The 525,152-nt window shown below is 41.9% G+C and overlaps 6 protein-coding genes and 1 pseudogene across 10 annotated transcripts; 3 read left to right on the forward strand and 4 right to left on the reverse strand.

The window, feature by feature from the left end:
• Positions 1-23,131: 23,131 nt before the first annotated feature.
• Positions 23,132-32,722, reverse strand: SCP2D1 (SCP2 sterol binding domain containing 1). Its single transcript, XM_064275736.1, has one exon. It carries the CDS (start codon positions 25,508-25,510, stop codon positions 25,010-25,012), a length of 501 nt encoding a protein of 166 aa, XP_064131806.1. The 5' UTR covers positions 25,511-32,722; the 3' UTR covers positions 23,132-25,009.
• A 334-nt stretch (positions 32,723-33,056) lies between these two features.
• DTD1 (D-aminoacyl-tRNA deacylase 1) lies at positions 33,057-297,426 on the reverse strand. Of its 2 annotated transcripts, none has more exons than XM_064275735.1 (6): positions 297,277-297,426; positions 281,314-281,404; positions 278,036-278,271; positions 262,537-262,643; positions 121,310-121,483; positions 33,057-33,179 (listed from the first exon to the last, which is right to left on the reverse strand). In XM_064275735.1, the coding sequence occupies exons 1-5, from the start codon at positions 297,317-297,319 to the stop codon at positions 121,331-121,333; spliced, it is 630 nt and encodes a 209-aa protein (XP_064131805.1). In that variant the 5' UTR covers positions 297,320-297,426; the 3' UTR covers positions 33,057-33,179; positions 121,310-121,330. The 2 variants fall into 2 exon arrangements, with proteins under 2 accessions (XP_064131805.1, XP_064131804.1); XM_064275734.1 differs by lacking the exon at positions 33,057-33,179 and adding an exon at positions 90,266-103,921.
• Positions 183,404-188,031, forward strand: LOC111751106 (phosphatidylethanolamine-binding protein 1-like; annotated as a pseudogene).
• Positions 297,427-343,655: 46,229 nt separating the features above from the next.
• Positions 343,656-386,073, reverse strand: SEC23B (SEC23 homolog B, COPII coat complex component). 2 transcript variants are annotated; one of them, XM_064275739.1, is made up of 20 exons: positions 385,644-386,073; positions 378,712-378,935; positions 376,614-376,671; positions 374,477-374,563; positions 372,618-372,854; positions 372,422-372,507; positions 371,360-371,504; positions 370,792-370,950; positions 370,321-370,436; positions 366,334-366,457; positions 364,252-364,332; positions 360,511-360,600; positions 359,805-359,911; positions 357,227-357,380; positions 353,677-353,754; positions 350,348-350,509; positions 349,312-349,398; positions 346,785-346,940; positions 346,370-346,435; positions 343,656-344,094 (listed from the first exon to the last, which is right to left on the reverse strand). In XM_064275739.1, exons 2-20 carry the CDS (start codon positions 378,930-378,932, stop codon positions 344,005-344,007), a joined length of 2,304 nt encoding a protein of 767 aa, XP_064131809.1. In that variant the 5' UTR covers positions 378,933-378,935; positions 385,644-386,073; the 3' UTR covers positions 343,656-344,004. The 2 variants fall into 2 exon arrangements, with proteins under 2 accessions (XP_064131809.1, XP_064131807.1); XM_064275737.1 differs by having other exon boundaries at positions 385,682-386,072.
• Positions 386,074-386,121: 48 nt separating this feature from the next.
• RBBP9 (RB binding protein 9, serine hydrolase) lies at positions 386,122-398,119 on the forward strand. Of its 2 annotated transcripts, XM_003411773.4 has the most exons (6): positions 386,122-386,265; positions 388,164-388,367; positions 389,488-389,530; positions 390,298-390,403; positions 393,678-393,763; positions 395,155-398,119. In XM_003411773.4, exons 2-6 carry the CDS (start codon positions 388,269-388,271, stop codon positions 395,379-395,381), a joined length of 561 nt encoding a protein of 186 aa, XP_003411821.1. In that variant the 5' UTR covers positions 386,122-386,265; positions 388,164-388,268; the 3' UTR covers positions 395,382-398,119. The 2 variants fall into 2 exon arrangements, with proteins under 2 accessions (XP_003411821.1, XP_064131810.1); XM_064275740.1 differs by lacking the exon at positions 386,122-386,265 and having other exon boundaries at positions 386,295-388,367.
• A 6,886-nt stretch (positions 398,120-405,005) lies between these two features.
• On the reverse strand, positions 405,006-434,702 carry POLR3F (RNA polymerase III subunit F). Of its 2 annotated transcripts, XM_064275741.1 has the most exons (10): positions 434,395-434,497; positions 434,056-434,260; positions 433,296-433,413; positions 426,715-426,782; positions 426,224-426,291; positions 424,872-424,984; positions 419,034-419,177; positions 418,695-418,802; positions 417,650-417,841; positions 405,006-416,529 (listed from the first exon to the last, which is right to left on the reverse strand). In XM_064275741.1, exons 3-10 carry the CDS (start codon positions 433,350-433,352, stop codon positions 416,452-416,454), a joined length of 828 nt encoding a protein of 275 aa, XP_064131811.1. In that variant the 5' UTR covers positions 433,353-433,413; positions 434,056-434,260; positions 434,395-434,497; the 3' UTR covers positions 405,006-416,451. The 2 variants fall into 2 exon arrangements, with proteins under 2 accessions (XP_064131811.1, XP_003411828.1); XM_003411780.4 differs by lacking the exon at positions 434,056-434,260 and having other exon boundaries at positions 434,395-434,702.
• A 413-nt stretch (positions 434,703-435,115) lies between these two features.
• On the forward strand, positions 435,116-519,337 carry DZANK1 (double zinc ribbon and ankyrin repeat domains 1). The gene is made up of 20 exons (XM_023549996.2): positions 435,116-436,866; positions 438,983-439,136; positions 449,359-449,473; positions 450,920-451,016; positions 451,976-452,091; positions 463,035-463,120; positions 475,755-475,872; positions 483,746-483,859; positions 485,449-485,541; positions 492,477-492,599; positions 493,382-493,546; positions 496,771-496,978; positions 501,258-501,361; positions 503,304-503,378; positions 505,203-505,299; positions 505,700-505,800; positions 511,079-511,159; positions 511,917-512,044; positions 518,122-518,196; positions 518,594-519,337. The coding sequence occupies exons 1-20, from the start codon at positions 436,758-436,760 to the stop codon at positions 518,757-518,759; spliced, it is 2,325 nt and encodes a 774-aa protein (XP_023405764.1). The 5' UTR covers positions 435,116-436,757; the 3' UTR covers positions 518,760-519,337.
• The last annotated feature ends 5,815 nt before the right edge of the window (positions 519,338-525,152 follow it).

Consider the following 525,152-nt stretch of genomic DNA (forward strand, 5'->3'; position numbering starts at 1 on the left):
GTTGTGTCATCTGTATAACGCAGGTTGTTAATAAGTCTTCCTCCAATCCTGATGCCCCGTTCTTCTTCATATAGTCCAGCTTCTCATATTATTTGCTCAGCATACAGATTAAACAGGTATGGTGAAGGAATACAACCCTGACACACACCTTTCCTGACTTCAAGCCAATCAGTATCCCCTTGTTCTGTCTGAACAACTGTCTCTTGATCTATGTAAAGATTCCTCATGAGCACAATTAAGTGTTCTGGAATTCCCATTCTTTGCAATGTTATCCATAGTTTGTTAGGATCCACACAGTTGAATGTCTTTGCATAGTCAATAAAACACAGGTAAACATCCTTCTGGTATTCTCTGCTTTCAGCCAGGATCCATCTGACATCAGCAATGACATCCCTGGTTCCACGTTCTCTTCTGAAACCGGCCTGAATTTCTGGCAGTTCCCTGTCAATATACTGCTGCAGCCATTTTTGAATGATCTTCAGCAAAATTTTGCTTGCATGTGATATTAATGATATTGTTCTATAATTTCTACATTCGGTTGGATCACCTTTCCTGAGAATAGGCATAAATATGGATCTCTTCCAGTCAGTTGGCCAGGAAGCTGTCTTCCATATTTCTTGGCATAGACGAGTGAGCACCTCCAGTGCTGCATCTGTTTGTTGAAACATCTCAATTGATATTCCATCAGTTCCTGGAGCCTTGTTTTTCGCCAATGCCTTCAGAGCAGCTTGGACTTCTTCCTTCAGTACCATCGGTTCCTGATCATATGCCACCTCTCAAAATGGTTGAACAGCGACTAATTCTTTTTGGTATAATGACTCTGCATATTCCTTCCATCTTCTTTTGATGCTTCCTCGGTCATTTAATATTTTCCCCATAGAATTCTTCACTATTGCAACTCGAGGCTTGAATTTATCTTCAGTTCTCTCAGCTTGAGAAATGCCAAGTGTGTTCTTCCCTTTTGGTTTTCCATCTCCAGCTCTTTGCACGTGTCATTATAATACTTTACTTTGTCTTCTCGAGCCACCCTTTGAAATCTTCTGTTCAGTTCTTTTACTTCATCAATTTTTCCTTTTGCTTCACTGCTCGACATTCGAGAGCAAGTTTCAGAGTCTCCTCTGACATCCATCTTGGTCTTTTCTTCCTTTTCTGTCTTTTCAGTGACCTCTTGCTTTCTTCATGGATGACGTCCTTGATGTCGTCCCACATCTCATCTGGTCTTCAGTCACTAGTGTTCAATGCGTCAAATCTATTCTTGAGATGGTCTCTAAATTCAGGTAGGATATACTCAAGGTCATATTTTGGCTCTCATGGACTTCCTCTGATTTTCTTCAGTTTCAACTTGAATTTGCATATGAGCAATTGATGGTCTGTTCCACAGTCAGCCCCTGGCCTTGTTCTGACTGATGATACTGTGCTTTTCCATCATTTCTTTCCACAGATGTAGTCAATTTGATTTCTGTGTGTTCCATCTGGTGAGTTCCATTTGTATAGTCGCTGTTTATGTTGTGAAAGAAAGTATTTGCAATGGAGAAGTTGTTGGTCCTGCAAAGTTTTCTCCATCATTTGATCTCTGGCATGTCTGTCAGTTTGTCATACTGTGGCAGCTTGCATGTTGCTGTGACCCTGGAAGCTATGCCACCAGTATTCAGATACCAGCAGGGTCACCCATGGACGACAGGTTTCAGCTGAGCTTCCAGACTGATACAGACTAGGAAGAAGGACCCGGCAGTCTACTTCTGAAAAGCATTAGCCAGTGAAAACCTTATGAATAGCAATGGAACATTGTCTGATATAGTGCTGGAAGATGAGCCCCCCAGGTTGGAAGGCACTCAAAAGATGACTGGGGAAGAGCTGCCTTCTCAAAGTAGAGTCGACCTTAATGACATGGATGGAGTAAAGCTTCCGGGACCTTCATTTGCTGATGTAGCACAACTCAAAATGAGAAGAAACAGCTGCAAACATCCATTAATAATCAGAACCTGGAATGTATGAAGTATGAATCTAGGAAAATTGGAAATCGTCAAAAATGAAATGGAATGCATAAACATCGATATCCTAGGCATTAGTGAGCTGAAATGGACTGGTATTGGCCATTTTGAATTGCACAATCATATAGTCTACTATGCTGGGAATGACAACTTGAAGTGAAATGGTGTTGCATTCATCATTAAAAAGAACATTTTAAGATCTATCCTGAAGTACAACACTGTCAGTGATAGGATATACACCTACAAGGAAGACCAGTTAATACGATTATTATTAAAATTGACACACCAACCACTAGGGCCAAAGATGAAGAAACAGAAGATTTTTATCAGCAGCTGCAGTCTGAAATTGATCGAACATGCAATCAAGATGCATCGATAATAACTGGTGATTGGAATGCGAAAGTTGGAAACAAAGAAGGATCAGTAGTTGGTGTAGGTATAGAACTTTCAAAAGGAGAGGAAATCAAGGAGATATCAAGTAATAAATTACGGGTATAAACCTAGAAGATAGGTACAAATTTCAATGTAACCACTAAGATAGTGAACAAACCTACTCATCAAAATAAAAAAGAAGAAAAACATTAAGATTCAATAAACACAATCTATAATAGCAAAAAAAAAAAGAAAAGAAATTAAACAAAACAAAAAGAAAGTATCACAGGAAAGTAAGAGGAACAAAGAAAACATCAGCATCACAAAAAAAAGCACAGCAAAATGACAACAATAAACTCACAACTATCTATAATCACAGTGATTTTAAATGGCTCAGTTGCACCCGTAAAGAGACAGAGAGTAATAGAATGGACAAAAATCATGACCCATCAATATGCTTTCTACAGGAGACACACCTTAGACACAAGGACATAAATATATTAAAAATCAAAGGATGGAAAAAAATATCAAGCAAACAGCAGCCAAAAAAGAGCAGGAATGCCAATACTAATCTTGGATAAAATAGGCTTTAAGGCAAACCCACCACAAAAGACAAAGAAGGATATTATATAATGATTAAAGAGACAATCCACCAAGGAGATATAACCTTAATAAATATCTATGCACCAAATGATAGGGATCCAGAATACGTAAAACAAACTCTAACAGCACTGGAAAGAGAAATAGACAGTTCCAAAATAATAGTAGAACAGACCTCAACACACCACACTAGGTAAAAGAAAGAACTTCTAGAAGAAAACTCAGCAAAGATACAGAATAAAGGCCACAATCAATCAACTTGACCTCATAGGTAAATATAGAATGCTCCATCCAGTGGCGACAAAGTATATATTCTTTTCCAATACACATGGAACACTGTCCAGGTTGGACCACATTTTGGCTACAAAGCAACCCTCAGTGAAGTCCAAAACATCAAAATAATACAAAGCATCTTCTCAGATCACAATGTTATGAAAATAGAAATTAGTAACAGGAAGAAAATTCAAAAACTTACAAACAAAATAACATCTTGCTTAAAATCCACTGGGCAATAGAAAAAAAATTTTTTTAATTCCTAGAAACAAATAAGAATAAAACACATCATACCCAAACCTTTGGGACACAACGAAGGCTGTGCTCAGAGGTCTATTTATAGCAATAAATGCACACATCAACAAAAGAAGGGCCAAAATCAAAACATTAGCCCTACAACTCAAACAAACACAGAAAGAGAACAGCAAAAGACGCACACGACTACAAGAAGAAATAACAAAGATCAGAGGAGAAATAAATGAAATAGAGAACAGAAAAACAATAGAAAGAATCATCAAGACCGAAAGTTGGTTCTTTGAAAGCATTAACAAAAATCAACAAACCACTGGTGAAATCAACAAAAGAAAAATAGGAGAGGAAGCACATAATCCAAATAAGAAATGAGATGGGGAGCATTACAACAGACCCATTTGAAATAAAAATGATCATAATAAAAAAAAAATTATAGAGTACTATAAAAAACTGAATTCCAACAAATTTGAAAACCTACAGGAAATGGACAAGTTTCTAGAAACACCTTACCTACCTAAACTAACACAAACTGAGGTAGAAAATCAGAACAGCCCCATAACAAGAGAAGAGATTAAAAAGTGAAAAAAAAAAAACTACCAAAAAAAAAAAAAAAGTCATTCACTGGAGAATTCTACCAAACATTCAGAGAAGAGCTCATACCGGTACTACTCAAACTATTTCAGAGCACATAAAAAGAAAGAATATACTTGAATTCATTCTATAAAGCCACCACAACCCTGATACCAAAGCCAGGCAAAGACACCACTAAAAAAGAAAATTACAGACCAACATCTTTCATGAATATGGATGCAAAAAATTTTCAACAAAATTCTAGCCAATAGAATTCAACATGATATCAAAAGATAATACACCACAACAAACTGGCATTCATACCAGGTATGAACGATTCTTCAATATTAGAAAACCAATCATGTATTCCACCACATAAACAGAACAAAAGAATCACATGATTATCTCAATTGACACAGAAAAGTATTTGATAAAGTTTTAATACCCATTCCTGATTTAAAAAAACTCTCAATAAAATACGAATAGAACGAAAATTCCTCAACATGATAAAAGGCATCTATAAAAAACCAACAGCCAACATCATTCTCAACGGAGAGAGGCCGAAAGCATTCTCCCCTGCAATAGGAACAAGACAAGGATGCCCTTTATCATCACTCCTATTTAACATGGTGCTGGAAGTCCTACCTAGAGAAATAAGGCAAGAAAAAGAAATAAAAGACATTCAAATTGGAAAGGAAGAAGTAAAACTATCCCCATCTGCAGATGATACGGTTCTATACATAACCCACTGCCATCGAGTAGATTACAATTCATAGCGACCCTATAGGACAGAGTAGAACTGCCCCATAGAGTTTCCAAGGAGCGCCTGGCTGATTCGAACTGCCGACCTCTTGGTTAGCAGCTGTAGCACTTAACCACTACGCCACCAGGGTATACATAGAGAACCCTAAATATTTCACATGAAAACCACTGGAATTTATAGAAAGATTCAGCAGAGTAGCAGGATACAAGATCAACATACAAAAATCAGTTGGAGTCCTATACACCAACAAAGAGAACTATGAAAAGAAAAATCAGAAAAACATTTGCATTTATAATAGAAACTAATAAAAGAAAATACTTTGGAATAAATCTAATCAGGGACATAAAAGACCTATACAAAGAAAACTACAAAACACTACTGCAAGAAACCAAAAGAGACCCTACATAAATAGAAAAACATACCATGCTCATGGATAGGAAGACTCAACATTGTGAAAATGTCAATTCTTCCTAGAGCAATCTACAGATACAGTGCAATCCCAATCTAAAAACCAACAGCATTCTTTAACAAGAGGGAAAAACTCACCATTAATTTTACACGGAAAGGAAAGAGAGCTTGAATAAGTAAAGCATTATTGAAGAAAAAGAACAAAGTAGGAGGCCTCGTACTACCTGACTTCAAAACCTACTATACAGCCACGGTAGTCAAAACAGCCTGGTACTGGTACAACGACAGACACACAGACCGATGGAAAAGAACTGAGAACCCAGATATAAATCTATCTATGGTCAGCTGATCTTTGACATAGGACCAAAGTCCATTAAATAGGGAAAAGACAGTCTCTTCAACAAACGGTTCTGGCAAAACAAGATGTCCATCTGTAAAAAAAAAAAAAATTAAGCAGGACCCATATCTTACACCATACAGAAAAACTAATTCAAAATGGATCAAAGACCTAAAGATTAAGCATAAAACTATAAAGATCATGAAAGAAAAAATAGGGACAATGCTAGAGGCCCTAATATATGGCATAAATAGGATACAAACCTTAATTAACAATGCACAAAAAACAGAAGATTAACTAGATAACTGGAATCTCCTAAAAATTAAACACTATGCTTCTCAAAAGACTTCACCAAAAGAGTAACAAGAGAACCTACAGACTGGGAAAAATGTTTGGCTGTGACATATCCAACAAAGGTATAATGTCTGAAATCTAAAAGATACTGCAATGTCATAACAATAAAAAGACAAATAATCTAATCAAAAATGGGCAAAGGATATGAACAAATGCTTCACCAAAGAAGATATTCAGGCTGCTAACAGACACATGAGAAAATGCTCTCAATCATTAGCCATTAGAGAAATGCAAATCAAAACTACAATGAGATACCATCTCACCCCAATGATACTGGCACTAAGCCAAAAAAAAAAAAACAGATAATAACAGATGTTGGAGAGACTGTGGGGGCATTGGAACTCTTATGCACTGTTTGTGGGAATGTAAAATAGACAACCACTTTGAAAAATGATATGGTGTTTCCTTAAAAAGCTAGAAATAAAAATGCCATACTATTCAGCAATCCTACTCCTAGGAATATATCCTAGAGAAATAAGAGCCGTCATACAAATAGACATATGCACACCCATGTTCATTGAAGCATTGTTCACAATAGCAAAAAGATAGAAACAACCTAAGTGCCCATCAACAGATGAATGGATGAACAAATTATGGTACGTACATTTACACACACTGGAGTACTATGCAATGATAAAGAACAATGATAAATTTGGGAAAACATCTCAAAACATGGATAAATCTGGAGGGCATTATACTGAGTGAAATAACTCAGTCACAAAAGGACAAACACTGTATGAGATCACTATTATAAAAACTCAAGAAAAGGTTTACACGTACAAAGAAACCATCTTTGATGGCTATGAGGGAGGGGAGAGGTGGGGAAGGGAAATCACTAACTAGATGGTAGATAAATGGTAACTTTAGTAAAGGGAAAGACAGTACAAAGTTAGCACAACGTAACCAAAGCAAAGTCATAGAAACTTCATATAGTTGCTTTTGTTGTCGTAAGGTGCCATTGGGTCAGTTCTGACTCAAAGCTATCCCGTGAACAACAAAACACTGCCCAGTCCTGCACCACTCTCATGATTGTTGTTACACTTTAGCCCACTGTTGCAGCCACTGTGTTAATCTATCCCGTTGAAGGTCTTCCACTTTCTCGCTGCCCTCTACTTTACCAAGCATGATGTCCTTCTCTATGGGCTGATCCCTCCTGATAACATGTCCAAAGCATGAGAGACGTAGTCTCACCATCCTTGCTTCTAAGGAGCATTCTGGCTGTACTTCTTCAAAGACAGATTTGTTGGTTCTTCCCCAACACCATAGTTCAAAGGTGTAAATTCTTCAGTCTTCCATATTCATTGTCCAGCTTTTGCATACATATGAGCTGATTGAAAACACCATGGCTTGGGTCTGGTGCACCTTAATATTCAAGGTGATATCTTTGCTTTTTAATACTTTAAAGAGGTCTTTTGCAGCAGATTTGCCCAATACAATGCAGCATTTATTTGATTTCTTGACTGCTGCTTCCATGGGTGTTGATTGTGGATTCAAGTAAAATGAAATCCTTGACAACTTCAATCTTTTCTTCATTTATCGTGATGTTGCTTTGTTCCAGTTGTGAGGATTTTTGTTTTCTTTATGTTGAGAAACTTCATAGACATATCCAAATACTCTGAGAGAGTTACTGGGCTGAGGGCTGGGGACCAGGGTCTTGGTGAACATCAGAGTCAACTGGCATAACATAGTTCCTATGTTAGTAGTTCAGATGGTGAGTAGTGTCTGAGATCTTAAAAGCTTCTGAGTGAATTCTCATAAAAAGACCAGACTTAATGGTCTGACTGAGACTGGAGGGACCCCAGAGGTCATGGCCCCCAGGCCCTCTATTAGCCCAAGACGGGAACCATTCCTGAAGCCAACCCTTCAGACGGGAATTGGACTAGACTATAAGACAGAAAATGATACTGGTGAGGAGCGAGCTTCTTGGGTCAAGTAGACACATGAGACTATGGAGGTGGCTCCTGCCTGGAGGCAAGATGAGAAGGCAGAAGGGGATAGCAGCTGGTTGAATGGACAAGGGGAATACAGGATAGAGTGGAGGAGCAGCTAGGGTTACATAGCAAGATGCATGTAAGTTTTTGTATGAGAGACTGACTTGAATTGTAAACTTTCACTTAAAACACAATAAATAAATAAAAAGCTTATGAGTGGCTATCTAAGATACATCTACTGGTCCCACCCCATCCAGAGCAAAGGAAAATGAAGAAAACCAAAGACCCAAGGGAAATGTTAGTACCACAGCCTCCACCAGCCAGAGCCCAGAACAACTAGATGGCTCCTGCTACCACCACCAACCACTCTGATTGGGAACACCATAGAGGGTCCAGGACAGAGCAGGAGAATATTGTAGAACAAAATTCAAATTCACACACACGAAAACAGATTTACTCATCTGACAGAGACTGGAGGAATCCCAAGGCTATGGCCCCTGGACACCCTTTTAACTCAGAACTGAAGTCACTCCTGAATTTTACCCTTCAGCCAAAGATTACACAGGTCTATAAAACAAATGGAGCCCTGGTGGTGCAGTGGTTAAGAGCTCGACTGCTAACCAAAGGTCAGCAGTTCAAATCCACCTTATGGGGCAGTTTTGCTCTGTCCTATAGGGTTGCTGTGAGTCAGAATCAACTCAACGGCAATGGATTTGTTTTGGTTTTCATAAAACAGACAATGATATGCATGAGGAATATGCTTGGTAGTTTAATCATTTATACAAGACTAAATGGGCACACCTGCCCAAAAGCAAAGATGAAAAGGCAGGAAGGCACAGGAAAATGGGACAAATGGAAATGGGGAACCCGGAGTAGAGAAAGGGAGCCTGTTGACACATTGCAGGGGTTGCAGCCGATGACAAAAATTGGTGTATAAATTATTGAGTGAGAAATTAATTTGCTCTGTAAACTTTCACCAAAAAAAGCAAAAAAATATTTTAGAGAATTTAAAACTGAAGCAAAAGTACATGAAACAAGCTTCATTTTGCTTCAGAAATTACCAACTCATGGCCAATAATGTTTCATTTATTCTCCCTTCTGAAATAATCCATTTTTTCCTTTAAAAAAAAGAAAATCAGTGAACTCCAACTGCTAATCCCATTGAGCCAGACTGTCAGAAATTCAGTTCCTCTCCTTGGCTGACCAAAGGTCCCTGGGTCTTGTGCAGACCGAAATGTTTGAGGAGGCCTCTTCAGTGCTTCTTCCTCAGTGGTTACTATAGAGCTTCCCATTGACAAAAACAGAATGGTTCCTTGAAGTCAGAGGCTCTCTGCTTCCCAGCTGTGTTGAAGGGGACAAGAATCATTGCTGTGGCCAAGGGCTCCAGGGCCAAGTGTCTGGGTGCAGCCTCCTCAGGCACCCCATAAAGCCATTCTCTTCAGATTGTGCCAGTCCCACAAGCCCACCTAGGGCACAGCCAGCCAGTGGGTGCAGGTCCTCAAGGAACCAGTAGGTTACACAGACCTCTGGTCTTTTCCTTCACTTTCCTTCTTTCCTGAGACACATACCACCTAGTATAATCAACTAGCCATGACCTATTTTCTCCTGCTCTAGCTGCTCTCTGGCTGCTTTTGCTTCCTGTGGAATCTCAGCACACACTGTCTGTCCCAAACCAACTTTCTTTTGTTTCCCAGAGCATGAGCTCCCAGACAGTTTGTGTTGAAATCTCAGATCTATCCTTCACTGGCTGTGTAGCTTAGAGTGACAAATATCCAAAGGGAGTGGAGATCATCTAGGGTCACCTCCTCATTGTGGGATTGAAGAAAAAGAGGCTGTCAAATAGTAAAGTACAAGTCACAGATCTGGTTGGTGGCAGTACAGAACTGACACCAGCATCATCTGACCCTCCAGTATGCTCCCCACTGCTTCATGCCACATTGCCCAGCCACATATTTATGGACTTGAGAGTCTTTTAGATGTGGAAGAAAAGACGGCATCATTGGAAAGACAAGCTGGTGGTTTTCCTTATTCCTTCCCTCGGCCATTTTTCCCATGGGGTCTATTTAATACCACCTGGACAGACACTGAAATGAAGCTGCCAGTTTCTAGGAGCAGAGTCTTGGCTTAGGTCTTGGTCACTGTCACTTCAGTAATGTCACGGCACCACCTCCATCAGGTAGTCACCATCAGAGCTTGGAAGAGTTTGGAGTTACAGTTCTCAGGAGAGGTATAACACTTAAATTCTGCTGGTAATTCCAGTTTTAAGGGTCTCTGGACCTAGGTTGGACAGTGAGTGCCATTTCCCACCCTAGCCTTCTCTCCCAGAAAAGGACAGGCCCAGCATGGTGTCCAGACACTAGTAGAGGCTTCAGGCCTTGCATCACGTGAGGATGACAACCAAACTTTTGCGCAGCCTACAAGGCTGAAGGCTGTGCCTGGGCTGGTCCCTGCCCACCTGTCCAGCCCCATCTCCACCAGTGATCACCTGTCCCCACTGATAGCCATGTTCCAGCCCCAATGACCTTGTCTTCAGTTCCTGGAACTCATCTTGCTCTCCCCAGGCACAGGGCATTTGCACATGTTTTTTCCTCTCCTGGAATGGTCTCATCTCTGTCCCACTACAAATTACCACACACTCATCCCTCTGAGGAAACCCTGCTGGTGTAGTGGTTAAGAGCTATGGCTGCTAACCAAAAGATCAGCAGTTAAATCCACCAGGCACTCCTTGGAAACCCCAGGGGGTAATTCTACTCTGTCCTATAGGGTCACTATGAGTCAAAATTGACTCAATGGTAATGGGTTTGGTTTTTTTTGTTTGTTTTTTTCATACCTCTGATCTCATTCCTCAGGAAGCATGCCTTAATCCCACCCAGCCTTCGACAACCCCTCAGCTTTTCCCTCTGAGCCCTCACGACATTTGTAACCAGGCACCATGATGGAAGGTCCACAAAGACAGGGTAGTATCCATCTAGTTCCCCATTCATCCCTTATACTCTGCATAGGGCCTGCCACATAGTAGGTCCTCGGTAATTACTGGTGAGTAAATGGATTAGTACTTGCTTAGGGGTTGGCAACATCGATAGGCTGTCCCTTTTCCTTGTGTAGAGAGCAGGATTCCAAAAGAAGGTGGTGATCAAAGGACTGCCTAGTCCAGATTCTCCTAAAACTCCCCTAAAGGCCCTCTGAGTCACCCTCACCAACCAGGGGGCTAGATGATGCTTTTCAGGCACTCCTGAAAAGACACAAATGTTTGAATGGAGTCCTGAAGATCTCAGAGGAGACCTGAACTAGGCCAGGCCCATCACAAATTTGCTTGGCTGAAAAGCTACAGGACAGGACCCTTTTGCCTAAAAACTCCATTTAGCCATGTTCTTTTTCTTACTGATGAAGAGAAAAAAAGTACATAGCTTCACCCTCTCCTGCCTAAAGCCCCCGTAAGATATGTAGTTCCCTGGAACCAAGCATGAACATCTCCAGAAAAGTCTACCATTGCCCCACTTAACCTCTTCAGGTACCAGACAACAAAAAGGCACTTTGAAAGGACACACTTTCATTAGTTCTTGAAGGGAAACTCTCCCTCAGGCACAAATGATGTCAGAGGCTGCTGGATGGAGACATGAGAATAGCCATAGTCCCAACCGCCTCTGAGTGAGTCAAGCACCCTTCATCAGGGCTTTTCCAAATTCCTCAGGCCCTCTCCATCTGTGGCCTCTCTGTGGCCCCTCCAGGGTCCAGCCCAGACCAAGGGCCTGGGAAACACCCCCAAGCACCTACCTTCTCAGCCCATTTCATGGGCCACCTATAAATCTCATCCTGGGCTTTAGGGCGCCTCCAGTTGTTTTCCAGAGTTGATTAAACACCTATATAATTACTCTGCAGGGCTGTATAAATACTGTGTGGCACAAAATGGCACAAAGCACATATTTTTAGGAGGTCACAGATGTTCCTGTGATTAGCCAGTCATGGGTCTGGAAGAAAAACTTTTCCCAAAGAAAAGCCAGAGAGGGATCCTCCACAGCCCATGTGGGGGCCTACCTACTTGGTTAAACATAAACTCTGGGCCTGTGTATATTCACAGCACATTCAGCAGAATTCCCACACAGTCCCTCTTTTCAGCCCCTAGAGCTGTCAAAGGGTTTCACCCCTGACATCCAGCAACTTGGGCCCAAAGTCCATAATCCCAGGGCAGGTCAGAGGCCAAGCAAATCAGATGCCAAACCCCAACATGGGTTGTTTCTCTGCCTCTGGACTTGCCCTGCATCTTGATTCACATATTTATAAAGCACCTGTGCCACAGCTGTGTCACTGCAAGCTTAAATAACCCTTTGGTGACCCAATTAGTTTCTTTGAATTTTTTGTTGGTACCAGATGTTTTCATTAATGAAAGCATGCTTAATTACTGATTGTGTCTAAATTTTTGGTAGATAGTATGGGTTTTTTTTTTTTTCTTGTCCCCTCCCACAAGCCTATCCTAAGTGTTTAGTGGTACATATGAAGTACCACTAATTATACCCCAGAATCTCCACCAGGGTCTATTGGTACATATGTGTAACAAATAAAAACATTCAAAATTTCTATTTTTCCTACAAAAAATTCAGACACCTCATAAAATACCCTGTAAAAACAGTAAAAACAGTAATTTGTTGCACATACCCATTTCTTTGGTTTCAAACAGTCATAGAGGCCCCTGCCTTGTGGCAGCATGCCCTGTCAGTAGTACAGCTTCCCGATAAACCCCAGAGGCAGAAAAATTCATGGTTGCTATATGTACCGCCAGGCATGAAAGAGATAAGATATAACAAATACCAAGCAAAAGAAAGGGACTTCCAACCACATACATTCACACATCTAACGCAGGTTTACAGCAGCACCAAATGAAACAACCCCAAACTGTGAACAACAATCCAAGTACAAGGGAACACCACTCCACAGTAAAATGAATGAACTCTAACTATACAACAATATGAATGAATCTCAGACACTTGTTGAGTGGAGGAAGCCAGGCACAACAAAGCACATAGCACATGATCCCATCTATAAAAAAAAAAACCAAACCTAGTGCCATCGAGTCAATTCCGACTCATAGCGGCCCCATAGGGCAGAGTAGAACTGCCCCATAGAGTTTCCAAGGAGCGCCTGGCGGATTCGAACTGCCAGCCCTTTGGTTTACAGCTGTAGCACTTAACCTCTATGCCACCAGGGTTTCCTTGAAGTACAAAAACAGGCAAAACTAAAATCTCTGATGTTAGAAATTAGGACAGTGGTTGGTCTTGAGGGGGTAGTAACCAAGAAGGGACATGAGAGGGGCTTCCCGGGTACTGGTCATGTTCTATTTCTTGATCTGGTGTGTGTTCCATTTGGGAAAGTTTGCTGTGCTATATACTCAGGATTCGTGGATTTTTCTCTATATGTGTTACACTTCAATAAAATATTCATTAAAAATATAAATAAATAAAAGCAATTTGCCCAAGTTCCCACAGCTAGAAGATGGCAGGGGCAAGACTCAACCCTGGGTAGTCTGGATCCAGACCCCATGCTCGGACCACCATGTTCTGCTGCCCCTCCAAATTAGAGCCCAGCTCAAGGCAGCCAGCACCCTGCTCATGGGCCTTGCTGTGATCCTTCTTCTGGCCTTACCATCCCTGTGTTCTACTTCCGATTCCAGTGGCCTGAGGTATTTCTCTGGCAACTGGAGCTCACTCTGCCTACACACCAGGCAGACTCACCATGCCAGGGAATCAACAACCCCATCCCAGGAGCAGCCTTCAACCAAAGACCTATGGGATTTAGTTTAAAATTTCCACAACGACCTCTTTCCCAGGTGGACAACTCTGAGGAACGTTCTATACCATCTCCCTGAGTTTCCCAGTGGGACGGAGCCCCAGCTACCCACAGCAGCAGTAACCTAGTCAATAATAAGCCCTATATTAGCTGCCTTCTTTTCGCATCCTCACTTCCCCACCCCGCAACTGATGTTTCCTGGGGTCACCTCCCAAATAAACTGCTGGTGTTCAAATCCCTTGTCTCAGGGTTGGCTTCCGGAGCATCCACATTTAGGCAGCCCCCTCTCAGAGTGGCCTTCCCTGGCCACCCAGCAACTCCCTGCCACCCACACACACCCCCAGTGGAAATGTAAACTCCAGGAGAGGAGAGAGAACTCTTGCTCAGTTTGCTGCTGCTGCCTCCTCAGCACCTAGAACCAGGGGTGGTTTCCAGAATATTTAATAACAAGTAGAGCAAGAGAGAAACGGCAAGGCAAGGGAGGCGCTGACAAATCAGAACAAGGTTCAACCAGTCAAAATGGATGCTGGTCTCCTAAAAAACTGGTATATACCAGCTTAATACCAGCTCTGTCAAGAGTCCTGCCTCACAAAGGACACATGCTCAATAAATATTAATTAAACAAATGAATAAAAGATTGAATGAATACACGAGTCAATCAGTTAGTCAATAAACAATCAAATGCAATCTGGCTGTTCACAGCTAAACCTTCAAAACTTGCCTTACGTTAAGCACCTTGCCCTCACTGCTGGTGCTGTCCTGGCTCTTTTGCCGAAGCACACATGAATGGATCCACCTCACAGGAACCGAGGCAGCCCTGCTTCCTGTTTGCAGAGTGGAGAAAACTACTATAGGTTAGTGGGAGCCCTAGAGATGTGTCCCAGGCTCCAGAATCTCAGTGCTGGTCTCAGTACGTAACAGAGAAACCTCCTCAGGGCCCTGAGCCATTTGTTCCCTTGCTCCTAGGACAAGGTGCACATCGAAGCCTTTCTCAGACACGAAGGAGGGATATTTCTGGGGGACGCGATTATTTTATGCCCAGCTCTGCTCCTAACTCTTTCCCTCAGCCTAGCCTAGCTGTGCTTTTAACCTCTTGTTGTTCTTGTTCTTGTTCTTGTTAGGTGCCGTCGAGTTGGTTCCGACTCATAGCGACCCTATACACAACAGAACGAAACACTGCCTGGTCCTGCGCCATCCTTACAATCATTGTTATGCTTGAGCTTATTGTTGCTCACTGTGTCAATCCACCTCGTCGAGGGTCTTCCTTTTTTCCGCTGACCCTGTACACTGCCAACCATGATGTCCTTCTCCAGGAACTGATCCCTCCTGACAACATGTCCAAAGTATGTAAGACTCAGTCTCGCCATCCTTGCTTCTAAGGAGCATTCTGGTTGTACTTCTTCTAAGACGGATTTATTCATTCTTTTGGCAGTCAACGGTATATTCAATATTCTTCGCCAACACCACATTTCAAAGGCGTTAATTCTTCTATCTTCCTGATTCATTGTCCAGCTTTCACATGCATGTGATGTGATTGAAAACACCACAGCTTGGGTCAGGGGCACCTCAGTCTTCAGGGTGACATCTTTGCTCTTCAACACTTTGTAGAGGTCCTTTGCACCAGATTTGCCCAATGCAATGCATCTTTTGATTTCTTGACTGCTGCTTCCATGGCTGTTGATTGTGGATCCAAGGAAAATGAAATCCTTGACAACTTCAGTCTTTTCTCCATTTATCATGATGTTGCTCATTGGTCCAGTTGTGAGGATTTTTGTTTTCTTTATGTTGAGGTGTAATCCATACTGAAGGCTGTGGTCTTTGATCTTCATTAGTAAGTGCTTCACGTCCTCTTCACTTTCAGCAAGCAAGGTTGTGTCATCTGCATAACGCAGGTTGTTAATGAGTCTTCCTCCAATCTTAATGCGCCATTCTTTTTCATATAGTCCAGCTTCTTGTATTATTTGCTCAGCATACAGATTAAATAGGTATGGTGAAAGAATACAACCCTGACACACACCTTCCTTGACTTTAAACCAATCAGTATCCCCTTGTTCTGCCTGAACAACTGCCTCTTGATCTATGTAAAGATTCCTCATGAGCACAATTAAGTGTTCTGGAATTCCCATTCTTCACAGTGTTATCCATAGTTTGTTAGGATCCACACAGTCAAATGCCTTTGCATAATCAATAAAACACAGGTAAACATCCTTCTGGTATTCTCTGCTTTCAGCCAGGATCCATCTGACATCAGCAATGACATCCCTGGTTCCACGTCCTCTTCTGAAACCAGACTGAATTTCTGGCAGTTCCCTGTCGATATGCTGCTGCAGCCATTTTTGAATGATTTTCAGCAGAATTTTGCTTGCATGTGATATTAATGATATTGTCCTATAATTTCCACATTCGGTTGGATCACCTTTCTTGGGAATAGGCGTAAATATGGATCTCTTCCAATCAGTTGGCCAGGAAGCTGTCTTCCATATTTCTTGGCATAGGCGAGTGAGCATCTCCAGTGCTGCATCTGTTTGTTGAAACATCTCAATTGATATTGCATCATTTCCTGGAGCCTTGTTTTTCGCCAATGCCTTCAGAGCAGCTTGGACTTCTTCCTTCAGTACTATCGGTTCCTAATCACATGCCATCTCTTGAAATGGTTGAATATTGACTAATTCTTTTTGGTATAATGACTCTGTGTATTCCTTCCATCTTCTTTTGATGCTTCCTGCATCATTTAATATTTTCCCCATGGAATCCTTCACTATTGCAAATCGAGGCTTGAATTTTTTCTTCTTTCAGCTTGAGGAACACTGAGCGTGTTCTTCCCTTCTGGTTTTCCATCTCCAGCTCTTTGCACATGTCATTATATACTTTATTTTGTCTTCTCGAGAGGCCTTTTGAAATCTTCTGTTCAGTTCTTTTATTTCATCAGTTCTTCCTTTTGCTTTAGCTGCTCGACACTCAAGAGCAAGTTTCAGAGTCTTCTCTGACACCCATCTTGGTCTTTTCTTTCTTTCCTGTCTTTTCAGTGACCTCTTGCTTTATTCATGGATGATGTCATTCCACAACTGGTCTGGTCTTTGTTCACTAGTGTTCAACGCGTCAAATCTATTCTTCAGATGGTCTCTAAATTCAGGTGGGATATACTCAAGGTCATATTTTAGCTCTTGTGGACTTGCTCTGATTTTCTCCAGTTTCAGCTTGAACTTGCAGATGAGCAATTGATGGTCTGTTCCACAGTGGGCCCCTGGCCTTGTTCTGACTGATGATATTGAGCTTTTCCATCATCTCTTTCCACAGATGTAGTCAATTTGATTTCTGTGTGTTCTGTCTGACGAGGTCCATGTGTATAGTCACCGTTTTTGTTGGTGAAAGAAGGTATTTGCAATGAAGAAGTCGTTGGTCTTGCAAAATTCTATCATTAAATCTCTGGCATTGTTTCTATCACCAAGGCCTTATTTTCCAACTACTGATCCTTCTTCTTTGTTTTCAACTTTTGCATTCCAATTGCCAGTAATTATCAATGCATCTTGATTGCATGTTCGATCAATTTCAGACTGCAAAAGCTGATAGAAATCTTCTATTCTTCATCTTTGGCTGTAGTGTTTGGTGCGTAAATTTGAATAATAGTCGTATTAACTGGTCTTCCTTGTAGGCATATGGATATTATCCTATCACTGACAGTGTTGTACTTCAGGATAGACCTTGAAATGTTCTTTTTGACGATGAATGCAACACCATTCGTCTTCAAGTTGTCATTCCCAGCATAGTAGATTATGTGATTGTCCAATTCAAAATGGCCAATACCAGTCCATTTCAGCTCACTAATGCCTAGGATATCGATGTTTATGTGTTCCATTTCATTTTTGACGATTTCCAATTTTCCTAGATTCACTCTTCGTACATTCTAGGTTCCAATTATTAATGGATGTTTGCAGCTGTTTCGTCTTACTTTGAGTTGTGCCACATCAGCAAATGAAGGTCCCGAAAGCTTTACTCCATCCACGTCATTAAGATCGACTCTACTTTGAGAAGGCAGCTCTTCCCTAGTCATCTTTCGAGTGCCTTCCAACCTGGGGGGCTCATCTTCCAGCACTATATCAGACAATGTTTCGGTGCTATTCATAAGGTTTCACTGGCTAATGCTTTTCAGAAGTAGACTGCTGGGTCCTTCTTCCTAGTCTGTCTTAGTCTGGAAGCTCAGCTGAAACCTGTCCTCCATGGGTGACCCTGCTCGTATCTGAATACCGGTGGCATAGCTTCCAGCATCACAGCAACACACAAGCCCCCACAGTATGACAAACTGACAGACACATAGGGGTTTAACCTCTTAGGGCCTCAGATTCCTCCTACAAGGATTTTCTTCCAATGGTGTATAGTCTCCCTGGGTTCAAAGAAAGGGTTTCATTCACCATTGCATCCCAATGCTTAGCAGAGTAATTAAGCAGTAAATGTTTGCTAAGTGAATGAAATGTTCAATCAGTGAAAAGCTAACATTTCAGTAGCTAAATTGTATTAAGTTCGTAGACATGCAGACCTTGTACTCAGTCCTTCCCATGTAATAGCCTGCTGAATTAAAGTGATACAAGCCCCCTGAAAACTGTAAAGCTAGCTACAGAGCTGAGATGGGAGTTATTTTCTGAGGATTTCCAGAATATAAACTGGCACACACACCACTGTGGGCTGTTCCCTGGAAGGAGCCCCTCACCTCCGCACTAGGTGCTCATAGTGATAACTTGTGGCTGATTTCCCTCCTCATACCCCCTGTAGGAAACCAGAAAAATTGGTGAGTGTGGGTTTTATTAATACCCATATAAAATGGGGAGAGGACCATTTCCCCAAAGAGAATTCCCTGTGTCTATAACAGGAAATGATAAACCCTTCTTCAGAATAAATCTTTCTGTCTCCTTTCCTGCTTCAGGCAAATGATTGGACTTCCTTGGCTACTGGTAAACTCAAGATTCCCCAACTAAGTGTCTCACTCCCTCCTACCCCATTTCTACTTATTGCAGAAGTAACTGATTCTGTAGCTCTCTCTCTTGACTCTTGCTTTAGAACTAGGTTCACTTTCAAAGAACAGATAACCTTTAGAATCCCAGGGGGGAAAGAGTCTGATGCTCTCGTAGGGGTCTTCCCGGCACCCTCCATTTGAGGACCACCATGACACCAAAGTCTTTTCTATTGGGCCTTGGGCAGACAGGATCCCAGAGGACAGGAGGCTCAGAAGCTATGGGTGCAAACATTCTCCATCCCTTGCTCTTCCTCCCTGCTCCTTGGCAGAAATCCTAGTCCCAGTCCCAGGCCATAGTTCCTTGAACACTGCAATTTGGCAGGAGTGCTTCCTACGATAGGGGAAAAAGTCTTGTCCAGGGAAGATGGGTTTATTTTTCCCCCATCCACCGGTAAGGAAGCCCATTATGAGATTTTTCCTAAAGGACACAGGCAAATGGGAGCAAAGTTTCAGTTGGGTAAGTTGAGTCAAATCTTTGACATTTTAGGAGGGCATTCTTTGAAGCCGAGATCTATGTGTAACCTTTTAGAACAAGTTAAAAACTCAAGAGGAGAATACCCATCTATATATATATATATAGTCTGCTACCAACTCTTAAAAAAAAAAAAAAAAGGAGTGGGTGGCACATATGCTTTGGTGCTTATATGTACATATCTGGAAGAAACCCAGTAAGCTGGTAACTGTGGTTGCCTTTGGGGAGAAAAATGGAGGAAAGGGGTCAGAAGGAGTATGAAGAACTGATTTTTCTCTGCACCTTTTTGTATTATTTATTTTCCATTTTCTTGTCTAAAAAAATCTTTTTAAGGGATATGTTTATTTATTCAACAAAAATTTTGGAGTCCACAGTGGGTATCAGACATTGAGGGAATGAGATAGTCAGGCAAGGGCTCTTACCGGTTCCTGCGCCAAAGGAGCAGAATGTCACTGGGAGGTAGGTAAGGTGAGCCATATCACCTATCATCAGATAAAGACACCATTAATCGAACATCGAGACAAAGTTATTAACTGGCCTGTCCTGGGCAAACCAGGATGTTTGGACAGCCCAAACTTAAGATGATACTCAGACATAACAGGAAAAAGGGCTGGAAAAAAGAGGCATAAGAACTGTGGGAGAGGAAGATGACAACTGGAATCAGGGATACTTCATGGACGAAACATACCTGAGCAGAATCTTGAAGGATGGGTGGGATTTAGATGGTATATTTGGGGGAAAAGATGGGCAAATTTGGGATAGCTGGTAGGCAGAATTATAGCCCCCAAAAAGATTCCACACTCTAATTCTCAGGACTGTGAATATGAAAAGGTAGCATGTCCGTTGTCCGTGGCTATATTACCTTACATGGCAAAAGGGACTCAGCAGATGTAATTAAGTTACTAACCAGTTGACGTTAAGACAGGGAAATTATTCTGGATTATCCGGATGGCCCTAGTGCAATCACCAAACCAAAACCAAACCCGTTGCCAACTCATAGCGACCCTATAGGACAGAGTAAAACTGCCTCATACTCATTGCAGAAAAAACTGATTCCAAGGGTTTCCAAGGAGTGGCTGGTGGATTCCAACTGCTGACCTTTTGGTTAGCAGCTGAGCTCTTAACCACTGCACCACCAGGGCCCCAGTGTAATCACATGAGCCCTTAAAAACAGAGGCAGAAGTCAGAGAGATTTGAAGCCTTAGAGGGACTTGAAGCTCTATTGGTGGCTTTGAAGATGAAAAGCCACATAATGAGGGACGTGCGTGGCTTTAGGGAGCTGATGGTCAGCAAGGAAATGGGAACCTCATCCCACAAACACAAGGAACTCGATTCTGCCACAACCTGAATGAGTTTGGAGTGGATTATTCCTTCAACCTCCAGATAAAAGCCCTGCTGGCCAACACCTTGATTTCAGCTAATGAGATGAGACTCTAAGCAGAGAACCAGCTGAGTCCACCTGGACTGACTTACAGAAATGTGAGATAATATATGGGTGTTGTTTTAAGCTGCTAAATTTGTGGTGATTTGTCACATAGCAATACAAAACAAATACAAGGTAAACGAGTAACTTCTTATAAGGATCTGCACAAACTTCCCATGAGGCGGAGGTTAAACAGTTCCAAATGTCCACCTTTTCTAAGCTGCTGTCCCACTCCATCATCTCTAACATCAACTACTCCCTCTCCCCTCAGCACACTCCCTCCTGCCTTTGGGTTCCGTAATTGGCTGTAACATCTCACAAAACTCACAAACTGAACCTCATAAAGGAAATGGCTCAAGCAGTTGTAGGGGCTGGCTAGTCCTAAATTCATGGTTCAGGCATAAGCTTCTCCCTGGCCCGCAGTCTCTGCTCAAAGGCATTCAGCTTTCTCACTCTGGGGGCCAGGAAGCCCAATGCACCATCTCCTGCTGGGTCTCTGCTGCTGCTATCTCCTTCGTTGGTAGTGGCAGGCTCTTCTTTCCTGCCTCTGGGGAGGCTCATTTCAAACCCAGTGGGATGGCAACACTGACCAATCCCTTTGGTAGGCCACAATTACCTTATCAAAGAGTCCTGCCTAGTCACCTGGTAGGGAGTTACAAGACCATACTGAAAAAGGCGGTACAAAAGCACTCCATTACACCACGCAAGGTATTTTAGTGGGAGAAAGAGTAAAATTATTTATTATGGGGAGTTGCAGTCCTGAACACAAATACCTACAGGGCCCCAGGAAAGCAGCCCAGCTTGAGAACAACAATGCATGCTCGATGATAGATGGCCACCAAAACTCAGCCTCAGAGTCAAAGAGGCGATGAGGAGGGTGGTGTCCACCTGGAGCACTCACCTGCCCACCTAGCCCAACCCCACCCTCAAGCTGTTGTCTGGCAGGTGTAAAAGCTTGGTACGGCCAAATATTTCAACTTTTCAAGAGAGTCCAGAAATCAATTTTTTATACACAATTTCCTAATTCAAACCTTGAAAACATTGTGATGGTCAACCTTGTGCAGACCAAACAAAACTCATTTGAGCCAGATGTGACCTTCTAGGGAAGACACTGAAGAGGGAAGGCAGGAAAGGTCGTGAAACTGAGCCCGATATCTCTGGGTGTGGACTTTTTCAGGAGGCAGTGCAGAGCCCGTGGAAGTCCCTCCCTTTCCTCTCATTTAGAAAAGAAAGGGAACATTTGTGGAACACCCACGTCCCGCCAGCTATCTGATGGAGCTCCCCAGCAATCTGATGTGGTAAGGGATACCTGGCCCCAGTCCCAGATGATTACACAGACAGCGAACAGTGACCCTAGGCTCAAAACTAAGTTTCTGATTCCGAAATCTAAGTCCTTTCAGCTGCCGCATGTGGCACCCAAGTATCGAAAGTTTTTGTTTCTTTTGATTGAAAAGGAGTTTACTGTTGAAATTCCCATGGCCTGGGCTTTCCTCTCATTATTCAAGGTTTCTGCGCTTCCATCTCCCGAGTTTCCTCCATGGCGGCCGGCCCATCCCCTGCAGCCACTCCTTCCTACACCCCAGCTTTTCGGGTTCCATTCTTACTGCTCAATTGTAGCCCAACCTCTAGGCTTCTTAGTTCCAAATCCCTGAAAAAGAAATCTAATTGGCTAGGGCAACTTTTACGGGGTGGGCCTCTTTGGTCACACACCAGCTCAGAAATGACCTTTGGTAATCCCTCCCTCTCGCTCTCAGCCCCACTGCCCCGCCTCTAGGCCACCTGTCTCAGGGCCAATCAGCAGAGGCTGTGCTTGAACGTGGTGTCAGCTCGACCACTCACGTAGCAAGGGCTTGGGCTTAATGTGGACAAAGAGCATCCATCAGCTATTTAATCAGTCTGAAGCGTCTGAGACATCCACAGTCGCCCTGGGCAGAGGGTATGGCAGGGATGCGACATACATCATTTATTTAGTGTCCCAGGTGAGGAAAGAAGCCTGGGAACGCACCAAGTCAGGGCACGTGTGTCCCCACTCATAGCCCCTCAGCTGTTTCCTACACAGCCTAGAGGACCAGGTGACACACAGACGATGACATTCTGTTAGCAGCAAGCCCTCACTCTGCCTTACTCTAATGTGGAGAACCTAGAAAAGACTCAGAGAGATGAGAGAGGGGCTGGAAAACAACATGCAGCGAGATCAGAGGACTCATTTAGCTTTGAGGACGGTAGAGCTATAGGGTCACCTTCAGGAATCAACCGTACAAAGCCGTGTTTTGAATAGACCACAGCAGTTTAAAAAACGAAAGTTTCAAGAAGCTTAAATTGACACATAATAAACTGCATTTGATATATAAACGTGTATAATTTGATGTTCTGACATGCATATACCTATGAAACCAATCATTACCAAGATAATGAACATATTCATCACCGCCAGCTCTCCCTGTGAACCTTTGTCATATTTCCTTCCCCTTTTTCCCACCTCCATGTCCCCATCTCTTGGCAACCACTACTCTTTTTTCTGTCACTATAGGGTGCATCTCCTAGTGTTTTATATAAATACAAAAAATAGGATCATATATTTGTTTTTCTCTAGCTTATTCGCTCAGCATAATTATTTTCAGATTCACCCACTGTCTTAGTCATCTAGTGCTGCTTTAACAAAGAGAAATTTATTTTCTCACAGTCTAGTAGACTAGACTCATAGCACACTATGAGTCCGAATCGACTCAATGGCACTGGGTTTGGGCAAGTAGACTAGAAGACCAAATTCAGACTGTCAGCTCCAGGGGAAGAGCTTTCTCTCTCTGTCCACTCTGGAGGGAGGTCCTGCTCGTCCATCTTCCCCTGCACTAGGAGCTTCTCCACGCAGGAACCCCAATCCACGCTCTGCTCCTCGTGCTTCTTTCTTGGTGGTATGAGGTCCCCAATTCTCTGCTTGCTTCCCTTTCCGTTTATCTCTTGTAAAATAAAAAGTGGTGCAGGCCACACCAAAGGGAAACTCCCTTTACATTGGATCAGGGATGTGACCTGAGCAAAGGTGTTACATCCCACCCTACTCCTCTTTAACCACAGGCAGAGACCATGATTTATGACACATAGGAAAATCACAAAATGGAGGACAACCACACAATACTGGAAATCGGGGCCTAACCAAGTTGACACATATTCTGGGGGGACACAATTCAATCCATGACACCCATGTTGCTGTGTGTATCAATAGTTCATTCCTTTCACTGTTGAGTAGTATTCCATTGTATGGACATACTGCAATGTATTCCTCCATTTACCTGTTGATGGTCCTTTGGTTTATTTCCAGTTTAGGGCTGTTACAAATACAGCTCCCATAAATATTCATATACAAGTTTTTTGCATGGCTATCTGCTTTCATTTCTCTTAGATAAAAACCAAAGAATGCAATGACTGGATCATATGGTAGGCGTGTGTTTGAGCATGGCCATTTTGGTATAATTGTCACATGGGTTTCACAGTGTCCATACTTTGTATATTTAACCTACAAGGTAAAGGGACACAGAGATCACATGGGAACTACAGACACATACTCACTCATAAGGAGGTCACATCAGGCTGCAGCCAGCTTCATCCTAGTCCTCTCAAACAGTGTGTGGACCAGGCTCCCAGAAGAGAATATCTCCCAGGATGACCTTTGATTTTGTAAAATGCTCGATGCACAAGCTCCTAACAGCAGCGAAGCTTCAGAACCGGCTCACTGAAAAGGGCTAACCTAGCTCCAGGAGAGGCTTTAAATAGTGGTAGCATCTCATTGGTCTACAAGAGAGTAATCATAGTCATCACCCACGCTTTCACCAGCCTTCCAGGTGATTCCGATGCACGCTCATGTTTAAGAACTACAGGCCCAGAACATCTCTCGAGCCCTTCGATTCCCCTGGATCCTAAATTAAATCCATCAGAAGTTATAATATGCTGAGGGCATCATTCTCTCTCCTGCCTGTGTCCCACATGCAGAGCTGTGGCGCCACCCTGTCTTAGAACATAGCCACCCTGCATTAAAGTCTCCTTGCAAACCCAGGTTACCAAGTGGGATGCAAATTTGCACAATGGTTGTCATCACTTCTTTCCCCCAAAGCACCACGCTTAAAAAAAACAAAAGTACAAATTCTCGGGAACTCAATCATTGAAGCATTAAAAAACCAGCTGTCATTTTTTTTTTATCACCCAAATCTCTACATGTGGATTTCGTCCTGGCAAATAATGGCATAAAAACAGCTAAAAAAAAGAAAAAGACAAAGATTTTTGGTGATGAACTCCAACACTCTTTACTGCTCAAGAACCCTCACTGCAAATTTACACATCAGCAGGAAAAGTAATCAAACTTGAATAGGAAGAATTTGAGTAAAAATATTGAATACTTTTTTGTTTTAATCTTCAGTTTAAGCATGGTTTCTGCTTGACATAATTGGAGAGAAGTTCTGATTTCCTTGGTAGTTTTGTGTGCTTAAAGTTTAGCCCAGTCTTTGAAAACTCTCTCCAGCTTCTGGCCAAGCAGAACTCTGCCGCTCACTTTGAATTTGCCAGCAAGGAAAGCCTTCTGTGGGTTCATTTTGCCCAAAACCAGCTCCATAAAGATGGGCTCTGGGATTGTGAAGATGGTGTCTGCTGGGAGCCTTGCTGATCCCAGGTACATGTCCCCAGGACCATTCTTTAAGTCAACGGTCCACTGCAGAATGGTCTTCCCATCTTTGGTGATGTCTAGCTGAAAGATGGCATTGACTTTCTTTACCAGCTGGGCCCCCACTTCTTTGATGTGACGGCTAATGTCCTCGAACACTGGGAAGCTCTGGAATTCTGACAGCTCTAGGGGGTGTGGCACGGCAGATTCCCCAGCTGATCCCAGCGTCTTGAACTGGCCTGCCTGAGGTCCATTCCCTGCTTTGATCTTGGGTGGATGGTCGATTCTCTTCCACATCTTCTGTGCATGTCCTCTTGAACTTGCCATCTGGTTTGTGAGCAGCTGTGGCCAGCTTAATACCCACAGCCAGATTGTGACATCAAAGATCAGGCCCTGGCAGGCATTGGGGCTGGTGCGTGTGCTGTAGTCTTATTGAACAAACAAATGTTAAAATGTGACATGGAGCAGGGCCTCAGACAGGTCATTGTGAGGCAGATCCACACCCCGCCCCAAGTCATTCAGGGCTGTTGGTCCCACAACCCCAAGAAGGTCTGGACACATAATGGGAACAGGGCAAACTGATCCTGGGCATTCTTTGGTGACATGAGCTCTGTCTCCAACACAGGTATCTCCCAGGGAGCAATCCTAACCAAGCAGGTTAAAAAAAAAAAAGAAAGAAACCTGTTGCCATCAAGTTAATTCCAACTCACAGTGACCCTATAGGACAGAGCAGAACTGCCCCATTGGGTTTCCAAGGAGCACCTGGTGGACTCAAACTGCCGACCTTGTGGTTAGCAGCCATAGCTCTATAACCACTATGCCATCAGGGTTTCCAAGCAGGCAGTTATTCTAATTCCTTTAAATGTGGATGGTCCTTAAAGCATGATTCTGGCACTGGGTTGGCTTTGTCTGGCTGCTGTTGGAGGGAGAAGTGGCTATATCTGAAACCTTCCAGAAGCACAATGAGGATAAAAAATTAAAAAAGAAAGAAATATCCTAAAATCAGCAAAAGATGCTGCTAGTCTCCTATGATAATTGTGTATAATAATATAGCACTGTACACCGTATGGACACATTTAATCCTCGTTACAGCCCTATGAGGTAGGTACTATTCTTATTCCCATTTTTACAGATGAGAAAACTGAGGCAAGAAGACAAGTGACTTGCCCAAAGTCACACAACCAGTAGGTAGTGTAGCCAGGCTTGAATTGAGATAGAATGAATCTAGAGCCCGCTTTGTTTTTTTACTTTTTATTTTGGAGTTATTTCAGACTTATCAAAAGGTTGCAAAAATAGTACAGACTTCCTGTATACCCTTCACTCATGTTAACATCTTATGTGACTACAGTACAATAATCTAAGCCAGGAAATGAATGATGTTATTAACTAGTCTACTGATTTTACTCAATTTTTGCCAATTGTTCCATTAATGTCATGTTCTGGTCCAGAATTCAGAATCTGGTCCAGGATCCCACATCACATTTAGTTTTTCTGTCTCATTAGTTGCCTCTAATATGGGATAGTTCTTCAGTCTTTGTCTATCTTGACCCAGATACTTGTGAAAAATACTGGCCAGTTATTCTGTAAAATATCCTTTGGTTTGGGTCTGTCTGATGTTGTCTCAGGATTAGATGGAGGTTATGATTTTTTGGCAAGAATACTACAGAGAGAAACTTGTGCCTTTCTCAGTGCATCATACAGGGGGCATACGATGTTCATATGCCCATTAGTGGTGATGTTGACCTTGATCACTTGGCTAAGGTGATGTCTGCCAGGTTTCTCCACTACAAGGTTACTATTTAATCTTTGTTATTAAGAAGTATCTTGTGAGGAGATGCTTTGAGATATTGCAGATATCCTGCATCATACTTTCATCTACCGATTTTTGCACCTATCCATGGTCCAAGCATGCAACAATAACTGATGTTTGCCAAATGGTCATTTTCTATTCTTCTCATTCTCTTTAGGTTTAACAATTGGAATATTGTTGTAAGGGAAGCTGTCCCTTCTCCCCATTTATTTATTTGTTCATATCAGTATGTACTTGTAGATATTTAGTTTAGTCTGTGGGTCATAATCAGTTATTATCATTATTTTCTTGCTCAAATTATCCCAGATTTAGCCACTGGAAGCTCTGTCAAGTTGGTACCTGTGTCCTTTCTTTCCTACACCATACTGCCTCTTGCCAGTTATACAATACTAAATGAAGTTGCTGGTAACTTTGTTCTCTCTGGGAGGCATGCAGTGGAATAAAAAAGACTCCAGTACGTTTTCGATGATGGATGGATAAGCTGGTGTTATCAGCAGGAACATTTCTTAGTTACCTAATGTTGCCGTAACAAAAACTACCACAAGTGGGTGATTTAAAGAACAGAAATTTCTTTTCTCACAGTTCAGGAGGCTAGAAGTACAAATTCAGGGCATTGGCTCTAGCGGAAGGTCCTTCTTTGTCTCTTTCAGTTTCTAGTAGCTGCTACAAGCCGTGGCATTTCTAGGCTTGTAGATTCATCTGTCTTCTCCCTATGTATGTGTTGCTCTGTCTATTCTGCTCTTTTTATAAGATACCACTCAGAAATGATTAGGTTTGGAACCCACCCTTCTCTAATATCACCTCAATAACATACAAAAGCAAACCCCTATTACCAAACAGGACCATATTTACATACAAGGTTTAGGACTTCAACATAACTTTTTTGGGATTATAACTCAATCCATAACAGAGCAGTTAAACAAATCCAGTGGCCTCCAAAGCTAAGTCTTTAACAAGAGGTCACCAGGTATGGACTAAGTATACAGAGAATTTAAAATAAAGAAGCAGGTAATTCCCCCAGAGAGTCCACTGTGAATAGCCAACAGAGGAGAAGTGAGCCCCGCTGACACCTGCATCTACTTAACCTCAAGGGCAGGGTTGTCCTTGCTGAATTATTCAGATGGGTCCTAAATTGGGTCTGTCACTCCCCTGTCTCAGTGTCAGAGGGAGACACAGTTCCACAGCCCATACACAATTTAATCAGTGATATTGTTTACAGTTGTCACCACATAGTGATAAGAAAAAATAGACCAAATTTTGGTCAGTTTTAATTCTCAACAGATACTGCTCCACTTACTGCTGCCCTCCAACGCACTGTGCCCTTGCCCTGACTGGTCCACCTCTGTCTGCCTGCAAGAAGACCTGCACCCTCCAATCAGAGGTGACCTTCCACAGTCCGCTGATATTTCTTCTCTCCAATTGCCATCCAGAATCAAGAATCTAGTCACAGCAGATTCATGGCTTTTAGCTTCCGATGGCTTCCTTAAATATTTTAATGAGTTTGAGAGGCTTAGAGACCTGCTCCCTGGAAAAAAAAAAGCAAAGCCATTTTATTAAATAGGATGCTTTTAGCTCCAAGCAACAACTACCACCACAGAAAAAACTAGTAATGGCTTAACCCAGTAGTTCCAAAGTGGGCGCCCCAAAACGACAGCATCAGTATGACCTGGGAGCTTGTCAGGAAAGCAGGTTCTCAGGCCTCATCCCAGAGTAGCTGAATCAGAAACTCTGAGGGTAGGCCCAGCAAACTGGGCTTTAACAAGCCTTCTGTGACATTTCAATACATGCTCAAGTTTGAAAACCTATGGCTTAACTCATCAGGACATTTTCGTTCTCTTTACAAAAAGTCTGGAAGTCGGGTATTTTGATGTCTCAACCAAGTCAGCCGGTATCTCTATGCTTTTCCAGCCCCACCCTCCACCAAATCTACCATCCTGGCTTGCTGACTTTTGTCTCCAACTTGTCACTTCATAGCCACTTTACTGCAGTAACACTTTCCACCACATTCTCACAAGGCAGCACCCCAAACAGAAAGAGGCAAAAACCAAAACCAAAACAATACTCTCCTTGGACCTGTTTCTTACTAGAGAGTAAAGTTCTTCCCAGAAGCCCTCGAGACTTCCCATTTGTCTCATTGGTGAGAACTGGGTCACACGACCATCCCTAGACAATTACTGGCAAAGAAGGATGGAATTACCATGACCTCCTTAGGCCTCTCCAGATACACTCCTCTCGGTGGGACACCCTGCCACTTGAACACAATTGGAGTTGTGTTAACAAGGAAGAAAAGAACAGGGCTGGATGTAGACAACCAAACGTGCTTAATGCAGGTACCCACAGCCTCCTCCAGCGTGCCTAGGAGGGGAACAAGGAGAAACCACATGTCCTCTTAGAAAGATCTGTCTCGTTACTTTTCAATGACAGATCACTTGTCTCTTTTTGCTGACCTCCTCATTTCTAACACAACGTGGACATTTTACAAACTGCTGAAAGTTTATAAACCCATCTCCCACCTGCCAGCCTGACACTGGGCAGGTTCATTCACTCACACTTGAGTCAAATAGAATGTGAGAGTGGGATCAGGAGTATTGCCCACCCCACTGCCCCGAGTGGGAACAAATCTATGTCACCAAGGTCACTCTTGCACTGAGGGCCTCAGACAAGGAGGCTGCACCTTACTGTCCACAGATGCAAGGAGGGAGAAGGACCTTCACTTTCTACTTTATGTTTCTGCTTTTGTTTGTGATGAGTGTGCACTGTCTCTGTTTTCTTAAATCAAATACAATTTTTTCAACATCTTACTATAAAAAATTTCAAACACATTGCAAAGTTGAAAGATTTTTATACAATGAACACCAGTATACCAATCAATATTCTATTATTAGTCCCTGAGTGGCTCAGTGTTTAAGGTTGGAGGTTCTAGTCTACCCAGAAGTACCTTGGAAGCAAGTTTTGGCAATCTACGTCCAAAAACAATCAGTCATTGGAAACCCTGTGGAGCACAGTTCTACTTGAACACACACGGGGTCACCATGAGCTGGAGTTGACTCCACAACAACTGGGTTTTTTTTGTTGTTTCTTTGGTGTTCTATCATTAACATTTTACGATAATTGTTTGACTCACTCCACCTTATTTTTTATGCACTTCAAAGTAAATTGCAGACACCAGGACCCCCTAAACACTGAAGTATGCAGAGCATTTATTAGAGGTCAAAATTTGTTTACTCTTCTTTAATGTAAAATTGACATACAATCAAATGCACAAATCTTAAGTGTATATTTGCTGAGTTTTGACCAACGCAAATACCTGAACACAAGTTTTCATACTAAGAAATTTACTGCCATGTGACTCTGTAGCTCCCTAGCCATCTTGAGCATGCGGTTTCCCACCAGTTGTCTTGAGCATGGGGTCCCCCACTAGTCATTCTGAGCATGGGGTCCCCCACCAGCCATCCTGAGCATGGGGTCCCCCACCAGCCATCCTGAGCATGGGGTCCACCACCAGCCATCTTGAGCATGGGGTCCAACACCAGTCATCCTGAGCATGGGGTTCCCTACCAGCTGTCTTGAGCACAGGGTCCCCCACCAGCCATCTTGAGCATGGGGTCCCCACCAGTCATCCTGAGCATGGGGTCCCCCACCAGCTGTCTTGAGCATGGCATCACCTACAGTGTACACAGAGGCCTGAACAAGCAGGAGCCCCTGATGCCTTCTTCAAACTGCAGGGGGAGGTCTGCTTCCCTACCAATATGAAACTGTCCCCATGAGACCCCTGAAGAAGGTCTTACAGTTTCCCTGCCAAAGACCCCCACCACCCATCTGTCAGTTTGTCAGATGGCTTGCATGTTGCTGTGATGCTGGAAGCTATGCCACAGTATTTCAAATACCAGCAAGGTCACTGATGGTGGATAGGTTTGTTTGTTTGTTTGTTAATAATTTTTATTGTGCTTTAAGTGAAAGTTTACAAATCAAGTCAGTCTCTCACACAAAAACCCATATACACCTTGCTACACACTCCCAATTACTCTCCCCCTAACGAGACAGCCCACTCTCTCCCTTCACTCTCTCTTTTCGTATCCATTTCGCCAGCCTCTAACCCCCTCCACCCTCTTATCTCCCCTCCAGGCAGGAGACAGTGGTTAGTTTTTAGTAGAGCTTCCATATTAAGACAGACTAGGAGAAAAAGGCCTGACAATCTACTTCTGAATATTAGCCAACGGAATCCTTATGGATCACAACAGAACATTGTCTGACTTGCTTCCTTTGGACATATCATGAGGAGGGATCAATTGCTAGAGGAAGGCACCATGTTTGGTGAAATAGAGGGTCAACAAAGGTGTGAGAGACCCTTGGTGAGAAGGATTGGCACAATTGCCACAACAGACTAGAACATGCTGGCAATTGTGAGGATGACAAAGGACAAGCAACGTTTCATTCTGCTGTACATGGGGTCACTATGAGTCGAAGTCAACTTGATGGCAACTAACAACACCACCACCAAAGACCCAAGACCCAGAGACCCTAAACCAGGATTTTCACAGTGAAAAACCCCATACCTTTCAACTCATCACAGGAACATGAAGCCATGTTTTCATAGCACATCTGAAAATGAAAATCCTTTTTCCCTGAACAATCTGGTTTCCAAGAGGACTGCCCACTCTCATGGCAGCTGCCAACTCCAATCAAGTTGTTTGCAGTGCTGGGCCCACAGCTCGGCCTGGTAAGTACTCACAGGATGGGCTGTTCATATCAGGGTGATGAGGGCCTACTCCGCCCAGCTTAATGTGCAGGCCCTTCATGGAGCACAAAAGGGCAAATGCGTGATCCCTGCTCACAAGGGACTTACACCATGGGGAGGAAAGAAGCTGTTAAAAAGAACCAACTGTGATAACAGCTGTATAGTAACTGCTCAGATCAAAGACAAACTTCACAGGCAGGGGGTATAAGGTGGCTGCACAGCAGCCAGTGGCCTCTTGTCTGAACCCTATATCTTTCCCAGTGTCTTGAGTGTGCAACCCCAGATGGAGAACCCGAGACAAGGATTCAAGTTCAAGCAGTTGAACTCATGAGGGGGCGTTAGGAAGTGGGGAGGTGAGGTGTGGAAGTGAAGCAGCCCAGAGAGGGTGTGTGCTCAAGGAGTTATGTGGATGACTGCAGCTCAGTCTTGAGGGGAAACTCTAGAAAACCCTGAGAAACTTGTATAGACGGGTACCTCTGAGTGACCCCCAGCCCCACAAGAAGGCAGGGGAGCTGGGGATTAATACACCACTCCCACTTGCCACTGCTCCTGGGGGATTCATTCCAGCTTGTGGAGAAGTCAGCAAAGCAGGCTTTAGCGGCCAGAGAAAGTCCTGAGGCAGGTGCAGGGCACCGCAGTGTAAGCGCAATGGATATGGGGGGCCAGAGGAAGGGGAGCACTGACAGTGTCTGCCATTCCCAGGAGCCACCAAAGCCTGCCTTGGGCTGACATTTCTCCAATGCTGTAATTTAGTAAATAAATGGAATTCGTCAGCATGTAGAAGGAAGACATAAAAGACTATACACATTGTTTGCTTCCATTTCTATGTGATGTTCTAGAAGAGTCAAACCAATCTATAGTGACAGAAGGAAGATTAGTGGTTGCCTGGAGCTTGGGTCTGGGAAAGGTTTTAGGGGATTTTCTGAGATTATTGGAATGCACTGTATCTTGACTGTGGTGATTACTTGGGTGCACACTTGCCATAACTCACCCAACTGTATACTTTAGACTGTATTTCACCATATATAAATATTTTTGAACTTTTTAAACAATCCAAATAAGTGAATAGGCAAGGTAGCTATCCCTTCTAGGAAGGACATCTGGGATGAGCTTCTACTTGGGAGGTTTTCAGAAAGTCTTCCCAAAGGGGCTGTACACTTGTGCATTCCCACCAGCAAATGGATGAGAATTCCAGCTGCTTTGCATCCTTGCACTTGATACTGTCAGGTTTTATTTGTTTTTTAATGTCGCCATTCTAATAGGCGTACATCCCACCTATCTTTGAGTTCCAGGACAGTGACAGTAGCGGCAGGCAGCCTCCACAGAGGTGGTGGTGGGGGCTCACTCTGTGTCCTGACACATTTTCTATGATGTTGGATATGGCTTCAGGAAATGGCATCGATGGCAGGGAGTGAGGTTGTTATCTCAGCAGAATTTCACGTCTTGCTCTGCAAAAAGAATGTGATAGATCAAATGATGACTCTCAATTCGTCATACACCAGAATAGAATGATTCACCCAGACCCTCGCCATAGCTTCTTTGTGAGTCAATTTCCTCATTCCATTGAAGATGGCCATGGCCGTGCATTTGCTTTGCCCAGTGGGGTATTAACGGACGTATATGAGCGGAGGACTGATGAGTTTGCCGTCACCATGAGATCAAGCCCTGGGTAGCCACTGGTCCAGGGAAGATGAGAGACATGTGGAACTGACCTGGACCCAAGCCCGGTAGAGCCCAGTCTAGATCAACCAAATAGCAAATTAACCTGTGAACCCATGAGCATAAGCATAAATTCTTGTATTAAGTCTCTGGGTTTTGGAGGGGTTTATTATTCCGCACTATTGTGACACTAGCTGACTGGTACAGAGTAGAAATGAAGTAACATCTGGGCATGCACACCAGTCCTTGTAGGCTGGCTCTCAAGATCTGGAATGGCCAAGTCTTGGGACAGTTACAACCTGCTGTCTTTCCACACAGAAGACAGACATTTAGGGATCGGACTGGGCTGAGGTGATGATATGAAGGTCCCCATCTGGGTCAGACTACACACTCAGTTGTTTTTGTCTACACTCTTACTACTCAAAGTGTGGGCTGTGGACAAGCAGCAGCATACCCTGGGACCTGGTTAGAAATGCAGATTCTCAGGACCCACCCCAGATCTACTCAATTAGTGTCTGTATTTTAACAAGATCCCTAGGGAATTGCTACCCTCATTAAAATCAGATACATGTCGAACTACAACGTGGGAGCGTATGTATGCCCCCCACACCTGTCACATTTCACTTGTTTGAAAATAAAAACAATCTCATAGTTTCTCCTCAAGTAAAGTTTCCAATTAAAAAATAAACAAACACAGTTTGGGAATAACATGATACAAACCAAAAAGAAATAAACTGAACATTTTTAAGTTTAAAAAATTCTTTTTTTCTTAAGCTTTTTACAGATTTTTTAAAAAAATACTGAAGAGCTTAACAGTTGGGCCAATAATTATTGTTATTGGTATTATTATTATTAACATTTATGGAATAATTACAATTTTCCAAGCACTGTACTAAGCACTTTAATCTTCACAATATCCTAAAGTAGTTGCTAATATTATTCTCAATTTACAAACGAGGAAATTGAGAGGGCGACTTGTCAAAAGGCAGATAGCTAATAAATTTGGATCTAACAGTTTATGGTTTTGGACATTTCAAAGGCATGATTTTTGTTTCATCTGGCACTTTTGGAATAAGATTTATTGTGGTTGCATTGTCATTATAAATTAAGACATAAAAATGTATCTTTCTCTAAAGAAAAAGTGTTCTTCTCCCAATCCCTTCAAGAGTTTCTAGGTGGGTTATTTCTGCCATGAAAAGATTTCCAATGGGAATGGCCAATCAGTACATGAAAAGGTGCTCAACATCATTAGTCACTAGAGAAATGCAAACTAAAACTATAAAGAGATATCTCTTTATATCCACAAGAATGGCTAAAATTACAAAGACTGGCAATGCCGAGTGTTGATGAGGACTAAGAGCAACTGGAACTCTCACGCACTGGGAATGCAAAATGATGCTGATACTGTGGAAAGCTGCTTGGCAAGGTCTTAAAGCTGAACATACATGTACCATATTTTCCACTCCTAGTTATTTACCCAAGGGAAATGAAAGCATATATCTTATGCTGTTAATCTCCCGTTCACTAACAAAGTGGGTAAGCAAATTGCAGTGTATTCATAGAATGGATATATGGCAATTAAAAGGAATAAGCTATTGATATACTCAACAACATGGATGAATCTCATGATGCATTATGCTGAGTGAAAGAAGGCTAGATTCAAGGACTGTGTACTATGATCCCACTTACATGACATTCTAAAAATAACAAAACTATAGGAACAGAAAAATGATCAGTGGTTTCCTGTGGGGTGAAGAATGGGTTTGTCTACCAAAGGGCACAGAGGAATTTTGGGGAGGGGGGCGGTGATAGAATTCTTCTTTGTCTTGATCATGGTGGTGGTTGCATGATTGTATACATTTGTCAAAACTCAATGAAGACCTTACACTAAAACCAAAAAACCAAATCCAGTGCCATCAAGTCAATTCCGACTCATAGCAACCCTATAGGACAGAGTAGAACTGCCCCATAGAGCTTCCAACGAACGCCTGGCAGATTTGAACTGCTGATCCTTTGGTTAGCAGCCATAGCACTTAACGACTACACTCTTACACTAGAAAGGATAAATTCACTGTATATAAATTATACCTCAATAGACCTCACTAAAAAAAAAAAAAAAAAAAAAGGATGTACGGTCAGGTCTGCATTGCTGCTTTCTAAATCAGAGATCACAAGCCAAATCTAGAATACTGAATTCTAATTTTTTTAATTGGTTCTTCTATCAATATCATGGAGCCCTGGTGGCACAGTGGTTAAGAGATTGGCTACTAACCAAAAGGTTGGCAGTTCAAATCTACCAGCCACTCCTTGGGAACCCTATGGGGCAGTTGTACTCTGTCCTACAGGGTTGCTATGAGTCGGAATCCACTCGACATCAATGGGTTTGGTATTTTCTTATATCAATACCAGCAACTATCATTACATTATGCTGCAAAATTTTAACTTTTTAATTACTTTCTGTATCAGTTAGCTATTGCTACATTACGTTGTGTATCAAAAAACCTCAAAATTTCAGCAGCTTACAACATTAAGGGTTTATTTCTCACACATCTGTGGGGTGGCTGGGCAGCTCTCCTGGGACCTATATGTCCCTCATCCTCTTCCTGGGACCACTGGGTTAGCCAGGCCTGTTCCTCCTGTGGCCATGAAGGAGCACAAGAGTAGCAAGCAAAACATGCTTGGCCTCTTAAGGCCCAAGTTTGTCACTGGCTCACTGCCATTGCTGCCATGTAGCACTTGACCATTAACTGAAAGGTTGCTGGCTCAAAGCCACCCAAAGGCACCTTGGAAGAAATCTCTAGCGATCTGCCTCTGAAAGGTCACAGCCTTGAAAACTCTACGGAGCACAGTTCTACTCTGCACACATGGGGTCACCATGAGTCAGAATCAACTCAGTGGCAATGTGTCTGGTTTTTGTTTTTTTATCTGCAGCAAAAACAACTCTTATAGCCAGGCCCCAGGTCACAGGCTGGAGAAGCCCACAGTGCCCACGATGAGGCCACGACAGGGTGAAAAATTGGAACCAAACATGCAATCTGCCACAGCTACTGACATTTAAAAAGGGAGAGATTTCACATTTAAAATCCAGATTTCTGGCTTTTCTTATGCATGGGAAGACCCTGGACCTGCCTTCCTGCTTGGCAACAACCAGCCAACATTGAAAAAGAAATACCACTCACTTCAGGCAAGGCGGGGGCTCCCCATTCCCACATTCATTGTCATCGCCTCCTGAGCCCTGAGGGCCCGTTTCTGAAAATCAGGAGTTCTGAGGAAACGTTTCAGAATTCCTGAGATCATTTCTTCGCTGAACTTCCCCAAGAGTTCTACAGGAATTTGGGCAATGTGAGTACTCAAGTACCCTAAGGTTGCCTTCACGACCATTCATTCAACAAATATTTACTGAGCACCTACTATTATGTGGAAGGCATTGTACTGGGCACTTTTGACAATACACAAAGGAAACCAAATATGTCTACAAAACTCTTTATAGACTAGTAGAAGAGGGAAACATATATAAATATCTAAACAGCAGAACTCACAAGCTGGGTTCACAGGGTTATCACTGACACTTCCCACGTGGCTATGGTCAGTCTCCTTACCATCACACTATTTCTCGTCTTTTTGGCTGAACTTTCCTCTACCAGGTAAATGCTTAAGAAAAAAACACTCAGATAATGAACAAAGTTGGAGGCCTCACACTTGCTGATTTCAGTGGTAGAAAACCTACTATAAAACTTCAGTAACCAAGGCAGTGTGGTACAGGCATAAGGACAGACATATAGATTAATGAAACAGAATTGAGAGTAGATTGGTTTTCGACAAGGGTGCCAAGACCATTCAATGGTGAAAGAATAGTCTTTCCAACAAATGGTGCTGGAACAACTGGATTTCTACGTGTAAAAGAACAAAGTTGGGTCCATGTTCTTATATTACATATGAAAATTAACCCAAAATAGATCAAAGACCTAAATGTAGGAGCTAAAGCTACAAACTCTTAGAAGAAAACATAGGTGTAAATCTTCATGACCTTGGAATAGGCAACCGTTACTTAGATATGACACCAAAAGCTCAAACAACCAAAGAAAAACCAGATAAAGTGGATTTGATAAATACCAAAATCCTTTGTGCATCAAAGGACACTATCAAAAAGTGAAGAAACAACTCACAGAACGGGAGAAAATTTTTGCAAATCATATATCTGATAAAGGGTTAGTATCCAGAATATATAAAGAACTCTAAAACATGGACAAAGAATTTGAATAGACATTTCTCCAAAGAAGATATACAGATGGCTAAGAAGAATATAAAAATATACTCAGTATCACTGGCCATTACAGAAATGCAAATCAAAGCCACAATGAGATACCACTTACACCCACTAGAATGGCTATAATCAAAAAGATGGGAAATAAAAAGTATAGACAAGGATGTGGAGAAATTGGAACCCTCATATTCTCCTGGTGGGAATGTAAAATCAAGCAGACACAGATTGGCAGTTCCTCAAAAAGTTTAACAACGAGTTACCATACAACCCAGCAAGTCCGCTCCTAGGTGTACAGCCAAGAGACTTGAAAACATATGCTCATACAAAAACTTGTGCAGATTTTCCTAACAACACTATTCATAACAGCCAAAACGGAAACAACCCAAACGTCTATCAGCTAATGAGTAGATAAATAGAGTATGGTGTAGTTATATTTGTAAGGAATTTGGCCTTACCTAAAGACAGGTCACTATAAGTTGGAATCAACTTGACGGCAATGGGTTTGGTTTTTTGTTTTTGTTTGAAAGACAGGTCTAGTCTTTGTCTTAGCTCCTGGAGGATAACCTCTAAAGCCTTGGAATTTCCTGAGTGATAGGATTGTTTTTGTTATTCATGGTGGGTCCCTGGGACCACATTTGACGGTTTATACTAACAAGGTGACTCAATGTATCCCCCTAGATAGTTTATGCTAATGAGATGACTCAGGATAGGGGCTGGTCATGCGATTAGAGGGTTGGTGCTTTGAGCCACGTTATATCAGCCCAACTTTTGGGGGTGGGAGCTGGAGATTGAGTTCAATTATGTAGGTAATGATTCAATCAATCATGTTTATATAATAAAAACTCTGGACACTGAAGCTCATAAGAGCCTACCTGGGTTGGCAATACTCTCTGAGGACTCAGAAGCTTTGTGTTTGGCACCCTCCCAGTCCCAGGTTTCACTCTATGTGTCTCTTCACTGGTTCTTATTTATATCCTTTTGTTATAATAAAACTGTAATCATAAGTATAGCACTTTCCTGAGTCATTCTGTGAGTTATTCTAACAAATTATTGGATTTAAAGGAATGTGTGGGGACCCCACAATTTGTAACCAGCTGATCAGAAGTGTGGATGGGCCCGGCTACCCCAAACTTGCAGCTGGTGTCTGAAGTCTTGAGCAGACTTGGAAGTCTCTGGAGGACTATCCCCTTAACCTCAAGTTTGACTAATTCCAGGTACCATATAATAGAATATTATTCAGCCATAAAAAGGGAAATAAAGTACCAAAACATGCTACAACATGGATGAACTTTGAAAATATTATGCTACGTGAAAGCAGCCAGACGAAAAAGGCTACACATCGTCTGGTTCCATTTATATGAAATTTCTAGAATGAGCAAATCCATAGAGATAGAAAGTAGATTAGTGGTTTCCAAGGGGTGGAGTAGGGATAAATGGGGAGTACTAAAGGGTATGGGAATTTCTGTTCAAGGTGATGGAGTGCTTGGGAATTATATAGTGTGTCAGTGGTTGTAGAACCTTGTGAATATGCTAAAAACCATTGAGTTGTATACTTTAAAATCGTGATGTTTATGGTTTGTGAATTATATCTCCATTAGAAAACACACTCTGAGCATGTCGTTCCTCTAATTAAACGCCTTCGAAGTCCATCATTCCCTTCCAAGGTAAGTTCATAGAACATAGCTCAAAATGCAAAGTTTCAAAATGATCCCTGCCTGGTTCTGCAGGCATGCTCTCATCGTGACCCCCCAGGAGCCCTTCACTCAGACCAGCTGGTTTTTACACTCCCCTTTTACACCTGCCTTGAGCTTCCTGCCTCCAGGTTTGGGGATCCTGTCCTCTCTTTCCATCCAAGCTCTGTCCTTCCTGAAACTTCAGTTCAAGCTGTTGGCGTCTATCAAGTCCTGCCCACCATGCAGTTCAAGCTGTTGGCTTCTATCAAGTCCTGCCCACCATGCAGTAAATCCACACAAATATCCAGCTTAGATGTGCTTCCGATTTTGGGGTCAGATACAGGCTAACCTGGAAGACCAGAGCACAAACGCAGCCCAAGGCTAGCCCAGGACAGCCTCGGGAAACACATTCCCAAGACCTGCTTCAGGTCTCTGTGGGAACATCCAGTAAACAGCATTTCTCGTCACCACCTGGACTCTGAAGAAATTGAGAAATAAGATAAGGAATGGCAGATGGAAACCAAACTTCTGCCTTTATCACTGATAGAAGCATAGTTAGAGGACCAGGCTTAATGTGAGGACTCAGTGGGCCTGCCTACTAACCCCAGAATTCAAGGTGGACTCACCCACAAATCATCCTGGGAGGCTCTGCATGTGGAGTGTAATAGTACAGGAGCTGGGTTAATACTGCCAGGCTTACCACTCACAAAAGTCACCCCATCCCAGTAATTTAAGGGGTAGAGAGAGAGCAAGAGCAATTTGGGGTGGGGTGGGGTGGGGAATTACTTTAATGGAAAATCCCTCCTTGAGGAAACCAGAGGATGAGGAAAGGACTTTCATTCTAGAAAATTCTAGCTCAAGCCCCTAAATCAGAGATGAGTACAGGGGAACCTAGCCTGGTGGAGCATGGGCATTCCTGATTTTTGCCCAATATTCCCTTTCGTGCATCATTTTCTTCTTTTTTCCCCCATCAGGTTTCACTGTGGTTTTTACAACTCAAGTTGGGCCATGCTCATGGGGGTTCTCTCAGCTGGCCTCACGCCCTCCCACAGCCTCACTCTGCCTGGAAGAGAAGTTACTCCCTCCGTACTCCTTTCTGCCTGCATACTTAAATAAATAAAGATTCCACTTTATGGCCAGCTTTATGACATGTAAACTAAGAGAATATTTAGCGTTGTAGGTGTCAAAACAGGCTAGCTTGAGTTTTATATAATAACCTAGAAAACAATAACTCATTTTCTCAAACTGGTAGAGTGAAGGGCTGCCAGAATCAATGGGTCACAGAAACTAAAAGTTAAACAGAATGGATTCTGTAAATATGAAATTTGAGTATAAGCACTGGGACCGGAACCGTCCAATAGAATTTTCTGTGATAATTAAAATGTCTCTATCTGCACTATCCAAAGCTGTAGCCACTAGCCCTATGTGAATTTTGGGCACTTAATATATGGCTAGTGCAACTGGAAAACTGAATTTTTAACTTCATTTAATCACAATTAAATTTAAATAGACACATAGGATTTCCCATTGGCATTCCTGGGGGACAAGCCCAACATGTAAAGTCAACACATTCATAGCCCATCCCAAATTGTCCCTGGTAGGAAAAACATATCTTAGCCATCAATTGTCACAATAATTCTATATAACAAACCACCCCCAAACTCAGTGGCTCAAAGCAAGAAGCATTTATTTAGATCACAAATCAATGTTAGATCACAAATCAATGGGTCGTCGATTTAGGCTGGGTTCAGCTGGGTGCTCCTTCTGGTCTCCTCTGGGCTCACTCACATGTCTGGCAGTTGTCTGGCTATCAACTGTGGCAACACGGGTGCCTGGGCCATGTGATTCTCATTCTCCACCAGGCTAGCCTGGGAGTGTTGTCATGGTGGAAGCAGAGGCATGAGTGAACAATCTCAACTCGGAGAGTGCTTCTCAAGCCTCTTCTTGCACCTATGGGCCAAAGAACAAAACATGGGCAATCCAAGTCATCGCGGGAGATCCGGGAAGCTGAGGACACTACCGGGCAGTGTGGCAAGGTACATAGGAAGGCCACAGGAAGGGGGAAAGAACTGGGGACCAATAATGCAACGAATCTTCCACAACCACAGGAGGACATTATCAAGTCCTATAAGTCTTTCTTTCTGGGAAAAAAAAAAATCACTGGACTACACCAAACTCATGTTAAAATATACTCTTAAAATTCTAATACCTGAATTGAGGCAATTAAATGTATAGAACAGAGATCAGCTCCCACTCTCCCCTGCCCCCAAAAGGCATGCAGCGTGCATCTACGGTATTGCGCTGGCCCTGGGTGTGGGACACCACTGAGCAGTTTCTATAAAACCAACATAGCCCAATGTCCTTCCTCAAGGATGGTATTTTTGAGTTGATATTATGGTAAAGTTATCAAAAAGAAGCACGTCCCATGTTTGGAGAGGGGCGCAACTTCAGTGCTTGCCATAGGCACCATTTTCTGTAGATGTGCCTCCGGCCGTACCCAGTTAATAGAAACTACTCAGTGGCCGCCTGCACCCAGGGCCTGTGCAATACTTGCCATACCTTAGTTAAGCCTCTGTCATTCGGGGATCTGGCCCATGTGAGGGCACTCTTATTTTAGGACAGAGCTAAAGAAAGGCCAAAAGGCATGTGTATACCTAAAATAGAACAGTTATATTTATCTTTGTGTATGTTATACCCATGCCTAAGTGGCAGCTTTTTGTATTCGGTAAAATACGGGCAGGTAAGGTACGCCTGCCCATAAATTAATGAAACTGTTTGTGAATAGACAAAATAAAACACACACACATACACAGATACATTTTCTAAGATAAGCGATGCACTTTTTCAATGGTATTGATACTACATTTTTTTTTAGAATTCCTCCTTTATAACTGCTGTCAGAAACAAAGGCACATTCTTTTACTGTCCCATAACATTCAGGATACTTTCAGCTACAAGCACCAAGAACAGCCACAACTCGAAAGGCTTAAACAGTGAATGGAAATATTACCTCACATAAAAGAAGTCCTGAGGCAGTGCTAGAGAGACCAACCGCCTGCTTTGCTCAGGACTGAGGGGCTTCCCAGGACACAAGAGCTTCAGTGTTAAAACCAGAAAAGTCCTGGGCAAACAGGGATGAGCTGGCCATGCCAGAGTTGGTCCTCCCAGAGTTGGTTTCTTCAGTGGCTCAATGAGTCTTCAAAGACTCCAGGTCTTTCCTTCCATCTTCCTAATCTGCTGTCTGAGGCGTGTTCTCTGAGGCCAGCTCCCCTTATGGCTACAAGACGGCAACAATAGTTTCAGGCAACGTCCAGTGGAACAAAAGAAAGCCATTTTCTCCCATACTTCTCTTGATCCAGAAGGCCTATTTTCCAGAGGCCCCTCAATGGACTTCTTCCCCATCTCATTGGTGAGGACTGGCTCAGGTTCAGCAAGAGTCACCCTTTGAGGCTGGCCTGGCCAGGACTGCCTGAACCTGGTGGTTGCGTGGAGACGTGTGGAACCTGGAACCAAAGTGGGAGTGAGCGAGAAGAGAGAGAGAAAGCAGCAGTGAATGCTGCCCATCCTCCGTGGTGGGAAAGGTTAACCCCTGAGCGGTGCCCTCAGGGTGCAATCAGACACAGAATCATTAGAAATGGTAGGGACTATGAGGTTTGTTATGGGGATTTGACCTTGTACATTTGTGGGAGTGGGTTAAGCAGTTTATGTACAGATGTTGCTCCTACAGCTGGTGCTGGGCCTAAGCTCAGGAGGGCAGGCAGCCTAGACCAGAAGTCAGAGAAGCTGAAGAGGGAGATGGGGGAGCTGACGTTGCCACAGGCCCCGCCGTCACCTAGGGGCTGCACGCACAGACCTAGGAGTTAGAAAAGCTGAAGTAGGAGTTGTGGCTGGCTGCTGCCACAAGTCAGAGTGAGCCAGCAGAACAGGGACAATTCACACGGGCTGCAACTGGGCCTGGTGGACTGTGCCAACTTTCAGATGTAAAAAGGATACAGTGCTGCTTCACTTGCCTTTCAAATATCACTCAAGGTCACATGGTCCGTGCTAACCACAGAAATCTGCAGGGAACGAGAATTCTAAAAAAACGCAGTTCCAGCTCAGCTAAATTGACAAAGTACAAAGCCACCAGCCACACTAGAAGCAGCCTAATTAGCTCAAGCTAAGTCTAGGGAATAACGTGGTTAAGCAGGCTGAGCACTGGCATTTAGGTATTCTGGAGGACACTGTCACTTTACTTTTATTTTTCCCATCCACTGCTATGGACCCTGATACGCAGACAACCAGAGCAGAGAAATAGTAAGAAGAACAAATTGCCAAGTCTCTCAATCACACCCCTAACCCTGCTAAGGATAAACTGCTGACAACCCCTTGGGAAAAAGTCAGATGTAGTTATAAGAGCTTGGCCAGCTCCTGTGTCTGCAGAACTCAGGTAATGAAACTCACTGTGCCTGCATAGTGAATGTCACTAATGTCGCTGAATTGTACACTCAGGAGTAGTTTAAATGGCATTTTTGTGTGTGTGTGTGTGTGATTATATGTTTTACTGCAATACAAACATAAAAAATAAGTAAGTAAAACACTGTGCCTATGAGACAAATCTCGATAAATTTCTTCAGCAGTTTTGAAAGATTTACCACCCCTAAACAAGGGAGGGAGAGGGGGAGAGATGAAAACCAAAGAAGGAGATCTTTGACGGACAAGCAGGAGAAATGCTTGCTTGAGAAGGCTGTTCCGTTAAAGTGTATTAGTTAAAGATTGCTCTATCTGTTGGAGCCCGGGTGGTGCAGTGGTTGGTTGGCTGCTAACCAAAAAGTCAGCAATTCAAATTCACCAGCTGCTCCTTGGAAACCCTATGGGGCAGTTCTACTCTGACCTATAGAGTCGCTATGAATCAGAATCGGCTCAACCTCAGAGGATTTTCTGTTTGTTTGGTTTTGGTTTTGGTTTACTGTATCTGCCGGGAGAAAGATGTGGCAACGCTTCTGTAAAGATTACAGCCTTGGAGGCCACATAGGGCAATTCTACTCTGTCCTATAGGGTCACTATGAGTCAGAATTTAACTTGATGGCAATGGATTTGGTTTTTTATTTTTTTGTTTTGGTTTAGCGTATTGGCATACGCATCACAGAATCCCCAAATTTTAAGGTAAAGAACAGTCTGCAAAAGATGTCATCTAATGACTCACTTAAAAATGAGAATCCTGAATGACACAGCGTGGACGAATCTCTTCACACTGAAAAGAAGAAGCTGGACACAAAAGACTACATAACCCACCAAGCCAGGTGCTGACCAGGCAATTTCGGCTCATAGTGGCCCCAGAAGACAGAGCAGAACTGCCCCACAGGGTTTCCAAGGGGCACCTGGTGCATTCGAACTGCTGACCTTTTGGTTAGCAGCCAGTCTTAACCACTATGCCACCAACGCTCCATATGAATTTACACAAAATTATAAAACAGGCAAAACTAATCTATGGTGGAAAAACATCATAATAGTGTCTACCTTGACATGCAGGTGGGCTGGGAAAGGGTCTGAGGACACCTGCAGGGTGATGAGGGTGGGCACTGGTCAAAATTCACCAAAGCATATGCTTCGGATTTGTGTATTTCACTGTGTGTAAATTTTTATGAAAAAGGAAAAAAAAAAAAACTCAAAACAAGTATTGAACTCTAGTTAATAATATGCATACTGAAGTGTTTAGTGATGAAGTATATTGATGTCTGCAACTTATTTTGAAACTTTAAAGAAATAAGATGGATTGATGAATGGATAGAAAGATGGATAGTGGACAGATACATAATAAAGCAAATACAGCAAAATGTTAATTGTAGAATCTAGGGGGTGAGTGTATGGGTGTTTGCGGATCAGCCCAGGATTGAGTCATAGACAGTTGCCAACATACCTACTGAGGAAGAAATGGGGAAGAAGTCATTGGAAATGATTCATAATAGCTACTGTCAAGAAGTGAACAGGTAGGCCAGACCTTCAGAACACACAGTGTGGTTCACTCTATTTAAAATACATGAAATAAAATAATCCTCATTGAATTCAGTTCTTCTCACAGTTATTCCACCACTCTTCTGTCAATTTGTTGTCCTGTGGTGGCCTGCATTTTGCTATGATACTAGAAGCTATGCCACAGGTATTTTAAATACCAGCAGGGTTACCCATGGAAGGCAGGTTTCAATGGAGCTTCCAGACTAAGACAGACTAGGAAGAAAAGCTTGGAAGTCTTCTGAAAACTAGCCAATGAAAATTCCAAGAATCACATGGAATCACTTTTCCACTATAACTCTAGAAGATGAACCTCATATGTTAGAAGGCACTCAAAACACACAGTGGCCACAACAATGGACTTGAGCATACCGATGATTGTGAAGATGACCCAGGACTGGGTAACATTTTGTTCTGTTGTACACTGGTTTCCATGAGTCAGAGTCAACTCAACGACAACTAACAACAACACAGTAACTAGCTACTAACAATCTGGGCACTATTGCAAGATTGTCCATAGCACACTAAGAACCTCTGTCTATTCTCCTTTCAATGGCCCTGTATCAGTCAGCTGTAACATGTGCTGTATAACAAGCCACCATCAAACTCAGTGGATTACAACAATAAGCAATTATGTCTTGCTTATATGTTTGCGGAGTTGCTGCGGATTGGTAAATCTAGGCTGGATTCAGCAGAGCTAGGCCCTAGGCTCCAGGTGTCTCTCATCCCTCCTGGATCAGTAGGCTCCCTGGGGCATGTTCTTCTCATGATGAAGATAGAAGCACAAGACCCCTGCACAAGTACATTTCAAGACTTTGCTCACATCATCTCTGCTAAGCTTCCCTTAGCCAAAGCACATAACACAACTAATCCAAATAGTCCTAGTCCCCATATACCCAGTCTGGAAATGGAGGAGGGTTTGACTCCAGTTCTTTTTCATTGGAAGAGATGCTGGGGCTGCATTGGCCCCAGGGTCTACTGATGTGCTAGAACTCTCTTCCTTGGATGGGCTCTCCCTGTCTTCCACCAGGCAGTTAAAAAAAATCTTGAGTATATCACTAGACTAATTCAAGCGGCCAGTCCTATTTTGCCTCTTCAGCTTCCCTCAAGGTAGAATCCCAAGGGGACAATTACAAACATCTGGCCAAGGGAAGGAATATAAGGCACTTGTTTTTCTGCTTTAGGAGAAGTCAATTAGAGTTTCAGTTTCCTCTGTTAAATGTCACCTTTTTACAACATCATGGAGGGAGAATTGGCAGCCCTGTCATTAGGAAAAAAAACTCTTTCAGGGAAAGGTTATTGTCTATAAAGACACAGAAGGGCCTGGAGATTAAAGGACCATCTTGAGCTATCTGAGCTTCCCAGAGCTCTTGGTTTCTATTTTGAGCTGCACATGTGGCTTTCCCTATAGCTTCCAGTGAGCCCTTTTAGCTGGACTGCACCACTTTTTCTACCATTTGCAGAAAGGGATAATAAGACTCGCTGGTGAGTGATGCTTAGAAAATGCACTGAGAAGCTGGGAGAAGGTAGACGTCTCGAGTGGAAAGCTACCAGTGCGTTTCTCCTGATCTCCAAATATATCTGGTATCTGGTGCCCCTCATTAGAGCATCTGGTCCTTTCTCAGAGAAGTTAGATGAAAGCCAGAGCAAATGGAGCAGAGAGGATCCCTTCCTTGGCTTCCGCTGCAAAGGAGATATGTCAATTTGAGTGATAAACGATCACTATTTTTCAGTTGTTAACACTCCGCACCCTATTTTTAAATTAAGGAGCACATTGCTGGCATGCCTGAAAGGTTGAACACTCCCACTCCGTTCCTTCAGTTACTAATTGGTGCTTTATCACAGTTTCTGTGGATGGAGCGTCATGTCCACAGAGCCCATTCTCCACAGACCTGGGTGAGATTTTGAGAGCATCAAGAGTTTCTAGTTAGAGTAAAAATCACTCTCCTTCTTTTAGGAAGGTATTGTACCTAAAAAGATTCTATCTGTTAATTATCTATTTTTATTTTTAAAATTCTTCCCTTTTCAATTGTAAGGCGATTCATTTCTCCTTCTCCTGGTATTTCAACCTAGTCTGTAAAATAGAAACCCTTTCCAAAGCTTTGAGAGGCAAAGAGTCGGGTAACTGGAAGCCTCTTAATGCTGCAGGTGGTTGTGTTGAATGGTCCCATTTTGGAAAGCAGGTTTTAACACCTACAAAAAAGAGGCATTTTTGTTGGGCTTATCTCTAGAAGTGGAATCCCTGGGCCATACGGGGTATTTCTAGGGCTATACCCAACAGAAATGCCTATGTATTTTCACAAAAGACACACATTAGAATGTTTTTAACCAGCCAAATCTGGAAACTACACATACACTCATCAACAACAGAATGGATAAATAAATTGCAGTGGACTCACAGAGTAGAATACTACACAGCAATGAGAACTAACAATCTACATCTATACTCACAACACGAATAAACCTTACAATCATAATTTTGAGCAAAAGACGCCCAACACAAGAGTCTCTTCAGCCTGCAGGAGGCTGGTCTTGACCTACTCCCTGAGGTGGGTGCTGGTGGCACTGGTGTTTTCAATTGGTGAAAATGTATTGTGCTACAAACTTATTTTTTAAATAATTTTTTATGGAAAATTTTGTTTTATTTTAATCATTTTGCATTGAAAATTTTCATAAATATAGTACACATGTGTTTGCATTTCTGGATAAAAAGTTTCACACACACATGATGTGTGCCCCTATCCATATGTATATTATATTTCAATAAGAAGTTTTTCTATGTTCATAGAGAAGAATTGCAAAAAAGTAAAGCAAGAAAGTATTAGAGAAAGCTTCTGCCTAACTTTCTATCTCCTCACTCCTTCCCATGGGAAAAACAGTGCCATGGCTGACCGGGGGGGAGAGAGAAGGAGCCATATCCCATGTAACCAGGACATCACCTCTTCTCTCTGTTCCTGGGCCCTACCTGACCCTCAGTCTTCATCGCCATGACCCAAAAGGTGAGAGGCAACAATTCTCTTGTCTGGCCAGGCTGGTGGGCCTGCTCTGTGGACCCAGGCCACTCTCCCATGGCATCTCAGGTCTGCCCTTGGGTGCAAAGCAGAAAGCTCTGTCTTACTGTCATACGACCATGTCTCCCCCGCATGCATCTACTTCTCCACTGATTCCAAAGATGGAAGGAAAGAGCCATGATTAATTGTCACCCGTCAAACCTCAACAACATCTTTCTTCGCAGCTAAGAATGCAGGCAAGAATAAATATATTGCTTTTATTTCATGGAACATTAAGACCAGAGGCTGTGAGTGCCTAATGCTGGGATCTGAGGAGATAATGACCACCTCTTTGGAACAAAACTAACTGGATAATTAGGAAAGAAGAATGAAATTATCTGATCTCTTTCCTAGAATATTTTCCTGCACTAAATTAAATGCTATGTATGAGTACATTTTGGATGAAGATTTAGAGTGAGTTTAATGTAATGTCAGAAATTATCCCTTTGCTAAGTTAGACATCACAGTCACCAATTGTCATAGATGGGGAAATATGGCCACAATATTTTATTGCTCCTCCCATCAAGAAGAATATTCCATTTCTCCATCCCTTGAATCTGGGCCTAGCCATGGGACTTGCTCTAGACAATGGGACATTAGCACACATGAAGCCAGCAGAGGTTTGAAAAGTGCTACACATTTGCACATGCCCTCTCTTGCTATTGGGAAGCCTCTTCCCAGCACATGAAGAAGCCTGCACTAGCCTGCTGAAGGATGAAAAGCCCCATGAAGGGAAGCTCCAGCCATCCAGTCAAGGCCCCAGACATAGAGAAGTTATCCTAGACCACCCAGCCCTACATGAGCAGCCCCGATGAGAATAACCACCTAGACAACCGACAGAATTATGAGAAATAAAAAATGTGTGTTATTCTAAGATACTGTGTTTGGGGGTGGAAACCCTGGTGGCATGGTGGTTAACAGCTACGGCTGCTAATCAAGAGGTCGGCAGTTCGAATCCACCAGGCACTCCTTGGAAATTCTATGGGGCAGTTCTACTCTGTCCTGTAGGGTCGCTATGAGTCAGAATCAACGTAACGGCAATGGGTTTAGTTTTTTGTTTGTTTGTTTGTTTTGGTACATTTGGAGGTGGCTGGTTATATAGCAAAAGCTAACTGATATGCTGGGTCAAACCCTTGGATGAGGAGATGAATCAAAGGGGGACCAAATCTCTGACCCCTCAAAACTCAGATATACAAATGAGAAAATACACATAAGCAGCAGCCATGGAATTCAAGAGTGAGTTAGATTCACACCTATGGTTTGGCTTGTTGGTTAAAACCAAGCAACAGGCTAAACCTAACATTTTACAAGAGGACTCACTTGACAGGTCCCATAGCGAGCAATTTTAGATTCTTCTTTATTGTTAGGGGAAGCAAATTCTTGCACTGAGATCTGGCAACAAAATTCCCATTTCTACAGGCCTCAAAAGTAGAATGTAAGGTAATGAACACAATTCCAATGTTTACCTTTAAAGAAGCAGAGAGTCCAAGGTGTTTCTACCTGGACAGTTGAACATGTGCCCATCCTGCTACAAGCACCTGATTAAATACAGTCCAGTCATAATCATTAGCACCAAAGGAGAGAAAAAATGCAAGAGGAAGTACTGAAATAATGGATTATCCATAAATAAGTTATTTGGTCCTTTGGAAAGAGTGAGTGCACTGCTCCCCTGCCACCTCCCTCCCGCCCACGTTGTTCTCTCTCTTCCTTTCCCCTGGCACATCAGCAAACACAATGTTGGGCCCTTTTCTCTTTTTAAAAGAGACCTTAAAGACCTAAAAGACCTTAATATTGTGAAGATTTCTTTGGATCTCAGGTATAATGTTCTGAGAATATTGCCTTGGAAGGTAAAACAAGAAAATTTTCTGTAGGAGGTGGTGCCAACACAGCTGCCTAGACAGATGTGTCATGCCGTCCCTCCACATCAAAGACTTGAAAAACTAAGTAAAACAGATACAAATGTCAATCCTGGAACCCTAAGCATCAAATAAAGGGATAAAGAAATAGATCAAACACTGAATCGAAGAAGAAACTGAAGGAAAACAGAGAATGAGGAGAGATACGTAGTGGAGGTCCCCTGACAACTAACACAGCACAGCATCGCCATCTTGGATCACAGCTATTAAAGACCCCAGAGAGGGAGTACAGGAAGGCAACTTCACAGAGCTCCCAAGAGGAGACAGAGCACCCAGTAACCAGAGAAACATACTTTCTCACCCCTCAACCTTCTGCCCTGGCTTGAGAGCTAATGGCCCACTGCCAGCCCTGGTCCACCTCGCCACACTTCCTGGCTCCTGCCACACCAGTTTTTTTTCCTTTACTCTCTGCTTTCTCCCTTCCACCTGGCCCATACCTCACCTCTACCATCTCCCACCAGGCCATAACATGCCACCTTGGCTAGACAAGTCTAGAGAGACACTGGCCTGCTGCCAGCCAGAGTCCACGCTGCCCCCACCTGCTGGCTCCTGCCACACCATTTTTTCCCTTTCTTCCTTTTCTTTCTCCCTACTTAACCCTATAACCATATAACCATAGGGTCGCTATGAGTCGGAATCGACTCGATGGCAGTGGGTTACTTAACCCTGTACCCCACCATCCCTTCCCGCCAGCCCTCACAGTGCCATTGCAGCTAAAGCACCCCTGCCTCAGGTGCAGCATTGCAACAGGACTCTGCTGCACCTCCCATCCTGGTTCTCAACCAGCTGCTGAACAGAGGGAAGTAAGCCTATACCACTTCCCATCTGATACTCCCACCTATCTGGCAAGGGTCTGTGAGTGCTCCCACACATCTGGACCAACATCAGGAGGCAGACAGTGCACACCCACTCCACTCTTAGCCACCTTGCCAAACCAGTGTACAGAAAAACAGGCTCACCCTGCCTGCCACTGCCCTGGCCACATGGACAAGGTGGTGAGAGCTACTATGTCCACAGATAAACAAACAGCAAAGCATGTCTGGTATGCTCACCCTGACATATCAAAACAAAACAAAGAAACAGGATTAAACAAACAAACATAGAATGAATAAATAAAGAAAAGAATACCTTAATGTCTCAGAGACAGGAGACAATATCAAAACATATAAAAAGGCAGAAAAAGATGGCTCTAGCAAGTGACCAAAATAAAGAATTAGTTGACCTTCCAGTAAAAGAAAAGGCAGTGGAACTACCTGACCTGGAATTCAAAAGACTATTATTTAGGGATCTCCAAGAGATTAGGAAAGAGGTCAAGAAAAACACAGATAAAACCAAGGAAAAAATAGACAAAATCATGGAAAAAAACAGAAAAAAAAAAAAAAGCCAAAATCAAGGAAAACACAGTCAAATCAATAGAAGAATTCGGGATAGTAATATGAGAACAAAATGTCAAAATAAATGATTAGAAATCATATAAAAACAGTAATTAGAAATCCAAAGGATGAACAAAAAAATTTCAGAAACAGACACTCAATACAAGGTTTTAAGATCAAATTTGAAACACAGGAAGACAGAGTCAGTGAGACTGAAGACAAATCCATGCACACCACTTTGTTTGAGGAAAAAATCAGAGAAAAGAATAAAGAAAAATGAAGGAAATCTAAGAATTATGTGTGGCACAATCAAGAGCAAAAAATCTGCACCTGATCAGAATTGCAGAACAAGGGGAGAAAATGGAAAACACAGAGAAGATCGTTGAAGATTTGCCAGCAAAAAACTTCCCAAATATCATGAAAGGCAAAAATCTGACCTTCCAAGATGGTCAATGATCCTATACGGGACAGACTCCAAAAGAAAGTCACCAAGACATATTAAAATCACACTTGCCAAAACCAAAAATAAAGAAAAAATCCTAAGAGCATCTTGAGAAAAATGAAAATTTACTTACAAAGGGGAAACAATAAGACTAAACTCTGATTACTTGGCAGAAACTATGCAGGCAAGAAGGCAATTGGACGACATATACAAAACTTAAAAGAAAAAAAACTGCCAACCAAGAATAATATACCTGCAAAATTCTTTCTCGAATACAATGGTGAAATCAGGACATTTTCATATAAAGGAATTTGTAAAAGCCAAACTAAACTTTCAAGAAATATTAAAGGGAGTCCTTCAGTTAGAGAACCAACAATAACAGACAACTGGAGTCTAGGACACAGAACAGTATCAGCCAGATACCAACCTAGGCAAAGAACTCTCAATAATAAAAGAAAAGTAAAAGACTTAAAACAGGGAAACAGAGGTGTCAATCTGTAAATGACAATGTCAAAACAACAAAAGGGGAATAAACAGTGTAGATATAGAATGTTCAAATAGAGAGGAAGTCAAGGCAATGTCAAGTAATAAAAGACTAGTTCAAACTTAGGAAGATAAGAGTAAATTTCAAGGTAACTACAAACAAAATTAACAAATCTACTCATCAGAACAAAAAAGAAGAAAAATATAAAATCTCAGTAAACAGAAAATCTATAATAATGAAAGAAAAGGAAATCACCTTGGGAAGTCAGAGGAACAAAGACACCATGGGCGCCATACAAATAAAGCACCACAATATGACAGCAATAAATTCACACCTATCAATAATCACAATGCATATAAATGGCTTAAATACACCTGTAATGAGACAGAGCGGCAGAATGGATAAAAAAAAAGCACAACTCCTCAATATGCTGTCTACAAGAGACACACCTTTGACACAAAGACATAAATACATTAAAAATCAAAAAATGAAAAAAAAATATATCAAGCAAACAGTAAACAAAAAAAGGTAGGAATGGCAATACTAATCTCAAATAAAATAGATTTTAAGGCAAAATTTACTACAAAAGACAAGGAAGGACATTACATAATGATTAAAGGGACAATCCACCAAGAACAGATAACCTTAATAAATACCTATGCACCCAGTGACTGAGCTCCAAAACACATAAAACAAACTCTAACAGCACTGAAAACAGAAATTGACAGTTCCACAATAACAGTACAAGACTTCAACAAGCCACTCTCAGTAAAGGACAGAACATCTAGAAAGAAACCCAACAAAGATACAGAAGATCTAAAGGCCAAAATCAACCAACTTGACCTCATAGGCATATACAGAACTCTCCACCCAACAGCACCAAAGTATACATTCTTTTCCAACCCACATGAAACATTCTCCAGAATAGACCACATCTTAGACCTCAAAGCAACCCTCAATAAAATCCAAAACATCAAAATAATACAGAGCATTCTCACAGATCAAAACACCATAAAAGTAGAAATTGTTAACAGGAAGAGCAAGGAAAAATATCAAATACATGGAAACTGAATAATGCCTTGCTTAAAAATAACTGGGTAATGGAAGAAATCAAAAAGGGAATTAAAAAATTCCTACAATTAAATGAGAATGAAAAGGCATCATACCAAAACCTTTTAAACACAGCAAAGGCAGTGCTCAGAGAGCAATTTATATGCACACATCGAAAAAAAAGAATGAACCAAAATCAAAACATTAGCCACATAACTCAAACAAACAGAAAGTGAACAGCAAAAGAAGCCCACAGGCACCAGAGGAATGGAAATAATAAAGATTAGAGCAGAAATGAATGAAATAGAGAACAGAAAAACAACAATAGGAATCAAGACCAAAAGTTGTTCATTTGAAAGGATCAACAAAATGAACAATCCACTGGCCAAATTGACAAAAGAAAAACAGGAGAGAAAGGAAATAACCCAAATACAAAATGAGATGGGGGATATTACAACAGACCCAAGTGAAATAAAAACGATCATAACAGAGTACTATAAAAAATAGTACCCCAACAAATCTTGAGAACCTAGAAGAAATGGACAAATTTCTAGAAACACACTACTTACCTAAACTAACACAAACTGAGGTAGAAAATCTAAACAGACGTATAACAAGAGAAGAGATTGAAGAAGTAATTAAAAAAAAAAAAAAAAAAAACTCCCAACGACAACAAAAAAGAAACGCCCTGGCCCAGATGCATTCACTAGAGATTCTACCAGACATTCAGAGAACAGCTCACACCAGTACTACTCAAACTATTTCAGAGCATAGAAAAGGAAGGAATACTCCCAAATTCATTCTATGAGGCCAACGTAACCCTGATACCAAATCCAGGCAAAGATACACACACAAAAAAAGAAAATTATGGATCAATATCTCTCATGAATATAGATGTAAAAATTCTTAGTAAAATTCAGCACCGTATCAAAAACAATAATAATAAGAATACATTAGACCAAGTGGGATTCATACCAGGTACTTATGCAAAGTAGGTTCAACATTAGAAAGTCAATCACTGTAATTCACCACATAAACAGAACAAAAGAAAAGAATCACATGATCATCTCAATTGATGCAGAAAAGGCATTTGATAAAGTCCAAAACCCATTCTTGATTTAAAAAAAAAAAACCTCAATAAAATAGGAATAGAAGGGAAATTCCTCAATACAATAAAGGGCATCTATAAAAAACCAACAGCCAACATAATTCTCAACGGACAGAGACTGACAGCATTCCATCTGAGAATGGGAACAAGGCAAGGATGCCTTTTATCATCACTCCTATTTAAAATAGTGCTGGAAGTCCTAGCTACAACAACAAGGCAAGAAAAATAAATAAAGGGCATCCAAATTGGAAAGAAGAAGTAAAACTATCCCTATTCGCAGATGATATGACCTATACATACAGAATGCCAAAGATTTCACAAGAAAACTACTGGACCTAGTAGAAAGATTCACTAGAGTGGCAGGATACAAGATAAACATACAAAAATCAGTTGTATTCCTATACACCAGCAAAGACAACTCCAAAAATGAATACAATTTATAATAGCCCCTAAAAAGATAAAATACTTAGGAATAAATCTAACCAGGGACATGAAAGATCTATACAAAGAAAACTACAAGACACTACTGCAAGAAACCAAAAGAGACCTACATAAATGGAAAAATATACCATGCTCATGGATAGGCAGACTCAACATTGTGAAAATGTCAGTCCTACCTAAAGTGATCTACAAATATAATGCAGTCTTGATCCAAATACCAACAGCATTCTTTACTGAGATGCAAAAACTAATCACCAACTTTATATGGAAAGGAAAGAGGCCCAGAATAAGCAAAGAGTTACTGAAGAAGAACAAAGTAGGAGGCCTTACACTGCCTGATCTCAGAACATACTACACAGCTATAGTAGTCAAAACAGCCTGGTACTGGTACAAAGACTGACACATAAGCCAATGGAACAGAATTGAGAACCCAGATGTAAATCCATCCACCTATATAGGGTCGCTATGAGTCAGAATCGACTTGACAGCAGTGGGTATGGTCAACTGATATTTGACGAAGGCCCAAAGTCCATTAAGTGGGGGAAAAGACAGCTTTTTTAACAAATGGTGCTCACGACACTGGATGTCCATCTGTAAAAAAATGAAACAGGACCATACCTCACAACACACAAAAACTAACTCAAAATGCGTCAGTGATCTAAATATAAAATCTAAAACGATAAAGATCATGGAAGAAAAAATAGGGACAAAATTAGGGCTAGGGGCCCTAATACATGTCATAATTAGAGTATAAACCATAACTAACGATGCACATGCAACAGAAGATAAACTAGATAACTGGGATCTTCTAAAAATTAAACACTTATCTCATCAAAAGACTTCACCTAAAGAGTAAAAAGAGAACCTACAGACCGGGAAAAAAAATTTTGGCTACAGCATATCTGACAAGGGTCTAATCTCTAAAATCTATAGAACACTTTGACAACTCAACAACAAAAAGGTAAATAATACAATTAAAAAATGGGCAAAGGATATGAACAGACACTTCACCAAAGAAGACATTCAGGTGGCTAACAGACACACGAGGAAATGCTCACAATCACTAGCCATTAGAGAAATGCAAATCAAAATTACACTGAAATACATCTCATTCCTATATTACTGGCCGTAACAACAACAACAACAAAAAAACCCAGAAAATACTAAACGTCAGAGAGGTTATGGGGAGATTGGAACTCTTATCCACTGCTGGTGGGAATGTACAATGGTATAACCACTATGGAAAACAATATGATACCTCATTAAAAATCTAGAAATAGAAGCACCATATGATCCAGGAATCCCACTCCTAGAAATATATCCTAGAGAAATAGGAGCTGTCACATGAACAGACATATGCACACCCATGTTCATTGCAGCATTATTCGCAATAGCAAAAGGATGGAAACAACCTAAGTGCCTATCAACAGATGAATGGATAAACAAATTATGGTACATACATACAATGGGGAAACCCTGGTGGCGTAGTGGTTAAGTGCTACAGCTGCTAACCTCAAGGGTCGGCAGTTCAAATCCACCAGGTGCTCCTTGGAAACTCTACGGGGCAGTTCTACTCTGTCCTACAGGGTTGCTATGAGTCGGAATTGACTCAACGGCACTGGGTTCGGTTTTTGCGGGCGGGGGAGGTTTACACACAATGGAATACTACACAAGGATGAATCCCTGTAACATAACACATATGTATCTGGAGGGTATTATGTGAGTGAAATAAATCAATGGCAAAAGAATGAATATTATATGAAACCACTATTATAAAGACCCAAAAAAAGGTTTACACACAGCAAAACCCAATTTTTGATAGTTATAAGTGAGGGGAAGGGAAGAGAAATCGCTAACTACATAGTAAACAAGTGTTAACTTCGGTGAAGCAAAAGATAACACACAATATAGGGGAAGTCAGCACAGCTTGACCAAAGCAAAGTCATAGAAGCTTCATAGACATATACAAACACCTTGAGGGACTGAATTACAGCAGTGCTGGGGACCATGATCACGGGGGATATCTAGGTCAATTGATGTAACAGTTTATAAAGAAAATATTCTACATTCTACTTTGGTGAGTAGCATCTGGGGTCCTAAAAGCTTGCAAGTGGCTATCTAAGATACATATATTGGTCCCAGCATGTTTGGAGCAAAGGAGTGAAGAAAACAAAAGACACAAGGGAAATATTAGTCCAAAGGACTAACAGACCACGTGGACCACGCCTCCACCAGCCTGAGCCCAGAAGAAGTAGATGGTGCCCGGCTACCACCTACTGCTCTGACAGGGATCACAAAAGAGGATCCCAGGCAGAGTGGAAGAAAAATGTGGAACAAAATTCAAAAAAAAAAAAAAAGACCAGTCTCACTGGTCTGACAGTAACTGGTGGAACCCCCAAGACTATGGTTCCTGGACACCCTGCTGAGAACCGAAGTCCACTTTTCAGCCAAAGATTAGATAGTTCTGTAAAACAAACAATAACACATGTGAGGAACGTGCTTCTTAGTTCAATCAAATATAGGAGACACACCTGCCCCAAAGCAAAGCCTAGAAGGCAGGGAGGGACAGGAAAACTGGTATAAAGAGAAAGGGGGAGAGTGCTGACACATTACAGGGATTACAACTAGTATCATAAAACAATTTGTGTATAAAATCTTTGAAAGAAAAACTAATTTGCGCTGTAAACTTTCACCTAAAACTCAATTAAAAAAAAAAAAAGAAAAATTCCCGGGAGAAGAAAAACTGAAGTCGGGGTCCTGAGGTCAGATTCCAGCCCCAGCAAGGTTTGCATTTTGGATGGTGTGCAGGCAGAAACATTCATCTGTTACTGTTAGCTCTGCAACAGACCTTGGAAGGCAAGGAGGAAGTGTTGTGGAGGATACGGAACACAGCTTATAACTGAGGGAGCTGGCAAGGATTTGAAATTAGTGCAGTCTCCTGAATTGGTGAGAATCACATCAGGGCAGTTAATTAGCTGCTAACCATATGTCTCTTGTCTTTGCATGTGCTCCCTAATTCAACATGAAAATGATGACTAAACTACAGAACGGACCTAAGTTTGAACTTTTATACCTGAGCCACTTTATTAATATTCTTCTGTCCTACTCATGGGTCAGTCCAGAGGTGCGAAGAAATTTATCCTGCCCACATTCCATCCATCCATCTGAGGAGAGAATAGGAACACTTAAGGAAGCTTCATCTATAAATTCTGAGAGGGTTTTCTAGTTTAAATCAAATGCTACCTTAAGGGATATCCCTACACTTCCCTAAATTCTTTGTCAGTAACATGTGTCAGCAAAACCGAGAAACTGGGCTCAAAAGACAATGTTAAGAACAATTTTTTTTTTTTTTACTGCGATGCAAAACGTTTTTAATATGTACATATGTCGGCAGTTCACATCTGCCAGGCGATCCTTGGAAACTCTATGGGGCAGTTCTACTCTGTCCTATAGGGTCGCTATGAGTCGGAATCGACTCGATGGCACTGGGGTTGGGTAAGTGTATATTAACATCTTGCCCCTGCCCAAAGTCACATTTAAATATTGGTGCATTTTTCAAAAATTCGTGTTGTATCTTTCACCAACATCAATGAAGTGCTGAAAAACCAGGTGCTGGCAGGAATAATACAAAGCAATTAGAACCCTCATACCCTACTGGTGGGAGCACAGAATGGTACAGCACTTCCCAGACTGCCTGTGATACATATACAATACAGCGCTGGGGAGTTAGTCAGTGTCTGTATCAGACAGGGGTCTTAGATGCAGACAACAGAATTCACTCTAGCTAGTTTAAGAAGAAAAGGCTTATTCCATTAGGTATCTTACAGAATTTTCATAGGGTCAGGAACTAAGCTTAGGTACTACGTGGCCAGAAGCAATGCAGCCAGGAGATACGACCAACTACTTCATAGGATGTTTTAGCAGAAACCCCACTGCTGTCACCACTAACTGTAGGGGATAAGAGTGTAGAAGCTCCACCTCTGCTGCCCCAGAAGAACCAAACATCTCTGACACAAGATTCCTCAACCATGTGGGCACCCAAGTGGTCATTCAGGAACATGAATTCCATGGAGCACCCACTACCTCACATTTCTCACTCCAGCCTTCCATGTCTCATGTGGCTGGGTCTGCCCCATGGAATTTAATTGAATGTGTCACCCCAGCTGCATAGAAATCTGAGAAAAGTCATTTTTAGCTTTCTAGATTATATAGCACAGGAAGACATGTGTCTTAGTCATCTAGTGCTGCTATAACAGAAATACCACAAGTGGATGGCTTTAACAAAAAGAAATTTATTCTCTCACAATCTAGTAGGCTACAAGTCCAAACTCGGGGTGCTGGCTCCAGAAGAAGACTTTCTGTCTGTGTCGGCTCTGAAGGAAAGTCCTCGTGATGCATCAGTCTTCCCTTGGTCTGGGAGCATCTCAGCGCAGGAACCTCAGGTCCAAAGGACGTGCTCTGCTCCCGGCGCTGCCTTCTTGGTGGTATGAGGTCCCCAGCTCTCTGCTCGCTTCCCTTTCCTTTTATCTTTTGAGAGATAAAAGGTGATGCAGGCCACACCCCAGGAAAAATCCCTTTACGTTGGATTAGGGATGTAGTCTGAGCAAGGGTGTTACATCCCACCCTAATCCTCTTCAAACACAGGCAGACATTATGATTTATAATACATAGGAAAATCACAAAATGGAGGACAATCACACATGGCCTAGCCAAGTTGACACATATTTTGCGGGGACACAATTCAATCCATTACAACATGCTATACAGGGATTGAAATGGATGCTGAGTGAGCCAATATGGGGGATCTTTATAGGAAGGACAGGCTGAGTGAGTCCAGAGAACCGGGGAATAGAATTCTCATAGCAACTGGAAAAGGCCAGTGCCAAAGACTTAGACTGAGGAGTTACTACCTGCAGGGAGGTGAGGACTGAAGTCAGGATAGGGGCTAAAATGACTTAGAGAGGATGCTGAGAAAAAAACAGAGCGAACAAAAGACAGTACCTTTGGAACACCTGCATTTAAGAAGTTAGGTCTGGCAGAACAAAAGTTAACATAAAACTCTATTTTGCATGAAGGAGGGAAAAAAGTTTTGTTTTGTTTTTGTTTGCTTTTTTAATAATTATTTTCATTCTTAAGGGAAAAGCAGAGTCACTAAGATAGACTGATGTTGTTCATATACACATCACTGTCAGGCTCCAAAGGCCCAAATAAGTTCACACAGGGAGTGATGAGAAGCCAGGGGACAACTGATGGTTTTCCCTCCCTAGCCCTCTCTCATTTTTTATCACAGAACCTTAACTTTCTCTTTGTAATACTACCCCATCCCCACTCCATGTGGTTTTATCCCACCCAAACAGTGAGAACATGTCCCAAATCAGGCTGCAATCTCCTAGCGTTAGACATCGTCTAACTTCAGGAGGAGGGATGCGAATCAAGATAAGCACAAAGCTGATTCATATGAGGTGGAGGGGAGACACACCTCCACTCTCCAACTTTTTCACCATTTCTGACACTAGCCATCTGCCTACTCCCCACAGCACTCTCTGCCTCTCTCGGGGGGCGGGGGGGCGTTGATAATTCCTTGCAACAGTCACGCAGAACTCACAGACAATACTCATGATCTCATGATTACGTCGATCACTGAGGAAGTAACAGCTACATCTCAGGATCAGGGTCAACTTGGAAGTAACAGGATACAACTCAGGGGACAGGATACAGTTTGTCAATCAGGACACCTTTCAAACAAAACTGCTCTCAGCTTGTTCTCAGCCGCGCCCACAGGCAGGTGGCTCTTCTCTCGGCCTTGCCCACAGACAGGTCTTTTCTTGGCCATCAGCCCTTCGCTGGGCTGTATCTGCCACCAGGCTTCCCCTCAGCTGTGCCTGCCGGGGGGCCTCCTGTCCTGCTTGGGCAGTGTTATAGCTCTCTAACTCTGATGGCAAGTGCCTGGAGGCACCCCCCTCCACCAGCAAACCTCCTGCCTGAGGTGCTCAGCTTTTTTCTCGCTCCATGGGGCAGCAAGCATCACTGCAGCCGCCTCACACCAGTCTCTTGGTTTCCATCACTCATACTGCTGTCTCTGTATCTGTGCTGCTGAGCTGTGTTGTGGTTGCTGCCATTTCTTGCTGTCTCATGCCATGTTGAATATTACAGCTCTCTCTCTCCTATGTCTAGGCAGTTCTTAGCATAAAGACACCAGGTCCAAAGGACATGCTTTGCTACAGACTCTTCATGATGGTAGTGAAGTCCTCCTAAATCTCTATGCAACTGGCCCTTATGTAAACCAACTTCTTGTCAATTCCAAGTCATGGCCCTCCCACCAGACCACAAACTGACCAATCCCCTTGGTAGGCCACAGTGACTTAATTTGTATAGTAATCAACCAATTCTCATAAGGTCATATAATCCTGTCATGTGGTTTTATGCACCATATTTGCATAGTAGACTAACCAATTTCCGTGCTAGATTGTGGTCTAGTCAATCATTTTGGCAAAATTACTGTATTTTTATGCAGATAGTGTGTACCCTCTGCATTTGTTTGCCAGCCACACCGCCCCCCAGGAGGCACCCTTGAAAGTGTGCTATGCTAATTTTTCTTCACAGCAACGTGTAAAAAAAACCAGCATCCCAGCATCTATGAAAATATCTCACGGGGTGGGGAGGGGGTGTGGGGGTGCAGTTAGCAGAAGAAATGCAGGAGACACTCATTATTTACGTAAAAACACATTATAAACCCAAGGCCAGAAAAGCCATATATAAATAGAAACTCATTGCACTGCAGACTACCCCCTGGCCTTTTTTGGCCACGAGTTCTTACACATACTTAACATTTAGAGGGTTACTTCCCTCTCCCAACATTTTACCAATCCAAATCAGTCATTGGCAATTAGTCCTTCAGTAGGGCAAAAACTCCTTTCAGGGTGAGGTTACTCAGGCACCAGCCACTCGGGTCTGCTGCAGGTGTTCATCTGATCTGCTCAGGTTCCCCAAAAGTCATCTCAGCTCCACCTTTCCTGGCCTCTGATAAAATTCATCTCAGAGAATCTTATTCTGTTGCTCTGAGCCTCTCCAGGTATCAGCATAGTAAAACCTTTAAGGGATTTTAGGTTTGGCCACTGTGCTCCAGTCCAGCAGTGCCTCCCCCGTAGTCTACTATTTCAGTTATAGTTTCTATAATTACATTTCTTACAATCATAAATGCATCTGTTCAGCAATCAATACTCACAGGTGAATCATACAGTCATATCAGCATCTTACTCCACCTTCTCTTCCCTAGACCCGTCAGGAAAAGAGGAACCTATTCAGTGGCGACTCTCCTTGTCCCCCTCATTTTGAGTGTAAGCACATCCATGGAAGTATGTCTTTACCTCCCTATTTTAGACAGCCAATGTTTAAATTTCTCATCCCTACCAAACCAGTACTCTGAGGAGATAAGCATGTTCTTTCATCTGAAGAATCTTCTGTTCTGGCTGAAACTTTGAGCATCTGCATCATAAGCAAAGTTCAGTCCAAGGCAAGTCATCAAATTGCAGTGAATCTTTCTGTCTATGCCAATTTTGTGGCTTCAAAAATCTCTCTCCCTCTCTCTGTCTTCTCCCTTCACCGAGGGCCAAGTCATCTTCATCCCCATTCAGTCATGGTCTAGTCAGCTATGCCACTCAATCAGGGTCAGCTCATCACTAGTCACCATAGGTTAGGTCAGTAGGTACCAGCCATAGGCTCAGGAATTCACACAACTTCCTGCACTTCAGACCAACCATCCCCTTCTCTCCCTCTCTCATCCCAGGCCACCTGGGGCTAGGTCAATGGCTGCCAAATGAACACGTCCAAACTCAGCTCATCTCTTCACTGCTGCAACTTTGCCACTTCCACTCAGATCACGGGCCCAGCTGGTAACCTCAACCAAGCATACCAGGCTATCTACTCGCTAGCTCCCTTTAACTTCCATTCCTGGAAGGAAGTTCTTCTGATAGGTACTGACATTTCCTGCCTTGATGCATCCCTCCAATTTTCACAGAGTTGTGTCCTACATGGGCATTTTCTAATTGTCCATTTTACCTAACTCCACAGGCAGACCACTGACCACAAGCACAAATTTAAAAATGGCAATCCACTTGCCCTCAATTCAAAAAGCAAAACAGTCCTCCTCCCTCTTCACAAGCAATTGTCCTTCAAATGCAAATTCCCTGCTCCAGAGTTTCTGGGTGGGGCTCAGGTTTTCAACCTAAGTCCCCAATACTTTATACAGAGGAATACTACATTGAAACAAACAGCCTGTGTTCCTTTTTTTTTTTTTTTCAAAGCTTATTTCTTCTTTTAGTATATCTAATCAGTATTGCCCAAAGGGTAGAGTTACAAGTAATCTGTCTTTTGTTGTTAGGTGCCTTCAAGTCCATTCTGACTCATAGTGAACCTATATACAACTGAACAAAATACTGCCCAGTCCTGTGCCTTGTGCAGAGTCACTATACTTGAGCCCATTGTTGCAGCCTGCCTTAGTCACCTAGTGCTGCTGTAACAAAAATACCACAAGTGGATGGCTTTAACAAAGAGAAAATCATTCTCTCACAGTCTAGTAGTAAGACAGGGAACAGAGAGGGCCCCCAAATCTGCAATTCACATAAACAAATTAAAGTAACAAAGTAACAGGAAATGGTCCAGGGCACAGAAACAAAGCCACTCCCCAGGACAATGTGGCAGGATATTAGAAAACAGCCTGCAAACTTCCTTGAAATTGTTTTTCAGAAGCAGCCAGATGAAACCAGCACCAGGGACATGCTCAGAACATCCACCTGTGACCACTGTGTGACCTTCCAGGGGCAGTGAGGAGCTGCAGCTGCAGCCGGGGAATCAAACTGCAGGAGCAAGAGACTGCACAGGCACGATACCCCATAATAAGTCCTGCTATGAATCCCAGAGGCCTCCAGGACAGGAACCATCTTAGAAAGCTGCTGCTTGCGCACCATAGTTAACGTATCTCCACCCAGACGGGCCACCTCCTGGAAAACCCCGCCTATGCGTAGGAATAAACATAAATTTTTTCTCACCCAAAAACCTTTAAGAACCCACGCAAATCCTTTGTTCTGTGAGACGGGGGTGAGTGTTGCCTAGGCCCTCCTCGTCTTCACTTGCAAGTCTCTTCAATAAAGCTTTGCTTGTGCAGAAAACTCTCCGTGCCTTACCTGCTCACTCCTGACCAGTGAGAAGCAAGAACCTTATTTAATTGAAGGCGTAGAGGTGCTGGCAACAGTAGGTTATAAGTCCGAATTCAGGGTGTCAGCTCCAGGGGGAGGCTTTCTCTCTCTGTCCACTCTGGAGGAAGGTCCTTGTCATCAGTCTTCTTGTTCTGGCAGCATCTCAGCACAGGAACCTCAGGTCCGAAGGAAGCGCTCAGCTCCCGGTACTGCCTTCTTGGTGGTAGGAGATCCCCAACTCTCTGCTTGCCTCCCTTTCCTTTTTATCTCTTGAGAGATGAAAGGTGGTGCAGGCCACACCCCAGGGAAACTCCCTTTACATTGGATCAGGGATGTGACCTGGTAAGGGTGTTACAATCCCACCCTAATGCTCTTTAACATAAAATTACAATCATAAAATGGAGGATGACCACAGAATACTGGGAATCATGGCCTAATCAAGTTGACACATATTTTTGGGGGGACACAATGCAATCCATGAAACAGCCACTGTGTCAATCCATCTCGTGACAGGGACTTTCTCTTTTTTGCTGACCCTCTTCTTTACCAAGCACGATGTCCTTCTCCAAGTATTGGTCCCTCTTGATAACACGTCCAAAGTACGTGAGACAAAGTCTTGCCATGTTCACTTCCAAGGAGCACTCTGGCTGTATTTCTTCCAAGACGGATTTGTTCATTCTTTTGGCAGTCCACGGTATATTCAATATTCTTCACCAACACAAATCAAAGGCATCAATTCTTCTTCTATCTTCCTTATTCTTTGTCCAGCTTTCACATGCATATGAGGCAATTGAAAAAACCATGGTTTGGGTCAGGTGCATCTCAGTCTTCAGGGTGACATCTTTGCTTTTTTAACACTTGAAAGATATCTTTTGTAGCAGATTTGCCCAGTGCAATGCATCTTTTGATTTATTGACTGCTGCTTCCATGGGCATTAACTGTATATCCAAGTTAAAAGAAATCCTGGACAATTTCAATCTTTTCTCCATTTATCATGATTTTGCTTATTGGTCCAGTTGTGAGGATTTTTGTTTTCTTTATTTTGAGGTGTAATCCATACTGAAGGCTGTGGTCTTTGATCTTCATCAGTAAGTGCTTCAAGTCCTCTTCATTTTCAGCAAGTAAGGTTGTGTCATCTTCATTACACAGGTTCTTAATGAGTCTTCTTCCAATTTTGATGCTGCATTCTTCTACATACAGTCCAGTTGCTCGGATTATTTGCTGAGCATACAGATTGAACAAGTAAGGTGAAGGATACAATCCTGATGCACAGCTTTCCTGACTTTAAACCACACAGTAACCCCCTGCTCTGTCCAAATGACTGCCTCTTGATCCATGTACAGGTTCCTCATGAGCACAATTAAGTGTTCTGGAATTCCCATCCTTCACAACGTTGTCCATAATTTGTTATGATATACACAGTCAAATCCCTTTGCATAGTCAATAAAACACAGGTAAATATCTTTCTGTCATTCTTCACTTTCAGCCAGGATCTATCTGGCATCAGCAATGATATCCCTGGTTCCATGTCCTCTTCTGAATCTGGCCTGAATTTCTGGCAGTTCTGTACCAATGCATTGCTGCCACCATTTTTTAATGATCTTCAGTAAAATTTTATTTGCATGTGATATTAATGATATTGTTCTGTACTTTCCACGTTCAGTTTGATCACCTTTCTTGGGAATAGGGATAAATATGGATCTATTTCAGTCAGTTGGCCAGGTAGCTGTCTTCCAAATTTCTTGGCATAGACGAGTGAGCACCTCCAGCACTGCATCCCTTTCCTGAAACATCTCAATTAGTATTCCATCGGTTCCTGGAGCCCTGTTTTTCAACAATGCCTTCAGTGCACCTTGGGCTTCTTTCTTCAGTACCATCAGTTCTTGATCATATGTTACCTCCTGAAATGACTGAACATCAACCAATGGCTTTTGGTATTCTTTCCATCCTCTTTTGATGCTTCCTGCATCATTTAATATTTTCCCCATAGAATCCTTCAATACTGCAACTTAAGGCTTGAATTTTTCCTTCAGGTCTTCCAGCTTGAGAAATGCCAAGTGTGTTCATCCCTTTTGGTTTTCTATCTCCAGGTCTTTACACATGTTATTATAATACTTTACTTTGTCTTCTTGAGTCACCCTTTGAAATCTTCTGTTCAGCTCTTTTACTTCATCATTTCTTCTGATTGCTTTAGCTACTCAATGTTCAAGAACAAGTTTCAACATCTCTTCTGACATCCATTTTGGTCTTTTCTTTCCAGTCTTTTTAATGACTTTTTGCTTTCTTCATGTCTGATGTCCTTGATGTCATTCCACAACTCATGTGGCCTTCAGTCATTAGTGTTCAATGGGTCAAATCTATTCTTGGGATGATCTCTAAATTCAGGTGGGATATACTCAAGGTTGTACTTTGGCTCTCATGGACTTCTTCTAATTTTCTTCAGTTTCAACTTGAACTTGTGTATGAGCAATTGATGGCCTGTTTCATAGTCAGCTCCCGGTCTTGTTCTGACTAATGATATTGAGCTTTTCCCTCATCTGTTTCCACAGATGTAATCGATTTGATCCCTGTGTATTCCATCTGGGAAGATTCACATGTATAGTCAACATTTATGTTGGTGAAAAAAGGTATTTGCAATGACAAAGTCGCTGGTCTTGCAAAATTCTATCATGAGATCTTTGGCATTGCTTCTATTAAACAACAACAAAAAAAAAATCAGTGCCGTTGAGTCAATTCCGACTCATAGCAACCCTATAAGACAGAGTAGAACTGCCCCATAGAGTTTCCAAGGAGCGCCTGGAGGATTCGAACAGCCGACCCTTTGGTTAGCTGCAGTAGCATTTAACCACTACACCACCACGGTTTCCTCGTTTCTATTACCAAGGCCATATTTTCCAACTACCAATTCTTCTTCCTTGTTTCCAGTTTTCGCATTCCAATCACCAGTAATTATCGATGCATCCTGATTGCATGTTTGATCAATTTCAGACAGCAGAAATTGATAAAAGTCTTCAATTTCTTCATCTTTGGCCCTAGTGTCTTTTACATACCTAGTATTTGTTTCCATTATACATTTAGGTCTGTTTTACAATACCAAGAGGAACATTCCTTTAATTAAACCAATATTCACAGTACATTCAGATAAGCACAAACCTTTTTAACATTAACAGTTTCATCTTCTCTTCTCCACCCCTTGACTATCTTCCCATTCATATGCATATGGTCTTATATGGTCTTAGGCCCTTAGCTGAGTCAAATCAGAGGACCCTGGACCCTATCAATCACCTTGCTTATCCTTGTTAAAAACCTGAATGCATAGAAAAACACAAGAAATTAGTGTAACAGAATATATTTATTGTGAGTAGATACAATTTGAATTGGGGAGTGCCAAACCAAAAGTATCGGGAAGGCACTCCAAAGAGGGGATAGTGAAAACAGGTTGTATAGGCAGGGTCCAGGCAGGGTAGTCTCCTAAAGTCATTGTAAATCCCTCTCATGTTGGTTTCAGGGTCACATGCAGTGTTTCAGGGTCAGTCATTCATAAAAACAGAGTCATTAAGAACATGCCATGGGATTCCTCTACATCAACAAAAAGAACATTGAAGAGGAAATCACCAAATCAATACCATTCACAGTAGCCCCCAAGAAGAGAAAATACTTAGGAATAAATCTTACCAAAGATGTGAAAGACCTATACAAAGAAAACTACAAGACAGTACTGCAAGAAATTAAAAGGGACATACATAAGTGGAAAAACATACCTTGCTCATGGATAGGAAGACTTAACATAGTAAAAATGTCTATTCTACCAAAAGCCATCTATACACACAATGCACTTCCGATCCAAATTCCAAAGACATTTTTTAATATGATGGAGAAACAAATCACCAACTTCACTTGGAAGGGAAAAAAGCCCTGGATAAGTAAAGCATTACTGAAAAAGAAGAACAAAGTGGAAGGCCTCACTCTACGTGATTTTAGAACATATTATACAGCCACAGTAGTCAAAACAGCCTGGTACTGGTACAACAACAGACACATAGGCCAGTGGAACAGAATTGAGAATCCAGGTATAAATCCATCCACATATGAGCAGCTGATATTTGACAAAGGACCAGTGTCAGTTAATTGGGCCTTTTTAACAAATGGTGCTGGCATAACTGGATATCCATCTGCAAAAAATGAAACAGGACCCATACCTCACACCATGCACAAAAACTAACTCCAAATGGATGAAAGGCCTAAACATAAAGTCTAAAACGATAAAGATCATGGAAGAACATGCCACGTATCCTAAAACAGCTTCCCATCAGACTCTGGAGTTCCTGCTTCTTGAAACTGACTGCACAGAGATAATTCTAAACAGCCCAATGCCTAAGGCAAAACGGTCTCTGCTAAGCTGCTCACTAGGCTATGGTTTGACCTGAAGGTGACTCTGGAAAAAGCAGTTCCTTAAAGGCTCAGTGTTCAAAAGGACATCTAAGGGCAAATGGCCTGGGTGGGTCCCTCCCACTCCATGGACCCAGAAGTCTATAGTTCAGGGGAATTAAAATAGTTTCTCGCCTTGCTGGGCTTTCACCCCAAGCCACTCCAGACTGGCTTTCCTATCTGCTGCTTCAGCATAACATCTCTTACTTTCCTTTTAGCCATTACAGATAACAACAACCAAAGTAACCACCCAAGAATCAAAAATTTCACATTCCACATCTGTTCATCGTTTCTCTTCCAAAACCCCATACTTCCATGAGTCAAGAGCCATTCCAACATATCCCACTTCTGATGCCAACTGTAATCTAGTGGCATCAGAAGCCCTATAACTTCAGGAGGTGGGATGAAAATCAAGATAAGCATAAAGCTGGTTCCTATGAGGTGGAAGTCAGATATACCTCTACTCTCCAACTTTTTCACCATTTCTGACACCAGGCACTCCCCCCCCCCCCCCGCCCCGCCACAGCACTCTCTACTTCTCTGAGGGGTTCAATAATTCCTTGCAATGGCCACACAGAACTCACAGACCATACTCACAATTCTGTGGTTTATCAGGGAAGTAAAGGGTACAACTCAGGATCAGGATCAACTTGGAGGTAACAGGATACAGCTCAGGAAACAGGATATAGTTTGTCAATCAGGACAGCTTCTGACCAAGACAGCTCTCAGCTTCTTGGCATGCCCACAGACAGGTGGCCCTTCTCTCGGCCATGCCCCTGCCAGGTTTTTTCTCAGCCTGTGCCCTGCTCAAGCAAGTATAACAGCTCTTTAACCCTGTTTACAATTGCCCAGAGGCACCCTACTCCATCAGCAAGCCTCCTGCCTGAAGGCACTCAGCTCTGTCTTGCTCCTTGGTTCAGCAGGCCCACTGTAGCTACCTCACACCGGTCTCCTGGTTCTCACCACTCTTACCACTGCCATCATACCTTTGCCACTGATCTCTGCTGTGTTTGCTGCTATTTCTTGTAGTCTTGTGCCATCTCCAGTATCACAGCTCTCTCTCTTGTGTCTAGAAAGTACTCAGCACTGGGATCCCGGGTCCAAAGGATGCATTCCACTCCAGACTCTTCATCATGGTAGTGAGGTCCCCCCAGATCTCTGTGCAACTGGCCCTTAGGTAAGCCTACTTCTCGTCAATTTTAAGTCACGGCCCTCCCAGCAGACCATGAACTGACCAATCCCCTTAGTAGGCCATAGTTACTTAATTTGCAAAGTAATCAACCAATTCCTGTAAGATCACTTAATCCCTTTGGGTTGTTTTATGCACTATATTTGTATAATAGACTAATTCCTGTGCACGATTGTGGTCTAGCCAATCATTCTGGCAAAATTATAAACCCAGTGCCAGAAAGGCCATATATAAACAGTAACCCATTGCACTGATGGGCCAATGTTCTTCAAGGAATCTGAATCTTAAGCCAAATGACACCAAGGCCAAAAAAAAAAAAAAAAAGCTGGGAGTAAGTCATTCTAATGGTAGTTCCCTAAAGAAGGCTATATATTAATTCTTGCTTTAGAAGTGTCTAGAGCTGCCCCATTTCTATGACCTTTGAGATTTCATTGTAAAATTCTTTCCTTCAAGTCTGTGTGCATCTGACTGACTTAACTAAAGTCTGTTTCTGTTGCTTGCCATGAAAGAACACTAGCTCATATACAAGTGCTGTGGTACAAACAGGCTTGCTTGTTCCTAATAAGGACATATTTTAGTTAATCCTTATTCACCAGACCATGGGGTATAGTACCAAAACCAAACCAAACCCAGTGCTGTTGAGTCGATTCCAACTCATAGCGACCCTATAAGACAGAGTAGAACTGCCCCATAGAGTTTCCAAGGAGTGCCTGGAGGATTCGAACTGCTGACCCTTTGGTTAGCAGCCGTAGCACTTAACCACTACACCACCAGGGTTTCCATGGGGTATAGTAGATCATTATAACAATGATCCCCAATGAGTCCATGCACCTTTGCAATGTGATGTCCTCCCATCAAGACTCCATCCTTGGAGTCTATTTTTCTACCTCCTTGAATCTAGGCTGAATTTGTGACTTGTTTTGACCAACAGAATATTGTAAAAGTGAGATTGTGTGAGTTCATGAGTGTAGGCTTTAATAAGGCTTGCAGAAGAATGAAGAAAACTAAAGACATAAGGGAAAGTTTAGTCCAAATGACTAATGGACCACATCTACCATGGCCTCCGCCAGACTGAGTCCAGTACAACTAGATGGTGCCCAGCCACCACCACTGACTGCTCTGACAGGGATCACAATAGAGGGTCCCAGACAGAGCTGGAGAAAAACGTAGTACAAAATTCTAACTCAAAAAGAAAGACCAGACTTGCTGGCCTGACATTGACTGGGGAAATCCTGAGAGTATGGCTTGCTTTCAGCTCAGTAATGAGGCCACTCCTGAGGTTCACCCTTCAGCCAAAGATTGAACAGACCCATAGAATGAAACAAGACCAAAGGGGCACACCAGCCCTGGGGCAGGGACTGGAAGGTAGGAGGGAACAGTACAGCTGGTAATAGGGAACCCAGGGTTGAGAAGGGAGAGTGTTGACATGTCATGTGGTTGTTAACCAATGTCATAACAACAATGTGTGTACTAACTGCTTGATGAGAAACTTGTCTGTTCTGTAAACCTTCATCTAAAGTCCAATTTAAAAAAAGGAAAAAAAGAGAAGCCTTTCAGCTTTTACCTTCACTTTAATGGAACCCTGAGAATACGATGCTATGAGGAAGCCCAAGCTAGCCTAGCAGAAAATTAGAGGCCACACGGAAGAGAACCAAGGTGTTCCATCAACACCCAGACATATTAGTAAGGGCATCTTGGACTCTTCAATCCCAGGCAAGTCATCAGATGACCATTCTGCAAGGCCAGCAGAAGAACCACACAGATTGCCAGCCCAAAGAAATGTGAGAAATAATAAATGGTGGTTCTTTTAAGCCACTAAAGTTTGAGGTAGTTTGTTACACAGCAATAGATAACTGATAGACGAGGAAAGAAATAGTATACAGGACACTGCAACCATTGTGACACTCTGGCGACTGTCACAGAAACATTGTGTATCAGGTGGGGTGAATGTGCACGTGCCTGTATGTCTGACAATAAGATGGCTAAGGGAAACACAGGAATAAATTACTAATATTTCAAAGGCTTGACTTCCACAGGAGGAAAGAAGATTGGAGATGAAATGGACTCCATCTACAAGGAACAGTCCAACAATTTTTGCTCGCATCTGCTACAGGGAGAGGGAATCAGCCAACCCACCGCACACCTGAGCCCAGCTCCCGGCTCAGCGTGGAAGGTTACAGTATGGAGGCCAGAAGTTGTAACAGTACCAAGAGGTTTGGGACTTGGATTCCAGTCCAAGTGTTGTTGCTGCCTGGCTTGGAAAAACCATTTAACTACCACAAGTTCAGTTTCCTCATCCATAAAATAGGCATGATAATACCTTCCCTGCCTGCTTCACAATATCGTAAGGGTGAATGAGGTAATAAATTGAAAACCAAATAAGGTCAAGAGCCAATTTGCCTTAGCCAGCTAGGTAGCCAGAAACCACTGGATTTTAATTTATTATAAGGGACTCTGTCAACATGTGGGGGGCCTACTCTGTCTCCTGAGGATGTTCCATGGCAAAATATGGCTTTGTTAATATATGTTTATCATACAATTCTACCCTCATAAACCAAAAAACCAAACCAAACCTGTTGGCATCAAGTCAATTCCAACTCATAGTGACCCTAAAGGACAGAGTAGAGCTGCCCTATAGTTTCCAAAGAGCGCCTGGTGGATTCAAACTGCCGACCTTTTGGTTAGCAGTTGTAGCACTTAACCACTAAGCCACCAGGGTTTCCTCTACCCTCATAAAAAAAATAGGCCCCATAAAATGTCTAATGGTTGTATGAATTTTCTATCTGGCTTCACAAAATCCAGGAGAAAGGTCCCAGTCTGATCATTCGTGAAACTTTACCAGAGCCCTCTAAATAAATCTCTTCATCATTTAATTGCCAGCCGTGGCCTATGTTATTCTCATTCTCTTCCTCTCCCTCTCCCTTTCCATCATTCTCTCTCCCTTCTTTCTTCCCTTCTCTTTAAATTACAGTTTGCCTAAGAGCTTTTAAGAGCTCATGTTAGCTATTGGCAAATCTGGCTTCCCCTTCTGATCAATTAAACCTTTTCTGCAGCCTCCCTTGAATATTGTCTTTTCCTGATCCTAATCCCACAGTTTGCTCAGCCCAATGGTAGCACCACCTCTCTTGTTGTTATGTTGTTAGATGCCTTTGAGTCAGTTCCAACTCACAGAGACCCAATGTACAACAGAAAGAAACACTGCCCAATCTTGTGTCATCCTCATAATTGTTGCCATGTTTGAGCCCATTGTTGTAGTCTCTGTGTCAGTCCATCTCATTGAGGGTCTTCTTCTTTTGCGGTGATCCTCTACTTTACCAAGGATGATGTACTTCTCCAGGGTCTGGTCCACTCTGATAACATGTCCAAAATAAGCAAAATGAAGTCTCTCCATCCTCATTTCTAAGGAGCATTCTGGCTGTACTTCTTCCAAAACAGATTTGTTCATCCTTCTGACAGCCCATGGTATATTCGACATCCTTTGCCAACACCATAACTCAAATGCGTGAATTCTTCTGTCTTCCTTTTTCATTCTCAAGCTTTTGAATGCTATATATGGTGATTGAAAATACCATGGGTTAGGTCAGGCACAGCTTAGTCCTCAAAGTGATATCTTTGCTTTTAACACTTTAAAGGGGATTTTTGTTGCACATTTGCCAAATGCAATATGTTGTTTGATTTCTTGACTGCTGCTTCCATGAGCATTGATTGTGGACCCAAGTAAAATGAAATCCCTGAAAACGTCAACTTTTTTATGCCATCTTTATGCCTAAATGTTGAAATTCCTTGCAACCCTGAGGGGAGAAAGTTAAAAAATCAACAACTGCATCCTGTTGGGCTGTGTCTTAGGCTGGGATCTCTAGAGAGGCAAAACCAGTAAAGCAAATAAATATATATATACAGAGAGACTTATATCAAAGAAATAACTCAGGTGGTTGTAGAGGCTGTAGCATCCCAAGTCCATGGGTCAGGGTAGAGGCTTCTCCTGATTCATGTAGCCACAGGGGCTAGCAAACACAAGACTGGCAGGTCAGAGAGAAGGGCTGTTGCTCACCAGCAGCAAAGATCTACGAATCCCAAGATCGGCAGGCAAGACCACAGGTCAGCTGCTAGCTCAAGTCCCAAGAATGGGAGGTCAGATGAACACGAGCCAGCTGCAGGATCCAGTGCAAAAAAAAGTCCTTGAGCCTTGCCAGATTGTCTACTTATATTTGATGCAGGCCACATGCCCAAGGACACTCCCTTTCAACTGACTGGCTACTCACAGCAGATTCCATCATGGAAGTGATCACAATGTCATGTGACTGCCAAACCACTGAGAATTATGACACCCAGGGACCCCGGGCTCCTTCCCGCCAGCTCCAAACCCCTTCTGCCACCACTTAGATTCCCAAGGGGACCAAGTCCAGACCCCAGGCCCCTTCCCGCTGGTTCCAGGCCCCTCCCACTACATGCTAGGGCACTCAGGGCACCCAGCCAAACCCAGGCCCCTTCCTGCTGGCTCTGGACCCTTCCCACTGCATTTTGAAGCTTGAAGGGGGCCTGGTCCAGACCCCATACCTCTTCCCACCAGCTCTGGACCCTTCCCACTGCCTGCTGTGGCCTTGAGGGGTCCCAGCCCAAATGCCAGGGCCTTCCTCGCCAGCTCAGGATCCACCCCAATTGCAGTAGCCCTACTCTAGCCCCCAGCCCAGTTCATGCTGCAGACAAATGACCTATATCTGCCCCTTCCCTTCCTGCTGAACCTGCCCATGGATGAGCAACCAGCCCTGCACACCAGGACAAGGTGGTGAGAAGTATAATGTGCACGGACAAGCAAGCAACAAATCATACCCAGCCCACCCTCCCAGAGATAACCAGACAAACAAAAAATCAGGACAGAACAGACAAATCTACAGTCAATAAATAAAGAAAATAATACCTGAATGTCTAGGAGACAGCAGACAACATCAAAACATTTAAAAAAAAGAACAAGATGGCTAAAGTAAGCAACCTGAAAAAAGCACCAGTTGAACTTCCAGCATAAGAAAAGGCACTGGAACTACCTGATATGGGATTCGAAAGTCTAATATTCAGGGCTCTCCAAGGGATTAGGAAAGAGATCAAGGAAAACATGGAAAAAAATCACGGAAAACACAGAAAAAAACCCAAAACATATCCAAAATCAAGGAAAACACAGAAAAAGCAATAAAAGAATTCAAGAAAATAATACGGGAACAAAACATCAAAATAAATAAACAATTAGAACTCATACAAAAACAGCAATTAGAAATCCAAAAGATAAATAAGAAATTTCAGAAATGGACAATGCAGAAGGTTTTGGAGCAAATTTGAAAAAAAAGAAGACAGAATCAGTGAAATTCTTCAAATCCATGGATGTCACTTTGTTTGAGGAAAAATCAGAGAAAAGAATGAAGACAAATGAAGAAAACACATTTATGTGGGATGCAGTCAAAAGCAAAAATCTGCATGTGATCAGAGTTCCAGAACAGGCGGAAAAAACGGAAAACATAGAGAGGCTTATTGAAGATTTGCTGACAGGAAACTTCCCTAATATCATGGAAGATAAAAAGCTGGACATCCAAGAAACTCAATGATTCCATGTAGGACAGACCCCAAAAGAAAGTCACCAAAACATCATATTCACACTCGCCAAAACCAAAGACAAAGAAAGAATGCTGAAACAGCTCAAGAAAAATGAAAAATCACATACAAAGGGGAAACAATAACACTAAGCTCTGATTACTTGCCAGAGACCTTTCAGGCAAGAAGGCAATCAGATGACACATACAAAACTGCGAAAGAAAAAAATTGTCAGCCAAGAATAATATATCCTGAAAATCTCTCTCTTAAATGTGGTACAAAAATTAGGACATTTCCAGATAAACAGAAATTAAGGGAATTTGTAAAAATCAAACCAGTCTTACAAGAATTATTAAAAGGAGTCATTTGGTTACAGAACCAACAACATTAGACAACAACCTGAATCTAGGACACAGGTATCAGCCAATTACTGACCTAGGTAATGAGCTCTCAGGAATAAAAGAAAACTAAAAGTTTCAAAATAGGGAACTAGATACATCAATCTGTAAATGATGACAATATCAGAACAATAAAAGGGGGAATCCACAGTGTAGCTATAGAGCATTCAAATGGGGAGGAAGTCAAGACGATATAAAGTGATAAATGACTTGTTCAAACTTAACAAGATAGTGCATATTTAAATATAATCACAAGGAAAGTTAACAAACTTACCCACCAAAATAAAGAAAACAAAGTCTCAGTAAACACAAAATCTACAATAATGAAAGAAATTTCACAAACAAAAAGAGCTCAGCACAGGAGAGTCAGAAGAACAAAGAACATAAGCACCACCACCAAAAAAAAAAAGCATTACAAAATGACAGCAATAAACTCATACCTACTGATAATCACACTGAATGTAAATGCCTTAAATATACTCATAAAGAGACAGAGAGTGGCAGAATGGATTAAAAGAAACATGACCCATCAATATGTTGTCTACAAGAGACACACCTTAGGCACAAAGACATAAATGTTAAAAATCAAAGGATGGGGAAAAAAAATCAAGCAGTGACCAAAAAAAAAAAAAAAGAAAAAGCAAGAGTGGCAATACTAATCTCAGAAAAAATAGACTTTGAGGCAAAATCCACCATAAAAGACAAGAAAAGTTGTCTTAGTTATCTAGCGTTACTATAACAGACTACCACAAGTGGATGATTTAACAAACAGAAGTTTATTCTATCACAGGCTAGTAGGCTAGAAGTTCAAATGCAAAGCATCAGCTCCAGGGGACGGCTTTCTCTCTCTCTTGGCTCTGGAGGAAGGTCCTTGTCATCAATCTTGCCTTGGTCTAGGAGTTTCTCTGCACAGGAACCCTGGGTCCAAAGGATGCACTCCGCTCCTGGTACTGCTTTCTTGGTGCTGTGAGGTGCTATGAGGTTCCCCTGTCTCTCTGCTTGCTTCTCTCTTTTATATCTTTTGTATCTCAAGACATTGACTTAAGATACAACTTAATCTTGCAGATTGAGTCCTGTCTCATTAACATAACTGCTTCTAATCCTTCCTCATTAACATCACAGAGGCAGGATTTACAACACATAGGAAAATTACAAAATGGTGGACAATCACATAATGGTGGGAATTATGGCCTAGCCAAGTTGACACAAATTTGGGGGGAGATACAATTCTATCCAAAATGGAAGGACATTACATAATCTTTAAAGGGACAGTCTGCCACGATGACAATACCATGATAAATATCTACGCACCTAACAACAGGGCTCCAAAATACATAAAACAAACTCTAACAGCACTGAAAAGAGAAATTAACAGTTCCACAATAATAGTAGGAGACTTCAACACACCACTCTCGGTAAGGACAGAACATCTAGTAAGAAACTCAGCAAAGATATAGAAGACCTTAAGGCCATAATCAACCATCTTGACCTCATAGACAAATACAGAACACTCCATCCAAAAGCAGCAAAGTGTACATTCTTTTCCAACGCACATGGAATTTCCACTAGAATAGACCATATCTTAGGCCATAAACCAACCCTGAACAAAATCCAAAACAATGAGGTAATATAAAGCATCTTCTCTGATGACAATGCCATAAAACTACAAATTAATAACAGGAAGAGCAAGGGAAAAAAATCAAATGCATGGAAACTGATTAACACCTAGCTTAAAAACCACTGGGTAATTGAAAAAATCAAAGATGGAATCAAAAAATTTCTAGAATCAAATGAGAATGAAAACACTTTATACCAAAACCTATGGGACACAGCTAAGGCAGTGCTAAGAGGTCAATTTATAGCAATGGACTCATATATGAAAAAAAAAAAGAAAGGTGCAAAATCAAAATTTTAGCTGTACTAGAACAAATGGAAGAAAAACAGCAAAAGAAACCCACAGCCACCAGAAGAAAGGAAATAATAAAGATCAGTGGAGAAATAAATGAAATAGAGAATAGAAAAACAATAGAAAGAATCACCGAAACAAAAAGTTGGTTCTTTGAAGGGATCAAAAAAATTGACAAACCATTGACCAAACTGACAAAGAAAAACAAGAGAGGACACAAATAACTCACACAAGAAATGAAATGGGGGACATTACAACAGACCCAACTGAACTAAGAACTGAATCATAATAAAGTACTATGAAAAGCTGTATTCCAACAAATTTGAAAACCTAGAGGAAATAGACAAATTTCTAGAAACACATTACCTACCTAAACTAACACAAACTAATGTTGAAAATCTGAACAGACCCATAACAAAAGATTGAAAAGGTAACAACAACAACAAAAAAAAACTAACAACAACAAAAAAAAAAAACTCCTGGCCCAGATGGCTTCACTGGAGAATTCTACCAAACATTCAGAGAAGAGCTTTGCACCAGTACTACTCAAACCATTTCAGAACACAGAAAAGGAAGGGATACTTCCAAATGCATTCTACAAAGCCAGCATAAACCTGACACCAAAACCAGGCAAAGACACCACAAAGAAAGAAAATTACAGACAAATTTCTCTCATGAATATAGATGCAAAAATTCTCAGCAAAATCCTAGCCAGTGGAATTCAGCATCATATAAAAATAATAATACACCCGACCAAGTGGGATTCATACCAGGTACGCAAGGATGGTTCAATATTAGAAAACCAATCAATGTAATCCACCACATAAATAAAATTAAAGAAAATAATCACAGAATCATCTGCATTGACGCAGAAAAGGCGTTCAACAAACTCCAACACCCATTCCTGATAAAAACTCTCAATAAGATTAGAAGGGAAATTCATCAACATCATAAACAGCGTATATACAAAACCAACAGCCAACATCATTCTCAATGGAGAGAAGTTGAAAACACTTCCCCTGAGAACAGGAAGAAGACCTCTTCTATTTAACACTGTGCTGGAAGTCCTAGCTAGAGTAATAAAGCAAATAAATAAATAAAGCGTATCCAAATTGGTAAAGAAGAAGCAAAACTATCCCTTTTCGTGAATGATATGATGATATTATACAGAGAGAACCATAAAGACTCCACAAGAAAACTACTGGAACTAATAGATTCAGCAAAGTAGCAGGATACAAGATAAACATTCAAAAACCAGTTGGATTTCTATACACCAATAAACAGAACTACAAAAAGGAAATCAGGGAAACAATACAATATATAATTTTTTTTTTTTTAGCCCCTAAAAAAATAAAATACTTAGGAATAAATCTAACCAGGGATGTAAAAGACCTATACAAAGAAAACTACTGCAAGAAGCCAAAAAAAAAAAAAAAGAGAGAGACCTACATAAATGGAAAAACATACCATGCTCATGGACAGGAAGACTCAACATTGTGAAAATGTCAATTCTACCCAAAGCAATCTAAAAATACAATGTAATTCCAATCCAAATACCAACAGCATTCTTTCAAGAGATGGAAAAACTAATCATTAACTTTATATGGAGAGGAAAGAGGCTTTGAATAAGTAAAGCATTATTGAAGAAAAACAACAAAGTAGGAGGCCTCCCACTGACCTCAGAACCTACTATACAGCTGCGGTAGTCAAAACAGCTTGGTACTGGTACAGCGACAGATACATTGACCAATGGAACAGAATTGAGAACCCAGAGGTAAATCCATCCACCTATGGTCACCTGATCTTTGACAAGGGCCCAAAGTCCAACAAATGGACAAAACACAGTCTTTTTAACAAATGGTGCTGGCAAAACTGGATATCCATCTGTAAAGAAGCAGGACCCATACCTCACACCATACACAAAAACTAATTCAAAATGGATCAAACACCTAAATATAAAACCCAAAACTATGAAGATCATGGAAGAAAAAATAGGGTCAACACTAGGGGCCCTAATATACATCATAAACAGCATACAAACCATAATTAACAAAACACAACAACTAGATAAATGGGATCTCCTAAAAATTAAACACTTATCCTCACCAAAAGACTTCACCAAAAGAGTGAAAAAGAGAAATCTACACTCTGGGAAAAAATTTTGGCTATGACATATCCAACGAAGTTCTAATCTCTAAAACCTAAAGGAAAATCCAACACCTCTACTATAAAAAGACAAATAATCCAATTAAAAAACAGGCAATGATATAAACAGACACTTCACCAAAGAAGACATTCAGGCACCTAACAGACACATGAGGAAATGCTCATGATAACTAGCCATTAGAAAATTGCAAACCAAAACTACATTGAGATATCATTTCACCCCAACATTACTGGCACAAATAAAAAACCCAGAACATAACAAATGTTGGAGAGGTTACGAGGAGATCAGAATTCTTACGCACTGCTGGTGGCAATGCAAAATGGTACAACCATTTTGGAGAACAATATGGTGCCTCCTTTAAAAGCTAGAAATAGAAATATCACAAGATCCAGCAATTCTACTCCTAGTAATATATCCTAGAGAAATAAGAGCCATCACATGAATAGATAAATGCACACCTATGTTCACTGCAGCATTATTTGTTACTCACAGTAGCAAAAAGATTGAAATGACCTAAGTGCCAATCAACAGATGAATGGATAAACTATGGTACACACACACAGTGGAACACTATTCAACGATAAAGAACAACCTGCAAAACATCTCACGATATGGATGAATCTGGAGGGCATTATGTTGAGTGAAATAAGTCAATCACGAAAGGATAAATACCGTATGAGACCACTCTATAAAAACACATAAAAATGTTTCCGCAACAGAAAGAAACAATTTTTGATGGTCATGAGGGAGGGGAGGGGTGGGGAGAGAAAAACACTAACTAAAACACTAGCTAAACCAAAAGGAAGAAATGATGAAGCAAAAGAGTTGAATGGAAGATTTCAAAGCGCAGCTTGAGAATACAAAGTAAAGTATTATAATGACATATGCAGAAGCCTGGAGACAGAAAACGAAAAGGAAAGAACACATTTGGCATTTCTCAAGGTGAAAGAACTGAAGAAAAATTCAAGCCTCGAGTTCCAATAGGGACAGATTCTACAGGGAAGATGTTAAACAACACAGGAAGCATCAAAAGAAGACGGAAGGAATACACAGAGTCACTATCCCAAAAAGAATTGGTCGATGTTCAACCATTTCAGGAGGTAATATATGCTCAGGAACCCATGGTACTGAAGGAAGAAGTCCAAGCTGCACTGAAGGCATTGGCGAGAAACAAGGCTCCAGGAATTGACAGAATACGAATTGAGAGGTTTCAACAAACAGACGCAGCACTGGAAGTGCCAAGAAATTTGAAGACAGCTACCTGGCCAACTGACTGGAAGAGATCCATACTTATGCCTATTCTCAAGAAAGGTGATCCAACCAAATGCAGAAATTATTCAACAGCATCATTAATATCACACACAAGTAAAATTTTGCTGAAGATCATTCAAAAGCTGCTGCAGCAGTATATTAACAGGGAACTGCCAGAAACTAAAGCTGGATTCAGAAGAGGATGTGGAACCAGGGATGTGACAACATTGCTGATGTCAGGGGGATCCTGGCTGAAAGCAGAGAATACCAGGAAGACGTTTACCTGTGTTTTATTCGCAATGCTAAGGCATTCAACTGTGTGGAGCATAACAAATTATGGATAACATCGTGAAGAATGGGAATTTCAGAACACTTATTTGTGCTCATGAGGAACCTGTACATAGATCAAGTGGCAGTCGTTTGAAGGCAACAAGGGGATAGTGCATGGCTTAAAGTCAGGAAGGGTGTGCATCAGAGTTGTATCCTTTCACCATACCTTATTCAATCCTTATGCTAAGCAAATATTCCAAGAAGCTGGACTATATAAAGAAAAACAGGGCATCAGGATTGGAGGAAGACTCATTAACAACCTGCATTATGCAGATGATACAACCTTGCTTGCTGAAAGTGAAGAGGACTTGAAGCACTGAATAATGAAGCTCAAAGACCACAGCTTTCAGTACAGATTACAACCCAACATAAAGAAAACAAAAATCCTCACAGCTGGACCATTAAGCAACATCATGATAAATGGGGAAAAGGTTGAAGTTGTCAAGGATTTCATCTGGATCCACAATCAACAGCCATGGAAGCAGCAGTCAAGAAATCATACGATGCATTGCATTAGGTAAATCTGCTGCAAAGAACCTCTTTGAAGTGTTGAAAAGCAAAGATGTCACCTTGAAGACTAAGGTGCACCTGACCCAAGCCATGGTATTTTCAATCGCTTCATATGCATGTGAAAGCTGGAGAATGAATAAGGAAAATGGAAGGAGAACTGACGCCTTTGAATTGTGGTATTGGTGAAGAATATTCAATATACCATGGACTGCTAAAAGAAGGAACAAAACTATCTTGGAAGAAGTACAACCAGAATGCTCCTTAGAACCAAAGGTGGCAAGACTACGTCTCACATACTTTGGATATGTTATCAGGAGGGACCAATCCTTGGAGAAGAACATAACACTTGATAAAGGGTCAGTGAAAAAGAGGAAGACCCTCAACAAGATGGGCTGGCACAGTAGCTGCAACAATGGGCTCAAGCATAACAATGATTGTAAGGATGGCGCGGGACCAGACAGTGTTTCTTTCTGTTGTACATAGGGTCTCTATGAGTTGGAACTGACTTGACGGCACAGAACAACAACAAGATATTAGATAAGTGGTAACTTTGGTGAAGGGTAAGACAGTACACAATACTGGGGAAGGCAGCACAACTTAACCAAGGCAAGGTCATAGCAGCTTAAGGGATATATTCAAACACCCAGAAAGACCGAGCTACTGGGCTGAGGGATGGGGTCCATGGTCTAGGGGGACATCTAGCTCAATTGGCATAAGACAGGCAATAAAGAAAATGTTCCTCATCCAACTGTGGTGAGTAGAATCCGGGGTCTTAGAAGCCTGTGAGCAGCCATCTAAGATACATGTACTGGTCCCATCCAGGCTGCAGCAAAGGAGAATGAAGAAGACCAAAGATACAAGGGAAACGTTAGTCCAAAGGACTTATGGACCACAACTACCACAACCTCCAAAAGACTGAGCCCAGAACAACTAGATGGTGCCTGGTTAGCACCACTGACTCCTCTGGCAAATATCACAATACAAGGTCCTGACAAAATGGGAGAAAAATGTAGAACAAAATTAAAATTCACACATACGCACACACACAAAAAACTGTCTTGCGGGTCTGACAGAGACTGGAGAAACCCCAAGAATATGGTCCTCAGACAGTCTTTTAATTCAGTACTGAAGTCACTCCTGAGGTTCACCCTTCAGCCAAAAGTTAGGTCTATAGGGCCAACAATAACACATGTAAGGGACATGCTTCATAGTTCAATCATGTATATGAGACAAACGGGCGAACAAGCCCAAAAGCAAAGACGAGAAGGCAGGAAGGGATAGGAAAACTGGATGAATGGAAACCGGGAACCTGGGGTAGAGAAGGGAAGAGTGTTGACATCGCAGAGTTAGCAACCTACGTCACAAAACGATTTGTGTATTAACTGTTTAATGAAAAACTAATTTGCTCTGTAAACTTTCACCTAGATCACAATAAAAAAAATCAGCCATTGAAACCTCTAGGGAGTACAGTTCTACTCTGATGCACGTGGAGTCTCAATGAGATGGAGTTGACTTGATGGCAACTGGTAACTTTCTACAAGGCAAATCAACCTACTCTCCCATTTGCAAGTATGGTGGTTTTAAAACTATGCCCCTGAAATTTTTTACACTCTCTTCATCAAGAATGGGGCATATTTTCCCTCCTTTTGAATCTGGGTGCAATAGAGGACAGCAGAAGTGATGCTGTGTGACTTCCAAGATGGGTCAAAAAAAGCCATCAAGTTTCCATCTTGTTCACTGGAACATGGTGTTTGGAGCCTGAGCTCCCATACAGGAAGTCCAACTATGTGGAAGCCACCATTTTGGGAGGAAGCTCAGCCATATGGAGAAGCCGAGTGTGGGCACTCTGGCCAGAAGTCTGAGTCTTCAAGTCTTCCCACTCTAGGCACTAGACGTGAGAGTTGAAGGAGTCTTCAGATAACTCCAGTTCCCAACTATTGAGTCACTTGCCACATTCAAGGCTTTCCACCCAAGACCTTAGAAATTGGGCAGCACAGATAACTTACCCTGGTATGCTCTGCTCAAATTCTTGACCCACTGAATTGCTTACCCATTGCTGTTGAGTTGATTTCAACTCATAGCAACCTTACAGGGTAGAGTAGAACTGTCTCGTAGGGTTTCCACGGAGTGGCTGGTGGATTCGAACTGCTGACCTTTTAGTTAGGAGCCAAGCTGTCAACCACTGCACCACCAGGGCTTCACTGAATCCTTCAAGCATTATAAAATGGTAGTTTTAAGCTGCTAAATTTGGAGTAATTTGTTACAAAGCAGTAGACACTGGAACAGCAAGTTACAGTATAAACAAACATGTGCAAAGAAGGGCGGTCCCTCTGCAGCTGCTCTCACGACCACCTCTCCACCACCAGGCAGAGTCCTGGAGAGCGTGGAATGGAGAACTCTGGTATCCCTTTTGAAACATCTAAACTGTGACTGGGTCCGGGCCAAGAGAAGGAAGATAGCAGCCCTGCCCTGGGATGTACTGCTAGGTAAACCCAAAAGCCAAACCAAGCCAGTTGCTGTCCAGTCAATTCCGACTCCTAGCGACCCTGGAGGACAGAGTAGAACTGCCCCACAGGGTTTCCAAGGAGCAGCTGGTGGATTTGAACTGCCGACCTTTTGGTTAGCAGCCAAATGCTTAACCACCGTGCCACAGTGCCCCACTGACATTCACTTTTGGGGGACACAATTCAATCCATAACAGCATTATCATTATTGTTGCTATTATTATTACTGTCATTATTGCAATTATTTGTCCAAGCAATGGATCTTTTTCTTGTTCCTTTTGCCAGAGAGCTGAATTATTATTTTTCTCTTCTACTTGCTCTAGGCTGAAATTGCTCTGCCTTCCTGTTTTCCTAAAGTGGAAGCTTAGGTTACTGATTTTAGATCTTTTCTAATACCTGCATTTAATGCTATAAATTTCCCTCTAAGCACTGCTTTCCCTGTGTCCCACATATTTCGATAAGTTGTGTTTTCATTTTTAGTTCAAAATATATTTTAATTTCTCTTGAGAATTTTTTTTTTTGATCCATGGGTTATTTAGAAGTGTGTTGTTTAATCTCAAAACATTTGGGTTTTCCAAATATTTTTCTGTTATTGATCTCTAGTTTAATTTCACTGTGGTCTATGAGACGATAAGGAGAAAGGAAAACTAGAGTAGTGGAAATGGAACCACCAGAAAACAATTAATGAGAATGGTGACACACTGTGAAAAATGTAACTAATGTCATCGATCGATTTGTGTGGAAATTGTCAAACAGGAACCCAACCTGCTGTGTAAGCTTTCACCAAAAACACAATATTCTTTAAAAAAATTTTTTTGTTTTCACTGTGGTCTGAGAACAGGCTTTGTATGATTTCTACTCTTTTACGTTTGTGAAGGTATGCTTGATGACCCAGAATGTGGCGTGTCTTGGTGAATATTCCATGCAAGCTTGAGAAAAATATGTATTCTGCTGTTAATGGATGGGATATTCTATAAATATCAATAAGATCAAGTTGATAAATAGTGCTGTTCGGTTAAACTTTATCCTTATTGATTTTCTGCCTGCTTGACCTATCAGTTACCAACAGGGGGATGTTGAAGTCTCCAACTGTTATAGTGGGTTTGTCTTTATCTCTTTTCAGTGCAATCGGTTTTTGCATCATGTATCTTGATTCTCCGTTTTTAGGAGCATACACTTTTAAGATTGTTGTCTTCTTGCAGGATTGACCCCTTTATCCTTATATAGTGTCCATCTTTATCCCTGATTTTTCCTTGTTCTGATGTCTACTTTGTCGGTAATTAATACAGCCACTTCAGCTTTCTTTTGATTAGTGTTAACATGGTATAATGTTTTCCATTTCTTTACTTTTAATCTGAGTCTTTATAAAATGAGTTTCTTGTAAAAAATATACATATACATACATATAATTACCCTAGAGTTTTCAATATACATTTTTGACAAATATAGTCCATCTTCAAATCACAGCACACCACTTCACATGTAGTGAGAGTACCTTATAACCAGAGTTTTCTCAGGGCCTCCCTCCCATCCCTTGTGACATTGCTGGCTAAAATCAACAAATGCATTGTTGCCATCATCACCTTAAACAGCTATTCTTAGATCTTTTAAACACCAGGAGAGGCTTTGCTTTCACAATATCAACCAGTTGCCATCAAGTAAATTCTGACTCATGGGGACCCCATGTGTGTTGGAGTACAGCTGTGCCCCACAGTTTTCAATGTCTAATTTTTTTTTCAGAAGTAGATCACCAGGCCTTTCTTCCAAGGCACTTCTGGGTGAACTTGACCCTCCAACCCTTCATTAGCAGCCGAGCGCATTAACCATTTGCACCACCCAGGGACTCCTCACAGTACCAGGCAGAGAGAGCCTTTAGATTTGTCTCTGGTGTCAGCAGTCCTCATTTAGACAGTGAAGTCTACTCCTGACCCCTCTAGAAACAGGGCTTCATTGGAACATCTCAGGAGCATCTGTCACGTAGAGTGCTGTGCTAGGCACTCTGGGACGGTCAGCTGATCACAGAGTTGGACGTTGCCTACTCTGCCCTGCACCCAACAGACGAGGCAAGTACAGCCCCACACAGGGAAGTAGTCTGTTCATGGCACATAAGAAAGAAACGGAAGCTCAGGAAGGCAGCCCGGTCCTAGTCCAGTTCCTGCACTGAAGGAAGGACATTATTGGACTAATTGGGAGAATTAGAGTAAGGACAGTGAATTGGATAAAAGAACGTTAAACTTACTGAAGGTGACAACCGTGCAGTGGCTTCCTGAGAGGAGGTCCCTATTCTCAGGAGATACACTGAGGCATTTAGGGGTGAAGGGCCATGAAGGACATGGCTTACTCTCAATTATGAATGTAATTTATCCTCACATGGTTCAGAAACATGTACATATGTATAAAGGGGGAAGATAAAGCCAATGAGGCAAAATATTAACAATAGGTAAGTCTGGATAAAAGGTATAGAAAAAAAAAAGGTATAAGGGTATTTTTTTTCCACCGTTCTTGCAACGTTTCTTTAAATTTGAAATTATTTCAAATAAAAAGTTTTTTTTTAATCCTTTAGATCATTTACTATAATAAGTTGTAATTCTAAATTCATGGAAATCCAGGAATTTTTTCTAGTGTCTTCCATATGGCTGGTTCCCCAAAATGTCAAAATAAAATTTATTTTTGTTACTGTAAACTGCTTTTCAGAATGGTGAATTTACTGTGAAAGTTAGCATCGTCTTGAGGAGAGGGGTACCTGGAGACCCTGTGTAAGGAAGGGGAAGGTCCCGCTCTCCTCAGAAGCAAGTGCTGCCACGGTGGGAAGGACCACAGCCACGGCAAGGCCATTGCTATTTTCCCCAGGCACAGCCACGCTGTGTCTCCCTGGGGCACCACTTCTGTCCTTATTCAGAAGTATCCCATTTTCAGGAAATAGTAGGAAATGTGGGGAAAATTGGCTGTCAGTTCACCAGGTAGTATTTCTGCGTACTGGTCAAGCAGCAACCAATGTCTGCCAGAAAGAAACTCAATGTGGAAAAGAGCAGCATGCCCAGCAGACCCAGTGGGCCTACCTCGTGACATCGCACTCCCTCATCTGACCCTGCCTGCAACTTTGCCAAAGTCTTGAGGGAAAACAGCCGTAGATCACAGTCCACCATTCACTCCCAACATCCCTTCCCTCCTCCACTGCAGACACAATGTTCACTGAGCAGTGTCACGTGTGGAGCCTGGTCCCATGTGTTATTACCTTGAAGGCTAACTGCGGCCAGATCATGGCCACTGTGCAGACAAGAGACTCAAAGGTCAGATGGCTTAACCAAAGTCAAACCTCTAGAAACAAGAAGTCAGACCTGGCGCTTCTGACCAGATGTTTGTCACTCTGTCTGCTCTTCCTTCTGCCAATACTGAGCTCTGGGCCATCATCTACTTTTCCCATCTCATGTACCAACACCCCCTGCCCCCAACATTTCCTTAGTGTGGTACCCCATTTCACTATACCAATGAAGAAGGCAAAGCCCGCCTCTGAGCTTGAGAAGAGAGAGAACAGATCCCTAGACCAAAAGCTCATTTTCTCTTGGGGTATCACCAAAAATGATCCAGGCCCAGGACTGCTGGTTTTGGCCTCAGGACACTGCCTTGATTTCACTGAATAACCTATTAATGCAGAACGAGAAGACAAAGATAGAAAAGACCAGCAAGACTTTGAATAGGACCTTAAATCTTCCTGGAGTTTCCTAGAATACTCTGCGCTTCTTCACATCTCTTCTCTATGCACCTTTGTATAAGCTGTTCGCTTCCACCGGAATATCCCCTACGTGCCCCAGACCACCAACAAAGCCACCTTGGCAATTTCACTCAAATGTCACTTTTCCTGAATGCTCTGGAAATTTTTGTTCAGCCAACTCCCTGAAGGCTTTGGGGCCGTAGCCCACACAATCAAGGTTTCTTTGCTCCTGAGCAAGTCAGTTTTGTTCTTGGTTGCCTCATCTACGAATTAGTGATCATTCTTCTCTGGTTATATACCACAGAATTGTTTCAGTAAAGGGATGATGTCTACAAAAGTATTTTTTATGTAAAATACCATGTCCATCTACATTTTCTTTACATTTTAAGATAAGAAGAGCATGATTAAAAGGCTTTGTAAGATGGAAAGCACGCTGTGCTACCAAGTGTAAGATTTCCTGCGCCAGTGGTTCTCAGCCTTGGCTGCTTATTGGAACCTCGTGGGGAATGTCACTGGCTTGAGGGGCAGCCTGGGCAGGGGATTTTAAAAGCCTCCCAGGAGACTCTAAAATGCAGCTCAGCTTCAGACCTTCTGGTAGAGCCGGAGATGTGAAGCTGGTCAGATGATCACAGATAAAAGCCCTCAGGTCTTCTATTTGGGACAGGGGAGGGCAGTGACTCTCAAAGCTCGCCTGCATCAGCACCAGCTGGGGGACTTGAAGCCTAGGCCGCCACACCCCCAGTTTCTGATTCAGTAGGTCTGACGTGAGCCTGAGAATTTGCATTTCTAACAAGTTCCTAGATGATGCTGATTCTGCTTAGTCTGGGGACCCCACTTTGAGAACCACTTGGTTAGGGTACCAAACCCATTGCCATCAAGCTGATTCTGACTCACAGTGACCCTACTGGACAGAGTAGAACTGCCGCATAGGGTTCCCAAGGCTGTAAACTTGACTGAAGCAGACTGCTGCATCTTTCTTCTGCAGGGCAGGATTGGTGGGTTCAGACCTCTGACCTTTCAGTCAGCAGCCGAGTGCTCTAACCATTGCATCACCAGCGTTCTTTTTGGTTAGGGTAGTGAGTGATTCCCCAATCAGAATCTCCTATGGAACTTTTGAAACATACCAAGTGGCAGCTCCAGCCTGCTGAATCGCGGTCTCTGGAATCTGAGTCTTTACCAAACTCTGCTAGTGACTCTGCTCACCATGTAGATTTGAGGACCTCCCTGAGTAGCCCAAATGGTTAAGCACTCTGCTACTAACTGACAGGTTGGCGGTTTGAACTCACCCAGAGGTGCCTCCAAAGACAGTCCTAGTGATCTGCTTCTGAAAGGTCACAGCCCTGACAACCCCATGGAGCAGCTGTACTCTGCACACGTGGGGTCGCCATGAGTCAGAATCAACTTGATGGTAACTAGTTCAGTTTTTCTGGTGTATAGTGGGGTGATTCTGTGACCATTTCTATGGCTGATGAAAGCTGCAAGGAACTCTTAGTTTTGCCCTGCAAAGACCGCGTGTGTGTGTGTGTGTGTGTGTAACAGGAAGAAGCAGCAGCTCTGTCAGCTCCGAATGCACACCACTGAACCACTCATCCTAAGTGATCCACATGGGCTGTGCATCACCTGTCCTGGAGGGGCGTTCTAAGCACACTGAAAGAGTGACACATGGACACAGGTCTCCTTTGTCCCACTGAAACACAATGCCCTTCACCACGACAAAGCAAAGGCCTGGTGATATCATTTTGTCACTACAATATGCAATTAATTCTCCTTCATTCTTACCAGGAAATAAACATTTAACTGGAAGGATGAGGGAACAAATAGAAACACCTCTGAAAAAACTCTAATGGAATACGTAACTGTTTCATTAAAAAAAAAAAAAAAAAGTTCTAATAGTAGAAAATCACTTCTTTTTTTCCCTGAGGAGACTAAAAATATTAGTAAGATGAAGACAGGTTTTTCCAGCAGGTGACTTCACTACATACATTTATTCATTCACTCAACAAAGATGTGAGCCCTCACCAGGTGCTGGGCCCTGTGCTGGGGCTGGGGGTTACACAGTGAGCAAGACAGACATGTCTGCCCTCACTGAGCCTGCAGTTCAGTGGAAGAGCCTGACAACAACCAAGTCAACACACCAGGGAGTGTGAAATGTCCAACTTCATTAGGCACTAGCAAGGAAAAGAAGAGAGTGCTCTAAAAGAATGGGGCGGGGTCTACTTGATCCCACCTTCGCTGAGAAAAGCCGTCTAGAACAAGCACATTTAAGCAGAGGCCTAAGGGATGAGAGGAACTAGAGACAGAACAGGGGAAGAGAATTCCAGCATAGAAAATAGCACATGCAAAGGCCCTGAGGTAGGAGGGGCTTGGCTCAACTATTGAAAACAAAGGCCATAAAGGATGAACAGCAAAGGGGAGAAGGGTGAAAATCCAGGTCAGACAGGATGCAGGGAGCAGAGCATGAGGTGAGACAAGGAAGTGATATAAGGTGGCCAACCATTCTGGTTTCTGGGACACAGGACTTCCAGTGCTAAAGCCAGGAAAGGCCCAGCAAACTGGGACAAATTGATCAGGCTGGAGGCGAGGTTAGAGATGAAAATGGGGCTGGGTCAGGAGGTGATATCAGAGGTGGGTGGGGACAAGGCGAACTTTATAGCCCTTTATAAGGAGCCAGGAAGCCACTGAAGGCTTCATGTAGGGAAGCGGCATGGTTCAGTTTATGTCCTTAAATGGTCATAGAATGGATTGGAGGAAGCAAGAATGGAAAGCAGAGAAACCTATTAAAAGTGGTTGTTATTGTCCAGTTAAGAGGAACAGCAACTTAGACCAGGATGGCTGGGAGATGGAGAGAAGAAGAGGCAGGCAGAGGCAAAGGGAAAGCTGTAGGGACACTTGGGCATCCCCATAAATCTGAAGGTCCCAGGGAAAAGAAGAAGCAGGGAGCAAAACGGTGCTCCCTGAGAAGGGCAAGCATAAGCCCAGTGCTTGTCACTATGTCCTACAGGATCAGATGACAACTCATTAACTACTCTCGGGCCAGGCAGTGGTAAAAGGGAAGCTTCCAAGGCAAGGAGTTACAGCCGGTGTAAAAGATGTCCTTGCAGGAGGGGTCTTTACCCAGGGGAATGGTGGTGAAGTGTGGTCAGAGGCAGCTTCTGAAGTCACTTCTCAAGGACAGCCCCAAGTATGGTGCCAGGTGCAGGGAGATGCTCCCTTGACCTGCAGAGTGTATGTTTGCTTACCTGCCTCTGAAGGTTGGCCATATTGCCCTCCTCATGGCTGGCCGTATTAGCTGGCCTGCCTCTTAGGAAAAAGAGTGGAAAGAGGTTAGGGAGAGCACTGTTGCTGTCTACCTTTATAAGAAAAAGGACAGAAGGAACAACAGGGACAATAGCTAGGAAGGGGAAGAAAGGAAAAAAGGGTTGTGAGTGGGTAGAAGAGGGTAAGAGGAAGAGTAGGACCTGGCACCACGTAAGGCTCAACACCTAGGAGGCTCTTCTGGCCAACGTGAGCAGCAGGGATGCCCGCACTACGGTACACAGACACAGGTAAAACAAAGCGGTAGGAGAACAAATGCTGTTCTCCTGATGAAAGGAAAGTCATCTGGTAAAGGCAGCAGAGGTGACAGATGAGGTGACGTGTTGTGTTAAGTGAGTTATCTCTTCCTAGAAGTCCCTCGATGGCTAACACGCTCAGCTGCTAACCAAAAGGTTGGCAGTTGGACTCCACCCCGAAGTGCCCAGGAAGAAAGGCTTGGCAATCTGCTTCCAATAAATCAGTCACTGAAAACTTTATGCAACCATAACAAGTAAACAGGTCAAATCAGTGGTCAAAAACCTCCTAACATAAAAGAAGTCCTGGACCAGACAGCTTCACTGGCGAACTCTACCAAACATTTAGAGAAGAATTGACACCAATACTGTTTAAACTCTTCCAGAAGATAGAGAAGGAATACTCCCTAGTTCCCTAGTTCATTCTGTGATACTCAACATAACCCTGGTACTCAAACCAGACAGAGATACCACAAGGAAAAAAAAAAAACACAAACCAACATCTCTTATAAATATAGATACAAAAATTCTCAACAAAGACCAGAGATCAGAATCCAACAGCATATTAAGAGAGTCATACACCATGACCAACTGGGGTTTATTCCAGGAAAGTAGGGATTGTTGAACATTAGAAAATCAATCAACGTAATACACATTAATGTTGTTGTTGTTAGATGCCACCAAGTCGGTTCTGACTCACAGTAACCTATGTACAACAGAACAAAATGCCATCCTCACAAATCATTGCTGTCTTTGAGGCCATTGTTGCAGCCACTGTGTCAATCCACCTCATTGAGGGTCTTCCTCTTTTTTGCTGAACCTTTACCTTACCAGGCATGATGTCCTTCAGGGATTGGTCCCTCCTGATAACATGACCAAAGTATGTGAGACAAAGGCTCACCATCCTTACTTCCAAGAGCATTCTGGCTGTACTTCTTCCAAGACAGACTTGCGAGTTTTTCTGGCAGTCCATAGTATATTCAATATTCTTCGTCAACACCGTAATTCAAAGGCATGGAAGAAAGGAAAAGAACCACATGAACATTTCTATGGATGCAGAAAAAGCATTTGATAAAATCCAACAGTCCTTATTGATGAAAACCCTAAAGAAGATTGTAATGGTGAAAAATTCCTCAGTATGATTTGGGGCATATATAAAAAGCCAACAGTCAACACTATATTTAACGGAGAAAGACTGAGAGCTTTCCCTTTGAAATCAGGAACAAGACAAACGTGCTTCCTCTCACCACTTCTATTAAATATTGTATTAGAAATCCTAGGCAGAGAAATAAGACAAAAAAAGAAATAAAAGGTATCCAGATTAGAAAAGAGGCACAATTGCCTCTATTTGAGTATGACATGATCTTACATATAGAAAATCCCATAGAGTCCACAAGAAAACTTCTAGAGCTAATTGAGGAATCTGGTAAAGTTGCAGTGTAAAAGTTCAAATAAAAGCAGTTGGGTTTCTATACACCAGCAATGAGAAACCTGAAACAGAAATTAACAGTTTCATTTAGAATAGCATCTAAGAGAATAAAATACCTAGGGATAGATTTAACTAGGGATGTGAAGGACTTATACAATGAAAATTATAAAACGCTGCTGGAAGAGATTAAAGAAGACTTAAATAAATGGAAAGATGTTCCATGTTCATGAATTGGAAGACAATATTGTTAAGATATCAGTACTACCCAAAGCGATCTATAGATTCAACACAATCTCAATGAAAATTCCAACAGCTTTCTTTACAGAAGCTAAAAAAAAAATCGAAACTCAACTTTACACAGAATGGCAAGAGGCCCCGAATAGCTAAAAAAAAAAAAAGAAAATTAAAAAAGAAGAACAAAGTAGGAGGACTTACATTTCCTGATTTTAAAATATACTATACAGCTACAGTAATCAAAACAGCCTGATACTGGTAGAACAACAGACACATAGACTGATGGAATAGAACTGAGGGTCCAGAAATAAACCCACACATCTGTGATCAAATGACTTTTGACAAGGTGCTAAGTCCATTCGATGGGATAAGAAGAGTCTCTTCAATAAATGGTGTGGGGAAAATTGGATTTCCACAGGCAGAAAAATGAGGATCCATGCCTCACACCACACACAAAGACAAATTGAAAACGCATTAAGGACCTAAATGTGCAAACTAAAACCATAAAATTCTTAGAAGAATAAGTAGGGGCAATGCTGTCAGGCCTAGTGTTTAACAATGGAATATCTAATATAATAAAAGCACAAACAACAAAAGACAAAATAAGTAAATAGGACCTCATAAAAATCAAAAACTTTACCAAAAAAGTGAAAAGACAAGCTACCAACTGGGAGAATATCTTCAGAAACCACATTATCTGACAAGAATCTAACAACCAAAATACATACAAAACTTCAACAACTTAACAAGAAGACAAATAATCCATTCATAAAATGGGCAAATGACTTGAATAGACATTTCACCAAAGACGACACTTGAATGGCCACCAATCACATGAAAAGATGCTCAGCATCATTAGCCATCAGAGAGATGCACATCAAAGCACACTGAGATACCATTTCACTCCCACTAGAATGGCTAAGATAAACCAGAAAATAACAAAAGTTAGCAAGGATGTGAGGAAACTGGAACCCTTACCCATCGCTGGTGGGAACGCACAATGGTACAGCCATTGTGGAAAACAGTGTGACGATTTCTCAAAAAACTAAAAATAGAAATACCTTATGACTCATCAATTCCACTCCTACTTATATACCCAAAAGGCTCAAAAGCACAGAGACTCAAAGGGATAAGTACACCAATGTTCACTGCAGCACTATTCACAATAGCCAAAAGGTAGACATAACCTACATGTCCATCAACAGATGAATGAATAAACAAAATGTGGTACATACATACAATGGAATACTACTCAGCCAGTAGCAAAAATGAAATCTTGACACATACTACAGCATGGGGAGCTCAAAGACATTATGCTGAGCAAAATAAACCAATCACAAAAGAACAAACCTCCTATGGCCTTACTTATATAAAAAGACAAGAAAAGGCAAATGTATAGAGAACAAAGTTTATTAGCGGTCACCGGCGCAGGAGGGGGTAACGATGATGGAAAAATTGCATTGATTAAGGGTAGGGATGCACAGCTAATTATTGCAATTGTTGTCAATAAGTTATACACCTGTAAAAAATTGAATTGACAAAAATTGTGATAGATATAATTACAAAAAAAAAAAACAAAACAGCTACTGAGGCTGCTTATATACAACCACACATCTCATGGGGTTTAGTTCCTTGGTTTGGAGGTTTAGGGTCATAGTTTCATAGGACAGCCTAGCTAATTGGCCTAATAACATGTTTAGTGCTTCTGTTCTATCTCTTTGTACGCTGTGCAGTGCCTGGAGTCTTAAAACCTTGCAAGCAGACATCCAAGGCCCAAAAATTGGTCTCTATTCTCCTAAAGCAAGAGAGGAAAAAGGAGAGTCAGGAAAAGGAGGAAGATATGGAATGTGTGGCCAATTGCCTTCATGAACAACTGCTCCTAGTCCATGAGACCAGAACTGGATAGTGCCAAGCTACCACCTGAACGTTTTGATCAAAGGTTCCATAGAAGAATCCTGACCAAAAGGGGGAAGACGCGGAACAGAATTTCTAATTCTCATGGACTCTAGATTTTCTGGAGCATACAGGGTGGATGAACCCCTGAAACTATTGCCCTGGGATAATCTTTAAACCTTAAACCAAAAATACCCCCTTAAATTACCTTAAAACTAAACAATAGTTTAGCTTAACTAGTAAAAAAAAAAAAAGTCTCGCTTGATATTACGTTCTTTTAAGAACTATTTATATGGGATCAAATTGACACCAGCAACTTGAAAGATTAGATAGGAACCTTAGGGGCCAGTGAATTTATGTTAATGAGGCAGGAACAACTCAGAAAAGGATGGTGAGAATAGTTACACAACTCGAAGAATGTAATCAATGTCACTAAACTGTACATGTAAAAATTGTTGAATTGTATGTTTTGCTGTGTATATTCTCAACAACGAAATAAAGAAAATTTAGGGCAAAAGAAAATCCTATGGAGCACGGGTCTACTCTGACACATATGGGAGCACTATGTGTCAGGGCCCACTCCATGACGATCAGTTCTTCTTCTTGTTTTGGTCTTCCTAGGAGAGCAGACCCTGGACCACCAGCCTCACTTGCTCTGCCTGTTCATGTGAGATGGAGGTTCTATAGTCACAGGAAACCTGGCAGTGCTGTTCTCATGGATTGAAGCGTGTTCCTCCCCAAAAATGTACCTACTTGGCTAGGCCATGATTTCCAGTATTGTGTGATTGTCCCCATTGTCATCTGATGTGATTTTCCTGTGTTGTAAATCCTACCTCTATGATGTTAACGAGGTGGGATTAGCAGAAGTTATGTTAATGAGGTGGGACTTAACCTATAAGATTAGGTTGTATTTTAAGTCAATCTTTTTTCAGATAAAAAGAGAGCCGTGAGCAGAGAGACACGGGGACCTTGTACCACCAAGAAAGCAGCACAAGGAGCACAACACATCCTTTGGACCCGGGGTCCCTGCACAAGGAAGCTCCAAGACCAGGAGAAGATTGATGACAAGGGCCTTCCTCCAGAGTTGACAGAGAGAGAAAGCTTTCCCCTGGAGCTGGCACCCTGAACTCGGACTGCTAGCCTCCTAGACTGTGAGAGAATAAATTTATCTTTGTTAAAGCCATCCACTTATGGTATTTCTGTTATAGCAGCACTAAATAACTAAGACAGCTGTCCTTGGAAGTTTCTGGGATGATGGTTGTTGCTGTTAGGTGCCGACGAGTCAATTCCAACTCAGAGCAACCCTACATGCAGCAGAACAAAACATTGCCAGGTCCTGCACCATTCTCACAATCATTGCTATCTTTGGGCCTATTGCTGCAGCCACTGTGTCAGCCCATCTCGCTGAGGGTCTTCCTCTGATAGCAGTGTTCTATACCTGCACTAACATGGTAGCTGCTAGTTACATGCAGTTGTTGAGCACTTGAAACGTGGGAACTGGGACCTGGGTTTTAATCAATTTGGTCACATGTGGCTTCTGTATTTGTCAGTGCAGTTCTAGAGGTTCTGAAGTTCTGGGTGGAAACCAAAAGACATAGCCTGACAGAGGGCCTTTCAATTTCTTCCTTCAATGTATGGTGAGCTTTGGAAGAGAAGGCAGGCCAAGACCTGTGTCAGCCGGCAGTGCTGGGAAATGGTTCCTCGACATGGCCCCCTGCTGAGCAGGAGGTGCAGGGCCTTGACAGGGAATTTAGAGAAAACAGATTCAACTGGCAACAGAGAGCAAGGCAGGTGACACAGAACAAAGGATCATAAAGGAGAACCCCCCGCCCTGTGATTTTCCAGAAATAAACAAACAAAAATAGCAGGAAAGAGGCTGGCAACAGTCCCCATGACTTCCGTCACACTGAGCAACGGCAAAGAGTTGTCACAGTTGCTGTGGAGTCGATTCCCACTCACGGTGACCCCATGTGCGCAGAGTGGATCTGCACCACAGGGTTTCAAAAGCACACTGCCAGGCCTTACTTCGAAGGCAAACCCCCCACCTTTTGGTCAGTAGTTCAGCACTTAACCATTAGTGCCACCTGGGAACTCAAAGAGTAATGAAAGGACTTCCATCTTAAACAGGAAGGAAAACACTGGGCCTTGTAGGTAGGCACAGCCGCCAGGCCATGAAGGACTGCTGGACAGTGGTGCATAGCCGGTCTCCAGGAGCAGGTGGGATGAGGAGGCTCAGGGGGTTAGTGCTGGGGTGGGCCAAGGGCAGCCAGTGAGAGTGGGACGCAGCAGCGAAGGGCCACTGGCCCAGCCTGAGGGAGCCTGAGAAAGGAGCCTCCACTGTCCTCAGGGCACAGGGAGGAGCTGGAAGGAAATACCTGGCATCACTTGCTGGCACCTCCTACTGGCTGGACCAACAAGAAGCCAAACAACAAGTCCACAGCTGGCCTCTCAGGCAAGAGCAGGGAAGATCCACACAGAGAGGAATCCGGCCCAGATGGACAGAAACAGGGGCAAGAAAAAGGGGATTAGAAAGAGAATGAGAGCAAGATCATGAGTAAGTAAAAAGGAGCTGGTTGCAGGAAGGAGCTGATGGCATTAGGCCTCTCCTGTCTCCTGCCAGCACCCGTGACACTGTGGCAGGCTGAGTGGTTACTGGTAAACAGGGTGAAGTCTCCTACTCCTCATAGTTCTTGAGGTTACTGCACCTAAGTCTCAGTTTCCTCCGCTGTAAGACAGGAGTAATAAATGGTTGTGGAGATTACAAGAGCTGATGAAGTTACGGTACAGAACCAGAGTCGCCGATAACTGGTAACTGAAAAACATTCCACAAAGAAGAGAGGGAGCAGATACCAAACACTTCAAAAGTCCCAATTTTGAAAAGACGGATTCCAGACACTACAGACAGGCCAGTTTGACGTGGCTCCCTAGAATAGATGATCTAACAGATGGTTGTGCGCCCGTGGGGAAGGCAGCACTGATCACTGGAAGCCAATACGAGTTCACAAATAATGCTATGTGCTACACTATTATTTTTTCTAACTGGATCACTGAATTAATCACCAAAATGCTGTGAAAACAGTGTAGCCTGATTTCAGCAAGAACAGTCAATGTGGGAAGGAGGAATGTGAGGTGAATGAGAATATATCTGCCGATCTGAAAGAAGATTTCTAATGGAGAGCCCACCTCTACCCTGCGTATCATCTTTAGCCAAGACTTGGGTAAAGATGGAGCCCTAGTGGCACAGTGGTGAAATGTCAGGCTGCTAACCAAAAGGTCGACAGTTCAAATCCACTCCTTGGAAGCCCTGTGGGCAGTTTTACTCTGTCCTAAATGATCACTATGAGTCAGAATCAACTCGGCAGCAACAGGTGTAAAGATAAACACGCCTGAAGATGACACATGCTGGGGGGAATAGCCAACCTGACATCTGAAATATTTCAATAGACCAGAACCATGGGCTGAGACAGTATATGATGAAGTTCTTCATTTGGGCTCTTCACTGGCTGCAATGGCTTATATGGAATAAGCCTGGGGGTTTAGTCACCTGCAACCTCCGTGTGAAAGCACAGTGTGATGCAGCTGCTAAGAGAAGGCAGCTGACATCACACCGAGCTGCACTAACAGTCACAGCGCCCACATGCACTTCCATTCACCACGGGCCAGGTGCTGCGTAAGTGCTGTGGCGAGCCCTCTCGCTGGGCCCTTACAACCCTCTCCACGTGGCTACTACTGCCTCCCTTTTAGAGATGAGGAAAGGAAGCCCTGAAAGCTAAATCAATAAACTGTCCCAAGGTCACCCAGCAAGCAAACAGGAGTCAGCCCAAGTCCGTACAACCCCTTGGCCACCAAGAGACACCACAGTCCAATCACGGGGCCTCAGCACAGGCCACGCCAAATCTGCAGAGTCCCATTGTTCTCAGCGTCACTCTCAGCCACACTATATGAGAACTGGGGACCGAAACAAGTCAGCTGGAGAAGCAGGGAGACAGGACTCCTGAACATGACTTACCAGGCCTCCTGTGGTCGTCTCTGTGCACCTGTGTACCTCTTGGGCTGGTTTCTTTCCATGCCCCTCCACTCCCCTCTCCCCACATCCAGCCCACCCACCTGGGGCAGGTCTCAGACCCACACCTCCTCTCACACCTTTAGACTGCTGCACCTCTTGTCTGACCCTCCCCAGTTGGTCCAAGCCCATCCCTGCGGCAGGTGGGGAAGGGGGCCGTCAGTTGATGCTTCTTCAACAGACCCATCACCAATACAGCTCCTGCTTGAGGACTGTGCCTCTAACTTACCAATCCCTCAGGGAAGATCCAAAACCAAGGAAAGTTGTATTTGTGATGGAAACCCCGGTGGGTGGCATAGTGGTGAAGTGCTACGGCGGCTAATCAAAAAGTCGGCAGTTCGAATCCACCAGCTACTCCTTGGAAACTTGATGGGGCAGTTCTACTCTGTCCTATAGGGTCACTGTGAGTCAGAATAGACTTGATGGCAACGGGTTTGGTTTTTGGTTTAAGTGTGAAATGTACAGTGCAACCTGTGAGAGCCAAAACTCAACAGTATGGTCTTGTGTCTCTGGGTCTCACAAGTTTTCTGTCTTTGACAGGGTGTGGTCTTACCGCTTTTCTATCGCTTGTTTCAGTGGAAAATATTTGAGTTTTCCTTCTTCTGACAGGTTTCTGTCTTACACAGATTCTGGCTTTCGCAAAAGATCAATTTAACAAAACAAATGCAAAATGTCATCACTAAGAGATGCTTTCCTATTGGAACTTGAAGGTTTTGTTTTCCAGTACCTCTAAAAATGTAAGACACAGGCGTTCATACTCCAGGAGAAAAATGAAAACAGCAGCGTCTGTGGAAGGCGGACCTCCCTCCAAACAGCAGTGCCATCTGCCTTTCTAAGATTATTGACAGGGTGTCCAACCTTTGACATTCTTCCATGTCTTCTGAAATGAGGTTCTTTAACTATTTTTCAAAGGCCCAAATAAACAACGTATCACAAGTTGACAACACTTCTCAAAGTGCTCGTCTGGAAAAGGACAGAAAATCTAACAAATCAGTTTGACAATGGGTCACCTCACTGGCTAGTTACTAGAACGACACCATGCCAGGCGAAAGGCGGCATCTGTGGAACTACAAAATTGAATCGACAAAAAGCCAAGTTTTCCATGCATCAGTCGGCACTCATCTATGAGCGAGGACACAGCTTGGTGGAGAACAAGGCTTTCTCCAGGCCCACCAGCTGGTGGTGGGCTGCGGGGCGACCGGCCCCAGAAGATGCCTTTATTTGGTCTCTGTTTTGTGCAACCACAAGAGTTCAGTCTCCTATAAAGTAAACCACGGCGGCAAGATTAAACGGGTCCTTGTACCAGTTTATCGGCACGACACTCTGTTTAAAGTACTGGGCACGTGAGCTGCCGGGGTTCTCAGAAAAGCCATACATGGTCCGGTCCTCCTCACCCATGCTCATTATAACTGATGGCTTAAGGGACAGTAAACAGCAACTTTAGAAATCAGCAGAAAGCAGGAGCTGGCGATGTTAGAAGGGATGTAAAGACTGGTCATTTTATACTCTGCAAGTAGAGCTGAACCCAAAATCTAATTTTAGCCATTAGTCCCACGGTAACAGTCAGAAATGACCTTCAGAAGGACGGTGAGCAGGGCAGGATGGGGAGAAGGGGTGGGAATTAACCACCTTTTTGATGCAGCTGTGGCTACCACAGGGTCCTTCTTGAGCTTTTTTTTTTTTTAACCTTGCCTTTTTTTTTTTTTATGGTTAGATCTGTTGATCTCTCAAGCCAGTCTTCAGTGTGTACACTGTTTTCTTTTCTGTTCCTAGAACTGGAAATGACCTCCAGGATGATGGAAAAGCTTCCTCCGATCCAGTGCTACAAAGATTGCATGCATTTTTTGACATTTAACCAAGTTCCTTGCCTACGGTGAGGAAAAAGGGTGATTTTTAAATTAACTCATTAGTTAATTAATTAAATAAAATCTCTCCCCCCACATAAGTAGGCTCAGTACTTCTGCTCAAACACTTCTGGTGACCAGTATATCCCAACACTGCCATCCATTTTCAAATAGTGTTGTTAGAAAACTTTACTTCATATCAAGCCAGCACTTTTTATTACAACTGATACACATTGTTCCTATTTTTGTCCCTGACCCAGCATCATTTCCATACCTTTCAAATATTCACAAAAGTGGTTTGTCTGTCTTGCAGTCTAAATAGCCACAGATCCTTCAGCTTTCCTTCCTCTATGGCCTCCAGGCCCTTCAACAACTTGATCACAGGACTCTGCTGATGCTCCCATTTATCAATGTCTTTTTAAAGTGGCATCCAGGCACTGGGCTGTGGGTGACGAGGGTGTTATCATTTTACCGCTGCTCACACATCAGGCACATTAGCTCTTCTCTCTGTGGGTCCTCATTACCCATTACAAGGACAGGCAACAGCTGCTCATCAAACATTAACTGGTGGTGATAAAATGTGATGGCAGGGAATGCATGAAACTCTGTTCAGCAGCCTGCAGCCCCACAGCTAAGGTTACAAAATGTAGATTCAGGTAACTATGAAGTAAGTGTGAGTTCACTCTGCAAAATACCACACAGATAGCTCAAAGAGGAGAGCTTCCTGGCCCCACTGCCCACAGCGCTGGGAGGGCTGAGCAGGGATCTGCATTCTGGGATGTAACGATGGCACATCTAGAAGGTAAACTATCATGGGTTATGCTGGACCGTCTGTACTGATTCAGAATAAAGCAGTCCAACAAAGCCCTCTCCAGCTCCACACTCCAGGTATTTGCATGCACACTGGAGATGTGATCTCAGCCCTTTTTTTCCCCACAACTTCTAACCATGTTTTCATTTGAAGTCGACAACTGGGTCAGACTAGAAGGGCTCAGTAGTTATTATAAAGGTCACAGACGAACAGAGGTTTAGCATTACAAAAACGCCAAGGAAGGATTTCTCTTCTGTCGTTAAGCAATAAAGTCAAGCGGGGAAGACTCTATTTACATAAGCATTACATAATAACATTATATACTATCAAAAATAGCCACTACAAATGTGCCGCTGTTATCGTTAGCTGCTGTGGCCTCAGCCCTGACTCACAGCGACCCCACGTGTTACAGAGTAAACTGCTCCGTAGGGTTTTCTTGGCTGTAAAATTAACGGAAGCAGTTTGCCAGGCTTTTCTTCCACGGAGCCTCTGGGTGGGTTTGAACTGCTAACCTTTAGGTTAGCAGCCGATCGCAAACCGCCTGTGCCACCCAGGCTCCTTAGATGTGCCACTAAAACCAAAACCAAACCGACTGCCGTTGATTGCAACTCATAGTGACCCTATTAGACAGCGTAGAACTGCCCCACAGGGTTTCCAAGGGGCAGGCCTTTTGGTTAGCAGCTGTAGCACTTAACCACTATGCCACCTAGTAGATTAAAATTTACCTGAGAAACTACTTTGGCAGGATTTGGCTCTTTCTTTACACATCTGGGGGGATATTGGCTTGTATACATGGTCAACCACAAAGCTCTTAGATAAAGGGAACTGATACAGGTTTAACCTTTCTCCAACTTCCCTAAAGGTGGATAAACCAGATGTACCAGCCACACCTGGTCTCAATCATCTGGCCATTCTGAAACTGGACTTCCTTCCCATTTACTCTCCAGTTTCCTGCCATCTCATCTCCAAGTAAAATGTCATCAACTGTAAATTACAATAGGTCAGCTCTCACCGTGGAATCGCGACCTGCGCAGGCCACTCAGTCTTGCAAGAGGGTTATTTGAAAAGAAGTGTAGATATATACGGACAGAGGTCAAACACGTGTTCTACAGATAACATCATTAAGCAGAAACACAGCAGAATTTGTTAAATAATAGGTAGTTTGCTGAGGTTTGGGATTTTATTACTATTTCTTTTTAGAAAAAAAGAGAAAACACACAAGATCCAGAGGTCTCACACAATACATTATCATTGATGATTTTTTTCCTTTACACTTTCACACTGGCTCTGGCTTATGAACCAGTGCTGCAAAGAACATGGACAGCATGAGCGTATTAGAAATCCACCACAGACATGTGGAAATAAACCACGGCGTGAAAGGAGGACTCGGTGACAAATGATGTTGGACCAGCCTGCTCCAAAGCAAGCCAAGGCATTGTAGGAAGCCAAAAAGCCTTTCTGTGCAGGAGGCGTGTGTGTGCCCTGCTGCCATGTGCATTTCTAAAGCTGGAAGGAATGCGATGGGTGTACGCCTCCAGGCCCGCAGGACCCACTGCCTCTATTGGACCATGGCAACAACAGAAAACGCTAACATTCCTTTGGTTGCTTTTTTTGCAGGGCTACTCAGGCTCCCAGTTTCTTATTTCTGTCTTCCTCTTTATATTTCAGTTCCAAATCCTTAAAGCAGTATAGGTGCTGTACATCTTTTATGAATTTTTCAGGATCCATTTCTGCCCAATGATAATGCACTAAAAAGAATAAAGATAAGACACATTACTCAGAGTCCCAATATTTGTGTCTTTGCATCCTATTGAGAAAAAAAATAGCAAACAAAGCATAGCAAAATAGCTGACCACATTCTTTCAAGTTCATACAATGACAGTAACGTGACAACATTTCACTTCACTGAGAAAAATCTGCATGTTCTCATGCGTAAGTCCCTTATCTTCTCGTCGAAGAGTCTCCAATTTCTCAGGACTTCATTCTGAGAGTCAAAAAGACACCAAACTAATTATCGGGAAATTAAGCAACACACTTACATGTGCTTTCTCTGATGCCTCACGCATTAAAGTCACAAGGCAAATTTGAAAATATTTTGAAGTGAATGAAAATTAAAATACAACATCAAAATTTCTGACACTCAGTTAAAGCAGTGTTTAGAGGGAAAATAATAGCATCAAATTATGTATTAAAAAAAAGAAGCTGTCAAATCAATAATCTGAGTTTCCACCTTAGAAAACCAGTCAGAGCGAATTAAACCCACAGTAAGCCGAAAGAAGGAAATAAGATAAAGAACAGAAACGAGAAGGAAATAATAAAGGTAAAGGACAGGAACGAATGAAATTAAACACAGAAAATAAAAGATGAATAAAATTGATAAATCTCTAGCCAGACTAACCAAGAAAAAAAGAAGAGAAGGCACAAATTACCAGTATGAAGAATGAAAGAGGCAACCTCACAACAGATCTTACAGACATTAATAAAGACGTATCAGGAACAACTTTTTGCCTACAAATCTGACAACTTAGATGAAATGAAAAATTCCCTGACAAAAGATATGAAAGTCTCATTCTTTTGAAAATGAGTGAGACAAAGGGGTCAGGAGCCCAAAGAAAGCACAAGCACAAAGAATAAACTAAATGCTTATTCTTGGCGTATTAATATATCAAAACGGTTGGTTCTTGGACATTAAATGTCCCAGTGTCTCAGGTTTCCCTCCGCAATTCTGAGGCTACAACAAAAGCCAGCTGATCTTGCCAAGATTTGTGGTGCTTCTAGGAATCTGTTACCTAAGAGTTTAACTAAACATCAAAGCTTAACAGAATGGTTTTCATTCCCTCAGATCTAACTTCTAATCAGATGGATTTCAGCAAAAGCAAAAAGATTCTGCTAGCAGTAGGTGTGCCCATGGTGACATCATTTCTGTAAACATGGTTCCTGAGATGATGAGGAGGCGCCTAGATGGAATTAACAGCCTCCCATTTCTATGCTCCAGCTTGGTATCAAGGCCTCCAGACCCACACAAGTAAGGCTACTTGGAAGCACAGGGAGTCCATGAAAAGTTCCATCCAGAACCATACAAGGATTGCAAACTCCCCTGAGGCCTAACCCACTGTTACAGTCCTGTACTACTTTCTAAGAGATATCTAAAAGACCACCAGGGACCATTAGGGAATGGGAAACACACAGTGTAATTCCTAGAAACCATATTACTTCCATTTTTAAGTCCAAAACAAAAAAGCAACCCATCTGCACCTATATTTTATTCAAGAAGTTAACCCAAACTTCAGAACCTGGGCGTATTAATACTCCTTCTCCACTTGGTGTATCAATAAAGTGAAATCCTGAAATTTTAGCTCCCACATTGGTCTTTAGAAAACCAATCTGTCTATCTCAATGCATTCTTGTGATGTCCCTTTGGGCCAGGTGAACCATTCGAGGGCAGACATGATCTGTAGGCTGGGACACCAGGCAGACAGTGGGAAGAAGTGCCTGATCAATGAGCATCACAATTTCATAGCATTATAGAGGAAGTAGAGGGACCAGAGCCTTCCTCCAGCTGTTGGGGTGGTTCTCTTCTAGTGCCTTCAAACGTTAGGGGCAGTGGTGAACTTCATCGGTGAGGCAGCCCAGGACCAGAAGTGAGGAATCCCTCAACAGCTTGTTTATTAAAAAGAGTGTGTCAAAGATGCTGCCTTCTAGATGACCAACGTCTGGCTTCATGGTGACCGAGCAACTACAAGACCTAAGTGCTGACTTTGGACATACACACTCCACAGAACCTCTCTCCAGGTGACTGTCAAGAGAGCGTTTACTTATGTATTTATTTTAGGTCACAGCTGGGAATCTCATCTAAACTCTTTCACCTAGAAAAACAAGGTGGTTCTATGCATAAATATGAGCATTGTTAGGAAGTCAATGTCATCAATGAAGTTTTCATTCTGACCTTCTAACATTCCTGTAGGGTCCAGTAGCCCTCCACCTAATTGTCAAAAGAGAGAATCTCTTCCTTTGCTCAAGTGTTGATAGTCTTGACTGATGAGAATATAGGATGAGTGATTAGATTTCCTAATTAAGAAAAGACATCTTGGTGTAATGCAAGAAAACATGCAGGAAAAAAAAAAGTTATCTGAAAGTAGAAGGAACTCTGACCACAAAAATTTAGAATTGGACTTTTCATCATACGTCTTCCCTCATCGACTTCTCATATATGTCTGTATCATTTAACCACATCAGTCTTACAGAGTTCACGGTGGTTCAGGTGATCTCAAAATTGTAACCTGATCCCTCCAAATTAATGCTGTCCAACAGAACTTTCTGCAATGACAGAATTGTTCTACATCAGCAAGATCTAATTTAGTAGCCACTAATTACATGTGACTAATGACCACCTTTTGAGTTGGAATCGACTCAACGGCACTGGGTTTGGTGTTTGGTTTTGGTTACTGACCACCTGAAATGTGGCTACTGCAACTGAGGAACTGAATTTTGTTGTTGTTGTTGTTAGGTGCCACGGAGTTGGTTCCAACTCACAGCAACCCTATATACAACAGAACAAAACACTGCCCCGTCCCACGCCATTCTCATAATTGTTGTTTTGCTTGAGCCCACTGTTACAGCCACTGTGTCAATCCATCTCATTAAGGGTCTTCCTCTTTTTCCGCTGACTCTCTACTTTACCAAGCATGATGTCCTTCTCCAGGGACTGGGCCCTCCTGATAACATGTCCAAAGTATATGAGATGAAGTCTCACCATCCTTGCTTCTAATGAGCATTTTGGCTATACTTTCTTCAACAGATTTATTCCATTTTCTAGCAGTCCATGGTATATTCAATATTCTTCACTAACACCGTAATTCAGAGGCATCTATTCTTCTTCAGTCTTCCTTATTCCTTGTCCAGCTTTCCCTTGCATATGAAGTGACTGAAAACACTGTGGCTTGGGTCAGGTGCACCTTAATCCTTAAAGTGATACCTTTGCTTTTTAACACTTTAAAGAGGTCTTTAATTTTAATTTAGAGAATTTAATTTTGATTAATTTAAATTTAAATACCCACAGGTAGCTGGTGGCTACTGTAACTGACAGTGCACTCTGGTTATCTGTAAGCTTATCTGGGGATGACAGCAATCCCCTCTTCTACCGGGAAGAATGTGACTGAATATTCCTTTTAACAGAAAACACACACCTCAACTGCTCTAGCTCATTAAGAAGAAATGTGCTCAGCCAGGACATATCTTACAAAGGTCAAATTGAATAAGCAAACAGACAGTGCTTCCAAAACACTATCCTTTTTTGGTTTCGAGTGTGTTGGTGTTTAAGGGCAGAAATGTAGGGAGCTGGTCAAGGGCACACTCCTCACACAATCTAACTATGGCAGCTAACATCAAAATCCAATACTCAAATGAGGCATTGTTTTAGTGAAAAGCTGCCCCAACACCTTCAACTCCGGGCCAGAAAGGGGGAAATAATTGAGCTGCAGCCTCATAAAAACCTTGAATTCTCCCAGCAAGGTGTGGTAGCTTGAAAGAATTGAGAAAGAGGACAAAAACGGAAGTCAATTTTAGCAGTTTCACATCCATTTAATAAAATAAGAACCCTCGTTTGCAATGTGATAGAGAAATGTTGACACTCAAAATGTCCTCTGAACCAGGAAGCTTTCTGACTCATTTTCAAAGAAAACTATGCCCAAGATCATGCGGTCTCTTGTTCCATTTTCTTGTGCCCTTTCTTTCTCTCTCATCCCTTAGAAACTCAAAGCTGCCCCCCGTTAGGGCCTGTGAGGCTCCCTAGGGCTTTTTCTGTTTTTAAAGAAGAGCAAATGAAAACTGCAGCTTTCTTTGCAGAGGTAGGACTGCTGTTTTTCTGTGGAGCAAAGCAAATGCCAAGGTCACCTTCCTTCTGTCACTACTTAACGCCAGCTCTTACAGATACCTGAATATTTGGTGGAGATTTTATGCATCTACTGGGATGACAAATATCATCAGACGGGGCAACAAAATCCCATGGGCAATAAAAGAACCAAATACCCAACTGGAGTACCAGCTGCCATTTAGTCCTGGCCCCCAAGCGTGGGAACATGGCTGAACGACCAGAAGTGGGAGCATCCCAACCCTCCCTGGCCCTGGCTGGCTGTGGGGGCTACAGAGGTTACAAGCACAAAGGCAACAAGGCCCTCCCCTTCACACCCATCTGTGCCTGGACACCAGCACCAGCCACAGGCCTCTGACTTGAATAACTACAACAGGACACTGACCGTAAACTTTCAATAAATGAAGTTTTCTTTGTATGTATGGTCAAACACCCAGACACTACCACACAAATGTGCAAAGACACATGGCGTCTTTATTTTTATGGGCCAATCGGAACTTCCTCACGCACCTGCATTCTAACGAGTAGCAGCAGTAGCTGCAACAGTAACTCACTGCTGCCTTGGTGTCAACATCTCTGCAGGTCCTCAGTGGTCTCTGTGGCTGGAGAGCTGGTCTAGCTCAGTGTCCTACCTTGGCGTCAAGGCATGAGGGTGGATGACTGCCTGAGGTATGGTTTCTTGATTGTTCAGGAGCTGTCATGGATTGAATTGTGTCCCCCCAAAATGTGTGTCAACTTGCTAGGCCATGATTCCCAGTATTGTGTGGTTGCCCACCATTTTGTGATCTGATACGATTATCCTATGTGTTGTAAGTCCTAACCTCTATAATGTTAATGAGGCAGGATTAGAGGCAGTTATGTTAATGAGGCAGGACTCAATCTATAGGGTTAGGCTGAGCTGATCTCTTTTGAGGTATAAAAGAGGGAATCTAGCAGAGAGGGGTGGGGACCTCATGCCACCCTGAAAGAAGCACCTGGAATACAGTGCATCCTTTGGACCCAGGGTCTCTACGCTGAGAAGCCCCTAGACCAGGGGAAGATCGATGACAGGACCTTCCCATAAAAGCGGCAGAGAGAGAAAGCCTTTCCCTAAAGCTGGCACCCTGAATTCGGACTTCTAGCCTCCTAGACTGTGAGAGAACAAATTACTGTTTGTTAAAGCCATCCACTTGTGGTATTTCTGTTATAGCAGCACTAAATAACTAAGACAGGAACCCAAGGCCCTCACTGGCTGACCTAGCCTCACCTCAACTCCCACAAGCAGAACAGACCTCTCCAAACCTCATGCAGGGAGCCAGAGAGATCATAGCTGAAGCCTGGAGGGGTCTTTAGTGCAATTAAGGCCGAGGCCATGACCCCACAACCTTAGGGGCAGGTGTACCTTACCTCTTCCTCTGCATGGCCCTGACCAGCCCACTGGACCCCAACAGGGCTCTCTTCTGCACCTCTCACAAGGCAAGGGGGACACTCCGGATTTCTTTCACACCGTATGAGAGTAAAGGACACTAGAAGGCACTCCCTGCTGCCCAACCATGCCTTGCTGCCCCTCTACTCACTGCAGCAGCTCATGGAGATTGGAGTCGTCCTGCACAGTGGTCTCCTTCACAGGCCTCATTGCTTCCATCTCTCCCATCAATGGAGCTCCCCACCCCCAAGGAGTCTGGCTTGGAGTGGAGAGCCAGAACACTCAGGTGTGGCCTCTGGCTTCCCTTCCCTTTGTCCCTCTTCCCTTTCCCACTGACACCTCTAACCTGAGGGCTTCCATCCTGTCAAGCAAGGGCTCCCCAACATCATCTCCCTGCCTACTCCCTAGGGCCAAAATGGTAATATGGCTGCAGTGAACTTGATTTGCAGGGAAGGAAAGGGAAAACCACACCTGTATACTATTTTTGAAACTTCTGGCCCTCCTTTGCTTCTACCTCTCTGTCTGGTTGGTGGGACAACAGTAAGATCGCTACTCAATCTACTCAATCTGCACTACCCTGAGAAGAAAATAAATACAATTACAAGCTTAAAACAATGTCATTGATTTTGTTGTTGTTGTTAGCTGCCATCGAGTTGGTTCTGACTCACAGCTACCCTATGTGCCACAGAACGAAACACTGCCCAGTCCTGTACCATGCTCACAATCGTTGCTATGCTTGAACCCATTTTTGCAGCCAGTGTGTCAATCCATCTTGTTGAGGGTCTTTCTCTTTTTCACTGACCCTCTACTTTACCAAGCATGAAGTCCTTCTCCAGTATTGATCCCCCCTGACATGTCAAAAGTATGTAAGACACAGTCCCACCATCCTTGCTTCTGAGAAGTATTCTAGTTGTACTTCTGCTAAGACAGATTTGTTCATCGTTTTGGCAGTTTGTGGTATATTCAATATTCTTTGTCAATACCACAATTCAAAGGTGTCACTTCTTCTCCGGTCTTCCTTATTCATTGTCTAGCTTCCATATGCATATGATGCAACTGAAAATACCATGGCTTGGGTCAGGTGTACTTTAGTCTTCAAAGTGACATCTTTGCTTTTCAACACTTTAAAGAGGTCCTTTGCAGTAGATTTGCCCAACGCAATGTGTCTTTTAATTTCCTGACTGCTGCTTCCAAGGGTGTTGACTGCACATCCAAGTAAAATGAAGTTCTTGACAACTTCAATTTTTTCCCTGTTTATCATGATGCTGCTTATTGGTCCAGTTGTGAGAACTTTTGTTTTCTTTACGTTGAGGTGTAATCCATACTAAAGGCTTCGGTCTTGGATCTTTATCAGTAAGTGCTTCAAGTCCACTTCACTTTCAGCAAGCCAAGTTGTGTCATCTGCTTAACACAGGTTGTTAATGAGTCTTCCTCCAATCCTGATGCCCCATTTTTCTTCATATAGTCAAGCTCATTGACTTTAGAGAAGGAAAATTAGATGCTTACAAGCCTATGGGAAATTTTACCTCTTAAGCTTGGGAAATGCTGGAGAGCAATGTCCGCTTTACCTCCTGCCCTCTGCTTCTGAGCTCAGTTTTCTTTCTCTGAACATGTCCTCCTGGGGGTGCTATGACATTACACAGTTCCCTTTGCTCTGTGCATGTGGCCCACAGGTATTTTCTTGCTCACAGAAATAGCAAAATTACCCCCAGGATGCCCAGGGGCCACAGGATACCTACCACAGTGGCGTACTCTCTCCTGGGATTTACTCTGAGGCCAATAACTAAAGCAAACAGAATCTTCAAGTTGTTATGTTTTGTACTAAAAACTAAGAGAACAACTCAATCCCCTTCAATAGATAAAACATAGATTTTCAAGGTACTGATCAGATATAGTTAAAGCAAAAATCAAAACATCAGATTAATAAAATATATTATCAGGTTAATCATACAATAGAGAAAGGAATCAGCTAGGTGGCACTAGAATTTTTAAAGATTTTTTGAAAAGACAAAGCTCCAAGGTACACTTGACTGTGTGTGTGTTTAGGTTGACAAGCTGGGTTTGGTTGCTAGACTTGAGTGGTTATATTTTTATTCCTTTCCCATTCATTGCATTCATCATAGGTATCTGAAAATTCAATACTTTAAACTTGTGAAAAGTCCCAGCTCACTGGGGAAAAAGCTATTGCTTACTGTCTCGAGCAAGATTTAAGGGACGGGCATGGTTCTATGCCTGAGTGGAGCCCAGAGAGTAAAGAGCAGAAACACTGGGCAGCAGCCCCTGAGCCCAAGAAGTGAAAACAAGAAGCGTCCAGTCTAGGTTTGCTTCTGAACCAAGTAACTCCCCATTAACAAACCTGGCTGAGTGAATGTCGGCCCCTAGCAATCAGATTTGCCAGTTGTCAGTCAGGAAGCAGAAGATGGGGCCCGGATATTCTCTGTGACACCCTCCCCTGTGCAGAGGGGAAGCTTGAAAAGAAGTTGCACAGAAACAAGGGGGCAGATGGGGCAGTTAACTTATTGCTTCCCTGCCCCAGCCCACCAGGGACCAGGTATTGTGACTTTTACCTGCCCTGCTCATTCACAGTATCACTGTTCAAGGAGATTAGTTTTATTCTCTTATTTAACAGCAGAAAAGTCAAGGAAGCAGAAATTACATAACTTACTTTCTTAGGCTGGGTTCTGTAGAGCAGCAAAACCAGTAAATTGTATAAATACATATATAGATGTCAAGGAAATGGCTCACACGGTTGTAGAGGAACATCCCAATTCCATGGATCAGGATAGAGGTTTCTTCTGATTCACATAACCGCAAGGGCTGGCAAACCCAAGACTGGTGGGTCGGAAAGCAGGGCTCTTGCTCACAGACTGTGGAGATCAACGGATCCCAAGAAGAGCGGACATGACCGCAAGGCTTCTCCTGATTCATGTAGCTACAGGGGCTGATGAACCAAAGATCGACAGGTTGGAGAGCAGAGCTCTAGCTCACAGGCTGTGAAGATCGACGAATCCCAAGAACAGCAGATAAGCTGGTAGCTCAAGTACCAAGAACCGGAGGTCAGACGAACAGGAGGAAGCTGCAGGATCCAGAGCAGGCAGAAGCCAGAACATCCAATTATATTCGGATGCAGGCCACATGTCCAAGGAAACTCCCTTTCAACTGACTGGCTATTCATAGCAGATCCCATCATGGGGATGACCACACATCAAATCTCAACAGAGAAGCAATCACAAAATTATACGATTGCCAAAACACTGAGAATCATGGCCCAGCCAAGTTGACACAAAATCTTAGCCATCACACTCACTATCACACAGAAATTACTAGAATGGAAATATGAACTTCATGAGTTTCTGAGATACTATTCAACCCACTTAATTAATGTAACTGAATAGCTAACTTAAGGAGTCCCTTGTTCTTGTAGTTAGGTGTCGTCAAGTCTGTTTTGAGCCATAGGGGCCCTATGAGTTTACTGATATGGGTCCACTAAGCACAGATTCTTCATTCAATGTTTCAGCTCAAGAAGTTAGGAAAGGATCTAACTCCAGGTCTTTGCACACATTTCAATATTTTACTTTGTCTTCTCAAGCTGCCCTTTGAAACCTTCTGTTCAGCTCTTTTACTTCATTTTTTCCATTTGCTTTAGCTACTTTACTTTGAAGAGCAAGTTTCAGAGTCTCTTCCGACATCCATTTTGGTCTTCTCTTTCTTTCCTGTCTTTTTAATGACCTTTTGCTTTCTTCATGTATTGCTGTCCTTGATGTTTTCCCACAACTCATCTGGTCTTCAGTCATTAGTGTTCAATGAGTTAAATCTATTCTTGAGATGGTCTCCAAATTCAGACGGGATATACTCAATGGTATACTTTGGCTCCTGTAGACTTGTTTTAATTTTCTTTAGGATCAACTTGAACTTGCATATGGGCAATTATTGGTCTGTGCTGCAGTTGGCTCCTGGTCTTGTTCTGATGATACTGAACTTTTCCACAGTCTCATTCCATATCCAGATGTAGTCCATTTGATTCCTGTGTTTTCCATCCAGTGAGGTCCATGTGTACAGTTGCCATTTATGTTGTTGGAAAAAGGTATTTCTGATGCAGAAGTTATTGGGCTCGCAAAATTCTATTATTCGATCTCTGGCATTGTTTCTATTGCCAAGGCCATATTTTCCAACTACAAGTCCTTCTTTTTCATTTCCAACTTTTGCATTCCAATCACCAGTAATTATCAATGCACCCTGACTGCATGTTTGATCGATTTCAGACTGGAGACGTTGGTAAAAATCTTCCATTTCCTCATCTTTGGCATTAGTGCTTGGTGTGTGAATTTGAATAATAGTTGTATTAACTGGTCTCCTTGTAGTTGTACGGATATTATCCTATCACCGACAGTGTTGTACTTCACGATAGATCTCAAAATGTTCTTTTTGACAATGAACACGATGCCATTCCGCTTCAATTTGTCATTCCCAGCATAGTAGACCATATGACTGTCTGATTTCAGCTCACTAATGCCTAGGGAAACCCTGGTGGTGTAGTGGGGTTAAGTGTTACAGCTGCTAACCAAAGGGTTGGCAGTTGGAGTCCGCCAGGTGGTCCTTGGAAACTCTATGGGGCAGTTTTACCTTGTCCTATAGGGTCGCTATGAGTTGGAATCGACTCGACGGCACTGGGTTTGGTTTTTGGTTTTTTAATGCCTAGGATATCAATCTTTATAAGATCCATTTCATTTTTGACGACTTCCAATTTTCCTAGGTTAATACTTCATACATTCCACATTCTGATTATTAATGGATGTTTGCAGCTGTTTCTTCTCACTTTGAGTTGTGCCACATTGGCAAATGAAGGTCCTGAAAGCTTGATTCATTAATGTCGACTATACTTTGAGGAGGCAACTCTTCCCCAGTCATATTTTGAGTTCCATCCAACCGGAAGGGCTCATCTTCTGACACTGTATCACACAGTGTCCTGCTGCTTTCATACGGTTTTCACTGGCTGGCTAACTTTTTTCAGAAGTAGACCTCCAGGTCCTTCTTTCTAGCCTGACTTAGTCTGAAATCTCCACTAAAACCTGTCCACCAAGGGTGACCCTGCTGGTATTTGAAATACCAGTGGCAAAGCTTCCAGCATCACAGCAACACACAAGCCACCACAGTTTGACAAACCGACAGCCGCATGGTGGAAGGAGACCCTTAATGTACTATAAACTACGGCATGGTTCAACTCTACAGATCTAAGAATCTGGCTAGGTTATAGTTCAGAAATACTAGCAATAATTGTGATAACAAAAATGACTATGGGTATGAGCAAATCATCAAGTTGTGTTTTTTGGGAAGTGGGAACAAAAGTTTTACGTTACATAAATGTAACGTGAAATGTTATTGTGTACTCACGAGTATTTAACATATTTCAGACTTCAAATATCACATCTCAGAAGGCTCTCCCTAACTCACACCAGCTTTTTCCATTCCTGAAGAAAAACCAGCAGCTTTAGGCCATGAACATGGTGATGGTGATAGAGGAGGCACAATATGAAGTAAATCCCTTTGATCCACTCTTTGCTTTCCTGTGCGCATAAGAGACACACAAGCCAAGGTGGGTACCACACCTCCATCACCTCCTCACAATTATACTTGGAAGAAAACATAGTTATAGGAGGAAAAGTCAACAGGATTTATTATCCAGTTCCTCCTTAAAACTACCAATGAGTCAACAAATATTTCTGGGTCACTTACTATGGCAAAGCTGTATGGGGCTAAAAAGAAGAACAGATAGACCATGATGTCACTGCGTCAGCAGTCTGCTTAGGGAGGAAAATACTCTTCCTCTGAACACAACTCTTTCTACAAAGCCACTGATCTGGAGTCCATCATTACATAAATCAAGGATCTCATTCTACTTTTCTCTAAATAGTAAGCCAGTCTCCCCCCTAAATAAACCACCCTTTATGAGCTCTCTATTCTGTTCCTTTGGTAGCGACCCTATAGGACAGAGTAGAACTGCCTCATAGGGTTTCCAAGGAGCACCTGGTGGATTCAAACTGTTGACCTTTTGGTTAGCAGCCAAGCTCTTAACCACTGTACCACCAGGGCTCCTTATTACTATGGGTTTTAAAATATATCTCAAAATCTGGTAGTTTCTGTCCTACAGTACATTTCATAGATAGACTTCTAGCACGTACTCCCTTTTGGAAAGGAAAGAGAAGGCAGAAAACCACCTTATTTGGTCTCCTCTCTTGAAACATGATGTTTCCAGGGTGAACCTATCTGCTGATTTGGTTTTAACCAGTCTATGAGCGGATGGCTCTCAATCTACACCTCAACCTCACTTCTCAGCCCAAGACCCATTGGCTCAGCAATCCACAAGACAACATCTTTGGCTGTCAGTGGGGGCTTGATACATAACATGTCCAAAATAAGTATCGTCAGCAACCCTCCCCCCATCTTCTGTTTGTTCACCAGGAACCTAAGTCATCTAGATGTCTCCTCCTCAGCATCAAATTAGCCACTAAGTTTAAATGATTCTATTTACAGCTTGAAAGATGCCAATCTTTCCCTCTCTTCTCACTATAATTTCTTCTCTTCATCTCTTCAACTGACTCCTAACTGGCCCATCTGCTTCTGGTCTCAATCCCCAAGGCTGCTAGGGTGATCCTTTTTTTTTTTAATTTTTACTGTACTTTAAGTGAAAGTTTACAAATCAAGTCAGTCTGTCACATATAAGCCTATATACACCTTACTCCATACTCCCACTTACTCTCCCCCTAATGAGTCAGCCCGCTTCCTCCTTCCAGTCTCTCCTTTCGTGACGATTTTGCCAGTTTCTAACCCTCTCTACCCTCCTATCTCCCCTCCAGACAGGAGATGCCAACACAGTCTCAAGTGTCCACCTGATACAAGTAGCTCACTCTTCATCAGCATCTCTCTCCAACCCATTGTCCAGTCTCTTCCATTTCTGATGAGTTGTCTTCGGGAATGGTTCCTGTCCTGGGCCAACAGAAGGTTTGGGGACCATGACCGCCAGGATTCCTCTAGTCTCAGTCAGACCACTAAGTCTGGTCTTTTTATGAGAATTTGGGGTCTGCATCCCACTGATCTCCTGCTCCCTCTGGGGTTCTCTGTTGTGCTCCCTGTCAGGGCAGTCATCGATTGTGGCCAGGCACCATCTAGTTCTTCTGGTCTCTCAGGATGATGTAAGTCTCTGGTTCATGTGGCCCTTTCTCTCTCTTGGGCTCATAGTTATTGTGTGACCTTGGTGTTCTTCATTCTCCTTTGATCCAGGTGAGTTGAGACCAACTGATGCATCTTAGATGGCCACTTGTTAGCATTTAAGACCCCAGACGCCACATTTCAAAGTGGGATGCAGAATGTTTTCATAATAGAATTATTTTGCTAATTGACTTTGAAGTCCCCTTAAGCCATAGTTCCCAAACCCCCGCCCTTGCTCCGCTGACCTTTGAAGCATTCAGTTTATCCCGGAAACTTCTTTGCTTTTGGTCCAGTCCAGTTGAGCTGACCTTCCGTGTATTGAGTATTGTCCTTCCCTTCACCTAAAGCAGTTCTTTTCAGCTAATTAATCAGTAAAAAACCCTCTCCCTCCCTCCCTCCCCCGCCCCCGTAACCACAAAAGTATGTCTTCTTCTCAGTTTATACTATTTCTCAAGATCTTATACTAGTGGTCTTATACAATATTTGTCCTTTGCCTCTGACTGATTTCGCTCAGCATAATGCCTTCCGGGTTCCTCCACGTTATGATATGTTTCACAGATTCGTCACTGTTCTTTATTGATGCGTAGTATTCCATTGTGTGAATATACCACAATTTATTTACCCATTCATCCGTTGATGGACACCTTGGTTGCTTCCAGCTTTTTGCTATTGTAAACAGAGCTGCAACAAACATGGGTGTGCATATATCTGTTCGTGTAAAAGCTCTTATTTCTCTAGGATATATTCTGAGAAATGGGATTTCTGCGTTGTATGGTAGTTCTATTTCTATCTTTTTAAGAAAACGCCAGATAGATTTCCAAAGTGGTTGTACCATTTTACATTCCCATCAGCAGTGTTTAACAGTTCCAATCTCTCTGCAGCCTCTCCAACATTTATTATTTTGTGTTTTTTGGATTAATGCCAGCCTTGTTGGAGTGAGATAGAATCTCACGGTAGTTTTAATTTGCATTTCTCTAATGGCTAATGATCGAGAGCATTTTCTCATGTATCTGTTAGCTGCCTGAATATCTTCTTTAGTGAAGTGAGTATTCATATCCTTTGCCCACTTTTTGATTAGGTTGTTTGTCTTTTTGTGGTTGAGTTTTAACAGAATCATATAGATTTTAGAGATCAGGCGCTGGTCAGACATGTCATAGCTGAAAACTCTTTCCCAATCTGTAGGTGGTCTTTTTACTCTTTTGGTGAAGTCTTTAGATGAGCATAGGTGTTTGACTTTTAGGAGCTCCCACTTAATCTGGTTTCTCTTCGTCATTTTTGGTAATGTTTTATATTCTGTTTATGCCTTGCATTAGGGCTCCTAAGGTTGTCCCTATTTTTTCTTCCATGATCTTTATCGTTTTAGTCTTTATGTTTAGGTCTTTGATCCACTTGGAGTTAGTTTTTGTGCATGGTGTGAGGTATGGGTCCTGTTTCATTTTTTTGCAAATGGATAACCAGTTATGCCAGCACCATTTGTTAAAAAGACTATCTTTTCCCCAATTAACTGACACTGGTCCTTTGTCAAATATCAGCTGCTCATATGTGGATGGATTTATATCTGGGTTCTCAATTCTGTTCCATGGGTCTATGTGCCTATTGTTGTACCAGTACCAGGCTGTTTTGACTACTGTGGCTGTATAATAGGTTCTAAAATCAGGTAGAGTGAGGCCTTCCACTTTGTTCTTCTTTTTCAGTAATGCTTTACTTATCTGGGGCTTCTTTCCCTTCCATATGAAGTTGGTGATTTGCTTCTCCATCACATTAAAAAATGTCATTGGAATTTGGATCAGAAGTGCATTGTATGTATAGATGGCTTTTGGTAGAATAGACATTTTTACTATGTTAAGTCTTCCTACCCATGAGCAAGGTATGTTTTTCCACTTATGTGGGTCCTTTTTAGTTTCTTGTAGTAGTACTTCGTAGTTTTCTTTGTATAGGTCTTTTACATCTTTGGTTAAGATTTATTCCTAAGTATTTTATCTTCTTGGGGGCTACTGTGAATGGTATTAATTTGGTGATTTCCTCTTCGATGTTCTTTTTGTTGACGTAGAGGATTTTTGTATGTTTATCTTATAACCTGAGACTCTGCTAAACTCTTCTATTAGTTTCAGTAGTTTTCTGGAGGATTCGTTAGGGATCTCTGTGTATAAGATCACATCATCTGCAAATAGAGATAATTTTACTTCCTCCTTGCCAATCCCGATGCCCTTTGTCTAGCCTAATTAGGGTGATCTTTTTAAAGAGTATATTTGATTATAACACTTGTAGACTTAAAATCTTCCAGAGGTTCCCTATCACCCCAAGATGAAACCAAACTTCTCAACATTGCATACCAGACCCTCTATGACCCAGAACCCTCCTACTTATCTAACTTAAGCCCTGGACCCCTCCTACTTACACCCAGTGGTGCAGTAACTCCTCATTATTTTGTCCCACAATCTTGCCCTTCCCTCCTCCTGAACCCTAAATAGCACGTGCCCCTGCTCTTTCTCTGCTTGGGCAGCTATTTCCACCCTCTCCTTTTATCTCTCCATTTCTACCTGTCCTTCCACTCTGAGTCCCAAGTCCTCCCTTCTGGGGAGCCTTCCCTGACAGCATCTACCCCTCACCACATTCACATGCCCACCCCCACACACTATGCTGCCACATCACTATTCTTGCTTCTCCACTGAGCTGTGAACTCCTTGGGGACAGATCCTTGGTTTCCTGTTTCTATGTCACCAGTGTGTGGTTCTGTGCCTGGCCGGTAAGAAGCTCCTGGCAGTATGTTCACTGGGGGAATAGCATGAGCAAAGGGCCTTTGGGGAATGAATCAAATTGTGGAGGCCTCTGACTTTCAGGCAGACAGGGGTCTTAAGGCTACAGTGAACCACGGTGAATTCCTGGGTATGGAAGTGGTAAGAATAAAGCACCAGGTTAGGAAAAGCAAACTGGGCCACATCATTCAGGAAGGATGGCGAGAGCTGAGGCAGGAGACTGTGAGAGGAGCTGAGAGCAAGAATGGGGAGGAGGAGCAACGACAGGAGACTCGATGACTGTGCTTGGTGTGGACTGTGTGTCTGCCAGTACTACACACATGCTAGCTGCAGCTGTCCACTGACAGGCAGCTCTGCAGGTGGTGCACCCTGAACCAACTCCTGGTGAGTAACCCTGAGTCCTGTGGGTAACAGACTGCCTGCATCACAAAGAATAAAACACAACTTCATTTGCCAACTTTTCTCTCCATCCTGGAAAGCAGCAGATTTAAGCTATAAATGATCGGCAACAAAAAGACAAATAACCCAATTTATAAACAGCCAAAAAAGGAAAAGGGGATCCCAGGATGGAAATGGGAAGAGGGTTGACAAATTGTGGGAAGTGAAGCCAAGGCCCTGAAATACTACGTACAAACTATCAAGTGGGAATTTAATTTGTTCTGTAAACTTCCACTTAATGCACCAAAAAAAAAAGGGGGGGGGGGGGGCGTCAAAGGACTGGAATAGACACTTGACCAAAGAAGAAATATAAATGGCCAATAGGCACGTGAAAAAAATGCTTAACATCATTGGTAATGTTGTTGTTGTCAGGTGCCATCGAGTCAATTCCGACTCACAGCAACTGTATAGGACAGAGTAGAACTGTCCGGTAGGGTTTCCTAGGCCGAAATCTTTATGGGAGCAGATTGCCAGTTCTTTTTTCCCGTAGAGCTGCTGGTAGTTTCGAACCTCTGATCTTTTGGTTAGCAGCAGAGTGCTTAACTATTGCGCCAACAGGGCTGCTTCCATTAATCATCAAAAAATGCAAATCAAAACCACAATGAAATACTACTTCACACCCACTAGGACGGCTATTATCAGGAAAATGGTAAACAGCAAGTGGGGGTGAGGATGTAGAGAAACTGGAACCCTTGTGCACCGCTGGTGGGAATGTAAAATGGTGCACCCAGTGTGGAAAACTGTGTGGCAATTACTCAAAAAGTTAAACGTAGAATTACCACGTGACCCAGCAATTCCACTCCTGGGTATTTACCCAAGAGACATGAAAGCAAGAACTCAAACAGATGCTTGTACACCCATGTTCATTGCAGCATTATTCACAGTAGCCAAAAGGTAAAACAACCCATGTGTCCTTCAACAGATGAATGGATAAACGAAATGTGGTATATGCATACAACGGAATATTATTCAGCCATAAAGAGAAGTGAAGTTGTGGTTCATGCTACCACATGGATGAACCTTGAAAATATTATGCCAAGTGAAACAAGTCAGTCACGAAAGGACAAATATTGTCTAATCCCACTTATATGAAATATCTAGAACAGTCAAACGCAGGGAGACAAAATCTATTAGTGGGTTTACCAGGGGCTGGGTGGGAGGAGAGGATGAGACTTACTGCTCGGGGTGATGGAAACTTTTGGAAACAGACAGTGGTGACAGCTACACATGGTGAATGTGATTAACGTCCATCAGTTAAAGGCATAAAAGTAGTTAAAATGGCAAATACTCTGCCATGTATATTTTACCATAATAGAAAAAAAAATTTTTTTTTTTTAAAGCAGCAGCAGCAGCAGCAACAGCTGCACAGGAATTCTGCCTCGGAAGCCATTCTGTCCCCCGCTCATTACAGTTTCCCCAAAACGTGAGAAGACACAATTATCTGGAGTGGGGGGACTCACACCTGAGTGCCCCGTTTCCTCGCCTACGGCTCCCGCTCCGACGACACGTCCCCTTCCGCTCCGCTGCTGGCACTGCGGTCTTCTTTCCGAGGAACGTTTCTCTCTTTGCTTGATTCAGAAGGCCCCTTGGCTCTGGTCTTTTCTTTCCGCTGCTGCTGTTTTTCAAGCTTTGACAGCTGATTATAAAAAAGAAAATGATTTTACAAATGTGAATATGTGCCTGTATATCCAAAACACCAATTACTACACAGGTGACAACCACTGAAAGAGCTTTTATCCAGTAACCTGGCATGCCACGGTAGTTCAATACAGCAAATTACACACACAGCACTTACCCGTCAGCCACCGGAATCATTAGTGCAGATCAGCCACGCCTGGACTCTCCCGCTGACCTTTTTCTTACCCATAATTCAACCTGTCTTACGGTATTTAGGAAGGAGTCAACTAATAGCTTCTTCAACTGGCTTAGAAGAGCTTTATAAGTGATAAACAGTTCCCGGGAGGTGCAGTTAACATGCTAGCTGAAAGGCTCAAGTCCTCCAGAGGTGCTTGGGAAGAAAGGCCTGGAGATCTGCTTCTGAAAAACCAGTCACTGAAAATACGGGGTCACTATGAGTTGGAATCAACTCAATGGCAACAGGTTTGTTTTTTCTAAATAATAAAGGTTTTTTGTTGTTAAAGTTTCTTTGATAGTTCTACAGCTTTTTCTTCCTAAGCTGTCTTCCCACTTACTGTTTTCTAAAGGTTAATGAAAACAATCCCCCATTTATTGAAGGTGACTAAGAAAAAAAAAAACACACTGAGACATCATCTTGGCTCGCTATCTGTAGGAACATTCAAATCCAAGTAACTCAAGGCTGTCCCCATCCGCCCAGGGCTCAGTCTCACACAAAGGCCTGTGTGTGATACCCTGCTGTCCATATTCCACTCTTCAGTGCTACTGAGAAGCCAAATTCTGAGAGAGTAAGGGAGAATAGCTCCCAAAGCATGCTTGCTCCGGAGGCTTCTTAGACCCTGTGATGTCCATCTGGTTCTGCACGGGTTCAGAGGTACTGTCAGCAAAAAGTGCAGGAATGCAGGAACACTACCTTGACCCTCCACCCTAACTCTGCCCCTTCTGCTGTGGACCAAGCTTTTAAACCACCTGTGGTAACTATGTGAGAGGCAGAGCCCACGTTCTGTAAATGACGTACTGCTGATCCCCTTACATTATTTTCCTTGAAACAAACCAACCACATATGGCACCATGCTTCAAAGTAAAGTTCTCTGTGAGAACATCGTGAACTGATCTAATAAATTTAAGCCTTTTCTCAGAAAACTTGGAATCCAGTGCATCCAAAATGTGGAATTTACATCTCAAGGCAAGGAAAGCGCCTGAGTTTTTTTTTTTTTTAGGAAACAAATGAAAAAGAAGAAAATAATTTGGTATTTCATACAAGCTTATCGCCTAAAATGGCAAGAGCTTTCCAATTAACAGTAAGATGTATGTCAAGGAGAACAGAAACCACTACAGGCCCTGTGACATAGAATCCATGAACACCAAGATGCAGAGCTTCTGTTTGTTTTTTAACCAACCAATGATGGTGCGTACACTACGAAGGAGACTGTCTCAAGTCTGTTGGCTAAAGTGCCTTAGAAATCTAACCTTGCAGAGGCAGCTCCTGGCCCACAGCAGCCTGCGGACAGCCCCGGGGTCAGCCTGCACCTCTCTCCTGGTGAAGCATGGGAAGGTGGGGGCCAAAGGATCCAGGACTGGAATATGAAGATCCAAACTTCTCCAACTCAGCTTAGCATGACTAAATCCACTGACAGAATAGGACTTTTCTCATTATTAGTTAAGACCCACCACCTCTAATTGTGTGGTATAAGAATAAACTAGTGTGAAGGTGAGCACTACAATGCTCTACCACAGGGCCTGCAAAAACTCAAAGCTTTGTCGGGTCTCTCTTGTTTGGAAAGACAGACAAAGTGAAAGCCTCCCAGGAGAAGGCTCAAGCTTTTGTTTATATCAGCTGAGTAATTAAATCACTCTTCATCAGCAACCAGGAGAGGAAATGGCGTGGACCCCACATGGCAATGAGTTTTGAGTGTTGGCACTGCCAGGTGGTGAACCCGCTTTTGGTTAAAATATCAGTGTCTGAAGCAGGTAGCAGTCCACTGAGCAGTCCACTTCATCTCCCCATGCTTCCATTTCCCTTCCTGTGAGGACATGCCATCACCTGCCCCATCTGACTCCCAGGGCCCTGGGAGGCTCAAATGTGACTGCGACTTGCACGGGCTCAGAGACATAAAAGGCACCGAGTAAATAGAATCATTACTGCCTGCTCCTGTCCTTTCACATCCCTTATGTCACTTCTGAAGCGTCTTTAAAGACTGATCCCTTCACACTGTGAAATGAGCCAGTATGAATGATGACATAAAACATGAAATGAATAACTTCAGGCTTCCACATACATTCATTAGCTGCAAGGAACACCTCAAAAAATAAATTTGAGGGTGTCACACTCTGTGAATCTTCCCTAAGATTCCACTCATTCTGGGGGAACATCAGACAAGATTCGCTGCCCTGCAGCTCTTATCACACACCCAGGCTGGCAGGTGGCCTGTGTCTGCGTCTCCATCACCTCACCTCTGTGGAGCATCCAAACCCGCCAGGCTGTTAAGCATCAGATTCAGTTTAGAAGGAGTCAAGAAAATCAATTTCTTTGTGAATCATTTCAGAACAAAAACAGGTACCTGGGAACTCATGATGGGAAGACTGCTCTTAGAGTGAACTCATATCTTAAACTTGCTTCCAACATGATTTGGGTAATGATGGTAAAAGCATATAGCCTCTCACAGATGTCCTACAGTCCATTTTGGTGGCAAGTCCCACCAGTTTAGGTCTTACTTCTCTCTCTTATTTGAGCCTAATATTTATAAAAGAGCACCTCTTTCCTCAAGGACCCATGTAAACATGTACATAACCTGAAATTGTAATTTAAGCTCTTTAAAGGCTGTCTCCGCACTTGGGAAACAAATGATTCCTTAGGTTCTGACAACCGATCCTTGTCACCTTTAGCATTCTGAGAAGTCAAGAGCAGATGCTATTAGTCCCAGATTGTTTCTGTGGTGGAGGTGAGGTCAGTTAGGGGAGAACACGCCCAAGGCCACTCCGCCAGTCAGTGGTCAGACTAGGGAAAGCTCCAGGTCTCTGGACTCTGAGCCAGGTATCTAGTCAACCTGACTCACCTGGACAGGGGCTTCTGGGGACTTCCACAGGTCTAACCCTGCTTTTATTCTTTCTAAGACGATGCCAGGTATGCCTGCCTTTGGGTTATTTTAATGTTAGTTATTTGCTGCCAGGCTGTTTTGCCCTGAATATGAGCAAAATCTAAATAAAGAGTGAAGGAAATAACAAAAGGAAAGCACAAGCCTCATGAAGTCAATTACTATGATTTTTATAGACCATGATGGGGATGGAAAAGTTCTAATCCAACCAACCCCCTGCAAAGATTCCAAGAAAGTCTTATGGTGCAAGTCATAAAGATCAAACATCTGCTCTGCAGTTACTTGTAAAAAGCCACAAGGTATTGATTACTCTGAAGGTGGTAGACCACAACTGTGCTCCTGCTGATGTCAGGAAGAAACTGGGTAGTCACGGGATACTGCAAAGGAAGGACATGCCCAACAGGTTCCTTTAGACTATGGACAAAAGGTCTGAAACTGATTGGCCCTTTGACTCATTTCAATAGCTTTAGACATTTTTTCTCCACAATGCTCACTGTCCTGCTAAATGCCAGCCAACTGCCACCACCAGTAAGAAACGTCCTGACCTTGTGGAGTCATTCAAACCGCCCTGTGCGATCATCCTCTCACCTGGACACACAAAATGAGCTGACGTCAGATATTTGTTTTGCTGTATAACTAATAAGTTCGAGGCAATATGTAATAAGTAAAACATGCTACGGAATATGCATACATTAACTCCACAGGGAGCCTCCTCAGGTGTTGGCTGAATTGATGACTGATGACATAAGGCACTAAAGGAACAAGTAACTTTTCTGTGCCTCAGTTTGCTCTGCTAGGCCACATCGTGGAGATGCAATAAAGCCCCAAAAGAGAAGGGAACAGCAACCCGGAAGAGCCCCTGTTCTCTGTAAGGGACAGAGACAGCTGCAGGAATGGACTACCCCGTCAATCAGACAGATCCACGCTCCAGCTCTGGAGCAGGCCTGCCCCCACTTGCTAGTCCAGTGACCACATGTCACCACTGCAGGCTGACTTTTGCCTTCACGATCAGGACATCTTTGGAGCTTTTGAAAGTCTATGACCTGCTGCTTCCTCCTTTTCTTCTTTCTGCTGCTCAGAATGACAGAGGATGGGAAGGTGAAAGAAGAGAAGGCAAATGCCAATTGGCAAATAATATTGGTAAAAATTTGAGAAGACAAGTTTCAATCAACTGTGGCATTTTAAATCAGCAGAAACCTACTTCCATAGATTATCTCAAGGTGCCTAAGCCATTAAAAAAAAGCAATGGGAATTTATATGTAGATAATTTGTCTTCTCAAATTGCAGCTGGATATAATTTCACATTATATGATAATTCTGAAAGCTTTTCTTGAAAAACGTACCTGTGTAATGAAAAACCTAAGAGAACATCCAAAGAGGGCATTTCCACCACACTGTAGGGCCCACCATTGTGCTAACTGTAGTGTTATTTTTAAATCATCTGGCTGCTTAACAGAAACATTACAAAGCAAAGTGTACACATGGTACCCAATTTTTATACATTATTAACTCTGCTTGAGGTTTTCGTGGGAATTATAAACATAAAATCAAGCAAGCAGGCATCTGTCCCCATCTGAAATCATGCAAGCTAATTTTATTTTCTAATTTCCCCATCATTTACAAAAACCCTCTCAGGCAAGCAAAAATAGCAGGGTAGGGGAGTGTTAAGCTGCCTTTCCTATTATACTCTCACTTCACTAGGTCTTCGCTGGTCCACTCCTTTACTGCTTAGGCTCAGGCTTAAACCACTCCAGCCTTCAGGCCCGAGTGGTTCCTTATTGTAGGTCACGGTGGGGCAGACCGAGGGGTCCGACTGAGGTCAGCCCAGGTGTGTTTCTCAGTCAGCACAACAGCCCTCACACCTTCCAAGTAAACCAGCAGGCACTGTCCGAGCCCTGTGTCCCCGGCCCAGCTCCACCGCACAATTGCCATGGAAGCCCACCACTTCCCAACACCAGCCCCTGTGTCCCTCTGCCTGAGGCATCATCGGGCCACAGGAGAGTGTAAGGCCACCAGAGTGCAAGGCTGGCAGAAAGTGTCAGGAATAAACACCTCTACAAGTGACCCTCAACCCCTGAGAGCTTAGTCAGTGCTAAAACCCAAGCTTTCTCACTCCTCATAGGGCCAACTCTGAGACATGTTCCACGGTGTCCCAGGGGGACTCAGGGCCAGGCCTGCTGCTTAACCACTCATGTGCCCTTTTTCCTCTTCTCCTTCCTGTCCCACGTGCCACCCCTCATCATCCTTCCTAGGAAGACCTCCAAAATCAACTACCGATACCTAAATCCTTTTACTTTTGGAGGGGAGGGGACCTAAACCAGAAACATTTCAAATACTTTGAAATAAAACCAGTTGTCATTGAATTAATTCTGATTCAGGACTACTCCATGTATGCCACAGTAGAACTGGGCTCCGTAGGGTTTTCGATGACTGATTTTTTCAGAAGTAGATCACTAGGCCTATCTTAGGAGGTGCCAATGGTAGACTCAAATGTCAACTTTCAGATAGCAGCTGAGCACATTAACAGCTTACACCACCCAGGGATTCCTCTTTGAGATAAGCCGTGCTGAGTTTGATAATTCGTTATGTGTAACTTCTTGGTTATCTGGCCTTCTATTAATCAGAATTTTACATTGGTTTACGCATCTGGACACAAGAGTGCAAGGGCAGATTTTAGAATTACCTCTACCCAAGACACTGAAAAACACTCAAACATGAAGCAACAGTCGAGCAAGTTTGAGTATAATCTTGTGACATTTACATTATATAGCCTGATTCTTTGAAACCTGGTAATCCATATACATGGCAAACTAGTAACCAGGATATTATGTTAGACTCTGTCCCCAACCCTACTGAGGAGCAAGGCAGCATTTCTAACACCTCCCAGTGCTGAAGCTGCCCTCTCTCCAACACACCTGTGGCCTGGGCTTTTCCTCTGATGGGGGCTAATGGTAAGACTTCAAGAGTTACAGGAGAGAAGTGACCACTTCCCCTCTACCAAAAGAGAAGCAACAGCCCCTGGCATTCCAGAGGACAAGGGGCCTCTGTCCATTCCACCCTTGGAGCAAATGGCCTCTCCTCTCCTTGCATCCTCTGAGTCTGTGTGTCTTTATCATTTTTTTAGGCTGCAAGTGATCTGAAGGCAGAAATAACAGCATCCCTACTTTGGTCAGCATCTATCATACCACTGGCACATGTCTGGCTGATAATCATGGACTGACAAAGTTTAAAGAGATGCTTAAATAATTTCTGTTTCGGTATTTCAATGCATAATTGGTAACAGAAAACTGTTATGAGCATTTTAAACTAATAGAGTTCTTTAAATAATTCAAAATGTTTCTTCAATTTGTAAGAGGCTTAAGAAAAAAAAAGAAACCTGTTCTCTCCCCCACTTGGTCTATATGTTGCACAGATGCCAACAGAGTAGACCTGGAACAATGAAGAATTACTGTGCAAAATAAAAATAAACCAGAAAGGAAGACATAGGACCCACAAAAACAGTAGACATGACCTAGGAGAGAAGGCAAGGCTTGGCCTAAGCAAACACAGAGCTCCAGCAAATTATAAGTTAATCAAACTTATCTGGATCTAAAACCCACACTCACAAGCAACTAAAAACAGTGAAGAAATGGAAATGCCCAATAAGCTTACGGAAAAAATTTCAACTTCACTAACAACTGAATCAATGCAAATAAAACAATGAGATAGATATAATTTATGATTTGCTGAGCCAACAAGGATTAAACAATTTTAATACTCAGCCTTTGTAACGGCTCCAGGAAAGGAACATCAACACGTGGGTGGTGGAGGGGGTACATGTAGACCTTGGGGAGCCCAATTTGGCTATGCACATTTCAAAGCACTACAAATATACACACTATGACCTAGCAATTTCGCCTCTTGGGATTGATCTTGTGGAAATAACTGGCTTATGCAAAAGGATATTCAATGCCTTGGTTTTATTTTATCTTTTTCTTTCCTGTTTCTTTCTCTTTTTTTAAATAATTTATTTTATTGCTTGTTGTGGTTGTTGACCATATATACAGCAAAAAATGTAACACCAATTCAACAATTTCTACATGTACAATTTGGTGATTACATTCTTTGAGTTGTGCAACCATTCTCATCCTCCTTTTCTGAGTTGTTCTCCCCCACTGACATAAGCTCAGTGTCCCCCCTCCCCGCAAGGTTCCTATCTAACCTTTCAAGTTGCTGTTGTCAAATTGATCCCATATAGATAGATCTGAAAACAGCGTAATGCTCAGGGCAGCAGTTAAGCTAAACTACTGTTTGGTTTTAAGATTTTAGGAGGTATTTTTCTTTTAAGGTTCAAAGATTATCTCAGGGCAATAGTTTCAGAGGCTCATTCTCCTCTATGGCTCTAGAAAGGCTGGAGTCTGTGAGAATTTGAAATTCTATTCTGCATTTTTCCCCTTTTGGTCAGGATTCTTCTACATAATCTTTGATCAAAATGTTCAGTAATGGTGCCCAGGTACCATCCAGGTCTTCTGGTCTCATGGCAAAGGAGGCAGTTGTTCATGGATGCAATTAGCCACACCATCTCCCCCTCCTATTCCCGACTCCTTTCCTCTGTTGCTCCAGGCAAATAGAGACAATTAATATGTGCCTTACTTTTATAAAAGTAAAAACCATGGAACAATCTAAATGCCCATAAAAAAGAGGATTCTCTAAATAAATTCTGAGACATTATATCAAAATCTATTTTCCAGATTAATCCAAAGGACTAATGGACCACAACTACCACAGCCTCCACCAGACTGAGTCAAGCACAACTAGATGATGCCCAGCTACCACCACTGACTGCTCTGACAGAGATCACAACAGAGGGTCCTGGACTGAGCTGGAGAAAAAGGTACAACTAAATTCTAACTCACAAAAAGACACCACACTTACTGGCTTGACGAGAGAGTGCAGAAACCTTGAGAATATGGCCCTCTGACACCCTTTTAGCTCAGTAATGAATTCACTATCGAGGTTCACCCTTCAGTCAAAGATTACACAGGCCCATAAAACAAAACAAGACTAAAGGGGCACACCAGCCCAGAGGCAAGGAGTAGAAGGCAGGAGGGAACAGGGAAACTGGTATAAAGGAACGCAAGGTCGAGAAGGGAGAATGCTGACACGTCATGCAGTTGTTAGCCAATGTCAAAAAACAATATGTGTACTAACTGTTTAAAGAGAAATTAGTTTGTTTAGTAAACCTTCATCTAAAGTACAATTAAAAAAGAAATCTATTTTCCATTTCAGGTGTTGTTATTGAAAATTTATGGCTAAAGTAACCAAAAACTAGAACTCCCATTTCTTTATCTGAAAAAAAAGATTTTGGGGGAGAAAAGGATAAAGTCAGCTCAGAGGGTTCTCTGGTATCAGACAGCGGGAAGCCCGAGTGTCCACAACAAGGCAGAAAGAGCAAGGGACAGAAGCATCTACCACTCCAGGTGATGAAGCCCTCAAACAAGAAAGCTGAGCAAGATAGCAAGTGACATACATACCTGCTACAAACTACATAGGGAGAAGAATGGCGACAATTAACAGTCACCTTGGACAGGTGAGGTGGGGCAGCAAACAGGAAGGTCCTTGCAGAGCGATGAGGTTCTACTTCAAAAGTTGGGAGGCGATTCACTTTATTGCTATGTGTTTTACATATATATGTGTTGTGTGTATTCTTTTCAGCTATCAAATATTACATAACAAAAATTGTTTAAAAATACATATGCAGAGAGGGAGCCAAGATGGCAGAGTAGTCAGATGCTTCCAGTGATCCCTCTTAAAACAAAGACCCAAAAGAACAAGTGAAGCGATCATACTTATGATAAGATAGGAGCCCTGAATATCAAAGACAAAGTCAGAAAAGGACTGAGCGGCAGGGGGAGAGAGAGATGGTTTAGAAGTGGAGAAGAGCTGACAGAACTAAATCACCAGGAACCCACAGATACCATTCCCTGGATCAACTGCAGCAGGACTGGTGGTGGCATTCCAGACGCGGTTTCCTCAGGGAGAGACAGCGAGATGCACAGCCTACTCACACCTCTGGAACCAGAGAAGAACGGTGCTCTCGGCCAAAGCTAAGTACTTGCATTTATTTTACCATGGCCCCAGCCCTCAATCCAGCTTCTGTGGCTGTCGATTTCCCTGGGCCTGAGATAGGTACTGCTACATCCCCTGAGCCATTCTCCCGGCCTTGAAGAAGGAATAAATTCACAATTGGGAGAAAAGATAATCTGCCAGCTCCACAAAGCTGGGGAGCTCAGGAGAGAAGTGACTCCTGTCCAGACACAAACAGTCCGTGGACTTTGCATAACTTTCACCCCTGCATGAACCTGTGTGGGCCCGTTTTAGAAGAATAGGCACTTTTTTGTAGACTGCAATTGTTTCAGCTGCACAGCAGAGAGGTGGGTGCTTGATGTTTGACACCGCTTTGTTTACTAAACAGGGTACTCACCTACCCACATCAGGGGCATAAGGACTGGTGGCTCCACCCATATCACCTAGCTACCCATGAACAGGGGTCCAAGGATGAGTGGTACATCCCAGTCCTTACAGCCAAAAGCATTGGGTGCCCATGGTCCAGCTGCAGAACCCACCCACCTGTCTGCTCTAGGGAACAAGGAAGCACTTTCCTCACAAACACTCAGGGGATGGTTGTGAGCCCCCTGCCTTGTTCGGAGCTGAAAATAGATACCTGCACCTACACCAATCACCCCTGCCCCTCTAACACTGTAAGACAGAACCTGTATCACACACTTGATGACCAATTACCTGGCCACCTGAGCTGAATTCATATAAGAAAAGTGAAGAGACTCCTAGGTTCATATAACTGGTAACATCTCTAGCAATCTGATAACAAGTCGTTAGAGCTTCAAAGGTGAAAATACTCAAGCTAGCTCACTCAAACAGCCTATTTGCGCATATCAAAACAAAAAGAAGCAAGAAGCTAGGATACAGTAAGCAAACATAAAATAAACTAATACAATAACTTGTAGATGGATCAGAAACAATAGTCAATATCAAATCACATAAAGGAGCAGACCATGATAACTTCAAGAAGCTCTCAAAACAAAGAATCGAGGATTCTTCTGGATGAAGGTGTATTCCTGGAATTACCAGATGCAGAATATAAAACATCAATATGCAAAACTCTTCAAAACATGAGTAACAAGATCAGGAAGGAGATCAGGCAAATCACAGAACAAGCCAAGGAGCACACAGATAAAGCAGTTGAAGAAATAAAAAAGGTTATTCCAGAATATAATGAAAAACTGAATAGGCTGCAAGAATCCACAGAGAGACAGCAATCAGAAATTCAGATGATTAACAATAAAATTACAGAATCAGGCAACTCAATACAAAGTCAGAGAAACAGAATTAAGCAAGTGGAACGCAGAATTTCTGAACTTGAAGATAAAGCACTTGGCACCAATATATTTCAAGAAAAATCATATAAAAGACTTTTTAAAAATGAAGAAACCTTAAGAATCATGTGGGAATTTATCAAGAGAAATAACCTACGAGTGACAGGAATACCCAAAGAGGGAGGGATAACAGAAAATAAAGAGAGAATTGTTAAAGACTTGTGGGCAGAAAACTTCCCTGATGTCGTGAAAGATGAGAAGATATCTACCCAATATGATCATCAAACTCCACATAAGGTAGATCTCAAAAGAAAGTCACCAAGACATATTATAATCAAAGTTGCCAAAACCAAAGATAAAGAGAGAATTTTAAGAGCAGCTAGGGATAAACTAAAACTCATCTACAAAGGAGAGTCAATAAGCATAAGTTCAGACTACTTGGCATGCAGGCAAGAAGGCAATGGGATGACTTATATAAAGCATTATATAAAGGAAAAAAATTGCCAGCCAAGAGTCATATATCCAGCAAAACTGTCTCTTGAACATGAATGCAAAATTAGGACATTTCCAAACAAACAGAAGTTTAGGGAATTTGTAAAAACCAAACCAAAACTACAAGAAATACTAAATGGAGTTCTCTGGCTAGAAAATCAATAATATCAGATATCAGCCCAAGGCTAGAACACAGGACAGAGCAACCAGACGTCACCAAAGATAGAGTAGTCACAAAAATAAATCAAGATTAAAAAAAAGCTCAACAGAGAAACAGCAATATCATTACATAAAAGATGACAACATTAAAACGATAAAGAAGGACTAAGAAATGTGGTCATAGATCTGTCATATGGAGAGGAAGTCAAGGCGATATAAAGAAATAAAAGTTAGGTTTAAACTTAGAAAAATAGGGGTAAATATTAAGGTAAGCACAAAAGAGCATAACAATCCTACTCATCAAAGTAAAATACAAGAAAAAAATAAAGACACACCAAAAACAAAATCAATACCAATGAATAAGAGGAAAAGAATATAAAAACTACTCAATGGAAAAAATCAAGTGGGGAAAAGAAACTGTCAACAACACACACAAAAAAGACATCAAAATGACAGCACTAAATTCATAAAAAAAAAATTTTTTTTAAATTCATACCTATCCATAATTACGATGAATGTAAATAGACTAAATGCACCAATAAAGAGACAGAGTGGCAGAACGGATTAAAACAACATGATCCGTCTATATGCTGCCTACAAGAGACACACCTTACACTTTGAGACACAAACAAAAACTCAAAGGATGGAAAAAAATACGTCAAGCAAACAACAAAAAACAACAGGAGTGGCAATATTAATTTCTGACAAAATAGACTTTAAAGTTAAATCCACCACAAAGGATAAGAAAGGAAACTATATAATGATTAAAAGGACAATATACCAGGAAGATATAACTGTATTAAATATTTATGCATCCAATGACAGGATTTCAAGATACATAAAACAAACTCTAAGAGCATTGAAAAGTGAGATGGACAGTTCCACAATAATAGTAGGAGAATTCAACACACCACTTTCAGTGAAGGACAGAAAGAAGCTCAATAAAGACAGAGAAGATTTAAATGCCACAATCAACCAACTTGACCTCACAGACATGTACAGAACACTCCACCAAACAGCAACCAAGTATACTTTCTTTTCCGGCACACATGAAACATTCCCTAGAACAGACCACATATTAGGTTATAAAGCAAGCCATGACAAAATCCAAAACATCAAAATGTTACAAAGCATCTTCTCTGACCATAAGGTTATAAAAGTAGAAATTAATAACAGAAAAAGCAAGGAAAAGAAATCAAACACTTGGAAGCTGAACAATGCCCTGCTCAAAAACGACTGGGTTATAGAAGACTATAAGGATGGAATAAAGAAATTCATAGAGTTCAATGAGAACGAAAATACTTCCTATCAGAACCTTTGGGACACAGTGAAAGTAAGTACTCAGAGGTCAATTTAAATCAACAAATATACACATACAAAAAGAAGAAAGGGCCAAGATCAAAGAATTATCTCTACAATTTGAACAAACAGAAAGAAAGCAACAAAAGAAAACCTCAGGCACCAGAAGAAAGCAAATAATAAAACTTAGAGCAGAATTAAATGAAATAGAGAACAAAAAACAACTGAAAGAGTTAACAAGAACAAAAGTTGGTTATTTGAAAAAAATTAACAAAATTGATAAACCACTGGAAAACCTGACAGAAGAAAAACAGGAGAGGATGCAAACAACCCAAATAAGAAAGGAGATGGGCAATATCAAAACAGACCCAACTGAAATTAAAAGAATCATATCAGACTACTACAAAAAACTATACTATAACAAATTTGAAAGACTATAAGAAATGGATGAATTTCTAGAAACACCCCATCTACCTGAACTAACACAAACAGAGGTAGAACAACTAAAGAAACCCATAACAAAAGAAGAGATTGAAAAGGTAATTAAAAAACTCCCAACAAAGAAAAGCCCTGGCCTGGAAGGCTTCACTGGAGAGTTCTACGGAACTTTCAAAGAAAAATTAACACCACGACTACTAAAGGTATTTCAGAGCACAGAAAATGATGGAATACTCCCAAGTTCATTCTATGAAGCCAGCATATCCCTGATACCAAAACCAGGTAAAGACATCACAAAAAAAGAAAATTATAGACCTATATCCTTCATGAACTTAGATTCAAAAATCTTCAACAGAATTCAACAACATAAACCAAAAAAAATTCACCATGACCAAGTGGGATTCATATCAGGTATGCAGGGATGGTTCAACATTAGAAAAACAATTAATGTAATCCATCACATAAATAAAACAAAAGACAAGAACCACATGGTATCAATTGATACAGAAAAGTCATTTGACAAAGTTCAATACCCATTCATGATAAAAACTCTCAGCAAGATAGGAATAGAAAGAAAATTCCTCAACATAATAAAGGGTATTATTTTTTTAATACAAAGCCAACAGTCAACATCATCCTAGATGAAGAGAGCCTGAAAGCATTCCCCTTGAGACAGGGAAGCAGACAAAGATGCCCTTTATCACCACTCTCATACAACATTGTGCTGGAGGGCCTACCCAGGGCAATTAGGCTAGATAAAGAAATAAAGAGCGACCAGATTGGTAAGGAAGACATAAAAGTGTCTCTATTTACACGACATGATCTTATACACAGAAAACCCTCAAGAATCGTCAAGAAAACTACTGAAACTAAAAGAAGCGTTCGCAGACTACAAGATAAACATACAAAAATCAGTTGAATTCCTCTACACCAACAAAGAGAAGTCCAAGAGGAAATCACCAAATCAATACCATTTACAGTAGCCCCCAGGAGGATAAAATACTTAGGAATAAATCTTACCAGAGATGTAAAAGACCTATACAAAGAAAACTACAAGACACTACTGCAAGAGACCTACATAAGTGGAAAAACATACCTTACTCATAGATAGGAATATTCAACATTGTAAAAATGTCTACTCTACCAAAAGCAATCTATAGCTACAATGCAATTCCAATCCAAATTCCAATGACATTTTTTAATGAGATGGAGAGACAAATCACCAACTTCATATGAAAGGTAAAGAGGCCCCGGATTAAGTAAAGCACTACTCAAAAAGAAGCACAAAGTGGGAGGCCTCACACTACCTGATTTTAGGACCAATTATACCACCACAGTAGTCAAAACAGCCTGGTACTGGTACAACAACAGATACATAGACCAATGGCACAGAATTGAGAAAGCAGACACAAATCCATCCACATATGAGCAGCTAATATTTAACAAAGGCCCAAAGTCTGTTAAATGGGGAAAAGACAGTCTCTTTAACAAATGGCGCTGGCGTAACTGGATATCCATCTATATAAAAATGAAACAAGACCCATACCTCACACCATGCACAAAAACGAACTCAAAATGGATCAAATACCTAAATATAAAATCTAAAACGATAAAGATCATGGAAGAAAAAATAGGGACAATGGTAGGAGCCCTAATACATGGCATAAACAGTATACAAAACACTACTAACAATGCACAAACATCAGAAGAGAAAGTAGATAACTGGGAGCTCCTAAAAATGAAACACCTGTGCTCATCCAAAGACTTTACCAAAAGAGTAAAAAGATTACCTACATACTAGGAAAAGTTTTTAGCTAAGACATTTCTGATCAGCGTCTGATCTCCAAAATCTACACGATACTGCAAAAACTCAACTACAAAAACACAATTAACCCAATTACAAAATGGGCAAAGGATATGAACAGGCACTTCATTAAAGATGACATTCAGGTAGCTAATAGATGCATGAGGAAATGCTCACGATCTTTAGCCATTAGAGAAATGCAAATCAAAATGACAATGAGATTCCATCACACTCCAACAAAAAAAAACTCCAACAAGGCTGGCATTAATCCAAAAAACACAAAATAATAAATGTTGGAGAGGCTGTGGAGAGACCGGAACACTTATATACTGCTGGTGGGAATGTAAAATGGCACGACTTACGAAATCCATTTGGCGCTTCCTTAAAAAGCTAGAAATAGAACTACCATACGATCCAGCAATCCCACTCCTTGGAATATATCCAGAGAAATAAGAGCCTTTACATAAACAGATATATGCACACCCATGTTCACTGCAGCACTGTTTACAATAGCAAAAAGATGGAAGCAACCAAGGTGCCCATTAATGGTTGAACAGATAAATTATGGTATATTCACACAATGGAATACTATGCATCGATAAAGAAGAATGATCAATCTGTGAAATATTTCATAACATGGAGGAATCTGGAAGGCATTATGCTGAAATTAGTCAGTTGGAAAAGGTCAAATATTATATGAGACTACTACTGTAAGAACTCAAGAAATAGTTTAAACAGAGAAGTAAGTATTCTTCAATGGTTACAAGGGTGGGGAAGAAGGGAGCAAGAGGGGTATTAGCTAATTAGATAGTAGACAAGAACTATTTTAGGGAAAGACAACACAGAATACAGGAGAGGTCTACACAACTGGACTAAACCAAAAGCAAAGAAGTTTCCAGAATAAATTGAACACTTTGAAGGCCAGTGTAGCAGGGGCAGGGGTTTGGGTACCACGGTTTCAGGGGACATCTAGGTCAATTGGCATAATAAAATCTATTAAGAAAACATTCTGCATCCTACTTTGGAGAGTGGCTTCTGGGGTCTTAAATGCTAGCAATCAATTTGTCTCAGACCACTTGGAGGAACAGAGAATGAACACCAAAGACACAAAGTAATTATGAGCTCAAGAGATGGAAAGGGTCACGTAAATCAGAGACTACAGCAGCCTGAGACCAGAAGAACTAGATGGTGCCCAGCTACAACCGATGACTCCCGTGGCAGGAAACACAAGAGAGAACCCCTGAGGAAGCAGAAGAGCAGTGGATGCAGGCCTCAAGTTCTCGTAAGAAGACCAGACTTAATGGTCTGAGTGAGACTAGAAGGACCCCAGAGGACATGGTCCCCAGACCTTCTGTTAGCCCAAGGCTGGAACCATTCCCAAAACCAACTCTTCAGACAGGAATTGGACTGGACTATAGAATAGAAAATGATACTGGTGAGGAGTGAGCTTCCTGGATCAAGTAGACCCATGAGACTATGTGGGCAGCTCCTGTCTGGAGGGGAGATGAGAAGGCAGAGGGGGACAGAAGCTGGCTGAATGGACACAGAAATAGAGGGTGGAGTGAAGCAGTGTGCTGTTTCATTAAGGGGAGAGCAACGAGGACTACATAGCAAGGTGTATACAAATTTTTATATGGGAGACTGACTTGATTTGTAAACTTTCACTTAAACCACAATAAAAATTATGAAAAAAATACATATGAATGACAATACTTCATTTTCAGTCCCACCTTTACCCAAATGCCCCTAACAATCTAATCTGACTTGACACCCAACAGAATAAAGGGGAAAAAATCTACTACTGACCACAAACTTAAAATTCTTGAGTATACTGCCTGTCAGAGAAAGTGAAGTGCTCTTCAAAAGTGTTATTATCACACTTCAGCAAATTTAATTGGAATCTCAGCTCTAAACACTCCTGTGACCTGAACTTCAGTTGCAGAATCGCATCTGGGAATTCTCTACTAGGAACAGAAATGTACTCAGCAAAATTTCTTGTAAATCTAAGGTCTGTTGTCATTACCATTTATTTCTAAAAAGAAATGCTAGCAAACTACCACAAAGCTCTCATGAATTCCATTTCTACGGGAGAATATGTATTTATAAAAGCATTGGCTATAGTTTCAGTACAAACAAAAGCTGTTCTACCCAGCTTCAAGATATTTTTGCCATTAGCTACAACTCATGTTTTCAGGATGCTATCATGAATTATCACCTCCTGAGAGGAAATTTGCTAACAATGAAATTAGAGAGGAGATGTAATGCTCACAGACTCCTACTATTTTGATCTCCTGCTTCAAAATGCACAGATCCGGGGCAACAGGCACATTCCCAATGCATCAGCACAGCTCTTTTGGGGGTAATGAAAATGTTCCATAATTGACTGGAATGATGGCCGCACAACTCTGGTAATATACTAAAAAACACTGAATTGTACACTTTAAACGGGTGAACTGTATGTATGTAAACTGTATCTCAATAAAACACGTCACTCCCGTTTCGAATCCTTCAAGGGCTCTGCATTCCCTACAAGTCACGTTCATATGCTGTTCCTTCTGCCTGGAAGGTCTCTGCCACCTAACTCCTAATCACCACCAAGGTCTCTGCTTCAGCGCCCTGGCCTCCTCGCAGAGTGGGCTGAGGGCTCCGCCCCCCTGAGTTCCCACTCCACAAAGTCTTGCTCCCCTCAGATCAGAGAGCTCCTAACGTCTGGCATACAGCTCTAGAGCCACAGTTAGGGCCCCCTGCCTCTACACCTCGGCTATGACCAGGCCCAAACCTATGGCAGTTGAGCCCTGGGCCCTGCCTCTACTACCTTACCACATCCTGCTCACTCCACGTGGCTCCAGGCCCCATTCCAAAGGAGTCCACACACCGTCCTCACAGCCTCTCAGGCTGGACAAGGCCAGCAGGCTCTGGGAATGCAAAGACGAGAACTCATCAGCCTCAGTCTCCAACCTTCCATTTCCCTTCTCCAGTGAAAGCCACAGTCAGCTCCAAGGAGCACCCTCCTAGTCACCCACTGGCAACTAACATCTCACAAAACCACACTGTCCCCATCTCCTTTGTCTGGACTGTGCACAAGAGTGAGACAAGTAGCATTAATTACTACATGAAAAGGGAAAACCGTGTGTCAGGCTGTCTCTCCCAAGAGCTTTTGGTCTTTCAGGACCTAAGGGAGGAAGAAGAGGGGATGTTGCGAGAAAGGAGGGAGGGAGGAAGAGAAGATACTAGAAATTGTATCAAAGCTCTAGGGACAAAGTCTGGATTTGCTCGGTGGCCAAAGGAGTGACCTTCTGTACGGGACCCAGCTCCCTGATAATGCTGAACAGAGTTCTCAGTTGTTCCCACTGGGCTTCCTCTGGAGGACTCTCAGGACTTCAGCCTCTTTGCATCCAAGCACAAGGTACTGCATTTAGACGACAGCAGTGGACACCGTTACTGATGATAAACTGACTGAGTTATGTCACTAACCTGGTAAAAAAAGAACCACTTATTGGCAAAACCACCACCCCCTCCCATCCCTGAGGCGTTATGATGATAGATAACTCAGACAATGCAGCTTCATGATGAGAATTAATGTAAATATGAGGTTCGGAGGCCGACAAATAAATTGCATGATTTTCAATTATTGAATCAAGATCAGGAACCATTTCCGGACAAACAGATGAAGAATGAATTTGACAACGCATAAAAAGAAAATCTCTCTGCTATTACTATGAAGGTCAGACTGGCAAGATAAATGTTTAAATTTCAGATTCAAGCAATTATTCACAGAATGTCTAGGCCAGAGGCATTCCCACTCCACATCTATACATTGTAATAAATCCCTGGACCTGTGAGCATCTCGAGCAAGTGAACTTTCGGACAATCCAATATTCTGGCACAAAGCAATCTCCTCCCCTAACACAATGGTCTAGAAGGAGGGAGCAGCACACTAAGATGCCAGCTCGCTAGAACCAACCATGGGTCCCATGTACCTGGCAAGATCAAGAAAACGGAGAGGAGGGAGGGAGGGAGGCTTCTAGTTCTGCTTGATGACTGCCTCCAACCCATCTGGGAAAGGCTGTCTGAATTTTAGGGATAAAATGCCACAGCAGACACAGACCACAATGCAGGAATGAAAGAAAACACTGACAATGTCTCTAAGGTTCCTTGTAGATACAAGCCGAGACAGAGGTAACTGGGAGGCCAAGTCCAAGGAAATGCCATTGTGGTAAAAGAATGACATTGACGGATGTCATCCACAGAGAGATGGGGGACACTGTGATCAGAGTGTGACGGGCCTGGCTCTAAGGGTGAGCCAAGCCAGGAGACACCCCAAGAATTCACTATGAGGCTATCGTGGCCTCTCACTCAAAGGAGATTGGAGGATTTTGCAGAGAGAAAGTGGCTCCTCCATGGCATGAAGCACTGGTCGGATTAGAACATCAGATCAAAAAACAGTCCCAACAGAAATGCATAAACCTCTGACTTCAGGAGAGGAAGCTGAGGAATAGAATAGCTTCATAGCTATTTTCCCATGAACTACAATAAAAATGTAAATCCATTTATCATCTATTCCACTATCCATTCCATCTATTTCAGTGTTGTAGTGAAAGAACAAAAAACGGGGACTGCCATAGAATTTCTATTAGTAAAGACCAGCTTGTTCTGGTGAGGCCTAGAAGGGTTTGCTGGCAGCATAGGGATTTCCTTCCATTTATCTGGGACCAAAACAATATTTTCAAGTATTTTAAATCCTGAGAGGGGGAGAAGAGGTCTTATTTTTAGGGCTATTTGAAGAAAAATGAAAAATATATACGATATTTAGTGCCCATTATAGATCCCAAATCACATTCTAGGTCAGAAACCTGGGTCACATTCTAGGTCAGAGATACATAAACTATGACTAAGCTCTAAGTTGATGTTCACACATTACGGTGCATTGTGATAATAATTTGATAATAATTAAGTATTTATCATTGGTATTTTAAATGTTTTGTTATAAAAAAATTGCTGAACTTCAGAAATCGAGTACCATTTAGTATGAGCCAATTTATGAAACACAGTCAGTATCATGATAAAAGAATTGGGATTTTTGGTCTTGAAATTCTCAATACAAGGCTCAGGGCAATGGTCACCATCACCACCACCCCAAAAGATACACACAAAGTGAATTATAGTAATAGGAGTTTGGTGTCCCCACTAAACCTATGTTAGCTTTTCTCTCTGAGTATGCCCAATCCTAAGTATCTGCTTCCTTTACGGACTTGAGTTTTACTGTGGATTTCTGAACACTGAGAGTCTGCCTGGACTGAAATCAGGTTTGCTATCTTCCTCTTGATGGGTGCTTTCTAAATGCAGGCCAATCACTTCATGCATCTCCAGCTCATGAGAATGTGAAACCAGCAAGAAGCAATGGGAGTCACAAAACATAAGAGGACTGTCTCATCTAACGCACTGATCACTGTTTTAGGTTTCCATCACATTTCCCTTCACATTTTCTAATTCTAGGGCTGGTAGAGGAGGAGTAATATCCCTGGAGAGCAGGGGGGAAGCTTTCCTTCCCATACACCCTGGGCTTGGCATTTCTAGGCTGAAATCATTTGGATGGAGTCAGATGCTTAAGGCAGGGCTAGAAGGTCTCTTGCCAGGCCTAAATGTATGTGTAGGGAAGTGAAAGTGTGCGCCCCTTTGCCTGTCTCTTCACACTCCTCTTTCCCTTACTTCTATACCTCAGAGAAAGGAATCTGACTGGCCAAAATTCCAGGAAATTGCTTGGCCCAGTTTACCAGCAGGAAGGGTCACGGGGCATGAAGGGGTTATGCACAGGCATTGGGCCTCTCCCACTTCCTTCTCCATGGGTGGATGGGGGCTCAGGGCTGGTCTTCCCCACTATCACTAGGGTCATGTGGAAACTGTGAACATCAGTGGCTTGATGCCACCTTCCAGGTAGTAACTGGTCTAACCTGTGTTAACACTGGATATTCCTAACCTCTCAGAAACATTTACACCCCCAGTTTTAATAGCTTCCCAGCTCGGGCACTGGTGCTGCTGTCTTGTCCTTGTTGGTGGGATTCTCCAAGCTGTAACCAAAATGGCACTTCTACCCTTGAACGCAGCATCAGGATTGGAGGAAGACTCATTAACAACCTGCGATATGTTGATGAGACAACACTGCCTGCTGGAAGTGAGGAAGACTCGAAGCACTTACTGATGAAGATTAAAGACTAAAGCCTTCAGTATGGACTGCACCTCAACACAACGAGAACAAAAATTCTCACAACTGGACCGATAAGCAACATCATGATAAATGGAGAAAAGATTGAAGTTGTCAAGAATTTCATGTTACTTGGATCCACAATCAACACCTGTAGAAGAAACAGTCAAGAAATCAAACAACGTGTTGCATTGGGCGAGTCTGCTGCAAAAGACCTCTTTAAAGTGTTCAAAAGCAAAGATGTCACTTTGAAGACTGTCTTATCTAGCGCTGCTGTAACAGAAAAACCACAATGGATGGCTTTAATAAGAGAAGTTTATTTTCTCACAGTAAAGTAGGCTGAAAGTCCAAACTCAGGGTTTCAGCTCCGGGGGAAGGGTTTCTTTCTCCGTCAGCCTTCTCATCAATATTCCCCCAGACTAGGAGCTTCTCTGCACAAGGAACCCGGGTCCAAAGGACGTGCTCTGCTCCTGGCACTGGTCTCTTGGTGGTATGAGGCCCCCTGTCTCTCTGCTTGTGGTTCTCTTCTGTATCTCAAGAAATTGCCTCAGGACACAATCCAGTCTTGTAGGTTGAGTCCTGCCTCACTAACACAACTGCCACCCATCCTCAATCATTAACATCATAGAGGCAGGATTTTCAACATATAGGAAAATCGCACAGTACCAGGAATCATGGCTCAGCCAAATTGATACACACATTTTTTGTGGGACATAATTTAATCTGTAACATTCCACCCCTTGGCCCCCAAAATATCACATTCTTGCAACATGCAAAACATATTCACCCCATCATATCATAGCAAAAGTCTTAACTCCAGGTCCAAAATCCAAAAATTCCTCCTCATCTGAGAAATTCAGAATACAAATTATCTGCTTCCAAGGGTACAACGGCAGAACAGGCACAAACTAGACATTTCTATTACAAATAGAAGAAACTGGAGGAAAAGAAGGGATAACAGGCACCAAGCAAGTCAGCAGAATATATTATATTAGCCCTCAAAGCTCTGAAAATCATCATCTGTTCTCTGAGACAATTTACACAATGACCCTGCCCTCCAGACTCTAGGTACTGGACACAATCCTCAGATTCTGAGTGGAGGCCCCTTGGCCCTGGACTTCAGCTCCGCCTTCCAGGACCACTGGGACAGCAGCTCTGTTCCCCCAGCTTTAGGCGTACCATTCTCCTAGTCCATTTGAATGGTGACTCTATCCTTAGAAACACCAGAGGCCATGGCTCCACCCTCTGAAACCCCAGAGGTCCTGGCCAAATCTTTTGAGACTGAGGCAATTCAGCTTCTTGTCTTCCTCATCTCCTCAGCTTCTGCTTTCTGGTTTCTTAGCCTTTCGGCTCCTTGGGCTTCATACCTAAATCTGCCCTGCTGGGGCAGGTGTTCCAAAGCTCTGTAGCTCCACTAATAAGTACCCAGAGGCACCCCACTCTGCCAGGAGGCCTCCTGTACACAGGCACTAAACTCTCTGCCCCCATGGGTCAGCAAGTCTAGCTCCACCAATAAGCACCCAGAGGGCTCCTCACTCCACCGGGAAGCCTCCTACGCACAGGCACTCAGCTCTCTTGCTCTGTGGGTCGGCTCCAGCACCGTCTCGGGCTGGTCTCCTGGTTCTGCTGCTGTCAGTTCTCTACAATTGCTGCTTCTCTGCTGCTGCAGGTTCTCTGCTGCTCCTCTATCCATTCACAGTTTCAAAACCATTTCTGCACTTTAGATATCTGTTAGAGCAGCACCCCACTCTCTTGGTACCAAATTCTGTCTTAGTTATCTAGTGCTACTATAACAGAAATACTACAAATGGATGGCTTTAACAAGGAGAAGTTTATTTTCTCACAGTAAAGTAAGCTAAAAATCCAAATTCATGGTGTCAGCTCCAGTGGAAGGCTTTCTCTCTCTGTTGGCCTTCTCATCAATATTCCCCCAGGCTAGGAGCTTCTCTGCGCAGGGAATCTGGGTCCAAAGGACGTGCTCTGCTCCTGGCACTGCTTCCTTGGTGGTATGAGGTTCCCTGTCTCTCTGGTCACTTCTCTCTTTTATATCTCAAGAAATTGCCTCAGGACACAATCTAATCTTATAGGTTGAGTCCTGTCTCACTAACACAACTGCCACCCATCCTCCCTCATTAATATCATAGAGGCAGGATTTACAACATATAGGAAAATCACACAATACCAGGAATCGTGGCCCGGCCCCAACTGATAAACACATTTTCTGGGGGGAGACACAATTCAGCCCATGACAAAGACTAACGTGCACCCAAGCCATAGTATTTTAAATTGTCTCATATGCATGCAAAAGCTGGACAATGAATCAGGAAGACCGAAAAAGAATTGATTACTTTGAATTACGGTGTTGGTAAAGGATACTGAATATACCATGGACTACCAAAAGAACCAACAAATTCGTCCTGGAAGAAGTACAGCCAGAATGCTCCTTAGAAGAAAGGATGGTGAGACCATGTCTCACACTTTGGACATGTTATCAGGTGGGATCAGTTCCTTGAGAAAGACATAATGCTTGGTAAAGTAGAGTGCCACTGAAAAAGAGGATAACCCTTAATGGGATGGACTGACACACTGGTTGCAACAATGGGCTCAAGCATAACAAGGATTGTGAGGATGGTGTAGGACCAGGCACTGTTTTGTTCTGCGGTACATAGGGTTGCTATGAGTTTTGTTCTGTTACACACAGAGGCACCCAACGACACCTAACAACAACCGTGGCTTAATGTTAGAGAATCAGTTGTTTAGAATTCAGCCGCTAACCACTAGGTCAGCAGTTCAAACCCACCAGCTTGCTCCTTGGAAACCCTATAGGGCAGTTCTACTCTGTCTCATAGGGTTACTATGAGTCAGAATTAACTCAATGGCAACGAGTTTCTTGGTTATCAGTGCACTAACAGGTTAATAGGGAAAACCATGTAGCTCTCTCAACAGATATCATTTGATAAAATTCAACATTCATACATGATAAATGCTCTCAAGAAACTAGGAACAGAAAAGAATTTCTTTAAACCTGACAAAGAGTATTTACTGTATATATAAATATACACACACACACGCACATATACACACATATAAATACACAAACGTGATCCCAATGATGAAACAGTACAACATTCCCTTTAAAATTAGGAAAAGAAAAATAAGTCTGTTCTCACTATTTCTATTCAACATTGTACTGAAGTACTAAGCAGCGTAGTAAGACAAGAGAAGGAAATAAAAGGCACAGGGATTGTGAAGTCGAAAACAAAATTGGCATTTTTTCAAATGATATGAATACCTACACGGAAACTCCAACAGAATCTATAGATTACAAATTAGAAAATCTGTTTACCAAGGTTGTTGGATATAATATCTAAATTAATATGTGCCTTTAGAAACAAAATCTGGCTGTACAACTAGAGTTTACATGTTAATAAACTTATAAAAATTACTTGCTGAAAAAAGAAATGAGAATCTGCTGACAGAATACTAGAAATATAACAGAGATAAAGAAAAAAAATATTAAAAGCAAAAAATATGTACCGAAAATCTTACAAAGCTAATTCAGAAGGAAAACAGCTAAGTTTGTCTTATGTCTTTCAAGAATGAGACCTGCTTTTTAAACAACTTTGCAGTTAGGTGCAAATGAAGTTATCTTGTTTATATTAAACATGCCTTATGCATTTGTGGTGTTGTAAAATGTTCTTAAAATTCAACGGTAGAGGGTATTCAGGGAAGATGACAGGGTAAACAGATCACTGTACTGACCCTCCCCTACAAATACAACAAAGAAACGGTTCTCAACTGAAGGATTCTGAATCAGGGAGAAGAGGAAAGCAGCGGGGGAACTGCAGACAGTCAACGAATCAACAATGAGTAAGGAAAGGTAAGGTAAGGAAATCGCTTCTCCCACCTCTGTCCTTCCTTCCAGCCGCAAGGGCACAGGCTTCTATGAACTGGGAAGCGGCTCCAGCAAAAGTACCTGCTTCCTTAACCACCACACCCCCTGCCTACACGAAGAGACAGGATGCCAAGCTTCTGCTCTAACATGAACAAGGCAGACCTCCCCTGGTGTTCGTTTAGGGTGTGTGCCAGGACCTCCCCCACTCGGACACTGTCGGCTGCAAGCCTACTGCAAATCGTTGCAGAAGGCCCCTGCAGTGGAGTTAGCTCCCAAAGTCCACACTCTACCTGCCTCCCTGCCCACTCTGTAGCTCAAGCCTCTGAAAGCAGCAGGACACAACTCCCAAGGAATCAGTTCGGGTATATCTGCTCCCCTTTCTATTTGGTGCTGAGGACTGCTGATTGAGGCTGCTGTGTGCCAGGAGTGGGCAGTGGTGGTTCAGTGGTAGAATTCTTGCCTTCCATGTGGGAGACACAGGTTCTACTCCTAACCAATGCACTTCATGGGCAGCCACACCTACTGGCTATGTTTTGGGGCCCTGGTGGCACAGTGGTTAAGAGCTTGGCTATTAACCAAAAGATCAGCAGTTCAAATCCACCAGCCACTCCTTGGAAACCCTAGGGGATACTTTTACCCTGTCCTATAGGGTTGCTATGAGTTGGAATCAACTTGAAGGCAACAGGTTTTTCTTTTTTTTTTTTTCTTTAAACAGTGTGCTAGGAAGCAGGTATCTTGAGTGGAGGCTACACCTACAACCAACATACCACAGGTGGAGCTTTGATAACAAGCCAGACCTCCCTGGAGATCTGTTTGGAGAGTGACAACCCCTCTCCCTTCCAGACACTGTCACCTGCAAGTCTGCAGAAAGGCAGGTAGAGTGCTGACTATGGGAGCTGACTGTACTGCAGGAGCCTTCCTGCGTACCCCACAGCTCAGGCCTCTGACACCAACAGTACAATCTCCCTGGGAGCCAATTCAGGTTAGTCTGCCCCCACTTCTGGCTGGAGCTGAGTACTGCTGGATGAGGCTGCTGTGAGCTAGGAAGTAGGTGTCTGGAGTGGAGGCTGCACTCAAAGCCAACATTCTACCAGCGTGGTTCTGACAGCAACAAGACAGGCCTCCCTGGAGATGTGACTGGAGCATGACACCCCTCCCACCTGGTAACTGTTGGATGCCAGGTTGTTGCAAACTGCTACTAAACGCCCCTGCAGTGGAGTCTGCTCCCTTATCAGCACTCTACCTGCCTGCCTCCCTGTGTACCCCATAGCTTAGACCCTCTGACACCAACAGGACAGACCTCCCTGGAGGTGACTTTGGGTCTTTCTGCTCTGCATTTCAGTCAGCACTGAGAACTGCTGACTAAGGCTGTTGTGTGCTAGGAGCAGGCATCTTGAGTAGAGACTATACCCACAGTCAACATACTAAGGGGTGGGGTCTGACAGCAACAAGGTAGGCCTCCTGGGGGATCCATTCAGAATGTGACAACCCTTCCCCCACTTGGTAACTGTCGGCTGCTGGACTGATGCGAACTACTGCAGTGGAGCCAGGAGGGTGGTCACCTAAGTGGAGAATGCTCCCCCAACAACCACAGGACCACCAGGACCTTGAAACCAACAAGACAGGTCTCTCAGAGGTACTTCGGGGAAGTGCCGGCCCCTCCTCATCCTGAAATGGAGGAAAGTCTACCTGTGCTTCCCCTGAATGCCAGCTCAGATATAAGTAGCCCCCACAGAGCAGGGAAGGAAGCCTCAGACAAAAGCAGAGGGCTACAATCAGGCCTGAAGGAGACTTGCTGGGTATGAGTTTTCCAACTGAAAACATGGTTGCAGAAACACAGAGAGGAAGGGAGCAATAACCAGACAGAGAGGACTGCAACCCCTGCTGGACAGATTGATCACAGCACAATCATCTCGCCTGAATGGCGGTGCCCACTGGTGGACAGAATGATCACAGCGTGTTCTCTGGTGTATCTGGGAGGCGCTGAAAGTTGAAAAACAAGATCCGAAACGTTCAAATCCTAATTAAACCAGGGAGTGAGAAGGAGCTATCAGAGAGAAAAAGAGAACAGTAAGCAAAGGCTGAAGGCTTTTGGTGTCTCACCTTTTTAAATACTCTAGGTAAAAGGTGATAACTAAATTATATCAAACTCAAAAATGAGAATTCGGGAATGTCAGCAGATTTCTAATTCATAAAATGTCTCACTCTCTGATAATGCAATTATTATGACAAAATTACTTTAAAATGCTTGCTACTACATAAAAGTGTCTTCAAAAATACAAATGCTGTATGATCTCACTTACATGAAATAGACAAATGTATAGAGACAAAATTTTATTAGTATTTTTTACAGGAGTAGGAGGGAGGAAGGAGGAGTCTTTGCTTAGGGGGCACTGGGTTTCTGTTAATGGTAGTGGAATAATCTGGAAACAAATAGGGGTGATGCCTGTACAGATGACGAACATAATCAATGTCACCGAACAGTACACGTTAAAAATGTTGAATTGACAAATGTTTTGTTACATACATATTTTACTACAATTAAAAAAATAAGCGTCCTAAGTCATAGAAACTGCCAGGAGTTAGGGTGTCAGGGCCATCAGCGTGGCAGGAGTGCCATTTTCAGTAGAGAAGCAAGTCATCCCTGCTACTCACAGCTGGTATCAGGGTGGCTCAAAGGCTTGAAATACACCTCTCAGTCTCTGGTAGCTCTTCTTCTTGGGAAAACAACTCAAGTCACAACCTCTGTGCTCTGGTAACCACAAAAATGAGGTCTGTGATTGATAACTTCTGTCCCAATAATAAATGGAGCCCTGTTGACACAGTGGTTAAGAGATCAGTTGCTAACCAAAAGGTCAGCAGTTCGAATTCACCATCTGCTCCTTGGAAACCCTATGGGGCAGTTCTACTCTGTCCTATAGGGTCACTATGAGTCGGAATAGACTGGACAGCAGTGGTTTTTGTGGGTCCCAGCAATTATTAAATAGGTGGACAGCTGCTGCCAACTCAGCTCTGGCTCATGGTAACCTTATGTACAACAGAATGAAATGTTGCCCAGTCCTGCATCATCCTCACCATCACTGGCCTGTCCACCATTGCAGCTTTCGTGCTAATCCATCTCACTGATGGTCTCGACAGTCTCCCACACCCGGGTTGTTACTCTATTTCACCAAATATGATGTTCTCCTCTAGTGACTGGTCCCCCCCATGATGTGTCCAAAGCAAACAAGTCAGACAGTGTTCTGCTGTGATCTATAGGGTTTTCACTGGCTAATTTTCAGAAGTAGATCACCAAGCCTTTCTTCCTAGTCTGTCTTAGTCTGGAAGCTCCACTGAAACCTGTCCACCATGGGTTTCGTCTTTTCTCCTGATGTTGCTCTATCCACTAATGTTGGTGAAATACTGACAGAGTAGCTTCCAGCATCATAGCAACATGCACAAACTGACAGATGGGTGGTGACAACAATTATTAGATATGTTGTAATATGAAGTCCTCCAATACCCATTTCATACAAATGTTCTAGCCACTCCAGATGTTGGAACATTTTAGCAGCTAATTCCTCAGATGCCATATTGTAAGCAATCACCTAGGAAAACTGGTCTAGAACGTGCCCTCAAAAAAAAAAAAACTCCCCAAACCTATTGCCGTCGAGTTGATTCTGACTCATGGAGACCCTATAGGACAGAGTAGAACTTCCCCATAGGGTTTCCAAGGAGCGACTGGTGGATTCAAACTGTCGACCTTTTGGTAAACAGCCGAGCTCTTAATCACTGTGCCACCAGGGCTCATGTATACACACACACATACACACACACACGTCAAAAGGCACACAAAAGCACAAATAGGGAAACCATGCCCCAAGGCAGGACAAAGACTTGTAGCTCCCTGCTCACAGCAGAGGATCAGACAAGTCCTTCCTCCAGTGTGGCCTCCAGCCAAGGCAAAGAGAACAAAACTACCACCCCTGTCCTGCTGAACTCTAAGCTCTTCTGTGAGCCAAAGGCAATGTTTTTCTTAACTGGAAAATGGCTAGTTAACAAACTAGTGTCTTCAACTACAAGCCAATCTCTTTCTGAGAAGTTTCTGAACCCAAATACTTATTATACGGACATTATATTAGATTGAACCATATGAAATTATAGTATTTGTAATCAAAAAAGGTCAAATATCGGCATTTTCACATTGTTAAACCTAATATAATTTATGTTATATACCATGGTATATTATGTGTTTAAAACTATATATTAGAGAGATAATATAAATATCTATAAATATCTATAAATATCTATAAATATCTATAAATATCTATAAATATCTATAAATATCTATAAATATCTATAAATATCTATAAATATCTATAAATATCTATAAATATAAAGGTAGCTCCTTGCTCCATATCTCTAGTTTCTCAAAATTTAAACATTTCTCCCCCTAGTGGTTCCTCAAGCCCTATCTCTGGGACCATGAGCTCTAGGATCCCACCACACACCACAAAGTACGAGTCCTTGCAGGGCACTGCTGCCCTGGTTACCGCACTTGCCTCCGAGGTTGGCGGCCACCGGTACCACCCTATGGTCACACAGTCCCACCACTGTTTTCCCAGAAATATGAGAGGTTCACAACCACAGATTTCCAGCTTTTCACGCAAAATAAATCTCTTTAGTAAAGCAATGTTACCTGAACCTTCAAGCTCATTGTTCTTTCTGAGAATTTTTAAAGAAATCAATCCAAGACTTGCTAGGATAAACTGGTAAACACTGGTTAAGAAAAATCTAATTCAAATATTGAATTGAACCCCTTGTTGCTCCTTCTCTTTGGTTTTCTTTGGCTGTTTGGAGAGGGGCTTGGAAACCAGTTTCCTATTGACTCCAGGCAGACTATCTTTATTCTACATTTTGTTAGCTCTTTTCACCTGAACTCTTTAATCCTGGAGTGTCAGATACAACATTAGATCTTTTTCCAGTTTTAAGGCGAACACTGCACTAATTTCTCCACTTCCACTGGCGCCCTTCTGCAGAGAGCATCTTGAACCAAAGAACAGTGGCTAGTTTAATTCCAAGTTCTAACTGACTATATTTAGCTTAAGACTTAGCTTTCCCAAGGGATAGACAAAAAGATTAAAGTAACATGAAATCTTATAATCACAAAACCTAAGATGAAATGAACTGATTTCATTACAGAAGATGAACTACTCTTGTACTTAAACCAAAATTATATCATCGCTTGGCTTGTTATGTTTATAATGTGCGAAATCTCCTTTCTAAAAATCTGAGATTGAAGAAATTCCCAATGCTTCAGACAGGTCAGGTCTAATCCTTTCAGGAGTTAGGAAGTCGACCTTACATGAGTTCTCAGGACTCTTCCCAGGGGAGGGGTCAGGGCAGGAGTGTGAGCCTGGTGTGTGACTGGGGGAGGGGCCAGGACAGGAGTGTGAGCCTGGTGTGTGTCCAGGGGGAGGGGCTGGGACAGGAATGTGAGCCTGGTGTGTGTCCAGGAGGAGGGGCTGGGGCAGGGCTGTAAGCCTGGTGTGTGTCCAGGAGGAGGGGCCAGGGCAGGAGTGTGAGCCTGGTGTGTGTCCAGGGGGAGGGGCCAGGGCAGGAGTCTGAGCCTGGTATGTGTCCCAGGGGGAGGGGCCAGGGCAGGAGTGTGAGCCTGGTGTGTGTCCAGTGGGAGGGGCCGGGGCAGGAGTATGAACCTGGTGTGTGTCCAGGGGGAGGGGCCGGGGCAGGAGTCTGAGCCTGGTATGTGTCCCAGGGGGAGGGGCCAGGGCAGGAGTCTGAGTCTGGTATGTGTCCGGGGGGGATGGGCCAGGGCAGGACTGTGAACCTGGTATGTGACTGCGGGAGGGGCTGGGGCAGGAGTATGAGCCTGGTGTGTGACTGGGGGAGGGGCCGGGGCAGGAGTGTGAGCGTGGTGTGTGACTGGGGGAGGGGCTGGGGCAGGGGTGTAAGCCTGGTGTGTGTCCAGGGGGAGGGGCTGGGGTAGGAGTGTGAACCTGGTGTGTGTCCAGGGGGAGGGGCTGGGGCAGGGGTGTAAGCCTGGTGTGTGTCCAGGGGGAGGGGCCGGGGCAGGAGTGTGAGCCTGGTGTGTGACTGGGGGAGGGGCTGAGGCAGGAGTGTGAGCCGGGTGTGTGGCTGGGGGAGGGGCTGGGGCAGGTGTGTGTCCCAGACAGCAGCCTGTCTCTGTGTGGGGAGGATGAGTAGACACTGCTGCTCTAACGAGTCAAACTCCACGGGCCACAAACCATAACCTGGACGCATTCTGGAGCTCAGGTTGCCTTTGCAGTCTTCGAATACTATTTCTCCTCTCTGGCAAGTGGGGAACATTCCAGCCTTTTAGGGGAGGCCTCTTAAATTCTTCTGGGATATCAAAGGGTTCAGATCATGAAGCAACATTTGGATGAATTAAGCGAAACAGAATCAGAACCACATGGATTGCATTTTCTCAAAAAACGCATGGTTTTGAAAATGGATGGAGAAGGTGCCATTGAAATGTGCTGGGTTTCAGTGCATGCCAAGGCTAGGGAAATGGTCTGAAACACCCAGTAACCCAGAGCACAACAGGGCAGGTCTTTCCTTAGCACAAAGTCTGGAAGTACACTAGATGGATCCAACCTCAAATTACTCAATTTGTGTCTCAAACATGATATAAATGAAGACCAGATAAGAGTCACTGCCAATGGTAGACTCAAAACACACCCAGAATACCTGCATACCAGCAGTTCAACACCAAAATCCTCCCAAAGACAGACAGTGAAGAAAACAGACCCCTGTTGTTTGCACAGAACATGAACCCTGTGAACTGGAGCAACTTGGTACATGAGCCTTTAGAGCTTATGGTAAATTTTTCTCTTTCAAAGAGCTCAAAGAATTTGTAACCAGGAGAGAAAGCAGTCACAGCCTTGCCAGCTTTTGATTAGTGATCATTTACAGGTTATATCCACAGAAAATTCCAAAATCTCATTTTAAATAATGGTTCCAGCCTTTTCCCCGCCAAAATAAAGTGCTAAATGCCTGCTTTGCTCTGTGACTTAGCTTAGTCTTCACTCCCGATGTTGCTCTATCCACTAATGTTTTATGTTGCCTGCCTGCTGCCAGGTACAGCTGCAGGAACCACTGTAGGACAGGGCAGCCTTGTGGGTAAGGAGTGGGAGAAGTGCACTCTGACAGCCGGCAGGTGCACAGAAGGGCTCCAGAAGGGCTCCCCAACTCCTGGAGTGGTGGGAAGGCCAGCTGGGCAGGCAGCATGCCATAACCAAGTAGGCGCCTCAGGTTCAGGGAGTGTTCTGTGGAGAGCAGGCACTCGTCCACAACAAGGTCTTCTCTAGTTGTAAGTTCAAGGACAAGACTTGCTGTCTTCAGGCCCTAGGGGAGTCGGCAGAGGAGGGAAGGGGACTGCGGCAGGACTCGGGAAGTAACCAGGGAACAGGACCACTATCAGAACAGAGGCCAAAGTTCAGAGCTGGACTGAGAGCAGATACAGAGCGTCCCAGCTGGCCCACCTCGTGTCCAAATTTAGGACTGGTCTGCAGGCTGTGACTAAGCATGCACGTGGGGAAGAATGCAGGACGGGCCTGGGAGCTGGAATCAGAGACAATGGGTACTGGTTCATATCCTACACAGAGGCTTGGCTGAAGGGGCAACCGTGTCAGCAACCCAGACTCTGTTTGCCCTCAAGGTGCTGCCTATTTAAAACAGCCCCAAGTAGAAATAGGAAAAAAGTCTTGCTCTGAAGAGAAATTTTTAAAACTTTTCCAGGACTTAAGAGATGATTTACCAAATAGGATACTATCCTTCACAGCTCCCCATCTGGGGAGGATGCCCAGAAGGGGGGCCTAAAGAAAAAAAAAAAGTTGCTGTCAAGTCAATTCTGACTTATAGTGACCCCATAGGACAGAGGAGAACCGCCCCCATAGGGTTTCCAAGGAGCAACTGATGGATTTGAACTGCCGGCTTTTTGGTTAGAATTCTAAGCTCTGAACCACTAGGCCATCAGAGGAGGGGCCTGAGTACCCCTAAAGGGCAGCCACAGTGTACGCAACCCAGAAGATGACCATCGGCCAGGCTAGCCTCAGCTTTGGTTCAGGGGCAGCAGTGATGGAGGCAGAACCGGTTAATCCGCCACTCAGGGTCATGCATAACCACACAGCCTACAAGCGCCAGGAATCAAACAAAGGGAAAATCCACTCACCCTATGATTTTAGGAAAGGTTACAAAATCAGAATTTGAGGTAAAAGAGAATTATTTCTGTAGCAAGCATTCATCAGCACAGAATATGGGGATTCACATCACTAAAAAGCTTCAACGCAAGTCCATGGTGATACATTAGGACATGATCCCCAGTGAAATGCCACCTCAGGTCAAAGACAAATAAACAAACCTCAGGTGCTTAGAAATGGGAAGACCAAAGACGTGATTTGGTCCCAAAACACCTTCTGATTTCATGGACCAGGAAAATGTGTCTAAGAGGTCCTATGATTTGAGCCAAAAACTCACACTCTTATGTTCTCCTTGAGCCTTACGACAATCTGGGGGGCGTGGAAGCCAGGCTGAGGATTCTCCAAACCCTTATTCCTGCACCAAGGACCAGGGGTCCCAGTTCCAGTCTCTCTGCACCAGAAACACTGGGGCAGCTAAACTGGCAACATGTGCGGTTGCTATGATCCTGCCTGGTCCGTTCCCAAACTCTTAAAACAGAGCAAACGTGTCTACAGAACGTGTGACATTATGCTGTGCTGACTCATTCAATCATGTTGGAGAGTTGCATTCTCAACCACACAGAGGGACCCTGGAAAGATTTTAACAAGAGGACACTTCTGAAGGGGCAAAAGGTTTTTACGGGAGAAAACTGCTGTCTAAAAATAAAGCTTTTTTATTTCCATTAGTTAACACAAAGTCAAAACACTACATGAAATGGCTCCCAAAATGCCAAGACAACAGGTGCTAGGAAGAAAGGGCAGTTGGAAGAGAAGCACAAAAAAGACATCTTTCAAAGAGTGACTTCTGCAAAGGATCCCTGTGGGCCAGCCTTGGCGGGAAGCTAGCCCAGAGGCTGATCCCGAGAGCAGCTCTCCAGCAGCCCCTCTGGCCAACGTGGAAGGAACACAAAGACCCCAGGGAAATGGCAATCCAGGGGCTGGAGAGGGAAACAGACCACGCTAAAATGGTAATCCCATTACAGGGAGATCTAGTGACAGTCAAACCGCGAGAGCTTGGCCAGACCCCTCTGCTGAAATGAGTGCCTTATGTACTGCAGCGAGGAGGGAGGTCTGCAGGCGAAAGGCTCTGGGTGGACAGAAGAAAGAAAAAACTTGGCGTCAGCACAGCAATTGGTAAAATCGGGTCCGTGTGAGTTAGCAAAAGGTCTTGACCTCTTCGTGCCAAGATGCCTAGAGGGCCACAGTTGACAGGTGTCCACTAAGCCTGCTGCTCTCAAATGTGCACAGTTGGGACCTACATAGATGCAATGAGCCCACCACATAATGCTTTAACAAAGAGGCCGTGAGAGGTGTGTGATCTAACCGAGTGGCCGCATCTCAACTGTTAAAGCTTAGTTTTCAAATGGTATCTCAGGTCAAGTCCCATGCTGACTTACGAGCTAAGAATCCCATGGTGAATGAAAAGCCACCAGAAACAAAGATTGAGAGAGAGAGAGGGAGAGAGAGAGAGAGGAGGCTGTTACAGCTGCCAGGACAGTCTTACTGACATCTGACCAAGGGGGTGAGAGTCACTTCTCCATCCTTAATCCACATAAACACACAAACATATACACACACACACAAAGACATACACATACACACAAGGTATTGATCCAAATGGCATCTTACATTCCTTAGCCACAAAGGCAAGCATCCCACCAAGTATTTGTTGATACTTTATGGGCTTATTCCTGTGCTGCTTGTTATGAGGGACACGGGAAAGTATAAACAAGGACCCCTGGCTCAGGAAGTTGGGAAGCCAAGACTTAGTCACCATAAAGAAAAGAAGAAACGCCGCTGGGCAAGACACCATGGGCTGCTACAATCTCTCCATACTCTAAGAAGGGAAAACCCATGCAACCTGGAGTCAACGAAGAAAGCTGTGAAGCGGAAGTAGCATTTGGATTTGAGCTGGTTCTTAAGGACTGTCTGGACCTAAATATGCAGAATGGAGAAGAAAGAAGTTTAATGCAACCCAGATGCCACCCTTGACCTAGAGAGAGGACTGTAAACCACAACAGCTCATAACGAAAATACCAATTCAAGGTTTTCTTGAAAAAACTATCCTGAGACTTTCACTTCTGCCCAAAATGGAGCAACAGGAGCAGGATTTACCCTTCTATCTGATCTAAAACAGAACAAAAAGATAACCGTAAGAAACAACAGTTTTCAAGACACTGGACATCAGGCAACAGAGGACAGTGATCCCTTTGAGTGGCAGGTAACAATAGATGAAACTGTCGAGAGGAAACACTGGGCTGACTGAGTCTCCAGGCTGAGGCACAGAGGGGAACTGGGGCAGGGCCTGGTGGACTTCTTGCGTTGAGAGTCCTGGGAGGCCAAGGCAGCTGGGGTTCTCAGAGTGCTGGAAAGGAGACTGCTGCACAGAAAACCTCGGGGATCTGCAGGTGGTATTAGGCTGGGTCCTGATCAGCACATGCTGTGAGGAAACCAGTGGCAGGAAAGCACAACTCAGGAGGATTAGAGGCTACAGCACCCTATGCTCACACAAGGCAGGGAGTTTGCCTGTGCTCCCAGCCAGCCTGTTCCTTGAGCCTCATGATTATCCCTCGAATGAGCACTGCTCTGGACTCACCTAACAAACCATAAAAGCAACATCCAAAGAATCAAACTAATTCCAAGTAACTTAACTAAAAGCTCAAGAATATTGATAAACCCTTTGCCGTCAAGTCGATGCTGACTCATAATGACCCTGTAAGACAGACTAGAACTGGCCCCTAGGGTTTGCAAGGAGCACCTGGTGGATTCGAACTGCCAACCTTTTGGTTAGCAGCCATAGTTCTTAAGCAGTACACCACCAGAGTTTCCAAGAATGTTGATAGGAATACAAAAATCTCTAGCACCCAAGAAGGTAAAAACTGTATGAAATCTGCATAACCTTCTTAAACCTGAAATGGCTAAAGGAGAGAATACAGAAAAAACACAGTCCTGGTACCCTGGATGCCCCGAGCCCTGCCTGGCTCCACAGGGAGGCTCCGACCTCAGCGGCATGCCTGGCCACAGCCAGCAGGCTCCCTCTGCCCAAGTCCATCTTCTACTTGGGTTAAGCTCCTTCAGCTACGGACTGCTGTTTGAGAGGCAGTACAGAAGGTCTCTTCCTACAGCGTTTCAAGGTGCTGGCAAGTCCTAACTTTGCAGTTGTCTCTAAGGCTATTTTCCCTTTTACATTTTATAAAGCTTATCTTATTGACAAAATTCCATATCACATGATATAATTTTACTAGCAATGCCAGTCTTATGAAAATAAACTGACTGATGATTAAAGATTTGAGTGAGATTTACGAATCTTTAAGGTAATTTTAAACAAGTGGCTGTTTTATACACAAATCCTTAACAGAATAAACACTACTTCAAACACTGTCAATAAAAAATATTTCTCAGAATATTTTAATAAGATTCTTAAAGTATAATACCATTTTTTATTTTGCCAAAAGCTCCATTTTTGTGACATGATCTTGGTATAGATTTATTTCATAAAACTAAACTTACGTGGCTTTAATAGAAAATTTTCTCAAGAGATGGTGCCTTGTTTCTCAGCTGCATCAAAATTGGTGATTTTAGGATGAATAACCCACACTGAACCAGGACAAACAAGGTTTATATCCATTGTCCCCTTCACTCTCAAAACTGCCCCAGTTTGGAGAATAAATTATAGGGTCACCTTATTCATAACAGAATTGAGTAAACTGTACTCTCAGGACCTCTAATCCTTGAAAGCACTGGAAAAGTGATCAAACCCTCAGACTCAAGTAATTTACCCTGATAAATCCTAGAATCAAAATGAAATTACAATTAAGGTCCAAAGTTTTCAGATTGTTCATTTTCTATATAGTTTTTCAGGTGTTAAAAGCAAAAAAAAAAAAAAAAAAAAAGGCAAATAAAAATGGCCCACCTCTCCCCAGCCCCTACCTCCTGGGTGTTAGATGGCTTACTAAGTCTTGGCCGGCTGCTTCCATTTCCTTTCTTTCAACTGTGAGGTTTGGCAGAGAAACTGTTAAGATTTTTGTACCAGGGCTATACCAGTATTATAACTGGCATCATGGATGGATTTAATTTACATGAATTCAGCCCAACACTCAGAAAAAAAGAAAGAAATGACGGCTCTAACAGACTTGGATATCCTGCCCATATCACCCTCAGCGAGCGTCTACCCACCATTGACGTCAGGAATGATCCAACCCCCTGATGAGACTTTTGGGTGGAGGTGCTAAGGACTGTGGCCAACAGGCTACATAGGCCCAGAGTGGCCAGATATTTGGATTCTGGGGGCAAAGCTGAAAACTCAAGCTTTCAATAACAATGGTAACCAAATTTTTAAAAAGTGTAAATACAGAACAGGCCCAACACATGTGTGTGGGCTCCCAGTTTGCAACCTTCACTCTCTAACATTTAGGTCACTATGCTTATTCCTTATTCCACTACTGCGTCTGTACTGCCCACAGTCCACAAATGCATGGCTTGGGCATTCACTATTGCTGATAAAATCCTCCAAACAAAACTGAAAGCCAGTCTTCAAAATACTGCTTTAGTCTCTCTTCTACGTCTAACAGGTTTAGGGCCAACAACAGGCCATGCAGGTACTGTGCAAGCCACAGATGGTTGTGCAGAGAAAAATATATGCTCTGCTCAGGTTCCCTCTACTCTTCTCAGTAGGATCTGAGAAGGAAAGGAAAAAAGAAGACATTAATGTGTGTGTGTTAGCGTGCACGGTAACATTTTCTGTGTCAAAGTCTACTTGCCCAAAGAGAAAAGAACTAGCTCCAAGTTCCACTCCCAGTAAGTGTACAACAAGTCTCCACTCAGACAACTCATGATGCCTGTGAACAGACACCCTTGTTTACCTGGAAGTTCATCTTCAAGTTCACCTTTAAGACAGCCATTAACCATTTCAGCAACCAGGGCTCCATTGTGAGTCCTGGTGACACTGAGTGGTAGTACCCTATGGCCAAAGGAGCTGGCATGTTTCCAAGCCATCTACCACCACAGCTTGACATATTTGGTAAGACCAGGGGCATATATAAGCAAGCAAAACTAGTCCCAGACACAGAGTGCTCAAAAAATAATCTAATGTATTCCAGAATTACTTCACTTAGGTAACTATGTGTGGTTTAAAGAGGTTGTTTAAACAGAAGAAGGTGAGCCTAGACAAGCAGGCCTCTACTTTTCCCCTAATCCACTACCAGTAACATCCTGTCTTTTGAATATAACTGAAATCCTGATAATGTCCAAGGGGGCTAAAAAGATAGGAGTCACATGAACTCTATCTCGTAAGAGTTAAGCATCTCTTTTTTTTTTTATCATAAATATATTAATTGTTAAAGGTGATAAACACACAGGGAAAATTGCAAGCCATACAGGAAGAACAAAGTGTGCGGGACACCACCCGAGCGGTCACTTCTACCCACACTACTTCTCATTCCCTGCAGTCCACAGTCCTCCACAGGGCACGCTTGATAGATAGGATGTCAACACTCAAAAACGCTTCACCTGACAAATTCTAAAACATTCAATTAAAATATGTAAATGCACCACTAAAGGGATTAAAAAGAACTCAATTACAAAGGCAGCACTTCCTTTCAGAAGCTTAAATACCAGGACAGGGCTAATTACAGAGCACTGAGTTACATCGAGTGCTTCCTCGGGTATAATGCACACAAAACGATTTTCTGCCTTAAAATACACTCCATTTGATCTGCCTCAGAGAAAAAAAAAGGTCATTTGCTGTGTTATTTTTCCAAGAGATTAGTTATTAATCTGGCTCCTTGGAGGCAATTTCCTATATCATTGTCAAAGCATCAAATCTCATTTTTTAAAGGTAGTGGGTCCTCCATCCATAAAGTGGGCCCAATACTCCTGTCCCTTTTTCACAGTCAAACATGAAACCCTGAATCGCCCAATCTTGGGAGAATTTCACCCACCTGACAGGTTACCTGTTTCCTTGGAAGTCAAAAGAAGATCCTAATTCCAAAAGACATGACAGCAAGGAGAAAATCTACATTAACAGCAAAGAGATTTTTTTTTTTTTAACTATTTGTATTCCAGCTCCAGTGATGTTCTTCATTCACTCTAGGTCCTTAAAAAAGATCTTTCCAGACACAAAACAATAAAGGCTAGCAACTCACTGGCCTTTATCCTCTTTATCCAAGTCTAAGGAAAAAGAACTAAAGAAAACCACACACATTGAGCCTATTCTCTTTTCCAGTATGATCTTAGCTGATGGCTTCATCAGTCATGGTTCCACCAATGCTGACAGCCAAGAAGGAATCAGAGCATACAAGATGGGTCAAATGACTGCGTCTTCAGAGTGACACAGGCTCAAAAACCAGAAAATGAGCTTAAAATACATTTGGATACAAGAGCAAAAACTTCCATTTTCACATGTTTGAGACGCCAATGGCTCTGTCCTTAGGCATCTTGTCTGTAACTAATCTCTACACTCTAAGTTCTTTTAAAGTCTATAAAGGTGACCGTGTCACTGTATTGCCCAGCAAGGTCTACCTGTGGCAGACATGTACCTCTCTATGCAGGTGAAGGAAGATGGGGGCAGAGAATCAAGTCTCCTTGTTTTTGATTCTGGTATTCTCCCACAAGCCAATCTCCTAACACAGGATGACCACCATGGCTGAATTAAATCATTTTCACATAACTCTTCCTTTCCACCAAGACATCTGTGTTTGCACTCATGACTGTGTTGTGAATGGCACAAATTCTTTAGCATCCTTTCAGGAAGACATTGAGATTCTCACCCTCCACTATAAGCCATCATAGAATGACTAACTCATTCTCATCTGTATCCCCCCAGTGAAGCAGCACTTGTGGAATGAATCTGTTATTTCCACTGAATATTAATTTCCTCTAATATTACTGATAACTTCTTATGGTTAGACAAGCCCTTGACCTCACTTCCTTTGTCAGTGGTGCTAAATCTGGCCCCAAATCTGACATTCTACTGTACCAGACTACATCTTGTGACCTGTTCTCGAGCATCAGCACTATCTCATGGATATCCATAGCCCAGGAGAAGACATCTGAATGTGACATCAGGTCCCAGAAGAACACCCAGCCCAATAAGACACCATGGGCTCCAGTGAGGCCAGGATGATAATCTCAGTAGCACTCAAGGACTCTGCATGAACCATCTCTTACCTGGAACTTCCTGGGAAACTTCCTGGACAACACCTAAAGCTGCTCTCATTTTCCAACTGCTTGAGTTCCATCCCTTTTCATGTATTAACAATGAACCAACCATGAACGCTTGGGTTGTGCTGGTGGGGATCATGCTGTGTGTGTGAGTTTCTGTGTGCATGTGGAGGAGGCATTATTGAATTATAATGTTCAGGGGACATCTAGGTCAACAGGCACAACAAAGTTTATTGAGAAATGTTCTGCACCCCACTTTGGTGAGTGGCGTCTGGGGTCTTAAAAGCTTGCCAGTGGCCATCTAAGATGCATCAATTGGTCCCAACCCACCTGGAGCAAAGGAGAATGAAGAACACCAAAGACACAAGGTAAATATGAGGCAAAGAGACAAAAGGGCCACATAAACCAGAGACTCCATCAGCCTGAGACCAGAAGAACTAGATGGTGCCCGGCTACCACCAATGATCACCCTGACAGGGAACACAGCAGACAGTCCCTGATGGAACACAAGAAAAATGTGGTGCAGAACTCAAATTCATGCAAAAAGACCAGACTTAATGGTCTGACTGCAACTAGAGGAACCCCAGGACACATGGCCCCCAGGCTCCCTGTTAACTAAAACCATTCCCAAAGCCAATCCTTCAGACAAAGATTAGACTGTACTATGAAACATAAATACTCATGAAGAGTATGCTTCTTAGTTCAAGTAGACACAAGAGACTAACTGGGCAGCTCCTGTCTGAAGACAAGATGAGAAGGTAGAAAGGGATAGGAGCTGGTTGAATGGACACAGGAAATGCAGGGTGGAAACAGGGAGTGTCCTATCACATTACAGGGATTACAACTAGGGTCACGTAACAATACATGTATAAAGTTTTGTATGAGAAACTAATTTGAGCTGTAAAGTTTCACCTAAAACACAATAAAAAAAATTTTTTTTAATTCCAATGCCCCAACACAATTTCACAAGACACTAAGAAAGGAGAAAAGATGACCCATCCAAATGAGTATGATAAAGTGAGTGAAAGCACATCTATGGAAGACCAATGAAAAGAACAGAAGAATATAATACAACAACATTAAACATAATTAAAGAATTAAAGGAAAACACAAAGATCTCAAAGAAATAAAAACAGTTCAAGAACAAAATGAGGATCCAAAAAATGACATATTGCAATTAAAAGGTACAATAACTGAAGTGAGAAACACAATAAAGGACATACCAACAGATTTAATCAGGCAGTAGAAAGAATCAGTGAATTAGAGGATAAGATACCCAAAATTACAGAGGTTAAAGATCAACAAGAATGGAGGCTCAACAAGGCTGAGCACAGTTTAATGGAATTATGAGACAAGAGACCTAAGAAATGTACGCATCATGGGATTCCAGAAGGTGAGAGAGAAAAAGGGACAGCCAAGAATATTTAAAGAAATAATAATGGAAAATTTCCCCAACCTGACAAAGGACATCAATCTACAAATTCAAGAATCTCAAGAACCCCAAGGACAAACCCAAAGACATCTACATCAATACACATCATAGTGAGGCTCTCACAAAGTAGAGATTAAGAAAGAATCCTGAAAGCAGTGAGAGAGGACCAACCAGTCACATACAAAGGATCCGTAATAAGATTAAGTACAATTTCTCCTCAGAAACATTGGAGGCCAGCTGGAATGATATATTTAAAGTGCTGAGAGAAAAAAAACTGTCAACTAAGAATACTATACCCAGCAAAACTGTCCTTCAATAACGAGGGTGAAATTAAAACACTCCCAGACAAACAGAGGCCAAGAGTTCATATCCACCAGACTGGTCCTACAAAAACACTAATGGGAGTTCTGTAGATGGCAGGGAAAGGACACTAGAAAGTAATTTAAAGCTATACATAGAAAAAGATTCCTGATAAAGGGAACTGCATAGACAAGTATAACATCCGTCAAGTAAACAGGTATTTATGCTTGATAATATTAAATGTTTTGTCCTTCATGCTTCTTTAATAACAAATATATAAAAAGCAAGGACAAAATTATGTTACAGGGCACATAAACTATAAAACATATTTAGCGATAACACCAACAAAAAGGCAAGAGAGGAATGGTATAAATACAGAATTTCTTGTATGTTACTGAAGTTAAGTTGGTACCAGCTTACCCTAGGATGTTATAAAAGTCACTGTTTTTGTTAGGTGCAGTCGAGTTGGTTCCGACTCATAGCAACCTTATGTACAACAGAATGAAACACTGCTTGGTCTTGTGCCATCTTCATATTGTAATGCTTGAGTCCACTGTTGCAGCCACTGTGTCAATCCATCTCATTGAGGGTCTTCCTCTTTTTTGCTGACCTTTTACTTTACCAAGCATGATGTCCTTCTCCAGGGACCGGTCCCTCCTGATAACATGTCAAAAACATGTGAGATGAAGTCTCGCCATCCTTGCTTCTAAGGGGCATTCTGGCTGTACTTCTTCCAAGACGTATTTCTTCGTTCTCTGCCAATTCATGGTATATTCAATATTCTTCGCCAACATCATAATTTAAAGGTGTCAATTCTTCTTCAGTCTTCGTTATTCATTGACCAGCTTTCACATGCGTATGAGATTACTGAAAACACCATGGCTTGGGTCAGGCACACCTTAGTCTTCTTCAGGGTGACATCTCTGCTTTTGAATATTTTAAAGAGGTCTCTTGTAATGGATTTGCCCAACGTGATGCATCATTTTATTTCTTGACTGCTGCTTTCATAGGTGTTCACTGTGGATCCAAGTAAAATGAAATCCTTGAAAACTTCAATCTTTTTTTCTGTTTATCATGATGTGGCCCATTGGTCCAGTTGTGAGTATCTTTGTTTTATGTTGAAGTGTAATCCACACTGAAGGCTGTAGTCTTCGATCTTCATCAGTAAGTGCTTCAAGTCCTCTTCACTTTCAACAAGCAAGGTTGTGTCATCTGCATAATGTAATGTAGGTTGTTAATCAGGCTTTCTCCAATCCTGATGACCCGTTCTTCATATAGTCCAGTTTCTTGGATTATTTCCTCAGTATACAGACTGAATAGGTATGGCGAAAGGATACAACCCTGACACACACCTTTCCTGACTTTAAAACAAGCAGTATCCCCTTGTTCTGTTCAAATGACTGCTTCTTGATCTATGTACCGGTTCCTCACGAGCACAATTAAGTGTTCTGAAATTCCCTTTCTTCACAATGTTATTCATAATTTGTTATGATCCACACAGCCTTTGCATAGTCAATAAAACACAGGTAAACATCCTTCTGCTATTCTCTGCATTCAGCCAGGATCCATCTGACATCAACAATGATATCCCTGCTTCCACATCCTCTTCCGAATTCAGCTTGCATTTTTGGCAGTTCCCTATTGATGTACTGCTACAGCCACTTTTGAATGATCTTTAGCAAAATTTTACTTGAGTGTGGTATTAATAATATTGTTCAGTAATTTCCACATCCTGTTGGATCACCTTTCTTGAGAATAGGCATAAATATGGATCTCTTCCATTCTGTTGGCCAGGTAGCTGTCTCCCAAATTTCTTGGCATACACGAGTTAGCACTTTCAGTGCTGAATCCATCTGTTGAAACACCTCTCTTGGTATTCCATCAATTCCTGGAGGCTCATTTTTTTGCCAATACCTTCAGTACAGGTTGGACCTCTTCTTTCAGCACCATCAGTTCCTGATCATATGCTACCTCCTGAAATGGTTGAACATCGACCAATTCTTTTAGGTATAGTGACTGTGTATTCCTTCCATCTTCTTTTGATGCTTCCTGCATCATTTAATATTTTCCCACAGAACCCTTCAATACTGCAACTCAAGGCTTGAATTTTTTCTTCAATTCTTTCAGCTTGAGGAACGCCGAGCGTGTTCTTCCCTTTTGGTTTTCTATATCCAGGTCTTTGCATGTGTCATTATAATACTTCCTTTTGCTTCTCAAGCCACCCTTTGAAATCTTCTGTTCAACTCTTTTACTTCATGATTTCTTCCATTTGCTTTAGCTACTCAACATTCAAGAGCAAGTTTCAGAGTCTCTTCTGATATCCATTTGGTCTTTTCTTTCCTTCCTGTCTTTTTAATGATCTTTTGCTTTCTCCATCTATGATGTCCTTGATGTCACTCCACAACTCCTCTGGCCTTCAGTCATTAGTGTTCAACACAACAAATTTATTCTTGAGATGGTCTCTAAATTCAGGTGGGATATACTCAAGGTTGTACTTTGGCTCTCTTGGGCTGGTTCTAATTTTCTTCAACTTCAACTTGAATCTGCATATGAGCATCTGTCAGTTTGTCATACTGTGTGGAATTGTGTGTTCCTGTGGTGCTGGAAGCTATGCCACCAGTCTTCAATACAAGCAGAGTCACCTATGGTGGACTGGTTTCAGCTGAGCTTCCAGACTAAACACACTAGGAAGAAAGACCATACAATCATATGGTCTACCATGCCGAGAGTGACAAACTGAAGAGGAATGGCATTGCATTCATCATTGAAAAGAACATTTCAAGATATACCCGGAAGTACAATGTTGTCAGTTATAGGATAACATCCACATGTCTAAAAGGACGCCCAGTTAATACGACTATTATTCAAATTTATGCACCAACCGCTAACACCAAAGATGAAGAAATTGAAGATTTTTACCTATTTTCTGCAGTCTGAAATTGATCAAACATGCAGTCAGGATACACTGATAATTACTGGTGACTGGGATGCAAAAGTTGGAAACAAAGAATAAGGACAGATCGTTGGATAATGCGGCCTCGTTGACAGAAACGATGCTGGAGATCGCATTAAAGATTAGGCAAGACCAATGACTTCTTCATTGCAAATACCTTTTTTTCAGCAATATAAACGGCAACTGTATACATGGACCTCGCCAAATGGAATACACAGGAATCAAATCGACTACATCTGTGGAAAGAGGATGCTATCAACACAAGCTTTTAAAAGTAATATTCATGGTAACCACTAAGAAAATATCTAAAAAACATACACAAAATGGAAGTAGAAGGGAACCAAAATGGCTCATCACAATAAACCAACAAAACACAAAAGCAAGGAGTAGCAAAGGACAAGAAAGCCTTATTTCACACACACACACACAAATAACAAAATGGCAGAAGGCACTTCTTATCAGTAATTACAGTGAATATAAATGGAATAAATGCTCCAATCAAGAGGTAGAGAATGGCAGAACGGATTAAAAAAATACATAACCCAACTACATGCTGTTTACAAGAGACACACCTTAGAACCAAGAACACAAGTAGGTTAAAAGTGAAAGGATGGGGAAAAAAAATTCCATGCAAATAATAACCAAAAGAGAGCTGGGGTGGCAATCTTAATATCAGACAAGTAGACTTTAAGACAAAATATTATAAGAGATAAAGACGGACCTCATATAGTAATAAAAAGGTCAGTTCATGAATAAGATTTAACAATCATCAAAATATATGCACTTTTTTTTTTTTATTAGAGCACCTACGTATATAAATCAAACACTGATAGAACTGAAGGGAGAAAAAGATTGCTACAATAATAGCTGGAGACTTCAATACACCACTTTCAATACTGGACAGGACATCTAGAAAGAAGATCAGCAAGGAAACAGAGGACCTGAATGACACTATAAGATAACTAGACCTAACAGACATATATACAAACACTCCACCCAACAACAGCATAATATATATTTTACTCTATACACATGGATCGTTCTCCAGGACAGATCACGTGTTAGTTCACAAAGCAAGTCTTGCTAAATTTATAAAGATAAAATCATATAAACTATTTTCTCTGACCACAACAGAATGAAGTTAGAAATCAGTAACAGAAAAAAAAAAAAAAGAAACTACAGCAACATATAGAGACTAAACAATTATTAAACTATCAATGTGTCAAGGAAGAAATCAAAAATGAAATCAATAAATTTCTTAGAGTCACATGAAAATGAAAGCACAACATATCAAAAATTATGAAATCCAGCAAAGGCAAGTACTCAGAGGGAAACTTATAGCAATAACCACCTACACAAAAAAGCAAAAAGATGTCAAATCAATAGCCTGACTCAACAACTCCAGGTACTAGAAAAAGAGAAGCAAATAAGCCTAAACCTACCAGAAGCAAGGAATTAACAAAGATGAGAGCAGAGTTAAACTAAAAACAGAAAAACAATAAAATCAACAAAACTAGGTGGTGGTACTTTGAAAAAAATTAATGAAATTGACAAACGTTCAGATAGGCTGAAAAAAAAAAAAGAGAAAGCATAAATAACCAAAATAGGAAGTGAAAGAGGAGACATTACAACTGACCCGACAGAAATAAAGAGAATTATGAAGAAATATTTTGAGCGATTGTACAGAAACCAAGTGGATAACCTAGATGAAATGGACAAATTCTTAGAAGCACACAACGTACCCAAACTGACTCACAAGGAAACAGAAAGTCATGACAGACTCATAACAATTAAAGGGATCAAATCGGTGATCAAAAAACCTCTCAACAAAAGAAGGTCCTGGACCAGATGGCTTTACTGGGGTATTCTACCAAACATTTATAAAAGAATTGACTCCAATCCTGTTTAAACTCCTCCAAAGATAGAGAAGGAAGGAACAGTGCCAAATTCATTCTATGAAGCAAACATAGCCCTATACCAAAGCCAGACAAAGATATCACAACGGGGGGGAAAAAAGAAAACCTACAGGCCAATATCTCTTACAAATATAGATGCAAATTCTCAACAAAATACTAGCAAACATAATACACTACATCATAAGAAAGAAGAAACAGAATCACATGATCATCTCCAAGAGTAAAAAGAATTTGACAAAATTCAATACACTTTCTTCATGAAAATCCTCAAGACTGGAATAAAAGGGAAAATCCTCAATATGATTCAGGGCTTATATGGAAAGTCAACAGCCAACATCATACTTAATGAAGAAACACTTAGAGCTTTTCCCCTGAAATCAGGAACAAGATAAGGGTGCCTACTCCCACCACTTCTATTCAATACTGTATTAGAAGTCATAGCCAGAGTAATAAGACAAGAAAAAGAAGTAAAACGTATCAGAATTGGAAAAGAAGTAAAATTATCTCTATTCACAAATGACATGATTCTATATATAGGAAATCCCAAAAAGTCTACAAGAAAACTTCTAGAGTAATATAGGAATTTAGCAAACTTGCAGGGTACAAGTTCAACAAACAAAAATCAGCTGGGTTTCCACACCAGCAACGAGAAATCTGAAAGGGAAATTAGGGAAACAATTCCATTTATAATAGCATCTAAGAGAATAAAATACCTAGGAATAAATCTAACCAGGGATGGGAACGACTTTTACAACAAAAATTATAAAACACTGCTGAAAGAGATTAAAGAAGACTTAAATAAATGGAAAGATCTTCCACGTTCATGGATTCAAGACAATATTGTTAAGGTATCAATACTACCCGAAGTGCTATACAGACTCAATACTATCCCAGTGAAAATTCCAGCGGCCTTCTTTACAGAAATAGAAAAACCAATCCTAAAATTTACATGTAATGGCAAGAAGCCCTGAATAGCTAATGTTGAAAGAGAACAAAGCAGGACTCATACTTCCTGATTTTAAAACACACCATACAGGGATGACATATACAGAGCGCTGAAGGAGAAAAACTGCCAGCCAAGGATCATATATCCAGCAAAACTCGCTCTGAAATATGAAGGCGAAATTAAGATATTTACAGATAAACACAAGCTTAGAGAATTTGCAAAAACCAAACCAAAGCTACAAGAAATACTAAAGGAAATTGTTTGGTCAGAAAACCAATGATATCAGATACCAGCACAACACAAGGTCACAAAACAGAACATCCTGATATCAACTCAAATAGGGAAATCACAAAAACAAATTAAGATTAAAAAAAAAAAATGCTCATAACAGGGAATCCTTGAAGTCAATACGTAAAAGATCACAATAAGCAAAAAGAGGGACTAAATACAGGTGGCATAGAACTGCCATATGGAGAGTGATACAAGGCGATATAGAACAATACAAGTTAGGTTTTTACTTAGAAAAATAGGGGTAAATAATAAGGTAACCACAAAGAGGTATAACAACTCCATAACTCAAGATAAAAGCCAAGAAAAATGTAACGACTCAACAAACATAAAGTCAAACACTATGAAAATGAGGATCTCACCATTTACTAAGAAAAACGCCTCAGCACAAAAAAGTAAGTGGAAAAACAAAACTGTCAACAACACACATAAAAAGGCATCAAAATGACAACACTAAACACTTATTTATCTATAATTACGCTGAATGTAAATGGACTAAATGCACCAATAAAGAGACAGAGAGTCTCGGACTGGATAAAGAAACACGATCCGTCTATATGCTGCCTACAAGAGACACACCTTAGACTTAGAGACACAAACAAACTAAAACTCAAAGCATGGAAAAAAATATATCAAGCAAACAATAAGCAAAAAAGAAGAGGAGTAGCAATATTAATTTCTGACAAAATAGACTTTAGACTTAAATCCACCACAAAGGGTAAAGAAGGACACTACATAATGATAAAAGGGACAATTGATCAGGAAGACATAACCATATTAAATATTTATGCACCCAATGACAGGGCTGCAAGATACATAAATCAAATTTTAACAGAACTGAAAAGTGAGATAGACACCTCCACATTTATAGTAGGAGACTTCAACACACCACTTTTGGAGAAGGACAGGACATCTAGTAAGAAGCTCAATAGAGACACGGAAGACCTAATTACAACAATCAACAACTTGACCTCATTGACTTATACAGAACTCTCCACCCAACTGCTGCAAAGTATACTTTTTTTTTCTAGCGCACATGGAACATTCTCTAGAATAGACCACACATTAGGTCATAAAACAAACCTTTTCAGAATTTGTAATATCAAAATATTACAAAGCGTCTTCTCAGACCACAAGGCAATAAAAGTAGAAATCAATAACAGAAAAACTAGGGAAAAGAAATCAAATACTTGGAAATTGAGCAATACCCTGCTGAAAAAAGACTGGGTTATAGAAGACATCAAGGAGGGAATAAGGAAATTCATAGAATGCAACAAAAATGAAAATACTTCCTATCAAAACCTCTGGGACACAGCAAAAGCAGTGCTCAGAGGCTAATTTATATCAATAAATGCACACATACAAAAAGAAGAAAGAGCCAAAATCAGAGAACTGTCCCCACAACTTGAACAAATAGAAAGTGAGCAACAAAAAAATCCATCAGGCACCAGAAGAAAACAAATCATAAAAATTAGAGCTGAACTAAATGAATTACATAACAGAAAAACAATTGAAAGAATTAACAAAGCCAAAAGCTGGTTCTTTGAAAAAATTAACAAAATTGATAAATCATTGGCCAGACTGACTAAAGAAATACAGGAAAGGAAATAACCTGAATAAGAAACAAGAAGGGCCACATCACAACAGACCCAACTGAAATTAAAAGAATCGTATCAGATTAATACGAAAAATCGTACTCTAACAAATTTGCAAACCTAGAAGAAATGGATGAATTCCTGGAAAAACACTACCGACCTAAACTAACACAATCAGAAGTAGAACAACTAAATAGACCCATAACAAAAATAGAGATTGAAACGGTAATCAAAAAACTCCCAATAAAAAAAAGCCCTGGCCCGGATGGCTTCACTGCAGAGTTCTACCAAACTTTCAGAGAAGAGTTAACACCACTACTACTAAAGGTACTTTAAAGCATAGAAAATAACGGAATACTACCCAACTCATTCTATGAAGCCACCATCTCCCTGATACCAAAACCAGGTAAAGACATTACAAAGAAAAAAAATTACAGACCTATATCCCTCATGAACATAGATGCAAAAATCCTCAACAAAATTCTAGCCAAGAGAATTCAACAACATATCAAAAAAATAATTCACCACGACCAAGTGGGATTTATACCAGGTATGCAAGGCTGGTTTAATATTAGAAAAACCGTTAATGTAATCCACCACATAAATAAAACAAAAGACAAAAACCACATGATCTTATCAATTGATGCAGAAAAGGCATTTGACAAAGTCCGACACTCATTTCTGATAAAAACTCTCAACAAAATAGGAATTGAAGGAAAATTCCTCAACATAATAAAGGGCATCTATGTTTTTTGTTTTTTTTTTTTATGCAAAGCCAACAGCCAACATCACTCTAAATGGAGAGAACCTGAAAGCATTTCCCTTGAGAACGGGAACCAGATAAGGATGCCCTTTATCACTGCTCTTATTCAACATTGTGCTAGAAGTCCTAGCCAGAGCAATTAGGCTAGACAAAGAAATAAAGGGCATTCGGATTGGCAAAGAGGAAGTAAAATTATCTCTATTTGCAGATGACATGATCTTATACACAGAAAACCCCAAGGAATCCACCAGAAAACTACTGAAACTAAGAGAAGAGTTTGGCAGAGTCTCAGGTTACAAGATAAACATACAAAAATCACTTGGATTCCTCTACATCAAGAAGAACATTGAAGAGGAAATAACCAAATCAATACCATTCACAGTAGCCCCCAAGAAGATAAAATACTTAGGAATAAATCTTACGAAGGATGTAAAAGACCTATGCAAAGAAAACTACAAAGCTCTACGACAAGAAATTAAAAAGGACATACTTAAGTGGAAAAACATACCTTGCTCATGGATAAGACAATAGCAAAAAGCTGGAAGCAACCTAGGTGTCCATCAACGGATGAATGGGTAAATAAATTGTGGTATATTCACACAATGGAATACTATGCATCGATAAAGAACAGTGACAAATCTGTGAAACATTTCATAACATGGAGGAACCCGGAAGGCATTATGCTGAGTGAAATCAGTCAGAGGCAAAAGGACAAATACTGTATAAGACCACTATTGTAAGATCTTGAGAAACAGTATAAACTGAGAAGAATACATACTTTTGTGGTTACGAGGGGGGGAGGGAGGGAGAGGGTTTTTTACTGAGTAATTAGTAGATAAGAACTGCTTTAGGTGAAGGGAAGGACAACACTCAATACATGGAAGGTCAGCTCAACTGGACTGGACCAAAAGCAAAGAAGTTTCCGGGATAAAATGAATGCTTCAAAGGTCAGTGGAGCAAGGGCGGGGGGTTGGGGACCATGGTTTAAGGGGACTTCTAAGTCAATTGGCAAAATAATTCTATTATGAAAACATTCTGCATCCCACTTTGAAATGTGGCGTCTGGGGTCTTAAATGCTAACAAGTGGCCATCTAAGATGCATCAATTGGTCTCAACCCACCTGGAGCAAAGGAGAATGAGGAACACCTAGGTCACAGGACAACTAAGAGCCCAAGAGACAGAAAGGGCCACATGAACCAGAGACCTACATCATCCTGAGACCAGAAGAACTAGTTGGTGCCCGGCCACAATCGATGACTGCCCTGACAGGGAGCACAACAGAGAACCCCTGAGGGAGCAGGAGATCAGTGGGATGCAGACCCCAAATTCTCATAAAAAGACCAGACTTAATGGTCTGACTGAGACTAGAAGAATGCCGGCAGTCATGGTCCCCAAACCTTCTGTTGGCACAGGACAGGAACCATCCCCGAAGACAACTCATCAGACATGAAAGGGACTGCACAGTGGGAAGGTGAGAGATGCTGATGAAGAGTGAGCTAATTATATCAAGTGGTCACTTGAGACTGTGTTGGCATCTCCTGTCTGGAGGGGGGATGGGGGGATGGAGAGAGTTGGAAGCTGGCAAAATGGTCACGAAAGGAGAGACTGGAAGGGCTGACTCATTAGGGGGAGAGCAAGTGGGAGTACGGGGTAAGGTGTATATAAACTTATATGTGACAGTCTGACTTGATTTGTAAACGTTCACTTGAAGCTCAATAAAAGTTAAATTAAAAAAAAGAAACAAAACACCATATAGCCACGGGAATCAATACGGCCTGGTAATGGTATAACAATAGACACATAACTAATGGAACAGAATTGAGAGTCCAGAAATAAACCCACACATCTATGACCAAATGATTTCTGACATGGGTGCTAAGTCCATTCAATGGGGGAAAAAAGAGTCTCTTCAATAAATGGTGTTGGGAAAATTTGATTTCTACATGCAGAAAAGTGCAACAGGATCCATACCTCACAACATACACAGAAACAGATTCAAAATGGATTAAAAACCTAAAAATTAAGAACCTAAAATCATAAAATTCTTAGAAGGAAATGCAGGTGCAATGCTGTCAGGCCTAACTTTTAACAATGGATTGCCTAATATAATAACAAAAGCAAAAAAGCAAAAGACAAAATTGATAAATGAGACCTCATAAAAATTAAAAGCTTTTGTTTATCCAAAGACTTTGCTAAGAGAAGTGCATAGACAAGCTACCAACTGGGAGAATGTCACTGGAAACCATATACACGATAAGAATCTAATAACCAATACACATATATGAAACTTTGACAACAAAAGATAACTCAATCATAAAATGGGCACAGGACTTGAACAGACATTTCACCAAAGAGGATATTCAAATAGCCACCAAACACATGAAAACATGCTCAACAACATTACTGATCAGAGAGATGCAAATCAAAACAATGAGATACCATTTTACTCCCACAATATGCCTAGGAAACCCTAGTGACATAGTAGTTAAGAGCTATGGCTGCTAACTAAAAGGTCAGCAGTTGGAATCCACCAGGTGCTCCTTGGAAACTCCATGGGGCAGTTCTACTCTGCCCTCTAGGGTCGCTATGAGTCAGAATCGACTTGACGGCAACAGGTTTGTTTTTTTGTTTTAGGATGGCTAAGATTAAAAAACAAAAAAAGAAAATAAAAAACATTGGTGAGGATTTGGGAAAACTGAAACCCTTATCCATTGCTGGTGGGAATGCAAAATGGTACAGCTGTTGTGGAAAACAGTGTGGCAGTTCTTTAAAACACTAAAAACAGAACTACAGCATGACCTAGCACTTCCACTCCTATATATATACCCACTCTTAGGTAGATACCCAAAAGACTGGAAAGCAGAGACTCAAACAGATACTTGTACACCAATGTTCACTGCAACACTATTCACAATAACCAAAAGGTGGAAACAACCTAAATGCCCATCAACAGCTGAATGGGATAAACAAAATGTGGTACATACATAGAATGGAACACTACTCAGTAGAATAAATGAAGTCTTGATACATGTCACAGTATGGATAGAGCTTGAAGGCATTATGCTGAGTAAAATAAGTCAATCACAAAGGACAAATACCGTTAAGAACTCACTTATATAAACAGACAAGAAAATGCAAATGTATAGAGACCAAAGTTTATTAGTGGTTACCAGGGGTTGAATTTTCTAATCAAGTGTATGTTACTTTTTTTTTTGTAATACGTCAGCAGAGGTTATCAGAAATGGTCAAATGATGAGCCATTTTTCTCTTTAAATATTTGTTTAAAAAACACAAAATGTTTGTGTTTAAGGAATATTCTTTTTAAAAATAAATTAGATGTGACTATAAGGGGGCAGGGAAACGAAATTAACGGGAACAGAACAACTAGAACAAAAATAATGAGAACGTTCACACATTGTGAAGAATGTAACCAATGTCACTGAACAACTTGCGTAGAAATTGTTGAATGGGAACCTAAACTGCTTTGCTAAACTTCATTGAAAACAACATAAAATATTATTTTAAATAACTAATCAGTAACTTTAAAATAGAGAAATTTGTCAAACACGGCCTTGTCAATACCACCAGTAACAAGACACAGGGGCATCATGTGCCTCCTGATACGATGCACCGAGAAGTCCACAGCATTACTTCTGGGGTGTTCCTGCCAAAATGTATAAGCTGAATCACGAGGGAACAGCAGGTTAAATCCAACTGAGGGACGTTCTACAAAATAACTAGCTAGTCTTCTTCAGAAGCATCAAGGTCAAGAAAGACAAAGAATAACAGAGGGACTGTCCCATACTGGAGATTTAGGAGACACAACAACCTAAATGCAATGTGGGATTCTGGATTGGTTCCTAGATCAGAAAAAGGGCATTAGAGGGAAAACAGGCACTTGAATAAGGTCTGTACAGCACTGTAGCATTTTATCAATGTTGACTTGTTGGTTTTGCTCACCTAACTACAGATATGTGAGATGTTAACATTTAGGGAAGCTGGGAATAGAAGTTTTGTTCTATTTTTCCAACTTCATAGTAAGTCTGAAATTATTTGAAATAAATAGCACAAAAGGTGTGTGTGTATGTACTGTGTATATACATACATAAATATATAAATGATAACTCAAGACTGTGGGGCCAACAAGTCCAACAGTAGTTTCCAAATGTTCACTTCCTCAAAGTCTTTAAAGCAAAACATTGTGGAGCCACCCTTCTAAAAATTCTCTCCTTGCAGGGCTTCTACACCATGATAACCTTCCTGGTTTCCCTTCTACCGCTAGGTCCCTTTCTCACCTGGGCTCCTTCCTCCTTGTGCTCAGACCTTTTCAAGGACCACCGCTGAAGGGATGACTCCGAAATCCTCCCTACTCCCAGCATGTAGATGGCACTGTCATCTGCATTCCTCACTGACTCTGTACTAACCCATAAGGTAAGTAGGATGAGCTTGTAGGATTCCTCTCCATCTGACAGACTTGAGTAAGCCCCAGGATCAGACCTTCACTTCCTGCAGGGCAGGTACACATGGCTAGTCTGACATGGTGCAAAAACCCCAAAGCTGAATCTCATCACATTCCTGTCAACCTGCTCCTCCTTCCATCTTAAGCCCTTGGTGTCATCTTAGATTCCTTCTTCCACTTCCATTGCCCTCTCTATTCCTACTCCTTGACCTGTCCTTGGGCCTCTCTTCCCTTCTCTAGCCTCTTGCATGGACCTAGGAGGAAGGCACATCAAACACAGGTCAGAAGTCCTAGCGGATTTGAGGCCAGCTCTGCCACTGCGTACCTGTGACTTTGGAATAATCTCTTGCAGACTTGGGTTTTTCCATGTGTGAAGCAGGTTATTAAATAAGAACCACCTATGGCAGACCCACTTGGCCCGATATCCCTTCTTCCTTGCTGCAGCTTCTATTCCACAAGGGGAAAATGCCAGAAATTGCTTTTCCACCCCCCTGGTGACTCCTTGGAACAGTGACCAGCTCTGCCAAGAGGACCTGAGAGTAAGAACACTGGGACACTTCTTGAAATGACTCTCCTTCTTCATAAAGAAAAATGAGGAAAAATGCTAACCCTCTGGGGATAGGCACTTTGAAGGCACTACTATAGCAGCCATCTTCCAACCACAAGGGGGCACGAGAACGACAGAGAAGCTGACAAAACCCTGGCACTACTAAGCTGCCAAATCAACCAACCCTGGAGTCTCCTTCTTTGAGACCAAGAATTCCATTTTGGTTGCTACTTGCAACTAAGGCAGGGCTCAGAAGAGGACAAGAAGAGAGGGAGAATTGTAAAGCAGCACTGTCAACCAGAGGGGTGGACGGAGATGTCCATCTCCTCATTTCCAGGCTTTTCCACGCTAAGCAGCCTTCAGAGAGCTAAGAAATTCATTTTGTAAAGCACAGCTCACTACATTATCCCTCCTCTGCTCAATAAGTCAGTGGTTTCCCACTGCCCACAGGGGATACTCAGTATACACGTGGGTTATGCAGCTAGAAAGGCGAAGGAAGGATCTTGGATGTAAATCTAGGTAAGTTAAAAATCACTGAATATTTATAGATGAAATGATGATGATGCTGACATTCACTTCAAAATATTACTGGGAATCAGAGGGTTGGTAACACAAGAGATGCCATGACTAAATAATTATTGGAGCCAGATGATGGGTGTATGGGGGTTCAGTATATATTCTTCTACTTGTGTATGCATTTAAAATTTTCCATATTAAAAACTTTAGGCCTTTCAAGGTTAATAATAGAGAACTGAACTATGTAATTATTGTTAAAAATGTATGCATCAGCACATCCTAGAAAAGGCTACCGGAATAGTAAAATTCTATATGGGATTTGTTAAAAGTTTTACTGATTTGATTATAAATTTAATAAGTAATAAAGGTGTGTATACCACTTCTTAGAATTTCTCTTTAATCAAAGAAAAACATTATCTGCATAAAGATGCTTGCTTTGGCACAATAATTGGGAAAAAATAATCTAGATGTCTAACAATAAAGGAAAGGTTAAGTAAGTTGTGGCACATTGATTTGGTATTATATAAACATAAAAATGATAAATATAAAAATTATTCCATCTTCACTGAAAATATTTAAGAAAAGTTTTAAGTGACAAAATGCATGATGATTACATCAATAGAAGCATACATGAATATTCAGAAAAGGTTATAAAGAAAAATGAATTAAAATATATGCATTAAGATAAGTAAATTGTTTTCCTTTTTAAATTGTACTAGAGGTTTTATAATGTTGTTTTAATCATTTTTAAGAGATACGCCAGAATTTTGAGTGTACACTTTTTCTAGTTTCTCAGATTTTTTAAATGAAAAGCAATTTAGAAAAAAAGTATGGTTCAGGAGGCGGGGCCAAGACAGCAGAGTTGTCAGACACTTCTGGTGGTCCCTCTTAGACAAAGACCTGAAAAAACAAGTGAATCAATTATATATGACAATCTAGGAGCCCTGAACATCAAAGGCAAAGTTAAGGAATTGGACTGAGCAGCAGGGCGAGGGAGAGATGGTTCAGAAGCAGTAAGGAGTTGCCAGACCTGACCCGGCGGAAACTGGCACCCTGCAATGCTGCGAGGCAAGCAGTGGCATCTGGGACGCCTTTTCCACATCGGGAAAGACAGAAGAGCAGAGAGTTTCGGTGAAAAGCGGTGTTCTCGGCAAAAGGTAAGTACTTGTGTCTAACCTACCACGTGGACCAAAAAATACCACTTTGGAAAAAACTGTCCCATCTAACTGACCCCTCCCCACTTTGTACCAGGTTCTGAGCTGGCTTCACTGATAGCTGCTTTCCCTGGGCTGGAAGTAGGACCTGTTGCACACCCTGAGCCATCTTCCCGGCTTTAGAGAAGGAATAAATTAACAAACAGGGGGAAAAGATAATCTGTCAGCTCCCCTAACCTGGGAACTTAGGGCAGAAACAGCTCCTTTGCCTAGGCACAGGCATAAGCAGTCCATGGATATTGAATGCCTTTCACCCCTGCATAGGCCTATGTGAGCCCATTTCAACAGCATGGGCTCTCAGTAGTACCGTACAACAGGGTATATACCTGAAGCCTAACTTCAATTGTTTCAGCTACAAGGTGGAGAGGCAGGTTCCTGATGTTTGATGCCACTCTGCCTATTAAGCGGGGTCCTCACCTACCCACGTCAGGGGCCTGAGGACTGGTGGCTTCACTCATACAACTTATCCACCCTCGACAGGGGTGCAACAGTATGTGGTGCCTCCCAGTCCATACAGCCAACTGCACTGGGTGCCCAAAGGCCACCTACCTATGCACTCTAGGGAAAAGGGACACACTTTCCTCACAGACAGGGGCGGTTGTCAGTACCCTGCCATGTGCAGCACATGACCCCCTACTGCACCCAGATACCTGTGCCTACACCAAGCACCCCTGCTCATCTAAGACCGCAGGTGAGAGCCTGCGCCACACACTTGGTAACCGACTACCTGGGACAACTGGGCCGAATCCATACAAGAAAAATAAACGGACTCCTGGGCTCATATACCTAGTAACAGCTCTAACCACCTGGTCACAGGACGTTAAAGCTTCAAAGGTGCCAATAATCAAACTAGCTCACTCAAGCAGCCTATTTGGGCATATCCAAACGAGAAGCTAGGACACAGTAAGAAAATAAAATAAATAAATACAATAACTTATTGATAACTCGGAGACAACAGTCAATACCAAACCACATAAAGAGGCAGACCATGATGGCTTCAGCGAGCTCCCAAACAAAGATTCAAGAAATCTTCCAGATGAAGATAACTTCCTGGAACTACCAGAGGCAGAACACAAAAGATTAATATATAGAACTCTTCAAGAGATCAGGAATGAGATCAGGCAAAACGCAGAACAAGCCAGAACACACAGACATAGCGTTAGAGGAACTTAAGAAGATTAGAAAAGAGCATAATGACAAACTAAATAGGCTGCAAGAATCCACAGAGAGATAACAAACAGAAATTCAGAATATTAACAACAAAATTTCAGAATTAGCTCAGCAGAAAGTCATAGGAGCAGAATTGAGGCAATGGAAGTCAGAATTAGTGAGACTGAAGATAAAGCACTTGACACCAACATATTTGAGGAAAAATCTGATAAAAGAATTTAAAAAGGTGAAGAAACCGTAAGAATCATGTGGGATTCTATCAAGATAAATAACCTAAGAGTGATTCGAGTACCAGAACAGGGAGGTATAACAGAAAATACAGAGAGAACTGTTGAAGATTTGATGGCAAAAAACTTCCCTGATATCGAGAAGATATCTATCCAAGATGCTCATCGAACTCCACACAAGGAAGACCCCAAAAGAAAGTCACCAGGATATATTATAATCAAGCTTGCCAAAACCAAAGATAAACAGAAAATTTTAAGAGCAGCTAGGGATAAACAAAAAGTCACCTACAAAGTAGAGTCAATAAGACTAACCTCTGACTACTCTGCAGAAACCATGCAGGCAAGAAGGCTATGGGAGGACATATATAAAGCCTTGAAGGGAAAAAATGGCCAGCCAAGAATTGTATACCCAGCAAAACTGTCTCTCAAATATGAAGGCAAAATTGGGACATTTCCAGATAAACAGAAATTTAAGGAATATGCAAAAAACAAACCAAAATTACAAGGAATGCTAAAGGGAGTTCTCTGTTTAGAAAATCAGTAACATCAGGTAACAACTCAAGACTAGAACGCAGGACACAGCAACCAGGCATCAAACCAGATAGGGAAATCACAAAAATGAATCAAAGCTAAAACGCTCAAAACAGGGAAACAGAAACGTCATTATGTAAAAGATGACAACATTAAATCAAAAAAGAAGCACTAAAAAATATAGTCATAGGTCTTCCATATAGAGGGGAAGTCAAGGCAATATAAAGAAATAAAAGATTGGTTTACGCTTAGAAAAAGAAGGGTAAATATTAAGGTAACCACAAAGGAAACTAACAATCCTTCAAATCAAAATAAAAAAGAAGAAAAACATAAAGACTCACCAAATACAAAAGCAACAACAATGAAAAAAAGGAAAAGATAATATTTTGCTACTCGGCACAGAAAATTAAGTGGAAAAAGAAACTGTCAAAAACACACAAAAAAAAAGACATCCAAATGACAACACTAAACTCATACCTATCAATAATTATCATGAATGTAAATGGACTAAATGCACCGATAGAGAGACAGATAGTGGCAAAATGGATTAAAAAAACCACTATCCGTCTATATGCTGCCTACAAGAGACAAACCTTAAAGACACAAACTAAAACTCAAAGGACAGAAAAAATATATATCAAGCAAACAACAATCAGAAAAGAGCAGTATTGGCAATATTAATTTCTGACAAAACAGACTTTAAAGACAAATCCATCACAAAGGATAAGGAAGGACACTATATAATGACTAAAGGGTCAATACACCAGGAGGATATAACCATAATAAATATTTACCCACCCAACAACAGGGCTCCAAAATATATAAAATAAACTCTAACAGCACTGAAAAGAGAGATGGATAGCTCCACAAAAATAGTAGGAGACTTCAACATACCACTTTTGGTGAAGGACAGGACATCCAGAAAGAAGCTCAATAAAGACACAGAAGATCTAAATGCCACAATCAACCAACTTGACTGCAAAGACATATATAGAACATTCCACCCAACAGCAGACAAGTATACTTTCTTTTCCAACGCACACGGAACATTCTCCAGAATAGACCACGTATTCGGTCATAAAGCAGGCCTAAGAGAATCCAAAACACTGAAATATTACAAAGCATCTTTTCTGACCATAAAGCCACAAAAGTAGAAATCAATAACCGAGAAAGCAAGGGAAAAAAATCAACTATATGGAAACTGAACAAAACCTTGGTCAAAAACTACCAGGTTACAGAAGAAATTAAGCACAAAATACATAAATTCATAGAATCGAATGAGAATGAAAACACTTCCAGAACCTTTGGGACACAGCAAAAGCAGTGCTCAGAAGTCAATTTATATCAATAAATGCACACATCCCAAAAGAAGAAAGGCCCCAAATCAAATAATTATCCCTACAACTCGAACAAATACAAAGAGAGCAGCAAAAGAAGCCCTCTGGCACCAGAAGAAAGCAAATTAAGAAAGTATGGTTCACCTACGAGCACAATAACTCTTTTCTAGACACTACTGGAACACATTACTCACTTGTCATGAATGTCCTCACTAATCTGTGCCATGTCTGTTACCCCACAGGACCCCAGATCTAGTGTGGGCACACCTGCTTTGGCTGCAGGTTGGCATGACCTGGAGAGATGGGGAGAAGACAAGCAAGTTATCAGGGAAACACAGAACCTCTGCAGATACCTTCTTCCTGAGACCCTCCAGGTTGTAACCCCACTCTTCTCCATCTGTACATACAAGACTGTCCTCGACAGGGGACCCATCCGGCTCAAGACATGCAGCTCCAAGTGGAGGTCAAGACACACACAGGCAGCAAGCAGACAGGCAGATTCTGGGTCCCACACTCCTCTCCCTCCTGGAGAACTCTTCTACAAAGACTCATGAGTAGAGATGTGCACTTTACATGGAAGGCAATGGAAGTGAGCAGAAATACTGAAAGAGCCACCATAAAAGTGCTGTCAAAATAGAAGTCTACAAAGTGTAACATTTAAAGCACAGATTTTACCAAGGAGCTTCCTCTTTGGTCAGCGAGTCATTTCTCATGGATGTATCTAAGACTCTCCGGCAATGGGCCAGCTCTATGAGGCTGGCTGGACCTTAACGCCACAGCTCCTTACCCCAGAAAGACCTCCTCCCTTTCCCCTGCCTCCAGCTCAAGCTGCTTCTTAGCTTCTAAACCATTTTTATTTTATAAAAGGTTAGAACAATACTAGTGTTAATTTATTTAATAGAGAGTGCTAAAGACCAGGCTATACAAACACTCTTTGCTCTGAGTACTCACCACTGCTCTATTAGGCTGGTTCTAAGAGCTCCGCTGATAAGATGGAAGAAAACGAGGCTCACAGAGGTTAAGCGACTAACCACAACACTAAATTTCTTTGCACTAATCATTTTCCCTTTTGTAAAACACACTACTCATTATCTTCCTTCCCTGCTGGGGACAGTACCCTGCATCCCCAGGGAGAAGCAAGCACGGGAGTACTGAACACTTAGCAGGTGGGAATTTCCAGTTAAGCTTCTACGCCTTCTTCCTCACATACACTGTGGCCCTGTGAGGGCCAGGGCCTTCTCCTTCTTGTTCCCCACAGCGTGCCTGTGGTCAGAATGGTCTGACAAGGAGATGATACTCAGCAAATACCTGCTGAGTGGATGAATAAAACTCATTCCAGAAATGTCTATCGCAGCACTGCCCATTAGAACCTACCATGATGATGGAGATGTCCAATACAGTAAGCAGCCACTAGACACATGTGGCTGTTCGGTACTTGAAATGCAGCCAGTACAATGAAGGAACTAAAATTTTAATTAAAAAAAATTAAAATTTACATGGCTACAAGTGGTAGGTGCCTCCCATGGTGGACAGTGCAGGCCTGACTATGCTAATTTCTAAGATTACCCTGCCCCTTTGCAGATGACACCTCAGGCCTCTGCTCCAGGCACTATGCCTGCACAGGCCCACATCTACAGTAACGCCATGCTAGCACTGCACACACGTAAGTGTTAATATGGCTACTTTGAAGGTGTTTAGTTAAGGAACAGGGGACTAAGGGAGTATCAAATAAGCATCATTCATTCTGAAAACACAACTTCTGGATTACAACAAAAGCTGGAGGAAACAACAGCGTCATTCATGAATCATTTTCTCTTCATTGACATAAATGAGTCATTAGAACAAATGCCACTCTCCCCCACACACTTACCAACTACCAAAAGAAAAAGTAACTAAAGGTCAATAAGAAAAGCAAAGAATAATTCTGTTCCCAAAGTTACCAGTTATCAAAAAATCTGAGTCATGGTTACCTAGGTCAAATTAAAAGCAGAAAGGATTATTCGGCATCCATGTTATCTTCCTAGGAAATGTTCAAATGCACAACTAGCATGTACCAACTTAAAATAATTCAGAATTTGAAATGTTTTAAGAAGAAAGAGTGCTGATCAATTCGTGGACAGCTGTGCAGGAGGGTTGTCGGGGTGATTTTACGGAAGTAAACATGACTCTAGGCCTATGGCACAGACTGCTAAGAGCCAAGGTTTGGAGCCAATGCTGTCTCTTCCAAACATTCAGTGGAGCTCCTCCTGATGCTAACCTGGCTGGCCCTGCCTCAAACACTTCCCTTTGAGCCACTGACCTACACGGACAACCAGATCAAGGTTCAGCAGAGCATCTGTCCTCTCTCCTAAACAATCCTACCCCCAAATCAAGGCCTGCCCTAGTCCTGGTAAAACCAGTTAGTCTCGTGATAGAGGCAGGATAGGGTGTCCTCTTCTTCCACTGAACCAAACCAGCTGCCTTTGAGTCAACAGGACTCACGGAAACCCCACGTGTATCAGAGCAGAACTGTGCTTCACAGGGTTTTCAACAGCTGATTTTTTGGAAGTAGACCACCAAACCTGAGGCACCTCTGGGAAGACTCAAACCACCAAGCTTTCAATTACCAGTTGAGCTTGTTAACCATTTGCACCACCCAGGGACTCCCTTCTTCTACTCACTTGGCCCAAACGCTGCAAAGGAAATGTATTCCTGCTAGCAAATGGCCAAAAGAAGCACAGATGCAGAGCTTATACCAAACCCCAGTGCCGTTGAGTCGATTTCAACTCATAGCGACCCTATAGGCCAGAGTAGAACTGCCCCATAGAGTTTCCGAGGAGCGCCTGGTGGATTCGAACTGCCAACTCTTTGGTTAGCAGCCGTAGCACTTAATCACTATGCCACCAGGGTTTCCGCAGAGCTTATAGATGGTATAAATGATCCACATGCCAGTAACTTTACAAAGTTAGAAAGAAACCATTTCAACACCTCCATCAGTTTCGAACAGAGCATCACGATGATCTCCTTTTCTTAGGAGTCATGTTAATATTCAATTACACATGAAAGAGAGAAACCTCCTCCACTAAAGTCCTTGCAATGGCCAACTGTATACACTAATGAAAGAACAAACTAGAAAAGGGTATGCCTTACACGTCTCTGGTATACAATGAGTACTAAATAAGAGTATGCTCTTCTATGCATTTCACTCTGTGCCTTAAATTACAAACACAGTATTAATTTCTGACACAGGCACACCCTCTTCTGCCTCTGCTCTTGGCCCTGACACCAAAAGACAAGTGGCAACCTAAAGGCTGGCTTCCAACTGCACCTGGTGTGAGACGCTGCCAGTAGTGGGGGCAACCCACCCGGGTGCAGGCAACAAGGTGCTGCACTGTCCAGCCCTGCGTTGTCCAGGTAGCCCCAACCAGATGTGGTTCTTTGAATTTAAACTTAATAAGCTTAAATTTTAAGTTGCATGGTTGCACTAGCCACATTTAAAGTGCTTGTTCGTCACATGTGGTTAGTGACTAATGTACTAAAAAAAACCCCATACTGGACAGTGCAAATTAGAACACTTCCATCATCACAGAAAACTCTATTGTACAATGCTGCTCCAGGTAGTTTAAAAATAATAATAAAATGTACTAAAAGTCATTTTGGCTTTTATTGTCACCATGCAATGGCAATGCTAAACAAAATCAGTAATAACGTACTCCTCCCAGCCCCCATCATCTCCCATCCCTCATCACGCCACTGTTCCCAAGTGATGGTCTGAAGGCCCAGATAAACCTGCCTAGTGATGGGCAAACTAAAATCTCAGCTGCATCACTACACAACAGAATGCTGAAAATGAAAAAACATTAATGAGTATTTCACTCCCCTTTTCCATCTCTAAAAGGTACCTGGAAGAAAGTCTACAGCTTAGTCTATAAAAATCAGGAGAGAAAACCTATGCAAGAACTTATAATTATTAAACTGTGTATAACCCCTACAAACTGTACATAATATACCATAAAAAAATTAAAAAAAGAAACCAACAGGGTGAGCAGCTCCAAGTCAGTACTGCCAGGCTGGCCTTGGCTTCACTTGGTGCTGCGCTCCCGCTGTCCACCCTCTTGGCCTGCAGTACTCATGGACCTCAACAAATGGGCCCTGAACCTGTGGGAAGCAGACGAATGCCACAGCAACCTGTACAGGTCAAATACACTGGAGCGAAGGTCAGTGAGCGGAACACAGTGCTGCCACCACCCATGTGAAGAACCGCCCCACCAGTATTACATGGGATGGCCTATACCTTTGTCCTGACAGACCTGGGGATGGTCCCAGCAGGAAGGGCTGCAAATACAGGGAATGGCACCATTTTCTTTCTTTCTTTTTTTTATTGTGCTTTAAGTGAAAGTTTACAGTTCAAATTAGTTTCTCATACAAAAATTTATACACACATTGTTATATAAATTACAATTATTTAGTTGCTATCCCTATAATGTGACAGCGCACTCCTTCTTTCCACCCCGGATTTCCCGTGTCCATTCAACCAGCTTCTGTCCCTTCCTGCCTCCTCATCTCACCTCCAGATAGGGGCTCTCCATTTAGTCTCATGTATTCACTTGAGTTAAGAAGCACACTCTTCATAAGTATTGTTTTATGTCCTATAGTCCAGTCAAATCTTTGTCTGAAGAGTTGGCTTCAGGAATGGTTTCAGTTCTGGACTAACAGAGAGTCAGGGGGCCATGTATTCCGGGGTCCTTCCAGTCTCAGTCAGACCATTAAGTCTGGTATTTTTACTAGAATTTGAGTTCTGCACCCCGCTTTTCTCCTGCTCTGTCAGGGTCTCTCTGTTGTGTTCCCTGTCAGGGCAGTCATTGGTGGTAGCCAGGTACCATCTAATTCTTCCGGTCTCAGGCTGATGGAGTCTCTGGTTTACGCGGACCTTTCCATCTCTTGGGCTCACATTTTCCTTGTGTCTTTGGTATTCGTCATTCTCCTTTGCTCCAGGTGGATGAAGACCAATGGATGCCTTTTAGATGGGTGCTCACTAGCTTTTAAGACTCCAGATGCCACTCACCAAAGCGGGATGCAGAACATTTTCTTAATAAACTTTGTTATGCCAACTGACCTAGATGTCCCCTATAACCATGGTCCCCAGACCCCTGTCCCTGCTACTCTCTCCCTTGAAGTGTTTTGTTGTATTCAGGAAACTTCTTGGCTTTTGGTTTAGTCTAGTTGTGCTGACTTCCCCTGTATTGTATGTTGTCCTTCCTTTCACCTAAGATAATGCTTGTCCACTCTGTAGTTAGTGAATACCCCACTCTCTCCCTCCTCACCCTCATAAACATCAAAGAATGTTTTCTTCTATGTTTAAACCTTTTCTTGAGTTCTTACAGTACTGGTCTCATATAGTATTTGTCCTTTTGTGACTGACTAATTTCACTCAGCATAATGCCTTCCAGATTCATCCATGTTATGAGATGTTTTGCAGATTCATCACTGTTCTTTATCGTTGCATAATATTCCATTGTGTGAATACACCACAATTTGTTTATCCATTCGTCTGTTGATGGGCACCTTGGTTGCTTCCACCTTTTTGCTATTGTGAACAGTGCTGCAATGAACATGGGTGTGCATATTATCTGTTCCTGTGATGGCTCTTATTTCTCTAGGACATATTCTAAGCAGTGGACTTCTGGATCATATAGTACTTCTATGTCTAGCTTTTTAAGGAAGTACCAAATCGACTTCCAAAATGGTTGTACCATTTTACATTCCCACCAGCAGTTTATAAGTGTACCAGTCTCTCCAAAACCTTGCCAACATTTATTATTATGTGTTTTTTTTTTGGATTATTGCTAGCCTTGCTGGGGGAACAGCACTGTTTTCTGGTGGTCAGCATGAAAGGCAAGGACATCAGCGGTGGTACGGTCCCCTCTGATGAGGTGGGCTCTGAGCCTCCCAAGAGCATAGTCCTCCACTGCTGCACCTGGATGGTTTACAAGCAGGACAGGCCACTGAAGTGTGACGAGCCCATTCTGAAAAACCAATCTGGAGACCACTGTGGCAAATTCATAGTGGCATTTTTCCATAAAAAGTACGAGCTCAAGCCCCTGACTGCCGGCACATTTTACCAGGCTGAATGGGATGACTGTGTGCCCCAAACTCTGCGAGCAGCTGTCAGGGAAGTAGGGAGAAGCTGGGAAACACAAACCGTCCAGAGGCCCTGGCAGTGCTGTAGAATTCAGTGATACATGTGGATTCCTCCTCTTTCACACTCCCACTCTCACAGGTGAGACCTTCAGACAGCAGTTTAGGTGACTTTTCCTGCAGTCCATCCTAATTCTAGAAGGCCACACACCCCAGCTTATGGTTTTGATTGAATCTGAACTCAATTTTGAGAAACAGTTTGGTACCATGATGGGTCACCAAATTGTTAGTATTAAAAAACAACAACAAAAAAAAAAAACATTGCTGTCCAATTGATTTTTGACTCATAGCGACTCTATAGGACAGAGTAGAACTGCCCCATGGGGTTTCCAAGGAATACCTGGTGGATTTGAATTTCTGACCTTTTGGTTAACAGCTGAACGCTTAACAACCACGCCACCAGAGTTCCACTATAAAAATAGCAACCCAGAATTTAAAGAGGAAAAAATTGCATGTAGAAAGGCCAAGTCTACAGTAACAGAGTAAAGCATTAATGACTCTTTAAGGAAAGGTCATGTGTTGAGGCCTGGCCATCTAGACAAGCAGCAGTGCTAGGTGAGAGGTTATCAAGAAGCCTTAAACAGTGCCTGTTAAACTGATCACTCTTCACTGGTATAAGAGAAGCTAATCTGAAGTTGCTGAACTTTGCATTAATTTCACTGTTAGCTTAGAGTTGAATAAAACTAAAAATGAAAACCAAGTAGAAAAAAAAAAATGAGGAGAGGGCAAATAACACGAGCAAATGATTTTCCACCTATTAGGTGTACCTGTGCATAGAGAAGAGAGAATTGGCCAATCTGGCCCCAGGGCTCTAATGCCATGGTTGTGTCCAGTTCCCAAGTACAGGCCTAAAATAGAACCCAACTGTGTTCCTCTGGACATGACTGGAGGAAATGGACAGAGGAGAGCTATTCAGTTCTCTGTGACAGTCCATGCATTAAACATCAACATGCCTACAGTCTTTTTCCTAACAGAAATATTAAAAATGCACACAGTGTTTCTAATTTCAGTTCCCATAATGGCCTACAACGCTTTCACACGGTTCTGAATTTTTGAGCTCCCATTCGGTCAACCTCTCCTGACTGCTGCTAGCTCCACCTGCACAAGGTATGTTCCTCACCTGGCCCAAGTGACAGCAAGTGACAGGGCCAACTTCCTTGACACTGAGCACAATGCTCTGCAGGCGTTTCCTCCCAGGAACACATGTGGCCCAATTAAACACCTTCCTAAAGAAGGAATCTTTGCTCAGATAATTTCTGCAAACACATCACAGTAATAGACCAAACACTAGAAAATAAAATGATAGCAGGCAACAAAATTAGCACTCAGTGATCCAGTTTAGTAAGGCAGATTGTTCCAGAGAGGTAACCTTCCAGAGACCCAAGGCTTATTTAACCATCTGAGCCATGCAAACAACTTTTCTCTCAACCGCTAACCTAAAGGTGGCAGTTCAAACCCACCCAGTGGCACGGTGGAAGAAAGTCCTGGCAAATTGTTTCTGTGAAGATTAGCAAAAAATAAAATAACCAAATCTGTTGCCACCGAGTCTATTCTGACTCATAGTAACCCTACAGGACAGAGTAGACATGCCCCATAGAGTTTCCAAGGAGCAGCTGGTGGATTTGAACTGCCAACCTTTTGTTTAGCAGCCAAACGCTTAAGCAATGTGCCACCAGGGCTCCCCACAAAGATTACAGTGAAGAAAACCCTACACAGCAGCTCTACTTCGTAACACATGGGGTCGCCACGAGTTGGAATCGACTCAGCAGCAATAGTTTTTAAAGAACATGATCTATTTCCCTGCTATTACTCGAGAATCCCCCCGAAGGGCCCTGTTCCCTCCCCCTTAGGGCCTCAGCACATACTGCTCCTTCTCCCCGGAATGCTGTTCCTGGCCCCCTTCAGCTCCGTAACGCCCTCATTCTTCAGCTCAACCTCACTGCCTCAGGGAAGCTTTCCCGGCACCCCAGTTCCACATTCTCATGACATCTTGTACCTATCCTTCATGGCCCTTATCACGGTTTATAACTGCATATTTATTGTACGATTATTTGAAGAACATCTGCCCCATCCCCGCGAGACTGAAGGACTGTGTCAGTTTTGCTCATCATTATAACTTCAGCTTCAAATGTAAGCGGTCAGGTACACGAGTTTCATTTACTCATAGGGATATTCTATTTCTCTCCCTTTGAAACCGGTCCCTGGCATTAGATCACTCTTTTAGTAAATAGCCCTTTGCCTAAAGATACAAACATCTAACTGAACAACCTCCAAAGCCGAACAAAATGACACGATGGCACCTTGCTTAAAGATTAAGGAGACAGATGTCCAAACAGCCTCTGCAAACACATTTTCTCAAATGTTGGAAATCTATCATCTTCATTATTGTCAAAACACCATGAACCCCATCATTTAAACGCTGTATTTTATGTATTACAAGCTTAAAGAAATCAGCCACATTAAATAAGATCTCCGATATAATCTCCTTATAAGCTTCCAGCTAAACCTCAGCCTCAAACATTTTGGTGGCAACTCTCACCTACCAAAAAGCATCTGTGTGCAATGGATCACTTTCGTGTGGCCTTTCTCGCCATGGTTTTCTAACTCCTACCCAAGTGACTGGGTGGGTCTATGCAGATAGGGTAATTGTGGGTCACCAAAGGGACTGGCCAGTTTTCCCATCCCACTGGGCTTGAGAGGAGCCATCCCAGAGGTGGGAGAGAGAGGATTCTACTACCACCAAGGAAGAACAACCAGGAGCGGACAACATGTCCTTTGGGCCCAGGATTCCTGAGCTAAGAACTTGCTGGAACCAGGAGACAGAGAGAGAAAGAGCTATAACACTGAAGACAGTGAGAAGCAGTAGCAGAGACCCAGAGGCATAGAATCGATGGCAGGAGATACTGGCAGGAAAGGGCGTACAGTGGGGTGCCTCTGGGCACTTACTGGCAAGGGCTAAGAGCTTTGTAACACTTGACTGAGCAGTGCAGAGGCTGAGGGCCAGAGAGGCATGCCTGCGAGCACATCTGTGAAGACAATAACCCAATGGAAGAACTGTATCCTGAGTGTTCCTGAACCTGAATTGTAACCTGTTACTTCCCTAATAAACCCCATAATCGTGAGTATTGTCTGTGAGTTCTGTGGCCACCGTAATGAATTATCGAACCCAGAAGAGAAGTAGAAAGTACCATGGGAGGGATGGTTAGTGTCAGAATTGGTAAAGATGGTGGAAAAAGGAGGCATGTCTGAACTTCGCCTCATAGGAATTAGCCTTGGGCTATTACCTTGATTCACCTCCACCCTGGTGATGTTAGAGGAGGTCAGACATTGCCCCCTCACTGTTTTTATAGCCTTTATGAGTTGTATGTGGCCCAGTTGATTATGTCTGTTATCAACTGTAGTTTACGTGTTCTTCCTCCTGTCAATTAGACAGGTCAGTGTTACATACGGCTCATACTAGAGAGGGTAACTGTTTTAAACTGCATTTTTAATATCTGTTCTTCAAAGGGAGTACCTTAAGTTCCAAGACTCCTTAGAAAAATAAAGACAAAAGTGGTAAATTAAAATCACTACCACAGTTTGGTATATATACTTAGACCTCCCAGCCTATAATAAGATGGGAGACAGCAAAGTTAGGGCAAGTAATTTTCATGTGCTTTAAAACAGAGCCTCATTCCATACTGCGAACAAACAGGCTCCTAATGCTTTCGATAATGGTGACTGCCCAACAGCACTCCCCACAAATACAGTTCCCATAGCAACTGTGGTCAGGCCAACATGTCTTTTCAGATACAATCACAAAAAATGTAAATCAAGAAACATGCTTTCACAACTCAAAAGTTCAGTCTAAAGAAACCCGGAAACTAGTTGCTGGCTCACTCAGGGACCTGCTTGAAGATGGGCTCATTACCAGTTTAACTCTGACCTTGAATTCGACATTTCTTTAGTATTAAAAGAGTACTCACTGACTTAATGCCTGGGATCTCACTAGCTTTTCCTTCCATTCCTCATAAGCGTCTTATGATGACAAGACCAACCACAGATAAAAGAGCACTGCCAGAAAGCCAAGGTACAGGACACTGAGAACAAGACCTGTATCTGCTAGAGTTTATAGTTTCCCAGCCCAAAATATACTGAAAATAGATAAACAAAGTCAATTCTGTCTCAATTAACCAGGGTAAACAGAGAAGAGAGAAGAAAGCAGAGCTGGTGATGCAGTTGGTGGAATGGGCGGTGACAAGCGAATGGACAGGACAGACATGGACAGCGGAAGAAAATAAACATGGGATTAAAAACGGTAGATTACTGCCTTCCTGACAGAGCCCTGGTGGCATGGTGGTTAAGAGCTACAGCTGCTAACTGAAAGGTCAACAGTTCGAATCCACCAACTGGTCCTTGAGAACCTTACAGGATAGTCCTACTCTATTCTATAGGATCGCTGTGAGTTGGAATCGACTTGACAACTTTTTTTTTCTTTTGAGAAAAAGCAGTCCACCTGGGCAACTTCCTCTCAACATCAGGCATTTATATACTACCCACTTTGAATCCCGAACTTTTATTTCTGATTTACTTTCCAATCTCTTCTTCAGAATAGAACATACTTACAATATGGTCTCATTTGTAATAAAGTTTCAAAATAGAAACTCCTTGAAAGGTACTATAATGAGTTTACAGAAAACAGTAAGTTTCACAATTCTAGGTATTTTATCTCCAATTAGATGTGGGGAAAAGTTAGCAGTGGGTTAACTCTGAAAAGCTCAAGTTCCAAAGAAAGAATAATTTCTGGACCATAAAGCTGAATGACCAAAGGGAGCTGTTAAAAGTCCATCCTTCATCTAGAAGTCTCTTAAATTCCATCCTATTTCCACTCATCCAGGGTGACCTGGTATGAAGACAGCTGGCTAAGAGGTGGATCAGGCCCTCCTCTCCAGGCCCCTTCAATCCAGAGTCTGGCAGTATCACAATCCTCAGATACACAAGCAGCCGTCCACTTGTGTGGTGGTCCATTCTGGTCCTGCTGGTGTTCACAGCACCTCTTGGTTTCAATTCTTCCCCAGCCTTTCTTTTCTACTTCTACTCATAAGACTCTCATACCATCTTGAAATTTCAGGAAACCTGCATTTATAATTTATTCCACAAGAGACTAAAGAACCATTAAGCATAGTGTTACAGAAGCCAGCCCTTCTCTTTCCCTCAGGAAACACATTTAAGAAGATCACACTCGTGTGTCCATTAAAGACAGTTAAGGTTAAATTTTTCAGAAACAGCATCTCCATTTCTCAAATTACTGCTTAAGATTAATGTAGGGTAGCTGCTTCTGAATTTTGCCTTTGTTTTTTAGACGTATTTGGACAAGAGTCTGATAGTCTAAGGAAAGAGGGGAAAACAGAGGGAAGCTAGGATCTGGCTCTCTGACTCAACTTCCTTGTTCTCTGTCCTTTCCATCAGTAAAAGCAAAAGAGTCTCCTTTGAGATGTGAAGAGAACTTAACAACACAGTTATGTGTGGGAGGTTCTGGATGCTCTGGAAAGTAAAACGTCTTCACTAAGCAATATTTCTAAGCACCCAAAGTATGGGGGACTGAGCTAAATACAGACCTTGTAAAAATCACTCATTGAGGCAGATTTCCACCACATGCAACAGCAATGGGTCTACTCAGCAAAGAGTAGACCCTTTGTGTGTCCAGTATTCTTAAATGATAGAAAACAGCTCAGAGAAGGGGGAAAAATAAAGTAACTCAGAGCAACTCTTCAATGAAATGCTCCCTAGATCGGAAAAGAAGTAAAATTATACTGCTCGCAGATGACATGATCCTACACAATAGAAAATTCCAAAAAGTCTACAAGAAACCTTCTAGAGCTAATAAAGAGATTTAGCAAAGTTGCAGGGTACAAGGTCAACAAACAAAGATCAGTTGGGTTTCTATACACCAACAACGAGAAATCTGAAAGCTAAAATTAGAGAAATAATTCCATTTATAACAGCAACTAAGTGAATAAAACAACTAGGAATAAATTTACCCAGAGAAGTGAAGGATTTTAGTATAAAACATTGTCGAAAGAGATTAAAGAACACTTAATAAATGCAAAGATCTTCCATGTTTGTGGATTAGAAGACTTAATTTTGTTAAGATGTCAATACTACTGAAAGTGATCTATAGATTCAACACAATCCCCACCAAAATTTCAACAGCCTTCTCTACAGAAATGGAAAAATCAATCCTCAATTTTATATGGGATGGCAAGAGGCCCTGAACAGCAAAGCAATGTTGAAAGAGAAGAACATAGTAAGAGGACTCACCTTTCCTGATATTAAAACATGTTATATAGCTACACTAATCAAACAGCCTGGTACTGGTATAACAACAGACACATAGACAATGCAATAGAACTGAGGGTCCAGATATAAAGATACACATCTATGTTCAATTGATTTTTGACAAGGGTGCTAGGTCCATTTGATGGGGAAACAGGAGCTTTTTCAATCAATGGTGTCAGGAAAATTAGATTTCCACATGCAGAAAAATGAAACAGGACCCATGCCTCACACCATAAACAGAAACAAATTAAAAATGGACAAAGGTTCTAAAAGTGCAAACTAAACCATAAAATTTTATAAGAAAATGCAGGGGCAACACTCTCGGGCCTAGCTTTTAACAATGGATTATCTAATAATAAAAGCACAAAAAAAAACTTTTGTTCATCAAAAGACTTTACCAAAAAAAGTGAAAAAACAAGCTACCAACTGAGAGAGTATCTTCAGAAATCATATATCCAATAAGAATCTAATAACCAAAACATACATAAAACTTGGACAGCTTAAAAACAAAAAGACAAATAACCCAATCCAAAAACGGGTAGACATTTCATCAAATAGGACATTCAAGTTGTCAACAAAAACATAAAAAGATGCTCAACATCACTGGCAATCAGAGAGATGCAAATCAAAACCACAATGAGATACCATTTAACTCCCATTAGGTTTTTTTTTTAGGATAGCTAAGATAAAAAATAACAGATGGGAAAATTGCAACCCTTAACCATCCCTAGCGGGAATACAAATGACACAGCAGCCATTGCGGAAAACAGTATGGTGGTTCCTCAAAAAACTAAAACTAAAAATAGAACTGTTATATGATCCAGCAATTTCTTTTCTAGATATATACCTAAAGACTTGAAAGCACAGACTCAGAGGCCTATATACCAATGTTCATTGCAGCACTATTCACAATAGTCAAAAGGTGAAAACAACCTAAATGCCCATCAATGAACGAATGGATAAACAAAATGTGTACATACAAATAATGGAATACTACTCAGCCAGTAGGAGAAAAGAAATCTTGATACACGATACAATAAGGACAGAGCTTGAAGACACACTGAGCGAAACAAATTGAAAAAGGACAAATATATGACCTTACTATATAAAAAGACAAGAACAGGCAAATGTATAGAGACCAAAGTGTATTAGTGGTTACCAGAGGCAGAAGGGAGTGGAAAAGGGGGGATTGTTGCTTATGAGTCTTGAGTTTTCTGTTTATAGTGACAGAAAAATCACACTGATTAAAGGTAGGGAAGGAATACACAAAGTCACTGTACCTAAAGTAACTGGACAACATTCAATCATTTCAGGAGGTAGCATATGATCAAGAACCAATGTTATTAATGGAAGGCCAAGCTGCACTGAAGACATTGGCAAAAAACAAGGCTCTAAGTATTGGCAGAATACCAACTGAGATGTTTCAACAAACAGATTCAGTACTGGAAGTGCTCACTCATCAGTGCCAAGAAATGTGGAAGACAGCTACCTGACCAACTAACTAGAAAAGATCCATATTTATGCCTACTCCAAAACAAGGTGAGACAACCAAATGCAGGAATTATCGAACAATATCACTAATATCACATGCAAGTACAACTTCGCTGAAGATTATTCAAAAGCGATCGCAGCAGTACATCAACATGGAACTGCCAGAGATTCAGAAAAGCATATGGAATGAACGATACCAACGCTGATGTCAGATGCATCCTGAGTGAAAGCAGAGAATACCAGAAAGACGTTTACCTGTGTTTTATTGACTACGCAAAAGCATTCGACTGTATGGATCATAACAAATTATGGATAACACTGAGAAAACAAAGGAATTCCAGAACATTTAATTGTGCTTATGAGGAACCTATACACTGATCAAGAGGCAGTCGTTCGAAAAGAACAAGGGGATATTGCATGGTTTAAAGTCAGGAAAGTGCATGTCAGGGTTGTATCCTTCCACCATACTTATTTAATCTGTATGCTGAGCAAATATGCTGAGAAGCTGGACTATATGAAGAAGAATGTGGCATCAAGATTAGAAGAAGACTGCATTAACAACCTGTGTTGTGCAGATGACACAACCTTGTTTGCTGAAAGTGAGGAGGGCTTAAAGCTCTTACTGATGACCACAGTCTTTAGTATGCATTACACCTCAATATAAAGAAAACAAAAATCCACACAACAGGACCAACAAGCCACATCATGACAAACAGGGAAAAGGCTGAAGTTGTCAAGGATTTCATTTTACTTGGATCCACAATCAACACCCACGGAAGCAGCAGTCCAATCAAACAACACATTGCATCAGACAAATCTGCTGCAAAAAACTTCTTTAAGGTGTTAAAAAGCAAAAATGTCACTTTTAGGACTAAGGTGAGCCTGACCCAAGCCATGGCGTTTTCAATCATCTCATATGTACATGTGAAAGCTGGGCCATGAGTAAGGAAGACCCAAGAACTGACATCTTTAAATTATGGTGTTGGCAAAGAATACCACGGACTGTCAGAAGAATGAACAAACCTGTCTTGGGACAGGTACAACCAGAATGCTCTTGAGAAGCGAGGATGGCAAGGTTTCATCTCACACACTTTGGACATGTTATCACGAGGGACCAGTCCCTGGAGAAGGACATCATGCTTGCTAAAGTAGAGGACAAGAGAAAAAGAAGACCCTTAACAACATGGATTGACACAGGGGCTGCAACAATAGGCTCAAGCCTAACGAGGATCGTGAGGATGGTGCAGGACCGGGCTGTGTTTTGTTCTATTGTACACAGGATTGCTATGAGTCGGAACTGACTTGACTACACCTAACAAGTTAATAACAACAACAGTAGGGTTGTACAGCCAGTTACTATAATTGTTGCTAGTAAGTTCTACACCTGTAAAAAGGTGAACTGGCAAAAGTTGCATCATAGATATATTTACAACGGTGACAAAAAGAGTAGATGCTGAAGTGGCTTATGTAAAACCAACACCTCATGAGACATGGGACATCCCAATTAGTTGGCCTAACATCATGTTTAGTGTTTCTGTTCTACCTCCTGGTTCACTGGTAGTGCCTGGGGTCTTAAAAGCTTGCAAGCATCCACCCAAGGCACAACAATTGTTCCCTAGTCACCCAAAACAAGAAAACAAGGAGAGTCAGGAATAGGAGGGGGACATGGAATGTGTGGATAATAGCCTCCATGAACAACTGCCTCCTTTCCCATGAGATCAGAAGAATCACTGAACATCTTGATTAAAGATTCTACAGAAGTATCCTGATCAAAAGGGGGAAAATAGGGAGAGACGAGGCCAAGATGGCAGAATAATCAGATACTTCCTGTGGTCCCTCTTACAACAAAGACCAAAAAAACAAGTGAATGAATTATATATGACAATCCAGGAGTCCTGAACATCAAAGACAAAGTTGAAGAGTCAGACTGAGTGGCAGGGGGAGGGAGAGACAGTTCAGAAGTTGTGAGGATTTGCCAGACCTGACCTGCCTGGCACCCTGCAGGCTGGCTTCGTGAGCATATACAGGCTGAGGCAAGTAGCAGAGCTCAGGGCAAGTTTTCCACATCGGGAGAAATCGAGCAGCGGAGAGTCTGCACATGCCTCCAGAGCCAGGGGGAGCACCACTGGATCTACAAAAGTTAAGCGTAAGCATCTGACCTACCTTTCAGGATCAAAATAACTCTTTCCCCTCTGGGAAGTTCCTCTCTCCCCTTCACCCACCCCCTCCTTTTTCTGCCCTGGTCCTGGTCCAGCATGAGTGGCTGCTGCACCCCCTGGGCCGGAAGTGGGACCCATCATGTGAGCCCAAGCCAGGGACCCAGCTTTGGAGAGGGAACAAATAAACAAACAAATAACAGGAAAAAATAATCTGCCAGCTCCCCTAAGCCCGGACCTCAAGGCAGGCACAGGCCCTTTACCCAGGCACAGGCATAAGGGGTCCACAGATTTCGAATGCCTTTCACCCTGACCTAGACCTGTGTAGGCCCATTTCAACAGCGTAGGTCCTCATGAGCATAATACAACAGGGTACATACCTGAAGCCTATTTTCAATTGCAACAGCTAAGGGTGACTGGCAAATTCATGACATTAGACACCGCCCTGCCCATGAAGCAGGGTCCTCACCTACCCACATCCAGGGCCTGAAGACTGGTGGCTACACCCACTCCACCAACCCACCCTTGACAGGGGTCTAAGAATAAGTGGTACCTCCCAGTCCTTACAGCCAACAGCACTGGGTGCCCCAAGTCTGGCTGCAAAACTCACCCACACACATGCTCTAAGGAACAGGGACACACCTTACACCCAGGTACTCAGGGGCAGCTGTCAGCCCCTACCTTGCTCAGCACATAACCCCCTACTACAGCCAGATACCTGTGCCTGCTCCAATCACCCCTACGTAGCCCTGCTCATCTAAAACTGTAGGTGAGAGCCTGCAGCACACACTCAGTGACCAATGACCTGGACACCTGAGCTGAATCCACAAAAGAAAAGTAAACAGACTCCTGGGCTCACATACCTAGTTAGCAGCTCTAAAAGCCTGGTGACAGGACTTGAGAGCTTCTAAGATGCCAATAATCAAAGAAGTTCACACAAAAAGACTATGTGGGCATATCACAACAAAATGAGAAGCCAGGACACAGTAAGTAAACGTAAAATAAATAAATATAACTTATTGATGGCTCAGAGACAACAGTCAATGTCAAAACACATAAAGAAGCAAACAATAACATCTTCAGCAAGCGACCAAAACAAAGAACCAGGAAACCTCCTAGAGGAAGAGAAGGTCTTGGAATTACCAGAGACAGAATTCAAAAGATTAATATACAAAGGTCTTCAAGAGATTAGGAAGGAGATCAGGTAAAACATAGAACAAGCCAAGGAACACAGAGACAAGGCAAAAGAGGAACTTAGGAAGGTTATACAAGAGCAAAACGACAAATTTAATAGGCTGCAAGAATCCATAGAGAGACAACGAAGAGAAATCCAAGAGATTAACAATAAAATTTCAGAATTAGACAACTCAACAGAAAGTCATAGAAGCAGAATTGAAGTAATGGAAGTCAGAATTACATAGACTGAAAATAAAGCACTTGACACCAATTTACTCGTGTAAAAATCAGATAAAAGAATTAAAAAAAATGAAGAAACCTTAAGGATTATGTGGGAGTCTATCAAGAGGAATAACCTACGAGTGGTCGGAGTACCAGAACAAGGCGGGAGGGGGAGAGGGGAAATAACAGAAAATACACAGAATTCCTGAAGATTGTGTTGGAAAAAAACTTTCCTGATATTGTGAAATATGAGAAGATATCTATCCAAGAAGCCAATCAAACCCCACACAGAAAGTCACCAAGACATATCATAATCAAACATGCCAAAACCAAAGATAAAGAGAGAATTTTAAGAGGTGGGGATAAATGAAAAGTCACCTACAAAGTAGAGTCAATAAAACTAACCTCTGACTACTCAGCAGAAACCATGCAGGCAAGAAGACAATGGGATGACATATACAAAGCGTTGAAGGAAAAAAACTGCCAGCCAAGAATTACATATCCAGCAAAACTGTCTCTCAAATATGATGGCAAAATTAGGGCATTTCCAGAAAAACAAAAATTTAGAGAATTTGTAAATACCAAACCAAAATTATAAGAAATAACTAAAGGGAGTCCTCCAGTTAGAAAATCAATAACATCAGATAACCTAAGCCTAGAACACAGGATAGAACAACTAGATATGAACCCAGATAGGGGAGTAATAAAAATAAGTCAAAGCAAAAACACTGAAAATAGGGAAACAGAGATGTCAATATGTAAAAGATAACAACATTAAATCTAAAAAGAGGGACTAAATAGTGTAGTCATAGAACTTTCATATGAAGAGAAAGTTAAGGCAATATCAAGAAATAAAAAATTGGTGTAAACTTAAAAAAATAGAGATAAGTTTTAAGGTAACCACAAAGGAAACTACCAGTCCTACACATCAAAAGAAAAAACAAGAGAAACAAAAAGACTCAGCAAATACAAAATCAACAACAATGAAAATGAGGAAGAGACAATACATAAAGACAAACGATTCAGCACAGAAAATTCAGTGGAACAAAGAAACCGTCAACACCACACGCGCGCGCACACACACACACACACAAAATACGTGAAAATGACAGCACTAAACTCATACCTACTAATGATTACTTTGAACGTAAATGGACTAAATATACCAATAAAGACACAGAGAGCCGCAGAATGGATTAAACGATTCATCTATATGCTGCCTACAAGAGACACATCTTAGACTCAAAAGACACAAACTAAAACTCAAAGAATGGAAAAAATACATCAAGCAAACAACAATCAAAAAAGAGCAGGAGTGGCAATATTAATCTCTGTCAAAATAGACTTTAAAGCAAAAGCCACCACAAAGGATAAGGAAGGACACTGCATGACTAAAAGCGTTAATACACCAGGAAGCCATAACCATCATAAATACTTATGCACCCAACAACAGGGCTCCAAAATACATAAAACAAACTCTAACAGCACTGAAAAGAGAGATAGACAGCTCCACAATAATAGTAGCAGACCTCAACACACCACTTTTGGTGAAGGACAGAACATCCAGTAAGAAGCTCAATACAGACTCAGAAGATCTAAATGCCACAATCAACCAATTTGATTTCATAGACAGATACAGAACACTCATCCAAGGGCAGCCAAGTATACTTTCTTTTCTAACACACATAGAACATTCTTCAGAATAGACCACATATTAGGCCACAAAGCAAGCGCTGGCTGAATTCAAAACACTGAAATATTACAAAGCATCTTTTCTGACCATAAAGCCATAAAAGTACAAATCAATAACAAAAAGCAAAGAAAAAAATATCAAATACATGGAAACTGAACACCACCTTGATCAAAAACTACTGGGTTATAGAAGAAATCAAGGATGCAATAAAGGAATACACAGAATCAAACGAGAATGAAAACACATTCTACCAGAACTTTTGGGGCACAGCAAATGCAGTTCTCAGAAGTCAATTTATAGCAATAAATGCACACATTCAAAAAGAAGAAAGGTCCAAAATCAAAACATTAACCCTAGAATTTGAACAAATAGAAGGCAGCAAAAGGAACCCTTGGGCACCAGAAGAAAGCAAATAATCAAAACTAGAGCAAAAATAAATGAAACAGAGAATAAAAAAAACAACTGAAAAGACTTAACAAGACCAAAAGCTGGTTCTCTGAAAAAAATCAACAAAATTGATAAGTCATTGGCCAAACTGACAAAAAAAAAAAAAAACAGGGAAGGAACCAAATAACCGGAATAAGAAATGAGATGGGCAACACCACAACAGACCCAACTGACATTAAAAGACATATCAGAATTACTACGAAAAACTGTACTCCTACAAATTTGAAAACTTAAAGGAAATGGACAAATTTCTAGAAACATATTACCTACCTAAACTAACACAAACGGAGGCAGAACAACTAAATAAACCTATAACACAAGAAGAAACTGAAGAGATAATTAAAAAACTCCAAACAACAACAAAAAAAGACCTAGCACTAACAAAAAAGACCTAGCACTGACAGCTTCAATGCAAAATTCTACCAAACTTTCAGAGAAGAGTTAACACGACTACTACCAAATGTATTTCAAGAACATAGAAAAGGATGGAACATTCCAAACTCATTCTATGAAACCAGCATAATTCTCATACTAAAACCAGGTAAAAACATCACAAAAAAAAAGAAAATTACAGACCAATATCCCTCATGAACACAGATGCAAAAATCCTGAACACAATTCTAGACAATAGAATTCAACAACACATCAAAATTTCACCATGACCAAGTGGGATTTATACCAGGTACACAGGGACGGTTCAACATTAGAAAAACAATTAATGTAATACATTACAGAAATAAAACAGGAGACAAGAACCACATGATCTTATCAATTGATGCAGAGAAGGCATTTGACAAAGTCCAGGACCCATTCATGATAAAAACTCTCAGCAAAATAGGAACAAAAGAGAAATTCCTCAACATACTATAGGACATTTACACAAAGTCAACAGCCGACATCATCTTAAATGCAGAGAGTCTGAAAGCATTCCCCTTGAAAACTGGAACCAGGCAAGGGTGCCCTTCATCACCACTATTATTCAACATTGTGCTGGAGGTCCTACCCAGGGCAATAAGGCAAGAAAAAGAAATAAAGGACATTTAAATTTGTAAGGAAGAAGTAAAAGTATCCCTGTTTGCAGATGATATGATCTTATACACAGAAAACCCCAAAGAATCCACAAGAAAACTACTGGAACTAATAGAAGAGTTCAGCAAATTATCAGGATACAAGATAAACATACAAAAATCAGCTGGGTTCTTCTACACCAACAAAAAGAACTTCGAAGAGGAAATCACCAAATCAATACCATTTAAAATAGCCTCTAAGATGATATGATACTTAGGAATAAATCTAAACAGGGATGTAAAACACCTATACACAGAAAACTACAAGACACTACTGCAAAAAAAAAAAAAAACCTACATAAGTGGAAAAACATACCTTGCTCATGAACAGTAAGACTCAATCAACATTGTGAAAATGTCAATTCTACCCAAAGCGATCTACAGATACAGTGCAATCTGATCCAAATTCAGACATTTTTTAAGGAGATGGTGAAACATCACCAACTTCATAAGGAAAGGGATGAGGCCCCAGATAAGTAAAGCATTACTGAAGAGGAACAAAGTGTGAGGCCCCACACTACCTGATTTTAGAAACTATTATACTGCCACAGTAATCAAAACAGCCTGGGACCGACACCAACGGAACAGAACTGAGAATCCAGAGGTAAGTTCATCCACCTATGAGCAGCTGATATTTGACAAAGGCCCAAAACCCGTTAATTGGGGAAAAGACAGTTTCTTTAACAAATAGCACTGGCATAACTAGATATCAATCCGCAAAAAAATGAAACAAGATCCATACTTCACACCATGTACAAAAACTAACTCAAAATGGATCAAAGACCTAAATATAAAATGTACAACGATAAAGATCATGGAAGAAAAAATAGGTACAACACTGGGAGCCCTAACACATGGCATAAACAGAATATAAACCGTAACTAACAATGCACAAACACCAGAAGGAAACTACATAATTGGGAGCTCCTAAAAATCAAACACTTAAGCTCATCAAAAGACTTCACCAAAAAAGTAAAAAGACGACCTACAGACTGGGAAAAAAAATTTGGCTACAACATATCTGACTGCGGTCTAATCTCTAAAATCTACAAAATACTGCAAAACCTCAAAAACAAAAAGACAAATAACCCAATTAAAAAATGGGTAAAGGACACATAACAGGCACTTCACCAAAGAAAACATTCAGGCAGCTAACAGATACATGAGAAAATGGTCCTGATCATTTAGCCATTAGAGAAATGCAAATAAAAACTACAATGAGATACTACCTCACCCCAAAAAGGCTAGCAATAATCCAAAAAACACAAAATAATAAATGTTGGAAGGGTTGCAGAGAGACTAGAACACTTACACACTGCTGATGGGAATGTAAAATGGTACAACCACTTTGGAAATCGATTTGGCACTTCCTTAAAAAGCTAGAAATAGAAGTACCACACACTCCTTGGAATATATCCCGGAGAAATAAGAGCCGTCACACAAATAGACATATGCACATCCATGTTCACTGCAGCACTGTTCACAAAAACAGAAAGACGGAAACAATCGAAGTGCCCACCAAGAGACAAACGGATAAACAAATTATGGTACATGCACACAGTCGAATACTAAGCAACGATAAAAAACGATGAATCTGTGAAGCATCTCATAACATGGATGAATCTGGAAGGCATTATGCTGAGTGAAATTAGCCGCAAAAGGACAAATATTGTATGAGACCACTATTATAAGAACTCAAGGAAAGGTTTAAACACAGAAGAAAACATTCTTCGATGGTTACAAGGGTAGGGAGGCAGGGAGAGGGGGACTCACTAATTAGATAGCAGACAAGAACCATCTTAGGTGAAGGGAAGGAAGAACAACACACAATACAGTGGAAGTCAGCACAACTAAACCAAAAGCTAAGAAGTTTCCCGAACACAATCAAATACTTCGAGGGACAGAGTAGCAAAGGCTGGGGTGTGCGGATCATGGTTTCGGGGGACATCTAGGCCAACAGGCATAACAAAGTTTATTGAGAAAATGTTGTGCATCCCCTTTGGTGAGTGGCATCTGGGATCTTAAAAGGTTTTCAATGGCCATCTAAGACGCATCAATTGGTCCCAACCCACTTGGAGCAAAGGAGAATGAAGAATGTCAAAGACACAAGGAAAATAATTTTTAAAAAAGGGGGGGGTAAGGGGGAGAGACAGAACATAATCTCAAATTCTCATGGAATTCAGCCTTTCTGAAGCCATGGAAGCTAGATGAACTCCTGAAACTATTGCCTTGAGATAACCTTTAAACCTTAAACCAAAAATATTCCCCGAAGTCTTCCTAAAGCCAAACAATAATTTAGCTTAACTAGTATAAAAAATGTCTGCCTTGAGCATTATGTTCTTTTAAGAACTAATATATGAGATCAAACTGACAACAGTAACTCCAGAGAATAGACAGGCACCTTAGAGGGCAATGAGCTTATATTAATAGGGAGGAATAACTCAGAGTATTCGGGGGAGACTGACTGCACAACTCAAAGAATATAATCATTATCACTGAATTGTACATGTAGAAGCTGTTGAATTCATGTATGTTTTACTGTGTATGTTCTCAACAACAAAAATAAAATAATTTTTTTGAAAAGCAAATGCAAAAAGAAAGAAAACCCTATGGAGCACAGTTCTACTCTGACACACACGGATGGGGTCACCAAGAGTTGGAATCAACTGCAGGGCAACTGGTAAAGATGTCCAAGTCCTGATCCCGTAACCTATGAATATGTTAACTTACATGGCAAAGGTATTTTGCAGATGTGATTAAACTTAGCATCTTGAGATGAGGTTATGATCCTGGATTATCCCGGCAGGCCAATCTAATCATGTGTCCTTAAAAGTAGAGGGGGAGGAGGGAAGGAGCAGAACAGAGGGGCAGAGGGAGATATGACTACAGAACAGCTGTCCCAGAGGTGCTACATGAGGAGGACTCAAACCTGCCATTGCTGGCTTTGAAGATGGGGGAAGGGGACCATAAGCCAAGGAATACGGGCAGCCTCTAAAAGCTAGAAAAGGCGAGGAAATGGATTCTCCCTTACAGCCTCCATAAAGGGACACAGCCCTACTGACATCTTGATTTTAACTCAATGAGACCCATGTTGGACTTCTAACCTATAGAACTCTAAGATAATAAATGTATTAATAAATGTTTAAGCCAAAAAAAGAAAAGAAAGTGCTTCCTAAATGGTTCAGAGCTGCCCAGAGATATGGTGAACTCTTTATCAACAGGCTCAGTAGCCGTGGTGCTGTCAGGGCTCCGGCCAACAAAAAGCTGCAGGCTGTTATCGCCCACCCACTAAAGGCGTTGTCAGCATTTTCTCTAGGTTGCTAGAAAAAGTATACCAAAACCTCCAACCATAAATGACCATTTGAAGTGCATACAGGATTTAAAGCAGAAAACAGCTCTAGACTTGCTCACAAAGTTAACATTTAAGAGAAATTTTAAGTTGTATTTTATTTAGGGGAGCCCTGGTGGCACAGTGGTTAAGTGCTAGGCTGCTAACCAAAAGGTTGGCAGTTCAAACCTACCAGCTGCTCCACAGGAGAAAGATACGCAGTCTGCTTCCGTAAAGATTACAGCCTTGGAAACCCTATGCGGCAGTTCTACTCTGTCCTTTAGGGTCACTATGAGTTGGAATCAGCTCGACAGCAACAGGTTTGGTCTTTGGTTTTATGTTATTTGTAATTATGATTACAAATGAATACAATAATGTATCTGCAGTGCCCATTTCTTTTTATTTGGGGGTGGGGGAGCTTAGTAGGAATAGAAACAAGAAAAATGCCTGGCGAGTAGTAGCTAGCTATTGAGTAAGTGTTAGCTCCCTTCTCCTTCCCATTCCTGTCCTTATGGGGGCCTGAGATGGAATTATTAAAAGGGCCAACAAGTATTTACCCAGTGCACATGGGTGAGACACTAGCCTGGGATCCAAAGGCTGGCTGATAGCTGAGCCCTGAGTTAACCAGCCCAGAAGCCCAGAACGGACACGACCAAACGCAATCCTGAGTAACAGCGGAGTCAGCGAAGTTGTCCAGAGCGTGGTCGGCTCTGGCGCTCTGCAAAGAAATCAATCGCGTTGGGGATGAGCCACCCTGTGTGTCTGCTCTTTGCTCTTGCCTATTTTGCTGCTCAGCGGAAACTTCAGATTTCGGGTGGGCAGAGAGAAATGAGGGATGAAACACAGAACAGTCAATTTTCCAATGTATTTGCTACAGCATGAAGCAGAGAACGCGGCTCCTGGAAGGGAAGGCTGCTTGAGTTTCTGCTGGAATTGCCTGGTAGCTGCAATTCACCCTAGACATGCTCCTGCCCACCCTTTCCCTACATAGTTTTTTTTTTTTTTTTGGCAATTAGGAGTTAGCTGGCTTTTTTTTTTTTAAGGGAGGCATACTCCAGAAAAACAAAGCTTCTATATTATTCCATTTTTTATCTATCAAACTGGCAAAGATTCACAACGATAAACAGCTTGCTTAGCCCAAGGTGGGGGATGGGCACCCATGACTCCACCAGGTAAAGGTAACCACGACAACCATCGTGGAGGGCGGCTCTTGGTAAGAAGTGTCAAAATCTTAAACATGCCATGTCCTTTGCCCCAGCAATTACACTTATGGGATCAATCCCGGCGACATAGCCAAGATGTAGTGCACAATGCCATTCACCACAGCACTGTTTATAAAAGGAATAACTAGTAAATAACTTAAACGTCCAACAACAGTAAATTAACTAAACTATGATGCCTCTTATGGCAGAATACTAGATCCAAAAAACCAAACCAAACCCACTGCCGTAGGCTCCCATTAAAAGTGAGGTTGGAAAAGACTGAAGACATGAGAAAATACCCACCATGTTGCAAATGAAGAAAATCAGGTACAAAAGCAGCAGAATCTGATACCTGTTTTTTAAATATATATATATACTTACAACATAAATACGTGTGTGTGTGTGTATATATATGTACAGGCATACCTCAGAGATGCTGCAGGTTTGGTTCCAGACCACTGCAGTAAAGCAAGTATCAAAATAGATTCACACAAATATTTGCTTCCCAGTGCATATAAAAGTTATATTTACAATATGCTGTTGTCTATTAAGTGTGCAATATCATGTCAAAAAAAATGTACATTTCTTAATTTAAAAATTCTTCATTGCTAGAAAATGTCAACCATCATCTGAACCTTCAGCCAATTGTAATCTTTTTGTTGGTGGAGGGTCTTGCTTCGATGTGGACGGCTGCTGAATGATCAGGGTGGTGGTTGCTGAAGGTTGGGATGACCGTGGCAATTTCTTAAAACAGGACCACAACGAGGTTAGCCACATCGATTCTCAAACTCTGACGCTGCTTTATCAACTAAGTTTATGTAATATTCTAAATCCTTTGTTGTCATTTCCACAATGTTCCCAGCATCTTCACCAGGAGTAGATTCCATCTCAAGAAACCATCCTCTTCGCTCATCTATAAGATGCAACTCCTTGTCCACTAAAGTTTTATCATGAGATTGCAGCAATTCAGTCACATCTTCAGGCTCCGCTTCAAATTCTTTCGCTATTTCCACTACATCTCCAGTTACTTCCTTCACTGAAGTCTTGAACCCCTCAAAGTTATCCATGAGGGTTGGATTCAACTTCTTCCAAATTCTTATTAACGTTGATATTTTGACATCCTCTCATGAATCACAAATGTTCTTAATGGCATCTAAAACAGTGAATCCTTCCAAGAAGGTTTTCAACTTACTTTGCCCAGATCCATCAGAGGAATCACTATTTATGACACCTATAGTTTTTATAGCCTTATGAAACGTATGTCTTAAATGGTAAGACTTAAAAGTCAAAATTATTCCTTGACCCATGGGCTGCAGAATGGATGCTGTGTTAGCAGGCATGAAAACAACACTAATCTCCTTGCACATCTTCAACAGAGCTCTGGGGTGATCAGGTGCATTGTCAATGAGCAGTAATATTTTGAAAGGCATCTGTTTTTCTGAGCAGGAGGTCTCAATGGTGGGCTTAAAATTGTCAGTAACCCACGTTGTAAATAGATGTGCTGTCATCCAGGCTTTGTTGTTCCATTTATAGAGAGCACAGGCAGAATAGATTCAGCGTAATTCTTAAGGGCCCTAGGACTTTAGGAATGGTAAATGAGCAATGGCTTCAACTTAGTCACCAGCTGCATTGGCCCCTAACAAGCGAGTCAACTTGTCCTTTGAAGCTCTGAAGCCAGGCATTGACTTCTCTCTGGCTATGAAGGTCCTAGATGGCATCTTCTTCCAATATAAGGCTGTTTCGTCCACACTGAGTATCTGTTGTTCAGTGTCGCCTCCTTCATCAACTCTCTCAGCTAGATCTTCTGGATAATTTGCTGCAGCTTCTATACCAGCACTTGGTACTTCACCTTGAACACTTTTATGTTATACAGACGGTTTCTTTGCTTAAAGTTCATGAACTAACCTCTACTACTTTCAAACTTTTCCTCTGCAGCTTCCTCATCTCTCTCAGCCTTCAAAGAATTGAAGGAAATTAGGGCCTTGCTCTGGATTAGGCTTTGGCTTAAGGGAATGCTGTGGCTGGTTTGATCTTCTATTCAGACCACTGCAACTTTCTCAGTATCAGCAACAAGGCTGTTTTGCTTTCTTATCATTCCTGTGTTCACTGGAGTAGCACTTTTAATTTCCTTCAAGAACTTGTCCTTTGCATTCACAACTTAGCTGTTTGGTGCAGGAGGCCTAGCTTTTAGCCTGTCTCAGCTTTCAACATGCCTTCCTCACTAACTGTCATGGATTGAATTGTGTCCCCCCCAAAATATCTGTCAAGCTAGCTAGGTCATGATTCCCGGTATTGTATGATTGTCCGCCATTTTGTCATCTGTTGTGACTTCCCTGTGTGTTGTAAATTCTATCACTATGATGTAATGAGATGGATTAGCAGCAATTGATGATATTTATAAGACGAGCGAGTGTCTTAAGCCAACCTCTTTTGAGATATAAAAGACAGAAGAGAGCAGAGAAACACAGGGACCTCATACCACCAAGAACGCAGGACCAGGAGCAAAGCGCATCCTTTGGACCCAGTGTCCCTGCACCTGAAATGCTCCTCCACCAGGGAAAGATTGATGACAAAGACCTTCCTCCAGAGCCAACAAAGAAAGAAAAAGCCTTCCTTCCCTTGGAGCTGATGCCCTGAATTTGGACTTGTAGTTTACTAGACTGTGAGAGAATAAACTTCTCTGTTAAAGCCATTCACTTCTGGTATTTGTTGCAGCAGCATTAGAAAACCAAGACATTAAGCTTAAACATTTCTAGCTTTTGACTTAAAGTGAGAGACGTGTGACTCTCCCTTTCACTTGAACACTTAGAGGCCATTGTAGGGTTATTAATTGGCCTAATTTCAATACTGTCATGTCTCAGGGAATAGGCAGGCCTGAGGAGAGGGAGAGAGACAGGGAAACGGCTGGTTGGTAGAGCAGTCAGAACACATACATTTATCGACTAAGTCTGCCGTCTCATATGGACATGGTTTGTGGTGTCCCAAAACAATTACAACAGTAACATCAAATATCACTGATCACAGGTCACCGTAACAGATAATAATGAAAAAGCTTGAAATATTCCAAGGATTACCAAAATGTGACACCGGGACATGAAGTGAGCACATGCTATTAGAAAAATGGCATTGATAGACTTGCTTGACGCAGGGTTCCCACAAACCTTCAATTTGTAAAAAAATGCAGTATCTGTGAAGTGCAATAAAGTAAGGTATGCCTGTGTTGACCCTATTTTGTAAATATATACATATGTAGGTAATGTTGTTGCTGCTGGTTGCCGTTGATTCTGACTCATGGCGACCCCCCACGTGCAGAGCAGAGCTCTCCACAGGATTTTCAAGGCCATGACCTTACAGAAGCAGATCACCAGGTCTGTCTTCCAAGGCGCCTCTGGGTAGATTTGAACAGCCAGCCTTTTAGCTGACAGTCGAGCGATTAACCGTGTGCTCCATCCAAGGACTCCATACAGAGCTATACCCATACCCAACCCATCAAGTCAATTCCGACTCATAACGACCTTATAGGACAGAATCAAACTGACGTTATTGGACAGAGTCAAACTGCCCCACAGGGTTTCCAAGGAGAGGCTGGCAGATTTGAACCACTGACCTTTTGGTTAATAGCCAAGCTCTTAACCACTTCACCACCAGGGCTCCAACGACCCTATAAAAGGGTGTATATGCTTTATACACACACACACACACACACAGAGGGAAAAAAAAGGCTGCAAAGAAAAAAGACTAACAGCATTTTGGTACTCTTCAGGGTAGAAGCCCAGTGGTGTACTGGTTAAGAGCTCAGCTGTTAATCAAAAGGTCAGCAGTTCAAGTCTACCAGCCGCTCCATGGAAATCCTATGGGGCAGTTCTACTCTGTCATATAGCGTCACTATGACTTGGAATTGACTTGATGGCAATGTTTTTTTGGGCTTTTTGTTTGTTTGTTTAGAGGGTAAAATGAAAGGTGGTATTATTTTCTTCTTTGTACAAACAAGATTACGTGTTTCATTGATTTAAAAGAATAAAGGTTTGGATAAAATGTTTCCATCATGTACTCAGAGCTTTTCTGTGTTATGTCTAGTTAGTCACCTCTGCATATAATAGCCAGCACTTCACGATGGTCCCATGATTCCTGCCTCCTCGTACTCAGGACCCTGCAGCCTGAACAGGGCTGACATGGATAGCCACAAGGATACTACAGGAATGGCTCTGTGACTTCCAAGTCTAGCTCATATAAGACAATGCGGCTTCCACTTTCTCCTCGCTTCGCTAGCTCCCTCTGGGGGACACCAACTGCCACATCATGAGGACACTCCAGCAACTCTATGGAAGATCCACATGGCCAGAAATTGAGGTCTCCTTCCAACACTGGCTTATGAGCCCCTTTGGAAGCAGATGTTCCTGCCGTCAAGCTCTCAGTTGACAGCAGCCACAGCTGACATCTTGACTGTCATGAGAGATCCCCAGCCAGAACCACCCAGCTAAATGATCCCAAATTCCTGACCCACAGAAACTGTGCAATAAACACTTATTGTGCTAAGCTGCTGAGTTTGTGTACAGTTTGCTATGCAGCAATAAATAATACTAATGGTCTGACATAAAATATGACCCATGTGGCACAAGCTAAATTCACTTTGCAGGGGCTGGGGGTCCTCACCATTACAGCTGCAAGTGAGAGCTGGGAGGTCTTGAACTGGCATGCACACAGAGCTCCCCGGAGAACGGAGGCAGGGCTCTCCCTGCGGTGATACCTGGAGGCCGGCTAACCCTCAGTTCTGCCTAATGAACACCCTGACCAGGAAACCACCTCCCCAGGGAACACGGCATCTGATCTTGTCAACAGTCTGGGGTTACTAGATCACACGTGTGGCCTCAAATTGGAGGCGAACCCACAGAAAGGAAGACCTGCCACAAAGGAGCGCTTGAAATGGTGCACGCCGCCTAGCAATTCCTTTCATGTACTTTGAAGTTCATTTGGACTTTTTGATATTTGCTCTTGAAGTCCTCCCCGAGTAAAATTAGTTTTAACTCTCAACAGTCTGACCATATTTCAAGTGACTGGCTTCAGTGCCCCCTATGCAACTGCTACAGGCAATTTATAATAGAAACAGCTTGTTTCCATTCCCCACCCCATCCTCTCCTTTTTTTTCTTTTCTCTCTCTTTTTTAAATCATAAACTTTTGGTAATGTTCTCAGGGTTGTCAGTTACTTTGAACACTACAAGCAACCTCTGGAAATCAAGACAGCCCAGGCTTCCAAGTCAATAAAATTATTATTGCTCAGCATATTTCAATTGTAATGGTTTCCATGTATATTTAGAGCATCGAATAGAATTAATAAACTGGAAAAAAATCAACTAGGAGAGAAGTACATCTGGTATCACATGGTAATAAAGAAATTTAGCAATACAATTACAGGAAAAAATGTAAACCTCAGAAACTTAATTTGGTAATTTATGGAGGGGGAAATTAGGCACCCTTTCCCCTTTATTGCCAACTTTTTATTTTTGAACAGGTGATTCTGAAATGGCATGTATTGGAATAGAATATAATAAAAACTTTTAATTATGAATTCTAAATGGGACAATACTTCATTGGAGGGTTTTATTTCATTTTGGGTACATTTTCTGTGGAGAAAATCTAATCACATAACCATTGCCAGACTGATTTAGCGAGACACTTGGCTGAAAAATACTCTAGTCCAACTCAGCCACCAAACTGGCTCTATTATCTCCGGTAAAAACACTGCTGTGCTTGTTTCCCCCAGTCATAAATCAGAAATGCCATTTCCCTTATGCTCCAAGGGTGCAGAATTTAGTGTTATTTTAGGTGTGAACAAACATTAAAGATTTAAAGCCTTTTTGAAGATGATGAGTGGCAACATTTCAAAGAAACTGCACTCTTATTTTTCTACAGATATCAGTCTTAAAAGGTCAAGAATTAGAAACCTGACAATAATTTTCATCCTCCAGACCTTTCCCTTTATATGATGTAAGAGCAGGAACCTGGTAATAATTAAGTCCCCCTGCCCCACTTATGGAAACCCCAGCGCCATAGTGGTGAAGAGCTATGGCTGCTAACCAAAAGGTCAGCAGTTCGAATCCACCAGGCGCTCCTTGGAAACCCAGTGGTGTAGCTCTACTCCGTCCTACAGGGTCGCTATGAGTCGGAATCAACGGCAACCAGTCTGGTGCCCTACCTAGCTCCTTCCCCATCACACATAAATACGAGTAACAGTCACGAAACATACATGATTCGTAAGTATGTTCTGCCACGTACTTTGATTTGCAGCATTTTTCATACCAGAAAAGCTCAAACTTATTCTATTATCTCCAAGGTGTTTAGCCACCAGCTGCTGCTGAGTCGATTCTGGCTTACGGCAACCCCGAGTGTGCCAGAACAGAGCTGTGCTCCACGAATTTTCAATGACTGATTTTTTAGAAGCGGGTCCCTGGGCCTTTCTTCTGAGGCGCCTCTGGGTGGACTTGAACCTCCAACCTTTTGGTTATCAGCCAAACACCTTAACTGTACCACCAGGGACTCCCTAAAATGCTTAACCAAATCTACTCCTGTCAACTCACTTCCAACTCATAATGACCCTACAGGACAGCGCAGAACTGCCTCACAGGGTTTCCCAGGCTGCAATCTTCATGGAGGCAAGCTCCCACATTTTTCTCCCTTGGAATGCCTAGTGGGTTTCAACAGCCAGTCTTTTAACCAGTAGCCAAGCAATTAACCACTGTGCCACCAAGGCTCCTTCTAAGGTGCTTAGGTGAATACATTAAAAAAAAAAAACAAAACATTGCCATCGAGTCGATTCCAACTCACAGCGAACCTATGGAACAGGGTAGAACTGCACCATAGGGTTTCCAAGGAGCGGATGGTAGATTCAAACTACTGACATTTTGGTTAGCAGCTTGAGCTCTTAACCACTGGATATAGGCACCAAAAAAAAAGGCTGGTAGATTGAACTCAAATGGTTTAAAACACCAAACATAAACAACAGTCACACTAACATCCAAGAAAACCTCAGAATTTCAACTGAGAACCTGAATATACTGGACAAACAACTAGGCTACTAATTAACATCTCCAGATAACAAGAAGACCCTGGGAACCTGACGATACTTCACTAAGAAGCTACTCATCATGTACAAATGACATCTGGTCACTTGTTAACCCTTAAAATAATCCTTTCACCCTTAGAGACTATTTCTGATCTAAAAGTCTTCAAAATACTGAGTTATGCTATTAATTATCTTATAAATATTGTTTTCAAATAGCAACTTGTGAACTGTATTTTGACCTAACCATGGAAGTAAGTCATTTTTTTTAAGTTGCACTGATAAGCTTTTTTATAAATGTCAAAGTTCAAAGAACTAAAAATAGCTATTTAAACTCATCAGATTATTTAGCTATGGCATATAAAACAAGCTAGTGTCCAAGTTTGAAGCTGTTTCATACTTTTCAAAGATACGGGAGTTATAAAGGCCTTAACTGGTTCATAAACTTTTTCTGAACGGGTCCATAATTTTGTTCTGGATTTTGCTTACTTAAAACAATGGTGACTTGGGTTTTAGCATTCTTAAGAGTCACCTTTCAAGATGGTTCCACATTGGCTGTTACTGAATATTCTCTGTAATTGGGGAGGTTTCTACATACTGGCCCTTACTTTTCAAGTTTATGTTTCCTTCCCTCAAACATTGCTTCTCCCCACCTCACAAAACTCCCCGTAACAACCTCATTATGTCTCCTAGGACAGGACCGGGATGCATAAGGGCCATGGGTTGCTCTGCTCCCATAGCCCACAGTTCTTTTTAAAAAATGTATATGTAAATATCCTGCAAGTCATGAGAAATTAACTAAGCAAATACATTCGTGCCAAAATACTCCTTTTAATACATCTGTTCTAACAATAACCAATTAAAGTGATGACAGAGCCTACAAAAAACAAGGCAGATGACCAAGTTAATGTTCTTAATGCTTTCTGCAATAATAGCACAGGGCTGTTATTTGGCTCACTCTGGCACAGCCTCTCGGTTACGAAGTCAGTGCTTCAAAAGTAACATAACTCAGTGTGTGATCAGCCGGAAGCACTGAGCTGTTTTGTGCTGACTGAGATGGAATAAAGGCTTTGAAAAAACTGGAAAAGATGCCCTCACCGTGGCAGTTACCTCCATTCATCACAGGGATCAATTAAAACCTCTGCATGACCCCAGGTCTTTACAACTGCAGTGATTCAAACACTGTTTTCATTGAGATGTTCTCTATTAAACAAGCCGCTAAAGTTAAGAGAATACAATTTAATCTGTAAAGAGACCAAGGTCTGAGAGTAAAATAAATATTACAGAATGAAAAAGGAGTCCCTCAGTCTAAGAATTTCATGTGAAGGGGAAATCTTCCTTTATTCTAATTCCAGCAACAGAAACCCATATATGCTGCAAATTCAAGGGCAGACACAAAACAAGAATGCTAAGGATCTAAGATGCAACTACTGGTCTCTTTCCATCTGGAGCAAACAAGATGGAAGAAAATCAAAATCTCAAGGAAATAATTAGTCCAAAGGACTAAAATCCCACACAAACCACAGCCTCCACTAGCCTGAGACCAGAATAACTAGGTGGTGCCTGGCTACTACCACCAACCAGTCTCACAGAGATTACAGTAGAAGGTCCTGAACAGAGTAAGAGACAAATGTAGAACAAAATTCAAATTAATAAAAAAGACCAGATTTCCTGGTCTAGTAGAGACTGGTGGAACCCCTGAGACTATGGCCCTTAGACACCCTTCAAACATGAAACAAAACCCACTCCCAGAGTTCACCTTTCAGCCAAATAATAGACAGGAGTATAAAGTAAACAATAACACTAATGAGGAAAATGCTTCTCAGGACAATCAACCATACAAGACCAAAAGGGCAGAATTTGCCAACAACAAAGTTCAGAAGGCAGGAAGGTGCAGGAAAGATGGGTGAATGGGAACAGGGAGCTCAGGGAGGAAGTGGTAGAACGCTGTGCCATTGAGGAGATTGTAGCTAATATCACAAAAGAGAATTGTATAAAATGTCGAATGGGAAAGTCAGTGGCTCTGTAAACTTTCACCCAAACCACAATACTGAAAAAAAAAAAAAAAAAGGAACACTAAGGAATGATGAAGCAACTCTCACATCCCACTTCCGCGAACCTAGGCCTCATGGGGAACGCCCTCAGGGATCTGAAGAGCTGTTCCATGTCGTAAACATTTCAAAAACAATACAAATTAATTAATTACAAATGCCACTGGAGCTTCAGGCTCATATCTTCTATTAACAGATAACAACACTGATGATGGTAATGTTTTTACTGTTCAGATGTACATAACCCTTAGGAAGTTTCACTCCACTGAAGTCTTTGTTCTTCTGTCCTATTAGGTGTCCACGAGTCGCTTGTGAACCAACGGAGAACAGTACAGGATGCGCGCAAGGAGAATGCAGTGTTCTCACACAAGCCACGCAGTGCCTCCTCCATTCTCAGCGTTAACTTCCATTAGAACTCAAAAGCAAGTATTTGCTGGCCACCTCCTCTGTGCCCTGAGATGGGTGCTGGGAGAGAATCTTAGGTTATGGTTCTTGCCTTAAGGAGTTCATAATTCAGCTGTAAAACAAGGGGCAAGCTCACGAGAAGTCAAAAATTAAGGACATTTAATAAAGTTCCAAGACTACACTGCACATATTAGCAGTGTCCACAGACAACCTCACAGCCATTCCAATCCAAGAGCAGAGAGATTAGGCCACACCAAAAACAGATGAGGGCGGGGGGAAGGTATAATATAATCTGAAGTCAGGCAGATGAAGAAGTTTGAGCATAAGCTTGAAGATAAGAAAACGAGGTATGTTTGCTGATGACAGGGAAAAAAGCTTGGCAGAGAGCGGGAGATTCCTACAGGACAGCAGTGGGAGATGGGGCTGGAAGTAGACAGTACCTGGCTAAAGAGTTTGATCTTTACCTTATAGGAAGCGGGGCCAGCAAAGATTTTTGGAGGGAACTGCTATGATCAAAGTGTTTGAGAAACACCAAGCAGGCCATGGTACGCAAGACATAGTTCGCAGACTCACCAGGGGGCGATGACAAATAATCCCAGTTTAAAGGGATGAGGCCTTGAGTCCAGCCAGCAGTGACATAAGAAGTGAGAAACACAGGCACACACACCTCACATGAAGAGGCTGGGGCAGGGAGCAAGAGCAACAACACACGTAAAGCACTAAGCGGAAGCCTAGCACGGTGAGTGCTCAGTTAATGCTTTCTACTAAGGTGGGTTTCATTATTGTCAAGATGTTGGAAATGGGAGGTTGACGAAGAGGATTAAGTCCCAGGAGCTGAACCAATGACAGAGTCATCAGTCTTGGGAAAAAGAGGAACCCAGCAGAAGAAATGCTGAGACTGGACTTAGTTGCAGGTAGAAATATCTGGCCCCCAGTTTCAGACCAGTCCCTGGGCCGAGGGAGGTGGCGACACCTTCAACAGCGAGAACATCAGGCAGCACTGAGGACAGATCCTTTCCTGGGAGATGACCTGCCCTCTAACGTCTAAGTCCAGAGCTGGGCTCATGAGCAGTACTCTGAGGATACCTTCTCACCCCCTCCCAGAGGTGCAGCTCTAAGCCCTCTACCCCGTCCCGCTGCTCCCCAGCTCGCACATGCTGCTGCTACACTGGTGTCCTGATATAATTAAGTCTTCAGAGGTATCTCCTTCCAATAAAGTCTGAAAACAAGTGCAAGATGGGGCAGCCTTCCCAAACTGTTAAGAGGCTGAAATCGAGCCGCCTAGGGTGGGCTGCACCTCTCATAAAGTCAGTTCAATTCTAGCACGGAACTCTCTGCCTCAGAGATGCTCATTAGCCAGAACTAAGGGAGACAAATAACTGGAGATGAAGGCCACAGCTGCAACAACATTCAATTCAAGAGCATTAACGCTGATAAGAAATCCTCTGGTGATCTCATATTCTGCTATAAAAAGCAGCAGAAAAATCTAGAAAAGGACAGATACAGCTGCTGAAGCTTCCTCATCAAAGAACAGTGAGCAGTTCAGAAAAGACTGTGGTCTGTGTGAAAAGGAAAGCTCCCCTTTCACTCAACAATTCCATTTTGGCTCTAGACCCCAGAATGGCACCAGCCGGTGATCTAAACCTCATAATTATTCCCGGAGGGCTCCCTTCCTGCTCCACTGACCCCCGATGATCAGAGTGGTGGCCATGGTATGCAAGTCATGGGCTCTCTGGAGCCCTCAGGACAGAGGCCACACCTGGGACGGTGCTCTCTCAGGTGTGGGTCAAACTCAGCTCACCTGACAATGGAGAACTGCAACCCGTGCCACTGTCTCCCGCCCCCCTCACCTCTGAACAGTGGTGGAAGTCGGCTGCCATGCTCCATGGTTTATCCTTTCACTTCAAAATCTTCACAGAAAATATAATGCCTGTTCTTTCCAGATGTTAGGATCTGACCTCACTTGCTTACAATTTGTGTATTTAACCAACTGGCATCCAATAAACAGAAATTCAAGAAAATTTGAAGCTCAAAATATCTTGCCAAAACATATCCTACAACCAGGAAGCACTCAGCACTCACTTCTATACTAATATCTTAGATTGCGTTTTTAGTTTCCAAACATAATTCCAAAACAGATAATAAAAAAGTTCTACTACAGACATCTGTTATCTTAAAAAATAAAAACACATGGACAAGCATATGTTTCTCTGTTTAACAGTATTACAATAACCAAACACAAACATTTGTAGCACCTTAGGAAGCTATGTCAAAATCGATGCTCCTCGTTTTCTTACTACATTTATTAACTGTACACGTGTGCAGATATTTTAATGAGTTGCCCCGGGCATCTCTGTACCTGTTGTTGTTGGGTGCCATCGAGTCGATTTTGACTCAGCGACCCCACGTGACAGAGTAGGACTGCCCTGAAAGTTTTCTAGGCTGTAACCTTTACCAAAGCAGATCTTTGTCCCAAGGGACTGTTGGGTGGGTTCAAACCACCAATCTTTCAGTTAGCAGCCACGTGCTTAACAGTTGTGCCACCAAGGCTCTGTTCTGTACCTATAAGCCTTTCTTATTTGGGATATACACATAATTTCAGTTTGAGGTAGGTATTTATTCCTTCCTCCAAGTACCTAATGAAGGTCTTCTCCAGGTCAAGTACCTTGGCAGGTGCCAGGAAGACTGCAGCACAAGACACCAGCTCCAGGGGCAAAGGCCTGGGAGCCTTCCCCGTGTGGAGAACAGCAGGGCATCCAATCAGAGGCACAGACCCCCAGGGAGTGCTGGGAGGATTCCTGCGGAGACCCAGCAGGAGTCAGACCCCCACAGTCCAGGAAAGTGGATTTAGGTAAGAAATGACAAGTGACTGGAGTTTTAATGAAGATGACAGTGGTCAGATTAGGTTAAGCAGGTGCTGTTGAGTTGATTCCAACTCACAGCGACCCTACAGGACAGAGTACAACTGCCCCACAGAGTTTCCAAGGAGTGCGTGGTGGAGCGGAAGTGCTGACCTCTTGGTTAGCAGCCACGGCTCTTCACCACTACGCCACCAGAGCTTCCCAGATTAGGTGAGGTGCCTGAACTCATGCTGCAGTCACTGAGGTCTGCTAGACATGTAGCACGTGAGAAATGAATGCCTTCGTGTGTTCAACAATTGTTTAATAAAGTGCCTCATGTGCCAGGCAGGACCTCACCTGACCTCAAGGGACGTATCACCCTCCCAAGTGCCATTCTTCTTTCAGACGAACCGTTAAAGAAGGCACCTGTCTGCAGAGCAGCTCACTGCAACCAGCGCCCCTCTCTGCCTGACTCCGCTTGCGATCCTTCAGCTCTGGAAAGGCTTCTGCAGTCCCTCCTGGAACACCTGCTACTGATGAAAAGCAGACCCTGATTTGATGGGCACCAGCTCCTAGGGACAAAATACTCCAGGTAATCGTGGCTGCGGAATCACCTTAATGAAGAGCAAGGCCATGTGATGGGCTAGGTGCACTTCAGGGAACGAGAGGTCTGGTTTTCTTTGAAAACAAAACTGCACAGATCCCTTTGGCACCCCCACCCCAGGTCTCCCTCTTTTCCACATCCACTTAGTCTGAATTCTCTCACACCCGCCAGGAGAAGTCGGGATCTTAGGCAACGGCAAGTACCTCCCAGTGCCAAGCTCTGTCCGGACTCTTCCGCCTGTTGCTGTGTTAGCTGCCTGGGGCTGCTTCAAAAAACATCACCGGCTTTCCTCCCTGCCCCTCCCACAATCTGGACTTGGGAAGTCGGCACAAATCTCTTGTTTCCTTCAACGCTGGTTTTCATTTATAAGGACTGGAAATTAATGTCCTTTTTGGCTCATGCAATAAGAAAAATCCTTTGATTAACACACACAAAAAAAATTCCTTTTCTGAGGAAAACAAAATTATTTTTCATGTTTCCGTGTTCCCTTAAAGGGAATTAAGTAGACCAAGTACAATCGCTATACCAAACTTTGCTAAAGGATGACCAAGAAGATAGTGGAATCAAACTAAAAACCAAATGTAGGGGAAGAAGGGACCAATATTTCTTACAGAATTCCAAATAATTAGGGTTACCAGATGTAACAAAATACAGGGTGCCCAGTTAAATGTGAATTTCAGATATTGCATGAGACATATTTATACTAACAAATTATTCGTTTTTTATCTGAAGACCAAATTTATCCGAGTGTCCTGTGATCCTAATAGTAACGTGTATAGCTACTTTCCCCTCCCAGAGCCTCTTGACAGGGGGCTGTGCTTAGTGACTTGCTTTCAAAATAAGCAGGGAAAGGGAAAAATAGTAACTTGACAGTACAGAGGCCTGGCAAACACCACCTTAAGTAAGGGACAAGATCACCATCATCAGTGATGTCATGTGGATGCCATGTTCCCCTGATACATGACAAGAAGGCACTTCACCTCTGTGGTATTCCAAAGACCCAGAGTCCCAGCCTAATCATGAGAAAAACATCAGACAAACTCAGATTGGGGAACATTGTTTAGGATAACTGACCAGTACTTCTCAAGACTGTCCAGGTGGTGAAGAAAAACAAAGTCTGAGGAGCTGTCACAGGCAACTAAACGCACTATGGTGCCCTCAGCTCGATCCTAGAACAGAAAGAGGGCATTAATGGGAAAACTGGTAAAATCCACATGAATTCTGGAGTTCAGTTAATACAACGCACTAATGTCAGTTTCTTCATTTTGACAAACGTGCCATGGTATTAACAATGGGGGAAGCTGGGTGTGAGGTATACAGGAGCTCTCTGTACCTTCTCTGCAACAACTTTATCAAGTTAAAATTATGCAAAATAACAAGTATTCAGTCTCCACTGACCCTTTGTGTAGCGTGGGGTGTGGGAAGGCAGAAAAGAATTCTGTGTGCCAGGCACCGAGTGAGGCCCTTCCCGCCTAAAGACCCTGCTCAGGAGCATTACCCTTGTTTCACAAGCCAGAAGAGGGACTCTCAGAGAAACGAACAACTTGCCCAGGGCAGAAACACCAATCCTAACTGAGCCTGGTATGAATCCAGGCTGACTCCACAGCCAGCAGTCCAGACACAACAGGATGCCTGAGATGGCTCCCCACAATGTGCCCAGCTCACAAAGGGAAATCAGCGGGGGCAGGCAGACACCACAGCCACCACGAGAGGGCTAAGAAAGCACCCTGTTGGCATCAGTCTTCTGAGGATGGTGCTACTGGAGATGCCAGGGCCTCTATTAAAGCAGCCAATCACTGAGGCAGACACTAGGTCTGACAGCCAAGACCTGCCCACCTCTGGGTCCCCCACAGGATGGCCTCTGGCAGGCTCTCAGCAGTGGTCTCTGAACTTCTGCAACTGCCCACTGCACTGATGAAAAAGATTTGGGCATGTACCCACAATATTGCACACTTGCTTATAAATTACATGTATCTTCCATGGTACTCACATTATAAAATAGCCCTAAAAACAGAAATTCTTAAAATAAGATACACATAAGTAAAAGTGGTAATATTTACTTTCCAAAAGTCTTCTGTTTTACCCACAGCCCGCTCTGGAGACTGCTGGTTTGCTAAGTCTCTAGCCCCTCGACCCTGTGTGCCGGGGTCTCCCTTAAGGATAAAGAAGTGGGGGGCAGACAGGCACAATCTGAGGCAACTGGGGGCCCGCAGCAGCTCCAGATGCCCTGCAGAGGGTAAGGCCTGCCAGGACCTCCACGAGAACCACTGCCACCGGCCCTTGGATCATACACCCTGCCTCCCTGTGTGCCACACCTCTACCAGAGTTGTAAATTGGAAAAGAAAATCATTTCTTTGTTTAAAATCCTTCCAGGGCTCCCCAGGACTATGAGGATAAAATGTTGTTGTTCTTGTTAGGTGCCGTCAAATTAGTTCTGACTCACAGTGACCCTACGTACAGCAGAACAAAACTGCCCGGCCCTGCACCATTCTCACAATTGTTGTTATGCTTCAGCCCATTGTTGCACCCACTGTGTCAATCCATCTCATCAAGGGTCTTCAACTTTTTCGCTGACCCTCTACTCTCTACCAAACATGATGTCCTTCTCTAGGGTCTGGTCCCTCTTGACAACACGAACAAAGTCTCACCATTCTCGCTTCTAATGAGCATTCTGTCTATACTTCTTCCGAGACAGATGTTTGTCCTTGGTTTATGTCTTAGTCATCTAGTGCTACCGTAACAGGAATACCACAAGTGGATGGCTTTAACAAGGAGAAATTTATTTTCTCCACAGTCTAGTAGGTTACAAGTCCAAATTCAGGGCGTCGGCTCCAGGGGAAGGCTTTCTCTCTCTGTCAGCTCTGAAGGAAGGTCCTTGTCCTCAATCTTCTCCTGGTCGAGGAGCTTCTCAGGCACACGGACCCCACGTCCAAAGGACGCGCTCTGCTCTCGGTGCTGCTTTCTCCGTGGTATGAGGTCCCCAACTCTCTGCTTGCTTCCCTTTCATCTCTTGAGATATAAAAGGTGGTACAGACCCCACCCCAGGGAAACTCCCTTTACATTCAATCAGGAAGGTGACCTGAGTAAGGGTGGTGTTACAATCCCACCCTAATCCTCTTTAGCATAAAATTACACTCACAAAATGGAGGACAACCACACAATACTGGAAATCATGGGCTAACCAAGTTGACACATATTTTTGGGGGGACACAATTCAATCCATGACAGTATATTCAATATTCTTTGCCAACGCCATAATTCAAAGGCATCAATTCTTTTTTGGTCTTCTTTATTCATTTTTCAGCTTTCATATGCATATGATGTGACTGAAGATAAAATACGACGTGCTTAAAATGGTGTCCAAAGCCTGTACCAAGCTCCCTAGACATGGAGGGAGGGATGAAGGAGGGAGGGACAGAAGGAGGGAGGGATGAAGGGAGGGAGGGAGGGAACGAGGGAGGGAGGAATGGAGGAGGGATGGATGGGGGAGGGACGGATGGGGGATGGATGGAGGGAGGGAGGCACGGACAGATGTACTGACAGATGGATGCCTGGATGGATGGATGGCTGAATGGATGGATGGGACAGATGAACAGATGGCGGCTGGATGGACGGATGGGTGCCTGGATAGACGGATGCATGCATGGATGGATGGATGCACGCATGGATGGATGGATGGATGGCTGAATGGTCGGATGGTTGGACAGCTGGATGCATGTGACAGATGAAGGGAGGGAGGCAGGCAAGGGGAAAGGACTAGAACTGGACTCCTGTACTGCAAAGGGTAAGAGCCTCACCTGCTCACCTAAGGGTGACAGTCTTGCAATAGCTCCGGCAAAAGGAGAGTGCCAACTTCCTATTAACCTTGTCTTAAACACTAAATTTCTTCTACAAAGAAGTCTCAGGAAGCCAATTCCTGAGTCTGGCCCCTTGGCCTGCTCTCTCTTCCAGGACACCATCACTGCAGAATCTGGAATCCTGCTGAATTCCCCACCACCGAGGCCACTACAAGACACAGCATGGCGCTGAGCCCCAGACACCCACACTCCTCAGAAAGCAGTGGCATGATGGGGCTTTAAAATGGCCAGTTCCCTCCCCCCATCCCCACCTCTAATTAAAACATCTTCTAGAATCTACACGTGAAAAGAATTTATGCTGGGAAGTGGCTACACAGGTGCTTAAACGATAATGCATAGTAAAACATTTTAATTAGGGAAAAAGTGGAAAGAACATACACAAAATAAGCTCTACTCACAGAAGCAATTCTGTTCTGAACTTTTTTTTGGAAAAAATAATCTGGTTAAATTAAAGAAACTGTTCATTATCAAGGTGTTTAATCACCTACTATACGGATACTTTTTATGGCAATTTTCTTCAAAACTGGTTCATAAAAGCAAGACTTCTCAGGATGCCAGCCCTATTAAGACCTTTTCCAGGGACAAGCCATTCCTCAGGGAGGCTGGCAACGCCCCTCTGGCCTGAGTAGGTAACAAATAAAAAGGGAACTGAGACAGCAAGACAACCACTTTAGCCAGAGAATCCTTGTTCCTGCCTGAGGCACGCCGCCTCCCGCCCCCTCTGCCCCCTCACCCCCCACCCCCACCCCCTCCCGCCCCCCCCACCCCGCCACCCCCCGCCCCCTCTGTTCCCTCACCCCCCACCCCCCCCACCTCCCCCTCCGCCTCCCGCAACCCCCTGCCCCCACCAGCCTGGACCCTCATTCCCCATTCCCAGAACACAATGGTAAGAGCAACTAAAGCAGTGAAAACACCAGAGAGATACCAAAACCAAAACCCATCCCCACACAGCAACATCACTTTAAGCACTTTGTATTTTATCTTCAAAGGCCTGAACAATAAGAGCCATAAAAAGCAAGTTAATTTATTAGTAATTTAACCTCCCAGAGCCACAGTTGGGTTACACAAAGCACCTGTATCAGTTCAACAATGTGGCAAGAAAGTCAGAATTGGCCAGGAGGCTGTTTTATAGCTGTTTAAATGAAAACAGGGCCTATTCCTATCTAGCCTGAAAGGTCAGCACAGATAGGTCGACTTCAGGTTTTTTAAGGGGCACACAGCATTCTACCGATGGATCAGGCATATTTCATCTAGCCTTTCCTCCACCGATTAGCACTTTGGCTATTTGGATAATTCTGTATCGAACACCCTTGGGCCAATACTGTTGTGCACACATGCGAGTACTTCTGAAGGAGAGGTTCACAGAAATGGAACTGCTCAGCCCACTTACAACTAGTTCTAATTTTGATCAGTATGGCCAACTGCCTCCCACAGAGGCTTCACCAGCTTGCTCCCACCGACAGTATATCAAAGTGCACATTTCCTTGTACTCTCGTCAATCAAGAATATTATCAATTGTTAATTTTTACCAATCTAAACAGGCAAAACAACTGGATCTTATAATTTGCATTTCCTGAATCATCAGTACAATTATCTTTTCAAAACTTAGTGGCCATTTGTATCTCTTCTGAATTGCCTGTTAACAGCATTTTCCCAGTTGCCTACAGGTTTTTGGCCTTTTTTTGTTACTGATTTATACATGCACTTTACAGACTCAGAATATTAGTTTTTGTTACAAATAAATGTTTCATATATGGCAAGACATACCACGTTTATGAATTAGAAGACTCAACATAGAAATCAATTCTCTACAAATTAACCTATAAGTTAAATGCAATTCCCATCAAAATTCCAGGAAGATTTTCTGTAGACACACACAGCTTATTCTAAAAATTATATGGAGGCACAGCTTTTTAGCCAAAACAAGCTTGACAAGGAAGAATAAATGGAGAGGAATCACTCTGCCCAATATTAAGGCTTACTATACAGCTAGAGTAATCAAGACAATGTGGTATGGCAAAGGGATAGACACCTGGAACAGAAGAGAAAAACTGGAAATAGATTCACACAAATAGTCCAATGTGATTTTGACAAAAGTATACAGATGGAGGAAATGATACTAACAAATGATACTGGATCGACTGGACATACATAAGCAAGAAAAATGAAACATGACCTAAAGATAGGTGGACCGTACCACTGTCAATATCCTGCTTGTGACATTGTACTACAGTTTTTGTAAGATGTTACATTAGGAATAACTGGGTTTGAAAGGTACTCATTACCTCTCTGCATCAATTCTTACAATTTCACGTGAACCTATGATCACCTCGGTAAAAAACTCAAAAATATTTTAAATATTTTCTCCTAGTCTAACTTTTATCTTCTGAATTTCTTTATGCTGTAGGGATGTCAGTTTTTAGCTAGTCAAAATTACCTTTCTCTTTATGTCTCCTGGATTGATTTCATTTTTTATACTTTTGAGATTTTCTTGAAGTTGCTAAAATAAGCGGATAGTACCTTTATAGCAGAAAGTTTTTTTTTTTTCAACCATAAGAAACCCTATAAAAGATAACATAAGAAAATTAAACAAACTGAGCATGACCTTCAAAGAATGATGTTTGCATGACCTCAGTCTCGGGCTTAAATTGATATGACAAGAAATTAAACATCGTGACCTTAAGCACATGTATATGTAGCTGCTTAAGAAGGAAGGGAGAAAAGATTCTGTAAAAGCCAAATAAATTTTAGCTCACCCCACCCACACACACCTTCACCCACTCACCCTGCTGCTCTTTAAAAGAACTCTCTAACCATTTCTCAGAGGCCTGTCGCCCAGAACCTGGGGAGTTATCCTATACCCCCAGATATTCAGCCACAGACCCCAGGGATGAGGCCCCTGAGTGAGTTCTTGCCTCCCCACAATAAAAGACCAAGGAGGGAATACTTAGATTTAAAACTTTGATATATGAAAGGAAGTCAGAGGCAAAAATTCAGGACTGGACGCATAGAGATGACGAACAGGGTGAAGACTCAAATCTAGATGGAAACGGCTTTGAGGAAAGCTCCAAGTGGAGGCATCACCTGGATTTAAACTTCCTCACAGAATTGTGAAGGCTTCTCCTGCCATCCCCATAGTTTTTACATGGCAGCTACACAAAATAAAGGCACTCAGTCACCTGTATTTCCATCTAGCACAAAATAAATAAATAAAGCTCAATCCTAAAATTTTCACTTTAAAAATATACTCAGTTGCTTGTAGGTTTAGATATTGAGCAAATCTCAAAGCACTCAAAAGTCTCCATCATTACCATATTAATATTCCCATAATACAGTGCACAATTCACTCATCCCCTCCCACTGACCTCATCCTTCACAGCAACCTGTGAGGTGCCTAGGGTAGGACTGATCATCTCCATATCACCTCTATCACCTGTATCACCTGAGGAGCCACAGCACTCCTCCAAGGCCACCCTGCAGGAAGCCAAGGAGCCAGTACCAGAACCAAGCCTTCTGACTCTAAAGCTCTAATCCTCTCCGCCAAACCACAAAGGAGAGTAGGCCACCTTCTTTTCAGTGTTCCGGGCTTTGCTTAGATTTCGTTTGCTTTTCATTAAAATTCAAAACGCCTCTAAAAGCCACAAGAACCACTTTATGTAATTTTAATTAACACTATCTTTACAATAAACGACAAGTTTATATCACAGGACCTTGTCACTTCTTCTCTAGCTGCCACTGTAGTGGCCAACCTGTAAGATGGTCCCCCAAAATCCTCACCTCCTGGGATTCATGTCTTGTGTACTCCCCTCCACAGAGACTAGGGCTGGCCTGTATAACAAACAGGATATTGTGGAAATGACAGTGTGTGACTTGCAAGGCTAGGTCCTAAAAGACGTTGTGGACTCCACCTTGCTTTCTCTTGAACTGCTCACTGTGGGGGAAGCCAGCCCTGTGTTAAGCAGCTCTGTGGAGAAGCCTACGTGGAAAAAAGCTGCCCTTTTTGTGGCCAGCTGTGCATTTAGGTAATTCAATTAGTTAAGCTTAGAGATACCATCTGTCACCACAGAGAGTAGAAGGATTGTGGAAAGGTGATGGTCAAAGTAGAGTTTTAGGTCATATTTATCTTAAAAGTCTCCAAGACTATAGAGATTCTTCTTTCAGTTTCTAATAAGAAAGGCTTCTCTGCCAATTGTTTTGTTTTTTCCCCCCAGAACATTGCCAACAGAGTAGTAATGACAGACTACAAAAGGCCCAGTCCCAGGTCACATGTTACTCAGCAGAGTGGGGCCCACACTGGGGTGCTCTGAGCGATTCTCAGTTTATCCTACTCATCTGTAAAGGGGTGCAGGTAACCAAAGAGAGAGAGAGACCACAGGTGAGAGATGTGATGTGTAAACAAGAACTTGTGAACAACTCTGCCTTCAGGTAGAAGAGTACTGCCTTTGACAAAACTCAAATGGATCACTTTTATAAGCCTTTCCTGCCATGGTCTTGTATGGACCCAGCGCGAGACCACGGAAATGATGCAGAGAGAAAATAGGCCCGAGATGCTGTCCATCCCCACACAGGTGGAAGAGAGGACTTGTGGGGCCAAAAGAAAACGAAGACAATCACTTGTGTGGGACTATGCAAATAAGGTGTATGGAACCCTAACAAGGGGACTGGTCAGTTTTGCCATCCTTCTAGGCTTAAAATGGGCCCTCCCAGAGGCAGAGAAGAGAATCTCACCACCACCAAGAAAGAAGAGCCAAGAGTGGAGTGTGTCCCCAAGGGCCCAGGATCTCTGCCCTCAGAAGCTCCTGGAACCAGGAGACTGAGAGAGAGAGCTGTAACACCAAAGATGGCAAGAAGCGGCGGCAGAGAAACAGCAGCAGCAGAGGCAGGAGACCAGCAAGAGATGCTGCGGTGGGCTTCCTGACCCACAGAGCGAGGAAGCCGAGTGCCTTCAACCGGGATGGCAGAGTAGGGTGCCTCTAGGCACTTGGTGGAGCTAGGCTTGCCGACCCACCGAGCTACACCTGAGCACCTTGGGGCCAAGGCTTACTGACACAGCAGGATGGCTCTGGGCTCTTATCAGCAGAGCTAGGAGAGCTCTGTAACACTTGCCCAAGCAGGGCAGAGGCTGAGGCACCAGAAAGAGGCATGTCTGTGGACACAGCTGAGAAGAGACTGTCCTGATGGAAGAGCTGTATCCTGAGCGTTTCTGAACCATAACTGTAACCTGCTATTTCCCTAATAAACCTCATAAATGTCAATATGATCTGTGAGTTCTGTGTGGCTACCGCAATAAATTACGGAGCCCAGCAAAGAAGTAGAGAGTGCCGTGGAAGGTGCAATTGGTATGAGAATCAGTAAAGATGGTGGAAGGAGGAGGCATGTCTGACTTCCGCCTCATAGGAATCAGCCTTGGGCTGTTGATCTTGATTCTCCTTCTCCCTTGTGAAGTTAGAGGAGGTCAGACACTGTCCCCACACCATTTTAACAGTAGTGTATCAACGCTAATTTCCTGGTTTAGATGATTACACAATCATTATAAAAGATGTTAACATTAGGGAAAGATGGGAAAAGGTACACAGTTTTTATATGTCTAAAATTATTTCAAGATATGAGCCTGTTTGTTTTTTTTTAATACACTTAAAGCAACAACAAAAAAGAATATTGCCTCAACAAATGGCACTGTGACAACAGGATCTTCATGTCCAAAAACTGAAGCTGTACCCTAGCTGACACTATACATGAAAAGTAACTCAAAATACATCAATGCCCTAACTATAAGAACTAAAACCGTAAAACTCTTAGAAGAAAATGTCGGGGTAAAGCTTCAAAGCCTTGCGTTTGATAATGGATTCTCAGACATAACACCAAAAGCATAAGCAACAGAAGCGATAAACTAGGCTTCATCAAAAATTTAAAATTTTGTGCATCAAAGGACTTTATCTACAGAATGGGAGAAAATATTTGGTAACCATATATCTGATAAGGTCTTAGTATCCAGAATATATAAAGAACTTCTATACCTCAACAACTACCCAATTAAAAAATGGGCAAAGGACCTGAACAGACATTTCTCCAAAGAAGATACACAAATGGTCAATAAGCACATGGAAAGATTCTCAGTGTCATTAGTCTCTACGGAACTGGAAATCAAAACCAAGGTTATTATCAGAAAAATGGAAAATAACAAGTGCTGGCGAGGATGTGAAGAAATTGAAACCCTTGTGCATTGCTGGTGGGAATGTAAAATGGTGCAGCTGCTGTCGAAAAGTGTGGCAGTTCCTGAAAAAGGTAAACATGGAATTACTATATGACGTCTCCTCCATGATCCTACAGAAATACACAAGTAAGCAAAGATTCATGTATGAGAATGTTTACTGCCACCCTGTTTCTGTTAGAAAAAACCGAAAACAAATCAAACGACCATCAAATGGGGAAAGAATACAACCATCAGAGGTTGCGCTGGGTGTAGGGGGACGCCAGACGCAGCCTGCTGGGGAATCACTCCCCGTGCCCTGACCCCTCCCCGCAGTGAAGAGGCTGAATCACAGGTACACACACACCCCAACAAGGTGGAGATATGGTCCCCCCACATTCCCCAGTGTGTGTTCTGCGACACGTCCTGTCCAGCTGGACTCAGTCCTGAGAGGACAGGCACAGTCCTGTCGCGCCACACACAGAGGAGACACCCAGCGCGTGCTTATTCTCTGTGACGCCAACAGTCACTGATACAGGATGAGCGGCACATGGCAGTTTGCTGTACCATTCTCTCCACTCATGTGAATTTGAGATTTTCTATGACACAAAGTTTTAAAAATGTATGTTTCAGAAAAACTGCCATAACTAAAACTGATTAACCCTTACAATAAACAGAAACTACTACACTCACTAAAAGATGCAAGAAAACTAAAGCAGGCAGAGAGAGCAACTGGTCCGGTACATCAGCAGTTAGAACAGGTTATTAGCGGATTAATCAGTACACTATAAAAACTCTCATGAGTTCAGTGACAACTGAAGATTAACCTCAGAGAGCTCACGACCTTGTCTGAGAAACCGAGATACTGAACTGGAGCATTCCCAGCGGACCCCCGCTTAGACGGTCCTAAACCCGAACCAGCTGCTCTCCGGCCCAGCTCTGACTCACGGTGGCCCCAAGGGTGGCAGAACAGAACTGTGATCCACAGGGTTTTCAGTGGCTGATTTTTTGGAAACAGATCACCAGGCCTTCCTTCTGAGGCACCTCTGGGTGGACCTGAACCTCCAACCTTTTGGTTAGCAGCCAAGCACCTTAAATCATTTGCACCACACACAAGACTCTTTGCAGACCCTGAAATTCAGAGTCCTTATTTTGTTGATGTTACTGAAATTAAATTTAAATGGACTATTACAACACAGCTAAATATTCTAATAACCAAAAGCACTCTTGGAAATAACTTTGTATTTTAAATTACAGATTAAAATACAGAAGCGTGAGCCATAAACATTTATTCATTTCCAAGTTATAACCACTTTTTAAAATAAAAACGTAATCTTACCAAAAAGAATACTGTTAGAATTGACTAACGCTCAAAAAAGGAGCTTCTCTGAACACTGTGCTGTTACCAGCTGCCGCCAGGTCGACTCCAGCTCATGGCGACCTTACATACGAGAGAATGCAATGTTGCCCAGACCTGTATCATCCTCACAGTCACTAGCATGTGCAAGTCCATCACTGCAGCCACTCTGCCAATCCATCTTACTGAGGGTCTCCCCCACCCTCTAAACAGGCCCTCTGTATCACCAAGCACGAGGTCCTCCTCTAGCGATTGCTCCCTCCTGATGACATGCGCAAAGCAAGCAAGTCAGACAATGTGCTGTTGTGATCCATAAGGTTTTGCCTGGTTAATTCCCAGAGGTAAGACCACTAGGCCTTTCTTCCTAGTCTATCTTATGTAGTCTGGAAACTCCACTGAAACCTGTAGCCACGGGTGCCCCTGCTGGTACGTGAAATACCAGTAGCATAGCTTCTAGCATCACAGCAACACGTAAGCCACCAGAGTAGAACAAACTGACAGGGGGGTGGTGGTTTAACACTGTAAAAAACTTTTATTTGCATATGTATAAAACTGAAGTCTCTCTTATTATCCTAACCTTTTACTCAACAGATTTTTTTTTCCAACCTGTCAAATACAGACAATACTTCTAACAGTGAGGCACACAGGTTCTGAAAACAATGGGACAGTGTGATTCCCAGAACTCTGGCTTGGGGAAATACAACAGAAGGGTAGACTCTGAAGAGCTGCCCAGCAAACAGGGCACTGAGGGACCCTTGTCAAGACCACCAGACCTTTGGGGAGGAAGACACATACCCCTGGAAACCACAATGCCAATATATGGTGTGCTGATGGCAAGGATATGAATACACTTCCAAGTGCCACCCACTGGGCTGAGAATTTCTGAGTCTTTATTTGTTTAAACAAACCATATGCTAAAGCAGAAAAATCCCATTTTATAAAAGTTGAGTCAGAAGAAGTCTGAGGCCATGGAATCTGAAAGACTGCCCTCTGCTGGAGCCTGGTTCCGTTACTTAACCGCCACGGCATATGGCATTGAACAAGTCACATAAGGTGATAACCTAGCTTTTTTCCCTCTGGCGGCAGTTGAGGGCCAGATGCATGGATGTGAAACTTAGAAACTGTTAGTTCTCAATTTGTTTTTATAACAGTGATGGTCTGCTATTTATTGTAATCCCCCTTCATTTTTCAAAAACAAGGCTTACTTTTACAGTCATGCATTTCCAAAAACAGATTCCCAACAATTCATTCTAAAAAAGAAAAGAAACTATTGGAAAGAACACCAGAAGTTACTATCCAGAGCAGAGAAGGCTATTGAGAAATTTATTAATTTGCATCTAACTTTTAAATAAGTAGTGTTTTTGTCTGTTTAACTGATATACATTGATTACACACCACTAATAAGTATCTGGATTTCATAAGCTGCTTTAATTTTTCAGAGTATTTTTATTTCACACTCAAAAATCGAACTCATCTACCACTTTTACGTATTAGTATACTTCAGATAACCTGTCTTGGAGGAAGTACAACCAGAATGCTCCTTGGAAGCGAGGATGGCGAGACTTCATCTCACATACTTCAGACGTGTTATCAGGAGGAACCAGTCCCTAAAGAAGGACACCATGCTGGTAAGGCAGAGGGTCAGCAAAAGAGAGGAAGACCCTCGATGACATGGATTGCCACAGTGGCTGCGACAATGGGCTCAAACATAACAACGATTGTGAGGATGGCTCAGAACCAGGCAGCGTTTCGTTCTGTTGCACACAGGGTGGCTATGAGTTGGAACTGACTCGATGGCACCTAGTAACAACATACCTTAGATTCATATTTAACTTAAGTTCAAGCAAAGATAATTTACGAATCTGCTACCAACCAAAACCAAACCTGCTGCCGTCAAGTCAATTCCGACTCATAGAGACCCTACAGGGCAGAGTAGAACTGCCCCATAGAGTTTCCAAGGAGCGCCTAGCGGATTCGAACTGCTGACCTACTATACCACCAGGGTTTCCTGAATCTGCTAATTGCTCCTTAATTCTAATATTAGCTAAGACTAGCATTCAGCCACAATACACTTCTTAAAAGCCACAACCCCAGCAGTAGGACCCCTTTTTGCTTCAGGAACACACTGGCAAAACTTCCATTTCACGAGCGAGGCAGCCAACAACTGCTCCCAGGCACCTCTCTCTTCTTATCCCCAGTGCGATTTGGACCTTACTCGGGTATGAGAGCCTCTCACATTCTTTCCTAAATTCCATCCAGCAAAAACCTACAATTTATTTTATTAGATTTAATCCCACCCAGCATCTTCATAGAGTATTAGAGCCCACAAAGCATTTTTCCTACTGTTTCTCACCTTCCCACTGATGCAAATACAGAGGCTGCTTCTCCAGGCCAAGGCCTGCCCAGAGCCGAAGCTGAGAAGGCTCCTCAGAAGGGAGGACCACGTGGTCCAGTGGCCTGGAAACATTACACCTGGCAGGGCCCCTTTCACGTGGGTCCTCCTGAGCCCATGCCTTTAAGACAACACACAAGACAAGAGGACACACCTCACAACAGTGGGCCCAGGATGGTGACTGCATGTGGCCTTGGAAGGGTGCTCACCTCCACTGCCACTGCCCGCTGAGGCCTCCAGGCTGGACCTGGCTTGGTCCCACCAGGCTCATCCTGCTTGTTCCTGAATAGGAACTAGGGAGTCAAAAGGTCACCTAAGGTTTTGATTGACTTTTAATCTTTCCAAGAAGCACTCTTAACAAGACTGAAACAAAAAAGAAATAGGACTTTTCTCCCACTGCTTTAGAGAATACTTTATTCTAACTACTATTATTTTCCAGCTAAGGTTTACTGCGAATCCCCAAACAAAAACCCTAGCAGTGCACTTACAGATGGGGTTTATAAGGATATGAAGTCCCAGGGTGGCACAAACAGTGAACACAATAGGCTGCTAACCAAAAGGCTGAGGCTCAAGCTCACTAGAGACGCCTCAGAAGAAAGGCCTGGGATCTACTTCTGAAAAATCGGCTACTGAAAACCCTACAGAGTGCAGTTCTGCTCTGACACACATGGGGTCGCTGTGAGTCAGAGCCAACTCAACAGTGACTGGTACTGGTACATAGGGACCTGCCAGGACTGAAATGCATACGTGCTGGAGTGTGGCCTCCAGTTCTCAGGCCCACCCCGCCGTGTGGCTCCAGCTAAGCTGACAGCCAGCCCCCTCAACTCCTCAGGCAAGCACTGAAGTGGTTTTGCCTCCCGCCCTCTGTGAAGCCCTCGACGGCCAATGGGGGCAGGAGACAGTGACTAAATGCCCCGTCACCTCTCCTTAGGGCAGACAGTTCTGGAAGGCATCCATACACTTCCCAGGGGTCCTGGTGGAAACAAACTCCTGTCGCCCACAGCAGAGACCTCAACAACACATTCTTTAGCTCCTTCCCTGCCTCACTCTCCTGGGATCACCTGTACTCAAGCTCTGCTTCTAGGGGAACCAAAACTGAGACTTTCTGCTGTGACAATGCTTGTAAAAGACCTGAGCAGGCAGTGTGAGCTGTAGACACACAGTGGCAGTCTCCATCTACACGTGAGGGATGGTCTGGTACCATGGAAACACCCGAACTAGGAACCCACAACACAGGGTGGTGAGCATGACCCACAACCAGGATTCCAGTCTCCAGACTTCAGTTATCTCGGTCTGAGTCTACACAAGAGGTTCTCTCTGTTAATCAGTACAAGGGATGAAGAAATCACTTTTCACTGCGAGGTGAGTGGGCGTTCAAAATAAGTGGACTGGCTAGAAAGACCACAGATGCACGTTCATCCCTATATAAACGTAAGAATCTGGCCAACCTTGCACCTGAGTCCTCTGCAGCAGCGTTTCTGGCCTAGAGCAGTGTTACGCCCCAAAAGGAAGGATTCTTCCTGGATCCATCTAGAACACTGGTTCTCAGCCTTAGCTGCATAATGGACTCATCCAGCGAACTCTGACAAGTCTTGATACTCAGACTGCTATCAGGGTGAAGCCCAGGTGGCTCCATGTTGACCCTTCTGCCAGGACCCAAAATTCCAACGCTGCTAGGAATGCAATCAGCTGAGCCCTGCAGAGAGGGCCCCAAGACACAAAGAGGTAATGCTCGAGATTTGAGAGAAACCCTCTCTTTACCAGAATGTTACCAGACCAAAGCAATCCACAGAAGGGCGGAAGGCAGACAAATACACTACCTACCAACATACAGTTTGTTTTACAGGTAAAAATCATACTACGTGACTTCTGAGATGTGCTTATTTCATACAGTAATAGACTTACTATATTTTTCAATATAAGGGCATATATCTCTACTGCATTCAATTTTTAAAACTAGCCAGATGTCACAACATCTCTACTGAAAACCCACCTCTTGCCCAGTAACTTGAAATGCTATCTTTATTCTGTACCAAAGTTCCCATAAATAATCAGGTTCTCATTCAGCTCTTTTCTAGTCCAGCAAAAAGTTTCTCTCTTGGTCAGCCAGCCCCATCTGTTTTCATCATTGTATGTTGAAACAGACTTTAATATCTAGGAAATACAGTACCATCTGCACAATTGTTAAAAATTGCATTTAGTCTTCATTTTAACTGGAATTTATTTTAAAGTGTATAAAAGAAGGATGTAAAATGACTGTCGTGGCTGTTGTAAGGCACCATCAAGTTGGTTCCAACTCATAGCAACCCTATATACAAAGGAACAAAACATTGCCTGGTCTTGCGCCATCCTCATAATTTTTGCTATGTTTGAGCCCATTGTTGCAGCCACTGTGTCAATCCATCTTGTCGAGGGTCTTCCTCTTTTTGGCTGACCATCCATCTTACCAAGCACGATGTCCTTCTCCAGGGACTGTTCCCTCCTGATAACATGTCTAAAATATGTGAGACAAAGTCTCTCCATCCTTGCTTCTAAGGAGCATTCTGGCTGTACTTCTTCCAAGAGAGATTTGAAAACCCTGGCAGGCCATGGTATATTCAATAACCTTCACCAACACCATAATTCAAGTTCATCAATTCCTCCTCAGTCTTCCTTATTCGTTGTCCAGCTTTCATATATATACAAGGGGATTAAAAACACTACGGCTCGGGTCAGGCACACACTAGTCACCAAAGTAACATCTTTGGTTTTTTAACACTTAAAGAGGTCTTTTGCAGCAGATTTGCCCAAAGCAATACATCATTTCATTTCTTGACTGGTGCTTCCATGGGTGTTGATTGTGGATCCAGGTAAAACGAAATCCTTGGCAACTTCAATCTTTTCTCCATTTATCATGATGTTGCTTATTGGTCCAGTTGTAAGGATTTTTGTTTTCTTTATGTTGAGGTATAACCCACACTGAGGGCTGTGGTCTTTGACCTTCATCAGTAAGTGCTTCAAGTCCTCTTCACTTTCAACAAGCAAGGCTGTGTCATCTGCATATTGCAGGTAGTTGGACGAGTCTTTCTGCAATTCTGATGCCCAGTTCTTCATTTAGTCCAGCTTCTCAGATTTGCTCAGCATACAGATTAAGTATGGTGAAAGGATGCAATCCTGATGCACCCCTTTCCTGATATTTTTCCTAAACTTTATTGTGTTTTTGTTGTTGAAAATATACACAACAAAACATACACCAATTCAACAGTTTCTATATGTACAATGCACTGACATTGATTACATTTGAGTTATGCAACCCTTCTCACCCTCCTTTTCTAAATTGTTCCTCCCTCATGAACATAAACTCAGTGCCCACTAAGATCACTACCTAATCTTTTAAGTTACTATCGTCAATCTGATCCCCTACAGATATTTCTTAAAAGAGCACAATGCTCAAGGCTTTTTTACTTATTAGGTTAAACTAGTGCTTGATTTTAAGATGACATCGGGGGATACTTTTGGTTTAGGGTTTAAAGATTATCTCAGGGCAACACTTTCAGGGCTCCATCTAGCCTTCATGGCTACAGAAAGTATGGAGTCTGAGAACTTGAAATTCTGTTCTGAATTTTCCCCTTTTGATCAGAAATCTTCCATGGAATCTTTGATCAAAATGTTCAGTAATGGTAGCTGGGCACCATCCAGTACTTCTGGTCTCACGCTTCCAAGCTTTTAAGACCCCAGGCACTACACAACAAACTAGGAGGTAGAACAGAAGCACTAAACACATTAGGCCAATTAACTGATATGTCCCATGAAACCATGACCCTAAACCTCCAAACCAAGGAACAAATCCCATGAGGTGTTTAGTTGTACGTAAGCAGTCTCGGCAACTACTCTTTTTTGTCATTATTGTAAACATATCAATCACACAACTCTGCCAATCCAAATTTTTACAGGAGTAAATTGATAGCAATTACAATAATTGGCTGTGCAACCTTATCCTTAATCAGTGCGATTTGTCCATCACCATTAGCCCCCCTTTGCCCATTCCTCCCACCCCTGGTAACCACTAATAAACTTTCATCTCTATATATTTTCCTTTTCTTGTTTCTTTATATAAGTGAGGTCATTCAATGTTTGTCCTTTTGTGATTGCCTTAGTTAACTCAGCACAGTATCTTCAAACTCCATTTATACTGTAGCATGTATCACAACTTCATTTCTCCTGCTAGCTGAGTAGTATTCCTCTGCATGAGTGTACCGCATTTTCTTTATCCCTACGTTCATGGGCATTTAGGATGTTTCCATCTTTTGGCTATTGTGAATAGGGCTGCAATGAACATAGGTGTACAAGTCTCTTTTTTGACTCTCTGATTTCAAGTCTTTTGGGTGCACAACTAGGAGTGAAATTCCTGGGTCATACGGTAGTTCTGTTTTTAGTTTTTTTATTGTTTTTGTTTTAACGAACAGCCACGCTGTTTTCCACAACGGCTATACCATTTTTCATTTCCACCAGCAATGGATAAGGGTTGCAATTTCTCTACATCCTCACCAACATTTTTTATTTTCTCTCTCTGTTTTTTTAATCTTAGCCATCTTGTTCTTGTTATGCCGTCAAGATCATTCCAACTCATAGCGGCCCTATATACAACAGAATGAAACACTGCCTGGTCCAGTACCATCCTCACAATCATTACTACGTTTCAGCCCATTGCTGCTGCCACTGTGTCAATCCACCTCATTGAGGGTCTTCCTCTTTATCACTGACACTCTAATTAACCAAGCATGATATCCTTCTCCAGGGATTGGGCTCCCCTGATAACATGACCAAAGTACGTGAGATAAAGTCTCCTCACTCTTAAGGAGATTCTGGCTGTACTTTTTTCAAGACAGGTTTGTTCGTTCTTCTGTCAGTCCGTGGTAATTCAGTATTCTTCACCAACATCGTGACTGAAAGGTGTCGGTTCTTGAGTCTCCCCGTTTATTATCTAGCTTTTGCATGCATATGAGACAATTAAAAATACCACAGCTCGCGTCAGGCACACCTTAGTCCTCAAAGTGACATCTTTGCTTTTTAACACTTTAAAGAGGTCTTCTGCAACAGATCTGCCCAAAGCAATACACCTTTTAATATTCTGACTGCTGCTCCCATGGGTGTTGATTTTGGATCCAAGTAAAAGGAAACCCTTGCCAACTTCAATCTTTTCTCCACTAATCATGACATTGCTTACTGATCCAGTTGTGAGGATTTTTGTTTATGTTGAGATGTAATCCATACTGAAGGCTGTATTCTTTGATCTTCAAGTCCTCTTCCCTTTCAGCAAGTAAGGCTGTGTCATCTACATGTCGCAGGTTGTTAATAATTCTTCCTCCAACCCACCTTCTTCACATAGTCTGGCTTACTCAGCACACAGGTTGAGTAAGTACGGTGAGAGGACACAATCCTGACACACACCTCTTCTGATTTTAAACCACTCAGTATCCCCTTGTTCTGTTCACAGGACTGTCTCATGGTCGACACACAGGGTTCCAAAGCCATCCTTAAACCAAACGAAATCCACTGCCTTTGAGCCGATTCTGACTCACAGCAACCCTATAGGACAGAGTAGAACTGCCCCATAGTTTCCAAGGAGCACCTGGTGGACTCAAGCTGCTGACCTTTTGGTTAGCAGCTGTAGCACTTAACCACTACACCACCAGGGTTTCCAAAGCCATCCTAGTGGGAGTGAAATGGTATCTCATCACGGTTTTGATTTGCATCTCTCTGATGCCTAATGACGTCGAACTTCTTTTCATGTGTTTGGTGGCCATTTGAATGTCCTCTTTGATGAAATGTCTATTCAAGTCCTTTGCCCATTTTATGATTAGGTTGTCTTTTTGTTGTTAAGTTGTTGAAGTTTTATATATATACTGGTTATTAGTTTCTTCTCAGATATATGGTTTCCAAAGGTATTTTCTCAGTCAGTAGTTTCTCTTTTCATTTTTTTGGCAGTCTTTTGATGAACAACAGTTCTTAATTTTTATGAGGTCCCATTTATTTATTTTGGCTTTTGCTGTTTGTGCTTTTGTTATTTTATTAGACAATCCATCGTTGAAAGCTAGGCCCAAAAGTGTTGCCCCTCTTTGTTCTTCTAAGAATTTTGTGGTTTTAGTTTGCACATTCAAGCCCATAATCCATTCTGAATGTTTTTGTGTATGGTGTGAGGCATGGACCCTGCTTCATTTTTCTGCATGTGGAAATCCAATTTTCTCAGCACCATTTATTGAAGAGACTCTGCTCTCTCCATCAGACAGACTTAGCACCCTTGTCAAAAGGTTGACCCCATATGTGTGGGTTTATTTTTGGACTCTCAATTCCATACCATTGGTCTATGTATCTATTGTCATACCAGTACCAGGCTGTCTTGACTACTGTGGCTACACTGTGTGTTTTAAAATCAGGAAGTGTATCCTCCTACTTTGTTCTTCTCTTTCAACATTGTTTTAGCTATTCAAAAACTCTTGCAAATCCATATAAAGCTGACTAGTTTTTCCATTTCTGTAAAGAAGGCTGTTGGAACTTTGATCCGGATTGCACTGAATCTATAGATCACTTTGGGTAGTGCTGGCATACTAACAATATTAAATCTTCCAATCCATGAACGTTTAATATCTTTCCATTTATTTAAATCTTCTTTAATCTCTTTCGGCAGTGTTTTAGAGTTTTCATTGTGTAAGTCCTTCACATCCCTGGTTAGCTTTATTCCTAGGAGATGCTACTGTAAATGGAACTCTTTCCCTGGATTTCCCTTTCAGATTTCTCATTACTGATGTATAGAAACCAACTGATTTTTGTTTGTTGACTTTGTACCCTGAAACTTTGCTAAATTCCTCTAACAGCTCTAGAAGTTTTCCAGTGGACTCTTTGGGATTTTCTATAATTCTTTTCTTCAATTAATGTGGTGTATTATATTGATTGATTTTCTAATGCTGAATGATCTCTGCATTCCTGGAATAAATCTCACTTGCTTATGGTGTATGACTCATTTAATATGCCGTTGGATTCAGTTCGCGAGTATTTTGCTGAGGATTTCTGCATCTATATTCATAAGGGATACTGGCCTGCAGTTTTCTTCTTGTGGTATCTTCTCTGGTTTGGGTATCAGGGTTATGTTTGCTTCATACAATGAATTAGGGAGTATTTCTTTCTTTTTTATCTTCTGAAAGAGCTTAAACAGTATTGGTGTCGATTCTTCTCTAAATGTTTGGTAGAGTTCCCCAGTGAAGCCATGTGGTCCAAGACTTTTTTGTTGTTGTTGTTGGGATGTTTCTGATAACTGATTCAATCTCCTCACTTATTATGGGTTTGTTCAGACTTCCTATTTCCTCTAGAGTCAGTTTGGGTAGGTTGTGTGCTTCTACGAGTTTGTCCATGTCATCTAGGTTATCCAGTTTGTTGTCACACAGCTGCTCATCATAGTCTGTCATAACTCTTTTTATTTCTATTGGGTCAGTTGTAACATTCTCTCTTTCATTTTTTATTTTGGTTATTTACATCTTTTCTCTTTTTTTCTTTGTCAGTGTAGTTACAGTTTTGTCAATTTTATTGATCTTTATTGATTCTCACCTTTTCTGATTTTAAACCATGCAGTATTCCCTTGTTCTGTTCAAATGACTGTCTCTGTTCCTAGTGGGCACAATTAAGTGTTCTGGAATTCCCACTCTCTGCAGTGTTATCCACAATTTGTTATGATCCACACAGTCGAATGCCTTTGCATAGTCAAGAACACACAGGAAACATCATTCTGGTATTCTCTGCTTTCAACCATGATCTATCTGACATCAGCAATGATATCCCTCATTCCATGTCCTCTTCTGAATCTGGCTTGAATTTCTGGCAGTTCCCTGTTGGTGTACTGGTGCAACCGTTTCTGAATTATCTCCAGCAAAATTTTACTTGTGTGTGATATTAATGACACCGTCTGACAATTTTCGCCTTCTGTTTGATCACCTTCCTTTGGAATGGGCACAGGTATAGTTCTCTTCCAGTCAGCTGGCCAGGTAGCTGTTTTCCAAATTTCTTGGAATAGACGAGTGAGCGCTTCCAGCGCTGCATCCATTTTGCTGAAACATCTCAATCGGCATTCCATCAATTCCTGGAAACTTGTTTTTCTCCAATGCTTCAGTGCAGCTTAGAATTCTTCCTGCAGTACCATCAGTTCTTGATCGTATGCTATCTCCTGAGATGTTTGGACATCAACCAAGTCTTTTTGGTATCAAACCAAAAAAACCAAACCCAGTGCCGTCGAGTTGATTCCGACTCATAGCGACCCTATAGGACAGAGTAGAACTGCCCCATAGAGTTTGCAAGGAGCGCCTGGTGGATTCAAACTGTGGACCCTTTGGTTAGCAGCTCTAGCAGTTAACCACTACGTCACCAGGGTTTCCCTTTTTGGTACAGTGACTGTGTATTCCTTCCATCTTCTTTTGATGGTTCCTGTACCATTAAATATTTTGCCCATAGAATCCTTCAGTATTGCAACTTGAGGCTTTAATTTTTCTTCACTTATTTCAGCTTTAAAAATGCTGAGCATGTGCTTCCATTTTGGTTTTCCAACTTCAGGCATTTGTACATTTCACTTTATAATACTTTGTCTTCTTGACCCACCCTTTGAAAACTTCTGTTCAGCTCTTTTACTTCATCATTTCTTCCATTTGCTTTAGCTTCCCTACATTCAGAAGCAAGTTTCAGAGTCTCTTCTGACATCCATTTTCATCTTTTCTTTCTTTCCTGTCTTTTTAATGACCTTTTGCTTTCTTTATGTATGATGTCACCCCACAATTCATCTGGTTTGTGGTCATTAGTGACCAATGTGTCAAATCTATCTTGGAATGGACTCTCAGTTCAAGTGAGATATACACAAGGCTGTACTTTGTCTCTCATGAGTTTGTTTTAATTTTCTTCAGCTTCAACTTGAACTTGCATGTGAGTAATTGATGGCTGGTTCCGCGGTCAGCCCTCTGCCTTGTTCTGACTTATGATACTGAGCTTTTCCATCATCTTTCCACAGATGTAATCAATTTGATTTCTGTGTATTTCATCCGACAAGGTCCACATGTACCGTCATTGCTTATGTTACTGAAAAAAGGTATTTCCAATGAACAGGATGTTTATCTTGCAAAATTCTATCACGCAATCCCTGGTGTCGTTTCTACCACCAAACCCATATTTTCCAACCACAGATCCTTCTTCGTTTCCAACTTTTTCATTCTAATCACCAGTAATTATCAATGCATCTCAATTGCATGTCTGATCAATTTCAGATTGCAGAAGCTGGAAAAAAAATTCAATTTCTTCATCTTTGGCATTAGTAGTTGGTGCATAAATTTGAATAACAGTCATATTAACTGGTCTTCCTTTTAGGCAGAGGATATCATCCTATCACTGTCAGTACTGTACTTCAGGATAGATCTCGAAATGTTCTTTTTGACAATGAATATGATGCTGTTCCTCTTAAATTTGTCATTCCCAGCATAGTAGACCGTATAACTGTTCAATTCAAAATGGTCAATACCAGTCCATTTCAGCTCACTAATGCCTAGGATATCTATCTTCAAGCATTCCATTTTATTATTGACAACTTCCAGTTTTCCTAGATTCATACTTCACACATTCCATGTTCCAATTATTAACGGATGTTTGCAGCTGTTTCTTCTCATGTTGAGTCATGCCACATCAGCAAAGGAGGTCCCAAAAGCTTTACTTCATCCATGTCATTAAGGTCAACTCTACTTAGAGAGGGCAGTTCTTTCCCAGTTGTATTTTCGGGTCTTCTAATCTGAGGGGCTCATCTTCTGGCACTATATCAGACAATATTTCACTGCTATTCAAAACACTTTCACTGGCCAATTTTTTTAGAAGTAGATTTCCAGGTCCTTCTTCCTAATCTGTCTTAGTCTAGAAGCTCTGCTGAAACCTGTCCTCCATGGGTGACCCTGCTGGTATTTGAAATACCAGTGGCATAGCTTCCAGCGTCACAGCAACATGCAAGCCGCCATAGTACAACAAACTGACAAACCATAATTGCCAGGCAGTTGCCAATTACTACTTACTGAGAAATTCTTCCATCTGCCATTAACTTGTAATGTCTACTTCATCACATAATACATTGTTACAGAGTAAATATCACACATGCAAATTTGAACTGCTTAATATCTTCCTTTAGTTGGTTTAAGATGCCTGCCCTTGGGGAGCTTTTATTCTAGCAAGGTAAAATAGATAATAAACAAAAAATACATAGCCAGTAGATACAGTGACAATATTTTAGAGAGTAGTTTACAAAAAAGTAAGAAGTGGAGCAGGGTCAGGGAAGCTAGGGTACTGAACAGGGATAAGAGGCAGTCTCCATTGAGAAGGAGGGTGGTAAGGATAGGGGTTTGGAGTATGAGGTGTGAGGGAATGCTGACAGCCTGTAGTATGACAAAGGTGGCAGGGCTGACTTCATGGCTGTGTGACCTAAACAGTCACACAGGGCCCCACGCTCAAAAGAGCCTGTGGTTGGTTTAATGCACTCCTGTTGCCATCTTGAAAGTCTTAATAATCTTATCTTTGAATGTGTGTTTTGCAGGCTAAGTCCGATGGGGCAATGAAGACACACAACATGTGTGTCTGTTGCCATTCCCTGCCATCTCAATCACATATAGCATCTCGATGCCCCATGAACATAAAATTCCTGTGGAACCACAATGCATGGGATTTCAGGAAGACTCAGTGTGAGTATAAGGGAAGCCTGTTATGTCTAGTTGGAGTAATGGGGTGCTGACAGCCCAAGAGGTCATATTCTCCATTTGAACACAGAAAGAGACCAAAAGTGTTCTAAGAAACATGAATAATCAGGGAGCCCAATCATAACCTTTCTTACTCATGTTATTGCCCTGTATTAGCCAATCACTTACTCTGAAAATGATGACAGAAGAAAAGAAAAAGATAGGACAACCCAGAGTATCTTTTCCTTTCAGTCCTTCCCTGCTCATCAGAGAGGTGTGAACTTATCGAAGGGAGGGGCTAGAGGCAGTCAGGGATGTGGCTTGGAATTCTGGTTGAGGTCCCCACCTCTCTGGCTCCATCTTCATGCCCTGTCCCTCTGGTTCACACTCTGCACCTCTCCAGCTGGGCCCACTGCAGTGCTAACCTCTCAGACCCCTACCTCTCTAGTCTTGCCCAGTCTATCTGCCATCTTGCTACAGGAAGTCACAGCTAAAGAGCAAAGCTGACCTTCCCATCCCAGCCTACTGAACCCTCTTCAGGGGTTGCCCTCTCCAGTCCCAACCCAAGCTCCTTACCAGGGCACAGAACACTGTTATCATCTGCTTACCTCTCCAGGCTCACCCCTCTTACCCCACTGCCTTTCACCCCACAACCTTTCACCCCACCAGACTCAACTCTTCGTCATTCCAGAAACCCACCAGGTAGTTTCAAGCCTCCCTATCCTTGTTCATGTTCTTCCAGACGCCAAGCTCTCCGACCTAGCCAACTCTTACTCATCCTTTAACACTCAACTCAGGTGTCTGTCATCTGATCATGGACACCGTCCTGACACATCCCCACCCAGGCTCTTGGATTCCACTCTGCTCCCTCAGCACCAGGCAAATGGTGTCCTCTAAGAACTGCCTGTGTGATTTCCACCTCACTAATATACGAGCCTCTTCAAGAAAGAAACCATGCCTTGTTTCTCATTCTAGAACCAATAACTAACATGGAATCTGGCACATGAAAAGGAGTCAACAAACATCAGTGAAAAGGAACCAAATAAAGGTAACTGATCCAATTTTTATATAGTTATGGGTCAAGTGTAGAAAGCAGCCTCCCACTCGAAGTCAATGAAAACACCAATACATTTTGGAAGATGTATATTCCCAATGCAAACATGAAATGATTTGCAGGGTAATGGACACAGTGAACAAAGCAATGAAAATCTCTGGATGTTATTTATGAAATACTTGGCCTTTGAAACTTTCAGGTTGATTGACTGGAGACACAGAGGAAGATGGAATTCCTTTCCCCAATAGTCAGGGCTTTACTTTGTTCTGCTGAGGTTAAGTTCAAGTGAAAATATAAATGGCTCGTCTCACAAGGTCAGGGCTGATGAACCCGAAAAGCAATCGGGACAACACGGCTCACTAACATGTGAGCCCCCTCCTTCCGACATCTGATTCCCATCAAGGTACAAGGAAACCGATGCCTGCGGAGTTCTAAGAGTCTCCAGTAGAGATCTCAAAATCACTGCCAGCTGTGGATTTCTCCCGGAAAATAAAGGCCTAAGGAAAACAATGTCGAGAGAGAGTAACTGAGAGCAGATAAAGGAGGAGGCCTACAAACTGCCAACTTTCAACACCACAGAATCACAGACGTCTAGAGCTAGAAAAGCCCAGAGGATCACCTGCCCAACCCCCCTACCTGCCACATACAGACACTGAATCCTTGGGTATCTATGACATGGCCCAGGGCACTGAGTCAGCAGTCCAGTCAGAATTTCCAGGTGCCCAATTCCTGGCCCAGTAAACTTCTGACTACTCCTTTTTCCTTTCCTGTAAACTTCCCAAGAGATTTCAGGGGTAATATCAAGGAAGGAGAAAAATGCTATCTTCTGCATTCTGTGCATTCCCCTAACCTTCAGTGAAGATGTAGAGGGGGTGAACGGTAGACTCAGGGATACCAGAACCCTGGGGAACTTATCTGCCCTCCATGGCTGAGATGCATGCTGACCCCAAGGTCCGAGAAAAGCTCTGGGAATCCCAGCATGCACCTGCAGCAAAAGGAAACCCCCTTTCTTCTCAACCCCATGATGACATTTTTCATTCACAATGGGCACTTGGCCTCTTACAGAACAAAAGCAGACCAAAACCAGCCCCAGCTTGCTACAGGCCCTGATCACTACAGAGACATGGACATGGCAAAGGTCAGACATGGTTGCCCTGCCCTGGCCCTCATCCAGAAAGGGCTACACTTCTGCCCTGGTCTCTCCCAGGCCTTTGGGGCCAATGCAGGTTGGCACTCATTACACTGGTAGCTACAGTCTTCCAAGATTGCTGGAGCAATCTGAGGGTATGGGTGGCATCACCTCAAATGCCCAACATTCTATTTCCCTGAACCCAAAACAAAAACCAAACCTACTGCCATCGAGTCAATTCCAAATCACAGCAACCACATAGGACAGAGTACAACTGCCCCACAGGGTTTCTAAGGAGCGGCTGGTGGATTCGAACTGCCCACCTTTTGGTCAGCAACCGAGCTCTTAACCACTGTGCCACTAGGGCTGGCTCCTCTACGTGCAAAAAACACTCAGAATTACTATCTACTCTTGGAATGCTAAACCAATTACTAAAACAAGTTATGTCTACTCTACTACATGCTGAAATACTGACATTTCATTTTACAGCCTTAAAATATATAGTACTTCAAGCTCTACAGAAAATGACTCCACAAAATACCCCATACGAGCTCCTAGTTATGGTTATTGTTTTTCGGGCAGGAGGCCGCAGGTATTTTATCCGTACAAATAATCCAGGCATCATAATGTAAAACGAAAGCCGTGTTCCCACCAAACACCATTTCAGCCAGAAATAGGATTCCAATGTAATATAAAAAATTAAGAAATCTCTATGGTTCCTCTGTATCCCACAATTAACAAGCCAGGAGGAATCCCCTCGTGAGTGTTATCGGGCATTAAAAAAGAAACACATGAAACACCCACTTTGGGAACATGGAGCCTTTGCTTGTAGGTATTGAGACCATGTCTCCAAAGAGGGGGTGGTGGTGGTTTTTAGCTGCCATGGAGTTGGCCCCAGACTCAAAGCAACCCCAAGCACAATAGAATGAAACACTGCCCAGTCCTGTGCCATCCCCTTGATTGGTTGCAGATAGGGCTGTTGTGACCCACTGGCTTTTCACTGCCTGGTTTTCGGGGGGGTGGACTGCCAGGCCTTTCCTCCTAGTCTGTCTTAATCTGGAAGCTCCACCAAAACCTGTTCAACATTAGAACATACAAGCCTCCACTGACAGACGCGTGGCGGCAGTACACGAGCTGCACTGGCCAGGAATTGAACCAGGGTCTCCTACGTGGAAGGTGAGAATTCCACCACTGAAACACCACTGCCTCTCAAAAGGTTGTAAAAGCTGCTGATTAAGTGGCTATCATTCTCCAGAGCTGGTGGGAAAACACAATGGCTGCACGCCCTTCGTCTGGCGAAGGGCCGCCGGAGATCCCGCATCCCCTACTGGAGTGTGAATCGGGAGTCAGGATCCTCCTCTCAGTGTTGCCATTTTCTCAGATGAGAAATGAGGCACTTCCTTGAGACTCTGGATACTGCCTATTATTAAGCTCCTAAGTGCTGAGCTTTTGTTGCTGCTGTTGTTGTTTTCAAGAGAATTTCATTTCTCGTGCTGCGGTGAACCAAGCTGGCCTCTGGCCCGATTTCTTTATGTCTCCTTCCCTTGATGTGTTTAAAGTCACGCATGAGGATAGAACTGATTTATCACAGATCTGTCCTGAGCATTCAAACAGGCTTGGAATAAATTCCTGAGCGCACTTCTGCCCTCCCCAGTGCCAGAGCCAAGTAAGGGACCCGTGACGAGAAACGATTCTGCATGGGCTCCTAACAGTTTTTCAGACCCATTATTCTCAACCTTTGATGAGTCCCCCTCCTGTTTCATTTTATTAAATTCTAGTAAGAAGACATGAAAGAAGCCTAAAAGTTGGCTGAGCCTACCTGGTATTTTATTCACAGTTCACATCTGAGTAGTAGGCCCATATTTTCCATTTTTAAATCTGATTTTCCCAAAATATCTCTCCTTTAAATAAAACTTCATACTTTTGAGGACAATTTTATCATTAACAGTAGATAATTCTCACTCAGCAAGACACTGACTAACTTTGAGCAAGTCCCAGTAAAACTCCCAGTTTAACCATTTATTGAAGGGACTGACACCTTTACGAACTTAAAAAGTCTAGAGCCGATATTGTTGTTGTTGTTGGTTGTTAGGTGCCATCAAGTCACTTCCGACTCACAGCGACCCTACAACAGAATGAAACACTGTCCAGTCCTGTGCCATCCTCACAATTGTTGTTATGTTTGAGCCTGTTATTGCTGCCACTGTGTCAATCCATCTCATGGAGGTTCTTCTTTTTCGCTGAACCTCTACCTTACCAAGCATGATGTCCTTCTCCAAGGACTCGTCTCTCTGATAACATGTCCAAAGTACAGGAGATGAGTCTTGCCATCCTCACTTCTAAGGGGCATTCTGGTTATACTTTTTCAAGACAGATTTGTTTGTTCTTCTGGCAGTCCATGGTATAGTCAATATTTTTCACCAATGCCATCATTCAAAGGCATCCATTCTTCTTCCTCAAGTTTCCATATTCGTTGTCCAGCTTTTGCATGCATATGAGGTAACTGAAAATATCATGGCTTGGGTCAGGCACACCTTAGTCCTCAAAGTCACCTCTTTGTTTTTTAACACTTTAAAGAGGTTTTTTGCAGCAGATTTGCCCAAAACAATATATCATTTGATTTCCTGACTGCTGCCTCCATGGGTGTTGCTTGTGGATCCAAGTAAAATGAAACCCTTGACAAGTTCAATATTTTCTCTGTTTATCATGATATTGCCAATACTAACATTTGCTGAAGCTGGGCGTTCTTATATTATTCTCTATAGTTTCACTACATCTGAAATATTTCACATTTTTTAAATAACAATAAAATCCAATTCCCTAGAAAACCTACATCCACAAAAGGAAATGTAAATAAGGATGACTTTTGCATCATCTCTAGTAACAGCAAAAAATTGCCAACAACTCTGTGAGTCCATAAAAAGGAGAAGAGCAAAACAAAACGCAGTATATTCATGACAGAATCCTACCTGACTCTTAAAATGAATGAACTAGCTGTGTATGTAACAAAAATGATACTGCTGGGTGGGAAAAGAAGGACGCTTCAGAACCGTGTACGTAGTGCGGTGTCATTTAGGTTAGGCACATATGCACGTGCATGCATACACACAGTGTTATGGATTGAATTGTGTCCCCCAAAAATGTGTGTGTCAGCTTGGCTAGTCCATGATTCCCAGTACTGAGTGACTGTCCACCGTTTTGTGATCTCATGTGATTTTCCGATGTGTTGTAAATCTTACCTCTATGATGTTAACATGGTGGGATTATCGGCAGTCCTGTTAATAAGGCAGGACTCATTCTACAAGATTGGGTTGTGTTTTAAGTCAATCTCTTCTGAAATATAAAAGAGAGAAGTGAGCAGAGACATGAGGACCTCATACCACCAAGAAAGCAGAGCTGGGAGCAGAGCGGGGTCCCTGTGCTGAGAAGCTCCTTGACCAGGGAAGGCTGATGACAAGAACCTTCCTCCAGAGCCGACAGAGAGAGAAAACCTTCCCTTGGAGCTGACACCCTGAATTTGGACTTCCGGCCTCCTGGACTGTGAGAGAATAAATTTCTCTTTGTTAAAGCGATCCACTGGTGACATATCTGTTACAGCAACACCAGACAGCTAAGATGCACAGGGACAGACACACACATGCACACACCCTCACACATACACACACGCATGCATGTGCTTACCTCACACATCCATGCATAAATGCACACACACACATGCACAGACACACACACACACCCTCAAACACACATGTGCATACACACACACACATCCTGGGTCCAATTCTAAAGAAATATCAGGCAAAAGACTGAAGAACCGGCCTAGAGTGAAACAGAATAAAGAGATGTGCCAACTGAATACAACACATGATTCACAGCTGGGTCCTTCTGCTATAAAAAACCTTACTGGGGTAGGTATGAAATGTGAGTGGTGTCTGAAGATCGGACGGTAGTAAAACGTCAATGGTAATTTTCCGATGTTGATGGTTGTTGTGGGGTTCTGTAAGAGATTGTTCTCGTTTGCAGGAAACACATGTTCGGGGGTAACAGGGCAACAGATCAGTAACTTACTCTCAAATGGCACCGTCCTTCCAACATGTCTCCAAGTAAAAAACTTACGACAACACACACCCAGAGATAGCATGTATTTTCTGTGAGCACTGGTAAACGTGGGTACACATAGCTTTATCAGGCCTGGAAAGAAACATACTGAACTCATCAATGGTGTTACCGCTGGGAGTGAGAGGCTAGTCAAAAGCATCATCAGTGTATCCTAAACTTCTAATTTTGTTAAAGGATATTGATTTTATGTATTATACGTGTAACAAAAATTAATATAAAAATGCTATTTTATAGGCTCATGAGAAAAATAAAAGACAGGAAAAGAATCGTTTCTATAAAAATACCTTTCTACCTAGAAATACTATAAATGTTTATAATTCAAAAAATATTCTAAATTGGTACTCTCCAGTTAATACACTGCGTGCTTGAAATTTTAAAATAAAAATAATAAGAGACCCTTCCGAGGAGAAAACGAAGGGAGCAAAGCAACCACATGAAACCACAGATCAGGTCTAGTCATGACCCACGAGCGCCACAACAGTTAACAACAGCCTTTGCCCTCCCTCTGCAGCCAACAGCACGGGGACTGCTGAGCAGACTTAGCAGGAGGGGTGGAAAACGAAAACAAGGCCACAAAATCCGATCTTTCCATCACGTGGAAGTCAAGGCTTCTGGGCATCGCTTTCATGATTAAAAATAGAAAAAGACATCAACGTCACATTGTACAGAAAATAGTCAAAGGAATATACTTTATGCAAGCAATCACCATAGGTCTGCTATTCTTTTGGGTTTCAAATAGACAAAACAAGTAAGGTGGAGGAACAGGTCAGGTAGAAGTGGCTACTGTGAGAAGCTTGACTCGCTACCAGTGAGAGACGTAGTGGTGTCTACAACCTGGATTTCCGCTTCAGCCTTGGGAGCTACCTTTTCTCTTCCAACAAGTTACTTCCCCCCATTTCCTAGATCAATGAACTCCAGGAAACATACTTCTTCCAGAAATAAATCCTTTTTTTCCTCTGATAAGTTCCAAGGACTTAGATTTAGAAACTTACCTGACAATATCAGCTAAGATGATATATTTAAGTCAACTTCAATATACATGTTGTTTTTTAGGTTTTTTACAGTTTCTTTTTATAATTAAAGTTTCTGCATTTGGGGCAGAGTCAGGCAGTACTGAAGCATCTGGCTTCATGCTGACCTGCAGAAGAAGCCTGCGCCCCTGGCACTGGCTTTTTTCTTTCCTTCTCTCTCTTTCTCTCTTTTTTTAACCCCATCAAACCTGACTCCAACACATAGAGGTGCTGGCTTTGCACCCAGACTGTGCCCGAGGGTCCTCCCTGCTGTCTCAGCACTGTGCCCAGCCTTGCCAGAGAAGCTGGCGTTACGGAACGCCTTCTTAGCACTGGCCCGGAGGCAGGAACCAGGTCTGTGATGAAGTGAACTGTGGGAAGCCAGGCTTTACAGGCTGTCCTCACGCTCAACCACAGGGCAAAAGAACTCAAACATGAGCATTGCAGAGGCTCTACCACAGGAGGTGGGAGGCCAGGGTGACCACGAGCTCCCAATATCTCCCAATCTCCCCACTTCACCCATCTTCCTCCTGCGGGAGCCTCCTACAGGTGCTCCTGCTGCCCCCTGCCACCTGCCTGGGAGCTGCACCTCTGGCCCCACACTGCCATCCAGTCTCGCCCACCCCTGCAAACACACACCAGATGCTCTCAACAACCCAGTAACTCTCAGATCATTTACAATAAAATTCAAATTCTCTATCTGGCCATGAGGCCTCACGCGACCAGCCCAGGGCACAGTTCTGCCTTCTCATCCCTGTCCTCTTCTCCCTGCTCCCCTCGAAACCCCAGCCACACTGGCCTTCCTTCCACTGGTCACCTCAGCACTCGCTGGCCCCTCTGCCTAACACATTCTTTCCCCTTGTCCCGTGGCTGACTCCCTCTCAGTACAACATCCTTCCTCAGAATTCTTCCCCGCACTAGTACCTAGGGTGGCTCCCCCCTCAACAGCACTCTCTGGCACATCACTCTATTTCCATTTCTTAATATCATTACAAGTTATACTTGTTTTTGTCTCCCCGTAAGAATATAAGCTGATGAGTGACTGGATGGAGGTAGTGGGCAAGTGAGGAGATGGACACATGGGTGGACAAACCAACAAGCTAGCAAACTAACAAATGAGTATGGTCTTTCATTCTATCAGAGCCACACCACGTGACGGGGACTCAAGGCAGGAGACTCTCGCCTGGATGGGCACTGTGGTGAGCACAGTGAACGGAGCCTGGTCTGAAATGGACCGCCAAAGACAGGGAAGATGCCGACAGGTAGAGACAGGGAAGGAGTTCATTTCAGGCAGATGAACAGAAACAGAAAGGAGAAAAAACACGACACTTATTCAAGAAATGGCAAACAGTCTACAGAAAACAAGGCCTGTAACTCCACGTGAAACGCTTTTACTACGAACTTAATTTCCCAGGTCTAAATGTAAATGATTAGTAAACTGCCCACCAAAGGTTAAACACTCACACGGTTCATTAAATTTTAATTCTCCAGGCAGAGGCTTAGGTGCACATCATCCTGGGTTTTTATTCTAGTTCCATCAATATGTCAACAGATGAGTAAGGCATTCATTCCATTTCTGGTACCCTTAAAACCAAGAGAACAATGTCTTATCTATAAATTGGTTTTCGGCTAAAAATGTCAAGAGGCTACACCACTGCAGTCTTGCCTAGCCACCGAGCAATCCACACAGTGCACAGTGTGTTTATCTCTCTTAAGAAACAAGTTATGCCACGAGCTCATGCCTGAGTATCACTCGCATGGTGGCCGACCATAAGTCACTAGTCTATCGCGCCGTTACTGCTCCATTGGCTTCTCCCTGACGCATCTGTAATTGTGTACAGAAGGTCTCATGCTCTGGGAACATTTTCATCACTGCTGTGTGGCAGGGGCGGGAGGAGTTGGGGGACTGAGGCGGTGTTGATAAATGAAAACAGCCTCAGATGTGACCTCAATAATCAAGCCCAGTCATCTCCATCCCTGGCAGCTGTAGTAACACAGGTGGAAAAGTATTTTTAGACATTTCAGCTGCAGATGAGGGAGAAAGGGGGGAGTCCAGAAGGGACCCACCCCGGAACAGATAAGGACAACATTCAATTTCCTCTGGGCCAGTAATTCTCAAATGTCAGGGTGCTTAAGGAGCATAAGATGATCTGGTTGAAAACATAAATTTGGTACTCTTCTACCCTCACACACAGACATACCAGGAACTCTGGCTCAGAAAGCCTGGGGGCCCAGGACTCTGCATTTCGATACGCACCCTTGGTGGCTCTGAGCCTGGTACTCCACAGTCAGCCTTTGGAGGAATACTACTTACCAGCTCCTAAGTGACTTTAGCAGAGAGAAAACGTAATCCACGCACATAAGAGCTCCCACCCCACCAGCATCTTCACTTCTTTGGGGCCTTCAAGAACTCAGTGAAGGCCCTGGGCCCTTTCTCCAGCAAAGGCACTCACACACATGCGAACACACAAACCTTAGGGGGCACGCACAGGCCAGCTCGTGAGCTCCTAAAAGCCCACTTTGACTTCTGATCTAAGGGATCCCACTTCACACCTCACTCACCCATCCTTATCTTCTCTTAAAGGTCAGGTTGGCAAAACATCTCTGTACTTAAATGTTTTACCCACCGGGCAGTCCTTTAAACAAACCTACAGGAAGAGCTTCATTTTCTCATTTGTATCACTTCCGGATCATTCTTCTCTATTAGTAATGCAAATATTTGAACAAGGCTTTCTACAAAACACTTTCCTACAATTGCCTAGGACTGTGAAGCTCCTAATGAGTTAGCTAAGAAGCTAAGAATTTCCCATTAAAATCCTGAGTCAGCGTAATTAAATTATTGCTGTACGCCATATATAAATCCATGGAAGGATAAACTCTACCTCCTTCCCTTGGAAATAAAAAGGACGCTGTTCATCTTTGGCAAGTCAGTAAAGTAAGGAGTTTCTGTGGGGGTTTCCTTATAATACACCCACAAGCAAGACAAGATTAAAATAACTGAGGATCCTACCCAAAACGCATACACGGGTATAAACAAAGCCCTTAAACCTTAAATGTACTTATCCCACCGGTGTCCTGAGAGACTGATTTAGAGCAAAAAGGATGTTTTGTTAATGGTTGGAGATTAGAAACGTTTTATGTGTCAAAAGCAGAACAGGAGAAGATCAGACATGTCCACCATGACACCACGAACAACAGCAACAACAAAACACCACAGTGAAGCTATTTCTACGTTCCCACTTTTGTCCGAAGCAGCTGCCATTCAGTCAACCTTGACTCATGGCAACCCCATGTGTGTCAGAACAGAACTGTGCTTCATAGCATTTGCAAAGGCTGATTTTTTTGGAAGTAGATCACCAGGCCTTTTTCCTGAGGCACCTCTGGGTGGACTTGAACCGCCTCTTTCAGTTAGCAGTTAAGCACGTTAACTGTCCACGCCACGCAAAAACAACAACAAAAAATCTACTACCATCAAGTCGATTTCGACTCATAGGACCCTACAGAGACTCCCACTTTTGTCTTAATAACGTATAAATAAAGCCGAATTCTCAATCAACGTTTTTCAATAAATTAATGTGACGAAACTAACTAATATGTTTGGAATAACTGACATGACCTGGGTACCATTTTGGCAACCAGATTTAGAAACACATTTTTGTGGCAAGTCAACAATTTGGGCCTGCTACGGGGCTGTGCGAAAACTGAAGCTGAAGCCACCCAAAACTGTGGAACTAGAATCTAGGGTGCAAGCCTAGGAAAAGAACTAAAAGGGAAATAAACACATTTAAATAAATGTTCCTTTATGAAGAAATCCCAACTTATTGGCATCAAGATAATTCTCCCCCCTTTTTTTTTATACTGAGAATGGAGCCCTGGTGGTAAAGAGGCTAAGACTCAGTTGCTAACCAAAAGGTTGGCAGTTCGAATCCACCAGCCTCTCCTTGGAAACCCCATGGGGCAGTTCTAGTCTATCCTATAGGGTCGCTGTGAGTTGGAATTCACTGGAGGACAACAGGTTTGGGTTTTTTAATACTCAGAATGGTTCTCACTCAATTTGCCCCTCAGACTGCAATGTGCAGTGGTTGAGAGGCCACCGGTATGAACCTGCAATGGGGGTGCCGAACAGAAGGCAGCCACTGTGTCCCAGACTGTCCTCTACTTCACATTCTGGACTTCACAGCAGGTATTATGAAAAGAGCTGCTCCTGTCACTGCAAGCATGAGTAAATGGAATTAATCTCCTGCTCTACCCGGCATATTTCTTGCTGCAGAAGCCGTGAATGTTTCAAGGTAGAGAGGTTTCCAGGCATGAGGAAGGATGCTTGCTGATACAAGTGCACAGAGGTTATAGGTCAAGCTGTGGTGATCTTTGCAGAGGCAGAAAATTAAAGCTCTGGAACCATTTTTCAAGGGTCAACTCATCCCAGTGGCTTGTCAATAAACACACAAGTTAATTCAAAGATGTGTATTTCAAAGTTCATTTTTACAGCTCCTTCCAGCATTTCAATTTAGTGAGGTTTTCAATCACACTAAATAAATGAAAACATAAATAATGGCAACACTCTGAACTAGGTGGCTCCTGGGCCCCAGGGAAGAGCCCCTCAATGGGCTCTTGCTCTCACAGCACCTGCTCTCACACACGGGTAACTCCGTCCACAGGAGACCTGGAAAACAACTTCCACCAAAGGGAAGGACATTTGAGATTAAAACAAGAGCAAGAACGAGCTTCTACTGCCAGGAATGGCTGCCTGGGTAGTAAACCACCCAGTATCTGGCTTCCCGTGGGAGAACCCGTCTGTGTACCAGCGATCTTCTCTAGCTAACAGTCGGGATTTCCTGCCAGAATCATCATCTTCCGGAAACTCCAACAGGGAAAACAGCTTCTGTTCGGTGGTTCTGCTGCTGCTCTGTATTCTGCTCCTTCTGGAAGCATGTCCCTGAGAACACAAACTTCATATTCTTCATCTTGTCCTCACTATCAGAACGCACCATGGGACCCACACAGCGGCCTATGTGTGCACGGGCTGTGCTGCTGACCTGGTCATGAGGAACACTCAGAGGCTGCAGCGGTCAGTTCCAAAACAATGAGGGCCTGGTTAGGGCAAGCCAGCCCCCAGTTACCTTCACCACCTGGTCTTCAGCAGCAGTGGCGGCATCACCCACAAAGAGAGCCCTGGAACTTGGAAAAATAAGAACTCACCCCTATTTGAAGTACAAGTTTGAAAAACAACAACTGACAATGCTTCTTTCTGTATGTTAAAAACCAGAAGAAACCTCTGGTCCCCTGGGAGGCCTGCGCAGCTCAGTGGTACCAGCCTCCTGGGAATTCAGGACATGCAGAGACAGCACTGCGCACCACTACAATGCGTCACTCCAAAGCAAACTACGCACCTCACACAGGCCTTTGGGGACATGGCTGTAAACAAGACTCACGGAGCTTAAGGTTTAGGAGTGGTACGGACACATGAGGAGCAAGGAAACAGCAGGTAATAACAGATGGTACCAAGTACTGATAAGGAAATCATCAGAGCAACCCAACAGAGCAGTCAGTGGGGGCTTACCTGTTGCTGAAGGGGCAAGGAATTTCCCCTCTGAGGAGGAGACATTGCAATTGAGACAAGAGCTTTGAGGAAGGAAAGAGTTCAACCTAATGTCAGAACAGAGAGGAGGCAAGAATAGGTTAAGTGTAGGGATTGAGGGAAAGGCAGCTGACAGGGCAGGCAGGAGACAGCCACAGAAACCTGGTCGTCCAGGCCTTGGTTAAGGACAGGAAGGAATGTAGATTTTAACCTAAATGCACCTGGAAGGCATTTAAGTGCTACAAGGAGGAGCACAAAATGGACGGCCTTGTGACATTTCCTAAGTTGTCCTATACTGTTATTTACTCCTTTCACTGTTACTAACCTTTCAGGTTTACACAGCCCTAACTCTACCCCTGAGGACAGGGACTGGTCTCTTCCTCACAGCACCCAGCACAGTCATATACTAACTAGACACCTGATTTGTATCTACGTACACATAAACACACACACACACACAAACACACACACGTTCTTAAGATGGGTTAAAGAATCTGTATTTAAAAACAACTTCCCAAAATAACCACATTCTCTGTAACGTATGCAGTTTCACTATTAATTGGATTATAATCGGAAAATAAAAATTAGAACTAAAAGCTCAGTTGATAGAAATGCAAATTTATCTACAGTAAAAAGAATCTGGCTGTAGACTTCCTACCAACACAAAAGCAGACAACTTAGCTATTTGTTCCAAGAGGAACCCCTTCTCAGTGAGAAGGGAAGGGCGGAGACGGGCCCATCACACAACCTCATCACAGGCATATGCCAGCACCACAACGTAACACAGGCCCTTTCTGTGCCTGCTCGTCACCACCTACTGGAGAACTGGAGGAGCAAACGAGATTCGTGCAGTTTTCTGGGGTCTGAGACTTCTGGGGATCAGTTAACTGCTACGAACAATTGAAAACAACACAGACAATTTATGCTTTTGAAGGGGAAACTCCTAAAAGATTCAGAAACAATTAAAATAAAGGATTTTTATCCTCATAAGTTAAAATGTCTCTCTAAACCCAACACCAAACCTGCTGCCTCAGAGTCAATTCTGCCTTGTAGCGACTCTATAGGACACAGTAGAACTGCCCCATAGGGTTTCCAAGGAGCACCTGGCAATGGGAACCAGAGACCTTTGGGTTAGCAGCCAAACGCTTAACCATTGGCTCTCTAGAGGTTTAAAAAATGCCTATATGTTTTTACTTTTTGAATAAGAAAAGAGGGGTACTAGTTGAAAGAAGGTTGAATATCCTAAAGATATAACACATTACCATTTCCAAAAGTATTTAGAAGAGAAAAAATACTTGACCAAAATTTTTCTTCACCCAAGGGGGCAAGAGAGCAGTGGGATGCAGACTTCAAATTCTCATAAAAAGACCAGACTTAACGATCTGACTAGAAGGACCCCGGAGGTCATGGTCCCCAGACCTTCAGTTAGCTTAAGACAGGAACCATTCCCAAAGCCAACTCTTCAGACAGGGGTTGGACTGGACTATGGGATAGAAAATGATACTGGTGAAGAGCGAGCTTCTTGGATCAAGAGAACACATGAGACTATGTGGGCAGCTTCTGTCTGGAGGGGAGATGAGAGGGTAGAGGGGGTCAGAGGCTGGCCAAATGGACACGAAAATAGAGAGTGAAGGAAAGGAGTGTGCTGACTCATTAAGGGGAGAGCAACTAGGAGTATATAAATTTTTGTATGAAAGGCAGACTTGATTTGTAAACTTTCACTTAAAGCACAATAAAAATTAAAAAAAAATTTTTTTCTTCAAATAGAATTAAAGTATGATAAAGCAAAACTACAGGATAATTATCAAATAACACTGGAGGGAATAACCAGGAGAAAATGGTGTTGTGGAAAACAAGGTTCACAGGTGACCAGGAAGAAGTGGGTAACAGTGGCAAAAGCTGCTGAGTGGTCAAGTAAAGTGGGACTAAAAAATGGCCATGAAATTAAGCAACATGGAGGTCACTGGGGACCTCGATGGGAACACTGGCTAAAAGACTGTGGAGTGAGCAGGAAGGGAGACATTTTTTTAACTGTAGATACCTAAGCATAAAGACAGTAAGACAAATGAGTTAAGGGAGAGACAGACTGACTAGACAAGAGGACAAAGGGCTTAGTTTGAGGCTGTCAAGGCAAAAGGGGAGAGCTCCAAGGCCCCAGTCAGTCTGGCTTCATGGCACATAACCCATGCAGCCACACGGGGTCTCACACTCAATAGGGCCCCACTCTTGTTTAATGCTCTGTCACCATCTTGAAAAATTATCAATATTTTTTAACAAGAGGCCCCTCATTTTCACTTTGCAATGGTCCTCACAAATTATATAGCCAGTCCTGGCCCTGGGCCAGGGAAGGGCAGCTCTGCTACTAGAAGAGACAAGAAGAGATGGATGGCAGCCAAAGGAGCTGGTCTGGTAGCGGGAAGTAGGGTCAACACCACCCAATAGCTTCTGTTCTCTGTGAAGCAGAAAGAAAAGTCATCTGCTGAGAGAGTGCAAGAGAACAGACAAGAAGACAGAGATTAACACTTCGTGTAGGGTAAAGAAATCTGGTAGATTCCATTTGAACCAAGTAATCAAGGTTAACATTACCTGTAACACGACAATCAATACCAACCGCCTCCTGATGTGATGCACTAAGAAGGGAACATCACTTTTGTGTTATTCTTGCCAAGAGGTAAAACCCCAACGTGATCACGGAAAACCCAAATAGAGGGGCATTCTACAAAATACCTGACCAGTACAGGCATGCATCACTCAACGTCCACGATACGTTCTGTGAAACAGGGCATTATGTGATTTGGACTTTGTGTGAAAATGCCTAAATCGCGAGCAATAGCATTCAACTGATATTCCACATTCGTGTTGTTCAATGACCTTTTGTTTCACTTCCAAATCCACACTTCTCCTTTGCCTCTTGCTGCTGCTATCACTAGCACTGGTTTTGCTGTGTTTGCGAGCCGTGATGCACTTCATGGTAACATTTTTGAAAGAAAATTAAACAGAGAGATAACGCTACTACACTCAAGAGACACGTGATACACAAGATGAGATGCTGCTGCCTACAAGTTGAAGCACACACTGTTACACGGTGAACTTTTTACCTGCAAGTGCAGAAAATTTACATTAAAATACCAACAGAAAGTACAGTACATACATAAACTATGAACATAAGCGTTTATTATGACTGTCAAGACATATGTATCGTCGGTTATACACGCACGGTACCATTACACCCCTGGCAGCACAACAGCTCCGTATATAAGACATGAGATACAATGCCGCTTGCCGGAAGCTGCTGCATTTACTACGTCTGGTTCCTTCTGCTACATTACATCTTCCGATCAGGATTTCTGAACTCCTTTATAACCTTATGGGACCACGGACGTATATGCGGTCAGATGTTGGCCAAACGGATGTTACGTGGCATGTGACTGTACTCTTGAAAAGTGTCGTGGTCATGAAAGCCAAGAAAAGGCTGAGGAAAAGTTACAAACTGGTGGACACTAAGAAGAAACGGCAATTCAACGCAATGTGGCATCCTAGATTAGATCTTGGAATAGAAAAAGGACACTAGAGAAAAAAAACTAGTAATATGCAAATAAGGTTTGTAGTTCAGTTAACAGTAATGTATCAATACTGACTTCAGTGTTTTGATCATGGTACTGGGGTTACATACCAAAACTCACCGCTATTGCAACTCAAAGCAACCCTATAGTTAGGTAAGACATTAAAATTAGAGGAAGCTGAGTAAAAGATTTTGTGAGAACTCTATTTTTTCAACTTTTATGTGGGTCTCAAATTATTTCAAAATAAAAAGTTAAACTTTTCATGTAGATTATTCATCTGTGATTTTTTAATTGTTGGCAATAACTCAGGACTCTCGTACCACTACCCAAACTGCTTTAGCATCAATCCAGACGGTCAGTAACAAAAAAGAAAGGTCATGTTCCCCTTAAAAAGCATGGCTCTGAGAAGTCATGCTGCTTTAGGTTTATGTAGTGTTTCCCCCACACACAGCTACCCCATCATTCCACTCACAGCATCCTAGCGAGGGACGGAGCGGGGCTGGGAAGAGCAGGAACGTCCTTCAGCCCTTACTTCTCTCTCTGCCTCAAAGGTTATTAAGTGGGAGCGTTAATGAAAGTCTTTAAAAGTGAGCTAAACATCTATGAGATTCACATACGCTGCAGGGGCTCTTCAAGATCTCCTTTCTCTGTTTTAATTAAATTTCTTTCTGAAAGCTTACAGAGTTGGCAGCAAATTCAGGTCAGATGTCACTTTACAGAAATGAAGATTTACAAAGAACCTCAGGTGACACAATCCCCCACACTTGTGATAAAATTTTCTCCAGGTAACCCATCCTGTCCGAATAGGTGCCTGGCCACTCCGGGGCAGTCGGGGTGTGCCGTTACTCTGCTGCCACCCAGCGGCCTGTGGGAGCATGGCGCCTCACTGGGGAACAGGAGCCCAGAGGAAGAACTGGGCTCTAAGAAGGACACTGTATTTTCTGTGGCAAGATATCTGGATTTCAAAGGCAGGAGGAGTCAAGGGGAAGTGCTGCCCCAGCCCCGTGGGTGCACTAAGAGACGCACTCTGAACAGATGCGTGGACGTGCTGAACGTGCCCGGGAAGGAATGTATTAAGTACTAGGTTACGGTGGTGGCCACCACACTCTGTCAGTGCGTCACACTCTGGTGACCTGTGTGTTGCTATGATGCTGCAACTATGCTACTAGTATTTCAAATACCAGCAGGGTCACCCACGGTGGACAGGTGTCAGTGGCGCTCCCAGACTATGACAGACTCGGAAGAAAGATCTGGAGTCCAATTCGTGTTAGAAGTTGAGCCCCTAGGTTAGAAGGCACTCCAAATGCACAGTGACCACAACAACAGCCTCGAGCACACTGACGAGGAAAGACGGAGCAGGACCGGGCGACAGTTCGTTCTGTCTTACACGGGGTCGCCATCAGTCGGAGCCGACTCCACAGCAGCTAAAGACCGTGGTACCCTCGGACTGCAGACGGCTCCGGAGACTAAACCAAAGCCGTCAGCTACGACGGGGGCCGGGAGGGGGCCCGGACCTGACTCGGGGCTTCCTGGGCTTACCTGCTTCGGATCGGAGGTGGCAGCGTAGGCAGCTGGGGATTCCAGTTCTATGGTCACAGGCCCATCGTTCTGAATGTGAACTTGCATGTAGGCACTAAACTCGCCGTCTGAAAGAGCAATGCAAATCGTTACAGGAATTGGAGACACCAGATGACACCGTCTCATAAGCACACCTAGACCAGAGTGACCAGAAACCTGGGGAGGAATACTGACCAGTCCATGCAGGAAAGGTGGCCAACCCCGTAAGCAATGAAGGAAACGCAAAGTTAAACAGCAGAGATGCCGCCACATACCTGAAAGACTTGGCAGGAGCTGTAAGGTCCAGTAACACCAGTGTTGGAAAGAACACAGGTTAACAGAAATGCAAAACGGTGGAAAGGCAAATTGATACAACCGCTTTAGAGGGCATTTGGCGCTGCATCAGCGAAGTTCAACTTGACTAAACCCTAGACGACTTGGGTAGTCTAGCCTGGAAACTCTGACACATGTAAACAAGGGAAAACGCTCAAGGGTGTTTATAAAGGAGAACAGTGGGCACCATCTAACTGCCCTTCAGTGACGTACGCACAGCCCTACCTGACGTGTTCAATACCACACGGCAGCGAACAAACCCGAGCTACGTCCGTCAAGGCAGAGGCTGAACTGCAAAGATGGCCTATGACCCTTTCGCTTCTGAAAGCCTAACGTGGCAAGAGAGCAGCAACAGGCTACAGAAGGGGCAGCCGTCGGCAGGATTTCGCGGGGGCGGGATTCTGAAGCGAACTGGACAAACTAAATGGCAAGTAAACGGATACCTATTTTCGGTATGCTTCATCATTAAATTTTTTTTAACAAATGAAATCTAAAAGGGAAAGAACTCTTAGGAGATTCCCTAAAATAACCTCATAAAACTGCTGCTCAATGACCTGCGTGCTCCCCTGGTGTACAGTGTTGGGGGAGGGGACTCTGCTCCCTCACCGGGGGAGTCAAAAGGCAGCTCACACTACAGAAGCCACCACAGGGGCACAGCTGAGGAGACACCTCACTCCTCACAGGACCGGATGCCCAAAGCTGGCACACAGGGTCCAAGACCCTCATCTGCCCCTGCCCCACATACCCCCCCACTCCCCCGCCCACCAAAGTGAGGCCGCAGAGCCACTCTGTTCCCCGGGCTGCATGGTGGAACCAGCCGCTGTGCTGTTCTGACAGAGTGCCTCACTCCGCCTGCGAGGAAGAACTCCAAACCGCCTGTTCTGACACCCAACCCACTCGTTTGTTTCTGATCAAGGACCAAATGCTGAATTACATTTATAAAGAAAGCCAAAACTATGCTTGGAGAGATGAGGCTGTAGAATAATCAAAGCCTCTGTTAAACACTGGGTCTAAACATGCTAATGGCACATACTGACACACTGTTCCTGAAAACTAGAGAGGGTTCCTCATATACCATGTCTGATAAAACAATTTCTCTAACCCAAAATTAAGAGAAAATTCTGTCCCCGCCCACCACTAAAGCGCAAAGAGAGCACATCAAATCCAGTCCGTATCTAGCAATCACTCATTGGTTCTCACTTATAGTTGGCAACTATGTGCCAAGCACAGTGCTAGATAAGACCAGCCCTGGCTGGCACTCCTGACCCCAGAGTCTAGTGTGCGAGACAGAGAGGCGTCATAGTGACAGGGCAGCACATTGAGGGCCATGCCGGATCCCGGCCCTCAAGGCCAGAAAAGGGTCTGCATCCCTGACCTGGGGAGGGAATCAGAAAAGGCTTCTTGGATGGGGCTACGCACAGTCTAAGTCTAAAAGGGCCACCAGGAGTCAGGCTGCAAGAGGAGAGGCCCAGCCACCTACTAGCTATGTGGCCTGGGGCAAATTTCTTAACGTCTCAACGCCTTGGTTTCTCATCTGTAACCCAGGTACTAATAACAGGACCTAAATCATGCTGAAAATTAAATAAGACAGTACATGCCAAGTGCTGGGGACGGCAGCTAGTGTATGACAGTGCAAAACCAAAAGGTAAGTTCAGGAGGGTCCACACAAGCGGAGCAATGCCACCCAAACTGTGCCTGGCAAGGTGTGTCTTCAGTACTTCTGGAAATCACACTTGTTTTAACTCTCCCTTGCAGAATCACCAACTACAGCAACAAGTTAAGGTTCTCAGGATACCTTTGAGTACAGAAACCCACTTTTGTTTCTTTGACTCTGGGGTTTCCCAAACTTCCCTGGGCAGGGAGTCCTCATTTCAAATGGAACATCCTTGCACTGCGCAGGTGACCCTCTGGGAAAAGCTGAGAAGAGAAAAGCAGAGAGTAGGCCCACCAATGCCAAGGCGGGCAGGTGGGGCCTGGAGCCCCTCCCATCCCCATGGCTACCCTGGAGGCTGGCTCTGCCCCAGGCCTGATGGGTTCACCAGGCCTCAGACCTGGGTTTCCTTGGACGCCTGACCCTCTACCACCTGAGGCAAGTTGCAGGCACCCCTGCTTGCTGCCACTACAATATCCACCTGGGATTCTTCCCCAGCTGGGGTCGCACCCTCCCAACAATCCTTAACCTCGTGCAGGGTTATAGCAAAATGGATGCACCAACTATTGGTTTCCTTATGCACAAAGACAGCAGCACTTTTCCCGTGTGGGAAGTGCCTGAGCTGTGTACCTTTTTTACAGGCAAGATTGATCTAGTTCCTCCTGGATAGCCAAACATACTCAAATAATGGTGACTTTCTGTGACCTACTATCAGATCAAAGTGGCCGTTCAAACAAACCGGGCTCTCCACTTTATCCATATCAGACTAGCTAAACAGACGTCAGCTGGGAAGGAAATCATGTGTTTAACTGCATGCTAAAGTTATGGCTACAATTAGGAATGAATTTCAGCCGCTGCACTCCTTGGTGGCGCAGTGGTTAAGTGCTACAGCTGTTAACCAAGAAGTCGGCAGTTCAAATCCACCAAGCACTCCTTGGACACTCTCTGGGGCAGCTGTACTCTGTCCTATAGGGTCGCTATGAGTCGGAATCGACTCGACGGCAGTGGGTTTGGTTTTGGTTTTTACGAGTCAGAATCGACTCGACGGCAGCGGGTTTGGTTTGGTTTGGTCTAGTTTTTGGTCTGCACTCCTTGGGGAAGCTGAAGGCAGACTCAGGAGGAAAGGAATTATTTCCGACCTTGAACTTCTGTTGCCAGGATATACAGCATATACGTCACCACGTTCATCACTCCAAACAGCAAGAAATGTATTTTCTTTTCCTGTTTTTCCTCAGTTTGGAATAGAACTATTCTCTGAATTTCCATTTGTGCAGACAATAAATCCAAAAGAAAAGTTTTAAGAGGTCTTAAAATGGGAGCATTTTTTCCAGTCCAGGATCAGAGTAAAGCCCCCAAGAAAAATCATATTGGCGGCCAGGGAAAATAAATACGTTTTCTAAAATAATCTTAAAAAATAAAAACGTATCTACAAAAGTACATCTGGGCTCCTACAGCGATAGAATCAAGTTGCTCTTCAACGTAAGTCCCAAGATGGGGGCCAGAGCTGAAGGACCGGCATGTGTCAGAGGTGTTTATGCAACATTCTACAACGGGAAAACGCCCAGCTGGAGCCGAACCCAACTGGAAAGACTCTCCAGCTGCAGGAGGCCCCAACACCATGACCCAGAACTACCTCATTTGTTGCTTACCATTTAACTGCAAGGGTGGGTTTTGAGGCCCTTCTGAAATGCTTGACTGACTTGCCAGAAAACGCCAGGGAGACCCCCACACCTGGGAAGAAAGTCGTCCTGGGATGGGTGGAGGAGGTGCCTGAGGGAGCACAGACAGAGGGCCCAGACGGTCAGCGCTCAGTAAATCTTAAAAACCCATTGCCATCAAGTCAATTCTGATTCACGGTGACCTTAAAGGCAAAAGGAGAACTGTCCTATACGGCTTCCAAGGCTGTAATCTTTACAGAAGCAGACTGCCACATCTTTGCACCCACAGAGCGGCTGGTAGGTTTGAACTACCGGCCTTTAGTTAACAGCTGACGATTTAACCACTGCACCACCAGGGCTCAGTAAATCTTAGTTACTATTATCACACTGTCCATGGTGGGCATAAGCACAAACAGGGGGCGGGCAAGGAGAAGGGACAGAACAGGAAAACACACCCAAAAAGCACGCTACTGAAGAGAAACGGGAGGAGGAGGGGCACACATACTGTTACTTCTTCACCATGTTGGGAACTGGCCTGCTTCCAGCCAGCCCATGTCCCCGGCCCTCCAAAGCCAGCCTGAAATGTCCACTGTGCCAGGCTCAGCCTCCCTCTGGGCTGGCATTGTGAGCCCTTGGGCAGCCCATCCAAGTTCCCCAGAGCAGCTCTGCCGTCCAGATGGCATTCTCATCACCCAGTCTTCCCCTTTGTTTTAGCTTTTGACCTGTTCCAAACCTGGGCAGGGCAGAGGGCGTCACTGGTGGAGACTTGAACAACGTGGGTATAGGCTAGAAACATTAAGGAATCAAGCAAGCGAATGGAACTGAGGGCTCAAAATAAACACTAGACAAGGGCTGGTGCCACTGCCCTGCCTGGAGCCACCACTCTGGGCTGCGGCCGGGCTCAGACTGCACCTTACAGCCTGAGGAAATGTGCCCTGGGTGGGCCACTGGCACCTATGCCAACTCGGTCCTCCAGTGTGGGTTGCTCCTATAGAGGCAGGAATGCTCCTCAGTGCCCTCATCCCAGAGAGCCTGGCCAATGCCAATATGCCACTGCCTGGGCAAGGATTCGAACACGGCACCAGAGAGATACCCAGCACAGGGGCCAGAAAGCAAAAGCAAGAGCCCAGGCAGGGCCCAGTGGCCAGAGGAATGCTGTGCCCTAAGTGGCTTGGCCAGGACAATGACTGGGTGGTTAGAGAAAGGGCACATAATAGGCCCTCCAGGCCCTGGCAGCTGGGTCCCTCAGGTGGGAGGGTCAGACTAGGTGTATAGCACTAGAACTGTGGCCCGAGTCCATCTGATGTTCAGGGCCACGGCGAAGCCAGACTCAAGAGTCTCCCCTCCAAAACTGAAACCGTTATCCATTGCTGATGGAACCGTAAAACAGTACAACCACCACGGAAAACGTCATGGCGCTCTCTGAAAAAGCTAGAACTAGAACTACCTATGATCCAGCAATCCCACGCTGTCATGGACTGAACTGTGTTCCCCGAAAATATCTGTCACCTTGGCTAGGTCATGATTCCCTTGTATGACTGTATGACTGTCTGTCATTTTAAAATCTGACGTGACTTCCCTACGTGTTGTCAATTCTATCACTATGATGTAATAAGATGGATTAGCGGTAGTTATATTGATGAGATCTACAAAATTAGATAGCGTCTTAAGCCAATCTCTTTGAGCTATAAAAGACAGAGGTGAGCAGAGAGACATGGGGACCTCATGCCACCAGAAAGCAGAGCCGGGAGCAGAGCGCATCCTTTGGACCTGAGGTTCCTATGCTGAGATGCTCCCAGACCAAGAGAAAACTGATGCATCACAAGGACCTACCTTCAGAACCGACAGAAAGGGAAAGCCTTCCCCTGGAGCTGGCACCCTGAACTCAGACATTTCTCCTACTGGACTGTGAGAAAATAAACTTCTCTTTGTTAAAGCCATCGACTTGTGGTATTTCTGTTGCAGCAGTACTAAGTGACAAAGACACACACTGAGGTATGTACCCTAACCAAAAAAACAAACCCGTTGCCATCAAGTTGATTCTGACTCATAGCAACCCTACAGGACAGAGTAAGAATTGCCCCATAGGTAAACACCCAGAGACCTAAAAACGATGACATTGACAGACATATGCACACCTATGTTCACTGCTTTTTTATTCACAATAGCAAATAAATAGAAACAATCGACGTGTTCATCAACAGACGAACAGATGAGCAAACTGTTGTACATACATACATACAACGGAATACTACACAACCATAAAGAAAAATGACGAGTCTGCAAAATGTTTTATAACATGGTTGGACCTGGAGGGCATAATGCTAAGTGAAATAAATCAAATATAAAAGGACAAATATTGCATGATCCCTCTTTTATAATAAGACAAGAATAGATAAATACGGCAGTTATGGCGGCGGGGAGAGGGAGAAAATTCACTTTATACAGTAGAGATTATTTATGGTGATAGGGAAAGTGGCACCAATTGTGGATGATGTAATGAGCATAGCACCACCAAAGCGAAAACAAGCATTTGAGCACATATGCATGGGCACAGGTGAACTGGTATACAAGCATGTATGGATGCGTACACAGGCAAGAACAGACAGATGTATATAAAAAAAAAAACAAACCTGTTGCCATCGAGTCGACTCCAATTCATAGCAACCCTATAGGACAGAGTAGAACTGCCCCACAGAGTTTCCAAGGAGCACCTGGTGGATTCAAACTGCTAACCTTTTGGTTAGCAGCCAAAGCTGTTAACCACTATGCCACCAGGGTTTCCAGAAGTATCTACAGGTATGTGTAAATCCAAATAACTGAGTGCAGACACATATTCATTGAAGACACAAATACAGACACTCCTCAGACGTAACCAAACACCTTCCTACACTGGTTCTCTGGGTTTGAAGGCTTAGGACCACAGCCTCATGGGACAACTCAGTCAACTGGCATAACACAGTTCACATAAATCAGGATCTGCATCCTAGTGAAGTGAGTAGCACCTGGGATCTTAAAAGCTTGCGAGCAGCCATCTAAGATACAACTACGGATCTCGTCTCACCAGGAGCAAAACAGTAAGGTAACCAAAAGCACAGAGAAGGAATGAGTCTACAAAAGCCACAACTTCGTCCACCCTGAGACCAGAAGAACTAGACGGTACCCAGCTACCACCACTGGCCATTCTGACCAGGGTCACAGTAGTTGGTCCAGGATAGAATGGGAGAAAAAGCTAGACAGCGGGGTAAGACGACAGCCTTCAGCAGAAAAGAGAAAAGCCCTGAGCACCGGCACCAGGAGGCCTCTGACTGTATTATGTGAAATGAGAAACAAGGGGCAGCACTGGGGACCCCTCCCCAAGCAGAGTCCGCCCCTCCCGCCCAGCCACAAGTCTTCAGTGCTTTGCTCTTGACCCGTTTTTTTCCACGAGGCCCAATCATTTCAGTGGGAACTTTGCAGAGCATGAGATTTTTCAGGAACACATGCATCCTGCTGAGGCAGAGATGGAAACCCTGGTGGCGTAGTGGCTAATTGCTACAGCTGCTTACCAAAGGGTTGGCAGTTCGAATCCACCAGGCGCTCCTTGGAAACTCTATGGGGCAGTTCTACTCTGTCCTGTAGTGTCGCTATGAGTGGGAATCGACTCGACAGCACTGGGTTAGGTTAGGTTTAGGTGGCAGAGATATTTGTGCTTGTTCAGTATCTCCGCCCACAAGGAGATGGCTTCCCTGGGTCGGGTAACGGTGCTGGTGCCGGTGGACTCAGGTGCTGGGAAGTCTTCACTAGTTCATTTCTTATGCAAACATCAATACTCGGAAATCAACCATGGACTGTGGGCTGCTCAGTGGATATCAGGACGCACCTTGGAAGAAAGAAAGGCCTGGTGGTCTGCTTCTGAGAAGTTAGTCATGAAAACCCTGCAGAGTGCAATTCTACTCTGAAACACATGGGGTCACCATGAATGGAAATAACAATAACATGCTTTTTCAGATTAAAGATATTCTCCTCTATTTCTACTCTGATGAGATTTTGTGTCATGAATGTGTGCTGAATTCTATCAGCTGCTTTTTAATGATAATCATGATTTTCCTGCTTTATTCTGTTACTGTGGTTAATTATGTTGATTTTTCTCTTTAACATTTTACTGTGGTTTGGGTGAAAGTTTACAAGGCAATTAGTTTTCCATTCAACAATTTATACATATTTTGTTTCATGACATTAGTTGCAATCCCTTCAATGTGACAGCACTCTACCCTGTTTCTCCCTGGGATTCCCATTTCCATCGGCCCATCTTTCCTGTCCTGCCATCTGAACTTTGTTTTTGGGTAAATGCTGCCTCTTTGGTCTCGCATGGTTGATGGTTCGGAGAAGCACGTTCCTCACAGGTGTTACTGCTCACTTGATAGGGCTGTCTACTGTTTGGCTGAAAGGTGATCTCCAGGAGTGGGTTCTGTTCCAGGGTTGAAGGGCATCTTAGGGCCATAAGTCTCAGGGGTCCACCAGTCTCTAACTGATAAGTCAGTCTGGTATTTTTTTATAAATCTGAATTTTGTTCTATTATTTTTTTCCCACTCTGTCTAAGACCTTGTATTGTGATCCCCATCAGAGCAGCCGGTTGTGGTAGCCAGACACCATCTAGTTCTTCTGGTCTCAGGCTAGTAAAGGCTGTGATTCATGTGTTTTATTAGTCCTTTGGACTAATTGTTTCCTTGAGACTTTGATTTTCTTCACTTTTCTTTGCTCCAGACAGGAAGAGACCAATAGTTGTATCTTAGATGGCTGCTCATAAGCTTTTTTTTAAATAATTTTTATTGTGCTTTCAGTGAAAGTTTACAAATCAAGTCAGTCTGTCACATATAAGCTTATATACACCTTACTACATACTCCCATTTACTCTCCCCCTAATGAGTCAGCCCACTCCCTCCTTCCAGTCTCTCCTTTTGTGACCATTTTGCCAGTTTCTATTAAAAAAAAAAAACAAAACTTTTTTTTTTAACCCTCTCTACCCTCCCATCTCCCCTCCAGACAGGAGATGCCAACATAGCCTCAGGTGTCCACCTGATACAAGCAGCTCACTCCTCATCAGCATCTCTCTCCAACCCATTGTCCAGTCTAATCCATGTCTGATGAGTTGGTTCGGGGAATGGTTCCTGTCCTGGGCCAACAGAAAGTTTGGGGATCATGACCGCCGGGACTCTTCTAGTCTCAGTCAGACCATTAAGTCTGGTCTTTTTATGAGAATTTGGGGTCTGCATCCCACTGTTCTCCTGCTCCCTCAGGGGTTCTCTGTTGTGCTCCCTGTCAGGGCAGTCATCGGTTGTGGCCGGGCACCATCTAGTTCTTCTGGTCTCAGGATGATGTAAGTCTCTGGTTCATGTGGCCCTTTCTGTCTCTTGGACTTATAGTTATCGTGTGACCTTGGTGTTCTTCATTCTCCTTTGATCCAGGTGGGTTGAGACCGATTGATGCATCTTAGATGGCCGCTTGGTAGCATTTAAGACTCCAGACGCCACACTTCAAAGTGGGATGCAGAATGTTTTCATAATAGAATTTATTTTGCCAATTGACTTAGAAGTCCCCTTAAGCCATAGTCCCCAAACCCCTACCCTTGCTCCGCTGACCTTCGAAGCATTCAGTTTATCCTGGAAACTTCTTTGCTTTTGATCCAGTCCAGTTGAGCTGACCTTCCCTGTATTGAGTATTGTCCTTCCGTTCACCTAAAGTAGTTCTTATCTACTAACTAATCAGTAAATAACCCTCTCTCCCACCCTCCCTCCTCCCGTAACCACAAAAGAATGTGTTCTTCTCAGTTTATACTATTTCTTAGATCTTATAATAGTGGTCTTATACAGTATTTGTCCTTTTGCATCTGACTAATTTCACTCAGCATAATGCCTTCCAGGTTCCTCCTCCATGTTATAAAATGTTTCACAGATTCCTCACTGTTCTTTATCGCTGCGTAGCATTCCATTGTGTGAATATACCATAATTTATTTAACCATTCATCTGTTGATGGACACCTTGATTGCTTCCAGCTTTTTGCTATTGTAAACACTGCTGCAATAAACATGGGTGTGCATATATCTGTTCATGTAAAGGCTCTTATTTCTCTAGGGTATATTCCGAAGAGAGAGATTTCTGGGTTGTGTGGTAGTTCTATTTCTAACTTTTTAAGAAAACGCCAGATAGATTTCCAAAGTGGTTGTACCATTTTACATTCCCACCTGCAGTGTATAAGGGTTTCAATCTCTCCGCAGCCTCTCCAACATTTACTATTTTGTGTTTTTTGGATTAATGCCAGCCTTGTTGGAGTGAGATGGAATCTCATCGCAGTTTTAATTTGCATTTCTCTAATGGCTAATGATCGAGAGCATTTTCTCATGTATCTGTTAGCTGCCTGAATATCTTCTTTAGTGAAGTGCCTGTTCATATCCTTTGCCCACTTTTTGATTGGGTTGTTTGTCTTTTTGTGGTTGAGTTTTAACAGAATCATGTAGATTTTAGAGATCAGGCACTGGTCGGAGATGTCATAGCTAAAAATTTTTTCCCAATCTGTAGGCGGTCTTTTTACCCTTTTGGTGAAGTCTTTAGATGAACATGGGTGTTTGATTTTTAGGAGCTCCCAGTTATCTGGTTTCTCTTCATCATTTTTAGTAATGTTTTGTATTCTGTTTATGCCTTGTATTAGGGTTCCTAAGGTTGTCCCTATTTTTTCTTCCATGACCTTTATCGTTTTAGTCTTTATGTTTAGGTCTTTGATCCACTTGGAGTTAGTTTTTGTGCATGGTGTGAGGTATGGGTCCGGTTTCATTTTTTTGCAAATGGATAACCAGTTATGCCAGCACCATTTGTTAAACTGACTATCTCTTCCCCAATTAACTGACACTGTGCTTTTGTCAAATATCAGCTGCTCATATGTGGATGGATTTATATCTGGGTTCTCAATTCTGTTCCATTGGTCTGTGAGCCTGTTGTTGTACCAGTACCAGGCTGTTTTGACTACTATGGCTGTATAATAGGTTCTAAAATCAGGTAGAGTGAGGCCTCCCACTTTGTTCTTCTTTTTCAGTAATGCTTTACTTATCCAGGGCTTATTTCCCTTCCATATGAAGTTGGTGATTTGTTTCTCCATCACATTAAAAAAGTCACTGGAATTTGGATTGGAAGTGCATTGTATGTATAGCTGGCTTTTGGTAGAATAGACATTTTTACTACGTTACGTCTTCCTATCCATGCTCATAAGCTTTTATGGTCACAGACTCTACCTACCAAAGTAGAGAAAAAATGTTATCTTTTTTTATGCCAACGGATCTAGATTCCTCTGAGCCTACGGTCTTAAGCCCTCAAGCCCACTGACCCAGTCCCTCAAGGCGTTTGGTTACGGCTATGAAGTTTTCTTAACTTTGCCCACTATATACATGGATGTATCTGCAGCACATACAAATACGTATGTAGGAATATCTTCTGCCAAACCCACATATGCTGGTGGGTGTACTCCCATACACCATCCCACACCTGTTCGGCTTACACACCTATCTACGTATCCACTCTTAAATTATTGTTATTACTGTTATCGCAGAATTGTGTATGTATGGTATTGACTGTTGTTTCCCTTTACTCTTGTGTTCCTTCCAGTGTCTTCCTTTGTCTTGGCCATGTTGTACTGACAGCCCCCTCTGGATTGCTTTTCCCTTGACCCAAATTAATACATGCCTACTATCTATTTAGTAATTTTCCCTCCCTCCGCCTCCAGCCCCGGTAACCACTGAAAAATGTTTCCTTCTGTGTATAAACCTTTTCTTGACTTACTATATACATACTATATATGTCCTTTTGTGATCGACTTAATTTCATTTGGCATAATGTCCTCCAGGTTCATCCATGTCGTGAGATGTTTTGCAGATTCATCATTATTCTTTAACGTTGAAGAGTATTCCATTGTGTGTGTGTACCACAGTGACTTTCAAATGTTAAGCTAATCTTGCATTCCTGGAATAAATCCAACTTGGTCTTGATGTATGAGTCTTTTCCTGTATCGAGAGATTCAGTTTATTTTCTTTTTCAGATATTTCCATCTAAATTCATAAGAAAGATTGGCTTATTATTTTCTTTATAATTTACTTGTAGGTTTTGGGTATCACAGTTATGCTACCCTCATAAAATGAGCTGCGAAGTATTTATGTCTATTCTTATATGAGACTGGCTTTTATTTCTTCCTTAGATTTTTGAGAGAATTCAAATTCTTGAGCCACCTTTAGGCAAGGACGCATCTCTCCTGCTCAACATTGTATACCCAGAGCCTAGAACCAGGATTGAATCCATGGGTGGTGCAAACTGTTAAGTGCTTGACTACCAGCTGAAAGTTCGGTGGATGGAACTCACCCAGACACATCTTGGTAAACAGGCCTAGTGATCTGCTTCCAAAAGGTCACAGCCTTGAAAACCCATGGAGCAGTTCTACTGTGCACACATGGGCTCGCCATGAGTCGGAGATGACTCGACAGCAACTAACAACAGTAGCAGGGTTGGCAGATGAGCAGTACCTTACCAATAAAGAAGGGACAAAAATATGATTTGAGGAAAACCAATAACATTTCCCTCAGCAAAAACAGGATCTAAAATTCTGTATTAACAACTCACCAAAACCAAACCCACTGCCACGGAGTCAATCCAAATCACAGTGACCTTACAGGACACAGTAGAACTGCTCCATAGGTTCTCCAAGGCTGTAAATCTTTACGGACACAGACTGCCACATCTTCCTCCCATGAAGCAGCTGGTGGGTTTGAACCACTGACCTTTTGGTTCGCAGCCGAGTGCTTTAACTGCTGTGCTACCAGGGATCCTGCATTAAGAGCAGGGCTCTGAAATAAAGGACAACCTGGCCTCAGGATATACTGCTCCCCTCTTACTAGGCCCAGTGGAAGTCCAAAAACCCCTCCTTGACTTCCCTGAACATAGCAGAGGAGGTAGGAGAGCCCCAATAGCCTTGATGAACACCAAATGGTAACAGGAAAGGGACAGAGATCAAGAGGACGTGGATTTTGTCAGTGAAGCTCAGCGGTTAGGAGCTCAGGCTCTGGAGGTTGCTGCTGGTTCTATTCCAGGCTCTGCCTGCCACCTATGTGCCACATGACCTTCCACAGGTGACGCTACTATACCTCAGTTTCCCCAGCTGCACAATGCCCACCTGATAAGACTACTGTGAAGATTCCAGGAGACAAAGAATCGAGAGTGTTTACTTTGCATACAGACTGGCACATAATAAGCCCTCAACAGATGTACTTTGTTATGCTAACCACTAGTAATAATAAAAGTGCATGAGGACAAACCACAACTGGCTTGCCTTCCAGGGTTCCCATTCTATATGGAAATGCAGAGACACAGCTCGGGCCATATCACCAACCAGGTCACAAAAGAATGGAAGATAAGATCAGTTGACTTTGATGTCCAGCTCAGTAACCACTGCTGGGTCCGTGTGGGGCAGAGATATGGCTGGTCACGGTAGTGACTCCAGGAACATGGACATGGCCTGGGGCAGTGAAGGGAGACAGAGAAGGAATAAAAGTTGCCCCAGTAGCCCTGAAAACCCTAAAACAACGAAAATGTATTCTGCAGTTCAACTGCATTCCGACATCCCTCCAGCTCACAGAGGACTTTCCATTTTGAAAGCCAATTCTCAAAATCAACCAAAGACAGCAAAGTAAAATGATTCTACCAACATTAAGCAGAGAAGGCCGCTGGCAGCAGCTAACCCTTGGCTCAGCAAAGAACAAAAGTTATTCAGAAGACTTGACTTAGTTACTAGTGAAGAAACACTCTGCAGCAAAGCTGTGTCGGAGGATCCTGGTGGACACACATGGGGTGGGGAAAATGCTGGCAACTTCTATGACCTGACCTAGATGGAACTCCTAAATAGTGCTCTCACTTGAATATTTCCAGAAAAGACAAACACTCTGCTCTAGCAGAATCAAAGTGAAGTGGGATCTGACTTAAAGCAGGAGCATCCTGACCACGCAGCGCCCAGCAGTGCACATGGCCACAGCCAGTGGACGCTGTACACTCCCTGCTGCTGCTGCTATTAGTTGCCACTGAGTCGATTCTGACTCATGGCAATCCTGTGCGTGCAAAGCAGAGCTGCTCCATGGGGTCTTCGAGGCTGTGACCTTTCAGAAGCAGATCACCAGGCCTGTTTCTGGGGTGCCTCTGGGTGGGTTTGAGCTGCCAACTGTTTGGCTAGTAGCTGAGCACTCAACTGTTTGCACCACCCAGGGACACTAGTGAAAGAAAAATTAAAGGAAATGTCACAGAGGGATAGGAATACCACTCATCACTCGCCAAGGACAATCCACAGTATGGAGATCTGCTACAGAGCTTAAAACACGTTTCATAAACTTCACTAATTAAGGTCGCAAACAGGCCCAATTAAAAAGGGACCTGGGTTTGTCTAACCTAGAGAGAGAAAGTTAAAGTACAGGAAACGTTATAGGGTTAATGGTAACAACTACTGGATGTTTCCACTGCTAAAGGGCATTAAGGCAGCACCCTATGAAGAAAGGGCTCACACTGAAGTGTACCCCTAGAAGAAGCAGAATAATTTTTCCTACTATTTTTGAAAAAAAGGGCAGAACATTCTCTTTCTGGGACGGTAGTAAATGCAATTTACCCCCAGAAATGTGCAATCAGACTAGAGACGAATGTCCTTCTTAAAAAGTCGTTCAGGTTCATAATTCTTCCATAAACTAGGACTACTATTCTAAGATGTTTTCTAGGCTAAATCTTGATTAATCAAAGCAGGTTATTGTTCCTAACAATATGCAACGTTATGGATTGAAACGTATCCCCCAAAAATATGTGAAGTCCTAACCCCTATATCTGTGAAAATAATCCTATTTGGAAATAGGGTTTTATATGTTAAGGAGGACATATCAGTGCTGGATGGGTCCTAAACCTAATCACTTCTGGGTGACATAAAGAGCAGCACAGGCACAGGGATAGGGCAACACAAACCGGGAAAGACAGGAACTGTCTGATGATGATGGAGGCAGATGAATCGACAAGCCCGGGAACTCCAAAGACTGCTGGCTCCTAGAAGCTGAGATTGACAAGGGCCTTTCCCTACTGCCAAAACCTTGAACCATGAGAAAATAAATTTCTGCTTTTTAAAGACGCCACTTGTGATATTTCTGCTACGGCAGCACTAGATAACTAAGACACGTAGGTAAGAAAAGACCTAAACCTGCGCTGTCCAATATGGTTGCCACTAGCCACATGTGGCTACTGAGCACTTGAAATGTGGCTGGTCCAAATGGCATGTGCTCTAAGTATAAATTACATAACCGGTTTTGAAGGTTAAAAAACGAATGTCGAATATCTCATTGATAATATTTTTATACTGATTACATGGTAAAATATAATATTTTAGATATACTGAGTTAAATAAATTATTAAAATTAATTTCACCTGTTTCTTTTCATTCTTTTTAATGTGACTACTGGAAAATCTTAAATGACACGCAGCTTGCATTTGTGGCTCACACTGTATTTCTAGTGGATAGGACTGACCTAAACAACCACAGAAGCAACACTATATCAGATGTACTTCTGGGTTCCTGAACATTTTCAAAATGCAACCAGAGGAATGAAGACCGGTAAGCAGTGTCAGGTGCATTCAGAGGACACAGGTTAAGTGCTACAACAACAGAGGCAGCAGCAGCTATTACGTTGTTTTAAGTAAGTAATAAACCTAAACAATAAACTTTCCGGGAAAGGAGATGTTGCAACTGCAGATTCTTTCTCCCCGTGCCTGGAAGTGTCCTGGAGACTCCCTTCCTGCTTACCTTTGATGAGCTCCGGCCTGTACGCCTTCCGCAGCTGCTCCAGGAAGCTGTTGTAGAAGCCCTCGGCCTGTTCCGTGGGCATGGCCAGGTGGAAGTCAGGCTTGTTCCCCTTGAGGACGCACTGGAGAGTGAACTGGCTGACACACAGCACCTCGTACTCTTTGTCCATCACACTCTTTGACCAGTGCTTCCCACTCTCATCCTCAAACACACGCAGGTTTAAAATCTTTCGGACCCTGCAGTGAAAAACAGCAGTGAGAACTACCTGAAGAATCACAAGGCCCCACCACACCCTACACCCCCAAAGCAGGACCCGCATCCTGCCAAATAAGGACAGAATGCTGACTCCATCATTTCCAGGAGGCATGAATTTGGGCAAGTTACTTAATGCCTCCATCCCTCAGTTTCCCCATCTGTAATCAAACCAAACCAAACCCAGCGCCGTCGAGTCGATTCTGGCTCATAGCGACCGTATAGGACAGAGTAGAACAGCCCCACAGTTTCCAAGGAGCAGCTGGTGGATTTGAACTGCTGACCCTTTGGTTAGCAGCCATAGCACTTAACCACTACGTCACCAGGGTTTCCTCATCTGTAATACAGGGGTAATAACAGTCCTATCTCATAGGATTATTTCATGATTTTCTTCTTTTTTGCCAGTTCCTCCAATTCACTGGAGCTACTGGTAGGAACTGGGGTAAAGAATACAACCACTCATTATCTGCTCCTTCAAACTGGGGGGGGGGGGGGCGGTATTTCAAAAAAAAGCCAAATTCTAATTTTTTATGTTGTCGTTATTGTTAGGTGCTGTCCAATTGGTTTCAACTCATGGTGACCCTATGTACAACAGAAAAAAATACTGCCTAGTACTGTGCCATGGTCACAAATCATTGCTGTGTTTGAGCCCACTGTTGCAGTTACTGTGTCAGTCCATCTCACTGAGGGTCTTCCTCTTTTTTGCTGACCCTCTACTTTACCAAGCATGAGGTCCTTCTCCAGGGACCAGTCCCTCCTGATAAGATGTCCAGAGAATGCGAGACAAAGTCTCACCATCTTCACTTCTAAGGAGCATTCTGGCTGTACTTCTTCAAAGGCAGAATTATTCATTCTTGTGGTAGTCCATGGTATATTCAATATTCTTCACCAACACCATAATTCAAATGCGTCAATTCTTCTGTCTTCCTTACTCATTATCCAGGTTTCGCATGCATATAAGGCAACTGAAAATACCATGGCTTGGGTCAGGTGCACCTTAGTTCTCAAGGTGACACCTTTGCTTTTTAATACTTTAAAGAGGTCTCTCACAGCAAATGTGCCTAATGCAATACGTTATTTGATTTCATGACTGCTGCTTCCATGCGTGTTGACTGTAGATCCAAGTAGGATGAAATTCTTGACAACTTCGTGATTTCTTCCATTTATCATGATGTTGCTTATTGGTCCAGATGGGAGTATTTTTGTTTCCTCTCAGTTAAGGTATAACCCATACTGAAGGCTGTGGTCTTTGATCTTCATCGGTACAGCGAGTGCTTCAAGTCCTCTTCACTCTCAGCAAGCAAGGATGTGTCATCTGCATGTTGCAGGTTGTCAGTGAGTCTTCCTCCAATCCTGATGCCTCATTCTTCTTCATAAAGTCCAGATTCTCAGATTATTTGCTCGACACACAGATTGAATAAGTATGATGAAAGGATACAACCCTGACACATACCTTTTCTGATTTTAAACCACACAGTATCCCTTTGTTCTATTCGAACAACTCTTGGTCTATGTACAGATTCCACAGGAACACAATTAAGTGCTCTGGAATTCCTATTCTTTGCAATGTTTTCCATACTTTGCTGTGTTCCACACAGCTAATGCCTTTGCATAGTTAATAAAACATAGACATCTATTTTACAGAATTTTTTATAGAAAAATTCAATCTTTACACTGGGATAAATAATACCTCATTTTTACACACCTTCTTGGAGTTACTCAAAATAAACAACTCAGCAAATACTCTGAGAGAAAACCCATCCTTGTTGCAAATACGCAAAGGGATCTAGAGAAAGGAAGCTTGACAACTATGTCACATGCTCCTTAAGCCTCAGAGGGGTTTGACCAATACTTGTACATGACAAAGAAAGCCACCTGGTCAAGGAAGTGGACCAGGTAAGATGTAGATGGTCAGATTTGAGAAGCACAGCAAAGAATCACCTACGTGAAAGCTGAAATTCCACCACTTGAAAGCCACCCTTTCGGATGGTGTTGAAGACAACGGCAGTTAACACTTCCAGCGTGCTTCCTATGGGTTGAAGTTCCAAAAGCTCTACAAATACTAATTTCATGGAACCTTATAACAGTTAAGTGGTGGGTTTGTCTTATGATGAGTCATATCTCTTAACCACCGAGTTAAGCGTTAGCTCTCTAGCACATCAGGGCCATAGGAAGACGTAGACCCGAGGCCCAGTTTTTAACCACTACACCCTTTTGCTGCCTCTTGAGTATCCAGGGGACAAATATTAAAATATCAACATCTGAAGTGTACCGAATTGTCCATTACCAGTCATCGGCATCTTAGCAAGAATTAGGTTCTGAGTCTGATTTTCATCCTAATGCAAAAGAAACAACAACAAAATAGTAAAAACTGATAGGAAGAGGCAAGACTGGGCAAGTTATGCCCAAGCTCTGGGTACCAAGGAGCAAAATAAACAGATGTTAAGCATCTAAAGTAATTGGGTCAAGTGGTGCTGGGGGGTGGGGGGGAAACATAAGATGAGGGTGGATCAACTGTACTATGACAGCCTGCAAGGCAGCAGCAATGGCAACCTCCCCTAAGTCAGTGAAAAGAGCACTCGGCTTCAGGGTCAGATCACCTAGATTCTACTCAAGCTCAGGCTTTTCACTGAGAGTGTGTGCATGACTTTGGGCATCTAATATAATGTCTCTGAGCTCCAGGTCCTTATGTGTACAGTGAACAATGGGGCGTTTTAAAAATGCATAAATAGTGCCCAGATTATATTGCCCTAATAAAATTAAAAAACGAAAATCATACATAATGAGCTCGGTGTTTGTATAAAGAGAAAAAGAGGCCTAGTTCACAACGTAGCAGCAAATCAGGACTTCTGCTTCATGCTGACCTAGTGGATGATAGATTCCTCTTCCTCAGTCTCTAAACAACAGAGGAAACCATACTACATAGAATGGGACAACTGATACGGGCACAAAATAATACGGAAACTCCCGGAATGACCACCACCTGTACCATTCAAATAGCAATGACTTGGAAATTCGCATCTTACATGTGCTCCAATTCTTTCTGTGTATCCTCCAGAGAAATACCCAGCAACACACAGAGGCCCCGTCCAATGGCACTGATCTGCTCTCCTCCAACTAGAAGGAAACACAAGGGGAAAAAGACTCAGAAGCAGACACCATGAAGCACTTATAAGTGAAGAGAATGTTTTAAACATCCCGTGTACTTCTTGTCATTACTTTGGCTAAAGTCAGTAGGCATTTAAAAGTGAAGGAGTTACACAAATGCGGTGAGACGATCCTAAGTCACGTTCATTCTGATTTTGTGTCTAGAATAAGGGGAGCCATGAAGTGAACAACCCATTAAGCAGGATTTTAGGGGTACATTTTCATCTGTGTAAGTTGTACACCTACAACTTCCTATGGTTGAGTTTGCCCATCTGTACCTACAGAACAGTGTTTCCTTCCCCCAGAGAAATCAGCAAAGCTGGTAACACAACACACAAACAGCAGAAATGGAAAAAAATCAACCCCCCCACCCCCGCAAAAAAAAACAAAGTATGGTTCTCCTACTTACTGCAGAGAAGATGAATAATTATACACTGGAACTATGATTTTTGTGTTAAGATTCAACTCAGCAAACTATTATTTCCCAGTTTAGCACTGAAGTTACATTCTAAGCCAATGATCATTTGAGCTTTTTCAATCATGCATCTCATTCATAAAAAATATGAGCACACACCCCTAACATTCTGTACTTATGATCAAATAAAGCACTACCACCATTAGACAATATCCCAAACATTAATACAGTTCATTTAAGCCAAAATTCCTCATTATGAGGGTGATTTTAAATCCATATTTGAGATGGTGATCTTGATAATTTTGTCTTTCGGGGGGGGGCTTTTACCAAATCTTATTAATTATGGTTGTTTTATCTCATCATGGAAACCCTGGTGGCATAGTCGTTAAGTGTTACGGGTGCTAACCAAAGGGTCGGCAGTTCGAATCCGCCAGCCGCTCCTTGGAAACTCCATGGGGCAGTTCTACTCTGTCCTATAGGGTTGCTATGAGTCGGAATTGACTTGACGGCACTGGGTTTATCTCATCATATGCTGACCTATGTTACAATAAGGAGTACAAGGGTCAGTTCTGCCATTTTCTTGTTATTTTTCCTACTGTTTTCTTGTTACTATATTGGATAATAATACCAGTAAATATACCTAGCCAGGCAACATAGGCTCTGCCATGTTGGAATGTACTGGCAGCTAAGGAAACAGAAACTCCCCTCTTCTTTCAGGGGACCACCTGACATTCACACTGGGGGCACCACTATCAATCCATTACTTAAATATCAGTAAAGAGGCCGAGCCAAGATAGCAGCTTAGTCACATGTACCGAAACATCCCTGTGTACCAAAGACCCAAAAAACCAAGCAACACAGAAGCAGGTAACAATCTGGGAATGGTGAACATCAGAAAAGCAAGTCTAAGAACTGAACTCAACACTGACTGGAAGGAAAAATGAATGAAAGCAGTGAAAGAGCAGTAACATGGAACAGAGGGGCTGAGCCAGCTGTCCCAGCCCTATGTGGCCATCTTAGGACAAAGCCAGCGGCGACCCTGGGTGAAAAAAACAGAAAGGCAACTTCATGACTTTTCCAAAACGGACAGAGGAACTCTACAGACACACATGGCAAAAAACCAGAGGCAGGGAGGGAGCCAGGATCCAGAATCATAGACACCCAGGAACAGCAGCCCCTGACCTCAGGGGTAAGTGGCATGCACGAGGCGGTGGACTTGTGGAGTGTTGGCAGTGGGAGGTCTCCCACTCGACCAGTCCCTAGGTGGCCCCCCTCCTCACACTCGAGGTGACAGGTCCCACTTGCTAGCTGCAATGGGTGCAAGGTGCCCCGGCACCTGTGTATCCTAGCTGGAGAGACGGACTTCCCCTCACCCCATCCTCCTGATCGTAGGCAGCAGAGAGTCCCATACCCTGACCACCTCGCCTGACCGGGGACCACAACACGAGCCTATTCTCTCCCCCCAACCCAACCCAACCCCACACCATCCACTACTCCCCCTTGCCCACCCAATGAGCAAGACTAGGCATGCCCCCATCAGCCACCTACGCCCCCCACTAAGGCCCCGGTAGAGGGCAGTGGCAGCAAGACAGTCCACCCACCACTCCCTCTTCCTTCTCCCCTGCCTCACAAGGGGCAGAGGAGACGAGACTGCATGCACACCCCTCTGCCACCCCATCTCCCCTCCCCCCACCTCACACAAAGTGGGGGTATTGCCACTGTGCACACATCTACCAGGTGTGACTCCCTCCCTTGACCTGCCCAGTGAGGAGCAGAGAAGTCGCGACTCCACACACATCCCACAGCTCCTCTCCTCCCTCTCCCTGCCTAGTGTGAGGCAGAGGAAGCACCACTGTGCACACATCCAACAGGCACAATTCCCTCCCTTAACCCATCCAGTGAGGAGCAGAGGAGCTGCAATTGCACACACATCTCCCCTCAGCCCTTTTCCTCTCTCCCCCGCCAGTGCAGAGCAGATGCAGAGCAAGTGTGCACACATCCACTCACTGCATCTTCCTCCCTCTTCTCACCACCAATAGGCGGATGCAGAAAGACTGAGCAAGCATCCACCTGCTGTTCCTTCCTCTTCCCACCAGGAGAAGGTGGAGGTAGAGTGACTGTGTGTGCGTCTGCCCACTGCTCTCTCTCTACCACCCACACCTCCCCCTCGAACCAGCAAGAGGTGACAACCCACCACCACTCACCCAACACACCCATCAGACCGGCCGCTCTACCTGCAAAGAGAGCACCACTGCCTGCTCCTGTGAAACCAAACCAAGGACAGTCGGAAGCCAAAGCCCAACCAACTCACCCTCAGCCACCCAACAAGACCAGTAAACAGAGACACAATCTCCCACACCTACCTGCCATCCCACTCACCTGGAGACAAGCAAGGAGTGCCCCAGCATGGCCACTCCACAACCAGACCACCATGCCAGCCACGTCTGCCAGGGATCAGCAAAACAACAGGAACCAGCAGACAATTATACAATTTAAAAAAAACATTCAATAACCCCTTAATGTCCCAGAGACAACAGACAAGAGCAAATCACCTGAAGAAGCAGGGCAAGATGGCTCCAGTAAGCTACCAAATTAAAGAACCAGAAAATATCCCTGAGGGAGAAAAGGTAATGGAACTTCCTGATAAGGAATTCAAAAGACTTACATATAGGATCATCAAAGGAATCAAGAAAAACAAAGAAAACACAATGGAAAACACAGACAAAACCAAGGAAAGCAAAGATGAAACACCAGAAGAATTTGGGAAAATAATACAAGAACAAAATGGCAAAACAGACAATTAGAAATCACACAAAAACAGCAACTATAAATCTAGAAGCTTAGCAATAAAATTAGAAACAGACACCTGCATGCAAAGTCATGGGAGCAGAACTGAAACAACGGAAGAAAGGATCAGTGGAATAGAAGACAACTCCCTTGACACTAATCTGTTCAAGGAACAATCAAAAAAACGAATCAAGAAAAATGAAGAAAGCCTAAGAGTTATGTGGGACACCATCAAGAATAACTTAACGTGTGATCAGAATCCCAAAAAGGGAGGAATCAACAAAAAAAAAGCACACAAAGAATTGTTGAAGATTTCCTGACAGAAAACTCCCCTAATATCATGAAAGACAAGAAGACAACCACCGAAGAAGTACAACAAACCCCATACAAGACAGATCTCAAAAGAAGAACACTAAGACATATCATAATCAAACTTTCCAAAACCAAAGACAAAGAAAGAATCCTGAAGGCAGATAGGGAAAAACAAAAGATCACCTACAAAGGGGTATCAATAAGACTAAACTCTGATTACTTGGCAGAAACCATGCAGACAAGAAGGCAATGGGATGACATAAAATCTTGAAAGAATAGAACTGCCAACCAACAATGCTATATTCAACAAAATTATCCCTCAAACATGATGGTGAAATTAAAACATTTTGAGATAAAAATTAATTAAAGGAATTTGTGAAAACCAGACCAACTTTAAAAAAATTTTAGAGAGTCCTTTGGACAGAAAACTGACAACACCAGGCAACAACTTGAGACTAACACACATGACAACATCAGCCAGATAACAACCCAGATAAAAAAAACCTCAAAAATAAAATAAAGCTAAGAGATGGAAAACTGGAACCAGAGACATCAACCTGTAACTGACAACCACTTCAAAACACCAAGGGTTTAGAACTTCCATATGGAGAGGAAACCAAAGCAATATTAAGAATTAAAATTACTGCTTTAAACTTAGGAAGGTAAACTGCAGGGCAACCACAAAGAAAGTAAGTCTACTCATCAAAATATAAAACTAGAAATTCATAAAGATTCAGTAACACAAAATCAAAAACAAAAAAAAGACATAAAAGACAACCACAATAAATAAATAAAAACTCAGCACAGGAAATTAAGTGGAACAGAGAAACTATCAACACCACCGTAAAAGCACAACAAAATGGCAGCAATAAACTCACACCTATCTATAATCACACTGAATGTAATAGCCTAAGTGCACCAGTAAGGAAAGGGAAAGTGGTAGAATGGACAAAAAGAATATGACCCATCAATATGCTGTCTGCAAAAGACATAACTTAGACACAAAGATATAAGTAAACTAAAACTTAAAGGCGGGAAAAAAATACCAAGCAAAGAATAATCAAAAAAAGAACAGGAGCGGCAATATTAATCTCTGATAAAACAGACTGACTTTCAGGCAAAATCCACCATGAAGACAAGTAAGGACACTACATAATGATTAAAGGGTCAATCCAACAAGAGACTATAACCATAATAAATATATCTGCGCCCAGTGACAGGGCTCCGAAGTACATAAAACTCTGTAACAGCACTAAAAAGTGAAACAGACACTTCCATAATAATACTAGGAGACTTTTAACATACCACTCTCAATGAAGAACAGGAAAACTAGAAAGAAACTTAACAAAGACACCAAAGATCTAAACACCACAATCAACCAACTCACCTCATAGATATATACAGAATAGTTCACCCAACAGTGGCAAAGTACACATTCTTCTCCAATTCTCGTTGGTCATTCTCCAGAACAGACCACACTTTAGGTCACAAAGCAAGCCTCAACAAATTGAAAAACATCAAAACAATAAAAAGGATCTTCTCTGATCACAACACTCTAAAGGCAGAAATCAATAACAGGAAGAGAAAGGAAAAAGAATCCAATACTTGGAAACTACATAAGACTCTGCTTAAAAACTAGCGGGCGATAAAAGAAATCAAAAGATGGAATTAAAAAATACCTAGCATCAAACAAGAAAGAAAACACAACATACCAAAACCTTTGGGACAAAGCAAAAGCAGTACTTAGAGGTCAAATGATAGCAATAAACGCACACATCAAAAAAGAAGAGAATACAAAAATCAAGATGCTAACCCTACAACTCAAATAATTAGGAGAAGATCAACAGAAGAAGCCCACAGTCACCAGAAAATACAAAATAATAAAAATTAGAGCAGAAGTAAATGAAAAAGAGAACAGAAAAACAAGAATCAACAAGACCGAAAGCTGATTCTTTGAAAGGATCAATAAAATTGATAAACCACTGGCCAAACTGACAAAAGAAAAACAGGAAAAGATGCAAATAACCCAAATAAGAAATGAGATGGGTGACATTATGACAGAATCAACCAAATAAAAAGGAGCATAACAGAATACTTCAAAAAACTGTATTCCAACAAATTTGAAAACCTAGAGGAAATGGACAAATTTCTAGAAACATACTACCTACCTGTACTAACAAAAACTGAGGTAGAAAATTTGAACAGACTCATAACAAAATTCGAAATTGAAGTGATCATTAAAAAAAAAAAAAAACCTCCCCCATAAAACAGTCCCGGCACAGACAGCTTCACTGGAGAATTCTACCAAACATTCAGAGAAGAGTTGGCACCAATTCTACTCAAACTATTCCAGAACAAAGAAAAGGAAAGAATACTCCCAAATTCATTCTATAAAGCCACCATAACCCTGTTATCAAAGCCAGGCAAAAACATCAATAAAAAAGAAAAGTACAGACCAATATCCTTCATGAATATAGACACAAAAATCTGAACAAAATTCTAGCCAATAGAATTCAACACCACATCAAAAAAATAATACACCACGACCAACCGGGATTCATACAAGGCATGCAAGAATGGTTCAATATTAGAAAATTAAGCAACATAATCCACCATATAAATAAAGCAAAGGAAAAGAATTACATGATCATGTCAATCAACACAGAAAAAGTCTCTGTAAATCCAACACCCATTTCTGATAAAAACTCTCAGCAAGATAGGTATATAAGGGAAATTCCTCAATATAATAAAGGGAATATATACAAAACCAACAGCCAACTTATCCTCAACGGAGAGAGACTGAAAGCACTTCCCCTGAGAACAGGAACCATACAAGGATGCCCTTTATCACCACTCTTATTCAACATTGTACTGGAAGTCCTAGCAAGACCAGTAAGGCAAGAAACGAAATAAAGGGCATCCAAATTGGTAAGGAAGAAGTAAAACCACCCCTATTTGCAGATAATATGTTCCTATGCATAAAAAATCCTAAAGCTTCCACAAGAAAGCTACTGAAACTAATAGAAGGGTTCAGCAAAGTTGCAGAATACACGATTAACATAAAAAATCATAGAATTCTTCTACATCAACAAAGAGAACTTTGAAATGAAATCAGGAAAGCAATACCATTTACGAAGCCCTCCCAAAGATAAAATACTTAGGAATAAATCTAACCACAGACCTAAAAGACTTATACAAAGAAAACTACAAAACACTACTGCAAGAAAACAAGAGAGACCTACGTACCTAGAAAAACCTACCATGCTCTTGGATAGGAAGACTTAATGTTGTGAAAATGTCAATATAAAGCAGTATATAGATATAATGCAATCCTTATCCAAATCCTCCCAAAAATATTCTTCGACAAGATAGAAAAACTAATCACTAACTTTATATAGAAGGGAAAGAGGCGCCGAATAGTAAAGAAGAACAAAGGAGAGGCCTCACATTACCTGATCTCAAAATCTACTGGACAGCCACAGCAGTCAAAACAGCCTGGTACTGGTACAGGGACAGACACAAAGACCAATGAAACAGAACTGAGAATCCAGATGTGAATCAATCCACATACAGAAAGCTGATCTTCAACAAAAGCCTATTAAATGGGGAAGAGACAGTCTCTTCCCCATTTTACATTTCTTTTCAACCACTATAATGATATTGAATCTAACTTTTCTATCTTTTCTCTAAATAGGAATCTTTCTATGTCATCAACTTTTCCTAAACACCTTTTAATACTGACAAAACTGGATATCTATCAGTACAAAAATGAAACAGGACCCACACCTCACACCATACAAAAAACTAAATGAAAATGGATCGAAGACCTAAATATAAAACCTAAAACTATAAAAATGGAGAAAAAAATAAGTACAATGCTAGGGACCATAACACATGGCATAAATAGAATACCAAATATAGAAGATGAACTAGGTAAATGGGACTTCCTAAAAATTAAACACTTATGTTCAACAAAAGACTTCTTCAGAAAAGTAAAAAAAGAACCTACAGACTGGGAAAAGATTTTTGGCTAGAAGATATCCAACAAGGATTTAATCTCTAAAATCTATAAGATACTGCAACACCTCAACAACGAAAATAATCCAATTTAAAAAATGGCAAAGGAAGGTAACCACAAAGGAGACTAACTATCCTACTCATCAAAATAAAATATGAGAAAAAAATAGAGACTCAGCAGAAACAAAATCAGCAACTACAAAGAAGAAGAAAAGACAATATAAAAACTACACCACATAAAAAACTAAGTGGGAAATACAAACTGTCAAAAAAACACACAAAAAAAGAGAACAAAATGACAGCACTAAACTCATACATATCAATAATTACACTGAATGTTAATGGACTAAAAGCATGGATAAAGAGACAGAGACACAAACTAAAATTCAAAGGATGGAAAAAAATATATCAAGCAAACAACAACCAAAAAAGAGCAGGAGTGGCAATACTAGAAAAGAAAATTTTTCTGACAAAATAAACTTTAAAAGATAAATCTACCAAAAAGGATAAGGAAGGACAATATATAATGATTAAAGGGACAACATACCAGGAGGATATAACCATATTAAATATTTATGCATCCAATGACAGGGCTGCAAGATACATAAAACAAACTCTAACAGCATTGAAAAGTGAGATAGACAGCTTCATAATTATATAAGAGACTTCAACACACCACTTTCAGTGAAGGACAGGACATCCAGAAAGAAGCTCAATAAAGGTACGGAAGATCTAAATGCCACAATCAACCAACTCAAACTTACAAACATATACAGAACACTCTACCCAAAAGCAGCCAACTACACTTTCTTTTCTAGTTCACATGGAACATTCTCTAGAATAGACCACATATTAGGTCATAAAGCAAGCCTTACCAGAATCCAAAACACTGAAATGTTACAAAGCATCTTCTCTGACCATAAGGCTATAGAAGTAGAAATCAATAACAGAAAAAGCAGGGAAAAGAAATCAAACACTTGGAAACTAAACAATACCCTCCTCAAAAAAGACTAGATTATAGAAGACATTAAGGATGGAATAAAGAAATTCATTGAATCCAATGAGAATGGAAACACTTCCTATCAGAACCTTTGGGACACAGTGAAATCAGTGCTCAGAGATCAATTTATATCAATAAATGCATACATACAAAAAGAAGAAAGGGCCAAAATCAAAGAATTATCCCTACAACTTGAACAAATAGAAAGAGAGCAACAAAAGAAACCTTCAGGCACTAGAAGAAAGGAAATAATAAAAATTAGAGCAGAACTAAATGAAACAGAAAACAGAAAAACAACTGAAAGAGTTAACAAGATCAAAAGCTGGTTCTTTGAAAAAAATTAACAAAATTGATAAACCATGGGCCAAACTGACAAAAGAAAAACAGGAGAGGAAGCAAATAACCCAAATAAGAAATGAGATGGGCAATATCACAACAGACCCAACTGAAATTAAAAGAATCATATCAGATTACTATGAAAAATTGTACCCTAACAAATTTGAAAACCTAGGAGAAATGGATGAATTCCTAGAAACACACTACCTAACTAAACTAACACAAACAGAGGTACATCAACTAAATAGACCCTTAACAAAAGAAGAGATAGAAAAGGTAATCAAAAAACTCCCAACAAAAAAAAAAAAGCCCTGGGCCGGATGGCTTCACTGCAGAGTTCTACCAAACTTTCAAAGAAAAGTTAACACCACTACTACTAAAGGTATTTCAGAACACAGAAAAGGGCAGAATACTCCCAAACTCATTCTATGAAGCTAGCATATCCCTGATACCAAAACCAGGTAAAGACATCACAAAAAAAAGAAAATTACAGACCTATATCCCTTGGGGGTTTTTATCCCTTATGAACTTAGATGCAAAAATCCTCAACAAAATTCTAGCCAACAGAATTCAACAACGTATCAAAAAAATAATTCACCATGACCAAGTGGGATTCATATCAGGTATGCAGGGATGGTTCGACATTAGAAAAACAATTAATGTAATCCATCATATAAATAAAACAAAACAACTACATGATTTTATCAATTAAAGCAGAAAAGGCATTTGACAAAGTTCAACACTCATTCATAATAAAAACCCTCAGCAAAATAGGAATAGACAGAAAATTCTTCAGCATAATAAAAGGCATTTATACAAAGCCAACAGCCAACATCATGCAAATGGACAGAGTCTGAAAGCATTCCCCTTGAGATCAGGAACCAGACAAGGATGCCCTTTACCACCACTCTTATTCAACATTGTGCTGGAGGCCCTAGCCAGAGCAATTAGGCTAGATAAAGAAATAAAGGGCATCCAGATTGGTAAGGAAGTAAAAGTATCTCTATTTGCAGATGACATGATCTTATACACAGAAAACCCTAAAGAATCCTCAGGAAAACTACTGAAACTAATAGAATAGCTCAGCGGAGTATCAGGATACAAGATTTGCATTCCTCTACACCAACAAAAAGAACATCCAAGAGGAAATCACCAAATCAATACCGTTGACAGTAACCCCAAGAAGACAAAATACTTAGGAATGAATCTTACCAGATATGTAAAAGACCTATACATAGAAAACTACAAGAAGCTACTGCAAGAAACCAAAAGAGACCTACGTAAGTGGAAAAACATACCTTGTTCATGAACAGAAAAACTTAACATTGTAAAAATGTCTATTCTACCAAAAGCCACCTATGGATACAACACAATTCCGAACCAAATTCCAACGACATTTTTTAACGAGACGGAGAAACAAATCACCAACTTCATATGCAAGGGAAATAAGCCCTGGATAAGTAAAGCACTACTGAAAAACAACAACAAAGTGGGAGGCCTCACTCTACCTGATTTTAGAACTTATTATACAGCCACAGTACTCAAAACAGCCTGGTACTGGTACACAAAAGATACATAGATCAATGGAACAGAATTGAGAATCCAGACATAAATCCATCCACATATGAGCAGGTGATGTTTGACAAAGGCCCCAAAACAGTTAAATGGGGAAAAGACAGTCTCCTTAACAAATGGTGCTGGCATAACTGGATATCCATCTGCAAAAAAAATGAAACAAGACCCATACCTCACTCCATGCACAAAAACTACCCCAAAATGGATCAAAGACCTAAACATAAAATCTAAAATGATAAAGATTATGGAAGAAAAAATAGGACAACGCTAGGAGCCCTAATGCATGACATAAACAGCATACAAAACACTACTAACAATGCAGAAGAGAAACCGGATAACTGGGAGCTTCTAAAATTCAAAAGCCCACGCTCATCCAACGGCTTCACCAAAAGAGTAAAAAAATTACCTACAGATTGGGAAAAAGTTTTTAGCTATGACATTTCTGATCAGCATCTGATCTCTAAAATCTACATGATACTGCAAACACTCAACAACAAAAAGACAAATAACCCAATTAAAAAATGGGCAAAGGATATGAACAGATTAAAGAAGACATTCAGGTAGCTCACAGATACATGAGGAAATGCTCACGATCATTAGCCATTAGAGAAATGCAGATCAAAACTACAATGAGATTCCATTTCATTCCAACAAGGCTGACATTAATCCAAAAACCATAAAATAATAAATGCTGGAGAGGCTGTGGAGAGACTGCAACACTTACATGCTGCTGGTGGGAATATAAAATGGTACAACCACTTTGGAAATTGATTTGGCGCTTCCTTAAAAAACTAGAAATAGAACCAGCATATGATCCTGCAATCCCACTTCTTGGAATATAGTCTAGAGAAATAAGAGCCTTTACACGAACAGATACATGCACACCCATGTTCACTGCGGCACTGTTTACAATAGCAAAAAGATGGGAGCAACCAAGGTACCCATCAACAGATGAAAGGATAAATAAATTATGGTATATTCACACAATGGAATATTACACATCGATAAAGAACAATGATGAATCTGAGAAACATTTCATAAGACATAGGAATCTGGAAGGTATTATGTTCAGTGAAATTAGATGCAAAAGGACAAATATTATATAAGACTACTATTATAAGAACTCAAGAAATAGTTTAAACAGAGAATATTCTTTGATGGTTATGCGGGGGAAAGGGAGGGAGAGGGGTTTTCACTAATTAGATAGCAGATAAGAACTATTCCAGGTGAAGGGAAAGACAATACAGGGGAGATCAGCACAACTGGACTAAACCAAAAGCAAAGCAGTTTCCTGAATAAGCTGAATGCTTCCAAGGCCAGCATAGCAGGGGCAGGGGCTTGGGGACCACGGTTTCAGGGGACATCTAAGTCAACTGGCATAAAAAAAACCTATTAAGAAAACATTCTGCATCCCACTTTGGAGAGAGGCGTCTGGGGTCTTAAACGCTAGCAAGAGGCCATCTAAGATGTATCAATTGGTCTCAACCCACCTGGGACAAAGGAGAAAGAAGAACACCAAGGACACAAGGTAATTATGAGCCCAAGAGGCAAAAGGGCCACATAAACCAGAGACTACATTACCCTGAGACCAGAAGAACGAGATGGTGCCTGTCTACAACTGCTGACTGTCCTGACAGGGAACACAACAGAGAACCCCTGAGGGAGCAGGAGAGCAGTGGGATGCAGACCCCAAATTAATTGTCGTAAAAAGACCGGACTTAATGGTCTGACTGACTAGCAGGACCCCAGAGGTCATGGTCCCCAGACCTTCTGTTAGCCCAAGACAGGAACTATACCCAAAGCCAACTCTTCAGACAGGGATTGGACTGGACTATGGGATAGACAATGATGCTGGTGAAGAATGGGCTTCTTGGATCAAGTACACACATGAGACTATGTTGGCATCTCCTGCCTGAAGGGGAGATGAGAGGGTAGAGGGGGGTCAGAAGCTGGTGGAACGGACACAAGAAGAGAGAGTGGAGGGAAGGAGTGTGCTGTCTCATTAGGGGAGAGCAATTTGGAGCATACGGCAAGGTGTTTATAAATTTTTCTATGATTCGTTAACTTTCACTTAAAGCACAATAAAATTTAAAAAAAAAAATTGGCAAAGGATCTGAACAGACACTTCACCAAAAGCATTCAGGTGGCTAACAGACACAGGCGGAAATGCTCTGGATCATTAGCCATTCCCAACTTAGAGAAATGCAAATCAAAACTACAGTGAGATACCGTCTCAAGACTATGGCCCTAACACACCCTTCTGAGCTGGAACTGAAGCCATTCCCAGAGACCGCCTTACAGCCAAACAATAGACAAGCCCATAAAATAAACAGTAATACCCAAGAGGAACGTGCTCCTTAGAACAATCAATTATACAAGATAAAAAGGGCAATATTTGCCCAAAAGCAAAGATGAGACCGCAGAAAGGAGTACAAAATCGGGACGAAAGAAAAGGGAAACCAGGGCAGAAATGGAGAAAGCGCTGGCATACAGTAGGGAATGAAGCCAAGACCATGAAACGCTTTATGTACAAACTATCATATGGGAATCTAATTTGCTCTGTAAACTTCCACCTAACGCACAGTAAATATACATATACACACATATATATATAACCCGCTGCCGTCGAGTCAATTCCGACTCATTGCGACCCTATAGGACAGAGTAGAACTGCCCCATAGAGTTTCCAAAGAGCACCTGGTGGATTCAAACTGCTGGCCTTTTGGTTAGCAGCTGTAGCACTTAACCAATACACCACCAAGGTTTCCATACATAAATACATATATATATATATACACACACACATATACACACATATCAGTAAAGCCTAATTTCTCCAGTTTTATGCTTAAATTAGTTTTTAATGTTTTCCTTTGTGTTGTTTTTTCTTAACAAACTATGAATGACTTATCATCCATTAAGTCACTAATTCAAAAGCTGAAATAGAAATAACTTATCCTGACATGAGCAGTAAATAACTGCAGTGTGTGTGCTTGTCTGCACTGCTTTAGGAAAAACCTTTGGCTTTATTTGTTTTGGCTTTATTTGTTTTTAAATAAATCCGCATTATTTCCTTACATGTCAATACGCTTTCTAAATTTTCCGCCCAAAGTATGTTTTAAAAGCTTAAAAAATAAGTTATTCAGCTATGCCCACCATTAATGTATGCACACTATAGAAAACTCAGAAAATACAAGAAAAAAGAATACCCATAGATAAGCATTTTAATGATTTCCTCTTTATATTTTCTCCATTTGCAGATTTTATTTTACATTTCTTTTCAACCACTGTAATAATATTGTATCTAACTTTATCTTATCTCTTCTCTTGATAGGGATCTTTCTGTATCATCAGCTTTTCCTAAACACCTTTTAATAGCTGCATCCCATCTCATGAAGAGTTGTATTCTACCCAGTGGATTAACCATCTCATGTTGTTGGATACATAGCTTGTTTCAAAGTTTCACTTCAATAAATAACACTGTGGTGACTGACACTAAAGATTTTCTACATCTGAATATGTTTAAAACTTTCCATAATAAAGTTTTTTTAATTAGATTATCACAATCACCATGTTAAGGCATCAAATAGATCCAATAAATATTATAAATCAAATCTATCACATAATGAGATGTGTGACTCCTACTAACATTCTACTCTATCCTCACCATAAACCAAAAAACCAAACCCACTGCCATCGACTGGATTCCGACTTATAGCGACCCTATCCGACAGAGTAGGACTGCCCCCATAGGGTTTCCAAGGGGCTCCTACTGTATTCAAACTGCCGACGTTTTGGTTAGCAGCCGCAGCACTTAACCGCTACACCACCAGAGTTTACAACCATAAAACAGAAAGTGGTATTTTAGAATCCCCGAAATAAAATGTCATTCAAACACTGCCACATTTCAGTAGGGTCTGGCACATTTTAAAAGAATCAGAAAATCCCTTTCATTACAATTCAACTAGAAGGCCTGGATAAACTGAAGGTCCTTCCAACAACTTAGAACTGCGTGGTTCTCCAGACTAGAAGTCACAAACCATGAACACCTGCCCTCAAGTAACACCCTTATCTTTTTTAACACACAGGGTTTGGTTTTGTTGTCCTCGTTGTTCCTGTTAATTAAAGGCATATAATTTGCATAGTAAACTAAAATAACTCTAACTGCATTCCACAAATCTCACAGAATACGCGTTTTCAATATTCCACATACGCAGAACGGTGAATTCAGGAGAAGATAACTGCGGAAAAGACAAAATCAACTCTCACACAGCAGGCTGGAAGATTCTGCTCAAAAAGCAAAAATTCTTGTCACCTATTAACTTTCCCACTTTTAGTGAACTTAAATATTGACTGAAATTCAGCTATAAAACCCTTGTTTAACAATCTCATAACTCACAGTGCTACCTATTCCCTTTTAGACCAAGGCCATACCCAAAACCAAAGTTGCCAGAAGGGCTTAGAAATCATCAGTCAGGGTTGAAAGCAGAATCTTAGATCTAAGCATACGGTTTGTGTGGGTTTTGTTATTTCTTTAGGGTTTTTTGTTTTGAGAGTTATACTCTTGTGGATACAAGAACCCGTATTTGGTGTAGATTAGATGGAAAGAAAAAATACTTAAACTGAAACGATGTAATTTTACCAATAAGAATAGAAAAGACTAGAAAACCATATATTTTTTTTATTTGCTGTATTTAATATCATGATTTGAGTTTTAAAACGGCTACCTTCTCTGCAATTATCATTTGGAACCTCTGAACAAACGTTCAAACCAGGCTAGAGTGACCGAGTCATGACTAACGGCTGGGTGGCTCGGTCCACAAGAAACGAGGGAAAAAAGAGGTATTTCCTCTGGAATTCTGTAGGTTCTGACCCCGGCAGCGCGGGGCTCGGCGAGTGAAGGAGGCAGACGGCGTGGGCAGGCGCGTCCTGTGTCCCGTTGGGCGCTGGCCCTGTGGCTGCACCCACTGTCACCTCATCCACCTCTTCAGATCTGTACATTTCATCGGGAGTCCAGCTCCACAAAAACTGCGTTATTTAAAAATGACATAAAAATGAAAGCTGTGAGAGGGAACGGTGGAGGGGGAGCCCCTGCTCCGGAAGTGCTCCCGAAACGCTGTTCGCGCAGCATCCCGCTGAGGGTCGGGCCGCGCGTAGCCTCGCAGGCTCGCCACCCGCACAAGCCGGGGAACAGCAGCCCCGAGGGGAAAGCCTTAGGGCAGGGACGGCGGGACCCCCGCCACGGGGACGGCGCGCTCGGCCTAGCGGCTGGCCTAGCGGCTGCGGCGACTCGCGCTGGGCAGCGGCGGCCGAGCGGCCTCGGGGACCCCGCGGGGCGCGGGGGCGGCCCGGCACAGGGTCGCGGACCGCTCCTCCGGGCCCCGGCCCCGCCCGACTGACCTGTGACGCTGGCCCGGGTCACGCGCTGCACCACGGCCTTCATGACGGCGGCTCGGCGGCTGGGCGGCGCCGCGTACGCTCGGGCCTCGCGATGCCGAGAGGCTCTGCGGCCGGCGCCCTCTGAAGGTGACACTCCGAAGTGCGGCAGCCGACCCGTCTGACCCGGGTGGGCGGTGCCCCGCCCCGCGTCGGCCACGCCCACCCAGAGGCGACCCACCGCCCACGGATAGGCTCCGCCCTGGGCCCCCGCTAAGCAACCTGGGAAACTATCATCCCTGAGAGGAATCATTCGGTCACAGTGTGCTTTCCCCCTTGAAGTCCTCTAATATCGTTGGTGGATGTGGAGAAAGAATGGAAATGGAGAGCAAGGACCACCGTTTCGCCAGAAAGGACTACAAACTACTATGTTTGAATATTGAATGCTAGATAACCTTAATCAAAGTCAAGGTCAAGGTTAACATCGCCAGTAATGAGACAATCGGACCTATGTACCTCCTAATGTTCCACTGAGAAAGATACAGTGTGTTTCAGCATTTCTGTCAAAAACACATACTCGGAATCTAATCATGAAGAAATGTTCTTGTTAGCTTGTGTTTAATGGGGGCCCAATGCACAACAGATGGAAACGCTGCCAGTCCTGGGCAATCCCCGTGGTCCACTGTGAATCCAACCATTAGGATCCACAAAGTTTTCACTGGCTGACTTTCAGAAGTAGATCAGCAGGCCTTTCTTTTCTTCTTGGACTCTTCTTAGTCTGGAAGCTAAGCATAGTAACACACAAGCCTCCACAGACTGACAGAGGGGCGGCTCATGAGGTGCACTGGCCAGGAATCCAACTGGGTCACCTCAAGTAAGGCAAGAATTCTACCACTGAACCACCCAAACATACACTGAGGAACATTCTACAAAATAACTAGCCAGGATTCTTCAAAACATCAAGGCAAAGAAAGTCAGAGCAACTATTCCACATTAAAGGAGACTTTTTAAAAACAGAAAAACGAAATGTGACGCAATAACCCGCATCTGGGTTGTATCCTTGCCAGAATAAAAGCAAAATAAAAATAAATTATATATATATATGCCATAGGGTCACTCTGAGTCAGAATTGACTCGCAAAGCAATGGGTTTGGTTTTTGGGGGGATTTAAAGTTCATTATTGGGATAATTGGTAAAATTTGAATATATTCTTTACATTAAATCAGCATATCTCAAACATTTTTATTTCAGGACCCTTTTACATTTAAAAAAAAAATAATTGAGCATGCCAAATAGCTTTTCCTTGTGTGGGTTATGTGTATAGTCGCTGTTTATGTTGGTGAAAGAAGGTATTTGCAATGAAGAAGTTGTTGGTCTTGCAAAATTCTATCATTCGATCTCCGGCATTGTTTCTATCACCAAGGCCATATTTCCAACTACTGATCCTTCTTCTTTGTTTCCAACTTTTGCATTCCAATCACCACTAATTATCAATGCATCTTGATTGCATGTTGAATCAACTTCAGACTGAAGCAGCTGATAAAAATCTTCTATTTCTTCATCTTTGGCCCTAGTGGTTGGTACGTGAATTTTAATAATAGTCAAAGAATGGGAATTCCAGAACACTTAATTGTGCTTGTGAGGAAACTTTACATAGATCGAGAGGCAGTTGTTCAGACAGAACAAGGGGATACTGATCGGTTTAAAGTCAGGAAAGGTGTGCGTCAGGGTTGTATTCTTTCACCATACCTATTTTATTTAATCTGTATGCTGAACAAATAATACGAAAAGCTGGTATGCTGAACAAATAATAGGAGAAGCTGGACTATATGAAGAACGGGGCATCAGGATTGAAGGAAGACTCATTAACAACCTGCGTTATGCAGATGACACAACCTTGCTTGCTGAAAGTGAAGAGGACTTGAAGCACTTACTAATGAAGATCAAAGACCACAGCCTTCAGTATGGATTGCACCTCAACATAGAGAAAACAAAAATCCTCACAACTGGACCAATGAGCAACATCATGATAAACAGAGAAAAGATTGAAGTTGTCAAGGATTTCATTTTACTTGGATCCACAATCAACAGCCATGGAAGCAGCAGTCAAGAAATCAAAAGATGCACTGCATTGGGCTAATCTGCTGCAAAGGACCTCTTCAAAGTGTTGAAGAGCAAAGATGTCACCTTGAAGACTAAGGTGCGCCTGGCCCAAGCCATGGTATTTTCAATCATCATATGCATGTGAAAGCTGGACAATGAATAAAGAAGACCAAAGAAGAGTTGACGCCTTTGAATTGTGATGTTGGGGAAGAATATTGAATATACCATGGACTGCCAAAAGAACGAACAAATCCGTCTGAGAAGTACACCCAGAATGCTCCTTAGAGGCAGGGATGGCGAGACTGCATCTTGCATACTTTGGACATGTTGTCAGGAGGGATCAGTCTCTGGAGAAGGACACCATGCTTGGCAGAGTACAGGGTCAGCGGAAAAGAGGAAGACCCTCAACAAGGTGGATTGACACAGTGGCTGCAACGATGAGCTCAAGTATAACAACGATTGTAAGAATGGCGCAGGACCGGGCAGTGTTTCGTTCTGTCGTGCATAGGGTCGCTATGAGTCAGAACCGACTTGACAGCACCTAACAACAACAACACAACATGTGGGTTATATCAAAAGATATTTACTGTATTACCAATTACAACTAAGAAAAATTTTTAAATATTTATTAATACATTTTAATATAACAATAATAAATCCATTACGTATTAATACTAGAGCAAGAATGGGAATGAAAAAAGTAAATGTCTTTATATTACGATGAAAATTGTTTGGAGCTACCAGATCCTTAAAAAGCTTCCCAGAGAACACTCTGAGAACTGCTGGATTCTATAATAGTATTGAATCAATGTCGATTTCCTAACTTTTATGTAAGAGAATGTCTTTGTTTTCAGACAACACACACTGAAGTATTTAGCAGTAAAGGTACATTCTATGTGCAATTCACTCTCAAATGTTTCGGAAGAAAATAATATATACAGAGAAAACAAAGAGAATGATAAAGCGAATAAAGGAAAATACTCATAACCAGGAATGTAGGTGAAGGGTACTTATTTTTTTTTTTGTTAAGTTTGAAATCATTTCAAAATAAAGCTTTTAAAATATATCAAAACACTGGTCTTCTTTATGTTTATTTAACTCGAAAAGATCACTATCAGGAGGCAAAAGCATCTAGCAGCATCTCTTACGGTGGCCGCCTCTCCACTGCGTGCTCTCTTGTGACCTCCAAATTGCCCTTCTCTCCTGAATTTGAAGCCGTCAACCAATAGGTTCTTATCAAGCAGACTAGCAAATTGAAGTCAGCCAGACGCAGAGTTGGAAGAACAGGAAGGCTTATTCATAGTTTGCAAACTGAGAGAAGGCGGGGTCTCATGACCTAAGGCTACCAGCTCTCTGAACCAGGGCAGATTTGCTCCTTTTGTAGGGAGTGACATACATATGCATGAACAGTGAGGGGAGCATCTTCAATCTTGTGACAGGAAGAGGCACCCGCAGTCCGCAGGTGGCGAAAGCCTAATTTTTGGTGACTGGGTCTTTAAGTATGGTTCAAAACTGGCGAATGCTCACTGCTGCCACCCCAGGAAGGTTATATAGCAGGTAAATTCGGAATCAGTACACCGGAGCCACAGCCTCCCTCCAGGAGAAGAGAAGAAACCTGGGGATTGGACCAGTCATAGTGAAGTGCTGTAGCAAAAGCTGTAACAAAAATGTAGCAAGAAGCAAGCAGCCATTTAAGATGCATCAATTGGTCTCGACCCACCTGGATCAAAGGAGAATGAAGAACACCAAGGACATAAGGTGATTACAAGCCCAAGAGGCAGAAAGGGCCACATGAACTAGCAACTACATCATCCTAAGACCAGAAGAACTAGATGGTGCCTGGCTACAACCGATGACTGCCCTGACAGGGAACACAGGAGGGAGGGAGCAGGAGAGCAGTGGGATGCAGACCCCAAATTCTCATAAGACCAGACTTAATGGTCTGACTGAGACTGGAAGGACCCTGGTGGTCATGGCCCCCAGAACTTCTCTTGGCCCAGGACAGGAACCATTCCCGAAGCCAACTCTTCAGACATGAATTGGACTGGACAATGGGTTGGAGAGGGATGCTGGTGAGAAGTGAGCTTCTTGGATCAGGTGGACACTTGAGACTATGTTGGCATCTCCTGCCTGGAGAGGAGATGAGAGGGTGGAGGGGGTTAGAAGCTGGCGAAAAGGACACGAAAAGAGAGAGTGGAGGGAGAGAGGAGGCTGTCTCATTAGGGGGAGAGTAATTGGGAGTGTGTAGCAAGGTGTATATGGGTTTTTGTGTGAAAGACTGACTTGATTTGTAAACTTTCACTTAAAGCACAATAAAAATTATTTTAAAAAATGTAGCAAGAGTAGACTTTTCTGAAGAACAACTATTACGGGATGGTTAATAACGTTTTCATGACTGCCTGCTTCAAATTCCCTCCTTCACCCCTGCTCAACCTCCTCCACGCAGCTCCTGAATGTGCGGATTCTTGATCAGTTTTTTCTCTTTAGTGTTAACTCTCCATTCTCACCTATTTGAATTCCACCTTCAGGCTGTTGACTGCCAAATTTCCATTTCCACCCCAGATATCTCCTCTGAACTCTTGCATCCGAAAGCCCTCTTGACATCTCCATTTCCCTGAGACACAGACATCACAAAGCTAACAGGTTTCAAATGGAGTTCAAGACCCAGCCCCCAGACCCTCCATCCCCATCACCTGCGTTATCCCCGTGTCAATAAATGGCTCCACCACACATAGTCAAGCCAGAAGTGACCAGTGAGTGCTCTCTTCCACTCTCCCTGAGTAACTAGCCCGTGAATAAATCTCACTCTCCAAAATATAACATGAAATGCCGTCTTCTGTCCACCTCTGCACCATCATGGTCCAGGTCCCACTACCATATCTCACCTGGATTTCTACCACAGCTTCCTCACTGGTCTCACTATAAACACATTATTCCATTAATTAGAATCAGCACAAGGCTGGTTCCTCTGAGGCAGCCGAGGTCAAAAGTGCCCCAGGTTTCCAATTTCTCCAAGCTGCACGACTCCATCATCTCTGACATTGATCATTTCTCCCTCCCCTCAGCTCTCTTCTACTGTCTTTGTGGGTCTCAGTAATTTGCTGCAACATCTCAGAGAACTCACAAACTGTACTTACAGTTACATGGTTTCTTAGGGAAGTATCAGTGATCAGGAAGTAACAGGATCAACTTGGAAGTTAACAGGATACAACTCAGGATCAGCATCAAGAAGCACACAGGAAAGGCCTGGAAGCTGCCCTGAAAGTGAAGAGCACATCCCCCCTCCCCCCTTCGCTGCAGCGCAGACAGCTCTCTCAGCTCTCACTCCACTGTGCACGCCCTCTTGGCCATGCACACCCCTTCTCTTGGGCCTCTAGCCTTGACACTTGTAGCTCCACTGGCAAGGCGCTCAGCTGGCTCTCGTTCTGCCTTCCTTGCTTCTGACTGTCTGTGTGGGGTTGGCTCCTCCTATAGTCAAGTAGCTCAATCCTTTACGGACAGATTTTCAAGCCACTATTTGCATGACAAGCGACAAATCCCCTGGCTGGACCACAAGTGACTCCACCTATTTGCATAATAACCAACATCTTCTGCCAGCAGCCACTGGCTTCTTCCCTGGGCAAAAGTAATAAGCTTCTCCAAAGTAAGGCAACAATAACAACTTCTCATGTCTCTAAGGAAAAATCTCCCACGCTGTTTTTGTTCTTGTTTTTTCATAGAACCAAAGCAAAAGACTACATAAAGGAACTCATTTCACCACACCCTACTTCCATTTTTATCCTCCTGTGACCCATTCCCCATACAGAGATTAAGGTGATGTTTTTGCAACATCACTGTTGTTCAGTGCTGGCGAGTCGGCTGTGACTCACAGAGACCCCATGTGTCATAGAGCAAAATGCTGCCGGTCCAGTGCCATCCCCACAGTTGTAGGTATGTTTGCGCCCATTGTTGCAACTCCGTATCAATTCATCTCATTGAGGATGTTCTCTTTCACTGACCCTTTACCTTACCAAACATGATGTCCTTGCCCAGGTCCCTCCTGAGAGTATTTCCGAAGTAAGCGAGACGAAGTCGCTTCTAAGGAGCATTCTGGCTGTACTTCCTCCAAGACAGATTTGTTTATTCTTCTGGCAGTCCATGGTATAGTCAATATTCTTCGCCAACACTATAATTCAAATGTGTGAATTCTTCGGTATTCCTTTTTCATTGTCCAGCTTTCACATGCATATGAAGCAACTGAAAAAACCATGGCTTGGGGTCAGGTGCACCTTAGTAATCAAAGTGACATCTTTGCATTGTAACACAAAAGCAATCTTTTGCAGATTTCCCCAGTGCAATACATTCTTTGATTTCTTGACTGCTGCTTCCATGGGTGTTGATTTTTGAGCCAGGTAAAACGGAATCTTTTTACAACTTCTACATTTTCTCTGTTAATCATAATGTTGCTCATTGGTCCAGTTGTGCGAATTTTTGTTTTATGTTGAGGTGTAGGACACTGCAGTCTTTGATCTTCATCAGTAAGTGCTTCAAGTCCTCTTCACTTTCAGCAACCAAGGTTGTGTCATCTGCATATCACAGGTTGTTAATGAGCCTTCCTCCAGTCCCGATGCCCCGTTATTCTTCATATAGTCCAGCTTCTCAGATTATTTGCTCAGCATACAGATTGAATAAGTGTGGTGAAATAATACAACCCTAGCATACACTTTTTCCTTTGATGTAAAATTAGAAGAGGTGTGTGCCAGGGTTCTTGCAATATGTTGTTGTTGATGTTGTTAAGTGCCATCAAGTCAGTTCCAACTCGTAGCGACCATATGTGCAACAGAATGAAACACTGCCCAGTCCTGCACCATCCTGTTTCAGCACACTGTTACAGCCACTGTGTCAGTCCATCTCTTTGAGGGTCTTCCTCTTTTTCACTGACCCTCTGCTTTAACAAGTACCATGTCCTTCTCCAGGGATTGGTCCCTCCTGATAACACTTCCGAAGTACATGAGGCAAAGTGTTGCCATCTTCAATTCTAAGGATGTACTTCTTCCAAGACAGATCTGTTTATTCTTCTGGCAGTCCGTGGTATATTCAATATTCTTTGCCAACATCATAATTCAAAGGCATCAGTTCTTCTTCAGGCTTCCTTATTCATTGTCCAGCTTTGGAATGCATATGAGGCAATTGAAAACACCATAGCTTGGGTCAGGTGTACCTTAGTCCTCCAAGTGACACCTTTGCTTTTTAACACTTTAAAGAGGTCTTCTGCAGCAGATTTGCCCAATGCAACACATCGTTTGATTGCTTGACTTCTGTTTCCACGGGTGTTGATTGTGGATCCAAGTAAAATGAAGTCCTTGACAACTTCAATATAAACTCTTCAAATTCTCCAGTTAAATCTCGTCACAATGGAATAAAATCCAAACTTCTCATGTTTATTATGCAACTCTGTCTTGTATCCCATCTCCCTAAGTTCCAGACTCTGGGCTTCTTTAAATTCCTCAAATAATTCACCTATTCCTACCTCAGGACTTCAGCATCTACTATTACTCCACCTGGAATGCTTGTCCCCCATCCTTCACACACCTTGCTCCTCTTCTTCCTTTAGGTTTTCAGCTTAAATGTCACCTCCTCAGGAAGGTCTTCTCTGACCATACAAACAAAAGTAGGTGTCCTGCTCCCTGTTACTCTGCAGTGCTGTCCTGTAGTTTTTCCCTCAAACATTTCTGGCAAATTCAATTACTTTATTTGCCTGCTACACTGTATCTCTCGTGCTTACCACTGCATCCTCAGCACCTAACACAGTGCCTGGAGCTCAGTTAATATTGCTGAATGAATAAATGTTATACAGACTCGGGTTTGTTTGTTTGTTAGGCTCAATGATGCATCAATGATGTATCATGGATATATTTCTCTGTTAACAGGTAGGCAGATAATCGTGTTAATGATTGGGATGCCAGTGTATGTGTCATGATTCACCTAACTCATCTCCTAATGGTGAGCATTCAGGTCTGAGCCAGTTGGCATGTGTTTTGGCTGCACGAAATAAGAAATCCAACGCAAATGGCTGACATTTTAAGTAGAAAATATTACTGATCTCATATAAATCTGACATAGAGAAGTAACTGTTTACCTGAGCCTCTGTTTTTTTCTGTGAGTTATGAATTTAATTATTATTTTTATGTTCCTTTCAGTGTGATGACTATGGTTGGTGCCTTATAGATGTGACATAAATAGGTGGATGAATAACAGAATGAAGAATGAGTGAAAATAAAATGAAATGAACTGGCTAACTTCTGCTTAAGAGTTAGTCATAGTACGGAAGATGTCTTCTGCTTAGCAGTAATACCTGGCTATAATGCTTTTTAAAACTAAAATAAAATAAGATACACTTAAAACTGACCTTCCTCTTTGCATATTCAGCATTTCTTTGATAATACAGGATGCTTCTGTGTACCAAACCATCAACCATCAGTCTACAAACCAGTTGGCAGGGCAACCCCATGTGTGTCAGAGTAGAACTGTGTTCTATAGGGTTTTCAGTGGCTGATGTTTTTTGGAAGTAGATCTCCAGGCCTTTCTTCCAAGGAACCTCTGGGTAGACTTGAACTTCCAACCTTTTGGTTAGCAGCTGAGTGTGTTCACCATTTGCATCACCAGGGACTTCATCATTCTTGTTGGGTGCCACTGAGTCGTTTTCAAATCACAGAGACCCCATGTGACAAAGCAGAACTGCCCCATAGAATTTTCTAGGCTGTAATCTCTACAGGAAGGAGCTCTGGTGGCCCAGTGGTTAACGCACTACACTGCTGACCAAAAGGTCAGTAGTGCGAATCCACCAGCCACTCTGCAGAAGAAAGATGTGGCAGTCTGCTTCCATAAAGATTACAGCTTTGGAAACCCTATGGGGCAGTTTTACTCTGTCCTACAGGGTCACCAGAAAACCCTGGTGGCGTAGTGGTTAAATGCTACAGATGCTAACCAAAAGGTCGGCAGTTCAAATCCACCAGGCGCTCCTTGCAAACTCTATGGGGCAGTTCTACCCTGCCCTGAAGGGTCACTATGAGTCAGAACCGACTCGACAGCAGAGGGTTTGGGTTTTTGGTTTTAATCTTTACAGAAGCAGATCGGCAGGCCATTCTCCCAAGGGGCTGCAGAGTGGGTTCTAACCATTGCAAAACCAGGGCCCCTTAACCATCATTCTAAACCTGTTGCTGTCCAGTAGAATCTGACTCATAGTGATTCTAGAAAACCAAAAAACAAAACCTCGAACCTGTTGCGATTGGATCTATTTTGACTCATAGCAACCCTGCAGTGATCCTACACCAAAAACCAAACTTGTTGCCATCGAGTCGATTGCAACTCATAGCGACCCTATAGGACAGACTAGAACTGCCCTAGAGAGTTTCCAAGGAGCACCTGATAGATTCTGAATTGCCAACTTTTTGGTTAGTAGCCACAGCACTTAACCACTACACCACCAGGTTTACTACAGTAGATAGTAAATAATGTAGCCAAACTGTTACTTACTTTAAATCCACTGTGCTTTTGTTTTTGATCGTTCCCTGACAATAGTATTTTACTTGTTATCAGGCTGGTACAAAAGCATGAAATATTTTGGTAACTTGAGTTTTCTGGCATTTGGATTTTAGAAAAAGATAGGTTTTCGGTTTCTTTTCCAAGCTTATAGTCAACAGTTCCTTTCTTTGCTTTATGAAAAGAAGTTGGTATGGTGGCAAAAGCTTAGGCTTTAGCACCAGAAAAACCCTTGTTTCTGTCCTAGTTCTGCCGCTTTCTGTGTGACCTTAGGAAATGTGATTTAACTTCATTCACTGTCAGTCTTCTTATCTGTAAAATGGGGATGATCTCAGGATTGTGGTGAGTATTAAACGGAACTCAGGAGGCACTCAGAAAATGTACTTGGAGCAAATATTCTAAGTGTATTTTCACAGCCACACAAATATGATTGGGTCATATCTGTTGTTTTAGAAATGAAAATAGATCATATAACAAAACTTAAAAGTCTAATTTAGGCAGCTAAAGCAGAGATCCCCAAGTATTTAAAGCTCAGCATTCTGCATGCTAGAGCGTGTTAGAATATCCTAAAAAACACATTCTTCTGTCCATCCAGGTGAATTACTGTTGCTAAGAGAACCTTAACTCCATTGCGTCTTTGACATCAGCCATTCAGACGTTTTTCTCTAACTCCATCAGTACATCACTGAGAAGTGATCTTCTTCTCTGAAAATTGACTGTGAGTCCAGGAGAGGCCCGTGTTTGCCTGACATATGCTAAATCTCAGGCAGGAAAATACAGAAATATTCTCATCAGTGCCAACTCACCATAAACCCTGCTGCTGGGTTTTCCCCCAACAGAAGTAGAAGTACTTAGCATGGGAACAGAGTCCCTGGTGGTGCAGATGGTCAATGTACTCGGCTGCTAACCAGAAGGTTGGAGGTTCAAGTGTACCCAGAGGTGCCTTGGAAGAAAGGCCTGGCAATCTACTTCTGAAAAATCAGCCACTGAAAACCCTGTGGAGCTTGTATAAGCAATCTGTGGCACATACATACAGTGGAATACTACACAACCATAAGAACAATGATGAGTGAAACATATTACTACATGGATGGATCTGGAGGACATACAATACTAAGAGAAACAAGTCAATCACATAAGGACAAATATTATATGATCCCATTTTTACAAGAAGACAAGAATAGATACACAGAGAGAGACCAAAGTTCACCGGTGGTTACCAGGGATGGGTGGAGCGAGGAGGGGGAATCACTCTCTAGATCACAGATACTTGTTATTTTTGGTGATGGAAAAGGTAGCACTGAACGTGGGTGTAGTGAGCACAGCCTGACTGAAGTAAATGATGCCACTAAGAAGCACACAAAAGAAAAGAATGTTTGTACTAAAGAATATAACGTATATAATTTGGCAACAACACCAATAACAGCCAAAAAACTAGTATATGGTCACATACGTAGGTGTATAGGCATATGTGTGTATAGGTGGGTACAGTGAGTAGATATGTGTGCACACACAGAAGGATTTATATGTACATGTACGTACAGATATGTGTGAGCACACATATATATTCATAGAAGACACAGTTACAGATAATACTTAGACACATCCAAATACCTTGAGAAAGGTTTTCTCGGTTTGAAGGCTGAGGTCCTTAGTCTCATAGGACAGTCAACTGGCACCACAAAGTTCATGTTCTGCATCCTAGAGAGGTGAGTAGCGTCTGAGATTTTAAAACGTCCTAAGCAACTAAAATGCAACTATTGGCCTCTATAAACCCAGAGCAAAAGAGAAAGAAGGAAACCAAAGCCTCAGAGAAGAAACTAGTCTATAGGGTTAATAACCTACACAAGCCACAGCCTCATCTACTCTGAGACCAGAAGAACTAGATGGTGCCCAGCTACCGAAGCCTCCGCCGAGACTCCCCCTGCTCCTGGGCAGTCCCCCTGCCTTGCAACCCACCAAGCCACTGCTTCTAATCGTGGTTTGGCCTGAGCACGCTGTGGCCCTAACGGCAGTTTGAATTTGGTGCCAGAATCCCGCGCAAGTGCGAACCAGGATTTTGGCACATGCGCAGGACCTGGAGAGCTGTGTCTTCATTCTGTCCTTGGACCTGAACGTCATCAACATGATTCAACATCTGGACCTCCAAACGTGGACATGGGCGGGTTAAGGGCGGAGAGTTCTGGGCACCAAACCCAACCCCCAGATGCCACTGGAAATAAAAATCTCCCCAACCTCTTCAGACAGGGAGCACGTAGTCTTTTGGCTTCTGTTTGTGCATACAAAAAATTTCCACTTCCTGTTGCCCTTGCAACTGGTGGTGTGGCGCCCATCTTATTTCCATCAGCTAATAGGACAGGACAAGAACTCTCGTTTGGCTACACTACCATCACCTACCCTTCTGATCAGGGCCACAATAAATGGGGCCTGATAGAATGGGAGAATAACATGGAAGAGAACTCAAATTCTTAACAAGTCCAGACTTACTTGACTAGTTGAGACTAGAAGACTCCCTATCGCCCTCATATACTCTTTAGATATTGAACTGAAACTATCCCGAGGTTACCTTTTAATGAAATAACAGATTGTCAAACAAAATAAAGAACATTTCCCGTGATATTACTACCACTCCTCTGTCAGTTTGTCATACTGTATGGCTTGCATGTTGCTATGATGCTAGAAGCTATGCCACTGGTATTTCAAATACCAGCAGGGTCACCCATGGTGAACAGGTTTCAGCGGAGCTTCCAGACTAAAACAGACTAGGAAGAAGGACTGACAGTCTACTTTTGAAAAATTAGCCAGTGAAAACCTTATGAGTAGCAGCAGAACATTGTCTGATAAAGTGGTGGAAGATGAGCCCCTCAATTTGTAAGGGACAAAAAAATATGACTGGGGAAGAGGTGCCTCCTCAAATTAGAGTCAACCTTAATGACATAGATGGAGTAAGGCTTTCGGAATCTTCATTTGCAGATGTGGCACAACTCAAAATGAGAAGAAACAGCTGCAAGCATCCATTAATAATCGGGACATGGAATGTATGAAGTACAAATCAGGAAAACTGGCAGTTGTTCCAAAATGAAGTGGAATGCATAAAGATTGACATCCTATGCATTAGTGAGTTAAAATGGACAAGTATTAGCCATTTTAAATTGGACAATCATATAGTCTACTATGCTGGGAGTGATGAACTAAAGAGGAATGGCGTCGCTTCATAGTCAAAAAAAGACATTCCATAGCAACTGAGATGTTTCAACAAATGGATGAAGTGCTAGAAGTGCTCGCTCATGTATGCCAAGAAATTTGGAAGACAGCTACCTGGCCAACCAACTGGAAGAGATCCATACTGTCATGGATTGAATTGTGTCCCAAAAAACTTGAGTATCACTTTGGCTAGGCCATGATTCCTAGTATTGTGTGACTGTCCACCATTTTGTCATCTGATGTGATTTTCCTATGTGTTGTAAATCCTGCCTCTATGATGTTAATGAGCGGGGATAGAAGGCAGTTATGTTAATAAGGCAGGACTCAATCTACAAGTTGGATTTTGCCTTGAGCCCATTTCTTTTGGGATATAAAAGACAGAAGTGAGCAGAGACAGAAGGACCTCATACTACCAAGAAAGCAGTGCCAGGAGCACAGCATGTCCTTTGGACCCAGGGTTCCTGCCCAGAGAAGCTCCTAGTCCAGGGGAAGACTGATGGAGAATAAACTTCTGTTTGTTAAAACCATCCACCTGCGGTATTTCTGTTACAGCAGCACTAGATGACTAAGACACATGTTTATGCCTATTCCCAAGAAAGGTGATCCAACAGAATGAGGAAATTACCTAACAATATCATTAATACCACACACAAATAAAATTGTGCTGAAGATCATTCAAAAGCAGCTGCAGCAGCTCATCAACAGGGAACTGCCAGAAATTCAAGCCGGATTCAGAAGAGGACACGGAACCAGGAATACCATTGCTGATGTCAGATGGATCCTGGCTGAAAGCAGAGAATACCAGAAAGATGTTTACCTGTGTTTTACTGACTATGCGAAGGCATTTGACTGTGTGGATCATAACAAATTACAGATAACGTTGCAAAGAATGGGAATTTCAGAACACTTAACTGTGCTCATGTGGAACCTGTACATAGACCACGAGACAGTTGTTCAAACAGAACAAGGGAATATCCCGTGGCTTAAAATCATAAAAGATGTGCCTCAGGGTTGTATCCTTTCCCCATACTCATTCAATCCGTATTCTGAGCACATAATCTGAGAAACTGGACTATTATGAAGAAGAACTCAGCATCAGGATTGAAGAAGACTCATTAACAACCTGTGTTATGCAGATGACACAACCTTGCTTGCTGATAGTAAAGAGGACTTGAAGCACTTACTGGTGAAGATCAAAGACAACAGCCTTCAGTATGGATTATACCTCAACTTAAAGAAAACAAAAATCATCACATCTGGACCAATAAGTAACATCATGATAAATGGAGAAAATACAGAAGTTGTCAAGGATTTCATTTTACTTGGATCCATAATCAACACCCATGGAAGCAGCAGTCAAGAAATCAAACGACATATTGCATTGGGCAAATCTGCTGCACAAGGCTTCTTTAAAGTGCTAAAAAGCAAAGATGTCACTTTAAGGCCTAGGGTGCGCCTGACACAAGCTATGGTGTTTTCAGTCGCCTCATATCCATGCGAAAGTTGGACAATGCATAAGGAAGACTGAAGAATTGATGCCTTTGAATTGTGTTGTTGGGGACTGCCACAAAATAACCAAATCTGTCTTGGAAGAAGAACAGCCAGAATGCTTCTCAGAAGCTAGGATGATGAGACTTCATCTCATGTATTTTAGACATGTAAAAAAAAAAAAAAAAAATTTGTTTTTTTTTTTTTATCAGGAGGGACCAGTCCCTGGAGAAGGATATCACTCTTGGTAAAGTAAAGGGTTGTTCAGTGAAAATGCGATGGATCAACACAGTGGCTGCTATCATGGCCTCAGCACAGCAAACGACAAAGGATGGCACAGGACTGGGCAGTGTCTCGTTCTGTTGTACATAGTGTCTCTATGAGTTGGAACCAACTCAACGGCACCTAACAACAATGACAACCCATGAGTATAGTACTCTAGTAAAAAAACATCTATATGAGACCAAAAAATCAACAATCACTCTAAAGCAACGATGAGAGGATAAGGGGCACAGGGAAACTAACGTTCTGGAAACAGAATAACCTGAAGGCAATTAAAGAGAATGTTGACACATTGTGAAAAACATAATAAATGTCACTGACCAATTTGTGTAGGAATTGTCAAATGGGAACCAGATAAGCTATGTAAACTTTCAGGGAGAAAACAATAAACTATTAACAAAAAAAAAAAACCTATGGAGCACAGCTGTACTCTGATACACATGGGATTGCCATGTATAGCAATCAACTTGACAGCAACTGGAGCGTGGACATACCATGACAAGGTAGTTCTCTGATATGACATCACAAAGAAGACCCACAAGCCTTACATGCTTAGTCCTCAATTAAACACACCCTTTCAGGGAACCTGCTCAAAATACCTCCTCACCTTGGATGTTACCCTTGTCTCGTCTGTGGTGTCTGGAGAGGCAGCTATTACACGGCAGTGCTGGCAATTCAGCAACCTAGCCTTCGCTCATCAAATGGCTGGGTTTTATCAGAATACTGTTAATAAAACTTATCCAAAACTTGGAATATAAAGCAAGAACTTAGCATGTATAATGGATTGAACTGTGTCCCCCCAAAATATGTGTCAACTTAGTTAGGCCATGTGTGGTTGTCCTCCATTTTCTGATTTTCCTGTGTGTTATAAATCATAATCTCTGCCTGTGGTTGAAAGAATTAGGGTGGGATTGTAACACCACCCTTACTCAGGTTGCCTCCCTGATCCAATGTAAAGGGAGTTTCCTTGGGGTGTGACCTGCACCAACTTTTCTCTCTCAAGAGATAAAAAGAAAGGGAAGCAAGCAGAGTTGGGGGACCTCATACCACCGAGAAAGCAGTGTCAGGAGCAGAGCATGTCCTCTGGACCTGAAGCTCCTGCACTGAGATGCTCCCAGACCAAGGGAAGACCGATGACAAGGACCTCCCTCCAGAGCCAACAGAGAAAGCCTTCCCCTGGAGCCAATGCCCTGAATTCGGACTTCTAGCCTACTAGACTCTGAGAGAGTAAATTTCTCTTTGTTAAAGCCATCCACTTGTGGTATTACTGTTATAGCAGCATTAGATGAGTAAAACGGCATGTCCTCTCAGTGTCATACTAGAGCACCGTGTCTAACAGACCCACCCAAGGATTTTTTTAATCATCTGGGGGAATGACCTTCCTTTGATCCACTACTTTTTATCGAAGGCCTGAATTTTGGGAAGTCATGTGTTAACTTGCAATTTTCTGTTCAGTGAAGACGCAAGTGACTTAAAAAAAAAAAGACAACCCCAAAGGTGAGAATCTTACTTCCCTGTAGAACATTAACTAATAGCCTTATTCTAACCTTTCTTTCTCCAATGCCTATCTAACCCCTGTTCCTCTCTTCTTTTAATCAGCCTTACCATCCTGCTAGTTTTCTCATGAATGAGATGAAAAAATCTTTGATATATATATGTTCATTATGTAGTTTATGTTTTTAACTTTTTGAAAAGTGTATTTTGACAATCCTCAGCCCTTATAATTTAACAACAATAACAGCCACCTTCCATACTTTGCACAGGTAGTGTTTCAGGGTCCCCAAGACCATCCTTTGTTTCAGTGATTCGCTAGGAGGACTCACAGGACTCAGCATATAGTCAGACTCACGGCTAGGATTTATTACAGCAAAAAAATACAAAGCAATACTAGCAAAGGGAAATGGTACGTGGCATGAAATCTGGAAGAAACCAAGTGCAAGCTCCCAAGAGTCCTCTCCCCAAGTCACAAAAAAAAAAACCAAAAACCAAACCCGTTGCCATCGAATCGATCCTGACTCACAGCAACCCTACAGGACAGAGCAGAACTGCCCCTAGGGTTTCCAAGGAGTGCCTGGGGGATTCAAACTACCAACCTTCTGGTTCACAGCCATAGCTCTTAACCACTACACCACCAGGGTTTCCATCGAGTCACAGGGCACGCTTAACTCCTCCAGCAACAAACTTGGACACCACATGTGAGAAATGCTGTCTACAAGGGAAGCTCATTAGAGACTCTATACCCAGGGTCTTTATTGGGGCTGGAAGATGAGCCCCAACAGACCAACAATCATGAAGATGGCAAAGCACTGGGGAACATTTCATTCTGTTATACATAAGGTCGTCATGAGTTGGAGTCCACTTAGCAGCAACAATATGCACATACACACACACACATTTTTTAAAGATCTTTTTATGCACAAACACAAGCTCCAACTCTGAATAAACTTGGAACTATCTGTATCCCCAAAATACAATCTATGAAGAGGGAAATCAGGTGGAGTGGTGACTGACTCAACAGAGCAGAAGAACCAGAGGCCTCATGACCTGCATGACAATACCCACAAGGAGTCGGCTATTTAGCCCCATGGAAACTTGAAAGGGCACGGGAACTGGGAGCCACAGGTAGAAGTGGAGGTAGGGGTGGGGAGGTGAGCTGAAAAGAGAGGGGCTATTTGAGTCTGCATAATAAGTAACTGGACTCCCAAGTCCCACCCCACACCACAGACAGAGAACCTCACTGTACCTTACTCAGGAAACCTGAAGTTTCTACTCCAGAGGGACTCAGGGATACCAGCCAGAGCAATGGATAGGGACAAGGCAAAGGACTAAGTGAAAATATTCTGAACAAGCCTCCCAAACTCCCTCCCCGCACCCCCACCACCACCCGCCACAACTCCAAGAAATCCCACAACCAGGCATCCACCCTAAAGTGTGAGATTAGGGAATTTTTCTCTGAGAAAACTGACTTACAGATCCCAGTATTTGGGTGCCTTCCACTTGTGGTATCTGTTACAGCAGCACAAGGTAACTAAGACACCGTGTCTGCAAAAGGAATGAGGAGGTATGTGTACTGGTCCTAAAGAACAGATTGAATGTAGGCAAATATTCAATCCAAGACTTATATTCCAGTTCATAACATACTCAGCCAGGACCCAATAGTACCCAACGGACTGCTGTAAATGCTGAACTGAACGTGGAGCTTTGCTGAATCTAACCTTAACGAGACCATGAAGACGTGTCTAACAGCAACACTAAACCGAGCTTATGGAAGCTCAAAGTGAAACTTGACTTCTACCTTTTACTCTTGTAAATGTTGAAGGATGCCTCCTGAAATACAGGTTCAGTTTTTTCTCAGGAAGTATTTATTGCAGATCATTAATGATTACAATTTACAGTAAAATTAAATTAAACATATACACTTCTCACAACCATGAAATGGTAATCAAAGCTTTTATCAAATTTACGGACTGAACCACAGCCCTGGTTTTCAGAATTCAGCCATGGATCACGACTCTGCACCTGGGCCACCAGTCCATGACTTCAAATAGTTGTAGATTTTCTCAGTAATTGGAACAAAACCTTCTTTATAAGTGACAATCGTCTCCACATAAAACCCTTCCGGGAGCTCAGGCAGTTCAATTGTTGAGACTTCCTTCTGCTCTACTTCATCGCCTTTAATTAAAAAAAAAAAAAAGCGACATTGTAATTATTAATTTTTAACTCAGAGAGCAGTCATTAAAATTACTAGTAAAGTCCTGGAAATAAAGTAGGAATTACCTCCATCCCCATCAGATTCCTGATACCATTTTCTTTCTTCAAAAAAAGACAGAAATAGTTACAACACGCCAAAAGGCATTTAGACCAATATAACAAACATCCAGTGCTCGCTGTTCAGCTTAAGATATGAAATAGGACCACTGCAGACATTAAATGCTTTTAAATGTTTAATGCTGGACATGCATATTCTCAGGCTACTGAAAAGCCTCATCACCAAATATAATCCTCACTACTTTTTTTTTTAATGTAAAACCTTTACTGAGATATACTTCACTCACACAATTCGCCCATTTAAAATGTGCAATCCAAAAGTTTTTAGTATATTCACAGCTGTACAACCATCACAAAAGCATCAACTCCCCACTTTCCCCAATACCCTCAGCCCCTAAAAAAAAAAAACACTTGCCATCGATTCGATTCCCACTCCTAGTAACCTCAACCCCTAGCAACCACTAACTCATTTACCAGAGATCCATTCAATCTACTACAGATTTCCAGGACATTTTTGAAGGCTGAGAAGCTACCTTTCCTACCGAGTAACTGGAAAGATTTACTCTTCCTTGCCTGGTCAGAGACCTGCATTTGGTTGCTTGCTGAATACGATACAGGCTAACGTTACAGAAACATCACCTTTTAAGTCGTATAGCCCAGGGTCTCCGAAATTCTATCTTGAACTCTACACACAAATTCTTCAAGCGCTTGATTATGAAGGCCCTATTCAGTAAGATTTAGGCAAGTGGATTTAAAATAGAGGGTAATAATCCCCAGCGTCTAGTTCTTGCACATTCCTTTATAACAAACGGCTCTCAGCACCTGTTTCAACGAGCTCTGCAGAAAAAACCTGGGCTTAATGGCGCAGCGAAGCGCCGTCCATGAAGACTGCGCGTCTGGCGACAGACCCCGCTGGAGAGCCTTACCTGGAAGTTCGTCCTTTTTCCGGGGTAGTAAAAACAAGGAGCCCAGCACAGTCCAGGCGCCAAACGCGTAGAGCGCTGACATCCGCAGGTACCAGGTCTTGGCCTGCTGAGGACGCATGCCAGCGCTCGGGAGACACCTCTGTCCTCCGAGGCCCAGGGCAGAGGCGGGCCTTCCGGCCAGCGCGTCACCGCCGCAAATGGGAAGCCGGCCGCTGGAGGCCGCTTCCTGCGCCAGCCCCGATGCATCTTGGGGCGCGTGGTCCCGGAGCGTCTCCACCGGATTCTGACTGGGGCAGGGGAGTTTGGGATTGGGCGGTTTCAAGATTCAACTGCAGACTGTCGACAGTGCTTTCTAGTAGATGGGGGCGAGATGCCTTCTCTGAGCGGAAACTTACCACTTACTAAAGGCATTGTAACGAATACCTTACAGAGGCTCCAGACCGTATTTGTAAAAGGTGAATTTCATCTCCTCTTTCGCCTCCAAGGTTTGTGGAGATACAACTTGACCCTCCTCTACCCATCTTCTTCCCCATTTTTCTTCCTGGATCCTCGTCTGGGTGAATCTTTGGTCTCCTAACAATCCCTCCAGGAGCAGCAGCCTTGGTGGCGCAGTGGTTAAAGGCTATAGTGCTAACTGAAAGGTCAGCGGTTTGAACCCACCAGCCGCTTGGCAGGAGAAAGATGTGGCAGTCCACTTTTATGAAGATTGTTTTGTTGTTAGGTGTCCGCCTGTCAACTGCGACTCATACCGCCCCTATGTTTAACAGAAGGAAACACTGGGAGTCCTACACTATCCTCACAATCATTGGTATGCTTGAGCCCACTGTGTCAGTCCATCTCCTTTTCCATTCGTTAGGTGATGGACACTTGGGTTGTTTCCATTTTTGACTATTATGAAAAAAGCTGCTATGAACATCCGTGTACATGTCTGTGTGGACATATGTTTTCATTTTGGGGGGAGGGAGGTCAATAACGAGGAGTGAAGTGTCTGGGTCATACTATAAGTGTATGTTCAACTTTTTACAAACCATTTCAGAAGGTAGCACATGACTAAGAACAGATGTTATTCAAGGAAGAAGTTCAAGTTGCACTGAAGGCATCATTTAATATTTTGCCCATAGAATCCTTCAAAATTGCAACTGGAGGCTTGAATTTTTTCTTCAGTTCCTTCAGCTTCAGAAATGCCAAGTGTGCTCCTCCCTTTTTGTTTTCTAACTCTAGGTCTTTGAAAATTTCATTATGATATTTTACTTTGTATTCTTGAGCTGAATAAGTAAGATGAAAGGATACAGCCTTGGGGGACACCTTTTTTTATTTTAAACCACTCGGTCTCCTCTTGTTCTTTTCGAATGACTGCTTCTTGATCTATGTACAGGTTCCACATGAGCACAATTAAGTGTTCTGGGATTCCCATTCTTTGTAATGTTATTCATAATTTGTTACAAGCCACATAGATGAATGCCTTTCTGTAATCAATAAAACACAGATAAAGATATTTCTGGTATTCTCTGCATTCAGTCAAGATCCATCTGACATGAGCAATGATATCCCTTGTTCGACATCCTCTTCTGAATCTGGCTAGAACGTCTGGTAGTGTCCAGTTGATATATGGCTGAAGTACTTTTTGTATTACCTTCTGCAAAACTTTGCTAGTATGTGATATTAATGATACTGTTTGATAATTTTCGCATCCTATTTGATGACCATTCTTTGTGTGTGTGTTTTTTATTGTACTTTAGGTGAAGGTTTATAGAACAAACTAGCTTCTCATTAAGCAATTAGTACACATTTTTTTGCGAACTGGTTACCAACTCCATAATGTGTCAACACTCTCTTCTCTACCTGGGGCTTCCAATCACCAACTTTCCTGTCCCCTCCTGCCTTTTAGTCCTTGCCCCTGGGCTCATGTGCTACTTTAGCCTGGTTTTGTTTTATGGGCCTGTCTAATCTTTGACTGAAGGATGAACCACAGGAGTGATTTCATTACTGAGCTACAAGGGTGTCTGGGGGCCATACTCTCGTGGTTTCTCGAATTCCTGTCATACTAGTAAGTGTGGTCTTTTTTGTGAGTTAGAATTTTGTTCTGCATTTTTCTCCAGCTCTGTCCGGAACCCTCTATTGTGATCCCTATCAGAGCAGTCAGTGGTGATAGCCGGGCACCATCTACTTGTGCTGGTCTCAGTCTGAGGGAGGGTGTGGTAGTTGTGGTCCATTAGTCCTTTGAACTAATCTTTCCCTTTTGTCTTTGGTTTTCTTCATTCTCCCTTGCTCCCAATGTGGTGAGACCATTGGAACCTCTTAGATGGCCACTCACAAGCATTTAAGAGCCCAGAGGCTACTCACCGAAGTAGAACGTAGAACGTTTTCTTTATAAACTGTATTATGCCAGTTGAGCTAGATGATCCCCAAGACCGTGGTCCCCACAGCCCCTAATCCCAGTAATTCAGTCCCCCAGGGAGTTTGGATGTCTATGGAACTTCCATGACCTTGCCTTGTACAAGCTGTGCTGGCTTCCCCAGTATTGTGTACTGTCTTACCCTTCACCAGAGTTACCACTTATCTATTATCTATTTAGTATTTTTCCATCTCCACCCCTTGCCTCCCTCGTAACTGTCAAAGATTGTTTATTTTTGTGTGCAAACCTTTTCATGAGTTTTTGTAGTAGTACTCTCATACAGTATTTGTCCTTTTGTTGATCATCATTCTTTGGAATGAGCATGCATATGGTAGCTTTAGCCTTTGGTAGCTTTGTTAGTCAGTTGGCCAGGTAGCTTTCTTCCAAATTTCTTGACATAGATGAGTAAGTGCTTCCACTGTCACAGACATTGTTGAAGTATCTCAACTGGTATTCTGTCAATGTCTGGAGACTTATTTTTCACCAGTGCCTTCAGTGCATCTTGAACTTTTTCCTTCAGTTTATCAGCGGTTTTTAATCTCATATGCTACCCCCTGCATAGTTGAATGTCAACCAATTCTTTTTGGTACAGTGACTCTGTGTTCCTCATGCTCTTTTGATGCTTCCCGCATCATTTTTTACCCATAGAATCCTTCATTGTTGCAACTTAAGGCTTGAATTTTCTCCTCAGGTCTTTCAGCTTGTAGAATGCCAACGGTGTTCTTCCCTTTTGGTTTTTTAACTCCAGGTCTTGGCACATTTCTTCATAGTACTTTACCTTGTCTTTTTGAGTCAACCTTTGACATCTGTTCAGCTCTTTTCCTTCATCATTTCTTCTGTTCCGTTTAGCTACTCTGTGCTTAAAAGGAAGTTTCAGAGTCTCTGCTGGCACCCATTTTGGCCTTTTCCTTCTCTCCTGTCTTAATGATCTTTTACTTTCTTCATGTACGATGTCTTTAATGTCTTCCCACAGTTCTTCTTATTTTCAGTCATTAGTGTTCAGTGTGTCAAATCTATTCTCGAGATCGTCTCTAAATTCAGGTGGGATGTGTTCAAGGTTATACTTTGGTCTTCATGGAGTTGCTTTGATTTTCTTCAGCTTCAACTGGAATTTGCACATAAGCAATTTATTGTATGTCCTGCATTTAACTCCTGGATTTGTCTTGACTGATGATCTTGAGGTTCTTCATCATCTCCTTCCACAGATGTAGTCAATTTGAAAACAAAAATCGTCACATCTGAACCAATAATCAACATCATGATAAACAGAAAAGACTGAAGTTGTCAAGGATTTCGTGTTACTTGGATCCATAATCAACACCCATAGAAGAAGCAGTCAAGTAATCAAAGGACATATTGCATTGGGCAAATCTGCTGCAAAAGACCTCTTTAAAGTGTTAAAAAAGCAAAGATGTGACTTTAAGGACTAAGGTGCGCCTGACCCAAGCCTTGATGTTTTCAGTCACCTCATATGCATGCTAAATATGGACAATGAATAAGTAAGACCAAAGAAGAATTGATGTCTTTGAATTAATGGTGTTGGCAAAGAATACTGAATATGCCATGGACTGCCAGAAGGACGAACAAGTCTGTCTTGAAAGAAATACAGCGAGAGTGCTCCTCGGAAGTGAGGATGCTGAGGCTGTGTCTCTGTGTACGGTGAACATGTTCTCAGGAGGGACCAGTCCCTGGAGAAAGAAATCATGCTTCATAAACTACAGGGTCAGTGAAAAAGAGGAAGACCCTCAATGAGATGAATTGACACAATGGCTGCAACAATGGGCTCAAATATAGCAAAAACTGTGAGGATGGCACAGGACTGGGCACTGTTTCATTGTGTTGTATATAAGGTCTCTATGAGTCGGAAGTGACTTGACAGCATCTAACAACAACAACATTCAATGTGTACACTGAACAATTAATGTGAGAAACTGGACCATATCTGGAAGAACCCAACATTAGGATTGGACAAAGACTCGTTAACAACCTATGACAGGCAGATGAAACAACCTCGCTTGCCGGAAGTGAAGACAGTTTCAAGCATTTAATGATGAAAGTCAAAGACTACACCCATCAGTACAGATTAGACCTGAACTTAAAAAAAAGAAAATCCTCACAACTGGACCGATAAACAACATCATGATAAATGGAGAAGAAATTGAAGTTGTCAATGATTTCATTCTACTCGGATCATAAAAGTAGCAGTCAAGAAATCAAATGAAAAAATCCACCCCTAATTGGACTAAAAACACAGAACCAGCTACAGCCAAGCATATATGATCCAAATCTCAGACTTTCACCCTTACAGGGAACAAGGTGGCGGTTATAATCCAAACGCAGTTCTGATAGGGATCTGACTGCATTTTTTTTTTAGCAGATTTTCTGGAAAAACTAGTTTCCCAGTGATGGCTCGGAGACAGCAGTCCATATCAAACCACATAAAGAAGCAGACCATGACAGCTTCTACAACCTCCCAAACAAAAGAATCAAAATCTTTCCCAAATGAAGATACAATTCTGGAATTATCAGTTACAGAATATAAAAAACTAATTTACAGAATGCTTCAAGACATCAGAAACGAAGTAAGGCAAACTGCAGAAAAAGCCAAGGAACACACTGATAAAACAGTTGAAGAACTCAGAAAGATTATTCAACAACATAGTGGAAAAATTAATAAGTTGCAAGAATCCATAGAGAGACAGCATGTAGAAATCCAAAAGATTAACAATAAAATTACAGAATTAGACAACGCAATAGGAAATCAGAGGAGCAGACTCGAGCAATTAGAATGCAGACTGGGACATCTGGAGGACCAGGGAATTAACACCGACATAGCTGAAAAAAAATCAGATAAAAGAATTAAAAAAACTGAAGAAACCCTAAGAATCATGTGGGACTCTATCAAGAAGGATAACCTGCGTGTGATTGGAGTCCCAGAACAGGGAGGGAGGACAGAAAACACAGAGAAAATAGTTGAAGATCTCCTGACAGAAAACTTCCCTGACATCACGAAAGACGAAAGGATATCTATCCAAGATGCTCATCGAACCCCATTTAAGATTGATCCAAAAAGAAAAACACAAAGACATATTATCATCAAACTCGCCAAAACCAAAGATAAAGAGAAAATTTTAAAAGCAGCCAGGGAGAAAAGAAAGGTTTCCTTCAAGGGAGAATCAATAAGTTCAGCCTACTCAGCAGAAACCATGCAGGCAAGAAGGGAATGGGACGACATATACAGAACACTGAAGGAGAAAAACTGCCAGCCAAGGATCATATATCCAGCAAAACTCTCTCTGAAATATGAAGGCGAAATTAAGATATTTACAGATAAACACAAGTTTAGAGAATTTGCAAAAACGAAACCAAAGCTACAAGAAATACTAAAGGATACTGTTTGGTCAGAAAACCAATAACATCAGATGCCAGCACAACACAAGATCACAAAACAGAACATCCTGATATCAACTCAAATAGGGAAATCACAAAAACAAATTAAGATTAATTAAAAAAAAAATGCTCATAACAGGGAATCACTGAAGTCAATACGTAAAAGATCACAATAATCAAAAAGAGGGACTAAATACAGGTGGCATAGAACTGCCATATGGAGAGTGATACAAGGCGATATAGAACAATACAAGTTAGGTTTTTACTTAGAAAAATAGGGGTAAATAATGAGGTAACCACAAAGAGGTATAACAACTCCATAACTCAAGATAAAAGCCAAGAAAAACATAACGACTCAACAAACATAAAGTCAAACACTATAAAAATGAGGATCTCACAATTTACTAAGAAAAACGTCTCAGCACAAAACAATATGTGGAAAAATGAAACTGTCAACAACACACATAAAAAGGCATCAAAATGACAACACTAAACACTTATTTATCTATAATTACCCTGAATGTAAATGGACTAAATGCACCAATAAAGAGACAGAGAGTCTCGGACTGGATAAAGAAACACGATCCGTCTATATGCTGCCTACAAGAGACACACCTTAGACTTAGAGACACAAACAAACTAAAACTCAAAGGATGGAAAAAAATATATCAAGCAAACAATAAGCAAAAAAGAAGAGGAGTAGCAATATTAATTTCTGACAAAATAGACTTCAGGCTTAAATCCACCACAAAGGATAAAGAAGGACACTACATAATGATAAAAGGGACAATCGATCAGGAAGACATAACCATATTAAATATTTATGCACCCAGTGACAGGGCTGCAAGATACATAAATCAAATTTTAACAGAACTGAGAAGTGAGATAGACACCTCCACAATTATAGTAGGAGACTTCCACACACCACTTTCGGAGAAGGACAGGACATCCAGTAAGAAGCTCAATAGAGACACGGAAGACCTAATTACAACAATCATCCAACTTGACCTCATTGACTTATACAGAACTCTCCACCCAACTGCTGCAAAGTATACTTTTCTTTTCTAGCACACATGGAACATTCTCTAGAATAGACCACACATTAGGTCATAAAACAAACCTTTGCAGAATCCAAAACAGCGAAATATTACAAAGTATCTTCTCAGACCACAAGGCAATAAAACTAGAAATCAATAACAGGAAAACTAGGGAAAAGAAATCAAATACTTGGAAACTGAACAATACCCTCCTGAAAAAAGACTGGGTTATAGAAGACATCAAGGAGGGAATAAGGAAATTCATAGAATGCAACGAGAATGAAAATACTTCCTATCAAAACCTCTGGGACACAGCAAAAGCAGTGCTCAGAGGCCAATTTATATCGATAAATGCACACATACAAAAAGAACAAAGAGCCAAAATCAGAGAACTGTCCCTACAACTTGAACAAATAGAAAGTGAGCAACAAAAGAATCCATCAGGCACCAGAAGAAAACAAATAATAAAAATTAGAGCTGAACTAAATGAATTAGAGAACAGAAAAACAATTGAAAGAATTAACAAAGCCAAAAGCTGGCTCTTTGAAAAAATTAACAAAATTGATAAACCATTGGCTAGACTGACTAACTAAAGAAATACAGGAAAGGAAACAAATAACCTAAATAAGAAACGAGAAGGGCCACATCACAACAGACCCAACTGAAATTAAAAGAATAATATCAGATTATTACGAAAAATTGTACTCTAACAAATTTGCAAACCTAGAAGAAATGGATGAATTTCTGGAAAAACACTACCTACCTAAACTAACACATTCAGAAGTAGAACAACTAAATAGACCCATAACAAAAAAAGAGATTGAAATGGTAATCAAAAAACTCCCAACAAAAAAAGGCCCTGACCCGGAGGGCTTCACTGCAGAGTTCTACCAAACTTTCAGAGAAGAGTTAACACCACTACTACTAAAGGTATTTCAAAGCATAGAAAATGACGGAATACTACCCAACTCATTCTATGAAGCCACCATCTCCCTGATACCAAAACCAGGTAAAGACATTACAAAAAAAGAAAATTACAGACCTATATTCCTCATGAACATAGATGCAAAAATCCTCAATAAAATTCTAGCCAATAGGATTCAACAACATATAAAAAAAATAATTCACCATGATCAAGTGGGATTTATACCAGGTATGCAAGGCTGGTTTAATATCAGAAAAACCATTAATGTAATCCACCACATAAATAAAACAAAAGACAAAAACCACATGATCTTATCAATTGATGCAGAAAAGGCATTTGACAAAGTCCAACACCCATTTATGATAAAAACTCTCACCAAAATAGGAATTGAAGGAAAATTCCTCAACATAATAAAGGGCATCTATGCAAAGCCAACAGCCAAAATCACTCTAAATGGAGAGAACCTGAAAGCATTTCCCTTGAGAACAGGAACCAGACAAGGATGCCCTTTATCACTGCTCTTATTCAACATCATGCTAGAAGTCCTAGCCAGGGCAATTAGGCTAGAAAAAGAAATAAAAGGCATCCGGATTGGCAAGGAGGAAGTAAAATTATCTCTATTTGCAGATGACATGATCTTATACACAGAAAACCCTGAGGAATCCTCCAGAAAACTACTGAAACTAATAGAAGAGTTTGGCAGAGTCTCAGGTTATAAAATAAACATACAAAAATCACTTGGATTCCTCTACATCAACAAAAAGAACATCAAAGAGGAAATAACCAAATCAATACCATTCACAGTAGCCCCCAAGAAGATCAAATACTTAGGAATAAATCTTACCAAGGATGTAAAAGACCTATACAAAGAAAACTACAAAGCTCTACTGCAAGAAATTCAAAAGGACATACTTAAGTGGAAAAACATACCTTGCTCATGGATAGGAAAACTTAACATAGTAAAAATGTCTATTCTACCAAAAGCCATCTATACATGCAATGCACTTCCGATCCAAATTCCAATGTCATTTTTTAAGGTGATAGAGAAACAAATCACCAATTTCATATGGAAGGGAAAGAAGCCTCGGATAAACAAAGCATTACTGAAAAAGAAGAAGAAAGTGGGAGGCCTCACTCTACCTGATTTCAGAACCTATTATACAGCCACAGTAGTCAAAACAGCCTGGTACTGGTACAGCAACAGGCACATAGACCCATGGAACAGAATTGAGAACCCAGATATAAATCCATCCACGTATGAGCAGCTGATATTTGACAAAGGCCCAGTGTCAGTTAATTGGGGAAAAGATAGTCTTTTTAACAAATGGTGCTGGCATAACTGGATATCCATTTGCAAAAAAATGAAACAGGACCCATACCTCACACCATGCACAAAAACTAACTCCAAGTGGATCAAAGACCTAAACATAAAGACTAAAACGATAAAGATCATGGAAGAAAAAATAGGGACAACCCTAGGAGCCCTAATACAAGGCATAAACAGAATACAAAACATTACCAAAAATGACGAAGAGAAACCCGATAACTGGGAGCTCCTAAAAATCAAACACCTATGCTTATCTAAAGACTTCACCAAAAGAGTAAAAAGACCACCTACAGACTGGGAAGGAATTTTCAGCTATGACATCTCCGACCAGCGCCTGATCTCTAAAATCTACATGATTCTGTCAAAACTCAACCACAAAAAGACAAACAACACAATCAAGAAGTGGGCAAAGGATATGAACACACACTTCACTGAAGAAGATATTCAGGCAGCTAACAGATACATGAGAAAATGCTCTCGATCATTAGCCATTAGAGAAATGAAGATTAAAACTACCATGAGATTCCATCTCACTCCAACAAGGCTGGCAATAATCCAAAAAACACAAAATAATAAATGTTGGAGAGGCTGCGGAGAGATTGGAACTCTTATACACTGCTGGTGGGAATGTAAAATGGTACAACCACTTTGGAAATCTATCTGGCATTATCTTAAACAGTTAGAAATAGAACTACCATACAATCCAGAAATCCCACTCCTCGGAATATACCCTAGAGAAACAAGAGCCTTCACACAAACAGATATATGCACACCCATGTTTATTGCAGCTCTGTTTACAATAGCAAAAAGCTGGAAGCAACCAAGGTGTCCATCCACGGATGAATGGGTAAATAAATTGTGGTATATTCACACAATGGAATACTACGCATCGATAAAGAATAGTGACGAACCTGTCAAACATTTCAGAACATGGTGGAACCTGGAAGGCATTATGCTGAGCGAAATCAGTCAGAGGCAAAAGGACAAATATTGTATAAGACCACTATTATAAGATCTTGAGAAATAGTATAAACTGAGAAGAACACATACTTTTGTGGTTACGAGGGAGGGAGGGAGGGAGGGAGGGAGAGGGTTTTTTTACTGATTAATTAGCGGAAAAGAACTGCTTTAGGTGAAGGGAAGGACAACACTCAATACATGGAAGGTCAGCTCAACTGGACTGGACTGGACCAAAAGCAAAGAAGTTTCCGGGATAAACTGAATACTTCAAAGGTCAGCAGAGCAAGGGCGGGGGTTTGGGAACCATGGTTTAAGGGGACTTGTAAGTCAATTGGCAAAATAATTCTATTATCAAAACATTCTGCATCCCACTTTGAAATGTGGCGTCTGGGGTCTTAAAAGCTAACAAGCGGCCATCTAAGATGCATCAATTGGTCTCAACTCACCTGGAGCAAAGGAGAATGAAGAACACCAAGGTCACACGACAACTAAGAGCCCAAGAGACAGAAAGGGTCACATGAACCAGAGACCTACATTATCCTGAGAACAGAAGAACTAGTTGGTGCCCGGCCACAATCGATGACTGCCCTCACAGGGAGCACAATAGAGAACCCCTGAGGGAGCAGGAGATAAGTGGGATGCAGACCCCAAATTCTCATAAAAAGACCATACTTAATGGTCTGGATGTGACTAGAGGAATCCCGGCTGTCATGGTCCCCAAACCTTCTATTGGCACAGGACGGGAACGATCCCCGAAGACAATTCATCAGACATGAAAGGGACCGGACAGTGGGGGGGAGAGAGATGTTGATGAAGAGTGAGCTAATTATATCAGGTGGACACTTGAGACTGTGTTGGCATCTCCTGTCTGGAAGGGGGATGGGAGGATAGAGAGAGTTGGAGGCTACCAAAGTTTTCACGAAAGGAGAGACTGGAAGGGCTGACTCATTAGGGGGAGAGCAAGTGGAAGTAAGGAATAAGATGTATATTAACTTACATGTGACAGACTGACTTGATTTGTAAACGTTCACTTGAAGCTCAATAAAAGTTAATTAAAAAAAAATCAAATGATGTATTACATTGGGCAAATCTGCTGCAAAAGACCTCTTTAAGTTTTAAAAAGCAAAGATGTCACTTTGATGACTAACTTGTGTCTTTTCAAATATCTCATACGCATGGGAAAGTTGGATAATGCAAAAGGAAGAATTGATGCATTCAAACTGTGTTGTTGGTAAAAACAAAAACAAACAAAAAAATACAAGCGTGTTGCCATCGAATTGATCTGACTCATAGCAACCCTATAGGACAGAGTAGAACTGCCCCAGAGGTTTCCAAGGAGTGGCTGGTGGATTCGAACTGCTGGGTTCTTGGTTAGCAGCTAAGCTCTTACCAGGGCTTTGTCCCTAGTACAGCACTGTTCAATAATAAACGCTCAACCTCCCCATAACCTGTCCAACATTTGTTATTTATTTTCTGGGTTTTTTTTTTTTTTTTGGTCTTCCTTTTTCACTGTCCAGCTTTCACATCTGGAGTGAGATGTTATCTCATTGTAGTTTAAATGGCTATAGGGTCGCTATGAGTCAGAATCAACTCAACGGCACTGGGTTTGGTTTAGTTTGGTTTGGGTTAACGGCTAATGACTGTGAACATTTCCTCATGTGTCTGTTAGCCGCCTGAATGTCTTCTTTGGTGAAGTGTCTGTTCATAGCCTTTGCACATTTTTTAATTGGGTTATTTTTCTTTTTGTTGTTGAGGTGTTGAGATATTCTATAGAATTTAGAGATTAGACTCTTGTCAGGTATGACATAGCCAAAAAAAATTTTTCCCCAGTCTATAGGTTCTCCTTTTACTGTTTTGGTGAAGTCTTTTCATGATCGTTAAATGTTTAATTTTTAGGTGCTACCAGTTATCAATCTTACCTTCTGGAGTTTGTGTGTTGTTGGTTATGGTTTGTATCCTGTTAATGCCATGTATTAGGGCCTCTAGCGTTGATCTTATTTTTTCTTCTATGAATTTTATAGTTTTTGGCTTTACATTTAGGTCTTTGATCCATTTTGAATTAATTTTTGTGTATGGTATGAGGTATGGGTCCTGTTTAATTTTTTGCAGATGGACATCCAGTTTCGTCTTTTCCCCATTTGTTGGACTTTGGGCCCTTGTCAAAGATCAGGCAACTGTAGGCGGATGGATTTACATCTGGGTTCTCAATTCCGTTCCATTGGTCAATGCATCTTGTTGTTGTACCAGTACCAGGCTGTTTTCACTACAGTAGCTGTATAGTAGGTTCTGAGGTCAGGTAGTGCAAGTCTTCCTACTTTACTCTTCTTCAATAATGCTGTACTTATCCTGGGCCTCTTCCCTTTCCATATAAAGTTAATGATTAATTTTTCCATCTCTTTAAAGAATGTTGTGGATCGGGATCGCGTTGTGTTTGTAAATTGCTTTGGGTAGAATTGTCATTTTCACTTTGTTGAGTCTACCTATCTGTGAGCATGGTATGTTTTTCCACTTATGTAGATGTCTTTTCGTTTCTTGCAATAGTGTTTTGTAGTTTTCTTTGTATAGGACTTCTACATCCCTAGTTAGATTTATTCCTAAGTATTTTTTTTTTTTTTAGGGAATATTATCAATTGTATTGTTTTCATGATTTCCTTTTCATTGTTCTCTTTATGTGTGTAGGAATCCAACTGATTTTTGTATGTTTATCTCAAATTCTACCACTCTGCTGAATCTTTTAGTTCCAGTAGTTTTCTCGTGGAATCTTTTGGGTTTTCTGTGTATAATATCATATCATCTGCAAATAGGGACAGTTCAACTTCTTCATTACCAATTTGGATGCCCTTTATTTCTTTGTCTTGCCTTATTGCTCTAGCTAGAACTTTCAGTACAATGTTAAATAGGAGTGGTGATAAAAGGAATCCTTGTCTTGTTCCTGTTCTAAAGGGGAATATTTTCTGCCTCTCTCCATTAAGAATGATGTTGTTTGTTGGTTTTGCATGGATACTTTTTATTATGTTGAGAAATTTCCCTTCTATACCTATTCTATTGAGAGTATTTTATCAGGAATAGGTGTTAGACTTTGTTGAATGCCCTTTCTGGGTCAATCGAGATGATCATGTGATTCTTTTATTTATGTGGTGGATTACATTGATTGATTTTCTAATGTTGAACCATCCTTGCATACCTGTTATGAATCCTACTTGGTCATGGTGTAGTATTTTTTTGATATGATGCTGAGTTTTATTGGCTAGAATTTTGTTGAGAATTTTTGCATCAATAATCATGAGAGATATTGGTCAGTAATTTTTTTTTTTTTTATGTGGTGTCTTTCCTGGTTTTGGTATCAGGGTTATACTGGCTTCATAAAATAAATTAAGAAGTATTGCTTCCTTTTCTATGTTCTGAAATAGTTTGAGGAGTACTGGTGTAAGTTCTCTGAATGTTTGGTAGAATTATCCCGTGAAGCCATCTGGGCAAGGGATTTTTGTTGTTGTTGGGAGTTTTTTTTATGGGTCTTTTCCGATTTTCAACATCATTTTGTGTTAGTTTGGGTAGGTAGTGTGTTTCTAGAAATTTGTCCATTTCCTCTAGGTTTTCAAATGTGTTGGAGTATAGTTTTTCATAATACTCCGTTATGATTCTTTTTATTTCAGTTGGGTCGGTTATAATGTCCCCCACTTCATTTCTCATTTGTGTCCTCCCCCCCCTTTTTTTTGGCAGTTTGCTCAGTGGTTTGTCAATTATGTTGATCCTTTCAAAGAACAATTTTTTTTTTTAATTCTTTCTACTGTTTTTCTACTCTCTAATTTATTTCTGCTCTGATCTTCATTATTTTCTTTCTTCTGGTGGCTGGGGGCTTTTTTTTTTTTGCTGCTGTTCTTCTCTGTTTGAGTTATATAATATAGCTAATGTTTTGATTTTGTCCCTTCTTTTTTTGATATGTGCATCTATTGCTATAAATTGACCTCTGAGCACTGCCTTTGCTGTGTCTCAAAGGTTTTAGTGTATGTTTTCATTCTCATTTGATTCTAGGAATTTTCTGATTCACTCTCTGACTTCTTCTATTACCCCGTTGTTTTTAAGCAGGGTGTTATTCAGTTTCCATGTAACTGATTTTTTTTCCTTGCTCTTCCTGTTGTTAATTTCTACCTTGATGGCACTGTGGTCACAGAAGATACTTTGTATTATCTCAATGTTTTGTATTTTGTTGAGGGTTGCTCTGTGGCCTAAGATGTGGTCTATTCTGGAGAATGTTCCATTCGTGTTGCAAAAGAATCTGTACTTTGCAGCTGTTGGGTGGGGTATTCTATATATGTCTATGAGGTCAAGTTGGCTGATTGTGCCCTTTAGCTTTTCTGTATCTTTGTTGAGTTTCTTTCTAGATATTCTGTCCATTACTGAGAGTGGTGTGTTGAAGTCTCCTACTATTATTGTGGAACTGTCAGTTTCTTTTCAGTGCTGTCAGAGTTTATGTATTTTGGAGCCCTGTCATTGGATGTGTAGATGTTTATTATGGTTATTTCTTCATGATGGATTCTCCCTTTAATCATTATATAGTGTCGTTCTTTGTCTTTTATGGTGAATTTTGTTTTAAAGTCTATTTTATCTGAGATTAGTATTGCCACTCCTCTTTTTTGGTAGCTGTTTGCTTATTTTTTCCATCTTTTGATTATTAATATGTTTATGTCTTAGTTTCTAATGTGTGTCTCTTGTAAACAGCATATCGATGGATCCTTTATTTTTATCAATTCTGTCACTCTCTGTCTCTTTATGGGTGCATTTAGACCGTTTGCATTCAATGTAATTATTGATAGGTGTGAATTTACTGTTGTCACTTTGTAGTGCTTTTTTTTTTTTTTTGGTGCTGATGTTTTCTTTGTTCCTCTTACTTTCCTGTGCTGAATTCCTTTTGTTTGTGGATTTTTTTTCACTTCTTTTGTTTTTGTAGAATTTGTTTTTACTGTGACTTTATGTTTCTCTTCTTTATTTTGATGAGTAGGTTTGTTAACTTTCTTTGTGGTTACCTTGAAATTTACCCTTATGTTCCTAGGTTTGAACCAGTCTATTATTTTTTATTATTATTATTACTTAGTATCACCTTGCCTTCCTGTCGATTAGAAAAGTCTATACCTACACCATTTATTCCCTTTTTTATTGTTCTGATGTTGTTTTCATTTACAGATTAACCTCTCTGGTTCCCTGTTGTAATTTTTTGGTTTTGGATAGTCCTTGAGAATTCATTTCCTAGGTTGGTATCTGGCTGGTATGATCTTGCACCCTAGATTCAGGCTGTCATCTGATGTTGTTTGTTCTTAAACCACAGGACTCCCTTTAATAATTCTTCTAAATTTGGTTTGGTTTTTACACATCTCCTTAATTTCTGTTTATCTGGAAATGTCCTAATTTCACCATCATATTTAAACAAGATTTTACAGGACATATTATTCTTGGTTTGCAGTTTTTTTCTTTCAAGGTTTTATATATGTCATCCCATTGCCTTCTTGTCTGCATAGTTTCTGTCAGATAATCACAGCTTAGTCTTATTGTTTCCCCTTTGTATGTGACTTTTCGTTTTTCTCAAGCTGCTCTCAGGATTCTTTCTTTGATTTTGGTTTTAGTGAGTGTGATTTTGATATGTCTTGGTGATTTTCTTTTGGGGTCTATCCTATATGGGGTTCCTTGAGCTTCTTGGGCGGCCACCTTTTCATCCTTCATATTGGGGAAGTTTTCTGTCAGCAATTCTTCAATAATCCTCTGTGTTTCCTTTTTTCTCCCCCTGTTCTGGAACTCCAATCACTCGCAAATTTTTGCTTTTGATTGTATCCCACATAATTCTCTGGGTTTCTCCATTTTTTTGTTGTTTTTTTTTCTGATTTTTCCTCAAAGCCGTATCCAAGTGTTTGTCTTCAGTTTCGCTGATTCTGTCTTCCATTGTTTCAAACCTGCTCCTCAGCTCTTTTATGACACCGTCCATTTCTGAAATTATGATTATTGTTTATCTTTTGGATTTCTAATTGTTTTTGTATGATTTCTAGTTGTGAATTTATTTGGCCTTTAGTTCCTGTATTTTCCTGAATTCTTCCTTTTTTTTTTGTATTTTCCATGAATTTGTCTGCCTTTTCTATGAGTTTATATATTTTTTCCATTTTCATCTGCTTTTTGCTTCAACCCTTGGATAGCTCTGAATATTAGAGATCTGAATTCTCTATGAGGTACTTCCTGGAGCCTTTTCTTCTACTGCGCAGTCATCTGGTGTTTTGTTTTGGAGGCCTATTGTGACCATCCTGTTCTTTTTTTTTTTTTTTTAATATTTTGATATTTCCTGCTGTTTTCAGGACATTCAGTAGTTATTTTCTTCACTTACTGATTGTAGGTTTGTTTGTTTTATTCTGATTTTTATCTGGTTATGTCTGAGTCGGTGGGATGTGCATTCTTTGTTGTTTGCTTATCTGTGGGGACAATACTTTTCACCTCCTTGTCCAATGGGCAGGGCCAGTCACTCAGCTATGGTATAGCAGGGCAAGTCCAGGTGAAGGGGAGGGGCTGGGGTAGGTTTTTTGTGGGACATACTAGGGCTGACAGGGCAGGCCAGAAATCAGTGCCAGGCAGGTTCAGGTAGCCATGCCTGTGCTGCTCAGGGGTGTGATGTTCAGTGCACGATGCAGGTAGGCAGGAAGGCAGGGGAGGTTGTGATGTGTGGAGCTAAGATGGTTATGGGAAAGAAGAGAGAGAGGAGAAACAGGAGCCAAAAACAAACAAGGAAATAAAGGAGTGCTAATAGCAGTTCCCACTGGAGTGCAGAGATGAGAAACCAAGAAATGGAGAAAAACAAAAAGGAAAAAAGAAAAAATAATAAAAATTAGCCCCCAGGAATCCCATCGGTACAGCTGCAAAGACCAGGAAAGTGGCTCCCAGGATGTGCAGTACAGCCTGGCTATAAGGGGCTCCCAAGCCTTGAAAAGAAAAAGTAAACAAACAAAACAAAACAAAAAGTCCCTGGGAATCTCACCAAAGTGGCAGCACAGACCAGGGAAGCAGTTCCCTAGCTGAGTGTTACTTCACAGCCTTTCAAGAAAAAGCAAAGCACACGGAGCTAGCTGTTGCAGAGAAAGGAGAGGGAGGTGATGAGAAGCAGTGAGGAAATCAAACGAAACAAACAACAAAAAAACACCACTAGCAACAAATAGCACTGAAGGAGCTGGCCAGTATAGGCAGGGCAAATCCAAGCAGCATGGCATCAGAGCTGGTGCCTCCCAGCCAAGAGACTGCAGTTGGCAGATTGTGGCAGAGGCCCAGAGAGGGGTAAGAAGGGTGGGGGGTGGGAAAGCATATATCCCTGGTTACCAGGTGTTCAGTCTTCTGCTGGGAAATCCATGAAACTTCTTTCCTGTATTCCCTGTCCAAAGATCTCCAGTGTGGGCAAAGAGAATCCAAATGGCATGACCCTGCTCTTCATGGCCGGCCGAGCAACTGAAGCCAGCTAGGAAGCAATGGAGGTCAAACAAGCAGGGGAGAGAAGGATGGGGTTGGGAAAGCATATATTGCTGGTTAGCTGGTGCTCTCGTCTCCTGCTGGGAGCTCCGTGAAGCTGCTTCCCCGCATTCCCTGTCCGCCGATATCCAACAGAAATTCAAGATGGCAAATCCGTGCTGCATTAACTGATAGGGGACCTCCGCACGTATCTCTCCACACTCTCTGTTCTCTGTAAGTTTCTTATCCATTTGGTGCTTGGCTGAGTTCTTTATCTCTTCATTTAATGCTTAGGGTTCCAAGAGTGACGTCTGTCTGTTTTACTTAGTTTTTTAGTCTTTGCTGTAGAGGGACAGTGTGGTGATTATGTCTGTAGCATCATGGTCGCTCTGCCACACTTGTGCTTTGGTTGTAGCATGGACATTTTCTTTGTACCTCTCACTATCCTTCCTGGTCTGAGTTCCTTTTGTTGGTGGATTTTTTCTTTTGTTCTTACAGATTTTATGTTAACTGAGACTTGATGTTTTCCTTTTTTATTTTGATTACCAGGTTTGTTAACTTTCTTTCTGGTTACCTTGAAATTTATCCTTATCTTCCTAAGTTCTAACATGTCTTTTATCCCTTGACTTCCTTTCCATTTGAAAGTTCTGTACCTATAGTTTATTTGCCCTTTTATTGTTTTAATGTTGTCACATTTACAGATTGACATCTGTTTCCCTGTCTTAAGTCTTTTAGCTATTTTATTAGAGCTCTTCACCTAGGTTGGTAACTGGCTGATGGCTTTCCTGTGTCCTAGAGGCCAGTTGTGTAGTGTCACTGGTTCTGTACACAAAGGACTCCCTGTAATATTTCTTGTAAGCTTGGTTTAATTTTTACAAATTCCCGTAATTTCTGTTTATTTGGAAATGCCCTAATTTCACCATTGTATTTTTTTTTTAATTTACTTATTGCACTTTAGGTACAAGTTTACAAATCAAGTCAGTCTTTCATACAAAAAGCCATACATACCCTGCTGTGCAATCCCTGCTGCTCTCCCCTTAATGAGACAGCACATTGCTCCTTTCACCCTGTATTCCCCGTGTCCATTCAACCAGCTCCTGTCCCCCTCTTCCTTCTCATCTTACCACCAGACAGCAGGCACCCGCATAGTCTCAGGTGTTTACTTGAGCGACGAAGTTCATTCCTCACCAGCATCATTATCTGTCTTATAATCCAGGCCAATCCCTGTCTGTAGAGTTGGTTTCGGGAATGGTTCCAATCTTGGGCTATCAGAGGGTCTGGGGTCCATGACTGTCAGGGTCCTCCAATCTCAGTCAGACCATTAAGCCTGGTCTTAATGGTCTGTTGGTATTGATTTGGTGATTTCCTCTTCAACATTCTCTTTGTTGATATGGAAGAAACCAAATGATTTATGTATGTTTATCTTGTATCCTGATACTCTGCAAAACTATTCTATTAGTTTTAGTAGTTTTCTTGAGGATTCTTTTGGTTTTTCTGTGTATAAGATCATGTCATCTGCAAACAGAGATACCTTTACTTTTTCTTTGCCAATTTGGATGCCCTTTATTCCTTTATCTAGCCTAATTGCTCTGGTTAGGACCTCCAGCACAAAGTTGTATAAGAGTGGTGATAAAGGGCATCCTTGCCTAGTTCCTGTTCTCAAGGGGAATGTTTTCAGTCTCTCTCTGTTTAGCATGATGTTGGCTGTTGGCTTTGTATAAATGGCCTTTATAATGTTGAGGAATTTTCCTTCTATTCCTATTTTGCTGAGTTTTTATCATGAATGAGGTGTTGGACTTTGACAAATGCCTTTTCTTCATCAATTGAAAAGATCATGTGGTTCTTGTCTTTTATTTATGTGATGGACTACATTGATTATTTTTCTAATGTTGAAACATCCTTGCATACCTGGCATAAATTCCACTTGGTTATGGTGAAGTATTTTTTTTGATATGTTGTTGAATTCTACTGGCTAGAATTTTGTTAAGGATTCTTGCGTCTAAGTTCATGAGGGGTATTACTCTGTAATTTTCTTTTTTGTGTGGTGTCTTTGCCTGGTTTTGGTATCAGGGTTATGCAGGCTTCATAGAATGAGTTTGGGAGTATTCTATCATTTTCTATGCTCAGAAATATCTTTAGTAGTAGTGGCGTTAACTCTTCTTTGAAAGTTTGGTAGAATTCTCCAGTGAAGCCATAAGGGTCTGGGCTTTTCTTTGTTGGGAGTTTTTAAATTACTTCTTTTATCTCTTCTTTTGATATGGGTTTATTTAGCTGTTCTGTCTCTGTTTGTGTTAGTTTAGGTAGGTAATATGTTTTTAGAAATTTGCATATTTCCTCTAGGTTTTCAAATTTGTTACAGTACAATTTTTCATAGTATTCTGTTATGATTCTTTTAATTTCAGTTAGTTGGGTCTGTTGTGATATCGCCCATCTCATTTCTTGTTCAGGTTATTTGCTTCGTCACCTGTTTTTGTCAGTCTGGCCAGTGGTTTATCGATTTTGTTAATCTTTTCAAAGAACCAGCTTTTGGTCTTGTTAACTCTTTCAATTGTTTTTCTGTTTTCTATTTCATTTAATTCTGCTCTAATTTTTATTATTTGCTTTCTTATGGTGCCTGGGTGTTTCTTTGTTGCTCTCCTTCTGTTTGTTCAAGTTGTAGTGGTAATTCTTTGATTTGGGCCCTTTCCTTTTTTTGCATGTATGCATTTATTGATATAAGTTGACCTCTGAGCACTGCTTTAGCTCTACCCAAAGGGTCTGATAGGAATTGTTTTCATTCTCATGGGATTCAATGAATTTCATTATTCCATCCTTAATTTGTTCTATAATCCAGTCGTTTTTGAGCAAAGTGTTTTTCAGTTTCCATGTGTTTGATTTCTTTTCCCTATTTTTTCTCCTATTGACTTCTAGTTTTATGGCTTTATGGTCAGAGAAAATGCTTTGTAATATTTCAATGTTTTGGATTCTGTTAAGGCTTGCTTCATGGACTAATATGTGCTCTATTTTAGAGAATGTTCCCTGTGTGTTGGAAAAGAAAGTATACGTGGATGCTGTTGGGTGGAATGTTCTGTATATGTCTATGTGGTCGAGTTGGTTGATTGTGGCATTTAGCTCTTCCATGTCTTTACTGAGCTTCTTTATGGATGTTCTCTCCTTCACTGAAAGTGTTGTGTTGAAGTCTCCTACTATTACTGTGGAGCTGTCTATCCCACTTTTCAATGCTGTTCAAGTTTGTTTTATGTATCTTGAAGCCCTGTCATTGGGTGCATAAATATTTAATATGGTAATATCCTCCTGGTATATTGTCCCTTTAATCATTATATAGTGTCCTTATCCTTTGTGGTAGATTTAAGTTTGAAGTTTTTTGTCAGAAATTAGTAAAGCCACTCCTGCTCTTTTTTGATTGTTCTTTGCTTGATATATTTTTTTCCATCCTTGGAGTTTTAGCTTGTTTGTGTCTTTAAGTCTAAGGTGTGTCTCTTATAGGCAGCATATAGATGGATCGTGGTTTTTTAATCCATTCTGCAACTCTCTCTTTATTGGTGCATTTAGTCCATTTATACTCAGTGATTATAGATAGGCATGAGTTTAGTGCTGTCATTTTAATGTTTTTTTTTTTGTGTTTTGTTGACAGTTTCATTTTTCCACTTTTTTTTGTGCTGAGTAGTTTTTCTTTTTAAATTGTGTGCTCCCCTTTTTTATTGTTGTTGATTTTGTTTTTGCTGAGTCTTTGTGTTGTTCTTCTATTTTATTTTGATGTCTAGGATTGTTAGTCTTCTTTGTGGTTACCTTAATATTAACCCCTATAATCTCTAAGTTTAAACCTAACTTGTATCTCCCTATGTCGCCTTGATTTCCTCCCCATATGGGCGATCTATGACTATTTAGTCCCTCTTTTTTTATTTAATGTTGTCATCTTTTACATAATGACATCGCTGATTCCGTTTTTTCTATCTTGATTTATTTTTGTCATTTCCCTATCTGGGTTGATATCTGGTTGCTCTGTCCTGAGTTCTAGTGTTGGGTTGATATCTGATATTATTCATTTTCTAACCAGAGAATTCCCTTTAATATTTCTTGTATTTCCTAAGCTTCTGTTTATCTGGAAATGTCCTAATTTTGCTTTCATATTTTCCCTAAGCTTCTGTTTATCTGGAAATGTCCTAATTTTGCTTTCATATTTGAGAGACAATTTTGCTGGATATATGATTCTTGGCTGGTAATTTTTTTCCTTCAATGCTTCATATATGTCATCCCAATGCCTTCTTGCCTGCATGGTTTCTGCTGAGTAGTCCAGGCTTATTTTTATTGATTCTACTTTGTAGGTAACTTTTTGCTTATCTTTGGCCGCTCTTAAAATTTTCTCTTTTGTTATCTTTGGTTTTGGCAAGTTTGATTGTGTCTTGGCAACTTTCTTTTGGGATCTACCTGGTATGGGGTTCGACGAGCATCTTGGATAGATATCCTTTCATCTTTAATTACGTCAAAGAAGTTTTCTGCCAACAAATCTTCAACAATTAGTATTTTCCGTTATCCCTCCCTGTTCTGGTACTCCAATCACTCATAGGTTATTTTTCTAGATAGAGTCTTGCGTGATTCTTAGGGTTTCTTCATTTTTTAAAATTCTTTTATCTGATTTTTCTTTGAATATATTGTTGCCACGTGTTTTATCTTCAATCTCACTAATTCTGACTTCTACATCCTCAATTCTGTTCCACTGACTTTTTACTGATTTGTCTAATTCTGAAATTTTATTGTTAATCTTCTGAATTTCTGATTGCTGTCTATGGATTTTTGCAGCATATTAAATTTTTCATTATGTTCTTGAATAATCTTCTTAATTTCCTCGACTGCTTTATCTGGGTCCTTCTTGGGTTTTTCTGTGTTTTGCCTGATCTCCTTCCTGATGTCTTGAAGAGTTCTGTATATTAATCTTTTGTATTCTACATCTGGTAATTCCAGGATACATCTTCATCCAGGAGAGTCCTTGATTCTGTTTTGGGAGTTTGTTGAAACAATCATGGTCTGCTTCTTTATGTGATTTGGTATCATCTGTTTTCTCCTAGCCATCTATGTTATTGTATTTATTTTATGTTTGCTCACTATGTCCTAGCTTCTCGCTTTGTTTTGATATATCCAAATAGACTCCAAGGGTGAGCTAACTTGATTACTGGAGCCTTTGAAGCACTAATGTCCTCTTACCAGATGGCTAGAGATGTTACCAGGTATATGAGTCTAGGAGTCCATTTAATATTCTTGTATAGATTCAGCTCAGGTGTCCTGGTAGTCAGTCACATAGTGTGTGGTGCAGGCTCTCACCTATGATCCTAGAGGAGCAGTGGTGATTGGTGTATGCACAGGTTTCTGGTAGCAGCAAGGGGTCACACTGTGAGAAAGGCAGGCAGCTAAGAACCTTTCCCTGAATGTCTTTTAGGAAGTCATGTCCCTGTTTTCTAGAGTGCTCTCGTTGGTGGGCCTTGCAGCCATACTATAGACGTCAAATGCTTTCAAGTGTAAGGACTGGTAGGCACCACTTATCTTTGGAGCCCTGCTGCAGGTGGCTAGGTGGCATGGGTGGAGCCTCCAGTCCTCAGGGCCCTACTGTGGGTAGGTAAGGGCCCTGTTTAATAGGCAGAGTGGTAGCAAATATCAAAAACCTGTCTCTCCATTGCACAGCTGAAACAGTTACAGTCAGACCTCAAACAGATTCGCCCTTGTAATATAACAGCCAGATCCTATCTGCTGTAATGGGGCTACCAGGATCTATGCGGTAGTGAAGACAAAGTCTGTGGACTGCTTGTGCCTGGACTGGAGCTGTTTCTGCTCTGAGTTTCCAGATGAGGGGAGTCAGCAGACTATTTTTCCTGTTTGTTGATTTGTTCCTTCTCCAAGACCAGGGGAATGGCTCAGGAAGTGCAGCAGGACTTATCTCAAGCCCAGGGAAATCAATTATTACTGAAGCCAGCTGGGGAAGGAGGAGGGGTCAGATAGATAGGAGTTCTTTCGGAGGGAGGAGATATTAGATCCGTGCAGTAAATTAGACAAAACCACTCATCTTGTGCCAAGTGCTGTTTTATCTCAGATTCTGGAGGCATGTGTAGATTGTGTGCACTGGCTCCGTGGCAGTACCAGGGGGTGGGGCTGCGGCACCTCGCTTGCCTTCTTTCAGTGAAGCATCTGCGTCCTAAACACCACCCCTAGCCCCGCCGCAGTCACACCAGGGGTTCAGGGTGCCACTTCATTTGCCTTCTTTTGCTGACACGGCCATGTCCCAGAACACTACCACCAGCCCTGCCGTAGGGGAATAGAGACTGAGGTGCTGCCGCCAACTTGGCAACTCCTCGCTGCTTCTGCACCATCTCTCCCTCCCCCGTCACTCAGTCCGATTTCTTAACTTTGCCTTTGATGCTCAGGTTTCATAGCTTGCCATGTATATAATTGATTCACTTGTTCTTTCAGGTCTTTGTTGTAAGAGGGACTACTGGAAATATCTGACTACTCCGGCATCTTGGCTCAGTCTGTCACCATTTAATTTCAGAGAGAGTTTTGCAGGATATATTATTCTCGGTTGGCAGATTTTTTCCTTTCAAGGTTTTATGTATGTCATCCTATTGCCTTCTTGCCTGCATAGTTTCTGCCAAGTAATCAGACAGAGCTTAGTGTTATTGTTTCCTCTTTGTGAGTTTTCATCCTTTTGAGCTGTTGTCAGGATTCTTTGTCCTTTGTTTTGGCAAGTGTAATTATGATATGCCTTGGTGACTTTCTTTTGGGGTCTATCCTATATGGGTTTTTGTTGAGTATCTTGGTCAGCTTTTCGTCTTTCATGAAATTTGGGATGTTTTCTACCAACAATTCTTCAACAATCTTCTCTGTGTTTTCTATTTTCTCACCATTCTGGAACTCTGATCACACCCCAATTTTTGCTCTTGATTCTGTCCCACATAATTCTTAGGTTTTCTTTATTCTTTTCTCTGATTTTTCCTCAAGGTGGCATCCGTGGATGTCTTCAACCTCACAGATTCTGTCTTCTGTTGTTTCAAATTTGTTCCTAAAACATTCAGTTGAGTTGCTCATTTCTGAAATTTTATATTTTGGGTTTTTAGTTGCTTTTGTATGATTTCTAATTGCTTATTTTGATGTTTTGTTGTTGTATTATTTTCCTGAATTTTGCTGTCTGTTTTCCTTGATTTTAGCCATGTTTTTGTTGGTTTTGTCTGTTTTCCATTATTTTGTCCATTTTTCCTTAGTTTTTTGTTTGCCTAGATCTCTTCCCCAATCTCTTGCAGAATCCTAAATATTAGTCTTTTGATTTGCATATCAGGTAGTTCTACTGCCTGTTCTACCATCATATCTTCTGATTCTTTGTTTTGGTCCCTTGCTGGAGCCATCTTGTCCTGCTTTTTTATGTTTTGATATTGTCTGCTGTCTCCAAGACATTATGGTATTATTTTATTTATTTATTGGCTGCATGTTCCTTTGTTTCATCCTGGTTTTGTTTTGTTTTGATGTCTGGGCGAGGAGGCCAAGTGTGCTCTGTTGCTTCCTCATCTGTGGGCATGATAACTCTCACCATCTTGTCTGGGTAGGCAGGGCAGTAGCAGGCAGGGTGAGCCTGTTTTGCTATACACTGGTTTGGCAAGGCTGAGGGTAGACTGGGCAGGTGCTATCTGCCTCCTGATGTTGGTCCAGTGGTGTGGGAACATTCCAGCCCCTTGCCAGATAGGTGGATCTGCTGGACCGGGAGTGGTATCGGCTATCTTCCCTCTGATCAGCAGCTGATTGAGTGTCCAGAGAGGGGCACTGCGGGCCCAGTGGGGCGGCAGTCCTCTAGCGACTGTGGCCCAATGAGGGCCGGCAGGAAAAGCAGGTATGGTACAGGAGCCAGCAGGTGGGGGCAGGGCTGACCCAGGTTGGCAGTCAGCTGGTAGCTCTGTGGGCAAGGTGGCTTTATGTGGCCCGTTGGGAAGGGTGGTGCAGGTGTACAGGTTAGAGGGGTGAGGGGAAGGAAGGCATATCTCTCTGGTTACCCGGTACTCTGTCTCCTTTTGGGAGCTCTGTGATGTTGCCTTCCTGTATTCCCTGTCTGGGGGCATTGTGGGCTGTGCTCCAAGATGGTAATGTTTTGCTGTGTTAGTTGACATGGGACCTGTACTCCATATCTCTCCTCATTCTGTTTTCCTTCAGTTTCTTCTTTCATTTGGTGTTCGATCTAGTTCTTTATCTTTTCATTTGATGCTTAGGATTCCAGGACTGATGTTCGTATCTATTTTATTTAGTTTTTCAGGTCTTTGCTGCAGAGGGATGGCATGATGCGTCTGCCTAGGGCACTATGTTAGCTCCACACTGCTTCAACAGCTATCTTAAAGCACAGACAAGAAGTAAAAAGGAAAAGACTGGGGGGCAAGTTGATTAAATGGAAGGGAAACTAGAAGAGAAATAATGAGAATGTTGACACAACGTAAAGAATTTAACCAATGTCACTGATCATTACGTCAAAAACACTGGAATGAGAGCAGGTTTTGCTGTGCATTTTCATATACACGTACAGACACACACACACACACAGAGCAGCAAACGAATATTAGAAACTTTAGGAAAACAGCAGCAAATATAATTAAGTCATAATCCAAATAGGAAGGAAACCAACATGTGGCATGACAGAATGTTAAGTAACTCTGATTTTGTCATTTAGAAGGTTTTCCCTCATGTGGCAAAGGGACTGTGATACTAGAACGTGTGGAGACAATAAATACCACCTGACTGTGCCATGAACAGTATTTACATTAACACACCTGTGTAAATCCTCTTAATTAGCTTTCAACTTTCAAAAGCATCTCAGAGACGAAGGTCTATGGTTATAGGCCAGAATGCAAATTTTTATTAATCTTGATAATATAAAGTTATAGCTGACCAACACCAGATGGTGCATAACCTGTTGCTACTGAGTTGATTCTGACTCATAGCGACCCTATAGGACACAGTAGAACTGCCCCACAGCATTTCCAAGGAGCACCTGGTGGATATGAACTGCTGACCTTTTGGTTAGCAGCCATAGCTCTTAACCACTATGCCACCAGGGTTTCCTGGGTGGTGGATAGGAAGATACTAATATCCTCATTCCACTAAACTGGGGATTGAGAGATAATGATTAAAATTGATGTGTCAACAACAACAAAAAAACTGTAAGGAAAGGTTACAAGTGGTTAGTTCTGAAGAGTAGGTCTAGGCTTAGGAAGGGGAAGTAACTGTTGTCATACACTCCTTAGGATAATATTTTTCGCCGTGTACATATATTAGTTTAATTAAGCACAGTACCTATCCAAGTGACTTTACTCGATGCACAAAGATAATGTGTTGTCACTCTGTTAAAGCCACTCATGACTGCCAACCACTGTGTTTAACTGCTGATCTGCCAACATGAAATGTATCACATGAGTCAGGACCACTCTGCCTCAGTAAAGTTTCTTATTTGCCATACTTTTCCTTGGTCTGCCAACATTTTAGACAGAAGATGAGGATTAAATGCAGGAAGTACTTCTTGGAGGAGTCACTTAAAAAGACACTCACACAGACACTCAGGAAATGAAATTTGTATTATTAGCATTACTTTATCCAGTGCTTTCCTCATCTAGTTTATTTCCTTTATGATCATTATGATTTTCATCTAATCAAGTTGACAAAATACATTACTTCTGATTTTATACAGTTAGGATATAAAAAGCATATAAACATCTACAAGTTCTAAAACATTTATAACCTTGTCGTTTATGGTGCAAGCAAAGGGGCACAGATCAGGAATACAAATAAATTATAATCTAAAGAGTTACATACAAAATTTCCTTTGAGTATTTATTAAAATCTGCCAGAAAAGTGAAAGGAATGTTATGAAGCCTTTATAAACAACTGTGGACACAATCTAAAGCTGTCTGCCTCTAATTCCTGGCCACCTCTTCAGCTTAACAGGCACTGGAGACAGCCAGCTTCTTCAAGTGGTCCATGAACACCTGCAGGCTGACATCGTCAGTTAGGATGGGTGCTCCGGTTTCCTGAAATTTAGTGATAAAGGTGCATTAACAGGTATCTTAAAAGCTGGTGTCTAATGGACCACAACTACCACAGCCTACACCGGACTGAGACCAGCACAACTAGATGGTGCTTGGCTACCACCACAGACTGCTCTGACAGGGATCACAATAGAGGGTCCCGGACAGAGCTGGAGAAAAATACAGAACAAAATTCTAACTCACGAAAAAAGACCAGACTTACTGGTATGACAAAGAGTGGAGAAACTCCAAGAGTATGGTCCCCAGACACCATTGTAGCTCAGTAATGAAGTCACTCCTGACGATCACCCTTCAGCCAAAGATTAGACAGGCCCATAAAACAAAACAAGACTAAAGGGGCACACCAGCCCAGGGGCAAGAACCAAAAGGCAGAAGGGGACAAAAACGCTGGTAATAGGGAACCCAAGGTAGACAAGGGAGAGTGGTGACATATCGTGGGGTTGGTAACCAATGTTACAAATGATCTGTGTACTAATTGTTTGATGAGAAGGTAGTTTGTTCTGTAAACCTTCATCTAAAGTACAATTAAAAAAAAAAAAAAAAAAAGGCTGGTGAGAATTCACGAGCTAAGGACCTTTCTGTCTCAGAACATTCACAGGTATTGGCCCACCTGTTGTAAGTGCTCTCCTATCCATCCCTGCCTCACTAATTCTTTCAAGTGAAGCACAATTCCTAACAAAACCCTTCCCTGACCTCCTCCTGGATCTGTTCAGTGTGGAGATACTGATTCACTCCTTTGTGATTACACCATTACCTAGCACCTAAGGGTGGGTGGGAGAGATGCTTGGCAGGTGTGGGGAGCCTCATGCTGGATGAATAATCAGGAGGGAGAGTGCGAGGGGGCTGTCTTAAAGAAGAGCATATGCTACAGATCTGTGTGTGCAGTGGTGCAATTGGCCTGGTCTGGTCAGGAGGGAGTCAGGGAAGGGTTTTGTCACACCAAGAACCAGGAAAATCTCAAATGAAAAAAGACAAGAAATGCCAACATTGAGATAACAAAAATGTTATAATTATTTGAAGATTTTAAAGACGGCAAGACAAAAATGCTTCAATGAGCAATTACAAACATGCCTCAGGAAAGTAATAGAACATATAAAGGAGAACTCAATGGAAATTTAGAACTAAAAAATAAAATAACCAAAATAAAATGCTCAGTGGATGGGCTTACCAGCAAGAAAGGTACTGAAGGAAGAATCAGTGAGCTGGAAAATAGAACAACAGAAATTTCCCAATCTGAACAACAGAGAGAAAAATAGGTTGGAAAGAAAAAAAGAAGGGGGCCACAGGGGCCTGTGGAACTATAACAAAAGATGTATCATTTGTGTCACCAGAGGTCTGGAAAGAGGAGAAAGAGGGAGGGGATGAAAAAGTATTAGATGAAATAATGGCTGCAAACTTTCCAAATCTGGCAAAGGACAAATTTACACAATCAAGAAGCTGGGTAACACTTGGATACCGAAGTTAAAAACACAACACCATTTACAATTGCTCAAAAAAAAGAAAAAAAAAAATGCAAAAGCTACCCAGTGCTGACGAAAGAAATTAAGGAAGATTTAAATAAACAGAGAGACGTACCAAGTTCATGGATTGAAAGGCTCAAAGATGTCAACGCTTCCCAAATTGATATACAGGTTCAATGCACTTCCTATCAAAGCCCAGAAAGCTTTTTATAGATTATTATAAAATTATATGGAAAGATAAAGGACCTGGAATAGCTAAAATAATTTTTTATAAAAGAAAAAGTAGGAGGAATCAGTCTACCCAATTTCAGGGTAATCAAGACAGCATGGGGTGGGTGGAGGGACAGACACAGATGAACACAGCACCCAGAACGTGACTCACACACATATGCCTAGCTCATCTTTGACAAAGATTTAAGAGCAATTCAATGGAGGAAAGACAGCCTTCCAACAAAGGCTGAGAAGAGGAGCAGAGCCTGATGAGATGTTTTTGCGCTGCAGCCTCGTGAGAGAGAAAGCAGAGGGGACGGATTTAGGGTGATGCTCTGTCCATGAAGAGAGCTGAACGGGGGCCACAGTATGGCTTTCTGTCCTGTGCCCTAAACCTGGTATATCAGATTGCCTGTCGTGGAAGGGAGTCCACACAGGGAGCTCCCCAACTGTGGTATTCAAAGCATATTTTACAGCAAAAACCCCAAGTTATTCTGCCTGTAGGGCCAAAAGGGACTTCTCGATTTAAAACCAAATTTTTACAAATGTAGCCTGGCCTTCACCCCAAATAGCTGACAATTTCTTACCTGTCCCCAAGCATATAGGTTATTGTGTGTCTGGGACGGGTTCACTTTGGACAAAAGGAATCGAGCCTTAAAAAAAAAAAAAGATTTAAACATTAAAACTGTTAACATTAATGCATCGAAAAAAATAAGGAAAGTTTTTTCAACTTTTTTTGGCTAAGTTAGAATTTTTTGCTGCACAGAAACCTATGCTCCTCATTTATTAGTTCCTGAAACATGACATATGTATTTTATTTTAGAAATTCTCACTTTTACATCAACATATTTTAACCACTCATTTAAAAAGAAATCATATTTGGAAGTGTACCTGTGCATCCATTTGTGTCACTACAAAATATACTAACCACCCTGTTTTAGATTTGTAGCCATAACAACATACCGTAAAAACAGCACCAGAGCTAGGACTCAGCTTGCTCACCTGACTGCCTCCGTGCTCTGTGTTAACGTAACGCGGCATTGGGAAGCGGGCTTGCAGAATTTCTTGAGCATCGTCCAGTGGTGCCTGCAGAAGGTGCTTGAAGTTTTCGTACTCGGGCATATCCTGGTACCCGGCTTTTCTCCACTGGGCTATGGTCTACACCAAAACAAACCAAAGCTACTGTGGAAAAGCTATTAACGACAGCCTTCAGGTGGTACTCACTGAAGCTTCTGACCTTCTAACACCACCGCCATCACCAAGGACTTGTTTCCAGTGAAGACGTCTGTGTCAGGGATGACAAGTTTTAGAGGGAGAACAGAGCAGAGCTGACCAGGAGGAGGAGGAGGAGGAGGATGAGTAGACAAAGAGGAGGAACCAAAGACACCACTGCCTACCCAGAGCACTACAGCGGAGCCTACTTCTCCCAGCAAAATGGTGACCTTTCGCTGAAGCCACTAATAATGTCTAGAATCATCGCTCAGGTGAAACATGTAGGTATGTAGTTAGTGAAGCGCTTGTAGAGCCAGACTCTCCAATCTCAATCTAGTTCTCAACATCATCAAGGCATTTCTGGAAAAGCAACCTCTTCTGGATTCTCTGGCAGAGGTATCTGATGATACCATCAACAACCCAATCCTCCCAGAAATAAGAGAGGCGTCAATCACATGTCCTCTCCCTCACATGTCCTCTCCCTTTCCTAGCTGCATGTACCAACTAGCTAACAAAACCCCTGGATTAGTTGTCCCCTGGAGCCATGGGCTCCCTTCCTTTCCAATTCCACTGCTAGCACTTGGTGCAGCCTCTCATTTCCTTTCATCTGGTATGGAAAGGGATTTGTTGGGTGCTTACAGATCATCTGTCCCCCCACCCGCCCTGTCTTCCTAACAGCACACGTTACCCCCCCTCCAACCGTGGAGTGTCAGACTGGGGGAGATAGACCCAACCCCACTCCCTGCTTCCTCGGGCCCTGAATTGGAATACTTCTGCCAGGGGAGCAAACAACTGATAAACGCTTTAAGAATCAACGTACAAGTGTTAATTAGGCAGTGAGTAGGAGGCAACATACGAAACTGGGGGAAGACTGAGTCCCCAACTAGGCTAAACGTTCTGTGACTCATTCCTTTATACGCCTCACAACTGATCTAGGAAATATCTGGTACACATGAAACATCAAGAAATATTTGTTGACTAACCTATTTTTATAAATGGTCTAAAGTGCTTTCAGATGTACTTAATGGAGTAAATAAATATAAATGATGGAGTAAGAGGATGTAGCAACTGCTCACGGTTTTAAAACCGAACTGCTAAAATGATGCCACAAAGACGATGCTCGGAAGACACCTCCTTCTGCAGCCCACTCTTGCCTTCTTCTCAAAGTTCCCAGTACCATTTTCTAGGTCTTAGGTTTTTGACTGACTGGTGGCCTGGAGGAAATGACCAAAGCTCACTTGGGTCCAAAAATTCATAAGAACACCCACAACCAGCAGGCTTAAGAGCTTTTGGAAAGCGAGAACAATGCTGTTATCTTCATCTTTAGAATTCACCACCTGCACACTCAATAACTGTGTGGCAAGTGAATGAACAGGATCGGGGTTGTGGCAGGAACGTCTATACCAGGTGAGCTGACAGCGAAGAACCAGCGGGAACAGTGGCTGGTCAGCCGGCTGGTCTAAGAAGTTACTGATGGCCTCACATTTGTGGCTGAGTGGCTAGTGGCTAGCAGAGCTGGAGTTAACATGCTGACAAAAGTTTAGAGTTATAAATGCTTATTAGTATTAGAACATCGATTCTAAGTTATTAGGGGGATTCTGAAGGGTAATTGTATCTTTTCAGGGCATCTGAGATCACTTTCAATGGAGACACTAGGAAGCAAAGTCAATCGCCAAGGCAATTTGCTGAAGGTAAAGAATACCTGATGGAAGAAAAAACATCACTGAATGTAATGCCTGAAGAAGGGAACTTCCTCCATTAAGATGCAAATTCAGAGGTGCCACACCCTTTCTTAGGGCATGAGTCTCTTTAAGAAATAAATGGGCTCTCCCCTGAAAAGTGTGCAGGCATACCTAAATTTTTATATAATTTCAGGGGGTTCAGGGAGCTCCTGAGCCCCAGCCACAGCTATCCTAGGGGCCAGAAAGTAAGATCCCAGAGTAAGGTTCCCTGTGCTGTGTTATTTCATGAGGGAAAAAATTTAGCCGCAAACTTAGTATTCTTTAGTGTGTATAAAAGTTTACTGAGGAAGGGAAAGCTGATCTTTCTTTCCCACAACTCAGAAAGCGATTACAGTGATTTAAAAGGATCATGTGAGATCTATTTACAGTAAATATTATTAAATTTACTAAATATGCAAATATCCCCATAGACTTGAAAGAAGATTTTATGCTTTAGAAAAAAGCCAGGGGACTCGTTATAATAAACTCTGGGCTCTCCAAGCCTAAATTCTTACTTCAGATGTTATAAGAACGTTAAATCAGTAAGAAGAAAGCAACCACAATACTAAGGAAAGACATTAATAACAGCACCTTACCTCACCAAGATAGATGACAATTTGGAAGAAAGTATCCATCAGCAAAATCCTGTCAGCCAGGATGCTGCTGCTGTCCAAGAGGACGGGCTGAAGAAAGAGGGAGCGAGAGATGTGTTGGTCTTCCCTCTGTGCCCCTGTCCCCGTGATGGCCACTCCAACCCCCACCCAGGTGTCCAGTCTGGGTGTCCGCAGAACCAGCCACGGTTTTACACATGTTTACAAGTGGCCCAGCTGGTTGCTCCCACCTCTCCATGCCACGCTCATCAATATCATCTTTTGGTCTAGGGTACCAGAAATAATTCCAACCATTCTCAGTTTTGTGCTAGAAATGTATCCTATCTACCACAGAGATTTTCTCTTAAATCTTCTACCACTGTAGATGAGAATAGGAATGTCTATATGAAAAATAGCTTTTAATATGTTCTTAAAGTTTACTACAAAAAAAAGTAGTAATAAAACTCATATTCATCAAAGAAAATTTGAAAACTTGTACCTAAGCACAACAAGTATTGATACTCTGGTTTATCGCCTTGTATTTTTTATTATTCTTGCAGGCTTTTTAAAATATAATTTAGAAAAGTTTATATTTTGATTTTTTCATGTAACATTTTTACATAAGGACTTATCTATTTTATAATTACCTAAACTTTGTAAAATATTTCATAGTCTATTTTCCTACTACTGAACATTAAGATTCTTTAATTCTGTATTAGTTCATTTACTGTTTTTCCGCATAAAGCTTTTTCTGTGTCTAAGAATATTTCCTTCAGATACATTACAGGACATGGAGCACTGGGTCAAATTACATGAACACACTGAAAAGAAGTATCTACACAGTTTGAAAATTTTTTACATGTCATCAGGCTTTCCACAGGTAAGAGTTTTGTAAGTTCCTTGACTGTTTCCTATGCACATTTAAAAAATTCCTATAAAGACTCAAAGTTTTCATTTTTTAGAGTTTTTTTCTAAGAGTAAATTTGTTAGAAAAAATTCTATCAGGCGATCCTAACTGTCAAAGAATTCCCGCAAAACCTACCTCTGGTGGCCCCTGGAACGAATAGGAGTAGAGAATGGGCTGGATCATGATAAGGGATTGGGTCAGATCCTGTCGGGCAAAATGGTGCCTATAGTATGAGGACTCATCAGGACTGTTGTTAAACACTTGAAGGAACGGAGATCTTCTAAGATGGAACATGAACTGCATTTACAGGGAGAGAAAAAAAAGACAAATGCATATAGCTACAACCTTCTCAGACATCTGGAGAGCAGACCTGCCTCAGGTCTCTCACACAGAAGACCCAGCCTTTGAGAAAAAGGCCCCTGTGTGTGCCGGAGGCTGGTATATGAAGTGGAGGGAGGAAGCAGGGGAATACTGGTTTCTGGAGGCCGGGGCCAGGCTGTGCAGACAGAAAATCTGCTCTCAGAGGTCATGGTGCAGCAGGGAGAGGCATGCCCGAGGTGGCATGACAGGAGCCACGGTGCAGGAGAGGCTTCCCAAAGCCACTGGCGTCTGAGGATACACCTGAAGGATGCATATGAGGAGGCCAGAGGCCCAAGAGAAGGGAGACACCAGGCACTGGAGTGATACCAGCAAGCACACAGCTGGAAAGCTCAAGACACAGGCTGGCAGGCTGGTGGGAGGGGCATAAGGGAGCGAGGAACAAGTGATAATGCTGGAAGGGGGTGTCCTTTACCGTGAGAATCAGAAGGCAGGAAAGGCAGGTCCTCAGGGATTTTAAGCAGTGACAGGATCAAACTGTTCCTTGAAAAACTCTCTCTAGCTTCAGGGTGGAGAATGGACACAACGGGCCCAGCTACAGACAGGAAGACTGGCTACATCTACTAAGTTACAATCATAGTCCTTTTCCTGCCTTCAACATGCCAGGCTGGTCCTGCCTCAAGGCAGTTGTACCTGCCATCTCTTCTGCCTGGAGTGCCCTACCACTCCTGTTGGTACCGTGGCTGGCTTCTCCCCATCACGGGGTCTCAGGCCTACCCTCACTTCTCCACTCTCTGACACCTAACGTGGTTGCTTGCCCAGGTCACTATCTCAAGAACTTGTTTTTACTGCTATTTAAAACTATCTTATTTTTTACTTCTAAGCTCCATGAGATCAGTGGCCTTACCTGACCTGTGGCCATCCCATCAGCACTCTCTAGAGCACTGTCTGAAACGGGAGTCCTAGCAGAGTGTACTGACCACCTACCTGACTGAGGCCAGCTGAGAAGCAAGGCAGGCCTAGCCAGAGCAGGGATGGAAGGGGCCGGGGGTGCAGGACATAGAGCAAGGGGCTGCATTTCTAGAATACAGACATATTCTAGGAATAGAGTCTTTTTCACTGGTCAGTCTCAATCACAGATACGGAGAGTTTAGTTCTTGGAACAGTATTTTCAGTGAGGAAGAGTCAAGAAACCAATTCCTATGAAGAACAGATAAAGAGCTTAGAAGAGATTTGGTGAGAATATATTAGCTATTCTCAGAGATTTGAAGCTTTATTTTGGAGAAGAAATCATCTTTTTCTACGTATCTCTAGATGACAGAAGGGGGAGGCAGGGCAGAGGGGCAGTCTTTTAGTTCATGCTAGAGTTGCCAGAACATGAAAACCAAGGTGCTTTGAGAGCTATAAAGCTTCCTGAGACTCTAAATACTGAATCGCAGTTTCTCAAATAATAATAATGGCTTACATTTAATGTACCTTACGTGCAAGGCACTGGCCTATCTACGTACTTGGTAAGACTTACTTAATCCTTCCAATAAGCTCACGAGGTAGGTTCTTATAGGTCAGGACACTGAGGTGCCCAGGGGTAAACAACTTGTCCTAAGTCATCCAGTTACCGAGTGGCAGAGCCAGGACACTAACTCAAGCTACCTGGCTCCAGAGACTGGCTCCTAACCTCTATCCCAGAATGCCTCCACAAGAGAATCTGAGAAACTATCTCATTGGGTGGTTTTCAAACTGTGCTCAGAGTCCTAGTGAATCCTCAGTGCCCTGGGGGAGAGAGGTCACGGCGGGGACCAGGAAAGCCAGGCTGCTGAGTGGGCAGGCCAGGAGTCTCCATCCTATGTGTGACCAGAGCAGCACCAGTCTATCTACTTCACATGTTGGCTTTTGAGAGAGGGCCAACTCCTTCCTTCTAAATAAGAAGAAACCAAAATCCCAGGGATTCAGGACCTCATCCAAGATCAGCAGCAGCAGAGCCAAGGCTGGAATTTAGGCCTCTGATTCTGGCCAGTCCAAGGCTCTGTCCACAACACCACACTGCCTCAAATGCTCAGGCAGGGGCCTGGAGGGATGCAAGTCAGGGACCCCAGGGGCCCCAGGCTGGGCCAGAGGTGACCTCTGAAGTCCCTTCTGATGGTCTGAAGGGGTCTTGTTACAATGCATTAGTGAAATCTGAGTACACTTTCCAAAGTGAGCATTTTAAAGGACAATACACATCTGGATATCTAAGTCTTCACAAGTTTATTTAAAAATGAGTTTTGCAGAGGTGACTATTATACAACATTGTGAATGTAGTTAATGTCACTGAATTGAACACATAAAAACGGTTGAAATGTTTTCTTACACGTATTTCACCACAACAAAAGTTTAAAAACTGAAAACAAAAAACTAGAAAAGGTTTTGCTTCTTTTTATTTATTCATCTGAGGGAAGGGGAAAAAAACTGAGTTTGCTTTCATCTCTGAGAACATCATGTCTGGGAAGTCTACACTGAGAGTCAGGGCACCCGCCGCAGAGCTGGCTGGCGTTTACAAAGTGCCTGACGTCGTGCTAAGTACTCAACCTGCCTGAGCCCCTGCGGCCTGATGAGCTCAGGTCTATTTCCTCACTTGGAAATAAGGATGGAGGTTTGGAAAAAGTAAACACACACATCCACGACTCCACCCAGTGCTCCATCCACTTCTCTTCCTCCTTCCCCTTATCCGATGGCTCCCAAATGCTTGGTTTTATGAGAACTGCAGCTGTTTACAGGATGCTGACTCTTAGTTATGAGGCCGCATAAAACCACGGGGCATACTATTAAATATGTGTCGCATATTTGACTGTGCACCCTGAAAATCTGCAAGTCACAGATTTTATCCCTGACCTTACGGCAATAATCCCATTTTGCCTTTTTATGAAAATTTATGCACTTGTTTTTTCTTCTCTGCATGTCAGTGGCAGTGTTTCCTCATCTTTGTCTTCTGTAGGGCTTAAGAGCCTGTCCTGCACAGAGACACAATATGTGTCTCAAATTCAACGACCTTCCTCACCTACAGAGTGAGTCTCAAAGCATGAAGTCTTCACTTTACCCTTAGAACAGTGAGATTTATTTTGATCCTAACTTGTCCTTCTACAGTTACTTAAAAAACACGTATTGCTTACCTGAGGATACAATGAGAAGGAATCTGATAATCTAAAAGAAGTAGGGTCTTCTTTGTTATACTGGCCAAACTTCTGACACTGTTGAAAACAAACCAAAACAAAAACTGAGTTAGCATTACCGGAAAAATCCTCAGAATAAGAGAGCTAAGGTTCAATCTCAACTTTGCCACTTCCTAACTGTGCATTCCAGACCAGCTCCCCTCCAGCTTGACCAGGCAGACAAACCACCTGAGGGTCTTGTTACAATGCAGATTCTGATCTGGTAGATGTGGGAGGAGCTGGAATTTCTGCATTTCCAGGATGCTCCAGGCAAGCTCTCTCTGGGCCTCCCCATGTGGAAACCCTCGGAGACCACACGATATGGGCAATTACAGATCAACCTTAGTGTTCTCCCACACTGAGACAGGGAAGAGATCGGGCTGGCTGAATTAAATAAGGGCTACATTTCAAGGCCCTGTGTGCTCGACCAGCTATAATTAAATCTAAACCTAAGTACAGACCACCATGTAACTTTTACTGCTGGCACCCGAGAACTACTTGTAATTAACAAACTAGGTGCTTAGACAAGATAAGAGGCTACATTTCAAAGCCCTGGGTGCCTAACCAGCTATTAATTACTGATAATCCTCCCGAGTTGTTTTTCAAGGCCTCATCAGGTGCAGAGCATGAGCAGTAAAGATCAACGTGGACTATGAATGACCTTCCACCTGAGACAAACATGAACAGGGACCCCTCGCTGGGGCTCGAACCAAGATCCAGAGACAACACACGCACACACAGCATCCCAGAATAAGTCCTGTTCAACATTCCAGCAGCCTTTGTGACAGACTCCCTCTTGGTTCCAGCAACCTCTACTAGAAAGTCCATCTTGAATTCTAACTGCGCACACATTTGATTTTCATAATCCCTCCCCTTCTCCTGGAAATCTCTACCCATCTAATGAATAAAGATAATGCCTTTTCCCACCTAAAAACTTTTATAAGCTCTAGGGAATCCTTTGTGCAGTGAGAGACTGGAGGCTAGCATAGGTGGAAACCCCTCTCCCTCTCTCCTTTGCGAGCATTTTACTCTGTCCCTGATGAACCTTTGTTCGTGTGTAATCTCTGAGCCTCTCCTGGTCATTCTTGGTCAGAAGAAGGTAAGAACCTAAGCAGGGCTTAGTACTGAGCTGGGAAGCCCTGCCCTATAATGACAGTACAATTCATTTCTTCCTCCTCTCAGTGGTACATTTTTGAACCACAGTGTTTTCCCTTCCTGCCTTTATTTCCAATCACACATTTCTTCCAGCCACTACAGAATTAGGCTATATGCCTTCTTCCTACCCAATCTAACGTCGCTTTAGATTCAGAAGATGTCTCATCTTCTTGAACTCCCTAGCAGCGTGAGTCAAGTGACTCCCCAAACTTCTTGAAACTCTCCTTCAGCTGCTATCACTGTCCTATGTCTTGCCATCTCTCCAACCAACCATTCTCTGCCTTCCTCAAGGGCTCCCCATCTTCCTCACTCCTCCTGACCGTGGATTCCTCAGAGATTAGTTCCTGGCCCCCTATTCCCATTCTCACTGCTCTGGCTACAGATGAGCCTTAGAGCCAGACCAGGGTCATCCAAACACCTCCCCCAAATGTCCAGTGCTGACCTCCGGCCCGAGCTCCCGTCCTGGACCTCCACCTTGGACAAACTTCTGACAGTTCACATTCAACGTATCAAAATTAAAACAAACAACAAAAAAAACTATGAATCTCCTCTCACCCTAAAGCTGCTTGCTTTCCTGTCCCATTTTCTACCTCTGTCAGCATCACTGCCATTCTCGCAGTTATCCACACTCGAAACTCAACACCAACTTTGTTTTTTGATTCCACATATAGTCATTTCACCAAGTTTCATCAGTTCTTCTCTTAACGCACATCCTGATTCCAAACCCTCCCGCCTCCATCCATTTCTGCTGCCACGACCCTGGTTTCAGCTCCCTGGACCTGTAAAATGCTCCATCAGTCTCCCGAGCAGTAGGCTTTCTCCCTTTAATTTACCTTCCACAGGGACGTTCAGCATAAACACAGGCTTCTTGCTAATGTCACGTCCCTGCTTAGAGTCAGCACTAAGTCTCTCTTTAATGGCAAGGCAGAAACTTAACTCTAAAGTCATGGCATTCCAAGATCAAGCAGTACTCCCCAACGCACACCCTGAATCCAGGGACACTGGTCTTCCCAACGGCCCCAGCACAAGCTTGTGCCAGGCCCACCACTCGGCAAGCCGTCTTCTCCTGTCCCATTAGCCTATCCACGCTTTTTAAAAGATTTGGTTCACGGCTCACTTCCTACAGGAAACCTTTGCCAACCACTTTGATTCCTCTGTGGCTCTATCTTCCCTTTGAAATACTAGCGGAACAACTTTCAAATTGTGTTTGAGATGTTGACATTTCCAAAAAAATGGTTCTGTGAGGTGAGGGGAAACACAGTGTTAAACAAAGTTTCACAGTTTTCCTTAGTGGGCTTTTCAGTGCCTGTGATTATGAATACATGTTGAGCTTCTCCTGGAAGGTCAGACTGTGCGGTGTGTGGATTACAGAGTTACTGCCGCTCACCCCTTTGCCTCCTGTGAAATGGATCTAGGCCCTTTCCCTTTTTCTGGACATTGATGTTTCCTTTTCCAGCTAATGCAATGTTAAGTTTTATCAATAGTGGGCGCTAGAAAGACAGTGCTGGAAGAAAGTGCCTCTGCTTCTAGTGTACTCGCTCAGCTGCCTCCCCAGTGCCCAACTCCTGGGGTGCCCGGGAGTACCTTGTGTGCTCTGGTGAGACATTTCCCATGAACAGCTTTCCTCAGCACCCCAGAGGGCAGATTTTCAGCAAGTTCTAGAGGGTGAATTCCCAGCAAATTCCTCTGGCACGGCACCACGGCAGCTTCTCGGCTGTTCAGCAAGCCATGATCACGCCCTCCCAATGAGGTCTGGGGCAGCCCACAGGGGAGAGAGGCGCTTCCTTGGGGGTCTACCTCAGCCCAGGGACTAATGGCTGCCCCTTACACCTGCTACTCCTATAAGCTGTAGAGCTCACCTGACTTCTTACTAGCCAGTTCTCATTAGTCAAATCCCCTGTTGTAGGAATTCTTCACATTCGCCTTTCTCTGTTAAAATTACTGTGTGGCTTCTCCCTACTGGTTAGAGCCAGGCTGACACAAGAGGCTTTCCCCTAAACCCACTGAGCTGTGGAGCTGAATTTTTAAGAAACACCTCCCAGCCTGGAGGGAAAACACAGGATCACTGCATTCACAAAGTGACTCATCTAATTCAACTCTCAACATTACATCATTCCCCAAAAGTTCTGTTTAAGTTGTTTCTTCCCAAATATAACATAAACCCTTGAAAAGAAGGGTTTGAATGTCCAGAATCTGGCATAAGGTAAGTAACTCATAAATTCTTGCTGACTGACTGTGTTAAAGTATCAGTTTAAGTGACAATTTTCTTTTCACAATAGTAGTGCACAACTTGAAGGAAAAAAAAAAATAGTGCAGGGACCAAGGCTGAACTTAAAAGTTATTTTCCCAAACTTACCAGTCGGATGAGCTGTCGGTCCAGCCACCGGAGCACGTCGGGCCCCTCCTCCGACTCTGCTCGAAACACGCCAAGCCGGGCCATCAACACCGCCGAGGCCTCCTGGTCAAACGCCGCTTCGATGTGCCTGAGCTGATTTTGTGCATCTGCCCAACTGACAATTCCAGAGTTAGTGCCACACACATCAACATTCAAAGAAATGTAAACGTTGCTCCTTTATCTAAGACAAAACAGATCTGAACTGCATTTTCTTTAAAGAATCACCTCCTGTGGGAAGTGAGCCGTGAATCAAATCTTTTAAAAAGAATAGATAGACTAACGGGACAGGAGAAGACCAGGCTCGCCAATGTTAAGTGTTACATACAATTTCATTTACCTTCATGTCTCTGAAGGCTATAGCCTCAAAAGGAAAATTAGAGAGAACTTTCCAGTGTTCCAGAAGAGACCATGAAAGTAGATAGCTGAAGGTACCTAAAGCCCCATGCAGCGTTCTTTCCTCTAGGTCAATCTTACAAAAATCTAAATGTTCACAAATCCATGAAATGAGTTCCCAGCATCCCATCTGTGGTAAAAAGAATGAGCACGTATACAAAAGCATTCCAGATGAATAAAGACACGATATCCAGCATACACAGAATCCTTGCAAAATCAGTGAAAAAGAAGAAAAAGAAATCGGTTTCACAAGACAGGCAAAGGTTATGACAGAAGAAATACAGTTGGCCGATAAACATGAAAAAGTGCTTAATCCATTTATATACGGGAAAACACAAAGGAAGATATTGCTCTATATCTGCATTTTAAAAAGTGGTAGTATCCATTGTTAATGAGGAGACAGGGTAGCCTCCTTACACCACTGGAGAGAACGAGACAGGGTAGTCTCCTTACACCACTGGAGAGAACGAGACAGGGCAGTCTCCTTACACCACTGGATAGAACGAGACAGGGCAGTCTTCTTACACCACTGGAGAGAACGAGACAGGGCAGTCTTCTTACACCATTGGAGAGAATGAGACAGGGCAGTCTCCTTACACCATTGGAGAGAATGAGACAGGGCAGTCTCCTTACACTACTGGAGAGAATGAGACAGGGCAGTCTCCTTACACTACTGGAGAGAGCGAGACAGGGCAGTCTCCTTACACCATTGGAGAGAACAAGACAGGGCAGTCTCCTTACACCACTGGACAGAACGAGACAGGGCAGTCTCCTTACACCACTGGAAAGAAGGAGACAGGGCAGTCTCCTTACACTATTGGGGAGAACACAAATGAGCTTCTCAGGAGAGCGGTTCTGCAGTATGTAAGAGGAGCTGTACAGAAACACTCGTGTACACAAAGACCTAAACATAAAAATGCTGCAGCGAAGGGAGAAGCTGTAAAGAAACACTCGTGTACACGAAGACTTAAATATAAAAACGCTGCAGCGAAGAGAGGAGCTGTAAAGAAATACTCGTGTACGCGAAGACCTAAACATAAAAACACAGTGGCAAAGGGGGGAGCTGTACAGAAATACTCGTGTACATGAAGACATAAACATAAGAACGCTGCAGCGAAGGGGGGAGCTGTACAGAAATACTCGTGTACATGAAGACATAAACATAAGAACGCTGCAGCGAAGGGAGGAGCTGTAAAGAAATACTCGTGTACACGAAGACCTAAACGTAAAAACACAGCGGCAAAGAGGGGAGCTGTACAGAAACACTCGTGTACACGAAGACCCAAACATAAAAATGCTGCAGCGAAGGGAGGAGCTATAAAGAAATACTCGTGTACAGGAAGACCTAAACATAAAAACGCTGCGGTGAAGGGAGGAGCTATACAGAAATACTTGTGTACACGAAGACCTAAACATAGAAACGCAGCAGCAAAGGGAGGGATGCAAAAAGAAGAGACCTGAAATGTCCTTTAATTAGGAGTGGTCCCTTAAGCCATGCGGTATCACGCGCTCATTAAAATGAATGAGATCCAGTCTTACGTCTATTGGCGTAGAAAGATGTCTTTGGCTCATTATTGGGAAAGTAAATTGAAGAACAAAACATATGATTCCATTAAGATAAGAAAAAAACATACATATGTGTGCATGTATCTATACATACATACACACATATATACATGTATGTGACACAAATGTGCATACATACCTTATATGTTATACACACACACACACATATGGTATACAATTGCATAGAAATTAGACTGTAAAGTTAAATGCCAGTATAGTAGTAGCATTTTTTTCTGGGAGAATGAGTGAAAAGACCCATTCTTCATATACTCACATGCTTCAAGAATCTTTTACAAGGTGGATGTGCCTATGAGTCACTTACATAACAGATAAAATCACACAGCAGAATTTTTAATCGATTACATTCCTACTGAAAGATGATTCCGCTAGGCAAGTATCCACATGGCCAACTTGGTTGATCAACCAAGGCCGCCGCCTCCTCCTCAGGTCAAACGAACCAGTGAGGACTGGTAAGAACCATTCAATGGAATCATAAAGACAAACCAATAGATGTTAAAATCTCTCTTCAGAGGAAAAACGCATCAGCGGCTCAACAGAGAGGGAACAGGGGACTGCTTACTTTCGGGCGATGGTGGTGACCCGGATGCGGCTCTGGGTGCTGGAGTGTTGATACTGCGTAACAAACTGGATGGCCCCTCTGCCTCCTTGGGGGATCGGGGCATTGTGCTGCAGAGAGAGTCCACACACACTGTTACTCTCACGGGCACGGTGCAAACACAAACCGTCCATGGAGCCCACGTGTGTTCTTAAGACAACTGACACAGAGGTGATGGCCATGTTCTTGCCTGGGGCCTCACTTACACAGAGAGATGCATTCTGAATGGCATGCTTAGGATGGACTGATGGACGGACAAATATGTGACAAAGCAAATACAGCAAAATGTTAATTATAGAATCTAGGTGGTGGGTATATGGGTGTTCACTGTATAATTCTTTCAATTTTTCTGTCCGATAGAAGTTTTTTGTAATAAAATACTGGGGAATAAAGTGACACACTAAAAAATTCACCAACAGTATGAGGGCTGTAAATGTACACTGGCCTTCAAGAGACCTTGTCAGTTTAACAACAAAGTGACAAAGGCAATCTGTTGTCTGACTGATGAAGCCCTGGAAGGAATAAAAAAGACCAAGTCAGCCTGACATTAGGCCTAATACAATCCTAAGGCCTCATCCACCTGTAGAGCAAGTAACCAGAGGCCACCAGTTTGTAATAAATTAGGAAACATGACACTGAGACGCAAACACACTTTAGGAATCCAACTCACCTGATTGACTACTTCGAAGTAGATGCCGAGTGTCAATGTGGGATCCAGGCCACAGATCTTCCACTGACTCGTACCACCGACACCAAGCTCCTGGGATGAGAGGAGGAATTAGAAAAAAACAAAAAACAAAGACTACCCCTGATGAAAGCGACCCTAAGTGGGACAGACCATTAGACTATCCCATTCTAGATGAAAATTTAAATTTAACTGAAATGTTTACTGGAAAAAGCATAATTACAGACAGACAGCTTTTGATATTGACACTCTGACCAATTTTCATTACATCAAAAAGACATACACATACATACAAATACATATATGTGTATATATACACACATACAATACCCAATGCTGAAGTGAACCGAATCAATCAACTCAGGGTGAAGGAGAATAGTAGGAAGAAAAAATCAGTATTAGCTACTTAGCTTAAAAGTTTTAATAAGTTGTTTCATCATTAAGAAAAAAAACAGTTACAGTGTGTTGGCTATATTAATTTTAATCAAATTCCTTTATGTAAAAGCTACATATGAATTCTCAGGAAAATAACTGAGGAACTTTCAGTGGAATGTAGGCTGTTTTTTATTGACTAGCTACGTGGGTCCTCAGTGATAAATTTCAGGTTCACTAAAATCAGAACAAGAGCACCACTATTTTAACCATGACACCCAGAAGAAAACACCTCAAATGTCAAAAACACCTAGAACCACCACGCACCGAGATCACTGGACTCTGAAACACACCTTCTGTCATTCCAAAAACACTGCGTGTTACACAGTCCAACACACCGCACCAACACACACAGCCCTGTGCTTGCAAAGTGATGTGATCAACAGACTAAGAGAGCCACGGTATCTCTTCCACATTCCTCCACGATCCACCCAAACCGTACACTGTTAGTGGAGGGCAGCTGACACCAGCCTGGTATCCAGAAAACTGCGGCAGGAGCCTGGGTATCTAGCCCCAGTTGAGTCATCTGAGGAGAATGACGGTCAGAGGGGAGAGGGCAGGATCCTAAGTGGAGCCACAGAGCAGCCCTGAGAGGCAGACAGTGAAGGTGTACTGCTTCATCAGTACTTCCTAAACAAGATCAAGAGAGGGATGGCTTCTAGATTGTTCTTCCGTTTTAGTCAGCTTTTCTAAGAGAAGCAGGTATTTAACATCTGTTGGAACGTGAAAGGCTACACTCAGGAACAATAGCAAAGAGGTAAAGGAGGCTTGTTTCCCATCACTTTTCTTCTCTAGGCACCAAGGCACAGCACAGCTACAAACCCTCCAGAGTTCCAAAATGACATTTTCTCACCAATACACAAATTCCTTACTGAAGCATTTACTAGTAGCTGCAATGACAGAATGATGAAATCACCAGTGGAATAAACTGTATCAAGGAAGGACCATCAGATGAATGCTAGCGCCGTGAGATGAATGGCTGCTGGCAGACAAGATACTCACACTGTGCCAAGATCTCACAGCTAGTGGTAAAGGGAAATGTGCCAGTGGAAAGAGGTGAGGCGATCATCACTGCAGCCACCAGATCTCAGGCCACGACCAGACCTGAGTGTCTCCTGAACCTAATCCCCAGTTTACAGGAAACACAGGAACAAGTTAAATGCCACCAAGAGGAAACAGACACATTCAGAAGGTGGGACATTCTATTACTGAAGACAACTGGCACCGTGTCTTCAACAGATCAACGTCATAGAAACAAAGACAAAACGAAAACATAAACAAGCCCGCAAAGAGAGAGGTGAATCACTGTAGAATAGAAAAGATTAAGGATATATAATACCAAATGTAATGCTGGCTGGGGGAAAACAGCGAGAAAGGTCATTTGGGGGAAATCAGGAAAAGAATATAGACTTTAAAATATATATATAATGAATACAGACTCTAAAATATAAAGGAATTAGATGACAGAAAATCACTGTTAATTTTCTTGGGTTCAATAATGAAATCGTGGTAGGAGAACATTATTTTTAGAAAACGCATATTGAAGTATTTAAAGACAAAGTGTCATGATATCTGCAACTTATTTTCAAAGATTCCGTAAAAAAAGATGACAAATACAGCAAATAGATGATTATGAGACAGATGAGGCAAACGTAGCACAAAAAGGCAGAACGATATGGTAAAACATTAACACTGCTGACTCTGGACGGTGAGTATGTAAGACTTCACTCTACTCTTCTTTACACTTCTCTGCGTGTTTGAAAATTGTATTTGAAAATTGTATCCTCTCTGCATCCCCCAGTCAAAAATTCATGGCTGGTCCCTACTGGATCCTAGAACAGCTAATCAGTTTATACTCATTCATTAAAAATATCTTAAACGGAAGAAGCCTTCAGCTGGCAAGTTTTAAGTAATGTGCAAACCATCTTGGATTAGGGCAGCCTTCCAAAGCTGTACCATGAAACAGGGGTGCAAGCCCTTAAAACTCTGGGTAACGATGAGTGACTCAGATGAGCCCTGGGGCAGAAACTTGCCTTAGCAAGAAGACTACAATTATGTTGTCTCAAATCGCCTTGCCTCACCTCTGCCAATCTCTACAAAAGTTTGCTTCTAAGTAGTAACTAAGTGAATGTTTACTGCAGATTAAAAAGATGGGAGCCTGAAAGTTGGCAAGGACTGTGGGCTCCAACTGTGTTAGGCACCATTCTTAGTGCTTCACCTGGATTAACCCATTTAATCTTCCTAACAATGCTATAAGGTAGGTACATTAATGTCCCCCTTTGCCAGATAAGCCACACTGGGTGGCGCAAGTGTTTAATGCCCTCAGCTGCTAACCAAAAGGCAGGAGCTTTGAGTCCACCCAGAAGCACCCTGGAAGAAAGGCCTGTCGATCTAATTCTGAAAAATCAGCCACTGAAAAACCACGGCGCACAGCTCTACTCTGACACACGTGGAGCCGCCATGAGTCGGAACAGGCTCGAAGGCAACTGGTTTTTGTCTATTTTATCTGTTTGTTTATTTTTGCCAGCTAAAGAAATTGAATCATGGAGCAATTAAATACTTTGTCAGGGGCAAAAAGCCAGCAGCTAGCAAATGGTAGAGCTCAGAGCGGAACCCCAGCATGGCTCCACAGTCTACGCTCTTCACCTCTATTCATATGCTGACTCTCACTGATGAGGACAAGGAGGAAGGAACATGACCATGGCAACCCCAGCCTGGAGCTGCCTCACTGGGTCAAACGGCTTGCCTATTGGCAGCTGAAGTATAATCAGAGAAAGTGGGCCACCTCAGCCCCAAGTGATAACAAAACTATGTTCGCATATGCTCAAAATTTGTTACTCAAATAACATTAGGTAGTCTCACTCACATAAGGCTCGTTATTAGACGTGATGATAAGAAAGACGGTATCACCTCTAAAGATGATAGGCACATAGGTTTATTCCCTAAAGTATTTTGCTGATGAAATGCCTTGTGGCTCTTTGGCACAGTGACCCCAAGATGGATGGTGTAGTCAGGGGGACTTGGGCTCTAGGTCCTCCATGTCAACTCTGATCCTGAACAAGACAGCTAACCTCTCTGAGCCTCAGTTTCCCACTCTCTGACCTTGTAGATAGATGGAGAGACAGAAAGAAATGTATTCCGTTTCAGAGTCATGGTCTTCAGTAAGAATTAACCATCCACCCCTCACACAGATACACGCAAACAGGTAACACAATGCAAGATCATCGTGCTCCGACACGTCTAACGGACTAGATCCCGGAGCACAGCTGATGATGCTGACGTAGTTCTCCTTACGTTTTCTGAGACACACGGTCCTTTCACATTCAGAGATACGCATGGACCAATGGCTCCTGCGATCTTCAGTTCCCGAGAGGTCTAAAACAAAATTACCTGAGTATAAGGTTAAAATATTACTGAGCACCTCCCTGCTCTCATGATAAAAACAAAGACAAACAAACAAAAAAAACAGTGCCCTCATGATAGCCACAACTAAAGCTTAGAGGAAAAATACAGCAGTGTTATCGTTCCACCAAGAGAAAATCCCACATGGGTTATGGGGTACAAGCTTCTCCAGGGCCACTGTGAACCAATAACAATTTTAATAAAATCCTGCTTTATTAACTATATTATCTTTGTTCTAAAGACGACACAGTATTTCTAACTTTCTCAACTTTGAAATTATTATATACATAGGAGATAACAATTATACCGATACTACATTCTTTTCCAATCCCACATACATATCCATAATTATTCACATATTACTAAACAGTGAACGGAGCCCTAGTGGTGCAGCGGTTAAGAGTTATAGCTGCTAACCACACAGTGGGCAGTTCGAATCCATCAGCCCCTCCTTGGAAACCGGATGGGGCAGTTCTACTCTGTCTTATACGGTCACTATGAGTTGGAATTTACTTGACGGCAATGGGTTTGGTTTTTAATTAGTGAACACACTGTTTTGTTTTGCTTTAAAAATACTTAATTCATGAACTCCAATGTATTAACAAGGATAAATTTTAAGATTTCGACAAAGTCCATTCCTGTTCATCTCTTTAGAACAAATCTCAAACATTTGAGAATGTTATTTGAAGTTTGTAACACTAGATGGTTTTAACACTAGAACCTAGATGATTTAATGATTATCTGAAAATAATAATTGCAACCATATTTTCTAACAGCTCCTTTTAACGTTTTCTCAATGACTTACAATTAAGTGTATAAGGCTATCAGTCCCTACATGAAAAAAAAAAAGGATAAACCTCAAAGTGCTGTACTAGTTTAGTGTGCTCTATCAAAAAAAGGATAAACCTCAAAGTGCTGTGCTAGTTTAGAGGGCTCTGGCTATGCTTCAGACATGCACTAAATACATACTATGGTTCTCTCAATGTGACCACCCTCACCTATGGCTGGGTGAGTGTTTATGACTGTGTGGCTGCCTGTCCTCAGGCCACAACGCTGTTCCTGTCATCCCACATCACCTCTTCTCATGCCTGCTGCCTAGAGCAGGGCAGAGTAAAAGCCGGCAGGGGGACTAGACAACGCTTTGTTTATAACATTAATAAATACACATACGTTCCTTGAGAAGCAAAAGGATAAAATTAATACACTTTGTGACAGTTATTTTGTTGGGCTCTTTATTTATTTATTCGGTGAAAGAATACTCAAAGACACACCATTTCAACAATTTCTACACATACAATTTGGTGACACTGGTTACATTCTTCCAGTTGTGCTACCGTTCTCACTATTCTTGTCCACATTATTCCATCACCATTAACCTAAACTTACTGCCCGTAAGCTTCCCATCCCACCTTTCGTGTACCTGCTGTCAATTTGATCTTACATAGGTAATTCCTTAAAAGAGCACAATGCTGAAAGCAGATGTACTTTACTAATTAAACTATTTTTTGGTTCAAAGAAGAATTCAGGGAATAGTTTTGGTTTAAAGTTTAAAGATTACCTCATGGCAATAGTTTCAGAGGCTCATCCAGCCTCAATGGCTCCAGAAAGTCTGGATTTCACTGAGAACTTTAAATCCTTTCCATCAGGATTCTTCTATAGAATCTTGGATCAAAACACTCGTTAATGGTAGCCGGGCCCCTGTCAGTTCTTGTGGTCTCATGGCAGAGGAGGCAGTTGTTTGCGAAGGCAATCAGACACATATTTGATTTTCTCCTCCAGTTCCTGACTCTCCTGTTGCTTCAGGTGAATAGAGACCAATTTTCATTGGCCATCTGCTAACTTTTAAGACCTAGTTGGGCTCTTTTTACTTTACCTCTAGATTCTAGTGCCAAACAGATTGAGGTTGCCAAGAGCATGACTACTAAATAAGTCAGAACACTATTCTTCCCTTAAAGCTTTTAAAATCCATTATACCTTTACTTCCAAGGTAGCACCAAATGCCATTCGGAAATTTCCATTAAAATCTTTACTAAATATTCTTTGGAATGTCTGCTTGAAGAGAGAAGTGTTGAACGAATCTCCCATCACCATGTGACCTCTAGAAGAGAAAAAAGAAAGCAAAACTTTAGAACGATTGAAAACCATTCAGATGCTCCCTAATATTCACAAATAATAATTTGAAGAAGAAGAAAAACAAAAAGAAACCATGCTCATCAAAGTGTTACTACCTTAAATGGTAAACAGCAACTGCAATTAATACTTAGGAATGAAAATAGAATCTCAATCTGCTTCCATAAAGATGGAAACCCTGGTGGCGCGAGAGTTAAGAGCTATGGCTGCTAACCAAAAGGTCAGGAGTTTGAATCCACCAGGAGTTCCTTGGAAACCTTATGAAGCAGGTCTACTCTGTCCTGTAGGGTAGCTATGAACCGGAATTAACTCAAAGGCAATGGGTTTTTTTTTTTGTTTTTCCATAAAGGTTACAGTCTTGGAAACCCTATAGTTCCACTCTGTCCTATAGGGTCACCATGAGTCAGAACTGACTTGACAGCACACAATACATATACACATACAAAAACAAAATGAGCACACATAAAAACTTACGAAACCCAAATAGGGTCTGGAGTATAGTTAATTGTGCTGTGCCAATGTCAATTTCTTGGTTTTGGTACATCAGTATTTATATATGATGCTACTGTTGGGAGAAGCTAGGTACCCTTCTCTGTACTGCTTTTGCAACTTCCTATGAATCTGTAATTATTTCAAAGTAAAAAGTTAAATAACAAAAAAGCCTTCAACAAACTAAACCCAATGGGCTATCTACTGAGAAAATATCTCTCCAATTCTTTTTACACTTCGTTGGTATGGGAAATTACTCAGGCCTTTAGGAAATCCTTTTCAGGTTAATTCACTGTCTTAAAACATTTAATCCTTGACTTTACATGAATTATTTCTTCTAGTTTATGAATGCTGATATTCATCACTTATTGAAGTTAGAGAAAATTATTCTTCATGAGTTCTGCATTTCATATATTTGGGCAGAGAAACATAATTTGATGCAAGAAATGTATCAAATAATCTTAGCCAAAACATGTTAAATCCAACAGTCATTCATAAAATAAGATCTCAGAATTTGGAAAGAACACAAGAATGACTACCTGGTCCAGCTATCTCAGAACGTCTGAGCCTCCTATAGCAGAGACAGCTGGACAACCCCAAATATTCACCCTCCCGCCCTTCCCTAGTAATGGAATCCATGGTTGTCTGGAACAAACACTGTATTTCCCAGCTTGCCTTGCATTAGTCATGTGACTGAGTTCTGGCCTGTTGAAAGTGATTTGTTAGAAGTGTGCTTAAGGGAAGTGGCATGGACTCTTTCACCTTCCTGCTGCAATAACAGGCTGGGTGTGCATCAGGGTTATATCCTTTCAACAAACTTATTCAATCTGTATGCTGAGCAAATAATCCAAGAAGCCAGGCTTTATGAAGAATAACAGGACGTCAGGATCAGAAAAAAGCAGAGGAAGCCTAATTAACAACCTGCAATATACAGATGACACAATCTTGCTTGCTGACAGCAAAGAGAACTTGAAACACTTACTGATGATCAAAGACCACAGCCTTTAATATGGATTACACCTCAACATAAAAAAACAAAAATCCTCACAACTGGACCAATGAGCAACATCTTGATAAATGGAGAAAAGATTGAGGTTGTCAAGGATTTCATTTTACTTGATCATCAATCGATGTCCATGGAAGCAGCAGTCAAGAAATTAAACAACACATCGTATTGGGCAAAGTTGCTGCAAAAGACTTCTTTAAAGCGTTCAAAAGCAATGATGTCACTTTGATGATTAAGGTGTATCTTTCATTGTCCAAAGCTGGACAACAAAAAAGGAAGACTGAAGAACTGGCACATTTGAATTATGGTGTTGAAGAATACTGAATATACCATGGACTGCCAGAAGAATGAACAAATCTGTCTTCGAAGAAGTACAGCCAGAATGGTCCTTAGGAGCAAGTATGGGAAGACTTAGTCTCACTTACTCTGGACATGCTATTAGGAGGGAACAATCCCTGGAGAGGGACATGATGCTTGGTAAAGCAGATGGTCAGCAAAAAAGAGGAAGACCTTCAACAAGATGGACTGACACAGTGGCTGCAACAATGTCTTTATACTGAAATTCTGTTTCCCAGTAGTTTCTTCCCGCTGGTTCTCGTTGTTTTTGTCACATTCAGAACCAATGGGATTCCTCCTCCACCGAACAGTCTTTCAACTGTTGAATACAGCCATCATGACCCATCCGTCTTCAGCTTTATCTTTTCTAGTTACTCCTCCATGTGACAGTTTCAAGTACTCCCCACCACTCTCACTATTCCCCTTTGAACATCTCCAATTCATCTATAAAAACCAAACCCAGAGCTGTGGAGTCGATTACGACTCATAGCGACCCTATAGGACAGAGGAGAACTGCCCCACAGAGTTTCCAAGGAGCGCCTGGCGGATTCGAACTGCCCACCCTTTGGTTAGCAGCTGTAGCACTTAACCACTACGCCACCAGGGTTTCCAATTCATCTATGCACCCCCTTTTAAATGGCAATACTCAGAACAAAAGACAATATAATCTGGATATGGCATAGCTAGCACCAAGGAGACTAAATCTACCGTCTTCCTTGAAGATAACATACCTCTAGAAACCTAGCTGTTGCTGGACCATCCCAATCTGGTGCTCACCTTGAGTGATCAACGAAACCTGTGAGTCTTTTTTATTTATTTTTAATGGCAGTACTTCATTACTAACACATTTTCCTGATACTGTATTTGTGCAACTGCTGATTTGACTTAAGCTCTAAGTCTTCTGGAGTCACAGACCTGAGAATCTGATAAAAGCAATAGCCCCTCTACACGGAAAAAGTACACACACATAAAAAATCTGCCATACACTCTCATAACCTGGGGAACTTGTTCAAATGCAGGTTCTGATGGAGGTCAAGGGTGAAGCCCAAAATGCTGCATTTCTACAAGCTCCAAGGTGAGGCTGATGCCATGAGTTCCTGGCTACACTGTGAGTACCAAGGATATACACCAGTGGTCCTCACACTTTGCTCTACATTAGAACCCTAGGGGGGATGTGTAAAAAATCCCAATGCCTAGGCCACACTTCATGCTAATTAAATCTGAATCTCTGCGGACAAGCACCCAAAGCGGGAGCAGTTTCGCAGTTCCCTAGGTGATTCTCGGCTGTAGCCAGGCTTGAGGGCCAGAGCTCCACATCTGTGCATGTCACAAGTCAGCGTGCACCAGAATCTCTTGAAGAGCTTGCTAAAACAGACTACTGGGCGTCTCCCCAGAGTTTCTGATTCAGGAAGTCTGGGGTGAAGCCCGAGAATGAGCGTTTCTAGTAAGTTCCCAGGAGAGCCTGATGCTGCTGGTCCAGGCACCATACGCTTTGAGAACCACTGTTCTCCACTCTGATCTCTGAACACAACACTGGCTTAGGCCCTGAGTCAGTGCACCTTCCAATGCTGAGTGTACCTTCTAGGCTGAAACCACATTCAGGATTAGTCACCAGGTGTGTTCACCGAGCCAGGTGAAGTTTCTCCTCATTGCTCTGGCACCCAGACCCTATTTCTCCCCATTCTCACAAGGAAATGCCTTGCTGAGCCCAGATACCCCCACACTTTCTTTCTTTTCTGCCCTGGTCTCTGTGCAAGCCTAGCAATCTAAGGAAGAAATGAAGTTACTCTGATACGACCTGTTCTTGGTGAACCCTTGGGACCTCCTGCTAATCACTACTTCTTCCTCCAAGGGGCTCAAACATAATCCCCAGCCACTGAAACCACAGCCCAGAGTACCTGAAAGCTTATCTAAGTCTGCCTCACCCGCTGCAATGGCTCCACCACTTATTTCTCTTTCCTTGAAGTAAGAAAAGAGACACGTGCTTGCTGTCAACATACCCGGTAAGATTTGTGCAACTCTTCATCTCCAGAAGTCCAGATTGATCAAGGGCACAAGCATAAATATCAATGCAGTGACCATTTGCGGCAGTTCGATTAGCAAGCATCTCATAATGCTGTGAAGAAGAAATGAAAACTGTATGAAAACAGTAACACTGTTCACTAGATATGCCTTAACATCCCAAATGAGTGTACTTAAAAAGTAGGAATATGCAAATCATTTTTCTTAAAGCATCCAAAAAAAAAAAAAGTTTTCAATCTTCAAACACTTTTAGTAGTTTTAACGCCACTCACTCTAATGTCTGAGAGTAGGGACAGTCATTTAACAGCAGCCAGGATCTGGGAGACCATCTCAGTAAGAGCATCTTGCTGACCATGAAGTATGGCCTCAGGAAGTCGCCTGTGTCACTCCAGAGCTGCCTAAGCCTGGCAGTGGGTCACCATAATTACAGTCTCTCCAAGAATACCTACCTTGGTTGCCTTTTTCATGAAACGTGCATTATCTTTCTCAATATCATGCCAGGAACGGATAGGAGTCTTTAATTCATCTCCAACTACCATGCCAGGCCCTTGGGTGGGGGGACCTCCAGTGAACAACATGATCCTGGCTCCTGTGTTTGGAAAAGTGCCCTAAAACCACAAATGGCATCATTTTAGAAGTATACAGTCCCACTCCAGGTATGGTTTCAGTTTCCCTAAAGAAATTCTACAAAGATTAGTTTTCTCAGCTGCTCTTCTAATACTGGTAATACCACAAAAGCGGTGTTTATCTTCTTCCTGATTGTTTTATTCACTTCTATCAACTTACTGTCAACACTTCCCATTACCCTAAATTCCCTTGTTTCTCATGAAAACTTCTGGTATTTTCAAAACGTTGAGGGATTCCTTCAGCGTAGATAATAATAATGAAGCACTCTCTGATAAATTAACCAACAGTCAACTGACTTAAGTCACAAATGATTTTCAAAAAAGCCAACAAGTACAATTTCTGATAGCCAAGTTTGCGTGATGTGAGAAGTCCCAGTAAATTCTGAGTTACCTCCAATAAGCCAACAGCAATGGACAAAGCAACACCAGTGGATCGCAAAGGTCTTTTCCCCTGGGTTTCTGGCCACGGGTCCCTTTGCAGCTCCCCAAGAAGATCAGTGAGGTTCATGTCAATCTTGTGAACGGGTTGTAGAAATCTGCGTAATTTTCAGTGGACACATAAGTACAGTTTAATAAAGAACTCTGATCTTCAACCCTAGGTGACAGTTCTTCAAAATAATTATTCAGAATAGACAAAAAATTGTAGGTTTTTTCCATCAAAGTTAATCTCAAACTACAAACACAAAATAATTCAAAGCAATTTTATTGAGATCTAAATTAAAAAGTCTAATCCTTAGCAATTTATATAGAGAGGATATAAGACAATCAAATTGCAGTGAAGCAAATCAGTTTAATTTTAATCAGCAAGGAGTCTGAGGACAAGCCTAATGTGAATTCAACCACATGTGGTTCATCTATAGGGACACTCTCCATCGTTCCAAAGTTTCAGTTTGTGTTTCTCTTCAGCCTTAGGAGAAAGACTGTGGTTTCTTACCAGAATAAAGGGCTGTCTCCAGAATGTTCGGCAATGCACTTTACTGTGTTTACTGGCTCTCAACCCCGCCCAGGGCAGCCCCAGGCACCCAACAGACTGGGTAAAATGAATGTCTGGCCTCAGGTTTCTTGGAGGGCAACCCAAGAAGAGTTTTAATTTTCCCAGTTTTACTTAAGGATCAAAATGGACAACAGCTATGTGTCCAAGAGGAGAGGAATGACTAAATACAGTGGTCTCAAACAACACTACCAGGAAAAATATTCTGGGCAAATCTCAAATACATATCTATGTGTGTGTGTGTGTGTGTGTGTGTGTGTGTGTGTGTAATTAGTTATAAATTATACATATGTACTGATTTGTTATGTACGTTATAAGGCAGTAAATATTGGTTAGACTGAAGCATTTATTTTTATCTCTAAAAATAAGAAAATAAAACTTCTGATGTTTTTCTTCTCTCACTCCATGGACTGTCCTGCATGCCCCGTATGGTATGTGTAATACAGTAATGTCAAACCTCACCTGCTTGAAACAAAAGCGTGTTCCTGTGGCTGAGCAGGTCTTGCTTGCTGCATGGGTGCAGCTGGCTTGGTAAGGCCCAGCATATCCTAGAAAACCAAAAAGACTCATTTCCCATAATGCTAAAAGTAAAAGCAAGGGACTAATTAATTTTTAAGAAATGCCCATATTCCTGTTTGTTTACAAGCAAGGCACAAACCTGTATTTGCTTTGCGGTTAAATCCTTCGTTCCTCGGAAGACATAACTTTTGGAGATTCCTTCGCAGCTGAGTTCGTGAACCTGCACCATTCTCCCAAACGTGATCAGACCCACCAAAGCGTCTGGAGGGAGGAGACTCAGGGACATCTGCAGGGATTCTTTGAGGGCTTGAAGGTCATCTTCCTCCAGGCACGTGTCAACCACATAGAGGAAGATCAGAGGGGACTGAGCACCTCGCTTCATGCAAAGAAAAACATCATTTAATGATCAGTTCACAAATGGATACAACCAGCTCTTTTTCAAACAAATCTGGTATGGAAATGGCCAGTTTTCATCTGTCTTTATCAGAGTAAAGCCTCCAAGAATGGAACAAGGACACCTACACAAACCTCTACTGACCTTTTCAAACAACCTAAAAAACATCAAACCTATTGCAGTCAAGTTGATTCTGACTCACAGCGGCCCTACAGGACACAGACCACCAGGGCTCAGGTTCTATTAAAACAAACTAAATATAAAAGCTATAGGTCTGTATCCAACAATTTACTCAACATTTCTGAATGCTTACTATGTGCCAGGCATTGTTCCAGGTCCTTGGATGCATCAGTCAACAGAAGGAACAGAGATCCCTGCCTGTCTCAAGGGGCTAACTGTCTGGATTGGGGAGAGAATTGACAGAAAATAAACATAACAAATAAGTAAATTATATAATATCTTAGAAGGTGCAAGTGCCATTTAAAAACAAGGACAACAGAGTAAGCGGGATTACAAACACCAGTAGTGGAGGTAGGGGCAGGCTCCAGATATTAGAGAGGTCCAGGCAGCCTCCCTGAGAAAGTACCACCTAAGCAAAAATCACAAGGAGGGGAGGGAAGGACCCAGGCAGATACACGGGAGAAAAGAAGGCCAGCCTGAGGAAGAAGCCTGAGCGAAGGGCCTAAGACGGTGAGGTCACAGTGTTAACGCAGGCTTGGCTCACACAGGGCTCTGAAGGCTGTTTTACCCTTAGTGACAGGGAAGCCATTTTCACCACTGGGGTTTTCTGAACAGAGAAGTAACACGATACATATCTTCGGGGAATTACTGTGGTTGCTGGGTGAAGAATAAAATATAAGGAAGGGGGCAAGTGTAAAACCAGTAAGACCAGTTAGGAGACTGCCAAAGAAATACAATGAGAAAGAGAGAGAGACAGAGAGAGACAGAGAGACAGAGACAGAGAGAGATAGAGACAGAGAGACTGAGACAGAAAGAGACAGAGAGACAGAGACAGACACAGAGGGAGACAGAGAGACAGAGAGAGGGCTAGGTTCTGGACAAATTTTGAATACAGAGCCAATGAGATTTCCTAATAGCTTAGATATGGGATGTGAGAGAAAGAGAGAGGTTAAAGGTGAGCCTAAGGTTTTTAAGCTGAACAACTAGGTGAATGAAGTACCATCAACTGAGATGGAAAAGGCTGTGGGAGGAACAGGTTTTTAATTTAATCAGTTTCACTTTTTTTTTGTAACCTTTTATCGGAACCTGAAAACAAAGCCAGTAAGTACACACGTACCATAACCTCCTAACCTAACGTTTAGGAAACTGCTGCCTCACAGATTTATATTCCTCTTCCCTTGTCATTCAGTTATCATTATTCGGTGTCATCCAGTCTGTTCTGACTCACAGCAACCCTATGTACAACGGAACAGAGTACTGCCCAGTCCTACATCATCCTCACAATTGTTGCTATCTTTGAGTATATTGTTGCAGCCACTGTGTCAATCCAGCTCAATGAGTTAAGAACATGACAGACAAAGGATTAAGGGAAACTCAGTATTTTATTTAACCCTGTTTGTTTAATTCACAGACACAAAAGTTACCTGTATCACATATTCAATTGTAGAAAATTGAGGCATCAATTCAGCAGGTTGATTGACCTCAGATATGCCTGTATAAGCTGGAGGAAACTGAAGAGAAGACACAAACAACACAATGTTTTATTAGGGCTGAATAAAATACTGTTTTATTTTCCATTTATAAAAATGTTTAACAAACACTTATGAATTCTAGAAGCACAAACTGTAAAATGTTACTGAGACACAAAAATCATTTACTACGTGTTTAATGTAGAAAAATTGGCAAATATAGGAAAATATGAGGAAAGAAAAAACACACACAACAAAACCCCATAATGACATTACCTAGAAGCAATGACTGTCAATATTTCCTTCTAGAATATTTCTGTCTACTTAAGTACAGTTGAGATCATGCTGTACTTGGAATTTAGCAACCTGGTTTTTTGCACTTAACATAATGGCATAGGCATTTTCTACTGTTTCAAAAACTCTCCACAAACATTTTAAATCCATAGCTTGTGGGCTGGTTTTAATCATAATGTACAGCTTGAGATTAAAAAAAAAAAAATCTTTCTCAAGGTTTAGCAGGCGATCACTCCAGCCAATGACAGAGCACAGAGTGACCAAATGGAAGTACTGCTAAAGAGCTGACAGGCAGCTTGAGGGAGCCGCTGGCCAGGAGGGAGGGTACTACCAGGGCATCAGAACTCCAGCAGCAGTCCCAGCAGGAAACAACAAAAGAGCTCCAGCCCCACCCTGACAGTGGCCACTGACAGGCTGCAGCTCCCAGCGAGTGGGTAGGACTACAAAAAGGTGTGAGAGGAAAACAGATAAACCCAGACGCACTGACTACTTCCTAGTAACCCAGGGAGGTCCTGTTTGCCTACCCTGGGGTCAGAGGGTGGCTGAGAACACCCTGATCCCTCAAGGGCTCATTTCTCATCTTCTAGCTCTACAACTCACTTAGGTTCATGCTCCAGCTGGGAAGGTCACAAAAGGTTATTTCAGCCAAAGACACACAGATTTCTAGACCACACCTATCAACTGGCTGGTGGACACGTCAGATATGCATTACCCCATCTTTAAAAAGTTCTACCTACCTCTAATTTTAAAGACAAGGAGGTTAAGTGGCTTGCCCAAAGTTACACAGGTGGGTCTGAGGGTCAAACTGAGGCAGTCTGGCTCCAGGGTCCTTGCTTTTAACCAACATTCCACCCTTCTTAGAATTCTGACAATGAGTTACACTAAGACAGTCATCAATTCTGAATATAATAGGGTATAGAGATGTTTTTAAGATTTATATATACTTCTGAATATCTTGTGGAGATAAGTCTTGAAGAAAATCTCCTTACAGCTTCCAAACTTGTAGTTAGTGATCAAATATACAGTTTTCTTCCTCTCTGGACTTACTACATGCTGTATCTGAGAATGAGGCTGTTAATTTTAATTATGATCAAACATGAGAATAAATAAACGCATGTTATCAGTAGCTTAAGATCTACTCAAACAGTGTACATTATGTTGGACACAATTTTTTTCGTAACAAATTTATTGAAGTATAATTTACATCCTATAAAATCCAACTATTTTAAGGGTATACTCCAATGATTTTTAATAAATTTTCAGTTATGCAAAAATCATGACAATCTCGTTTTAGAACATTTCCATTACAGGCACAACTAATTTTAAAGGGAAGTCTCTTGTCATTTCCGAGCTACTTCCAGTTTAGCAGTTTTAAAGTCTGAAAATCAAAAGGGGCTCAACACTGACACTTGGGCCCTAAAAGTTAGGAGGATCAGGACATTAAAATTCAGTAACGTACAGTATACAATGAGAACACACTGAAGTGAAATACGCACAACAGATCTGTTTTCTTGGGTACCAGATTCATTACCTACAGAGAATTTAAAAGAAAATGGAATTGTGCGTCCTCTCTACAGCAAATAATAAGCACCCAAATAATGAAATGGAGCCACCACCCGAAAGAAAAATCACAAATGTCCAGGTTTAATATTATGCTTAATAAAAGCTATCACCTTGAGTCCAGCAGAACTTTTTTTTTTTAGTACAGACACAAATTCAATCTCACTTAATTTTTTCAGAATAGTGCACACAACTAAAATGAAACAAGTAAAACTATTTTTTAAAATAATTCACATACCTGATTTCTTTGGAAACAGAAATTACAGGCCCAAAGTTTTGCTCGATAATCAACCTGACTGTAAAAAAGATAAATATTAAAGGTGGGTACCATTCCAATTTTTAAGGTAGAAAGCAATCAAATGTGAATTTCAAATTAAGAAAATCACAGAGAAATTTTTCTATGTGCATGTACATGAATGGATAAGGGTGTGCAAAACACTCACTGCTCTCAGTGCTCTGGCTATTTAGTATACCAAAAGTTTTCTTCGAACAGCTAGTATTACTGAACAGGATTTGTAAATCCTTTTTCCAATTTCCTAGATAATTTCTTTTATTTCATTATTTATATACATATAGGTTTCCTTTTGAACTGTTATCTTGACATAGTCTGTGTTTTTTCTAACATTTAAAACAATTACACTTTGTTGTTGTTGATAATATACACAGCAAAACATACATCAATTCAACTTTCCACACGTAAAATTCAGTGGCATTGATTACATTCTTCGAGTTGTACATCCACTCTCATCCTCCTTTTCTGAGTTGTTCCTCCCCCATTAACATAACCTCACTTCCTCCCAAGGTTCCTAGCTAATCTTTCAAGTTGCCCTTGTCAATTTGGTCCCATATAATTAGCTCTTAAAAAAAGTATAATGCTGAAGGCAGACATTTTTACTAGTTAAGCTAAACAACAGTTTGGTTTTAAAAAGACTTCAGGGGTTATTTTTGGTTTAAGGTTTAAAGATTATCTCAGGGCAATAGTTTCAGGGGTTCATCCAATCTCCATGGCTCCAGAAAGTCTGGAGTCCATGAGAATTTGAAATTCTGTTCTACGTTGTCTTCGTTTTGATCAGAATTTTTCTATAGAATCTTTGATCAAAATCTTCAGAAATGGTAGCCAAGCCCCATCCAGTTCTTCTGGTCTCAAAGGAGGCAGCTGTTTATGGAGGCAATTAGCCACACGTTCCATATCCTCCTCCTAGTCCTGACTGTCCTTCTTCCTCTGTTGCTCCAGGCAAACAGAGACCAATTATTGAGCCTTGGATGACAGCCTGCAAGCTCCTTAAGACCCCAGGAACTCTGCAAGGAACTAGGAGGTAGAACAGAAGCACTAAACGTGTCATTAGGGCAATTAACTGGGATGTCCCATGAAACCAGGACCCTAAGCCTCCAAAGCAAGGAACCAAATTCCATGATGTGTTTGGTTGTACATAAGCTGCCTCAGCAGCTACTCTTTTTCGTCATTGTTGTAAAATTGTCCGTCACACAACTTATGTCAATTCAACTTTTAATGGGTATACAACTTATTGACTGCACTTTTTTCTAACATTTTTCTTGTTCAGGTATATGAAGCTACTTAATTCAATACTAAAAGCAGCACATTTCATACACGTGATAAACTTCTGAGACGTTAACCTCATATAGCCCACGTCAAGAGAATGGGGGCCGACACACTTCTAGAATTGGTTCAAGATAACATTTCAGTTGCTTTATGCCCTTTTATACATTTAGAAAATTAAGAACCAATGGGTATCACTTTAAAAACAAAGCAGTATCGGTTTGTATATGGGCATATTAGGAGAATGAAGTAAATATTTCCTCACATAAAAATTTTATTTTTAAAGAGTATTTATAACACCCTCTATCCGTTTAAAAATTCTTTCAAATACTCACCATATCCAAGAGAAACACCATATGTTTCAGGTGCAAAAAAATCACACTTAACAATAAAATCACTAGGGTTAAAATCATTACAGTAAATGCCTATTGCTTCCTCCTGCCATATCGTATCACCATAGCAGGTAAGTAATGGAAAAACTTGTCTAAAGCTCTTGGGTTTGAGGGGGAAAATGCTTTACAAGGTGCCAATAAAATCCAACAGGTATGGATTAAGCCAACAGCAAACTGACAACCGGCAATGAAAGTGACTTGGGAATCCTTTCCCTCTACCTCCACCTCATTCCCATAAGGTTCTAATTTGATCTGGACTGTTGGGCCAGGGAGGCGTCCTCAAGCACTCATCACCTAAGGATCTCATGATCTGAAAGCTGATGACTTGCCCAACTGACTGGCTTTCATGAGGATCATATAAAAACGGTAATCCCTTATATTCATACCATAGTGGATTGAGAATGGCTTTGCAAGTTGGCCTGCTGCAAAGCACGGGTTCGTACTGTACAGGAGGCAGGTCCGGACGTTCTTTTAAAGGAGTAAGGAGACAAGCCAGGGGAACAACCATCCTCGTAGCCTCAAGACGGCTAGAAGGCCACACATTCCAACTAAAACGCACACCATCCTGTTCTTCATTCTGCTGAATAAACTCTAGATACGTTGCCATAATCTATAAAGAAAATGAAGATAAAGCTTTAATAGTTTGTGAAATTTGTAACTAAAGAAGATAATCACTGTCTTAATTATCTACTGCTGTTATAATAGAAATACAAGTAGGTGGCTCTAATAAACAAATTTATTTTCTCAGAGTTTAGGAGGCTAGAATTCAGGATGCCAGCTCTAGAGGAAGTCTTTCTCTCTCTGTGGCCTTGGGGGAATGTCCTTGAATGTCTTTTTTAGCTTCTGTTCCTTGGCTCCTTGGTGATCTTCATGTGGCCTGGCATCTATCTTCCCCCATTTGTGCTTGCTTGCTTAACCTGCTCTTTATATCTCAAAAAAGACTGACTTAAAACATACCCTACACTAATCCTACCACATTAACATAACAAATTGCATTCCCGGATGAGATTATAACCACAGGGACCCCATCTAGGAATGGGTTTTACAACACACCATTTTTGTAGGAAACAATTCAATCCGTAACAGCCATCTAACACAGTGCTTCCTAACCACTTTGTCTGAAGAACCTGTCACTGCAGGATGAAAATATCAAAGCCTGCTCCCTCTCTAGAAACCAATTCACCTCAGTTAACTTTGACTACTGCTCCTTTCTCGGCATTCCTTCCTACCACTTAGAAAAACAAAATAAAAAGGCGAAAGGTTTGCCATCATTTGACCAGCTCTAAGTCGGACGTAATTGAATAACACCAATATAAACCTCCTTTAAAGCGGCAGTGGTGGTTCACTGAGAGAATTCTTGCCTTCCATGCGAGAGATCTGGGTTGGATTTTCCTGGCCAAGGTACCCTACACACAGCCACTACCTGTCTGTCAGTGGAGGACTACACGCTGCTATGATGCTGAACAGGTTTCAGCAGAGCTTCCAGGCTAAGACTGCCTAAGAAGAAAGTCCTGGAGATTTTCTTTCTGAAAATCAACCAGTGAAAACCCTACGGATCGTAACAGTCCAATCCGCAACAGATCATAGGGGTGGCACAAGACAAACAGGGTTTTGTTCTGCTGTGCATGGGGTCACCATGAGTCGGGGCTGACTTGACAGCAGCTAACAAGAACCTTCTCTCAGATCAAACATCATCTCAGCCACTAAGCCCACTTCAGGACCCTTGTCCAGGGTCAAGTCTGAAACCTTGTTTCCTTGTCCAGTTACCTTCCTCCCTGATCCCCTTCCTTGGTTCCCTCCTTGTTCTACTAAAACTGAAATAATGTTTTAAATTTTACATTTCATATGAGCTTATGTTTCTGTGCCCATTCTCCTCCTCTTGTTTACTGTGGAGAAAAGACCTGGGTATTGATCTCTGAACCCAGTTCATAATGGGAAAAGCCACCAGTTTCAAGCCAAAGTATGTCTATGGTGGATCACCAAAATCACAAAGGAAAGTTTGCTACTATGCCGAGTCTCACCAGGACCTGTTTCCCTGCTGTACTTGCTTATGCTCACGCTTTTAAAGACTTCAGGGAATAAAATAGCCCTTCACTAAGCTTCTCAAACCTGGATAAACCCAACTTCATCAAGTGTGTTACACATCCTGTAGACCCTGGGTAATGCAAAAAGCTGATGTGCTTGGTTGCCAGAGGTTCGAGACCAACCAGAGGTACCTCAGATAAAAGGCTTGGCAATCTACTTCCAGAAAATCGGCCATTGAAAACCCTGTGGAGCAAAAGCAGTGCTCAGAGGCCAATTTATATCAATAAATGCACACATACAAAAAGAAGAAAGAGCCAAAAGCAGAGAACTGTCCCTACAACTTGAACAAATAGACAGTGAGCAACAAAAGAATCCATCAGGCACCAGAAGAAAACAAATAATAAAAATTAGAGCTGAACTAAATGAATTAGAGAACAGAAAAACAATTGAGAGAATTAACAAAGCCAAAAGCTGGTTCTTCGAAAAAATTAACAAAATTGATAAACCATTGGCCAGACTGACTAAAGAAATACGGGAAAGGAAACAAATAACCCGAATAAGAAACGAGATGGGCCACATCACAACCGACCCAACTGAAATTAAAAGAATCATATCAGATTATTACGAAAAATTGCACTCTAACAAATTTGCAAACCTAGAAGAAATGGATGAATTCCTGGAAAAACACTACCGACCTAAGCTAACACAATCAGAAGTAGAACAACTAAATAGACCCATAACAAAAAAAGAGATTGAAACGGTAATCAAAAAACTCCCAATAAAAAAAAGCCCTGGCCCGGATGGCTTTACTGCAGAGTTCTACCAAACTTTCAGAGAAGAGTTAACACCACTACTACTAAAAGTATTTCAAAGCATAGAAAATGACGGAATACTACCTAACTCATTCTATGAAGCCACCATTTCCCTGATACCAAAACCAGGTAAAGACATCACAAAAAAAGAAAATTACAGACCTATATTCCTCATGAACATAGATGCAAAAATCCTCAACAAAATTCTAGCCAATAGGATTCAACAACATATCAAAAAATTAATCCACCATGACCAAGTGGGATTTATACCAGGTATGCAAGGCTGGTTTAATATTAGAAAAACCATTAATGTAATCCACCATATAAATAAAACAAAAGACAAAAACCACATGATCTTATCAATTGATGCAGAAAAGGCATTTGACAAAGTCCAACACCCATTTATGACAAAAACTCTCACCAAAATAGGAATTGAAGGAAAATTCCTCTACATAATAAAGGGCATCTATACAAAGCCAACAGCCAACACCACTCTAAATGGGGAGAGCCTGAAAGCATTTCCCTTGAGAACGGGAACCAGACAAGGATGCCCTTTATCACTGCTCTTATTCAACACTGTGCTAGAGGTCCTAGCCAGAGCAATTAGGCTAGACAAAGAAATAAAGGGCATCCGGATTGACAAGGAGGAAGTAAAAGTATCTCTATTTGCAGATGACATGATCTTATACACAGAAAACCCTAAGGAATCCTCCAGATAACTACTGAAACTAATAGAAGAGTTTGGCAGAGTCTCAGGTTATAAGATAAACATACAAAAATCACTTGGATTCCTCTATATCAACAAAAAGAACATCGAAGAGGAAATAACCAAAGCAATACCATTCACAGTAGCCCCCAAGAAGATAAAATACTTAGGAATAAATCTTACCAAAGATGTAAAAGACCTATACAAAGAAAACTACAAAATACTACTACAAGAAACTAAAAAGGACCTACATAGTGGAAAAACATACCTTGCTCATAGATAGGAAGACTTAACAGTAAAAACGTCTATTCTACCAAAAGCCATCTATACATACAATGCACTTCCAATCCAAATTCCAATGTCATTTTTTAATGTGTTAGAGAAACAAATCACCAATTTCATATGGAAGGGAAAGAAGCCTCGGATAAGCAAAGCATTACTGAAAAAGAAGAAGAAAGTGGGAGGCCTCACTCTACCTGATTTCAGAACCTATTATGCAGCCACCGTAGTCAAAACAGCCTGGTACTGGTACAACAACAGACACATAGACCAATGGAACAGAACTGAGAACCCAGATATAAATCCATCCACATATGCGCAGCTGATATATGACAAAGGACCAGTGTCAGTTAATTGGGGAAAAGATAGTCTTTTTAACAAATGGTGCTGGCATAACTGGATATCCATTTGCAAAAAAATGAAACCGGACCCATACCTCACACCATGCACAAAAACTAACTCCAAGTGGATCAAAGACCTAAACATAAAGACTAAAATGATAAAGATCATAGAAGAAAAAACAGGGACAACCTTAGGAACCCTAATACAAGGCATAAACAGAATGCAAAACATTACCAAAAATGATGAAGAGAAACCAGATAACTGGGAGCTCCTAAAAATCAAACACCTATGCTCATCTAAAGACTTCACCAAAAGAGTAAAAAGACCACCTACAGACTGGGAAAGAATTTTCAGCTATGACATCTCCGACCAGCGCCTAATCTCTAAAATCTACATGATTCTGTCAAAACTCAACCACAAAAAGACAAACAACCCAATCAAGAAGTGGGCGAAGGATATGAACACGCACTTCACTAAAGAAGATATTCAGGCAGCCAACAGATACATGAGAAAATGCTCTCGATCATTAGCCATTAGAGAAATGCAGATTAAAACTACGATGAGATTCCATCTCACTCCAACAAGGCTGGCATTAATCCAAAAAACACAAAATAATAAATGTTGGAGAGGCTGCGGAGAGATTGGGACTCTTATACACTGTTGGTGGGAATGTAAAATGGTACAACCACTTTGGAAATCTATCTGGTGTTTTCTTAAACAGTGAGAAAAAGAACTACCATCCAACCCAGAAATCCCACTCCTCGAAATATACCCTAGAGAAACAAGAGCCTTCACAGAAACAGATATATGCACACCCATGTTTATTGCAGCTCTGTTTACAATAGCAAAAAGCTGGAAGCAACCAAGGTGAATGGCTAAATAAATTGTGGTATATTCACACAATGGAATACTACGCATCAATAAAGAACAGTGATGAATCTGTGAAACATTTCATAACATGGAGGAACATGGAAGGCAGTATGCTGAGCGAAATCAGTCAGAGATAAAAGGACAAATATTGTATAAGACCACTATCATAAGATCTTGAGAAATAGTATAAACTGAGAAGAACACATACTTTTGTGGTTACGAGGGGGGGAGGAGGGAGGGTGGGAGAGGGTTTTTTACTGATTAGTTAGTAGATAAGAACTACTTTAGGCGAAGGGAAGGACAATACTCAATACATGGAAGGTCAGCTCAACTGGACTGGACCAAAAGCAACGAAGTTTCTGGGATAAACTGAATGCTTCAAAGGTCAGCAGAGCAAGGGCGGGGGTTTGGGGACCATGGTTTAAGGGGACCTCTAAGTCAATTGGCATAATAAAGTCTATTATGAAAACATTCTGCATCCCACTTTGAAATGTGGCGTCTGGGGTCTTAAATGCTAACAAGCGGCCATCTAAGATGCATCAATTGGTCTCAACCCACCTGGATCAAAGGAGAATGAAGAACACCAAGGTCACACGATAACTAAGAGCCCAAGAGACAGAAAGGGCCACATGAACCAGAGACTTACATCATCCTGAGACCAAAAGAACGAGATGGTGCCCAGCCACAACCGATGACTGCCCTGACAGGGAGCACAACAGAGAACTCCTGAGCGAGCAGGAGAACAGTGGGATGCAGACCCCAAATTCTCACAAAAAGACCATACTTAATGGTCTGACTGAGACTAGAGGAATCCCCGCTGTCATGGTCCCCAAACCTTCTGTTGGCCAAGGGCAGGAACTATTCCCGCAGACAACTCATCAGACATGGAAGGGACTGGACAGTGGGTAGGAGAGAGATGCTGATGAAGAGTGAGCTATCTGTATCAGGTGGACACTTGAGACTGTGTTGGCATCTCCTGTCTGGAGGGGGGATGGGAGGATAGAGAGAGTTGGAAGCTGGCAAAATTGTCACGAGAGACTGGAAGTGCTGACTCATTAGGGGGAGAGCAGGTGGGAGTACGGAGTAAGGTGTATATAAACTTATATGTGACAGTTTGACTTGATTTGTAAACGTTCACTTGAAGCTCAATAAAAGTTAACTAAAAAAAAAAAAGAAAGAAAACCCTGTGGAGCACACTTCTACTCTGACACACCTGGGGTTGCCATGAGTCAGAATTTACTCAACAGTAAATGGTACTGGTAGTACTGCAAATAATTTGGACTAATGCAGTATTACTAGAAGTGCAGATGAATGAATTACTCCATTACACACAACCCAAACCACAGAAATTCCAAATGTTTGCTCCAATTGAAACTCTCTAGCAATTTTTTGTTATTTCTGGCAACCACTGGAAACTCAGGCACTGTGCACACAGGGGTACCTCTGCAGCTTCCTAGGTGGCAGAGGGATAACGAAGTGGGAATGAAAGCAAGTTTTAACGACAGTGCAATTCTCAGCAAGTACTTCGGCAGTCTTCACTTAACCACCCTTTTTCCCTTCTCAAAACGCAGTTCTTCTTTATTAAAAGCCACTGGCTCCATCCAATGTCCCCAAGCATCTACATATTAAAACCTGCTCCCTCTGTTCCCCACTTTCTTTCCCTCATCCCTTCTAGAGCATATGTTCTTAACCCCTGAGCACATAACCCACAGAGGACTTCGGTGGTCAATGAACCCCTTCAATTGTATGCAAAATCTGTGCGCATGAGCAAATGTCCACTTTTCTGGGGAGATGGGGCCATGGTTTACATCAAGTTCTCAAAAGGGGAAGTATATCTGAGGTTATTCACAGCTCAATGGATGATTAATGAATAAGTGAACGAAACGCCTAGGAAGATCCCGTGGGGGTATCCGCCAGAAAAATCTGAACCACCCTTGTACTACCAAGGCTAACTTTTCAGGACACACTGGCCACCCCTCGAAGGGGGTCCCAGATCTGTCATAAAGCAGACGTCCTATCACCTGAATCCCAGACTCCTCAACTGTAAAACAGGGATTGGATCCTTTCGGCTGTGGGCACCCCACAATTCTGAGGGAGGGGACCCCAGAAACCGCTGCTTCGACTGCCCGGCCCGGCGGGGGGTTTTCACTCTCAGCGACTTCTGGGTCACCCTCTCCTTCCAGTTCTCCTACCCGCCCCGGGCAGACGCCTCGCCCCAAACCGGAGCTGCTCACCTCTCCTGCAGAGGCTCAAGCCCACGCCCTCAGCCCCCCAACCCCATCACCTGCGCGTTCCAGCGCTCAGCAGGGAGGACCCACTCACTTGGCCGAAGCAGGGCGCACCGACAGCTGGAACCGTCCCGATTCGGCTCCCACCGCCAAGTCCAGCTCAGCTCTCAGCCAATTGGTTAGCTCCCTCACACGTCACTCCACGGCCCCGTTCAATGGCCAATCAAGAGCGCCTATCCGGCGAAGAGCGGAAACAAGACACTCAGGGAAGCCACGCCGCCATCTTGGAAAAGGGAAGGTAGTCGTGCCTATCGCTTCAAAACTGCAGTTCCCTCAGAACACGTTTCCCCACGTCCACCCCCAAACTCGTTCTGTTTCAGGAAGTCCTAGAGCCCTCCAGACCGTTCTCGGGGAGCAGCCAGCACTTCTCAGGGCTTCACGCAGTTCCAAGATGAGGTAAATCCGCCTCAGTAGGCAGTCCCTCTCATCGCCTTAGTTACCGGGAAGCGAGAAGGGTGACGTGTGCGTCCGGAAGACGGGGCGGTGCCCGAGGGAAGAAAGCAGCTGGCCAGAATACGGCGTCAGTCAGCGGACGGCCGGAAGGGGCGGAGACGGCGGGCCTGAGGCGGAGCGCGGGGACACGCCCCCACGCCTGCTGGGGCGGGGAACTGCGTGCAGGTAAGAGTCGGCGGAAGTACGATGTGCGTGTTTATTTTTTATCCCTTTACACGGTTTCCTCTTAGAGACTCTGGCACTAATGAGAACTGTCATATTCAAGCATTTTAAGACACCTTAAGCTTATAACTACAAAACACAACTTTCTACACCCAATACACAGAACATTTTGTATGTCTTAAAAAAACATTTTTTTAAAATTTTTTTCAAGCAAAAATGAATGAGTTCATTAATCTGGTCCAGAGATAGACCAATAGCATATAAAGACAAGAAGCAACACTATAGAAACTTATGCTGAGAACATAACTAGGCATCCAAGAACTGTCCATTAATTAGCTCAGTAATATTAGTTGAAATTTGGTAACGGTTGGCAGTTGGAATCCACCAGCCGCTCCTTGGAAACCCTATGGGGCAGTTCTACTCTGTTCTGTAGGGTCCCTGTGAGTCGGAATCGACTTAATGGCAATGGGTTTTTAAGAGCACAAGGATCACTTCGTTGATGCACTATGAAACATAATTACTGTAAATGTAAAAAGCTTGTCAGAGTAATGAGTGTTGTCGAAAAATTTACATTTCTCATGATCTTAAATATTATATATGAGTGGTGTTAGCCTATATGATCAATAAACTTTTATTAGTTTAGGGAGTTCAAATTAACTGTTCTCTCCTGTTGGAACAAAAATCATATTAAGCCAATAAAAGAAATTGATTAACGTTTATTGAATATATGATTTGCAACTCAGGGTAACACTTCAGCTAGGCTGTTAGAAATGTTACGGAGATGAAAAAGAGCTTTCAAAATTCTTGTACCAAATTTTATCGTCATTGCCATGGAAAAAAGGGTGGGAACAGAACTGATAAATTTGTGGTCATGAAGGACTTTCATACAGCATGGTCTTGAAGAACAATTAAAATAATTACGTACTGATTTACCCTAAACATAGCTCCCAGTCTGACCTTTGGTGTCTGTTTTCCAAACTAACGGAATTCTTCAAAGAGCACAAAGCCCAAAATAAAATGGTCTTAAACTAGTTTACCTGGACCACTGTTTGACTCAAAAGTAGCTTTTTAGGAACCACTTTTTTCAAAGCTCAAGGTTCAAAAGGGTAATAACCTATGTGCGTCATTTCCATTTCTGAGGGCACATGCGCTCTTCTACCCTCTAGTCAGTAAGGTTTGGATGTATCTGTAAGGTATGTAGATAATAAGCCCTAAAATGTAAGGACTGCCATATTTTAATAGCAAATCGTTTCATTGGTACCTGTTTCCCCATCTCTAAATTATTTGAAGCATGAATGTCATCATCCATATACTCTACCCCAATGGCGATACCGTTTAAAAGGGCAGCATTTAAAGCAATGAAAAATAACGACTAGGGATGGTATTGACTGTTCTATTAAGAACTACTATGAAATCAGGGAATCAGAAGGAAAAGTCATACCGGTTTTAGGACTCCCCAACTTATTCATAGATTGTGTTCTGCATGTTTGGAACTAAAAACACACTTTCCTATAAAAATAGCAGTAAAGGGATAACACAGGTCACAAGCTCTCCTAAATGAGGCGGCGGGCGGGGGGTGGGAGTGAGAGAGGTAGTAAGAGGCGGCGGAAGGAGTTTACGTTTGAGGGAAAGTCCCAAGATTTGTTTTTGGCAGCCCTGGTGGTGGCTGTGGTGTGATGGTGCAGTGGTCAAGCGCTGGGCCGCTAACAAAAGTTGTGGCAGTCTGCTCTGTAAAGATTACAGCCTTGCGAACCCTATGGGACAGTTCTGCTCTGTCCTTTAAGGTCACTTTGGGTCAGAATCGACTCCAAGGCAATGGGCTTGTTTTTGGGGTCCCGGGAGGGGTTTTGGTGCAGTGTAACACACCCAAAAAGTAAAGCGGTGCCCTACTGGCCCCCTAGAACTACAATTCCCAGAATGCCACAGTTCACGCTCCCGTGCCGGATACAGCCTGCTACTCTCAACCCCGTTGGACCTGCTGCAGGAACGCTGGTATCTCTGCACGCATGGCTTCTCCTAGCAAGGCGGTTATTGTTCCCGGGAACGGAGGCGGGGATGTGGCCACCCACGGCTGGTATGGCTGGGTGAGAAAACGGCTGGAGCGGGTAAGAGACACACTTCCCACTGCTGTGGGAAGTCCGCCTTAAGCAAGAAGGAAAGATGTCAGGGAGGGAGGACTGGAGTTCGAACGCGCCCCCCGCCCCCAGCAATGCCCATGGTGCTTTCGTACCTCTCGGCTGCTGCCCTTTCGTACGCTCTCAGTGTGTCCTGGAGCTAGTGGTTGAGAGCTCAGTCTTTAGACTAAAAGGTACCACTTCTTAGACGGAGGCACACAAGTGTACTACAGAGATCGAGTCCTCTCCCCCTCTCTCCACTGCTGTTTCAGACTTGGGACTTCCCCAGATAATTTTTCACTTATCTTCATTGTTCCCGGCCTCAGATTAAAAAAAAAAAAAAAATTCAATGTATAATATTAATACAAAGAATATATGTAATGTGCATGAATTTTGAAGCATGATAGTGTAATGAATACGACCAAATTAAGATCTAGAACATTGGCAGTGTCATTGAAGTCACCTGTAAAAAACGTATGGTCCCCATCCCGTCCCCCCTGTCATCCTGAAAGTTTTCATTTGTTTTTCTATTTGAAAATTAAAATCTAAAGGATGTAGCCTTTAAACAGTACATCGTTTGGCTTCTGTAGGTTGTCTTGGGCAACTTGCTCTTTTTTAAAAAAAAAAAAAAAACCTATTCCATAACCCAGCAATAAGACCATTCAAGGGCTGCCTTCTCTAGAGCAGGTCTCTAGAGCAGAATTCCAGAGTTGTGTCTGAAAACCAGGCCAGAGTTTAAAGAGTAGGGCTGTGCTGTTGAAAAGGCTGGGATCTCCACTTCCTTGTATCACTGGGCGCCTGCTTCCTGGCGCCCAGTCTGTTCGACTCTAAGTCAGTCTGTCTAGATACATTTACTCACACCTTCTTTAGCGACAGATGCCTGCAGTGATAAATACAGAGGTACAGATAGAGAACTACAGGCAGCTGGAGTTTATGAGGAGCGATTGTCTATTCATATGTAATCCTATAGCACTTAACCCAATTCATTTCATAATCGATAAGCAAATACTGAATTGATAAACATCATATCAGGTGTGTCTCATTTCTTGTTAGGATAGTATTAGTTGTAATTAAGCTCTTTATTATAGCTTTTTTTCCCCTCATATCATAGATACCTGGTTTCCAGTGTTTGGCTAAAAACATGCCTGACCCAAGTAAGTTTAAATTTGTTTCTAAATAGCCATCTTGTTGGGCTTTTGATCTCACCATTTTCCTGGTAAAGAACAGGAATAGCATAGTAGCAAAGCCAAAGGTGCGTATATATACCTAAGAATGAATAATGGTAAGTAGCTTGGGGAAGAAAGTGTCAAACCAAAAAAAAAAAAAAAATTTTTTTTTGAAGAAGCAAGAAAAGCACCTGGGCTTGGTAAAATTTAGTTTTCAGCTTTGCAAGCAGCTTGAATTTTAGGCAACTTTCTGAAAATGTGTGGGTGTTCCACTTAGGGCAGAGATATGCTGAAACTTTACAGTGCCTATTTGAGATTCTAATATTTAAAAACAGAATCTAACATTGCACTTTTGTCCTGGGTATATCTATATCTTATCTTGGGAGTTCCCTTTTTGGAAAAAAAAATGTATGTATGTGAATTTTAGAGATAACATTGTCAAGAAGTTTTTTTATTTTGAAAGTTTACATTAAAGCTTCGGAGTTGTATTTTATTATTTCCTTGGTAGTTTCTTATAAGAACATGATAAAAATAAAAACAAAACTATGTATCAAAACTACAGGTTTGGGTCTTCCAAAGCATAAATCTTCCAAGCATAAATCTTTGGCCCTGTTAAAACAGCCACATCTCCCATTGTGGGCCTGCAGTTTTAAAAAGTTATGAACTGCTGAGTGGTCCTCTGTAGGAAAGCGCACAGCATTAGACTGAGATTATCCCTATCAAATGACAGCCTCTCTTCTTTACCTGAACCTCAGTTACAGCTCAGGAGAGCATCTGGTTGCCCTTCATGGAGACGGAGCTCCACTGTGATGAGAAGACCATCGTCATAGGCCACAGTTCCGGGGCCATTGCTGCCATGAGGTGCGATCCTGGTTGAGTTGTCACCACTTGCATGTCCTCTGACTCTGCTTGCTTGGGAGATGCTTTGTGTCTACCTTAATGTTTCTACTGCAGAGGAGACAGTGCTAACCTCAAAAACCAGAAAGGAAAAAAAAAAAACAAACCCACTGCTATTGAGTTGATTCTGACTCATTAGCGACCCTATAGGAAAGACAGAGTAGAGTTGCCCCATGGGGTTTCCCAGGCTGTAAATCTTTATGGAAGCAGACTGCCACATCTTTCTCCTGTGCAGTGGCTGGTGGGTTCAAACCGCTGACTTTTTGGTTGGCAGCCAAGTCCTTTAACCACTGTGCCAACAGGGCTCTTTAAAAAGTGGTAGCATAATCTGTTCTAATTCCTTCCCGGGTTGGTTACTGGGATGCAGACAGTGTGATCCTTTTAAAACATAAGTGGTTCCAGACCCCAGTGGCTTCCCACCAGCTTCAGAGAAACTCCTTGGTCTTCAAGGCCCCCGCTAGCTCTGATGCCATCTCTAGTGTCTCCCCTACACTTCCCCCATTCCAGTTTACTGGCCTCATCATTGTTCCTTGAACATGCCGAGCACTTTTCTACCTTAGGCCTTCACTTGCTGTTCTACCTGGAACATTCGTCCCCCAGATATCTGCATGGCTTTCTCCTTCCCTTTAAGTCTCTGCTCAAATGTCACCTTATCACAGGACCTTCCCTGATCACTCTACATGAAACAGCAACCTCACCACTGGCGCCACCCTCTTACTGTTCTCCATAGGTAGCACTTATCATCTGACATCCTGTTTACTTGTTTGCTGCCAATAGAATGTCAGTTCCATGAGAGTGGGACTTTGTTTTGCTCACTGTGACACTGAATCCCAAGTGCCTAGAAGAGTGCTACGCATATGGTAGGTGCTCAGTCAACATATTGTTGGAGGATGGGGACTGTTACCCCCTAGTGTACCTCACCCCGTCCTTAGGATTCATGGGCACATCCCTCACGTTCTCCATTAGAACGCCACTTGTTGGGCATTCTTTAGCCTTATAAGGCCTGGGAAGTAGAAACTTAGCTGGCTGAATAAGCCTGTTAAGGTTGGGTTTCTTCCCTATTTGCTAGGTTGGATGACAAAGGATTATAGTTTTTTTGTGTGTAACCTCTTGTCCCAAGCAGGTGCTCAGGATGTAACATGAATTGCGTATCAGAATCTTGCCAGATTCCATAACCCTTCAGCTACATTAATCCAAGCTATACGAATGTACTTTTCAGTATGGAGCAACAAAGTTATAGTACATTTGTAGTATAATAGATGTTTGTAACCTCCCAGAGGTTGTCGAGAAAATGAAGATGAGATCCCTTTATTTCTGAAATCTGTCCCAACTCAAGACCCCTGAAACTTCTGGCAGGGTTGTCAGCAACTGTCCAAAGAATGGACTTCTAACGTTAGGTAGGCAGGGAGAGCGATGGATGCCAAAGCCATTAGTATAAGGCTTCAGGGGAACAGGATATTGACATGGTCCCAGAGTATTACCTACAGATTACTTACCCATCACATAATTGTGCCTTTACAATAAAGAGATCAGCAGATATCACCATCATCAAGCTATGAAACGTAACCTCACCCGTAGTGGGACAAACCGGCACCACGTGGCCCCAATGTGATGGAGTGGGAGGGAAACAACATCTGCTACGTAGTATTCTTGCCAAAAATGTGAAACCTCAATCTAATCATGAGGTGTCAGGTGGCGGTGGAGGGTGGGTTAAGTTCACCAGAGGAAATCCAAAAGCGGCTGCCATATGCAGAAGGTAGGGACAGACCGAAGAAAGAGGCAGGCCGCTCCAGGTTGAATAAGCAGACTAAGATTATGTGGAAAACTAACATACAAGGTGAGGTCCTGGGTGGCAGCAGGACTGGTAGATCTCCACGCTACTGCCCCAAGCTCCAGAGAGTATACAGAGGAGCTGATGTGGGTTTGTCATACACCCTCCCCCTTCCCTCAAGTCCAGAATGTTCAGATGTTATTGCTTGGATCCAGGTTCCTTCAAGGAGGTTGTTTCCTGCATCAGAGATGTTATGTTCCTTAGCTTCTTACTCGTTTTGGGGAGTGGAGTGCCTTTCAGGACTGTGGTTAGCTTCAGGCCTGGAGTCAGCTTGCAGGTCCTGGATTGGTCGAGTCCTCTTTTGTCTTTCCAATACGAGGAAAGTCAGACAAATCCAGTTTAGGGGGTAGTTTACGAAACAACTAAGAAAAAGCTGCTGTTACTTAAAACAACAAATTTAAAAGAGGAGTCGTGACAGCCAAATTCCATGCATGGTCCTTGACTGGGTCTAGGATTAAAAAGAAAGTTTTAAAGGACATTTTGGGTACAGTTGGGGAAGAACTGAATGCAGCAGATATTACATATCAGTGTTAATTTTACTGACTGTGATAATGGTGCTGTGATTATGCAAGAAAATAGCTTGTTCTTAGGAGATAAATGCTGAAGTGCTTAGGGATCAAAATGTGGCAAAATTAACCAATCTAGATGTTCAGTGTTCTTTCAACTTTTCTGTGGGTTTGAAATTAGTCATTAAAAAGTCGAGGGAAAATGTTCCGGCCCAGTAACAGAATGCCACCCCTGAATCTGCTCTGGCACAGAGGCCTCCCGAAGCTGTTGCCGTCGCACATCTCTCTGTAGCCAAGGCCTTGCCGGGAGTGCGCTGGCCACAGGTAGGTGGGTGTCTGCTTGTTGAGCATTCCAGGCACCAGAGACACAAAGACCAGCGAGGTTCCTGCCTGCCTTCACTGAGCTGATGGTTCATGGGGCGGAGACAGATACAACACAACGCAAATGAGTGCCACGGCGAGGAGCTTCTGGTACTGAACAGTGTGTGGTTTACCGACCACGTGCATTATAGTCACCTGAGTCGGGGGGAGGTAACGCACTTCAAAATGCAGATTCCTGGTCCTCAATTCCAACCCCTGAATCAGATGCCCTTGGACTGAGCCTGGGACTCTGCATGCTGACCAAGTCTGCAAGTCATGCTGATGTTGAAGGTGCACATCAGAGAGTGTTAAACTTTTCATGTCTCTCAGGGAGCGACCGCACAGGAGGGCTAGACAGTCATCTTGAGAAGTGAGTAGGAGTTCACCAAATGGTAGCTTCCTTGCTGTCTTCGGTATTAACATCAACAGGATATGGCAAATGCTTTCCATAAGCCAAATCAGATGAGTTTTAAGTGGTTTATTGACTTCTTGGTGATTAGACTCGAACATTGAAAGTGAGCTGACGTTCTTCTCTCTCCAGGTACGCAGAAACACGTCGAGTGTATGCTATTGTGTTAGTGTCCGCATACACATCGGACTTGGGGGATGAAAACGAGCGTGCGAGCGGTAAGTTTGATTTCTTTTGGCGTGTCCCTTGCCCCCTCCACTCCCTCATTCTGAACCCCATTTTCTCCTCCCTTCATTTCTTCCATACCACTTATTTCTTCTAAATTTCTTACCTTTTCCTTTCATCTTTAGCTGTTTCCCACTTTTTTATTCCTTTGTAGAAACAGCTTGGGGGAGGTGCCTGACCTCCTTCCCCACAAGGGGGAAGGAGAACCAAGATCAACAGCCCAAGGCTGATTCCTTTGAGGCTTCCTCTCTCTACCACTTTTACCAATGCTGACACCAACTGTCCCTCCCACAGCATCTCTACTGGGTTCGATAATTCATTGCAGCGGCCACACAGAGCTCACAGACCATACACACAATTATGGGGCTTATTAGGAAAGCAACAGTTACAATTTAGGTTCAGGAGCACTCAAGATAGAGTTCTTCCGTCAGGACAGCCTCTTCCCAGCCGTGCTTCTGGGCACACCTCTCCCTGGCCCTCAGTCTCTGCCCAAAGGCACTCAGCTTTCTCTCTCTCTCTCTCTCCTGGTGCCAGGTCTCTGCTGCTGGGTCTCTCTTTCCTTGGTAGTGGGCTCCTTCTCTGTTCTGGAATTGGCTCTCTTTTAAGGCAAAACGGACCAGTCACCTTGGTAGGTCAGTTACCCTATCACACAGTCACCTGGGTGGGAGTTACGAGACCATGGCTACAAAGGCCACACACAAAAGTAATTAGTTGCACTGCGTCCTTATATACATTCTTTTCTTGGTTATGTATTTATTGATGATAACTTAGTCTTTATTATCTTTCAGCCTAATTTCATTTTACTTTACTAATATCTTATTATGATATCTATAACCAAGCTACAGAAACTAGACTAGAAAATGTCACAAATGCCAATGAAAAGGAGCGAATGCATCCAGCCCCCTACTCCATTCTGTTCTGGTAGGAGAGGCAAGGGAAGCAGGACCAAGAGCAACACCAGCATCAAGCAGAGGTAGAGTGGGCACCTTGCCGAGATGGAACACAAAAGATTAAGGGTGTGGGTTCTTTTCCTTCCTGCCTTACTAAGACAGAAAACTCAGAAAAACCCTCCCCATAGTCATGGGCTACCTTTCAGCTAAGTTTAAAAAAAAAAATCTAGTGGTATGCAAGAAATACTTAGCATGCATCCTTGGATATAACTTACTGCAGGCACACTGTGAGGTGGGAGACCTCCTTCTAAGCCAGAGTCTGGAAATGAACCCTAGAGGCCTGATTTTATTAGAGCATGTATTCCCTGTGGAATCGAGCCCTGAAAGAAACGCTTCAGATGTACGCTAGCAGGTTCTGATTCTGTGTGTCTCTCCTCCAGATGTTAAGAACGGAGATTATCTGTGGGGACTGATAGATTATTTTTCCCCCACAGGATACTTCAGCCGCCCCTGGCAGTGGGAAAAGATCAAGGCCAACTGCTCTCACATCGTGCAGTTTGGGTCCACTGACGATCCTTTCCTTCCCTGGAAGGAACAACAAGAAGTTGCTGATAAGTTGGAAGCCAAATTGTACAAATTCACTGACCGTGGCCACTTTCAGAACACGGAGTTTCACGAACTGATTAGCGTGGTAAAGTCTATGCTGAAAGTACCAGCATAGACAGGATGATTTCTGTTTCTCAATATAGGGGCACAGCAGTAATATCTGTTATATATTAGACAATTACTGGGTGCACAAAAAGATCAGTCAGTTTGGAAATGCCTGAAAACAAACACAAGTTTCAGTGTTCAGACTAATTTACAGGCAGCATTTGTTTTCTACAGAATTTAAACCTCCCCAAATTGCTGTGAACCGAAGCAATAATTTTCTTATTTGATGAAGGACACAAGACAGTGTAAGCATCCTCGTCTATCCAAAGTGCACAAGTCAGAAATAGAACTCAGGTCTGCTGATTCCCAGTCTAGATTAAAACGAAATAGTTCTCATGTATGTCATAGGAATTATACTCTTCTCAGTTTTGAAATAAAAGAAAGTTTGCTATTTCATTAGGGAAAGAAAGTATGACTGAGGGTCCAGGGTGTTGACTTGGAGGTCACAACACTATCCGCTGTTTCAAGCTGGCCGGGATATCAAGCCCAGACTAGGGTGTTCACCTTTGACAGTTTGTCCCCCAGTCCTTCAAACACATGTGAGGTAACGATATATTAGGATGCTAAGAGTCGGGTCTGCAGGGGTCAGGCAGGGAACATAAGTGAGCACAGCTGACTGGACAATGAGAGTAGAAGGATTGGTACAGTTTGGAGATGCCTGTCTAAAGCCATTACTTAGGATCAGGGAATTGTTGCCATGTGGAAATGTGGGCAAGAATTTGTCAGAATTCTGATTTTTTGAGGACAAAAATTCCTGAAATTTTTTAAATTCAGGGCATATATATGAGTATTATGTCTAGTCCATATACATATGTTCACTGGTAACTACAGTATAAATAAAAATTTACAAACACCACAAACCAAATGAAAACCAAGCCATCCATCTGTGAACAGTGCCACAGCCTTAACATAGCCAGGTGCTTTTAGATAATTCTATAGAAAGCCTGAGAAAAGCCTGAAATAATCAGATGAACATAATTTCAAAGGATGAGACTATGGGAACAATTTGAATTTTGTTACAGTGTTAAGGATTTTTAAAAATTGTTTTAGCTTTTAACTTCTGTGATCCTTGAGATCTTTTTCAAGCATTATTCCATAATCTGTCTTCTGATCACTTTTCCAAAAATACACTTTTTCATTTCCCAACATTTTTTGGCTATTATCTCAAACTATTTCCAGTGAATTCACACTTGTTGCAGAACCTGACGTTTGCAGCAGTATTGTGAATTCCCACACTGTGTATGCTTAAAGGGGGTGCAGAGCTATCATTTTATCCTGAAGAGCCTTTTGCTTTCTAAATATGCTTGATGTTGTTAGTTGCCATGAAGTCAGTTCTGACTCATGGCAAGTCCATGTGTGTCAGAGCAGAACCGTGCTCCATAGGGTTTTCAAGGCTGTGAACTTTTGGAAGCACATCACCAGGCTTATCTTCCGAAGTGCCTCTGGGTGGGTTTGAACCACCGTCCTTTTGGCTAATAGTTGAATGCTTAGCCATTTGTACCACCCAGGGACTCCTAAAATGTGCATAGACAGAAAAAAGTCAGGAGAGATACTCAATATTTAACAGCAGTTGTCTTCGGGGAATGGGAATTTTGGTAGGTAAATTTTATAGTGGAGTGGATGTCCCCTTTTTACTTCATACATCTGGGAATTATTTGGATTTGTTATGCCAAATATGTATTACTTTTATAATTAAAAATAAGATTGAGGGAGGAGCAAGATGGCGGCATAAGCAGTTGCTCCCCTACATCCCCCCACACCTAAGTCAGTGAACAACAAATAAAAACTGACAGGTTTCAGAGCCGCGGATACCACTTGATGTGTTGGAGAACTGAGGTGAGACCTAATCCAGGAGATAAATAGAGCAGGGATGGCCGAGCCGTAAGGCTAAGATTTGCTGACTGCCGGCACCTGCCCTACCTGCCAGCTCAGCTCACTGTGGCCACTTTGGGACATGGACAGGCAACCCCCCTGGACAAAGGACCCCCAGGACGGGCATCTACACTAGGGACACACACGGGCTCAGAGATACTAGGTAGATAGCCTTGGACAGGTCTGATGAAAGGGGAGACGGTGACTTCTCAGTTGGGGTAGAACTGAGAGAAGGTGGCATGTCGGTACAACGTGGATTTGAAATCCAGGAAACTAAGGGAAGTGCAGTCCAATTAAAAGTGGTGCATATTGGCTGTGGGAATTCACGAGTTGGAAACGGAACCCCAAGCACACACTTGGCGAGAGGTACAGGGAAGCTGAAATGCAGGAGGTGAGTGTTTTTTTTTTTTTAATAACTTTTATTAAGCTTCAAGTGAACGTTTACAAATCCAGTCTGTCACATATAAGTTTACATACATCTCACTCCCTACTCCCACTTGCTCTCCCCCTCTTGAGTCAGCCCTTTCAGTCTCTCCTTTCTTGACAATTTTGCCGGCTTCCCTCTCTCTCTATCCTCCCATCCCCCCTCCAGACAAGAGTTGCCAACACAATCTCAAGTGTCCACCTGATATAATTAGCTCACTCTTCATCAGCGTCTCTCTCCCACCCGCTGACGAGTCCCTTTCATTTCTGATGAGTTGTCTTCGGGGATGGTTCCTGTCCTGTGTCAACTGAAGGTCTGGGGAGCATGGCCGCCGGGATTCCTCCAGTCTCAGTCAGACCATTAAGTTTGGTCTTTTTATGAGAATTTGGGGTCTGTATCCCACTGATCTCCTGCTCCCTCAGGGGTCCTCTGCTGTGCTCCCTGTCAGGGCAGTCATCGATTGTGGCCGGGCACCAACTAGTTCTTCTGGTCTCAGGATGATGTAGGTCTCTGGTTCACGTGGCCCTTTCTGTCTGTTGGGCTCTTAGTTGTCGTGTGGCCTTGGTGTTCTTCATTTTCCTTTGCTCCAGGTGGGTTGAGACCAATTGATGCATCTTAGACGGCCGCTTGTTAGCATTTAAGACCCCAGACGCCACATTTCAAAGTGGGATGCAGAATGATTTCATAATAGAATTATTTTGCCAATTGACTTAGAAGTCCCCGCAAACCATGTTCCCCAGACCCCCGCACTTGCTCCGCTGACCTTTGAAGCATTCATTTTATCCCGGAAACTTCTTTGCTTTTGGTCCAGTCCAATTGAGCTGACCTTCCATGTGTTGAGTGTTGTCTTTCCCTTCACCTAAAGCAGTTCTTATCTACTGACTAATCAATAAAAAACCCTCTCCCACCCTCCCTCCCTCCCCCCCTCGTAACCACAAAAGTATGTGTTCTTCTCAGGTTTACTGTTTCTCAAGATCTTATAATAGTGGTCTTATACAATATTTGTCCTTTTGCCTCTGACTAATTTCGCTCAGCATAATGCCTTCCAGGTTCCTCCATGTTATGAAATGTTTCACAGATTCGTCACTGTTCTTTATCTATGCGTAGTATTGCATTCTGTGAATATACCACAATTTATTTACCCATTCATCCATTCATGGACACCTTGGTTGCTTCCAGCTTTTTGCTATTGTAAACAGAGCTGCAATAAACATGGGTGTGCATGTATCTGTTTGTATGAAGGCTCTTGTATCTCTAGGGTGTATTCCTAGGAGTGGGATTTCTGGGTTGGATGGTAGTTCTATTTCTAACTGTTTAAGATAACGCCAGATACATTTCCAAAGTGGTTGTACCATTTTACATTCCCACCAGCAGTGTATGAGAGTTCCAATCTCTCCGCAGCCTCTCCAACATTTATTATTTTGTGTTTTTTGGATTAATGCCAGCCTTGCTGGTGTGAGATGGAATCTCATCGTAGTTTTAATTTGCATTTCTCTAATGGCTAATGATCGAGAGCATTTTCTCATGTATCTGTTGGCTGCCTGAATATCTTCTTTAGTGAAATGTGTGTTCATATCCTTTGCCCACTTCTTGATTGGGTTGTTTGTCTTTTTGTGGTTCAGTTTTGACAGAATCATGTAGATTTTAGAGATCAGGTGCTGGTCGGAGATGTCATAGCTGAAAATTCTTTCCCAGTCTGTAGGTGGTCTTTTTTACTCTTTTGGTGAAGTCTTTAGATGAGCATAGGTGTTTGATTTTTAGGAGCTCCCAGTTATCGGGTTTCTCTTCATCATTTTTGGTAATGTTTTGTATTCTGTTTATACCTTGTATTAGGGCTCCTAGGGTTGTCCCAATTTTTTCTTCCATGATCTTTATCGTTTTAGTCTTTATGTTTAGGTCTTTGATCCACTTGGAGTTAGTTTTTGTGCATGGTGTGAGGTATGGGTCCTGTTTCATTTTTTTGCAAAGGGATATCCAGTTATGCCAGCACCATTTGTTAAAAAGGCTATCTTTTCCCCAGTTAATTGACACTGGTCCTTTGTCAAATATCAGCTGCTCATACGTGGGTGGATCTATGTCTGGGTTCTCAATTCTCTTCCATTGGTCTACGTGTCTGTTGTTGTACCAATACCAGGCTGTTTTGACTACTGTGGCTGTATAATAGGTTCTGAAGTCAGGTAAGGTGAGGCCTCCCACTTTCTTCTTCTTTTTCAGTAGTGCTTTGCTTATCCGGGGCTTCTTTCCCTTCCATATGAAATTGGTGATTTGTTTCTCTATCCCCTTAAAATATGACATTGGAATTTGGATCGGAAGTGCGTTAAATGTATAGATGGCTTTTGGTAGAATAGACATTTTTACTATGTTAAGTCTTCCTATCCATGAGCAAGGTATGTTTTTCCACTTAAGTATGTCCTTCTGAATTTCTTGTAGTAGAGCTTTGTAGTTTTCTTTGTATAGGTCTTTTACATCCTTGGTAAGATTTATTCCTAAGTATCTTATCTCCTTGGGGGCTACTGTGAATGGTATTGATTTGGTTATTTCCTCTTTGATGTTCTTTTTGTTGATGTAGAGGAATCCAAGTGATTTTTGTATGTTTATTTTATAACCTGAGACTCTGCCAAACTCTTCTATTAGTTTCAGTAGTTTTCTGGAGGATTCCTTAGGGTTTTCTGTGTATATAATCATGTTATCTACAAATAGTGATAACTTTACTTCTTCCTTGCCAATCCGGATACCTTTTATTTCTTTGTCTAGCCTAATTGCCCTGGCTAAGACTTCCAACACGATGTTGAATAAGAGCGGTGATAAAGGGCATCCTTGTCTGGTTCCCGTTCTCAAGGGAAATGCTTTCAGGTTCTCTCCATTTAGAGTGATATTGGCTGTTGGCTTTGCATAGATGCCCTTTATTATGTTGAGGAATTTTCCTTCAATTCCTATTTTGGTAAGAGTTTTTATCATAAGTGGGTGTTGGACTTCGTCAAATGCCTTTTCTGCATCAATTGATAAGATCATGTGGTTTTTGTCTTTTCTTTTATTTATGTGATGGATTACATTAATGGTTTTTCTGATATTAAACCAACCTTGCATACCTGGTATAAATCCCACTTGATCAGGGTGAATTATTTTTTTGATGTGTTGTTGGATTCTGTTGGCTAGAATTTTGTTGAGGATTTTTGCATCAATGTTCATGAGGGATATAGGTCTATAATTTTCTTTTTTTGTAATGTCTTTACCTGGTTTTGGTATCAGGGAGATGGTGGCTTCATAGAATGAGTTGGGTAGTATTCCGTTATTTTCTATGCTTTGGAATACCTTTAGTAGTAGTGGTGTTAACTCTTCTCTGAAAGTTTGGTAGAACTCTGCAGTGAAGCTGTCCGGGTCAGGGCTTTTTTTTGTTGGGAGTTTTTTGATTACCGTTTCAATCTCTTTTTTTGTTATGGGTCTATTTAGTTGTTCTATTTCTGAATGTGTTAGTTTAGGTAGGTAGTGTTTTTCCAGGAATTCATCCATTTCTTCTAGGTTTGCAAATTTGTTAGAGTACAATTTTTCATAATAATCTGAAATGATTCTTTTAATTTCATTTGGTTCTGTTGTGATGTGGTCCTTCTCATTTCTTATTCGGGTTATTTGTTTCCTTTCCCGTATTTCTTTAGTCAGTCTAGCCAATGGTTTATCAATTTTGTTAATTTTTTCAAAGAACCAGCTTTTGGCTTTGTTAATTCTTTCAATTGTTTTTCTGTTCTCTAATTCATTTAGTTCAGCTCTAATTTTTATTATTTGTTTTCTTCTGGTGCCTGATGGATTCTTTTGTTGCTCACTTTCTATTTGTTCAAGTTGTCGGGACAGTTCTCTGCTTTTGGCTCTTTGTTCTTTTTGTATGTGTGCATTTATTGATATAAATTGGCCTCTGAGCACTGCTTTTGCTGTGTCCCAGAGGTTTTGATAGGAAGTATTTTCATTCTCGTTGCTTTCTATGAATTTCCTTATTCCCTCCTTAATGTCTTCTATAACCCAGTCTTTTTTCAGAAGGGTGTTGTTCGTTTTCCAAGTATTTGATTTCTTTTCCCTAGTTTTTCTGTTATTGATCTCTAGTTTTATTGCCTTGTGGCCTGAGAAGATGCTTTGTAATATTTCGATGTTTTGGACTCTGCAAAGGTTTGTTTTATGACCTAATATGTGGTCTATTCTAGAGAATGTTCCATGTGCGCTAGAAAAAAAAGTATACTTTGCAGCAGTTGGGTGGAGAGTTCTGTATAAGTCAATGAGGTCAAGTTGGTTGATTGTTGTAATTAGATCTTCCGTGTCTCTGTTGAGCTTCTTACTGGATGTCCTATCCTTCTCCGAAAGTGGTGTGTTGAAGTCTCCTACTATAATTGTGGAGGTATCTATCTCGCTTTTCAATTCTGTTAAAATTTGATTTATGTATCTTGCAGCCCTGTCATTGGGTGCGTAAATATTTAATATGGTTATGTCTTCCTGATCAATTGTCCCTTTTATCATTATATAGTGTCCTTCTTTATCCTTTGTGGTGGATTTAAGTCTAAAGTCTATTTTGTCAGAAATTAATATTGCTACTCCTCTTCTTTTTTGCTTATTGTTTGCTTGATATACTTTTTTCCATCCTTTGAGTTTTAGTTTGTTTGTGTCTCTAAGTCTAAGGTGTGTCTCTTGTAGGCAGCATATAGATGGATCGTGTTTCTTTATCCAGTCCGAGACTCTCTGTCTCTTTATTGGTGCGTTTAGTCCATTTACATTCAGGGTAATTATAGATAAATAAGTTTTTAGTGCTGTCATTTTGATGCCTTTTTATGTGTGTTGTTGACAATTTCATTTTTCCACATACTTTTTTGTGCTGAGGCGTTTTTCTTAGTAAATTGTGAGATCCTCATTTTCATAGTGCTTGACTTTATGTTAGTTGAGTCGTTACGTTTTTCTTGGTTTTTATCTTGAGTTATAGAGTTGTTATACCTTTTTGTGGTTACCTTATTATTTACCCCTATTTTTCTAAGTAAAAACCTAACTTGTATTGTTCTATATCGCCTTGTATCACTCTCCATATGGCAGTTCAATGCCTCCTGTATTTAGTCCCTCTTTTTGATTATTGTGATCTTTTACCTATTGACTTCCATGATTCCCTGTTATGTGTATTTTTTTTTTAATTAATCTTAATTTGTTTTTGTGATTTCCCTATTTGAGTTGATATCAGGACGTTCTGTTTTGTGACCTTGTGTTGTGCTGATATCTGATATTATTGGTTCTGTGACCAAACAATATCCTTTAGTATTTCTTGTAGCTTTGGTTTGTTTTTTGCAAATTCTCTAAACTTGTGTTTGTCTGTAAATATCTTAATTTCGCCTTCATATTTCAGAGAGAGTTTTGCTGGATATATGATCCTTGGCTGGCAGTTTTTCTCCTTCAGTGTTCTGTATATGTCGTCCCATTCCCTTCTTGCCTGCATGGTTTCTGCTGAGTAGTCAGAACATATTCTTACTGATTCTCCCTTGAAGGAAACCTTTCTTTTCTCCCTGGCTGCTTTTAAAATTTTCTGTTTATCTTTGGTTTTTGTGAGTTTGATGATAATATGTCTTGGTGTTTTTCTTTTTGTATCAATCTTAAATGGGGTTCGATGAGCATCTTGGATAGATACCCTTTCGTCTTTCATGATGTCAGGGAAGTTTTCTGTCAGGAGTTCTTCAATTATTTTCTCTGTGTTTTCTGTCCCCCCTCCCTGTTCTGGGACTCCAATCACCCGCAGGTTATCGTTCTTGATAGAGTCCCACATAATTCTTAGGGTTTCTTCATTTTTTTTAATTCTTTTATCTGATTTTTTTTCAGCTATGTTGGTGTCGATTTCCTGGTCCTCCAGATGTCCCAGTCTGCATTCTAATTGCTCGAGTCTGCTCCTCTGACTTCCTAGTGCGTTGTCTAATTCTGTTATTTTATTGTTAATCTTTTGGATTTCTACATGTTGTCTCTCTATGGATTCTTGCAACTTATTAATTTTTCCAGTATGTTCTTGAATAATCTTTTTGAGTTCTTCAACAGTTTTATCAGTGTGTTCCTTGGCTTTTTCTGCAGTTATCCTAATTTCATTTGTGACATCATTAAGCATTCTGTAAATTAGTTTTTTATATTCTGTATCTGATAATTCCAAGATTGTATCTTCTTTTGGGAAAGATTTTGATTCTTTTGTTTGGGGGGTTGGAGAAGCTGTCATGGTCTGCTTCTTTAGGTGGTTTGATATGGATTGTTGTCTCCGAGCCATCACTGGGAAACTAGTTTTTTCAGAAAATCCGCTAAAAAAAAAATGCAGTCAGATCCCTATCAGTTCTCCCTCTGGCTCAGGCTATTCAGATGTTAATGAAGCTGCCTGGGGAGGGTGGGGGAGGGAACAGAGAGATAGGAGAGTAGCACTTCAGAATATAGCCAGAGTTGCTTGTCTTGCTTGAAATGACTATTATATCTGAGACTCCTGCGGGGCGCGTCGCCTATGTGTGCTGGCTGTGTGGAGATTGCCCCCGGGGGGTCTGGCCCGCTGGACTCACAGTCAGATCCTCCGCTTCCAGCCCCACGCCCAGCGTCAAGGCTCCCCTACTGGGACGGTGCACTCTCGACTCCAAAATCAGTCGCTGCCTCCCGGGGACTTCTTGTTCCTCCAGCCGCGTGGCCATGCCGCCCCTGAGAACCAGTTGGGCCTCCTCCCGGGGTTAGTTCAGATGGGTGGAGCAGGTCCCCGTGCTTGTGCCGTGACCGAGTGTCCCGGCTGGGACGCTGTTCTCCCCGCTCCAATACCAGTCACTGCCTCCCAGGGACTTCTCCTATCAGCTGCGTCCCACGCTGCCCGCGCGACCCAGCTGGTCCCCTTCCCGGGGTTAGTTCAGGGGGGTGGAGCAACTCTCCGTGTTTATGCCGTACCTGCGTCCAGTCCAAATCCCTGCGGGATGGTTCCCTGCCTCGGACGCTGCTCTTTCTGCTCCAAGACCAGTCACTGCCTCCCGGGGACTTCTCCTACCGGCTGCGTCCCACGCCGCCCGTGGAACCGGCTGGTCCCCCTCCCGGGGTTAGTTCAGGGGGGTGGAGCCGCTCTCTGTGCTTGTGCCGTACCTGACTGGTACGCTGGCTCCAGGCTCTGGAAACAATCGCTGCTTCCCCGTATTAGTTCGTTCTCCGTCTCTAAATCTGTGTTTGTTGTTCAGGGTTCGTAGGTTGTTATGTATGTGATTGATTCACTTGTTTTTCCGTGTCTTTGTTGTAAGAGGGATCCGAGGTAGCGTCTGCCTAGTCCGCCATCTTGGCTCCGCCTCCAGGTGAGTGCTTTTGAGTCTCACTGAGACCAAAGACATGTGGGCATTAGGACCCAGTGCCACAGAACATACAGGTGACCCACTTGCAGGCCAGGATGAGAAAAGTACATCAAACAGGCAACCCAGTGAGAAACAACTGGCCACCTACCTAACAACCACGCACATTGGAGAGGCTGCTCGGGACTGCTTGTGCAGTAACGACATAAAGCATTACCTCCATCCTGCCTCAGGAAAGCCACACTCCACCCCTTCTACTCATCTGCTCATGGCCAGTGGAAAAGCCCCCTCCCTGCTAGTGCAATTAGCCACAGAGGAAAAGACATGCCCCACCTACACAGATATACTAGAGGGAAGCCCACCACAGTGTTGCAGTCCTGTAGGAAAAGACATATCTACCTTACAGATCTCAAAGAAAACTTCACACCCCAGTAATGTCAGCCATCTCAGGGAAAACCACCTAGAGTCAGGACCCAGAAACTCAAAATTTTACAAAATGCCTAAAACCTGTGATTCCAGAGAACCCTATATTAACAAAATAAATACATAAAATACTTTAGACTCAGTTAGTGCTAGAAGAACCAAAGGGCCAGAGTGTACTCTAGTGGAATTTAGGGGAAGAAGGTGGAATAAGTATTAAAAAAAATGCAGGGAAAAAAAAAAAATTTGAGTCCCAGATTATCATATGAAGATTTTAAAATGCCCCATGTTCAACAAAAAATTATAAAACATACAAGATCACAGGAGAAGATGGCCCAATCAAAAGAAAACCATGAAGAAGCAGAAATTTCTGTGGAGACCAGGTAATGGGAAAAATAGAAGACCTTGAGACAACAATGTTAAATATGTTAAAAGAAAGCAGTGAACACAGAAAACTAATGGAAATCATAAAACAAAATGAGAAACTCATTAAGGAGTTTGGGGAAAAAAAATCTTGGAATTGAAGAATAAAATGAACTAGAAAATACAAGAGAAACATTCAACAACAAATTCAGACAGAAGACCGAATAAGTAAACTAGAAGACAGGATAACCGAAATTATCAAGTTTCAAGAGAAACAAGAACAGATAAAAGTGAACAAAACCAAATGGAATTGTGGGATTCAATTAAGGAATCCAATATTAGGATTTTTGGAATTTCAGAATAACAAGGTAGTAAAATAGACACAAAGAATTTTATATGAGATAATCACAGAGAATTTCCCACACCTGAATAAGTCATTGAGCCTGCAAATCCAGGAAGCTAGGTGAACTCCAAGGAGAAGGACTGCAAAGAGGTCTACAACAAGACACGTTGTAACAGAATTCTTAAAAACCAAAGAAAAGGAGAGAATTCTGCATGCAAGAGAAAGGCACCATATATCAAGGGTGATTCATGAGAATTCGTGTGGCCTTTCTCCTCAGAAACCCTGGAAGGCAGAAGACAATGGAGTGACATATACCAAGTACTGAAGGAAAACAACTGTCAGCCAAGAATTCTTTACCCAGTAAACTTGTCATTCAAAAATGAGGGGGAAATCAAGACATTGCCAAATAAACAGAAGCTCTGGGGAGTTGTTACTACCAGACCTGCTCCGCAAGTATTGCTTAAGGAAGTCCTTCATATGGAAAGGAAAGAACAATAAATACTTGAACCTGCACATGGGAAAGGGGAAGGGAGGGAGAAATCTACAAAAAAGGTAACAACATGGACAAATACAAGGACCGAGTATACCATGTTTTCAGTAAGTAAATTCAGTAAAGTTCCACAAGCAATATAACATCAAGTGCATAATAAATACAAACTAAACCTATCAGATATAGGATCTACAGGGATGTAACTGGAGACAACAGCAGAAAGGGGGGAAGGAAGAGCAAATCACGAGTAGAATTTAGAATGTTAATGTATGTTACTTATGTTAGTCATCTATAGCTGCTGTAACAGAAATACCACAAGTGGATGGCTTTAACAAAGGGAAGTTTATTCTCACAGTCCAGTAGGCTAGAAGTCTGAATTCAGGGCGCCTGCTCCAGGAGAAGGCTTTCTCTCTGTTGGCCCTGGAGGAAGGTACTTGTCATCAGTCTTCCCTTGGTCTGAAAGCATCTCAGCACAAGAACCTCAGCTCCCAATGACACGCTTTGCTCCCAACACTGCCTTCTTGGTGGTCTGAGATCCCTATGTCTCTCTGCTCGCTTCTCACTTTTATATCTCAAAAGAGGCTGGCTTAAGATACCGTCTAATCTTGTAGGTCTCATCAATATAACTGTCACTAATCCATCTTATTACATCATAGTGACAGAATTTACAACACACAGGAAAATCAGATGACAAAATGGTAAGACAATCACACAAGACTGGGAATCATGACCTAGCCAAGTTGACAGATATTTTGGGGGGACATAGTTCAATCCATGACACTTATTTGTATGTTAAATGTTGAAATAAGTTGTTAGAATTGTAAGTTGTTCAATGTAATATGTGTGCTAACCACTAGGTAAATAACATAGAGAAGATACACAGGAAGAAGAAATCAAAAAGACTCAACACCAAAAAAGCAGCAAAACACAAAAAATAACAAATATGGAAATAATGGGATAAAGATGTAAGACACAGAAAAAACAATCACAGAATGAAGGAGGTATTTCATTTTTAGTAATTAAATGTAAATGGTCTAAACTCCCCATTCAAAAGACATAGTGACAGACTGGATTAAAAAACCATGATCTAGGGTGTGCCTACAAGAGATACACCTTGGAAACAAAGATACAAATAGACTGAAAATAAAAGGATGGAAAAGAATATTCCATGCTACTAGTAACCACAAGAGAGCAGGGGTGGCCATACTGATACCAGAGAAAATAGTCTTTAAATTAGAATCTATTGTAAGAAGTAAAGGACATTACATAACAACAAAAGGGTCAATTCGTAAGAAGACATAACAATTTTAAGTATATATGCACCTAACATCAAAACCCCCCAAAATCCATTGCAGTCAAGTTGATTCTGACTCATAGTGACCCGACAGCAAAGAGGAGAACTCCCCATAGGTTTCAAAGGCTGAAATCTATACAGAAGTAAACCACCACATCTTCTTCACAGAGCGACTGGTGGGTTTGAACCACTGGCCTTTTGGTTGGCAGCTGAGCACTTTAACCACTGCGCAATATGAAACGAATATTGACTGATATCAAAGGAGTAAAAGACGACTCCATAGTCGTAGCTGGGGATGTCAATACACCACTTTCAGTTCTGGACAGAACATCTTAAAAGATTATAAGTAAGGACATAAAGGACTTGATACCATAAGCCAATCAGACCTAATGGACATATATAGAACACCCCTTCATCAGAACAATACACATTTTTCTCCTGTGTACATGGATCATTTTCCAGAATAGACAATGTAGTAGGCCATAAAACAAGTCTCAACAAATTTTAAAAGACAAATTATATATTGTCTCTGACCACAAAATATTAGAAATTAACAAAAAAAACCAAACCCAGTGCCGTCAAGTCGATTCCGACTCAAAGCGACAGAAATTAACAGCAGAAGTAAAACTAGAAAACATGCGAATTCATGGAAATTAAAAAATGCAAGTTGAAGTAGATGCACAACAGTGTGTGCCTGAAACCTTGGAGACTGCAGGAATGGAACAATTTACAGCAATGAGGGATTCATACATGATAAATGGACAAGGCTTTGCATTAGTTTATTCCATCACAGCATGGTCCACTTTTTTTTTTCTTTTTTTAATAATTTTTATTGTGCTTTAAGTGAAAATTTACAAATCAAGTCAGTCTCTCACACAAAAACCCATATACACCTTGCTATACACTCCCATTTACTCTCCCCCTAATGAGACAGGCTGCTCTCTCCCTCCACTCTCTTTTCGTGTCCATTTTCACCAGCTTCTAATCCCCTCCACCCTCTCATCTCCCCTCCAGGCAGGAGATGGGTCTCAAGTGTCCACCTGATCCAAGAAGCTCATGCCTCACCAGCATCCCTCTCCAACCCATTGTCCAGTCCAATCCATGTCTGAAGAGTTGGCTTCTGGAATGGTTCTTGTCCTGGGCCAACAGAAGGTCTGGGGGCCATGACCACTGGGGTCCTTCCAGTCTCAGTCAGACCATTAAGTCTGGTCTTGTGAGAATTTGGGGTCTGCATCTCACTGCTCTCCTGCTCCCTAACATGGTCCACTTTTAATGATCTGCAAGATCTGAGAGAACAAATTCTTTGAGTTGAAGACACTGATGGTGTTCCAATGATTCTGGTTGGAAATAAGTGGGACTTAGAAGATGAAAGAGCTGTAGGAAAGGAACAAGGTCAAAATCTAGCATGATAGTGGAACTACTGTGCATTCTTAGAATCTTCTGCAAAGTCAAAAACAAATGTTAATGAGATCTTTTATGACCTGCTGCGGCAAATTAACAGAAAAACTCCTGCGCCTGGGAAGGCCCGCAAAAAGTCGTCACATCAGCTGCTTTAATACACTAAATGCATTGTAGCTCTGAGCCAGGTCTGAAAAACTGTTGCCAATTCAACGGTGCCAGCATTCCAACTTTGTTAAACCTACAACATCTTAAAGGGACTTTGCTGCAGTAACTACTGCTGTTTTATTTAACAATGCGTTGTTCCTTCTGTGCATTAATGTTTGGGTGTAAAGATTGTTTGTCTACCCAACAGGGAGCCACAGTATTTAAACTGACCAACCCAATGTTACAACTACTTTGAGGGGGTCAAATGTAAACTAAAAGCCTTAATTAAAGTCGTGCAATTTTGTATAACTTAACTTAGCATTAGTAGTTCAATTATTTGGATTGCCATGCAAAAAAAAAAAAAGAACTCAAATAGTTTGATCCTGTAGCTTGAGGAACTAGAAGAAGAAGAGCAAACTAAACCCAAATCTACTAGAAGAAAATAAATAATAAAGATCAGAGCAGAAATAAGTGAAAGAGAAAACAGGAAAACAGTAGGGAGAATCAAATCTAGAAACTGTTTTTTTGAAAAGATAAATAAAATTGACAAACCATTTGCTAGGGTTACAAAGAAACAGAAGACACAAATAACCAAAGTAAGAAATGACAGTGGAGATATTACAACTGACCCAATTGAAGCAAAAGGGATAACAGAATACTATGAACAACTGTACTCCAACAAAATCAGTAACTCTGATGAAACGGACAAATTCCTTGAGACACATAACCTACATAAATTGACTCAAAAGGAAGTAGAAGACCTCAACAGACCTATAACAAACTCAGAGATTGAATCAGTAATAAAAAGACTCCCAAAAAAGAAAAGTTCAGGGCGAGATGGCTTCCCTGGGGAATTGTATCCACTATTTAGAGAACTGATACCAATCCTGTCCAAACTCTTCCAAAAATAGAGGGAGAAGGAATACACCCTAACTTCTTATGAAGCCAGTTATCACCCTAGTACCAAAACCAGACAAAGATACCATAAGAAAACTACAGACCAACATCCTATAGATGCCAACATTTTCAACAAAATATTAGTAAACAGAATCCTATAGCATATTAAAAGAATTATACACCATGATAAAGTGGGATTTATTCCAGAAAAGCAAGGCAGGTTCAACATTAGAAAATCATTCGGTGTAATATACCATATTAACAGAACAAAGGAAAAGACCCACACGATCATCTCAGTCAATGCAGCAAAGGCATCTGATAAAATCCAGCACACTTTCTTGATTATAAAACTCTTAAAAAGATAGGAATAAAAGGGAAGCTCCTCAACGTGATTAAGGGCATTTATGAAAAACCAACAGCCAACGTCATATTCGATGGAGAACTCTCCCCTTAAAAATAGGAACAAGACAAGGATGCCCATTCTCGCTTCTCCTCTTCAATACTGTACTGGAAGTCCTAGCCAGGGCAAAAAGGCAAGAAAAATAAAAGGGAAAAGAAGAAGTAAAACTATCTCTATTCACAGAGGACATGATCCTACATATAAGAAATCCCAAAGAATGTACTACAAAGTTTCGAGAACTAATAGTGGAATTTAACAACGTTGCTGGACACAAGGTCAACATAAAAAAATCAGGTGGGTTTCTATACACCAGCAATCCAGCACTGAGAAATCTGAAAAGGAGACTGAGAACAACTCCATCTACAATAACATCTAAGAGAATAAAATATCTAAGAATAAACTTACCCAGGGATGTGAAAGACTAATACAATGGAAAGTATAAAACATGCTGTAAAAGACTAAAACCAAAAAAAAAAAAAAAAAAAACAAACCCAGTGCTGTCAAGTCCAACTCATAGCGACCCTATAGGACAGAGTAGAACTGCCCCATGGAGTTTCCAAGGAGCACCTGGTGGATTCGAACTGCCAACCCTTTGGTTAGCAGCTGTAGCACTTAACCACTACACCACCAGGGTTTCCGTAAAAGACTAAAGAAGACCTAAATAGGTGGAAATACATTCTGTGCTCATGGATTAGAAGACAACATAGTCAAGATGTCAGTATTATCCTAGTGATCTATATATAGATACAACGCAGGCCTCAGTTTTATATGGAAAGACAAGAGACCACAAATAGCCAAAGCAATTTTGAAGAACAAAGTAGGAGGCCTCACACTTTCTGACTTCAAAACATATTACACAACTACAGTAAGCAAAACAGCATGGTACCGGTTTAATGATAAACACATAGACAAATGGAAAAGAACTGACAATCTAGAAATAAATCCAAAAATCTATGGTCAACTGATTTTGACAAGGGAGCCAAATCCATTCAATGGGGAAGCAACAGTCTCTTCAATAAATGGTGCTGGCAAAACTGGATTTCCACATGCAGAAAAATGAAACAAGATCCATACCTCACACCATACACAGAAACCAATTCAAAATGGATCAAAGACCCAAATGTTAAATCTAAAAGCATAAAATTCTTGGTAGAAAACATAGGAGCAAAGCTTTGGGGCCTAATTTTTTTCAATAATAGATTATCAAACACTACAATGAATGCACGAACAACAGAAAACAAAACAGATAACTGGGACCTCATAAAAGTTAAATACTTATGTTCATCCAAAGACTTTATCAAAAGAGTAGAGACAACCTACAAACTGGCAAAAAAATCTTTGGGCACGATATTACTGATAAGCGTCAAATACCTAAAATATATAGGAAGCTTCTACAACGTAACAACAAAAACACAAACAACCCAATCAAAAACTGGGCAAAAGACATAAACAGACACTTCACCAAAGAGGATATTCAAATGGCCAACAGACACATGAAAAGATGCTCAACATCATTAGCCATCAGAGAAATGCAAATCAGAACCTCAATGAAATACCATTTCACTCCCACTAAAAAAAAAAAAAAAACTAGGATGGCTAAAATTAAAAAAAAGAAAATAACAAGTATTGAAGGGGATGTGGAGAAATTGGAACCCTTATCAACTGCTACTGGGATTGCAAAATGGTACAGCTGTTGTGGAAAACAGTCTGGTGGTTCCTCAAAAAACTGGTTGAGCTGTCATATGACCCAGCAATTCCACTATTAGGTATACATTCTAGGGATTCAATAGAAGTGACATGAATGGACACGCACACCTATGTTTACCAAAGCACTATTCATAACAGCAAAAAGATGGAAACAACCTACTTGCCCGTCAATAGATGAATGGGTAAGTAAAATGTGGTACATACATACAATGAAATATACTCAGTGATAAAAACAAGTTCACAAAACATCTTGGAACATGGATGAACCTGAAGAACATTAGGTTGAGCAAATTAAGTCTATCACACACACAAAAAAAAAAAAAAAATACTACTGATCTCTACTTGTTTAGAGCGAAAGAGAAAGAAAACCAAAGATTTAAGGGAGAAACTAGTCTACCGAACAAATGGTCTATACAAACCATGGCCTTATCTACTGACTATTCTAATCAAAGCCACAATAGATGGACGCTGATAGAATGGAAGAAAAATGTGGAACAGAACCTCAAATGCCTAAAAAATCCAACCAAACAAAATAGACTTACTGGACTGGTTGAAACTAGAGGACTCCCAAGACTATTGCCCTGAGATACTCTTTAAACCTTGAACTGAAACTAACCCAAGGTCAGGTCGTACCTCAAGAACAGACTGGCTCACAAAATAAAAAATATCACCTGTAAGTACTGTGCTCCTTTAAAAAAATCACCAATTATACAACTAGATCTTGCCTTGCTACCACTACTGAGTGCTCTAACGGGTCACAACAGAGGGTCCCAGATAGAGCTGCAGAAAAGTGCAGAACAAAATTCTAACTCAGAAAGACCAGAGTTGCTGGCCTGACCAGAGACTAGAGAAACCCTGAGAGTATGGCCCCCGGACACGCTTTCAGCTCAGTAATGAAGTCACTCCTGAGGTTCACCCTTCAGCCAAAGATTGGACAGGCCTATAAAACAAAATGAGACTAAAGGGGTACACCAGCCCAGGGGCAAGGACTAGAAGGCAGGAGGGGACAGGAAAGTTGGTAATAGGGAACCCAAGGTTGAGAAGGGAGAGTGATGACATGTTGTGGGGTTGTTACCAATGTCATAAAACAATATGTGTACTGTTTAACGAGAAACTAGTTTGTTCTGTAAGCTTTCATCTAAAGTACAATTAAAAAAAAAAATCAATTACTTTAAAACAAAGATGAGAATGTAAGGGGGCAGGGAAATGAGATTAATGGAAACAGAGCCACCAAAACGAAAACGAGGATGTTAGTGCATTGTGAAGAATGTAACCAGTGTCACTAAACAACTTGTGCAGAACCTGTTCAATGGGAACCTAAACTGCTATGTAAACCTTCACCGATAACACAATAAAATATTATTAAAAAAAAAAAAAGATTTAAAGTGACCTTTATTTGACAAGTTAGTGAAAAACAAATTAGATAAATCAGTTGAGTAATAATTTTCATAAAGAGGCTGTTTAACATTGCTCTAGCCAAGCCTATAATCAACATTTGATTCTTTTTGAATTATTTGGAATTGGTAATTGCTTTACTTACTCTCTGCCCTGTTTTCTTGAGTCCTTTTAAAAAAAACCTCAAACTTCTAAGCTTACAATACTTTGTTAGTCTCCTTTCCAGACAAAAATAAATATATACAATTGAGAAATAATTCTGATAATCATCTTTCCTATAGTAGTAATTAAGATTTAGCCCATGCTAAAAAATTTTTATTTTTTTTACCCAGTGTGGTAGCCACCAGACACAGGTCACTATAAAATTAAAAATTCAGTTTTTCCTTCGCACTAGCCACACCACATTTTGAATGCTCAGCGGCCACATGTGACTCGTGGCCACGGTGTTAGACGGCAGGTACAGAATATCCCCATCACTGTAAAAAGTTCTAATGGGTAATACTGGCCTAGGACACGTATTTTATATTCTTCCTTCACCCAGTGTCTAGTAATGATAACAGTTCAAAGTAAAGGTGGTCTGAAATTACTTGTTTGATTAGTTTGCTTAGCTGACCATCAGAATTAGGGGTCTACAGAATTCATTTCTCTCCAAACTAAGATCAGAGCAGTTACATGGAAGAATCCCACATAAACATTTCATTTAAAACCATTGAACCATGGGCTCCTTGATTCTATGTTTTATTCTCTACGGATCATTATTAAGCATAGATGGGCCTCATCATACTTTAGGGAATATCCATTCTCAGGTGACCAAAATACCTACTGCTGAATGGAAATCAAACTCTAAGGCGTGGGACTTAAAATGATTTTTTGGTGTTGATAAGTCTAGAGTCCCCATAATTTTTTTTTTTGGTCACGATTTACTCCTCTAAGATAAACAATCCATTTAACTCTACATCAGAGGTGCTGTATTTCAAAATTATTGTTTCTTTTCTCCATCGGTTAATATTCAGAATGAAAAACATGCTATGGGAAAAAAGTTTGAAAGTTCTCTTTATTCAGATGAGGCAAGTAGAACTTTGATGTTTTAGCCACTGGTTGTAAGCTTTAAAACTAATTTCTGGTTATGAAGACATAATGCCAAGTCTTTATTTAAAACATAAACTCACTCCTTCTCCCTACTTCTAAGGCTCCTCCAGATTCACCTTCCTTATGAAGACTCTGTTAAGTAGCCCATCTCTGTGATGGGAAGGTCACAGGAAGGAGAGACATTGTTCTTCGCCATTCCACCTCCCACTGGGAGTAGAAGGAAATCCCTCTGTGGTTTCAAGCTCCCAGATTCTTCTGTATCTTATACACACCTAATGCAATATGATCTTCATTTCAAAGAGCTAGTACCATCAAATGATCATTTTAAAGAGCTGGCCACAGAATTTATGATTCTTAAATACCGGTTACTGAGCTGAATTTTATTTTACTGATCCTACTTATTTCAAAATAGAACTTCTGATGTTGTCCCCTTAGGGTATCTCCAAACTAGCTTTGAAACACAGGCCTCAGTGGCACCCGAGCATGAATCCCTTCCTACTGGTCCCATGCTTTTGACCTGGATACAGAAACCTTTAAGAGGAACTACAAAGTGAAAATACAACAGCCAAGATCATAAAAACTCCTAAAGCCAACTTCTGTGCAACAATACGTCAGATAAACATAGTGTTTGCTACATGGCTAAAGATTGGAACTGAGAGTGCAATGAAAACTGAGGAAAATTATAATGGCTTTCTAACCAGTTTGCATGCAGTCTGGATGTATTACGGCATGATGTTTAGAAAAGAATAGGGAAGGAAAAAGGAATCTAAGGTCAAGCAGTGGATTATTTTAAGTGTTAGTTAAATGATTAGACATTAAGTAAGAATGTAGGAAGAAATTCCAGGAAATAATGCAACTGAGCCACAGAGTAAAACTTATGAGACTTTATGAAACAAAGAGCAATAAAAACACTCCTTTTAGTGTGAGAATGATAATTAATATTTACATACTGAAAACACATCCTTGGCAACGTCGTCATCACAGTTTGAGGTAAGTACGGTGGCATAATCCTCTGAAGGAACACTTCTGACATAAAAAGGAATTAATACCGTACGGAAAAGGGATGTTCCTTCTACTCTCCCCACAGCCACGTCCCCAGTTGGCACGGACGGCCCTTGCCATTCCCGCCGCCACTACTCTTAATTTCTTCTCAGTGTAATCACTGAGTAAAATAGAAAACAAATAGAAAAACAAACAATGAAGTCCTTATAAATAACTTTGAAATCGGCATTTTAAGCTCTAGCCATTACCAAATTTCTTGAAAGCTTTAAGATGTGGTTCTCCAGAGCTTCAGAGTATTTTATTGATTGAAAAAAGAATGGTTTTCACTACTGACCTTATCTGCTTCATATTCTATTGGCTGCTCTACCAACATGAATTCAGTCTTCATAAATAACAAGATACGTTTTTGTGGCAGCAAGTCTGTATCCATCATTGTGAAGTCTGCTTTCAAGGGACTTGGATGCCCCATCACGAATGAAATCCTTTACTCCCAAAGTAACTTTATTTGCAAAATGTCAGTAAAGTTTATAGCTCTCTATTAAAATTGGAGCCACTCTGTCATGTAAATACAGTTAGATGGTGAAATCTCACCACCTTCATGGCAGTCGTCAAAAACCTTTAAAAACAAACAAACAAAAAACAGTTTAAGATCAAACTGAAGTTTTTAAACTATTACATTACAGGTATAGTCTTAAATCAAATCTCAACTACAACTAAAATTTCTGTTAACAAGATATCCAAGACCCAACAATTTATTTAAAGTAATATTAACAAAAAAAAAAGATTCCAAATTGAAAGGGATTAGGACTATATTTAAGAGTCCTGTAATAGGACCTGCTTGGTGATCATGAAGTTAGTGAGGAGAGGCCTTTTACTGTAGCATTAAGATGACCATGTCCACTGCTCCTTGGGTGAAAGGGAATCAGCAGGTAACATACAAGGGAGACCTACGAAAATGAATGACCTCATTTGACTAACCAAACATTTCATGTTTAGCTACTTTCCTTTTTGAGAAGAGTGCTAAACAGGATTCTCAACATGCAGCCTTTTTCCTAGCAGTTCCAACCATGGCACTGAGAGCTTAGGCATACAGACAAGGGCCAGTACAGTTTTAGTGAAATGAAGCACTGACTAGCACCCAAGAACACAAATGCCACGAAAGCTGGGGCAGAGTCTCTTGCTCACTGCTGTATCCTCAGTGCCTATAGCACATGGTCAGCAATCATAAACTATCTGTGGAATGAAAGCATGAAGAGTGAGGCAGCCTGCAGGGGAAAGGACATTATCTCTGGGTTTGAATCCTGGTTACTTCTGATCTGTATGCTCTTAAGTATTCCTAAGCCTTGGTTCCCTCACTCTCCAGGGAGGTAACACCACTAGCTCTTAGGGACGTAGTGATAATTTAAATGAGACCTTGAATCAGAATTATCAAGAACATTTCTGGCCCACAGTAGGTACTCAACAAATCATTTCCTTCCCTGCTTGGATTAAATAATTAGCCCTCATCAAAAAAAAATATCCATTTCAGGGCCAAGAGCAGAAAATGCAAATTTCCTTAACCTGGTTACTCCAAGAAAGAACACAAGGCAATGATTTAGTCAGTTAAGGTCAGTTCATTATGGTTACGCAGAAGTTTGAGCAGCTCTCGGCCAACCCTAAGAGTTGGAAGAAAGCTGGGTGTGGTTGCTTTGTTATATGGCATTTGCACTTGGTGTCTTAAAACCACTTGAACTCACCGGGCAGAGTCCACAGGGGGCCCGGACCAAGCCTGTGGGTGGTATGATTGGACTGACTGCCCTATACAGTTTCATGTGTCCATCTACACTGCCAACTGTGCCTTCTTTTGCAGCGATGATGGTCATCTCCACTTTCCCATCATAAATGAGTGTGTTCAGGATGGTTTCAATGTCCTCCATGGACAACTCTACCTAAAAAAGGGATGCATTAGAGAGGACACAAAAAGGACAAGGAGCCATCTTTGGATGGTGTTACAAACAGTACAGGGTGAAATGCGGAAGCATCATGCTAGAGAGGAATAATCTAACTAAAGCACAAAGAAGCTGAGCGATGGTCAAGTTAGCACAAATCACTGAGAAGGTAGGGGACAACTCTAACCTCGAGGTGAGTCTGACGCCTTCTGATGTCTTCTCCCTCCTAAGTAAAATCTAGCGGTCTTATACAGTAACACTTCTTTGACAAGACTTTGACGGAGATTTACAGAATGCTGGAGCAAAAAGGTACTATAAAGATCAAATGGTCCAAGTTCCTAGGTTTTATAAATGAGAAATCTAGGGCCCAGGAAATGAAAAGGATTTGTCCATGTGGCCACTAAAGCTTCTTTGCTGATCATAGAAAGCATCCGGCACAGTGGCCTTAGGTATAGGTCCTCCAAATAAGCTGCTGATACCACCACTTACATCTAGTAAGCAGGAAAATGCCAATAAATGACAACTGATGTTCTGCACGTATGTTGAAACATTCCTGAGAAAGTCAAGAACGGACAGGAATCTTGGTAGTGAGATGCACTGTCAGGCCTCCAGTCTGCTGCTCTTAAGTTCCAAGCTTAAGAACAGTTCAGACAGTGCCCACTGGCAACGACTGCCTTTGCCAAATGCTTAAAATGTATTCTCACAAAATGGGTCTGTAGAACATTCACAGGTATCACTTGGAAAAAGGGTTCTGGGGCAAATATGTGTGGGATACACTGTAAACTACACTCCAATGATTAAGAGTAAAGAAAAGATGAAAATTATATTAACAGGTTAGAAATGGACTTCTGACCTTACTGATCCCCAATTCACAGATATATTTCCACACTTCATGTGATGAAGCAAATGAACTATTTCTTTGTATCATCGGATTCTGTTTGCTTTCTCGTGCTGTTTCTGCCTATAGAGATAGAGGCGTGAGAAATCGCAGTAAGACTACTGGTAAGTGTTTTCTGATTACAGTTTACACAGTCAAACCAAAAGCAGAACATATTTTGTTTATTAAAATTTCCAATTTCAGTATTTTCAATTCCTATAAAATATGATTGACACATGAAACAAGATTAAACATTGTTTATGAAGAAATTTTTTTAAAACAATTCACAGTGGTGTTTCCTCTCTTTTGCCTTACCTTGGTTTGTAGGAATTTAAAACACTGTTGGTTAAGCACTTCTACAAATTCAGATTCAAAATCCTGGTCACTGTACCAGGCTCCACCTGTCACAGACCGGTCTGGCTGTAGGTTATACAGCATATACACCTTCTTTTTAGAGGCCTAAGAAAGAACATGCAAAGCTTATGTGTTTTGAATATAACAGTCTCCAAAAACTAAGGTTACTTTTTTTTTTAAATAAACTCTATTTTAGAACAGTTTTAGACATACAGAAAAACTGTGAAGATAGCACAGTGAGTTCCTGTATATCCCACACCCAGTTGCCCCTGTTATTAACATCCTACATTAAGCATGGTACATTAGTCAGAATCAGTGACTCAGCATTAATACATTATTATTACTCACTTCTATACTTTATTCAAATTCCCTCAGTTTTTTTTCAATCTTGTTTTTCCGTTCCAGGGTCCTATCCAGGATAGCATATTACGTTTAACCGTCACCTCTCTGTAGGCTCCTCTTGGTTGTGACAATTTCTCAGACTTTTCTTATTTATGATGGCCTTGTTGGTTTTGAAAATTACCGGTCAGGTATTTTCTAGAACATCCCTCAATTGGGATTTGATTGATGTTTTTCTAATGATTAGATTGCAATAATGTGTGGGTTTTTTTTTTTTTTTCCTGTCTTTTTAATGACCTCTTGCTTTCTTCATGTATGATGTCCTTGATGTCATTCCACAACTTGTCTGGTCTTTGGTCATTAGTGCTCAATGCGTCAAATCTATTCTTGAAATGGTCTCTAAATTCAGGTGGGATATAGTCAAGGTCGTACTTTGGCTCTCATGGACTTGTTCTGATTTTCTTCAGCTTCAACTTGAACTTGCATATGAGCAATTGATGGTCTGTTCCCACAGTGGGCACCTAGCCTTGTTCTAACTGATAATTGAGCTTCTCCATTGTCTCTTTCCACAGATGTACTTGATTTGATTATTGTGTATTCCATGCAGCGAGGTCCGTGTGTATAGTCGCCATTTACTTTGTTGAAAAAGGTATTTGCAACAAAGAAGTCATTGGTCTTGCAATATTCTATCATGCATTCTCTGACATCATTTCTATCACCAAGGCCATATTTTCCAACTACTGACCCTTCTACTTTGTTTCCAGCTTTCCCGTTCCAATCACCAGTAACTATCAATGTATCCTGATGGCATGTTCAATTAATTTCAGACTGCAGAAGCTGGTAAACACCTCCAGTTTCTTCATCTTTGGCCTTAGTGGTTGGTGCGTAAATTTGAATAACAGTCATATTAACTGGTCTTCCTTGTAGGCGTAGGGATATTATCCTATCACTGACAGCATTATAGTTTAGGATAGATCTTGAAATGTTCTTTTTGACAATGACTGCAAAGCCCTTCGTCTTCCATTAGTCATTGCTGGCATAGTAGACCATATGACTGTCTGATTCAAAATGGCCAATACCACTCCATTTCAGCTCACTAATGCCTAGGATATTGATCTTTATGTGTTCTATTTCATTTTTGATGACTTCCAATTTACTAGATTCATATTTCCTACACCCCTCATTCCTATTATTAACAGATGCTCACAGCTGTTTCTTCTCATTTTGAGTTGTGCCACATCCGCAAATGAAGGTCCCAAAAGCTTGATGCCATCCACGTCATTAAGACTGACTCTACTTTGAGGAGGCAGCTCTTCCCCAGTCGTCTTTTAAGTTCCCTCCAACCGGAGGTGCTCATCTTCCAGCACGACATCAAACAATGTTCTGCTGCTATTCATAAGCGTTTCACTGGCTAAATCTTTTCAGACGTAGACTGCTGGGTCCTTTTTCCTAGTCTGTCTTTGTCTGGGAGCTCAGCTGAAACCTGTCCGCCGTGAGTAGACCCTGCTGGTACCTGAATACTGGTGGCATAGCTTCTAGCATCACACCCACACACAAGCCCCCACAGTATGACACAAACTGACAGGCCAAAAGACCAAAATGGATATCAGACGAGACTCTGAAACTTGTTCTTGAACGTCAAGTAGCTAAAGCAAATGAAAGAAATGATGCAGTAAAAGAGCTGAACAGAAGATTTCAAAGGGTGGCTCGAGAAGACAAAGTATTATAATAACATGTGCAAAGACCTGGAGTTAGAAAACCAAAAGGGAAAAACACTTAGCATTTCTCAAGCTGAAAGAATTGAGGAAAAAATTCAAGCCTCAAGTTACAATATTGAGGATTATATGGGGAAAATATTACGTGATGCAGGAAGCATCTAAAGAAGGTGGAAAGAACACACAGAGTCATCATACAAAAAGGACTGGTTGACGTTCTACCATTTCAGGAGGTGGTGTATGATCAGGAACTGATGGTACTGAAGGAGGAAGTCCAAGTTGCACCAAAGGCATTGGGAAAAACAAGGCTCCAGAAATTGATGGAATACCAATTGAGATGTTTCAACAAACAGATGCAGCACTGAAATGCTCACTCGTCTATGTTAAGAAATTTGGAAGACGGCTACCTGGCCAACTGGAAGAAATCCATATTTATGCCTATTCCAAAGAAAGGTGACCCAACAGAATGTGGAAATTATTGAGCAATATCACTAATATCACACACAAGGAAAATTTTGCTGAAGATCATTCAAAAGTGGCTGTAGCACTATGTATACAGAGAACTGCCAGAAATTCAAGCTGGATTCAGAAGAGGACGTGGAACCAGGGATACCACTGCTGACGTCAGATGGATCCTAGCTGAAAGCAAAGAATACCAGAAGGATGTTTGCCTGTGTTTTATTGACTATGCCAAAGGCATTCAACTGTGTGGATCATAAAAAATTACAGATAACATTGCAAAGAATGGGAATCCCAGAACATTTAATTGTGCTCATGAGGAACTTGTACATAGCTCAAGAGGCAGTCCTTTGAATAGAACAAAGGGATACTGCATGGTTTAAAGTCAGGAAAGGTGTGCTTCAGGGTTGTATCCTCTCACCATACTTATTCAATCTGTTCGCTGAACAAATAATCTAAGAAGCTGGACTTTATGAAGAACAGGCATCAGGATTGGAGGAAGACTCATTAACAACCTGCAATATGCAGATAACACAACACTGCTTGCTGAAAGTGAAAAGGACTTATAGCACTTTCTGATGAAGACCAAAGACCACAGCCTTCAATATGGATTACACCTCAACATAAAGAAAACAAAAATCCTCAAAGCTGGACCAGTAAGCAACATCATGATAAAGACTGAAGTTGTCAAAGATTTTATTTTACTTGGATCCACAATCAACACTCACAGAAGCAGCAGTCAAGAAATCAAATGACTCATTGCATTCGGTAAATCTGCTGCAAAAGACCTCTTTAAAGTGTTAAAAAGCAAAAACGTCACCCTGAAGACTAAGGTGTGCCTAACCCAAGCCACGGTGTTTTCAATTGCCTCACAGGCACGTGAAAGCTGGACAATGAATAAGGAAGACAGAATAATTGATGGTTTTGAATTGTGGTGCTGGTGAAAAATATTGAATATACCAAGGACTGCCAAAAGAATGAACAAATCCGTCTTGAAAGAAGCACAGCCAGAATCTCCGCAGAAGCAAGGATGGTGAGATTACGTCTCACATTCCGTGGCCATGTTGTCAGAAGGGATCAGTCCCTAGAGAAGGACATCATGTTTGGTAAAGTACAGGGTCAGCGGAAAAGAGGAAGGCTCTCAATGAGATAGAATGATGCAGTGGCTGCAATGATGGGCTCAAGCATAGCAACAATTGTGGGGATGGCACAGGACCGGGCAGTGTTTTGTTCTGTTGTACACAGGGCCGCTATGAGTCAGAACCGACTCGACAGCACCTAACAATCAACAACAACAATGCGTTTTTGGGAGGAAGACCACAGAGCTAAAGTGCCTTTCGTCACATCATATTAAGACATTATACATACCATCAACACACCTTATCACTATTGATGTGAGCCTTGAGGGCCTGGCTGAAAGTGCAGCCCACACTTAAGCTGTGGGAATTATGCTCATTTTGCATTCCCACCAGCAACGAATGAGAATTTCTGTTGCCCTGCAAATTGCCAGCAGCAGGTATTCAGTTTTTTGGATTTTTTAACAGGTGTGCAGTGGTATCTCCTTGTTGTTTTAATCTGCACTTAAATAATGAAAAATAATGTTGAGCATTTCTTCATATCCTGATTGGTCAGTAGTATACCTTCTCTGGAGTCCTTGGGTGGTAGAAATGGTTAAGCCGCAAGGTTGGCAGTCAGAACCACCCAGAGCACCTCAGGAGACAGGCCTGGCGATCTGCTTCCAAAAGGTCGCAGCCTTGGAAACCACAGGGTGGAGTTCTACCTGCACCCACAGGGTCGACGTGACTCAGAATCAACTCAGTGGCAACTAGGAACAATATCTTCTTTGGTGAGGTTTCTGTTCAGAGCTTTTGCTCATTTTTAATTGTTTTTTGTTGTTGTTTTAGTAATTTACTTCTTGTTGTTGGGAATATACACAGCACAACATACACTAATTCAACAACTTGGGTTGTTTTCTCATTGTTGAGTTTTAACAGTTCTTTGTATATTTTAGATACAAGTCCTTTACCACATAGGTGTTTGCAAATATCTTCTCCTAGTACCCAACTTGTCTTTTTATTGTCTTGTCAGCATCTTTTGCAGAGCAGACGTTTTACATTTTAATAAAGCCCAACTCACCATTTTTTCATTTCATGGATTGTACTTATAGTGTCGTATTTAAAAACTCACCATCAAATCCCAGGTCGTGCAGATTTTCTCCTATGTTTGCTTCAGGAAGTTTTACAGTTTTGCACTTTACATTAAGATCTAACTAAGATCATTTCAACCCTTGAAAAGATGGAGAAGTCCATCTACTGACAAATGGATAAACAAAAATGTATATACTTAAAACAGAATTTTATTCTGTAATAAAAAGGAATGAGGTACTGATACTTCATGAACTAGGATCTGGAACATGGTGGTGATGGTTGTACAATTCTGTGACTATATCAAAAACCACTGAATTGTATACTTTAAAAGGATGAATTTTACAGTGTATAAATTATATCTTGATAAAGCTCTTATTAAAAAAAAAGGTATAGAAGGAAAATCAAGCTAAGTGATGGGGACTTGGGGGTTCATAATATCATTTTCTCTACTTTTGTATATATTTGAAAATTTCCGTTAGAAAATACGGAAGGGAAATAATATTCTAAATTAGGAAAGTAGTAAAAAATAAATATAATTTGATATATAAGTCACTGATAAACATCTAATTCTTATATGCTGAAATCTGGAAGCACCAGAGTTCAGTCTGGAGCTCAGAGGTCAGCAGCTGATGTCACTGAAGGAGCAGCTCTGGATCAGGGAGCACGTGAAGGAGGTGACGGGGCAGTGCGGGATGAGAAGAGGAGAAACACCAAGCACCGGAACAGACGCTCCATCAGGGCAGGGATCTTTGACTTGTTCACTGGTTTATCCCATGCACCTACAACAGTGCCCAGCACATAGCAAATGCTCAGTAAGTTTTTGTTGAATAAGCAAGTTAATATGTGAGAATAAATCATTTTACATGCCACCGAGTTCGGAAAAATGCTCCTGACTCCAAAAATTCTTCACTGAAGAGAGTAAAATACTTTAGATTTCTGAGTGGGTAAAACATCACGAGGCAGTGACAAATCTACATAGTATCTAAAAACCAATCCAAAATGAACTAAATTTTAAAAAATCTGTTTCAACCATTTGTTTCCAATCATGACATAGCTTAAAGAACAATAAAAACCCCTAATACATTTGGAGCAACAAACATTGATGTGAATATTTGGGGAAAAAAGAGAAAGCTACTCACTGCCACAGACTTAACAGCTTTGATAAGCTTTTTGCTTTCCAAATTCTTTAGAATTTTGTTGATTTCTGTTAGTGGCAAGTTACTTTTGTACCGGATATCTCTGCTCCATATTCCTATAAGAAAGTAAATAAGTTGAACACCACAGGATTTCTGTTACCCCAGTCTCTGTTCTCTGATATTTTCACTTTAGATGTAAACGTGAGAAACAAGCTTAGATTTGGCTCAGGTCAGTGGCCACCCTCAACTGGAAGCAAGAAAACCTTCAGGTGAGCAACTATGCGCATGTATGTTGTTGTTGTTGTTGTTGTTAGGTGCCACCAAGTCAGTTCTGACTCACGTATACCCATTATTTATTACAATACCATACCTGTCAGAGGAGCCCTGGTGGTGCAGTGGTTAAGAGCTTGGCTGCTAATCAAAAGGTCAGCTGTTCAAATCTACCAGCTGCTCCTTGGAAACCCTACGGGGCAGTTCTACTCTGTCCTATAGGGTCCTTATGAGTCAGAATTGACTCGACAGCAACAGGTATACCTGTGAGATGGAATAAGAAAAGCTGTGGTTCTTACAGCTACTAAAAGCCCTTCGTCAGAAGCTATGATTTTTTCCCTCAAAGAAGAAAGTGCTGTTGAATATGAACAGGGAATTTTATGAAAAAATACCTCGCTATATTTTCTTCCCAATGTAGAGACATGACAAAGAAATTTTTTTTAATTGAGAATGGCTTTCTCGTATTTTTCAGATGTTAATTTAATTCTCATGAATATAAGAATTAAGTGTACAATTTAAGATCACATCATAATTGTTCAAGCTAATAAATCAATGAGTCAAATAGATCCTAAACGGTAATAGCAGTAATTCAGAAATCGTTCTAAAGGGGGACAGCAGGGGAACTAAGGAGCTGTTGATACCATCTGATACGTCAGACATACCATACCGTTCTAGGCAGTTTATCTGTGTTATACTTCATTCTCATAGAACAACCAAAGAGATACTATTATCCACAATTAACAGAGAAGGTCAAGAAACCAAGGCCCACAAAGTTTAAGTCATTTGTCCAAAGTCATATAGTTAAAAAGTTAGGATTAAAAAAACCTAAGTTTTAATTTATTTATTTTGAACAGATAATACATTTATGAGGTCCAGAATCCAGAAGTCTCTTTCCATCTCTGGCCACAGCTGTCTAGTTCCTGCCTCCCTTGAAGCAACAACTGCATCACTCTGGGGTCCTTCAAGCATACATATGCTATATTCTCTTCCTCGCATTTTGACACAAATGGCAGCAGACGCTACATACTCATCAATACCTTGGAAAGCCAGATTTCAATTCCTCTCTGGTCCCTTCACACGCTTACCTTTATTTCCTGCATCCTCTATGATTTGATATACTAGTTTTTCTTGGTTATCTGATCCCTTCATTTTACTGCAAGGAAATAAAGAAGAATTAAAAAGGCAAAGGGGTACAGATTAGTCTATCAATCTACATGACTACTCAAATGAACAAGCAGACAATGTCACCAAATTGACTTATTTACCAGAACAAGTGCTTACCTTAAAAAGAATGAGACAGATCTGTATGTACCAACATGAAAAGATGTCCAACAGATAGTAAGTGAAAAAAACAAGGTACAAAACAGTATGGATAGCATGATCCAATTTTTGTTTAAAAAAAGAAAAGAAAAGAAAAAGAGATTAAGAGTGGTTATCTCTAGGAAATGGGACTCATGAAAGGGGGCGGGGATGACACAGGTTTACATTATGCAATTTTGTATTGGCTTCTTTTCCAACACATACATTACTTTTGTAATCATTAAAACTTCCTTAAAAAAAAAAAATAGGTGCTTACCCAGCATTCTGAGAGTCTTTTATTCTATACAGAAGGCCCGTATTGCTCCGTAAGAGATCCAACTGGCCCTAGGGTTGTTTTTTTATAGAAAACAGCAGTCAATTATTTTGAAAATATATCAAAACCAGTATCAAATGTTAATGCATACTATAATATTTTTATCACAGACTAAAACATTCTACTCCCACAATTATGTCAGTTCCTTGCCTGAGACTTAAGGTTTTGCCTATGTATCACATCCAATGTATTTTTCAAAACTTAGCTCTTTATCTATCATTTTTCAAAATATTAATACCTAGCAATTTCTTCTAGATTCTTGCTTGGTTATATGATCAATGCATAAATTATTTTAAATGAGCAGCTTTAGAATAAACCCAAAAAGCCAGATCCGTTGCCATCGAGTTGACTCCGACTCGTAGCCACCCTACAGGTCAGAGTAGAATTGCCCCATAGAGTTTCCAAGGGGCACCTGGTAAATTCGAGCTGCCGACCTTTTGGCTAGCAGCCATGGCACTTAACCCCTATGCCACCGTGGTTTCCAGCTTTAGAATTGTAAGTAAAAAATCAAAATTCAAATAAATCCAAATTCAGCAAATACATATATAGTAAAAACAGAAATAGAATTCACACAAATACAAGGTTCAAATAAAGGATAAATACGCATAAATATTCTATAGCATAATCATTAAGTAAAATTCACAGAGTGAATAGTGACATTTAATGATATATATAATTTTTACCGTATTACATGAAAATTAGGCAGAAAGGTCAACTGAAGAACGAAAGGCCAGCAGTAGTATCATTTTTATATAATAAATCAAGAGTGAAACAAAGCACGTTCCTACATGCTTCTAAATGTCCTTGGGCCTTAATGTAGCAGAACCCAGTGGCCACTACCATTGGGCTTCTGGCCATTCTTGGAAGCCACGGCTGAGAAAAGCCCCCATTCCCATGAATTAAGACAAGGCAGACAGAAGACTTGGAAATGGCTGTATTTACATATGGATGAACAGCAATGCCCTCTCTCCCTACCCTGACCCCACTAAGTGCCAAAATCAGACCACAAACCTCAATTTGGAGGCTATGAACACCTAGTGAACACCTGTACCATGCCAAGTTTTGTGATAGCTGTTAGGGGGACAAATATGAATTCTAAAGGGGAAACACCTAGCTAATTTCAATACCACCTGGTCAGTGTTAAGACAGATGTAAGCAAAGGGTGGGATGGGCACTTGGAGAAGAGGCTGCGGCCCAAACTGAGGGTTCAGTGCTGTGATGGACGACCTTTGTGTGGACTTTCTCGCCATGGTCTTGTAACTCCCACAGAGGTGACTGGGTGGGACTGTGGAAATGAGTAATTGTGGCCCACCAAGGGGATGGTCAGTTCTGCCATCTCAATAAACTTAAAATGAGCCATCCCAGAGGCAAAAGGAGAGGATCTCACCACCACCAAGGAAGAAGATGCAGGAGCAGAGTGTGTCCTTTGGACCTGGGATACCTGCACTGAGAAGCTCCTGGAACCAGGAGACAGAGAGAGAGAAAGAGGGGTAACACTGAAGACAGCAAGAAGTGGCAGCAGAGAAACGTCAGCTGCAGAGGCAGCACAGCCAGAAGACTGGCAGGAGCCGGTGTTGTGGGCTGCCCAGCCCATGGAGTGAGAAAGTTAAGTGCCTTCAGGCAGAAGGCTTGCTGGCATAGTAGGGTGTCTCTGGGCAACTGGTGGAGCTAGGTTTGCTAATCCATGAAACTAGAGCTGAGCGCCTTGGGCCGAGGCTCATCAGTGGAGTTAGAGGCCTCTGGGCACTTACTGGCAGAGCTAAAAGAGCTTTGTAACACTTGCCTGAGCAGGGCAGAGGCTGGGCCAAGATGCAAATGGCCAGGAGAGGCCTGCCTGTGGGCACGGCTGAGAAGAGGCTGTCCTGATGGAAGAAAAGTATCCTGAGTGTTCCTGAGCCTGAACTGTAACCTGTTACTTCCCTAATAAACCCCATAATCTTTTCATAAACTAGGAGGAGGCCAACAGCATCTTATACAGGCAAAGGTGAGCCAACTCATTCTTGGAAAAACTGAGATCAGGGTTATGGGAGAGAGAGTGCAAGGAGGAACAGTACTCATCTGAGGAAACCAGGGAGATCTTCATGAGCATGGAGAGGACCATGCAGTTCTGGATTGCTTATGATGGAAACCAGTGTGCTTCAAATCCATGCCAGAATGGAGGCTCCTGTGTGGACCAGCTCCAGTCTTACATTTGCTTCCGCCTAGCTGATTTTAAGGGATGAAACTTTGAGACAAGTGAGGCCCTGCTTCTCACCCCACAGTTTTCAGAGAGGGGCCCCTGAGAAGCTGATGGGAGATAACCTGATCAACCGAGCTTCCGGGTGAGCATCCTCTCGTTGAGTATGGGGACTGGTCCAGCCTGGGCATCAAACTCTGGTAGATACTGATGTAGGTGACCTTCCAATTTGAGTCTTAAATCTAGGATTCTAAGATGGTAATTCTTAAACTTTATTACCCCATGTCCACTTCTGAGAAATATAAAAATCTTGGGCCCCCAGCACTGGGAAACTCTGATACACCTGGAGAGGGTACAGGTGAAAGTCACTGCATCACTTCCCATCTTCTACACATCCCACCAGCCAGGACAGCTCTGGTATTACTTTACCTTCTCTACTTTGTATTACAGAGATTTTTTTTTCACCTCTAAATACTAAAGTATTGCAAAGTTTGGGAATTCCCAGTGCCACCCTCACTTATGGAACCAATTGCAAGTTTAGGAGTCTCCAAGACCACCCTCAGGCTTGATGCTTCACTAGAAAGACTCACAGTATTCACTGACAGCTGCTATACTCATGGTTACAGTTTATTACAGCAAAAGGATAGAGATTAAAATCAGCCAAGGAAAAAAACCACACGGGTAAGAGTACAGGAAAGTTACAAGCAGAACCTTCCAGTTGTCTTCTCCCAGTGGAGTCGTGGACAGCACTAACTCCTCCCGGCAATGATGTGTGACCATACACACAGTTTATTGCCAATCAGGGAAGCTCACCTGGGCCTTGGTATCCAGACTTTTTATTGGGGCTCAGTCTCAAATACATGGCTGACCACTCATGTGTTTGACCTTTAGTCTCCAGCTCCTCAAGAAGTCGAGCTGATACCACTGTGGCCCCAAGCCTGTACCATACATAAATCACATTGTTAGCAGAGACCATCCCTAGTGTGGCCCAAGGCCCCCAGGTAAACAAAGACACTCTTCTCAGGGAGGACATCCCAGGGGCTTACAGATCACATCCTAGGAGTTAAGGGCAAAGGCCAGACCTCTTTTGGGGCAAGGTTAATTCTCTACTGCACAAGTGTACATTCTGATATTGAATGAGCTTTTCTGGGTCACACCCGTCTCCTGTTCTGAGGTGAGCACTCGGTTGTGATGCAGATGTCACGCTGAGAGAGGGACTGGAGAGGAACTGAACAGCTGTTCCTCTCCCTGTCTGCTGCCACAGGTAAAACCCAAAGAATCAAGAATGTGGAACAGCAGTTAGGGGACAGCACTGGTCCAGCCAAGAGCAGGAAGAGGTGCTGGCCACCATGCCTGGGCACATCATGGGTCACAAATTGCCCCCATCTTTCTTTTTTTTTCACTCAAGTGTATAAGTAACATATCAAGTGTCTCACCAGAACACTTCGGAAGTTGCTTAATAAATCTTACGGAAAACAAGAAAAATACTCATTCTCGTTTAAGAAAGTCAGTGCCCAAGGGAACCCCCTTCCAGGACTGAAAGTTAAAGGGAGCAGGCGAGCAGACAGTTTCGTACGCTCGCCTGTGGTGATCACCTGGGTGCATTCATGAGTTGAAGTGGGGGAAGATCCTGACAGGATTATAGGATTCAGTTGTGTTAACTGTTAACAGGGTTAACTGTGACTATAAGAACCACGGAAGCCTTGGTGGCGTAGTGGTTAAGTGCTATGGCTGCTAACCCAAGGGTCAGCAGTTTGAATCCACCAGGCGCTCCTTGGAAACTCTGTGGGGCAGTTCTACTCTGTCCTATATGGTCGCTGTGAGTCAGAATCGACTTAGTGACAGTGGGTTTGGTTTGGTAAGAACTGTAATTGTAGAAGCTGTAAGTGTAAGAGAGTGGACTAAGGGGGTGTACGGTGGCTGAATCTAAAGTCCCTTAAAGGTTTTGCCCTGCTAATACCTTGTGAGGCTCAGAGAAAAGGAATAATCTTCTCAGTTAAATTTTATCAGACAGTAGAAAGGGTGAAGCCGACATGACTTTTGGAGAACCTGACTAGGTCAGGGAAACCCTGGTGGCATAGCGGTTAAGTGCTACAGCTATTAACCAAGAGGTTGGCAGTTCAAATCCGCCAGGTACTCCTTGGAAACTCTATGGGGCAGTTCTACTCTGTCCTATAGGGTCGCTATGAGTTGGAATCGATTCGACAGCAGTAGGTTTTTTGGTGGGACCAGATCAGATGAACAACTGCAGTAGACCTGAATGGCTGGTAACTGAGTAATCTCACCTTTAGGATTCTTTTGCCCTACTGAAGGACTAATTGTTAATGACAGTTTTGGACTGGTAAAATGATTGGGAGGGGGAAGTTAACCTCCAAGAATAAAAGAACCAAGGCTAGGAAAGCCAGGGGATGGCCTGCCCTACAATGGGTTGCTTTTGTGTGGCCTTTCCTACCATAGTCTTATAACTCCCACCCAAGTGATTGGGTGGGACTGTGGAAATAAGGTAATTGTGGCCACCAGGGATTGATCTGTTTTGCCATCCTGCTAGGCTTAAAATGAGCCATCCCAGGGGCAAGAGGAGAGGATCTCACCACCACCAAGGAAGAGCCAGGAACAGAGAGACAGAGAGAGAGAGAACATGCGAAAGCAAGCTGTAACACTGAAGATGGCGAGAAGTGGTGGCAGAGAAACGGCAGCAGCAGAAGGCCAGCAAGAGAAGGCATGGTGGGCTTCCTAGCTCATGGAGCAAGAAAGCTGAGTGCCTCTGGGTACTTAGTGAAGCTAGTGATTTTGGACCGAGGCTTACTGGTAGAGTGCGGTGCCTTTGTGCACTTATCTGCAGAGCTAAAAGAGCTTTGTAACATTTGCCTGAGCAGAACAGAGGCCGAGGGGCCAGAGAGAGGCGTGCCTGTGGGCATGGCTAAGAAAACGTTGTCCTGATGAAAGAACTGTATTCTGAGCATTCCTGAACCTGAATTGTAACCTGTTACTTCCTTAATAAACCCCATAATTTTGAGTATTATCTGTGAGTTCTGTGGGCCACCGCAATGAATTGTTGAACTCAGCAGAGAAGTAAAAAGTGCTGTGGGAGGGACAGTTGGTATCACAATTGGCAAAGATGGCAGAGACAGAAGACATGTCTGACCTCTGCCTCATAAGAATCAGCCTTGGGCTCAACACCTTGATTCTCCTTCCCCCTTGTGAAATTAGAGGAGGTTGTGGCAGTGGGAAATGTTCTTTTTGTCCTTTGATCACCCTCTCAGCTCTTTCCTTCCTGAGAATGATCCTTAGCACCTTCCTGTCTTTCGCCATCTCTGCAGCCCCCATCCACTGCCACAACCTCCCAGAAGCTCTCCCTCTACCTTTCCTGGAGCTGAAGACCTTCATGGAGAATTGACTAAAAATACCAACATTCCTCTTCCCTTGGGCTAGAACTTGTAATTACAGTTTAACTGGGATACTGCCATATGCATTTGTTTATGATTTATCCATGGCTACTTGCTAAAACCATAGAATAAGTAGTTGTGACAGAAACCACACGGCCCACAGAGTTTAAAATATTTACTGTCTGGCACTTTACAGAAAAAGTTTGTCCACCCTTGAAGTAGAAGGTTGAAGGGACTGATTGAACAGAAGGCTCACCTGTCTCCATATCCACAGTCCTTAAAAATCCAATAAAAATGCTCGCAGGAAATGGGAGTTTTGATGATAGAAAAATGGGAGAAGAAACAGGTAGACTTAGAGCACTGGGTACTAGTAGGTGGGGTGATTCTGGACAGTTGGAGGAGAGCAGCATTAGGGTCCCAGGTTCTTAAGGAGGACAGAAAAAGAGGTAAGGGCAGGGAGAAGGGCTTTACTGAAACAACCCTCTGCTACCTCACTGGAGCCTGAGGCAGCACTTCTTTCCAAAGGCTCAAGACTACTGAGATGCAACTGGGCTCATTTCTGTTTCCTGAAATGCCCAGAGTAAGATTGATACCCTGATGAACTGGCTCTGTGAAAGCCGGAAGGAAGGGCCCAACAATAGGAGTAAGAAGCAGACAGAAGGTGAGCACAGACTATTATGCTTTCATGTCCTTATGTACCTTAGTGACGATTAGATTAAAAAATACAATAGTTAAAAAAAAAATAACAAAGTACTACTTATTTTCATTCCTCTTGTAACCCCTCCCAAAAAAATAACCTATAATTTCTTCTTCCCTCACTTTAGGTAGCCTGTGCTGTTTTACGGTTTGTAGTTGTATCAGTTACAACCGAACACACCTTCTGATTTTATGGCTACATAACAGGAAGTATTGACAACCATGACAGGTAAGTAATTACATGCATGAGTTTGAATTCATCTTACCATGGACAACAGTCTATTGATGGCCACTGCCCGCTGCTGGGCTTCTATATGAGGCATTTCATTCTGAATTACTTGGTCTGTGATTCCATGAGGGAACTGGTGACATAACTCTATAATCCTAGGAACAAAGGCATTAATGATATTATGCATGTTTGCCTGTTTCAAGAGGCAGGAGGGGAAATACAAGCAGGATGGTTTGAAATTGTCCTTTTTTTTTTTCCCACTTTTGGCAGATAATCTGTTTCTATAATGATTCCAAATCAAATCATGTAAGAAATTCAGACACATGCTTTCTAAATACACATTTACATTATTGTTGTTGTTTAAGGGGAGTACTTCTTTCCCTCACTTATTTCAACTTTAAAATAGAATGAAAGTTAAATGAAAACACGGGGGAAAAAAAAAGCTGAGGCTTCAATTTTCTCAGATGGAATAACTGTGACAAAATTAAGTTGTAGTGCATTCGATAGCCATAAGCCTGTAAGGAGAAGGCAACTCCAGACACTTGTGGTGGGAAGCCAAAACTTGTTATGGCATCGTACCATAACTGTGAACTATTTGGGGGATTATCCTTACCAAACAAACGTAAACCCAAATCTTAACTTCATCACAGGCTCATCACATCTGTGTTATATATAACCGTTTGGGAAAGTTGAGGGTCTTATGAAACTATAAAATCTAAAAACAGCAGTGCGCTGCCAGAGAATGTAAAACTAGGACAGACTTTAGGTGTCCTGAGATCTTAAGTTCAATAACGCACCGAAGTAATCACAAAGTGCAGCCCTCGCTGCGCTCGAACGTTCTGCTCCGGGAGTTCCCTTAGTGACAAGACAGATCCTGGATCGGTGCACGTATCCCCAAGCATTACAGCCGAACCCAGAGGGTGTCCTTTCTGGCACTGATCACCGTAACGTAGGAAGAAAGGCATCATCCCAACTTCGCAAACAGCATCAGGGCAAAGTCAGCTACACAGAGTTGCAAGCTGTCAAGCTCGTTTTGAACTTAAGAGTTCTGGTATCTGGGGCGGGAGGGGAGGGTCCAGACCCCCGCAAGCCCCTTCACGTGTGCTCATGGATCCTGGAACCTAGACTTGCTTTACCTGTTTTCTATTTCGACCGGATCCGCGTCGGGCGGCTGCACCTTCACCTTCACCTCAGCCATGAGGGAGCAGATCCGGGCCCGTGCGGGGAAGACGAGCACTGAGTCGCCGAAGAAAACGCCCACGAACCCGGGGACCGACGGTGGACAGCTCCCCGCCGGGGGACAAGGGGCCTTCTTCCTCGTGTCGCAGCCAGTCCTTGCTCGTCGGTCGGCTTTAGGCGGCCAAGTCACGCCTGCGCCGCCTCGCTCGCCGGCGCCTCTACGTTTGTTACGCTCTGCTTGCTTTACCGAATGGTCATGCCTGTCGGACGAACGAGACTGGTCCCTCCATTCTACGTGGCGACATCAGCTTTTAGCACTTTCCAGCCTCCGTGAAGGCATATACCCGGACGCCTAAGTAAAGCCCCGGCAAAGGCGCGGGAGGGGCGCACCCCTGTGGCGGCCCCGCTGCGGGGGCGGAGCTGGTTACTAGGGAGCGAGCTTTCCGCCAATCACCTGCCTCGCTCTCAGTGGGCGGGGCGCGGCTTGCGGCGTCGGTGGTAACCCGGGTCGCCGCCGCGGAGCGGGAGCGAGGAGGTGAGAGAGCAGAGACGGGCTGGGGGCGGTGGAGGTCCCTCGGTGGGGCCCGAACGGGGGCTGGGTGGCCCGAGGAGGAGGAGGAGCAGGAGGACCTTCCTCACTCCCGCCGAAAGGATGCCGGCGTCCTCGGCTGCAGCTGACGGACGGGGGCGGGGACCTTGCAGGGTACTGGATCCGGGCGGCGAGGGAGTTGGGTGTTGGGTGCTGTTGACTCAGCGCTGCTGTTTGGGTTTCGCTGGTCGGCGTCCTTTTGGGTCTCTTTCACGTGGGGCCTGCTGGGCGCCCCAGCCTCCCAAGGGCAGCTGCTGTGGTGGCACGCGAATGACTTCCTCCCCAACTAATTGTATTTTGAACTGATTTCTCAACTATTTTTATTTTAACTGCATCTTACTTGAATGGAAATATGGTGATGGGCAAGCCCCGCAAGCTCCGCAGCACTTCTGTAGGGACTATTACTCTGCTGTCAATATCTGCGGTTTAAATTCTTGGCCTCCAACCTGGAGCATTAAGTTCACCCTTAAATTTATTTATCCCACTTTTGGTAATAGAGCCTGTGTCAAAACTTGGGCTACAAAGATATTCAGAGCAGCTTTCGCAACCACCAGAAGTAAAAAGAAACTAAAAATAGCCTAAATGCCTAACCACAAATTGATAAATAAGTTTACATAAGGACACAGAAAACTGAATAATCAACTGAGGGTGCAAGAAGTGGGCTGTAAAAATTGAATGAATATATAGATTATAATCGAATATATAAATTATAATCAAGTAATATGGATGTAGCCACAATCATTGAATTTTCAGAAGGCATTGCATAGCTGTAGATGGTTGCTGTGATATGCAGATTGGTTTTATTTTCTGAAACCTCATTTTTTTAAAAATTATGACACTTTCCCCCAGGAAAAAGATCAGTAAGGCTTCTATACTTGTAGCTAGTACAATAGATGGAATGGAAGATTGTGTTTGTTGGTCACTGTTAATAATCCATGCCAAGTTCCTTTCAGCTTATACCCTACAGTCCTTCTAAAGTTTCCTTACAGCTTTGAAATGCAAGAACCACTGTGGTGACAACTGTAGCTCTAAAGACCTGGCTTTTCCCAAGGAGTTGGTTCTAAATTAACATTTCGTGCTACATACAGATTTAATTTCTGTTCCTCTGCTGTGATGACTCATCCCAAAGCTGAGAGAGGTTGTACACTTACAGGAGGCTGGAACAGGTGATGATGATCAAGTGGGAACTCAGGGCAGATCTTTAGTGATGGTCTCTGTTCTGCCTGATGCCTTTAATTTGCGCATCCCTTGGTCCTGTTGATTTGTGTTCTTTTCCCAGAAGTGAGGTGAGTATTCAGATAATCAAAACTCCACACAAGACTTGAACAACAAAAATACAGCTGAAGTGTAATAACTACTTCAATTGAAAATTGACTAATATTTGTAGGAGAGACATGGTTAAATCCCTCAGCTGCTAACTGAAGACTGGTGGTTCGACAAAGAAGGGCCTGGTGGTCTATTTCTGAAAACTCAGCACTTGAAAACTCTATAGAGCACAGTTCTACCCTGACACACACTGGGTCCCCATGGTTTGGAATTGACTTGATGGCAACTGGTTCAATATTTGTATTAACAGTAGTCTCTGTTTCTCTCTCTCTCTCTCTTTTTTTTTTTTGTTACTAGTTATGCTGCACTCTAAATGAAGTGCTTTTCTTCCACTTTTTTGTTCAAATATAGATACACATTGGAATTTACTTTTATCCACTTTCTTTTTTTAATGTAAGGAGAAAAATGACTGCTGGTTCAGTGTGTGTCCCTCAGATCATACCACTGCGAGTGCCTCCGCCCGGAAAAGCCAAACATGAAATTGATAACAATACACTTTTGGAAATGAAATCGGGTAGGAATCAAGTGTATTTGAAATCATTTAAAATAACATTGTCATACTCTTTACACTTATCTGGTTCTTCACTTACTTCTTTGCATGCTGTCTATAGTCAGTACCTTGGGAAATTTGTAAATCTTCCAAAATTTGGAACAGTGTGATATTTTGATAGCTAATAGAGTCATGTATATTTAGATTAAAATAGTTGGCTTTGACCAACCTTTCTTTGGGGTAAGTACATGTTGCAGCTATGCCTCAGCTTACCTCAGCTAAGGTAAAATGTCCCAGTCGAACCCCAAACTTTCCCAGGATGCCCATTATTTTGCTAGAATAATAAATTTGACCTGCTTGCAATTTAGACATGTTGGGGACTGACCCCTGGCATGACAGTTTCTAATGACCTTAGACACATTACTTAGCCATTCTCAGTCTCAGCTTCTTCCCTGTAAGATATGGATAATGACATCTACCAGTTAGAGCTGCTGTGAAGATTAAATGAGTTGAAATATACGTGAGATGCACAAGGCCTGGCACGTAGTGATGCCAAAATAAATCTTAAATATTATTGTAGAAATAAAGTGGCAAATATATTTCCTGGTAATATTTAGTCTTCAAGCTCTTTCTGCACACGCACACACACACAATTAACATAAGGAAAAGGGAAAGTTTTATAGATAAAACGTGGACGAATGCCCTTATTAAAAAGTCTTTGAAATTCCAACTGTATATTTTAATAGCTGAAACATATAAAAACTTTTTATCTGTATTTATGTTATAAGCCCTGTGCTTCCTAGACCTAGAGTTGCAGTTAACAATATTCTACATTATACTATGTCCGGCTTTATTTCAAAGGCCAATGTAATTCTTTAAAATTCTCAAGCAAAAATAAAACTTCAATATATATGCATGTAAGTCTTAGGAGAAGTGGAGTGGTTGTTGATAAATGATGATAAGAATGATAAGGTATCCAAATGTTCTAATATTGAAAAGTTCTAATAAACAAAACATTTCCACAATTCAATAACAAAAAGAAGAATAACCCAATAGGAAAATGGGCAAAGGATGTGAAAAGACATTTTATAGGAAAGAATATATAGGTGCCTCTTAAGCATATGAAAAGATACTTCTACACATCTCTTCACCTGCTTTCTGAGTAGACCTTGTCCCCCTTACCTTCCTTCATAGCATTTATTCACCGCCTGACAGTATGCATTGTTTGTTGGTTTATTGTTTGTGTGTCTCTCCTAGAACAGTGCCTGGCACATACTAGGTACTCAGCAAATATTTGTTGAATGAATGAATGAATGAATCTTACTCAATATATGGGAATTGTGAGTTAAAACTACAAGATACTACTTTTTGTTGTTTGCCTAGGAGACTGGCAAAAAGAAAAATCGATAACACTATTTGGGTGGATTGTGGGTAAGCAGGCACTTCCATGCATTTCCCGTGGGAATGTAATTGTTTCCTCCTCAGTGGAGGGCAGTTTGGTGATATTAATCAAAGTTACAAATGCACATATCTTTGGACCCTGCAGTACTACTTCCGCATATTTGTTTTACAGCTGTGCTTACAAAAGGAGCTCTTTACAAGGATATTCGTTATAATTCTTGTAATAGCCAGAAGAAAGAAAAGAAAAAGAAAGCCTAAATGAGGGTTGATTAATTTATAGTTCATTCATACAAGAGAATATGGTGCAGCCATACAAAAGCATGAGGAGGCCCTTTATGTGCCCATATAGAACAATATCCAAGGTATAATCTAAAATGAAAAACGAAGTGTGTGGAACAGGATGTGGTGTGCCACAATTGGTGTAAAAAGAGAGTGAGAAGTAAGAATATGTACATATATACTGATACGCACTTGGGGATACTCAAGATATCATTTGAATCATATGAATTTATTATCTTTAAAATTTTTCCCCAAAAAATGTAGGAATCATTTACCAAGTCCAAATAAAACATAACAAAGTACAATGCATGGAATAGAGGAAGAATTTAATTATTGTTACTCATTTTTATAATATAAATAATAGATGTATAAATTTTCCATAAATAACTGATGTATAGGCATACCTCAGGGACTGGCTACTTTAGAACCAATTACAGTTATCCTGTTTTATATTTTTCAGACACCCCAGATGTCAACATATATTATACCCTGGATGGCAGCAAACCTGAATTTCTAAAGAGAATCGGTTACGGTGAAAATAATACATATAAGTATACAAAACCTATTACTTTGCCTGATGGAAAAATACAAGTTAAAGCTATTGCAGTTTCTAAGTAAGTCAATAACAGTGATTAAATGACTTTTTAGCGTAATGGAATGACATTATGTTTTAATTTTACTTATTTCTTCCTATGAAAATCAGTGCCGGATTACTTTAATCTCAGCATGTACATAACTTCTGTGTTTTATTTGTCTTTTATTTGTGCACCATAACGTGTGCATGTACAGTTCAGTGAAGTGTTATGTATACTAATAGTTTTTATTTTTAATTCCATATTAGGGGTTGGGAAAGAAAGAGCCTTTTTAGGGTTTCATCTGATTCTGGAAAAAAAAATATCATGTTTAGTGGATGGTTCTTTTATTCCCCTGGAAGCAGCCATCAATCTCTGCTTTATTTGTACTGACTTTATTGGCCTTCAAAACTACCATATTTCAGCTTGCTGGACATTAGCTAGTGGGCCTTGATGGCACAGTGGTTAAAGTGCTTGGCTGCAAACCAAAATATCAGAGGTTGGAACCCACCAGCAGCTCTGCGGGAGAAAGATGTCGCAGTCTGGCTTCCCTAAAGATTTACAGCCTTGGAAATCCTATGGGCCAGTTCTACGTTGTCCTGTAGGGTCGCTATGAGTCAAAATTGACTCAGTGGTGGTGGCTTTGGTTTTTTGTTTTTTGTTTTTTTTGGTTAAATATTAGGTACTTTATGCTTTGTCCTCTGATTCCTTCTCAATTACTTTTTCCCCATTTAAGTATAGAAACACCTTTTAATTTGGCAACTTTCACTGTGCATTGTAGAGAAAAAAATAAATGTTTAACAAATCTTGTGACGTTGATAGAGAACTGTTTTGTCCAACAAGACAGGTTTGGCCACATTTTTTGGGACATTTTAAGCCTGGAACCGAATACCTGGCTGGCTCTCCAGGCCCCTGGCTTTTTGAGGAGAGCTACAAATTCTACACTTTGGCATCTGAAAATCAAAACAAATAGTAAGATAAAAACGAAGCAAAACAACCCCTCTTACACTTTATTATTCTTTATCAAAGATGAGAATTTGCATGTTTTTTCCACTTTCAGGCCACTTCTGTCTAAACAATTCATCTCAAAAATCATTAAAAATTAACAAATGAAATACTCTGGTGCCTCGTGCCGCAAGGCAGGCTGCTTGAGAAGCTGCAGTTAGCAGTAAAATGTGGAGATTAATGACGAGCTGTAGTTCGAAAGAGTTAATAAAGCTTTCAGAAGAGCGGGAAGAAAATAAGGTTATTCTTTATGCCTCTCACCATCACCCCTCTCCATGCCCATTAAGTGCCAGTATTTCAGAGATGCTCAGCTAAGGAAAACATTTGTACAGAAAGATGTTTGAGTCTTCGACACGGAAAGATTAGGGCTTGTGTAGATTTGCAGTAAACTAGTTCTTTATGGAAATTATTCTGTTTCGTTCAAGTCTTTTTTTAAGTACTTAAAGTAATTAGTTTCATAAATAAGAAAATGGATTTTTTAAACAAGATTGTTACCAACTGAAGGTCATTAATACATTAAGAGGAAAAATTATGTTTAAGTAATTTTGAATGACATAGGAAAATATTTACAATATAATAAGTGAAAAATATTAGGATACAAGATTATACTAAATTGTTTTAACTATGTTTAAAATATGTAAAAACTGGAAGAAAACATACCAAACTTTAGTAGTAACAAAGGGTTAACCTAACCACAGCAGGCCATAACCACGAAAGGCCAGCTTGTTTGTTAGAACCTGAAAAGCTTGAAACAATAGAGAACTACATCAAAGAAGTGGGACAGAGTGCTCTTACCAGTTCAGTGGACAGTGGATGAGCTTACTAAAAACTAAACAACAGTATATCCCAGGAAGTGAGTTAAAGATCTACCTAGTATCATACGTAGCCCACACGTAACAAATAAAAAACAACCATCATATGGCAGACACAGGACACCTGAGCTAAGAGACCACATTGTTAGAAAATGAAAACAAGGGAAGATCACCCAATCTTGATCTTAGTTCTTTGTTTTTAACCAATCATAGTCTGTAAGTAATTTGCTTATAATGAATCAGCATCTGTCAAAATTGCTTAAAAAACACTTATAGGTTGTACTTCTTTAGATTTTAGTCAGTTTATGCCTGAGGGCTTGCAGCCAATTTCCCATTTTGTTTGCTGGTATGTCATAATAAAATCTCTTTATTGATGAAAGTTGTTTCTCTACAACAGGTGTAATTAAAAAACTGAGCCCAGTGCTGTCAAGTTGATTTAGACTCATAGGGACCCCACACAACAGGGTAAAACTGCCCCATAGGATTTCCAAGGCTGTAAATTTCTACAGGAGTAGACTCCCACATATTTCTCCCGGAGAGAAATATGGTGAATTTGAACTGCCGACCTTTTAATTAGCAACCAAGTGCTTAACCACTGCACCACCAGGCTACTTTAGTAGTAATTGCCTCTGGTAAGATCATTTTTCTTTTGTTTTCTTCTTGATAATTTTGGGTAGCTTGCAAAATTTAACAATGAACATTACCCTAAAAATAAATAATCATGAAACCAGGTAAAGAGAAATTGCCGATTAATTCTATACAGTTACCAATGAAGATTTTTATTCAACCTTAAAGTAAAAAGTCCATCAGTCACCTGTCAGTTTGTTGTACTGTGGTGGCATGGGTGTTGTCACCACATGGGAATTGATGGAGTACCAACTGAGATGTTTCAACAAATGCATGCAACACTGGAAGTTGATATCAATTTAAATACCAACAGGATGAACAGGTTTTAGGGGAGATTCCAGACTAAGACAGACTAGAAAGAAGGATCTGGTGGTCTACTTCTAAAAAAAGTTGGCCAGTAAAAACCTTATGAATAGCAGGGGAACATTGATATAGTACGGGAAGATAAACCTTTCAGATTGGAAGGCGATCAAAAAAGCCTGGGGAAAAGCTACTTCCTCAAGGTAGGGTCGACCTTAATGAAGTGGATGAAACCAAGCTTTCGGGACCTTCATTTCCTGATGTGGCACAACTTAAAATGACAAGAAACAGCTGCAAACATCGATTAATAATAGGAATGTGGAATGTACGAACTGTTAATCTGGGGAAATGGGAAGCCATCAAAAATGAAATGGAATGCTTAAAGATTGATATCCTAGGCATTAGTGAGCTGAAATGGGCTGGTATTGGACATTTTGAATCAAATAATCATATAGTCTACTATGTCAGGAAAGAGGAAGAAAAATGACATCACATTCATTGTCAAAAAGAACATTTCAAGATCTATCCTGAAGTACAGTGCTGCCAGTGTTGCGATAATATCCATCTGCCTACAATGAGGACCAGTTAATACGACTGCTATTCAAATTCATGTACCAACCACTAATGCCAAAGATGAAAAAATTTAAATTTTTTACCAACTTCTGCAGTCTGAAATTGATTAAACATGCAATCGTGATTCATTGATAATTATTGGTGATTGTAATGTAAAAGTTGGAAACGAGGAAAAGCTTTGCTAGTTGGAAAATATGGCCTTGGTGATTGAAACGATGCCAGAGATTGCATGATAGAATTTGGCAAGAACAACGACTTATTCGTCAGATATACCTTTTTTCAACAATGTAAAGAGTGACTATATGTGTGAATCTTGCCAGATGGAATACAGAATAATCAAATCAACTACATCTGTGGTATGAGACAATGGAGAAGCTCAATATTGTCAGCCAGAACAAGGCCACAGGCTGACTGCAGTATAGACCATCAATTGCTCATATGCAGGTTGAAGCTGAAGAAAATTAAAACAAGTCTGCAAGAGCCAAAGTACAACCTTGAGTATATCCCACCTAAATTTAGAGAGCATATCAAGAGCAGATTTATATATTGAACACTAATGACCGAAGACCAGACCAGTTTTGGGATGACATCAAGGACATCATTCATAAAGAAAGCAAAAGGTCATTAAAAAGATAAGAAAAAAAGAAAAAACAAAAATGGGTGTCAGAAGAGACTCTGAAGCTTGCTCTTGAATGTTGAGTAGCTAAAAAGAATGGAAGAAATGATGAAGTAAGAGAGCTGAACAGAAGATTTCAAAGGGCAGCTCCAGAAGACAAAGTATTATAATGAAACATATAAAGACCTGGAGTTAGCAAACCAAAATGGAAGAACACGCTCGGCATTTTTTAAGCTGAAAGGACTGAGGGAAAAATACAAGCCTCGAGTTGCAGTGTCGAAGGATTCTGTGGTCATGATATTGAATGACGCAGGAAGCATCAAAAGAAGATGGAAAGAATACATGAAGTCACTGTACCGAGAAGAATTGTTCGACTTGCAGCCACTTCAGGAGGTAGTATATGATCAGGAACCGATGATATTGAAGGCAGAAGTCCAAGCTGTGCTAAAGGCATTGGTAAAAACAAGGGTCTGGGAATTGATGGAATACCAACTGAGATGTTTCAACAAATGCATGCAACACTGGAAGTGCTCACTTATCTATGCCAAAAAGTTTGGAAGATAGCTACCTGGCCAACCAACTAGAAGAGATCCATATTTGTGCCCATTCCAGAGAAGGGTGATACAACAGAATATGGAGGTCATCAAACACTATCATTGATATCACACATACATAAAATTTTGCTGAAGGTAATTCAAAAACTGTTGCAGCCCAGTACTTTGGTGGGAAATCGCCAGAAATTCAAACTGGATTCAGAAGAGGACGTAGTATGAGGGATATCATAGCTGATGTCAGTTGAATTTTGGCTAAAAGCAGAGAGTACCAGAAAGATGTTTACCTGTGTTTTATTGACTATGCAAAGGCATTCTACTATGTTGAGCATAACAAATTATGGATAAGATTGTGAAGAATGGGAATTCCAGAACACTTAATTGTGCTCATGAGGACCCTGTACATAGACCAAGAGGCAGGAGTTTGAACTGAGCAAGGGGATACTGTGTGGGTCAAAATCAGGAAAGGTGTGCATCAAGATTGTATCCTTTCACCATACTTATTCAATGTGTATGCTTAGCGAATAATCTGAATGCTGGACTATCTGAAGAAGAACACAGTATCAGGATTGGAGGAAGACTCATGAACAACCTTTAGTATGCAGATGACACAACGTTGCTTGCTGAAATCGAAGAGGACTTGAAGCACTGATGAAGATCAAAGACCACGGCCTTCAATATGCATTACACAATATAAAGAAAAAAAAACCCTCACATCTAGACCAATAAACAACATCATGATAAATGGAGAAAATACTGAAGTTGTCAAAGATTTCATTTGTCTTGGATCTACAAACAATACCAGTGAAAGCAGCAGTCAAGAAATTAAATGATACACAAAGCCATCTACAAATACAATGCAATCCCTATCCAAATACCAAGAGCGTTCTTTAATGATGGAAAAACTAACCATTCACTTTAAATGGAAAGGTTAGAGGCTCCGGATAAGTAAAGCATTATTGAAGAGGAAGAACAAAGTAGGAAGTCTAACACTACTTGACCTCAGAACCTACTATGCAGCTACGGTAGTCAAAACAGCCTGGTACCGATACAACTACAGACACATTGACCAATGGAACAGAATTGAGAACCCAGATGTAAATCCACCCACCTATAGTCACCTGATCTTTGACAAAGGCCCAAAGTCCATTAAATGGGAAAAAGACAGTCTTTTTAACAAATGGTGCTGGCAAAACTGGATGGCCACCTGTAAAAAAAAATAAAACAGGACCCATATCTCATACCATACACAAAAACTAATTCAAAATGAATCAAAGACCTAAATATAAAACTAAAAAGTATGAAGATTATGGAAGAAAAACTAGGGTCAATGCTAGGGGCCTGATATACAGCATAAATAGATTACATACTGTAACTAACAATACACAAACACTGAAGATCAACTACATAACTGGGATCTTCTAAAAATTAAACATTTTGTTCATCGAAAGACTTCACCAAAAGAGTAAGAAGAGCATCTACAGATTGGGAAGACATTTTTGGCTATGACATATCTGACAAAGGTCTAATCTCTAAAATCTTAAAGAAAATCCAACACCTCCACAACAAAAAGACAAATAATCCACTTTAAAAATAGGCAAAGGATAACAGACACTTCACCAAAGAAGACATTCAGGCAGCTAACAGATATACGAAGAAATCTTCTCGATCACTAGCCATTAGAGAAATGCAGATCAAAACTGCAATGAGATACCATCTCACCCCAACATTACTGGCACTAATCAAAAAAAAAAAAAAGAAAACCAGAAAATAACAAATGGTGGGGAGGTAGGTTTCAGGGAGATTGGAACTCTTTTGCACTGCTGGTGGGAATGTTAAATGGTACAACCACTATGGAAAACGATATGGCGCCTACTTAAAAAGCTAGAAATGGAAATACCGTACGATCCAGCAGTCATACTCCTAGGAATATATCCTAGAAAAATAAGAGCCGTCACACAAATAGACATATGCACACCCATGTTCACTGCAGCATTATTCACAATAGCAAAAAGATGGAAACAACCTAAATGCCTATCAACAGATGAATGGATAAACAAACTATGGTACATACACACAATGAAATACTATGCAAAAATAAAGAACAATGATGAATCCTGGAAATATCTCACAACACTGATGAATCTGGAAGGCATTATGCTGAGTGAAATAAGCCAGTCACAAAAAGACAAATATTGCATGAGACCACGATTGTAAATACAATTGTTTTTTTCTGTGTTAACACAGAAAAAAAACAATCTGTTTTTTTATTGTGCTTTCAAAAGAGCAAATTAGTTTCTTATTAAACAATACACATATTGTTTTGTGACATTGGTTGCCAACCCCGTGACATGTCGATACTCTCCGCTTCTCAACCTTGGGTTCCCTGTTACCAGCTTTCCTGTCCCCTTCTGCCTTATCGTTCTTGCCCCTGGGCTGATGTGCCGTTTAGTCTCATTTTGTTTTATGGACCTGTCTAATCTTTGGCTGAAGGGTGAACTTCAGGAGTGACTTCAGTACTGAGTTAAAAGGACGTTTGGGAGCCATACTCTCAGAACTTCTCTAGTCTATGTCAGACCAGCAAGTCTGGTCTTTTTTTGTGAGTTAGAATTTTTTTCTACATTTTTCTCCAGCTCTGTTCGGGACCCTCTGTTGTGATCCCTGTCAGAGCAGTCAGTGGTAGTAGCCAGGCAGTATCTAGTTGTGCTGGACTCAGTCTGGTGGAGGCTCTGGTAGTTATGGTTCATTAGTTCTTTGGACTAATCTTTCCCTTGTGCCTTTGGTTTTCTTCATTCTCCCTTGCTTCAGACAGGATGGGATCAGTGGAGTATCTAGATGGCTGCTCACAGGCTTTTAAGACCCCAGACACTACTCACTAAAGTAGGTTGTGGAACATTTTGTTTATAAACTATGTTATGCCAGTTGAGTTAGATGTCCCCAGAGACTATGGTCCCTAGCCCTCAGCCCAGTAATTCAGTCCCTCAGGGAGTTTGGATGTGGCTATAAAGCTTCAATAACCTTGCCTTGGTCAAGTTGCGCAGACTTCCCCAGTATTGTGTACTGTCTTACCCTTCAGTAAAGTTACCACTTATCAGTTGTCTAGTTAGTGGGGAAAAAAAAAAAAAACTTTGATGGTTATGAGGGAGGGGAAGGGTAGGAAGGGGAAATCGCTAACTAGGTAGTAGACAAGTGTTAGCTTTGGTGAAGGGAAAGACAACACACATTATAGGGGAAATCAGCACAACTTGACCAAGGCAACATCATAGAAGCTTCCTGGGCTCATCTATACACCTTGAGTTACTGGGGCTGAAGGCTGGGGACTATAGATAGTCTCAGGGGATATCTAGGTAAATCGGCATAACATAGATTATAAAGAAAGTGTTCTACATCCTACTTTAGTGAGTAGCATCTGGGGTCTTAAAAGCTTGTGAACGGCCATCTGAGATACATCTATTGGTCCCATCCCGTCTAGAGCAAAGGAGAATGATAAAAACCAAAGACACAGGAAAATATTAGTCCAAAGGACTAATGGACCACGTGAACATAGCCTCCCCCGGCCTGAGCCCAGAAGAACTAGATGGTGCCTGGCTAACACCAATGACTGCTGTGACAGGGGTCACAATAGAGGGTCCCAGACAGAGCAGGAAAAAAAATGTAGAACAAAATTCAAATTCACAAAAAAAGACCAGATTTACTGGTCTGAGAGAAACTGGAGGAACCCCAGGACTATGGCCCTTGGACACCCTGCTAACTCAGAACCAAAGTCACTCTTGAAGTCCACCTTTCAGCCAAAAATTAGACAGGCATATAAAACAAACAATAACACACATGAGGAACATGCTTCTTAGTTCAATCAAATATATAAGACCAAATGGGCAACACTTGCCCAAAAGCAGAGATGAAAAGACAGGAAGGCACAGGAAAACTGGATGAATGGACACGGGAACCCAGGGTAGAAAGGGGGAAGAATGCTGACACATTTCAGGGATTGCAACCAACGTCATGAAATAATTTGTGTATAAATCTTTGAATGAGAGACTAATTTGTGCCGTAAACTTTCGCAGGGGTGAGAGTTAAATGTGTTGAATACACTGACTGCTGCCGTGATGGTTTGGCGTAGGCTGCTGGCTGTCCCTCAATATCTGCTTTTCCCTTCTTCTTTAATAATATGTGATTTTTACCTGGACACATAGTTACCTAGAAGAAAGGCATTTTCCAATCCTCCTTGCAGCTAGGTAGAGCCATGTCACCAAGTTATGGCCTGCAAAATGTGTGTAGAAGTGATGTGTGCAACTTCTGGATTGTGCCCTTAAAGGGGAGGGTGGGCCCCGCTTCCTGCTGGCTGGAATGTGTATGTGTGGTCAGCCAAGAGCAACATCCTAGGGATGGTGGAGAAACAAGATAGAAACTCAACACCACGCCCCTGCCACCATGGCACCATACCAGCTCTGGACTACTTACGCCTTGGAACTGCTATCTTGTTTAATAAGCAAGGCTTACTTTTGACCAACAGAATACTTCAGAAGTGACACTGAGGACTTCTGAGGCTAGATCACAAGAAGCATGGCAATTTCTGTTTTGGTCTTTGGGGACATAAACACTGGTGGAAGCTAGCTGTCACGTAGCAGGTCCAACTACCCCGAGATTTGGGTAATGTGATTCCTCAGAACTGAAGATAACCCAAGGTAGCCCAAAAGAGAGGGAGAGAGAGAGAGACTGGCGAGCCCCCAGCTGTTTCAGCTATCCCAGCCTGGGCTTCACATATATGAGTGGAGGGGTCCTTGTGGATGTCCAGCCCAGTCGAGCCTTCATTTGATTCTAGCCCCAGCTGACAACTGACTGAACCACATGAGAGATCTCAAACAAGAGCCACCTAGCTGAGCCCAGTTAACCCGCATATATGTACAGATTTGTATTTTAAGACTATGTTGTTTTGGGTGTGGTTTGTTACACAGCCATAGACAATCAAAATGAGAATAAGGTAAGGAAAGACTGTGGGAATTGGGTTGTAATTTCTCCACTTTAAAATATGATAAGTTTAGTAGCTAGACCAAGGGACTTTAATAGAGTCATCTTAATTGTTAGCCACCTTCTTTTTTTTTTAATTTTTATTGTGCTTTAAGTGAAAGCTTACAAATCAAGTCAGTCTCTCATATGAAGATTTATGTACACCTTGCTATATACTCCTAATTGCTCTCCCCCTAATGAGACAGCCCGCTCCTTCCCTCCACTCTCTCTGTTCGTGTCCATTCCACCAGCTTCTGACCCCCTCTGCCCTCTCATCTCTTCTCCAGATAGGAGATGCCAACATTGTCTCAAGTGTCTACTTGATCCAAGAAGTTCATTCTTCACTAGCATCTTTTTCTATCCCATTGTCCAGTCCAATCCCTGTCTGAAGAGTTGGCTTTCGGAATGGTTCCTGTCCTGGGCTAATAGAAGGTCTGGGGGCCATGACCACTGGGGTCCTTCAGGTCTCAGTCAGACCATTAAGTCTGGTCTTTTTACAAGAATTTGGGGTCTGGATCCCACTGCTCTCCTACTCCCTCAGGGGTTCTCTGTTATGTTCCCTGTCAGGGCAGTCATCGGTTGTAGCTGGGTACCATCCAGTTCTTCTGGTCTCAGGCTGACGTAGCCTTTGGTTTATGTGGCCCTTTCTATCTCTTGGGCTCGTAATTACCTTCTGTTCTTGGTGTTCTTCATTCTCCTTTGCTCCAGGTAGCCACCTTCTCTTTGATTCTTTGTCTAAACTACATTTTTTTTTCTTTTTAAATAATTTTCAGAGACTGCAGACAGAGTGGCATTGTAACGAAGGTGTTTCAGGTAGACTATGAACGACCAGATACCGTCTCTTCTGAAGACAGTGTTGAAAATGTTCTCAAAGATTCTTCAAAGCAGGCAAGTGATAAAACTGTAATACATTCACACAGACACCACTTTCATTTTCTTGGTTCCTTCTTCCTCAGTGGTCACATCTTCCCTTTATTTAACCACTTCAGTTCACAACCAGGTCTTTATAACTGAAGTCAGTCTCAGCCATTGCAAAGTATCTTTACTGATCCCAACCCTTTGTTCAGTCCCTCCCCGACCCTGCAAATTTGAATTCCTCGCCAGCATTACTGCCTATGCTCCAGTATCTTCAGTGATTCCCCCTTACCTACTGAAAAAAGCAGAAACCTTCAGCCCGGCATCCCAAGTAGGAAGTTTCTGTCCTCAGTTGGCCTCTCTTGCTTTGCCTATGACTCCCTTACATATAGTCCAGCTAAACTAAATTATTTGTTCTGTGTCCTATCACCACACCCCTAACTCCTGGGCCACCTTCTTTTATAAAATGCTTTGAATTTTTGATTGCTTTCTTCTGGGTCTGTCTTTCTCATGCACTGCAAGCTCCCAGGTGGCTTAGAGAATGTCTGCCATATTCCTTGCCTTGCACAGGGGGAGGTAATATATGAGTGTGTATTTGTTGAATAGATGCATCACAACTAGTAGAAGCCCTCAGTGGGTGTAGCCTTCTGTTACATTGAAATCTTCCCTCCTGAATGGCTGCAATGCCTCACCTCTTTGGAGAGTGAACCAGACCTATCTAAGAAGGATACTTGAAACTTGAGTCCCTGAATTGTGGGCATCAGTGAGATAGACCCAAGGAACAGGGCAAGAGGATGGGCTGACCGATGGTAAGGCAACCAAAGAAGAGGCCCCAGTCATGGGTGTCTTGTTGAGGGTAACAGAAGAAGCTCGTCTGGGAGCCACTTGAGCCCAAGGGTGGACCTGAGGCCAGAGAGGAGGCTGTGGGACCAAAGCAGTGGGTGTAGGCATAGTGTGGGGCTCAAGAATGATAAAAGCAAGTATCTATGAGGAAGAGAAAGTCAGCAGAGCCTGAGCCTACATGTATCAGCAGGCAGTCAAGCTTGAAGCAGGCATGAGGGACTAAGTCTGTGGAGAATAAAGTCCAGGCGGAAGAGCATTTAAGGACTATGTAGGCAGTAGTAGTGCACATAAGTCCTATCTTGACCTGATTCCACCCTTTCTTTGCCCTCTGGGTCTGGTGGCACCTCTGTTATTACTCAGACTCCCATCCCGCCTGTATGTGATGCCACTTGCTCCTGTCTTGGTCGTTTGGCCTGGTGGGACTGACCAGCCCGTCATGCTGCCGGTCAAGCAGCCAAGGTACAGAGTTGTGTTCTTCTAGAGTAAGATTAAGCAAAGGCCACTTATTAAAAACTACCATAAACCCTTTCAAGGAAGAAATGAATGCTGTGGCACTGTCTCTACCACATAACCTTTAATTTTCACATTCTGCGTGGATATAATCAAGTGATTGATATGCAATCTCTTCATTCCTAGGAATTGAAAAATGGGTTTGTTGGATCAAAACCAAGAAAGAAAGATAAGAATGGTGAAAAGAAACCTGACTGGAATGTTAACCTTAGAAAATTTCCAGGTATGAAATTATAGAACAAAGAAAAGGCTTAGTATTCTAAACCCACCGAACAGGTTCCCTGCTTGTTTTCTTGTCTGAGAAAGTGTTGCAATAAGAAACACTGGAAGAGGAAATTCAGCTGTCATTGGAGTTTTAGTACTGTTCTAGCTCAAACAGCTTAAGATCAAGCAGTACGAGAGTCAGATTTATTGACTCCTTGCAGCAACGAGACCATACAGCAAAGGAACCACAAGACAGCTCATCAAACAAAGCAAAAGATAGAGTTATAGGATTTGGAGCAGCGTGGAGTTTGGGTGAAACTTAAATGAAAGCAGAGTTTTGATAGGGCTCAAAGAAAATCAGGGCTCTGTGTGAAGCCCTGGGCCGCAGAGGGGACCCAGGGTTCTGTGATCTTGGAAACTACGAAGTTAAGATAAATGTGGAAGATCGTGTTCAGAAATCTCTTATCTGAAGCTCTGCATCAGACTTGAAAATTGAGGCTGCTTCTCTGTGTTGGCATGACTTAGATCCTCCAGGCAAGAGTGGGCTATTTCCTTCTTACTGATGTGATTTCAAACAGCAAAATTTCTGGTAATCTGTGATTTTAGTTAACAAGGTTTCTTGGTAAGGAAGTAGTAGTCACTCAGAGAGGGAGTTGCTGTGACATTTTGAAGCTACAATGTGCCCTTCGGAGAAATAATGTTTCCTGCTAACCTTGCAGTTGAATTTATCTGTTTTCCCAGCTGGATATGGAATGTTGTAGAATGTAGCAGGGCAGATTTTTACTTCTCAGCCTGGGATAATCTTTTTCTTTCTCAGTGCTAATGTGCTGAGCAGGAGACCATTATGTAAGTGTTACTTCTAGGGAAAGAATGTGGTGACAGTGGTCCCTTATTAAGATGTTCCCAACTGTGAGGACATATTTGCATGACTTTATATATATATGTTTTTACAGAACAATGTTTTTAATCTAATTTTAGGCCTTGAGATAGGTGAAAGAACTGACCCTAAAATTTTGAAAGGTCTTCGCTTCTCAGAGAGTCCACTGGAAATCCGTGAAAAATCAGGTTCTAGACCACCCACCCGCCAGTCCCAGGTAACTTCCAAGGAAAATCTCTAGGATACAAATACTTCCATATTTTTAATGCTTCCAATGAAACACTTTAATGCAGTGCCTCCCAGCCTTTCACCATGTGCCAGGCACTGTTCCCGTACTGGGGATATTGTGTTGCGTGAGAAAGGCCCAGCAGTCATGGAGCTTACGTTTTTATTGGGGTTAGGGGTAGGCAAATAATAAACATGAAATAAGCGAATATTTTTAAATAGTAGTAAGTATCGTGAAAAAAAATAAAACTGGATAATGGGATAGAGCAGTGGTCCTCAAAGTGCTATTCCTAGACCAGCAGCATCAGCATCATGTGGCAGCTCATTAGAAATGCGAATCCTCAGGCCCTACTTCAGACCTACTGAATCAGAGACTTTGGGGTTGGGCCCAATAATCTGTGTTTTAATTAGTCCTCCTGATGCACACTCAAGTTTGGGAACCCCTGGGAAAGAGAATGGCCGTGGGGAGTGGACAAGAGTGGTTTTAGATTACAGAAAGAGGAAAAGACTTCCTTGAAGAGGTGACATTTGATTAAACCTTCAGGATGAACAGAAGCCAGCCCTGCACAGATCTTGAGAAAAAGCATTCTGGCAGCAGTAACAGCAAGTACAGAAAAGTGAGGGATGGCAAGGAGGCCGATGTGGTTGGAGCATGGTGAGCAAGGTAGGAGATGACGTGGGAGATGTAGGCTGGGGCCAGAGCAGCTAAAGGTATGGTTCTCAGACACAACTGCATATGAGAATTGCCTGAGGAGCTTCAAACCAATCATTGAGACCTGACCTCAGAAATTCTGATTTAATTGATCTGATATGGGGTTTAGAGATTTTTTTTAATGTACCCCAGGTGGTTCTAATGGGCAAGCATGGTTGAAAATCAGAGAAGTAGGGTTTTGAGTCCTAGTGTAAGGTGTTTGGATTTAATTCTAAAGGGTAAAGGGAACCCATTTGGAGGGCAAGACATGATCTCATTTACATTTAAATTTTTCCTTTTGGCCATCGTATGGAGATTAGACTGTAGAGAGGTAAGAGGATAAACATCAGTTAAAAGATTTTTGCCTCCAGGTAAGAGATAATGGTAGCTTGGACCAAGGTTGTAGTGGTGGTAAAGATAGGAGGTGGTTGGAGTCTGGATATATTTTGGAGGCCAAGCCAACCGCTGAACAATCGCATGGATGGGATGGGGGGAGTGGAGGAGTCAGGGATGGCTCTTAGGATTTTGGCTGGGCATCTGGAGATGCTGCTCCCATTAACTGAGATGGGGAAGATTTAGGAGGAGCAAGCTTGCAGAGGCTCATTAGACGTGCAAGTGGGGATGTCAGGTGGACTGCTGTATATGTAAGTTCAAACTCAGGGGAGAGGTCAGGGATGGAGCTATATATTTGGAAACATTCAGTATATAGGTAGTATTTAAAGCTTTGGACTGAATGAGATCACCTGCCAAGGGTGTGTAGAAAATGAACAGAAAGTGGTACAAGACAAAACCCTCAGCTTAGAGGTTGAACAGAAGAGGAGGAGCCTGAGAAGTAGGAAGAAAACTGGAAGAATGTGGTGCCATAAAAGCCAAGAGAAGAAAAGGTTTCAAGGAGAAGCGAGTGGTCGCCTATGTCAAATAGTACTAAATATTCAAATTAAAGAAAGACAGAAAATTGCCCACTGGATTTAACAAGATGGAGGTGATCGGTGACCTTACTAAAATCCATATCAGTGCATTCTAACTAACATAGCACAAGAAAGATTTCCTTACACTAGTTGCCTACTATTACTGTTATAGCATTTTGGTTTGGGGGCATGTAAGGGCAATCCAGGAACCCTTGACCTTCTCCTCTGATCTGAGCCCTAAGCGGAGTACACTTGGAGTCACAAGACTTCAGACTTCCTATCCAGCCACAAATGCTTCTTGGACCCGTGATTCCAAGGCCATTCACACTTAACCATCAAGTATAAAGAAGGCAAAGAACATGGATCCCAAACCTGGTTGCACATTAGAATCACCCGGGCTGATGGGGGAGACATTAAATACATGTACGGATTCCCAGATACCACCTCCTGCAATCCTCCTAGATGACCTGATTCCATAGGCCTAGGCTGGAAACCGTGGACAACTTTGACGATCAGCCCAGTCTGAGAATCACTGGCCTAGAAGCCTTATTCCAACTCAAGCCCTTACCTTCATTTCCCTTCTTTAATGTGTGGTGTGACTCACCCTGACCTCCTGGCTTCTTCGATCTGCCTACCACTGTATTTTCTGGAGGACCACAAAGGCCAGTCAGAGGACCATAGACCCCATAAGACCTGTTTGCAAACCCCACTAAATGAAACTACAATAGAAGATTGCCCTTCCTTTGGGAAATAATAACTACTTGGTTAGCCAGTGAACCAATGAGCACACTCAACTCCTGTGAGTGGTGTACCTCAGCGTAGCTCAATAAGATTACTACTCTTCAGGAAAAAAATTGGGGGGAATTTCTTTTTTCGTAGTACCACAACGTATATCTCAAGCCTCCAGTGTATGAATTATAAGCTTATTTATAAATTCCAGGCTTCATGAGAGTTCTCTACCATAGATTGAGTGAGCATATAGGAAGGAAATAACTTCAAGATCACAAATTTGCTCTAGGGCTTCTACAACTGTTTGAAGAATGAGTGATATATGTTGACGATGTATGATTTTGGTATATGATACATGTCTTAGTTTCCTGGTATTGCCGTAACAAAAATACCACAACTGGGTGGCTTTAAAGAACAGAAATTTATTGTCATACAATTTTAGAACCTAAAGTCCAAGTCAATGTGTCAACTCTAGGGAAGGGTCCTTCTTTGTAAGTATCCCTGGACACTTCTTGGTGTACCTTGGCTTGTAGATGAGTCCTCACAATCTCTTCCCATATGTGTATCGCTCTGTGTCCATTTTCCCTTTTTATAAGATACCGTTCAGAAGGGATTAGGTTTAGGATCCACCCTACTCTGGTATGGCTTCATTAACATAACAAAAGAAAACCCTGTTTCCAGACAGGGTCACATTCACAGGTTTAGGGTTAGTATGTCATCATATCTTTGGAGGGACACAATTCAGTCCATAACAATACAAAACAAATTACTACTATTTTCAGAAAAACACTCATGGGTCCGTAACTACCTGTAATAGGTCTAAACCAAAAAAACCAAACCAGTTGCCAGGGAATGGATTCCAACTCATGGAATCAGAGTAGAGCTGCCTTCCATAGGGTTTTCAATGGCTATGATCTTCTGGAAATAGACCTCCAAGCCTTTCTTCTGAGGCTCCTCTGGATGGAATCATCAACCTTTTGGTTAATAGCTGAGCACTTAACCACTTTTGTCACCTGGGGCCTCCTGTAATGGGTCTAGAAAGTTATTTTTTGTGTATGCATGAGTATTTGGATTACCTTGCCCACAGAGTTGTTTAATAGTTGTTGTTTCCCAGAAATAAAGGGCATCCAAATTGGTAATGAAGAAGTTAAACTCTCCCTATTTGTGGGTAATGTGATACTGTACACAGAAAACCCAAAAGACTCCACAAGAAAACTACTGGAACTAATAGAAAGATTCAGCAGAGTAGTGGGATACAAGAAAAATGTACAAAAGTCAGTTGAATTCGTATATATTAATAAAGAGAACAGTGAAAAGAAATCAGGAAAACAGTACCATTTATGCCCAAAAGCCCAGTGCCATTGAGTCGATTCTGACTCATAGCAACCCATACCATTTATAATAGCCCCTAAAAAAATAAAATACTTGGGAATAAATCTAACCAGGGATGTAAAAGGCCTGTACAAAGAAAACTACAAAACGCTATTGCGAGAAACCAAAAGAGACCTACATAAATAGAAAAACATACCATGCTCATAGATAGGTAGGCTCAACATTGTGAAAATGACAGTTCTACCCAAAGTGCTTTACAAATACGATGCAATCCCGATCCAAATACCAACAAATTCTTTAAAGAAGTAGAAAAACTTATCATTAACTTTATATGGAAAGGTAAGAAGCCCCATATAGGTAAAGCAGTATTGAAGAAGAAGAATAAAGTAGGAGGACTTGCACTACCTGCACTCAGAACCTACTGTACAGCTACGGTAGTCATAATGGCCTGGTACTAGTACAGTGACCAGTGGAACAGAATTAAGAACCCAGATATGAATCCATCCACCTGTGGTCCCCTGATCTTCGACAAGGGCCCAAAGTCTATCAAATGGGGAAAAGACAGTCATTTTAACAAATGGTGCTGGCAAAACGGGATGTCCATCTGCAGAAAAATGAAACAGGACCCGTATCTCACACCATATACAAAAACTAACTCAAAATGGATCAAAGACCTAAATATAAAGCCAAAAACAATGAGATTCATAGAAAAAAATGTAGAATCAACGCTAGAGGCCCCAATACATGGCATTAACAGGATACAAACCACAACCAACAACACACAAGCTCCAGAGGATAAGCTAGATAGCTGGGATCTTCTAAAAATTAAACACTTGCGTTCATCAAAAGACTTTGCCAAGAGAAAAAAAAGAGGACCTACAGACTAGGAAAAGAGATTTTGGCTGTGAAAAATCTGACAAAGTTCTAATCTCTAAAATCTATAAGAAAATCCAACGCCTCTACAATAAAAAGACAAATAATACAGTCAAAAAATGGGCAAAGGAAATGAACATACACTTCACCAAAGAAGACATTCAAGTGGCCAACAGACACGTGAAGAAATGCTCACGATCCCTAGCCATTAGAGAAATGCAAATCAAAACCACAATGAGATACCAACTCACCCTAGCATTACTGGCACGAATCAATAAAACAGGAAATAGCAAATGTTGCAGAGGCTGCAGGGAGATTGGAACTCTCATGTGCTGCTGGTAGGAATGCAAAATGATATGACCATTTTGGAAAACATGTAGCACTTCCTTAGAAAGCTAGAAATGGAGATACCATATGATCCAGCAGTCCCACTCCTAGCAATATATCCTAGAGACATAAGAGTCATCACACAAGTAGACATATGCATACCAACGTTCACTGCAGCATTGTTCATAATAGCAAAAAAGATGGAAACAATCTAGATGTCCATCAACAGATGAATGTATAAACAAACTGGTACATACACACAATGGAGTATTATGCAATGATAAAGAACGGTGAATCTGTGAAGCGTCTCATAACATGGATGAATCTGGCAGGCATTGTGCTGAGTGAAGTAAGTCAATCACAAAAGGACAAATATTGTATGAGACCACTACTGTAAAATCTGCTGAAAAGGTTTACACACAAAAAGAAACAATCGTTGATGGTTATGAGGGAGGGGAGGGATGGGGATGGAAAAACACTTAATAGATAAGTAGAAACTTCGGCGAAGGCTAAGACAGTATGCAATACTGGGGAAGCCAGCACAACCTGTATAAGGCAAGGTCATGGTAGGTACATAGACACGTCCAAACTTCCTGAGGGACCAAACTGCTGGGCTGAGAGATGTGGGGGCCATGATCTTGGGAAACATCTGGCTCAATTGGCATGACATAGTTTATAAAGAATATGTTCTACATTCTACTTTGATAAGTAGTGTCTGGGGTCTTAAAAGCCTGTGAGCAGCCATCTAGGGTACTCCATGGGCCTTACCCCTTTGGGAGCAAGGAAGAATGAAGAAAATTAAGATACAAGGGAAAGATTAGTCCGCAGGACTAATGGACCATATCTACCACGGCCTCTACCAGACTGAGTCTAGTAAAACTAGATGATGCCTGGCCACCACCACTGACTGCTCTGACAAGGATCACAATAGAGGGTCCCGGACAGAGCTGGAGAAAAAATGTAGAACAAAACTCTTAACTCATAAAGAAAGACCAGACTTGCTGACAGAGACTGTAGAAACCCTGAGAGTATGGCCCCTGGATACCCTTTCAGCTCAGTAATGAGGTCACTCCTGAGGTTCACCCTTCAGCCAAAGATTGAACAGACCCATGGAACAAAACAAGACTAAAGGGGCGCACCAGCCCTGGGGGAGGGACTGGAAGGCAGGAGGGAACAGGAAAGCTGGTAATTGGGAGCCCAGGGTTGAGAAGGAAGAGTGTTGACATGTCATGGGGTTTTTAATCAATGTCATAGAACAATGTATGTACTATTTGATGAGAAACCAGTTTGTTTTGTAAACCTTCATCTAAAGTACAATAAAAAAAAAAAAAAAAGAAGAGTTGTTTTGAAAGGAAAGATAGAGTAAAACAATATGTAAGGATCCCAAGTTTCAGAATCTCAAGAAACTAGGAACATGGGAGCAAAGCCAAAGATTGGAGAATATGACTAGAGTTCGGAAAGCCGGGGAGGCCAGAAAAGGACTGCAAAACTCTTTCTTCCATTCTTTTTGTTCATATTAGTGACATATTCTTCTCAATATTTCAACTGAATCCCATCTGAAACGTACTTCAGCAAATATCAGAATTAACCACACTGGTGTGTGTTACATGTCAGTAACTACCAGGGAGCCAAGGTGTTTATGAGCTACGCATCTGGCTGGGTTAGTAAGCAGAGTTAATGTGTGATGCAGACTGGGTAGAAGATAAGTGACAGCTGTCACCTGGTTTTGGTGTTGGGATACAAGGGTTGTGGGTTCTCTGGAAACGTGGAATGCCACAGCCAGCTAAAGGGGTCATCTTTACTCAACTGCAGCTAACCATTGACAAGAAGGACTATAGGCTCAGTGTTGCCATATTTGTTGAATTTGCAAGAGAACCCAGGAACCTGTATCTTTATGCATAGGAACCTAATTTTACATTTTGACAATTAATTCAAATTTGAAACACTGCATGCACCAACATATATGGACCAAGCAAAACTCAGTGGCAGATCAGATTTGGCCAATGGGCTGCCACTTTACAACTTCTGGTCTAGGCCATGTTAGATCTGTGACAAAAGCAACTAAAAACCTCTGACTGAAAAAAAAGCAAGAAAAACCTCTGACTGCTTCCTATGACCTGCAGAACAGGCATTGTGGTAGACAAGCAGTCTGTCACTCAGGTAGGCTTGAGTTGGAGTTTACTTACTTTTTTTTTTTTTTTTGCAAATTCAACTTTTTACAGGTGTATAACTTATTGACAGCAATTGCATTACTCAGCTATGCAATCCTAACCCTAACCAATGAGATTTTTCAGTCACCGTAAACTGAAACTCAGTATTCCATAAGCAAGAAGCACCCCTTTGCCCTTCTTTTTGCCCCGGTAGCCACTAATAAACTTTAGTCTGTATATATTTGCCTGTTCTTGTTTTTTTATGTAAGTGAGGCCATATAATGTTTGTCATTTTGTGATTGACTTATTTCACTCAGCATAATGTCTTCAGGCTCCATCTGTATTGTAGCATGTATCAGGATGTCATTTACTGGTTGTGTAGTATTCCATTGTATGTATGTATACATTTTGTTTATCTATTCATCTGTTGATGGGCATCTAGGTTGTTTCTACCTTTTGGCTATTGTGCATAGTGCCACAATGAACACTGCTGTACAAGTATCTGTTTGAGTCTCTGCTTTCAAGTCTTTTGGGTATATACGTAGGAGTGGAATTGCTGGGTCGTATGATAGTTCTATTTTTAGTTTTTTGAGGAACCATCACACTGCTTTCCACAGCAGCTGTACCATTTTGCATTCCCACCAGCAGTGGATAAGGGTTCCAATTTCCCCCACATCCTCACCAACATTTGTTATTTTCAGTTTTTTTAGCCATCCTAGTGGGGGTGAAGTGATATCTCATTGTGATTTTGATTCACATTTCTCTGAAGGCTAATCTTGCTGAGTATCTTTTCATGTGTCTTCTTACCACTTTTGAATGTCCTCTTTGGTGAAATGTCTGTTCAAGTCCTTTGTCCATTTTATGATTGGGTTATTTGTTTTTTTGTTGTTAAGTTGTCAAAGTTTTATATGTATTTTGGTTGTTAGATTCTTATTGGATATATGGTTTTCGAAGATATTCTCCCAGTTGGTAGCTTGTCTTTTCACTTTTTTAGGTAAAGTCTTTTGATGAACAAAAGTTTTTTATTTTTATGAGGTCCCATGTGTTTATTTTGTCTTTTACCATTTGTGCTTTTGTTATTTTATCAGATAACCCATTGTTAGAAGCTAGGCCTAACAACGTTGCCTCTGCATTTTCTTTTAAGAATTTTATGGTTCTAGTTTACACATTTTGTTCCTTAGTGAATTTTGAATTTGTTTTTGTGTACGGTTTGAGGCATGGATCCTGTTTCATTTTTCTGCATATGGAAATCCAATTTTCCCAACACCATTCTTTGAAGAGACTCTTCTTTCCCCATTGAACGGACTTAGCACCCTTGTCAAGAATCAGTTGACCATAGATGTGTGGGATTATTTCTGGACTCTCAAGCCTATCCCATTGGTCCATGTGTCTGTTATACCAGTACTAGGTTGTTTTGACGACTGCAGCTGTGTAGTATGTTTTAAAATTAGGAAGTGTGAGTCCTTCTACTTTGTTCTTCTCCTTCAACATCGTTGTAGCTATTCAGGGCCTCTTGCCATTCCACATAAAGTTGAGGGTTGGTTTTTCCATTTCTGTAAAGAATGCTATTGAAATTTTGGTTGGGGAAATCTACTTCCTATTGATGTGACCTCAAACAAGTAACTCAACGCTTTTGAGCCTCAGCATCCTCATCACAAAATGGGGATTATACATGCCTTGATGTGATGCACTGAGATGGACACAACATCATTTCTCTGCCATTCATGCCAGAATGCGTGACTGAGTCCAGTTACTAGGGGACATCAGACAAAATCAAATCAAAAGAGATCCTACAAAGATCCCTGGGCAGTGCACATGGTTTGCGTTTGACTACTAACTGAAAGGTCAACAGTTTGAACCCACGTGGCAGTGGTGCGGAAGAAAGGCCTGGCAATCTACTTCCATAAGATTACAGACATTGAGGGGGAAAAAGAGTGAGTCTACAAAATAACTGGTTTGTCAAGGACACGGAAGATAAAAAAAGACTGAGGAACTATTTCAGATTAAAGGAGACAAAAGAAACATAGCAACTAAATGCAAAATGTGATACTAGACTAGATTTTATATGTAGCTCCAAAGGACATTGTTCGAACAATTAGTAAAATTTGGAAAAGGCCTGTAGATTAGATAATAGGATTGGGTCAGTGTTAGCTTTCATAATTTTGATAATTGTACTGTTATGTAAGAGAACATCTTTGTTCCTAAGAAATCACACCAGAGTATTTAGGGGTTAAGGGACATTGCGACTGCAGCTTACTCTCACATGATTCGGGAGACTTAGAGACTGATCAAGGAAATGGGGCAGAATGTCAATGTAAATAATAATTGGTCAAGTGGGATGTACAGGAACTATTTCTACTATCCTTGCAATTTTCCATAAATCTGAAATTATAGCAAAACAAACTGTTACAAAATAGAATAAAATGAAAATAATATCACCTCATAGGGTCACTGTGAAATGTTGAGGTTACAAAATGCCAGGCACATTGTTGTGTGATGTTGAGTTGATGCCAACTCATGGCAACCCTATAAGACAGAGTAGAACTGCCCCATAGGGTTTCCAAGGAGTGGCTGGTGGATCTGAACTACCAACCTTTTAGTTAGTAGCTTGAGCTCTTAAACACTGTGCCACCAGGGCCACCAGGCACATTAGACCCTCCATAAGTGTTAGCTTCTCCCCTTTACATTCTTTCTCCAACCTTCCCTTCTCACCTCATTCTCCTGTGCCTCAGACTGCCAGATCACATCAAACCACTCTTGAGTCCCAGGAGACGCCATGCACTGCCACTGTGCCTTTAGAGTTGTGTTTCCTCTGCATGGAATTCCCTTTCTCCATCTGTCCCTGCAGACTTCTCTTTACTCTTCAAGGCGCAGCTCAGATATTACCTTCTTGTAAAGCCCTTCTCCCTCGAGCAAGTAAATTCCATTATTCCTCCTCTAGGTTCTGAAGAGTCTGAACACAACTTTGCTACAATATTTATTCTATTGTATTACAGTGTTGTTTTGTATGTACAAGAGTTCAGCTCCTTGAGGGCAGGGATCATGTAATACTTATCTTAATCCCTATCCCTTCCTCAAGTACAGTGCCTGGTACATAAAAAGAAAAGGGAAGAAAAAGAATACATGTTGCCATTGAGTTGATTCTGACTCATAGCGATCCTATAGAACAGAGAACTGCCCCATAGGGTTTCCAAGGAGCAGTTCCTGGATTTGAACTGCTGACCTTTTGTTTAGCAACTGAGCTCTTAACCACTGCGCCACCAGGGCTCCCGTACATAGAGGTTGCTAAAATAAACGTTTATCAATGTGAGTTAAGTGTTTCTAGACAACAGTAGACAATTGCTGCTTCTCTTATAGGTGAGTGTTCTTTTGAGTTTCCCAGGGATATAATCTTTGAGAAAAATGGATGCTAGCTTAGGTTTTTAATTCAAAACCTGGTCTGTCTGGTGGGAAATCTAGGTATCTTTTGTTGTGAACTCTTGTATTTAATGAAATGTTGTTAGTTGCCTTCGAGCTGATCGCGACTCACAGCCACCCCATGCGTGTAGAGCAGAGCTCCTCCATAGGGTTTTCAAGGCTGTGATCTTTTGAAAACAGATTGCCTGGCCTGTCTTCCGAGGGTCCTCTGAATGGGTTCAAACTACCAATCTTTTGGCTAATAGTCAAGTGCTTAGTAGTTTGTGCCTCCCAGAGACTCCTATTTAATGAAATATACATATCTAATTATAATATCACTCTAAGTAATGTCTTCAATTTTGGGCTCTGGAATAATAATCATTTATTACCTTCCCCATGATGGTTTCTAAAAGGTGGATGCTAGAGATGATAGACAAACATCACACTGCATTTTTAATGAAATTTTACTGTACTGTAGTCTTTATATTGCTTTGTCTTTAAGTGTATATATATATATCCTTATTTTCAGTTCTCTAGTTTTGCACACATAAATGGCCAGAAGAGTTTGACAAGCACGGAGATCATGAGAATTCAAAGAGACACCGATTTTCTCAAGTAAGTATTGCATTCTCTTTACTATTTCTTAAATCCTCCTAAGACCAATTGTGGTCAAAGGGAATGTAAGGTTGGAACATGGTGATGGTGTTTGCCTATTCCCAACTTTAAAAAAGAAAATTAAATTTGCATAGCTTTCTAAGGTACAATTGACATACAATAAGCTGCAAGTATTTGAAGAGTACAATTGACATATATGTATATGTGTATATATATATATATATATATATAAAACCATGAAATCAAGGAAATGAACAAATCCATCACCAAAAGTTTCCTACATTATTGTTGTCATTAGTTGCGGTTGAGTCGATTCCAACTCACGGCGACCCCATGTGTTAAAGAGAAGGGCTTTTTTGGCTGCAATCTTAACAGAAGCAGACAGCAGGCCTTTTCTTCTGAGATATTGCTGTGTGTGTTCAAACCAGCGACTTTTAGCTAAGCAATACCAAAAAAGAAAAAAAACAAACCTGTTGCCACGGAGTCCATTCCAGAGTAGAACTGCCCCATAGGGTTTCCAAGGAGTGGCCGGTGGATTCGAGCTGCCAATCTTTTGGTTGGCAGCTGAGTGCTTAACCACTGTGCCACCAGAGCTCCCTTAGCTTAGCAGTCCAGTGCAAATCATTTGTACCACCTAGGGACCTTAATCATTTAAAAAACAAAACACCTCCTTCTGATAATGATGGAGTAAAACTGTGCTGAACCCTTTTGTAAAACCTCCCTATGTCCCCCCCATCTCCAGGCAATTATTAATTGGCTTCTTGTCACTGGAGGTTAGTTTGCATTTGATTCCATATATAAATTTAGTATGTACCTTTTTACCAGGCTCGTTCACTCAGCACAATTATTTTGAGATTAATCCGTGTTGTTGCATGTATCAAACAATTATTTCTCTTTGTTTCTGAGTAGTGTTCCAGTTTATCTACCTGTTCATCTATGGCTGGAGATTTGGTTTCCAGTTTTTGGCTCTTAAAGATAAAGCTCTGCGGTGAACATTTGTGTACAAGTTGTTGCATGAACATAAGTTTTCGTTTCCGTGGGGTAAATGCCTGGGAGTGGAATGGCTGGTTGTATGGCAGGTATATGTTTAACTTTTTAAAAAACTGCCAGACTGCTCTCCAGAGTATTTGTACCATTTTAGATTCTCACCAGGAGTATATATGAATTCTACTTCCTCTCCCTCCTCGCCAGCGTTTTTGGTTTTGGCCATTTTAGTGAGATTATAGTGATTTCTCATTGTGGTTTTAGTTTGTATTTCCTTAGCGATTAATGATGTTGAGCATCTTTTAATTTGCCCATTTACCGACCATACATTTCCTTTGGTAAGGTGCCTGTTCAGACTTTTCGCCCTTTTTACAAATTAGATTATATATCTTTGCATTACAGAATAGTGCAGTCAGAAGTATGTTTTGCAAATATTTTCTCCCAGTCTCTGGTTTTCATTTTCTTAACAGTATTTTTTAAAGAGCTGAAGTTTTTCATTTTATTGAAGTCCAATTTATTTATTTTTCTTTTATGCTTCATGCTTATTTTGTCATATTTAAGAAATCTTTTCCAAACCTAAGATAGCTAAGATTTTCTCCTGTGTTTTCTTCTAGAAGCTTTACAGTTTTATCTCTTACATTTATGTCTGTGATCTATTTTTAATTAATTTTTATATATGGTGTAAAGGGCAGGTTACAGTTCATATTTTCACATGTGGCTATCCAATTATTCCAGCACCATTTGTTAAAAAGATTATCCTTTCCCCATTGATTAGGTTTGGAATATTTGAAAATCAATGCACAATAATTGTCTGGGTCTATTTCTGGACTTCATCTTTTTTTCCATTTATATTTGTCTGTTCACTACCACATTGCCTTGATTACTGTAGCTTTATATGTCTTTAAAATAAGTATTACAAATCCTCCAACTTCGTTGCTCTTTTAAAAGATATCCTGGCTGTTCCAGGTTCTTTACATTTTCAAATAGATTTTAATTATCAACTTGTCAGTTTTTATGAAAAATCTGCTGGAGTTTTGTTTGGGATTACATTGACTCTATAAATCAATTTAGGGAGAATTGACATATTAACAACATTGAATCATTACAATTTATGGAAATGGTATATCTCACCATTTAGTTAGGTCTTCTTTAATTCTTTCAGCAATGTTGCATAGAGACTTTATACATCTTTTGTCAAACTTATTATTTCGTTTTTTTTTTTTCCTTAAGTGGTATTTTTTTTTTTAATTTCAATTTCTGGTTATTTCTTGCTAGAATATAAAATACAATTGATACTTGTGTAGAGGCCTTGTATCCTGAAGGAACCCTGGTGGCGCAGCAGTTAAGTGCTCAGCTGCTAACCAAAAGTTCAACAGTTCAAGCTTACCAACCTTTCCACAAGGGAGAAAGATGTGGCAGTCTGCTTCCATAAAGATTTACAGCCTTGGAAACCCTATGGGGAAGTTCTCCTCTTTACTGTAGGGTCACTATGAGTCGGAATCGACTCCACAGCAACGAGTTATGGCTTATATCCTGAAACCTTGCTAAACTCATGTATTCTATTCGCTTTGTTTTGTAGATTCCTTAGGATTTCCTGTAGAGGTGATCAGGTCACCTTCAAATAAAGACAGCTGTTTTATTCCTTCCTTCCAATATAGATTCATTTTCTTTCTTTTTCTTGACATGTTGCACTGACCAGAACCTCTAGTACTATTTTGAATACAAGCGGTGAGAGTGGCCATCCTGGCCTTATTCCTGATCCTGGGAGAAAGCAGTCCATATTTCAACATTAAATATGATATTAGCTGTAGGTGTTTTGTCAATAACCTTTATCAGGTTGAGGAAATTTTCTCCAATTCCAGTATGCTAAGAACATTCTTTAAAAATCAGGAATAGATGTTGGGTATTGTCCAAATCATTTTCTCAATCTATCAAGATTTTTATATAGTTTTTCATTTTCAGCTCAGATGTTGAATTATAGTGATTGATTTTCCGATATTAAACCAACCTTGCGTTCCTGAGATAAATCCCACCTGAAGTATTATCTATTTTATATATTCTTGCATTTGATTTGCTAAAATGTTAAGAATTTTTTGTATGTATATGTGTGAGAGATGTTTGTAGTTTTCTTGTCTTGTAATGTCTTTGTCTGATTTTAGTATCAGAATAACTGGCTTCATTGAATGAGTTGGGAAATATTCTCTCTTCCCCAATTTTCCGAGAGTTTGTGTAGAATTAATATTATTTTTTCCTTACATGTTTGGTTTGTTTACCAGTGAAATCATTGAGGTCTTGAGTTTTCCTTCAGGGAAGATTTTTGACTACATATTCAATTTCTTTTATAGATATAAGTCTATTCAGGCTTATATATTTATTTTTGAGTGAACTTGGAGTTTCATTTGCTCTTCTTTTTCTAGTTTATTTAGTGTGGAGAGTGACATAATTGATTTGAAGCTTTTCTTATTTTCTAATACAGGTATTTGGAGCTATACATTTCCCCCAGTACTGCTTTAGCTGCAGCCTCCAAATTTTGATGTTGTGTTTTCATTTTCACTCGGCTAAAAATAGTTCATCACTGATTTTTTGGCCTATGCATTATTTAAAAGTGTTCTGTTAAATTTCCAAATACTTAGGGAATTTCTGTGTATCCTTTTGGTATTTATTTCAAATTTAATTTCTTTTTTGTCAGAGGGCATATATTGTATGACTTGATTGGTAAATGCTCCACATGCACTTTAAAAGAATGTGCGTTCTCCTGAGGTGAGTGTTCTTTAAATGCCAATTAGGTTGACTGACAGCCCTATTCAAGTGTTCTCTGTCTTTATTGATCTGTATAAGTGATGCTGAAATTGATGACTATAGCGATGAATTCTTTATCCTTGCATTTCTATCATCTCTTGCTTCATATAATCTGAAGCTCTGATATTAAATGCATAACGCTTTTGGATTCTTAAGTCCTCGTGCTGACTTGACCCCTTTATCATTATGAGACAACTTTCTTTAACCCTGGTAATAGTTTTTGCTCAGAAATTTACTTTGTCTGGTATTAATGTAGCCACTCCTGCTTTCTTTTCTTTTTTAAAAAATACTTTTCATCGTGGTAAATACATAAGTAACAAAACATTTTACATTTCAGCAATCTTCACATGTACAGTTAGGTTACATTGATGGTCGTGTCCACTCTGCTCTCTTTGGGTTAGTGTTTGCATGGCAGATCTTTTTTCATCCTTTTCCTTTTAACCTGTTTGTGTATTTAACGTTGGTTTCTTTTAAGCAGCATGTAATTAGGTCTTTTTAAAATAATTCCTGACAATGTCTGCATTTTAATTGAGCTTTTTAGAGTAGTTATGTTTATGTGATTATTTATGTTTGATTTTAAGTCAACTATCATGCTATTTTTATTTATCTTATCTATTCTTTGTTACCCTTTCTTTTTTCTGCCTTCTTTGGATTAATGGGGTATGTTTTATGATTCCATTTTACCTTCTTTGTTGATTTATAAGCTATAATTTATTTTAAGTGGTTGCTTTACAGTGTATAGTATACATCCTTAACTTATCACAGTTTACCTTGAGGTAATATTATATCATTTCATGTATAGTATAAGACCCTTATGATAGTATGCTTCTGATAACTGAAAAACAACAGCCTTTGTACTATTGTTGTTCTGTTTTTACTTCTACACATATTAGGAACCTCACAAAACATTATTACTTTTACTTTAAACAATCATTTTTAAAAATTGTAGTTAAAATATACACAATATAAAATTTGCCTTTTTAACCGATTTCAAGTGTACGATCCATTGGTATTAATCACACTTACAGTGTAGTGAAACCTTCACCACTATTTGTTCCTAAAACTTTTTTACAGAAACTCTGTACCCATTAAGTAATAACGCCCCATCTCCTTCCCGCAGCCCATGGTAACTACATATCAGCCTCTGTCTCTATGCGTTTGTCTATTCTAGATATTTTATACGAATGGGATCATACAATGTTTGTCCTTTTGCATCTGGCTTATTGCGCTTAGCATAAGTTTTCAAGATTCATCCATGTCATTGCATGAATTAGAACTCCATTCCTTTTTATGGCAGAATAATGTTCCAATATATGTATACATGTATATATACATGTACACCACATTTTGTTTAGCCACTCACCTGTTGATGGACGCTTGGGTAGTTTCCACTTTTCGGCTGTTGAGAATAATGCTGCTCAGAACACTGGTGTACAAGGTACCTGCTTAAGTCCCTGCTCTTCTGGGGTATGTACTCAGGAGTGAAGTTGCTGGATCAATATGGTGTTATGGATTGAATTTTGTCCCCCTAAAATGCGTATCAACTTGGTTAGTCCATGGTTCCCAGCATCGTGTGGTTGTCCACCATTTTGTGATCTGACATGATTATCCTGTGTGTTGTAAATCCTAACCTCTATGATGTTAATGAAGCAGGATTAGAGGCAGTTATGTTAATGAGGCAGGACACAATCTACGGGATTAGGCTGTGTCTTGAGTCAGTCTCTTCCATGATATAAAAGAGACAATTGATTAGAGAGGAGAGGGACCTTCTACTACCAAGAAAGAAGAGCTAGGAGCAGAGCGTGTCCTTTGGACCTGGGATTCCTGTGCTGAGAAACTCCTAGACGCAGAGGAAGACTGATGACTAGGACCTTTCCCCAGACCCGACAGAGAGAAAGCCTTTCCCTGGAACTGGTATCGTGAATTTGGACTGCTAACCTTCTAGACTATGAGAGAATAAATTTCTGTTTGCTAAAGTCATCCACTTGTGATATTTCTGTTATAGCAGCGCTAGATAACGAAGACATATGGTAATTCTATGCTTAACTGTTTCAGGAACCAATCGATTGTTTTTTTCAAGATTTTTTAATTAAGAAAATCCAACTTTTATATTTACCCACATATTTACTATTTCTGATGCTCTCCATTACTTTTTGTAGATCCAGGTTTCTATCTGGTATTTTCCTTCTGCCTGAAGAACTTCTTTTAACATTTTTTTTTTTTTTTTTGGTAGTGCAGATCTGCTAGTAAGGAATTATTTGGGCTTTTGTATGTCCAATAAAGTTTTTACTTTCCCTTCATTTTGCTGGGTATAGAATTCTAGGGTTTTTTTTTTTTTTTTTTCCATTACTTTAGAGATGATCTTCCAGTGTATTCTGGTTTGTATGGTTTCTGTTGAGAGTGTACTGTCATTCTTATCTTTGTTTTTTGTGCATAATGTATCTTTTTGTCTGTGGCTACTTTTTTTTTTTTAATAATTTTTATTGTGCTCTAAGTGTAAGTTTACGAATCAAGTCAGCCTCTCACACAAAAACCCATATACACCTTGCTACACACTCCCAATTACCCTCCCCCTAATGAGACAGCCCGCTCTCTCCCTCCACTCTCTCTTTTTGTGTCCTTTTCACCAGCTTCTAACCCCCTCAACCCTCTCATCTCCCCTCCAGGCAGGAGATGCCAACATAGTCTCAAGTGTCCACCTGATCCAAGAAGCTCACTGCTCACCAACATCCCTCTCCAACCCATTGTCCAGTCCAATCCATGTCTGAAGAGTTGGCTTCAGGAATGGTTCCTGTCCTGGGCCAACAGAAGGTCTGGGGGCCATGACCACTGGAGTCCTTCCAGTCTCAGTCAGACCATTAAGTCTGGTCTTATGAGAATTTGGGGTCTGCATCCCACTGCTCTCCTGCTCCCTCAGGGGTTCTCTGTTGTATTCCCTGTCAGGGCAGTCATCGGTTGTGGCCAGGCACCATCTAGTTCTTCTGGTCTCAGGATGATGTAGTCGCTGGTTATGTGGCCCTTTCTGTCTCTTGGGCTCGTAATCACCTTATGTCCTTGGTGTTCTTCATTCTCCTTTGATCCAAGTGGGTTGAGACCAATTGATGCATCTTAGATGGCTGCTTGCTAGCGTTTAAGACCCCAGAAGTGTGGCTACTTTTTAAGATTAAAATTCTATCTTTACTAACTAAGACTGTAGATAAGTGGTAACTTTGGTAAAGGGTAAGACAGTACACAATACTGGGGAAGTCAGCACAACTTGACCAAGGCAAAGTCAGAAAAGCTTCATAGACACATCCAAACTCCCTGAGAGACTGAGTTACTGGGCTGAGGGCTGGGGACCATGGTCTTGGGGAACATCTAGCTCAATTGGCATAACATAGGTTATAAAGAAAATGTTCTACATCCGACTGTGGTGATTAACACCTGGGGTCTTTTAAGAGTGACCATCTAAGACACTCTACTGATCTCACCCCATCTAGAGCAAAGGAGAGTGAAGAAAATGAGACACAAGGGAAGGATTAGTCCAAAGGACTAATGGACCACAACTATCACAGCCTCCACCAGACTGAGTTAAGCACAACTAGATGGTGCCCGGCTACCACCACCACCTGCTCTGACAGGGATCACAATAGAGGGTCCCGGACAGAGCTGGAGAGAAACGTAGAACAAAATTTAAATTCACTAAAAAAAAAAAAAAAAACAGACTTACTAGACTAACAGAGACTGGAGAAACCTTGAGAGTATGGCCCCCAGACACCCTTTTAACTCAGTACTGAAGTCACTCCTGAAGTTCACCCTTCAGCCAAAGATTAGACAGGCATATAAAACAAACAGTAATACATGTTGTTCAACCATGTATACAAGACTAAATGAGCACACCAGCTCAGAGGCAAGGACGAGAGGGCAGGAGGTGACAGGAAAGCTAGATGAATGGAAATGGGGAACCCAAGATTGAAAAGGGGACAGCGTTGACATGTCACAGGGTTGGTAACCAATGTCACAAAATAATGTGTATATTAATTGTTTAATGAGAAACTAATTTGCTCTGTAAACCTTCACCTAAAGCACTATTAAAAAAAAAAAAAAAAGATATTATCTTTATTCCTAAACCCCCTGCCGTTGAGTCGATTCCGACTCATAGCAACCCTGAGGGACAGAGTAGAGCTGCCCTGTAGAGTTTCCAAGGAATGCCTGGTGGATTCGAATTGCCGACCTCTTGGTTAGCAGCTGTAGCACTTAACTGCTGCGCCACCAGGGTTTCCATCTTTACCCCTAGGAATCCTAATAGTGCTCAGCTGCTAACTGAAAGGTCGGTGGTTCAAATCTACCAGTGGCTCCATGGAATAGAAGACCTAGTGATCTGCTCCTGTAAAGATTTCTGCCTAGGAAACCCTATGGGAAAGTTCTATTTTGTCCTATAGGATTGCTACGAGTTGGAATCAGCTAGACAGCATACAACAACACTTAAGCCCTCTTGTGTTACTTTATTACTGGTTTTAGGCAATTTGCTTATGATATGCCATGGCGTAGTTTTCTTTATATTTTTTGTGCTTGGAGTTCATTGAGCTTTTTGCATCTGTGGGCTCATAATTTTGACCAAATTTGGAAATTTTTTGTTCATTATTTTTTCTTCAAATATTTTTCTGTTCCCCTTTCTTTGTCCTCTTCCTTAGGAACTCCAATTACATGTATAGAAGGCTGCTTTAAGTTTTCCCACAGCGTACTGATACTCTGATCATTTTTTTTTTTTCAGTCTCTTTTCTCTGTTTCATTTTGAGGGGTTTCTATTGTTATGCTTCAGGTTCACTCATCTGTCATTCTGCCATGTCTCATCAGTTGTTAATCCCATACAGTGTATTTTTAAAAAAAATTTTATTGTGCTTTAAGTGAAAGTTTACAAATCAAGTCAGTCTCTCATACAAAAATTTATATACACCTTGCTAATAAAAATTAGTTGCTCTCCCCCAATGAGACAGCATACTCCTTCTCTCTAATCTTATATTTCTGTGTCCATTCATCCAGCTTCTGCCCACCTCTGCCCTCTCATGTCTCCTCCGGACAGGAGCTGACCACATAGTCTCAGGTGTCTACTTGAACCAAGAAGCTCACTCCTCACCAGTATCATTTTCTATCTTATAGTCCAGTCCAATCCCTGTCTGGAGAGTTGGCTTTGGGAGTGGCTCAGTCTTGGGCTAACAGAAGGTCTGGGAACCATAACCTCCGGGGACATTAAGTCTGGTCTTTTTATGAGAATTTGAGGTCTGCATCCCACTGCTCTCCTGGTTCTTCAGGGATTCTCTGTTGTGTTCCCTGTCAAGGCAGTCATCAGTTGTAGCCAGGCACCATCTAGTTCTGGTCTTAGGCTGATGTAGTGTCTGATTTATATGGCCATTTCTGTCTCTTGGGTCACAATTACCATGTGTCTGTGGTGTTCTTCATTCTCCTTTGCTCCAGGTGGGCTGAGACCGACTGATGCATCTTAAATGGCTGCTTGCTAGCGTTTAAGACCCCAGATGCCACTCTCCAAAGTGGGATGCAGAGTGTTTTCTTAATAGATATTATTATGCCAATTGACCTAGATGTCCCCTGAAACCATGGTCCCTAAACCCCCATGCCTGCTACCCTGGCCTTGGAAGCGTTTGATTTATTCAGGAAACTTCTTTGCTTTTGGCTTAGTCCAGTTGTGCTGACCTCTCCTGTATTGTGTTGTCTTTCCCTTCACCTAAACTAGTTCTTGTCTACTATCTAATTAATGAATACCCCTCTGCCTCCTTCCCTCCCCACTCTTGTAACCGTCAAAGAATATTTTCTTGTCTGTTTAAACTATTTCTTGAATTCTTATATTAGTGGTCTCATACAATATTTTTCCTTTTGGAACTGACTAATTTCACTCAGCATAATGCCTTCCAGATTCCTCCATGTTATGAAATGTTTCACCGATTCATCATTGTTCTTAATCGATGTGTAGTATTCCATTGTGTGAATGTACCATAATTTATTTATCCGTTTATTCATTGATGGACACTTTGGTTGCTTCCATCTTTTTGCTATTGTAAACAGTGCTCCATGTAGTATATTTTTCATCTCAGACATGGTTTTTTTTTTTTTTTTAAAGTATACAACTTCAATTTTTTTTTTTTTTTTTTATCCTTCATGCCTCTCCTTAACATGCTCATACTTTACTTTGCCTTCTTGAAGGTATGGAATATAGTTATAACTGTTAATATCCTTGTCTACTAATTCTTTTACCTTTGACATTTTTGGTTCTGTTTTTATTGATGGATTTTTCTTCTCATTATGGGTTGTAATTTTCTGTTCCTTTGCTTGCCTGGTAAGTTTTGATTGGATGCCAGACACTGGGAATTTCACCTAGGTAGGTCTTGTGTACTTTCCTATTCCTGCAACGATATGTGAGGTTTGTTTGGAATGCACTTAAGTTACTTGGAAACAGTTTGATTCTTTCAAGGTTGCTTTTATGCTTTGTTAGATGGGTGTCTTGGTTATCTGGTGCCACTATAACAGAAATGCCACAAAGTGGTTGGCTTTAACAAAGTGAAATTATTCTTTCACAGTCTAGGAGGCTAGAAGTCTGAATTCAGGGTACCAGCTCCAGGGGAAGACTTTCTTTCTCTGTCGGCTCTGGGGAAGGGTCCTTGTCATCAATCTTCCCTGGCCGAGGAGGTTCTCAGCACAGGGACCCCAGGTCCAAAGGATGCGTTATTTTCCTGGTTCTTGTTTCTTGGTGGTATGAGGTGCCCCTGTCTCTCTGCTCAATTCCCTTTTATATCTCAAAAGAGATTGACTTAAGACACAACTTAATGTTGTAGATTGAGTCCCGCCTCATTAACATCATAAAGGGAGGATATACAACAATAGGAAAATCACATCAGATAACAAAATGGTGGACAGTCACACAATACTGGGAATCATGGACTAACCAAGTTGACACACAAATTTTAGGGGGACACAATCCATAACAGTGGAACCAGGGCAGCATATTTACTGGGAAAAAAAAGTGCCCTTCTGACTATACCCATTGCCCTTGTCTTTCCACTTTGGCTCATGCGAACATAAACTTCCCAGCTCTAAGTGAGCTTTGGGGTCGTTTCCTTTGTTCCCGTTTGGTGATTGCTTTCTGGCCTTGAGTAGTTTTTTCACACACGTGCACTGATCAGTACCCGGTTCAGACAGGAGGGTGACCCTCTGCAGATTTCTGATGCTCTTTTTGTAGCCCTACTCTGGTATTCTTTCCTGAAAAAAATCTATCTGCTTCGACCTCCTTGGATTCCCAGCTCTGTGTCCTCAACTCAGAGCTCCTCATCTCTGTACCCCAAAACTTCTCACAATAAGCAGCATGACTATCTGACTCATGTTGGCTGTTTCCTCTTTCTCGTGATTCACTGTCCTGCGCTGCCTTCGTTCAGTGTCCGAAAGCTGTTTTTAAAATATTTTTGTGGTTCTTGCTTTTGTTGTTGTTTCAGGTGGGAGAGTAAATCTGGTCCCTTTTACTCATCTTACCTGGAAGGAGAAATCCCTCAGGCTGCTTAGAACTTCCCCAACGTTCTTGCTTCAAGCCACTTTCCCTACTGTTTTCCATGGGTTGAGTTCCATCTATCCCTTTTACCTTCCAGCAAACTCTTTATTCATACTTTAATGCCTAGCTTATGCCATGTCTTTTCTGAAGTTTCTCTATCCTTTACCATCCTTTTGGTATTCATAGTATATTTTAACACCTGTCTTAATATTTATCATGGTGTTTTGCAACATGTTTTCCATGGTTATGGTCCCACCAATCTGAGCTATCCCAGAGAAGGTATTAAATCTCTTTTCATCCTCTGCTTTCCTCAGAGCTGACTGACACTTAGATCCACAGGGGTTTGTTGAATGAATGGAAAGATAAGAACAATGAGATAGGTTATTCCTTGGACTGTTGAGCAACACTTCATGAGCTTTGGGAGTAGAAAGGAAGAGTCTGTTTTTGCCCTGGTGGGTCCAGGAAGGAGGCATGCTGAAACCTTGGTAATATGGTGTGGTGAAGAAGGACAGAATGGGATAAAGAGTATGGGAAGTGAACTCAACTACGAAGGCTGGTGGTGGTTGGGAGGCCATGGTGGAGACTGGTATAGGCAACCACACAATCCAGTGCACGGTATCCAAACATAATAGGAGCTGAGGAGCAGTTCAAATAGCTAAATCACAGAATAAGGGGCCCGACCTGCCTAGAAAAGCACAGGTAAAAAAAAAAAAAAAACCACAATGTTATTTACAGGAAAACCAATCGAGGAATCCATTCACATTGGCTGATAGTCAGAACTCAGATAAGCAGCTGGAGGCTAAATGATTGGGCTCCAACTACCTATGAAAGGGGGCCAGATATTCCTGGGCAAAGACAAAAGCACAGATTGAGTGACATCAAGCCTCCAGAGTGTCAGACAAAATGATCTGCCACTCATACTGGGTTCTACTGTCAGGCAGAAAGTTAGAAAAGTGCAGTGTATAAATTGCTGGAATTCTCAGGGTGCATCCTCACACATACCAAATCTAATGTGATAGGATGAGCCAGACTCCCCCTAAGACATGGGGTCAGGGTTACTGATAACTTCCTGCTCCAGTCAGGAAGTGGGATGGGCCCATACTACAGGTGATGGGCAACATGATTCCAGCTGTGAGGCTGTTCAGTAATAAAATGACCTAGAGAAGCATTTCCTGTCTTAAACTAGTTCCATAGCCTTTGTGAGTGGACTGCTTTTTGTTTTGTTTTTTAAAATGTTTGAACACTTTTAGGTTCTCACTAGTCTTTGTAATGTGGACCCATTAGAACATGGCCAATCAGGAATCTGTTTTGTTGTAGGTGTGCCCACTGCCTGGCCCCTCGTCCATCTGACCCTTTTGCTCGCTTCTGTCAAGAATGTGGCTCTCCTGTCCCGCCCATATCTGGCTGCCGTCTCCCACCTCCGGAAGGAGCTCAGGTGAGCAGCAGGATCCTTACGACATCTTTCAATGGTTTATCTGATCTTTATTTGCAGCAGTAGCACAGTGTCTTGTTGTTTTTGTTGTTGTTGTTAGGTGCCATCAAATCGGTTCTGACTCATAGTGACCCTGTGTATAACAGAACCAAACACTGCCTGGTCCTGCGCCATCCTGACAGTCATTGTTATGCTTAAGCCCATTGTTGCAGCCACTGTGTCAGTCCCTCTCATTGAGGGTCTTCCTCTTCTTTACTGACCCTCTACTTTACCAAGCATGATGTCCTTCTCCAGGGACTGATCCCTCCTGACAACATGTCCAAAGTATGTGAGACATAGTTTCATCATCCTTGCCTCTAAGGAGCATTCTGGCTGTAGTTCTTCCGAGACAGATTTGTTTATTCTTTTGGCAGTCCATGGTATATTCAGTATTCCTCTGCAACATCACAATTCAAAGTTCTTCTTTGGTCTTCTTTATTCATCACCCAGCTTTCACATGCATAGGAAGCGATTGAAAAGACCCTGGCTTGGGTCAGGCGCATCTTAGTCCTCAAGGTGACATCTTTGCTATTCAACACTTTAAAGAGATCTTTTGCAGCAGATTTGCCCAATGCAACGCATCTTTTGATTTCTTGACTGCTGCTTCCGCGGGTATTAATTGTGGATCCGAGCAAAATGAGATCATTGACAACTTCAGCCTTTTCCCTGTTTATCATGATGTTGCTTGTTGGGCCAGTCGTGAGGATTTTTGTTTTCTTTATGTTGAGGTGTCATCCAGCACAGTGTCTGGCACATGCAAAACACAAATACTGGCAGATTAATTTCTTCTGATCCAGATTCCAATTTAGGAATGGAAAAATGTATTTGCAGTGCCATTTCTTTTGTATAGCCTTGCAGAAGCATGGACTCAGAAAAAAGGTTGAAATCTTCTTGTTTTAATGAGGCATGCATGCATGGGTAAATATTTCCTACTCATTTCCTACCCATTTGATATTTCTGTTCATAACTCTGTGGAGCAGTTCTACTCTGTCCTGTAGGGTCGCTATGAGTCTGAATCAACTTGATGGCAATGGGTTTGGTTTTTTGGTTTTGGTTCATAACCAAGGTATAGTAAGGAGATACATTCTAGAAATAAATGGAGAGAAGTACTAATTACAGTCTATATATCCATAAGATACATTATTATGTGCAAAGAAGCTGTTTGTATAAACTGTAGATTGATCGGTGTATCTATTAAGAAGCTTTGGCTGAATAAGTGTAGGTAATAATTGATATCGCCCTACCATGAATATTATAACTTAGAAAATGCATTTGGCTTGCTGAAACTCAAAACTTTCACCAAAACATGTTCATTTTTTATGCACTTGACATTTTTGGGTTTTTTGGATTGGGGTTTATGAAAATGAAATAAAAGGATCTGTGATATTGATTGAAAAATGACTGTCTTTAAAAAGATAATCACTAAGGAAAAAATCACTAATTCAATGAGTTCAAAGTCCAGAGTTTTAGAATTGATTTATACTGTCAAACAAGCGGTCAGATACTATACTAAATAGATGTTTTTTTATCTTCCTCCAATGTGTTGCTCAAGATTGGTATAGAAGTTAATTTTGTTGACTTCTATGATATCCTTTGATCTCCTTGAAGAAGATACTACAGAAAATATGAGTGGGTCTCATTAGTTTGACTTTTCCCTGCTTATTTTCATTGATGTAATGTCAAAGTTAAGGTGGCTGGATGGCGCAAACAGTTAAGTATGCAGTTACTAGCAAAAGGTTGGCAGCTCGAACCCACCCAGAGGTGCCTTGGAAGACAGGCTTGGTAGTCTGGTTCCAAAAGATCACAGCCTTGAAAACCCTATGGAGCAGTTCTCTGCACACATCCATGAGCCAGAATCAACCCAATGGCAACTAACAGTAACAATGTCAAAGTTATTTTCCAATGCCTGGAAAAAGATTTTTAGAACTTATGTTGTTTTTACAGGAAGAAAATGTTGTAGATTATAAATATTTAAAATGATGAGCTTTGAAATATCTCTATTGCCCCCATAATTACGTTTATTTATGTTAGTGTAACATGCTATGATATATAAACAGCTTTTTAATTTGAACTAACAACCATTTACTGAGTTCTTGCTATGTCCTGCTCTCAGCTGAGCCACTGGGATTCAGAGGGGTATGATCCTACTCCTAGACCCAAGACACTCAAGATCTTAGTAGAAAGATACGGAGGTGTGCCTCTCAGCTCCAAATCCACCCTTTATTGCCCTGCCTGGGGCAGGACCCTTTAAACATTTCTCATTGGGCAGCTGACTTGATGTTGTTTTTATCAGTAGAGGTACACTACTGCTGGAGAAACACTGAATGAGCAATGGGCTTCTCTTCCTGGTTCTCGCATGCCTTCCTCTCCTTTTGCTCCTGGGTGCTCAGCTAATCTGGAGGACACCCAGTTGCGCTGAACCCCAGTAAATTTTAGTGGCATTTCCAGGGATAACTTCTCAGTGAGTTCTACTGGTACCCCAGCCAGCTTCCCAGATGGTTTCTTAGACACCTGAATGAGTGTCTTCCTAGCAAGTTTCAGCAACATTCCCGCAGGTAGCTTTCGTTCTTCCAGCACCCCAGAGGGAGATTTCCTGGCAAGTTTCACTGGACCCTAGGAGCCCTGATGGTGCAGCGGTTAAGCACTTCGCTGCTAACTGATAGGTCATCAGTTCAAACCCACCAACTGCTCTGTAGGAGAAAGGTGTGACACTCTACTCCATAAGGATTTACAGCCTTGGAAACCCTATGGGGCAGTTATGCTCTGTCCTATAGGGTCGCTATGAGTTGGAATCGACTTGACAGCCACAGGTTTGGTTTTATTTTTCTGGTTTATTGGACCTCATTGGGCAAATGTTTTGCTTGCTGCCCTGGGCTGTGTCACCTCAGTGAACTGCTCCACCCACCAGTGATCCTCTTATTTGGTATTCCTGCATTCTTTAGAATCTGCATTACCCTTAAGTTGTTAATGCCCTGTTCATAGTCAATAATTATTTATATTAAACTTCTCCTGTTCAAATTACTATGTGATTTTTGTCTACTGATCAGAATCTGACAGGTAGAGGACTGGTATCAGGAGTGGTCCTAGGAAATAGATAGGATTTTGAAAGCAGTTTGGTCTTGCCCTTTGATCGAGAGCAGCACTGAGTCTTTGCCAGTGGGAAATGGGATACTAGTAATCCAGAGCATGAAGTGGCATCCCAGTTAATCAAGCTATCACCTATGAATGATTGTGATGAGGTGGCAACAGAAGCAAGTGTGTTGGGAGACCAAGTAGCTGCTGCACTTGACGGTTTGGCACTAATGATGGCTGTGGTGTGGGAAGTGTTTTCTTGGGTACACTGGAGCATTTTCATAAAGAAAATGACAATCTCAGGACCTTTATTTATGGTCTGAGAGTCAGACAGCTTCCATAAGAGCCCAAAAAGAGTCTGTTTTTTGTAGCTCCAGGGTTGTATTACTGAAAGCAGACACAAAATTTAATTGTGTATGTTAAGGATTTATAGTATCAGCTGAATTTACCTTATCACCAAATTTCTTATGTGAAAATTAGAGCGTTATTGTGAGAAGATCCTGACACTTGGAATGGAGATATCTGGCTGGACCCAGATGAAACTGACAATCTTGACCCTTTAAGTCATTTGAGACTCCTTTGCCGGTGGAAGTAGCTTGCCCTCCTGTCTGAGAACCCTAGTCTTCTTTTTCTTGAGTTCTCTGTGATAACCACCCCTGGGGCAGATGCCTTGAAAAGGGTGCTCATTCTCCTCAAGATCCGCCATTACCATCCCCGAGCATAACTAGGATTCAGCCCCAGCATGCTCTAGGTGTACGCTATGGTCCAGGAGGAAATAGCTTACGTACCAAAAGAAGAGGAAGATTTTGCTAATATATATTTTAACCGAGGAGTAGATTTTAACCAAAGAGGGCAGAATATAATACTAAATGGGGCCAAATTCACTGATACATGTGTACCTTCTGGAGATTCTGGATTGAATATGTTAGCTAATGTAGCAGAAAGTGGCTGTAACAGGTTACTTGGTTGGTTGACTAAAATCTGGACTGAATAGTGGCCTATGTTTAATGATATTCAGATACCAGAGCTTCCCTGCATCACATGGAGGAGGGAGTCCAAAGGCTTAGGAAGGTGGGACTGTTAGAGTAGACTTAATGCTTATCCTGCACTGCCAGTCCCTAACTACATTCCACAAGAAGGCCCATAAGACACTTCCTTTACTAAGACAATGAGGAATAAATTAGTGAGGGGAGCGCCTACACCCTTTGAAAGCTCTGTGGCTGCTTTCCTTTGTAGGCCAGAAATAGGGAATGCCGTCATTGAGGTGGGCTCCCTGATTTCCGTGGGGTTGATGAGAGTAGCAGATGTCAAGTGCCAGCACTTAACTGCCAAAGACATGGTGGATGCATCTACCCTAAAGGGCACCAGTGACGTATGGGTGACCAGAATCTGATCGTGGTGTTCCTAGGAACTAAATAGATGGGCAGCCTACTAGAGTATTGCTCCATCTATATAAACACAAAACAAAACAGTAGGTCTTGTAGCCAGAAACATGACTTGAGTCACCATAGTGGAGCATCGCAGTTTCTCATCAAGTTTCCAGACCTAAGTCAATTCACAGAGCCCATTAATTAAACGGGAGATTGGGTCTCCTTGAGGAAGGACCTGCAGCATTGCAAGTACATATGATAAATTGTCCTTTAAGCCTTTCCCAAAGGAACTTATAGCCATTACTAGAGTGACTGTGCGTTGGGGGAAAAGAAATGCCCAAACTTTGAGGGGATTACTAGACACTTATTCTGAATTGACTGCAGTTCTTGGTGACTCAAAATGCCACCAGTAAAATTTGGGGCTTATGGTGGTCAAGTGATAGTCTCACCGGAAGTCTAACTCATAGTTTTTGCTTCATGTATTTGGGGGGTATGTTGTTAGGTTTGTATGCATTTATAATTTCTATATCTTCTTGGGATTATTCCCTTTTATCATTACAAAATGCCTCACTTTGACTCTAGTAATATTTCTTAAAGTCCATTTTCTATGATATTTACATAGCCACTGCAGCTTTCTTATGGTCACTGTTTGCATTGTGTATCTTTTTCACTGCCTTTGCTTTCAACCAGAAACCCTGGTGGCGTAGTGGTTAAGTGGTATGGCTGCTAACCAAAGGGTCGGCAGTTCAAATCTGCCAGGTGCTCCTTGGAAACTTTATGGGGCAGTTTTACTCTGTCTCATAGGGTCACTATGAGCTGGAATCAACTCGACAGCACTGGGTTTGTTTTTTTTTGTTGCTTTCAACCTAGTTATATCATGGAATATAAAGTTTGTCTCTAGTAGACAGTGTATTTTTATCCAATCTGACAATCTCTGCCTTTTGAGTATGTCCTTTCATCTATTTACGCTTACTGCCGTTATTGATAGGGCTGTTAGTATGGTAAACATGCCATTTTGCTATTTGTTTTCTATTTGTCTCAGGTCTTTTTTGTGCTTCTTTTCCTACTTTACGTGATTTCTTTGTGTTAAATACAGAATTTTTAATGTGCCGTTTCAGTTCCTCTGTTATTAGTTATTAGTGTGGTAGTTTCTCCAGGGCAGGAGAGGCTTTGTGACTGCTGATGTGCAGGGCTTATGTACACAATAAATTTTTTTTTTTTTTTTACTGTTTTTTAAAAGTTACTTTGTAAATGTTGCTCTAGGGATTGCATGCACCTTAATTTATCACAGTCTATTTCAGAACAATTTAATTTAATTGGAAACTTTTCTCCAGTATATCTCCTTTCGTCCCCATTTCTTCATCTTTTACGTAAGATATATTGTAGATATTATATCTATGTATGTCATAAACTTTATCATTTAAAGAAATTAGGAGAAAAAATATTTAAAGCATTGTTTGTGTTTACCCACATATTTACTACATCTGGTCTCTTCATTTCTTCCTGTGAACTCAAGTTATCATCTGATGTCATTTCCTTTCAGCCTTGAAGGACTTCTTTAATATTTCTTGTAGGGAAGGTCTGCAAGCAGTTTCTCTCTTTGTTTATCTGAGAATGTGTTTATTTACCTTCATTTTTAAAGGGTTATTTTGCTGGTTATAGAATTCTTGTTTGGTTATAGAATTCTATTTCAACCTTTTGAGTATGCTATTCTGGCGTTTTCTAGCCTCCATTGTTTTTGATAAAAAAAGGCAATCAAATTCTTGTCCCCGTGTATGTGTGAGTAGTTTTCCTCCTGTTACTTTCAATATTTTCTCTTTGTCTTTGATATTCAGCAGTTTGACAGTAATGTGTCTAAGTGTGAATCTCTTTGTGTTTATCTTTCTTGGGGTTGGCTGAGTTTATTGAATCTGTAGATTAATGTTTTACATCAAATGTGGGGAGTTTCCAGCCTTTATTTCTTCAAATTCTTTTCTTCCCCTTTATCCCGTCTTCTGTGATATCTACTAAATATATGTTGGTAGGCATGATTTGTCTCATAGGCCTTTTATGGTCTGTTTACTTTCAATCTTTTTTCTCTCTGTTCGTCAGATTGGAATTTCTGTTGAATTATAGTCAAGTTTACTGATTCTTCTGTCATCTCCAATCTGCTGTTGAACCCCTCTGGCAAATTTTTTATTACAGTTTTTGTTTGTTTTTTACTTTTCAACTCCGGAGTTTCAATTTGGCTCTTAAATTTTTTTTTTTTTTTTTAATTTCTACCTCTTTACTGAGATTATGTAATATGGAGTCACACGAGTCAGAATCGACTCCACAGCAACAACCAAAACCACACATATTTGTTGGATCTTTGTCATCATACTTTCCTTTAAGTTTTTAAGCATGGTTTCTTTTAGTTTTCTGAACATTTTTATTATAATAGCTGCCTTGAAGTCTTTATATGCTAAATCCAACATCTGGGGATACTCAGAGACAATTTCTATTGACTGTTTCTCGCCTCCCAAATACAGATCACGCTTTCTTGTTTTTTGTATGTCTTCTTATTTTTTCTTGAATACTGGACATATTCAATGATATATTTTAGCAACTCTGGATTCTGACTTTTTCTTTTGAACGTTGTTCTGTTTTGTTGTTTGCTTGGATGTCTGTCTCTCCTGCAACGTTTTGGCCACTGATGTCAGCTTTTTCTTTTTTCTTTCTTGTTTTTATTTTTAGGCCCAGGGTCACCTGTGCCCAAACAGGACCACAGTCTCAAGCTAGTGGAAGCACTGGTCCTCCGTGTTGTTTTTTTTTTTTTTTTAATTTAATAGGCTTTATTTTTAGAGCAGTTTTAGGTTTATAGAAAAATTGTGCAGAAAGTACAGAGTTCTCACTCCCTGCTCCCTGCATATTGTTTCTCCTGTTAACATTTGGTACTGAGATCATCACTTTAACTAACAAGGGTCCAAATCAAGTGAGCCTGTACATCAGCAGTCACAGAACTGCTGGTTTCACAGCCTGCCCTGTCCTGGAGGAACTACCTGCTGATAAAGTTAGGGGAGGATGGGAGCAGCCCCAGGCAAGAACCAGAGACTAAGTGTTCTTATCTGAAATTTAGTAGTTTGTAGAAACTTTTCAATTTGTTGTATGTCTTTGGCTAACTTTTAGGATACTGAAATGGTTGTTTTTTGACAGTTTTATCCAATTTTTAAATTGTTTTCTGGGGAGAGGATTTGTTGACCTCCTTACTCCATCATGCTGAAATATGTTTTTACTCTGAATAGGAATAAAATAATAATACAGGTAATTATTTTAAAGGTTATTTTACAAAAGTAAATTAAATCTTACATTCTAAGATCTACTTATATCTTCAGTTTTTGCATCTGAAGACAAACCTGACCTCTTCCTTTGTGCAGATGGGCTTATGTGTGGAATGTGGAAGCATGGTACCCATGAACACTTCCATCTGTGTGGTGTGTGATGCCCCCCTCACTCTGCAGCTGCAGCCACAGGCCAGTCTCCATTTGAAGGTAAACAAATGCAATTTCTCTCTCACCTACCCTCCCTCCCTCTCCTTCTCTCTCTCGTCCTTTCCTTTCTTCCTTTTTTCTGTACTGAAATTTAGCTCCATGTTCCTGACTTGAAAGGTTACACTTACCATTCCCCCATCTTTTTTTTTTTTTTAATTTAATAGACTTTATTTTTAGAGCAGTTTTAGGTCTATAGAAAAATTGAGCAGAAAGTAGAGTTCTCACTCCTTCCTCCCTGCATATTGTTTCTCCTATTAACATTTGGTACATTTGTTAAAATTGCTGAACCAGTATTGATATGTTATTATTAAATGGAGTCCATAGTTCACATTAGAATTCATTTTTTGTGTTGTACAGGCTTATGGGTTTTAAAAATGCTTAATGTCATGTGTCCCTGACTATAGTATCACACAGAATATTTTCATTGCCCTAAAACTGCCCTAGACTCCACCCGTTCCTTCCTCCCCCTGAGCCCCTAGCAACCACTGATCTATAGGGTTTCCATGAGTTGGAATTAACTGACAACTTCACGGCAACCAATAGGAACAACATAGTTTTGCCTTTTCTAGAATGTAGTTGAAATTGCATAGTATCTAGCCTTTTCAGACTGGCTTCTTTGACTTAGCAGTATGCGTTTAAGGTTCTTTCATGTCTTGATAGCTCATTTCTATTATTCTCTGAATAATACTCCATTGTGTGGATATACATACCACAGTTTGCTTGTCCATTCACCTACTGAAGGACATCTTGGTTGCTTCCAATTTTTGGCAATTAGGAATAAAACCAAAAACACCAAACTTGTTGCCATCAAGTCGATTCCGACTCATAGCGCCCCTATAGGAGAGAGTAAGACTGCCCCACAGAGTTTCCAAGGAGTGCCTGGTGGATTTGAACTGCTGACCTTTTGGTTAGCAGCTGTAGCACTTAACCGCTATGCAATCAGGGTTTCCAATTATGACTACAGCTGCTATAAACATTTGAGTGCATGTTTGTTTGTTGACATACATTTTCATCTCACTTGGGTAAATACCCAGAGGCACAATTGTTGGATCGAATGGTAAGCCTATGCTTAACTTTGTGAGAAACCATTTTGTAGGGCAATCTTTCCACTCCTTCCATTTCTAAGTGAGGAACTATAGAGCAAACCTAAATTCATGTTTAACATAAAGTCGTATGGGAGTAAACACCAGTCCAAGAAGCAGGCTACTTGAAAATACTTAGGCTGCTGCTGGTCTTGGGCCCTTCTGTTTACTGTTCAAACCATGAAATAGGCAGCCTACTGATAATCAGGTTTTCCACATTAAGAAAAACAAACCTCACACGCAGTCAATGCAAAATTTTCAATTTGCCTTTCAAGGCCAAAATGAATGTTGTTTTTCAGTTGGTTTATTTATTTCCGTTTTTGTTTCTTTTTAAAGCTATGTCAGCCACTATTTATTTGTAGTAAGTCCTAAATCAATCCAGTACTCCAGGATCTGGGTGTTATAACAGAGTCTGTAGCTGGCCAATTGGTGAAAAGACGGCTTAATGACTTATTTGCACAGTTGTTTGCTCAGAGCAACACGAACTTCTGATTCTCTGTTTTCCAGGAGAAGGTAATCTGCCAAGCCTGTGGCACAGGGAACCCTGCTCACCTGAGATACTGTGTTACCTGTGAGGGGGGCCTGCCTTCGTCACACGAGGTAGGTTGACTGCCTGTGCAGAGCCTACATTTAATGAATGCTACATGTTCAATGTTAAAAATGTTGAACAGAAAGAAATACAGTCTGGGATGGGTGAGAGAGTGCAACAGTGGTGAGAGACCAAAAAGCTTCTCTTGGCAAACTAAAAACAACATTTGCATATGTGGAGAGGGCTTTATTTATCAAAACAAAATGTTTTCGAAGTCTTGACTTCAAGGAGATTGAATAAATTTGGCAATGTCTTACAATTTTGTTCAATAATTTTCATGGGAAGCTGGCAGTAGCCAGTGGGGAGCCCACCCATCACATTACATTTACAATTATGTCTTCTTTGACCGTGCAGGCGTGCTGCTGTTTGATGTTGAGATCATGGCGATCACCCATATCTTGGGTTTCCTGCCAACCTATTTTGAGTGTTACAATGAATGAGCAGGAGTATGTGCAATTTAAATATAGTGAATGGGTGCATCTTAGATGATCTATTTATGTTTATAAACTGTTTCCAATGAAGAGGAGGCTTTTAAAATTACTTCTGGTCAACTTTCCCCCTGGCCTAACATTACCGAAAAGAAGTTGGCATTTACTCGCCAACTTAGAAGAAAAAAAAATTGCTTCTTTGGGGCTACTAAATGTATTTTAGACTGTGTGAAGGATTTGCTGTCATCCCTGAGAAATTCTTTGGGAAACTGGACAAATGTGTGATGATTAGTATGGTTAGCACAGTGTCAAATGAGGATTTGGACAAGATATCTTTCAAGATTGTCTCTAATCACCGACAGCCTAAGACTGTCTGATTTGAAAAGACTCCTTTTGTTCCTAGCTTTATTGCATATACCATAATTTTATGCAAATAACATATGCCTTCTATGTTTGCCAACAGAGGCTTCCCCTGGTGAGATATTTTCATAAATACACTGTGCTAATTTTTTTGCAGCAACACATAAAAAACTGATGTAGCAGTGTTTATGAAAATACCTCACGAGGGGAAGGGCTGCAGTTGGCAAACGAACATAGAAGACACATGTTATTTGCATAAAAACATTAATTTATATATAATAAAACTCACCTATTTCAATTATGCAGTTTAATGGATGTTGGTAATATATAAATCATATAACTACCACCACAGTAAAGATATGGAACAGTACTATTAGCCTAAAAAGTTTTCTCAGGACCCTTTGCAGATGAGCCCCTCCCCTGATCAGTTAGCCCCAGAATACACTGATCTCTTCTGTCACTCGTTTACGGAGTGTGTTTGATTTCCTTCACTTAGCATGTTTTTGAGATGTTGTTACATGTGTTAATATTTCATTTTGATTGTTGAATAGTAGTCCACAGTATGAATGTATCACAACTCGTTTATCCATTCACTAGTTAATAGACATTTGGGTTGTTTTCATTTTGGGCTATGATGAATAATGCTGCTATGGGTAATCACATACGAGTATTTGTGTGGACATGATTTTCATTCTCTTGGGTAAATACCTAAGAATGAGATTGCAGGCTTATATTGGAAGTTCACATTTACAAGTTCAGCCATACTGTTTTCCGAAGCGGCTGCACCATTTTGCATTTCTACGGGTCCTAATTTCTAGGTCCCTAAAAGACCCTCTAGAATTAAAAAAAAATAATAAATTTTTTTTTTTTTAATTCTAGAGGGTCCTAATTTCTCTACTTCACCAGTGTTTGGTAGTGTCAGGCATTTTGTTAATGATAATCATTTTTTATCATAGTAATAGCTGTAGAGTTTGTAATAATATCCCCTCTTTCATTTTTGACATTGGTAATTTCTCTTTCTCTCTTCAGCCCATCTAGAGACTTACCAATAATTATTGATCTTTTCAAAGAACCAGCTTCTGGTTTATTGATTTTTCTCTATTTTTTGTTTGTCTCCTATTTCATTGATTTCTACTTTTTATTATTTCCTTCTGTTTGCTTTGGGTTTAATTTGATTTCCTTTTTCCAATTTCTTATGGTAAGAACTCAGATCATTGATTTTAAAATTTTCTTTTCTAATGATGTGATCATTGCTGTCAAGTCAGTTCCAACTCATAGTGACCCTATATGACAGAGTAGAACTACCCCATAGGGTTTCCTAGGCTATAATCTTTGTAGAAGCAGATTGCCAGGTCTTCTCTCCCACAGAGCAGCAGGTGGGTTTGAACCTCTGACCTTTTGGTTAGCTGCCAAGGCGCTTAACCATTGTGGTACCGGGGCGCTTTTTCTTTTCTAGTATAAGCAGAATATGAATTTCTAAATTTTTTTTTTTTTTTATGTTAGCAGCATCTCACAAATTTAGATATGTTATATTTTCATGATAATTCAGTTCAAAATTGCCCTTTTGGGTTAATTGAATGCTTTTTAAAATTCCATATTTGTTTTCGTATTGGAGTTTTTTAATTTTGTTACTAAGAATATACGTAGCAAAGCATATTGTTGTTGTTAGGTGCCATTGAGTCGGTTCCAACTCATAGAGACCCCATGTACAACAGAATGAAATACTATCTGATCCTGCACCATCCTCATAATTATTGCTATGTTTGAGCCGATTGTTGCAGACACTGTGCCAGTCCATCTCGTTGAGGGTCTTCCTGTTTTTCACTGACCCTTTATTAAGCATGATGTCCTTCTTCAGGGACTGATCCCTCCTGATAACATGTCCAAAGTACTTGAGACAAAGTCTCTCCATCCTCCCTTCTGAGGAGCATTCTGGCTGTACTTCTTCCCAGATAGATTTGTTTGTTCTTCTGGCAGCCCATGGTATATTTGCCAGCACCATAATTCAAAGGCATCAGTTCTTTTTTAGTCTTCCTGATTCATTGTCCAGCTTTCATATGCATGTGATGCAACTGAAAAAACACCATGGCTTGGTTCAAGCACACTTCAGTCTTCAAGGTGGCATCTTTGTTTTTTACCACTTTAAAGAGGTCCTTTGCAGCAGATTTGTCCAATGCAATGTGTCGTTTGATTTCTTGACTGCTGCTTCCAGGGGTGTTGATTGTAGATTCAAGTAATAATAAATGGAAAAGAGATTGAAATTGTCAAGTAATCCTTGACAATTTCAATCTCTTTTCCGTTTATTATGATGTTGCTTATTGGTCCAGTTGTGAGGATTTTTGTTTTCTTTATGTTGAGGTGTAATCCATACTGAAGGCTGTGGTCTTTGATCTTCATCAGTAAGTGCTTCAAGTCCTCTCCGCCTTCAGCAAGCAAGGTTGTGTCATGTGCATATTGCAGGTTGTTAATGAGCCTTCCTCCAATCCTGATGCCACATTCTTTTTCATATAGTCAAGTTTCTCGGATATAGACCCATTACTCACCAGAGAAAAATGACAGAACCCAGAAGTGCCACAACTTAATATTCATAATATCCAGGATACAACCTAAAATTAATTAACATTCAAAGAACCAAGAAAACTGGGGTTTATTTTTAGAATAACAGGTAGAAAGTGTGATCTGTGTTCAGATATTTTGTCTTTAACTGAGCTGCCTTGAATCTATTCTGTACAGGTGTATTTCAGCGTTTAGTAAGAAATACGAGTACACAAAATTTGGGGATCCCCTCTGTCTTAGTTATCTAATGCTGCTATAACAGAAATATCACAGGTGGATGGCTTCAACAAACAGAAGTTTGTTCTCTTACTCTAGTAGACTAGAAGCCCAAATTCAGGGTGTCAGCTCCAGGGGAAGGCTTTCTTTCTCTGTCAGCTCTGGAGGAAGATTATTGTCATCAGTCTTCCCCTGGTCTAGGAGCTTCTCTGCACAGGAACCCTGGGTCCAAAAGACGTGCTGTGCTCCCAGCGCTGCTTTCTTGGTGATATGATGTCCCCATGTCTCTCTGGTTGCTTCTCTCTTCTGTATCTCAAAAGAGATTGACTTCAGACACAACCTAATCTTGTAGAATAAGTCCTGCCTCATTAACATAACTGCCACTAAGCCTGCCTCGTTAATATCATAGAAGCAGAATTTACAACACGTAGGAAAATCACATCAGATGACAAAATGGTGGACGATTATACAATACGGTGAATCATGGACTAGACAAGTGGACACACATTTTGGGGGGTAGGGGACAGAATTCAATCTATAACAACCTTTTTGTTTCTTTTCTTTCTGGGAGTTCTACCTTCTCAGCAGCCAAAGATTCCCCAGCCTCAGTTTTCTGGTTCCCCTGGTGAGAAATATTGCTGTTTTTCTCACTTTACATGCACTGCATAGACTGCTCTAGGCTAAAAGCACAAAGATAGAAGCTAACTTGGAATAACTCCCCTCCTCCTTACTTTATTTTTGTAAAAGGGCTTGTCTGCCTCTGTTCAATTTCCAGTGCCTCCAGATTTTATAGTTTTCTTTTTTTTTTAATCTGTCCAGGAGTTTTTCCGTATGGTCTTACTCCATCATTGCCACAAGGAAAGCCTGATTAGCTTTTTTTTTTTTTTTTTTAATTCCGGTACATAATATGTGTTTATTTTTCAGGACTGGGACTAAAAACATACTAATGAGTTGGCCAGTTTAGTAAGAAAACAATATATTCCCAAATAAAATCTAATGTAATTTCGGGGTGATCTTTGGTGATATAGTCTATTGTCCTTAGTCACGGTAGTTATGGTTATATAATGTCCTTGCAAAAACTGAATCAGTGTCTACCAAACAAGCTTTGTTTTACCTTTTCCTGCTCTGTGCATGTTTGGAAAAGGAACGTCCCCAAATACACCATGATTTTTATCAAGGAGGTGGCTTCATGAATACAGAATTCACGAATAATGAGGATCGACTGTGTTTGTCTGTTTGACTTAGGTGGTTTATGACTTTATATCACTTCCCCATCATGAGATTACATTTTGTAATATTTCAAGGCAATGCCAGAGAGAAAGATAGGGAGATTTAGAAAGTATAAAAAAATGAAAAATGCGGCACTTATGGAATTCTTGAAATAACCTTGCTGATAGACCTAAAGAAATTGCCAAGAAAAAGGTTTACTTTCTTACATATCCTTTCCCCAGGCCGCTGGATTTCTGGTATAAATAGTAAAATAATTTAAATTGATGTTATTAACTGTTAGTTGTATCATTATAGCTGGGTCTCATCCCTCAGCAAAACTGCTTTAGGAACAATTCTTAGAAGTCATTATTTTTTTTTAATTATATTTTTATGAATGGTACATCAGAGTTTAGATGTCACAGTGAGAGTATTTATCATGAAGTGTTGTGGAAGTAACAGTGCATGTTCAGTCTGATAGCTTTATGTCTTTTCTTTGTTTAGCAGCATTAATGTGATGGGGTAAGATGACTTTTCTTTCTTTAAAGCAGTGTATTAAAAATCTACTTGAACCGTAAACCGAAAACCAAACCCGTCACCATCAAGTCAATTCTGACTCATGGTGACTCTACAGGACAGAGTAGAACTGCCCCTAGGGTTTCCAAGGAGCAGCTGGTGGATTCGGACTGCCAACCTTTTTTGGTTAACAGCTGTAGCTAACTGTAAATGAAAGGTCTGAAGGTTTATATTTAGAAGTCTAGGTCAGCAAAAATTGTATATTAAAACCTTAATTTAACAATAGGATAAATTAAAATGTAATGTCTGAAGCAAAAGTTTGCAAAGGATTTTTCCTTTGACTTATCCCAAGGTCTCCTTCTAGTTTCACAGAAATGGGGTGAGGGTAAGGGTACACAAAGAGGGCCCTCCTTTCTTGGGTTTTGGTGGATGATGGGGACTGATTGGTCTCTTTCTGGATAGATGTCTGTTTTAGGATAATAGAACAGACCCTGAAGTAAATAGGACATAGGTAGACAAATAAAGTTAACTAAAATATCCGTCTTTGAGAGAAAAAAATTCTCCTTAGAAAATATTTTTCCCAGTATGCACATTCTTATAATTGCACATGAAATATGTACAGTACAAAACCAAACCAAACCTGTTGCCATCAAGTCATTTCCAACTCATGGCAACCTTATAGGACAGAGTAGAACTGCCCTGTGGGGTTTCCAAGGAGCAGCTGGTGGATTTGAACTGCTGACCTTTTGGTTAGCAGCCTAGCTCTTAACCACTGTGCCACCAGGACTCCAGTACACTCTTAATTAATTTATTGATTCAATATCTATTTGAATCACTTCCACCCATATGCCAAGTTGGACTAGTGGGAAAAAATTTGAAATTATAATCTTTTCCTTCAGAGAAATCAAGGTCTAGTAGAAAGCAAGATGGGAAGGATAGGAAACTGACACAGGGACTTTGGCCCTGTTCTAAGCTTCCTTTCATGTTGCCGTTAGTCATCTGAAACCATTCAACAGTCCTGTAAGGAAGCTATTGTATTGAAGAGGCTGCACAGAGTCATGGATAAGAGAAGCTTTGGAGTCAGATGGCCTGGATTCAAATACTGGGTTAGCCACCAATTTAATTTATCCTCTCTGTGCCTCAGTTTTCCTTCTCAGTAAAGTGGGGATGATGATGGCACCTGCCTCACGGGTTTGTTGTGCAGATTGAGGTGAGGGAACAGGCGCAATGCTCAAAGTAGTACCTGCACATAGTAGGTGATCAGGTGGCAGCAGCTATCATCCAGGTTTGAGGAATGAGAAAATCTCAGAACACTAAGGGATAGAAAATAAACCTCAATTGTGAAACCTTAGGAACTCAGCTGTTTTTCCATCCTTTACTTACTAATCTTTTTATATTAAATGGACAGTAGACGTGCTACCTTTGGTATTAAAGACGCTGAGGAATATCAAGTTGTGAGGGGCACTAATTCTATTGAGTCTCTGTGAAGGAATGAGTGTTCTTGGAACTAATTTATTAATTGATGAAACCCATCATTTTACCCATTTGTGCAAAAGCTGCTATATTCCTGGGGCTTGCATTGACTTGGATTTTGTTCTTTTTGGATTGGGGAGATTGGAGAATAGAGTATTGATCCTGCCTGTAAATGCTGTTTTGTTCCCCAGTCGATGTGCAGTGGTGATAAACCCACTACCCCATCCACTCAGAAAGCAGAGACCTTTTCCTGTTCCAAATGTGGTCGCCAGAATCACCGGGAGGCTTGCTTCTGCAACTGGTGTGGAACCAAGGTGGGTGTCTTAGAACTGAGTACCTCACCACTCCCCCAGAGAAATCCAAGGTCCTCTTCTGTGGCCTTGAAGATTTGGGGACTTACTTATTTACCTAAGAATCTGGACATAATGAATTCTCTTTGAGAATGGTCTCTCATAATTGTTTTGATTTGCATTCCTTTGAGGTTGAACCTTTTCACACTATTGGCATTTCTTCTTTTATGAATTGTCTGCTTACTGGCCTCTTTAAAAAAAAAAAAAAAGCTATCTAAATATGTACCATGCAAATAATGCAAAGGGTCTCTATGAAGGGTTCGTCTCCCTTCTCATCCCAGGCCCACAGTTCCTCTTCCCGGAAGCAATCACTGTGACCCAGTTTTTGTGGTGGTCCTTCAGATAATCCGTGCATTTATGAGTAAACTGGTAGCTTAATATGAACACTGATCCAGTTATTTTCACCTAGCAATATATCTTGTTAAAAATCTCATTGTTTTCAGTGGCTTTATAATATTCCATTGTCTGGATGCACCATGATAGACTTAGGCAGTTCTATATTCTGGACATTTAGGTTTTTTCCAGTTATTTCTTCCAATAGCACGATGCTTCAGGGAATGGACTTGAATATACTTCTTTGTGTATTGTCCCTATGTAGAATAAATTCTAGAAGTTGGAATTGCTGGGTCAGAGTGTATGAGCATGTTATATTTATGACTAGAGTTTATATGGTTTGGGAAAAATATGATTCTATGGGAAAATATCATTATTATTCATAAAAATAGAAAATGTTTCCTATCTTCTAGCCTGGTATTTCCACTTGCTATTCTGTTTGTCTTAAATGTGGAGCTAGCAATTACCCATCTGCTCGATTTTGTGGCTCCTGTGGCATTTCTTTGGAGTCCTTGACAAGACTAAGCTTGGAAAACAGCGTGGCCCGAGCTACTGGAGAACTCTGCCCTTTTTCTAAGGTGAGGCCTCCACCATGGTAAGAGCTAGTGCCCTAGAAGAGAATGTGACCCTGAATTTGTGTACTCTGTGAATCAACTCAGGCCTTGGGATTCCTTGGGAAAGAGAGCCAAAACACTTAGACCATTGTTTAAAACAACAAACAAACAAAAAAACTCAAAGAAATTGAAACTTAAGGGTTATTCCAAGTAGCTATTCTATATGCATATAAGGAGACCATTCTGAATCTAAAAACAATAAAAAAAAAAAATGGCTCCATGTGGGCTAGTTCTAATGAAGTTTATGAAGAGAAGAGGAGGGAGAAGAATAGAAGATAACCACTGGCTAATCTTAACATGACTGATTGAACCCTGCCCTCCCCTTTTTACTGAGGTCAGCTGTTACCAGGTTACTAGGTGGTCTCTGGGCTGGCTGCTAAAAATTTGGCAACCCACCCACCTATAGCCATGAGACCGTTTGAAATTTAAATTAAGCCTCCTGTCTTTTAAATCATAAAGGTAATGGTTTTGTTATTTTCCTTGTTATAGTGTTTGTTATAACCAGGCTGCGAAGTTGATTTAGCATCTTTGGGCCAGCGAAGCTGCAGGCAAGATCAATTTTAGGTCAGATATTTATAAGTTCCTAGGTTAGAAAAAAACCCTTAAAATCAGAGTAAGATTTTTTTCTTTTGTTACTAATTTTTTTCTTTGACATCTTTCCCGTGGACTTTCAATGAAGTGTGTAAATAAACTCAGCTGGTTTAGATTTTAAACACCTGAATGATTTCTTCAGAAATCAAAAATCTGGATATGCATTTATCTGTAGTCGATTGAGGTCCAACTGTATTTGCAAAGCAAGGGGCATGTCTCTCGGGAGAAGTAGATTCAAAACACGTGGGACGGAATGTGCTTCCCTTCTCTTGAACTTATTTTGTAGCATTCTGAGAACTTTTCCTCATGCTCTTTTATATTTTAGAAAGACTTCACCAGGTATGTAAGATTGCCTTTGCCGTTTGTAACAGCTGGGCGTAGTTTGAGGAAAACCTCACAAGGTTTTTTTCAGCACTTAAGCTGTAACTGGCTTTTCCTTAGTATTTTTGTGAATTTTTCTAAGCTAGATAAAGATTTTTCAGGGTTCTCCTTATCACTTCATTTTAAGAATTTGAAGGGTGATAATTATCAGAGAGAGTGCATATGCACAGTGCTGAAATGAGTTCTTTTATGTGGACTTTTGCCTCGGTTTGGAAAAACAGCTAAACCCTAGATCTTTGGAGAAGCAACTTGGGGTAGGGGCTCTCAGGTAGTTTTCAGCCCCAGAAGGTTTGTTATTTTTGACCAGGGGATTTCCCAGGTTAATTGCCATTTCAGGGTAAACTGTAAACAACTCGATGGTTTGATACTTTCATCTGGCCCTATGCTGTGACTTGAAACTGACTTGACAGCAGCGGATTTGGTTTTATGCTACAGCCTGCCCTGTGACTAGTCTGTTTTACTCACCTTAACTGGATTGGTTGGTTTACTAGTCAAAAAGGTGGTGTGTAAAACCACCCCATAGGATGGAGCGACTTGGCGGTCCACCAGGGGGATTGGTCGGTTTGTGGTCCTGCTCGGAGGGCCATGTGGGCTAGTTACAATGAAGCTTATAAAGAGAAGAGGAGGGAGGGCCCACAGAGGTTTTTAGAGGCGAGGGGGCAACTTCAAGACCCAGAAGAGCCTGGAGTGGAGCAGTTTTTTCCCGGGGTTTTCTTTGAGGAGAACTTCCTAAAAGAGCTATAATATGGGTCAAGGACTATAACTGTGAAGACAGCAAGAGGCCCAGAAGGGACCCTATGGCAGAGCTGGCAGCAATGGCAGAGAGCTGCTGCTGGAAGAGAAGCAGCTGAGCCAGCTGTTACACTGACTATGAGCTGGTCCAGTTAGCAGCTTCTGGCAGGGCGGCCAGAGGCAAGGAGGCCTGCACAGCCTAGAAAGGACCTGCGTGACCAAGGGGGCTTGCTTACGTGGCTGAGAAGGTCGGCGTGCACGGCTGAAGGGGCCTGCTTGCACAGCTGAGAGCAGCTGAGAATGCTGTCCTGCACTGAAGAAAGGAGGGATGTGCTCTTCACTTCAGGGGAGCCTTCTAGACCTTACCCATGTACTTCCTGATCCTGATTCCAACTTTTTCCTCTTACTTCCAAGTTGATACTGATCCCAAGTTGTAGCCTGTTACTTTCTTAATACATCACATAACTGTGAGTATGGTCTGTGAGTTCTGTGTGGCCATTGCAGTGATTCGTCGAACGCTTCAGAGTAGATGGTGGTGTTTGGGGGAATGGCTGGTGTCAGAAATGGTGAAGAAGCTGGAAAGCAGAGGCGTGTCTGACCTCTATCCTATAGGAACCAGCTTTGCCCTGATCCTGATTCTTACCCTTCATGAATTTAGACATTTGCATACATTTTTAGGGAACTCAAGGGCAGTTTAGATCCACCAGCTGCTCCTTGAAACCCTGTGGAGCAGTTCTACGCTGTCTTATAGCGTTGCTATAAGCCGGAATTGACTCGACGGCACCTAACAACAACAACATGGTCTTCTCAGCCCAGGTTGAAAGATTCATGGATTCAGGGACTGCCGCTATCCCATATGCACCTTTGTGCTAATGAGACAAAGGTACCCTTTCCTCTAGACACTTGACCGCCATCTGTTGGAAATTGACCGTAATACACTAATTTGTTAGACATTTTCTTTTACCTACCAGAAAATTGTCCCAATAAATGTAAAATATATGATGTCCACCATGTGAATGATGTCCCTTGAGATGTGGTTCCTTTGTGCAGTGCACAACCTACACAGTCTTACGTGGTATCCCTGCCAGGCCCCCAGGTCCAGATGCAGGAGAGCATCTCAGAGAAAATGTTGGTGCCCAGTGAGTGAATCTGGATGGGGAGTGGCGTCTATGCTCCATTGAAGGGTAGAGCTGAGAGGGTTGATATCTTCCAGGCCTCACTTAGGACAGGGAACATCAGGTGATTTTCTGGATTTGAGATAATAAACGTCACAGGAATGGGACTGGCTTTATGGATCATATTGGAAGTTTCTAGTGAATACAGAAGTAAGGAACATGAGGCAAGGGCTGGAAAATCCCTTTTTAGTTCAATGTGAAGTTTTCTAGGAGATAATTCTACTTCTGATTAGCATTCTTTTCTATGAGCAAACTAGAGAATTCATTAAATTATATTCCATTTTTTTATGTTTTCTGCCTTGCTTGTAGCCCCGCTCTGCCTGGCAGTCCCTGAGTGTTCTTGTGCCTAGATCTGATGCTGGGACTAAGAAGGATGTCGGCACACAGACAGTTGGCCTGTTCTACCCATCCAGCAAGCTACTAGCAAAGAAGGAACTGGAGCTGACTTCTCAAGAACAAAGGCGGGCGAAGATGAGTGACCATAGACCTATCCTCACAGCCATCAGCCCGGGAAGAGGTGATGGGAAAAACTCAATTTCTTGGGATCAGGAGGGAGCTCATTCTTTTTCTCAAAACAAAACAAAATGACTTCTTCACTTTCTTCTTCCTTTGAGTTTTTTTGTGTGTGTATGAAAAGTGTCTTTATTTTATTGGTCTTTTTTCCAAGTAATTCTGTGTTCGAATAATAGCTCTTCTTAAAGCTTCCAGCGCGGTGACATCTTAGCCCACAGCCCTGTTTTGTACCTCATAAATCACACAGTGCATACTGCCTGCTTGTATTACGGTAGAAATGTCGTGAGTCTGTTGTCATTATTGCCATCTGCTGTGTCTCTTTTTTTTTAATAATTTGGTTTTGTTGAGAATATACACAGCAGAGCGTACACCGATTCAGCAGTTTCGTCGTGTACGGCCCATGCTATTATCTCTTACTGCACCGTTGTCCCTTTCCTCTGTCTCAAACGTACAAGTGCCAAAGTGTTCAACTTGCCCCCGAGCAGAGTCAGAAACTTGCCCTTCTGTGGCTGGGAATGACCAGATGGGCACCGCCAGGCGCCCAGTCAGAACCAGCAGGGCTATTAGCTCAATATATTTTGAAGACAAAAGCCTTTTTATTTGAATAAATTCCAACTTATTAATTTTTTTTTTTTCGTACTTTGCGTGTTGTGTGACATGGTTAAGAAATCTATGCCAAATCTAAGGTCACTACGATTTTATGCTTTGTTTTCTTCTGGAAGTTCTATATTTTAACTCTTACATTTAGTCTGTGATCTATTTCAAGTTAATTTTGTATATGGCTTGGGGTAATGGTCGAGGTTCAGTTTTCTGCATTTGGCTATTTCATTGTTCCAGTATCATCTGTTGAAAATGTTATTCTTTCCCCCATTGAGCTGCATTGGCACCTTTGTCAAAAATCAGTTGACCATGTACGTGTGGGTTAATTTTTGGACTCCGTTCTGTTCCATTGATCTCTTTGTCTACTTTTACACCAATACTACATTGCTTAATTATTGTAGCTTTCTAATAGGTCTTGAAATCAGGTAGTGTAAGTTCTGTTCTCCTTTTTCAAAGTTGTTTTGGCTGTTTCTAGGCCCTTTATCTTTCCATATAAATTTTCAAATCAGCCTGTCAGCTTCTACAAAAACCTTCTGAAATGAGCAGTAACACAATGGATGCCCCCAAATAGCACGCTGACCCAAATATCAGTGAGATACTGTTCCTATAAAAATTGCTGTTTCAGAAATGCAACTGAATTATTTTTATAGCTGTGGCATTATGTGGTCTTGAGGGCACTTCTCACTCTTGTTGCAACAGACTCAAGAAATGGAGATGCAGATTCAGACTCTTAGAGGGGAAGGATGGATGTAAAGTCAGGAGGGGTGGGCGCAGTGATGAAGCCACAGTCAATCTCTGACAAGCCAGCATGTTTTGTCTTTTTAGAGGGCAAGTTTGGAGGGACTTTGTAATTGAAAGCAGGTGTTTAAAAGATGCTTCCAAGGTACACTAAGGAGCAATGGTATGTACATCCCATTTCTTCCTGTTTCCAGTTAGCGCATTACTAAGATCTACCATGGGCAATAGACCCTGTAAGCAGAATAGACGTGATCTGTGGGGGAGATTGCTGTTTGCTGCCCAGTGTCCTTTCACACCTGCTCCTTACAAACAGAGCCCTCTGTTCATTTTGGGATGGCTCTGTGCATACTAAAACCACGTTTTCTGGCTTCCCTTTCAGTTGGGGGTGGTCACATGACATGGTACATGAGCAGTACTTACTGGGGGCATTCTGGAAGAATCCTCAAATGGCTGACACAGCAGGAACTTGCCCATTTTGTCTCCCCACATTCTCTTTCATTTATTTATTACCTGGTGCATTGAACAAGCACAACTTGCAATGCAACTGTTTCCACTGACCCTGTGGGATAACCTTTCCTTGTTCCTTACTGGAGCTGTGGGCAGGCTTGACTTTCTGCTCACTCTGCATGACGGAGTCCTGCAGCCATTCTCATTGAGGGCAGCAGTGGTTCAGTGGCTTAATATTACTAAGAGGGCAGTATTCCCCAAATTTATCTACAAATTCAATATCATAATCCCAGCTGGCTTCTTTGTAGAAATTGACAAGTTGGTCCTAAAATTCATATAGAAATGCAGGGAACCCAGAATAGCTAAAACAATCTTGAAAATGGGGTGTCTTTTCATTTATTTAGATCTTCTTCAATTTCTTTCCATAATTTTGTACTTCTCAATTTTCTTTTGTTAAATTTATTCCTAAGTTTTTTGTTTTTTATGTTTTTTTTTTTGATGCTGTCATAAATGGGGAGCCCTGGTGGCATAGTAGTTAAGTGTTCAGCTGCTAACCAAAAGGTCGGCAGTTCAAATTCACCAGCCCCTTCTTGGAAACCCTACGGGGCAGTTCTGTTCTGTCCTGTAGGGTCACTGTAAATCAGAATCAACTTGATGGTAGTTGAGTGTCATAAATGGAATTGTTTTCTTAATTTCATTATTCAGATTGTTCACTGGCAGTATATAGACATATAATTGATTTTTATGTATTGGTTTTTACTGAGCCCCAGCTGTCCACAGTAGTAACTAGTTTAACATATTCCTCAGTGACTTTGCTCCCTTCCCTGTCTCACTGTCTCTACTCCACCTCTTGTGCTTCCCAGGATCACCGTCCAAATAAGTCACCTGTTGTAAGTCTTTCTCTCAGGCTCTGCACTCAGGGGAACCCAAACTAAGACACTCAGGCTCTTTTATTTAATCTCATAACAACACATTAGGTAGGAGGTCTTAGTCCTATTTTATAGGTAAGGGAAATGAGGCTTAGGGAGATTAAATGTCTGGCTCAAGTTCACTAAACTAATAAATGGTAGATTAAATGTGGTTCTGTTTGAACTCCAATTCATATGCTCTTTCCACTAAATCATGCCAAGTGACCTTAAAAAAGCTACCCAATTGCTCTCAGGTATGTGCTGAGACTGTGCTCATTGGAAAAATGATTTGATATGGATTTTCAGACTCATGGCCACTGGGCAGAGCAGGCAAGTAAAGGCGGAAAGCTTTACTTACAGGGGCTGTGGGTGAGGGCTATGCCCTGCCCAAAGAGGTCAGCTCTTCCTCCAGCTCAGCCAAGCCTGTGCAGCCAGGCAGGCCACATCTTCCAGTTGTACATAAGAAACCAGAAATCCAGACTTTCATGTAAAATCTTACGAGCTTTAAATGTTGTTGTTAGTTGTCATTAAATCCATTCTGACTCATGGTGACGCCGTGTGTACAGAGTAGAACTGTTCTGTAGGGTTTTCAAGGCTGTGACCTTTCGGAAGCAGTTCATCAGGCCTGTCTTCCAAGGTACCTCTGGGTTTGTTCAAACTGCCAACCTTTCATCTAGTAGTTGAGCGCTTAACCGTTTCCGTCACCAGAGGACTCCAAGCTTTAAATGGTTAGCAACTAATTCAGATGTGTTTAAAGTCCTGTGTGGATTTCATGAAGCCCTGGTGACACAATGGTTAAGAGCTCAGCTGCTAACCAAAAGGTCAGCAGTTCAAATCCACCAGCTGCTCCTTGGAAACCCTATGGAGCAGTTCTACTCTGTACTATAGGTCTATGTATGAGTTGGAATCGACTCGACGGCAACAGGTTTGGTTTTGGTGTTTGTGGACTTCATGGGAGCACAAGGGAACTTTCTGAGTGATGGAAATGTTCTGTATGTCGATTGGGATGGTACTTACATAGGTGCATACATTTGCCAAACCTCAAACTCTGCATTTAAAATAGGTGCATTTTATTATGTAAGTTATATCTCAATATGGTTCATTTAAAAAAAAAAAAGACTCCATGTGGGGCAATCAAAATATGTCCTTTTGAGAATCTATGATATTCTGTGATTAGTGTTAATGTTAGTTGCTGTCGAGTTAGTTCCAACTCATGGTGACCCTGTGTGTGCAGAGTAGAATTGTGCAGGTTTTCAACGCTGTGACTTTTGAGAAGCAGATCACCAGGCCTGTTTTCTGAGGTGGCTTTAGGTGGGTTCGAACCACCAACCTTTTGGCTAGTAGTCAAGTGAGTAACCGTTTGCACCCCCCAGGGACTCCATTCTGTGATTAGTTATGTATAAAATGAACCTGATAGCAACAATGGAACTTGACCCAGTACATAGTTGAGGTTCAAGAAGTAAAACAATCACAAAGCTTGGCGGTGGAAAATAACCTCTCTGAGAATGTACGCTCCATGCGATCGTTTTCTTTCTCAGCTGCAGAAGAATCATCCACGTGGCTGAGTTTGGGTGTCTCTTCTTCCTTTAGGATATTGGAGAAAACAGTTGGATCATATCTCTGCTCATCTCAGGTCTTATGCTCAGAACAACCCTGAATTCCGGACCTTAATTGCAGAACCCAGGATGGGAAAGGTGGGAAACTCTGAGTCTAGAGCGCTTCTGTGGGATCAGGCTGAAGCGTCCCCCAACCCCCGGGGCTTTGCCTGAAATTGCACCCTTGCTTGCTTCTTTGTCTTATCTGCACTGCTTTCCACGCTTTCTTACTAGTCCCCCCTTGTCATTGTGAGCGTTGTCTCAGGGTCTGCTTCTGGAGCACTTGACCTGAGACAGTAAGATTCTGAACACCTCATGCTTAGAGGGCATATGTTATGGAAATTCTGATGGTCAGAGCTAAAAGGCCTGGAAGAGCTTAGTCCAGCCAAATTGTGCACTTAAATCATATACTCTGTTAACAGCAATAATAATCATCATGATTACCGTTTAACAGTGTACTCAGTATCTATATAGTATTCATCATCTCGCCCTCATAACAAACCTACAAGGTAGGAGTATTATCTTTGTGGCAGTTTAAAAAATGGCCACAAATTCTTTGACAGTCTTGCCTTCAAAAGGTTGAATCTATGTCCTTCCCTTGAATCTGGGTGGGCCGTGACCATTCTAACTAATAAATTATGGCAGAAGTGATGCTGTGTGGCTTCCAAGGCTGGGTCCTATAAGGCCAAGCATCTTCGTCCTGCTGGTACACTCATCTCCAGATGCTCCCTCTTGAGAAGCTCCATCTTGGAACCCAGCCACCCTGCTGTGAGAGGCCCAAGCCACACGGAGTGGCTACATGTGGGTGCACCAGTATGCTGCCCCAGCTGAACCCAGTCTTCATTCCAGCTCAGGTGTCAGGCATAAAATGATGAGACAAGATAATTCCAGCCCTGAACATCGAGCCACCCCCTCACCACTTGTGTCTTTCCAGCTGAAGCCTCAGATATGTGAGGCTTCTGCCCTATCTGAATCCATGAGCATAATAAAATGGGTGTTCTTTAATGCCACTAAGTTTGGAGTGTTTTTTTACACTGCAGTAGATCATCAGAACAAGCCTTATTTGACACACAGGAAAACTGAGGCTCAGAGAGGTTTGATGACTTGCCCAAGACTGCACTGCTGGGTTTTGGGGGAATTCAGGACTTGAAGCCAGGTCTGTCGGACCCTAAACCCCATGCCCTTTCTCTGGAACTACACTATCACTGTAAAGAGACAAGCTTTGTGAGAGAAGCCTTTCCTCTGTTTGTCATGAGACTAGTAGGAACCTTTTCAAATCTGCCTGTCCACTCCTCTGCCACCAAATAGGCCAACATGGAACTATTTTTTGTCAAGTATTGCTCAATTTTCTTTGATAATCTATTTTGATGATTTATAAACTCTTTGGTCTAATCCAGGAGTCTGTAAACTATGGCCTGCAGGGCAAATCTAGCCTGCTGACCAGTTCCGTAAATAAAGTTTTATTGGATCACAGCTACACCCAATCATTTACTTATTGTCTGTGTCTGCTTTTGTGCTAAATAGCAAAGTTGAGTATTAGTAACAGAGACCATATGGCCCACAAAACCTAAAACATTGCTATCTGTCCCTTTACCAAAAACATTTACTAACTTCTGGTTTAATCTAAATTCTTACCACTACTCGTAGAAAAAGCTGTTCAACTGTGATACTTGTCCCCTAATTGCCAAGGTCTCCCTCCCATACCCACTTATGATTAAAACTTAAAATGTATCTCTTATAGAAAGCGTAAATGTGGGTCTTGCTTTCTAATCTAATTTGACAATCTCTACTCTTTTGTTGGAGTATTTAGTTTATTTATAATTAATAGAATTATTGATATGGCTGGATTGGAGTCTGCCATTATGGTATTTCTTTTCTATTTATTTCGTCTAGTTTTTGTTTCTCTGTCCTCTCTCCTGCCCTCTTTCGTGTTAATTAAATATTTAATTAGCACTTAACACCTCAGATTTTCTAGATTGTTGCTCAAGTTGATGAGTCCCACACTCATGGTTGTGAATTCTTTTTAATTCTTTTTTAAAAGCTTATCTCTGCTACTGTCCATGAAGATGGTTGTGAGGTTAGCATCAGGCTGAATTATATTAAAGTCTCAAGCAAGGTAAGTAAAATCCTCAGAAATTATTCATTTGAGAATTAACTGAACTAGTAAATTGTGGCTTACAGTTTATAGAAATGATGTCTAATCCAAAGAAAGAAGTTTTGGTTATTCTGAAACTTGACTATAAAAAACTATAGGCAAGGCATTTCATAAATTGAATAAGTAATATAGTGAAGTATCAAAGAAGGCAGCTTTTAGGCATGTAAAAATACATCAAGAACTGGAATTATCACTCACCGTATTGGTCCTGTAGTTCTCAGGCTTATTAGTACTCACTGAAGTCTGACGGCATGTCTGTGATACAATTGATTTGGGGAAAGACTGATAAAATGTTTGTTGATATGGGCTTTGGCCTATTTGCCTTATATAAAATAAATCAAACTTTGTGGCCACGTCTCTCTTGATCTGCTCTCTTATTTGGTGGCTGGAGCATTGCCACAGGGCTTGTAAGTGTGTGATTGATGTCTGCAGCTTTAGTTTTATTGGACAAGAAGTCAGAATATGCAAAAGAATAATTAATGGGTTGTTAAGATGGGTAAAGAAGTCAAGGAAAAGGAGGGGAGCAAACACTTATTAGGCCCTGGCTATGTGCTCTGTAGGGTTGTAAAAGTGTCTATGAAATTAGAATAGATACAGGGCCCTGTCTAACTCAGAAAAGAGATGGGAGTATCAAATGGGATAATGGACATGAAAGTGCTTTGAAGCCCATTCAAGCACTAAATGCTATGTTTAGAGCAGAACCTGGGCCACGGAGATGCTCTCAGGTTAAGGGAGGGAGGGAGGGAAGCAGGACAAAGTGGGGAATGTGTGTGAGGCTGTATCTTGAGCAGCCTAGCTTTAGCCACATCCATGGGGAGCTCTGGAGCACAAGTAACTCCACGAAGTTGTCTGTGCATGAGGCAAGAGGAGGAAGGGCCATAACCTCTAGAGCAAGGCAGCACACATCTACTGAGGGCAGGTCCCTGGAGAAGATGGTCAGCCATGAGCAGTTAGCACCTGGGTTGGATATCCTGACTGGAAGGGGGGACTGGGTGGGGTACCGACAGCATCTATGACACACTGTCTATCAAGCAGACGGGGAGGAATTGTCCCCAGGTTGAATGTCTTCTTTCTTAGATGCGTGTTTTAGTGTCTGGGGAATAGCAGAAGCTTTCCCATGGCAGGAGGACAGCTGCATGGGGTGGGGCAGGATGCCAGCTGGGGAACCAGTCCAGGTGGGTACAGAATTCCAAGTTGGGCTCATTTCATAGCACCTATTTTTATTTTCTTTCATTTCACTTTCACAGCATCCCTCTGAGATAGGTCGTAATATTTCCATTCTGCAGGTGAGGAAACCAAGGCTCAGAGAAATTAAGCAAATTTTTTCTTCTGAGGTCAAGAAGGTGACAGAACCAGGATTCAAACTCTGCAGCCTGGAGACACCCCATCCTGCTACCCTAATTCCAAGACATTGAAGAGTTTTAAGCAGGGGAGGGCTACAGTTGGTTAAAAATTGTACAAAGGTGACAGGGCAGCCAGATGGAAGGTGGGCTGGCAGAAACTTGTTGGAAGGCTGTTGGAGTGGTCCTCACGTGAGACGAGGGGCTGCAACCGTAGTGACTTAGAGAAGAGGCCGGACTGAAGTGCTGTTTAAAAGGCAAAACGGACAAAATGTCATGGTGAGGTGAGAAGGATGTCAGGAAGGGTGTTGGGGTTTCAGGCTTGACTGGGTAGATAGATATGTCATTGACAAAAGAGGAACAGGTGGACAGGGAGAGAATTCTTTCTGTTGAGACACAGCAGCCTCTCCATCACTTGTGGTGCTTGAATTTTGTCATTGGCCAGAACCTTGACTTCAACAAGGTGGTGGATTTCAGTGACCACTTTCTGAGCAGTGTCACCGAGGGTGGTAATGGGCTGTTCAGCAGCAGATCCAGCTCGGGTGAGTTGTTCCCCTCTGGGGATTTTTAAACAATTGATGGACTTGCAAGGACAATAGAGAATCACTTAAAGTTTGCTAGCCCAACCACACATTTTTATGTTCCAGCCATTTTATTCCTCTGGCTTCCCTGAAGTTGGGGCAAGACTTTCAAGTCTGTCACAGGACCTGGGCAGATTCACTTGGGGGTACTCTTTTGGGCCTGAAAATGTCAATCCCTTCTACTCTCACCTTTCCTCTAGTTCCTGGACTGAGGGAAATAGCTCCAGGAGTCCTTCCGACCAGTTTTAATTAAATAGAAATATCTCAAAGTCTCCTTGAGTGGCATTAAAGCAGAGTAGTTCTTTATCTATGGGCAGTGGGAGGCAGCATCACTTTGGACTTCAACTTTTTGTCATTTCAGTGAGTGACTACAGCCAGAGTCCCTCAGATACCACTGAAAAAGCCAAGAGGACAAAGAACTTCAAGGCCAAAAAATTTCAAGAGAAGAAAGAACAGCTTAGAGTATGTGTACTTGTAGCTGTCTTCTTCAGCGGGTCTATTTGTTTTATTTTCACTTTTTTTTTTTTAAATGGAAAAATACTGTCTTATTTTCTGTTTTTCCTTTTTTTTTTGAATAACAGTGTATTTTTATTTTATGTGGGCAGAATCCTCCCAGATAGCTCGAGAATTCTTGAATTACTTCTGTTTCCTCTGGGGTCATTTCTCTCTGCTCATTTTGTTCCTTCTTTTTTATGTTTTTGGTTTGCCTCAAATATGCAATGGTCCTTGGTTGTCTGATCATGTTGACAAATGAAGGAATAGTCTGAGTAGTACAGGTGCCTGGCATGGGTGTCCAGATGGGCATGTGGCCTGTGTGGGTGGACCTGGCATGCTGTTGGGCAGACTTCCCTGGAGGATATGTGGGCAGGGAGCGTGGAGAAAGCCATGGGGTACCCTAAATTGTCACTCTGGAGGTGGTAGTGGCACTGGTGGTGTGAAATGCTCTAGTGTATTTCATTCCTGGGTGGAGCTGTCCTTCTATCTTTTCCCTCCACACTCTCCCCTGTGTCTGTTATGGCAGTCTGGCTTTGCCTTCCTTCCTTTTTCATCCTCAGTGCTCCCAATAGAAACCTTTGTCATGCAAACCACATACTTTCTGAAAAATAGTTATCAGGATTTAAGGAAGGAGCAAGAGTTTCCTGCCCTTTTTGCATTGGCGAGAAGGAGAGGTCAACAGCTATCTTATTATTCACAATAAACCCATTGCCGTCAAGTCAATTCCAATTTATAGTGACCCTATAAAACTTTTTTCTATAGGACAGAGCAGAACTGCCCCGTAGGGTTTCCAGGGAGCAGCTGGTGGATTTGAACTGCTAGCTGTAGTTCTTAACCACTGTGCCACCAGGGCCATTCACAATAAAGCCCTTTAATAATGCATTCATGTGTTCAGCTTGTATCTAACCACTGCCTTCCTTGTTGATTAACTTTGAGCTTCTCCAGAAAACACTCCTAACTCTGGTGTCTTCAGCTGGTTTTTCTTTGATTTCCATATCAGTCAGATTTCATTTACTTTCAATATTCTTGAGATTCTTCAAAATTTCTGGTCCACTGATGTTACACTTTCAGAGTGTCCCAAGCTGTTAGAGTTTTCTTTTTAAAAATATATGAACAATTTCAGTCGGAGCTTTGGAGAAAGAAATCGTGGATGTCCTTGTCTAGTTCACCACCTCACTTTCTAGTTAGTTCTTTTTGGCTGCAGTATGACAAACAGATGCAATTAGGAACAAGCCCCAAAGCCTTGTCTCCTAGCCTGAGATGAAGATGGGGTACCATGTCAGTTCTTTTCCTCCACCTTCAGCTTCCTTAAAACCAAACCCACTTCTGTGAAGTCTACTCCAACTGATGGCAACCCTATAGGACAGAGTAGAACTGCTGCAGGTTTCCAAGGCTGTAAATCTTTATGGAAGCAGTTTGCCACATCTTTCTCCCATGGAGCAGCTGGTGGGTTTGAACTGCTGACTTTTTGGTTAGCAGCCGAGCATTTTAATCACTGTGCCTAAAGCTTCCTTAGTGGTGTGCATATCAGCCTTCTGACTTGCATCATGATTTCTCTGAAGGCAAGGAATCTGTTCTTCATCTTGTTTTTTCCCACCACATACTTTGCATGCGATAAACACCAGTGAATTTGGGTTGAAGACCTTAGAATTATCTTAAGTTTTTTTCTATAAATTTTAATTATTTTGTTGTTATTGAGAATATACACAGCAAAACATACACCAGTTCAACGGTTTCTACAGGTACAGTTTAATGGCATTGACTACATTCTTCCAGTTGTATAACCCTTCTCACTCTCCTTCTCTGAGTTATTCCCCTCTCATGAACCTTGACTTCACTGCCCCCTAAAGTTCCTATCTAATCTTTTGAGTTGCTGTCCTCAATTTGATTCCATATAGATAGTTCTTAAAAGAGCACAATGCTCAAGGCAGACCTGTTTTACTAGTTAAGCTAAACCATTGTTCAGTTTTAAGATGACTTCAGGGGATATTTTTGGTTTACAGTTTAAAGATTATCTTGGGGCAATAGTTTCAGGGTTTCATCCACCCTCCTCAGCTCTGAGAGTCCATGAGAATTTGAAATTCTATTCTGCATTTCCCCCCTACTGATCAGGATTTTTCTATGGAACCTTTGATCAAAATGTTCAGAAATGGTAGCTGGGCACCATCCAGTTCTTCTGAACTCATGACGAAGGAGGCAGTTGTTCATGGAGGCAATTAGCCCCACATTCCATATCCTCCTCCTATCCCTGAGTATCTTTTCTTCCTCTGTTGTTCCAGGTGAATAGAGACCAATTGTTGTGCATTGGATGGCTGCTTGCAAGCTTTTAAGACCCCAGGCACTTCACAATGAGAACTAGGAGGTAGAACAGAACACTAAACACAATATTAGGCCAATTAACTGGGATGTCCCGTGAAACCAGGACCCTAAACATCCAAATCAAAGAACCAAATCCCATGAGGTGTTTGATTGTACATAAGCAGCCTAAACAGCTACTCTTTTTTTTTTTTTTTTTTATCATTGTAAATGTATCTATCACACAACTTTTGGCAACTGAACTTTTTACAGGTATACAACTTGTTGACAGCAGTTACAATAATTGGCTGTGCAACCCTACCCTTAATCAATGCAATTTTTCCATCACCAATAACCCCGCTTTTCCCCCTCCCTCCCACTCCTGGTAACCACTGATAAACTTTGGTCTCTATACATTTGCCTTTTCTTGTCTTTTTATGTAAGCGAGGTCATACAATATTCGTCCTTTTTATAATTGACTTCTTTGACTCAGCAAAATGTCTTCAAGCTCCGTCCATACTGTAGCATGTATCAAGACTTCGTTTCTCCTGCTGGCTGAGTAGTATTTCATTGTATGTAGTACCACATTTCGTTTAGCCATTCATCTGCTGATGGGCATTTAGATTGTTGCCACCTTTTGGCTATTGTGAATAGTGCCGCAGTGAGCATTGATGTACAAGTCTCTTTTTGAGTCTCTGCTTTCAAGTCTGTTGGGTGAACACCCAGGAGTAGAATTGTTGGGTCATATGGTAATTCTATTTTTAGTTTTTTGAGGAACTGCCACAGTGTTTTCCAAAATGGCTGTATCATTTTACATTCCCATCAGTAATCGATAAGTGTTCCAATTTCCCCACATCCTCCCCAACATTTATTATTATTATTACTTTTAATCCTAACCGTCCTATTGGGACTGAAATGGAATCTCATTGCGGTTTTGATTTGCATCTCTCTGAAGGCTAATGACACTGAGCATCTTTTCATATGTCTGCTGGCCATTTGAATGTCCTCTTTGGTGAAATGTCTGTTCAAGTCCTTTGGCCATTTATGATTGGGTTATTTGTCTTTTTGTTGTTAAGTTGTTGAAGTTGTATTTATATTTTTGTTATTAGATTTTATCAGATATATGGTTTTTGAAGATATTCTCCCAGTCAGTAGCTTGTCTGTTCAGTTTTTTTGTTAAAGTCTTTTGATGAACAAGTTTTTAATTTTTCTGAGGGCCCATTTATTTATTTTCCTTTTTGCTGTTTTAACTTTTATTGCTTGTGATTCCTAGCACTCTCTACCTTCCTCTAGTTTGAAATATTGTTACGACCCTAAGAGGTATATGGAGTTCCATGAACTTAATAACAATTTACAATTTTAGAGCCTCTACCCTCTTACTCTGTATGTGACCTGAATCCCTCCATTGTTGTGTGCCTTTGTTGTCTCATTTGCATTTTGCCATAAGTATCAAAAGCTAAAACATTAATTCAGTCATTCAGTGATCATTTTGAGGAAATATATACCAGGCATGATCTATATTTTAAAAATAAAACGTTATTCAAAGTCTACTGAGAACCCAGACATAGGTCACATATCTAGAGGCCATAGCTACAAGACAGCCTGGAAAAGTAATGTGGGCACTTTCCAAAAGGTGGAACCCTTTCCAAATAGGGTTCTTATATTGGGCGTAAACAAAGACAACCACCACAGTGCTCAAGAAATTCGTTTCTTCTCTCCATTTCAAACAAACAAACATTAACTAAAGAGACAAAGGTCTCAGAACTCACGAGGTTGACATTCTGGTGTACGGTAGTACATTTCCCCCTAGAGAATGAAATTCAGCATAAATAGGGGCCCCTTACAACACTGTCTGTGGATTAATGATTAAAGTACCTTGTTCTGAGGCACCCCGCCCTAGAGCAGGGAGGCCACAGCCTGGCCCTGGCACCGTCTTCCAACAGGCTTAGAGTCCTTGACTGACACCCTCATCCACATGGCTTCCCAGGGAGCCGGGGCGGGGGGCGGGTAGGTATTATTTCTACTTCAGAAACAAGGCAGTGGTGGTCCCCTGACCACCCTACACTTAACGCTGGAATCCAGTGGCAGGAACATAACTAAAACTAATGGCTCTAGCTTTCCTGATTGCTTCCTTCAGTCTTTCAGCAACCAGCACTTAGAAAGTCTTTATATATAAACATGAATTTAGATTTAATGTAGAATTATCAAAATAATTTTATAGCATTTTGAAAATGTAAATGATAATAAATTCTTTAGGTCTCTAATGATAAATGTGAGCTTTCCTTCTAAACAAGAGGTCAACTTTATTGGTTCCCTCCTTGGGTGAGCACATTTTCTGAGCTGTCATATTCAGGCTGATACTGAGCACTCTACAGAGTGTTTCAGGATTCACCTGGTAGCTTTGCCTGGAAATATTCATAATAGAACTAGTGTGGGGATTCTCACCGCATCCCTGTCTTTAATAACTTAAAACAACATCAGTGTGGTGTTCTTCCCCAAGTCAGGGCTGCAGAGATCAGCCAGAGCTACATTACCAGTTACCAAGTGCAGGAGAGTTGACTTTGGCTTGTGGCGATCCCACGTGTGTCACAGTAGAGCTATGCTTCATAGGATTTTCAGTGGCAGATTTTTTGGAAGTAGATTGCCAGGCCTTTCTTCCAAGGCACCTCTGGGTAGGCTCCCACCTTGCAGTTAGCAGCTCAGCACATTAACTGTTTGCATCACCCAGGGACTCTAAGGTTGCTGCTGGATGTTGAAGACCACACACATGCATACGCACATTCATACTCACACTCATGCTTGCCTGTCCCTGTGGCTCAGAAGACAACTGAGAATGTGGCCGTATCCTTGGAGAGGAAACATTTGCCTAGTGGGCCGGCCCTCTGCAAGTGAGACTTGACTGTGAACGATTTTGAGACCATGGAAATGACCACATTCTGTAATTCTCCAGCCTGAAAACAGACACTTGCTGAAGGAAGTCGGACCTGCAGGGGGAGGAAGAGTCTCTGTTATTGAACAGCTGCTTGATGAAGTAAGTGTAACCAAAAGAAAGAGCCTTGTATTCTTACCTGTTACTAGTTTTTATAGCAAAGAAAATAGGCAGAAAAGTGGGCCCAAGTAACATGTATAAAACCAAAAGCAAAAAAACCGATTGCTATAGAGTGGATTCCGACTCATAGTGACCCTATAGGAGAGAATAGAACTGCCCCATAGGGTTCCAAGGAGCGCTTGGTGGATTTGAACCGCCAACCTTTTGGTTAGCAGCTTTAGCTCTTAACCACTACACCACCAGGGTTTCCAGCATGTATGAAAATGGATATAATTTCTTGTCTGCGACTCATGTGACCTCATGTGACCTTTGGCCTGGTGTTCCTAAAGAAGCAAGGTTGTCAGGGGTGTCTCTGCCTCCTGATGTGGGAAGCAGCTTTATTGCCTGGGTGATTTGGCAGCTCTCTCCATCATAGGCTGAGTCTAAGTGTTTCACTCAGTGAGATGGATTGACATAGTAGCCACAACAATAGACGTGAGCATACCAAGGATCATGAAGATGGTGCAGGAATGGGCAGTGTTTTGTTCTTTTATGGATAAAGCCACGGAGTTGACTCACAGCAACTAACAACAACTTAGGGTTTCTGTTTCTCTTCTCCTTTGATCTAAAAGCGGTTTAGTTCCGTAAGAACTTTAACTATTAAGCGCAACACACTGGTTTTTACACTTAATAGGATGGTGATTGGCTGCTGTTGAGAGCAAGGTTTTGTGGCGAGCTTTTCCTCTTCCGTATGTTGCAGGGAGCAGATCCTAACTGCAGTGATAGTGAAGACCGGCCTGTCATCACCGTCGCTGTTATGAACAAGCACCACGCAGCGATTCCGATTCTCGCGCAGAGAGGAGCACACGTCGACCAGCAGTCGGGACTGTAAGTGCAGGCGTTGGAAGGAGAGCTCCGGCCCGTCGCAGGCAGCTGGAAACTCACAGGGCTTCCCTGCTGCAGAGTCAGTCTGCATGTGCCTGTTCAGTTAGGACCACCCGAGAACCGTTTCCATCCACTTCAGCCTTCTTAAGAGGCTTATTTGTTTCCAATTTCTAAATTTGAGTCAAACAAAAGAATTGACTGTCGCTTTGCCAAGTTTAGCAGCTTTTATAAATGATGATACATTTTGTTATCTATATTGTTGGGAGCAGCACATCCTTAGTCCCTGGGATGTGAAGAAATGCTTTCATCGTGACCTAAGCTGTCAGGATGTACTAAGAGAAGAAAGGCCCCAGTTGTTCCCTGTGGAAATACGCCCATGAAGTTGATGTAGAAAGAAAACGTAATATAGTCATTTCTGGGTTGTTATACTATTGGGGAGGAGGCCGGGTACATCCAAGTTCACCACCATCACCTGGTGCCGCGGTTCCCCACTGAGAGACAAAGCGGGGAGAGGCATCGGTCATGTTGGATGTTTCGTTCCTTACTTTTCCAGCCTTGGCCCTGTCCTGCCTCATGACCTCCTGTCCCAGCTTTGTGATTTTATTGTTCTCTTGCAAACTACTTTGGAGACCTGGGACAGAAAGTTCCTAAAATCTGGGCCATTCAGTTTTGAAATGAATAACTGCTTATATCCTGTTGACCAAGTTGCTGAAATAGCCTTCCAGTGATATCTCAGACTTCTGGTACAACTACCTCCTAACTATTACTAAGACAGGGTCGGGCAGGCCAGTGAGAGGTGCTGCTGAGTATGTCAGCACCGCAGCGGCTGGGATTTAGAGAGCTTTACCTCTGGTTTTCTCTGTTTTGAAATTTGCTCCAGTGTTTTCATGCAAAATATATACCTGTTCATTTTTTATGATCAATTTCATAAGTTTTTGCCCAACAGGACAGCTATATAAGTAGATACTACCTCCCCTCAGTCCCTTTCTTTAGTTTCATTTTTATAGGAGTAAAGATTTGATGGCAGGCATTGCCTTTCTCAAGTTTCTTAGAGTTTACGTTCATCATACTGTCAACTCCTTCACTGTCGCACAAGAATGACGTGAATTACCATCATCGTTAATAAAAATGATGTTGCCTTGTTTTATGTTAGGATATACTTTATATATTTATAATCCAGGCAAGTTTTGCTTATAACATTTAAGCATAATGTTTTGTGGTTGATAGAAAAATCCCTCAAGTATATATTTTTTTTTATAATTTTTATTGTGCTTTAAGTGAAAGTTTACAAATCAAGTCAGTCTGTCACATATAAACTTATATACACCTTACTACATACTCCCATTTACTCTCCCCCTAATGAGTCAGCCCGCTTCCTCCTTCCAGTCTCTCCTTTCGTGACCGTTTTGCCAGTTTCTAACCCTCTCTACCCTCCCATCTCCCCTCCGGACAGGAGATGCCAACACAGTCTCCTTCAGTATATTTTGAATTGAAGCTTAAGTATGATAAGTCCTGTCTTCCTGAAAAGTCCAGCAAAGAGGATGAAGCTACTCAGGACATCAGACAGATTACCTATCTTGCTTTGATGTCCCTCAGTTTCCATGTTTGCATCAGCACCACTCTACAAATTTACATTTATCCACATGCGATTGCATTGCTTTTCTACCAGTCTGACACTGTGGTTATACCTGTCTGTCTACCTGGTGCATAATAGCCCTTTGTTACTCGTAGTTACTATTAGTAGTATTTAGCTCACATGCGTAAGGAGGAAATGAAAGCTAGATTGAAGGCCCTCCCCTAAAAGAGAGCACAGAGATCTTTTCTTCCTTTCCAGTGTATGCCAATAGAGGAAAGTGGATGTTTCCACTGAGAGCCAAATTCTGCTAAGCCTGGTTTATATCTGTTAGTTTCAAGTGTTTAGACCTAGGTCAGCGTGGCCTCTGCCCCACAGCTGGGCTTCTGTAGATCAGGAGCACAACCTTGAGGTCCGGAGGTCTGCTGTTCCTGGAGAAGAGGCTCAGCGTGGTGTGGTGTTCCTCAGCAAACAAGGGTTGCAATGCTCTCTCCTACCCCAACCATGGTTGGCTGCAAAGAGAAGGAGACTAAGTGGTCTCCACACAAGAAAAGTTTCATTAAGTAATGTGTGTGTAGGGGTGGTGACAGAAAGCCCTTCACTAGTGTTTCTGGTTCCTCTGTTTGTGTCATTCCTACCAGAGTGACATATTCAACAGAAGGAGAGCTGCTGTGGAGAAATACATATCCTCCTCCAAAGCCGATGCCTCTTACTAGCAGACTGCAGAAACAGATTCAAGGTCTCCATGAGGCGAGGAAAAAGAGAAGTGGGCTGTTAGCTTTTGGACAATAGAGGCCCTCCTTTACTTCACTGGAATCAGTGATGTGTCTCTAGGTGGGAACATTCCTCTGTTTGGAAATAAGACCTCTAGACCCACAGAGCATAGGGTCACAGGGACAGGAAGCAAAAATTTTATGAGTGGGTTATAGTGAGTGGTGCCACTTCCATTTCCACCCCTTGATTCCTGGACCAGTGAATCCTGGCTATGGGAGAAATAGCACCATCTATCAATCAAGCCAGCTGCTTTAGGATGACGGGGAACATGGTTGTTGTTGTTAGTTGCTGTCAAATTGGTTCTGACTAGTAGCTACCCTAAGTACAACACAATGAAACTGCCCAGTCCGGCACCGTCCTCGCAATCATTGTTATGCTTGAGCCCACTGTTGCAACCACTGCGTCAGTCCATCTTGTTGACGGTCTTCCTCTTTTTTGCTAACTGACTACTTTACCAAGCATGATATCTTTCTCCAGAGACTGGTCCCTCCTGATAACATGTCTAAAGGACGTGAGGTGAAGTCTCACCCTCCTTGCTTCTAAAGAGCATTCTTGCTGTACTTCTTCCAAGACAGATTTGTTCATTCTTCTGGCAGTCCATGGTATATTCAATATTCTTCACCAGCACCATCATTCAGAGGCATCAATTCTTCTTCAGTCTTCCTTATTCATTGTCTAGCTTTCACATGCATATGAGGTGTCATGGATTGAATTATGTCCCCCCAAAAATATCTGTATCAATTGGCTGAGCCATGATTCCCAGTATTGTGTGATTTTCCTGTATGTTGTAAATCCTGCCTCCATGATGTTAATGAGGGAGGATGGGCGGCTGTTGTGTTAGTGAGGCAGGACTTAACGTACAAGATTGGATTGTGTCTTGAGACAATCTCTTGAGATATAAAAGACAGGAGCCAGCAGAGAGACAGGGGCACCTCATACCACTAAGAAAGCAGTGCCAGGAACAGAGTGCACCCTTTGGACCTGGGGTTCCTGTGCAGAGAAGCTCCTATTTCGGGGGGAAGATCGATGAGAAGGCCAACAGAGAGAGAAAGCCCCCTGGAGCTGACACCTTAAATTTGGATTTTCAGCCTACTTTACTGCGAAGAAATAAATTTCTCTTTGTTAAAGCCATTCACTTGTGCTATTTCTGTTATAGCAGCATTAGATAACTAAGACATGAGGCAGTTGAAAACACCATAAAGTCAGGAACACTTTAGTCCTTAAAGTGACATCTTTGCATTTGAACAGATTTGCCTAATGCAATACATTGTTTGATTTCTTGACTGCTGCTTCTGTGGGTGTTGATTGTGGATACAAGTTAAATGAAATCCTTGACAACTTCAGTCTTTTCTCCTTTTATCATGTTGTTGCTTATTGGTCCAGTTGTGGGGGCTTTTGTTTTCTTTATGTTGAGTTGTAACCCATCCTGAAGACTGTGGTCTTTGATCTTCATCAGTAAGTGCCTCAAGCCCTCTTCACTTTCAGCAAGCACGGCTGTGCCATCTGCATAACGCAGGTTCTTAGTCTTCCTCCAATCCTGATGCCCGGTTCTTCTTCATGTAGTCCAGCTTCTCAGATTATTTGTTCAGCATACAGACTGAATAAGTGTGATGAAAGGATACAACCCCGATGCACACCTGTCCTGGTTTTAAGCCATGCAGTATCCCCTTGTTCTATACAAACAACTGCCTCGTGATCTATTACAGGTTCCTCATGAGCACAGTTAAGTCTGTGGAGCCCCATTCTGTGGAGCGTCACCCATGATTTGTTATGATCCACACAGTAGAGTGCCTTTGCATAGTCAGTAAAATGTATTTCTGGTATTCTCTGCTTTCTGCGATGATCTGTTTGATATCAGCAATGATATCTCTCATTCCACGTCCTCTTCTGAATCCAGCTTCAATTTCTGGCAGTTCCATGTCAATATACTGCTGCAACTGCTTTTGAATGATCTTCAGCAAAATTTTACTTGCATGAGATATTAATGATATTGTTTGATAATTTCCGCATTCAGTTGGATCATATTTCTTTGGAATGGACACAAATATGGATCTTTTCCAGTTTGTTGGCTGGGTAGCTGTCTTCCAAATTTCTTGGCATAGATGAGTGAGCACCTCCAGTGCTGCATCCATTTGTTCAAACATCTCAGTTGGTATTCTATCAGTTCCTGGAGCTTTGTTTTTCATCAATGCCTTCAGTGCAGCTTGGACTTCTTCCTTTTGTACCATCAGCTCTTGATCATATGCTTCCTCCTGAAATGGTTGAACATCAACCAATTCTTTTTGGTACAGTGACTTTGTGTATTCCTTCTACCTTCTTTTGATGTTTCTTGCATCGTTCAGTATTTTCTCAGTAGAATCATTCAGTATTGTAATTCAAGGCTTGAATTTTTTCTTCAATTCTTTCAGCTTGAGAAATGCTGAGAGTGTTTTTCCTTTTGGTTTTCTAACTCCAGGTCTGTGCACGTTTCATTTTGATACTGTCTTCTCGAGCCGCCCTTTGAAATCTTCTGTTCAGCTCCTTTATTTCTTCCTTTCTTCCATTTGCTTTAGATACTCTGCATTCAAGAGCAAGTTTCAGAGTCTGTTTTGACATGCGTTTTGATCTTTTCTTTTTTTCCTGTTCTTTTAATGACCTCTGCTTTCTCCATGTATGATGTCCTTGATGTCATTCTGCAACTCGTTTTATCTTTGGTCATTAATGTTCAGTGCGTCAAATATGTTCTTGAGATGGTTTCTAAATTCATGTGGGATATACTCAAGGTCATAGGTTGGCTCTCGTGGACTTTCTCTGTCTATATATATATATAATATGTAGAGAAAGAGAGGGAGAGATGTTTATCCCTAGGAAATAGCTCACATGGTTGTAGAGGTTGATAAATCCCAGGTCTGTGGGTCAGGCATCAGGCCAGAGGCTTCTCCTGACTCACGTAGCTGCGGGGGCTGATGAACCCAAGATCAGCAGGTCAGACAGCAGGCTGCAGAAGATGACAGATTCCAAGATTGGCTGGCAGTATGGCAGGCAGCTGTCTCAAGTCCCAATAACCAGTGATCAGATGATGATGAGCCAGTTGCCAGACCTAGAGCAAGCAAGTGAGCTTTGCCACAACATCCATATATGTATTGGATGCAGGCCACACCCCCAAAGAAACTCCCCTTACAACTGATTGGTTGATCACATCAGATCACATCACGGAAGATGATTACATCATTTCATAACTGCCAAAAAACTGAGAATTGTGGTCCAGCCAATTTGACGTACAACCTTACCCATCAGTCTCCCATGCTGTCCCTGGCCCTGTACTTCACCACACATGTTGTCCTCCTCTAGCAGTTGATCCCTCCTGATGACATGTCCAAAGCAAGTGAGTCAGAATTTTTGGAAGTAGATGGCTATGTATTTCTTCCTAGTCTTAGTCTGGAAGCTACACTGAAATCTGTCCATTACGGGTGACCCTGCTGATACTTAAAATACTTGTATAGCTCCCAGAATCACAGCAACATACAAGCCATCATAGTAGTACAGATGAACTATCTAGTCTCAAATCTTACCCACTATCACTGTATGTCTCCAAGAAAACGGGCAGAGAGGGAAGACTGCAGAGGTTTTTCCAGGTTAGTTCAGTAGGTGATTGGGTGAAACCAAGGCTCCCTTTGATCCCATGCTCCCTCTCCAGTTTCCCAGTGATGCTACCAAGGATTTAGCCAAGAATGATTTTCTTTCCCCTAAACAGGCTCAGAAATACAGCTCTTCATGAAGCAACTCTGCTTGGCCTGGAAGGAAGGAAGTGCATTGCTGCTTTACTGGGGTATGTTCCCTGGCCTTTTGGGAACACATTTGAGGGCCACAGTGAGCCCCACTGGTCAGTCCCTGTGACACAGGCTACCATCACACCATAGTTCATGGGACACTGAGGGCTTTTAAAAGCACAATGACAATGTTGCCCTCATTAAACACACTCATTTCTAGACTTTGATGCAAAGGGAACCAATACCAGGGCTAGTGATTGATCATTTTGAAATCACAGAGCCCTCAAAAGGTCTCAGGGTAGAAACACCCCAAAAACTGAGGTCATGGTGGCCTCCTGGGGACAGTTTTGGGAGGTCAGCCTGGGAGGTGTCCAGACCAGTCTCTGTTGCAGAGAAGAGTCAGGCCCTCAGGTTCAAGTACCCGAGTCCTTCAGCTCATGTCCATTTCCTTCACAGATGCAACGCAAGCATCCAAAAGAAGAACACGAAAGGCCAGACAGCATATGACCTGGCTCTGGAGATGGGGGATGACCTCATCATCTCCTTCTTTGCTGCTAAGCTTGGCCAAGGGCCCCTGGACCAATTTGTCCAGTCCAGAAGCCTCAGCCTGGATGACTGTTAGACCTGAGGACCACCACAGGCATCCTCTGAGAAACCACCCAGCTCTGGCTTTCTTTTGTGCCTTTCTTTCTGAAACGTGTATTTGAGAATTGAAGTTGAGAGGAACTAATGTGATTTTTTTTTTTTAATGATATGACAGTGGTGTAAGCCGCCAAAACCACATGGGCATTTCCCAGCATACCTTGGATTGTGATGAGCTCAATATTTGCTTTTTAATGGTTTATTGTTTGTTGTTGTTTTTTTTTTCAGAATGTTCTTCTCAAGTTTTAATTTATTTTTCAATAGATAATAATTGCATATCATTCAAAGCTAAAAGGTATAAACTATTATACAGTGAAAAGTCTCCCTCTCATTCCTGCCGCATAGCCACCTAATTCCCCTCCTCAGAGGCCACCAGTGATACCAGTGTCATCTGTGTCTTCCCAGAGAGAGTACAGGAGTATAAAGAAATTCCTACCTATAGAATATACAGAAAATATAGATACATATATTCTTTTCCCTCTTTTAGCATAAATAGTAGCAAACCAACACTGTCCTGCAGCTTGTTCCTTTTGCTTAATGGATCTTGTAGGTGGTTCAAAATAGTACATAAAAATTAAACTTTTTTTTTTTAAAACCCTGTCTTATATTGAATTCCTTAGTATTCCTATTTGTTACGGTTTGTTCTTTGGTTAACCCAGTAGCTTTGAATAAACCATTTGCAGGAATATGTCGTAATTTTGACTTATTCCCTTTTCCGATCTTCATTTCATTCTTTGGGTGGTAACACTAGTTGTGGAGGCCCTAAACTGCTTCCGTTAATGGATGTAAGCGTGTGACACATGGGGCTTTAGCACAATAAATAATAGGCTTATTGTGACAGTTAATACTATTATTGCCTGCGCTTCATTCCCCCAGATGGCGTGGCCTTCAGTAGGGAGAGGGAAACCCTGGTGGTGTAGTGGTTAAGTGCTACAGCTGCTAAACAAAGGGTCAGCAGTTTGAGTCCACCAGGCGCTCCTTGGAAACTCTATGGAGCAGTTCTACTCTGTCCTGTAGGGTCACTATGAGTCAGAACTCGACGGCACTAGGTTCGGGTTTTCAGTAGGGAGAACAGGGACAAAGGCAATGGAAGTTAAGCAGATGGCCAGCTCTGGGGTTTCCCTCCCTGAAGCGGAAGGGAGCCTGCATCTTAGTCTGCAAGAAGGGAGGCCGTTGCATTTTTACTAGTTCAGAGAGACCAGTGCAGCACGATCGTCTGGTTTGGTTGTCTGTGGTTGTTTGCGCTGCGTCAGTTTACCTAAGCTGGAACTGTGTACCTTTCCCAGAATTCTCTCTCCTGTGTGGTTTGGTTTATGGTTGGCTTCGAGAGAAACTGCATGAGATTTGGAAGGTGGGGTGAAGCAGTTTCATCATGTGCTGAAGGTGAGTGTAGGGCACCTGATGCGGCCCACACACCACAGGCTCCGGAACTGCAGGTCCAGGAGGGGGTATGGAGTTCCAGACAATTACCCCAGACCTCAGGGAGCAGAGAAGGCCCTGTGGACCTGTGGGTTCCACAAACAACCCTCTTGGGTCTCTTGGGGGTAAATTTCAGAACCTGAGTGCAGGCACCATGTAGTCAATGTTTCTTGGGTTTTCCATACTCGGTGGTGGAGTGTCCTGCCTGTGTACCCAACAGGTCCTCCTAGTGTCTGCTTGCCAGATAGGAATCCATACTGCGACCCCTTGACACCTCATCTTAGGGTTCTTTGCTTTCTCTTAACACCCAAGGCCTGTGCAAATCACTACTCTTGAATTTTACTCCTTCAGATCAAACCTCATTTAAAATGAGACTAAACCTGATGGCAGTGTGATATTTAAGATCCAAGAACACAGGGTGGGACCTGAAGTGAGCACCCCCAGGCAGACCCTGAAGTTGCTAGTGGCTGGAGGCTGTGTGCTGACTGCATTCCCGAGGGTGAGGCCTCCAGTCTTTCCAAGGGGGTATGGACGTGTACCTCTGTTTGCCACGGTTAGTCCCTCACCCTGAATGTGGAGGAGCTGGAGGTGCTATGGCCCTGCTGCTGCCCACACCCACAGGTGAGCCCACACCCACAGGTGAGCCCACACCCACAGGTGAGCCAGCATGTGCACGCCAGGGAGAGCAGGAGAGACCCTGACCTTTGAACCCTCACCTGGAAACTCAGCTCAGGCCCTGTGGTTGGTGCTCAGGGCTTCAGGACCTGCTCGGCTGTTTTCAGTGGCTCTCAGCCTAGGGCCATGGAGGTGACAGCAACTGCCCAGTGGTTAATGGCTCGGGCTCCATGTCCTTCCTGGATCTGGCACCCCTGCTGCCTCTTCCTGAGGTCGGGTCGCTCTTCTTGGAGGGACTGTTCCTGCTTTGTGGCTTTGTCCCATGTCCCTAGAGCACTCCAGTCACCTGGAGTTTATCGTTCTTTCCTTACCATTGAGATGTGCAAGCTTCCATGTGTTCATTGGTCAATTGAGCACTTCATATTTTTCTTATTTATTGGGAGGAAGTTCTTTATATTCTCTAGAATCAGAGTATCTTTGTGTTTAGAGGACCATGGTCCAATAGAAATATAATGCAAACCACATAGGTAATTTTAAATTTTCTGATAGCCACATTAAAAAGTACAAAGAAACCGGTGAAATTAATTTTACCTTTATTTATTCTGGTATCACCACAATGTTATTTCAACATGTGATCAGTATAAAAATTGTTGCCGTCGTTAGCTGCCATCGAGTTGGCCCTGACTCACGGCGACCCCACGTACAGCAAGACGTTGCCCGGTCCTGCACCGGCTTCGTGATCGCTGCTACGTGTGAGTCCGTTGTTGCAACTGTTGTGTCAATCCATCTCACTGAGGGTCTCCCTCAAGGTAAACCTTAGTAATGTGATATTTCAGGTATTTTACATTTTTTATACTAATTCTTTGAAATCTGGTATGCATTTTACATTTGCACACATCTTCATTTAGACTCACTACATTTTAAGTGGTCAATTGCTTCATGTGGTGAGTGGCTACCCCCGTCCTAGAGCCCCCTACCTTGTGTGATAATATACCTGGATGGAGGTCATTGCATTCTCAGCCCCATGCTGCTGGGTCCTAGAAGCACAGACGCGCAGTCTGAAGCCTGCATCTCTGTCAGGGTGGCTTCGCCATGTCTGCAAACCACAAAGAGCGCCTCCTCAGAGCCTGTGGCAGGACTTGGCTCAGGGGCTCTGACCAGGGGCCCATTATCCGATAGGTAAGGTAAGCACGGTGCTTACTAGATCATCTGTAGTGAACAATTTCACACAGGTTTCACTACATCAAAAATTGTTCACTGCAGATTAGTAAGCAAGCACAAGTAAGCCTGTGCTTACCCTTTTTTTTTTTTTTTTTTTTTTAACCTTACTTACTGGGTCATCCGCCCTCGTCAGGGATTGTAAAGTTGAAAAGAGGTTTTGATTGTGTAGGAAGGTGCTGTAGGGTTGGGAGAGAGACAGATGCCAGCCATACCTAGAAGCCAAATCTTTGCTGTGGTGAAAAAAATGTGAAATCGTTCACTACACATGATCTGGTGAGAAAGAGAAGCACCGTGCTTACCTTGCCTATTGGATAATCTGCCCCTGGCTCTGGCCAGCCTGCCCATTCAGAGAAAAGTTCTCTCTTGCTGGGAAAATTCACAGAGTCATTTTCTTCCAGTTGTCTCCAAGTCGTCTCTTCAGAGGCAGGGCCTCAAGGGTTCACATCACTTCCTTCTTGCCACCTTCTTTGACCGCCTCTGAGCTAGGTTTCTGCTTTTTCCTGGGCAAATAAAACATAAGGAGGGTTTCTTGGATTCCTACCCTGACCAAGTAAAACATTAAGAGGGTTCCTTGGATTTTTACCCACAGCTTGGTTCCTCAAGTCAATTCAAACAGTGCCCCTTTGGGACTTTCCAAGGGCATGTGGCCTTGTAGGAGCATCAGGTGAGGTGAAACGTCCATTCTGTGCTGTCCCCCGCCTTTCACTTAGACCCCAATAGGAGGGCCAAAGGGCCACACACACCTTGGATCTCTCGGTGGGTGTTCGCCTTCTTGAATGTACACACAGATGCTCTGAACTGCTGGGCGTTGTGTCCCACAAAAAGAAGAGGGGGCCTGGGAGCCCAGAGCCATGGCCAGGGCAGCAGCATTCCTGATGAGAGAGAGGAGTGGCCTGGGGGCCGCTCCTTTCTTCTGCTCCCGGTGCTGTTGAAGATCCATGCCTGGGGTGAATGGAGTACTGGGAATTCAACCTGGAATACGTACTTAGCTTGACACATACACTCAGCATCTGAATAAATATATTTAGTTCCCTAAATCTGTCAGCATCTGCTCTGGGTAATGCAAAGGCAAAATATTTGGATATTCCTTGGGAATGCTTCTGAAACCTACCAGTTTCTTATCTGAATGGCCAGTGAAACACAGTTCCTTTTCTCTCCTCTTCCATCTCGTTTTTCTTCCCTCATCTCCTTCTTCACTTTCTCCCCCTAAGCTGCTTTTTTCCATCCATTTCCCACAAACCCTTGCCTGACCCCAAGTCTCCTCCTCATTTTCCCATACCCCCCACTTCTCAGGCATGCCCCCCACCCCATCGGGCCTCCCTTCCCACACCTTCTTGTGATCTCCCTTTCTCGGGGGAAAGGTGTCGATGTGGGACATTGTTTACCTAATGGAATTGACTCAGTTTTCCTTTTTACTTTGTCTCTATTCTTTTAATAAAATATCGAAAATGTTTTATTATACTACATACATTTTACCTGCTATATTTCTGTTAGTAGGGATATCAAGTCACTAGTTTTTTAATAAGTTTTTGAAATTGTGATAAAAGTAACATAGTAAAACATTTGGCAATTCAACAGCTTTTACACGGACAATTCGTTGACATTGACTGCATCCATCAGGTTGTGCAGACATTATTGCCGTCCTTTTCCAAAGTACTCCACCACCATTAAGAGAAACTCGGTGCCCCCTAAGCAATGACTCCCTCTTTGCTTCTGCCTCCTACCCCTGTTGGCCACTAGTAAGCTCTGGTTTCTATATATTTGCCCCTTCCATATAGGTGAGATCCTAGTGGATTTATCCTTTCGTGACTAACTTATTTCACTCAGCATGGTGGTTTCAAGGCTATCTATATTGTGGCATGTACTAGGACTTCGTTTCTCTTTATGGTTGAATAATATTCCATTGTATATATGTAACACATTTTGTTCATCTGTTGAGCATTTAGGTTGTTCCCACCTTTTGGCAATTGTGAGTAGTGCTGCAGTGAACCTTGGTGTACAGGTTTCCATTTGTGTTCCTGCTTTCAATTCATTTGGGTACATGTCTAGGACTGGGATTGCTGGCTGAGTCATATGGTAGTTCTATGCTTAACTTTTGAGGACTTGCCACACTGTATTCCACAGCAGCTGTACCATTTTGCTTTCCTACCAGCAACGGATGAAGTTTCCAAAGTTTCCAATTTATCCACATCCTCACCAAGACCTGTTATTTTCCTTTTGTTTTTTAATCAAGGCTATTCTAGAAATTCACTAGTTTTAATAGAATGTTTTAATTACATACATAATACTAGTTAATTTTTTAGTTTTTATTTTATGTATGATACTGAAATAAAATTTTTATTGCAAAAATTAAAAAACAACATTTTAATATGCAAAAAAGGGAAGTCCCTTTCCTGGGCTGCCATAATTCCCAGCATTAGCCACTGTTAACAGTCTATGTGTAGCCTTTGGAAAGTTTTTTTTTTTAATAATTTAGGCCCAGATAAAATATATAGTTTTCTCATCAAATTAAATACTACATATATTATTTTGTAAATGATTTGATTCATTTATACATCTTAAGGATCTTTCCATTATTTGTAGATTAACTTAGTTCTTTTTAAGTGTTTTTAAATATTACAAAGTTTGGCTAAATCATCGTTGTTTTAACAGATTTAACAGAGCTAATCGACATTCCAAGGAGCCCTGGTTGTGCAACGGCTAAATGCTTGGCTCCTAAACGAAAGGTTGGTAACTGGAACCCACCAGCTGTTCCTTGGGAGAAGGACCTGGCGGTCTGCTCCTGTAGAGATTCCTGTTGCCCTTGAGTGGATTCTGACTCATAGTGACTATATAGGACAGAGGAGAACCTCTACCACCGGGTTTTCAAGGCTGTAAATCTTTACGAAGCAGATCATCACATTTTTTCTCTCCGGAGCAGCTGGTGGGTTCGAACCACTTACCTTTCAGTTAGCAGCCACAACCTAGAAAACCCAATGGGGCAGTTCTACTTTGTCACATAGGGTCACGATGAGTGGAAATAGACCCGATGGTACCTAACAGCAACAACAATCAACATCCCTAGTCATGTGTCGGTTTACAGATATCTAATTACTGGATTTAAGGGTTTGCCTATTTT

The sequence above is a fragment of the Loxodonta africana genome, chromosome 24 (genome assembly GCF_030014295.1).
Source record: "Loxodonta africana isolate mLoxAfr1 chromosome 24, mLoxAfr1.hap2, whole genome shotgun sequence".
NCBI lineage: Eukaryota > Metazoa > Chordata > Mammalia > Proboscidea > Elephantidae > Loxodonta > Loxodonta africana.

What these genes read in the sequence shown, in the direction of transcription:
- SCP2D1 (XM_064275736.1), bottom strand. Translation starts at nt 25,510, where the DNA reads ATGGCAAGTTCAAGAGGACATGCACAGAAGATGTGGAAGAGAATCGAC.
- DTD1 (XM_064275735.1), bottom strand. Translation starts at nt 297,319, where the DNA reads ATGAAGGCCGTGGTGCAGCGCGTGACCCGGGCCAGCGTCACAG. An exon ending in CAGGCCGGAGCTCATCAAAG is followed by an intron (nt 262,644 to 278,035) that starts GTAAGCAGGAAG and finishes TTGCTCTTTCAG; the next exon opens with ACGGCGAGTTTAGTGCCTAC. An exon ending in CCACCTCCGATCCGAAGCAG is followed by an intron (nt 121,484 to 262,536) that starts GTAAGCCCAGGA and finishes TTTTATAATCAG; the next exon opens with CTGTCAAAGCTTGAAAAACA.
- SEC23B (XM_064275739.1), bottom strand. Translation starts at nt 378,932, where the DNA reads ATGGCAACGTATCTAGAGTTTATTCAGCAGAATGAAGAACAGGATGGT. An exon ending in GCCATTCTCAATCCACTATG is followed by an intron (nt 376,672 to 378,711) that starts GTATGAATATAA and finishes TCTTTTTTACAG; the next exon opens with TCAGGTTGATTATCGAGCAA. An exon ending in ACCGACAGCTCATCCGACTG is followed by an intron (nt 353,755 to 357,226) that starts GTAAGTTTGGGA and finishes TGTTTTCAACAG; the next exon opens with TGTCAGAAGTTTGGCCAGTA.
- RBBP9 (XM_003411773.4), top strand. Translation starts at nt 388,269, where the DNA reads ATGGCTTCTCCTAGCAAGGCGGTTATTGTTCCCGGGAACGGAGGCGGG. An exon ending in TGAGAAAACGGCTGGAGCGG is followed by an intron (nt 388,368 to 389,487) that starts GTAAGAGACACA and finishes CTCATATCATAG; the next exon opens with ATACCTGGTTTCCAGTGTTT. An exon ending in GGGGCCATTGCTGCCATGAG is followed by an intron (nt 390,404 to 393,677) that starts GTGCGATCCTGG and finishes TTCTCTCTCCAG; the next exon opens with GTACGCAGAAACACGTCGAG.
- POLR3F (XM_003411780.4), bottom strand. Translation starts at nt 434,456, where the DNA reads ATGGCTGAGGTGAAGGTGAAGGTGCAGCCGCCCGACGCGGATCCGGTC. An exon ending in AGAGGATGCAGGAAATAAAG is followed by an intron (nt 424,985 to 426,223) that starts GTAAGCGTGTGA and finishes ACTTTCTTATAG; the next exon opens with GAATATGGAGCAGAGATATC. An exon ending in TTAAATTCCTACAAACCAAG is followed by an intron (nt 418,803 to 419,033) that starts GTAAGGCAAAAG and finishes CTATCTCTATAG; the next exon opens with GCAGAAACAGCACGAGAAAG.
- DZANK1 (XM_023549996.2), top strand. Translation starts at nt 436,758, where the DNA reads ATGACTGCTGGTTCAGTGTGTGTCCCTCAGATCATACCACTGCGAGTG. An exon ending in GCCTGCCTTCGTCACACGAG is followed by an intron (nt 485,542 to 492,476) that starts GTAGGTTGACTG and finishes TTTGTTCCCCAG; the next exon opens with TCGATGTGCAGTGGTGATAA. An exon ending in TGCATTGCTGCTTTACTGGG is followed by an intron (nt 518,197 to 518,593) that starts GTATGTTCCCTG and finishes TTTCCTTCACAG; the next exon opens with ATGCAACGCAAGCATCCAAA.